Raw genomic sequence first — 576,716 nt, forward strand, 5'->3', positions numbered from 1 at the left:
TAAACATCCTACATGTGTGGGTATTTATGTGGGCATGTTTTCAACTCCTGTAGATACATATTGAGGAATGTAAGTGTTAGATCACAGGGCAAGAGAAGAGTCTTACCAGAGATTGCCACGTGTTTTCCCAAATGCCTAGATTATTTCTGCCTTCTCATTGCCCATGAACTAGAGTTTTCTGTGATCACATGTCCTTAACAGCATTTGATGTCTTCAGTTATGTAGTGTATCTCATTATTATTTTAACTTTCCTTTTATTAAAGATGAGATTTGAAGCATTTTTTTCCAGAGCTGAGGACCGAACTCAGAGCCTTGCACTTGCTAGGCAAGCACTCTACCACTGAGCTAAATCCCCACCCCCCGATTTGAAGCATTTTTATAAGTTCATTTGCCATCTATATTCTTCTCTTAAAGATTCAAATTTTACTTTTATTTATTTATAACTGTTTATAAGTAAATGAAACATAAGTTAAATACTTAAATGTTCACATTTTAGCAACCCAATGATTGAAATCATAAGCACAAAGAGAGTACATTGTCAAAGAGAAATGAGGAATAATCTCCCATGTGAGCACCAAATACTGGTATTTCTAAGTCAGTTTTAAGTTCTAACTTTAAAAAAAGAACAAACAAACAAACAAAACAGACAAATAGCAAGCAGGATTGTGACCAGAAGCAGAAGCAGTATTATATCAGAAGTACTTAGGATTTGCCATACCAGAGACATCACAATATAGCACACCCACACCAAACAATTACAATATAACAACTTTAAACTCCAGAATGCTCCTGGCAGGTGGATGAGCTGCTACCCAGGTGTTTCAGAGATGAAGGGCAGCATCTTGAGATCAGATCCTACATGTATAGAGATGCAGCTCACATCTGCTAGATCTGCTTTGCAGGAGAAACTTTCTGTAACCCCATCCCCATCATCCAGCTCAGCCACAGGTGCTAGCACAACTACTCTGTCTGTCTGGAAAAGACCAACAGCGCCAACACCAACACTGTGGCTATATATATTTACCACCTTCAGGCTTAGGTAGATACTCCTAATCTTGCTTGTTTTTCTTCTCAGAATAACTTGTTCAAGGCTCAAAGTCCCATGACGAGTGTTTGGTTGGTTGGAAGGCTCTAAGCTTAGACACTCAGTCCTGGCTCCTAAAACAAGGCAACAAGCATCTTTTGATGTCATCTTGCTCTATCCATAAAATGGGACTTTGCCTCTTGTCAGTGGGTGAGGTAGCCGATGCAAGGCATGCACATCTCTTCTACCTTCTTTATTTTCCTTAGAAGTGTCACTTTTCTCTCCTTTTCAGGACCTTTGCTCTGGCAGCTCCCGCTGCCAGCTGCTCTTGCTGGTACCTTCCTGTTCCTCAGATTGCAGCTCCTCTGACCACATCTAATGCCCATACTCCCTCAAGCCATTCATCATCACCTCTCCCTCCCTGCCCAGACTCATTACTCTCTGACAATTACCGGAAAGCCCATTTTTTTCCTTGTGTAGCATGCATCCCGAGCATTCCTCAAGTCATGATCTGCAGGTAAAGAGGAACTTGGACTGTCCTATTGCTCAGTCCTGTACCCAGGGTAGTGCTCAGTATGTTCACAGTTCCATAAACGAGAGCAATGAGAAAGCACATTTTTCACTCCCATTTATTAGCAGTGCATCTGCTCCCATCTCACAGGCACCTGGCTTAATACCCAGAGCGGCTGCCTTTAGCTACCAGCTCTTTTCTGGGTCTTCCTCTATATTATCCATTTCAGTGAATGAGACTCCCCTCCAGCCACCAACCCTGACTTTCTAGCACCACTCCACTTATCCCATCCCATCTCAGCGCTGAGAGATGGAGAGAGTGAGGAAGAAGATGGGAAGGTTCATTTGAATACAAAATATGCCTATTTCCAAGAAGGCCCAGATTTATCAGCAGGGTTAGGCAGAAACAGAAAACACATAGGTAGCTGGGTTCTCTAGAAGGGTCTAAAAGAAAGACCATAGGCAAGTCATGAGTGGGGATGAAGAGAACCTGGAAATACTACCTTTCTTTCTAGAGCAGTGGTTCTCAATCTATGGGGCATGACCATTTTGGAGGCCAGATGACTCTTCACCAGTTCACTTAAGACCATCAGAAAACTCAGATGTTTATATTACTATTCATAACAGTAGCAAAATAACAGTTATGAAGTAGCAATGAAAATAATTTTAAGGTTGGGGGTCACTACAACATGAGGAACTTTATTAAAGGGTCACAGCATTAGGAAGGTTGAGAACCACTGCTCTAGCTGGGCGGTGGTGATGCCACCCAGCACTCAGGAGGCAGAGCCAGGCATATCTCTGTGAGTTCGAGGCCAGCCTGGGCTACAGAGTGAGTTCCAGGCCTTCAACAAACTAGAAATTTGGAATTCTGAAAATAATTAAATAGTTTAAATTTCCTAGTTTTTTAAACCTGGGTCTGTACAGGCTACTAAGAAAGTAAGAACACACACACACACACACACACACACACACACACACACACACACACACATAAACAATGTTCCATAACAGCATTTCCAGGCATCATGACCAAAGCATTTCCTACAGCAATCAGACAGGCAACTCTGTGTTCAGCTCTGTGTGCTCTTCTTCCACTTGGTAGGCCAAAGTGTTGTATATGTTTGAGCTAAAATTAACGTAATGGGAAAGAAACATCACAACATGATCTGCCCTTTCTTGCCTAGAGCTACAATAACAGCTCGTATCCACTGAGCCCTTCAAAGGCATCGAAATAACTACTTTCTATGCATCATTTCACCGAATCCTCATAACCACATGAATTCTTATTGTTATTGCTGGCATTTGCAGGTGAGGAAACTAAACCTTGGGCATGCACCAAAGGTCATGTGGCTGTCAGAGGGAGAAGCAGGGGCTTCCAGGAGCAGTGCTTCTTCACTGGCTTGTGCACCGTAACTGCTAAAGTGCATGCTGTCTGCACAACCATTTCCCAATCTCTTTCTCTTTTAATTCAAATGCTGATTATTCTTAATGGTTGTGCTCAGAATTGACTTTCTTTCATAAAACTAGAATTGACTTTCTTTTCTTTGCCCCATACCAAGCCATGTGAACCAGTATTTAACATCATATGTACTACTATATTTATTAAATTAGTTGTTAGTAGAGTCCACGTGGGAGCTGTAAAGAGTTTATATCCAGGTCCATCACCTACTCACAGGGTGACCATTATTTATGAGCTGTCCTAGGCCTCTGCCTCTCTAGTTCTTAACAGCCTGCATGATACCTCTGGGCTTGAAAAAGATTGCTGTACAGATTCAAGTGCATACTCATAATACAGTGGCTCTTCCCTGCCCACAAATTATGCTCCATTACAAGATGGCCATGTTACACCTGTATTATCTATCCCATGTTCTCTCTCCTTAAATTCATGTCCATTTCTTGTCTCCAGAACTGGCCCCAGGCCTTGCCACCTCTTCAGTCCTCACTGTCCATAAATCATTACAAGATGCCGATGTGGAGGGGACGGAACTCCATCCACGTACATGCTGTTCCAATCACTGCTTCCCCAGCTAGTCACTCAAGTCTCACAGCTGTCCAGCGCCTACGTTTATTTCATATTGCCCTTCACAAAGTTTCTCTAATGTCAAATATGGAAAAGTTCACAAGGAAAAGGTAAAGGAATTGTATGCAAATACCTATACCTTTACCCTCTAGAGCTGTCGTTAACATTTTATTACATTTTCTTAACTATATACCACTCCATCCTCCTATTTCTTCTCCAGTTAATCTTACTTGTGACACATGACCAAGCTGCAGTTTTCTGACTACTCCTCCCTTACTGCTTCAGGATGCACATTACTGACTAGAAAGAAATACATTTTTTTCAATAGTTTTTATAAAACTTAGCATATAATGGCATTTTAAAAATTTCATTATTTGATGAAATTTGGACCAAATCTCTGACAGAGAATAATATTTTAGAGAATCCTTCCTTGTCAATCCCCAACTCACTTGGACACAGCTACTATTTCATTCCATCCTCTGCTACAATTCTAAAGCTTCATAAAATTTAACTGATTTAAGACAACTAAATAAATTATTTTTAAGTCACACCTCCAAGGATAAATAAAAATGATTCTCATATGCCCATAGAGGAACATATCCATTAATATGCATAAACAAAAACTAACACAGCTGAAGCTAAGTGTCTATTTACCCCCTCAAAAGAATCCCTTTTCCTGTTGTCCTAGGCCATGGTGGTCTCCACATTTACCAGGAAGTCCTGGGACCTCCAAGGCCTGTTCAGGTTCACAGGATCAAAACCATTGCCATCATAATCCTAAAATATCTCTTGCCCCTTCCCCCTATATTAGCCCCTGGAGTAGCAGAGGCTACATGAGGTGAACTCAGTTGAGCTGAAGGAAGACAGACATCGCCTCCAGCCAGCTGCCTTCTTTTGGGTACAACAGTAAAAACAACCTGCAAAACTGTAGGTACACTGCTCTTCTCACTGCTATTTTTGGATTGGAAAAATATAGGTGATTTCAATAAAATACATTGTTTATTCAATAACATGAAAACATTGCTTATGTAATGTGCACATTATTTTTAAAGCAACTTAATCACTAAATCTAATATTTAAATTATTCTTTCATTTAAAACCAAGCCACATGTTATACATACTTGGATTAAAATGAAACACTGGTTAGGAGTAACAAAGCTAGATGAAAGAAAAAAAAATCAAGCCACAAGTCTAATTCATGTAACTCAGCAGGGAGGAGGATGGATGAATTCATGGGAAAAGATGGACTTGAATGTGTATTGATTTAAACACACATGTAAACAGTCCCAGCTGTGGGGGAAAGGTCATTCACATTTATCTTCTCAAGACAGACTTTGCTAGTTCATGTTTTACCTGCTAACTCTGAGGTCCTAAAAATCAAAACTGTCCTGTATTTTTGCACTATCCCAGCCTTTTATTTACCTACTGTCAGGAAAAGGATTCACATTTGTGCATGTCAAGGCTGCAAAGCACCCATCTGGGCCTGGGTGCCACACCTGCTCTTCAGCTTTCTTTTGTAAGCTTTAGTACTTGTTACTGAAACAGTGGAAGCTGTGTTTCTCACGTCACTCCTTTAAACCTTTGCCCCAAAATGCAAGGTCAAGAGACAACATTTAAAGGCACCATTCCACAGTCTATTCTGACTGCCTTCATGATGATAGTTTCAGTCTACACAACCGGGAGATGGTCACCTGGGCAACTTTGATATGCTGAAAAAAATGTCACAAGAGCTAGAAGCCATCTCTTCCACCATATCCCAGGGTCTCCAGACATTCTTAATGTGAAATAAGATAGAAGAGAACCAGCTTTTTAAAATACAACTGAGAATCTTTCCACTAATCTGGCAGGAGGGATTTCTGTGGGCTTGCTCCCTAGTCAAGGGAGAAAAGAAAATCAACAAGCTTCAGTTGCAACTACAGGAGTTGCCTTAGCTGCCTGTCACTGAGATATTATCTAAAGGAAGGGAAGTTTTTAGGATCCATCTCAGAACTTTCAGGCCATGGTCCTTTAATCTAGTGGCCTTTGGGCCCATGTGAGAGGCAGGTGCACAGTAGAACAGAATTGCTCACTTTATGGAGGTAAAGAGATTTGAGAATGAGAGAAGTAAAGGAGAGAGCAGGAGATCCAATATCCCCTTCAAAGACATAATCCCAATGGCTTTCCTTCCTTCTACTAGGCCCACCTCTTAAAATAAACAAGCCTATAGTACATGGATGAGCCCTAAAGGACCATGTAAAATCCCAACTGTGTTCATTAATTTTCCATTGTTGAGATAACATGCCATGACCAAAAGCAACTTAAGCAAGGAAGAATTATCTTGGCTTAGTGTTCTAGAGGAAGGGTCCATAAAGTTAAAGGAGGCATGGCAGCTGATCACATATCCATCCACCTGCAGCAAGCAGAGATGAATAAATTGTGAGGAATTGTTCATCTAAACCACTACAGCAATCTATCAAATTCAGTTGAGAGAAAAATGCAATATAGGTTTCTAGGAGCTTCTTCTTGGCAGCCCAAGCCAAGAATATCTGAAGTGGCTATCCTAGTTAATCTTAACAATAAAAACCCAGAGACAGATATCAGACAGCTGAAAGATCAGAGAAGCAGAGCAGCCAGCCACTAGAGACTTCTTACCTCTAAGAGGTAAGAGGTAATGGGGTGCCCAAGATCCTGTCTCTATGAATCCTCAGACTGAATGGGGTGGCAAGATCCTGTCTACCAGCCTTATAGTCCAGTCTCCACCTCTGAGTGCTCAGATTAAAGGCATGTGCCACTCAAGTACGGGGATCAAAGGCATGAGATTCCAAGTGCTGGGATTAAAGATGTGAGCCACTACCACCTGGCTCTGTTTTTCTTTTAGACTGGTTCAATCTCGTGTAGCCCAGGGTGGCCTTGAACTCCTGATCTTCCTGCTTCCTTCTCCCAAGTGCTGGGATTAAAGGTGTGTGCCACCACTGCCTGGCCTCTTTGGTTAACTAGTGGCTGCCCCTACCCTCTGATCTCCAAGTAAGCTTTGTCAGAAAACACAAAATATCATACAAGTATCCATGACAGAGTGACCAGAAAAGAAAACATGGGGGCCTGTTTCATTAGCATGCTACTGGAGACCACTTCTCTATCATTCTCCTTTCCCTCCACCCCCATCACTCCTAAGAAAATCAAATAGCAATGAAAAAAATCGATACACGTGTAATCCCCTTCCCCAAGGACCTCTAACTGTCAGATTCCACCCACAGAACACTCTAACTGCCCTAACTGCTGGACCCTGCTCCCACCCTACAGAGTAAAAAGCCCAATCTCTGCACAGGAAATCCCACCAATCTCCACCATAGAAAACTCCACCCTGAAAAGTCCTACCTACTTCCCAAGAATCTCTATAAGCTCTGTATCCTCTTCAGTTTGCTACTGTTTCTCACCTGAGCAGAGGCAGCCATCCTCCTGGTTCTTTCCCTTCAGAGCAACACAACACCCAAAGTCAATCAGAAGCTGGTAGATCATAGAAGGAACTCTATGGTGGTCAGGCCAAGAAAAACCTGAGGGAACAGAATTTTTAGGACATACTTAAGCCACATACTCAGGTTACACTCTGATCACTCTGTATCACTTCTCCTGATACAAATTTTTGAACAAAATGCATTAACACTAGATACTTAAGGCCCTCGAAGTGTCAAGCGATCTGTGCCCAGGCTGGTACTCAAAGCATGCATGGATGGATGCTGCAGGCAAAAATATCAAATGTATGGGCAGTGCCTTCAGTGTACATACAATTTAGGAAACTACAAGAGATGTTATTCTCATCACAGACTACCCTCAAAGTTAGAAGCCACTTGCATGTTCCCTGTGATGACAAGAGATGAAAGACTTCATCTCTCCCTCTCTTCATTCTTGCCATTTCCAGGCTCCTGATTCCCAAGAGACAACCAGAGCAGATTCATCCAATCAGTCCCACAGGTAAGTTTCCCACAGGGGCAGTCGTCCAAATCAGAGGACTGGAAGTTAAAATTGCCTCCTGCATGTTGCAATGTAGGAGCCACTGAAGAGATGGAAGATTGCTCCAGCCAAGCCCAGCCACGTCAATCATCAAACTCTTCTTCATTCACATTGTCACTATGAGAGCAGGCTGAATGAGCTCAACAGAGAGGTGGGAAAGCTGAGGGTGTAGGCTGCTTTATAAGCCTTATCATTGAAGTCAGTGGTGCTAAAGGGACAGAGGGGCTTTAACAGGAAAAAAAGGCTTTTAAGAGTAAAATCTTTTTTCTAATTTAGGGGTATAGACAAACACCATTTGACTTTGAACTGAACCGCTCCATTAACACAGATACATATCTAGTGATATCTAGAATGCCATTTGATCCTTAAGGCTCTGCTCCTTTTCTTGGTCTTAATACTGACCAGATTCTCCTGTACCAAGAAATTACTAGACTAATGGGGAAAACAAGCTGTGTTATCAGTGGGATTGTCTACACTGATGGAATTTACAAGTTCCTGCCCCATGTCTTGCCTGTGAAACAAGGCTGGTTCTGGAGTCTCCAGGTCAATTGTGTTCTCTTCTGGTCTTGTCTCTCACCCATAAGTAACGGTTTCAGTGGAGAAAGGTACTCAATCAGAGGATTAATTAGGCTATTTGCCGAATTTTAAAGGCTCACACTGGCATCATCTCCTGATTATTATTTTTTCCCTTTAAATGATGAGTCTCAGCTTCAGTGATGTTGATTTCATTGGTCCGGGTAATGTTTTGGGCACAGAGAGTTTTTAAACCTCTCCAGGTGGTTCTAATATGCAGCCAAACTTAAGATCCACAGCTGAAGGGAATGGTTCTCAAATTGAGCACATCTCCAAAGCACCTAGCAAGCTTGATTATAGGGCCCCACTCCCAGAAAGCAGGTGCAGAAGAGGACCCCCCCCCCCAGTTCTAACGACATGCCCTGCAATGCCAATCCTCCTGGCCCAATTACAATTGCAAAGCACACAGGCTTAAACACTTTTCCCTAAGGTGTTTTTCATTACATTGATCTGGCTGCAAGATGTGCTCTGAAAAGCTGATATCCAATTGTGCAACATCCAGTGAAGTCAGAAAGAACCTTCCTACACCTTAGATTTCAGGGAAGTTCTTGGGTTCTGAATCTGCTCTTATATCAACCTGGTGAATGGACCATACTGTGCTATGGATAATGGGCAAACAGAACAGGTACTACCTCCCCTCCCCCACTGTGCTTTCTGCCCCTGCTTCCTCCTTTAAATGGCCTCCTAATGTATCAGGTGCAAGAGTTTGCTTAGTGTAACCTGTTGTTTGGGTTCATATAGAAGCAAGCACTCGCTCTACCTCCACCCAGTCTATGACTGAAAACCTCACCAGAGTCAGAAACCCTTTAATTCGAGCACCTAAATGAGCCTGGATGGGTGAGCGGTAGTATAAAAGCGCAGTGCTCATATGATGAGACACCTTGCACAGCCTTGAGGCAGGGTGAGGGGCTGGACCTGCCTCTACTAAAGGTTCCTCCCCATGGGAGGCCTGACCTTCTTGTAGGAGGGAATGGGGGGGGGTTGGGACAGGTAGGCCAGAGGGGCAGGGGAGGGAAGAAGAGGATCTTTGATTGGTATGTAAAATGAATAAAAAAATTCTTAATAAAACAAAAGAAAGAAAAAAAAGTACAGTGCCTTTGAAGTCTACAAAGAGGTATCATTGGGACCTATCAAGTATAACAACTTAAAGAGTGGGGCCAGGTGGAGGTGGCACACAACTTTAATCCCAGCACTCAGGAGGCAGAGTTCAAGGCCGGCCTGGTCTACAGAGCGAGATCCAGGACAAACACCAAAACAACACAGAGAAACCCTGTATTTAAAAAACAAAAAACAAAAAACAAAAAACAAAACAAAAAAAAACACAAGTGCCTCTGGGCATCAGCAGACTCTACTGTATCCTCCTACACAGCAGAGGAGACAGGAGCAACTTAGGGGAACAGTGACCTTGTACCTGAACCCCTAACCCATCCACTTGTTTGTTATGTTGAGCTGAACAAAATGAAGTACAGTCTCGGATGAGTATGAGAGGTAAGTGCAATGGAGCATGTCGAGAACCCCAGCACTCAGGAGGCTGAGACAGACGGAACCTAAGATTGAGACCAGCCTGGGCTACACATTGACTTTAAAAGAGCCTGCACTACATAGACTTTTTCTCCAAAGAAAACAAAAGCTGAACATGAGAGAAAGGAAAGAAGGAGCTAGCGATGTTTTATGTACTCACAAATGAGATCCAAAAACCCTGGCCCTAGTCATAGTTGGCTTTCTGTTGCTGTGGAAACACCATGACCATAAGCATCTTGGGGAGGAAAAGGTTTATTTCTTCTTACATCTTATAGTCCATCATGGAGGGAAGTTGAAGCAGGAACTTGGAGGCAGAGCTGAAGAGGCCATGAAGGAATGCTGCCTATAAGCTTGCTCACCTTGCTTTTTATATAATCAGGAACCACCTGCTTAGGGTGGCACCACCCACAATGGGTAGAACCATCTCATATCAATTATTAATCATGAAAATGCCTCCATCAATCTGATGGGGGCATTTTCTCAATTGAGGTTTCTTCTTCCCAGATACTTCCAGTTTATTTCAGGTTGAAAAAAAAATTAATCAACACAGTCCACATCCACCAACCTCAAACAATCCAAGTGAACTTATTTGGCCCAGGGAGGGGTGCCATCTTATGTGCTAGGTCCTAGTCTCCTTACTTCACTTCCCATGGGTTTATAGGAATAAAAGCTTTTACTTACGTTCCAAGGATATCTCAGTTGCAGGATTTGCCTGGTTTTCTCTCTCATGACAGAGGAGAAAGGGGCTCCTTTGACTCACATAACGTGGCACAAATCCAGGATTACCCATTTGACTCCTCTTTAAATGCTTGCTTGTCTCTATCTTAGGGAAGAACTAGACACAACATAGAACCCTGACCCAGCCATTACTGGGGACCTGGCGTTGTGCTCCAAGCTCCACCTGACTCGCCTTACCTGATGACAAATAACTCTGAGAACATTCATGGAACAAGGACTCGGGGTCTCCCAAATGAAACGATAGGTAAACTTGCTGCTTCTAAACCTGATGTTCTCAACAGACCGGCTGCTGGTGGGGACCAAATGCTGTGTGGCTGTCACTGTGATAGCTTACTTCTCTCATCCCACAGAGCCCACTCAGTTTGCAGAGGAAAAGAGGTCATGTAGCAATGGAAAGGGTGACCGTGGGTCGGACAAGTGCCACCACTGGGGTATTTCAAAGCTGGTTTGCCTGAAATGGCCTTGGCCAAGCTGCCACCTAAGTACATTGTTAGCAGAATGAGTCAATGGGCAGTGGCAGGCAGGCGGGCAGGACAGCAAAGAAGAAGATTAAAATAATTACAACTCTAATTGATCAGCTCCGCTCAAGAGGAGATTAAAAGGGAAAAGGCATATTGAAGAAGGCACTCGACATCCGCCCGGGGCCAGATTCCATCTGCCACTGTGGCCAACTCTCCCCTCCCTTCTGGCCCTTGGTCCAGCAGCCCCCACTGCAAAGCCTCATGACACAGCGTTGATGAAAGTCATTCTTTGTGGAAGGCATCAGTCCGTGCTCCCTTGAAGAAACCGCTTTCACAAACAGCAGGGAGGAAGCAGCTTGGAGCAGCAGACAGTGGCCTCCCATTGGCAAACCCCCAGCATGGGGTTGCCAGCAGCTTGTAGAAAGTAGGGAAGGAGGTGCCAAGAGCAAGGCCAGCCCAGGGCAGGGGACCAGAGAAGCAGAGGCAAGATTGTGCCGTGTGATCCAATAACCCCACTAGGCAGAAGCAGTCTGGACTCCAAGCATCCTGTCTAGCTTTTGTACAGCAAATGTCCCGACTCAGCCCTTGGCTTCTTGTCCTTTGGGAGCAGGGCCAGGGAGCACTTTTGCCTTGTTTCTGGCACCCTTCTGAAGGAATCAGAGCTAAGGGCATTACCCAGGGCCTGGGGCCAGAGAGGAAATAGAGAGGCAGATTCAGGAGAAGAAGAAATCCTGGCACTTGCCAGAGCCATCTGGATATATGGAGTCTGGGCAAGGTCAAGAGTGGGTAATGGGTAGGGAGAGGAAGATTTTCTTGTACATGAAAGAGGAACTGAAACTCCATCCCTGTTTGGGCTTGCCTCTAATTTGGGATGGGACACATAGGACCAGAAATCTCCAAGTTTGCTTCTACTCCATATTATCAGGACAGCAGTGGATGTCTGTGCTGGCTTCAGAAAAGGAAGGCCTAGATCATGAGCTCCAGAACAGTGGATAGCCAAGCATCCTCCCCATAGGCTGCAGAAATGGGGAAAATGGGCAGCCAAGTTCCATTCCCCACTTACTGCCAAGTTTAAGCCTGTGCTTCTCAAATTCTAAAGTTCATACTCATCAACAGAGACTCTTTGGAAATGCAGATTCAGAGGGTCCTGGGAAGGGCCTGAGGCTCTTCATTTCATACAAGCTTCCAGGCACTGATGCTGCTAGATGACAGTGTGACTAGCAAAGGTTCAACTGACTGAGAAACAGAAACAACCTAGATGGGATCACTACACTATTGTTAGTGACAAAGCAATGAATGTACAAATGATACCTTTGTCTCTCCTCCTGTAGACGATGGAGTAGCAACTGTATCTTCCCAGCAGGGCTTTCTTGACTTTTTTTTCAGGATCAGAGTCCTGGGGACCAAACTCCAGGCTTTTAATGCACTAGGCAAGCACTTCACTACTGAGTGATATCCATAACTTCTTGGATTTTGTTAGTTAAGGGCAAAATAATTGGTTAGATTGGCTTCAGTAATAATTTCACCCATAGGAGTTAGGGACAGGGTCACCTTCCCCAAGCCTCATGAACCAGAAGGGTTGCATTGACCTACACACTTTACTTAGAAAGTCCTTGGGGATTTTTCTGCACTGAGCCAGGAGAGAAGCTGCTTTTATTACAGGCATCTAATGTGGAAGCAGCCAAGCTGTGTGCTGCTTTATCCCTTTCCAGCTCAGTGAAACCTGAGCTGAGTAGAAGAGAATAAGCACACAAGGCCAGGATGAAGGATTAAGGACTAATATTGACTAAGGCAGCCCTTCCAGTTTGCCAGACCCTCCAATACAGCCGTCCCAGAAGTTAAAAGCAAACTCTCTCATCTATGTAGAGCAACATATTCTGTTCTAGTGTCTGTCAACTTGAGTTGGTCTTGTCGTTTGTACTTCAATACTCTTCCTGGTTATATTGTTCTGTCTTCCTAATTTTACACAGGGATACTGCTCATCACACTGTAGCTCACAGTAGGTCCTTACTAAGTATTTGAGGTATGACTATGTTATCAGTAGCTTTTTCAGTGATGATAGGTATAACCTTTGCCAGAATTATTAGTGGCTGATGTTGCTTTTAGAAGTCACTTCCAATGTGGTAAATGACTCTTGGCATTGCCAGTAGTAAACATATATTGGCACTAAGATAAAGAGTTGGGGGGAAAGATGATGTTCTTGATATACAACTATGGAGCCTCTAAAGAGAAGAGACGACTCAGGAATGATGCCATAGAAATGTAGAATTATGTCAAATTAGATGAGGAAGTCTCAAGTTCTCATATATGTCATTCACATGACATTCTTTGTTTCAATATTCTTTTATCATAAATGATGTGAAAACCTTTTCCCCAAGACCTATATGTCAGCCAGCCACCAAGATAGACCTCACTGGTTTCACCATCCAATATCAATTCTTTTTTTTTCTAATATCAATTCTATATAGATCACCGCTTGAGTGGAATTGGAACTGAGGACACAAAAGATTGTGACATTGACCATAATGGACTTTATGACTTCTTCCTTTCTCTTTCTTATATCAGCTTTGGATGAAGTCAATGGCCATGTTGCAGAGGACACTCAAGCAACTTTATGAAGTGACCCATAAAGTAAGGAGTTTAGTAAATCACTTCACTAGCAGAGAGCATCAGGGGTGTTCTTTGAAACTTTAAAGATAAAAGGACATATTTAGATCAACAAAGAAGGGCAAGTAAGAAGGACAGAAACAAGAGGAGACTCCAAAGGTCTTATCCATGTTTTGTGCCATTCTCTGGAAAGCATGCAAGACTCTTTTTGGCTCACTAGAGATGAACGTTTAGAGAAGCATCAAGTCATGGAAAAAATAAGCCTCAGGGGACTAATGTTCAACCTGACCTTAGTTGATTGGATCAAAGGACCAGAATGCGACTAGAAGAGTCCTAGGATATCTCTCTGGAACACATGGCTTGAGGAGTAAGGTGGCCCCGTAGAGCTAATGACAGCATGTCACTCCACACCATCCACTTATTTCTCTTGAACCTACCCTGCCATGTAAAAAGTGGTAGGGGTTTAACTGAGACAAAGCTGTGAGTGACACATTGAAGCCAAAAAGAAACAAGGCAACCCAGACATGAATAGGCCAGATGTAGGTCCACAGAAGAAAACTATCAAATCATTTTGGGCAGATTGAACTCAGAAGAATCACTAAAAAGATTTGAAGAACTGGATATAGGGCATGACAGGCCATGAGTGGGTCTCAAAATTTAACCTTGGCTGGCCTAGAGCTCAGTATGAAGAGCAGGCTGGCCTTGAAATCAGTGAGATCAGCCTGACTCTGCCTCCTGGGTGTTGGAATTAAAAGCATGTGCCACCCCACCATGTCCAGCTAAAACACTCTTTAAGACATAGTATTTAATTAATTCTTAGATAATTTCCTACAATGTGTTTTAATTCTATTCATCCCTTTAAACCCTAACTCCCCCCGTATCTACCCCTGCCTTCCCACCTGCCTCAAAACTTCATGTCTTTTTATTCATTTTTTAAAATAATTCAGAGGCCAGTTTGTGATGCTCATATATTCATGTTTATGAGATCATCTGCTGAAGCATGATTAATCTACCAGAGGCCACATCCTTAACAAAAACTGGCTCTCTCTCCCCTAGAATCCATCAACTCTCAATAGCTCCTCAGTTAGAAGGGCTTGTGATCTTGTTCTTACTGTGCTAAAGTGTTGACTTGCTTGTTATTGTGCAGGCAATTACAGCTGCTAAGAGCTCATTCATTCACTCTGGTACCCCACCACCTTTTGAACTTACAATCTGCCCACCCTTTCTTCCCTGATAGTCTCTTTTGAGGCGAGGTATTGGGGTGTAATAAAGAAGTCTCATTTGTGGCTGAGCATTCCACTCACACTGATTTTCTGCTCTTTGATCAGTTGTGGGTTTCTGCAATAATCAACATCTCTTACACCCAGAAATTTCTCCCATGAAGTCTAAGTTTCACTCATCTCTGAATATAAACATAAAAATCTAGAGGTCAATCTGATATGTCCACTTAACAGAATAATAGCAGTAGGTTTACATTTGGGGCTTGTGACCTCTCCAACAATAGTTAGATTTACAATTCCAGGTATGTATTTGCCCAGTACACTCCTGTGGTGCGGCCTTCAAGCCTATCAGAAAGTGGTTGGTTGTCCCTATACCCTGTGAGACTATTGCATCCATGGACATATGTGGACATGCTGGTCACTGTTGTAGTTCACAGATGGGTAAGACTGTTCTTGACACCCGTCACTCCCCCAGCAACCTCCATAGCATATTAGCATATTCTAGTTTTATGAAAGCTAATAAGCATAGAAGCAGCTTCCTAGTCAGTACCAACTTGATTTCTCTGTGTCCTATGACCAGAGTGTGTGTTGTCTTCAGTAATATCTTGTATTGTTTAGGAGATCACCAGTACATCCCTGAGCAACCACTCCTAGGGAGGTATTCCATACCTAGCACTGGGATTTTTATTTATTGACCTTTGGCTTCTAGGAGAAAACATAACACATTTTTACTAATTTCAAATAGCTCTTTGTACCTTTACATCTTTAACTAAATCCTCTAAGGTTGAGGCTAGAAATGTAAAATCCAAGGATGGCTTTAGCTAAAAAGAGAGGAGAGGTAGGTTGATGCTAGGTGCCTGAGTGCAGTAGATTGTGCATATAACTTCATCATAGCTGGAACTTTGCTGGTTTATTTTATATGCTTTAAAAACCCCAAGGTCAAAACTGACATTACAAAAATGTCAAAATGCCAGGTTCTCATGGCTTAATCTGATAAATGATATTGAATAACAGATCACTACAACACCCAAGAGCCATCCAACATGATTTTTGATGGGGAAATGATGAATGCCTCCCATGTGAGATGGGGCAAGAGACAAAAATTCCTCAGAATAAATCTGATAGATGATATTCACAACTTCCAACAATAGAAGCAAGAAATTTTACTGAGATAAATTAAAGAGTACTTAACCAAATTAATGGGCTTCCGAGTTTATATTATAAAGAGGCAGATTCTCCCTAACGTGATCTATAAATTTAATGTAATATCAATCAATATGCCAATGGTATGTGAGTATGTCAAAATTTATAAGCTGACTTTAAGATTATAAACAGAGGAAAGATCCCCAAAGCTCAAATAATCTTTTCCCCAAATAATCTTGGACAGAAACAAAATGAGATCATTTATTCTCTCAGATATCAAAATTTATCACAGGGACACAGCAAATAAGTAAACGAGAACAGACTAATAGAACAAAGGCATAGAACAGGGTGGAAAAACACATTTCTACAGATAGAAACTCTGTATGAAATATTAGCAAAGATAATCAGTGAAAAAGGTTCATTTTACATTAAAATAGGTCTAGGTCTAGTGAACATCTCCATGCAATTAAATAAAATATTCACATCCATATGGAAACAGGAAAAATAGTGCATTAAAATCAGTTGAACAATTGTACATGGACTGTAGGTCTAAAAGAGAAAACAATAATGCTTTCTAATAGTAAACAATGAAATATCTTCACTACCCAAAAGTAGGCCAAGATCATTTTAACACTATTCAAAAAGAAAGCACTAGACAAAAGACAAAAATTGCCAAGCTGACTATATGAAAATTAGTAACTTAGGTTAGGAAAAATAAACAACAGTTTAAAAAACTAGACTAAAAGACTAAGGTGGTAAAAGACAAGTCAACAGAATAGGAGGAGATGTTTTCAATACTTAGAACTGATAAGGGGCTATATAAAAAGCTTTTTTGAACCACTAAGTGGCACACAGAAAGCCCAATACAAAAATAGAATATTTGAGTAGGCACATATTTACACAGGAATCCATATAATCAGAAAACATAAAGAGATGATTAACCTCATCAGTGAGTAAGAGATTGTTAATTAAAACTACAAAGGGCATCATTCTAGAAAGATAAAGTTTAAAAGTTCTCTTATGCCAAGTATTGGGGAACTGAAAGAGTACAGGAATTGGTGCAGCCATTTTGGATGACTGACTCAAAGATTAAAGATGCTTTCATGGCCCAGCAACCCCAGCACCACTTTGTTTGTTTGTTTTGTAATAGCTGAGTCCTGGTAACATCTGAATGTCCATGGACAAGGAAATTGATAACAATACTGTGGCATACTGATGCAAGCAATAAAGTGAAGCAATTAAAAGGAACCATGTCAAACAGTGTGTACTGAAAACTGCCAGCCACACAGGAATATAACATGCCATGTATTGGAGATTGAGTTTTAAAAGTTAATATTAACTATGATATAATAATTGTAGATACTTGTTATCTCCAGGAATGAAGAACAAAGAGACATGGATGGAACACTGGACAGAGAGGCATCTGAAATAGTAATTATGTTCCAAGTGTTGACTTAGCTGTCAGATTCACATACCAGATCACTCTGTAGCAATGGAAACAGGGATTGCCATTATTGCACACTTCTGTAAACAATAAAGTATTCATTATGTTTTAAATTAACTTTAAAAATGGCATTCTCATTGTTGAACATATGTGTGAGGGAGAAACGATGCAGGAGACCCGTTCTCTCAGGATTTATTTTCTAATGAAGAGAGAAGATACACAAAACTGTTGAGGAAATAAAATGATTCTCTCCAAAACAAGAAAGGATTTTCAAACAGTTATGAGGATTAGCATTCATATAAAAATAACTATCATCCCATCCAAAGAAGGAACATTAGGGCCTTGAGAAGAGTCCATTATTCTCCAACAAAGAAGTCTTACATGTCGATAAATTTTTATGTATCTTTACACAGAAAAGCTCATGTTGGGCTATCACCATCCTTTCCAAGAATCAATGCACAGGATAAGGAATTTGGATCTCCCCAAAGTCTCATCATTAACCACCCTGTCTCTTGTCTTGGAATTCAGTGTTTAAGGCAAAGGCTCCATGTTCTCTCTTTATGCTCAGCCATCATCAAGACACATCTCTTCACTCCTAGTTTCTTTGACCAGCAGGAAGAGCATCATTCTAGTCACAAGCCTGAGTTCATGCCAAGGTTCCTGTTGAACAACCAAGCCAGCCCAAGTTGCACTGGAGCCTCCTCAGGGCATCTGTGAGCACTAAAGAGTGAACATGCATATATGTGCATATACATGGACCCTGTTCTTCCAGGTTTGTAGGTATCACAGAAGCACTCACTGAGAACCCTTGATCTTGGATAACAAATCTGACAGAATCACTCTTGTTAAATCCAGCAGGTTCTCTCTGCCTAGGATCTTAATAGCTGGAGGTCACAGAAGCAGCCTCATGATACTGTTTTTGAGAATAATAGTGCTTCAAACATTTGGAGCACCATTCCTCTAAAGCACTCTAAATGTTTCCTGCTTGGCACTTCCACGAGTGTTGATAGCTCTTAGCTCTTCAGCCTTCGCAGACACCAAAGAAACAGACTCAGGGTGAAAATTATGGGCATTGTTGAATGCACACAAAAGATACTCCCAGAACACTTGTCAAGCATTGTCCCACAGGCAATAGAGAAGTACTTTCAAACACTCAGCAAGATGAGAGGTCAACAGCAGATTCAGTCTAATTGTCAGTGAGAAACCAACCAATATATTACTCTAGCGAGAAGGAAGCCATGCTTCATGTCCATTCCTGCTTGCTGTAGGGAGCCTGCTGTTTCTCCCAGGGTGTGTGTAGTAGCTTTTATCTGCACTCTTATAGCCATACTTACCGTTCCAGTAGAACCTTCTGAATTTCATAATTGTTCTATGTATACACTAGATAGCACAGAAACTGTAAGCCAGATGTGGCTTGTGAGCCCCTGAAATGTAGCTTATGCAATTGGGAAGTTGAATTTTTAAAACTTTAAATAGAAAGAGCCACATATGTTCGCAGCAACTGCTGTTTGGTTGTGAGCTCGCTAGCTGGCTTACTTGATTTTTAGGCTGAGTCTCATTATATGACCTAGGCTCATTGTGAGCTCCTAGGTGCAAGTGACCCTTGGCCTTGGCATCCCAGGTGCTAGAATGCCAGGTGCACACCATGCACCCCAGTGGCTCCTACACACATGTCCTACCTTATGTCTTCAGTGACAAAAGGCTTCCAGGAATTACCAGGCAAGTGATAAGATACACAGAAAGGCATGTATCTTATGAACAATGGAAGGGTCTCAGAACATACATCTGGCACTCATAGGGCTCTTTTCTCTATTGTCTAAAATGTACCTTTGAACTGCCAATTTTCTTATGATGACCAACCTTTTCTATATGAAATTTTTCATCAAGAATGGGACACTATGAATTCAAACTCTCCCCTCCTGTGAGGCCTCATTCAGACTATAGGCTTCTATTTTGCACTGTCTACTCTAATGAACTTTTAGGAGCAGCATTCACCTCTGCTCCAAAATCCTTCTTCATCATCTATAAATACAGCCTAGCCTCCAAACTTGCCACTGAAGGCTCTTCCAACTCTAATCTCAACCTCTCCTCCCGGCCTCTCAGGTACCAGACATTCACTTGGAGCAGGCTAGTCTTGGGGCTAGCTTCCTTCTTCACTGTTCTGGAAGATATTTCCACAACCCCTGCCCCAACCCTTCACCAAAACTAAGCTTCATTCCTTCTATAATGTTCACCAACTGTTAGGCCCCAGTGCCAGGAGCCAGCATGCATGTATGTCTCTTGAACTAGGCTTTAGCCTCTGGAAATCATTCTTGTGTAGCCCTGGCATGGAGACTAAGGCAGGCTCATCAGCTACTTCAAAGTTTGCCAAAGTCAGGCGGACTGAACAATGCCTTGTTTTGCTCAACCGCATCATTTTAAAGAACTCAGCAAAATTATAAACATATAGATGATCTGGGTAAAAGGCAACTGAAGCATGGTAAGAAGAAAGCTAGCATGTTATTTATGTTTTTGTTTTTGTTGTTGTCTGTTGTTTGTTGTTTTTTGTTTTGTTTTTGTTTTTTGTTGTAGATCAGAGTAGTCATGGCTTTAAAGACAAGAAGCTAACTACCCACAAATGCAAAGACAACTTCCTTGATATTTTAGACTCTCAGAGAAGTCACATCATGGTAGTTTATTAAAGGAATAAAAATTGCATCCAGGAGTTTTATTATTCATGTTTTATGATATTTTTAATCAAAAGACTATTTTCAACTAAAAAGATAGTTTTTCTTCTTGAAGAAAAATAAAAACAACAAATGGTAGAAGGAAGGGAAATAATTACTCATGATCCCATTATCCCTGGAATAGCAATAATGCATGCAAGAGGCTTTTCTACATCTTAAGGTATTTTTTGTTTGCTTTGTACAGCATTTGACATTCTACCTTGCAAGTATTGTTATAGTAGGAGAGTTTTTCTTATTATCAGACACATAGGCATAATTTCACTTTTTATAGCTTTCCCTCAAGAGGATATACTGTTAACTACTCCTCTTTGGTTGTTTATTTAAATTATTTACAATTTGCATTCCTATAAATAAACCTTGAGGAATAGCTTTATGCATATGACTTTTTTCTGTATTTAGAATTATTTACTTACAAAACATCTGAAGATGTAGATTTCCTTGGGCAAAGAATTAGAAAACTTCACTGGCTCTGATACCCACGTGGTACTAACTTCACCACTGTTAGGCTGAGCCCTGAGCCCTAGGAAACAGCTTGAAGAAGACAAGCAAGCAAAGGAGCTATGGATCAGAAACTCTTTCTGCCTGGCCCCATGTCAGTGCTGTATGTCATCATGGATCACAAATGTGCACCTGAGTTCTTCCCATCCCTGTGTCCATCTGCCTCCACAATGAGGTTTGCAAACTCCTTCAATCAAGCTGTGGCCCAGACTCGGCCAATGGATATCAGCATATACAGTATAAATAGGAGTTTGAAAACACTTGCTGATGAAAGCTAGCCTTCTCTGCCTACAGAGCAGAGACCCTGACATAGAAAACAGAAGGAAGACAGGACCTATTCTGGGTGTCTCATGACGCACCAGCCTGCCAATGGCCAAGCACATAAGCGAGGCCATTCTATCACATATTCATCTGGCCACACATACGTGGAAAAGCTGAGAAAACATTAGCAAGACCATCCAACCATCCCAAAGAATCATGCACTAAGGAAAATGCTATTTAAAGTTACTAATTTTAAGGGTAGTTTGTCAGACAATGTGAAGCAATTATATAAATTCTAAGCAGGATAAAGTAATTGTCAACACATCCGCACCATCAAAGTGTCAGAAATGGATTCTCCACTTGGGTGCCTTTGTCTTCTAATTAAGAACCAGTAGCATCCAACTGTCTGCTCAATGATGATATGTTTTTACTAGGTTACATATAGCAACAAATGTATTTTTAACCAAAGTCTGAGAAAAATCTGCTGATTTTCTTCTGAGTTCTCCCTTTGAAGGGATGACCTTTCATTTTTTTAAAATGTCAGTTTTCAGATATAACACAGGCGTCCACTTTCCTTTCAAATTGTCTTAGAGTCTGACTCCCATAAAGCAGTATGTGGAATCATGCCCTGAGTGTGCTGAAGAAAACTCTGGTTTGATCCACCAGACATAGACAACATGCCACCTCCCTTCCCCTGACCTCCACCAACTGCCAGGTCATACAAGCTAAAGGAATTATCATGCTTTAAAGGAGAAAGGAGGCATGGAGTTTGAGCTTGTGACATAGCTAGACCACATGCCACTAGGCAGAACTTGCTGAATTTATTTACTTTTCAAAGGATTATTACACTTACTATTTCTTTATGAAATCCCAGAAAGTAGGCACTAATGCGGAAGGACCTTGGAAGGGGTCTTCTGAAATGGAAAAAAGGGCCCAGTACTGGCCCTCTGTCATTGTCAGCTAGCTCCAAAAAAGGAAGGCTGTGTGTTTTTGAACATGGTTCTCACAGGCTGTCAGCAGGAGTCCCAGTAATTAGAGCTGAGAATGATCATGTCCATGGTCCAAAGAACAGCACATTTCCTTTTCCTAAAATTGATTCATTCCTTGAGACTAGCAAAGCCCAAGTATCAGTTGTCACTCAAAGGCTTTGTGACCTGGAGTATGCCTCAAGGCTCCACCCCCTTCGAAGCCATTGCCCTGCTTCCTGTTTGGGGCTAAGGGAGTATACAAAGTTTTCTAATCCAGAGTTTTGAGTTGAATTTGCATCAGTCAAAACAACTGGAAAGTGAACTTATTCTGTGATTAAAAGTACAATCTAATCCTTTCATCAGACTCCAAAAATGCAACCTAAATTCCTCACTATAAACAGTGATTGTCTGGGAAATTGTCATATAAAACTTGCCTATTTTAGTTATCAGTTGAGGTTTTACTTTCGTCAGTTTTGATTGTGTAACAGTAAGTTTGTCTACAAAGTATAGGCTCAGAAGCTCTCAGGATATACATACTGTAGAATCCATCATTGTCAAAGCCAGCTGCCACCAGTTCCTGTACAATCGCAGAAGTCACCACAACCTTCACAAACCTGTGCATCCTTTGGAAACTTCATTCTAACTCCTTGTTGGTATCCCCTTAATTTCTAGTCAGGGAAATCCATGTCCATCCCCCTCAATCACTGAGTGTTTTCATTCTGTTTCCATGACAGCCAGCTATAAACTTTAATCAATACAGACTTGTTATCATCTTGTTTTGTACATCAGAAGTTGAACATCAGTGGATACAAGTGGACACAAGTTTAAGAAACGTGTTCCTTTCTGGAAGATCCATGGGAAAAACCCATCCCCTTGCCTTTCTTGCTCCTCAAACCATCAGCGTCCTGTCTCCTGAGAACCTCCCCTGATCTCCAAAACCAGCCATGTATCATCTCACTGATACTTCACCTATCATCACACTTCTTTCTCACCACAGCTAAAAAAAACAAACAAACAAACAAACAAACAAATCTAACCTTACAGAGTCACATGATAAGGTCCTCAAAGCTAATCTCAGAAAATCTCACTATATCACAGTTTCAGGTTAATGATATCTATGAAGTCTTAACATGTGTGTGGTAGTTGCTCGCCATTACAAGAATAATTACTTGGGATGATCAACCTACAAAAGGAGCTCATGTTTAGAGGTTTCAGTCCATGATCAGCTGGCCCTGTTTCTGCAGGTTCTGTAATTTGGAAGCACATCCTGACAGAAATGGATGGTGTGACAGACTTTCACCCCATCATGAGCCAGGAAGCAGACAACAAAGAAAGAAGAATCTATCTTTGTGCTACAATGTACTTCAAAGCCATGTCTCTAATGTCCTAAAGACACCCCCATCAGGCCCCACCTCCTAAAGGCTCACTACTTCCTAAAAGCTCTACTCTGGGAAGCTAACCTGTACCTCATGGACCTTTGAAAGAGGCTATAGAACCATGTAAGGTAACATATTCACAGGTTCTTAGGGATTCTGACATGGCCATTGTGGAAAGCTTTGATTCTCTGTAGCATATCTCTGTCCTCTTTAACATCCTGGCAACCATTTGTCACCTAGAAAACTTAAAAGTATTCTAAATGCCTCAAGCACCATCATCCTGAATATAAATGGGAACAACCATTCCTCAACATTCCTTTAATCTGTCTTCCGAAATCCATTGATAATAGCCATTTTTAGATACGTTTTAATTTCCCAACTTGTCTTTCAGAGCCCTCCAACTATAGTCAAGAAATGATGCATGTGTGAATTTTCAAAGATCCAAAGCTGTGAATTATACGTCTTAGAATCTCATAATATTTAGAAATACTAACCGCTTAATTGATTGATCAAAACTGCTTAGTATCGGGTCTAGTTTAATTTGCAAAGAAATCTAAAACAAAAAGACAAAGGTGGTTGGTGATGACTTGGGAAATATCTCCTTGAAATCAAAGGATACCATAGGAGAAAGTGAGCACATTTTAAGTTCCTAAAACACAAGAGTATTGCTCTGCAGATCACCAGAATTAGCTGAAGAAATGGAACCACACAGGACAAGTCCTCAGACAATAATTCAAGAAATAGAGTGGTATGAGAACTGTGAACCAGGAAGACCCTGGTGAGAGTGGAGCTAGGTGCTTTCTCCAAATTTCATGTCTTCTACTTGGCTTAATAGGAAGGCTTTCTCATGGTTTGAAAGTGAAACGTCCTCCACAGTCTTGAGTGTTTGGCCATTTGTCTCGCCACTGGTGGTGCTGCTTTGAAAGTCTGTGAAACCCCTAGGGGGCAGGGCCCTTTGGAGGAAGTGGGTTTCTGGGTGGCCTTGGGTAGTACAGTCTTACCTCTGGGCTCTCTTCACTGAGATGTAAGATAGTAAGGAGTCCCAACTACATTATCTTGGACACCATGGACTTTGTGCTGGTGTACTTTCCCTGGGATGGTGGACACTGTACCCCCAAGCTGCTCGCTAGTGGTGGGAAAACAACAGCAAACCCCTCATCTCTTAAGCTTCTTGTGTCGGCATTCCATCACAGCAGTGAGAACAGTCAATACAGCTCTCTAGCTTTCATGGGAGTTTCCACCTACCATGGAGTTTCTCTTGTGAAGTGAGGTGGTATCACCCCAGAGAATGGCTGTGCTGTATGTGCAGGGCTCTCCACAGGGAGCTGATTCTGCAAAGTTTCAAAGGATGGAACTGGCTCCATTGGAAGGACAAGCATGAAGTTGGGTTCAGTGAAATGAAGACATCTGGGGTGTGAGGGATAGTGGATTGTCCAATGATATTTCTAGACTTTGATCAAAGAGATTATTGCTTTTGAAGTAGAGGGACATCCCACTGACACTGTCAAGGCCAGAAAACACAGACTTGGGGTGCATCTCAAACACCCCAAGTTTCTAGAATGGGATAGACATCTTCCTGAATCTCCAAAGAGACTCAGATGTGAAGAAAGCAGCTGTAAAAATCCTGATAATGGGCTCCGAGCTGGACCACTGGCACACTGGCACACTATGGAGAGGGCTCTGTGAAAACAGTGCATTGAAGTCACCCTCCTCCAGTGGGAAGGCTTTGCTAGTCCCATTTCCAAGCCTCCAGGAGGGTGTCATCAAAAAGCTTTGACAGACACAGAGATGGGTAGGAAGGTAAAGTTGATGGAGTCAGTGGGTCTAGCGACTGCGCTTTATTTAAAAATCAAGGAAATAACTCCGTGAGAGAAGCAACGCTGAGAGAACCCGACAGACCCACTGGGATGCCCTGAGAGAAAACCTCCCGAGTGCTGGCTAGCCCCGGCTCCTCCACATGGTGTTTTTCAGCACTTCAAGAACATAGTTTCTTAGGCAATGATGATGCAGCATTCAGTGAAATGTACACTGCTATTTACTGCCTACATGGCAAGGTGTGTGTGTGTGTGTGTGTGTGTGTGTGTGTGTGTGTGTGTGTGTGTGTGTGTGTGAAAACTGGGCCTAGAACATGGTAAATACTTAAGGAAAGTTATATAACATTGTTACTACATTCATCCTGAGGCAAAATGGGTGCAAAGGTCCTGATTAAAACATTTGTGTTTAAGAACTCTACTCACCCTTTTCATGTATCTATATTTATATCTATACTTATAGACAAACAAGGAAACTTCTGTTCCTTTTCATTTCAAAAAGAAAAAGCGACTTGTATTTTGTGTTGGCCTGGACATGTGATTTTTACCTGGGGGGAATAGAGAGTATATATGGACAGAGAGAAAATATAAGGACAGAGACGGGGATATTTTTGACTGCAGACTATGACTATTGCCTCTGTTTACTCCCAAATACTGTGTGACCAGCTCTTCTCTGGGGCTCAGAACAGTTTGGATAAGTAAGCAGGAGGCATTTGTACTCTCTGTTTGATGGTTTGTGGTCACAGTTTTAGCACGGAACTTTCTCTTACTGTCCTGAAGGTGCATTTCACTCTGAACCAAAGGTCCCCAAACTGACGTATCACAGAGCAGGCCAAAGGGACAAGTGTGCATAAGTTTCATTGATGCCTGAGCAAAACTTCTACATGACATTTTCCAGAGAACTATAGAGCCTTGGGACATTTAAAAAAAATTAATTACATTTTTAGTGTGTGTGTGTGTGTGTGTGTGTGTGTGTGTGTGTGTGTGTACTCATGTCATGGCATGTTTGTGAATATCAGAGGACAATTTGCATTAATTAGTTATCACCTTCTACCTAGTTAGTCCAAGGGTTTGAACTTCTGATTATTAAATTCAGAAGTAAGTATCTCTAGCTGATAAGACATCTTGCTGACCCTGCAACATTTGGGGCAGGGGCATGGGGTCTCACTGTGTATCCCTGGCTGGCCTGAAGCTTGTTAAGTAGACCAGACTGGCCTTGAACTCTCAGAGATCTTCCTGCCTCTGCCTTCCAAGTGCTGGGATTAAGGGTGTGTGCCACTATGCCTTCTCCCTAGAACATTCTTAATAAGGAATATTATTCCAATGACCATTCTAATTAGTGTGTCAGCAACAATTTTCTGGGGTGCAGCAGAAGGGAGTCCTGCTTGTAGCATTTGCCAATTTTTGTGCTGTGAATACTTCTTTCATGACCAATTTTAAGCTACCAGTGGCTCACGGAATTTCTAAAAATCTGAACAAGGAGTTCTGTGAGCCAGAACAAAGGGGCTCACATCACTGAACCTATTGTGGTTTGCCTGTAAGGAAAGGGGATGTGACTGCTGATTGCCTGAGTCTTCTCTCGATTTTCAAAATGTGCTTCCCCTTCATGGTCACTGCATAGGCAGGAATCAGCCTGCTATACTTCCCAGGGGCAGCAGGATTGCCCATAAATAATGACTTAGACTATCCTTTTGCCAATTCCTTTCAACTTACTGGTAATGGTTACCTATGTGGCCACACCACAACTTGAGCTGTTAGCTATTGTTTCAGATAGAGTCTCAAAATTCATGGCACAAAAATGCACATATCTAGCACTCTTATTTTTGTCATCAGCACATGGAAGTGACTTTAGAATATACCTCTGTGCTAGAGAAGCAGAGCATACATGACACACAGCAAGAAGACACAGTCCCCACACGTACCTCTACCCTTTGTTGTAGTCATGGATTTTAGGTTGCACTGTTTTTTGGAGAACCTTCTGTATCCTCTTTCCAAATGGCCCAAAGAGACCAAGAACAGAAGGAGACCAGAAGCAACTACTACTGTGCATTAACAGATTTTTGGATAATCCTAATGAAAAGGGCCACTTTTTTTTCTAATGGGGGAACCAAGCATTCTTTTGGATCAATATTGCTATCTTTTGTTTAAAAATAGGGATCATGTTCTTGGGCTTAAGGTTTTAACCAGGTAACTAAAATTTTTTCCTGCTTTTTCAATCAATGAGAACTCTATCCTTGGCTGATTATCAGGGAATTTTGGGGAAGGCAAGGTTAGTAACCCCCTGCTCACAGCTATTGATCTGCTTTAGTTTGTCCTGTAATCCTGTCCATGTCTTCTTGGCAGCCAGAGTGGGCAATGTGGCCTTTTGGTCCCAGTAGCTTGTAACAGTGATCATCACTAATCTCATAGCTAAAATGCCAACTGGGCTGCAAATTGCCATTATATGCATTGATGGGCACAAGACACTGGAGCTGGGAGTACATGTTAAAGGAAGTATTAAGCAAGAGAATTCCTCTAACATGCTTCCCATAATGACAATTCCACACATCACATAGAGACTAAAAAAGCATTCCTGTTGATCTTGAGAAGGCTTGATTCTGATGTGTCAAGTTTAACTCTTGCCTAGTACGCTTCCAAAGATGTAAAACAGATGTTAACAAACAGACTGAAGTTATAGGACCACACCCAAAAGAATACAGCCACAAAAACATGGAAAAGGGGAAAATTCACAGCCATAGACATTTCTTTAAAAACTCTTAGGGGAGTGTATGCTTAGGCAAAGTACTTTTAAACTTGAGTAAGTACAGAACTGGGTTTATCAGAAATGAACATCAGGAACCATAACTTGCCTGAGATCAAAGTCTGTCTTGGAGAAGGGTTTTGTGTTCCTCCGGCACTGTCTCCTGCAGTCCACACAGTGGGCAGCATGCTTCTGGCCAGCTTTGCTGCTTTCTATTAATCTCCCAGGAAAGGAAAACAGTTTGAGTTCAAACAACTTCCTCCTTTCTTCCCTTCGGAAGGTTTTTATCAAAGCCAAGTAAACAAAGCCATCGCTGGTTCGTCAAATTGAAAGTTATCTGAACAAAAAAGTGAAAATGGTGTGTAGTTCATGAGCTTACATTTAAGGGTTCTTGTAAAGTGACCCAGCTCCTCAGTGGGCCTTTGTCAACAACTGTCAGCTGGGGAGCTCGATTCTCAATAGGCCAGTCTTCTCGGATTACCCAAAATACATCATGCAATTCCAGCTGGCGGTCACACTGTTCCCTCTCCTTCTCTTTTTGGAAATGTGATTCTTCTGAGCCCATTTGTGCCAAACTCCAGTCTCACCTTAGACTCCCAGCTGAAGTCTTAGGTTTATGAACTCTTCTTTTCTCTCTTTTTCCTCTCCAGTCACCACTCCATCCCACAACATCTGCCTCCTGAGACTTCACCTGTGGTCATTTCCCATTAGTTTTCCAGCCAGGCTAGAAGAATCCTTGAGGCAGAAACCAGATCTTATTATAACAATATTTTTACATTCCTCAGAACCTTGCAAAAAAATGAGTTCATCAGAAATGGTCAGCAAATGTTGCTCCACTGGGGACATGAAAATACTGAGGGTCAGAAAGGTCAAAAAGTTTGCCCAAGGACAGAAATTTAATAAAGCTGGAGCTAACATTCAAATCCATTCTTCAACTCACAGGTCTCTGGGGATTTTTTTTTCCCATATAAAGTCTCAGATTTATTTTTGGATCTCTCAAGACTCAAGACTTAATGAATTCATTCCAAGTTGGCTCAAACAACTTAACTGAGCAGTGATTGTAACAGTTGACTTTATTGAACACCTGCTTTGTCCTGGCATCTGCAGAAGTCCTACAGCTGTTGCCTGTAATTCTTCTTCAAGCCAGGAATCTCACCTGCTCCAGACATGATTGTCTTGGCTCTCATTTATACGTAGGTATTCCCCAGGTTACAAAAAGAATACTGTTTCCAAGGGATAGGAATAATTTGGGAACTCAGCTAGAATTTATTTTATTATAGCCACTTTACAGACTATATAAAATGAATTGAGACTTATAAGATAACCATCATTTTAAGGATAGACAGAGAGTTAGAAGCAATGGCATATAATTGCTCATAGAAGAAATGAAGAAAAAAATTGTCTCAGAAAAGAAGGAGCTCATTAATAAGCCCCCAGCCATGCTACCTAAGTTTCCGTCTTATCGGCTTACCCATAAGGTCAAGGTGAATTGAATAGATCCCACTTCTTCCGTCTCACACTGAGAAAAGAATTGGAGAAAATAATCTTAGATATTTTGACTAACAATACGAACCAAAACCTCTATTCCAGGAAAAAGGTTGCTTTGACAGTTCCCTGTGAACATCTGGGTTTCCTCTGCCCATCATATGAAAGGCAGCATGCACTATGTGTGTAGATCTTCCCAACTTACTCAGAGGAAGTATACACTTCGGCTACATTGGCTCAGCCTTCTTGGTTTATGATTTCAATGTAATGGCCCCCAATAGTCACAGGCATTTGAATACTTGTTCCCCCGTTGATGGAACTGTTTGGAAGGGTTAGGAGACATGGCCTTGTGGGAAGAGGTACGTGACTTGGAGTGGGCTTGAGGCTTCAAAAGCCTCCCACCATTTCCAGTGAGCTTCCTGCCTCCTGCTTGCCACTAGAAATGTGAGCACTCACCTGTTCCTGCTGCCATGCCTTCACTCTGCTGCCAGCATTGGGTCTAATTCTTTGGAACCATGAGCCAAATTAAAACTGTTTTCTTTTTAATATGAGTTACTTTGGTCATGGTGTTTTATCACAGTGGTAAAAAAGAAACTAAAGCAGCTTTTTGGAAAGGGCAGTCAATACAAGGGACATGAGAGTCCTGGTTCCAACTTCTACTGGTTCCATAAATGTGAGTGAATTATTTAACACCTGATGTTTATCTCAATGTTTATTTATTTATTTATTTTAGTTTACAATGGTGCAAATGCTATATGTATTCTTCAGAGAACCTGCGTTGAGTTTGGAACTTTGCTCTTTTCTTGGTCTGGCAATATATAGTAACGTACTATCTATAGTAACGTACTATCTTCCAAAGCTGAGCACTAGTGAGGCAGGGCCTCCCAGACTGCTGTGAGAGCACAAGTGGAACCAACCAGAAGCTTTCAGCGTGCTCTATGTCAGAGTAGAATGGTCCATAGGTTAGGTGCATTAATTCCATTTACAGTGGGTCTGGGGACATGACACATTCATAAACAGTGCTTCTTGTTAACCCTCCATCGTGACAAGCCTGTGCTAATCAGAAAGTGATTCTGGGCAGAGGCAAGCTCTGGATGCCAGGTGGGGAATGCTGGGTAGTTTCTGGTCATACCAGCCTCTGAGAACCCATGATAGTTGACCTCTCACCTCATTCTTCAGCCCCTCTTGTCCTTTAAGTACCCCCAATACTATCTCTTAACACAAAAATGTAGTCTAGTGTAACCACTTAGAATATATTTTTGACTCAAGGGGATAAGAAAGGACAGAGACCATCCTTCTAGGCTGCAAATAAAAAGCAAATTGAACTCGTTTACAACCTCTAAATAGCCTCTGTGTAACAACCAAGCCATCCCTAATTAAGTCTAGAATGATGATCTCCTATGGGCTGTACTTTATTGATTACACTCAGCTCAATGCTAATCAATCATTCCAGCTAGTATTTCTGCTTCAGGCTGAAACCAATGAGCCTGCCTCATAATGCTTCACAGAATATGTAAATGGTGAATATGGAGGCAAGGAGTATTATAAAATACAAGGACTGTTACCAGTGGTCTTTGATAGGTTTCTACATATCCCATTGAAGTCCAAGTTGTTTAGCCAGCTTGGATTATGATCTGCAAACATACAGAGTCTATGAGTTCCTAAAAAGTGAAGAGTCAATCTGTTTCCTCCTCAATGTCCACTAATGCTCTCAGACTCTGAGGAGTTGGTAAATGAAGTAGCTACAACTGCACAATAAACCACCTAAAAACTAAGTGACTGAACACAACCACCACATACTTAGACCATAATTTGAGAGACTGACAGTGTAGCTGGGCTCAGTCCTTGATTCCTCTGCTTTTGTCCCCTAGGCTCATTCATACATGTGATGACATCAGCAAGCGTGAGGCCATTTCAGAGTTGGATGTCTTTCAATGACCTTTGTTAAGACAATACACATCTTCTCTGTGTCTCTAACTCCATTAGCCTTGACTTGTTCACCCACCTATTCAATAACTCTCCAAGAACCACTAGAGAAAGCAGATGCTCAACACAGCACTATTCCAGTCATAGTGTGTGCCATCTTCAATCTTGTCCTGGTGGTTAAAGCAAACTGTAGAGCTAAACTCTGTGTCAGTGTGAGGCAAAGACATGAATACAAGGGGCTAGAGCAAATCACTGCCCACAGCCTACCATAAGGGATAACCAAAATTTTTGAGTCTGGTTTAAAGAAACCTACATACTTACCATTTTAGCTAATTTTTACAAGACACAGATTGAGTCCCTACTCATCTTTCGTTGTACTTTTTTCTTTTCTCTTTCTACTTATGCTGGCTAGTTTTATGCCAGCCTGACACAGCTAGAGTAATCTGAGAAGAGGGAACTTCAATTAAGAAAATACTTCCATAAGACCAGGCTATAGGCAAGCCTGTAAGGCATTTTCTTAATTAGTGACTGATAGGGGAGGGCCCAGTCCATTGTGAGTGGTGCCATCCTGTGGCTGGTGGTACTAGAAGAATCTATAAGAAAGCAGGCTCTGAGCAAGGACAAGGAGCAAGCCAGGAGGCAGAACCCATCCATGGCCTCTGTCTCAGACCATGCCTCCAGGTTCCTACCCTGTCTGAGTTCCTGTTCTGACTTGCTTTGGTGATGAACAGCGATATGGAAGTGTAAGCCAAATAAACTCACTCATCTCCAAGTTGCTCTTGTCATGGTATTTCATCACAGCATAAGAAACACTAAGATACTACAATATACCAAGCATCCTTGGAAGTATTTTATATGAGTTACATAACACATTCAATCATCCAAGTTGTCCCTTAAATGGCAGAGCTGAGATCGAAACCCAACTCATCTAAGACCAAACTACATTTTCTTAACAATCTTGTATACAGCTCCCCATCTCATAAACCAATAGTTGTGTGTATAAACAAACAAAATAAAACAAAAATAACATGATTTGACAGAGCCCTTTCAAGCTCCTGGCAGATGTGTCTCTTTCTAAGTGAAGTTTCTTTGTCAAAGGTTCAACAGAGAAGACAGTGAAAAGGCTTAGTTTTGCCCTTAAGTATCTTCTGAAATGGAGGAGGTGAGCCCAAGGGGGATATGGAAGCTTGGGCAGCCTGAAGGTCCTCTGCTGGAACAGACCTCTGTTACAGACCTGCCTGAAGGTGCTGATAGCACTATCAAAAATGAATCTTTAAAAAAATGTGTTTTCGCCGGGCGGTGGTGGCGCACGCCTTTAATCCCAGCACTCGGGAGGCAGAGCCAGGTGGATCTCTGTGAGTTCGAGGCCAGCCTGGGCTACCAAGTGAGTTCCAGGAAAGGCGCAAAGCCACACAGAGAAACCCTGTCTCGAAAAAACCAAAAAAAAAAAAAAAAAAAAAAAAAAAAAAAAAAAAATGTGTTTTCTAGGATATCTCATCCAGTCTCGAAAGTGTCCTTGTACCATGGGCAGTTGAGAAAGCCCAACTGAATACTATGGGCTAAATGTATCCTACAAATTTTGTGTTTGGGAAATTTAGCCTCCAAAATCATGTTAATGGTATTGGGAGCGTGGTAGTTTGAATGTAATTGGCCCCTGTAATCTCATGGGGAGTGACAGTATTAGGAGGTGTGGCTTTGTTGGAGTGGGCATGTTAGAGGAAGTGTGTCACTGTAGGGGCATGTTTTGAGGTTTCCTATGCTCAGGATACTGCCCCGTGTCTCAACTGACTTCCTGCTGCCTGCAAGATGTAGGACTTCAGCTACTACTCCAACACTACATCTGCCCTCATGCTGCCATGCTCCTTGCCATGATGATAATAGACTGAACATCTGAAACTGTAAGTAAGTCACTCCAATTAAATCTTATCATTCATAAGAGTTGCCATGCTCATGGTGTCTCTTCACAGCAACAGAAACCCTAAGCTAAGATACGGCCGTATGAGAGTCACGGTTAATTCATTCATAAGTTAATGGACTAGTGGGTTACCATGGAAATGGTTTTTTACTAAAAGCCAGCTCTCCCTGGTTCGTTTGATCTGTTCTGCCACATTATATCTTCTGCTCTATTATGACACACCAAGAAAACTACACTGAAAGCTAAGACAATGGAGCCATGCCCTTGGGTGTGGCCTCTAGAAGCATAAGCCAAAATAAACCTCTTTTCCTTAAAAATCACCTCATATATGATTGCTCTGCTACAGCAACAGAATGTAGAGGAAGGCACCTATTAGCCAACAAGCATGGAAAGTAAAAAAAAAAAAAAAAAAAAAAAGAAGTCCTACAAACACTAGGAATACTTGGATGAGAGTCCAAAAAAGAAAAGCCTTTGTCTATTAACTTCCATGATCCACCTGTAGGGAGAAAGCTGCTGTTGCATCAAAGCCCACCAAAGAGGGCCTCCCTGAGGTGAACCCGTTGCATCTCTCCATCCTTCTTCCAGAAGTGACCTGCAGAATGAACCATGGAGCACTACCAAGAGCCTGGGACTAGAAGCAGCACAAACGTGTTGCCGTAATCCACTGTACTTTGAGCTGTTTGGCTTCAGCATCTTCTTATACTTTCACTACAGCCCTAGAAGGAAGGTGAGGAAGGCGAGGGACAACCGACTTTGCTTTGGAGGTAAAGGTGCTAAGTTCTGTGGATAACTTTCCCAAATAACTTAAGTGTAGACAGCTCAGATGAGAAGTAATTACACTTTTCTGGAATAATTTCTGTTTTATTTTCCTTTACATTTTCTCTTGTGTTTGGCCTCCCTTGGATACCCTGGGTTCCTACAGAATTAGAGGCAATATGCATTTCTAAGCATGGTACCATCTGCCTCCTCACTTCAGTCCCCACAGCCACAAATAGGTCTCCAAAAATGATACCTGGTGTGACTTTTTGTGGCCAGGATGGGGCATTTGAGAATCAAAACTATTGTAACTTCTTGCTTCTATTTTCTGGAAGAATTAATTATTGAGCAAATTGGCCTGAAGGAGAGATTGAATAAGATATATATAGGACCTCTTTGACTATCAAGTGCTGTCACTCAAAAACATCCCACTGTCTTCCCATGCAAGTAAGAAAACCACACATTCCTCAGCAAAATCCAAGAAATACCATTGCTTAGTGTCTTGTTTTTAAACATTCCCACCTTTATCAACTAGTTCTCCTTAAAGTCCTCGAGCTCTACATCTTCAAGATGCATTTCTTTATTGAAATTCCATTTATTTTCTTCTTAGAGAAATCTTGTGTATTCTTGCAATTCAAATGGGGTGGGAGGGGCAATACTACTCTTCCATCTTCCCAAAGAACTCAATGGAATTTTACTGGTCTCATTGCTCAAGTGAAAATCCCCAGATTCATCTATGGCACTCTTCCTCATAAGCCACACCCAGTTCTTCTGTGGCAGCATATCCGACTCAGCCATTTGACCACTCTCGTCAAACTGTGACTGGTCAAGGCATAAAACCCCTGTAGTATTCATTTTGCCCTGGTCACATGGCATGACCACATACTATAGTTTGCAATCCAGATTGGTAACCTGAAAAACTGAAACATCCCCAGATCTAATAATTATGGTGCTGATATGTGACCACAAGTGGAAAATTTCACTTCTACTCTCACACGACTGGTCAGTTAGCACACAGGCACATTAAAAATTCAGTTAACAAATGCCTCCAAGCTCCATGTTTAAGGTGTTTACTTTATAAAAAGTGAAGTTCAAGTTTAGACTTTGGCTCCATCCCCAAGATACCTCATTATATATATGCAAATGTTCCAAAATCTGAAAACAATTGAAATACTCTGTTCTCCAGAACTAGGAGGAAGGGATTCTCAATATGTCTTTATTTCTACTATACCAGGTACTCCCCAAGGACATAGATCATTTATGTATCATTGTACAACAATGCTACTACTTCATTTGTGGAAGATACTTTTCAGTTAACAAATTCTTGTACATTGTCCTTCACTATTTCATAGATGAGAACAGAGGTTTAGAATGGTTCCCCAACATAGCCAAGGCTATGAATGTTCCACAGAGCAAAAACAGTACAGCTACAAGTTCATTACTTCATCATTGCTGAAAATCTTTATCCTTTCTGAACAGGAGTATAGGAAAGTTTGAAAGTGTCTATAATTTAGGCAGACTTTTACCTTGCTTCTACTTGGGTATATATTCTCATAATGAGAAGCAGGGCAAGAGCAGTGTATTAATTTAATTAGCATTGTGACCAGGAACACATCTTCTCCAAAGTTTTGTTTGTTCTCAAAAAGAGATAAAGAAGGTCTTTATTTCCCTCCAGGATAATTCATAACAGCCCCTAACTAAAACCAATATAAATTCCTATCAACAAGGGAACAGAGGCATAAATTATAATATAATCATGTAGTGGAAGTCTTCAAAACAATAATGATACACATATATAAATAGTTGCTACATGAAAGAATGTAGATGAATTCTACACAGATGATATTAAATGAATGAAACAAGACCCAAAACAATATTTTTGTTATACAAAAAGAAAAAGAAATATATTGTGATTACTAACAGAACAGTAATTATCTCTGGATTGATGAGAAGGATTTCAATTATGAAAGGGTATGCTGGACTACTTTAAGGTATTAGGAATATTATATATTAAGATTGAGCAAAGTTAGCCATAAGGTGGATATAACCCACCACTGAATTAGAAACCAAACATATCCCTTCATTAGCATATGATCTGTGAGTGCTTTTATGCCTGAGACATTAAATCTCAGCTCCTCAACAGAAGAACATTGCTGACCTCTAGTCTATACCATGATCTGAGTAGTAATGTGCATATTTATGTAGAGGACAAATTTCATCAATCTATGTACACCCATTACTATACTAAATATTATAATACTAAGAGGGAGAGACATAATGGGGGGAATGAAGGTGGAAAAGAATGAAAGAAACCTTTAAAATACAGAAATAACAGCCATACCATGTGCTATAGATGGATGAAAAAAGAGAGTTTAGAAGAACTTGGTCTTGAGCTACAAGGATGAGAGAAGAGAGTAGTGCTATTTTCCAAATGGTTTTATTCAAACCAGCTATTTGAACCTTTTCTAAATCATAGATGAACTCGAATTTCAATTTGTACTCCCCTAATTTCTTCAATATGCAACCTAAACAAGTTACTTAATTATCTCTAGCCCTCAATTCCCTATCTGCAAAATTGACAAAACAATGGTATCTCAGTAGGTTATTATAAAAATTAAGTGTCATAAATGTATGTAAAGTACTTAAAGCAGTACTGGGGGGATCTCAGTAAGCATTAATTTAAAAATGTAATAAAAACCATGAATTTTCTTGTCAGAAAAATAAACATACACACATTCATAGACTTTAAAACAGTCCTAAGAGGCGTGAGAGCCCATCCCTCTAGCCCACAGTGGATCCCAGTTCTTGCTGCCAAGACAATGTGAAGGCATGGCAGGCCCTCAGCTGTCTCCAAAGCCCCAGGAATGCTCAAGGCTAGTAGAGAGCATTCCCCTGCCTAACAGACAACAATCTACAGCCCGAGGACTCCTCTGTTAGCCAGATGACAAACTGACATCTAATTGCACAGGCTTCCATGCTAACTTGCCAGATGACAGGATCTAGGGAGCCCTGAAAGGCACATGCTGTGAGGTAAAACCAGCCTTGCACTTCACTCTGCGATGCCCATGTGTGGCAGCTACTTCCCCAAGTACAGAGATGTGGAGAGGAGAGTCCCCAGGAGCAGTGCTAAGAAGAGAGCAGCTGGGATGGAGTGTCCTGAAGTTCATCAGTCTCCACTGCCTTTGGGAACTGTTGATCACTTGCTGGAGCACAGCTGGCCTCCACGGAAGTAAAATCCTTGTAATACCCCTGGGTGGGCAAACACCAGCCCATCTCCAGTAGGCAGGTATAGCGATGTTTTTCTTGATGTGGTAGGCAGACTTACTCCGCACTCAACTGCGGAAAAGACATGAGCTGATGTTTGCTGGTGCCTGTATTACAAGTAGATGAGTTTTTAATGTTTCCTGGCACTGGGGGAGTCATGAGTGAAATGGGGACACATGGTGCTCTCCACAGCAAGAGGAACTGCCATCCAACTGCAGGAGGGACTGGCAGGAGCGTTGCAATTGCTTGTGAGGGACAAAATATTCCCTTGTCTTATTACTATTTGCCACCAGAGAGACACTGGACTGTAATTAGAAACAACAACAACAGCAACAACAACAACAACAAAAAAAAACAAACAAGGAATTTGGAAATTTTACAAATATGTGAAAACCAAAGAAAAGCACACCAATTAACAACCATGAATGAAAGAAGAATCAAAAGGGAAATTAGAAAATAAGGTGACTGAAAATGAAACCACAACACTTCAAAATGTATGGGATGCTGCTAGACAGTTGTTTGTAGTTGTTGTTTTTTACTCTTTGACTTTATACTTTTTGGGTGCGCACTACCCAGCTCCCAAATAAAGACACAGAGGGTTATTATTTCTCATAAGTGCCCAGCCTTAGTGTGGCTTGTTTCTAGAAAGCTTTTCTTAACTTAAATTATCCCATCTACCTTTTGCCTCTGGGATTTTGCCTTTATCTACTTCTGTATATCTTTTCTGTCCTTCTTACTCCATGTCTTGCTGTGTAGTCGGGTGGCTGGCCCCTGGAATCCTCCTCTCCTCCTTCTTTCGCTCCTTGATCCACTTTTCCCAGATTTCTCTTCCTATTTATTCTCTGACTGCCAGCCTGCCTATCATTTCTCCTGCCTTACTTATTGGCTGTTCAGTTCTTTATTAGACCAATCGGATGTTTTAGACAGGCAAAGTAACACAGCTTCACAGAGTTAAACAAATGCAACATAAAAGAATGCAGCACATCTTTGCATCATTAAACAAATGTTCCACAGCATAAACAAATGTAACACATCTTAAATTAATATTTTACAACAGCTGTCACAGAAAAATAAGACTACATTTATAAACACACACACCCTAAGACTGAAACAGAAATAAAAGAGATAGGACACACAAGCATTACAAAAATATTGGCCAGGTGAAAGTTGGACCTTTCAACAAAATGGACAAACTGTGTTATTCTGAACAAGAAAAAGAGCAGGACAATCCATGTTTCAAAAGCAAAGAAAGCAAAGAGGGCACCAATGCCCACCTTGAAGCTGGGTATGCAAGGAGTTAGGTAGGAAGACACCAATAAAATCACTGCTGCTCCCTGAGAAAACACCCCTTTGCCACTGAACTTCCTGGAAGCTACAGTTGGGTTCTTCACTCTGTACCAGAAACTACAGCATAGGGAACTTTCCCAGTTGCCACACACATACATGCACTAATGAAGGATCTGGGTAATCAAAAAACCCCAAATTCTTATAATATTGCTTCCATTGTGGTTTTGACCCTCCCCTACAACACCCAACTTAGAGGCTTTTCAAGACAATCAGGGTAAGACACCCTACAGGGAAATCAGGATCCACTATGATTGTGTGGGAGAGAACATGTGACTCACTTCAGAAATAGTCACTAAAGCTATAAATCCACAGTGAAGAACTCAACACACTGCCACCTGGTCTGGGCATCCCTGTTGTGGAATAATATTTTTATATACTGTGAAGATGTATCTTTGCCAAGGTGCCTTGTGATTGGTTTAATAAACAGCTGAATGGCCAAAAACTAGGCAGGAAGATGTTAGGCAGGACTTCCAAGCAGAGAGAAAAGAAGAGGAGATGAATCTAGGTGCAAGGGAGATGCCAGAGGACACAGAGAGGAAAAAGGAGATACAAGATAGAAGAGAGGTAAAAAGCCATGAGGTAAAATGTAGATTAATATAAATGGGTTGATTTAAGTTATAAGTGCTGTGAATATCATTCTATATAAATAAAACACTGATGGCCAGTGACCAGACAGGAAGTATAGGCAGGACAAGGAGAGAGGAGAATTGGGGAAACAGGAAGAAGGGGGAGAGAACTACAGCCACAGCCAGGAGAAGCAGCATGTAAAGACGCCGGTAAGCCACCAGCCATGTAGCAAGGTATAGATTTATAAAAATGGGTTAATTTAAGATATAAGAACAGTTAGCAAGAAGCCTGCCACAGCCATACAGTTTGTATGCAATATAAGTCTCTGTGTTTACTTGGTTGGGTCTGAGCGGCTGTGGGACTGGCGGGTGACAAAGATTTGTCCTGACTGTGGGCAAGACAGAAAAACTCTAGCTACATATAAGAGCTGGTGGGACAAGCTGTCCTGGATCTCGCTCTATAGACCAGGCTGGCCTGGAACTCACAGAGATCCACCTGGCTCTGCCTCCCAAGTGCTGGGATTAAAGGTGTATACCACCACCACCCAGCCACAAAGAACAGAGTTATGTCATTTAAAATAATTAGTAAGAACTTGAGATTGTTACATTGGGCAAAATAAATCAGACATAGAAAGACATATCACATGTCTTCTCTCAGATGTACAACCTAGATAGATAGATAGATAGATAGATAGATAGATAGATAGATAGATAGATAGATAGATAGGTAGATAGATGGCAGATGACAGGTAGGTTGGTATGAATGTGTATAATAATCATAAATGATATTCATACATTAAAATCTTAAAATGAAACATTATTTTGTACACTAATTAAAAACATAAAACAGGCTGGAAGGATGGCTCCACAGTAGAAAGCAGGTACTGCTCTTGCAGAGGATCTGAGTTTGTTTCCCGGCACAGACATCAGGCAGCTTACACCTTCTTGTAACTTTAACTCAAGAGGAACTTACACCCTCTACTGGTATACACAGGCACTGTACTCACATGCATAAAGCCCCATACAGACACAGACTTACATATACAATAAAACCCCCAAATCTTAGAAAATATGTAAAAACAAAATTTAAAGGAATACGTAGAAAATTTATATATACCCATACTCAACAAACAGACTGAACTGAGAACATCCCTAAAAAACAATTGCTTCACTGGTGAATTTTACCTAACATTTAAAGAATAATTAATACCAACCTTCCAAAGCCTCTTCCAAAAACTAAAAAGGGAAAAATTATCCCGAATACATTACATAACACTAGTGTTACACTGATTGTGACCCAGACAAAGACTATAGCTTTGTAAACTGCAGACTACTACCACCTGCTAAAATAGCTGTAAAGACTCTTCATAAAAGCCCAGGAAACAGAATCAACAGCAGACAAGTAAGATCACACAACATTAACCCAGGATTGCAAGGTTTCACGATGCAGGATCAATATACTAAGGACAACTGTATTTCTAAATAGTAGCAATGCATAATCCAAAATAATACAATTAATATTAGCAACCAAAATAATACAATAGAGCTGGCAAGATAAGTCAGCAGGTGAAACCATTTTCCATGCAAATCTGAAAACTGAATTTTATCTCTGGAACTCACAGTAAAAGGAGGGAACAGATTCCTAAAGGGTGTCCTCTGACCTCCACATTCATGCATACTATGACATAAGCATAGGTAAGCCTACACACACACACACACACACACACACACACACACACACACACGCACGCACGCACGCACGCACGCACACACGCATGCACAAATAATAAAAATATTTGTGAATAAATTTAATAAAGAATGTGCTAGTTTGTATATTCAAAATTATAAAACATCACTGAAATGAAATAAAACAGACTTAGATAAGTAAAAAGCTATCCTTTGTTTACTGTGTGGAAGTCTTATTACTGCTCAGACAGAAATACTCTCTAAATTGATTAATAGATTCAGTGTAATCACTATTAAAACCACAGCTGGATGTTTTTTACAATAATTAACAAACTAACACTCTTGTGGAAATATAAAATACTCAAAATAATCAAATCAAACAATAATCAAAAGAACTTAGAAAGATAAAAGACCAAAATTAGATGGCTTACACGTCCCAATTTCAGAATTGACTATGAAGCTACAATAATCAAGAATGTAGTCTCAGCACAAGAATAAAACCGAGATTCAAAAATTAAGCCGCCCATTCATAGTTTTCTTTTGACAATGATGTTAATAAAATTTAATAAAGAGTGATATCTTCAAAAAATGCGTATCCACAATGAAAAGAATAAAACTGGATCCTTACCATACATCATATCAAAAAATTAACTCAAAATGTATCCAAGACCTAAATGGAAGAGCTAAAACTGGAAATATCCTTAAATATAAATCCCTTGTGTTTTTAGATAAACAATGTGTTCTTAGATATTGCATTAGTCAGGGTTCTCTAGAGTAACAAACTGATAGGATGAAAAATATATATGTAAGTTATTAAGTGATCTTACATTGAAATAGTTAACAATAATCATTTCACACCTGAAAGCCTGAGAGCCCAGCAGTTGCTCTGTCCTTGGCTCTGGGCACCCTATCCATTAGAAAAGTCCCACAACGCCCATGTTACAATAGAGAGACTGACGACCTGGTAGCTGCTTAGATCACAAGGCTGGTCCCTTGGTGCATATGCAAGCTAGGTCCCTCAGTAGTCCCAATCTGGTACCAAAACCCTTGAGGATTCCTGGAGAGCCACGTGATATAAATCTAAAATATTGACTCTAATGTCAGCCCCAGTAACAACGGGATAAACACCTCAGCAGCAAGAGGAAAGGCTGAGAGGAAGAGGTGCCATTGAGGGGTATTTGATCAAACTATGAAAACCCCAAACTGTGTTAATAAAATCAACCTCAAATCAGGGGGCGGGGCCAGCAACTAGCTGACAGGAATTAGCCATAGAGAGGGGGAGAAGACAGGAAGATGACAGAGAGATGCACAGGAAGGAATAGGGAGGGACTTGGATTTTTAAGGTCTTTTTGATTTAGGATGGCTAGAGATATGCTCTCTTGTTGGGACTCCCGCCAAAAGGAAGGTCAGCTGGTTGCTTCTCAGCCTCTCTGAGCTACAGGTTTTCATCCCAACAACTGACTCCTGAGTCTTTATTGGTAAATAGATCAAGAGAGACTTGGCTAAAAACAGTAAGATGCCCTTCTTTCTGTCATGCCTATTTTGTTGGGCTGCTACCAGAAGGTGACAGCCACATTTGGGGTGGGTCTTTCCACACCAATTAAAGCAATCACAACAAACGCTTATGTAAGTCAGTCTGCTCAGGTGATTCTAATTTGTTACAAGTTGACATTAAAACTAATCATCGCAGGTATGACTAAAACAAGCTTCAACAACAAATAATACACACACACACACACACACACACACACACACATATATATATATATATATACATACATACACAAATTTGGCTTCACTAAAATTAAAAAACTTTATACTTCAAAAAATTTCTATTAAGAAAACTAGAAGGCATAGTAGCGCAAACCTAAAATCTCAGCACTGGGGAAGATGAGACAAGAGGATAGTGAGTTCAAGGTTTGCTCAGGTTACATAGTGATTTCCCTCAACCTTAGCAAGACCCTATCTCATAATAAATAATAATGATGATGATAAAGAAAATGAGAAGGGAAGAAGACAATCCACAAGATGGAAGAAAAAATTTTTTTTTCTTTTTTGGTTTTTTGAGACAGGGTTTCTCTGCGTAGCTTTGCGCCTTTCCTGGAGCTCACTTGGTAGCCCAGGCTAGCCTCGAACTCACAGAGATCCACCTGGCTCTGCCTCCTGAGTGCTGGGATTAAAGGCATGCGCCACCACCGCCCGGCGGAAGAAAAAAATTTTAAGCACACATCTGAAAGAGGTTTGTGCTTCAACTAAGGAACTCACTCAGTCCAGTGACAAAAGAGAAACAAACCAATGTTATAAACGAGGCAAAGGATTTGAACAGACTTGTAGGTAAATGATAAATAAGTCCAGGAAAAGATGCTGGATAGTATTAATCATCAGAGAAATGCAAGTCAAAATCTGATATGCTAGCACTTTGTACACATTCTGATGGCTTAAAGGAAGAAATTGTACATACTGTTAAAGATGTAGCGAGACTGGAACTCTCCTGTTAGCTTGGGATAACACAAAATGGTAGCACTGCCGTGAAAGAAGTTCTGACAGTTCTATAAAAGGTACCAAAAGCGCATGACCCAGTGAGGCCAGATTATTTGTGGGAGCATAGCCTTGCTGGCCTGGAGCTAATTCCCAATAAAATGTCATCCCTGAAGAGTCATGAGCCAGACATTAGTGCTCACACTTTTTTTTTTTTTCATTCTGGGCTCCATGATTCCACCAGAACCAGGCTACCAAGCTCTCCTCATAGCATTCTAGGACTTCTCTAGCTCTCAGATCCAAACTCCTCTTATTCCTCTCATAAAGCAGTTCTGAAGACCTATGAACAACACCATCAGGTCTATCACAGTCATGGCCCCACTTCTTAACATTGGTTTCCATGTAATCCTTCTCATCATTTGGGATTAAATACCTGACAGAAACAATGGAAAGGAAGGACTCATTTGGACTCACGGTCTGAGAGGATATAGTCTGCACCACAGGGAAGACCTGATGGTAGGAGTGGCTTGTGGTTAGAGCATCAGAGGTTCACACACATTTCAATGAATCAGAAAATAGACACTGCCTAGAAGCATGCCCTGAGTAATCTACTTTCTCCACCTACGGCCTTGTTTCTAAAGGTCCCACATGTGCCCCAAATCATCACCACTAGCTGGTCACTATTCAGACACACAAGCCTGTGGCTCTGTTTCACACTGAAACCCTAACAGTCAGCACGTCTTCACTGTAAGGAGACACCTGGGAACACTTGCAAAAGAAAAGGGTTGACTCATGAACTTGGGGGTTTCTGGGGTTGATTGGCTGGTGTCTTTGTGTCTATGAAGAGGCAGTTCCTCAAGATGGAAGTGCAAGCAGAGGAAATGGCACAACCGGTTGCAACTAGGAAGGGGGAGAGTGGTACTGAAGGAGCCAGAGTCCCCAAGTCCCCTTGAAAGTCATTTCTCAAAGTAATTCCTTCCACACATCCCTACTTCCTCAAGTTCCTACCTCATCACAATAGCACACAGGCTTGGGACCAAGCCCTCAACACATGAGCCTTTAGGGCACATTCAGGATGTAACCTACAACAAAAATATTCTGGAATGAGATACTGGGCCAATGTCACACAACTTTAGGAACATGCTGTTAATCTCTGTATTGAAGACTTCAAAAGATGGCATTTATAGTATGTGAATTATATCTCAAGGGCTGGTGAATTCATAAACAAGAAAACATTTGGTGGTGTGAAAAACTACAGTCATACAAATATTCATGAAATAAACATAAATAACTTAATGTTAGTACCAATATCTTTTCTTAAAATTTCTAATCCAACACTTGCCTATCAGATCACAAGTAGAGAAACTTCCACTCACAAATGCTCAGAGTATTTCAGACAGTGTTTTTGAGTGGGAGCACAAAGTAGACATTTCTAATTTTAAAAGACTACTTGGGAAACACATTTTTGCTTGAGGTATTAAATGCAATCAATGGTTGGCAGCTTCATGTAAAATTAAACAACATATATTTACCCTATAATATAGCAATTTCACTCAAATATTTACCCTAAAGGAATGAAGAAATATGTTCAGGGACACAAACGAGGAGGCAAGATAGCAGATTAGAAACTAGCCATGCTTTGTAGCTTTTCTGCAACCCAGAAGTAAAGCAGCCAGGAAAACAGCCTCTCAGTGAGAAAGATGACTGATGGAAGGTCCTAAAGTTCAATGTGGGACACAGAATGAGATACTCGAGACCTGTTGTCACACCAGAGGGTAGGAGAAGGGTCATCAGTGCCAAGCCTATGGCAACTCCATGATGTGTCAGGGGAGAGGAGTAGAAAGGGAAAGAGAAAAAAGGGGGGTACAAAACTGACCCGAAAATACATGTGGAGCAGAGAGGGGAGTCTGAGCTTAGTGGATCTGAGCTAATCAATGCAGGCTGACACTCTGCTTCACAACCTAAAAGTGTGGGGTTGTAACAGGAAGCCATCTTGAGATCCAAACCATCATATCCAAGCTCACTTTTTGGGTAGCATTAAGTCTCTACGTTTTCCTTTTTTCTGGAATGCACAGTAAGCAGAGTCACGTAGTAGACACCATCATTTATCTATGGTACAATGTGGCCCTGTCAGAACCTGAGCAAACTAAGTTCATTGAAAATTATGCAGAGTTGGGTGAGAAACACAGTTTGCTTTCTCTTAATACTGGCTGCTTGGATGGCCAGCTAGAGAGTGTCAAGAGCCTGAAAAGAACTGGGCAATTGCAATAGCATGCTGGGATCAGCCTTGGACGCCATTGTTGTGGATAGTGAAAATTGTGGGCCCACCCCTCTCCCTACGTAGTGAAGTCTGTTTTCCTCCCTCCCTGTCCACATCATCTGTCCAAGGAGGTCTGAGACCCAGATCAGAACTGAGTGCCAAGTCCAGCCCTGGTGTTACACAAATTTAAGAAATAAACTTCAGCTTGGGGAACATTGATTCCATTCTACCTTGTACTGGTGAGTGAATAATAAAGCATTACAACCAATTCAGGTCCCAAACCACTGCAACTAATGGACAGACCAGTAATACACACACACACACACACACACACACACACACACACACACACACACAGAGATGAGGGAGGACATTGGGGTGACGAGTGTTATATCATCTTGCCAGTAATATTACCCCAGTAGAGACAATATTTTCTTTAGAATATTTTTATATAAGTTTTTTTTTCTTATTTTACTGACTGGTGTATGTAATTATTTCTGTCATTTTTTTTCTTTTCTTTGGAGGATTTTTCTTTCATTTTTTAAATTATTATTTTATTTTATAATTAATTTAATTTTATGTATCAACCACAGATTCTCCTGTCCTCCCTCCTCCCACCCCTCAGCCTTTCCCTCCCCCCACCCCACCCCCATTTCTCACCTCCTCCAAAGCAAGGTCTCCCCTGGGGATTCAGCTCAGCCTGGTAGATTCAGTTGAGGCAGGTCCAGTCCCCTCCTCCCTACCCCAAGGCTGAGCAAAATGTCTCAGCATAGGCCCTAGGTTCCAAAAAGCCAGCTCATGCACTAAGGACAGGTCCTAGTCCTGAACTGAAGACCCTGACGTTAATCCACACATCTATGAACATATGATTTTTGACAAAGAAGCCAAAACTGTACAATGGAAAAAAGAAAGCATCTTCAACAAATGGTGTTGGCATAACTGGATGTCAACATGTAGAAGACTTCAAATAGATCCATATCTGTCACCGTGCACAAAACTACGTGCAGAGTCACATAGTAGACACCATCATTTATCTATGGTACAATGTGGCCCTGTCCAAGTGGATCAAAAACCTCAACATAAATCCAGTTATTCTGAACCTGATAGAAGAGAAAATAGGAAGTAGTCATGAACGCATTGACACCGGAGATCACTTCCTAAATATAACACCAGTAGCACAGACACTGAGAGAAACAATTAATAAATGAGACCTCTGGAAACTGAGAAGCTTTTGTAGGGCAAAGGACACGGTCAACAAGACAAAACGACAGCCTACAGAATGGGAAAAGATCTTCACCAACCCCCATCTGACAGAGGGCTGACATCCAGAATATATAAAGAACTGAAGGAATTAGACATCAAAATGCCCAACAGTCCAATTAAAAAATGGGCTATAGATCTAAATAGAGAATTCTCAACAGAAGAAGCTCAAATGTCTGAAAGACATTTAAGGAATTGCTCAACATCCTTAATCATCAGGGAAATGCAAATCAAAACAACACTGAGATATCATCTTACACCCGACAGAATGGCTAAGATCAAAAATACTGAGGACAGCTTATGCTGGAGAGGATGTGGAGCAAGGGGAACACTCCTACACTGTTGGTGGGAATGCAAACTTGTACAACCACTTTGGAAATCAATATGGCAATTTCTTAGAAAATTGGGAATCAATCTCCCTCATTTTTTATTAAGAATTTTTCTATTCATTTTACATACCAACCATAAATTCCCCCCCTTCCCCTTCCCCCAGGCTTGCCCCCCAGACCACCCCCTATCCCCACATTTTCCAAATCAAGGTCTCCCATGGGGAGTCAGCAGAGCCTGACACACTCAGCTGAGGCAGGTCCAAGTCCCTCCCCCCTGCACCAAGGCTGTGTAAGGTGTCACACCCTAGACACTGGGTTCCAAGAAGCCCACCCATACACCAGGGACAGATCCCAATCCCCCTGCCTGGGTGGCCCCCAAACAGTTCGAGCTAAACAACTGTCTCTCATATCCAGTGGGCCTAGTTTAGTCCTATGGGGATTTTGTACTTTCCATTTAATAGTCAAATTATTTTTCTTTTAATTTTATTTAATTATTCTTTGAGAACTTCATATGTGAGAACTATATCTACTTCTACTTCAGCCCTTCAAACTTTAGTTCTTCTTGTGTTCCCCTCTCAGTCTTCTGTAATTATTATTCACACACACAAACACACACACACACACACACACACACACACACACACACACAGAGTCCATTTAAAATTTCTCATATGTACATGTGTCCAAGGCTGACCTCTTGGGGTTGGACAACCTATGTGGGAGCTCATCCCTAGGGGAAACTGATTCTCTGTTGTAGAATATTATTTTAAGGTATGTTACTTTTGTTTGTGTTGAATTTGCTTAACTCTGTGAAGCTGTGTTACTGTGCCTGTCTAAAACACCTGATGGTCTAATAAAGAACTGAATGGTCAATGGCAAGGCAGGAGAAAGGATAGACGAATCTGGCAGGCAGAGAGAATATATAGAAGGAGAAATCTGGGAAAGGAGAGAAGATGTAGCCAGAAAAGGAGGAGGACTCCAGGGGCCAGCCACCCAGCAAACCATGTAGTAAGAATAAGATTTACAGAAGTAAGAAAATGGGAAAATCCCAGAGGCAAAAGATAGGTGGGATAATTTAAGTTAAGGAAAGCAGACAAGAAACAAGTCAAGCTAAGGCCAGCCATTCATAATTAAGAATAAGCCTCTGTGTGTGATGTATGGAGCCCCCCAAAAGAGTTAAAACAAATAACAACAATTCCTTTTCTCTTAGAAGTTCTTAGCCACATGCAGCTCTTCATGTAAGGGCAAGAGTTTGTGAAATATTCCCCATTCATGTTAGTTAGCATATCAACTAGTTTTGTTAAGTTAACCATATTTTTGAGAGTTTGTGGGGTGCATTTTTTGTGGTACATCTAAGGAACAGAAGATGTAGCCATCCTGGTCCTCTTGCTCTTACAAGCTTTCTGTCCTCTCTTCTGTTATGTTCCCTGATCCTTAGTTGTAGGGGATGCACTGAGAATGCATCAACTGGAGTTGGGCATCCCACAATCATTCACGCTCTGCATTTTGCCCAACTGTGGATGTAATAGTCTCTAACTTCTGCAAAAAAGAAGCTTCCTTGGTGAGGGGTAAATGTTCCAGTCATCTGCGGCTATAAGGATAATATTTAGAAATCACATTAGCTTAGGAAAATGGCAGCAGTAAGTTCTCCTCTAGGGTCTATGACCCCTCCAGCTGTGGGTAGTTGGCCAAGCTGACAGTGCCAGATATAAATTCCCTCCCACTGAGAGAGCCTTAAATTAAATCAAACATCTGTTCATTACCCTAAAGATAAAAGTGCCACTATTGCACCATTGGGGAAACCTTGCCAGTACAGTTATTGATGTAGTTCATAGGCTTTACAGATGGGTAGGAGTACCAATTGCTACTCTCCCTTGGCAGTGTGCATATAGTACCTTTTGATACTATGAAAACCAGTACTTAGGGAGGAAGCTTCTAGGTTAGTTCTGGCTCGCTCCCTCCAAACCCTCTACCTACTTTCTTTCTCTCTCTCCCTTCCCCCTTTCCTGCTTTCTTCCCTTCATTTCTCTCAATTAGAGCATTCTCATTCTAGCTATCTTCTGCTTTTGCCCTCATTGTGTTTTGAAAGCTCTAACTTGTCTGTAGCCGTACCATCGCCAACAGACCTATCTTGTCTGAATATTCTAACTTTTTATATTTCTCTATTTCCTCTTAATTTTCTTTATCTTTTCTTATCAACTTCTGGAACATTTTATTTGTGCTACTGCAGTCTCCATCATTCCTATTGTTGATGATTTGAGCCTTGTGGACATCCTAACTGCTACTCAGCTTTTACTTCATTTCTGTGTCTGGTTCCTTGTTACTTGGTGTCCTTTCATATTTGTTGATCCTCTCATTGTTGCAATTAATTAGAAGAAAAAAATGTAATGGAAGAGAGGTATACTATGGCTCACTCAAAGGACAAGGTCCACCATGACTGGGAAGGGATGGTGGGTGAAGTGTGAAGTATCTGGTCACACTGTTACTACCTTTAGGAAGCAAAGAGAAATGAATACCAGCACTCAGTTGGTTTCCTTTATTGGCCGTTTTTCTTCAGTTCTGGACTCTAACCCATAGGATAGTATCATCCATATTCAGACTGAGTTTTCCATCCTGAGCCCTCTATTCTTCTGAAAACATCTTTACTGACATATCTAAAAGTATGTCTCCTAGGTGATTCCTAATCCAGTCAAGTTGACAGAGAAGATTAACTCTTATATCCTCTCTACATGCAGATGGGGATTAAACACACCTACAGTATACTGTATAAAAATTCTACCACTGAGCTACACTCCAAGCCCATCTAAGAATCAACACACCTTGATCTACACACACTGTCTCACTCACACCTCAGTGCATACTTCAACTCGAACAGTGAACATAAAACATGGCCAGAGGAGGTAGATGTAAAGAGTCTCTGGGACATTCTCCCCACAGTGCTGCAGAGAGAAACAACAACAAAACAAACAAACAACATTAACAACTAACAGTGGAAGCCACATTTGTGAGGGCCTACAGCATAGGCTGCTCTCAGTACTTTTCTAGACATTACATTCCTGACAACAGTAGAAAAATAATCATGGAGGATTTACCTCATGTGTACCCCTATCTGAAATAGTTTTTGTGATACCTACAGAGAAACCAGGACCCTCAGGAGCTGACACAGTATACATAGTGTCACAATACTCTAATTACCATCAAAGAACAGAGAAGCTATACTACACTATACATTTGGGAATACATTCAGCACTTCAAAACAATGTGTTATTCCAAGGAAACATTGTAAATGTATAGATTTCCCATAAAAGGCTCTTACATATAAGTGGAAGAGACATATATTTTAATTGATATATAAATATCAACAAGGAATACAAGATATGTGGAAAGGCAGCTTGATTCCTCTAAATGTTCAAAATTCTCTTGAAGCTGAGTCCAAATATATTGAAGTAGATTAAACTTGAGATAAAAATTCAAAAGAGTGATTGGAAAAATAATCAATGAATTCCAAGAACAAACAAACAAAAAAAAAAACAAATTGAAAAAGACAATACAAGATAAGATGACTTCAATAAATATGAGTTTAACAAAGAGAGAATGGCGTGGATAAAGGAACCAAACACAAGTCTCAGAAATAAAAATCTCAGTGAATCAAACAAAATCATCAACAGATTAGACCAAGCAAAAGAATTTCCAGACTTAAGAGTAATGAATTAAAATATTCAGTAACAATAAAAACACAAATTATGAACAGAACCATGAGATTTTGAAACACAACTAAAAGATCAAATCTACTTTTCGTATATAATAATGCACCAAGTCACAAGCTAAAGAGCTGGCAAAACTACTTAGTAAAATAATAGCAGAAATTCCCCAAATCTTGGGAAACATGTGAGTACCCAGGTATAGAAGGTGTTTAGGACTGCAAACAGACATGCCCAGAAAAGAACCTCCCCACACAAAACTTTTTTTGTTACAAGAAAAACATCAGTAGCAAAAATAGAGAAACAAAATTGAAAATGACAACAGAAAAATTGTAATTTTTGAAGAATAACAGAATAACAGCAGATTCCTCATGCTGGTTAGATTTGTTAACTTGACACAAACTAGAGTCACCTGGGAAAAAGGGTCCCCAATTGAGGGTTGGCCAGCAGGTAAGTTTGTGAAGCATTTTGTTGTTGTTGTTGTTGTTTTTCGAGACAGGGTTTCTCTGTGTAGCTTTGCACCTTTCCTGGAACTCACTTGGTAGCCCAGGCTGGCCTCGAACTCACAGAGATCCACCTGCCTCTGCCTCCCCAGTGCTGGGATTAAAGGCGTGGGCCACCACCGCCCGGCCAGCATTTTCTTAACTAATGATTGATGTGGGAGGGCTCAGCCCACTGTGGGCAGTGCCACCCTTGGGCAGATGGTCCTGAATTTTCTAAGAAGGCTGAGTAAGCCATAGAGAGCCAGCCAATAAGCAGTATTCTTTCAAGATCTCTGCTTCAGTTCCTGCCTCCAAGGTCCTGCCTGGAGCTCCTGACCTGACGTGGCTTCTCTCAATGCTGGATTGTAAGCTATAACCTCCATAAACCCTTTCCTCTCCAAGTTGTATTTGGTTGGTGTTTTATTACAGTAGTATAAAAGCAAAGTACATTACTTAACAGAAAGTCTAAAGTCAGGAGAATGTATAATATAATATTTCATGTCCTGAAAGAAAATAACTGCCAAACTAGATCACCATATCCAGAAAAGTCACCTTTGTTTTAAAGAACTCAAAGAAAAAATACTTTCCAAGCTAAAATGTAAGTTAAAGGAATCCATAACTACTAGGCCAGGATTACAGGAGGTACTCAGAGCAGGTACTACACACAGGAAATTAAGGCAAAATAACCATGAGAGCACAGGAAACAAGAAACCCCATGACAGCACCAGAAAAGCCAATGAGAACTGGGAAAGAACCAGACACAGAAAAACAGAAAAATGACAGTCATTAGTTCATTTCTTTCCATTATAATTCTAGATGTAAACAGTCTTAAGATGCCAATTAAATGACACATACTGGCAAATTGGATAAAAAAAAAGTATCCAACCAATTTCTGCTCAAAGAAACAAAGACATACTGAAACATTTAAAGCACATAAACTGATGTCCCAAGCAAACGGAATCTGGAATCAAGCAAAAGTAGGTGTCCATATATCTGACAAAGCAGACTTCAAGTCAAAAATGGTCAAAGGAGAGAGAAACTCAACACATACCAGGGAAGTGAACAACATATCAATATTACAAACAATTGTAAACATGGGTGCATTAACAGCCCCTCAACTTCCTAAAGCATGACTGAACAACAAGGATAGCTAGGCCCCAATACAATAACAGTGAGTGAAGTCAGTTCTTCGCTGTCATCAAAACACAGATCATGCAAACTAAAGAAAAATCAACAGGTAAGCTTCGTCATTAAACTACTGCACAGTAGAGCAAATCATAGCAGACACCTACAAAATAGTATACCTATCACAAGTAGACATCTTTTTGATAGCTCATGGAACTTTCTCCAAACTATATCATATTTTAGGCTACAAATGAAGAATTAGCAAACACAAGACATTGAAATACTTTCTGCTGTGGATATCACTCTATATAAATAAAACACTGATGGCCAGTGACCAGGCAGGAAGTATAGGCGGGACAAAGAGAGAGGAGAATTGGGAAAACAGGAAGAAGGGGAGAGACACTGCAGCCACCGCCAGGACAAGCAGCATGTGAAGATGCCGGGAAGCCACCAGCCATGTGGCAAGGTATAGATTTATAAAAATGGGTTAATTTAAGATATAAGAACAGTTAGCAAGAAGCCTGCCACTGCCATACAGTTTATAAGTGATATAAACGTCTGAGTGATTATTTTATAAGTGGATTGTGGGACTGCGGGGCTTGGGGAACCTGGAGAGAAGCCCTCCAGCAACAACTTTCTTATAACTTTTGAGATCATAATGGAGGGAAACTAGAAATCACCAAAAAGAGAAACCTAAGGGATGGTGAGATGGCTCAGTGGCTAAGGGCACTTGCTCTTCTTACAGAAGACTTCTAATATCCACATCGTGGCTCATAACTGTTTATAATTACAGCTCCAGGGGATATGCCACAATCTTCTGGACTCCCCATGTATCAGGCACACTCATGGTGCACATACATACATGTAGGCAAATAAAATAAAACAAATAAATTTAAAACTTTTTAAAAATAAGAAGAGAAAGCCCACAAACCTGTGGAAATTATATGCATGCCTATATCCTTTCTGTCCCTGCCATCTTATTTCCTCTGTCCACCCAGCTACATCACTTCCTCTTTCCGCCCAGCTCTGTCATGTCCTGTCTGTCTGTACAGACCTCCAGACCTTTATGGTTAATTAGTGCTGGGAATAAAAAAAAATGTGTACCACCATGCCTGGCTCTGTTCCCAGTGTAGCCTTGAACTCACAGAGATTCGGATGATTCTCTGCCTCCCAAATGCTAGGACTAAAGGCATGTGATACCACTGACCAACTTCTATGTTTAACACAGTGGCTGGCTTTTCCCTCTGATCTCCATGCAAGCTTTATTTATTAGAGCACAAATAAAATATCACCACAATATACCTTTTTGAATAGTCAAAGATCTACTGAAGAAATCAAGGGAAAATCCTAAAGAAAGTGGATGTACAATGTATCAGAATCTATGGGATATATCAAAGGCAGTTCTAAGAGAAAATACTGTAATTACAAATGACCACACAAGAAACTCACAGATACCAAGTCAATGTAACTCAGTCTTATAAAAACAAAACCAATAAAAAATAATAAATGTCAGAACTGCAGTTAATGAAATTGATTCTAAAAGAACCACACAAAGGGTAAATGAAACACAGAATTGATTCTTTAAAATTATTAAAAAAGAGTGGTGACTATTTAGCAAGACTAGTCAAAAGAGAGAAAAATCTAAATTAATAGACTTACACATGAAAGATGGACATAAGAAGGCTTATTACTGAATTCCAAGGGACTGTAAAAGATTGTTTTGAAAACTTATTCTCCAACAAATTGGAAAAGAAGAAATATATGAACTTCTATATACTATGGCTTACCAAAATGAACAAAGAGAATATTTTAAAAATCCTAAACAAGAATGGGATTGACACAGTATACAAAGTTGCCCAACACAGAAAATCTGAGGACTAGAAGAATCCACTGGGGAATTTTTCCAGACCTTTAAAGAAGAATTAACTCCAATGCTTTTGAAGCTATACCATAAAATAGAAAGGGATGGAATGTTTCAAAACTCATTCTATAAAATGAGAATCATACAGATTTAAATTTAATAAAAAATATCAGATAAGGGAAAAATCACAAAAGACATCAATCATTAACCCTGGTGAACACACATGCAAAAAATACTCAGTTTTATAGAGTATACAGTGAAATATGGTTATATCTACCTCCCATTTCCTCCCTCCAACCTTCTCTGGACCTTCCTGTAATGTTTACCTCCTAACGTTATATCCTCTTATTCTTTTAATAATCCACTAAGTCAAAGTAGTGCTGCCCATATGTGAATGGTTGTGGAATTATGGAGTTATGCACTGGAGCATGGGCAACCTACCAGTGGCCATACCCTCGGAGAAGAATGGGTCTCCCTCTTCTGACAGCTATCAATTTCCAATAGCTCCTCAGTAAAGTCCCCACCCCATCTGTACTGGAAATTTGGGTTACTTGATCTAGTATAGGGTTTGTGCAAGTAACTATAGCTGCTATGAATTCATGAGTGCAATTATCACATCATGTCCAGAAGACAGTATTTCACAGCTCTCTTCTCCATCCTCCATTTCTTCAGTTCCTTCTGCCTCTTCTTCTACAGTGTTCCCTGAACTTGGTGGGAGGTTTTGATAAAGATGTACCATTTGCCGGGTGGTGGTGACACATGCCTTTAATCCCAGCACTTAGGAGGCAGAGCCAGGCAGATCTTTATGAGTTTGAGGCTAGCCTGGTCTACAGTGCGAGATCCAGGAAAGGTGCAAAGCTACACAGAGAAACCCTGTCTCAAAAAATCAAACAAACAAACAAACAAACAAAAAGATGTACCACTTATGACTGGGCACTTACAGTCACTAATTTCCCGTAATTTGAACAGCTGAGTAGTATTCCATTGTGTATATATGTCACATTTCCTTTATCCATTTTTGTTGTTGATTGACATTGGGTTGATTTCATTTTCTAGTTTGTATACAACTTGCACACCCATGTTTCTTGTAATGCTACTCACAAGAGCCAGGTGGTGGAACCAGTCCAGGTGTGTATGTGAATATATGAACTGATAAAGTATGTGTGTGTGTAAAATGTAGTTATTGAACCATAAATTGACAGAAGTATGTGACTTACTGAGAACTGGATGGAACTGGATATCATAGTATTAAGAAGCAAATTTAACCCATCTCAGAAAAACAAATATTGCATATATTATTTCATATTTCACATCCCTCATATGTGAAGGAAAAGACATGAAAGTAGAAGATGGCCTATAAGGGAAGAGGAAGGCCTGTGCAGGGAGAGGGAGAAAAGAGATTGATGAGGTAGATTTATACAATGTATACTATGGACATGTGTGAATGCCACAGTGAAAGCTATTGTTTTTATAATTAATAAAAGTATATTAAAAATAAAGATACAGGAAAGATTGTACAAAAATATCCTGGAAAGCCTTGGCAAGACAGCTCCAAACTGAAAATGACCACATGTCCAGGAGAAAGGACAACTAAATTAGTATATATTTACACAGTAGAATTTTGCTAAGCAGCAAAAATTAACTATTTACAGCAATAAGATTAATTTTCATCAACATTGTGTGGATCACAAGAAGGTGCACCAAATGCCATATAAGCACCCCCTGCACTTCTCAGAAGAGAGCTCCTCAACAGAAGGGAATGAAAGGAGGGAGGGTGTAGCTTGAGTTTTCTGCCTCGGCCACAGTCTGGACAAATCTCTGTCACCCGCCAGTCCCACAGCCGCTCAGACCCAACCAAGTAAACACAGACACTTATATTGCTTTCAAACCGCATGGCCGTGGCAGGCTTCCTGCTAACTGTCCTTATCTTGCTAACTGTGCTTTTATCTTAAATTGATCCATTTCCATACATCTATACCTTGCCATGTGGCTGGTAGCTTACTGGCGTCTTCACATGCTGCTGGTCATGGCAGCGGCTGCAGTGTCTCTAGTCATGGCAGGGGCTGCAGCCTCTCTGGTCATGGCGGCGGCTGCTGCATCTCCTTCTGCCTTTCTGTCCTTTTATATCTCCTCTCTGTTAGTCCCGCTTATCTTTCCTGCCTAGCCACGGCCGATCAGGTTTTATTTATTAACCAATCAGAGCAACTTGACATACAGACCATCCCCCAGCACAGCCAAGTGCAGACCATCTCAAACACCTGCACTCAGGCCCATGGTCCTAATCATCCTCTATACGGACCTGCTGGGTAACGCCACAAAGAACCTGAGAATGGGCTCCCACAGGACATACAGAACATCCCACAGCAGGAGGGGGCTAGCTGGGGTAGATTAACGCAACCCTGAGTTCTCGTATTTTCCTGAAAGAAGCATCCCTTGTTTCTCCCCTCCCCTTCCCTTTCCACTCTTTCAACCCCTCCCCCCATTTTTCCTCTCCCACCTTTAATATTTTGAAGAAGTGTAAAACAGGATTAAAATAAAGAATCATTCTTCATTTATCAAATAATGTATGTGAAATGCTTTCAATGTTCATTATTGTTCTAGATTATGACACACTAATAAGGTGTCACCCTATCCTTAGGATATTTTGCTATTATATGTTTTTTAAAGTTATTTCTTTTTAATCAGATTTGGGATAATGGTCATGTGATTATATAGAGAAGTTCAAACTTCTCAATTAGACACTTAAGATCTGACACAATTTTAATGTAATTAATACCTCAAAATTACCATGTTATGTGATTGTAAATTACTTTAGCTCAGCAGGTAATTTATGATGGCTCATCAGGTAAGAGTGCTTGCCATCAAGCCTGACTATCTGAGTTTGATCACTAGAACCCAAATGGTAGAAGGAGAGAACCAACTCCCACGATTTCCATACACATACTGTGACACACAAGCACACACACATAAATTAATTAATTGATGTAAAGAAAGTTGGGGTTTTTAAATCACAGATAATTCTGATGTATCACCACATCATGGAAACTCTGCTTTTCCCTGCACACACGTTTTCCTTATCATGCCAGAATAGCCTGCACAGTGACTCCTCTATTCATACTTTAAGCCTATAATAAATGGCTCTTGATAGAATCTGATTAACCTCAACAGCTCAAATAAGCACTGTCTTTATGAATTAAGTGGTATATTTAATCTATTTTATGGTCAGAAATCAATTTTCTTCTGAGTCTTTAATTTCAATTAATGTCTTCCTCAGGCCAGAGCTCCACAGAATTCTATGCCTATGTGATTTCTCTAAAATGTCTAATATGGACATAGGACATAGCTCTAAGACATAGTTGATGCTATAAGGAGTTGACTGACTCACAGTTGCTATGTTATAATGTTGTAGGTACACTTAGGCTAGAACATGAGCCTTATGCTTACAAGCTAGTAGAAAAGAATATCAAAGTGCCTCAGATAAACCTATGTGTCACATTTACTTTATGAAGAAGTTGATAGGCAGCATTGTACATGAAAAGAATCATCTACTGTATATTGGAAAGTGGGTTGATATATTGTATATTGAGTAAAGCCTGCCGGAGGATAAGTGAGTAGAGCCAGCCACTAGATTAAACATAAAGGCCAAGCAGTGGTGGCACATACCTTTAATCCTAGCACTCAGGAGGCAGAGATCCGTCTGGATCTCTGTGAGTTCAAAGCCACCCTGGACTACATGAGATTGACTCAGTCTAGGAGAGAAACAGAGCCAGAGAATGGTGGCACACACCTTTAATCCCAGTATTTGGGAGTCACATGCCTTTAATCCCAGCTCTTGAGATCTCATGCCTTTGTTACCAGTATTTTGAAAGCACACACGCCATTAATCCCAGCACTAGGAAGGAAGTGGGTGGAGAAAGGTATAAAAGGCAGGAGGAGACAGGAACTAGAGCTTTTCAGCTGAGGACTCAAGGCTTCTTTGTCAGAGAACTCAGAGGCTTTCAGTCAGAGGATTCGTCAAGATAGGATCTCGCCTTCTGTTCAGCTTGAGGATTTGGTAGTGGTGAGAAGTTTCTCTAACGGCTTGTTCCTTTGTCTCTCTAACATTTCAGCATTTATACCAACATCTGGCTCCGTGTTTAATATTACAAAGCCTTTAGGAATTCAAGTTACAAGAAAGTCCCATAATTGCTGTGAGATATGCCGTGTCAGCAGAGGCTCACAGACAGACAACCTCCCATACCCAAGTTACCTTTCAAGAAAGGGAGATTGAGGGGTTGGGGATTTAGCTCAGTGGTAGAGAGCTTGCTTAGCAAGCGCAAGGTCCTGAGTTCAGTCCTCAGCTCCAGAGGGGAAAAAAAAGAACGGGAAGATTGAAAAACAAACACGACTGACAAAACACATCTCATATAGCGGGGAGTCTATACTCTAAGACAGTGTAGAATTGGCTCAAAGACATAATCTTGACCAAGAACATGGATAAGCTGCAGTGTAAAACACAAATTGATGGAAGAAGATGCAACACTCCAGCAGCATTGACATTAACCCTACTGGCAATTAACCAGACTCTTCACTCTTGTTTTTTCTCCAAGAAAAGAAAGAAATGGAAACATAGGCCAAGGATGAGCCTTTGGGAATGAAACTACAACTTATATATGTGAATGGAGTTTGAGAAAATACTGAACAGCCATTTTTTTTTTTTTTAACAGAAAACACCTTTCTTTTATTACCCACTCAGCCCACAGACCAGCGGGCGGCCTAGGTGCGCCTAGGCATAGTACTGCAGGTTGGCTTTCTTCTTGGCCTGCACCTCTAAGATGCCCTCCATGTAGTCCTCGTGCGTAAGCTCCGTGGCACCCCTGCGCAGTGCGATCATACCCGCCTCCACACACACGGCCTTGCACTGGGCGCCATTGAAGTCATCGGTGCAGCGGGCCAGCTCCTCATAGTTGACGTCAGGACTGACGTTCATCTTCCGTGAGTGGATCTGCATGATTCTGGCCCGGGCCTCCTCGTTGGGCATTGGGAACTCGATCTTCCGGTCCAGGCGTCCTGATCGGAGCAGGGCAGGGTCTAGGATGTCTACTCTGTTAGTGGCTGCAATTACCTTGACCTGGGTGTTGGGCTGGAAGCCGTCCAGCTGGTTCAGAAGCTCCAGCATGGTCCTCTGCACCTCCCGGTCCCCCGCCTTCTCGCTGTCAAAGCTGCAGTGCACAGGAGCGAGGTGCATGAGCACAGGCTGTTCCATTTGTCCACGGAAATGGGTGCCTCGACGTGAGGCTCCCAGCCCAGGGACTAGCACAGAAGAGTGTCACCAACAGTTAACCGCTGCAGCACTCAAAGCTTGCAATCAGAGATACCTAGGCTCAGGGTCAGGAGCCCAGGCATCCAGCCCCAGGGAAGGGCTCTTAAGTCTGAACAGCCATTTTTTAAATAGGACTTTTGGTCACTTTGAATGCATATTACATGGCAATTCCTCAACAAGTGCTATTCCATGGGGAAATGTCTGCTGTGGTACATGGTTAGTACTCATGTTTCTTTCATATACTTTAGATGCTTCACAGATCTTTACTAAACCCTAGAGTGGATTTCCTTACAACTTGAAATGGCCTGGCCTTTTAGCTTACTTTAATGTCATACAAGTGGTCTTGCAGTATTAGCTCTTACTCCTCTAGCATGCAGCTGTCACAGAAAGAGCCCAAGCTAGCCTACTAGAGACTCACGGCCCAGCTGAAGGCAACACTATCCTACGAGACATATACAAGAGGTCGGCAGAAAACTTCAGTTCTAAGTCGAGCTGTCACATCACTGCTGTCAGAATGACCTCAGGCAAGACCAGCAGAAGCAGCTCCTACAAAAAAACCAGAGCTCGAGTTGCTGACCCCCAGAACAGTCATTGTTATTTCAGGCCATTAAATTTTGGGTGGTTTGTTATATAGCAAGAGGTCACTGGTACATTCTCTTTCTTGTACCATGTCTTGGGATGAATTGGACTCATTAGAAAAGAGCTGAGAATTTAAAGGCAGAGGGAGATGGGAGAAGTCAAAAATGTTCTGAAGGAGACATGCAGATAGCTCCTGGCAGTCCAGGTAGGGCTTATTCCACTAGGATGATGTGCAGAAGATGTGTTGCTAATCTTAATCACTGAGTTGGTCCATAGCTCAGTAACTTTCATCAATAGCTTTGAAATTCCTCATTATAGCAACTTAAAACAAAATGGAGAATTGTAAAGGATCCATTTAATTACACTGTATATATAGGCAAAAATGCTCTCTTACCATCATAGACAATTGTAGCTGGAGTTTTCTTCAGTCCTACCTGGTCCACAGTCAGGACAAATCTCTCTCACCGGCCAGTCCCGCAGCTGCTTAGACCCAACCAAGTAAACATACAGAGACTTATATTGCTTACAAACTGTATGGCTACAGCAGGTTTCTTGTAATCTAATTCTTATATCTTAAGTTAGCCCATGTCTATTAGTCTATAAGTTGCCACATGGCTGGTGCCTTACTGCTACCTTACATCTCAATTTTCATGTCAGTGGCCGGCAGTGTCTCTCTGCCTCAGCCTTCCACTTCCCAAAATTCTCTTCTCTGCTTGTTCTGCCTATACTTCCTGCCTGGCTACTGGCCAATCAGCATTTTATTTATACAGAGTGATATCCACAGCAGACAATGTGGTCTGTGTAATGTTTTATATTAACCAATTAAAAGCTCAAGCCTAGTAAAGCCTACATCATTCAATGGTCTGATCAATAATAATATAAACAATCACATTTATCAAGGACTTGCTATTCATTGGGTACCACCTAAATATTTTATGTGATTGGTCCTCCTAACTGACTGTGAGATGGATGTACTGGTTTGCCCATTTAGGGAACTATAAGAAGTGTTTTGTTTCTTGTACTTCCCAAACACTCATAATTAATCACCGGTTTAAGTTAAATGCAAGCAATCAAATTCTTAAAGTAGTTCTCTTGCCTACCTCTATAGGCTCAGATCTTTAATCTTTGATTTAAAGGCTCAGAATTGAGGATTTGGGGTTATTGTGCAATACAAGTAAAGTTCAGACTCTACCCTCCATAGAAGAACTCAGAAATACACCGGCAAACTTTGTATCTCTGTTAAATTCCCCAGCCTACAGTGTATCCCTTCAATTCTGCTGCTTAACTACACACATAAGCTATTTGTAAGTCTCTGACCTAGCTTGAGAGACAGTGGCTGGACCATGAAAGATGGGTGCTCGTGAATTCTGTGTGTAAGCTCACAGGAGATCCATTCCTTAAGATGAGACTCAAATCCACCAAGGACTTTCTCATGATTTTTCTGAGCCCTGACTCTTTAAGGGCTCTCTCTAGAGGTTCATCTTACAGAGAAGTGGCTTTTAATTTTGGTTGACCATGAGACTTGCCAAGGATTTGAAAAGACTCGTTCCTCATCATTCTTAATTAATATATTCAACTTTCTACTCATAGCAGTGTTAGGGGCCACAGTGAGTCTATGGATTGATTGTCTATTAGTAAAGATTACATCCTTGGTGTAATAAGTTCCATACTTCCAGGTAAGGAAAAGAAGTGGTAGAAAACATGTCAATCATTTCAAGATATCTTATGCCCTGAAAGACATGCACATTTCCTTAGGAGTGAACTAGTAGGCATAGAATTAACTGTACAAGACTGGAAAAATTCCATCTCTACAACCTCCAAGGCTATTTTGCTTTAGACTATTACATCTTTTCCATTTGGCCACATCCAGACACACCATCAAAGTAATAGTACATAATGTAATACTCATGTAGTCCATTCATCTTTATTCATCATAGTAGACTCCAGCTCTAGTTAAGGGGTACCAAAGCTCCAGTCAAGACCTATTTATCTATAATCATTTCTAGGTTTAAGATGCTCCATCTGGAAAGCTGGAGAGATGCCTCAATAGTTAAAGTGCTTGTTATGCAAACAAGAGGGCTGAAGTACTGACCAGAAACCATGCAAATGCTAGCTGTATGTGGAAGCTTGCCTGTAATTCTGCCCTCAGGAGACAGAGGACAGAGGTTCCCAAGCAAGTGACTAATTACATTAGCCAAACTGGAAAATGCTAGGATTCATTGAAAGACCCTGCCTTGAAGTATCAGCTGGAAGATATTGAAGAATTTACCTTGACATCAATCTTTTCTTTTAATTGTTCTCCTTCACATACACAATCACATACATGCACACACACACACACACACACACACACACACACACACACACACACACAAAGCAAAGCAAAGCAAACATAAAGGTACCACATATACACATAAAAAGAAAAAATCTCCATCTGGAACCTTAACCTGTGTAATGCCTGAAATGATCATGGTACACAGCATGATGGACAACTGAAATTTTCAACATGAGTGTCTACTCCATCTGCCATCTTGTCATACAGTGCCCTGAGCCAACAGACATTCTGGAAATGATTAAATTAAATGACTGAACCAACCATACTCTTCTCAAGTAAAAATTATGCTGCAATTTTTAATATCCCAATGGTTACAAATACTTTATAAAATTAGCTGCTCCCTACTAGCTTCCAGGCTTAATCCCCTGCATATTACTGATTAGCTCAGCCTGTGATGCACCCCACACCCCCAGATTCCCCAACCTCCGTTTATGTGTTCCAGAATCCAACACAGCCTTGCTGTCCTTATAGAGGAGCTGGAGGTGTCTCCCAACGGCTGTGGAACCACAACGTTCTACCACGCACTTAGCCACTTCCTTCGTTCTCCCAATCCAAGCCAATTGTTTTGCATAGACTGTGCCCACCCTGTGAGGTCTCATCACCTCCACTTAAGAAAGCTCAGAAACATTAAGATTCCCCAAACCACCTTGTCAATTTGAGACAGACCATGTTTGAAAACCTGGCCTTGCATTTCACTGGCCATGGTGGTATGCATTTAACAATGGAACTTGAGAAATTGAGGCAGGAGGATAAAAGTTTAGGAAGTCCCTATCTCAACCAACACAAACAGAAAACAGTGGTGTTTGTCACTTCTGATCTGAAAATGCTTTTGGCACTATTATAACTTTTTAAAAATATTTATTTCTTTACTTGTTTGTGTGTATGGTGTATGCTCACATGTGTGTATAGGGTACACACTGTTGAACACACATAGAGACAAAAGGAAGACTTTGGATGTCTTGCTCTATAGTTCTCCACACTAACCTCCTGAGGCAAAGTCTCTCACTGAACCTGAAATTGAACAACCACCCTTTGCAATTCTCTACGGTCCCCCATAGTGACAGGGTTACACTCACAAACACCCACATCTGCTTTTTACATGGGTTCTGAGGATTCGAACTCAAGTCCACAAGCTTGAACAACAGTGCTCTTGCTTGCTGAGTCATCTTTCCAGTCCTCATAAATACATTTGATGATCACTTAGAAAGTGTATAAAATTAAAATTCAGGAGACCACACATATGGTGGATTCAGCTGCTATCTCCCTTTCAATCCTAAAAGAATATTATTAACCATTAGATCTCCTAAATGTATGATGATATTGGCTATCTCTATTATTAACTATTAGATCTCCTAAGTGTGTGAAGATATTGGTGAGCTCACAGTTGTTTCTCTTGCAAAAAGGAGGAAAGAATGCCTAAGCAAGCACCCGGCTGGTGTAGAAGAAAATATCAAGTAATATACAGAAATAATCCATTTCATCCAGGAGTTTCACTATGGTGATCTTTAGTTCTTCTTTTATTTCATGAGTAATTAAAAAAGAAATGTGAATTTGTTGAATGTTTCACATATGTTAACTCAATTATAGGTGTTCTATATATGTGCTCCTTCAAAATAACCAATGGGGTGGATGATATCAGAATCTCAACTTTTTATATGAAACATTTGAAGTGTAAAGTAGATTATTTCACTGACTCCATGTGAAAATGCTGAAAATTTGTGATAGCCCTCATACATACTGTGTCCAGAGTGGTATGTTCAGCTGATTATGCATACTTCAGCATGTGGCATGCAATGTGCAGCTAAGCCATATCAATTTTGGGTGATAGGATACATTGTTTCTATAGGAAGAATTCTGGGATAGAAATACAATGGAATGTGGTATTTCCAGTTTCATAGCCTTTGGGCATGAATCATGGTGGCATCCATCTGACAGAGCAGATTGAACAATTTTCCAGAAATATAGTCTGTAACAGATTCCTAGAGAACCACAGATGCTCCCATCATCTGCCCGCTGCCCACTTGGAATAAGTCAATGAGAGCCATCTTGTCATGGACTCTATAGCTTGAACTGTGACTGGGTGAGTATCCATTCCCTCTCAGAATCAGCTCCATATTTTACCGCACAAGACCACCACCACTCATTTCCTGCCACTTTTAAGTGTTACTAGATACAATTAGTTCTGTATTATTTGTTAACTATATTTCTTGGCAATTGAACCAAGGAGATAAATGGTGCCTTTCCAAGAGGCAAGCCTATGTAATAAGGTAGGTATTGTCTTGAGAAGCTATGTCTGATGAATGGAGAAGTCAATTTTTAAAAAGGCCACGTTTTGCAGTTCTTCCAGTCAATGGAGTAGGGTAGGCTTCATTTCTCACCTTCTTTACTCTCTTATCCATGTGGCAAATTTTGAAACAACTGAACACTAATATATAAGATACAAATTGAAGATTAAAGAGTATACTCTGAAGCTTGTCTGCCCTGGTTATATCGGAAACTTTGACATCACCATGGAAACGAGCCCTGGTTAGCCTGATGGCAATAAGGAACCATGGGAAAGAAAAATTAGCTATCCCAATCAGTAGCAACAAGTTGCCAGGAATGGGACAGAATCTGCCTTAGATCACTCCAGCTATCATGTGATTCACTAGCTGCTGACAGGTGTATGATGAAGCCCAGCAGTGACAAGATGAGCTGGCTCCATCCAGAAGAATAACTCACCCAATTCAGAGTCAAGGATTATGGGAAATGTTAGTTGATAATTTAAGCAACTAAGCTTCAGGTGGTTTGTTATATAGGTTAAAACTGTTAAACATGGCAAGTCAAAATAGGTTGATTTGAAAAAAAAAATGAGACTTCTGGTTCTTGATTCCACATGTAAATCTTGGAAGTCGTTCTATTGTAATATAAAATGAAAAGCTAAGCACATGACAGAATCAACTATACTTCTTAGATCCAGAATAGCAGTGATGGTATAAAGTAAATTACTGCCCCGGAGACTAGAGACTGGAAACAATGGTTCATGGGATAAAGACATGGGAACCAGAGCAGGGATGGGGAAACACAAACTTTATATTAATGAATTACTGGAGGCTCTGCATGAACAAGTCTAGGAGTTAAAATTTACAGGGGGGTCCAGTTTTAAGTGGAGCCCCATGTTTCTGTGAATTTTACAGATTGACCAGAACATTACAGAAAAATATCTTTGTAGTTCTAGCAAGAGAGGACAAAAGGAAAATATCAGAATGCTGTCATTCTCAACAAGACTGAACCCCAGGAAACACCACTTGACAAAGCTTAAAATACTGGAGTGTTATTAGAGGCTAGCTACCCTGAGAGAGGAAAAATATCCAACTACAGACAGTAGATGTTATATTTGATTTAAAGGGAAAGATCAATAATAAAAAAGAAAGAAACGTTTAACTCTGTGGGTCCAGGCTATCTCATTAAAAGACTAAATAGTCTGCTTTCCTATTGCTGCCATATTACTAAAGGCTCATTTCCAAGTTATTTTTCCCAATACTCAATGCCTACCTGTCAAGTAAAGATAACAGGGTACACACACATACACTGAAGAGAAAGAGCAAGTGTCTGAACCATAGAGTAAGGATGTTGGAATTAACAGATTGGAAATGTAAAATGAGTACAATTAATATGCTAAGAAGTTTTAAAAATAAAGTAGACGACATGCAGAGGCAGATGGGAGATAGAAATCCTAAGGAGAACCAAAATTCAGTATTAGAAATCAAAAATACTGTAACTGAAATAAAGGATGTCTTCAAGGACTTGTTAGAATAACATATGTCATTTAAAAAATCCCTCAACTTGAATATATATCAATAAAAACTCCCAAACTGAAACACAAAGAGATCAGAGACTTAAAGGAATGGAATAAAATATTCTAGAAAACGAACAAGCTGTTTAACATGTACATGATAAGAATTTTAAGAGAAGAAAGGGAAGGAAAGTTTGTAACAATAATGGCTAAGAATTTCCCTAAATTAATTTCAGAAACCCAGCTTAAATTGCCAAATCAGAGAGAACATTTAGTAAGACAACTGGTTAAAGAGAGAGAGAGAGAGAGAGAGAGAGAGAGAGAGAGAGAGAGAGAGAGAGAGATCACCTAAATAACATTGAGAATGTGAGGTGGAACTGATCTAGAAACTTCTAATCAGTTTACCAGCTTCCATAGTGCTAGAAGGTGCTATACTGACTACTGATGGAGAAAACTATCAATGCTCTTGCCTAGCAGTGGACCATGTATTCTGTAACGCTTATCTGCCAAGAAAAGTGTGACCAGTGGTGTAAGAGTGGCATGAATGTTATGGGGTTGACCAATCACTTTCTGATCTGGCTTTGAGGCCCATTCCCGGGAAGGAATCCATGCCCGATACTATAAACCTGATCAAAAACCCATGGTTGGGGCAGTCGTAGCCCATAGTGGGTAACTAGTACTGTTGCTTTGCTAAATGAAAATGTTGTCGATCTGTCATCTAAATATTTATATTTATACCCATAGATTAGTGCTCCTCTAAGGATTGAGAAGCTTCTGTTCGCACTCTGCAGTGATTAAAGCAGATTCATAGCAGTGAAACTGTTGAGAGTAAGTGACTTTTGAGTGGTCAGCCCTAAATAGGACACCTATAATACACAACTCTGTCTAAGGGTCAGGGAAGACCAGAGAAGAGAAGGCAGAAATACAAGAGCCAGATGATACAGGGAACATTGTGAAATTCTGTCTTCCAGATATGACATGGTTATTGCACTCAGAAAAATCACAGTTGTTGAGGTTACCTCCAGAAGAGATGCACATGGTTGAGTCAACCAACATTACAACATGTATTGGGTTGGGGGAGCTCATAACTCCACCCAGATGAGGAACTGTTAGTAATTAATAGCTGCTGGGAGAGGAGCAGAGAATAGTCACTTTCTTCGGAGTTAGCCACTGGTAGGTTTCTCGTGATCCAGTAGAATCCCCACACTCATGCACATGCACGCATCTGCAGTTAAACAGAAGACATGAGAGGAGGAGGAGGGGGATGTGTTGAGAAGGACTCCAGAGAGATTAAGAGAAGGATAAAAGAAAGGAATAGGAGGTGCTTTGGGTTCGAATACGTTATGTGCGTGCATGCAATTGTCAGAGAATAAAAAATCATTATTTCATAAAACACCCTACACACATAACTTGCAAGTTATAGAAAATCAGAGAAAAATTCTCTGAAAGAAGTGGGAAAAGAGCTGAGGAGATGATTTAGTGGGGACATCAATTTGTAACCCTACTACCTACGGACAAGTTTTGTGCTGAGCAAACAAACTGAGTCAGATCCCAGAGCATTTCTGGCCAGCCAGTCTAGCTGGATTGCTGACCTCCATGTTCAATGAGAGATCCTGCCTCAAAAAACTTAGACAGAGAATGATAGAGGAAGATAGCAATGTTAAGCTCTGGCCTGCAAGTGTGGGCATAGTGTGTGTATCTACCCCTTATATACACACACGTGGCCTTTAGAGGAATACAAATAGGAATTGCCTCAGATTTGTTCTTAAAGATCAGCACTTCCCAGGGATTTGAGTGAAGATGTGCAGAAAAACCACAAATGATTTTGTGTGAAGGGATGTGCACGTGTGTGGACAGGTAAGTGGTCAAGCCTGTCATTCTTTAGTGCCAGCCACCTCATTTTTTTTTTTTTTGAGACAGGGTCTCTCACTGCACCTGGCTCTCATTAGCCCAGACCAGCTGGTCAGTAAAGCCCAGGGATCTGCCTGTCTCTGTCTCCCGGGTACTGGGATCACAGATGTGTACCACCATACTCAGCATTTTTACATGGGTCCTGGGAATCAGACTTAGCTTGCATGTCAAACACTATTGATTTAGCCATCCCCCCAGTCCTAGAGAGAAATTTGAGAACTGTAAAAACTACTCTGTATGAAACCATAGTTGTATATCTGTTTTATTATATTTCTCCATCCATAGAATGTACTAGGCCGGGCGGTAGTGGCACATGTCTCTAATCCCAGCACACGGGAGGCAGAGTCAGGCAGATCTCTATGAATTCGAGGCCAGCCTGGTTGACAGAGGGAGATCCAGGACAGGCACCAAAACTATACAGGGAAACCCTGTCTCAAAAATAAATAAAATGAATAAAAATAGAATGTACTATACCAAAGATGAGCATGAGTGTAAGCTACCAGCTTGTGTGATAATGCCCTGACTATAACATAGGTCATTGACTGTAATGAATGTTGAACTCTGGTGGGGCTGCAGATAATGGAGGAGGCTGGACATGGGTTATATGAGACATCTCTACACATTGTTCTTGAATTTGTTACAAACTTACACATGCCTTAAAAATATAGGTACACTGAAAATTCTGAGCAGTTCAATTTAAAAATCTCACAGGGCTAGGTTGCAGAAAAAATGGCAGATCTCTTGATTAGCCACATGTTTGAAATGCTAATCCCCAGTACTAGGGGAGGAGGGACTTAAAAAATGAGAATGTTATTAAATCGGGTTCTTTATACCTCTTAGGGTAAAATGATGAAATAATTGGAAATGCCACAAAATGGCTTTCTATAATGGTTATTTTTGAAATAAAAAAGACTGCATAAGCATGTTGGAGAGTATCAAAAATTTAAGACAGTTAAGATAGTCTAGACAACACGACATCATGGCATCAATCAGATCTTATGTATATGAAGAACAGAAAAAAAAAACTTTCTGCTTAATCATCAAAGCTTTCCATGCTCTGTTGAGTTGTTCTCAATATCAAAAGTACCCCACTTGCATTTATTCAATCACTCCACAAAAATGCATCAACACAGAATATATGTTAGAGCCTGCTATCGCCCCCACCATAAAGGATCTTACATTCTTATCAGGAGACTTCAGTAAATAAAAAAGAAATGCATGAAGCAAGTAGTATGTCCACACGTGTTGTCAAGCAAATGTCAGAGATGTTGGCCTCACCCGGAAGCTGTGGAAGCCCTCCTCTGAGGATCAATCACATAATGTGTAGAACTTTAGAAAGATATACTTCCCTGGGAGGATGGATCAAAGAATGCAAATATCCCACACTGAAGAAGTGAGCAAGTGTGAAGGACTGAAGAAGACTAGGATGCTTGCGTCAACCGGAATGAAGCCACTGCACTAGAGAAGAGTAGATAGCAGTTCGGAGCTAGTTAGATAGCAAGGGAAAGCAGGCATGACTGTAGACGACCCTCGTGAGTTTTAGTTCATCAGTATCCTTGCCCATGAAGAAAGAGGTTCTGGGGCAAAAAGAGATGTTGTCATCCCTCCGTCCCAGAGTCCCACACTTCCTTCCTCATAGGCCATTCTTCAAACACACAATGGGCAGACTGCTTTCTTCAAAGGACCCTCTCCCTGCTTCTAAGGCCTGGGTGACCTCTTCCCTGAGTCAGATTGTCTTCCTAAGGGTTGACCATGCTGACAGTTTACCCTTACCAACCTACCCTCAGTCAGGACTTTAATACATGTTGAATCTGTGAATACAATGTTTACTCAGCTAAAACCTTCTTTGCTATGTTACAGCATAGAATTTTAAAAATTTCAGGACTCTAAAGAAAATCTGGCTTTCTAGATCACCAGGAAGGTTGTCAAGAGAGAAGGATAGAACATATTTTATTTAGCAGCTAGACGGGTTCATTATTTTTAAATATTTAGGCTTAGGGCACATGGGTCTCCATTAGTGTGCCCCGAAGCGGGGATGCATAAATTTTAGGAAGAATTGTTAAATGGATAGGTAGTCAAAAGGCCATGAAACCTTGTAGTCGGAATTCCATAAGCCAATGCACGGCTTGTAACAAACTTCAAGAAGCTGTCCACATTTGGGCAGAGGGGCTACACTTGCATAGTACGGTTGTTTGAAGGGCTGAGTTATTTTATTTTTATTCAGTGAGCCATTGGCAGTTCTGGAGGCACTTCAAGGGAGAGATTTGCACTTAGAAAAAGAGGACAATGGTTGGGATGTAGAGAGAATGCTGACACTGGAAAAGAGGAAACTGATGTAGAGTTATTTCCAAGGTAGGATCTGCAAGGCCCATTGAACTGGAAATGGAAGAAAGAAATTGGTAGTACACCAGGAAGGACATAGTTTAAAGAAGTGAATATGTCAATAAATGAATTAATGAATTACTTCAGTCATTCCCCCCAAAAAAAAATCTTCCAGCATAGCAGGATTGGTTAGTTGTGTATGACTTCAGAGACTCAAAAGACCTTTTAGTCCCATCCCCTTGCAGGTAGTTGGGAGTTATATTTTTAACCTTTAACCTTTCTTTTATTTTTATTAATAAGACATTTTCTATTCATTTTACATACCAACCACAGATGCCCCTCTCCTCCCTTCTCCCACCTCCCAGCCTTCCCCCTCCACTCACCTCCCATTCCCACCTCCTCCAAGACAAGGTCTACCATGGGGAGTCAGCAGAGTGTGCTACATTCAGCTGAGGCAGGTTCAAGGCCCTCCCCCATGCACCAAGGCTGCGCAAGGTGTCCCACCATAGGCACTGGGCTCCAAAAAGCTTGCTCATGAACCAGAGACAGATCCTGATCCTACTGCCTGGGGGCCCCCTAAACAGTTCAAGCTAAACAACTGTCTCGCTTATCTAGAGGGCCTGTTCCAGTACCATGGGGGCTCCTCAGCTATTAGTCCACAGTTCATGTGTTTCCACTAGTTTGGCTGGCCTTCTCTGTTCATTTCCCCATCATGATCTCAATGTTCCTTGCTCATAAAATCCCTCCTTTTTCCCTGGCGCTCGGCCTGGCACCTGGCTATGGATCTCTGCATCTGCTTCCATCAGTTACTGGATGAAGGCTCTATGATGACAGTTAGTGTATTCACTAATCTGATTTCCGGAGTAGGTCAGTTCAGGCACCTTCTCGACTATTGCTAGTAGTCTAAGGTAGGGTCATCTTTGTGGATTCCTGGGAGCTTCCCTAGCACCCTGTTCCTCCCTATTCCCATGTCTTCATTTATCATGGTATCTCTTTCCTTGCTTTCCCACTCTGTCCCTGTTACAGCTTGAACCTCCTATTCCCTTATGTTCTCATCTCCCATCCCTTGCCCTCCGTTAGCCTCTCACCCCCCCCCCCCCCGTTTTCTCATGTAGATCTCATCTATTTCTCCTTCACCGGGTGATCTATGCAACCTTCTTAGGGTCCTCCTTTCTCTACCTCTTCACAGAGAGCTAAAATAGTAGAAGCGAGTTGTAGCAGTTGCACTATTATAGCAACTCAATTCATCTGCATGCCTTTTGCATTCAGTAAAGCCATCTAAGCAGTTTCTTACTTTAAGTGGTGTGACTGCCACACATGGTTCTCAGAAGGATTTCTCTGGTTCCCAAGTGATTAAACATAGAATTACTGCTTGGAGCAACATGCTCAAGTCCGAGGGCCCAAAGCTCTGTAGAGGAAGGCTCAATCTCTGGGGCTGGCTTCTGGAAAGAGGCTTGCTTGCATTCTGGTTGTGCCTGGGAATGCTTACCGCCCTCAGAGGGACTTTAGATTTCTTTGAGATAGAGGAATAGGACTCAAGGTCCTGCTGGGTTAAGAGCTCAACTCTCAACTTGCGGAGGCATGTTCACTCCAACTCAGGAAACAGCTGGTGTTTCCAGGGAGCTCTGGTTCTCTTCAGCTGCCCAGGCTATACTGGCTTATGATTTTTCCAAAGACTTTACCATTCTAGCCTTGTTTTTGTCTTCCCCAGTCTTTTGTTGTGACTCACAAAATGCAAAAGAGGTAACATTTGAAGGAACTTCCAGAAGGTGTCTTAGCTTTCTCATAAGGACCCAAGGAAAAAATTTAATTCAATGCACAGCATTCTCAGCTTGCTCTGTCATTTATTTCCTATCCTCACACTGTGTGACGATCCCAAAGATGGCTGGCTTGATTTGCACCCATTTCACAAGAACCTTTATCTTTTCTTATCTTTATGTATTGTCTTCTCCCATCCTGTTTGCTGCTTTGGTAACATGGCATCAAATATTCATATGTGTACATTTCCTAGCTGGAAGTCATTTCATCATTTCTCCCATAGTGTGTAATCCTTCCTGAGAGCTGCTTCCTCTCTCAGTGCCCACATATACCCACTGCCTTCTTCCACAGCCATTGCACAAAACTGCCAATCTCAGATTTAATTAATGGAGGTCCCTGTGTCTCACTTACTCGGTAGCATCTTCAGATGAAGGCATTTGTGCTCCATACTCAGAATTTGCTTTGCCTGGTAGGGAACTATTAGATACATGGTGCCCAAGATCAGACAGTGCAGAGCCTATGGAGGCTGAGTATCAAGTCATGGACCTGGAGATTCTATACTGAGTGCTAAGGGGTTCATGACCTGCTGGAGGTTATCACACATGTCCTAATTAAGGAGTCAGTCACCTCTCAGGTTTAGCCAATTATGTCATGTGGAGAGTAATTTTCATATAATTCAGGGTTTTCAATAAAATATTTGAAATCAAATTTAATATAAAATTCCTAGATCTTTGTCTTTTGACTCAACAAAATAAAAACAAAAATAGTAACACAGTGACTAACTCCAACAGCTCATCAGTAGGCAGGGGTCAGGAACTCTGCTTCATATTTACCTTCTTGGAAAACATCCTACAACCACACACTCATTCCCAGGTTGTTAGAAGTTCACCATGTTGTTTCACCTGTGACTTTTCAATTACAAGTACTCTGGGCATGGAAGGAAAAAGCAATTGAAAGCATAAAATGTTAGCAAACATCTTGCTGCCCATCTCCCATCTGATTATAACCAGACCAGCTGGGCAGCCTTGAGGATTACCTTTGCATCTGACAAGACACGACAAGGCTGACCTTTAGAAGCTTGAAGAATAACATTTGTTTTTACTCTAGACTTCCTTAAATGGTGCCACAAGGGCATGGATTATTCCCAAAAATTATCTTTCAAATTACCCTTTGTGCCAAGTCTTTCAGTTAGCTGCTGCCAAGAGCCACCTCATAGTTAGTATTCCTTGCCATTACCTAATCCCCATGTCCATTACTCCCAACCTTTAACCTATTCCTCAGCTGAGCACCTGACTCTGCTATTGGGGGGGGGGGCGGGTAATGCACTAATTTATTTTTTTCTTATGCAACGTAGTCTCTCTGCCTTGAAAGGTGCTTAGAGAAATAGCAACCATCTAGGAATGGAAGTTACCCTAATTTTTCAGGAAGTCTGATTTCACCCAAAATCCATTTCTGTGGATTTTTGTCACCGTAATACAATGCTCTATATTGTTCAAAAGTCCCATAGCTACTTATAGGACATCTTTCTGGACTTGGGTAAATTCATTTTTTTCTTTTAGCCTTCTCATATATTACATCCCAACCATAGTTTCCCCTCCCTCCTCTCCAGATCTACTCCCACTTCCATCTCCCCTCAGAAAAGAGAAGCCCTCTGAGGGATATCAACCAAACATGGCATAATATGCTACAGTAATACCAGGCACATACCATCATATCAAGACTGGATGAGGCAATTCATTAGGAGGAAATGCAGATGTAACCATCTTGTTAAATAAGAATCACAGAGCCAAATACAGTTAAAAGCCAAGAGGTCAGAGCAATAGCTAAGAGCTGAGATTAAAAACCTTACCCTTCACTGCCACTGCTGTCCTACCTCTCTGCAAGAGAGCTATCCTGTGTGTTTGTCCTTTTTATTGACTTTCTATTCTGCCTTCTCATTGGTTGTAAATCTAATCACATGACCTCCTTTTCACTGCCCATCTATACAGACCTCCAGGTCTTCTATGGTTGGTATTGAAATTAAAGGCGTGTGTCTCCATGCTGGTAGTATCCTTGAACACACAGAGATCTTCTTGTCATGTGATCGGGATTAAGGGCATGTGCTACCACTGCCAGACTTCTGCTATGGCTTGCTATTAACTCTGACCCCCAGGCAACTTTATTTATTAACATACAAATAAAATCACATTTCTGTACAAATAAAATATCACCATAAGGAAAGGGGTCCCAAAAATAAGCAAAAGAGTTAGAGACATCCCCCACTCCCACTGTTAGGAGTCTCACAAGAACACCAAGCTACTCAGCCATAATGTATTTATGGATTTAAGATTTATGTCAGACACCCTACAGGTTCCCTGATCTCTGCAAGCCCCCATGAGTCCTGGTCAGTTGGTTCTGTGGATTGTATTCTGTTGATGTCCCTATCCCCTCTGGTCCTCTGATCCTTCTTCCACCTCCTCTGTAGGACTCTCTGAGCTCTGTTTAATGTTTGGCTGTGGGACTCTGCATCTGCTTCCATCAGTTGCTGAATGAAATCTCTCTGGTCTCTTTGATGACAATTCTGCTAAGGCTCCAGTCCCAGAACACTCTGCAGGCAGAACAAAGTGTAGATCAAAGGTTTTGTGGTTGCATTGGTGTCCCAATTCCTCTACTTGAGGCCTTGCCTGGTTATAGAAGATGGCCAGTGCAAGCTCTGTGCCCCCATTAATAGAAATATTTGTTAGGGTTACTCTCATAGATTCCATGAAGTTTCCATTGCACTAGGGTTCTACCTCATCACCCCCTCTCAATTCCAATCATTTCTCCCAGTATCCCACACCCGACACTTGATCCCTCCTGTTCTCAACCCCACCCACCCCAGGTCCATGCTTGAAGTCTATTCTATTACACCTTCCTAGGGAGAGCCTTACATCCCGCCTTAAGCCTTCCATGTTACTTAGCCTTTCTAGGTCTGTGGACCATAGTATGATTATCTTTTGCTTTGCAGCTAATGTACACTTATGAGTGAATACATATCGTGTTTGTCTTTTGTTTGTTACATCACTCAGGATGATTTTCTTTCAAGTTCTATCCATTTGCCTGCACATTTCATGATGTCATTGTTTTTAATAGCTAAGTAATAAATAGTCCATTGTGTAACTGTACCACATTTTCTTTAGCCATTCTCCAGTTGAGGGACATCTATGTTGTTTCCAGTCTCTGGCTATTATGAGTAAAGCTTCTATGAACATAGTTGAGCAAGTGTCTTTGTGACAGGTTGGAACATTCTTTGGGTATATGCATAGGAGCTGGGTCTTGAGGTAGATCTATTCCCAAATTTCTGAAAAACTGGAATATTGATTTTCAAAGTAGCTATATAAGTTTGCACTCCCACCAGCAATGGAGCAGTGTTCCCCTTGCTCCACATCCTCACCAGCATGAGCTCTCACTTGTGGTTTTGATCTTAGCATTCTGACAGATGTAAGATGGAATCTCAAAGTCAGTTTGATTTGCATTTCCTTGATGACTAAGGATGTTGAACCTTTTTTTTCCCTCAACCATTTTGGTTTCCTCTATCAAGAATTCTCTGTTTAGATCTGTGCCCTCATTGTTTTAATTGAATTATTTAGTTTGTTGGTGTCTAGTTTCTTGAGTTCTTATAATGTTGGATGTTAGACCTCTGTCAGATGTGGAGTTGGTGAAATCTTTCCCATTCTGTAGGCTGCCATTTTGTCCTATTGATGGTGTCCTTCGCCTTATAGAAGCTTTTCAGTTTCATGAGGTCCCATTTATTCATTGTTGATCTTAGTGGCTGCATGGCTGGTATTCTGTTCAGTAAGTTGTCTCCTATGCCAGTGTGTTCAAGGCTATTCCACACTTTCTCTTCTATTGGGTTTACTACCTTCTATAGGGCTGTATTTGTGGGTAAATATTGTTTAAATTTGACTTTGTCATGAAATACCTTGTTTTCTCCCTCTATAGTGATTGAAGGTCTAAGCTGGCATCTGTGGTCTCTTAAGAGTCTGAAAAATACCTGTCCAGGCCCTTCTACCCTTTAAAGTCTCCATTGAGAAGTCAAGTGTGATTCTAATAAGTCTTCCTTTATATATTACTTGGCCTCTTTCCTTTGCACCTTTAATATTCTTTTTGTTGTTGTTGTTGTTCTGTATGTTTAGTGTTTTGATTATAATATGGTGTGGGGTCTTTCTTTTCTGGGCCAATCTCTTTGATGTTCTGTATGTTTTTTGTACCTTTATAAACATGTCCTTCTTTAGCTTAGGAAAATTTTTTTCTATGATTTTGTTAAATATATTTTCTGGGTTTTGAGCTGGAATTCTTCTTCTGTTCCTATTATTTTTAGGTTTGGTCTTTTCATAGTATCCCAGATTTCCTGAATGTTTTATGTTAGTAATTTTTTTCTATTTAATATTTTCTTTGACCAATGAATCTATTTCTTCTATCATATCTTCAATGCCTAAGATTCTCTCTTTTATCTCTTGTATTTTGTTGGTGATGCTTACATCTGTAGTTCTTCTTTTCTTCCCCAGGTTTTCCATTTCCAGAATTCCATCAGTTTGTATTTTCTTTACTGCTTCTATTTCTATTTTCAGGTCTTGAATAATTTCCTTCCCCTGCTTGTTTTTTTTTTCTTGACATTCTTTAAGGGATTTATTGATTTCCTTTAATTTTTGTTTGCTTTTTCCTCAATTTCTTTAAGGGACATTTTTCATTTCCTCTTTAAGGACCTCTAGCATCTTCATAAAGTTGGTTTTAAGGTCATTTTCTTGTGCTTCAGCTGCATTGGAATATTTAGGTCTTACTGTAGTAGGATAGCTGAGCTCTGGCGGTACCATATTGCCTTTCCTGGTGTTGATTGTGTTCTTACACTGGCATTTAGGCATCTGGGTTTAGGATGATTATAGCTCTAGGTGTTGATTTCTGAGTTTGTCTTTGTTGGATGGGTAACTTGTTCCTTGGTTTCTGTTTCCTCTTTGGTCTTCTGGTCTTTGTGGCCTGGATTTGTGACAGCCAGTATGACCTCTGATCTAGTGGAGAGTCTCTGTCCAAGTTGGAGCCTGGACTTCTGGTGGCTAGCTTGGCCTTAGGTGTAGCAGGGTATCTCTGTTCTTCTGAATGGTATGGTCTGCACTTGAGCAGCAGAAGTCTGCCATTATTGGAGATGGGGGCCAGTCATGGGGTGGGTAGTGAGGTGCGGGGGAGGTGGTGGGATGGGTCTTTGGGAGCCAAATCTAGGGAGTATGGCAATTCAGCTGGCAGGTGGGTCACTTACCTGTTCTTATGACTGGTGTGGCCTGTTCCTACATTTTTTATTTGTTTACTTGGTTGTTTATAGGAACATGAACATATATATGATATAGCCCAGGATGGCCTGACTGGTTTCATGGCCCAGGATAAACTTGGATTCATGCTATTCCTGCCTCAGACTCTAAATCAAGGGGATGATTGGTTGTGTCACAACACTGGGCATCTTGAATTAATTATTGAAGCTTAATGATTCACCCTTCTTGGAATGTTTCCCATTGCCTCTCATATTTTGTTCTTAGTATCTTCATCTTTCTAATATGTCTTAAATAAATTTGCCAATGGGCTTTTTGAGTTATTTTTCTTTTAAATACTGATTTGCCACCGTTCTGTAAATGTGTCCTCATGGGTATCTTTGACTAGTTTATTATGAATTCCAGTTGTTCAGTGAAGGTGAAATCTGACTTGCCTTAAGAAGTTAATTATATTAATGTATCTTTTCAATAAAAATTTAAGTTGGATAGGGTTTGGATTCTGGATGACTTCTACATGGAGTAGGACTTGATGCAGCTTTATCAACTGTCAGGGCTATGTGTACCCTCTCTCCATGCCAACTGTTCACTAATGTTCTCTTAAACTGGCACCTGTGTTCATTGGTATCTATGAGTTTCTCTCAAGTGAAGGAAACCTCTTGCTTTTGCTAGAGAAGACATTGGTCCTGAATTTGCATTCCATACATACCTTTATTCTATGTGAGATGCTTACCCTTAACTACTCAATATAGCCAGTTCCTGACCCCAGCATACGAAATGTGACTATATGCTCTGTTTGAGGAAAATGTCTCTGAAGGGTCTATATAGTAAAGTCTTGTTCCCCAGGAAGGCATCTTTGGGAGCTGGAAACTTTAGGGTGATGGCTGGACATGCTTATGTCTTTGTAGGCATTGAAGGGGATGGTGGAACCTTGACCCTTTCTTGTTCCCTTTTCATTCCAGGCTGATGAGAACAGTTTTCCTTATCACACACTTCTACCATGATAGGTTGTTTTGTGAGAGGCCATGTATACACTTTCCAGAGTTTAAACTGGGCCCTCTAAAGCTATCAGCCCAAATAAGCTTTTTTCTTTATAAGTTAATTGTCTTGGGTATTTCATTAAAGTAATATGAAGCTAATACCATAAATTTGATTGCTACCACAGTAGCTGGGTGCATTGGTATAAGTAACTAGCCTTTTGAAACATCATCTGATATAAGAATAATTATAATACTCTTATGAGTTCTAGTAAAACTGAAAAAAAATCTATGCAACATGCCAATGCTTGGGAAGCACACAAGAAAGGAGGAGGGAGAGGAGGAGGATAAGGAGGGGAAAGAAGGGGGGATTACTATTCTACAGACGGCATCCTCTAAATAACAAAGCAGTCAGAAGGATGCTATCAAAGAGTTAGGGGACATGCTCATATTACCTGGTCTTCTGACTTCTCATTGCTGGAAATTCCACTATTCTTTCAGGGCAGGAAAAAGAATGAAAGCAATCTGTGAGATGTTATACCTGCCTGGGTTATAATTGTGGTGGCGGTAAGGTGAGGTGTGGATATCCACCGTTGGCCTTGTCCATTACAGCGGCAGAATTAATTACTAGAGAACTTGCAAGTAGTTTTTCACATTGATTTTGCCCAAGACCCCCCTGAAACTTCTAAGTCTAGTTTAGGGGTGTTCCTCTTTCTTGATTCCTTCACTCAACTCCACTATCACCTATTATATTTCTATCTTCACCTGCCACTGGTTGGTTCATTATTATATTATTAGATTAATGGATGATTAAAACTGTGTCTGGCCAGAACATCTATACAAGATTGCTCAAATGAGATGGAACTTTTGAGTTAAAATACTTGAATCTTATTCTGTTTTCCAGGTTCTGTAGAGCATGTATCTAACAACACAGAAGAAAAATGTGCTAGGATGGAGGAGACAGATTCATTCTGAGATGCCTATGTATGTGCCAAGGCCATCTGCCCCACCCAAAAGCATTTAGAGAAAAATATACAAACTGTGGGACTTCTCTCCAACCTCTCTTTAAATGGGATCCTTGCCTTTTCCCATTAGAGAAGGAAGTTCACTGTCATTAAAAATCTTTCTCTTCCTCACTATGGAGTTAGCTTCTTTCAGAATAAAACTGTCACCTGTCATTGGATGTGACCAACCACTGCTAAGTTTATCACAACACTAGTCTAATTTCCATAAATCACACACCCTTCCCCAAGCCAGAAGCATCCAAGAGTCTTTAGAATAAACAGCACTACAGGCAAGACGCCTACTCCAAGTGGAAATATGTCAGTCCTGCAGCAAAGCACAGGCAGCTGGTGCCTGTCAGTTCAGAGCTGATGACAGCATGTAGAGAAGAAGCCATCTCCGTAGTCTTAAGGCCTATGCTCTAGGTAGGATCCTGTCACTCACTAGTGGTGTGGCCATGCACAAGTGACTTTCCATCCAGTATTCTCCTCCCCAAAGCAAGGCTTTGCATGGCCATTTAATGTTCCCTTCCAGCTCCACAGTGTTCTTCATTTGCCCAATCCTGAGAGGCACCCCACCCCCAGCCCCAGAGGGTCACCTGGGTCTATCTCCCTGCATACCTGTATGGAAGTAACACATTGAATCCAAATACGTCCTTAACCTTTTGGAATTAATGCATAAATTTTCATCTTTTCAAATTCTTCCATCCCATACCTGATTTTTTTTCTTGTTAAAAGAAACCAGCATGTACTTATTATACTGATAAGTGGGAAGAAAATAGAATTCACTCATAATGCAAGATTCTTTCAAGTGGTGCCATACATGTGGACAGCCTTCAGAGTGTTAAAAATACTTTTCCACATTCTAGAACACTCACATGTAGCATGTGCATCATTTGAAAATGTATTTTCACATTTACTTACTTATGTATGTCTGTTCATGCACACATGCATACAGACAGATGTTCCCACAAGTGTGAGGAGATCAGAGACTACTTGTATGAGTCGGTTCTCCCTTTTTTCCTTGTGTGTTCTGGGATCCAACACAGGTCATCAGTCTTGGTGGCAAGCACCTTTGCCCACTGACCCATCTCACAAGTCTGGAAAGCACATTTTGAGAACAGAGTTGGGGGCAAAAAGGATAAATGAACTTAATCTGGAAGGAAAACAAAACTACTGTATTTCTAAGGGTAAAAACCCCAAGAGGGTTCTGCCCATATCATCTTTTATGCTGAAAATAGCCATGCTTAAAATATGACTAAGGTTATCCAAAAGGAAGGTCTTACATGGAAAAAGTGTCACAGAGAGTTAAGAGAGTCGAGGCTTGTTCTTAAAGGGCAGTCTTGTAAAGCAGTTCTGAGCAAGGATTCTGGAATCAGATTTGCCTTGGTTCAAAATATTATCACTTTACACTTTCAAGGATCTGAATTCCCTTGCCTTTAAAATAGGAAGGAGAGCTCGATCACCAGGCTGCTATGAGAAATCATTGGCATGATGGGCGTGACAGGCTCGCACAGTGCGTGGCACAGGACAGCCCTTGGTTGACTGTGGCTGTTTGCACAGGTGTCCCTGATATTGCTATTATGATAGTCTTCCCATCATAGCTGAGAAGAAGAGATGATTGCATATTCAGGTTGAAAAATAGAAAACATAACCCAGAGTACATTATTCTACCTCTAATTCAATAAGCCATTTAATGGCTCTGGTCATTGTAGTATGGGGGAGACTTACTGGGGAAACGGGTCATAGACTCTAAGGTCTGACCCACTCTCTGCCTTCTAAGAGTAAGCTGTTTGACTCCACTATGCTCCACTAGAATTGAGGAGGTTGAAAGCAATGGCTGATAGCTATAAAGCGTGGGTGGGGCTGTGCCATGTGGTTGGTTCTTGTGTAGAGCAGAATTGAACTAGGAAATACAGCAAAGACAAGATGTTTTCTGGCACAGGGGCATGTACAGGGGTCATAGGCCACCCTCTATGCTGTCTGAAACCAATACAAAAACTCATCTGAAGATTCTAAATGTGAAGCTGTGTCCGATAATGCATTAATAACATGTTATATTTCGTTCAAGACCTTGTTAATCTGGTTTATAACTTTAAAGTATTTATGTGTCACATGGGAGCATCCATTTCAACTCCTGCCAGGGGTCCCACAAATGCTAGTGGTAACATGATTCTGAATTTCATTATTTATTCTACTATTTATTTTAAAATCACACTTGGAGAACATGGCAAAACTAGCCCAAGTTAAAAAAGACTCAAAGTGTGATACACTCTGCAACACAGGAAGAGAAGTAACTTATTTGGCAAAAGAGTTCTAGGTTCAATGCTATCTAAAGCAGTCTTTAGGAGAAAAAATTACTACCCTTTTGCTCTGGAGACCACCCCAATTCCAGTTAGTATAATTAGGCACCATGGCTTTCTTTTTCTTTCTATTCATCACTTTACAGGAAAAAAATATTTTTAGAGAATATATTAAGTGTCTTGTTTTCTTGTGTTTGAGGAAACACAGATCCCTTGGGGAACAGCACAGTGAAAACTATTAAGCCCTAGCCCCAGGAAAAAGCATATGTGCACAAATGACAAACAGATAGGATCAGCCTGCAGGGGGTTCATAGGCATGACATTCAGATGCCTCAGAATGACTGAGCTATGTTGGGAGAAAGTATTTAGTCCACTCTCCATCTTTTTTATACACAGTATGAATCTAATTCAGATAGGACAAATGAGCTCTAGGATTCAGGTACCTATTACTAGATAAAAAAAAAGCATCCTAGAATATAGTGTCCTGAAAAAGGTATTGTAGCATGAGTCTTAACAGGTCTTATTAATAAAAACAAATCTGGATCCAGGTATTGGGGTGAATGCTGGAAGATCAGAGAGACAGAACAGGCCACAGTCACCTCACCTTGCCAATTCCTCAGCTGATCCTGTTTCCTCAGACTGGAAGCCTCTGAGTCCTCATCCAAATGGATCTCAGCTGAACTGCTGCTCAAAAACCTAAAAGCTTAACCAGTCTCTAGCTCCTGGTTCTCACGCTTTATATACCTTTCTGCTTCCTGCCATCACTTCCTGGGATTAAAGGCATGAGTCACCATGCCTGGCTGTTTCCAGTGTAGCCTTGAACTCAGAGATCCAGATGGATCTCTGCCTTTGGAATGCTAAGATTAAAGGTGTGTGTGCCACAATTTTCTAGCCTCTGTATCTAGTGGCTGTTCTGTTTATTAGGGTGCACAATGTTTTAGACAACACAATATCACCATAACGTATAGTCAGGATTCTACTGTTCAGGCAGGATACTGGCTCAAAGGCTATCTGTCTATGTGCTACTGTCCCCCTGGCCTTGACTGAGGCACTGGGGAGCCGAGACAGCTCCACACACAGTTCTCATGGCTAGAACCATCAGGGGCTGGCTAGACTTGCCTAAATGTTTGTTTCTTTTTGCAGAATCCCCCAGCCTTTAAGGGTTTCCTCCCTACAAGCTATCATACAGGGACAGAAAAATGAACAAAAAGGAATCCATGTGGTAGACTAAGAGCTTCTGTTTGTGTTACATGCTAGTATCCTACTGGTTAAAGCAAGTCATATGACAAGCCCAGAGTTAGTGTGGAAGAAGACTACAGAGGCATGACTGCCAGGATGCATGGCTTCTTGAGGCCACCTGTTAGGCAGTCTTGAGCATAACCTTCATGAATGAAAGAGGGAACAGCAACTAAAAGAGCAATAATTATAATCTCTTAGGTAGTCAGTCTATAATGGATGGAGTGCCTACTTAGTCTTTCCCATTATTTAGACTCCACAACAGGGGTCTCTTTACGAGTTTTCTCCACCTACGTCATACCTTCCAATTAGACACTGTCTAAGAATGCCATGCCTTTTGTTCTAGATGCACAGCACAATAGTTTTTGATGCAGTACTATTGATGTCTGATTTGTCATCACTCAAACTAAATTCTATCCTCTGAAGACAAGGACCACAACTGTTTTGTTCACTATTAACATCATCTTGACTCAGGATCGGATACACGGTAGACCAACTAAATAGCCAAGGGAGGAAATGACTAGCAGGGTAGGGCCGAGCAGGGCAAGGGAATTCCATGTGGTATAAGGTTCAAGAATTCAAGACATGAGTCAAATGAGAGGTGACAGCCACCGAATAACAGTATGTCAGACACAAAGATAAGGTAAAATTTCCAACAAACCCAAGAGAAAGCTAATATCCACTCCATTTTAGGGGTGAGGAGATTGAGGTTTATAGTAGGTAAATAATTCCTGAAGTTACAGAGTTGGCATGTTGCAACATTGGCATCTGACCCAGAAAAATTTGACCTCAGAGCTCACACTGCTAACCATCATCTCACTTCTAAGTTCAAGTGCATGCTTAGAAACAGGAGGAGAGTATTTAAGAATGCAAAACCAGTGTCCCCCGAAAGACTGCCTGAGAAGTATGCCCACATAGTCAAGGAAACTGTAAAGGAAAGAAATACTTAATGCTTTGTAAATTAAAAATGAAGATAAAGAGAATTATGGGGATCAAGTAGAAACGTGGGGTAGAAAATGAGAGGGTCAGGAAGACAATGAGGCAGAAAAGTCTAACAGAAAAAAGCATTCTGGGAGGTGAACCATATATATATATATATATATATATATTCCAATTGGGTAAGTCGAAGGCCACTCCCAACACGAGTCATAACTTTAAAGCACAATGAACAAAAATTGTGCAAAATATAGATGTTTATAGCAGCAACAATGTTAAGTAATTAAAAAATGCTCACATGAAATTTTTATGGTTTGCTTCAAAGATTAAAAAAAAATTGTAGAAAAATTTGTAAGACCTACCCTTGCACCCATTAGCATAACTAATATGCCAGTTTGGAAAAACAAATACTAGTGAGGACAACAGTTGAATTCTTTCATCTGCTGGGATATTTCCAGCAACATACTTGATGGGAGTGTCACTCAATTTGGCTCCTACTGATGTGAAACTACACACAGACCTCTTGACCCGAAAAGTCACTCCTGAGCACATACCTACAGAACTGTATTTGCATACTGGAGATATATAATAGAACAACTATAGCACTGTTCATAATGGGCTCCAACTGGAAACCATCCAGCTGCCCAGCAACAATAGTATGTCTATATAAATCATGGTGTATTCACACACTGGAATAATATGCAATGATGAGCATAGACAATGTGTAATTATATATAAACTACACGATGAACCTCATAAGCATCAATATTTAAAGCAAAATCAGAATTCTTGAGCCTTGCATTTGAGACTAACCTAAAAACAAAATAAAGTATAAAGTAAGATATAATGCAGATAAAATTGATGCCATGGGCAGTCACAATTACAGTCACTCTTTAGGGGAAGGAAAAGAGGGCTCGGGGAGACTTCTTGGGTAGGGTGTAACCTTTCTGCACTGATACAATACACCAAAAATTTCTAAATTTGGTATAGGGATTCAGAAACAAACATCTTCAAGGACCCAAACCCAAAACCAAACAGAAACACCAAGAACCAAGAGGTACAGCACAGAGCAGGGCAAAGTCAAAAGACATACCCGGCGATTCCTGTTTGTAATCTATCTAGGGGACACAAAACAATCCCTCTGGGACTTCCAGAGATGGAGTATTGACACTCCTCTCTAATGAGGTCCTTGTTTTAAGTCAATTATAAGGGAGAGGAAAGAGAGTACTTACTTCTCATCTTTCCACAGTACTTAGCAATGTACTTTAAACAGAATGGACTCAGACTAAATGCTCAGTAAATGACCAAAGGGTAAAGGAATTCAGAATCTCAGGGTTGGAGAGACGGCTCAGTAGTTAAGAGTGATTCCCACTTACCCAGAAGACCAGAGGACAGTCCCCAGCACCCACGTTGGGTGGCTCAAAACCGCTTGTAACTCCAACTTTGGAGATCTGACTCATTTATTCAACTGTATATCATAAACTCTGCCTCCTTGATTTAGCTGTATGTAGTAACCCACCTTCCTTGTCAACATATATAGAAAACATGATGAGCTTCTGAGCTGCTGCAACTTCTTGGTCAGAGAGCCCAGTCCACTCAATCCCAGCTCTCCCCTCCCCTCCCCTCCCCTCCCCTCCCCTCCCCTCCCCTCCCCTTCCCTTCTCTCCCCTCCCTTCCTCTCCCCTCCCCTCCCCTTCCCTTCCCTCCCCTCCCCTCCCCTCCCCTCCCCTATGTAGTGGGTAGCTGTTCCAGCTTTATCCAGGAAATACTACCCCCATTGAGGCTTCCAATAACTGCCATGCCTACAAGGCAGGCCAAGACGGGAGAGCTTAAGACCTGAGATCTGGATGTGCCAGCTCTCTTGGTTCCTGGATCCTGGACACTGGAGGTAGACCGAGCAGAGTTCTTCAGAGAACACTGCTGGACTGTGCTATACCTTTCCCGGACCCTGTAACCTATCCCTTCACTTGTAAGTTACCCCACAAAATAAACCTCCCTTTTAACTATGTGGAGTTGCCTTAATATTTCCACCAATACCCCTCTCCTCTCCTCTCCTCTCCTCTCCTCTCCTCTCCTCTCCTCTCCTCTCCTCTCCTCTCCTCTCCTCTCCTCTCCTCTCCTCTCCTCTCCTCTTCTCTTCTCTCCTCTCACCTCCCTTCTCTTCCCATCTATTTTTGTTAGGGTTTCTATTGCTGTGACAAAACACCATGACCAAAAAGCATGTTGGGGAGAAAAGGGTGTATTTGGCTTATACTTCCATATTGCTGTCATTGATGTTAGTCAGGACAGGAACTCAAAATAGGGCATAGGAGGCAGGAGCTGATGCAGAAGCCATGGAGGAGAGCTGCTTACTGGCTTGCTTCTCCTGGCTTGCTCAGCCTGCTTTCTAATAGAACCCAGGACCACCAGCCCAGGGATGGCAGCACCCACAATAGATGGGGCCCTCTCCCATTGATCACTAATTGAGAAAATGCATTACAGCTGAATTTCATGGAGGCATTTCCTCAACTAAGGCTCCTTCCTCTCTGATGATTCAAGCTTGTGTCAAGTTGTCATACTAAACCAGCCAGTACAAGTGATCCTTTCAGTCTTGGGCCTTCAACTGCCACTGATGCTGTACCTTCACCAATGGACTCTCCTGGCCTTTTACAGTGCCAACCCTCAGCTGCTCTCCATGACCCCTTCATGCCCTTAAACTAGTACTACCTGGTGACACTTAATATTACCAAATCTGGCTGCCAGCATGAGGTATAACCATGGCCTCCTCTGGAACACAGCTTCTCTGTGCTCTCAGGAAACACTTCCCAGAAGATTTCACCTCAATGATACTGGTCTCTTCTTAACCACCACTAATTTGTTTTCTTTTCTTTTCTTTTTTTATTAAGAAATTCTCTACTCACTCCACATGCTATCCACAGACCCCCCTCCTCTCTCCTCCCATCCCCCAGCCCTCTTTCCCAAGCCACCCCACATCCCCACATCTCCCAAATCAAGGTCTCCCATGGGGAGTCAGCAAAGCCCAGCACACTGAGCCCAGGCAGGTCCAAGCCCCTTCCCACTGCACCAAGGCTGTGCAAGGTGTCACACCACAGGCACCGGATTCCAGAATCCTACCCATAGACCAGGGACGGATCCCAATCCCCCTGCCTGGGTGCCCCCCAAACAGTTCGAGCCAAACAATCATCTTCCGTATCCAGGGGGCTTAGTCCAGTCCCATGGGAGCTCCACAGCCACCAATCCACAGTTCATGGGCTTCCACTAGTGTGGCCAGTCATCTCTGCATGTCCTCCCATCATGATCTCAACATCCCTGGCCTGCAGTATCTCTCCTCTCTCTCATCAGTTGGATTCCCAGAGCTCAGCCTGGTGCCTGGTTGTCGATCTCTGTATCTGCCTCCATCTGTCACTGGACAAAGGCTCTATGATGACAGTTAGGTTATTTGCTAGGCTGGTCACCAGAGTAGACCAGTCCAGGCCACCACTAATTTCTTAGCTCCAGCTAACCTGCATCTATTGGTTTCACTTTAGTAGTTCTGGCATCATGTTAATCACAGCTGATTCTTCAGCCCCAGCTAATCAGAACCAAAGGATCTTAATTCAAAATAATAAATAACTTCCCTCTGAAACATCACAAGCCTAGCCTCCATCCTCTGCACTGCTCTCATTCTTATCTTCCAAGTTCCTACAAAACATCCCACAGAACTCTTAATACTCAGTGATGACTCTTCTAGCCCAAAGTTTCAAAATCTTTCCACAATCCTCCCCAAACTATGGTCAAGTCTGTCACAGCAATGTCCCACTACACTGGTACCAATATCTATACTAGTAAGGGTTATCTAGAGTCACAGAACTTATAAAATGAATATCTATCTATCTATCTATCTATCTATCTATCTATCTATCTGTGTGTGTGGTGTGTACACATATACATGTATGTAAATGGGAATGTATTAGAATGGCTTAAAGGATGCAGTCCAACAATGGCTAGCTATGAATAGAAAGTTCAAGAATCTAGTAGTTGTTCAGTCCCATGAGGCTGAGTATCTCAGCTGGTCTTCTATATATGCTGGACTCCTGTAGACATAGGCTCCAATGCCAGTGAAAGAATGGATGTGCTGACAAGGGAAGGGCAAGCAGGTGAAGGAGGAATAAACAACCCCTTTCTTCTTCCACTGTCCTTATATAGGCTTCTAGAAGAAGGTGTGGCCCAGATTGAAGGTATGGCTTCCTGTCCCAAGATCTGAATTAAAGGCATGTTTCATCTTGTCCAAATTCCAGATCAAAAACCTGTGTCTTCCAGGCTCAAGATCTGGATCAAAGGCATGTTGTCTTCCTGCCTTAAGAACCAGATCACAGATGTGCTCTCTATTTCTGGATTGTAGTTCATTCCAGATATAATCAAGTTGTCAACCAAGAATAGCCATCACACCTTCTCTTCCCTTCCCCTCCCCTCTCTGCACATGTGAGTATGTATGTGAGTGTATTTGTGTGTCTTCACTTCCTTACCATACCAGTTAATTGCTGGAGCTATGCAGGACATGGCAGAAAAAAAAGGTTCCAAAGGAATATCCTGGAATAGGGGAAGAAGAGAAGTACCTGCTGATGATGACCACAACGTCCATTTGTCTATAAATCTCTGGGCTCTGGAGGCTGAAGCAAAAGAGCCTTAAGTTCAAGACAAGCCTGGGCTACATAGGGAGTTCCTGGTCTGCCTTGCCTAAAATGTAACTCCTTTTCTCAAAAAGAAATCCCTTTTGGAAACATTACTATAGTAGGAATAGTGGATATGGCTGTGGGAGGTGAACTGGAAAGAGAAATTGGGGTACAAATGATGAAAGTAAACACGATAAATATCTCCATAGGAGATTATTTTTAATCTATATTTAGATGCATCTGTGTACCCACATGTGAGTGTATGTGCACCACATTCATGCAGGTGCCTGTAGAAGCCAGAAGGGAACAGTGAATACCCTGGACCTGGAGTTCCAGTAATTGTATGCCATTCAGTGGAGGTGCTAAACCTGAACCAGGGTCAGGGTCCTCTTTAAGAGCCACAAGTGCTCTTAACTGTGAGCCCTCTTTCCAGTTCCACTACTCTGATATTTAAATCTCTTCTTTATACTGTTTATTTAATGAGCACCTCTCTTAATTACTGTTCTATTGCTGTGAAGAGACACCATGATCAAAGTAACTAATGAAAGAAAGTATTTTATTGGAAGCTTGCTTACAGCTTCAGAGAATGAGGCCATGGCTATCACTGCAGAGACTGTGACAGCAGGCAGGCATGGTGCTGGAGCAGTAGCTGAGAGTTTACATCTGATCCACAAGCAGGAAGGAGAGAGAGAGAGAGAGAGAGAGAGAGAGAGAGAGAGAGAGAGAGAGAGAGAGAGAGAGAGACCGAGAGAGACCGAGAGAGAGAGAGAGAGAGACAGAGAGACAGAGAGAGACAGAGGGGGAGGCAGAGGGAATGAGACTGGGCCTGGCATGAACTTTTGAAACCTCAAAGCCTACCCCTAGTGACACACTTCCTCCAACAAGGCCACACCTCCTAGTCCTCCCCAGTCTGCCAGTTGGGAACCACACATTCAAATATATTAGCCTATGGGGGCTATTCTCATTCAGACCACTAGAGCATCCCTGAAAAGAACCTATTTGAGAGGCCTCCAGAGAGCCAATATCTAGCCTAGGAAGCTCTAAGTCTAAGTTTCCATATGTCCAGGCCCTGTCCACTTCCATTTTTGCTCTGATAAGGCACATGGCCTCCTGAGTTCATCCTTATATGTGGCTTATATCATGCACTGCTAAACTGTTCTCCATTGGAACATTGTACAAGTCAGCCCCTATCTCCAGTTTCCATTCCAGCACAGATTAGAGACTGGAGAGAATATAAGCCTCATTAAAGAAAACTCCCCTTCCTGAAGAGCCATTCAGTTTCAAATTTGAAGATGGGTGTTTAGCAGAGCTAAGCCTCAGATGGTTGGAAGCAGAGACACTCCTGCCCAGCCCTCATGCCACCCCCTCAGCTTCATTAGAATTCTATGCAACCACGGCTGTTATTACTAATTCCATAATGACAGTGGAGCATTGAAGTAAAATTTTACCAGTTCCTCAGTCAATCATTAAAATTAGCCTATCAGGGTGAAGAGATCTTCCACTGTTTCAGTGCTGTGTAATTTCAGATAATAAGTGAGATGGGGAAAAAGGATTTTTAATGCATTATAACTCCGTAGAGGGCACTGAGCTGTTTTGAAATGCCCGAGAGAGCTCAAAACAAAATGAAGCAAAACAAAACCCAGCTCCAAGCAAAGCCCATTTAGATCTGGTTTCCAGAGGAAAGGGCCTTAAGGCCAAAGATGCAAAGATGCTCTTTGTGAAGCGCTGCACGGGAGAAAGAAAACTCCCAGGACCACTTTGGGGCTTAAGACACTGAACATTTGAAGCCACTTAAGGTTGAATCTGTCTGTCTATCTATCTATCTATCTATCTATCTATCTATCTATCTATCTATCTATCTATCTATCTATCTATCTATCTATAATCACTATCTATCTATCTATCTATCTATCTATCTATCTATCTATCTATCTATCTATCTATCTATCTATATCTGTCCCAGAAACACATGTTTGATGTTATTGCCAGCTCCTTTCAGGGATGAGCTAAGTTCCTGTGTGCTCATCTTAGAAGTGGGTTCCTATGGCTTCTCAATAAATTGTTCAATGGAGAACAGTTTGACCAGTGTTTTCTATGAAGCTAAAAATTTAAATCTGATTTATTTGGAAATAATTTCAAAATGTGCAGAATTTCCCAAATGATCAGAATCTTTTAAAAAACTGAAATAGTTGGGTATAACCAGGACACCTGAGTGACAGCTGCCAAACTCCATGAAGAATAGCTTTGTTCTCACAGAATTCGGGAGAGCCTGGAAAGAGGTCTTGAGGATTACCTCCTTGTGAGGTTTCTTCTGTTTGACTTCTTGCTCTGTGAGTGGGAGACTAGTAGCCCTCATGATTGCTTAACTGGGCAGCACCCTGCTTTCTTTTGGTTTTCTTTTTCATACTAGTTTTTCCCACCTTTCCCTAAAAGCTATGAACCCTGAGTTTATGGAAGTTTTATGGACATTAGATCAACTTGGGATAAAAATTCTGAAATTTACATGAGATGATGCTTATAGGTTGGCTCAAAGTGAGACAGACGGCCTTTCTCAGTTCTTCCTCTGCACTGCAGTTGCACTCTAAGATGTTCCAATTCACGTTTTGTTGGTGATTTGTTAGATTCTTTCTTTTTTTTCCCCTTTATTCTTCTCTCATATGTCACCTCCTGACAACAGTTTCTCCTCCCTCCTCTCCTCTCATTCCCTCCCCTCAACCACCTCTGTCCCCCAGATCCATTTCTTCTCTGTTTCCCTTCAGAAAAGGGAAGACCTCCCAGGGATATCAACCAAACATGCCATATCAAGTTGTAATAAGATTAGACACATTCCCTTATATTAAGGCTGAATAAGGCAACCTAGTAGGAGGAAAAGGGTCCCAAAAGCAGGCAAAAGTGTCAGAGACAGCCCCCTGCTCCCACTGTTAGGATTCCCACAAGAAGAATAAGCTACACAACCATGACATGTATGCAGAGGACCTAGGTCAGTCCCATGCAGACTCCCTGATTCTCATTCACTCTCTGTGAGCCCCTATGAGCCAGGTTAGTTGATTCTATGTGTTTCCTTGTGCTGTCCTTGACCCCTCCGGCTCCTACAACCCTTCCTTTCTTCCCCTCTTCTGTAGGATTTTCCAAGCTCTACCTAATGTTTAGCTGTGGCTCTCTGCATCTGCTCCCATCAGTGGCTGGATGAAGCCTCTCTGATGACAATTATGTCAGGCTCCAGTCTACAAGTATAGCAAATTTCATTAGGAACCATTTCATTGATTTTTTTTCTGTAGATGTTTGGTTCTATCCTAGGTCTCTGGGTTATCCAGCCTTTGGTTCCTGGCCCTTGAGGCAGTATCAGGCATGGGCTTCCTCTCAAGCTGGACCAGTCACTGGCTGGCCACTCGCACAAGTCCTGTGCAACCTTTACCCAGCACAGGCAGGACAAATTGTAGGTTGATGGTTATGTGGCTGGGTTGGTGTCCCCATCCCTCCACTGCAAGCCTCACCTGGCTACAGGCTCTAATCCATCATTACTAGGAGTCTTAGCTAGGGTCACCATCATAGATTCCTGGGAGTTTCCATTGTACTAGGTTTTTACCTCACCACTAAAATCCACCCCCCCAGTTCCAGTTATCTCTCCCAGTACTCTCTCCCTCCACTCCCCACAACACATATCTGATCCCTCCTTTTCCAAAAAATTGGCAATCAATCGACCTCAAGACCCAGCTATACTGCTTCTGGGAAAATACCCAAAGAAAGCTCCATCCTACCATAAGCACATTTGCTCAACTATGTTCATAGCAGCTTTAGGCGTAATAGCCAGAAACTGGAAACAACCTAGATGCTCCTCAACCAAAGCATGGTTAAAGAAAATAAAGTAAATTTACACAATCAACTATTACTAAACTATTAAAGAAACAACATCATGAAATTTGCAGGCAAATGGGTGGAACAAGAAAAAAATATCCTGAGTAAGGTAACCCAGACCCAGAAAGACAAAGGTGGTATGTACTCACTTGTGGGTGACTATTAGCTGTAATATAATAGATAACCATGCTATAATCCACAGACCCAGAGAGGCTAAGTAACAAGGAGGGCTCAAGGTGGGGGGGGGGCTCATGAGTCTTCCTGGGAAAAGGAAATAGAATAGATTTCTCCAGTGGATGGAGGTGGGTAGAGATGGGAACAGATTTGTTACTTTCTTGTTATTGATGCTTTTCTGTTAACCTGGCTCCTCCCAGACTTGTGAAATTTCTTGGTTTAGCCAACAAAGCTAAACCACATGCTGCTGAGTCAAAACCTCTTCACTCCTTATTTTTCCCTCACTTTTGATCAATTGTCCTGCTGTTGGTTTTTGTTTTGTTTTGTAACTGATTTCTTGTAACTAGACATTGATAAAGATAGGCAATGAGGTGGGGGGGGAGACCCTAGTGATAAAATTTGTTTCCATTTCATCTGTGACATCAATCATGACCCAAAAATGAGATGGAAGATCAAGTCAGAGGTTTCTCCTTTGGCCATCGGTGGCAGACTGTTTCCAATCAAGTCACAACAACGCCTTCCACCCCTGTTGTTCTTTTGTGACTTTTTCCACTCAGATGGGGTATATGTTTTCTCCCTTGAAGTGGGGCTTGTCACCATATAAAAATGAAGCTATATGACTTCTGAAGTCGTAGAAGGCCAGTCAGTGTTTGTGTGACACACTGGCTCAAATAGTTGCTAATTGTTAGTGATGGTATAATATATTTTTATATGGCTTTGATTGATTGACCATGTGACTTTAGTTTTACTCAGCTACTTAGTTTGTTCCCAAAGACTTGGATTACAGACAAATTTTAAAAACAGCCCAATATTTCTGAACTAGTTGGGCCCAAACTAGATTTGATCCTGGTGTAAGGGGAGGAAATTACTTTATTTAGTCTGCCATGCATTCATGAGCATGGCAATATGACACCCAATTCCTTCAAATAGGCATTATGTGCTTTATTACTAGTTAACCCAAAAACATAATTTGTATATTTGTTTAATTACGCTTAGTTTATCTTGGTCTCTCTTGTAGAAGGTGAAAGATTAACAGATCTAGTGAATTCTGAATATGGATTTAACATTAAATAAAGCCTTGCTGGTATTTTTGGTAAAAATGTAATTGTTGAATAGAAAAGACTAAATTCATGGAAGTCAACTCTGAAAATGGATGCTCACAGATTTTTAGAGACTTCTTGGCATAAAATAAACCACAAAGAAGTGACTGTATTTCTTGGATTTGGCTGTGTAACAAATCACCCCCAAAGTTACTGGCTTAGAAACATAACAGTCTTACTTAAATGATGATTCTGTGGTCCAGTTGGGCAGTTCTGGACTGGCCTTGCTCGACTTGTGTCTGTTGGGTGTTCTCACATGGCTATGGGCATTTGGCAGGTTGACTTGCAACTGGATGATCTAATATGACCTTTGCATTTGTCTGGCAGTTCTCCGAGTGTCTGTTAAGGTAAAAAGACCAACTGTTCACTTCGTTTCTATTCCTGTGGTCTCCCACCCCTACCAGGCTAACCCAGAGCAGGTAACATTAGAGTCTTGAGGTTCTAGGTGCAGAACAAGAAAGAAAACCCCACTTTTCATGCCTTGGCTAGCCTCCAATTAGACAAAGCAAATCATATGACTAAGCCCAGAAAGCATAAAGTTGAGATTCTATCTCTTGTTGAGAAATATTGCAAAGGTGTGTTTTCAAGGATAGTGTGAAAGGTAATCTCCCTGGCCATTTTGCCTGGATTCAGAACCACAAGGGATACACACCTGTGGGCATGTCTGTGAGGGGATTAATCGAGGAGGGCAGGACCACCTTGCACATGGGTGGCACCACTCCATGTGCTGACATTCTGGACTGAATGAGAATAGAAAAGCTAGACACCCACAAAATGCGAGCATTCTCCTCTCTCTGCCTCCTGACTCACTGAGGCATGTGGAATGCCAACCATGTGCTTCTGCTGCCATAAACTCTACCCATGACCCTACTGCTCACCCAGACCCTGTGGCGAAAGGTGTTCTCCTGCTGTATGAGCCATGAGCAATTCTTTCCTTAAATCACTTCCTCTCAGATATTTGGTCACAGTTATGAGAAGAGTAACTCATATAGAGAGCAGGAATTTGAGCCTTCCTGTGACTCTGAGGAGCTGCTCACAACCATACTATAAACCTGTAGTCAGAGATCTGAGAACAGCAGTTTTCATTCACCAAGAGCAGCCAGGAGGATGCATGAGGAAATGAACCAACATGCAGTCAGCTCAGCTTACTAACAAACATGCTGCTTCCTAAGAAAGGGACAGAACGTGCAGTTCTGGACACAGCTCTGAGAGACGGCTCAATATCCCATAGACCCAGAGTGATAGTGATGCCAGAATAGCAGCTGTGACTTTACCATAAAAGTCAGGGAAAGGCTCATTGGAACAGGAGTTCCAGCTCCACAGCTTTCACTGGGCTCTGGAAAAAGTCAATGCAGAAAGGTTAGTTAACCTTTTCCCTCCTAATGAGCATGATGAGGACAAATGGTCTGTTCCCTCACACACTTTCTGCAGTGTGGTTAATTTGCTAAGCCCAACTAGATATTTAAAGAGAACCCCTTTATCTTCATTAAACCCAGTGAAAATGAATGGCAAGTGGCAGCGTCATTTCTCTGGCCTGATAGGTTTTAGCAAAAGGCCTGAAATGCTTTGAAAACCCTAGAAACCTTTATGCTTGCCTGGGTTCGTAACTGTTCATCTCTCAAAACAAACATTAGCTGTTCCTACCTCCAACCATAGGCTCAGGAAAGTCAAACCTCCCTTCACTGCACAGCAGAGAAAGACACAGTATATGTGCACACAAGAACATGTATGTGCATACACATATACCAATACACACACACACACACACACACACACACACACACACACACACACACACAACAGGAGGGAATCAGCATGATAACTTGTATTGCAGGTAAAGGAGAAAAGATCATTTTGGTGGTGATATGGAGGACAGAGGCAGTGTGCTCTCTGTTTTGGCAACATTGAAAGCCAATAAGGAGCCATGAAAATCAGCAGTTAAAAGGTTGTGAGGTTTTATTTGTTTGTTCATTTTTGTTGTTGTTGTTGTTGTTTGGTTTTGTTTTTGGTTTGTTGAGACAGGGTTTCTTTGTGTAACAGCTCTGGCTATCCTAGAACTTGCCTTGTAGCTCAGGCTGGTCCCGAACTCACAGAGATCCACCTGCCTCTGCCTCCCTAGTGCTGGGATTAAGGGTGAGTGGCACCACTACCCAGCAGAAAGGTTTAAAATATCCATGTTCTGTCACTTCTTTCTGAATAATCCTGAAGGAACGACTTAGCATCACCCCACCACACTGTCCTCATCTGTTAGAACAAAATTGCAACAAAACTTAAAGGGTCTTGAGAAGGTAAAATAAATGTTTCTTAACTACACTTGTCCTAGCCTAAATACTGCATGATGCTAAGGAATGTGGCTACCTGGCTGGAATGAACTGCTGAAAAGTAGCCTCATTTCACTCTGGGCTATTCTGCAACCTTAGAGACACGGCTGACCATGTTTCCTCTTCATGCTCCAGCACAGAGTCTTTATTAACCTTGAATGGCCATGTACTACAATCGCTGAGATTTTTCTTCTGTGTCAGAGACCTTGAAATGAGAGTTGCAGAAAGGCAATGGCAGATATGGAGAGTGTCCAGGCCTCATCCCAGACAGGAGAAGGAAGAGAGTGGCAGTAGACAATTCTGTGATGATTGCTGTCTTAGGGTTTCTATTGCTGTAAAGAGACACCGTGACCATGGCAACTCTTATAGAGGAAAACATTTAATTAGGTGGCTTACAGTTCAGAGGTTTAGTCCATTATCATCATGGCAGGACATGGCAACATGCAGGCAGACATGGTGCTGGAAAAGGAGCTGAAAGTTAATATATCTTGATCTGCAGGCAACAGGAAGTGGTCGGAGACACTGCCTGGCTTAAGCATATATGAGACCTCAAAGCCTGCCTCCAAAGTGACACACTTCCTTCAACAAGGCCACATTCACTCTAATAAAGCCACACCTCCCAATAGTGCCACTCCCTATGAGATTATGGGGGCCAGTTACATTCAAACTACCATATTCCACTCCCTGGCTTCCACAAGCTTGTAATATCATAATGCAAAATGCATTTAGTTCAACTTCAAAAGTCCACATAGTCTATCACAGTCTCAACAATGTTTAAAGTTCTAAGTCCAAAGTCTCTTCTGAGACTCATGCAATTTCTTAACTTTAATTACCTATAAAATCAAAATAAAAAAAAAACAGATCACATACTTTCAATATATAATGGCAAAGGATATACATTAACATTCCAAAATGGAGGAAAGGAAGGATAGTGAGGAAATAGTGGAGAAGGATAGTGAGGAAACAGTGGACCAAAGCAAGACTGAAAACCAACTGGGCAAATTCCAAACTCTGAATCTCTATGTCTAATGTCAAAATGCTCTTCAGATCATTAACTCCTTTCAGCTTTGTTGACTGCAACACAATTCTTTCTCTTGAGCTTGTTCTACTCCCTGTAAGCAGGTTTCCTCTATCCCACAACTCTGGCATCTCAAACATCTCGGGGGCTCCAAGGCAATCCAGGCTTCAACTTCCCTTTACACAGTACCTCTCCAGGCCTCCATTCAGGGACACTCCTGATACATGCCGGGCCTCAGTGGCTTTCCTTAGTCATGCGGGGGAGATTCCATAATGTTTTTCCTCTATCCTTGACGCTAAAACCAGAACTGTGTGGCTGAAGCTGCCAAGTTCTGTCGCTTGCTGGGGCTGGAACATAGCCCCTTCTTTCAGTTACATCTTTACTAGCTTTCTGTTTTTGATGGGTTCCTTCACTGCTTTAGATTACCTGTCTTGAAACTGGATCTGTAGACCAGGCTGGCCTCAAACTCAGAGATCTGCCTGCCTCTGTCTCTAGAGTGCTGGGATTAAAGGTGTGCACCAACACAACCAGTTCTAAGCTTTTCTTTGATTCTTTTTCACAATTTGGACACTGTGTAGGGTCTAGGCCTGAGGTCACTTCCCTTTATTCCATTTCTTAATCTGTTTATCTCCTTAAACACAGGATTTAGTTCCATTCCACTTTTTGGACTTAGCTCCATTCCACTTTCTGGTGTTCGTTTTCTACACAAATTTTACAATTTGTATTTTCCCTTGCTCGGCTTGCTCCTTTTCATTATAAATCTTCATTAGAGTTAACATTAATAACAACACAACAGAGTCTATACTAGGCTATTTTGAGATTTCCTCTGCCAATGGAAATAATCCAGAACTCTTCACTTTAGCCTCGGCCAGATACTTCAGACAAGGGCAAAAAGCAGCCACATTCTTCACCAAAATATCATAAGAACAATCTCTAGGCTACATATTAATGTTCTTCTCCTCTGAAACCTCTTGAGCCAGGCTCCTATGGTTCATCAAATCATACTCAGTATCACTGTCTTCCATGTTCCTACTAGTATGGCCCATTAACCAGCACTTAACGCATTCATTTAAAGCATTTTCTAATCTAGAGTCCCAAGGTTTATATTTCTTCAAACAAAAGCATGGTCAGGCCTACCATAACAATATCCCACTCCTGGTACCAACTTCTGTCTTAGTTAGGGTTTCTATTGCTGTGAAGAGACACCATGACCATGGCAACTCTTATAAAGGAAAAACATTTAATGGAGGTAGCTTACATTATCAGAGGTTTAGTCCATTGTCATCATGGTGCAACATGATGGCATGTAGGCAGACATGGTGCTGGAGAAGTAGCTGAGAGTTCTACATTTTTACTTGCAGGCTACAGGAAGTGGTCTGAGATATTGTACATTGCTTGAGCATTTATGAGATCACAAAGCCTGTGTCCACAGTTGCACACTTCTTTCAAGGCCATACCTATTTCAACAAAGCCCACATCTCCCAATAGTGCCATTCCTTATAAGTTTACAGGGGCCAATTACATTCAAACTACCACAATAGCAAAGATAATTTCACTGGTACTGTCTAGAAATAAGACATTGAGTGTGCACTGATGGTTGGAATGTGGAATCACCAAGAAGCATCTTCATTCACAAGTGTAGGGAGTGTTGATTTCCATCTTGAACCTCCCCTTAGACTGTTGACTCACTGAAGTTGACAGCAGAATGTGTGAGGACAACCTTTCCACCTGGGTGTCCTTACAATGCTGGCCTCAGGATATCTAAATTGCCTCTACGTCAGATCAGTGTTCCAAAAGCAAACAAAAGGAGCTAGCAAGTTGGAAAGTACATTGCCTTATAACCTAGTCTCAGAAGGAAAATATCATCACTTCCACCTCATTCTGTTCATTACCAATGAGATAAAAGCTTGCAAAATCCCAAAAGGAAAGAGCATAGTTTACACATCATGATTGGTGAAATTTCAAAGTCACATTGTAGATGAACATGTGGGAGTAATTATAGCCTTTACAATCAGCCATAAAGGCTACCACAGGGGCTACCAAGCCAGAAGATATTCATATTATATAAATAAATATTGTATGTAAATATATTATATAAATAAATTTGTTGGTTATGTTTATTTGAAATTCTCACTAATGGCCTCAGGCTATCAGAATACCATAGACTGGATGGCTTAAATAAGAGAAATTATTTCTCATAATCACACACTCTTCACTGAGTGATAGTCAAGCTACTATCTTGGTGTTCTCTAATGAGAAAATATTCTCATTGCCTTCTGAGGCATCACTAGGATCACCTTAAATAGCATGGTTCCATCAACCAACCCTTCAGGCCAATCTAGGCCTTTCCTAGAACACAATGCAAACTCTTCCATCCTCTACCTGACACCCAATTCCAAAATGGCTTTCAAGTTTTTAAATATTTCTCACAGCAACATCCCACTTCAGAGTGGCAAAACTTTATTATTCTGCTCAGACAGATATAGCAATATCCCAGGTTAGACAGTTAAATAATAGAGATGTATTTCCCATAGTTCTGGAGATTGAGAAAATAAAGACCATGGTGCTAACACATATGTAGGAAAAAAAATTTTTTTCAGGTTTATAGGCAGCCTCCTGCTATGTGCTCTAATGGTCTCTCTTTGTTGGGAAGAAAAGAGAGAGGGGGCAGGAGAAAGGGGGAGGGGAAAGGAAAGGTAGAGGGGGCAAGTAGAGAACAGAAAGTGGGGGAAGAGAGAAAGGGGGAAGGAAGAAAGGAGAGAGCAATCTCTCTCATTGTCTCTTCTTGTAAAAGCATTAATTCTATCAGAATAAGGTTCTCCCCTCATAACCTCATTTAAACTTACTCTCTTATAAAAACCACATCTTCAAGCACACTGTAGGATAGAATGTCAGCATATGATTCCCAGGGGGAAACAACATTAGGTCCATTGCCAATTTTATTTAGGCAAGTAAATTATTTGCTTTGCCTAAATAATATTTCTCTTTCTTTATGCCAGCATTCCAAAGGTCAGTCCCACCAATATTATACTTCTCTCTCTCTCTCTCTCTCTCTCTCTCTCTCTCTCTCTCTCTCTCTCTCTCTCTCTCTCTTCTCTCTTCTCTCTCTCTCTGTGTGTGTGTGTGTGTGTGTGTGTGTGTGTGTGTTTTAGTGTGCTCACACACATTTCCTGAGAACCATTTTATGCATTTTTCCAACTGAGACTTTTCACCTCTTACTGAGCTTTTAGAATCTGACAAGACACTGTTGATAGAAAACATTTAAAATATGAGCTTTGCTCTTCTACTAGATATATCTCTGTAACAACATTTCTATTGAATAACAAGGGAAACATTCAGTGGGCTGGATTTAGAATCCTAAACAGTTGCCATATTACACCCAAACATTGATCAGTTCCACTCATCACTCCCCACAGACCTAGGAGAATGCTTCAGCAGATTAGGTATGTCTCCTCATTATCAGCTGATCAATAAATCACTTTCCCAGGTACATTTTATGGTTGCCCAATACACCAGCATAATAAAAGCTTGAATTAGATAATGTTCCTTTTTATTATCAGAGATGAATTATCCCACGGGGCCAACACACACACACACACACACACACACACACACACACACACACACACACACAAATATACTGTGCCCTTCCACTAAGTGGAAGGCTTATTTCAATTGGCTTCTGACAAATGCAGGATGCAAAGACAAAAGAGCAGCATTCCCGATTGCTTCATGCTAATACTGTAGGTTCATTTACCGAGTTTGCTCTCACTCGTCATTTAGCAATAAAAGATGCCATGATTTCCAAAGCAATCTTGGCAAGCCATCAGGGTAATGTGAAACATAAATTCTAAACTTTCAAGGTTTATCCGGAGCCTTCAGAGTATGGTAAGATGTTCATTCAAGAGAAAATACATAGTTTTGCTCCCACTGGACCCAGAATGCCGCTAAAATAGTACATTGTACCAATAAACATAAGTGATAATACCAGCATCCCAGTTCACTGGAAAAGGAATGAATGCAGGAATACTTTGAGAGCAGAGTGGTAGCATATACCTGTGGCTTTGAAAGCTCATGTTTCCTTCTTAGATTTTAAACAAAAATTTACCATAAAATGATTAAATGCTTACTGCCTAGAAGGGTTGGTATCCTGATATTCTCACTCTCCACGATCCATGGAATTGGACCAGGATACATGGATGCTTAGCCTTTGTTCTTGATAATCAAAGCATGGATCTTTGTGAGGTTTTTTGTTTTGTTTTTGTTTTCATTTTCCCACCATCTAGTATACGGTAGCATAGGAAGTGGAGGAAGCCCTGAGTGAGTGAAGTCCTGAGTGTATAGTTGACATGGGCATAGCTGTATTAAGGACTCCAATGCCTCAGCACCACAGGAATGGCAAAGCCATTGCCCATATGAGCCAGGCTCAGAGGGATGGCAATGCTTTCTGTGTTTGTGGGGGCAGGGTGTCCAAGCACAATAATCAGTATGTACAAAAACTAGCAGCCGTAACTTCCTCCTAGATGTTTACAGCCTGAGACTGCTTACCTGCAGAGGCTTCCTACTATCATTTGATAGCCCTTCCCCGTGTACTGAACATAACAAGCACAATGAGGTTCTGGGGTGCTGTGGTAGTAGGTGCCACTTCATCAGAGTGCAGAGTGTATACACCGTACCTGACCCCAGTTTTTTTGTGCATGCACATGTGTGTGTGTTTCCTCTATTTATTCCCTCACTACCCCCTAGATAGGTTCCAGATCTAAGGCACACAGGTCATAACACCGTAGGTCCTCTGTCAATGCTTGAAGTCAACAAATACTGCTTGTTGACAACGAAGCACAATGCTTGATAATGAAGTGTGCCTTATTCTGTTTTCTGTTTCTATAAGCAAATTTCCAAGACTGGGTAATTTACATAAAAGGAGTTGATGTGACCCACAATTCTGGGGCCAGGGAGATCCAAGAGCATAGTTCTGATATCTGTTCTGCATGTGGCAAATAAAGGCCTTGACACATCATAACATGACTCAGGACATCACCCGATGACTCAGACAGAGCAAGTGTGCTAGCTTAGTCCCTCTCCCTCTTCTTCTACAGCTGCCAATGCCCTTCTGAGCCCCTTAAAGAGCCCTAACCTCAATTACCCTTAGCCCCCACTTCCAATTATCAGTAGCATGTATTTGGGAGTTACGTTTTGAAAGCATCAACTCTGGGAACAAATATTCCAACCATCACAGCGTTCCACATCCTGGAATAAGACCCATAAACTGAGTGTGAAATGATCCTGTTGTTGAAAGTAGGGATTGGTATCCCACACAGAAACAACCAGGAAGGAGGCAGGAGAAACAGGAAGCTATGTGCCCTGTTGTGGAATATTTTGATTGTGTTCTGACAAATAAAGCTTGCTTAGAGTCAGAGTGTGGAGCTAGCCACTAGCTGGCCTAAATTAACCATAGAGGTTTGGAGGATTGCAGACAGAGGAGTCAGGAAGTTGTAAGGCTGGGGAGAAAGAGGACCTCAGCCCCTTTTGGACAGAGGAACAGGAAAGGTAGAAAGCAACTGTGGCTACTCCATGTTATCTGATCTTTCAGATTCTTACCCCAATATTTGACACTCATTTTTTTTTAATTGATAAAGATTAATTAGATTAATGCATCAGTGTCCTGTTGTTCTTGGGATACTACTATATCTGCAATTGGTTGGGGGCAGAGGAAAGCCAGGTGGAGAGGCACCAGCAAGGTCATAAAAGATCATAGAGCTACCATGGAGAAGGCCGGAAGGCTTTGAGGGGAGTCTTGGTCAGACTTCTGGTTTGGACAGATTGTTTGGACATCAGTATAGAGAAGCACACACAAGAGGTACAGCAAGAGCGAAAGAGCCAGAGGTCCCTGCACTGTGGCCAGCCTGAGACCCTTTCTCTGCTCCCACAGGTACATAGCCCTGCCTAACATCAGCAATTCGGCCATCTCAAGGTCACCCGAGGCAAGGTCGGACAAAGTAGCTCATTCTCCCATCTCAAGGCTTACACACTTTGGAAGGAGCACGCTGTTGTAGTATAGAAGCTTCTCCTTTCTCTTAGTCCTTTTCCTCCTGGCCAGGGCACAGTGGGAGGAGGATGGCATTGTGAACAAAGGAAATAGAGTATCACCATCTCTCTCTTAGCATCACCATTTCCAAAGACAGCCCTCCCTCAGGGCTGAGAATCCTGCTGGCCTTGAACCAGCAAGGGGAGGACAAATCTCAAATGACTGCATTTGCCAACAAATTGCTTCTTGTCAATGGGAAATAGAAACAGGCCACTTTATTCCCTGATGACAGCCATTCGAAAAAGTTCCGAAAGCATGGACATTTGGTCTTTTCCAGACCACCAAAGCACTCCATGAGCCCACTTGAGAGCCTGGCATTGTTTCAAGGTGCTTTCAAGGGCACTGCGGATTTGAAGAAAGGAAAACCCAAGGCTTATACTGTTTTGTAAACATCAGAAACTGCTTCTTTAATGGGGACTGCTTCCCAGTCCTTTGAAAAAAAATGGAATGTTTCAGAAGAAATATTCATGAAATTGAAATGCCTAAAGTCGAGAAGAACAGTGCTGGAAGGACTCACAGATCCTCTGAGCGCAGGTTGCTCTTCTCTATGGCAAATGGAGTCTAATTGGTGTGCCAGCTCTATCAAAAGTGCAGACAAGGAAATACACTTGCCTTGGAGCAAAAGGGATTTAATTTGGACAGAGGGAAAAATTTGCTGATAGGAAAGGTTATTAGGAACTGCAGTGGATTATGAAGGGAAAAAAAATCTGCAAATTTGTTCTTCAGCAAATGCGTACTGAACACTCACAATGTGATAAGCACTGCTCGGTGCTAAGAGGATTGATTAGTGGGGAAAATTAAGATCCCCAACTAAGTGGGGCTTAGATTCCAGCCTGAGGCAAGAGGGACATCAAATAAATGAGGCTTGACCAACTAGGAGCTGCTAAGAACCTGATCCCAAAATGGGTTCAATGCAGAGTGGGTCAGTACAGTGTAGTGTGTTGCAGTGAAGGTACAGTGCAGCTTTGGGTGGAGGTACAATGCAGTGTGGCCCAAGAGCTATGAGCAAAATGCAAGTTGGACAATGCAATGTGGGTATGATATAGGGTGGGTATAGTTTTTTGTGAGTACAAAGAATGTAACGTGGGTCAGCGCTCTATGGGCACAGTGCATGGTGGATACAAATCAGCAAGGGTAGAATGTAGAGTGAATCAATGCAGTGTTGGTACAGTACTTTGAGTACAGCGCAAAGGAGTGTGAGTTGGTGTATTATGTGTATAACGCAGTGTGCATCAGTGCAGTGTGAGTCAGTGTAGCGCAGGTCTGTGCAATGTGGATACAGTGAATTATGTGTGCAGTGCATTATGGATTAATGCAATGTGAGTACAATGTAGTATGGGTTAATGTAGTATGAGCACAGTGGAGTATGGTGCATTGTAGGTATAGAGCAGAATATGTGTGATGCAATATGGCATCACCACAGTAAAAGTATGGACATGGGTCTATGTGGGTATGGTGCATTGTGGACATGGTACAATGTGAGTATAATGCAGTGTGGATACCCTGAATTATGTATGTGGTTCTGTGTAAATAGAATGACTACAGTTATAGAATAGTGAGGACATATCATAATCTCTGGCAGTGCAGTTCAGGCACACTGTAAAGAAGGTTGCAGACTTTAACAAAAGCAGGGTATGAAGAGGCTTACAGTCATACTATGAAAATTCCTGCATCCTGGAGAAAAGGCAGTCATGGGAAAAAGGGGAGGAAGAAGCTGACTGAAGAAGAACAGCAGACACAGAGCAGGAGACCTTCGGAGCTACTTTCAGAATGATGCAAAGTGTGAAATGAGACCCCAGGTGAACATCTGGAGGCACAGAACTTAAGGGCCGCCTGGATGGAACTTTGAGAAGTAGAGTTTTCAAAGTTCAACAGTCTCAGAATTGGGTGACTGGAGCTCACATGGAGCCATAAACACACATGAGTGAGGGTAATGGGGCAGGGCACAGACTCCAGTTTGTTATCTGTCCTAAGTGCCTCCTGGGATGTTTGGGGAGTCATACTGTGCATGTGGCTGTGCCTCTCTCTAGGAGAGATTTCCTTGTGGGACCATCACCACATCAGTACTTGCTGTGTTATAACCCTGGGCCATGTGCCACAAATCTGAAAAGGGCCCTAGAATCAGGGTCCTTGTCCACTCTTCATAGCCTAACTGGTTCAACTTAGTCCTGGGGCAGAACTCAATTTACTTATGATTCAAAATTTGGGATTGAAGAGATGGCTCAGCAGTTAAGAGCACCTGCTGCTTGTGCAGAGTTTGATTCTCAGCACCCAAATTGGCTGGCTCACAAGTGCTTGTATCTCCAGCGCCAGGGGATTCAATGCCCTCTTCTGGCTCCATGAGCACCCACATTCAAGTACACAGACCTACACATGTGCACATAATTAAAAATAAAATGAATCTTTAAAAAAAAACAAAAACTTCTGGCTCTTCTCTTTCCTAGTGGTTAAATATCAGAATCACCAAGGTCTTTCATGAACTTGAAAGGAGAGCCAAATATGGCAGGAACGACTTAGCCATATCCCTCCTAATCTAACCAACAAGTAGTTGAATTAAACCTTTTGATGCCCAAGCTGTCAAAAAAGAAGCCTGATTTTAGTGCCCTGTAAATTCTCCAATTTCCATCCCTTGGTCCCCAGGGTTATATGATTTACTGTAGGTGTCCTGTTTTGTGATCCCCATGGAACAGAAACAGTCCCACAAGACCTAGTATTTGAGCTGAGTATAGGAAACAAACCATGGCCATTGATGGAATTCAATAATTTAGACTGCAGGGCAAAGTCAGTTCCTAATGGTGTCTTTAAGGATGGTCAAGAGAAATTGTCTACCCCACCCTCTTAGCATGGTTCATCCATCTGTGATTGACATCCCTTGCTTCTTAATGTTGATTGCAAGGGACCATGACATGCAGACCAGGATTCTCTCCATAAACATAAGCCTAATCACATCCTTTATAGATCAGTAGGGGCCTAGGAGGGACCATTACTTTCCTTTCACATGTATCACCTAACACTAGGTACCCAAGACATCTCCACTTGTGAGCTTCTCGTTTTTACAGTAAGCTGAAACACTCCCATTTGAAAAGCTATGACATTTCAAACAATATCAAATACCAAATATATAGATAGATAGATAGATAGATAGATAGATAGATAGATAGATAGATAGATAGATAGATAGATAGATGGAAAGCAAAGAGGAGGAACAGTAGAGAATGTTTTATCCCAACACAATGTGGTGATCAGAGTCTCGAGGGTAGATAAACCAGCACGGGGATCAGTAACCTGTTTCTATAAAAGGGAAGAGTAAATTCTTAGACTTTGAAGGACAGAAGGGCTGGTCTGTGCTATGCCACTCTGACATTTTAGCAGAAAAGCAGTCATAGAATTCCTAAATACATGGGTATGACTATGTGCTGTAAAAGTTTATTTTTAAAAATAGTCAATAGACTATGTATGGAAGGTTTAGGCTATGTGTGGTGGGCATGTAGTATTTGACCAACCATTAGCCTGACATAGTAACAGATTTCGAGTAGGATGTAGAAAGCAAAGAATCTTCCAGTGACAGCCCAGGAGTGAAAGCCAGATTACCACAGCATCATGAGTATATGTTTATGTTCATGTGTACCCACATGTAAAATGTGTGTGTACATACCTATAAGTATAAATAGGTGGGTGTTCATTCATATTCACATATATGTCTTTATAAATGTGTGCACATATCATACACATTCACTCCAGGATTTCTGTTCTTGTCTTATAGAAGATTGGATCTGCTGAATGAGTTGTCTGTTGAAAGGCAATTTTGGATAAAAGAGTGCATCTCTGGCCTGGCTTGGAGAAAAGAATCCTTGAGTGAAAAGAGATGCTTTTTAGGTTTGCATCAACCATGAAGTGTATTGCTTTCCTTGGTCAACAGGAAATAGCTGAAGAGAGGCAGAAAAGCTTCAGCTCAAGCATGCTGGAGAAGCAAAGAAGAGTCCTTACCGTGTGGATCACAAGTCAGTTATCTTGATATCTACCACTGAAGGACTTAAGATTCAATTGATCCCCACACAACAGTTTTATCAAAGAGAATTTAGCACAGAGGGTTTGTGTTGGAAGAGGAGAGGAGATTCTAAGTCATGACTGTTTTTTCTAACCAAGGCTGGGGCACACAGGACAGCCTTGTCTTCAGGTTTCTAACAAGCACTGATGACTCTTTGTGTGTGTGTGTGTGTGTGTGTGTGTGTGTGTGTGTGTGTGTGTGTGTGTGTGTGTGTGTGTGTGTAAGTATTCATGCATCACTGCATATATAAATACTTGCACATTGGTCAGGTTTGTGGTGAGGGTGTCTCATAAACACATTCTAACTACATGACCAACCTTGTTCATTGCAACCCATGTCATCTCCTCAGCTGTCCTGGCCAGTTTTATGTCAACTTGACACAAGCAAAAGTCATTTGAGAGGAGGGAATCTCACCTGAGAAAAAGTCCTCCATAAATCATGTTGTAGGCAGGCAAGACTGTGGGGAATTTCCTTAACCAGAGATTAAGGGGGGCCCCTGCCAATTGTGGGTGGGAACATCTCTGCACTGGTGGTCTTGAGTTCTATAAGAGAGCAGACTAAACAAGCCGAGGATCAAGCCCATAAGCAGCACTCCTTCTGATCCCACTCACTGACCCATGATTAAAGAACAAGGTTTATTTTTGGTGATGAGATTTCAAAGTGTTGTCAAGGACCAGGAGCATGAGAGATTAGCATGTGTCAGAAGGTGACCCTGTGTAATCCATATCAGCCCTAATTCACCAGTGTTGGGAACACCTCTGTGGTCCAAGAAACCTCGGGAGGAATTTGATTTGAACAATCTCAAGGTAGGTATGCCCTAGCTAAGAGGAGGAAGAGGCACGAATCCTTTATGGAAGAACTCAACTTCCACCATGGCCTCAAACAGCTCTCGTATATCAACTTCTACTGGGAGCAGGCAGTTCACAGACAAGCTGCCCTCCACAGGAATAGCAGAGAGCAAGGATAGAATTCTGAAGTCTTTGGATGTGCCACAATACAAATTAATAGGTTCACAGTACAAAGTAAAAGTTGTTTGTATTTGTGAGAGAAATGTAAACAGAAATTCCCTGCATTGGGGGAAGATTCATGTACTCTAAGGATCACTCAAAATTATTAGAAAATGACTAATTAATACTTTTCCAATTGAGAACAATAGGTTGGGCAACTAAAAACAGAAAATGCAAAATTGAAAATGCCCCATAGTTGGAAATGCATTGAGCACTACGGACCTGATGATGCCAAAGTGAAGTTTCCACATCCGACCTCACTGACAGCCCATCAAAACCTAGTCCCACTAAAATTGCCATATAAAATCACCTTCTAGCTATGTGTATCAGGTATATACAAAATGCCCATGAATTTCATACTTAGATATGGGCCCTGCTCCCCGAGATATCTTATTACATATGAGGAAATATTCCAAGACCAGAAACAAAATTAAAAAATAAAAACAACTCTTCCAAAAATCAGAAGCACTCTTGGTCCCAAAGTGCTTTATGTATAGGATAATCAGGCTATGCAATGCTTGAAAATTTTTACTGAATTAAACAAAAAAAAGCTGACATACCTGGAAAAGAGAGTAAGTGAAGAAGCCAGGATAAAATTGTCTCCCATTCCACTGAAAGGTACAAGGGGTTAGACCAAGGGGAAGAGAGGAGTTTGAGGGCCCATAGAAACCACCTAGACTCAGTCATCGCTGCCTTCTGAGCCCAGATTCCTTGATGGACTGCGGTGCTTTACTTTTCTTTAATGAGAAATTAGAAATACCTGCTTTTCAGTGAAGTCTCATGATCCCTAAATGTTGAAAACTAATTTAATTTGGACAAAACAGGCCTGCGATCTCAGCATCTTGTTGGTGACCTGAGCCTGTCAGTACTGTTAATAATATGGAATAGTGGAACCTTGGGAAAGGACAGAGATAATACACAGCAAAGGTCACTACAAGTGGGCAGGATGGAGTCTGGAGCACAGAATGGGATCTAAGCAGCTACTTTTTTTCTATGACAGAGACACAGAGCTGAGAGTTTAGTCTGCCACATCCTGAACAGCTTGGAGGGTTTAATAAGATTTTGATGTCCCATGGATAAGTTGGCCTTGACCTTTATCTAAAGGCACTCAACTCAAATAGTCCCTGTAAAACCAAGCACAACTTTTGTGGTGTGGCACTGGGAAAGTCATCACATTGTAAATGAACATCAGGATGCTGGATGTGGCACAGGTCTTCTGATCAAATCAGAACTGTTGGGAACAATCTTGGCAGCATAGTTTCTCTTGTTACTGGGCAAGCTGACACCAATTAAAGAAAGGGAAATTATCCTAAATATCCACTAAAAGATTAATGAGCATGCTGCAACAATGAAATAAGGAAATAGCTTTTCTGATGCTGTTTCTGATAGAAGGCTAACAATAGTTTAAGAATGGAGGAGGCGAGCAAGCAGCAAACACAGTAAGATGAAAGATTAGAAAGAGGGGAGGAAAATGGATAAAATAGTATGTTGATGTTTTCGAGGGCACTGAAATGCAGTCAGGTAGATTTTGGACCTCCATGAAAACATGACATTGTTCACGAAGGTCCTCAACAACTTCTAGAAAATATGGTACATCAGAGAAAACCAAGCAATCTGGGTTCAAATCTATCTCTTTGAAGAGCCTACTTCTTCAGACTCAGTGTTTCTGCTGCTTTTAGTAAATGAAGCAACCAGGAGGGCAGCCAGCTGAGTTCAACAGGCAAATTTCTCTTCCCAGCTCCTTACATCTGGGTGCTTAATATTTGTGCCCATTCTCTGCATCTGCTGATCCCTCTTTTCTGCTATCTCAAAGGACAGTACTCCATATGAAAAGGCCATGCTGAAGTCTTAAACTTTGGATGGGAGTGTGTATTTGATCAAGTTCTATGTAAATTCCATCTGCCAACAGAGTGAATATTTCCCTTGCTTTAAAAGTACACTTTGCCTTTGTCAGTGTTTGTGTTTCCATAAGTGGCAAAGCTTGCATTTATTGTTTTCCATCCCCATTGATATTCAACCTTTCCCACTCTAAATTCCTCTTGCAAAAGTACTGTATCTCCCAACAGATAGAGGCTTTTATCAACAGAAAAGCAATAGACAACCTTTCCCTCCTTATGTCCTATTTGTGAGATACCTCCAAGGGCATTGCTAAGCCAAAGTCCAACCCCTGTCGCTTGTCTTGAGCATTGTCTTGGCTACAGTTTTGAATCACATTTTGCCTGCAAAATTGTTAGTCATCTATAAACCACAAATGTATATAAGTGTATTTTAAATAAATTGTATACGTGTGTAATTCGGGGATCATTTCTTTGTCACATTAAAATTAAAAATACAGATTGTCTTCTCCTGTCTCAGAAACCTCATTAGGTGCTCCAGTTACTGCAGTAGCAATTTTTGCATCACTGGGACAAAATTTTCATAGCACCCAAAGGAGGAAGACCTTGTTTTGGCTCACGGCCTCGGAGGGTTCAGTCCACAGTGACAGGGCAACTCAGTTCACACTTGACAGAGAGGAGACAGACAGAATGGAAGACTAGCTCTCACCTGGATCTGTCCTATTCCATTTATCATGTGTCAGGGCTTCTAGTTCATGGGATGATGCTATTGCCATTCAGGTTGGGGTTTCCCAGCTTAGCTAATCTTCTCTGGAAATGCCTCCTTAGACATACCCACAGGTACCCCTCACCATATCCTTGGTGATTTTAAATCCAGTTAAATTGATAATGGAGATTAACCATTATAGAAATTTCCTTTTGTGGGGTAGTGAGATAGAGTCCCATTCTATAGCCCAGGCTTGCCTAGAATTTACTATGAAGCCCAGGCCGGTCCCTAAATTGTGACAAATCTTTTATCTCAGCCCCCTGTGATCTTGGGCTACAGGTAGAAGCCACCATACTGGACTCAACACTTCTGGAAATTTTCTGCACAAAGAGAGTTGTGGAGATCTTGTTGAGAATGCAAATTCATTTTCAGACCTGATTCAGCAGGTCTGGAACAAAGTGAAGATACTTCATTCTTAATAAGTCCCTGGGTGAGGACAATATTACCCCTCCAAAGATCACATTTGGAAGAGCAGAGACAAAAGTAGTCATTCTAAGCCTTGGCTCCACTGCTGAGCACTCAGGAACTGGGAAAAAATACGGTTGTGCAGGTCCACCCCAGAGATTCCTATTGCATAGGTTTGCACAGTGATCTGGCTATCATAGGCACATGAAAGCACCCCCCAGACGCTCCAAAAGTAAAGCTTCAGTGATGACTCAGTGACCCACTGCAAGATATAGCTGCCTACCAATGCACAGCCTGGGTTATGAGCTCTTGTATGGTCAAGTCCATGGTTCTGAGAACTTTTCTTCCTAGAAAGCTTTGCATAGGGACCCTTATGGGATCACAGCATTTTTTCTTTCTTTTTTTTTTAAAGCAATATCACCTATTCTCTAAAAAAAAAAAAAATATGATCTTGTAAAAGAAGTGAACTAGATCTTTTTACTGCTTACCTTAGGGCCATCTCCTTTGAGTCAGTGAGTCCCATGTGAGAATCCTGGAGACTTATCTTTTATTTCATGTAAATATTGTGCACCAAAACTCTGAGATGAGTATGTAGTCCCCTGCTTGCTCCAGAAAGAAAGGTTCAGGCCAAGGTACATTCAATTTGTAATGGAATTATGAGTTATTCCATATCTTTGATAAATACTGTTGGAAGTAAAAGCAACAGTATTTATCCACAACATGAAACAACAAAACAACACTAAATACTTTGCAAAATATTGAGAGTTCTTTATGGGAAGCACCTGATTGTTGAGAGCCCCAAACTATCACTCCCACCTGTGAAAACATACTATTTGACTTAGCAAGGTCCCAACCTATGTTGCAAAGAGTATGAATACAACAAAATAAGTGCATGGTGAAAATACTATCTGCTGAGGGTATAATGGAGAAGGAGATAGTAGATACATAGGAGTCGCTGGTTAAATTAACACTTCTGTGGTTTGAAACTGGCAATAGTGACATTCCACTGAATAGCTTTTAGAAGATTGTCTGGTGGCTGGAGTCATTTCCCCATAACTTTACAATCTAGTGGCAACTAGCAAACTTCTTTGGTACGTTTAAATTTTTCCATATATAAGAGCATGTCTTCCATTTATTTTAATCTCATATATATTTCTTCTAGGCAGATATATATACACTATTGAGTAGTAAGATAACCTTGAAAATACTAAATGAACATGCAAAGGATGAGATTATGCTAAGGAAGAATGGATCCAGGGCTTATTGTCAAAGTGAGAATTCTACCAACAACCGTATTCTACCTCACTGATATATGTTTTTATGAAACAAATCATGGCAAAGACTTATTTCAATGGGAAGTCCAGATCTAGAGTTCCTTAGAAAGGCCAAGTTTAACATATTACCATCAGTATCATGCAGATTGGGCTCAGAATATTGAAGTGACACTTAGGTTGGACCAAGACCTCAACAACTGTAGCCCATGTGTTTCTGAGACTTCTAAAGAAGGTTCAATATATGCAAATGTTCCAAGAGCAACTGTCCTCTGTCATTAAATCACTGAGATCTTTTGCTCCATAACATAAGTAGATCACAGGTACCAAGCTACCTGATAATTAGAGAGGTCCCCAAATATGCCTGCTTATGTCTCTTTATGATCCAGTTTTTCAGCCTCTTTTATTCAGAACCAGGGCACTCATGGTTCTATCAGATACACACTCAGCTTGAGTTCTGGCCATCAAATTCACTTGTAATGTCTACTTCTCTATGACGTCACCTAACACTCACATCTGTTATGATCAGTTTTCTTCCAAGTTTCCAAGAAAATGTCAGTTGGGCTCCCTTACACATCTACCAGCCATGCCCAGGCCTTCAAGATACACTCATGAGCACAAATGATATTGGGGCAATGATCAATACAATCGTAAAGGTGTTCTGCCACTCATCTGAGGAAGAAAATGGATGATGCGTTGGTTTATTTACAGCTTGCCTTTCAAATACAGGAAGCACAGACTTTCCAGAACAAAATACCATGAGGCCTTGTTGTAGATGTTATTGGGACCAGAGTCAATTTGCCAAATGGGAAATCCCAAATCAAATTATTATTCAAGTAAACAAACAAAAAACGAAGGCTTTCCAAGATGCTGATGACAAGGGGCAAATGGACTACTAAATCAACATTTCATAAATAAATTATCAAAATGCATTATGTAACACTAACATTAATGGCACACACCAGATTGCTGAGGCTCTTAATCAAATCTCTTCTATGTAGCCGTGATGCTGTGAAAGGGTCGCTTCCTAGACAGCTCATAACACTATGTAAATCTCTCCAGTGACGTTTCTGCCATCACCAAATGCTTTCCTTCTGATCTGTCTCCAGGCCTGACATTTTTGCAAATTAAACTGGATTACATTATCCGTGATGGCCTAAATTCAATTATCCAAATAACTAACCAGCCAGCTCCATGACTAAATTATCCACCTGCTGCCTGAACTTTTGGGGTTTAACAATGTGCTGATTTCATTTCTGCTTTGAAAAGTAGAAGTAGATCTGGATTTCTCTTGGAAGACATCCAAAGAACTATCTTCCCTTTTTAAAAAAACTCTGGGGATAAAAATCGAGAGATAGCTTGACTGTACAAGATTCATCTGGTACAGAAATGTTGAGAGACAAAAGCTGAATTGTCCTTTCTAATGTCTTATTCTCCTGGAATGTTCTGTCTTGCCATGTGCAGTATGCTTTCTTGGCCATTTATTTCCAATGTTATAAGACCTCAACCATGACAAGAATAGACATGTTTTCCTTGGTGCACAGCTCCAAGGAAGCTCCATGCAGAAGTCATGTGTGTTTTTTGTTTTGTTTGTTTGTTTGTTTGTTTGTTTTATGGAAATACTATTACATTGCCTTTCCATGTATGACTTCTGTGATGAGGCAGGTGGAGAGACAGAATGAAAAGGGAGAGTATAAAAATTCCCCATCAGCAGAGGTATTCCCTTTTCCCTTCCCAATTGTCATGACATGAATTACTCTACCAAAACCTTCCTGTGAACTTTACCCTTCAAGTTATTGTGGGGTTGGAAAATCAACTAGCTCAACTTCATAGTCTTATATTTTCAAAGTTCCATGTCCCTTCCCACTCAGCAAAACTTTTTTTATGGTTTTTCAAGACAGGGGTTCTCTGTGTAGCTTTGGAGTCTATCCTGGAACTCACTCTGTAGATCAGGCTGGCCTCGAATTCACAGAAATCCGCCTGCCTCTGCCTCCTGAGTGCTGGGATTAAAGATGTGCACCACCACCGCCTAGCCAGCAGCACTTCTCAATACATGTCGTGTTATCAGTCTTTTCATTTTAGCCATGTGACAGGTCAAATCTTCATTATTTCTATTTCCATTTTTGTCATTACTTAAAATTGTACTTTTTTTCAGACTTATTGGCCCATTTACATGCACATTGCAAACTTGGTGTAGAGACTCTTAAGATACAAACAAATAAATTGTAAAGTTAGAAACTTTGAAACTAATGGCTAAAGACCTTAGAGCCATTTTTACAGCAAAACAAATACTGCATGAAATGCCAGAAAAAAATATATTTTCAAGTTCATGTTTGGATAAAGGAAAATACAGAAATCTTATATTGGGAGCCCACCCTATAAAGAAGAGAGTTGAAAGATGAAAAGGAAAAGGAACTGTGAGGCTTCTACATTTTGACTGTCATATCAGCATCCTGTTGCTGCCAGACAGATTACTAAAAATTTGGTTTTGTTGTTTGAGGTAACCCAGATTTATTACTTTTTACTTTCATAGGTCAGAGGTCAATGAAGGCCTCAATAGACTAATGTCAAGATGAAACAGGAAACTCTTCTTTACTGGATTTGTGTTGTTGATGGAAGTCAGTTATTAAATGGTCATCAGACAGATTGTTCCCATTGTCTTACTATCTATAAACTGAGTGATGCTCCTAACTTCAGAATACAATATATTTCTTCCTTTGAACTTGTATTCTTTGTAGATTTCATGTCATGAATCCCAAAACCGTTTATCTCCTTGTCCCCTTGCATCTGCCCTCTGCCCATGCAACCTCCACCCACAAAACAAAATAAAATTTAAAAGAAAAGCCAAAAACCAAACAAACCAAACCAAAAAAAAAAAAAAAAAAAAAAAAAAAAAAAAAAAAAAAAAAAAAAAAAACAGAAGAATCTCATAGTGGAAGCTGTAGTGTGGCCCATTGAGTCACACAGTTTACCCTTTAGTCCACTCATCTTTAAAGTGTTCATTGCTATGAGTCATTGGTCTGGCTTGAGGCCTCTGGTTTCTGCTACACTATTGATAATGGACTTTCTCTGGGGCTCCTCTTGGATATCCTCTTGACATATCCTATGTTGTGGAGATACTGCAGTTTGGGATCTGTAGATTCGTCCCCTAACAGTATTATTTCTTGACTTGTGGCCTTCCCATGTCTTCAAAGCCTAGTAGCACATGCCCTTAATCCTATCACTTAAAATATCACCACAAAAGCCAGCAATGACAAACTTAGCTTCGTCTCCCTTCATATTTCCCTAATCCATTCTCTGCCTTCCTCGTCCTCTCCAAGAGTTTGTCATTTGATTGGGGCCATTGTGTATCCATGCTTTCCTTTCTGTTTTAAAGTCAACTGGTAGACCTTCCATCACATTTGTAACATTAACTCCCATTGCCATGCAAGCAGATGCTAGGGACTGGTCAACAGTGGGAGAAGACAGTGGATTGTTTTCTTTGTCATAATTAGCCTGAATATATATGTTCATAAACATTCCCAAAGAATCATACCACCTTAAGTTGTATTAGCTTTTGTCTTTGATTTCTAGGTTAAGAAAAAGAGAGAGAGAGAGAAGTGGGGGGGGATGAAGGGAGGGAGGGAGGGAGAGAGAGAGAGAGAGAGAGAGAGAGAGAGAGAGAGAGAGAGAGAAAGAAAGAAAGAAAGAAAGAAAGAAAGAAAGAAAGAAAGAAAGAAAGAAAGAAAGAAAGAAAGAAAGAAAGAAAGAAGAGAGAGAGAGAAAGAAAGATCATCAGCTACAAAAACTTATTCTGAGCCTCCTCATTTTTGGAAGTCCCCTGATTCATCCAGTTGCCTCGTGAAGACTGAAGATTCTTTCCTATTCTACTTCTCCAACTCCCAGACATTGAGTATTATTAGTGTGTCTTTTATTGTAAAAAAAATCAAACATGTGCAAAGCAGCCCTCTTCAATCTCTGGTATTCTCTTTACTGCTAAGCACACCCATGCCTACTTCATGAGGAACTTGGGGATACATAATATCCCATCAACCAATCAACCATCTCTCTGACATGGTGGGAGAGGAAGTTCAGGAGATTTGATTTGATAGGCTATAGCTCATCAAGCAGATAGGTTTGATTCTTATATGTGTTTAAGCTATATACATTTGTAGGTATGTATAAATGTTTATATGAATGTTGTACACATGTTTACATGCATATACATGAAACAGATAAACAAATAATTTATCTCATTTTCTTCTAAAGAGTTCAAAATACTAATTTTATTATATAAATAAAAATTGAATATATATGTATACATATACATATACATATACATATACATATACATATATATATATATATATTTCATTTGGTTTCTGTTTTCTTTTTCAAGATAGGGTTTCTGTGTAGCCCTGGCTGCCCTGGATCTCACTCTGTAGTTTAAGTGGCCTCAAATTTAGAGATTCACCTGCCTCTGCTTTCCAAGTGCTGGGATTCAAGGCATGCACTACCATCACCTGGCTATATTACTTAATCTAGTTTATTCTTAGTGATTCTTCCTAGGAATATACAAAAGACAAGAAATAACTGCATTTGCCAGATGGCGATATTTAAGTTAATAAATAAAAGTCTATCTTCCTCTCCCTTTTTCTTTTACTTTTAAGAATTCATTTTTTGTGTGTTTTAAGAATAAAAAGCTTTCTCATGTTTGTTAAGATGACTACAGGCATGAATGTTGGCACAGGCTAGTCCTAGTCAGAAATCTATTATCAGTAAGCATTATTCAAAGGCCTTGTCCTATAAAGAGATGAACTGTATTACAGTAAGGCTTGGACACTTCCTTTTATAGTGGTCTCTCAAACACGGAACCATGAGGAAGTCTTGAAAAGGACCCAGGCCTGTGTGAACTATGGGTTTTGTAATAAGCATTGCCATCTCTGAAATGCCATGTTTCAAAATTTTTCAGGACTATGGGACTTTAAATCAGAGATGAACCTCAAGATTTGGACATCTTGTTCTGAAACCTAATGTGACCTCCGTCCTACTGCCCAGACTGTGATAGAAAGGTAAGTAAGATGACATCTTTGCACCAGAGAAGTTTTTAAAGGAGAAAGGGTTAATTTTGGCTCACAGCTCTAGGTGCAGTCTATCATGGTGGAGAGTCAAGGTAGCAGGGTCTTGAAGCATCTGGTCATATCACATTTGAAATTAGGCAACACAGGGATGGATGAATACATGCTAGGACTCAGTTTCTTTCCTCCATTTATACAGTGCAGGATCTCTCACTCACAGTTATGATGGGTCTTTCCATAGCAGGTAACCGAATCAAGAAATTCCCCATAGGCATGCTTAGAGGCCCATCTCCCAAGTGATTCTAGATTCTCTCTAGTTGACAAACCCTGACAATTACAGGTTAGTAGTTGCCATGGTGGGAAGGGCTCAGCTTCAAAGGTCTTATGCTATCTACACAGTGAGAAGGAGTTCCAGAATGTCTTGTGTGTACTTTGACTTTTAATCCAGTCCACTGAGGAAGTAGAGTTGTTTGAATCAATTCAGAATGCCAGAAAATTGTTGCATCATGTAGAAACTTTAACAGGGATTCCTGTGGCTTACCACACAGGCTCAAAGTTATGCACCTAGGCTTTGACAAAGCTGTATCACAGAAGACCCAGCAACTCCACTGATTTTCCTACTGGGATGCCTGTTTGTTACTTAAAGATTCCTAATATTCAAATAATGACATTAACTGGCTCCTGGTTGAAGAAGACACATAGGATATATTCATATGTTTAGTCATCCACTAAGCATATGTCTATCAAAACATCATGTTGCAACTCTTAAATGTATAATATATTTTAACAAAAAAAATGACACACTGAGTATAATCTTTTAGATTTCTTCCTCAAATTCTTCCAAAGCAACAGTAAGAAAAGCAGAAAACTCAACAGAAACAAAACGTTATAATCTCTAAAGCAGATGGGTTGGTGTTAATTAAATGTTGAAGTCTGAATTTTGAGCCAAGGAGAACATGAAACACATCAGAGAACTCCCTGAAGATTTAGGAATCATTTGCATTGAGGACTTTTGGAATGAAGTGGTATTGGTAAATTGGTAAGGAGATTTGAGTTTACTCAAAAAGATAGTCTGAGCTCAGGTATCTTTTGTATGGTCATACGAAAAGCACAGCAGTCTTTGCTTACTGCAAAGGAAGAACAGCCTAAGTCAGTGAGAATTACAGTTTGTAGATGGTAAGGACCAATCATGATTGCTCAACCAAAGGCTGAGTCCAATAAGACCTGGTGTCTGATGACCAGAACTCATAGTATTAATGTGATCTGTCAGGTATCAAGTTTCCAATTAAACATACAAGCCATGAACACTAAGGTTATCCTTCTGCAGAGACACAAGATGAATAACACCATAAAAAGGTCATCCCCTTGCCTCCTGGTGATTCTGAGTTAATAAAAGGTAGATTATCTTGTAGGACTGACTCAGTCTTCATAAGAAGGTGAATCAGCAGAGATGTCCTGCTGCAGGACTGAGAAAAAGGAAGTGTCATGCTATGAACTAGAAGTACAAACCTCACACAAAGACCAGGGAAGACCTCTAGCATTGAGAGTGATAGCTTAGCTAGAAATTGGGGGAGGGGCTACAGCCAAAGTATAGTTCCACAGCAGAACACTCAATAGCCCAGGATATAATACCCAGCGCCATTATTTTCATGGCAAATTTTTACGAGGTAGTAGAAAATTTTATATGGAAAGTATCAGTGGCTAAAACAACAACAAAAAACAAAATAAGTGCCCCAGAAAGAATAAGGCAGAAGTAAGTATATTGCAGACCAAGCCAACTACTGCTTCAATGACTTTTCTGTCTTAGAGCCTCCATCATTATCCCCAACTTCTCACCAGAGATATAAACTACCTTTCCCACTTTTCTGACTCCAATGGAAAAGGGTGTGAGACTCACTTCTCTGAACACAAGTAGGGAAGGTTCAGAGCAGACTCCAGCTGCACTGACTCCCATAGAGGGATGCACTTGTCAACAATGACACAAGAGGAAGGATCTGTACAACAAGGTGCTAATTGATGGTGCCCAGGAATATGATTCCAATTCAATATTTCAAGAGATAGATGTTACAAACTGACAGAACAAAACATGGAGTCCCAATCAGACAGCATCCAGAGAAGGAACTAGCAATAGAGACCCAAAATAAAGGACAGAAAGCCTGCATAGTTTCTGGGGAAAGCAGTGGTACAACAAGCACCTTTGGGCTTAGGAGGTGAGTAGTGTCCCTTTCTCAGGCTTCTTTAAAAGTGCAGGGTCACACAATGACTATGGACTTTCACAAAGTCCTAGCATATAGGTTTAGGAAAAATGCACAGCAAGCCTTCCATAGCACCATGGAAACTAGTCTGCAGGTCATCTTTTAAACCTGAAAAGGTAAGCCAAGGATGTGTTCATCCGTGTGTATAGAACTTTCTCTCTGGAGGCCACCCATCTTGAGATATGTGTTGCTGCCAACACCATGGTGGAGAGCACTGTGGATCCTAAATGAAGTCTCAAAAAAGAAAAAAAAAAAAAGAATTGTCTGCAAAAATGATTCATGGTCCTAGATGTTATCTCATGAGGTAGGCAAGTCCATCCTCTAATCAGGACAATGAAATTAAAGATGAAGAACATTCTGGTACAGGCTCACTCTTTTATAACCCCTGTCAGTATCACAGTGTTGGTAGGGACTTCCATGGGAACTCTTCCCAGCTTTTGTACAGCGGTAAGCAAAGTAGGGTTCAAGGAGAGAATGTGATGATAAAGAACAGTAAGACAGAATGACAAGGACAGTACTAATATGAGATCCAACTTTGCTCCTGAGTGGTGTGACCTTAAGTCACTTCATATCACTTCTGAACTCGTTAATTCATTTGAAAAAAAATGATTATGATGAATATTCACAATTTTCCTAAGCAAGTTGGCCAAGATATGCTTGGAAAAAATATACACCATAGTGTATGCAGAGAAACACACACACACACACACACACACACACACACACACACACACACACACACCTCTATATTTTTTATACTTTTAGGACTAACTATTCCTCTCCACTCTTTGGAACTATTCCCAAGAATCACTTTGGAAAAAGTCAAATTACTGATTTTTTTTTTTTTTACAAATAAAATCTTAGTCTGAAATCCTGAATCCGAGAACAAAGCTACACCCTTCTCCCAGCCCCAAATAAAACAACACTGCCCGCCCCCCCAGCATTTCAGAGCAGCCTGTCAGCCATGCAAGAGAATTCATAGCCAGTTTGTAGAGCAGATACAGAAAAGATCAAAGCCCCGGGTTCCAGCGATGGACACAGTGAAAGACAAGCTGTCTTGAAAGGATCGGGTTGCTAGATTATGGGATGCTTCAAGCATGTTAAACAGGAATGGAGCAGCAACAATGGAAACAGGATTCAGGGCAACAAAAGTGCAACCATTAAATTTTCATGATTTCAGAGCTCAGGACACACAAGTTCATCACCGTGGCACTTTTTATGTCAGTGAATTTGTAATGAGCATAGCTGCTTGAAAATCAGCACTATTCATGGCCATAGTTTAGCACATAATACTGGCATTTTAGAAATTGATATCAAAACTGTTGCACTATTAAAACCAAAGGATCCTTTAATAAGTAAAGAAAGTAAGCATCTGAGCATCGCTTCCTTTTTCAACAGATGAAAATGCTTTGTGCTATCAACTAATGTGTTCTTATTATGGCACTGTGGGAAGGTCAGTCGGGTTTTTTGCAGAAAATGATTTGATGTAGAAAGCTCAGCTTTGTTTATTTCAGGGGTAAATCCAGACTGATTTCTATCATTCATTTTCCATTCCAAAGTAATTTTTACAATATTATAACTTCAAACCTACCAAGACACACACAACACACATGAGCACTCAGACAGACAGACAGACAGGCATACACACACACACACACACACACACACACACACACACACACACACACGGGATTGGGGGTGGTCATTAGGTGTAATTTGTGTCCTGGTATCATTGCCATCTATTTTCTATCTGAGCATCACTCTCACCATCTATTGGCTCTGCAATCTGAGAATCCTCATCTCAGGTTGGGATTTCCTAAACCATAGATTCTTAAATTGTGGAACATGACCAGCGTGACAGTCTAGAAAACTGCAAAGAGTTAGAAGTTTCTGAATGTGCAATGACTAAAACTCAGATGCATTATGAATCCAACATGTTTCCAGTTGTGCCTGGCCATGTCCCACCATGTGCCTTCTCTGCACCACTGCTTCTCAACATGCAACATCCACACTCTGCACTGTGCATGCCTCACGCCAGAGCATGGGCCTCAAACATCTTGGCTCAGCTTCAAGACTGTTTTGTGTGTTACTAATTGCATTGTTTCTATTGTACATACAAAGGAGTCTGCTCCTGTAGAAACATAATGGTTTAATTATAGAAAATAACATTTTTTCATATTTTCCTATAGCTATTCCTCAGCATGTATCAAATTAGTACAACTTTGAATTCAATTGTGTTGTAATGTTTGATTTTAAAATTGCTATTTGAATTGCTAACCTCGGTCTCAAAAAAAAAACCCATTAAATGAATTTTGGCTTGGAAATGGAATAGAATTTCCAACCATTTCTGAAGCTAAACACACTTCTGCCATTCTGTACTACAGATTCTTATAAAGCAGAGTTATTGGCACTGACCATTATAAAAAAAAAACAAAATATTAGTCAACTCTGAAAAATATTTAATATGCTCTACATCCTGCAGCATCAAATATTTATCCATGATTTCATTCTTCATATAAAAATAAACACTTCTATCACTAGCATGGAAATCTGCCTCCACTGTTAGTAAATAAGGGAATTATGTGGATAACAAAAATTGCTTTAAGGTAACTTCTTTATGACTTATTGTCTGTTTGATTTGTGTACCTATTGCACAGACTGATGTATTAGGATTGTGTAAAAGAGTTTCAGTTGAAAGGTGTGGTAAGTGAATATAGTTTAGGAAGTCCTATCCTAGAAAACAGTCCAAGCAAGGATCTGAGTGCAAATGGCTTCTTAGAGGGAAGCGGCTGATGTCAGGAAGCACTAATAAGGGAGGGGGGGTGTAATTACTTTGGTAAACAGGCCACTTGCTGCAGGCAGCCCCACTGAGGTGATCCTGGGAGACTGCAGGGAACACCACCCAGACTGAAAAGGCTGAGAGGCCTTTATCCAGCAGCCTAGTACTGCCATTGCTCCAAGGTTTCTCCAGCCCCTGCCCCATAAACACATTCCTGCACTGTCAAAAGCACTCAGGCTTTGCCGGGTCCTGGGAACCGAAGGCCATCACCATGCTCAGGTATGACAAGTTAAGAAAGGTGTGGGCAATGGAACCACAAAGTAGATTTCATGCTATGTACAAACCTCAGTTCATCCTTGTCACTGTTTACCACTGGCTGGTCTCCCTAACCAGCCAACTGACTCAGAGACCCCAGAGATCTTCCTTGTGTGCGTGTACACAGTCCTGGGCAGGACCAGTAGTGGCACATCAAAGACTGGCAGATACATACAGCAGACAATGAGAGGATGCATAGTCTGAGTATCCCTAGTCTACATGCTTGGGGCCAGGAGTGTTTAAGATTTCAGATAATATTTGCGGAGTTTGGAATATTTACATATATGTGAGAAACTTTGGGAATAGGATCAAGACTAAATATGAAATTCATTTATATTTTACATAAACCTTGTCTGTATAACTTGAATATAATTGTATTTGTTTTTTAATAATCTTGTGCATGAAACAAAATTCAGGTAGTATGGAGTTTTATACTTATAACAACATGCTCGCACTCAAAGTTGCCCATGTTAAGAAAAGTGTGGTGGCTCATACCTGTAATCCATCACTCTGGAGCATGAAGCAGGATTGTCATGAATTTGAGGCCCCATGAGGTCTGACCAGCCTGGGCTACAGAATATGACCTGTCTCAAAAACAAAAACTAAAAGTAAAAATACAAACAGTTGCTGATTTTTGAGCTTTTCTGACCTTGGATTTTCAGGATAAGTAAGCTTAAGCTATACCTGTAACAGTTAAGGCCTCAGATATTTGTGCTGCACAGCCTGGAACTTAACACAGACTCCTATTTCCTACTCCAAATTAATTTCAACGTAGGACATATTTTCTATGAGTCAACTCTATCAGCTAGATTTCTACAAGATCCCCCACAATAAGCAACACCAAAAGCGTGTCATATTGATTCCAGACTTTGTAGAACCAGTGCTACAAACCCAGCAGGAGAGCTGGGTACTCAGAAAATGCTGTGGTTTTCCCAAAGTGCCTGTCAACCTTCTGTGAGGGCTGAGTTCCAATTTGGCACAGTCAGCCATGGTGGAAGCTCACAGCTTTGCTATAGTTCCATAGTTCCATAGCCAGGGCAAGACAGCCACATGGGAATGATTGAGCACAAGCAAGGCCCAAAAGATTTTAATTTAAAAATGATTTGTTTATGAAAAGAAAAGAGACCTTGGAAGGAAAAACCTGATAGAGGGTACATGAGAGGGTAAATACTCTGGTCCATGGAATAGTTGTTCCTAAGGCAAGAGACAGACACAAAATAATAAATAAGCAGGCTGGGGAGCACAGCAGGTGTGAGGCATTCAGCTCCTTGGCCTCCAGGCAACAGGGAAACATTGGCCATCTCTCCTGGTGTCTACACTCAGTGAGAATCATTTTCTACCAAGCACTAGAATCCTCAAGACAAGATGTTGGCTATGATCATATGACATAACTTTGGTTTATGTGAGTTTTCTTTGCGGGGGAAATCTTTATCCCCAGAGGATGAAGGTTGTCTCTTCCATAGTACCAAAATAAAAATCCAGGGAGGCCAGGCAGACAAATACATCAGCCATCCACCACTAAAAGAGAGCTTCAAAGACAAGAAGTTGGTGGCCATGTGGGCTTCTAGGGAGTATGGGAACAGTTTGGGAATAAGAAGTTGGGGTTGGGGGGAAAGAGGGGAAAGTATAGAAAGCTATGGTCAAGAGAGAAGTTAGATTCTAAAAGGAAAAGAAAGTATGAGAATTGAAGAGCCAGAGAGAGGAGGGAGAAGTAACATGGGTAGAGATGATAGCAGGGACTCATTCACTCATTTCAGGAGGTCCTTTCCACTACAGACTCACCACTCTCATGCCTGTGAAGCAGCGGCAAGTGGAAGGACTCCAGATCTGCCCATGAAAATGAGATCTGACACACAGTCACCCTACCTGAATGTCTGCCCATGAAGAGATTTGATGTCGGTGACCGTCACTGTTCAGTGTTCCTTGCTGTGTAACCAACCACTCCAGCACTTAGACAATGAAACGACTTATTATCATCTCTCATTAGTCTTTGGGGCTACTTGCCTGAATGCCTTTCACTTGTGTCTCATGCAGTTTGGTCAGGTTTGACAGCGACTGCATTCACCTGCAAGAGTCACCAGGGCTGCAAAACTCAAGGGAACTCACTCATTTACCTGGAAGATGATATTGCAGCTGGGTGAGAACCGTCAGGTGAAATACCTCCATGGAATCTTGGAATTCCAGAGCATGGCACTGGGGTTCTGAGACAGAATGACCCAGGACTAGAAGTTTTAGTGGGCAGCAACAGGACACCATCACACAAGCTAAGCTGAGCCTGTATCTGCTCCCATATACTGTCAAAGCAGGTATAGCATATGCTCTTCTCAGAGAAAGAGAGGGTCTTCTCCTTACTGAGACTCTTGACAAATAGTGCTGCAGATGAGGGATGAATCCTTAGAAAAAATATCAGCCACAGAGATCTAGTTTCCTGACCATGAAGAATGACTTTATTGTCTCCTTAAGCCTTTTGAGGTGTTAGTTACAAATGGAACATGCATTGTCAACTTTCAATCCCATGTAACCTTCCTGAATGTCAATTCAAATGGAATTTGATTGGTTAGAGAAAATTCTATTTGTTGTGAATTTCTGTTACAATTCTCAAAGAGCATGCCCAGAAAGTATGCTATCCGTAGGGAGCCTGCATAAATCACATATTTATTTACTGTCCTCTTCTCCTTTGTCATTTATTCATCATATATGTGTGTGTGTGTGTATGTGTGTGTGTGTGTTGTGTGTGTGTGTGTGTGTGTGTGTGTTTGTGTGTGTAATACATATATATCTTAGTCCCAGGCCCTGTGATAAGTATTGTGGATGCATAGATAAAAGACATTGTCCCTTATGCTCAAGGGTGTAGTGTCATGAGAGAGTTCATTCATGTTTCATCTTACAAGGCTTAGGGAGCCACAGTTTAAACACATCAAGTAAGCTTAAAGTTGCATATTTTAAAACTCCCCTTTAAAAAGATCCATCAGGGTGCCATTACCTTGTAAACTACTTGCAACAAGTCCAGCACAAGTGTTGTGAATCCACTGTAGGAAATAGACCATTGTTTTAGATTTCCAAGCAGCGAATAACAATACTATTTTTGCATTGAGGTGGCCCATCTCTCCTTCTCCACTTGCCCTGCTCTTCCTCCCTGGACTTCACCCTGCTCCATCCTGGCTGTCCTTAACTGTGTAGAGATGCTTAAGCCAAAGTAGGAGCGCAAGGGCACGTCAGTCCTCTGTTCAAAACTCACCTGATGCTCATCTCACTGAAAACAATACCCACATGCTTTCCCATGGCCCCACATGATGCAAACCCTGTTTGCTGCCCCAGTATCATGTCTTACCATCTACTCCTTCATGTCCCCAACATTCCAGTTACACAGACTTCCCTCTTGCTATGTGCCAAACTAGCTTATGCCTCAGAGTTATGAATTTCCTGCTCTTCCTGCTTGGACCACTCCTCACTCCCCCATCCTCAGTTAGTTTTCTTAGTTTCTTCACTTCTTGTTGCTCACTGCCTAAAACACACCTGGACAGAAAGCTCTTCCTCGTCCGTGGTTCATAAAACAGCATCCCCTCTCATTTTCTGCCCTTTTCTTCTGCTTTTATGCTTCTTCATAACATTTTGCCTACCTGAAATTGAGTATCTGCTTTTTTAACTAGAGTGTAGCTTCTTGCAAGGAAGTGGGCCAAGGCTTTCATTGGCTCTGAACTTTTATGTTTCTTCTCAGTTTCTAGAATGAAATGAAATGAAACTCAATGAAAGCATGGATGGATGGATGGATGGATGGATGGATGGATGGATGGATGGATGGATGGATGGATAGGAGGCCAGATAGGTAGTAAATGGCATATCATGAATGCTTTCTGTATCTAACTTGCAACAAGCTAACCACAGATATTTTGCATCAGCTGTTGGAAAATTATCATTGACTTAGTTTTCTGAGCACTAAATAACAGAGTTTGTCTGCATATAGGAGCTTTATCTCTACCCTTCTACTCTGATTCCTCTCCTCCCCTGGACTAAAATTGACCTCTTTTTTGGTCTTCCTAGTTACATTAAATGAAAAGACGATGCTGTCAGACCACACACACACACACACACACACACACACACACACACACACACACACACTTTGATCAGGAAATCCAAAAAGCATTAAGTGAGGCAAAGTTATAAAGAAGCTGAATTGTCAGAAAGCATAATGTGTATGATAGTCAACCCAGAAACGAGCACCCCGCCACCAGGAGTATTGATTGCTATTGGGCTTGAGATATCCCTTTGTAGCAATGACTATCAACTGGATGGAGCTACCTTGTCCACTTGCTTCCAGTGATTGACTGAGAATGTATAGATTCTGCTGCCCAACACTGTTGGGGACAGTCCTGAAGTCCAGTTGCATGGCTCCAGTTTGGTTTCTCTTTTCTCAGTTCTGCCCCTAACCTTCGAATGCCCACTTACCCACAAGGCTCCATCTGAGAGGCTGTTTTCAGGATGTTTGGTCTAAGACAAAGTGGTGGGGAAAATGCACACGTTCAAACAGTGGATTCATACGCAGTTCCCCATCCACAAGCAATGTACAGGAACTGAGAGGCTTCAAAAATCCCATCTTCCCCGTCATTCTCTTACCCAGAGCATGAGATCACCAGCAGAAGCACAGACCTCACTATGCTCTGTTTGAACTCTGGTGTCCTCTTTCCCTTTCTATCTTCCTCTCTCTCTATCTCTCTGCACAGTGCACAGAGTTGAGTCCAGCTACATCAGAAGCAGGTAAAATATCATCCAGCTGTGGCCGCTTTCACCAGGAATGGCATCTAAGCTAAGTAGTCAGGCAGGCTTATTAAAGTCTATAAAGGCATTTCCTCCCTGAAAATGGACACATTGGACTCTGGTTACCTGAACTCTTTGTGAATAATGGCAAAAAGGTCAGCAGGAACTGGAAAGAAGCCCCAGGAGAAACAGAGAGGCACTGAATGAACCAAAGTCATGAACAAATAAGCTAAAGCAGTAGAAAGCAGGAAATACCTGACAGGGGGAAGCTACGAAGTAGAAGAGTAACATAAAGTAGGGCATGGAAACTGGTTATTAGGAGAAAAAGAACAAGGGGAAATTTTTAATGAAGTATAAAAGGTCCAACTTTTAGTAACATAAAGAGTAAATTCTGAGGCTCTGAGATACAGCACAGTAACTATAATTAATGTTACACTGTTTACTTGACATTTTAGAAAAGAACAGATTTTAAGTGCTCATGCCTACGTACAAATGATGACTATGGATGGCATGGATGTGCTAATTAACTTGATTGGGAATGTATGTACAAATCAAATAGCCACATTGTACATCTTGAATGATCATAATTTTTAATCTGTCCAAATTTTTTTCTGAGGACCAGTAGGATTATTTTGCAGGGCATTGTTTTATCAGCCAGCTATTGGTAATAATCACAAAGCCATCAGTAGGAAAAGACCGGTTCAACAATTTTGATTATACCCATATTATGGGATACCATGGAGCCATTAATATTAATAGCTGTGTGTTCTGTATATTCTAATGAGAACTACCTCATTTTAAAATAAAATAAGCAAATGAACAATATAAAGAAAAATTCAGTGCCTGTTGGACATAAATGAAAAAAGAAGCAGGCACAAAGAGGATGATGTATCAACTGACTGGGAAACTTGGCATCCCCAAATGTTTTGAACTGAACATACTACACACCCTGGGAATCTCAGAAATCCTATAGGCCTCCCTGTTCTGATCGTTGAACTTGCTCATTTTTATTTCTACGAATGTGGCTAGTATTATTATCTCTCTAATTTCTCTGTGTGTGTTTTCAATAAGCCCATTACCTGAAGCATATAGTTCTTCGAACCCCAAAATATCTTGCTGAAAAATACAGCGATTTCAGAATAATAGCAGCCACCATTAGTGCTGACTCCATGGCAGGTGAGCCCTGTGCCATAAACCCCTGTAACTGATAAGCATGTATAATGAGGAGCCTGTTTAGAGAGAATATCTAATGTTTGGGAACTGGCTACTTAAATTAGTCAAAGTCAAGCCAATTTGGCAGAACTGGATCTCAAATTAGGATTACTAGATTCTAAATCCTTAGTCGTTGTAATTCCTGAAGACATTTTGCCCAAATCTTTTCTGATCCTTTACACCATCCTCAATACTCACCAGAGCAAGAGGGAGATTTAGATGGCAAGTCCTAAACTGGCGTTAGTGTTAACTGTGGGTCTTAATCCCAGTAGGAAGCCATTGACTAGCTCTTGGGAGAAGCCTCAAGACAAGTTCTCATGGTGTGCTTCTTAGTGAGCTGCTCTGAGAGAGGGGCTGCTAACCAGACTTAAGCCTAAAGAAGCCCAAAGACTGCAAAGAAAGTTCTCATGGCTGCTTTATCTGTGAGGCCACTTGAGTAAACAGAAACGACCTGACAACACGTTTTCTGTCTCATAGACCATCCAAGCATCCATTTACCTAATCGTGCTTCCTTGTATACACACTCCATTTATGTTTTACAACTGGGCCATCTGTGTTACCATAGTTATAGTCCTGCCAGCATTCCCATAAAAATGATAGTAAATCCTTCTTTTCTGAGGTTCAAAAATAGCCCATAAAAACAGAGATTAGGAGGAGACAGATTCCTAACAGTTTCTAGCCAAGAAACCAATAGACTTTGTTAACAAATTAAACAAATATCAATTTACTTGGCAGGCTAAAATGTTACAAATGTTTACAATTTCCAAAGGCAATTATGTATTCATAAAGGAGAAAAATAAACTAAATCTCTGCATAAGATTATAAAGTTACCCTTAATTTTAATACGTTCATAAGTCATTCCTTTAATTAGTTTAAAATGTTAAAAAGTCAGATTAGTATTCTATCACCTACACATGTTCCTTGATTGCATTTTCTAGAGATTTTTTTGATAATAAACAGGAATGGGCAATGGCTGCCTTGAGCAATCTGGAAACCCAACAGAAGGATTTGCAGGATCTTGCAGGATTATTGGGAAGGAAGGAGAATGCCAAGAACAGTGATTGAAAGGGATGAGAACGCAAGCCAAAGCATCTTTCCACAGCATTTCAGCATAAATCCAAAGTCCCAGGCAGGGATGGGACAGCACGTCAGGCTTCAGTTACACAGCCACCTAGTCCTTCTATCAGACCTGCCACAGTGATAAACATTAAGCTTCATAGAAGAGAGACAGGCTAAGAAAGGAAAAGAAAGGGGAATTGGGGAGACTAAAAAGCAGAAATAAAAAGGAGGGAAGGAAGACGAGAAGGAGGAGAGAGGAGAGGGAAGAAGAGGGAGAAGAGAGGAGGAGAGGAAGGAAGAGGGAGAAAAGAGACAAGGCTGAAGAGCACAGAGAGAAAAACCACATGAATATATAACACTAAGAGTAAATAATGCTGTAAATACACAAGGAAATGTTATACAATTATTAGGACCCATGCCATGGGTACAAAATACCAAATAACTTGGAATGCTAAACTCGGTATGGCATCAAGTAACAAAGTATCTTACCAAAGAATGTGTGGCCAATGTAAGCCCAATTTAAGAAAAAGTAAGTATTTGTTACCTTTCTTGTTGCTGTGATCAAATACCTGGCAGAAGCAACAAAAGGCAGGAAAGATTGGGTCTGGTTTATGGTTTTAGAGGGTTTGGTCCATGGTCGCTTGGCCCCAAATACTTGGGCATTACATCATGGTGGTGGGAAAATGTGATGGAGGAGAGCTGCTCACCTATCTTAGTTAAGTTCCTCTGCTGTGATTAAAAAAACAAACAAAAAAAAACACTGTGCCCAAGATCAACTTGAGGAGGCAAGGTTTTATTTCATCTTACAGCCTGTAGTTCATCATCCAGGGAAGTCAGGGTAGGAAGCTGAAGGAAGAAACTGATGTAGAAGTTGTGGAAGGATGCAGCTTACTGGTCTTCTCTTCCTGGCTAGTTCAACCTAGTTGTTATACCCAGAACCACTAGCCCAGGCATGGCACTACTTACAGTGACCTGCCCTCCCTCCCTCCCCATATCAATCATTGATGAATAAAATGCCTACAGGCAAATGTTATAGAGGCGTTTTCTCATTTGAGAGTCCCTCTTCCTAAATGACTCTAGCTTGTGTCAGGTAGACACAAAACTAGCCAGGATATCACCTCACAGCAAACAGGAATCAGAGAATAGAACAGGAAGTGTTGAGAGTTACTATGCTCACCCTTCGTGATATTTTCATCTTGACTCTGCCTCCAAAAGTTCGAACAGACTCCCAAAATAGCACCTCCATCTAAGGAGCAAGCTTTCAAAACTCGAGCCTGGGTGCGATACTTCACATTCAAACAATAATAACATGTGAGCCTAGAGAAAAATGGGTGATAGGATTTCAAGTTATTTTTAGTTTCTTATTTTAGTTAATCTCCATGATTTATTTTTTTAACTAGATGTAAATTGCTTCTGAAAGGATGTGATTTAAAAAATGCAAAGTATTTTACAGGTTTCAAAGCCTTGACCTAAAATGTCTGTGTTCATTATGTGTGCTTGTATTACCCCATCGCACCCATGGTGAAGTTGAGACATAGAGCAGATTTTCCCTCACAGAATGCCAAAGTAAAATGAACGTTTGAACTCAAGACTTAGTCTTCCCATTCACGTGTGTTCTTATCTTCCAGGGAGCCTGGGTCTCCTGGACATCCTTTGACAAAGGACTAAACATGGTATTAGCATGGACATCCTTTGACAAAGGACTAAACATGGTATTGGCATACAACACTTCCTGTAACATAGCTCAGGTTCCTAGCTTTGTGAGCTGACTCTAAAGCCAGGTGGGCTAGGGCTTTCCCCTGTATTCTGCAGAAGAGGGTAGTTAAAGTGATATTGGAAATTCTGAGTGTTGTACTAGAATTGCTCAATGTTGTCTTTCACATGCCATTTTGAAGACATCTTTGTGTCTGAAAGGTCACTGCCCCGGCTAAACAGCATTGACTTCCAGGCATTTACAGATGTACATGACAGCACCTGAGAGGGGCTTTCATGGACTGAAAAGTCAAAGCCAAGGGGTGCAATGGGCAAATATCACCTCTGAACCATGTGGGCAGAGTCCTTATGAGATAAACCCATTGGTGTGTTTCACCAGCAGATTCAAAATGAATTCTGCTTTCCCGAGACAAAGGCTAGGACTCCAACATCCTCAAAGCACAGCCCTCCTCACCACAGATCAGAGGCTGATCTTTGGCTGACCCAACATTAACAGTGCAATCAAGAGTTAGCTCCTGCTTGCTCTTCCTGTGCCCAACTGACTGGAGTTTTCAAAACCGACAAGCACATTAGGCTTAGTGGTCACCAGGGATGAGCAGTGTCACAGGATCCCTCTTCTCACAGTGAATTCAGAAAATGCTTAGAAAGAACAGTCAGGTTTACTTAAATGCTTTTAATTTCAGACATATCAGTTAGTGCCAAAGGTGATTCAGCAGATCAGGTGAGCCATGGCTGTCAGAAGCAGCAGGCTAACACAGCAGTGGGTATATCTCATGCTGTCCCACGTGTCTTCCACAGAGGACAGTTCTCACCATCTCACAGCCAAAGCTTTTCACACTCAGCAAGGGACCATATCGAAAACCTAAGCAAGATGGCTTGCTAACCCGCCCAAGTAAATGCCAGATAAATCAGAAGAAATCTATATAAGCAGGGGCAAGTATGGCCTGCTATGTGGCTTCTACTGGTTGTTCTTTCCCCGGCTTTAAGATAATGGTAAATACTGAATTCCTTGCTATGCAATATCTAGTTTTTTGATGTCCTGGGAGGTGGGGCAGGCATTTGGCTTCAGTGTCAGATGGTCTTAGATTCTGATACCAACTTCATAGTTACCAGTCACAGGTCACTTCAGAACAGTTAGGCAATCTAGCAAGTCTCAGAGCATTGTATCAGTTCCCCTGAGACTCACTGATACCCTTTAGATGACATGCAAAGCTAAAATTATTTTCACCATAGTATGTATTCTGTTTGTCAGTTTCATTCTCATTTTTGCTTGATATGGGTTTGCCCAGAGGCTACAAGTCATGTCATCCTGGTGGCTAGTAGAATGTGTGCCTATGTAGTCTCATGTTTTTACTAACAATCCTTTAGGAGTTTTTCCTGCCTCGGCCTCTCATGCCTGGATCCTCTTTGTGTTGTCTCTGCAGGAATTGAGTGTACTGAGTTTTAGTCAATTTTATTCATCCAGCAGACATCAAAGACCTGTCCGAAGAAAGCGGAATCTTTATGAACTAAGGAGGTATTTCTGACATCAAGCATTCCAAGATGTGAAGATTTCTTAGCCTCACCCAACAATGCCTCAGTGTATAAATGGGTGTCAGGCTAGGGCGGTTAGGATGTGGGCTGTGCCTGCGGTGGCTCTGAAAAGGAAAGGAAAAATGGCCCCTTATACTTGTAGGGAAACCAGGAGCCTCACATAAAAGACCAGTCTTTTTTTCATCCTGTTATATCTGCCTTCTTAACAACCTATTTTTTTTCTAGAATAGGTCAATGATGAATCAACCTGCCTCCATCTTAGGCTTGAAAGCCATCTTATAGTAAAAACAAACTAGGTTTATTCCTGTTTATGCTTAAATCTCTGTTTTTCAAGGATTGGGCTATGGCCCTGCTATAATCTTAATGGTTTTGTACTGGCTGTTCCAAAAAAAAAAAAGACAAAGAAGATAATGAGGCACAGACAATTCCATTATGGCATGGTAACACTATATGGTTATTATGGTAACACTAACCATTGAGAGAAACTCCCCCTGTCACCAGGGCTCGGCCCACACTGTGGATACTGTTAGGTTAACTGCCCTGCTCTGCCTCATCACAACAGGTCAGATTTTCCAAGTTCCTCCTCCACAGGAAGATCTCTCAGATCTTCTGGGTCTGGCAGACAGAATTCTATGCTTCCCTATGTAGCAACTGAAGATGTAATGCTGTCATATGTGGCAGCTGAAAACCAACTACTTCTGCCCCCAATAAGCCACCAAGACCACAGAAGCCTAGGGTAGCCACCCAGGTAGCAGTAAGTCTCTGTCATTTTAATTGATACATAGGCCATTTGGATTATACTTCGTGCTATAATTTATCCTTCTCAGATCTCTGATGATGTTGATAGCTAACTCTAGCTTTATCAGTATATCAGCAACTGCCTTGTCAATGCATTTCACATATAAAAATCAGGCCTTCCTCACTTTTCTAGAGCTATTAGGTCTCCTGATGAAAAAGGCAAACTCACAAACAAGTTTACCTTACTAATAGGCTTTATATTAAAAAACAGACAGGTTCCAGATGTCACTTTTACTATATAAAGGAACTTGCTTTGCAAAGACTACTCTCAGTAATCAAACACTTATGTATGTATAATGATAAATAACTGGATAAAAAGTTTAAGGTTTATATAAATTATAAAGGTCTAAAAATTATTTAAATTATAAACATTTGAGAATATAAAAATCTAAATAAATTATAAGGATCTAAAAAATGACTTAAGGTATATAAATGCAAGTTATTCTATACTATTATTATACTAAGATTTCAAAGGTTCAAGGTTTTAACACGAATCAATGAAGTTCTGATAAGCTGGTAAAGCACTGACTACTATTATCAGTCACAAGCTCAAGATTTTAAATTTCCTCTGGTTGTCTTTTAAGTATAGACTTAAAGATGTTTCTCATCATGCTAAAAAACATCTCTGTGTAATCCATATATATCCAGCCCTCTGGACAAAAAAAAGTATTTGTGACTTTTAACACAAAGCCATAGCTTTTGCTATGACTCAAAGGCATGAGTCTATTCCAACTGTTTTACAGACACCTGTTGGCTGCTTTTTCTACAATGTGGATTTCAGGACAGATTGCAAACAATTATAATGTAAGCTTCAGGGAATTGAGAAAGTTATAAGACTTAGATCTTATTACTAAGACCTCTCACAGATCAAATGGTAAGTATTCTTGTCAATTAACAGTCTAAGCTCCCCACCTATTGCCTATCCTGAAGGGGAAGGTCCGAATATAAGTTTCCTTTAAGTTCTTTAACATTAACTTCTGTCCCTAGTCTATATCTGTCTTGTCCGAGTTCCACTCAGCTAGTAGACACCACCTAGAAATCAGCTGCAGGCTCCAGATGTGACCTGCACCCCACCAGCCCCAAGTGGTCCTACAAAATCAGAAAGCCCTGGACTTGCTGAATACTGATGTAAACCACTCCAGTTGATATGATTGCTCCCTGTCTCCTCAGCCGACTCAGCAAACCTGATGTTTCTGATAATATCCCATTACCTTAATCCCCTCCCAGCCTTTGGCTAACATTTCAGGCTTCCTGGGCCCTGACAACAGTCTTTATTTCAGCAGGAAGTAGCTACAGAAGAGAGTACAATTGTTTCTTATCCTCAGATAAGAGAAAGCTGGAATATTAAATCAAAAGGAAACTCTGGCAGAGGGTCCAAAATGGCTTCCAAGTGTACCTATTGGCATACCCAGATTCTACGGCCTTAAAAAATGTGTTATTTCTATGCGAACCAAACAGGCATAACTTATAAACAGGTCATGCACCTTTTAGTGCATTAAAATTTTTGTTTCACCCAAGATAAAGGATGCTAAGACCCTATCACAGATTTTACAGGAACACATAAAACAAAGGGGAAATGATGAACCAGGCTGCCTCCATCTTAAGCTTGAAAGCCATCTTGTAGAAAGAAAGAAAGAAAGAAAGAAAGAAAGAAAGAAAGAAAGAAAGAAAGAAAGAAAGAAAGAAAGAAAGAAAGAAAAAACTAGACTTATTTCTGTTTATGATTAAATCTCTGTTTCTCAAGGATGCCCCATCTGTACAAATAGTTCTGTACTGCCTGTTCCAGGAAATGGCAAACATGTCTTTGTTGCCAAAGGTTATTATGACCACCTGCTGCTATGAGCACCTGTTGTTATGACCATCTTGCAACTCTACCTGTGTTTCAAAAGTTAATTATAACCACCTGTTGCTATGACTACCATGTTATGCCTACCTTTTTATGACCACTTTGTTATATTCTGCTTCTGTAAGCCTGCATGTTTGCCTGTCAAATTCCCCCTTTGGAAACCTCCTAGCCCTGAGCTATAAAAACCATATCTTCCCCATGTCCAATGCTGACCTCTCCAACCCCACCTTAGGAGGAGGCAGGCAATGTACACAAATAAAAAAATCTTTCTTGAATTAATGGCTGGCTTTAAATAATTTGGTCATGATGATTTGGGTTGGTGGTCTATCTCCTCCCATCTTTGGGATTAACATCAATTCCGGCATCTATACAAAGTGAGACAATGCAGGGAAAGCCCAGTGTCAGGAAAACCCACTAGAGCCAGTGAGGATATAACAGATTCAAAAGCTGCCTTTGCTAAAAAGTATTGGCTCCTTACTGGGGCCCACATGGTAATAAAAATCAGACTAGAAGCCTGGCATCTCTGACTTCATTTTCTAACTGCCTTTATAGGCATCTTGGCAGAAGGGAAGTTATTTTGGAGATATTTATGTCCTTCCCTTTGCTTATAATACTATTGGAACAATTGACCCCATGGAGCCGGAATTCAGCAAAATTCTCTTGCTGGAGGCCAAATCTGAAAAGGAAAGGTGAAGCCATAGTGCCAGCCAGAGGAGGAGCCTGCCTCCATGGAGATTTCCCATTGTTCTGTTCATCTACAGGCCAGATTAGGTCTGATACAAGAATGTGTCAATGATAGGCTGACCACATTTTGACCAGGAATGCACACCTCTTGCCCTTTATTTAAACTTAAACCTGGAGTGGGAAAGAAGGCCCAGCAGTTGAGTGCATAATGCTTTTACAGAGGACTCAAGTAGGTTCCCAGAACCTATGTCAGATTGCTCACAATCACCTGTAACTGGAGCTCCAGGGGAGCTAATACCTCTGGTCTCCACAGGCACCTGCACTCATGTGCACATACCCATATACACACACCCATATAGTTAAAAATAAAATAAAACTTAAAAAAAAACCACCCTAAACCTCATTTAGTACCCTAAACATGGACTTGAGCATCACTGAAACCCTCTTTATTTGTTCCATTTCAGTGTGGCTATATTGACTAAATCTCCTTTCTATGCTTTTCAGTATGATTTGTCACTTTAATTGACATATGGCTGAGCCCAGCTTGTTAGAGCTGCCAGAGTCTGAGCTTTAAACTCCAGTAAGGCCTCCCTTGCTCTGGGTCGCCTGCTTATCTCTGTACACAGGTGTGCTAATCGCTTAAGGAGTGCCTATCTAGAAACTTGTGGTTCCTAAGCTATCTCATTCACCTTGGAGGCTAGGCACAATAGAAGAGTAAGTAGGGCATCCTACTGTCAGTTTCTTAAAACATTGCACTGTTTCAAACCCCAAAGTTGCCTACTAGTCATCAGTCATTGTCCTAACCCAGCAGTTACCTTGAATTCCAAGAACAGCAGAGCTTCACCGGGCAGAAAACCCCCATATGAGGGCAATGATCAATGATAAAGAGGCTGCACCCTGGACAGGAGGAATTCTCTTCTGAGAACCAGCTTGTACCCTCAAACAAGGAATTTGGGTATTGAACTGCTGACCATCTGCATGGATTGTAACTACCCCCTCCAGCCACCCACACTCATTGAACCCTCCCACCCCAGCAGAAATGAGGATACTCTAAAAAGACTCTTGCCTCCCAATCTGACAAGCAGACTCATGAATGGACCCCAGAGAAATGGGAATTTCCCCAGGAATCCGAGGGTGGGAGAAGGAAAAGGTGCAGGCCAGAGGGTCAACTTGTCTCTGGCAAAGAGAACCCAGTTTTAATAACGTGACAGATCATGTCACTGTATGAAGAAGCACAGACAATGATGGGTTGGTGAGTAGACCAGGGCTTGGCTGGACTGCTTAGATGTCCATACACTCATCCCCCTATTTAAACTCTGATCTTACTTTAGGACCCCAAAGACAGACGTGAGGGAGTCACTGGATCTCTATGTCCTTCTTACCAATGTGACTACATTAAATACATCTCTTTTTCTCTGCTTTTTGCTATGGATTTGGCTGTTTTAATTCTCTGCTTTTTACTAATATTTTTGCTGTTTTAATTGACTTCTGAAGTTCTAGTGGCTGAACATGACTGCTTTGGTACATACTGTATCTCCAAGTATAGTAACAAAACTACTTACCTATGAATACCTTTGCCTCCTGCTCCCAATTCTTCATATATTCAAACCAAAAATCATGTCACTACCCTAAAGATCACAGTTAAATCATCTTCTGTTTCTCACAATTATTCATCTTTTTTGTGTATTTGGGACAGGTGGCCAAGCCTAATATGCTGGCACCTACAGAGCATGGACTTTTGCCCCCCAAACTCCAATGACAAAGCAGGGAGAAGCATTAGCTTCAGGTAAAAAAGAATACACACACACACACACACACACACACACACACACACACACACATACATATATGTTTTGGTTTTGGGTTGGTTCCTCGATAGGAGAATAAGGGAGGGATGGCCAGGGAGAGATGAGGGAAAGGTGTTAGAAGCTCTGGAGATCTCAGACAACAGTCGCAGGGTGCCGAGTGGCAGCTGAACTGCACAGACTGTGCTGTGCCTCTAAGGCACCTCTGAAGCGTCGACACCAGTGCTTGCTGCAGGCACAGTGGAGCCAGTAGGAAAGACAGCCGTCTGTTTCAGAGGACTTTCACCTTGGTTGCCGACTCTTGCTGCCATTGCAGTTCCCGACTGCACGTCTATCGTACCACTTGATGTTGCCTTGGCTTTCAAATCTACCTTTGGACTTCCAAATCACAGGCTTCCTTTTCTGCTCCCTGAGTAGCCCTTCTGAATTTGTACTCTGGGAAATCCACCTGAGAAATGTGGCAAGCACCTCCAAGGCAAATTCCCCAGGGTGCCTTGAAACTCAACAGACACCTTCCTTTATGGCCCACTCCTAAGACCAGACCAGGGAATACTCCATTCTTCCTTTACTGAGTCCCTTAGAAACTGAGGGAAGGGTGAGAACATACAACGAGAACTCTGAAGCCAGAAGAAGGATCCCAGGAGAGTAAGGACAAAAAGGCCACCATTAGCAAATATGGAGAATTCTTGCTTCTCCAGTGTGCATCTCCAGGTCCTGATGGCAAAGGAGTCATCTCCAATAACTAATGTGGAGAGCTCATGTGTCATTTTGGTGAACTGACTTCAGAATCAAACCTTTCACCTTCAAATGAGTCAATTCATAGTAACAAATGTTATTCTATTGGCAAGGCATATTTGTTGTGCCCAGATCGTCACCCCCAGAGAGACCACCAAGGACGAGCAAACCAGAATGCAAAAGTAAGGTTTACTTCTGCTGCAAGTCATGACAGGGAACTCATCTCAAGCCATCTCAAGTGAGGCAGGGAAGAGTTACTCTTTCTTGGGGAAGTTAGTTTTTATAGGCAAAACCCATAAAATTTCTTAGAGGGGAGGGGGTTAGTACGGGTCCATCCTTGATTGGTCCAGTTTTTCCCGGGGCCTAGACTTTATCTTATTCTAGCTTATCTGTTTGCCCTGTCAGGAGTTTTACAACTCATCTCTGGGGTCTGGTCATGTTATCTCCGGAGAGGGGCATCTTGTGGTTAATTGGTTCTGTTCTTTTGAGTTCCTGGGGCTGGCGCCATCATTTCTGTGGACTTGAAACTGGCCTGGGTCTATCTATATTGAGATATTTTTGTCTAAGGCCCCTTTTTGAGACAATAGAGTGAGGGTCTTATTGTGCCTAGATCGAGTCCCCAAAGCGGAGTCCCCAAAGCCGCCACTGGAGACTTTAGGTACAGAATGCAAAAGTAAGGTGTTTTCTAAGTTTACAAGCCTCCAGGGAGGCTCTTTCAAATCTCTCACTCACAGCAGGGAGGTTGGAAGGAGCACTCCCCTTTCTTTGTGAGGCTACTTCTTAAAGGCACAGACCATATAATTTATTTTAACCCACCTCCCTTTTTAGTCTTTTAGTCGAATATCCTGACTGTGTTTTCCAAAGTCCCTGTAGCAGATACAGCCCCCAGAGGAAAAGGAGTCTAAGTTCTTATCTACACTTAGGAATCCTGGTTTAAGCTTCTCTTTGTCTGTAGGGGATAGAGTGGGGGGTTTTACTGAAGTATCGCAATATTAACAACATAAGAAATACAACCTCCACAGTAGGTTTTTGTTTTTATAGAAAATTTCTTATATTTTAAGGATACCAATGGTCCCTTATAATTTCATACAGACTAGAATTTGTGGTTTAATAATTACTTTAGAGGAAAGTGAGAAAAGATCCTAGTTGGAATCAACAGTTTCTTAGTTCAGGTCACTAGCAAGTTTCAGTTGAGTGATGGATAAAGATCTATGGCAGCTGAATTTTCTCCTAGGGAGCATTAAGGAGTCGGAAAATGGCTTATCTGTCAATCCTGACTTAAATGACAATTAGTAAGTCCCCAACATGCTACTTGTCAATAATCTACTTGAAATGGATGGAGGAAGTTGTTCTTGTCAGAATAGGTTAAGTTATGCTTCAGTGACTAATAATTGCCTGATATCTGTGGGTCTGAACACAACAAGTTTTTATATATTATCCACATTTGCTGCTTGTAAAGAGAAAGGCTTACTCCATACAGCTTCACTCAGAACCCAAGCTAGTCAAGGAAATAAAAAGAGGGAGGGATGAAGGAAGGAGGCAGACAGTGAAGGAGGAAGAACAAGAGAAAGAGAGGTCATCACGCTAAATCATAGAAGCTGTACACATTGCTCTAGTCACATTGTAGTAACCTACAAATCACACTAAGCAGTCAAAATTCAACAAGAAATAGAAAGCACTACTTGTTAACAAGTGTAAAGTTTAGCACATAGGCACAGACCCAAGCTCATCCTCAAAGTGTTCTACAGGAAGACAAACACATACCAAGCAATACAGTAGGATGGCCCTGGAACACAACTTGGAATTTTGAGTTCTATGTTAGTAACAAGATGTTTGAAATAAAAAAAAGAGAGAGATAACAAATAGATAGTCACATCTTTTATCAGTGAAATCAAGCAATTAATATGACTTCCCTAAGGTCACACAGCCTAGTTGGCAGTGACCTTCTTTGAAGTAGCAGCTCTATAATGGCTGGATTAAGTGGTGGTAGAAAAGTAAGTGAGACAGATCAGCAGGTAAAGGTCCTTGCTTTACAGCCCAATGGCTCAGATTTGCTCCCTACAACCTGTGCATATGTGGATGAAGAGAACCAAATCCACAGAGTGGTCCTTTGATTGCCACACATATAGCATTCACGTGCACATGTACACACACACACACACACACACACACACACACTCACACACACACACACACACACATACTCACTCACACTGCACATACGTAATAATAAACAAAGAATAAAAACCATAATAATAATGAAGCCATAATTTGTGATGAGAATGTTTTATATTAAAACTCACCAACTGCTCCTTTTATTGCTTCTATTTTTTATTATTTCTTCTATTGTGAGGAGATAATTGTTGAGTCTTTCAATGAGAATAAAAATCAGATCACAAGTCCCAGAACCACACTGCAAATTTGGGCAATATAATCAGATAAGCAATTGCCTGGAACCTTCCCCATGAGCTTATCCTTCAAGCAAAGCCTCAAGGCAATGTCTAAACATGCTTAGGAATGACATTTGAAGTCAAGTAAAAGGATTGGCAAATATTAAAGAAAGCCTGTTCCACCTAAGAGATTTCTCACAACCATGTTCTCTTAATCCATAGAGGACTTGAAAAATATGAGAAATTAATTGCAGAACAAAGTATCTTGACCATAAAGTTTGCATAATTAGTTTCACTTCTGAGCTAGCTTAAAAATTAAAAATAGATATGTCAAGTTGACATGCGTACCATCTCATAAAAAAGTTCTGTTGGAATTATTTATCTTTAAACACCACAGAAATATAATAATAATGATGATGATGATAGTAATAATAGCACATTATAATATAAATCCACGAGAAAAGATAGCAGCTCTATTATGAAATCTGCACGGTTATGGTAGAGAATTTAACCATGGTCGGCAACAAGTTTGAACTTCAGTGGCTGAGAAATAGTCAATGAGCAATTATCCACTACTTTTAATGAAGACAGATGTGAGTCTTTGACTGTGACAAAACTCTAGTTTGATTGTTGGTAGGGGAGGAGAAACCGATTCTATCTTCTAGAGATGAATGTAATGCAAGTGGGGATGCAAGGTTGCTAGGTGCAATTGTTCAGAGAGGGTGTGAGCACACGGAATGTGCATGTAAAGGAGCTGCCTGCCAGGTACGTTATTATAAAGAGTGGGTTGTGTGTTGTGCAAACCTAGTAGAATCTCAGTTACTAAGCTACCTCCTGTGCTTGCCTCCCTCACTGTTGTCCACTACCCTTTCAATTGTTACAAAGCACCCTTCATCTTCAAACTTCACATTTTCTAAGATGTGAAATGAGCTTGTCCTGAAACCTTACCTACACCTCTAGGGCAGTGAAGTATTTAGAAGTCAGATCCTGGGTGTGCTCTCTATTCAGCTATGCAAACGGGTTCTATGAGAACATGCTGTCATATCTCAGAAGGTGACACTCCACTAACTGAATGTGTTCTCTCAAACCAACATTTTGGAAAGAGAAAAGGGGTAGACAGGGAGAGCATGGAATTCTTAGAGTGCAGCCACCATGGAAGAACTTGAATGCCCCAGCTAGTGTGGTGGAAGTTTGCCTCCCAGACTCCCAGAGAGTGGCCCGGCAGTTCACCTGCAGTAATGGCCACCAGAAAGCTTTGTGCCACACTGTTTTTATTGGAGCTGCTGTTCTTTTGACCGTCTTTGAGCAGATGCAAAGACCGCACAACAATGAAAGCTCAAAGATTACAGGATACAAGAAAAGACAGGAAGTCCATGAAGAGAAAGTTTAAAAATAAGACAAGATGATGAAATTTAGCCTAATTAGTGACAATGGTCTTCCTACCTTTTTGTCCATCTTAAATCCAAAAGATACACCTAGTCTGCATTACTTAGATCCAAGGCTAAGTCCATGGCTTGCTAACCAGCCAATAGATCCAAGGCTTGGGCCATGGCTTGCTAACCAGCCAATCACTCTGAACAGTGTAGGTGAAAATGAAGAATCATTTGTGACTTAGCAAGAAGTTGTAAAGGTATTTCTCCCCATGGATGGACATGCCAGCAAAGTCTCCACCACAACATGGAAACAGGCTAGTGTGTGAGTGCATAAAACCTTACAACTAAATCTTTTCACAGACTTGCTGAAAGAACTGAAATTTTCTGCTGCTTTTGGATCGAAAACCAAAAGCTGTTTAAAAAGCATGTGGACTGGGTGTTGATGTTAATGTGCTCATGTATACAGGGAGGTTGATTGTGGCTCAGAGCAAAGGCAGAGTGAACTGCAAAACCCCATGTTTTGAGTGAGGGTACCTGCAAAACAGGGGCCAATATATTTAAAGGTGCTAATATGAAAATGTGAGAAATCCTAAAGCATGTGAGCACAAATATGATTTCAACCACATCCTTTACAGGGGTGAGTAATGGCACCTAAAAGAGAACTTATCAACACACTAGAATAGAATTAAGAGCTGGTATATGAAACCTTTTACTCTGGACCAGAGTTTGCGCTGCTTTATAGACCATGATTGCTAAACAGGAACTGCTAATATGCATTTTGTCCAATTCACAAGCAATAGCGGTAAGGGACAAAAAGTGTTGATCACCCTGCTCAATTCCTCAACAACACTCCAAACTCCTGACTTCTCCCTCTTTTTTTGAAATAACCTTGAAGCATGGACAGCCACCACACCCCTACTCCCTCCAAGGAGGTTCTGTCATCTAATACTTATGCCTTTTTGACCACAGAACTGTTTCTGTCTAGAGAGATTTATGTTTTGCCCTTGGGAGAAACACTAGAAAATATGAAATCAGACCCTAACACACAAACACAGAACTTGGGATTCTGATGGACAATCCCTTCCCAGAGTTCATGCCTCCATATAAAAGTGGCCTCTTTGCTCAAATATCATATCCAGATGTTATTGTACCCAGGTATATTAAAATACAAAGTTCATTTTCCTTGAAGTTGAATTCCATTAAACACTTTGTATTGAGCATAAGTAATGATTTTCTCTTTCTTTGAATGTATCTTTTGGGATTGTTTTTGAAACATTGGAGTTTTCATACTTTTAAATATACTCAAAATCCTCCAGAGGTTTGTTGTTGTTGTTTTAATTTCTTCTTTTATTTTAGATAGTAACCAACTTATCCATATTCATACTTCATATGTTCTTCCTACAGTAGACAGCAGTTTGGATCTCAAGTCCTTTTTATCAACTAGTAGCAGGACTTAAGCCTATGACTTTGTATATGGTAAGAAAATGCTACACCACTGAGCTACACCCACAGCCTGTTTTTTTTTTAATAACTTCTTTATTGAGTCTTTGGGAGTTTCACATCATGCACCCCAATTCTGTTCACCTCCTGTTTCCTCTGTATCTCCCCTCCTAATCCCTGTTGCATCACCGCAATGAACGAAAGCAAACAAAGTAAGCCAGCAAGCGAACAAAAGCAAGAAAAACAACAACAACAATAACAACAACAAAAACCAAATAAATCATGACAGAACAAAAACCATACCAGAAACAGGAAAATTTCTGCTTCTCCTTCTCACCTGACTCTCTGTCACCTCTTCATCCATCCTGATGGCTTTGGAGGCTTCAGTGTGTCATATAGTATGCCCCTTTGTCCCATTAGCTTGACTGGCAACTGTTCATTGCAATGAGTTATTGGTTTGGTTCAAGACTTCTGGTTTTGGGTACACCATCCTCACTGGATCCTCACCAGAGCTCTTCTGGGGTATCCTGTGTCTTGGAGATCTTGCGTGTATTGTTCAGCAGGACCTAGATGGAGTAGATGCTAGGGTGGGTCAACCCAAGGCACAGTTGTGGGCCTGGGTGTTAGGCAGGTCAGATCAAGCCACTGGCTCATATGTATGTGTATATGTAGAGGAACAGAGTCTCTCTCTCTCTCTCTCTCTCTCTCTCTCTCTCTCTCTCTCTCTCTCTCTCTTTCTCCCTCTGTCTCTGTCTGTCTCTCTCTCTCTGTCTCTGTCTGTCTCTCTCTCTCTGTGTCTGTGTCTGTCTCTCTCTCTCTGTCTCTCTCTCCCCGTGTGTGTGTGTGTGTGTGTGTGTGTGTGTGTGTGTGTGTGTGTGTGTGTGTGTTTGTGTGCATGAGTTTGGAGACTAGAGGTCAACCTTGGATATCATTCCTCGGGCACCATCTTTTTTTGTCTCTTGAAATCCAGTTTCTGACTGGCTTGGAGCATGCAAATTATGGCAGGCTGACTGTCCAGGGAACCCCAGAGATCTGCCGTGTCTACTTCCTCATGTCTGGTTTTCTTGGTTTAGATTCTAGGGACTGAACTCAGGTCCTCAGGCTTGCTCAGCAAGCACTTTCCTGCCTGAGCCGCCCGCCCCCCAGCCCACTTCTGCAGCATTTTTAATGACCTTCCCCAAGGACTGTTTCTTAGAGAGCTCAGCTATTTTGCCAATCAAATTGATGATGGCACATTTTCCTTTGCTCTGCTGAAAATACTCTGAGATTTCCTAAACAACTATATTCTGTGAGTGAGCAACTTTCTATTAAAAAAGTCCCAATGTCTGTTTAAAGAATACAGTAACAGCATCATGAAACTTTTCATGGCAATAATAAATACAGTAGCATATAATGTATTTTTTAGCTTCATACAGTATAGAAATGCAAAGCCACAGATAAATGTACAGAGGTAACTCAGAGTTGATTAGGAGACCAAACTGCTGTACTACTGAGCATAGGAACCAAACTGAAAACAGACCCATAATTTTTTACTTTACCTTGTTTATCAGATTTTAATTATATTATTTATATAACTCCTTAATAAGATACATTCATTAGCTAGACAAGATATAATGGACTAGATTTAGGGTTGCTTGGTAGCCACTGGGTATTACAATCATATGTAGTTTCAGCTGTAGATTTTCTCAGTGCTAGTCTCCCTTTTATGCCTGTTCCCTTGAAAATCCCATTAGTATCTACATAGCATGGCCACCATTCAGAATAAGTAGATTAGTGGTGCCTTTCAAACTGGATTAGTGTTCCCTATGCATTTAATTAAAGTAGACCTCATTCTATCATTCTTATGAGAAAAATGATGCAGGGAGAAATTCCTTATGTGCACACACTGGCTGCAGATATGTCTCCCACTTGGGTCTTTACAGTGATCCAAGTGACTACAATGGTCAACATTTCTGGAATAATGTATAAATTAAGTGGTTTTGTCCCTTTAAGACAAAGGAGTCCTTTCTGAGTGGGAAAAAAATCATACCCCTGAAATGATATGGAGCTCATACTTTCTTATAAGGTGCCAATTGCTAGCCGTTTTGTTAAATGGTGAAAATATCAACATGCTCCTCAAGTTGATAATCTCAGAATGGGAGAAGTTCGGTCAGGAGCCTTCTCTGGCTCACTGATGTACTCAGCTCATTAAGCACATTCTCATTCGAAAGTGCCATCATGGGACCCGTTAGTTGCATAAACATCAAAAGAGATCGTTTCGTACATGCCCTGACTAAATGTTCTTGCCTATAGCTGGGTTGCCATTTTATGCGACTGGCCTCACACCAGAAAGGATGTGAGCCTCGAGGCATTTTACATCTTGGAATGTATTTGCCTGACTGTTTTCATAAGGAACATAACAAATGACCACAGAACTCCTACCTTAGAGTTTTGCAAATATGACTACCCATTAGAACCACTTGGGAGACAATTATAAAATTGCATGCTTAGAACTCCCTCTCTGAAATTTTAATTTCATCGGAATGCAACCCAGGTATAATACTTTTTTTAAAAGTACTCAAAGTAATTCAGGGGTCAAGATAGAGAGCTAAGGTGGAAAACCATTGCTCTGTCCAGTTTCTCCCATGGCCCCTCTCTCTGGCTAGAGCTGGCATAGTGAGCATTTTTTTGATTATAAGAAAATAGTTTTTGTTTTGTGCTTTTTTTTTCCTCATCAATTCCTCTACAGATTATTTTTTATTTAGATAAAAGAAAATACTCATCTCTTGCTTTTCAAAATACTCATGGGCAATGCATAGAAATAAAAAGCCAAGAGGTGGGACACGTTAGAGTACTGTGGTGGTTTGAATGAGAAATGTTTCCTAACATGGCTCATGTATTTGAAAACTTGCTCTCTGGTTGGTAGGGCGTTGGGAGGGTGAAGCCTTGCTGGTGGGCTTTGGGGGTTTAGAGCCCTACGTCACTTGCTGCTCTTACTCCTGACTTCCCATGTGCAGATGGAAATGTAACCGCCAGCTTTCTGCTCATGGTGTTACGTCATGCCTTCCCTGCCATGACGTATGCTAGCCCTTCGGAACTGTAAGCCAAAACAGACTCTTCCTTCCTTACATTGTTTTGGGTCATGGCATTTCACTACAGCAACAGAAAATTTGTTGATGCAAGTAGTGTTTAGCATTGTTTCATTACTGGAGCTCTTAGAGCCCAACTGTACATCCAGATCACTTGTGGAGAAAAGGGAAAGAAATAGTGAGGAATGCTCTTGGGCTAAGGGGCAGGAGAGGAGACTCAGTGGTGTCTGGACTGTTAAAGGCTAGCTGGGGGGGGCGGTGAAAACTACTCCCCAAGTGGAATATATCTGACTAGAGATTTTGAGACAGGGTGTTCCCTGGTGTTCCACCGTAGGAAGCAAGTGACTAATACGCTCTCCCAAAAGCCATCTCTAATTTGTTTCCATGATTGTTACAAAGTCAGCAAAACCCAGAGTATTCCTGATCAGCTTCCTAAGCCTCTGCCCCAAGATAGCATCATGCAGAGTCTGAATCTCTCTTCATTGCTTCCTTCTATCACACATACACAAATCTCAACTCTAACGGTCTGGACTGACTGTTATAGCAGCTGCCGCAGTGATGGGCAAACATTTAGTATTGGCACTGCCTCGCCTCTGTTGACATCTAAGGAAGCACAAGGATGACACCCACAAGACTCCACTGAAACAGTAACACCAAGAATGGCATTTGCTTGCAACTCAAAGTTTGCCGTAAATCCCAGATTCAGCCAAGCATCTTCTGCAGAGAAGTCCAGCACTGCCTGCCTCCACCGTGCGCATTCTCACATTCGGAAGGGTGGGGTTTGAGTGTCTCACATGAAGTTTTACAGCCACTTGTTTGGTGTTGCCTGAAGAGAGGAGCTGCTTTAGCTGTGGAACACCTCCGGCACATGCCTAGACCGTTCATATCTTACCCATGAGAGCACTTGACACAGCACAGGGGCATTGCAAAAGAATTCAACAGAAATCGTTGATGCTACCTGGCATAAAGTTTACTTCCATTCCAGAGTTTACACACAATAGCAATACGCAGCAATTAGCAAATTAATTATACAGCTTACGTGACATTTTCTGGTGAGTCATGTCCCATAAATCTATGAATGTCAGATTTATAATAAGCTATTGACATCAACTAAGTACATCCTGCTAAAAGTAGCTCATGGATGATGACTTTTCTTTATCTTTCTGCTGGTAAATGCCACTTAGATGTTTCCTAGGAAGTCTAGTTATTAGTAATTTGCAAAGGCATTTGCTTATCCACCTTTCTTTTCCACATGCCCCCCAAACTCCAAAAATAAATGGCAGGCTCACTGCCAACATTTTGCTTTCTAGTGTTGTAGCTCATGCCTGTAACCCCAGTACTGAGGAGGCTAAGGTAGCATTGTTACATAATGAGACTCTGTGTCAAAAATAAATAAATAAATAAATAAATAAATAAATAAATAAATAAATAAATAAAAAACCTGCAAGCAAGCAAATTATATCACAAATATGCCACTATATTAGTCACCTTTCTCTTTCTCTGATAAAATACCATGCCTAAAAGTGACTTAGGGAAAAAAGGATTTATTTTAGCTTACCGTTCTAGAGGGACAGATTCCTCGTGACAAGGAAGGCATGGCATGGGAGCATGAGCAGGAACCTGGTTGATCACATTTTCATCCACACACAGGAAGCAGAGAGTGAGCATAGCAAATAGGATGAGCCTATACATCCTTAAGACTCACCCTGAGCAAGGGTTCAAATACATGAGCATATAAGGGACATTTCTCATCTAAACCACTGCAGTCACTTTGAACTGCCAACTGAGGGCACCAGGAAGGGAGCACATGCAGGAAGGACCATTTCTGTCATTTCCTTATCTTTCAAAGAAGACAATTGCTTTCCACCTCATTGCCAAAGAAGAGACTAAAATCAAATTCATCACCTTAAGCATAACAGAACCTGGTCCCAGGCTAGTGCCTGTTCTTCAAGCCATTTATCTCCCTCAAAAGAAATCACTTACCCCTCTTCTAAGAATGTCTGCATCTCCATTTCATCTCCCTGCGAAGAGGGCATTCAAGCCTCAACCATCTGGCCTGGCTTTGATGTTTGTGTTTTGTGAGGCTCCCATGCACGTGTGTGCAGTAATGAATGTATGTCTTTTCTTCTGATACCCTGCCAACTGTCAGTTTACTCCAGCATATTCAGCCTTTGAACCTTCAGAGCATAAGTCTGTCCTTCCCTACACCACTACTGATCAATTCTTTTCACGTTTCCAAGCCCACTGTCATCTTGGCTTGGCTTCACTGCCTGCATAGTCAGGGCAAGTTTCTTCACTGAGTAAAGCAAAAAGAGATCAAGAGAATTGTGTAAGTACCCCCGGTCCCCAAACACCAGTTAATTCAGCCCTTATATCCTAATGCTGTTCATTCTGCTTCCACTTGCGGGTCATGATTTTCTCTTAAAAACAAGATATAGGTCACCCTTGAGACACACACATACACTCGTACTATTTCAAAGACATTTTTTAGACATTACCACTGAACAATCTACCATGTGCCACTATACCCACCATGAACAGCAAACTCTAGAGCTCTGTCTGAGCTATGTTGGGAACAGAGGCACAGGTGGATATCTTTCCAGCTACTACTCCCCGGGAGAAGGTGGCCTTCGAGGTTGAAACATTCTCTGTTCCTTTATGCAAACACGATGCTCCATTATCATATGTATCTGTCTTATGTCATATTCATCTCTGAACCTCTAGTTCCTGAGATAATATAACCTATACATAGGAGGTATACATTAAAATCCTTAATTAAATCATCTACATTTGGAAATGCATAATAAAATTCTGAAGGAAGAGCTTCAGAAATAATTTACTTTGCATTACACATGAGGAGAGTAAAAGAATTTTCCACGATTACAGTTGGTAAGTCTCTAAATCAGAGCTTATGCTTAGATTTCAACAAACTCACAGAGATTCCTTTCCTTCCACATGGGGGTATGTGAGCACCATTGGCATGCTTTCTTGTCACTTTTCACAGTGCTGAGGTCAGGACTGTGACTCAATAATGTCTTCATTGTTTATATAACCTTTGCCTCCAATAATCCTCAGCTCAATTCTTGTTATCCAAAATGTAGACAGTGAAAATGTTTAGGAATCTTATAGGCAACGAGGCTGTAGGATGAGGAATGAAAGCCAGGCACTTTAAGCAAAGGTCTCTGCCACTACACACCAGTGTGCCCTGGACAATATTCCTCTTAACCTGCTAAGCCTCTGTTTCCTCAACTGTACAGGAAAGGGGAAGGAGGGTTTTTCACTATGGCCCCTTAAAGTTTGGAAAGTTCCTGATGAACCCCTCTAGTGATTTTAGTCCCTAAACTATACATCTGTTTAGGTGGCTAGAAGGCATTCAGATTATATTTTAATACTCTTGATTTGGTAATTTAATTTTGCTGCCTATAAATTGTGCAGACAGAATTGTGCAAACTCACCACCAGCAGCTACCTTCTGTATAAATTCGGACAAGCAATAGACCTGATTTTCACCCAGAGAATGACTAACCATGCCAGATCACTTCTGGCTTTCAGCTCAGTCTCCCTCAACCCAGAAACTGGGGAAGCAGAAGACACAGTGACTAAACTTCACTTCAAGATAAGCCTGAATAACCTGGGGTCCCCCAGATGAAAGAAAACCTGATAACGACCATCTCTCAAAGGGTTATGAAATAAAGGATGGGGGGAGGGAGGATGAAAACAGAAAAAAAGCAAGAAAGAAGGACATAAGAAGAGAAAGAGAAAAAAATTGAGTCCAGGAACTGCTTGACTGGTACACTGGGTACATGAAGCATGGTGCCTCAGAGTTCCAGCTCTGTGGACCAGGCTTCATTAACAATGGGAAGGATAGGAAAAATCACGCTCAGGGTGGGTGTAGCCTTATATTACTCCAGGAAAGTCAGGTAACAGACATCTATCTAGTAAGTGAGAGAAAACAGAGACAGCAGTAGGGTAGGACATTGGGCAAACCACAGAGGGCTTGTTCCATACCCAAAGCCTCCATGGTTCCGAGTACACTCAAAAACATCTGCTGGCCAATTCAGCCTTGCACTGTCAGGTTTTGACCTCTAGTAAATGAGGGCTGGCAGGTAGGGGAACTGCAGCTCAAGGTATGTGCTGGCCACATGGTGCTGCATTTTTCATCAGCAGAGGCCATGATCAATGCTGTCAAGGCTTATTTTATTCCTGTCCCTGTTCCTAGCAGCCCAGTGGAGTCAGCATTTCTAAATCCCCGCAAGCACTCCATCATGAAGAAGCTCAGGCTCTCTGTAAGTGATGGGAGGATGCAAACACAACTGTTATTTTTTCAGGACCTTTAAACACTGGATCAAGCATGGCTAGGAGGAGAGATGTAAAAGCTTTTAGGGCTTCTTGCCCAGCTCACTTGTCTTGACGCAGGAGGCAGTTCTCCTGAGAATGCCATCACTTAAAACCGTGCCTGTCTCCCGTAGCTAGCATAGTTCCATCCTCACGGGAAGAGGAAAAGACAACAGCCCTCGCTCAGAATCATAGTCAACTAGGACTCCTCCTGGGTTCACATCCTCATCACCCAAGAGCACTGAGCTCTAACTGGTTTAATTTCCCAAAATTTTGAAAGCTCAAGGATGAATGTTATTCGAGTGATTTGTATTTACAGGAAAAGTGTTTAGTTAAATGATATATTCAGATAATGGAAGTGGTAAAAACAAACCAACAATAAACAAAAGCCAGCACAAGCAATGTTATATGGAACCATGATTGTACCTTAAAATCCTCAGCACCCCATAGTCTTACAGGCCATCTCCCCAGGTTTGGTCATGAGAGTCTATCCACCTAGAGCAGTGGTTCTCAACCTTTCTAATGCTGAACTCTTTAATATAGTTCTTCATGTTATGGTGACCCTCTCAACCATAAAATTATTTTGTTCCAATTCATAACTGTATTTTGCTACCATTATAAATCATAATATAAGTATCTGATATGCAGGGTATCTGATATGTGACTCCCAAAGGCTGAGAACCACTGACTTAGAGGAATCATTTTCAAATCCTTAACTTAGAATATATACACCAGTGCTTTGTTTATCATCTATACTTATAATCATCAGGGTAGAGGAAAGGACTTGGTGTGTCCTCTGAGGAAAGTCACTGTTCTTTGTCCCAACTGCACAACTAAAGCTCAAGGAATTTAAGACTAGAAGAAAAAGCCAATTGGCCTCATACATAGAATAAATATGAGTGGCCCTTAATTTAACAGAGCCCAAACTCGACAAGCAATTTCTGCCTAAATAAGAACTATTTGTCTGCAGTTCTGAAGGTTACAGAATCCCCAGAGAATATAGAATTTCACAGCCCTAGATCCGTTCTTTGCACTTTGATCATTAAATGGTCTGGGCAAGAGGCACCATTTCTATGAGACAATGGAGCTCTCTCACACACACACCTTGTCTACACCTCCTTCTGATCACAGGCATAGAATTACCATTGTGTGAGCAGACAGTTTCCTAGGCTTCAAGGATACACTGAACTATATTGCTATACTAGCTGTATTTTATATAATCCCCCCAATTGGCTCTTCCCTCCTTCCTAATACAAGCAGAGCCTATTTGCAATTAAGCAATTCATTAAAACATAAGTACCATCATTGAATACCTACTGTGCACCAAGCCTTGCAGCAGGTCTTTTGTATGCATAATTTCATTAAAAAGTCACAGCAATTCTATAATTTAGAGATAATTAGAATGAGAGGGGTTAAATAATGTGTCTGATGCTTCAGATCAAATTTATATGCCAGGATTTCTGGGTCTTTCTGAATCTAAACCATCCAGAAAGCACTGGCCATACTGTTGCTTTTCTTATGTGCTCTTCAAAATGTAGGCAATATACCTAAAGCCTCTTTCTAAGCCTTGTTTATCACCCAGCCCCACCTTAGCCCAAACGTTGTTTTTCAGTCAGGTGACACTGTCAGATCGTGAGTGTGATTTGCCCAGCCTCTAGTGTTCAGAAGAAATAGACACAGAATGATTTCTGCTCCCTCTGATAGTTCTCGTGTGTCCATTCCATGTCATGGAAGATACTTTAAGCATAGATGGTGAAAAATCTGTCTATAAAGAATGTGTTCTTTGGGATTATCAAAATTTCACATTCATTTGCCATTGGATTCAAATGTCAGTGAATACTGAATGGAATGCACCTACTTAGACCTCCCCACTAATCCATGGCATCCTTCCCAGTGCTGCTGCTAAAGCGTTTGTGATTTTAGCCCATTCTTATCTCTGAAAGCAAGAAACTCCTGAACAAATATGGCAGGGAGCATGAGCTGTCTTTCAAGTTGTCTCTATTTGGTCCCTCCTTCCTCTGAAAAGGGCCATGGGGGTAACGGAAAGCACACGAGAGATATGAAGCACTCCCAGTATAAATTGGAAACCAACATAGAAATGATGAAGGAAGCCAAGCTGGTATGGGGTTTCCATTCAGTCTCACAGAGTGCAGCTGAGCCCAGCTTCAGGGACTGTGGACTGTATGTGCAAAGTTGGTCCTACCCAGAAGCTGACCTTTTGTATTTGTATCTGATAGTTCTTGGTCAAGGGTTATGGGAAAGGAGGGCAGGCATGAACTCTGAGATATTTCTGGTTCTGTAAAGCAAGCCCTGCTTGGTAGTCCAAGGGACAGCCAGTGGTATACAGCCAGAGGTGCTAGTCATTGGAAGTGGGAGCTTGCACCAAGCTTGAAGGAATGTAAAAATGGGAGAACAGGTACCTAAAGTGATTGGGTTGCCCAAACAGCATGTCTCTCTTGTGCTGTTATTGTCATTTATACGAATCTATCATGTCTGGCACAAGGTCTGATACTTGATAAATAATACCAGCTGAATGTCCTGCTGACGACTCTACTTGATGATGCCCACAGGCACAACTTGCCAGCAGGGTTGGTCCCTGGGAGGTGCTTTTTCTGGCTGGTATAGTGTTTATTGCTTATGATAGGCAGACAACAATGCCCTTTGGAGCATTGTAACCCATATGGTTTGGAGCCTCTGAGAAAAATAATGGAACCCCCTTTGGGTGCATCTCCTCTATTAGAGTCAGAAATATGATGCTTGCCTGGGCCTACTGGTATAGGCCTCTAATCTTGGTTCCTTGGGAAACTGAGGCAGGAGGAGTCAAGTCCTGCTCTGAGCTACAGAGTTAGTTCACACTAGCCTGGGGAACTAAGTAACACCTCATCTCAAAAGGAACACTAAAAGATAGAGCTGGGCACTTGGTAGAGTACTTGCCTAGCATGTATGAGGCCATGGTTCAAACTACAATCTACATACACACACAATAAAGAAATAAACAAACGAACAAACAAATGAATAATATAAATGAAGAGAGTCTGCGTTTGCCATGGGATGCTCTATACAAAGGTTAGTAGCAGAGAACTCAGGCTTCAGAGATGTACCCTCACATCAGTGACAGCATTGGGCCTCCAGAAGGACTTAGCAGCCCCTAGACATTGTCTCTCACTAAACAAATGCTTGACCTTTTCAAGTTTTGCCTATTCATGCTCCTTCCTCAGAATGATCCACCCTAGGGCCATTACAGGGTTTATTCTCTTTGTGTCTGGAGTCCCATTCCAGAGCATTCAGGCAGCAGTTTCCTCCTTGGGGAGCCAAAGACCCCACGGGAGCAATGGGGCCTGGGTCTAGTTTAATTAATCTTTCCTCACAGTCAGCGTCTTCCCTGTGCCAGCATGATGGGGCAAGCTCTTCTATGAAGAAGCCACCCTCTGTGACTAATCCTCCATGTTCTGATGGTGCTTTGCACCAAAGCCACCTTCTAGATACATCCGCTTACAAGAGCTGTGCCTGGCAGCCCCCTTGGCCACACTACCGCAGGGCTCCATTGTCTGGGCTGCTGTCATCCCTGAATTCATCTGGAAGAGGTCTCTTTGACAACAGTAGCAGCAAATATCCGATTCAATTTGCTTTCACCCAAGATTTCCCAGGAGTCATGCCGAATGAGATAATCAATGATGATTATGAGGCTTGGCCTGCCTCACTGAGCCAGCGTGTTAAAAGGAGGAAAAATTTCTGCTCCAGTGCTCGCCCAAGTCAGGTGCTAATTCAGGCAGATCCATTACCTTTCTCAGTGGCTCTAAACCATATGTGCTGCAATAATCACGCTGGGTAGGTAAGGCGATCAGTCCTCCCACCTAAGCAAAGAGAATTCATTCTTCTTGCTTCTCTTCACATTCCACAACAACAACAACAAAAATGTTCCGAGCATCTGGTGCAAAAGTGAGTAGGCTGGTCGAGCCAATGATGCCGAAGAGATTTAATTTAGCTGGGCTAAACTTTCCTTGTCTCAGCTGGAGAGACTAGTCAATGGCTTAGCCACTAATCCAATCAAAAGAAGGCATTAAATTACTTGTTGATGCCATCTTAACCCTGAGAAGGCTGTTTTCAGCTTGGCAGATCATTCTGAAAGACCTTGGCATCCAGGGAAGGAAAGCAGAGCAAATGGCTGAGGAGCTAAAGACATCTTCCAGACGTCCCATGTGCCTCTCTTTCCTGACTCCTCTAGTTTTATTCAGAACAGCTGTTCTGGGGTGCTCTTTGACTATGTACATTTGTACCCAGGAAGGAGCTGAAAATGCAGATGGGACGGCATATCAGTCACCTAGTTCTGTGGAGCAAATTGCCTGTCTCCCCAGATTGAGCAGCTGGAAAGAGCAAGCATATGTAATCTCATGGGTCCTGAGGGTCAGACACCCAGGAGTATCTTAGCCATGGGGTTCTGGCTAACTCTTTCACAAGGCTGTGATCAGACCATCAGGCAAGCCTGCCATCATAGCTAGTTATTACCAGCACTTAATTACTGGTACTCCAACTGAAAAACAGTACCCACAAGCTAAGGGTAAGATAAAAGCCTGGCATCTCTGCTTTCATTTTATATCTGTCTCCTTTTATACTTTTTTTTATTTCCCTTTTCTTTCAGCTGTTCTTTTAGATGGGTCTCACTAGATAACCCTGGCAGGCTATGAACTTGAAGCGATCCTTCTTCCTCAAGTCCTGGGCTCACAGACATGCCCCATTAAGCAGGTCTCTATCTGTCTCTTTTGCTTTGGGACAGACTCCTGCTTACCTCTGCATGTAGACATGTTAATCATTCAGTAAGTGTCTGTCTGAAAGCTGCTGATACCTGACCTAGCTCATCCTCCTTCAAGGTTCAATGCACAAAGATAAGAACAGCTGAGGCGTTTTACTGTTGGCCTTATGTTATCCTGTCCCTGACCTCAAAAGAGGTGCCCGAAAGTCTCCAGCAAGTGTTCCCCACCCTTCGACACCTTGGGTTCCAGAACAACAGAGTCACACAGACACAGTCCATGGTGAGATCACCCGCAAGCAGGAACAGTTCTCTGGGAAACCCTTCAGCAATGAGGATCTCTTCAAGGGCACCTTGGAGAACCAGAGTTACAATAGAATCAACAAGAGATAACTGGAGCAAGACTGCTGAATTCTACACATCTCCCACCAACAATCCTCTGAGTTCAGAGTCCTTATCAGGATCCCAAAATCCCAAAGGCTGAAGTGTTTAAATTCCATCTTCTCAAAGTGACTATTTTGGTTAAACTCTTTTCTTGCCTTTTCATCATTACTGAAGCTTTATTTTTTGTAAGGCTTAGCTGATGCACACTTTCCAATAAAGCTGCCTCGAAGCTGTGCTATTACGACTAGAAGTGAATGTCTCTCAAAGGCTCATGTTCTGAACACTAGGTCCATAGCTGATGGTACTGTTTTGGGAGCATTTGGAAACTTTAGAAGGTGGGGGCTTCACCGTACAGAGAATGGTCACTGGGGTGAGTCTTTGAGGGTTCCTGGTCCCCAGCCCCTATCATGAACTAAACATCTCTGATCCATCACAAGCTTCCACTGCCATGATATTTGGCCCAAGTGTAGGGGACCAAATGATCATGGACTGAGTCCTCTGAAACCATGAATCAAAATCTTCCTTCCTTGTCCTAGTTTAAGTCTATTACTATGATAAACAGCAAGATCACATGCAGCTTGAGAAAGAAAGGGTTGATCTCACAACACTCCATAACTGAGGGAAACCAAGGCAGGGACTCAGGACAGCAACCTGGAGGTAGGAACTGAAGTAGAGACCATGAAGGAATTCTGCTTACTGGTTTGCCCTCCATGGTTTGCTCAGTCTTCTTTCATATACCAGGACCACCACACTTCATGGGTATGACCCTCCTGTATCAGTCATTAATCAAGAAAATGCCCCCACAGACTTGTGCACAGGACAATGTGATAGAGGCAATTCTTCAATTGAGATTCCTTCTTCCTGGCTCTGTCTATGTTTGTATCGAGTTGACAAAAGCTAACCAGTACATTTTTTAAGTTGTGGAAGTCAAGCATTTTGTTGCAGCAATGAGAAAGCTAACTGATGCCATTGGGTTCTCCTGCAGTAAGAAACTCAGGAGAACACATAAAGCAGTACCCAGGAGGGAAGTCACAGCTTTTGATAGCCCAGTGTCTAAAGTGACACTACATCACTTCTGCTGGTTCTGCCAGTTAGAAGGGAGTCACTACGTCCTGTTCACACTCAAGGGAAGCCGATGGCACAGAATGTGAACAGCAGGGGGCAGTGCCATTAGAGACTGTCTCAGACACAGCAGATGAGAGACCTGCCCTCCAGGGGAGAAATCATCTGAGCACGGAAAAGGAGGGGTGCTGTCCTGGTAGATGCAGAGTCTACACATGCCCGAAGCAAGCTCCAGCTAGGGGAGCTTCTGTTATAGCTCCAGGGAAGGAAAATCATGTGTTTTCATGTACATATAATTGCTTTCAATGCTTAAGGCCAAAATCAGGGGTGGAAACTGGGATTTCCTTCACCCTTTCTACTAAGGGCAGGGATGGATATGTTGGCCTCAGTGCTTACTGGCTACACAACCTGGACCTGTATCAATAGTATGTATGGAGACTCCAGGTAGTGACTCTGAAAAAGACAAGAGATAAAACAGAGAAAATGAAAAAATGAAACTGGGAAGGTCTGGGCAGTGCTTATACAGTGCTTGGCTGAGGCAATGCTATCTTCAGACAAGCATGCTGTGAAGATTCCTGCTGCAGAGAAATTGTCATGAAAGGTGATGGGGGAGAAGGCACAGCCATTATAGATGCGCCTAGCTTCAAGGCAACCTGTAAGCTGCATGAGCGATCTCAGGCGAACCAGCAGAAGCAGCCTGAGTGGCCCGTGGAGTATAGCAAATCATCACTATGCTTTAGATGCCTTGGTCCCCAAGGTGACAATATAAACAGATAATGGAAGGCGTAAGAGGTAGAGGCTAGTGGAATCTTTAAAGTATACCCTCTTCAAAGAGCTAGCAATCTGAGTAGGCAGAGGAGGCATGTGCCTGGCAGGGAATGTGGGACCCTGGTTTCCTTGCTTCCTGGAAGATACAGCAAGCAGTTTGCTCTGCCGTGTACCACTGCCACAAACCAGAGCTCCTTGGGAATCCAAGGGAAGTTGGAATCATGTGGTCTCTGCAGATGGTCCTCTGTATCGTGGCTGTGGAGCTGTAAGGTCACCTGTCCAGGCTGCTCTCAAGGGAAACAGCTTTTCACTTCATCAGTCATGAGCAGCCTAACACTGATCTCTCTGGTGACTCCAGTGTCCTGGGATGCCATTGGATTGTTCTTATATACGGCAGGGGGGCATGCACTGCCCAAACAGCATGATTATCACAAATAAATCGCGATCTGCCTTTCCCTGGGACTAAGCCTCTTTGCTGAATCAGTACCCAGAGAGAAAGCCTGCTGAGACATGGGGGACAGCTCTGTCATCCTGCTTTACTGTCTGGTAAAATTCCACTCACTCACCAAGATCCAGTTCCAGCATCATTTGCTGTGGTAAAACATGGCTTACTTTAATTCCTCCTCCCCGTGTGGTAGAAAAGCAGCTCTGGACCTGCATCATCCCCACCGCTGTATGGCCTCTCTGCACTACACCACTCCAGTGAGCCGCAGACGCAGGGTCACTTGAGGAGAAAGAGTCTTACTGCTGTTCTTTCAGCGTGCACCTGACACATGGAGACTGGGGGAGAAGCACTCCTTTACACAGCAAATATTTATCAAATTCCTGCTTTGTGCTAGGTACTTGTTCTGATGTCACAGCAGGGAACAAAAACACATAGATTTCTGCCTCTGGAGATTTTAATTTCTACTCAGAGGAAACGAACAATAAACAAAGTATTAAGTAAAATCCAGAGCTTCTGAGAGGGTAACAAAGCTGTGCAGAAAACTGAAGAGCGGAAAATGAAGTGAGAAGCAGACTTTTTAACAGGAGTTCTCATTGGAGCAAAGATCGGAGGACATAGAAGGACTTAGCCAAGTGAGTCTGGAAGAAGAGTCCTCTAGGTACAGAAAATATGAGTGCAAAGGTCCTGAGGTTGGGGTATGGCTGAGAGTCAGCAACAACAACACAAAAAGCCAACATGACTATAGCTGTGTGAACACAAAGTTGCCCTTTAAAAGATTAGGAAAGATTTTGAGGCTTTTTCTGTCTGGATTTTTGAGCATGTGAGTGGTATAACCCATCTTATTCTTTTAAGGGGCTGGCTGGCAATTCCTAACTATGAAGATAGGGCCACAGGGAGGGATTCAAGGGAGCCCCTAAAAGGCAGCCATCACAACCCACACTAGATTCAAGGGAGCCCCTAAAAAGAGCAGCTATCACAACCCACACTACAGATGATGGTGGCCAGGGACACAGGTGGCAGCAGAAAGGATGGAAAGTAGTCAGACTTCAAATGAGTTTGGCACAGCATCATTAGGCAGATTAGATGTGATGTGTGGGAAAAACAGAGGTGGCCTGGCCAGCATTTGGGGGAGGAGGGGCTGCTACTGGCTGAGCCTGGGAGCTGTGGGCTAGAGTCCAGGACAGCACAGGTTGAGTTTGATATTCCTGTTAGATGCCAAGGAGAGACTATAGGCTATTGGGTTCTGAAATCCTTTGAGGAGATGTAGGCTGAAGACATAAATCTGAAGGAACTAATAAACCTGAGCATGTTATTTCTCTCTTGATTTTTATCTCCCCAACAGTAAACCAGGGTGGATGTGGAGATTAGCTGAGCTATAGAACAACGGATTTTCTACAAGTCTTTTCTGTGAGAACTCCGTCATTTATCTAAACGGCAGCTCAGCATCCTACATGGTGCAGTCTTTGGCTGTGTGCCTTTGCTGGCCTCTTCACATCTAATACCATTTGTCAGGCTTGTACTAGACCTTGCTCATTCAGAACAAGAGCTCAGCTGCGTCGGGAAGCAGATGGTAGCAGAGGATGAGCCAGGCAGCTCTCAGGTAGCCCTGCTTTGACTAAAGAGATGTTCCATGGACAGAATGGAGAACCATTGCCCAATCACAAGGCAGCCATAAGGAGAGCAAGAGCTCTAAGGGGCAGACAGAAGGATGAGCACCCTGTGGATGCTGCTGCTGTTATCCACAGGGCAGAGAGGTGTACAGGCCTTCGCTCTTTATAACAAGGAGCAGGGGACTCTTCGCAGGGTCACCTTAAAGGAGAGTGAATTTTCATCCTGCTGAACCCAGGGCAGTCGGGATTGGTATCTTTTATTCAAGTGTAGATATTCATAGCATTTCATTTGGTTCTTACAATTACCCAGGTTCCATAGAATGAGCAGTCACCTATCACATAAACTTCTCTTCTAGCATCTTATTTTTCCCCTCATAGGTCCAGCCTGGCATTCTCTGGTGATCTAGAACATTTTGACATTTTAATATTTATGAATTAATCTACTTTGTATAGGCCAATCCTTGAAACAACAGAAAGTCTAAAACTGAGCTCTTTTTGCTGTCTTTAATTTCTAACTCCTTGGAGAGCTAGAGATAGGACTCAGACAACCATCTCTGTGTGTGATCCTCTACTTAAAAATCACTGGAAGTGCTGGAGAGATGGTTCTGGGGTTAAGAAGGCTTGCAGCTCTACAGAGAACCAGAGTTCACTTCCCTCCACCCATGTCAGCTCCAGGAAGTCAAACACCCTCTTCAGGCCTCTACAGGAACCTTCACACACACACACACACACACACACACACACACACACACACACACACACACACACACACACACAGAGAGAGAGAGAGAGAGAGAGAGAGAGAGAGAGAGAGAGAGAGAGAGAGAGAGAGAGAGAATATAATAATTTTAGAATCAAAGACCCTTAAGCCCTGCCCTCCTAAAGCCTGTGGCTGACAGTGTAAATGACTTTGTGGTGTAGATGCACTTAGTGGGTATACAACCATATTACCCAGTTTTAATCAGTTCATACTAGCTCGTTAATGCATCTCTTTCCACATAGCAAGAAAGATTCATTAGATATTTCCTCGATGCACAGTCGAACAGAGGATGTGGAGAAAATTCATACATTGCCCCTGAGTCCTGGGTCTAGCACGAAGCACACACAATTGCACATACTACCATGACTTGATATAGAAAGTAAAATAACTAACCCAGCCCTAGCAGAGCAGAGAGCCATCAGTCGAAGGGTATAAAGCCTTGTGTGCTTTAAGCCCACTCTTTATGCATCGATTATTCAGTCCACAAATATCTGCTGCTAGTCACATAACATAACTCATTTCATGTCGTCTTCATGGCCACATTCTCAGTCCATATTATTTCCCCCACCTTAGTACATAGAAACTTGAGCACCAGAAGACTTAGGGGACTTGCTTAAGGTCACAGATTTATGGGACAAGAGTTGGATCCAAGGTTTATTCACACACCCTTTCCAGATGCTGCCTCCATGTGAGGCATGGATGCCTTTTGAAAACCTCAACTCTGTCAAGTGTGGGTCACTGCACTAGGAACGCAGGGCTGAAGCAGTGCTAAAAGATACATCCATCTCTGGCTGAAGACAGAGCTGGGACTAGGGCAAGAAAGGGAGGCACTGATCTCAGCTACTAAAAAACCTCAATAATTGAGATAAGTAGACTTGAAAGTAATGTTTTTAAAAAAATCAAATTATAAGTGTGTACCCTCTACCCAGCACTGCCTCACTTCCTCTAGCCACAATCAGCTTGCAGGTACATTCTGGACATCTAGTGTGCAGTGCAGTCTCTCTCAATAGGAAGAATGTAGACTGGACATTGTCTAAAAGAGTGATCTTATGTATCATCCCCCCACCACTTCATCCTTACAACCCTCCAAACCACCACATACACAAATGTTAGCTGGCCGTGATGAAAGCATTGATTACCAAGATTGTGTCGTCATTTCCAATGTGTGTGTGTGTGTGTGTGTGTGTGTGTGTGTGTGTGTGTGTGTACACTTTTTTTTTAGTTATACCTCCATAAAGCTGAAAATAAAATAAATAAATTTGGCAAGCTACAGTGGGCCAGGTATTCATAACCAAGGCTTTATTACATATCACCAATCAACAGGTCATAGGCACTGGCCCCAGGTACCTTGTTTAGTTGCCAAAAGGAAACCTCTGCCTTGTTTGCCTAGAAGACAGAGTATTTGTCTGTAAATAAAGGCTACCATGCAAATTAAAGTTTTGGTTGTCACCAAGATTGACACCAGGAGGCCGATTGCGATTGCGCTTCAATTCCTCTTCTGAGCCAGAGCTACTTTGATGTGATTTTTAAATTTGAATCGGAAACAGCTCAGAGCAGGGGACCTGGAAAGGGAGCAGGAGGCAGGACAGGGCAGCTGGCTTCATTCTTGCTTCCTCAGAGGAAGTGTCCTAGTGGCCGTGCAGTAGGAAGAGAGAGAGGCAATGTCATTTCACCGCCATAAATATGATGGGAGTTGAAGCTATTTTTAACACACACCCCCATTAGCAGCCTGTGTTCCACCATACACAGATAGTGACTCAGTGCTGTGCTGAGCAATTATTAATGGAAAAAGAGAGTGCTGGGGCCCCCAACAGCCATTTTTAACTGTGGACATTATTGCTCAATTTTGAGCTGTGCCCGGGGACTCATAAGAGGGAGACATAATGCTTGTTTGTGGAACTTTTATAGCTAATTGACATTTTTTCAGTGCTCCCCCGACAGCTGTAGTTACTTCTGATTGGAAGGGCCATGAAACGCATCAAGTTGTGCACTGTCTCCAGATGGGGCCATATTTCTGATATACCGCCAGAAAAAAAAAAGAATAAATAAAAACTGTCAAAATAAGCACACTCAATAGTGATAAAGAGGCACCGGAGTGACTGGCAAAGCGGCTCCCTTTGTGTAAAAATAAAACGGATGCTATTTTCACTCTAATTGAGGATGCCTGATTAGGTGGCTAGCATCCCCAGACTTCCTCCTTCTTGACAACATTTTCCTCCTCCTACACCTGTTCTTTGCTCTGCACTGAAAAGGGAACGTAGAAGCGAAGTTGTCCTTTGCAGCCCATGTACCTGTTCTCAGGTCCAGGTTCTCAGAGTCCACTGTTCATGACAGACATAGAATCCAACACTTCCAATATCCTGGAAGTTCAAAGTCCAGTGTAGAAATCACATTAATGTTAGACACCACTTTCTCTCTGGACGTATTCACTTGCAGATTATTCAAAGTTATAAATAATATTTCCCAAAATACACTTATACAAGAATCGGGGATCTCTTGACATAAGGGCCAGATGGGATTGTAGAAAATACTGAGTGTATACATAGATCTGTTTACTGTCCTTGGCTTCATTCTGATTCTCTTGACCCTAAAAAAAAGCCACCTTGTTTGTGCACTGAGTCCATTTGAAAATATAATATTTTCCATTTGAAAATATTATATTTTAGGATAAAACAGTATTGCATGTTTCAGGCCATCTTGCAAGAGCGGCCTTTTATGATTGTATGGCTGAATATCACATCTCACCTCCATGAAGTCGTTTAGCCCACATGTTCCTTGATTGAAAGCATGCCTCATGACAAGTACAAACAAGAACCCCACAAAATTCCATAAAATGGCCAGACTTGAACGGCCACACTCAGTATCTAATGTCTGCATGCCAAAAACATACGCACTCAACGCATAAGAAAAGTCTGAGGATTTTGCTCAAAAGCTGTTGTCTTAGTTCCAGTTCTGTTGCTGTGATGCTACTCTGATTAAAGACACCATAGGGAAGAAAGGGCATGTTGTGGCTCACGGCTGCTAAGGGATTCGGTCTATCACACTGAGGAAGACCCAGCATCAGGCAGAGAAGGCATGATGACAGGGCCGGGGATCTGACTTGACATGATAAACAAACAAAATAAAACAACCACAGCAACCACAGCAACATGCTCACCAAACTTCCCTTTGATCTCCCACTTTCCTGGGAATCGATTTTCCCTACTCACTTTCAGAAGCACACTTCTGCTCACCCCGGGGCTCACACCTGCAGGCCTCATTTTCTTGTCTTGGCACTGACTTAGGGTCTCTGCTTTGTGTCTCTCTTTCCTTTGCTACTAGCACAGTTACTATAACTCACAGAGAGCGCTTAGAAGCTCCTGGATGCCAAACGGACCTATCTCAAAACCAGTTTCTGGTCACTCTATTTGCTGGTTGCTTTGCTGTCTACCTGTGCTGTGGGACTCAGTGGCTACGGACATTATTTCAATTACTGAGTAATTTATGTACAAACAAATGTTTAATCATTTCCTCTAGTCATTCAGTACTGATTAAAGAATTGTTTAAAAGAGGATCAGTATCTCAGCTACAGGAATGACTCTAGTGGGTACAAGTTTGCACAAAAGGGGAAGAGAAGTTTTAACAATTCTCACTTTCACAGTTCAAAAACTCAAAGGTTTTATTAGATCCCTTGCTCCTGTCCCCATTACCCCCCCCCCCCCCCGACACCAAACTGTCTCAATAGTTCTGCAGTTCCCCAAATGCATCCTCTCCATATATACATCTATATCCATAGCAGGCAACTATATAAATTTTATAAAGCTTATGTGCATTTATAATATTTATGTTGTACTTATACATGTATGCATATGTTTACTCAGTGATGGCGATGAAGAGTAGACAGCAAGATATGCTACCTCAAGGTGTGCCAGTTTGGCATAGGGATTATTTTGAGTTAAAAGCACACAAGAAACAGTGACTGTAAGAAGGCCATTCTCACTCTCTGTGCCCCTCTCCCCAGAAGCATAAACTGAAAATTCTTTCATGAAAGATGCCCTCCATATGCCAGGGAAAAAAAGAAGCATGCTTGCGTGAGAAGGTCTAGGATTCTGTACAAACCGACCTGGTTGAAATACCTCTTACCTGCCATTAGCCTCCCCACGTGCCTCCCTTTATTTGACTTCATATTTCCCATCAGCATCTCAGTTTTCTGCTCCTTGGGTTTTAATTTCTTATGAGGGTTTCCATGTGGAGACTTTCCCACTTGTTAATTTGCCTTACCCCAGCTGATCGTCCTAGGAAAGAAGAGGGGTCACTTTTCCTCTGTTAAATGCAAAGATCTTCCTCATCAATATTGAGGGTTTTAATATTTTTCTTCACTGATACACCATTTGAGTTAACTAGTTGCTCAAAGATAAATGTCTTGGCTATTTAAAATTATTTCACTCTGTGGCACCTACAATAAATAAAGTTAATCACGCATAAACTGGCACGTGTAAACACATCTATAAGAACAGTCCTTTTAAATGGGATTGCTGGGCAAAAATGTAGGTGTGTTTGTAACTTTGATAGATATTGCTGAATTCCTGTGTGCACTTATGCTAATTCAGATGCTACATCAATATATAAGGGCACCTATTTCCTCATGATTTTGCCAATGGGGTGTATTCATGAACTCTTTCTTCTGGCTATGATAATAAGAATAATAACTCAATGAATATTAGTCACTTTTCTCTTTATTTGAGAAAACGGCACCTTTTGTATAAGGATTATTTATATTTACTTTTGCCATTAACCAAGTATTTAATATTTGTTTCACATTTTCTGTGGACTTGTAGGTCTAGATATAGTAGGTACCATTTCTTTGAGATGTGCATCACAGAGGGTTTAAGAAGCTCCAGAAATGTGTGAAGAGGAGGTGACTGTAAATATCTTCCAAGGGGACTGGAACTAGAGCAAAGAGAGGAGACCAGAAAGAGAGTGGGTTGGAATGACTCCGCCAACAGGGAGGAAGACCCAGGGGCCCTGAGAGTTAAGAATTGGAACATGGAAAGAGTGGTAGTGATAACTTAAAGGACTGTGAAGAGATATGTCTTGTTGAGATGAGCTAGAGAGGCCAGAAGAGATGGCCCAGCACTTAACAATGCATGCTGCCCTTACAGAGGACTCCAGTTCATTCTTAGTACCCACATCACACTGATCACCACCACCCGTAACTCCAGTTCCAGGGGATTCAATGTCTTCTAGTATTCCTGTATGTACCTATACCCACTTCACTTATACTTACTCCTGTATACATACACATAATTAAAATTAAAATAAACCTTAACTTAAAGGGTCAAATGGTAGTAGTAACTATATAAAAAAATACCACCAATCAAAGACAGTGACAGCTTCCTTCTTGGCCAGGAACTGTCTAGGGAGTTTAAGGGTACATAGCTTTCCCTAGGGTCTTCTTGTGGTCTGCATCCTTTTGTAGGAAGAAAAGAATGAAAAAAAAATGTTACAGTTTGCATCTAGAATGTACCCCCAAAGGCCCTAGTGTTGCTGGTCTTAGCTGCATCCCCTAGGCTGTTGGAAAGAGATGGGAATGTCAGGACTGGAGCCTAGCTGACTGAAGCAGGCCACTGGGGAAGTGGCTCCGTGGACCTATTTTAGCCCTAACCTACCCTCCCCATCTCTCCTTCCCCTTCCCTTTCTCTACCTCTCCCTTTCCCTCTTATTCACCACGAAGTGAGTCATTTTACTCCACCACACACTCCCGGCCATGATGTTCTGTTTCTCCACAGGCCCAGAGGTAGCAGCGCCAGGTGACTGTGGACTAAAACCTCTAAATGGCATCAAAATACACTCCTCCTTTTAAGTTGTTTATCTCGGGCATTTTGTCACAGCAACAAAAAGCTAACCCAAGCAAGTACATTATCCACTTCTTAAAAGCATTGGCTTTGAAATGGCCCACATCACCGCTACTTATACCCCATTAGTGAGAGGGAGGTGGCAGTACATAGCTAGCTACATGGGGCTTTGAGATGTGAAAAGCCTGGTTGGGCAGCCACTTTCCAGCTACAACTCTATTATTATGGAAACAGGAAACAAACTTTTATGGACAACCAGCCATCTAGAATATGATTAGTAAGAGACACACAGAAATAGATCTGGTGCCCAAGACTTCAAGAAATGGGACAGGTGGGATAGAGATAGCAAAAGCCTGGTTTATCAGCCCAAAATTTCAGTGGCCACATGCCTTTAACTGTCGCCACTGCTGCTGTGAAGTCCTGTTACCTGAATTTAGAAGAATACTGTAGAGTAGCTGAACAGTGACTATCGACTGAATACACAGGTCTACACCAAAGAGAGGCAGTTGGAGGTCAGAGCGGGGAAATGCACACTCTCTGGGTGAGTTATCCTTCCAGCAAGGGTCAGAAGAAAGCTTTGGGAGGTCAAGCCCCACCCTTACTCTTGACTCTAGCATCCTCTTGTTCAGCTTCTCAGCATCTGAACTCCAGCTCCTCTGTGGCTCCAAGGAAGCTCAAAGCAGCTTGTAACCTAAGGATTTCTCTCTAAAAGCTCTGATTTTTAATACGAGCAAGAGCTAATGATTCTTGAAAGGCATTTATGTTCACCATTATACGACTAACACAAATAACTCTTTTTATGAAATTGTGTGCCGCTGTGACTCCTCCTGTGTTCCTGCTATTTCTTCTATCCCTAACCCTCAAGAAGGATGCAACACAAGATTCAAACAGACCATGTGATTGAGGGGTTGTCTTTGCCATTCCTTTATCCCAAATAGTTCAGTGCCATTAAACCACACTATAAGCCAGACTGAGGTTTTAAGCAGCAATCAAGCTACACTTGGCCAATTCATAAGATTTTTCAACTCCGTGACTTATCATTGTAGACTGAGATACATAACATTTGTATGACCTCCACTAGTTGTAGGCAATAAACAGTTCTTGATGTGATTGTTTATGTCAAATATAGTGGCTGTCAACTGAAGGTGCTCTCAACTGTTGGGGGAGCTTCCTCTGAATTGTTCATTCTTTAATTTAAAATTGTTTTACAAGGGGGAAGTCATTAAAGCTGTATGAAGCAAACCAAAACAAGCCCAGGAGAGCATGTCATGGTGGAATTGACTTGTGTGGTGACTGTGCTAGGTTTTCTGCAGGGGAGAAACAAAGAGACTCACTTATAGCTTCTGTCTTACCTCATAGCCGTCTACACCTGGGGTCACAGAGAGTTCAGGGACTGATAGGCATAGATGCTGACCAAGTGAACCCATGGGGCAGGGCAAGGCAGCAGAAGGTAGGAAGAGAACAGAGGATGCATGGGGCACATAAGTTATGTCCAAAAGTGTTTGGGGTGTCTCCTATGCATTATAATTAACCACAGAGAAAGCCCACGAGCCACACTCTCTCTTTTATTCTTGCATAGATGAGGAAATCAACCTGAAGAGTATGAGCAGCAATATTGTATAAGATGAGATACAGTATTGAGGAAGAGTATGAGATCCTGAAGTAAATTCCTGATCCTTCCTTAATACCACTTTGACCCAGGTGACTTCAGAATGTTTCTGATTTTGAAAATGGTACCGTGATGTAGTGACCTGGATTATGTGACAGCTAACCACCATCTAGAGAGAGACCTCATTATCTTCTAACATGATATTTCTACGGTAAAATATAGGGATTTTGCACTGATAGAGGGAGATGACAAGTATGGATGAGCTATGTCAATTCTAGTCCAGCTTTTTCTCTGAGATGACAGCTTCAACCTTTAAAAAGGAGGGGAGTCAAGGTTTGATTCAGAATATCTTCAGGAGTGGAATCGTGAGTTAGAATTTATTTCTTTATTTCCACCATCATTTCTTCTTTCATTCCTTCCCGGTTTCCTTCCTCCCCATCTCTATAGTTCTTAAGAGCTACATTCTGGTAAGTCATAGTAGATCTTGTTTCTACCAACAACCATTTCCATTCCCCTCTCTAAGAACTTCATAAACAAAAGAGTCTATGATCCCATGATTTGGGAAATAGTTTAGACAAAAAAAAGTTTCATTACTACAAGTATATAAAGATCTCATGGAGCTGGAGAGATTGCTCAACAGTTAATGACTGCCCTTCCAGAGGATCTGAGTTCAATTCCCAGCACCCTTGAGCAGCAAACAAGCCTGTGCCTCCAGTGTGAGGGGATCTGATGGCCTCTGTAGAAACTTCACACACTGCATATGTAGTATGCAGACATATATACAGGAAAAACATACATACACATACAATAAAAAAATAAACCTCAAAAATAACATTAAAAATCTCACTATCATAAAATACTATGTAAATTTTCAAAAAAAGAGATGTGCTTTATGTATTTGACCGTGGTAAACCTAGGAGGCTTCTGAAGACAGTGTCTCTCCCTAAACCATCCATGGAGCGAGTCCCTTCCCTCCCCCAGGACCTTTGACATCCATCTCTATGTCCACAAGTTTTGGTTTTCTCCTTGTTAGCTTGGGGAAATGAGCAATGTTGAAAGTGGATCCTTAAATTTGCCCAAAGATCTCTCACATTTTAGAAATCCCTTACTTCTAAACCACTCAATTTCATAGAAACTTAGTATAGAATAGAAGTTCTAGATTAAAGTAAAAAATGGATTTATCTACTTATGTTTTACATTTTGCGTATCACAGATGACTCAATTATTTTAAAAACTGGCACATGGCATTTCCATAAGCAATTTGTCACCAGACTTAAGGGAAAGAAAATTCAATGTGTACTCTAGTTGGAAATAGAGATTTGTTCATTAATTTTAGGTAATAGACATTAACACATTGATCGCATCATCAATTGTAGATCCCATATTTTTGACTAACTGTGAGGAACACAGACACCCATTATGTAGAGAAACATGTCAGGAACACAACTATGCCACCAGCTCCCCTTCAGATCAGCACCTCAGGAGGCAGTTCCCTGGCCTATAGAGAAAACATGTTCCTGGTTTGCTCTTGAATGTAGAAACGGCTACAAAATAACAGATCCAGTCATCATGGAAATTCTGGAAATAGAATTTTCACCATGGCCAAAGTTGTGGCTCAGGTTTCTAAGCTGACAAAATGGGAGTCACTCATTATTCCAAGGCTGCACTCCGATGGAACAATCTCACCTCTGTTGTGAGGAGAAAGCTTTAATTCAAAAGGTTTGCTCCGCTGGAGAGATGGCTCAGTGGTTAAGAGCACTGACTGCTCTCCCAGAGGACCCAGATTCAATTCCCAGCTCCCACAGGGCAGCTCACAACTGTCTGTAATTCCAGTTTCAGGAGACCTGACAAGCTCACATATGCAGGCAAAACGCCAATGCACATAAAATAAAAAAAAAAATTAATTAAAAAGAAAAAGAAAAACCATAAGATCATCTTCTAAAGTCGGGCAGTGGTGGCGCACGCCTTTAATCCCAGCACTCGGGAGGCAGAGGCAGACGGATCTCTGTGAGTTCGAGGCCAGCCTGGTCTCCAAAGTGAAGCTACACAGAGAAACCCTGTCTTGAAAAACAAAAACAAAACAAAACAAAAAAAGGTTTGCTCTAAAGAAAGGTAGGTCACAGTCTCTTATTGGTGAAATTATTAAGGCCACTCCACATAGTTAAAAGGGAGGTTTATTTTGTGGGGTAACTTACAAGTGAACGGATAGGTAACAGGGTCTGGGAAAGGTGTGGCGCAGTCCGGCGGTGTTCTCAGTCCGGCGGTGTTCTCTGGAGAACTCTGCTCGGTCTAGCTCCAGGGTCCAGGGTCCAGGAACCAAGAGAGCCAGCGCATCCAGTTCTTGGGTCTTCAGGGTCCTCTCTCAGCCCTGCCTTGTAGGTGTGACAGTTACCGAAGCCTCAACGGGGGTTGGAACTTCCAGGTCAAAGCTGGAATGGCTACCCATTACAGTCTCTGACTTTCCCTTTCCAACCTCAGCACCCCTTAGGTAGGCTTTAGACCATTCACTGTTAGAAGGCAGCACATTTTCCTCCCCCTTTGCCTTGGAATCACACCAGACTCTCTTACCGTGGAACCTTGAGGGGTGTCCCCTGTGGTTGCCTATTCCTGCTTTCTGCCACTGAACTGCACAACTGAGAATCCTGTCACCTGAACTACCCTTCCTTTCCTTTTTTCTTCCTTTCTGCCTCCTCTAGTCTGTTTCTGGGTGACTCAGATCACTGTGGGCTACATTTATGGGGTCAAACACTCTTCCAATAACATTAGCTATTTTTATGGTTCAAACAGGGGGATGTTCAGGAAGGAAGCAGGCTTGTCTCTGCAGAGTTGACATCTTCAGAGATTTTTATCATCCGGTGGAAATCAAGAGCTGGTCTGTGTCCTAGTCCCTAGAATCACAAGCTTCCACTTCTGTCCATGCTCATGGAGCTGAACTTGAACCACCTCTCCTCTCCAGGGCCCAAACCCAGCCCAGCAACTCAGGATACAGTTCACTGGCCTTTGGAGAAGCAGACCCCTCCTCATGTTTACTGCAAGAGCAAGAGGCCTGGAAACTCAGAACTGGGATTCAGGCTTCAGTGATGTGGTGAGACCAGGCCTCAGCAATTCAACTCAGTATTAACCTAGCCTAGGTTGATGCTGTGAGAACATTTCAAATGGTTCTAAGTGAAGGGCATTATCATGGAGAATCCAAACAGGCTTGAAGGAAGCTATTGAAAAACTTTTTAAAAGGAGGATGAAGTAAAAATTGGTGGTAAGAGGGGGAGCTTGGTGGAAAGGGGAGGAGGGAGCATTTCCCCTCTGGGTAACAGCTTTGGCTTACCCAACGCTGAAACTGTTCTTTAATGCTATCTGATGGAGTTAAGGTTCTCTTAGCTACAGCACCTATGCCAATTCCTTGTGAAGTCTCTCTCTCTCTCTCTCTCTCTCTCTCTCTCTCTCTCTCTCTCTCTCTCTCTCGTGTGTGTGTGTGTGTGTGTGTGTGTGTGTGTGTGTGTGTGTGTATGTGTGTGTAGGGCTTCTCTGATGCAAGCATATAAACCGGGATAATAAAACTTTAGTATTCCAACTCTGACCTCTCTGGGCACTATATTAGTCCCTGAAATCTCTCTAGTGACCAGGGTGCCTTAGTGAATTCTGTACTCAATAAAGTCCATAGGTCTGGGTTCTAATTTTGGTTCTGGGTGGAATGGTAGAGAGAATGAATAGCAAGAAAAGAGGAACATTGGGATGGGCAGGAAACTAACTCTAAGCCTCCTGAGATGAAGAGGGGGTGGGGGAAGGCCTGATAGGCCTCCATTTGAAAAGTGACTCTGTGAGTCCCCTGCCAAAGCTGCTGATGGTCAGGAGTTGAAGGCATCCACTGAGAAACTATACTGAAGCATCCCTGTGCTTGCTTTACCCTGCATCTGTTTCACTGTTAGTAAACCTAGGCCATCCCATCACACATAAGTGTCTGGCTGAGAATCCCTGCCTGATTCTCTGCCAAGCCATACCCTCATCTCCCTCCAAAGTCTGATTTCACGCTCCAATGTGCCATGACCATCCCCCAGGCTGGGCCCATCTGGCTGTGGTTTCCAGTTTCCAGACTTCCTAGAAACCCAACTGGCTCTCTTCTTCCATGTCCTGCGCGCGCGCGCACACACACACACACACACACACACACACACACACACACACACACACACACACACCAGCATCTGGAATGTCTGGGGGTCTCAGGTCTAGTCTTTTGCTGCAGCAAGACAGGGCAATGCATTTAGGAGCTTAGCAGTGGCTCCCTTCCTGGGGGCTGGAGTGGTTCCTTCAGCTGCTCAGGCTGCAGCTGGGAAGGTAGGTCACAGTCTCTGATGTTCCCTTTCCTCCTCAGCACCCCTTAGCTAGGCTTTAGAACACTCACTCTTCGAAGGCAGCACACTTTCCTCCCTCTACTTGGAATCACACCAGACTCTCTGACCGTGGAACCTTGCGAGGTGCCCCCTGTGGAACCTTGCGGGGTGTCCCCTGTGGAACCTTGCGGGGTGTCCCCTGTGGCTGCCTATTCTTGCTTTCTGCCACTGAACTGCACACCTGAGAATCCTGGGCACCCACTCCACCCTGCCTTTCCTTCCTTCTTCCTTTCTGCCTCCTCTAGTCTGTTTCTGAGCAGCAGCTTCAAGCATCATTCTAGAATATTAAATCAAACATCACTGTGCCTCTCCTGCCACCCTGAAATACACCCATTAATTTCACTGAATAACCAGTGACCCTGCTGGCCTTGACCCAGCAGAGCCAAAGTAGACAAGAAAAAAAAAAATGTAGCTTTGTCTTTCCTGAACTCACCCAATCAGAAGGAGTCAGCTGAGGGAATGGAGATGGCCAGACAGTTGTTACATGTCAAGATCTTTCCCTGAGTCCAGGGTTGGGTCTAACCTTTAACCCCAGGCTTACCTAACTTGGCCATTGAAGCTTCTGTTTTTCCCTCCCCACCATGCAGCCCCTGCACATTGGCCCCTGCTGACCCCAGCACACCTGGATCACCTCCCGGCTCTTACTCCTGGTGCTTAGAACACACAGTGAGCCTCTCCCTCCCAGTCACTTTTCTGGTGATTTTTCCCTTGTGGTTCCAGGTGAATTGCAATACCCTATATCCTTCCTAGGCACATGCAAGGCTAAAGGAAACCCTTGTGCAGCCCCTCTGTCTCTGAGAGTCATGGGATGAAACATGTTCGAGACAGGGTTGGGATAATGGAGAGAGCAGGAAGGGAGAGATAAAGATGAGAATGAGCTGTGGGGAAGAAAGCTCCAGGGCTGATGTGGACGGGTGAGCTGCCATTCCGGCCATCTATTCTCCTACATTTCTTGAGCACCTACTACATGCTGCATGATGAATGGAATGGTCCCTGCGATTGGTTCCCGCTCACTAGCAGGAGGGAGGAGAGTGAGGTGAGAATTAACTCTTGTCCTCATCCTGGGTCTAAGCTCATAACCTGGTTTGTGGAGATGAGTTTTGTCTAGCTTTTCTCTCACAGGACTATGTTTAGTATCTCGTATAAAGGAAAGAAGTGAGAATCAAATTAGTCAACACATGATTAAATTAAGTTACATGTGTGTGCGCATGTGTTCCTGTGTTCCTGTGTGTTTGTGTGTGTACATATGTAAAATGAATTCACAGTGCAATTTCCTTTTCTCAGCACACTGTTCCATGCATTCAGACAAACACATATGGTTGTTGCCACTGCCTCATAATTAAGAACTAGAGTAGTTACCTCTTTCCCTCAGCTTTCCCTCCTATTGCCCCTTTACGGACATTCTCTTCCCAACCTCACCCCAAACCTCTGGAAACCTTTGAATTATTTTCTGTCCCTAGGGGCTTGCCTTTTCATGACTCTTATATTAGCTGCATTTTATAATAATTAGATTAACTCATCATTATTAATTTATTGTTTGACCAAGTTCTGTATAATGCATTTTTGCGATTTTTCTACATTTAAAGGATTCACATCTGCATCAGATTATGACACATCTTTTTTGTAGACTAGAGGCAAGCAGATTAGGCTTTCCTTGGACTCTTCTTATTGGAAATGTGATACCTTGTAGGCAGTGTTTCTTACAGCAGATTTTTTTCACTTCTGCCAGGAAATTTAATGAAAATGAATGAATTTCTTTGAGCTACCTTGATAACATCCATTTCAAGAGGAAGACAGACAAACATAAGCCCAGACACTGTGGCTGGACAGGGGCGGATGAGATGTAAAAGCCAGTAGTAAATGATTGTTTGCTATATGATGCTTCAACTTTGTGGTCCTGGGAAGGTGGCATCCTTTCATCCTTGGTTTTGATCTTTCCCCAGGCCAGTTATATGCAGCACCATATTCTCTCTTGAGTAGCTCCCAGACACCTAGGGACTGGGGAAATAAGTTCAAGACTGCACTCCAGGCTGATGCATGGAAGTGCTCACCTATACTCCATTTACTTGAGAGGCAAGGGCAGGAGGCTCAGCACAAGTGTCAGATCAGCCTGGCCTACAGAATGAGTTCTAGGTCAGCCAGAGCTACATGGTAAAGAGAGACCCTGTCTCAAAAAGCCGACGAAGTCAACAACTACAATAGCAAGAAAGGCTGCACCTCTTATCCTCTTTTGCATGCTCATGAGCCCTTAATGTTTTGGGGAAAAATAGCTCTTCTTGGGTTTTGAGGTTCCAAACAGCCATTTAAGGCCATTTAAGGTCAGTGTCATGGCTCAGTGCCAGGATGTTATGGCTGAGCATGCTTCTCATGAGAATAAGCAGAAAAGTAATTTCTCAAGTTAGTTGCACTTCAAGTCACTTGAGCAGAAGAGAAGAAGCTGTCCACCTTAGATAGACAGTCCATGAGAATTAGCAGTGACCCAGTACAGAGTAATAGGGGTACTCTGCTAGCCTCAAAAAGAACACAAAAAATGACTTCATCAACTAACAGCATAGTAGTACTTGTCTCCAAATCTCAGCCCATAAAGTTCACTCCCCTGACAGATGCTCTAGAAATATCTTCATCTCATGTCCCTGGGGCATATCTAAAACGCTAGTCTGCCCCACATGGCTGAAGAATTGGAGCACATCCCCTCCTGCATCCATTTTATGAGTCATCAAGCAACTTTCTTGGTCATTGGGGGAAGAAGAAAGAAAAATCCAACTATCATTTTGCCTCAGGAATTTTAGTTCCTTTTCTTTTCCTTCCTTAAAAAAATAGTGTGTGTGTGTGTGTGTGTGTGTGTGTGTGTGTGTGTGTGTGTGTGTGTGTGTGTGCCAGAAGAGTTAGAGGTGATTGTGAGTTTCTTACCATTTCAGGATAACTAACCTACAGTGAAGTCTGGTGAGGCAGGAGACACTCATGGCTTTTCCCACAATGATGTGCACTTGCTGCTCAGGCCATGGCTGTGGTGATACATTGTGTACCTTAATAAACTTTGCCTGAAGATCACAGAACAGAACAAGCCACTAGATTAAACATAGAGGCCAGGCAGTGGTAGCACACACCTTTAATCCCAGTGCTCAGGAGGCAAATATCCATCTGGACTACATGAGATTGACTCAGTCTAGGAAAGAAACAGAGCTAGGCAGTGGTGGCACACACCTTTAATCCCAATACTTGGGAAGCACACACACCTTTAATGGCTGGGCAGAGAAAGGTGAGGAGACGGGAATTAAAGGCTTTTTAGTAGAAGCATCCCTTTCAGCTACAGGCTTTTTCAAGCTGAGGAGTGGGTAAGAGGTGGTGGCTGTGGTTTGTTCCTTTGTCTTTCTGATCTTTCTGCATTTACCCTGATATCTGGATCCGGGTTTTTTATTAAGATCTTTAGAAATTCTAGCAACACATGGCTGCTTCTTCTGGAGAGTATCTATTCTTTTTAGGCTCTTAACAGAAGTTTGAGACACATATTACCTCTGTAGAGTTAAGTGTCCAGAGGCCAGAGTCATGTATACTAATTTCCCTGCCCCGCCCCCCCACCAGCCCAGGGTATAGTACTGTGCCCTAGCAGTTAAATGGAGAGTAACTATGATACATAGTGCTGGTTTATATTGTATGGCTTCTGAACACTTGACTGACAGCTGGTGAAAGTTAGGTCCTGGCTGCAGGTGAAGTGGAAGCTCAGCACGTCTATTGGTAAAACTTCCCTCCAGATTCAAACTCCACCCTTCTCTGTTCTGCTCTGGGATTGTGGGGCTGGCACATGCAAACCTTAATTCAGCTTTGCCAGCTGCTCCCAGTGAAGCTTTGCCATGTCAGGATACTAGGGGGAGATCTAGAGGGCACGGAGAAGAGAGAATTTGCTTCTCTTGTCTATCCTCATTGTCCCAGCAACACTTCCTGTCTACTTCCTTTTCCCAGAGACTTCCTGTTCCTGTCAGCATCACCTCTACTCACTTCTTCCCCCTGGTGGTGATAGCAGTACTTGCAAGGGACAGCATCTGGATCCAGTGTGCCAGTTTCCACTTATCACCAAACTGCATTTTACCCTCACCATTAGAGATGCAGCGGCCCCTCCGGGTCCAGAAGGTGGCTTTACAGCAGGTATCCTTTTCCAGTTCAGAAGCTAGCACCAGTGCTCCATTTCCCGCATTGCCTTTTTGCTAAAGTTTCTTCCCAGAGGGAGATGTAAGCAACATCTGCCCTTCCTTCTAAGGTCTCAATGACAAACTGAGGCACAACCCACCAAAGTTCATTCTGGGGAACCAATGAGTTATTTATTGGGCTTCCTTACAGAGCATAAGTAAGCGATTACTTACAGGGGTGTGGCCACTCTTTACCCAACCTGGAAAGCCTTACACAGCAGAAATAGCAAGGAGGGCTTCCCCGATAGCTGCATAGATGGACACACACACACACACACACTCACACATTCACTCTTTCCCCAGGCCATGCAGGGTTACCGGTTGGAAGGGAGCAGTGAATACTTTGGGGGTGGGAAGGAGAGGGGTATGAGAGTTGTATACTGTCTGCAAGCCTGTCTGGGATGATCTCATATGGGCAAAGCTGAATGCCCCAAGAAGGCAGCTGCTTGGTATGGAGGACAGTTGTTCATATGCCCCTCCTCTGCGGTGGTCGGATTCAGCACAGTGGGGCTTTAATCTCCTGGATTCTAAGTCTTGTCATTCCAGCCGTTTCCCACACATTTCTCTGACTCTAGGGAAGGCAGCTGCTCACCATCGTTGACACCTCTGTGACACAGTTTAGGTCTTCATCTTCTTTCTTTTCAGCTAACTGTGATCATTTACAATTCCTTTCATGAAAATAACTGGTGTGACTTCTATATCCTGCCTCCCCAGGACCGACGCACGCAGACTTTTCCTCTAATCTAGACAGTAGCAGGGGGTCTGGAGATAACACAAGACTCAAGTCCCAATTAGCTCTGTCACTTGGAGTCAGTCCCCTTCGAGCTATTTAATCTTTAGTAAAACACGGAGCATTTTATTTCAGAGATGGTGACTGGTAACTGCAGGCAGAGTACAGCCCACTGACGTGTAGCCTGTGCCTGCGCATGGCCTTTCACAATAGTGTCTATTGGAGCCTGTTTCTCAGTCACTCAGTGCTCTGCCGGGCCCATAATTGGAGCCTAGATCTAGACTGTAGCCAAGGCTCCATAAGGCTTGCCCTCTTATGACCAGCCATGTACGAGGCTACACAGATTATGACCTGTGGTTGTTACAGGAGTTTAGAGAATGCCTTACCATATATCCACGTCCATAATCTATCACCAGTGCAGCCACTGGCAGTGATGTCTGTCACCTAAGGGTGCTGCTTTCATTGGTGGGGACCAATAACAACCCTTTCTGCTTGCACCAAGTGTAACAGTTTAGTGGTAATGAGATAGCTCAGCTGGCAGAAGCTTGTGCCAGCAAAGCCAGATGACCTAAGTTTTATCCCTGGAACCTGCAACAGAAGGGGAGAATCAATTTCCAATGACCAGAATTTGTCTCTGGAGCCAGGATGGAAGAGGAAATAGTTGGCTCTCTCCCATTCTCTGTCCCATGTTCCAGTTCAGTGTGGTCCTTGACACTAAGCATGTGGCCAGTGGTCTAATTTGTTCTGACCCCTCCCCCCTTCCAGGAGAGTACTGGGGAGGTGGCCATTGCATGGATTTACATAGGAGACTTCAAATAGGAAACACCTTAGAAACTATTAACCAAAGTGCAATGTAAGCAACACAACAAAGCTTTCAACTACCACAATCCAGCATGGCTGTTTGCTATATTTGTTTCCTGTGAAAGACTCTCTCCCATTCCAGTGGGTAAGGAGTGGCTCATGGGAGGCCAAGGAGAAGAATGGCACACTGAGGACCTGGCTTGAGGTAGACAGTAGGGAAATGCTTTAGTGGCATCTGTGTTTCTGGTCAGAGATGCACAAGTGGGCAATACTTGTAGTAGCAACCTCTTCAGAAAAGGTGTCCCTCAGGTACACTGATGCCCCCTACTTTCAAGGGTGCACTGTGCTCTTTGACCAAGAGTTCTTCCATAGAAAAACCACATCTCTATGTTCACCCCAGACTAGTGTTGGAAGGCAAAGGAAACATTCTCTAAGTCTAAATACGACCTTCCCTCTCTACCTGAAAAGGACAAGCATTCAGGATGTGAATTACTTTGCACCTGAGGGCTTGCATCCTATGCTGACACTTCTTTTTCTATCCATTGCAAACAAGTTTAAAACACACACCGAAGAAGTTGCCTAGGACAGTCCCTCCTCCCCCTTCACACAGCTTCTAATGTTTTTTGGAGAAGAGCTGGTAAGAGTTTAGACAGCAACCCAAGTGCAAATGAACCAACAACAAGCTTAATTTCACAAACTGTTATTATTCGCTGTGATTATTTCCTCTGAAGATAGTCCTGGCAGCTTTGAAGGAACAGCTGCAGTCTCCCTCCTCACTCTCCCTCCTCCCTCTTTTCCTTCCTTCCTCCCTTCTTCCCTTCCTGCAACAAGACTGGGAAGGCAGGCAGGGTCCTCAGGAATAGCAAAGCCTCAGGCAGTTCTTTCCTGAGCTGTTCCCAGGCACAACTGTGAGCTCAGCCGGGAAGACACGCATGTCTACGATCGTCAGCTGCACACGGATGTGTGACACTTTCGGCAAAGTTACTGCTTTCAAGCAGCCGGGGTGGCTTAAGTTCAGGCTTCCTGTATGTGCTATTCCTCCAGGTTTCCCTTCTGGAGACAGGCTTCCTGGTGACCCGCCTTCATGGAGACACACAGCATCACACAGAAGTTCTGTGGGGCCATCTGCATTTTCTTTTACGTTTCCCACTTCGTACGTGGCACACTATCCTACTTTGATGCTTGGAGAGCGAGCGAGCTGGCCCATCTCTCTATAAACACATCCTCCCATATGAACGGGAAAGAACTTGCCTTTCTAGCAGTGGGGAAAGTATGTGTTATGGTCAGGCTGTGTTTTATCCTCAGTTACTCCATATTGGACAAAACAGTGGAGTTTTGGGCAGTTTGTCACTCTAGGAGACTTCTTTATTTCTTAAGACAAGTTCTCCCCTTGTAGACTTGGCTGGCTTGAAACTTGGTGTGTAGAAAGGTGGCTTTGAATTCATAGAAATCCACCTACCTGTGCCTCCTGAGTACTGGGATTACTTCACATGCTAGGAGACTCATTTAGACAACCATTGTTTGACTCCATTGAGGAAGAAGGATGATTGCAGTCACTGAGTAGATTCAGAAACTGCATCATCCACCAGGCACACCCACAGCACAGACTGATAAATGACTTACTCCTCAGAGTAGAAAGGGAGCCACCATCCTAGTCTGTTGGGAGAACGGAGACTGTAGGGGCACATGGGTGGACCCCAGAAACCAGGTTCCACAGCTTATTAGGCACACAGGACAGATGAAGGAAATGGTGAACCTCATGAAGTGTTGGAGAGTTAACACTGCCAAGGCATGGCCCATGACAAACTATCATCTGACACTTGCTAAGTCGCCTCCAAGACTGACAAGCAGAAGACTCTCCCACAAGTCCGAGCTTTAGCTTGGCTCTGTCTCCTGCTGTTGATGTGGCCCACAATGACTGCCTGCCCATCTACCTATTATCCCACCTGGACCTGCTTCTGACCCATTCCTGGCTGCAGACCCAGTCTGTTCTTCCATCTCAAAGCCAAATTCTGCAGCTTCATTCCCAAACTCTAACTCCAGCAGCAGCTCCCTCTGGGCCCTGGTCTGGTTCTGTATCCATATAGACTCAGACCACTTCTGAAGCCTCTTGAGCTCGATGACAGCCTCTTTAACTTGCATTCATTCTGTATATATGCATAGAGATGTAGATATGCTTACTATGTGCTGTGTGAATTAATATTAGTAATTCAGATTGGAATAAAAGAACTTGTTTGCCTCAGTCAGGCAACCAAAGCAGGGCAGGATTGTATGACAAATTATTCTTGTGAATAACCATTAACCTTGTGAAGCTATTGTTATTCAGTAAATTCTAACATTGTGGAAGGACATAAATGTCTATTATTGGCATAGCATATTCATGCAATGCAAAACCCACATTAACATCCCATAAAGTTAAACGCAGAATACCAACTAACATGCCTTGACCTGAGGCTGGGAGTTATAGCTCCATAGTAGCTCTGTGGAGTAGACATCCTCTGGGTTCATCTATGTGCTAATCTGTGCAAACTTCTGGCTAGATGGTGAATGTCATGTCTGGAGCCTATGTAGGCTGATCAGAAGCCAGACTGAGCACAACTAACTCTTATTTACACCAAAACACAAATTTCTGCTGAAGATGTAAATCTGCACAAAAATTTAAATCTGAAAGGAACTTGGGAATGGGAATCTTGTTCATGTATCTCTATAGCATGTTCAAACATCTCTATATCATGAGCAGAGAATCTTGTAGGTTATCAGTCATTATTGAGTTGACATGACTCATATTCTCCCTATCATCTGCCTAAATTAACCACAAGGTTGAATTTGAACCTAATTCAGAGATAGCAAGGTCTGTGCGGGAACTGGACCAAAGGTTATTATATCATGATTTTAAATAAGATTGATAAGGATTTATTTTATAAACAATATCTAGGAAGGCATGCCACCTACTTTAAAAAAGAATTATCCTTAAGTTCCCCAGATTTGTCCAAGTGACAACAAAGTATAAGAGGATGACTTCTCAGTCTGAATTGTTAAAGTGGACAGTTAGTATTTGGGATGCCCCAAAATATAGTAATACAATACATACTTGTTAATTTTCTTTTATTTCTTTAAATTACTCCAAATCATTGAGGCTTCCATTTTGTCAGCCTAGACCTGTCATCTGTCTTATCTTTATCTCAGAGAGGAACTCTACTCTTGGGATAAGCTTTTTGGACACTGTGTGAAGATATGTCTCTGTCATTCATCACCTGCCTAAGGCAGCTTCTAGTTGGTCTAATAAAGAGCTGAATGGCCAATAGCTAGGCAGGAGAGGATAGGTGGGACTTCCAGGGAGAGACAGGAACTCTGGGAAAGAATGTGAGGCATGGGAGATTTGCTAGCCAGACATAGAGGAAATCAGACATATGGTACTGAGGAGAGGTAACAAGCTATGTGGCAGAACATAGATCAATGTAAACTAGTTTGTTTTAAGAGCTAGTTGAGAGCAAGCTTACTAAGGCCAAACTTTCATAATTAATAGAAAGTCTCCATGTCATTATTAGAGAGCTACTGATAGAAAGACCTGTTATACTCCATGATTTGTTTAGATATAATTCTTCACTTGCTTTCCAACATCCCCTCATGTTTAATTCAGATTCAGCAGCCTCTATGTCAGATGGGAACCATGGAGTTCTTATACACACAAACAACTATAGCTGGACCAACTGGACTAATTCATCCCCTGCTAACCATAGGTCCAAATGGAAGCTAGAATCATCTCAGAAAATTGCTTTGTTTTCAGGTAGGGACCAAGGTCTGGGAAGATGGAGTTGCTCCTCTATGCCTTTGCTGGCTTTAGCCAGAGCTAGTGCTGAGGCTCCAACCACTATCATGAAGACTATAAGAGAAGGATCGTCTTATGACGGTACTTCTCATGGATACACTACTTATTTTTGCCAAATATCATGTATAATTTTAACAAAATACTTGCCATGAACCTAGCTTTTAATATAGGTCCCAAAGGGCAAGAGATAGATTATCTGGTCAGTTAGAAAAAATTTTACTCAAGCAAATGAGGCTTCAGCAGGTGGACTTCTTTTTTTTTTTTTTTTGGTTTTTCGAGACAGGGTTTCTCTGCGTAGCTTTTCGCCTTTCCTGGAGCTAACTTGGTAGCCCAGGCTGGCCTCGAACTCACAGAGATCCACCTGGCTCTGCCTCCCAAGTGCTGGGATTAAAGGTGTGCGCCACCACCGCCCGGCCATGGTGGACTTCTTTTAAGTAAATTACCTGTGGCTAATTCTCATCTCCCAGTTTTAAGCCTTTAGTCTTTAGTCTTAAATTCAACTGCTATGAAATCTACGCATATAGTCATGACTGGAGAGAGAAGCAGTTCCTCCTGTGGCAATTAAATAAATAGTCCATTTTAATTTTTTATGTTAAGCTATGATATTTCATTAAGAGAATATTAGTTTCCTCCTTATAGGAATAGTTGCATCTTTAAACATACTTTGAAGGTTGAAGAGTTCTGCTGGGCAGGTATGTTCTAGAAGACTGAATGCAAACATGTGCTGTTAGCCATTCATTTGTGACTTCAATCATTACTGTGACTGCATTTTCTGCAACAGAAGTGCCAAATTATACATTATGCATCTTCCTTAGCACATCAGATCAATTGTTAAACGGACCAGTAGGAATGATCATATTACAAACTTAAAATAAACTGAGCTACAGGGTAGAGTTCATGACTTCATTTAATATTGATAGCAGCTCAATTTAACAGTTGAAAAAGCAAACACCTTTAATAAATTTGGTGTGGATGATTATACAGCCTGATATTGAACTATTTTACAGGAGTGTATACATATAAATCTATAGGTAGGATTATGTACATTTCAATATATACCACATATTTTTCCTACTCACAATTTTCTTTTGATAAACAAAGCAGTTTCACTGTACACAGATGTGCAATGCTACATTATGTCCTGAGTAATTGAGGGATTATTAATAAACTACTGCAAATTCTCTTTTTTAAGATAATGATCCTGAAGATTCTGTACTAAAACATGAACAAAAGGATAGTTGAAAGATTGCATCTAGCTTTGTACTTGTTTTATGCAGAAAAAGCTCAAGAATGGACAACAGCCATTGAGGTTTGGGAAAATGCCCTCAAATATTGAAGGTTTAAGCAATGTCTTGTTTGTAGGGGTTTCTGCAAGTTTTAAGTGATGTTGCCTACATCCAATTTGTCAGGCATGGAAGACTCTTTTCATGATTGGCCTACAGATCCTTTTTGCAGAATAGGACATTTGGTGTAAACTTCAGTGTTTTAGTATATTAAGTCCCAATCAAAATAAGCAAGATAATACAACATAACTTAAAAAATATTTGAAATATAGCCAGCCACATGGAAGGAGTATAAAAAACAAGCATATTTTGGTGAAAGAGGAAACCAGATGGAAGTCATTTAAGGTGGTCTGGTAAGCCACCCACTCTGGGAGGTCCCAAGTTGACTTGGCTCTGGGAGCCCCAAGATAAGCAAGCCACACATCCATCTTGCCACAGGGGACTGACTTGCTGCACAATGAGAAGGAAGCACTATGGGGAAGGCCACGTTCAAGTGCAGAGGTACAGTAACAACTGCCGGTCAGGGTCGCCCTTGGCAGGCAAAGCAGCCCACTCCCAAACTCAGGCACTAGATATGGTGTGTTAGGTGGTCTGGGTTGGCTGCTGCATGCTGCCCCCACAGGAGGAGGCAGCCGGGATCCTGGTGCGGGGTCCGCCTGCAGTGGAGACACTTGGATGAGAAGGCACTGTGTTGGTGGTTCCTTGTCACCTCAGAGCTATCCTGTTCCATGGCTGCTGTAGTCAAAGACTCCTTTCTTGAAGAACGGTGAGAACTCACAAATGGTATGTTTCGACAGGGTCAGCCCCACTTTGTTGATGTGAAGGGGAGATGTCGCAGACTGGAGCATCACACTGAAAAACTCCCTGAGGTATTTCTGGGACAAGACAAAAGTGAAGAACATGGTCAAGACAGTGCTGAGTAAAGGAGGGGAGAGAAAATGTCCAATGTACCAATGATCTACACATACACTTATTTCATAAACAAAACCAAGAACAGAATGCTCCAAGGGCCTTGACCACCTTGGCCCTGGCCAGCCTATGCAGTGCAGACAGGCTGTGACGTCCAGGCCTATAGGGCTCTAATCCACAGAAATGCCACCAGAGGTCCACCTGTAGACAGGGCCACGTGGAATGCCAGTGGTGCTAGCAGGAACATGTTCCCTATGGCAACTTTACCCTACTTAAAATGTCATTTTCCTCTCAGGTTTCACATTGGCTGTTGTGTCCATCTGAGCAACATTAGCATTTGTATCTTCTTTGAGTCCTATGTATAAATAGGGTCAGTTCCAAGTACTAATATTTACAGAACATTTAAAAACTTCTATAATCATCACGAATAACAAAATATTCTTCCTAAGGTGAAAGGTGAAATGCTCTGGGCTTTTTACCTTTCTCTCCCCCATGGCAGGTGTTCATCACAACATCACTTGCCTTTTATGGAATTGAGAGAGAAAGGATGTCTGAGACAAGGCTCTGAGATGCAGAAAGTGCAGAAAGTGAACTCAGCCGTGGGTGCCTGAAACAAGTATTAGGGAAGAAGAGGATGTACAAGAATAGCACCTGCAATTCAGGTCAGGCAAGTCTTGTCAACACAGAAAACGAACTGTCTCCATTCATTTAAAAATATACACAATCCTGGCACAAATTCAGAAATTAAGCATTATTATTCTTGATTGTAACAAAACAGAAGAACAATCCTAGAGCAGTGGCTCCCATCTAGGGGTGGTAGCTCCATAGGCAATGTGTGGAGACCTGTAACTCTCATGTGTGATGAGGGATACTCTAGGGGGTGGAAGTCAGGGCTGCTCTAGGGCCCTAGGATAAGGAATTATTTGGCCTCGGCTGAAGTTTGACCTAGAGGAAAGCTCAGCTACCTTTATGAATGGGGAGACTTAGCTGTCCTTTGAAAGAAGTTATTTAGTCCAAATAAGTTTGTTAGCTACTTGCTTAAAATTAATGGCAAGGGCTCAGGTCACCTTTATATCCCATCCCCACTAGCCTCTGACTTTGTGCACTTCATAGAAGTAAAGCTGAATATGCAGAGACAAACTGTATATTCCTTTTTCATGTTTTCTGTAGTGCCAAGGATGGAATCTCCAGCCTTGTGCATGCCAGTCAGTCACTCTCCCACTGAACTATACTTCCAGACCTTAAACTGCATGTTCCCTGTAGAGGCCCACAAAGCTTCCTAGTAAGAGCTGAGCTTGCTTTACCCAGCAGAGCTGCATTAGAGGATGGCTTGACCACGTGTGTGATTACCAGGTGTTTGGAAGGGTCTGCACTTGGCTGTGCGAGGGGGAGGTCTTTTGCTCCACCCCTTGGCATTCCTTTAAAAAGCCCTTTAGAAGAGACAGCAGGGGCTGGTGGATAAGGATCCAGGCCCTCCTGAGGCTATCCAGTATTTCTATCTGTCTCTCTCCCCTCTGTATTTCGATCTAAATATTTCTCACTTCTCTCTCTCTACTCAAGAGTACCCTGGGGAAAAAGTGGGAGCAGATCTCCCACAATTCTCTAAATATATCATTTGACCAGTGTTGCGCACATGAAATTGTCACCAAACCAAGATAACAAGCACTTGCACCATCACAGAAGTTTCTCAAGTCACCCAATTCGGCATGGTCTTCATACTCTTCCTAGAATGATACCCTTCCTTTGAAACTGAGACTTTCTAATTGAGGAAGCTGCTGGTGGGGTATACAATAGGCTGGCCACCAAGCACAAAGATTCAAAAACAAGAAGTTTTCACTAAAACTTGGTTTCCTGGCTCAGTATTCTTAAGTTACTGGTCTCAGTCAACCCTTTCCACAGAAGATTCGGAAGCTCAAATCAGGGGAATCAGGAGAAGGCAAGAAACTGCCTAACCAAGTGAGAAGGGCAGAAGGGGTAGTCTTGGCGTTTTCTTCACGTCAGAAGCCAAAAGGAAATGTAACTTTAGTTTTCCTAGTTGAAGAGGCTGTAAGAATATCAGTTTGTTGGATAGATGGGAGATTCAACACCCGAGCTGCCAAGGCTACAGCCACGTGGTGGTCCAGGTGGCTTTCTGTGAATTCTAACCACTTGAACCCACATAGAATGCTTTATTCACTGATAGATGAGGAAAAGTCATTTCCCCAGCCCTGGTTTTTGACAACAAATGCCAAGATTTTTCAACAGAGCAAAGACAGCCTCTTTAACTAACTGTCCTATGAAAGCTAGGAATCCATATGTAGAAAAATGAAATTAAATCACTCTATCTCATTCTTCAAATGGATCAAATACCTTAGTTTCAGACTGGAAATTCTGAAATTGTTAGAGAAAAAAGTGGGGAAAACACATCAAGGTATAGGAATGGATGGGGCTTTTCTCAAGAGGAATCCAGTTGCTCAACAAATAAAGCCAACAGTTGGCCAATGGGAGGGATCCCATGAGATTAGAATGTTTTTTGTAAAAACAGTCAAATGAAGAGACAGCCTACAGAATGGAGAAAATACTTGGAAGTTATATACCTGATGTTTAATGTCTAAAACATAAAAAGAATGGAGAAAACAAACCAAAAAGAAACCAACTCAATCAATGAATTGGCTAATGAGATGAACATACAATCTCAAAAGGGGTACATCGAAGGTCAATGAACAGAAAACGAGTTCAACTTTGCTAACGGTCAAAGAAATGTGAATCAAAATGATACCGAGATGCCATCTTACCCTGGCTGGAAATCAATCCTTAAGAAAACAAAGAATGAAAGCTGGCAAGGATGTGGCCAAAGGGAGCCTGACATGCTGCTGGCAGCAAGGGAACTAACCCAGCTGCCATGGATGCCAGAAGGGTCCTAAAAAATCAACAACAACAACAACAACAACAACAACAAAAACAACAACAACAACAACAAAACCCAACTAACAGCAGACTTTCTATGTGACCCAGGCATTTCACTTCTGGGTATTTACCTAAAGGATTCCACATCCACATGTCACAAGACATTTCAACATCAACGCTTATAATGGTGCCAATCATAGGAGCTAAATTATTGAACCAGACTCAGTGTCCCACAACAGAGGAATGGATTAAAAAAAAAAAAAGGAATATGCACACAGTTGAATGCTTTTAGCTGTAAAGAAGAATGTAATGATGACATCTCCAGAAAAAAATAGATACAAATGGAGACAATAATGTTAAGCTAATAAAGTTAAACAGAAAAAGGTTGTGGTAGTTTGAATGTAATTGGCCCCCATGAGCTTATCATACATTAAATAGTATGTGTGTAGGAGCGAGACTTGGAAGTTCTAATAAAATTGTGTAAGGGCAAAGAGGACCATTGAGGGAGTGAGAAAAGCAAGTAGTGGAAATATACTAAAAATCATATATATATATATATATATAAAGTGCCAAAAAATATAAGATTGTGAACAGAGGTATCTTGAATTGGTAGATAAAGTTATTTCCAGATGCCATAAGGTTATTAAATGAGAGTCCCGGCATCAGATGTGTGATCTCGCCCAACACATTGCTGGTCAAGGAGGCCCTAGAGGCCCCTCAAACAATACAGGTTATTGTCACTGCTCTAAGCTGCCCACCAGAAGTGCACAATACGACTATTTCTGGAAACATCACAGGTTAGAGCACAGAGAAATAAAAGCCAGAAGGTGATTCTTTACTGGTTAGCTCTCCCAGTGCTACAAGATGCTACGCAGGATGCTTGAGAAGAAAAGTTATCAGCAAGGATACTTAGCTGTGGACCCAGTGCGGTATACTATTGACCAGCCAGGCGAGATGTACCAACTGGTGCAGTCGTGCCATGAGTGTTATGGGGTAATGAACCACTTCCTGCTCTGAGGCCTGCTCCATAGGTGGAAACTGCTATCTGGTACTGTAAACCTAATCAAAAGTCTATGGCTGGCGAGGCTGAGGCCCTATCCAGGAAACTAATGCAGTCATTTTGCTAAATGGACATGATGCATCTATCAAATTGCCTTCTAACACTTATGTTTGTGTCCATAGATCCCAGGCCCAAAATGCTCAGATGGAACTATCCACAATGGGCTGGGCTCTCCTACATCAATTAACCACCAAGGCGCCCCACAGACATGCCCACAGGCCAATGATTGGGGCATGCCCTCATTTGAGACTCCCTCAGATAATCTGGGCTGTGTCAAGTTGACAGTTGAAGTTAACTAGGAGAGCCTGAGAGGCTTCTTTTAGCAGTAGATGCAAAAACTCATGACTGGTCACAACACAGAGAATAAAGTGACTGGTGAACCTAACTGAGTTATCTACATCATCCCCTCCCAGGCCCAAGGAACACTGTGTATGTGGTGGGGTTAAGAAGGTAAGAGCTTGTCCGGTGGTGGTGGCACATGCCTTTAATCCCAGCACTCAGGAGGTAGAGCCAGGTGGATCTCTGTGAGTTTGAGGCCAGCCTGGCCTACAGAGTAAGTTCCAGGAAAGGCACAAAGCTACACAGAGAAACCCAGTCTCAAAAATCCAAAAAAGAAAGAGAGAGAGAGAGAGAAGGTAAGAGCTTGAGGAAGGAGCAGAGTAGAGGGAGCTAACTGTCTTCTGAGCACGACACAGTCATGGTACTCTTGTGGTTATTCACTTAAGACATGCAATAAGATTGGGCCCAGAAACATTCCATCATGGAATGGGGAGGCTCATGTGGCCTCGCTCCTCCCTGAGGAGGAACAGACAGTTCATGGTTGCTGGGAGACAAAGAAACATTTCCTTTAGTGACATAGTCACTATTAAACTACCCATGTCCTGGTAAATAATCTCTCAAGCACACTTTTGGAAGCAACCCTAATTAGACTAATTGGTTCATAGATAGAAAGATAGAAAGAAAGAAAGAAAGAAAGAAAGATAGATAGATAGATAGATAGATAGATAGATAGATAGATAGATAGATAGATAGATGATAGATGAAATCAGAAAAGAGACCAAAGAGACCAGCTGGGAAGAAGAAAAGAATCAGAGGGAGTGAAGGTGGTGGCCCATGCCTTTAATCCCAGCACTTAGGAGGCAGAGGCAGGCAGATCTCTGTGAGTTAGAAGCCAGCCTGGTCTATAAAGTGAGTTCCAGGATAGCCAGGGCTACATAGAAAAACCCTGTCTCGAAAAAACGAAAACAAACCAAAAAGAGCATTATAGGGGATAACTCTGATCATAAAGAAACCCATTGTCATGTATAACTAATATTTGCTAATAAAAAAACTTGAAGACAAACAGGGCAATGACTTTAAATGGGACAGATGAGGGCTTGCCCAGCTGTGCACTGAACTGTGACGGACGCCCAGTTTCCTGCAGGGACAGAGGGGGGCCTTCTGTGCAGAGGCACAGACTCAGGAGCACCTGGGCAGCTCCTTCTCCATGAGCCGGGGGTGGGGTGGGGGCAGCGCATCCAGAGCAGAATGTTTACATCAAGCTTGCTTTCCAGATGAACTCTGACAGACTACAAGGCAATTGGAATCCAAGAACAGATGTTGTATCAACATTTGTCATAATTAGTTCACAAAGTAGGGTCCTTTTAAAGGGCCAATAAAGCCTGAAATTGTGTATAATGAGAAGCAAAGTTAAAAAGATAAATAAAAGAAAAAGAGGAAGTACTGGAGACACCTTCCCAGTCACAGCATGGCCATTACAAGAGAGCTATAAATCTACTGAAGGTAATGACTTCTTCTTCAAATAAACTCATCACCACTGCTTCATAAAACCTCCAGACGAAAAGAGCTAATCTGGCCACCTTTTCACATTGCAGAGCTTTCTCTCTGCAAAATAGTTCCCCACGCAGTCAGAGTATGGGGCAGTTGGCTTCTCTGACACAGACAGCTTCTGTGGTGAGACAGTATGTGGCTAGGAAATGTCTTGGCTGTGACCACAAGGTGTTCCCAGAGCTGTACAACAAGGCATGGCCTTCATTGGTTATGTTTGAAGTGGGCTGATCAAATTCCAGGGAAGGACAAAACTAAGGGCTGTGGGTAGGGCGAGAAGTAGACAGAGTGAACATTCCAAAAGTTTCTCAAGGTCTCAGGAGTGTCATTCTTACCTGCAGTGCCCAGTTAACCATGGCATACTGTCTAGCTTAGGAAAAGTGCTGAGATGTAACATTGACAATTGCTTCCAGAATTAATTTTAAGTTTTAATATATGCCTGGAGAACATCACATCATATGAGTATATGACCTAATGAATTTCCCCCAAATGAACATGCCTATGTGGTTAGCACTGGTTATAAACAACAACATTTTCCATCCGGCCAACCCTCCTGTGTCCCCGCCATCTGAAAGTCTTTTCCCGAGAGTAGCAACAGTTCACTGTTGGGACTCGTACCGGTTCAGAAGAACACTTCCTATGTCTGACTCTCACTGTTTGATGCACCCTCTGTCCAAGAGTCCCACTGTTCGATGTGTGCGATGCATCTTGTCTAAGTGTGTAGTTGTGGCGTTCAGGACCTTTCACTGTTTCATTTTACAGGTGATCAAGAGGGGGAATGACAATAATGACTTGTTTGGTCTTTCTGAGTTCTGCTTCAATGATGAACTCCACTTTCATTGTATCCTATATCGATTATATAATTATGATTGTATATACAGTACTTAACACAGATTTACATGAATGATTTTTGTTGCTTGGGCACAAAATAATTTCTACCACATCTGCACCTGAAGGAAGAAATAAAAAGCTCTTCTGTTATAGGTACCCCTCTTCTGTAGACCCACAGATATCCTCAGCATGTGAGAAAAGTTCGGGAACCAGGCTGCATCCCCAGGGTAGCACACTCCATAAAAAGAGAATTGAAAAAACTGAAGGACATTAGGAGTTTAAGTGACTTATCAGGGTCAGAAGTGCAAAGCAGAAAAGAATTTGTAAGGCCCAATATCCAACTGCTGTGTTTGTCTTTCCCGGAATGCTTTCTCCACTGTAAAATGAAACCGATGTGGGGATATTTAAAACGTGTCCTGTGAGGATCCACAGAGGACCAGCAACTTCTGCCTGGGGTGGTGTCACAATGAGTCCTTGCCTGGTTTATGTCTTGGCTCAGGGGCACCTAGGACAGCAATGGCACCTGTGGGGATGGGCAACATTGCAGCCCTGCCAAGGAGGCAAGATGGAAAATCAGGTCAGTCTAAATCCTCCAGCAAGATTGCAATGTAGGGAACAAGGAAGGATGCCAGAGCAAGTGGGGGGGGGGGTCTATGTGAGTGACCATGGAGGGGGGTAGGGAGTGAGGGAGTTTGGGGTGTCTGGAGAGACAGGGGAAGAAGGGCTACTGTGAAAGTGAGAGGTAAGAGAGGCAGGGAGTGGGGGACGAAAGCATGACAACAGAGGACAAATGCCCATGATTTACTTGTTTACAAGTTGGCCGAAAGGATTTAAGAATAGTAAGAAATATATCAGACATATCTATCTAGGCTATGCACTTTTTGCCACTTGAAGCAACATTAAGGCATAAATAGGAGCTTTCTTATCAATGCTTTCAGAAAATCAAATTTAGATGGCTAATCTCAAGGAGTATTTCAGCACTGACACATAGCACCTTGATGTCATAAAGTGACTTCCTTCAAAGGTTTCCAGTGCAGTTTATAGTCTGGGAAAGTCTGCCAATTCGGGGACAGCAAGCTGGTGGAGGTGACTGGGAGTAACAGACCCTAGTATGTCTGCCATGTGGCTTAAGAAATTCCCACAAACAAATGAAGACCATATTCTGTAAGGAACTGTGGGCCTTTGTTTTTGTTATTATTTATGAAATTAAAATGTTTATATCATTTCCTCAATTTCATTTCTTTCCACCAACCTTTCCCATGAACCCATGAACCTTCCACTTTATTTTCACTCAAATTCATGGTCTCTATTTCTCTGTTGTTTCATATATCTAATATATAATATGCAAATTATATATTCTTTTCTAAATATATAAATACAACTTTCTCAGTCTATATAATGTCACACACACACACACACACACACACACACACAATTTATATGATTTCAGGGCTATTATTTACTTTTTAAGTGGAAGTCTTATTATGTAGCTTAGGTTGGCTTCAAATTTACTATGAAGTCTAGGCTAGTCTCACACTCAAACAATTCTCCTCTATGAGTCTTCCCAATGCTGGAATTCTAGACAGGAATCACCATGCCTGTCTTGGACCATGAGCTTTTAAAGACGACAAATGATGGTATATGTATGACTGTCACAGACATGAAACAATGAGGTTTCTGAATGCCTTCTTGTTTAGCAGATCCCGCGCCTCAGCAAAACAAGACTTTCCTGCCAAGCTCCATTTATCAAAGACTTGCTAAGTTCTAAGCACTGTGAGAATTCTTAAAGGTGTTTATTAAATTCCTATAGAAACTTAATGAGATGGGGACAATTGTCAAGTCTGTATAATCAATACAGAAGCAGGCCCAGGAAGCCTAGGTAATACCACAGAGGTCGATGGGCACCTAAGCTAGACAGCCAAGACTCAACACCAGGGCTCTGCCTAGAGGCTGATCCCATCTACTAGGCTTACCCACAGAGCTCCCTCTGCTGAGCCCATCTTGTCTTCAAAGAGTGAAGCCATCTAGGGGTGTCTCAGCTGTTTGAGCCTCATAAACTGCCTTTCCTAAGCTTAATGGTGCTCCAGTGGGGACTGCTGCCTTCATTCTTTACCCCTCATGCTTTTCTGCAGAGGTGACACTCACAGTGACTTGGAAGACCCTGACCATTTTCCTGACTGTCCTGTTTCCACTTCCCTTTTTAGAGAGCATCCAGTTCTCCGCTCTGAAGAGACACCCATTCTTTGAAGACAGCTCATCTGGCTTTATTAAGGAAAGAAGGCTGGACAATTTTTCCTATGTATATTCTTGGATTGACACATCACAGCCAAAAAGCTACTGGAGTCAGCCCTTAGAATGTGCTAGAACCAAAGAGTCTTTGGGGATTCAGCAAGGCATTCCCAGATTGCATAGCTACGGTCATGGAGAATCAAGAGTGAGTGAAATTCGAGGACGAGAGTCTTTGGTCTCTGTCCCTTGCCAAGGCTGAGGATTGGTGAGTCTATTTTTCTTAAGTGGCCATAGTCAGCTGCTATGGTTTGCAATAAAGTTTACTGTACACAGTCCTCAAGACACAGGCAGATGGTAGATACCCATGAAATCAAGAGAAATGTTCCACGTGGATCATGACTGAGTTCCTCATGGTTGGCTAGCTGTCAGATCAAGATATCAGCCCATGACATTCTTCGTCTAAGAAGACTGTGAACCGAGGAGGCTTTTGAAAATAACAGTCCAGATGAGGCAGAGTATCGAGCTACACATCCCCAGCAAAGCATCAGGCTGGGAGAAGCACTCCCTAAATCTTGACCTACATTTAGGCCTATCTTCAAAATTCCTCTGGCACTTCAAAACATAACTAAACATTACTAGTCTTCTGTATCAACAGGGCTAGTATGGTCTACTAGTTAAGTTAATAGTTCTGAAAGGCAAAATACACTCTACAGTAAATTCAGTGATAAGCAAGCATACAACCTATTAAGTTTTTATTTGTCCCCAGGATGTAATATATTGACTATGGTTTGCAAGCCACAGCTCTGAAATAATGTGTTGCTATAGGCGCAGACCATCTTGATGAAGGTCAATATATTGACAAGATTCATGCTGACCTATAATGCCTTTTCAGCTGACCACAGGCTTTCCCTGCTGGAAGAACTGGGTAAAATCTAGCCTCCAGGCAGTCTCTGCTTGGCTTCTCACCAGACTCCATACCTTCAAATGACATATGAGGGTGACCTCAGATACAGCCCAGGGCCTCAGCTGTCTACCTGAGCAAAACCTTGTAGGGCCAATAGGGCATTTCCAAGTACAGCCTCTTCTTATTTTAGAGGTGGTACTTTTCAGGCCTGGGATCTTGAAGGAAGGGAAGGTTTGGGAACAGGGAAGGAGGAATGAAGTCTAAATTCAGCAAACCATGTAAGTGAGGGATTTAGGCTGGCACATGTATCAGGGCTGTGCGGAGAACCCAGAATCCAGATTCAGGTCAACAGAGCTTTGTAAGAAGCATTTCCCAGTTTCTGAGCAATAGGACCTCTAAGACATGCTTTGCTTATGGATGTGGACACTGACACCAAGAGGCCCTGACTTAGCCAAGGTCAACAGCCACAGAGAAGGAAAGAATGACTAGCTCTTCTAATCTAGGAGACAATCAGAATATTCTCATATGACCTTCAAGGGTCATGTCTTTAAGTCAGAGATAAAATGTGGCCTGTCTTTAGGACTTTCAATACCATGTTAAAGTAGGTTCCTGGAATACCTTTTGACTTTCAATCTCTCTCTCTCTCTCTCTCTCTCTCTCTCTCTCTCTCTCTCTCTCTCTCTCTCTCTCTCTCTCTCTCTCTCGTGTGTGTGTGTGTGTGTGTGTGTGTGTGTGTGTGTGTGTGTGTGTGTGTGTGTGTGAAGGTGGGGATAATTGGGCCTTTGGAAGTGTTCAGAAGTATCAGCCCTCTTATCTGTTGGCTCCTTCCCCTCTATTTTAATTGGTAGGGGATGAAGTCATGAGCATTTTATGCTATTAAGAAGGTTCTGCTTTAATTAGGCCCCCGAACCGTAGCTGTGGCCTCCTCCTTAGTTCATGAGCAATAATACATCACTGAGCTGTGTCATTCTGATGATTCTCTCAACTACCTCACTGTTGTGGAACTTGCTTCCTTTTACAGAATTTTAACATAAATCTGTAATTTAAAGTTATTGAAATCATTAAAATTGAAATGAAATGTTCTTTAGAAATGTAATAGGGCCTCATCTGCCTTTCAACTGTGACATTTAACAGAGAGGAGAGTTCAAGGGCATTCTTCATCCCCAGAAGTCATTAGGTGGGAACACAAGACAAGCATCTGTCTAGTAAGACCTACAGGATCCATTTACCTGGCAGAGAAACTTGGAGAATTTGTCATTGACTGATGAGCTCTGAAGATGTTCCAGGTCCAGATGGAGATACCCCGGGATATCTCCAGATCTGAGAAAGGTCTGGTTCTTACTGTGTTATAAATCAACCCAGTAGCTCTATGAAACTCCCCTGTCCAAGCCTTCCCAGTTCCAAACTCCCACAGATATTAGTCTGCCCACTTTTCACTGGCATTGCAGAAACTCTACAACTCAGCTGCACTGGATCATCAAGTATGCTGGATACACCTCCTAACTTGACCTAAATGACCTTCGCATTCTGATGCAATGAGGGAAATTTGGTCCAGCTGACACATGCATGCATCCAGCAGTCACTGCACACCTGCTCTCCATGAAGGACTGTGCCAGGCCTGGCACCATGTGCTGAGTAGGACAGGCACACAGTCTCCCTCTGAGTGCTCAGAATCACACCTCTCTTGCTGTTGGGTGCTTTGCCCTGTCATCCAAAGCCCACCTATCTTTTTAATCTTTTTTCTTAATTAGTGTACAAAGCAATGGGTTTCTTGATGAGATTTTCATTCACTTTGCTGCTGTTGGTCCTTGCTCCAGCGTCCCCTCCCCCAAACTTGGCACCCCCCCCTGCTAGTCACCTTCCTCCCCTTTTGCTTTCTCGTTACATGGATTCTGTTTGTTACCCTGCTTTTCTGAATTCCTTCTTTTTTTTTTTTAAAAGACTTCCTTTTCCCACTTATGGCCCTTTCATGACCTTTGACCACACACCCGTATTTAGCTTAAAATCCAAGACACCATAAGGTATCGTGAATGGCTGAATAGTTTTACTGGCATTTCCAGTTGAGACTCTTCTTGGGTTCCCTATAGCATGTCCAGTCCTGACACGTAAACTTCCCCTAGCCTACAGAAATCGCCATCTAGGCTGGGCTTTGCAGGCCAAGAGGTAGTATTAATGTTATGATTATATTATATTACAAAAGATAGGCCTCCTGCTCCACACTGCCACTTTTCTGGATAGATCACACAGAGGTGGTGGGCATACTCTGTACCCTGCACAGGGCAGGTAATGATAAACAAACCTGCTTCCATCTTAGGCTTGAAAGCCATCTTATAGTAAAGACAAACTAGATTCATTCCTGTTTATGATTAAACCTGTTTCTCAAGGATTGGGTTGTGCCCTGTCTGTAACCTTAACTACACATGGTTCTGTACTGCATCTTCTAGGAAATGGCAACCATGTCTTTGTTTCAAAAGCTTATTATGACCACCTGTTGTTATGAACATCTTGTTATGACCACCTGTTGTGGAAGCCATTTTCTTCACTATAAGTTTCCAAATTCTGAGAAGAGAGAAAGTTAGCCAGGCAGGAAGTTGACTGGGAAATGGAATTCCTTGTAGTTTGCTCTATCATTGACCCCAGTAAGCCATGCTTTTGCAGCTTCCTACCTCCATTTGAATTTAGGTCAAGCCTGTGACTTGAACTAGTTTATACACTGGAGGGAATGTTTGCATGCAGCTGCTTACACGTTCTGGGGCTTTGTTTGAGCTCTGTTCAGAAGCTAGGATGCAATTCCAGATACATGAGTGGCCTGACCTCTCTTAGCTTGGGAAAGATGAAACACAGGCTTGCCCTATCCAGGGTTCAGACAGCCAATGGGATTGGTAGTAAGGTAAGGAAAGAAGAAATGAATGAAATTCATCAAGGTAGACCGAAGGTTTCTTTGGTTTCTCTGTATAATTTATGATTAGATATAAATTACTGTCCTATTCTATTTCATGCCAGTGACTTCCAATCATTTTAGCAGTCCTAGAGAGTAACTCTATCCTTGCAAGTACTTCTGTTCTAGCAGCTACCTTTACTACCCTAGGCTTTGAAGTAAATACTTGAAATAAGTAGTCACCACTTGAAACATGGTATTTATTTCTTGATGTTACACAGAAGTCTGAGAGCTCCCAGTTAAAATTCATCAGGGTGAAAATGTTAGTCTGTGATTACAGAATCAGAACTATTCATTATAGCTATTCAGAGAATCTGCTTTATGAGTTTAATGACATAAGCATATTGTATTGAATTATTATGGTACTGCATCAATTGGATTCATAAATTTAATATACTCAGTCTGGTTCACACATTCTAATAAAATCTAGCAAGCTTTAAAAATTTTATAAGGGATGTGTGTTTAAAGTCCATGTGATATTCAATTTTTACAGGTTGACGGTCCTGCTCGGGGGTACTAAACAGCTCCAGTGATCATGATGACCCCACCTGACAGAGGAGCAGGCTTTGGTGGAACCTCCGAAGTGAACAAGCTATATCAGAAAGATCAGGAGCCACCTGGACAGAGAAGCTGGTGGAGTCATTCCTTGCAGCACAAGTCAAAACCATCTTGTATTCCCTGCTCATGGAGAGGAAGAGGAGGGTGCTTATGCCCTAACTGCCAGCCAGAGAGAAGGAAGCTTGGCACCTTATAAGGATGTATTGTCAAGTTCTGATGGGCTCCATTCTCTACTTCACATGGTGGTAAAGGGCAAAAACGAGGGGATCAATGTTTGGGAAGAGGGTTACAGTGAGGGGTTCCCAGAGCCTCTGAGGGCCTTTCCCTCAGGCTTTAGGTGAGGAATCAGCAAGTGGCTCAAAACAGACACATAGGAGCAGCTTCCACAGCACCAGGGAGAAAGTGGGGAGCCCTTTCCTCCAGCCCTGTGGGCATGTTCTCAGGCACCCAGGCCTTTCCAACCACCATGTGGGAGCAGGGGGACTTTCTAGGCCTGGGGGTGGGGTAGCGCTGGAATAACAGCCTCACTGCTATGCACCCCAGTTTCCTCATCTGATTATAACACCTGCCCAGGAAGAGAAGACTATATGAGCTCCTGTCTGTACAGTGCTTGGGGCAGAATCTAATTCATAGCATTTCCATAGCAAAGAGTAAATATTATTATCTATACTATACTGTCCTTGGGGACAGTAGACAAATATGCTATTTTTCTCCTCTTGTAGTGTTTAAGACATATGAACTTAAAACATGGTGGAATAATAAGTGCTTTCTCTTGCAAAGAAAAGCAGAAGACAGCATGCATGCGAATATATTTCCCATACCGTCTCTCATCAAGCATTGGCAGATCTTCGTTTCAAGATCTGCTCTCAAGCTAGAAAGAGGATACATTTCAATGTGAAGAATGATGATTAAGTATGAGCTGAAAACCGACTCACACCAAGTAAAAGCTTACTTCAGGCACATATCATATCCCGATATTCTGACAAATGCATTTGGGCAACTGTTATTATTTTTGTTTCCAAGCTTAGGGTTCCTTCCAGTACTATAAAAACTCACCGAAATTCTTGACAATCTGAGATAAAATGACTGCTCCAAATTACTCCATTGACTGATAGAATTTTTAGTGACTATCTTGGTGTGTGGTACCTCTTGGCTACGATGCACTTAGGCACAAATTCAAATAATCAGGTGCTAAACAATGAAAGGATTAGGAAGCCACTGCACATGACTTGCTGGAAGCCTAAAGCCTGCCTGTGGTGGAACTCAGGATAGAGGCAGCCCCTGAACAGGAACACTGAATACTTTAGCCTGCCCTCTCCTCCTGCTGTGGTTGTGGGTCAATGGAACATGCCTTTCTTCTAATAATGGCTTATGATAGTTTGTATGTAGATGGTAGCTTCACTTTGGCTAAAATTCAGTTGTCCATGGCTATCTGAACACCACCAAGTTCCTGAACTCAGGGCAAGAGGGTAAGCTTCTCAGCCTCAGGGAGGGAAGACCTGCTGCCCCTTGTTTTGTTTCCTGAACAAGGGGCTCTAACAAGCCCCGTGGGACTATTTGCCTTGTAGATTACCCCCCTGCCTTGGGCCTTATCTCTCAGTGTCCACCATAGCCCTCTGTTCCTGGGGGAAGCCATGACTGAACCCCAGGTGCAGGAGACCCATGGCCTTCAGTGGTAGGCCTATGACCCAACCCAACAGAGAGGATTAACCAGGGATTTGGATTATCTGCATCAATGGTCCTCTTCATTGAAGACAATGACTGAGGCATGACTGTCAGGGGAGACAGAGGCAGAGAGAACGCCAGATCAGAATGTCTCAAACACAACATCTCTAGCTGAAAAGGATGGATTAGGTATGTATTTCATAAAGGGAAACACAGAGAAAAAATCCTTTTCTATCCAGTTATTTATTGATGCATATATGTGCCCTATGTCTATGCACACATGTGTACATATAGTACATTAACAAAAGACACTGAAGACCGAGTGACTGATAAACTGGGTAGCTGACAGAAAGCCCTAATAAGATGGTAAATATTGAGGCATACAGGCTTTCTTCCCTAAGGTCCTTATCAAAATCCCACATGTTTCCTGTGGCTTCTTTTTCCTGACCATACAAAGTTACTATAATTTTTCTTTTTTGATAGAAAGAAGTTTATTGAACCTGAATTTGTGTTTCAAAGGCAAACTTCAAGAACTCAACTGTCCTGGCCACCCAGTCAAGTCTGAGAACTGAGCCCATGAGCAATGAAGACGACTGTGGCTTAGCTGACCAACACCCTTCCTGAGGCACACACGTCTATGTTAGACTGCCCTTCCTGAGGCACACACGTCTATGTTAGACTGCCCTTCCTGAGGCACACACGTCTATGTTAGACTGCCCTTCCTGAGGCACACGTCTATGTTAGACTGCCCTTGACTACCACTCTTTCCGTCACCCATCCTTCAGCTTGTAGTCTTCTGCTGAAATGTGGAAGGCAGTGGAACGCAGGAGAAAGAGGAGATGGAAGTAGGATGATAATGTTCCCCATCAGAGGAAGAACAGCAGCTGGAGCGTCCTAGAAAAGAGTGGTGGGGCCTTTCACCAGAGACTGAGCACACTGGGGGGAGGTTGAGACCCACTTAGAAATAAGATTCATTTCATTTCTATTTATGTGTCTGTGCTCTGTGTGTGTGTTTGAGCACATTGACTTGCGTGGGTGCCCTCAGAGGCCAGAAGAAGGTGTCAAATCCCCTGGTGCTAGGGGTACAAGGGGCTGTGAACCAATCAATGTGGACGCTGGGAACTGAACTCGGCTTCACATTCTTAACAACTGCTGAGCCATCCTTCCAGCTCTACACTCACTTTGTAATTTTAATTTTTGTCCCAAGGAAACCTCCATTCAGGCCAGAAATGTCAGTGTACAGTATGTAAGCTGTTATTTAAAATGTCCAGATTTCTTTAAAGAAGCTTCACAGAAATATAGGATGGTGAACTGCAAGACAGATGCTAACACAGTAACGGATAAGGAAAAGCGAACAGACACCAAGCCGCATAGACCCATACTCTGGAGGTATTTCCAAAGGAAGCAGTCATCTTACTGCTCACAGTGTTTAATCAAAGCGCTCTGCAGCACAAGCCCTGGAGCCCACAGAAAGTCCATTGAGAAAATGAGGGGGCTTTCAATTTCTACCATGTTCAACATTGATTAGCAAGTGCTTTCTTGATTCCAACATCAGTTTCTTAATTTTATGAATAATATGAAACAGGTGATCTCAATTTAAAAAAAGAGATTAGGTAAACTCTTAATTAAAAAAAAAGTTTGGGTTACCAAGAATAAAAATTAAGTATGTAAATGTAAACGCATTACAGAGAACTGCTGGGAACAGAAATAAATCTGTTTGGAAATGGATGGGAGCTTTACACAGACCAAAAGTAGGTAAGGAGTTTCATAGAACTGGAGCAAACTGATGCTTTTATCCATTTGTTTCTCCCTCAGTATTACTTCAACGGGTTGTGGCACATGCTCTGATTCATTAACATTATGAAGCATGAGTGACACACACAGAACCAGAAAGGATTGTCAGAGATGAGCCAGCTGAATTCTCAAATGAAGAGGCAACGTAGAATGCTGCGGAGGGCAGCTCGGGGTTTAGCAGTAGAGGCCAGGGCAGACAGCTTTTTTTCAAAGGACAGCACCAGTTATTTGGGAAACAAATCTAAATAAATGGAGTTAAGGGAATGGTAGCATCTGCAAGAAAGCCTACTGCAAATTGGACAGGGCTCCATAAAAGAGAAAGCATGACTCCCGAATGTTGATATAAATAGTAAGCAGAGGGCTTGGTGGCGATGGCACAGAGGCTGCAGCTCTTAAAATATATGAATGCATGAAAATCCCAAATGTGTTTTCTGAGCTATTGCAACAAAAGAGATGTATGAGGAGGAACTGTGCTGACATCGGTGGAAATAAACAAAGCCAACTATTTCAGGAGGCGTGAAGTTAGGCCTTGGGTTTATAACAGTGCTAGCAGATGCAAAGGCAACAAGTGGCATGCTAAGCCGTGCAATGAAAGAATGAGGACTACTCTTGGCATGGCTTCTTGAAGGATCTACAGAGAAGGACCCGTCTGGGGTAGGAGTGCAAATAGCCAGACAGAGACAGATTGGGAGACAAAGGTGGTAAACAGAGCAGATGAAGAAGACCAGAGCAGAGGGCGCAGCACTGATAAAACAGAACATTCCAGAAAGGAACCACAGAGACAGCTACAACAGGGGGACCAGCAGGAAAACATCGCAGAAATGAAGGCAACGAGAGAGATGGACAAAGTCCAGAGTCCAGTGGGACGGGTGGACTGCTGACCAAAACAAAATCCTCACCACTTAGTACAACTGAGCCCTACAAGGCTATTCCCTAAGCTTCTAGAAAGAGGGGGATGGAATATGCCATACAGAAAGATCAAGACTCAAATGGTCTGAACTTGTTAGCATAAAGGTAGAAAATGATGGAGTCATCCCTTGGAAATTTGCAAAAACAACTTCCCAATGAACATTCTAAATCTAGGGAGTATCTCAGTAGATGGAGACATGTGCAAACATGTGGCTAGCACTTTGCCTTTTGCACATCCTTTCTGAAGAAGCTACTAAGGGTTTGCTCCCTAAAAAAAGGAGCCATAAATCTTCCATAAATCAGGAAGCAGGGAAACCAAGAAAGAACAAGAGATGGAGAGGGGAGGTCAGCAGACAGCTCTGCTGGGAAGCTACACTCACAAGAGACACTAAGGGTGTGAGGTTCACATAGCTGAGATTTGAAGTTGGTTGGTGAAGATTATGCATTTACTCAGCAAAATGCTGAGCTGAGTTCCACATAGGCCTGACATATCACACAGAAAAAAAGGAGCTTGGCCATGGATGGTGAGCCCAAGAGCTTGGCCATGGATGGTGAGCCCAAGAGCAGGGCCATGGATGGTGAGCCCAAGAGCTTGGCCATGGATAGTGAGCCCAAGAGCTTGGCCATGGATGGTGAGCCCAAGAACAGGACCATGGATGGTGAGCCCAAGAGCTTGGTCATGGATGGTGAGCCCAAGAGCAGGACCATGGATGGTGAGCCCAAGAACTTGGCCATGGATGGTGAGCACAAGAGCAGGGCCATGGATGGTGAGCCCAAGAGCAGGGCCATGGATGGTGAGCCCAAGAGCAGGGCCATGGATGGTGAGCCCAAGAGCAGGGCTATGGATGGTGAGCCCAAGGTTTCACTTGCCATTTCTTTTCTGGGGCTATTACTTTGTCTTAAAGCATCAAACCTTTTTACTGTTTGTTGTGTTGGTGTGTGTGTGCACATGTATGATTATGGGCACACGTGTACTATGGCATATATGAGGATGTTGGAGAGCAGCCTTTCAGTTTTTTCCTTCTGCCTTGTATCTAGTGTTAAGAACTCAGGTCATCGGGCTTGGCAGCCAGTGTCTTTACCAGCTGAGCCATCTTGCTGGACCAGTGCTGTGCTCTGTGATGCAGACTCTGATTCACAGCAAGCTTACACACCTTTCAAAAAATAAACAAGCACTTTAAAGGATTTAAAGTGGCCACCAGCCTATGGGCTGGCTCAGTGGGTGCAGGTACACAACATCAAGCCTGTCGTCAACCAGTCTGAGTGCCTCATAAGTTGTCCTCTGACCACCACATGTGCCCTGTGACACATGCATGTGAACACACACACACACACACACACACACACACACACACACACACACACACACAATAAAAATGCTAAGCTTTACTGCAACCCCAGGCAATAAGAACTTGAGTAAATGTGACTCATACACCAAGCCTAAGCACCTCATCAAAATGGTTTAAAAGCACTCAGAGAGGATAAAGGGAAGCCTCTAAGTTTCACATTGCCCCTGTCACAGTCAGTACTAGTCAGGCCAGCCATGGCATCTCCAGCCATAAGTCATAATGATGGCTGGTGCCAAGGGCTTTGGGGGACTTTGTTTCTAGGGACTGATTTTATATTTCCAATAATAGTAGATTCAAATCTTATAATATAATTAGCCTATCTAAATAAAAATATATTTGACTTTATCTATAACTAGTATCTCCACCCACATCCACAATCTATAATAGGTATAACCTACATTAGTATAAGCACATAATTATTCTGAATTAAATCTATACAATCATCTATAATTATATTTACATATGTATATACTTATGTTTCATGTCATTTCACAATAATGTAGTGTTTTGTCTCCTTTCCCAGATATTGACTATATTTAAAAGAACTCAACTGGGGGCCTCAAGCTGACAATCTTATCACCTGACAGTGCAGGGAGGGACTAAACCTTCTGTGTTGGGCTGGGAAACCAGTCTTTTCCTGCCTTTGAACTTAAATGGCTTTCTTAGTTCTTGGAGCAGAACTTACACAAAATTCACTGAATAAAATGAAACAGTTGGTCAAAATATACTATACATACACACATACATACACACACACACACACGCGCGCGCGCGCGCGCGTGTGTGTGTGTGTGTGTGTGTGTGTGTGTGTGTGTGTGTACTCCTGATTCTGAGATAGATTTCATTGCATTGCTAAGATTAGTGCTCAGAGCCTTGGACATCCACATTAATTCCATCACCATGCCCCAGGTTCCATTCATTTGAGTGACAAACCATCTTCTTGTCTATTGACTTTTCTCATTATCACACCTGGAGGACAGGAACAGCTCAGCCACCATTCTCCTGCTCCCACAATGCTCCTCTTTCTCTCCTCACTTGTCTCTGGATCAAGTCCAAAGCAAGGGAAAGAGCTGTGGGGGTTGGTTCTTCCATCTCTGATGACCAACACACCAGTGTCCCCTCACAATAGATCCAGACTCTTGGGTCGCACCCTGGGCTGCAGGAATCTGAATTTATTTGAGAAAGAACTAGGAATCTGTGTTTTAAAAAGGTACTCAAGAGAATTTCAAAGACTGGCCTGACAGTTTGGGGATCTATTGCTGTCATATCCCTGATCTCAAGGGGGAAAAATACAGTGAATATCCCTGTTCTTAGGATAGTGTCCCATAGTTGGCTGTTGAGCTGTCCCTGGGATAGCTGAATACACAGATGACAAGGCTGGGTGCATCCTGGACAGGCTCACAGTGAAAGCATGGGAAAGTCCCAAGCATGAATGGCAATAGGTAGTCGCTAGACTGATTAATATGCAGGAGAGACCCTATCAAAGACAGTACCAGACAGCACGGGCCTACTGTGCAGTGCAGAGACATGGACCTCACTCTCTTTAAAATACTCCTGCCAGGAGGCCACAGTGGCTAGTGACCAAACCTTGGGTTTTTAGAACATAAAGGGTGAAAGGTAGCAACACAGTCAACAAAGCTCAGGGCATGCAGAGGTCTGAGGTAAGTGACGTGACATCACCCACAAAGCATGGTGAGAAACACAGAAGGAGGGGGAACTCACAGACACTAAGAGATTCATACCTGATGCTGTGTGGGCATATTTAGGCCACTGGATAAAATGAGGAATACTGATGTGGTCTGAATACTAACTAGATATTTGTTCACAATGAAACAAATCTCTCTCATGAGTATGAGAGAGAGAGAGAGAGAGAGAGAGAGAGAGAGAGAGAGAGAGAGAGAGAGAGAGAGAGGCAGGCAGAGACAGATAGACCATGGGCATCCTAAAATATTCATAAATGAAACTATATGATGCCCAGAGTTTACTTAAGCATAACTGTGTGTGTCTGTGTGTGTGTGTGTGTGTGTGTGTGTGTATGACACATACACACTAAATGTTGAAGCTGGATAATGGAGGAGGATATACTGGGGTTTGCAACATTATAATTTCTGGATTTCTGTGTTTTACATATTGTCATAAAACAAATATGAAAAGAAGGTAGGATATGGTTTCTGTGCTAGGGTATTGTGTGACGCCCATTAGTTCAGGGAGTTCTGAGCAGTATTTAATCTTCCATAGCAGAAATACACTAGCAAGATGGTCTCCTCCCCTAGCAGAACTCTATCAGTATCTGGTCTTAACAAACAGAACCATCTTAAATAAGAAGGAATTGTTCTTTTTCTTTCTTTTTTTCTTTTTTTGAATTGTTCTTCTAAATCTGAAAGGACTGCAAAGGAAGGTCACTGTGCACCATAAGAAAAGAGGCCATGTTCTCAGACATATTTGAATGTAGAAGCGGATGTGCCTGACAACGACTAGCTCTCTACCCCAACTCAACAGGAGTCCTAGAGGGATCAAGTTTTAATGCTATAAAACATAGGAACAGGGGCAGGGCAAACTTCATTGATATTTCTTAATGATCCATGAGGGATTTTTTTTAAGTGGACAGTATAAAAACTATAACAATGGGTCTCTTAGAATACCCTAACTGATATTACAAGACAGAAGGACACGAAGGCCTTCTGAACCAAACCACACAGTGACAGGGGCTTCTCTTTTGATTTTCTGGAGGTTTTTTTTTTTATTAAATTTTTTTCATATGTTTTTATCATGTTTTATTTCTCCCCTAACTCCTTCTAGATCCTCCCCACCCAATTTTGTTTTTCTCTTTCAAAAAGAAAAACTAAGAAGCAAACAAGATTATAAAAAATAAGCACCCCCCCCTTTATTTCACAAAGTATGAAAATCAAACCTCTCTCTTCAAGGTATGGGGAGAAGAGGAGGGGGAAAGACTGCTGTGGGCTGGTCTGTATGTCAAATTACTCTGATTGGTCAATAAATAAAACACTGATTGGTCAGTGGCTAGGCAGGAAGTATAGGCGGGACTAACAGAGGAGAAAAGAAAGAACAGGAAAGCGGGAAGAGACACTGCCAGCCTCTGCCATGACAAGCAGCATGTGAAGATGCTGGTAAGCCACGAGCCATGTGGCAAGGTATAGATTTATAGAAATGGATTAATTTAAGATGTAAGAACTAGACAGCTAGAAGCCTGAGCCATTAGGCCAAACAGTTTAAAGAATATAAGCGTCTGTGTGTTTATTTTATAAGTGGGCTGTCAGACTGCTGGGGCTTGGTGGGACCAGGAGAAAAAACTCCAGCTACAAAAGACTGTAAGAGCCAGAGAGGAAGGATGACTCCAAAGAAACAGTGCCTTCCAGTCACGACAGGACTGACAATTCACAGATGGACTCACAGAGACTGTGGCAGCACATACAAGATCTGAACAAGTTCAAGCCCAATGGGGTCCCAGCACTGAGAGGAAGTGGACATGGGGTCCCACCCCTAACCAAAAATCTATCTGCAACTGATACCCAATGGCAAGGGAGAAAATCAGCCAGACTACAGGGCAGGCCCCATGTCCCATATTTGGCCAACACAAAATAAATTCAGTGGTATTTCTGTGGATTTTTTATTTAGATAAAGGCTTGCTAGCCATGAAGGGAACTCGGGGAAAAGAATCTTTCCAACGGTTTGACAGGCACGGTGGTCCACCTGGCCTGTGGTCACCCTAAATGTGATTACAGAGCAGTTCCTTCTGGCTTCTAGGGTCTGTATGTTTCATTTGGAAACATGGTTTACTGACTGTGCACTTAAAGTTCCAGACTCTTTAGGCATGGACTAACCTAGACATTAAACTTCAGTTAGAAAGAATGAGTGAATAAAGACAATGCCTGGTAAAGGAGTTGCAACAGTGGCTTTAATTTTGGAATAATGGGGGAGTCAATCCTAATGACATATAAGTTATCAGGCTTGTAGCAGTAGGTTCTATACATTTCTAGTATAGCTTGCTTATATGATAATTGCATTCCTTTCCACAGTAGCTTAACATTATACTTTCAAGGCAAGGGATTAATGGTGTCAAGCACACCCAACTACTCATCTATTTTTCTTCCCTTCTGCTTTTAGCAAGCAATAAGGGGGTGTTAAAAAAATAGCAAGACAGAAGTGAAATGGAAATGAAGAGAAAAAAGGAGGAAAACCATAAAAACACATACTTGATGATCATATGAGGGGCAAAAGATCATAAACACACAAAGATCATATGAGTTTCAAATGTTTACCTTTATTAATAGTCTAATTTTTGAGTAGGTCTACAGAGTTTCCTTCCTTCCTTCTCTCTCTCTTTCTTTCCCTCCTTCCTTTCTTTCTTGTCAAGTGTTTTCTACATATGAAATATTACCTGTGAAAACCATAGTTCAAGACTTCCTTTCAATCATATCTTACTGCATTATTTAGTTTTTTTATGTTTACTTCAAAATTATATAATTGTAATGTAACAATATAGTTAAAAATAGTCATCTTTGACATCTAGGAATTATATGGAAGTGGAGGTGGAAGTGTTCTAAGAGCCAGAGGCAGTGAGCAACTTCACGGGAATAGCAATTTCTAGACACAGCAGGCCAGATGTCCATATGAACTCAAAGACACTGCCATAGCTACCACAGAACCCACAAGACCAAGACAAGCTCAAATCAGAGAAAAGCCCAGCATGGAGGAGGGATAGTGAGCACAGAGTCCCACCCCTAGCCAAGCAGCTATATGCAAATGATAGCTGTTGGGAGAGGAGAAAAAAAGTCACTGTTTTTCCATGGAGTGACACTGAGATATATCAACCACACTCCAGAGTAGTTGGCCAACACAAACTGGACTCCATGTTTTGTTTGTATGTGTGTCTCTGCATGTATTTATGTGGGTTTTTTGGTGGTGGGGATGTTTTGCTTTTAAGAAAAAGAAAGAACATGAAGTTGGGTGGGGAGGGGAAAGGGTATGATAAAAATATATTACATAAAGTTCTCAAGAAATAAAAATATTTAAAAAAGAATTTATCAGATATATGCGAAGTTGTAGTTATTCCCTTATTCTCGGTGCCCACTCCAGCCTGGTTCCTTTCTAATTTCCTTACTTCCATCACAGTGTAACAGAGTAACACTGTAAAATTAGCCTGACGTTATCTTTTAGGAAATGCTTTAGGAGGAGAGCCAAGGACTCTCAGAGAGAGATCTGCACATAGCCTGTAAAGACTGAATGAAGGTGAGCTGGGCAGAGGAAAATGAATTTCGGGTCATAATAAAGGATCAGCCAGTTGTAATAAAGTTTTCAAGCCAAGATAGCCTTTTGGAATTGTCTTGAAGAGGAAAGGGGCACCCAACTTTTATCCTCCAAATCAACCAGTCACTAGAAAGTGACTTGCTCCAAGACCATGGATAAGTAAAGTTGCTCTCCTCAATCAATGGCAGCTCTGAAGAGATGAAGAGTTGAAAGTTTTTATCAGTCACCAACCCTAACAGCTGGGGACAGGGGCATTTCTAGTCTAGCAGGCTTGAATTTGGGTAAGGTATGGGTGAGCTTCTATTATATCCTTAGCTCATAAAATACAACCCCCTTGAGGCTAAGAAGAATGCTATATCTCACTGCCCAAGGGCCACTCAAATACTTGCTTTTGAATTCACATGGGGACAGAAAGTTGTGAAAATCTTCATCTGAACTTCAGTTCTGAAGACAACAGGCACAGACAAAATGGACTCCAAGAGAAGAATGAATTGATAAAACTAGAGTTGGGCTTCTGAGACCTGGAGCCAGGCTGTATTTGCCCCCAAGAATAGCATACAGTTTGCAGATGATAAACACAGAAACCTCACAGCTAAGGGCGATCCTCATTGCTTGCGCAGTGGTTTACATTGGGAAGTGAAGGATGGAAAACAATTTCTCACACTAGAACAGGGTATCCAAGCCCCCTATTTATCACCCCCACCCAGGACAGAATTCAACTTGGCAAAGGAGAGAAAGAGGATGGCAGAGTGCCACTGTCTGAAAACAGCGAGGAAGGCACTCCCTTCATCTTGAAGGCCTCTCCATGAGGACTCTCCGCAGAAATGTTTAATTTTGCTTTACTGTGACTTCTCCTAGAAAACTAAGTGGGATTTTCCCTCTATTGAACAATAGTGAAGGTCAAAGAGCTTCAGCTCAAACCGATGGGTTTTGATGACATTGGTTAGCCCTGGGATTGCGGTGTGCACACCCCTTTGTCTCTCGGTACCAGTATCCGCTAGCCTCCCAACTCTGTTCAGCTTCCAACACTCCAACAGCCACTTAACCCTATCCAGGATGCTTTGCTGTGGATAGCAGTGCTAATGGCCTAATAACAGAAAAGAGCCCCTGCTAATACCAGTAAGCAGATAAGCAGAAGAAAAAACTCAAAACCCTGATGAGGAAGAAATGGCTCTTTGTAGGAGCCATCTCTTTAATCTCTGGCTATGTTTTATAGTAGTTCTATCATTAGACATTGTGTAAGATCAGCAGAAAATAGATGAAAAGCATGTTAAATTAAGCATAGATTCTAAAGAGCTTTCTGATAGCTAAATGTCTGAGGAAACAGAAATTGTGAGCTTTTTTTCCCCTTCTTGAAATTTACTCTGAAATTGAAAAGATTCAGAATACACAATATATAAACCAAGTAATTGGTTTTTTTGTTGGAATGTTAGTTTTTGAGATTAAAAAGAAACTGAGGTAGAATGAGTCATTATTGGCAGAAAAAAAAACTAGGTGGGTAGTATAGGGACCACAGTTAGAATGTGACTTAGGGCAGTGGATGGAGTGTAGGGATCATAGTCAGAATGTGACTTGGGGCAGTGGATAGAGTGTAGGGATCATAGTCAGAATGTGACTTGGGGCAGTGGATAGAGTGTAGGGATCACAGTCAGAATGGGACTTAGGGCAGTGGATAGAGTGTAGGGATCACAGTCAGAATGGGACTTAGGGCAGTGGATGGAGTATAGGGATCATAGTCAGAATGAGACTTAGGGCAGTGGGATGTATCAATACTGACAGCCATTACCAAGACATATGTTCAGCAGAAAAGGAGTTTGGAAAATAACTCTTCATTCAGTTTATTGCTCCAATTAGAACGACCTGTACCCATAGACTCTGGGCATCCTATATAGTGAGAGAATATTTTAAAGATCACCTGGAACTGGCCTGTTGTTCACAGCTAAGCCCCACTGTTCTCTTGTGGACTGGAAGCAAGTTCAGAGAATTCCAACATCAGATAAGGCAACCTGTGACTATAGAAGTGCAAGGCAAAAGAAGACAAAATGCAGAGAACACTCTGTAATCGCATCTGAACACAGGCAAAATAAATGTTCCCTTACCAAGACAATGTGACGGTTACCTTTTAAATTCAATCAAAGTTTAAATCACACAGTTTTGGATTTCTAGGTAGGAATTATTAGTATACCTAATCACAGAACAAACTTTAATAACTAGTCCAGAGCAAACGCTCATCTTTTTTTTTTTCACAGTCTCTCAAATAATACAAATCCTAGAATGACTTCGCATCACTTTTTTTCCTGAGGTGCCTTATGGTTCCCCATGGTATATATATATTCCCTTGTTGATTTGAGTCAATAGTCTTTAAACCCTGTCTAAAAGGTGGATGTATTCCTGGGGGACCTGGCTGAAAACCACAAGCCTTGGCTATTTTCTCTACATGAAAAGGCTCAGGGTACTCATCAGGTCAGCTGGTGACTTCATGGTGAGCATGAACTAACAAGCTATTTAAAAAAGATGTGTAACTGTGAGGAATGGTGGTGCTATTTCCACAATGATCCTGCACCACTGGTCATTCTTACACTGGACAATGGTTCCACCATGATCCAAAACTTCAGACAGCCACTTCTTAGACTGCAAATTAGTAGACTAAAGAAGAGGCTTTACCCACAAGATAGTTCTAGTGCCTTTAATTTACCATCCTAAGCAAGAACACTCACATAATTTCAATGCCCACACTGTCACTGTCATTACTGTGTCTCTTCTCGTCACCGCCACCTCCGCCACCCTCCTCCTGCTCATCTCCACCACTGAAGTGCACCACCACAGTCTTCACAACCCCTGTGTCAACCAGTGCGCTGGGTGTTCTGCACATGCTCTCCTTTTCTTCCCAGGGTGACTCCAGGAAGGCCGTGCTGACTTCACTTCACAGACAAGGGAACTGAAGCAGGGACTAGATGCTACAAGGAGCAGAAGCAGGACCGAGGATGCTGACCCCCAGGCCCACACTCTTAACTACTCCTGGCCTACCTTATTAGCGCATTAACTAAGCGGATGAACATGTCTGCCCCTGTACTTTGCAGAAAATGTTCTAGAAATTTCTCAGGTTCTTAGTTCTAATGGTGGTTTTATTGCTCTTGAAGGCTTTATAGCTTTAGAGAATTTCAGATATTTTCTTACATCACAGTTATTCCCTGAAGTGACAGACTATTAGGATGATTAGCAGAAAATTTTCCAAGTGGGAAATAATGCTCTCTGAAATGAGTAACCTAAAATGTACCTCTCTTCAATTAACAAAAATAAAACAAAGCAATCTGATTAATTTAGAAGCTAATTTGGATAGGTTTTCTGGTAATTCAGCAGAGGTGAAGCACATGTGAAGGATGAGGGAAGACAAAGAATTTAATCAGCTGTGACTCTGCTACCTGACTAGCTTAAGATCTACTGTGAGACAAGCGGGGATGGGGACAGGGAGGTGGGAATGAGGGAGGAGGGTTAGGAGGGGGTTCACTGGGGTAGAAACAGAGAAGTGGTAAGGGGGTGATAGGAGAGGGTTCCTGTGCAGATGGGAACAGAGAGGTGGGAACGAGGGGTGGGGGTGATAGGAGAGGGTTCACTGGGGATGGAAACAGAGAGGTGGGAACAGGGTGGAAGGAGGGGGTTCCTATGGGGATGGGGACAGGGAGATGGTAAGGGGGTGGCGGGAGGGGCAGCTAAAACAAAGTGTGTGTGAAAATACAAAACAATTAAAAATACATCTACATGGGAATAATATGTCATTGTACATCTTTAAAATTTAATAAAACTGTAAGCAGTTAAGATTTAAAAACCTTATTTGCCACAGAGCAAGTCAGCAACCACAGTACACATCTTCCCTTCAACAGAAATGTATGTGAGATCATAACCAAAGGCCATCTCACTGCCATGGTCATTGACAGGATTTCTTTTCCTATTGCTGTGATAAACAACCCCAACAAAAGGAACTCAGGAGAAAAGCTCTATTGTGGCTCACATTCCATGGCAAAGAAGTCAAGACAGCCAGCCGGGGCTTGAAGCAGCTGGTCACATCCCATTCACAATAAGGAAGCAGAAAAGGCTGAATGCATGGTGCTGTTTTCCTCCATTTAGATAGTGCAGGATCCCATCCAGCAAGGTGTGACCCACAGCCACAGGCAGGTCTTTCGACCTCAAATAATGTAATTAAGGGCATGCTGACAGGGTCTCCTAGGAGGTTCTAGATTTGTCATGCAGACGACACTAGCCACCCCAGTCACATAGCAGGAATGATAATGAACTACTTCAGTTTTAGAACACTGTATGGCACGGAGAAGTGTCATCCCAATTTTGATGAATGGAATGACATTTCAGAGGAAAAAAAAAACAGGTAGCAGTGCTTGTTTAACCTTGTAATGCGCCTGAATTTATCCGAAAGTAACACTTTTTTTTTAAATAGGAAAAACGAAGAGTGGAATGATCAAGGTGAGGCCTTGCTCTGAAAGCCATGTTGAAAGTGAGCTGGGGCTTTGCCACTTCCTCATTAGCTGTGGGGCCTTTATCCTCCCAAGACACAGTTCCTCACCTGTGAATAAGGAAAGACCTCCCTCCCCAAGCTCCCTGTGAGAAGTGGCTTCATACACGTGTTTAGCACTTGGTAGTCACCACGTGTGAGAAAGCAGGCATCTGTGGAGGGGCAGTCAACTGTCTGTCAATCTGGAATGGCAACAGTGGTGGTTTGTCACGCTTCAGCCCCAGGGTCACAATGTCTAGCTTCAAAACCATAATCCACCCTACATCCTCCTTCTTCTCTCCCTCCCTCTTCTTCCTTCCTCCCTTGGCTCCTTGCTCTCTACCTACACTGCCTTATCTGTCATCTTAGCTCCCTGATGTTTTCAGGGTTGGAGAAGTAATGTCTAGAGCCTGGGAAGCACATCACACATCTGCAGCATGGTTAGCAGAACTTGATTGCTCGAAGGCAGAGTCTACCTTTATATGCACCAAACTGGTTTCAGCTGGGTCAGGAAAGCAATAGGAAAATTCACTCAAGTTAGAAATATTTTACAATTCTATGTTTTTTTTTTTTTTTTTTTTTTTTTTTTTTGTGTGTGTGTGTGTGTGTGTGTGTGTGTGTGTGTGTGTGTGTGTGAATAAAATTGCCAGGAAGCATGTGAATGTGATATATGAATCACCTGCTCATCTGCGGGGCAGATTATGTAAGACAGGCTCTAGTTATGAACAAATGATGACCATACAAGGCTATTTGGGTGGAGTCATTACAAATTTATCAGTAAGGGTGCTGAAGGGGAGGTTATAGTCCTTCACTCACCATCTCATTCCTACTCCTGTGTTTTACGATGCAGAATGTTACATGCCACAATCCTAGTCTCCCTACATCACCAAAAGACACACAACTAATCTTTCCAAGGCAGGAAATTCACCTTAGAAACATCTCTTCCTATCACACTTTTCATTCCTACCCAACATTTAGGAAATAATTATTTTAACAGATTAACTTTTATTACCTGGAAAAGTGCTACACACAATAAAACTCACTAAAAATCACTGTTTTATACAGCTCTATCAAGGTGATTGTCTTTATAAAATTGTATTTCTGGATTTTAATAATTTTCATTCCTTTTAAGCAAACATCATGGATATCAGCTAGTACACAACTTACTGGAATTCACTTTTCTTTATGTGTTTATATACGTATGACATCTCTAAATAAATTTTAAGAGAGAAACTAAGCATATGTTCTTAGAGGGAAAGAAATATGTCATTAATCTTTGTGTGCTATATAGCACTTAGCATTGGCTCCAGCGTGGGAGGGAAATTAAACAAATGTTTGTTGAGTTAAATCATAAGCAGTTAACAGAAAGTAACTGTTATATTTCACATAAAAATACACAAACTCAAGTGGTGGCTTCTAATGCTAGAAGATCAAATGAAAAGTCTCAATAGCCACAGGAAATTAATGCGAGAATCTCAGATTAATTTTCCATTAAACTGAAGGTGAATTATACTTGCTTCTTGAAAAGAAGATAACTCTGTAAGATTTAACACTCAGTGTTAGGTGAAACACATTTATCTTCAAACACAAGTGTCTACTTCCCCGTGGTATGAAACACATCCTGTAACAGCACCAGTACTGAACCATGCGGGGATACTTGCATATATACAGTGCTGTGGTTGGGGGAAGTGTCCAGAGGCATATGTGTTAAAGACTTAGTCTATAGTTTGGTGGTCCTGGTAGGTAGAGGAATCTATGACAAGTGGAGCCTAGTGGGAGGAAGTTGTGTAACTGAGGACATAATCTTGAAGTGGATGTTGGGATCTTGACTACTTCCTGTCTCTCTCTCTCTCTCTGCTTTCCTGGCCACTGTGAGTCAAGTAGCTTCCTCTCCCTTGTGTTCCCGGCATGGTGTTCTGCCTTGCTACAGCCCTAAAGGGAGTCAAACGACCATAAGTATGGACTGAAACTGTGAACCAAGATGATCTATTTGCCTTTTTAGGCTGTCACAGAGTGAGACAGGCATATAAACTCAGCAGTTTTCATAGGGCTAAGTGATGACATGGGTGTAACAGGCTTGTCCAACCAGCAGTCCATGGGTCACAAGCAGCTGCATGGGGCTGACAATAGCCATGAAAGCCCAAAAATGCAAGCTTCTTAAAAACACTGAATTTTTTACCCCTAGTTTTTGTTGGTAACTCAGTTGTGTTTCAGGAGCATGAACTTTCTAGATGGCAAAGTCATGCCAGAAAGTCAAAAGGTCATGTACCTCTGAATAGGGGACACCGAAGGAATCAATGTGGACTCCAACTGAAAACATCATGCACGAAAAACTATTCTACATTTGGAATGGAAAGCCAAAGGCCACCAAGTTTTGTTCTTGAAGTGTCACCAACAACCACCACTCTATTGTGGCAGAGTTGGTCTCATGTGAATGTAACCAGAGCTCTGAGAAGCTAGGGACAACAGCAGCTAACAACAGCCAATAATCTATTTTTAAAACAGGTTTATAGCCCACCATTCTCTACACTTTCATTAAAGATGAGGCTACATAGTCAAGGCAGGTAAGGTGCAGAGAAAGAAAACTAAGTGTTAAGGTTTTTGTTTGTTCTGAAAATTTACAAGCACTTACACAGCACTTTGAAACTAAGAGAACTTGATCAGGCAGACTTGCCAAAATAAGCTTGTACTTGAAGGCTGATTCGTCCATTGAATTTTAGGGCCATGCATCATAGGATACATTTTAGAGCCCATCACAGCCCTTCTAGAGGCCAGTCATCCTGGATTCAGGCAGGACCTCTTCAAATTTGTAGCTTCAGTGTGACTGCAGAGTCTGGAAGCACACTTTTCACTGAAACTTGCTCTCTCTTAGAACAGGTCTCAAAATCCCAGAATACCTGTCAGTGCTCCAGTCTCTCCATGTCTCCCCTCTGCTGTCACAGAACCTTCTAGACAGAACAGCTCCTAGATAGTTCCCCACACCTTGCTTCACTGACACCAAGTGAAGCCCACAGGCAGCCATGTTCAACGTGGCAGCCTAGAGGAGCAAGACCATTACACTACCAAAGTTTTATATTGTACTTAGAAAGGCCTGTTCTGATAGAATATCATTTCTAATAAAACTTATAACTATTCTTGACAAAGACTGTGGTGATACTGTGTTCCCCAAAATATTGTGCACCCTAATAAACTTATCTGGGGTCAGAGAACTGAACAGCCACTAGATATAGAGGCCAGAAAATGGTGGCACTAACGCCTTTAATCCTAGCATTCCAGAGACAGAGATCTGTCTAGATCTCTGTGAGTTCAAAGTCACACTGAAAACAGCCAGGCATGGTGACTCATGCCATTAATCCCAGGAAGTGATGGCAGAAAGCAGAAAGGTATATAAGGCGTGAAAACCAGGAACTAGCATGGATCAGCTGAGGAATTGGCAAGGTGAGGTACCTGTGGCTTATTTTGCTTCTCTGATCTTCCAGCATTCGCCCCAATACCCAACCCAGCTCCAGGTTTGTTTTTATTAATAAGAACTTTTAAGATTTGTGCAATAAAAGACACAACAAAGAGAGCTTTGAGAGCTCCCCTGAATTGCCCTGGAAAAGCACTCACATTTTAACCAAATATAAGCAACAGTACACTCCTCAAACCATAAACTAGTGACAGCAGTCAGCCATGGATACTGGCAACAAGGCAGCCACAAAAACAGGTTGTGTTAAACTGGTCTCTATGTGTAGCTAGCTTGGCAGATTAAGTTAAAATACATCCAAAGACTCTGAACTGGGACTAAAATAGGTCTGAATCGTCTCCTTCCCAAGGTTCTTGAAAAAGCAACAATGACGACATACTGTAAGTTCGGTTAATTAATTCCAAGTATTCTTCAGTGAGCTCTGTGCTCTCCTCCTGTATCACATGCCATCTGGCTGTGGAGAATATGCAGTGCTCACTCACCTCCTGCTTCCTAGCCCTCAGAACAAAACCTTAAAAATCAGAAAAATGAAAGCCAGACCAGAGGGGGCTAAGGACCTGATCTGAAATCAAGCGACATCACCACCCTGTGTCTACTGTTGCCATCTCCTGCGTTAATGAAGCAGCTCTTCACAGTCTCCAATAAAAGCAACGGTTCCAACAGAAGACGTTCTTGCCAATCAGTCAGATGGTGGATGTTCTACACAGGGAGGCAAAGGCCTTGACCCCTTACCTCTAAGTGCGTCCGCCGCTCAGCAACCACTCGCTCATCTTTGTTTCCAAACAGCTTCTTTGGGGGGAATTCAAGAGCAGCAAGCTGAAACACAGATTTAAAGAGCTACATTAAGGTCATACCTATGATCTTTTGTCTTTAGAGTCCCTATTATGAAGAGAAGAGAGAAGCTTAAAGTATAAAAGTGGTAGGTTCTACCTCCAGTTGCCATCAACATTGAAGAGGTCAGGTAACCATGGGTCAGATTCCTCAGTGTCAACTGAGAAAACAGCAAAGTGTGAATGTGAGCAACAGACTTTAAAGACCAGACTCCACACCATTAGTCTTGAACTTGTAATCCTCCTGTTTCATCCATCTGAACAGCTGGAACTATAGGTCTGCAACATTAGGCAGGGGTTCTTTCCACTTATAAACTTAATGCAAATGGCACCATACAGGTTGTGCTTTGGTTTTTTGAATCTACATTTGTTGAGCACCGTGCTTGGAGGATCCATCCATAGTTACATGTAGTGATAGGTTGCACATCCTCATTGTTATACAGTATTTTGTTATGTGAATTTTCTACTTGTTTGCTTATTTTTTTTTTTTTCTGTTGCAGTTATTGAGCTCTTTTGAGCTCTTTCTTAGTTTCCAGTTTGGAGATTTTGGGAACTATGCTGGTGTGAATATTTTCCCCTAGGTCCGCTGATGAACAAATTCATGTACTTTTATGTTGGTCATACTCTTAGGAGTAGTAATGCTGGGTCACATGGTATGCTATGTGTTCAGCTATATTAAAAAACTACTGGACAGGCTTGTACAAATGGTTTCAGTAGCTGACTCTTTTACTGAAGCTCAGCTGTGTCAGGTCTTCCAATACTTGGGCCTGTGGGTATTTCCATATCAGCAGTGCTGGTAGGTAAGTAGTCATTTCTGCTGTGCATCATGCTTGTATTTCTCTGATATCTAATATGTTGGGCATCTTTTCCCTGACCCTCTTGGCCATTCAAATATTTTACCTCTTAAAAAATTTAAAATTAAAATATAATTATGTAATTTCCCATCTTTCCTTTCTTTCTCCTAATTTCTCCCCTCCCTTGCTACATAGCACCCCTTTGCACTCTCTAAGATTCGTGACCATTATTTCTTAATGTTGTTACATGCATACCTATGTGTGTATGCTTGCATGTATATGGGTGTGTGCATGGGCATCTACACATAGCTCCTGTACCTAAGGCTGGGCACCAAATCAGAAAAGGGACTGGAGAGGTTGTAAGAGCGAGAGGAATAGAAAGTATGTTGTGAGATTTCATCTTCCAGAAATGTCAGAAATGCTATGCCCACAAAGTCTCATCAACACGGCTGCCTAAGCAAGGCCTGAACAAGGGTACCACCACTAGAACTGCTAACATGATGGGGAAAGCTCATGAGATCTCAATCCTAAACAAATTACCACAGGCAACTAAGGAATGCTAAGAGTGGGAGAAAGAGTCTTGCCTGGAGGAGAGTCCCCAAACTGGTTATCCAGTACCAAGTGGTCAATCCTGAAATCATACACACATTTTGTCCTTTAGAATGAAGACACTGTATTTTCTTTAGAAATTCTTCCTTCACTTTAATAAAGGTGCCACTGATGACTTTATAGTCCCCTTTCAAAGTTAACTGTCAGGAGCGTAGAGAGTTCCACATACCAGCTCTGTGTGCCAGGGCAGAGAACCCTTGGGGGTAAGAGGCTCAGTACTAGAGGAGGATCTCCCGCTTTCTCTTTCCCCCAAATGCTCCAGTTTGGTTTCTGTCATCCAACTTTGAAACTGCTCAAGGCAGAGTGAAAGACTAGAGGCACCAAGATGAGAGAGATTCAGTTTGAATTTGGTTTGCCTTTTAAGTAGCTAACTAGCTGGACTTCTCTAGACCCCAATTCCCTCTGTTGGAAAACTCTACAGATAATGACATTGAACATGACAGGCTTCTATGAAGAGTTAGCAAAGAATGTTGAATGGAATGTAGCCACATGAATTATTAGTTGTTTGAGGTCTGGTAATCCACTACATAAGCAAATATCATACCCACATGCCTTCAGGCCCTCTGTCTGCTAGACTTGTGGCTTCATGGAGCAAAGTTCATTGTTTATTCATTTACTTATTTACTTATTTATTAAGCTGGTTTTGTTGGCACAAACATGTCTCCCCCATGTTGCAGCTAGGAAGAGACAGGCCATCAAAGTCTGTCTTCTGAGACCCATCCAACCTCAACTTCATCTTACACAAATGGGTTCCCCTGACAGTGATTACTGAGAGTTTGGCAAGCATGCTTTCACAGTTGGTTGTTTTGTCATTTTCTTATGAGGTGATGTGGTTTCTGTCAGGGAAAATTATTTATAGTCACCTCACATCCTCAGTCAAAAATGACATACTGAGAGGGCTGCAGGCAGGTGGACCAAGCCAACAGTAACACTCAAGTGTTCTCCAGTGGGCCACCTTCCTCAAGGAGGCCAGTATTCTATGTTGCTAATATCCAGCCTTTGAAATAACTATGTATAAATTATAAGCAAAATTCTCATTCAGATTTTAGAAAGAATAGAAAATACTAACTTCCAATGATTTCGGGGCATATAATTATAGGGCAAAGACCTATTCAGAGGAAAGAGAAAGGATCATCTCCTGTGGTGAAAAAGTCAAAACAGACACTAGTAAGAACTGACTCCAGCTTTCTCAATACAATTCTGTGAATAAGTCTGTGGAGTGTGGAAGATGCTGCTGTGAAGCCATTGGTGAACTAGGATAAGAATACCAGAAGCAGTACACATGACTGCTGGCATCCACCCAGTTCCAGTGAGAGCTGTCAATAGAACCTCGATGGAGACACAGCCCAACAAAGGAACAGAACAATGGTGGGCAAAGAAGGGGAGAAAGACTGGGTCGGGGAGAGATGAGCTTCCTGTAGTGAGAACCCAGGACCCATACACTCATCATATTCCTACCAACACACTCTGTCTACCTCAAGATAAGAACACCTGGCTATTCTGACACATAGTTAGGGAGAATGTCTTGGTTAGTTTCAGCTGTGAACTTGACACAACCTAGAGTCATTGAGGCGGGAATCTCAATGGACAGATTGCTGCAGTTGTGTCTGTGAAGGGTTGTCTTGATTGTTAATTGATATAGAAGGGCCCAGCTCACTGTGGGAAAGGCTGCCTCTAGTCAAGCATACATGGGTTATCTAAGAAAGCAACTGAGCGTAAGCCAGAGATTGAGGAGGTAAACGGCATTCTTCCCTGGTGTCTGCTTCTGTTCCTGTCTTCACTTCCTTCAATGCTGAACTATAACTCAGAGGTGTAATTCAGAACAAACCTTTCTCTCCCCAAGCTGTTTCTGGTCAGAGTGTTTCCTCACAGTGACAGAGAAGCAAACTAGGATAGGGAGGAAGGCTCAGGGGAGTTTACTTTTGAAACTCCTACATTCTCATGTCAGGGTTAAGACCCAAACAAACCAATGCTGAAAGCCAAAGACACAATGTCAAATACACAGGAAAATCCCTCCTTGGGGAATTATGTTTATATCCACAACAGTTCTCTGATCATAGCATGAAAGAACCTCTTCCTTCTGACAGAGAGGAGACCACCACTGCTCTCCTTTTTAGAGACTCTTAACAGGGGCATCCAGACCTGGCAACCTGTTGGTTCAGTTGAACAGATGAAACTGCCCTTTGTTAGTTAAAGAGTCTTTGATATTAGTTAAAGCGAGTCAAAGTCTGATGCTCTAATGTGACTGCTGGAGTCACCTGGTTTACACCAGTTGGATTATCTTCTTAGGGAAAGTATTCTCAATTGATAAATTATTAATTTGCTCTATCTCAACCAATTAATTTAAAAACATGTAATTTTCTTCCAGCATTGAGAAAAAAAAAAAAAAACAACACAAAACTTTAATCATCTTAAAAAAAATTCTAACTTTAAAATAGCTTCGGAGAAGTTAGGATAGCAAGTTGAGGAGCAGTGACTATTGTGGCATGACTTTTCATAGCTCCCCTTACCCTTCCCAAAACTTCTCACTGCGTCCTAACCACCTGGGGAAGTATCCTTTGTCGAGTGTATCCATGTCAGATAAGCCACCTCCTGTGATGTACACAGCAGCTATCTGAAGTCCAACTGTGCTTATTTATGTTCAAGGAAACACAAAAAAGTAGTGGTGGAGGTGCTGACAATTTGCATATGTCAAATAAAATCTATAAAAATGATTTTTAATGAAAAGGTAAAGGTTCTTGCTTAATATGGAAAGGAAAAGAAAAACTGTATGCAAAGGCTGTCAAGCTCTACAGAGCAAGATTTGGAAATGTGAGACAAAGGCCAGGTGGCAGACGGGCTTAAGTGTGGAGAGTATAGTGTGTGAGTACATTCATAGAACATTTATTACAGGATAAACTAAACTTTAACATAGGTGTGTGTGCACAGGAAAAAATAGAGTTTGTACTTGGTGGAGGCAGGGGATTAAGGTACCTACTGTGGGTTTTGGATCATGTCCTCTATGAAGAATAGGGAACTACTGTGGTTGACAGAACATCTGTGAGTGTTCATGTGTATGCGTATATGTTCACATGTGTACACATGTGTGTGGAGGCTAGAGCTGACATTGGGTGTTTTCCTCAGTCATGTCCTACCTTAACTTTTGAGACAGAGCCTCTCACTGAACCTGGAACTCTACGTGATTCAGCTAGATTGGCTGTCAAGCCAGCCCCATGGATCCTCTTCTCTCCGCCTTCACAGAGATAGGATTACAGACACATGCTTCTATGCCTGGATTTTTTTATGTGGGGATGAGACCTGAAATTAGGTCCTCATGCTTATTCAGTAAGAAGTTTATGGATGGAACTATCCCCCAAGTCCCACATCATTTTATATTCACATTCCTAAACCCATTTTCTATACCTACTTTCACTTTTACTTAAATTGGATCGCCCCTTTGTCCCCCCCAAAAAAATCAGGAGATGGTTCTGGTGTTGACCTGTTGCCAAACTAGGAATACATGGAAGTACTGAAGGAGGAGCACTTGTGGAATATTAGTTGTAGATGTGTTAGATTCATTTATGCTGTGGAATATTTGTTTAATGATGCAAAAATGTATGGCATTCTTTTATGTTGCAATTGTTCAACTCTGTAAAGCTGTGTTACTTTGCCTGCCTAAAACACCAGATTGCTCAAATAAAGAGCTCAATGGCCAGTAGCTAGGCAGGAGAGAGAAATAGGCAGGGCTGACTGGCAGAGAGACTAAATAGGAGGAGTAATCTAGGGTAGAGGATGAGAAGCGAGAAAAGGAGGAGAGGAAGACACCAGGGGCCAGCCACCCAGTCACACAGCCAGCCACAGAATAAGGAGAGGAAAGAAAGATATATAGAATAAAGAAAGGTAAAAAGCTCACAGGTGAAATGTTGTTAAAGAGAAATGGGATAATTAAAGTTGGAAAATCTGGCTAGAAACAAGCCAAGCTAAGGCCAGGCATTCATAAGTAAGAATAAGTCTCTAATGTATTTATTTCAAAGCTGAGTGGTAGGCCCGCAAAGAGTAAAACAACAACAACTACATTTTGGCATACCCATGTGAGGCTCAAATATCCACCTAGGGCCTGAGAAAGCTGGAAAAATAAAAAGGAAAAAGAAAAAGGGCATGTATCCTTTAAGAGGCACTGCCATTCAGCTAGCAGTGCTAAATAGAAATGGCAAGCTAAGTAAAAGCACCTGTGGCAGTGGAGGCACCAGCTTCCTAGAGCGAGGAAGGTTGACTGCAGTTCCTGGTCACATGTACCTCTGGACAGCACTTGAAGCTTAAGGCTTGGCTTTCATGGACCTGAGAAGGAGGTGGAACTAGCTGCTAGAGCCACTATGAGGACCAGCTGTAGCTCAACAGTTTAAAGTTTGCTCACAGGGCCCAAAAGGCTAAAAAATATGTAGTAAAGAGGTTCAGATGGAAAAAAAAAAATCTCTAAACAGGTTACAGTGTGTTTAACAAAGTGTGTAGGCTTACAATAGAAAAGAAAATAGGTATAGACAGTCTTAGAAATAAACAAATAGCTTAAAATAATAAAGTCTTTAAAGAGATAGTAAGAGTAATATGAAAGAAAAAAAGCCATATAATGGTAGAAAATACACAGGGAGTCTGGATCTTTTATGATATTGTGTTGATTTTGAATTTTTTTTTTTTGAATGGTGATGAGTAAACAACAGCTGCTGACAGACATAGGGTTGTAAACAGGACTGCTAAACTGAACCAACCTAGATACTTTAGGGCTATCTTAACTTTTAAAAAGTCAAAAAATACATTAAGTTGTGGAAGAGATTCTGCTTTTGTTCCCAAAAGAAACAAGAGGCAGTGGATTCCTTCAGGGTTAATATGGATCAGGTTTGACTGGGGACCTCCTGAATCTTGACAGGAAAAAGACTGTTGAATTTTGCCAAGACAGGTGATATATATATCAACAAAGGTTACAGCTAGTCTTGCCAGTACTTGCCCTTATCTCAATTTTTTTCAGGGATCCCTAAAGATGTCTTCACCCACAGACAACAGGAAGCAGTCTGGAGAACACAATGATCACATTACCAAGAGGTAGGGTGGGTGCTTTTTGGTTATTTGGTGGGTTATGGATATTTGTTAACATTTAGGTGAATATAAGAATATAGGATAAAAAGACAACTATTAATCTCAGATGTTTTGCATAGGCATGGATTTTAGTATATTGATACAAATTTAAAGTTATTTTTGATATACGGTATGTTTCTACTCATGTTTGGAGCATTATGCTTTTGAAACTCATTTAAATGCAATATATCATTAAGAAATGAGGTTAATAGTTAAATCTATAATAATCAAACTTGTAGTCACATTAGTTATCTTTTCAAGGTTAAACAGCTATATTTTAAACAGATGATTTTCAAACACTTCAAAGACCTACAGAATATGGCATTTAAGATGTTTAATAACCTAAGGTTTTCATGAGAATGAGATAGATCTGCTCTTGGTAGCACCAGTCTAGTTAATAAAAGGATGATAGGCACTGAAGAAACTCCATAAGGAGTTTGCTTTCAATGTGGCAAGGCACTGCTCTCATTTGGGCAAGAAACTGCTCTTCCCTTGACTGCTGACAGTATGCTGTGTAGACTGGACAAGCGAGACAATGGAAAAAGACTGTTGAACTTTGTCATGACAAGGCAGGACAGTCCTTTGAGATTCCTGCTTCACAGAAGAGTCTGGCAGATAATCTGTAGGACAAAGAGAAAAGTGACTGGCAAACTTTGCCAATACAAGGCAGGACAGTCCTTTAAATTTCTTGCTTCACGGAAAAGGCTGCCAGATATTCTAGGCCTGTAGGTTGAAGATGGATGCTCCAACGTTGCAGAGGAACTTTGGGTGACTATGCAGGCAACCAGATGTCTCTGTTGTTAGGTAATATTACATCCTTCTGAGGTCTTTGATGGAGTTAAGGACTAAGTAATTAGAGTTGCAGTTTTCCTTAGTTATGATAGGAAGTAAATTAGGTAGAAAACTTTGGAATCACTACATAAAATAGATAATGGAGTATATTCTCTGAATTTGCTAAATACAAATGGACTGAATATCGTAAATGTAGTTTTTACTTGATAACTGTTTTTGTTGTATATAGTTTTACTACGTTAAAGTTAAGACGCTTTAATTTTACATAGACAAAAAGGAAAAATGCAGAATATTAGTTGAAGATGTGTTATGTTCATTTATGCTATGGAATATTTGTTTAATGATGCAACAATGTGTTGCATTCTTTTATGTTGCATTTGTTCAACTCTGTAAAGCTGTGTTACTTTACCTGCCTAAAATATCTGATTGGTCAAATAAAGAGCTCAACAGCCAATAGCTGGGCAGGAGAGAGAAATAGGTGGGGCTGGCTGGCAGAGAGACTAAAAAGGTGGAGAAATCTCAAGAAAAGGGCAAGGAGTGAGAAAAGGAGAGGAAGACACCAGGGGCCAGCAACCCAGCCACACACAGCCAGCCATGGAGTAAGAAGGATATATATATATACATATATATATATATATGTATATATATGTACATATATATATACATATATATATATATATATGTATATATATGTATATATATAAATATATAAAGAAAGGTAAAAAGCTCAGAGGCAAAATGTTTTTAAAGAGAAATGGGATAATTAAAGTTGGAAAAGCTGGCTACAAACAAGCCAGCTAAGGCCAGGCATTCATAAGTAAGAATAAGTCGCCATGTATTTATTTGCTCAGTGGCAGACCCCCAAAGAGTAAGAAAACCACAGGCACTGGCGATCCTTCCATTCTCCACTCATGACCCAGAAACACTGCATTTTCTTCCTTGTTCTGGTTTCTTGTGCTAAAAAGAAAATCTCAAATCCAGTAACAGTCTTATCAGGTGTGCCTTCCCATTGCCTCTCAAGTACTTTGTATTTTCACATTACAGTTTTTAGTGCCTCATTGTTCTAATCTAGTGGACGGTCTAGATTTGATTTTTATGAGAAGTCCTGTCAGGAACAAACTGCAGGTGGACAAGCTCCACTTAGTTCCCATTGTAATCCCTGACAAAAGAAGCTCGGTGCCCTATATTTCAGAAAAATTAAAGTCCCTGAAGCTCTATAGTCCCCATAACAACTGCATTTCAGGGTGACTTGGGTAATTATTTCTGATTTATATAAAATGTTGGAGATATTTGGCATTTAGTACCAAGGGGAAAAGTCCTCTTTCTTCCTACATGTTTCATGGAAAACAAGCACGGCTTCCCCTGTACCACATGGAAAGCCTTATGCTGAAAACACAATGGCGCCAAGAACTATTTCTACAAACCACAGAAGTGAACAGAATGGTTCTGCCTAAAGATGAAGACATACATCTTTATGCCCCCTCACCTCCTCCAAAAGCACCCCCAAAAAACAAAGAATGAGAAGCACCAAAAAAACAAAACAAAAACAAAAACAAAACAAAACAAAAAAAACTGTCTGTAATTCAGGGGACCGCCACAGCTCAAGCCACTGACAGGCAGCACTCGGTTAGCATCCTGAGGAGGGGACAGAATATAGAAGGTCATCCAGAATCGTGTTCATTATACCTGACCACCCACCTTATCATATGGCAGACCACCCATGAAAGCAATCATCCACATCCTCAGGCATTACAGGAACACTGAGATAATGATTATGTCTGTAGGTACATGGTAAAGGTAGGGAATGCCCTCTGGGAGGCAGAAGCAGGTAAGGCTGTAAGAAGAGTCTGCAGAAGCCCAGGCTTTTGGTGCTAGAAAGAGATAGGGCCAGAGGGCAGGCGTGAGGCTCTACCACCCACAGCCAGTGACCCTACTGTCCTTTATACCTAAGAGGGGGAAAGGGGAAGGGAGGAAGAAAGGAGGGAGGAAGGGAGGGGGGGAAAGGAAAGAAAAGATGGGAACATTTTCAGAAGAATTCTAAGCTACTTTGGGCAAACCTTACCCTGCTTTCTTCCTCTCTAGTGCCTTCATATAATGGTACTTTCCCACAAAAATAAGATCATAGCTTTGGATTATGTTGAATGAAACATAAGTAAATGTCAGATGATGAACATATATGACAGGATGAACAGCCAAATGACTGGGAGAACTCAGACAAGTGATTATCCAGTTACATATGAGCCACACAAATTATGTCTTAAAAACCAACAGCAACATCAGGCACCCAAGAAGCATATGGTGTGCAGGCTGAGGAATACAAGGGGCAGAGGGCTGTGGGTGGGAGGGGTGGGGGGCGAGGAAGCCAGCCAGCACTGGAGAAACGGCTGGTTCTAGGTCTGGGACAGAGAAGTTACAAGATGAGCCTGAAGAACTCAGAGCCACAGCATGGTCATTTTAAGGAAACCTGCCATGACCACAAAAGTCTCTTAGTGGCCACAGCTGGAGGTAGCTGAAGTGCAATACAAGGAAAATAATAGCACTGGTCTAGAATCAAGAATATAACAATTCAGTAATTGATTACATAGTCAAAAGGGAAGAGCAGATAAGTAAGTTCTCCTGCAGAATTCCACATGATTTGTGAAGAGGCAGGAAGCTCAGGGAAGTGCAGTCTCTCCATTCCTAGGACACACACTGGCTGCATGGTGACAAGATCCAAAGAGCAGTGTAGAAAGGCGTGTAGGCGGGCCTGCAGGGCAAGAAACTTTAAGTGGAGAGACCTTAGCCAAGTGATCAGGTCAATGTCAACAGCAATGCTCAGACTGACAGGAAGTGATGCCGCGAGACTTCACTCCTGTCACCTGCCTCTCCCCAACCTATAATCCTCAGCCAATCACGAGAAAACATGACAGAAATCTCAACTGAGAATCTTCTGTAAAATTCCTGACCAGTGTTGAAGCCATTATCTGAAATGGCAAGTAGGGAAAATTGTCACAGCAGGAGATGTTAGGGAACAAGGAGTAAATGCAGTATGGTATCGTAGACGGGATCCTAAGAGGGAAAAGCACTCTGTATGTACCCTGTGGCCAACAACAGAGCACTCTTGCTGGCTAGTGGTGCCAACTGTGCTACCCTAACGGGGAGAGGCTAAAGAGGGGAACCCGTAAGGTATTTGTGAACCCCTCTATACTATCATCACCACTGTTTCCTGTCTTCCAAACCTTCCACAGTGAGGCTGATGGTTTCTGATCCCGTATGGAAGAAATTTGGAAAGCAACACTCCATATCCACATAGGAAAAATGCCAAACCAGGAAATCAACAAGCCTTCTTAGATCTAGCAGAGAAGTAAAGTCACATGTCATGTCACTGACCCCAAACTGGACAGATGGACGCTGGAGTCTTAAACTCTGACAGGAGCGCTGTGGGCTCAGCATAGCCTTGAACGACTGCTAGAAGGTCTGAGCAGGGCTAGTTTTAGGAGTCAGGTCTCAATGCCTTTAAGTTCTAGGATCTCAACTAGCATTTCACTGTCAAGGAAGAAAAGAAAAAAATCCCCCTAGTTTGTGGCAGGGGGCAAGAAGCCATTGGGAGGCTTCTTCACAGGCAAGAAGGAAGGTGAAAGCCATCAAAGCAGAACTTCACAAACACACCCAATAGCAACACCTAGCCAGGAACCAGCCTAAGGAAGATCTCAAAAGTAGGAAACCAAGATAAACGACATGTGATTTACAAATGGGTCATTACAAATGAATGTGAATTTATATATTCTGACAATCTAGAAATAGTAACTTTCAAAACTGGGAGGAGGGCCTAAATAAATTATATGTATTTTAGGACAGTCAGTAGATAATTTGCAGATAGAAACACAATACTTGAAAACTAGTGGCTGTAACACTAATTCTGTAATAATCTTTTTTCTTGAAGTCATTTGTTTTAGAGGACGTAATCTCGCAGTAGAGACACTAAAATTCAGCCACTTCTTCAGTTTGCTTTCTTTCCTTTCACTTTTGCTAAATGCAAGTCAAATTCAACTGAAGGCTTGTCCTCAAGACAGCACATCTAGAATGAACACACTGTTTCAAAGCTGCTTCAGCCTTGTGCTCTGTTCTCTTTAATTCCTTCTTATCAGTCTATGTATCCATCCCATTATTTATGCCTATACATATTGACAACAAAATTGCATTCACTCGGCAGGAACATTCATTGTACTTAGAGAAAGACTGGGTAACTGTTGTTCTCTCTTTTTTTTCTTATATTGTGTACAATATTTATAAATGAGCATGCATCATTTTTATAGAAACGATAAAAAACAATTATTGTTTTTATAAGTTTAATGGAATGGTTAAATGAACACCACACGTCTTTTTGTTTTAATAACCTGTGATTTAGGGTGACTAGATCACAGGTTATACAATGGAGAGTGACATGCAGAACACTCTTAGTTCCTGGTTTCATCATCTGTCCAGTGAAGGACCTGAGCAGGGATGTTTATGTTGCCTCTCAGCTGAAACCCTATAACTCGGGTTCTGCTGATTAAAATTTCTCTACACCGAGCTACAAGTGGCACTTCAGACATGTGGAGAGGGTTTACCTATTATCTTGGCTATACTGTATTGCTCTCCAGGAGTGCATCTTACTTCCTTTAAAACCTTCACAGCATTCTCATTTGAAGTGAGACTCAGATGTGAGGGAGAATGAAGCCCAATGTAATAAGAGAACTTTTTTTTTTTTCAATGTTATAGAACAGGAAAAAGGACAGGCACAAATGGGGACTCAGTATTCATGAGAAACCCCTCAAAATGGCATCTCTTCCTGTTATAGCCATTATCCTCCAAGCAAGAGTGGGAAATTATGTGAAGGCATTTGAGCTCTTCTGGGAAAACTGTATATTAAAGTTAAAAATGATGACTGAGGTCAAATAAATTGGGTGTTTGTGGGCGATATGATAGGCCTAGAGAGTGCTGGAAGAAATTTTAACAACAGCTCTATGGCCTACTTTGCATAATTATGAAATTTGATTATGCAGAGCAAAACACTAGAAACAAACAGATGAGGATTAAAATAGCACATTTTTTTTTTTTGGTCTAAGAAAAACATTAACAACAAACTTGCTCTGCAATTCAGTAAATAAATCATTCTAGAGACAAAAGGACAAAAATTAGGAAAATGAAATCAATATACTGAGGTCTACTGATTTCTCATGGAATTTGTCTTTTTCTTAGTACATGTGGAATCCCCAAAGCAAGTAATTAGCTTTATTCTGGATGGGCAACCAACATGACTGTAAGTGTCAGGTTAAAACAGAGCTGTATGAAGAACCTTCACAGGAGTGAAATGATTAATAGGCAGCCAAAACTAGCACAGATATTTTATGTAGTTATGTAACTACAGTTTGGAGACCAGAAACATTAAGGATCTATTTATCCATCTACCAAGTACCTATACCTATATGCATATGTGTGCATATTAGAAATAAAGCCAGGATTCTGTCTGTTACACTGTGATCTTTCTTACAGATCAGAGTGAAAATTTCATTTATATGCTGGCTTTAACTTTTCTCTTTCTGCTTCCCAGTGAACAGACCTAGTTCAATTTTCTTCAGAGTCATCAAGCTCAGACTCTGGCTTCAATGTTTATTACATCATGATAAGACAGGTCAGCCAGCCTGCTGCCATCAGAAAGGCAAGCTAAATGTAATAGAAAAGTCTGCTTCCATTAAAAGCTTTTCCCTCTTGGCCAAGTCCACCGTTCAGGTTGGGAGGTCTAGGCAGTATTGGAGGCGACAAGACAGTGAAGGGTTTGATAAGTGGCATTGTTATTACTTTAGATAGAAATAACATCAGCCTTAAAATGTAGAAAATAAGTAGTGGAAAGCCCTGCTTACGTTTGATGATTTTTAACAATAAAACTAAACAACAACAACAACAAAAAAAAAAAAAAACCAGTAAAACTAAATCTAAAACTGAATGCAGATAAAACTAAATCACTAAAGGAAAACTGAGTCCTAAGAAAGTTGTGGAGTCTTTACTAATACAAGGAAATCATGTGAATTCTTTGAATATGTGTACTGCCACTCCTCATTTACTGTTCAGTGACACTTAGCTACCCACCCACCATTCAAGTTTTAAAGATAGAACATGCCCTCTCATTGGTGAAGTCAACTCCAGCCTGCCTTTTGCAAGAAGACATACCCACACATAACCAGCAGCTTTTGAAACAGCCATACCCTGCAGGATTATGGCTGTAAATTTCAGCCGCCCCAGTTTTTGAGAAATGCAAATAAAGAAAACTCATCAAAAGGTTGCCATAATTCTCTCAGCTGACTAGATGGAAGCATTTTTGACTACTCAAAATTAATAGCAGCTCCCAAGGCCTTATAAGAACAGCTGTCATTGAGAAATACACTCACAAACAAATAAGCAATTCTCTCCCTAGTTTTATTTGTTAGTGGTATGAAGCATCGGCCCTTCAGGAGCACTCAGCCACCTGTAGACCTTTGATGGGGTGACCTGTACCCTCTGCACACAAGATTTATGAGCACTTAACCTGTGCCCTCTCAGTCTGGCACATACTGGACTCTACTGAAACACCCACTGAAGGAAAAGCAAGGCAGGACTCCATGGGGTGGGTCAGCCAGCAAACAATTCCAAATAGGATAAATCACTAACAGAAACTTCTATTCTTTCTGACCAAAATGCTACAACACTGAGACATTTTTTGGTATAAAATCAGGCTTCGAAATGCAGATAGGGCTGCATGTCTTCTAGCTATATTTGGTATAGATATTAATTTTCCCACACACAGTCTCACTCTTCCCAATGCTAGTGTCAATTTCATTCAGGCGTGAACCAGTGAAGACAGATCTGATAACATTCATGTATGTTGCAATAATTTTTGAAAGTAAGAAATATAGTCAGATCTGTGAATATTAAATACTGCGTTTTCTAGAATAAATAAGAAATTGAATTAACTTCAATGCTTGTATTTCCCAGCTCTTGCTATGATGTTAATTGTCTCTTTCCAGGACTGCAACAGGCTAGAACTTGTCACTGTAATGACATTCAAAAGAAGGACACAATTTCTGGTTCTCTAAGTTAGTATCCATAGGGAGTTGCAATGAGCAAATTTTTAAAGAGAATAGATTTTGTGACATCTGGACTCATCTACAGCATTCGGCAAATGTTCTCTTCTACAGTAAACACAGTCATGGAGAGGGAGGCTCACAAAGAACATGGGACCAGCAGTCAGCAGACACGAACCATGTTCATTTCAAGTTTTTCATATGACACTGAACAGACTTCTCTCTAGGTCTTTGGCTTCTTATTTCTGAAATGAAGAGCTAGGCTGCTCTGTCATGAAGGCTCCTTCAAATGTGAATTCCATATCTGCAAATAGTTTCCAGCTGCTATCTAACTACCTTTCCTTGCTACAGAAGATGGGAAAATGCAAGTCCTTATCTCTGGTGACTCAAGACTTCTTCATTGTTCATGCCTTGGCCCGTCTCTGTTGTTAATGTTGAGACTATTCAGGACTATTTCTCACTGGCTATCAGTGTTCAGATTTAGAGACCTATGATAAAAAAAAAAAATCAACTAGTGCTTGCCTGATGAATGCAAAGGGAAAAAACAGGCAATATCTTAATTAGTGGTCCAGAAAGCACCATTGAGGGGAGGCATTCCATCACTACACACTCCTGGAGCCAACATAAAATTTATAAAATTGAGATTTCCTAGTCTACAGTCTCTTTCCTTCCAGGTAATTCAGTTAGTCTTTGTTTCTCTACTCAGCCCTGAAAGAAGTGAATTTAACACCATCTATCCACCAAGAAGAGAGAACAGTTGGTGTAAACCGTTGGTGAGTTACCTGGGTTTCGATGATAACGTACTAGGTCAGAAAGGTGGCTGCCTTCTATTTTTGTCTACATAGCTATTTACTATTTAAAAATTCAAGGAGGCCAAGAGCTTTGTAAAACTGAATTTATTGAAAGCTTACTGGATGTTCCTGTGGCTACAGTTGGTAGCACTATAATTTGGGAAGTGAGTACATCTGCAATTTTTTTATATTAAATTTGGAATGCTGGATATAAACCTATTTAGAATGCATTGCAGTGATAGATGGTAAATAGCTCTCCAGCACAAATATGAGGCCAATATCTAGTTTCTTTTCTCATCTTTATTTGGTGCTGCTTTGGGAAAATTACTTGGAAAATAAAGGTGAGAAATGGTTCTATAAGCACAAACTGAAAGTCCACATACAAATAAAATAACCTCTTGTCTAACTGTTTTCTTCCTTCCCACCGGCACTCACTGGGCACCCGGCAAACAGCAGATGGGACACAAAACAATTTCTGTAACATAGTAACCTACCGGTTTTACTTGAAGAGCCTAAAAATATTTTTTTTTCTTACTCAGCTTTGTAAGGAGAAAGGGGTTTCTTTGAGGATGTATGTGATAGAGAAGGATTGTGTTTGACACTCAGAACTTCTGTGACTCACTGATCTTCAAGAGTGAGTTAGTTATGGTATGTAAAGAGGGACAGCCTGACCTACTCTATGTAACTTATTTTCACCAGGAACAGACAGTAGAAGTTCCCTTAGTATTTACTTTGATTGTGTGTGTGTGTGTGTGTGTGTGTGTGTGTGTGTGTGTGTGTGTGTGTGTAATTTTATTTACTTTTTATGTAAGGGTATGTTGTGTGCACATATGTCTGTGTACCATGTGCATGACTAGTGCCCACTGAGGCAAAAAGAGGGCATTGGGTCCTCTGGGACTGGAGCTAAGGATGGTTATGAGCTACCAGGTGGGTGCTAGGAATTGAACCTGGCTCTCTGGAAGAGCAGCCAGTGCTCTTGACTGCTTAGCCACCACTCCAGCTGCTCGACTATGTCTAACGTTCACTGCTCATTCTTTTGCCTGTGGGCAGCACAACGCAAACTGGCTTTAGAATTATTTCTAGCCAAGAACGTTACACAATAGTCTTCCATCAATTGTGATGCTTAACTGCTTTCATTGTAAGTTTACCCTGAGTTATGGCACACACCTTAGTCTCTGTCTGCTGCTGTAGGAAACTACCTTAGTCAGGTAAGTTTTGCAGACTCTACTTCTGGAGATAGAGAAACTCAAGACTAACATGAAGCAAATCTGCTGTCTGGTGAAGGCCTGTTCATCACAAACGCCATCTTTGTTGCCCTCCTCTGGTTGCAGAGAGGGGCGAAGCAACCTTGGGATCCATTTATTAGAGCATTAAATACTTTCAACTGAATTTCACCTTCATGACATAAATCACCTCCCATAGATCCCTCTATAATATCAATAAATATGGGATAAATTTCACACATGAATATTGAAGGGCACAAATATTCAGTATGAGGCAGTTCCCTGAAGGCCTGGACACTCTGAAGGGAGAGCTGTTTGGTAAGTGAATTAAAACGAAGACCATTAGAACGCTGGGCAGCAGTTCTCCATGGCTCTCAGGTTTATGGATTTCTGGTCTATAAAAAAGTGTTTGGCCAGGCGGTGGTGGCTAATGCCTTTAATCCCAGTACTCAGGAGGCAGAGGCAGGTGGATCAATGTGAGTACGAGGCCAGCCTGGGCTACAGAGTGAGTTCCAGGAAATCCTTCAAAGCTACACAGAGAAACCCTGTCTCAAAACAAAAAAGTGTTTGTTAAACATAACCAGAGCCTAGGACAGTTGTGCACAAAGCCAGGATGGGCTCATGATAGGCCTTTGCTATTCATTCCATAGAAGAAAAGTGGTGTGCCTTTAAATGTTTGTCTTTTTCCTTTTAGCTTCTTCCTGAACATGGTTCTTGGACTCAGACTGCATCAGGACCCATCAGTACCCACCAGACTCTGAGTGTGTCAGGACCCATCAGTACCCAGCAGACTCTGAGTGTGTCAGGGCCCATCAGTGCACAGCAGACTCTGAGTGTGTCAGGACCCATCAGTACCCAGCAGACTCTGAGTGTGTCAGGGCCCATCAGTGCACAGCAGACTCTGAGTGTGTCAGGGCCCATCAGTACCTAGCAGACTCTGAGTGTGTCAGGGCCCATCAGTGCACAGCAGACTCTGAGTGTGTCAGGGCCCATCAGTGTACAGCAGACTCTGAGTGTGTCAGGGCCCATCAGTGCACAGCAGACTCTGAGTGTGTCAGGGCCCAACAGTGCACAGCAGACTCTGAGTGTGTCAGGGCCCATCAGTGCACAGCAGACTCTGAGTGTGTCAGGGCCCATCAGTGCACAGCAGACTCTGAGTGTGTCAGGGCCCATCAGTGCACAGCAGACTCTGAGTGTGTCAGGGCCCATCAGTGCACAGCAGATCTGGCTTGCATCAAGACCATCAGTGCACATCCTGGACTCTAGACAGAAACAGTAAGTCTACCTCCTTCTCAGAGGAGTGAGAGGACACAGAAAGGGAGCTTTGCTCTGGAGAACACAACTTGGCTGATATTTGAAAGACATACTGATTTTAGTAAAGGAAAAGAACATGATTTTCATACATACACAAAAAGAACACTGGAAATGATTTGTGTGGTGGAACCTGAAAGACATGCATCTGGCAGATGCTGCAGCATCCTTCAGAGCTGCCTACAGTCTACGGGAGGCAGCCACCACCTCTTACAGACTAGCTGTGGCATTATCATTTTACAGATGTAGAATCTAAAAACATGAGGTTTAATTTGATTAAGATTCTGTACAAGGTCAATGGGAGAAGCAGGGAATGAAAACCAGAAGGAACTGTTGGTCTGTATAATACTCATCAGTACACCATGGAGAAAAATTAATTCAAAACAAATGGGCCAGCCTATGTGGAATCTGGAAGAAACTGCTAATATTTAAAAAAAAAAAACCATGAAAACAAAATGACAATTTTACAATCTCCAAATAATGCAACATCTTCAGTGGGAATGAAGCCCACTTGTTCTGAGGGAAATAGGAACTACCTGGTGTCTGTTGTATGACCATGTGCTGCTGGGTGATGGTGACACACACCTTTAATCCTAGCACTCAAGAGGCAGAGGCAGGTGGATCTTTGTGAGTTCAAGGCCAGCCTGGTATATAAAGTGAGTTCTAGGACAGGAACTCTGTTATAGAGAAACCCTGTCTGGAAAAACCTAAATAAATAAACAATTGGGAAAGAACTCAAGTTCCATTTTTTCTCCTTTGGAAAGTTTGTATTGTCACTGTCCTGTAAGAAAAGGCCTAAAGTTTTGTTTTCTGTCCTCACCTTCAACCCCTTCATTTCTTGGCTTATTGAACCGAGTGGCTTAATTGGGTAAGTTATTTTGCCATAAAAACCCCTGGTTCCTTCTGCTTTGTTGGAGACATGTCAGACTTCTAGTGATCAATAGCTCCTTATTGTTGTCATTGGCTTACTCCTGTGGGGTCTTAGGTGATCAGGATGTGGCTCTCCTTAAAGAAACATTACAATATGTAATTGATCACAGGAATGGGGCTATGTGAGGAGAAGAGACGAATGATGATGGTTAAGGAGTTCTAAAATGTTCTCTCAGGGGGACGGTCTTTGGGGTTCTCATCCTACCTGAGTTCAGCATAGTCTTTCTTGATTTTTATATTTGCATAGGTTAACTGTTTAAGGACAACTGAGCAATTATGAAACGTCTCCAGAGAAAAAGTTTTACAAGTGGATCTGAAGACACACAGATATGCTCATGAATGTCCAGAGAAGACCCCCAGCAGGAAAAAACCTGGAAACCGGCCTAATGCCCTACAGAATTCTGGAAATCTGAAAAGCTGCTAAGCCAACTTAGTTACTATGTAATACTGCCCATGGTAAAAATGACGATCTCCTCCCCCACCCCCAATAAGGTATTTCGGGACAAGATGAACGACAGCTATCCAACTAGGAAGTCACAGCTTTCTCGCTGTACTAAGTGAATCTACCCACATGTCTGTTGTTGGGGCTATGGAATTCTGCCTGTAGAGACAATGGCTCCACTGTAGCATGGGATCCTAGGTCAGAGATACTCACAACTGCCCGTGGTGGCCTCATCTCCCAAGTATGTAGGCCATTCCCTGTAAGATGTGAGGCAAAGGGAACAGCTACCAGACAGCCTCATGGACTGACGGCTGCGGACTGCCGGAGGCTCTCACCTAGCTTCTGCCCTGATGGTCAACGGGAGTTAGGGAGGCTGGGGCCCTAATGCTGTGTGTGTATAGCCCCCCTGAAGCCTGTTAAACCTAAAGCTATAGATGGACTTAAGGGGAACCAGATAGATACTGCAAATAGATACCTCTGAGGCTTAGATTAAGACAAACTTCAGAGGAGATTGGGTATATTTACCAGGTACAATGTTGCACACCTTTAATTCCAGAACTTGGGAGACAGAGGCAGACAGATCTCCCTTGAGTTTAGGCCACCTATCTACATAGTAAATTCCATGCCAGCCACAGTAAGGAAATCCTAGATCTCCACCTCTACCAACAACAAGACAAACTTTGGCATACCTTCCTCAACCTTTAAGCATGGGCTTATGATCTATTTGAAGCCTGAAAAGGATCACTGAAACAACATCATCAAAATCTCCATAAAAGGAACTGTCACATCCAACTATTTTAGAGTCTGTCCTCAAGAGAACATACTCCAGAAGGGAATGTGAAAGAACAGGATGTAATTTTAGACAAAGTTCCAAAAGATTACAGGCTGTAACTAAAACTGAAGTTTTAAGGTGTCAAAAGATTATCTTAGCGAGCATAATATAGATTCTGTATATTTTGAATTCCACTGTGCTTTTCAACTTTCTTCCAACTCGATCAAAAAGTTGGAGCCTTGTAATGAGTAAACTTAGTGCATGTACATCATTCTAAAACCTTATCATTGAACACTGTTACTCATGCAATGAAGACAAGAATACTTTCTAACTCCACAGAAAGAAGGAGTCCAATGTGGTGATGGAGTGAGGTAAAGACAGTGCATTCCCACACGTCTATGAAACAGGTGTCCAGAAGGAGAATCCCAGGTACCTGCATAGATCTGGCTTACCAGAGGAAGCCATGTGAAAGCCATGTGCCAGATAAGGTGGTTTCAGGCCAGAGCATTTGGTATTAGAAGATGAGGATTAATGTTATAGATAGAGATGAAGCAATATGAAGTCTAGTGACAGAAATAACATTTGACAAGAACCCAGCAAATAGCACTAATCCTGAGACACAAATGACACTTAAGGAATAAGATGACATGAAGCTGAGCCACACAAAAGAAATCCAAATTTATTGGAGGGTCAGAGCAGACAGTTAACTCAATCCTGAAGCTCCACCTTGAAATGTTAAATGGAAACTACTGATCCACTCTGACGGAATAAGACCAATATAGAATTAGAATAAGGTGCCGTAAGAATTGAAAATGTCGCCGGGCGGTGGTGGCGCACGCCTTTAATCCCAGCACTCGGGAGGCAGAGCCAGGCGGATCGCTGTGAGTTCGAGGCCAGCCTGGGCTACCAAGTGAGCTCCAGGAAAGGCGCAAAACTACGCAGAGAAACCCTGTCTCGAAAAACCAAAAAAAAAAAAAAAAAAAAAAGAATTGAAAATGTCATGTGATTCTTTTAAATTCCAGATTTTAACAGTGTTAGTTTAGAAACAGGAGAAGAAGATGAGTATAGTGGTGTGTGGTCAACCAGGACTACATAGTGAGACTTTATTACACACACACACACACACACACACACACACACACACACACACACACACACACACACAAGTCACCAGTGAGAGAAAGCAAACAAGGAAAGGAAAAATAGGAAATGAAATCAAAGTGCCTGGCTTACTACACTGGCTCTGACTCCCCATAACAGGAAGCAAGTGATTCCTGTCACCCAAAAACACACTGGGTGCACAGTGCAGTCGGACAGAGAGCAACCAGAGATCCAAAGCACTATACCAGGCCCACATGGGTGAGCACTTACATGATGCCAAGTTGTGGCAGCTGAAAGTCACAATGGCACCACCAAGGCTTCCCTCCCCACATGCCATGTTTGCCAGTCTCAGACCACTGCCCCTGTTATCCGTTCTCTTTGAAATGCATTCATACATGCATCTGGGGTCCTCCTTCATAACTAAGGTATTTCGACTTCGGGATAAAGTAATTATAAACTATAAAAATGAACTCAATATGGAAAAGCAATTTCTCTTCTCAGTTATCATCTCAATCCTGAGGCTGTGTTTAGGAAGGGGCTCCTATGAGCACAAGTCAGGAATATAATGGTCTGAATGCTGACATATCAGCAATTCAAACAGAAGTAAAGGGAATGTTTTCACTATTGTGGATCTAAATGCCGACTTTTACTTTAAAAATTCATATAGCTTCCTGTACAAACGGAAGACTTACCCTTAATCCTCCTTGACATTTCCACTGGGTATTTAAGAACATCTTCAAATTTAATCTATAAAATATAAATCTGGATTTGAGCTCTCCCATTCTAGAACCCATTCTCCCTATGAGTGTTAAAATGACCTTCAGACAGTGACACTGGGTGACTGTTGCCTTGTTTCACTGATCCATGGCTTCTTACAATTAAGAATACAGCTCAGTACCCTAAGTGATCACGATGATGCCAACCTCTGCCCTCATCCTCAGCCACATGTGCCATTTACCACACACCTTTTGTTCTTGGATCATATCCAACTTAGTCCCACTCCAGGACCTCTGTATCTTCTGTTTTCCTTGATTTAAGATGTGCTCAGTTCTAGACACCCATGCTGGTCTTCTTCACAATATTCAGACCTCAGCTTCTGTCTCTTTGAGTCTTGTCTAGCCTTCCTGGTTATAAACGAGCCAACTGCCTAGCTCTTATGCCACAGTACTGGTGTCCTGTTTTATTTACTCTGTGGAACTTCACATTATCACAAAGTGCCTAAGGGATCTGTTTATTGCTAATCCTTTCTAATTCAAGAGAAGCCAGGATGTCACTGTCTTACTCTCAGCTATTCACAATAGAGTTTCTAAATACAGATCTATGAATGAAGAGGCTAATGAACAAGTAAAGCCAGTTTGGTTTTCTTCATTTGAAGACAATATAATATGTCAACTTGTTTGTATACACATCTTACTCCACAGAAAGGTTTTTACATATAACAGTTTCTATTCAAATCTCCTTCCTGGCACCAGGCAACCCCTGATCTAAGAATCTCTATCCTGCCAAGCCCAGGTAAGCTTTCTTTTGTCATATCTTTACAGATGATTCTGCTGTGGAATTTTCTTTAAAATAAAAGCACACCAACAGAGATGTACACTAGTTCATTTTAAAAATGTCCTGAATCTCTCTTCACTCAATTTGAATTCTATCTTGACAAAGATCACAAATTTGAGAAGGTTTTTCATCAGCATACCATGTACCTTCTGTCCCCACTACTCGTCACTGGTATTCTTCATAAGAGGCAGAAGATTTAATTAAAATGCCACCTACAACACAGCCTTCCTCAAGACAATCAGTTATTATCTTTCCTTGTTTACAGTCTGTCTCTCTCCATAAGAATTTAAAATATGTAAAAGAAAAGATTTTTGCTCTTGTCCACTATAATACAGGAAGCTAGAGGACTGAATATACAGAATGAGTTTAACTAATTAAAGAACTGTAATAAAATAAGCATGGAATAAATGGCACGCACATGTGCATGCAGTTGATATCTTTTGTTTCAAATACAACACCTTCTATTTACTACTCTAGCACTTTAGTGACATTAATAATATATGCAAAATTCTACTCATTATTAAAGAACTGATGTAGTAACTCATAACCAGAAAGCTAATGAACTGCAAGGTTCACTTTAAAATCAAGCTGCTTTGTGTATTTAGTACGTGTACAACAATGTTCCCTTTTATTGTAAATGATAATTTGGGACATGAAGGTAAACTTCAGAAGCCAACTTCATGACTTGAACTGATATGGTTACTTCTGGAACAGAACCTTTTGAGAATACTGAACTATATAATGCACACTAGAAGCTTCTTCTTAACCAATTTCTTAAAGATGACTAGTATGGCAGCTGAATAACAGAATTTCAAAGATGGCTTGATTTTATCTGGGTTACCTTGAGTCTTCAAATCAAGCAATAATTCTATTTAAAAAATGTTTCCTTACATTTTATATTGTTAAGAGAAGGCAAAAGCCACTGCACTGTTAAAGACATTGGCTTATTCATGTGACTCAAACTGGACTAAATTTTCTGAATAACAAATGTTTCTAGTACGCACTTGGGTTTTATAGACAGTGGTGGGAAAGTACTTAGTGAAAGTGTACGAGGTGGACAATGATTGCTGACTGGTTTGTAGTCATCCCAACCCTACCTTTCTACAGAGCTGAACCTCCACACAGCTTCTGCGGCTGAAGTAAAATCACTGGGAACACCTGGAAATGCAGTATGGACTAGCAACATTTTCTTCACTTAAAATTATTTTAAAATCCAGCATTTGTCCAAAAGAGACTATTGATGTATCAGTACACTCTGGGTATCCAATCAATGCAATACTTTCTTGCTTCTATATAATTTCATGTTACTATTTATCCTTCTCTTCATTGTGTGATGGCAAACTGAATCTCATGGCTTGATTTCTCAGTAAGTAGAGGTCTAAACAGGAATGGAGTGTTTAAGAGAAAAAGCAGTAAATCCATCCTAACATCCTAACAAATGTATCACTATTTCATTTTAGTAGTTTGTTTTGTTTTGTTTTGTTGTTTTTGGAGATGGGTTTCTCTGCGTAGTAGCCCTGGCTATCCTGGAACTTGCTTTGTGGACAAAGATGGCCTCAAATTAACAGAGATTCACCTGCCTCTGCCTCCAGAGTGCTGGGATTAAAGGCGTGTGCCACCATGCCTGGCTCATTTTAGTAGATCTTATTGTTCAAAAGTTATAAATTGATTAAAACACCTCAAATTAACTGTAAGTTTATGTAAAGGATGGACTTCAGTTACTGTACTATTTTCAAAATCTGTGTTCAGAAAATCTTTCAGTTTTGTACAGCAGAAATGGAATAAGGACAAAATGAAGTCGGCAAGTTTGACAGATGAGGAACTGAAATAAAAGTTGGTGAAAGGATCTAGTGTTGGGAGAGGGAGAGAGGGAGGATGCTGCTAATGCAGTCAACTGACGTCCTTTATAAACTGAGTGCTCGTAATTGGAAATAATGATTTCACAACTCACCTCCGCATACTTTAGCTTCAATGTTTTATGCATTTCTCGAAAACGACTGTAACGCCTGAATACAGTCCATGTCTCATCTAGGACAGAAATCTATTAGCAAGGAAGCAAAAACAAGTTAGCATTAATTACAAGAAAAAAGTAACTAAACTTTTAAAAACATAATTTAAAAATTAAATTAAAAGTGATTAGCATGTAAAATATCTCCACAATTGAAAACATTAATCTAGTTGCATAAATATAATTTATAAATAGTAACGGCGTCCTATTAAACATGCATCTTCTGCTCCCATGTCTTCTTATATGTCTTATTATAAGTGGCACCTATGTAAAGCTAGGGGCAGAAGACCACCTCTTAAATGGTCACAAGAACGTTCCTTAATGTACTGATGAGATGGCTCAGAGGTAAAGGAATCTGCCCCCAAGTCTCAAGACCTGAGTTCTATCCCCAGGACTCACACAATAAAAGAAGAGATCTGACTCCTGAATGTTGTCTTTTGACCTCTAGATGCATGCCATGGAACACCACACACACACACACACACACACACACACACACACACACACACACCCATAAGAGAAATTATAATAAAAAAATTACCAGAATAAAAAAATGTCCCTTAATTCTCTATCTGGCTGGTAGAATCCCAGATGGGTACCCTTTTGGGTACAGCAATGTGTTCCATGTCAAATGTCTAGTGTGGTTCACCAGAGGTCACCAGAGTAGACAGGAAGGAAAGACCAGAGGAGGATCAGAGGTAAAAGGAGAAATAGAAGAAGAAAACAGGACAAAGAGAATTAAGGAAAATATTTCATTGCGTTTGTGATCACTACCTCAAATATACAACAGTGGGTTTTGCATTTCTCCAGGTTCACCTGGCTTCCTAGGGTAACGCAAGCACCAGGAGCTGGTGATCATCGGCAGCCCCTACAATCACACTGGAGCACCACCACGAACCTTGCTTCTCAGCTTCTCAGCTCTACTTGCCACTGTTCTGAGCTCCAGACCATAAACCCAGCAGAGAGACAACTTTCTCTGGATGTTACATAGGCATTTCCAACTTGACACTGGGGCACACCCAACTCACCCAGCCAACTGGAGGGGCAGCAGCCATCCTCAGCTGTTCTCCTCTTAACACCCCCACAACTGAACAAGGTGTTGGGTCTTGCCAGCACTTTACTTTGCTCCTAGAAAACGACCTGATTCTGTACCTGTCACCTGCTCCCTGCATGAGTGTGCTGAAACTTTACCTTCACATTAGGTGCATTGGCAAATGAGCCTTTATGGGGTTGGATTGGGGTGGGGGTGGGGCTATACAACAATGCATATTTTTATTATTATGCTCTCTATTTGTTTTTTCATTAACATTTTAATAATGGCAGGTTTCTTCTCCTGAGTTTCTTTGAAAACAGGTATCCATAAGCAACAAGGAATTGTCACGGAAGTGGCAAGGCAGGTGCTCTGCAGTTGCAGCTGAGGCCAGTGCGCTAGGCAGGCAACCTGGGGACCACTGCTCCTGGCAGCCAGGCTGCTGGTTTTCCACTTCAGACCCCTCCTCACCAGACCTTGCAGCGTTAGAGCTGAGGTACAGGGGGCAAGGCCGACACAAGCAGTAGGTCACAAGAGGGTAAAACATGGCCTTAGGAAGACGGAACCAGGCATGAAGAGAGAACTAGAGCAGGGAGGAGGCCTTTCAGCTTCCCACAGGGCTGCTGGGGCGTGATGCCAGGAAAGCCAGAGCACTCCTACAAATACACACTGTGTGAGCAGGAAGATATGTCTCAGAGGTGAGGGGAGGTGCTACTTTGTCGGGATGAGAAAGACACTGAAGGAAGTTCAAGATTTGCCCATAATTTAGAGTCCAATGCCTCCCTCACAGAAAACCATTCACTGGACTGCTTGGACCCATGGTGGAGCTCCCGTAGAATCTCTTAGGACTTTAGAATACAGTAGGAACAGCTGTCTCCTCTGTTCTGCCTGAATGAGACTCCTCCTGCAAAATCACAGCCCTAACAGTCTGTGCAAGTAGAAGTCACCAGAAGAACACACTACTAACACTCTTGGTGGGCTCTGCTCCTCTGCACCATGTGCCCTGAGCCTCATCTGTCCCCACCCTAGGCAGAAAACACATGGGAGCTCCAGTTCAATCCAACTCTCTAGAGCAGCAAGCTGCTTGCCGAGAAACACGTCCACCTCCTCTCTAACACGCCAATGTATTTCCTCTGCTACCTTATCCGCACAGGCATCTAGACAGATTATCCATCACCCTGCCATCCTAAACTCCCACTTTACCTCCCTTTTCTTTCCAGCTGTCCTTCCATGCTGTCCCTCCACTTAAGCAAACTACTTTTCAAAGGTTTACTTATGATATCAATTTATTTCTTCTTGTTTTCTCCTGAGTCCACACTAAAATAGCACTCCACCAAGGTCATCACCATCTCCATATTACTAAAGCCAGGGGTTAATTCTTGATCATGTTCTCACTTCACCTCTGAGAAGGACACTAGAAGAGCTGACTCAGTCCTCCTGGTCACATCTTCCCTTGGCTTCCAGGCTGCTACTCTTTCATCACTATACTTTTCTTTGCTTGGATTTCTCATTCCTTGACCTCTAAACGTCAAATGCACTAGGGTTTCATCCTGGACATGTTTTATTTTCTAACTGTACTCTCTCCTTTAGTGATCTCATTGCTCAAATTTACATGCTGGGACTCCCTGGATGTGCATTTCTCTCTGTTAAACCTAGAGTCACATTATCCTACTGATTACGTGGACATCCACAATGCACCTCAAACTGAACAAGGTGCATTTCCTAAAATTCATCATACTCAAAACTTGTCCTCTCGCCCATTTCAGTCACTGTCATTCCACTCATTCAATCCCAAACCATGGATTTATCTTTAATGTCCCTTTTTCTTGCACCTTGCGTGCAGTCAATCAATAAAACCTTTATTTTAAGTTTTCAGAGTACAAATCTGGCCTTTTCTCACCAGTTCCACCGTCTCTGATTATTTTCAACAGATTTTAATGCTGGTCCTTTGATTGTACTTGCATCCCTTCTCACTGTTCCCTTCATTCTTTTGCCAAGGGGTCTTGCTAAACACTATCAGTTGAGGCCTTTTCTTTGCTCAAACAGAACATGGCCCAAGACATCCCACTCCAAGTGCGTTCTTTACCGGACCTACAAGGGTCTCTATGCTGTCTTCTCCTTGGCTTCATCTAAAACCTGAGACTCCAGGCCTACGCAGAACATTTCAGCTGTATACACTGCAGGTGTGGCCTCGGGACTCTGTGTTTTGTTCTTTGAATTAGCAATCTTTGAGTACCAAGAAAACATGGTATATATTTATCTTGGTTTTGATTTTCCACCCCCCCTCCCCTGAATGTGGGTTTCAGAAAAGCTTTTTTTTTTTAAAAACTCTATTGGTTACAGCCCTTTAGAAGAGAATGTAACACACAGGAAGCATCCTAAAGAACAGCTAGAAGATCAAGCCCTAAGATAGACTTGTCTTTAATAGCCTCCAGCTCTTAGTGACTTTAAAACAGAATTTATATTTTTTAAATTTCTCCAGGGAGAAAAAGCCTTAAAAAAGATCAAACAAAACTAGGGTGAGACAAACTGGACTCTGATCCTAGGGTATATTGCCTTATACTTTCTTCCTTTGTGGCTTTTAGAGCTTGCTAACATCTAAACACTGCCTAAAGTTTCTGGTGAGAGAAACAGCACATCAGACCCACAGCACAACTGTGGGTACCACTCTTCTTTCTCACAGCATCCCTGGGATAGTGCCTTCCTAAAGGATTCCAACTCCTCTAACTGCATACTGTAAATACTAAGACAGCTACAGTGCCACTGGGCATCAATAGGACAATGAGATGGAAGAGGAAACTATTATGTCCCTTCCTAAGGTTGCACTTCAAAGCATTCATATAAATCCTCTTCAGTTTTCTTGGTGTTAATCCTGAGTGCTTATGATGGAAGTAGTGTGTTATGGAATATTAAGATGTTATATTTGTTTATGCTGTGGAACATTTGTTTAACGATGTAAAATTGTGTTACTTTTTTATGTTGCATTTGTTTAACTCTGTGCTTGTTATAACACTTGACTGGTCTAATAAAGCCCTGAATGGCAAGGCAGGAGAAAGCATAGGTTGTGCTAGCAGGAAGAGAGAATAAACAGAAGGAGAAAAGGAAAAGGAGAAAGAGAACAAGGAGAACACTAGGGGCCAGCCACCCAGCCACCCATAGAGTAAGAGCAAAAGTAAGATCACAGAAGAAAAGGAAAAAGACCAGAGGCTAAAGGTCGATGGGATAATTTAAGAAAAGCTGGCAAGAAATAAGCCAAGTTAAGGCCAGGCATTTATAAGTAAGGATAAGCCTCCATGTACTTATTTGTGAGCTGGGTGGCAGCCCCCACAAAAGAGGAAAAAGAGCAAAAAACAACCAGCTACAGTCATGGGCTTTTATGGTGTGCATGTGCAAAGAAAGGAGTAAACAAGTGTGGTGAGGGCCATGCTTACCTACATCTGCATATTCATACTGGGCTTAATGAGGTCATGACGGTACCAGAGAGATCTCTGTCTATGTGCTTGTTACCCAGTGACTCCGGGATCCCTCTCACAGCAGAAATGTTACTGGAACTCAGATGCTGCAATAGTAGAGAGCTTGCCCAACATACACAATACCATTGCTTTGGTCCCTCACACCCAACAGTAACAAAGAGGGGAGGGGTTGCACAGTGAAGAACATTATTGGCACATTTTGAGCAATGACTAATTTTTTTGCCTGATATCTAAGGATTTTAATAACCTGGCATACATGTGTCAATGATTGTTGTCCTCCATACTTAAGTTCGTTATCTCGAGCAGTACGAACCGGCCATAAGCACAAGTCTCACTTAGAAACTTGTTAGAAATGTATATGGAGATGTTTTACCCCTACCTCTGCTCAGAACACAGCCACTCAGCTTCAACATCTGGCCCACAATAGGTAGAGTCATGCACCAGCTCCCTTCCAGCACCCAAGCCCTCAGCCAGGACCCAGAGCCTCTTCTAGTTACCTCTAGGGTACACATCTACCAGCAGCTTCCAGTGCTGACCAATCTTACTGCACAGAGAACTCGTCAACATAAAATACGGTGTATTTATGAGGATCTTGTGAATGGCCTCATGAGTCACACATGCCTTTCCCTAACAGGAGGATTCTTCTGAGTTTCAAGGTGGGGTTTCCACTAAAACTACTCCCTCCAGAGCATCTCCTCACTCTTCCTCCCAGAGGAATCACTTAATCTCCCCTCTGGTTAACATTTAGTTCCCATCATGGTCAAAGCACACGTCACAGCTACTAATTACATAATTAATGTCACAGAGACTAATTTATGCCAATTAATTATATAACTCTCTATCCTACAAAGTTTTAAGTCTTCTAAGGAAGTAAGACATCTGCCTTTAGAAGTATTTGGGGTAAGACACAGACTCTCATTGCAAGAAACATACACAGGGCACCTTCAATTTACATGAAATTATTTTGCTTTTCAAACCAGGTGAGAACCCAGGCCTTGCAGACCGGTTAGAAGGCAGAACAGGGACTGTTGGAGCTCTACCTGCAGTGGCCCTGCTCTGGTGACTTGAGGTGTATCTTACTCAGAGATTTCATTGGAATAATCACAATAGCAGGCCTTTTTATTTTTAACTGCACTGAGATTATGGCACATCCTCTGTAGTTTTCAGACACAAGTTGATAGGGAGGCATATAGAGATTTCCAAATTCTTTACCCTGAGACTTTTATCTGAATATAGGTTATAGACAAGGACAGGAAAGGGTCAAGCTTCCTATCTCATGTACTTATGACTTGCTTTGTCTAGTAATATGTAAATAAGGTGGAGACAATGATGATTTGGAATGACACTCATTAGCAATTGCCTCAGAAAGGAAGAAGGCCTTGTGTGACATTGTGTAGCATCTTTGCATGAACATGGTCCAAGCCCTTCTCTCTGACAGAAAGACACTATGCAGAGGGCTGGAGGCTATCTCATGTGAAGTTTGGAAACAGACACAGAGAAATGCGAAATACAAATTGAAGTCCCAGCATACTCTAAATTAAAACTGGGTATGGGACAGGATTTTGATCACGAGGGGAGGGACAGTAGATCAGCAAAAGAGATAAGTTAGACTTAAGCAGTCCGCCAATTATTTCCCTTAGCATTGAGAAGGCAAGGCATCATTGCTGCACACTGCTGAGGAGCAAATTGATTACTTCTCTCTCGCTGAATGGTTCTGCTGACACAAATCCGTCTTTCCTGGCCGTAAAATGATCAAGTGCATCTTAAACACCATAAACATGTCCAGGAGATGGACTGCATTTACTTATAAACAATTCTCAACTGAGTGCTTCCCACAAGTTTATCTTATATACATATTTTGCTGGGTTAGGGATTGCTGATTTTAAGATATGTTATCAGTAACACTTGCTGGGGTAAAACCATCTGTGTGAGGAGCAGCATCAACAGTTTGTCATCCAAAGAAAAAGACTCTAACTAGATCCCACTTAAATAAGTTACTTAAAATGATCTTTAATATACACATCAAACATAACACTTAAACATGCTTGTGGAGACTTTAAATACATTCCCAATATGTGGATGTGTACAATATGAAACGCTAATGCATGGGGCTTCATTAACATGTCACAACACAGAACATGAGGCCATTAAGCACTTAGCTTCTGGTCAAGATAGCCCATGCAGTATGGAAAGAAGCCACTGATTCTTATTTACATTTATTTTTTATATCATTCTTTTTATATTATTACTTCTGTTGGTGTGAGATAATACATAATAATTAATGAATAGTATACTGTATAAAAAATAAAAGTCATATGGGCTATGCCTGCTTAGTAATGTTTTTCTATTGGGTATTTGTGATTACAAATACTCATATGTGCTGAGGATGTTGCTCAGTAGTAGATCACATACATAGCATGTGCAAGGCATTGGGTTCCATTCCCAGAACAACAACAACAAAAAATTTAGGTGGTGCTATTAACTATTTTAAGCTGAAGCCAGAAAATGATAAATTCATGAAGGTCTCACTATTCCCAAGATGACAGAATCTAATTCACTAATTAGACTCAATGTCTTATGTAAAACATGAAATATATTCTGAAGGTATGGATCTGTGAAGAAATACACATCAGTGCATTAGCTTTAATTAAAATCTCTTCAGACAACTGCTGCAAAAAGAACTAGCCAAGAGTGTTAACTGAAGCCAGCATCCCATTAAGCACAGAAATATCCTGTATTGAACACAGTGGCTATCCCATTCCTCTTCATATCTACCTCCAGCATCACCAAATCTGTCAGCAAGGACCAAAAGACCAATGTGTACTGATTTCCACTGGGGACAAATAGCCCTAAGACGCTGAATCTGCTGGCCATCTCCACTGCAGCCTCCTGCTGGTCTCTTCTTTATAGAACCACTCATCCTGGAGGCCAGGGCTGGACTTGTGTCAGTTTTCCCGACCCCAGACACCAGCACCTCAACACTTCTGGATACCTTAGCCTAATAGTGGGGCCCATCAGAATAATTCCCCACATCTGGAAGCCCATGGTGTTTTTTTTCTCTGCTTGGCACTATCACTCTACTTTGGAAATTTGTTTCCAATTACATTTTCCATGATGAACATTTCAAATATGCTGGCTTTTCCATCCCCACAATCACTTTTTTATGATCATCTAGAATGACTGGAGTCACTCAAGAACAATTCCCACAGCATCCTTCCAGTGTCTTTCAAAACAATACTGCTGATACTCAGTTCCAAGCCTTTCAAAAGCCTTTCAAAATCCTTTCTGCCTTCTGTATTTACCTTCTCACAGTTGAGTCCCTCTCTAAGGTGAACCTCAAACTCTACTATATTCTATTATCAATATATCACTTGTGCTTCTCTGAGACCAGTATTCCTACTGCCCAGAACACCTTTCTTCTCCTTCCATTCATCAAATCCCTCTCAAAGGAACAACACTATGTGTCCACCCAGACAGCTCCCTGGCTCCCTTCCATGGCCTTTATTTCTGTCATTCTATTTCTATGCATTTTTTTTTTACCCTCACACTCAGCTGCTGCTGTGTGAATCTTTTTCATCTTTTCTGCACATCTGTTTCTTAATGTATCCAGAAGGGTATGTGTGTGTTTGTGTATAATACAAAAACCACATAGATATTTGTTAAGTAATAAATGGATAATGGGGACAATTGTTCCTCCACTCAATGCACAGAGGTTCTTTCCAATAAATTACATTTTGACTATATTTCCTAGTTCTTTCCCCCTCTGAAGGCAGTAGAGTGACCTGCATCTTCATCCTTTTCTGACTTATCAACAAATCAACTCTGTAGAGATTTTGGTAAGGAGACATTGGGGGAGATAAGGAGGAGGCCAAAGAATTATAAAGTAAAGTGAAAAAAAAATGTAATTTATCACATTTCATTTGGAGAGAAGGCTGCACTGATTTAGGAAGGACACATAAATAAATGACTTGGAGATTGGGATAAGAGCAGTTGGGAATGAGGCTCCTAAATGACACAGGAAGAATCCAAAGGTAATCTCTAAATGGCCTTTAAAGGGTAGATTTAGTTAATTTCAGAGTCCTTGCCCATAGGTATCAAAGCCAAACCAGGGGGCAGGGGTTGCACTGCCTGGCTTGGTGAAGGGCAGCAGTTATTACTGTAAGGAAGACCTAGGAAGTGGCAGAAAGGCTGTGCTGTGCTAAAAACACTATCTGGTGGAGTTTTAACGTTCTTTCCTTGGCATGCAATGCAGTACTTCTCTGCCTTCCCCATGGACACTCAGGGTTGTTCACTTATTTCTCTTTCTAGTAAGCCTAAAGAGGAGATGGTCTCTACAGTCCAGTAGATATATATACACGAGAGAGACAGTGTCAGCAGGCATGCAGGAGCCCTGGAGGCAAGCAACAAGCTGCCATGTGTCTCATTTCAGACTGCTTAAGGTAGCCCTGAACTGAGCAGGAATAGCAATGTGTCCTATGAGTGGGCAGTTGCTAAAATCTCGTCTCAAGACTCTTGAATGAAGAGGCCAGGCCTTAGCAGAAGGGGCCTGATCCCAAGACAGTGTACTGTGCAAACAAAGAGGAAGCTAACTGCAATCCTGGTGCTGATAATATGGATGGGAAGCACGTGGGCTTGGAGATTGGTGATTCCTGGATCAGAGTCCCAGGCAAACTTTCATATTCTTCAGGATGAGGAAGGAGGACCTTCTGCATAGATGTACTGTGAACAAGTAGAGAACTTGCCTCAGAGACTTGAGTTTGGTCTGAATCTGTGGTACCGTGAAAATGACTCAAGGCTGTGTGCTAAATTAACACCAAATTCTAGACAGCTATGAAGTGGTCTAAAGTAAATGGGACTTTCTAGCTGGCACAAACTCAGCCTTTATGAATAACCAGAAATAACTGCTTCATGGTTCAGTTGTAGCATCTTCAAAATAGGAGATAATACTGCTTATTTTAGTATATTTACCTTACATGGTAGGTTGAAAGTAAATTTGATAGAATATATAGAGGCCCTGGGATTCAAACCCAAGGTCATTCCATGTAGGTGAGGAATGGGGGAATTACTCCATTTTAAAAGTATGGCAAATGCCAAAGGTGACAGACTATGTATTATCTCCTTTATGTTAGCTAGACACCGAGAGGCAAAGTGAAGAGCAAGATGTCAGCCATCATTGGAGAATGGAAAATGAAAGGCTATGGATGAGCACAAACTTGATCCCAACTTTAGCCTAATGTCTTAACTAGTTGTATGTCAGCGGAATTCTTTCAGGCCTCAACTTTTTCAGATGTTAACATGGACTCATGAGAAACTCACAGATGAAGGAGAACACATGAAGTCAAAAAGACAATGTTTGGGCCTCAGACACAGCTGCTCCTCAATCAGTGAGATGTTTTCATCAAGCCCCTCCCCTAAAGGCTTAGGATTCTATATTGAAGACACAAATACATTGTAGAGCCAGAGGGGATGGATGACTACAAGGAAGCAGTGTCCAGATACAACGGGATTGATGCATGGATGAACTCAAAGAGATTGTGGCAGAATGCTTAAGACCAGCACAGACACAAGCTAGATGGCGTTCCAGCACTGAGAGGGAAGGTGAACACGGGGTCCCACCCTAACCAAGAAGCTATTTGTAATTGATCCCTGTGGGTAAAGGGAAAATCTGTTTCAATGGAACATCACTGAGTATATCAACTACACTGTAGGGTAGGCCCCATGCCCAGGAATAGTTTTTTTTCTGTGGATTTTCTGTTCCATTTTGCTTTGTTTGGGTATTTTTTATTAGTCTTTTGTTTGATTTTTTTTTTCAAGTTTGCTTTGAAAGAGAAAAAGAACCTAAAGTTGGGTGGGTAAGGAATTATGGGAGGGCTTAGGAAGAGTTGGGGGTGGGAGGGGAGTCAGGACCGAAAGGGATTGCATGAAACAATTTTTAAATTAAAAAATTTTACAAAATCTGCTCCTAAAGAAATCCTTCTCTGCTGCACTGCTGAAAGGTGAGGGTTTCCATGAGCAACGACTGCAAGCCATTTGACTTATGTAACAAACATTCTAGAAGAGAGAGAAAATCCTTAAAGCTGTAAGATTAAGAAATATGGAAATGAACATATTCTTAAAACAAACACTTGGGTGAGGCTGAAATTCAAGATAGGTCCCTGGGGATGTGGCCACGTCTCTCCCATTCCCGAGACTCAGTCTCACTTCTTTCTAGTCACTCCTTGAATTTTTACTTTGTGGAAACAAACACGGGGGTCCTGGTGGAGGCAACAAAAGATCAGCTGGTTTGTAAAGAAACCTGGGAAGGGAAAACCAAGGTTTTTGTTGTTTGTTTGCTTACTTGTTCGTTCTCTCTCTCTCTCTCTCTCTCTCTCTCTCTCTCTCTCTCTCTGTCTCTGTCTCTGTCTCTGTCTCTGTCTCTGTCTCTGTCTCTCTCTCCCCAATATAAGACAAAATTCCTAAAGACTTGAGATGGTATTTCAGAAACCAAAGTTATGGGGTAAATGTGACTCTTCAGGATCTGCTGTATTTCCCTCGCTGCTATTCACACTGTAAAGCAGCACCCGTGCTGGGTCCTGGCTCTAGATGGCTAGAGCATGTGCATTGTTCCATTTGTCTCAGCTCTGCTAATCCACATGCAGGGAGATCATCTATCACATAACTAATAAGCACAGGCCCAGATGCCAATACACTACTCTCTCTGAACATTTACATTCTATCAAGTTGGGAGCAAGTACTTCTAAAAGATGTATGTGTGTGTGTGTGGTTTTTCTAATAGCCTGGAATGGCTCTCATTTTTGTTCTGCCAAGCAGAGAGAGAGGTTTCTCTGACTGTAAATGTAATTATTGCAACTCCAAAACTGCACATTTCCTGGGCATTTCTTCAGGATTCTTGTCAGGTCTACCCACCACCAAACCCTGCAGCTTTGTTAGAGGTTTAACAGGAACTCCACTTTACAAAGCATGCAAGACTTGGCCAGAATACAAGACAAAAAGTTTAAATGCGTGTGAATGTGTGTACATGTGTGTGTGCGCACACACACACAGCACAGTAGATTCTGTAAGGAAGCAAGGACTGGGAAACAGTTATTATGTCTAAGACAATACTAAAATATGTTCTCAACTTTTAAAAGGGACAGGAATTCTTGACACTTAGAAGGTACTTTAAAACAAGAAAGGGAGTGAGTACAGTTTCCTAGATTAAGATACCAGGAGGATGTGGATCTCAGCCTGCTTACCAGCTGTATGGCCTTAGGCAAGTCACTCATGATTTCTTACTTTGTGGAATACAACAAATATCCTCATTTTGGAACATTCTCTGTATTTGTAGAAATGTCTGGCAAAATGCCTGGGGGCACAGAAGGTTCTTGGATAGATGTTAGCTTTCTTTTTTTGTGGGAGGAGCTGCAGAGTCAAAGGCATTCAGAGAAGCAAGCTGGGGAAGGCCTGGGGGTGAATAACAGCAGGGAAACAGAGTCAACCGCATTAGGTGAGGACACGTGGCCATGGGGATGGATGATGCTCACAAGAAGGGTTAAGCACATTGATGGAACAAGCTGGATGCTCAGGGGATATATAAGGATCTCATCTAATACAAGGCGGGTTCAGGCATCTTAAGCCACATGATTCAAGAGCAGTACTGCCACTGATGGTCTACAGAGTTGTGCTGGACAATTTTCTAGGTGTCCTGCTTTCTCCCTGCCATTGCTTCCTCTTGCTGCTTCTCATCTCCTTCCAAGCCATCAATAGGAAGACAGAATAAAATGAGGCAGGATTTTAGGGCAACAGAAGGAGCAGACTGCTTCCTTGAGGTTAAAAAAAAACATCAGCTTTCACTTTGGGCATCGTGTGTTCGAGGTACTTGTGTTGCTGTGGTGTGAAAGCAAGAGGAAGAGCTGGTTCAAAGGGTTATGTGAGGATGGGCAGGGCCTGCGTGCTGCTGAACAGAACAGTCAGAGGTTGACCAACTCAGTAAGTTCCCCAGAGGAGATAAGAGAACAGGGACTTCTATCAGCAGCAGGCTGGAGACTGCCTTGGTCCTGGGATCACGTGGGAAGGGTAGGTCATGAGCCTAGGCATGTGTCTTTATGTGAACAAATGCCTAACTAAAATGAAGCTGACCTAGGTGCTGGAGACTGCCCCGTGCCAGGGCACTTGTGTGCCCATGTACCAGAGGGCAGAACTACTTAAGTGTCAGATACTGCATCTTTGATCTCAACTCCAGAGACTCCATTCTTGCACACTCTCCCTGAATGATTACGAGCAAGGCAGCTGCACTGTGACCCCTGTGTGCAATAGAGGAACCTGTGGGGTGCTATTCACAAAGGGCACTCAAGATTCTAACTTGAAAAATACAAATCATGCCTGGAGTTCCGAGCTTCACAATATGTCACTTGCTGGGTTATCCCTACTAGATGACTATTACCAGGTAGGCACAACGTGGGGCCTGGAGACTCAGGTCTGTCTAAGATTAGCAAGGTCCAGTCAGTTGAAACCTCCAGGAGACCTGCAACAATGGGATAGTGACATTTGGGAAAAAAAACTGACCAAGTCGTGGCATGGTAGCAGAATGGACCCTGGGTTATGGCAAGAACAGACTGCAAAAGGCCATTCTAGAAAGAAGTGAGACAGTGACTTACAGGACTAACAGAAATTCAAGAAACAAAATGACCAAACATCTACAGCATTGGCTCATTTCTTTATACTACTGTGTTGACATGTCCATTAAAATACAAGGACTTTCAAATGTCATTATTTCTAAGACAAATGAGTATGGCATCCTCTGTTAGCCTTAACTACAGATTTCCCTGGCTGCTGTTTTACATCCTGCTGAAATGTAATGTTAAAATTAAATTTCACCCACTCTGATCCCAGCTAACTGAAAATGGCAAGCATAATTCAAGGTTATTGACTTTCTGTATCAATCACTAAAAAGCTTTGAAAGAATTTGGGGTGACAGTTGGAGTCTAGGGGGTGGCATTACTGAGGCAACTGTGATTGGGGCAAGCAGGAACCTTATAAATACACATTCCTGACCAGCAGGTGACATCCTACTCAGAGAGGAGCCAGGTTGGCCCACCTTCAATCTCTTGCCCTCTCTATGACACCTGCCAGCCAGAGATTCTTATTTATGTATCTGCGAATCCAGCTACACATTTAGGACTCCTTGAAAGGGTAACTCCAATGAAACAGAACTAACACTCTGACCCAGCGTTCCTAGTTGTGTGCCCTCCAAAGATTAGTAATGAGTGTGGGGTACATCATGGAGAGGACAACTTCATACATTCTCAGGAAAGCAGCAGTAAGAGAAAGGAATACACAAATTGAGTATGATCATGCAGTGAGGGGCTCTTCATCAGGAGAGCCAATGACATTGACCACCTCTTGGGATGAAGCTCCAAAAGCAGCCCTGTCAAAGCAGTCAGACTCAGAAGCTAATGTGGCTCATGGAGTCCCTCCCACAGTGTGCACATCTTGCTTCATGTACATGAAGCCTCCACAAAGTGGCCTGAAGAAATTAAATGAGACCCAAACCCAAACATATCTACTTACCAATTCTCAGCTTTCCCACAAAACAAGCTTGGCTTAGTCCTCTCAAATAAAGCAGGTAAAAAATAGTTCTTTTGAATTAAATCAATTCTAGTTTAATGAAAAGCTCTATTGTTATTTTAAAGACCAATAATGGAAACTTCCTTGGGACACATAGGAGTTGTGATGAGGAGCATTTGGGAAGCCCCTAACCTTCTCTGTACACCAGCACACTCTTCACTAATTCACTTCACAGTGCACTCCAGTGGGAGCTACTGGATTTTAACAGACTATCAAATCCTACCTAGTGCAGGGTGGGTGGAACTAGCTGGAGGTGGACAAATAGAGGAGGGTAAAAGGAGGATGCTGGGACCCAAGCCTTGCATGGCTCAAGCATTCACCCACCTAGACTCATAGGCTGCTCTCACCAACTGCACAGGGGGTGTTTGCTTCTCACTTGATGGATGTGGCATAATGAATCCTTTTTATAATTGCCATCTTCTCCGGTGTTCAAGTCAAGATGTGTAGTGGGTGGGCCTTGGGTATTTGCATATCTTTGAAATGTGATCAAGATCCTGAGAGCTTGCCATGCCTTAGAGGGCCTTGAATACCATTGGTGGATAGAGGTGAAAATGAACACAAACTTTGAAAAAGCAGCAGCAATGATTTTCTAAAGTATAACCATAATAATTTATCTATGCACACAAATACCAAATTTTTCCTATAAAAGCCTAAAACTAAAGAGAATTGTCTTTTATCAAAAATCAGATCAATAGCCTTTGCTTTTTTGAAGCCATGTAGCTCACCAAGATAATTTAATAGGAGCACAATATCATCAGATATGAGACTAGACTAGATAATATGGCATGTGCATGACATATTCAAATAACTGACAAAAAAGTTGGGAACTTTGAAAAAGTTCTAAATAGTAATTTGGTTTAACATAAGATCTTCAATGTAAAGTTTTATAAAGAAAAATTCAAAATCATTTTTAAAGACTTTGGTATTTATGATATTTTTCTCTCATAAGCACCCGCAGAATTAATAATACGTTTCCAATAAAAAGAGTCTACAAAGATTTTAGCAACCAGTGTAAGATAACTGAGGTTATGTTCCAATAGTGGCAACAGGTACATTTATTTTCTTTGAGTTTTCTTTATGCATCAGGATATAGCAGGGAACACCTAATCAAAAAGAAAGCAATGAAAACCCCAAGCCTCATAAAGACATAACTGCACATGAACATCACTTAGGGGCTCAAAGGCAGCATCCCATGCATTCCTAAGCCTGTCTGGTTTTGTTTAATTTTAATAACAAATAGACATAGCACTGAGGGAGCATCAGACACTGAGGTAAGTTAGAAAGGCAAGGTCATCTACGCCTTACAACAACCCAGTCAGTTGGGTTTTATTGTCCACATTATACAGATAATGGAGTCCGAGGTTCCAAAATTTTTGTCAGACACTGACATACCCAGAGCTGCTCCGGGGCTGTGCCTTTGCCTGCAGCTTGTCTGTTCTTGCTTTGTTTGGAGAGGGGCAGCAGAATCATAAGACATTCCTTCCTAGTTCTAGGTCCTGCTCCCATCGGGTCAGCATGAACAGCCCAGTGCTGCTGAGCCTACAGCAAGTTCTAAAGGAGGCAGAACTACTGCTGGCTTTTAGCACTGGCTTTGTATGGGTTTGGATTACATACACTGAAGCAAAGCAGGATCCTGAGAAGCCCCTGTGGTCCTCTGCTCTCTCTAACTTTCTCTGGCAGTTGCATCTTCACAGTTTGGGCCAGATCTGCATACCAACTGGGCTACTATCTAGTTATAAGTCTGATCTAAATTAACCCAGTTATTTAAAAAGTAGTCTTCTTTACTAGAGTTTTATGGTGTCAATAGATAGTTAAACTTTATTAATACATTCATTAGTAAAAAAAAAAGCATGGACATGGACCAACTAAAAGCAGTACATGTTTTTACCTACGTAACTTCTAGACTTCAGTGAATTGTAATTCTGAGCAAGGGAAAGCCAGATCAGAATACAAAACATGGAAACAATACAAATAGCCTTGAAGTTATTTTTGTATATGTGTATGACATTACACATGTTAAAAAAGAGAACACTATATATCTTACAAACATATATAGTATGGAATGGTGAGAAAAAAGGAAGAGGATTTGAGCAGGAATTGGGCATTATTGGCTCAGAGGTAATAAGAAGTAATACAGAACAAAGACATACTTCAGCACTTTAGTACACCACCATGAAAGCCATTCAGGAAAGCGAAAAACCACCAACATACTGGCACCATGTGGTTTCAACCTAAACCTCAAATATATAAATCATGGCCTGTTTGTATGGTTTAGTAAAGAAAAACTCAGTACCCAGAAACAAGCATTTAAAACCTTGATTGATAAGAAATTATTTATATTGTTTCTCTGGGAAGACTGAAAACTGTGTGCCTGATAGGGGGGACCTCTCAGAGCACAGGGGCTCCCTCAGGGCACCTGGGGCAAGGGGTGGCAAGGCCAGTCTTATCCCCTCTTCCCCACCTGCTTCCTCCCTCAGGAGTTCCAGGCTTGCAGACTCTGCAGGAGCTCCCTCTGATGTACAGACAAGCTTCCCTGATGTACTGACCTTTGGAGACCACTTACAGCTGCTTTCCCTCATTTTGCTAAGAAGAAACTGAGGCTCTGAAAAGATCAAAAACTGTCTAGGTGATTAAGCAAACCACAACAGAATCAAAGTCTATAGAACTCAGTGTCCAGATTCCCAGGCCAGTGTTTATCTGAACCAAACTACTTTCAAGGCCACCCTTATGCATCAACACACCAATACTGCAGAGGACTTCATTACATTAATATCCTTGCCCATCCTTGAATGAAAATGTGATTAATTGGGAATTCACTGAGGAAGAGGGGATGGCAGCCAGCAACATTTAACTAAGTGTTATGAGTCAATGGAAATAAATTAAAAAATAAGATGAAGTCATTATTTTGGAAAGCTCATCTCTTCCTTAAAAGTCATATAAATAAAATACCTAAAACAGGTTAAGAAAGCTTCTAATTGATAGAACACACACACACAAACACACACACACACACACACCACAGCAATAGTGATAACTTGACATAAGACTTTACATGAAATAATATTCTTACAACATAGATATTACTATTTTTAAAGATGAAAAAAATTGAGCCAAAGCCCATGCCATGGGTGGGGTTATCAACAGTTCTGTTTTTGTTTTTTTGTTTTGTTTTGTTTTGTTTTGTTTTTGTGTGTGTGTGTGTGTGTGTGTGTGTGTGTGTGTGTGTGTGTGTGTGTGTGTGTCTGGGCACGTGCATGTGCAATAACTGAATGTCGATTTTCTGGAGCTAAATCAGGAAAACACTGAGACCCTGGGATGGCTGGGATGACACCCTCTGCCTTGCCAGCAGGGTTGTATGTATTTCTGCCTCCTGACATAATCCTATCTTTATAGGTTACCCCTGCCCCACCATGTGCCAAAGTCTAGCATTTCACAGATTGGATTAAAGAAGTATATGACCAATGTCTTACAAAATAACATTCATAAGTGATTTCATACACACAGGAAGCAGTGCACAGCTTCCAACCTCTGTTCTTCTAGGAGGGCGAAGAAGGATCTTACCTTGACTTCAAACTCGAAGTGTTCATCCTTCCCTTGACCACACAGGACATAGCGGGGAATACTAATCTTAATGGGGTCCTTCAGGTCGTCTGGATTTGCTCCCAAAGAACGAGAATACATCCGCTATCAGAGGCACATCAGACAAGGAGGACAAAGAGAATGTAGCGTCACTGTGCTGTGGCCGATACCCTGCTTGCGCAGAAGAGACAAAATGCGTCTCGAGTAGAGAAAAGAGCGTGAAACCAGTCGAGTTTATTTAGAGAAATGACGCTTTCTTTGGAAAAGACATGCTAAGCCTCTCTCCTAACAAAAGACCATTTCTGTAGGTATACCACTCCAGAAAGTTAGGGCCAAGACACTTCAAAATGTTATTAGGCTTTGAAGTTCCTTCCAATTTATAAGATCAAGTAAAAATAAGAACAGATTACACTTTCTAACTTAAAAAAATAAGTTTCTTTTTGCAAAGCCTTTATCAACTAAACATTTTTTTTTTCCTCCACATATCTGACTGCTGTTTATAAAGCTGTAAAACCTGGAGATTTTGTTCAAATTCAATGCATCTTTAACATTTGCCCATTTTTATAAAGAAGTCACTGCAGTGTGAAAATCTATGTAAACGACAATTAAGACAAATCCCAAGGATTTTCCTTAGGCTCCACTTGATTGATAATTGACTTGGCTGACAAGCATTTATGTTCTGGGTGGCAGGAAGCCAGAGGGATCAGAGGAAGATGCAGTATAAAAAAATAATTTTCAAAATGAGTTCTTGAGTATAAAAAGGAGGAAATCTCCAGATATTCATAATTTACACTAACCTGCAGCTTTAGAAAACATAAAACAATGTTTTTGAAGTGGTAGCAGTAAAAACATACTTTATTAGAACCACATTTATAGTTGCACTTGCTGAATACTTACCATATACTGTGGGTGTGCTAACCAGTTTTCATACATTAATTCTATCAGTCTTCATGATATCTCCATGAGGGGCTAACCATTATGAACTCTATGAAATGAGAAGGGAGGCAACCTCACTCTAGGAGGCAAGTGGCTAATAGCCCAGGGTATGAACGTCACACAAGTACATTATTCCCATATTCAATATTTAAGTGAGGCCTTCCAAGATAAACGGGGCTAATGAGTACATCACACATGCACAGATTAAGGTGTTGGCAACTCCATAAATATGCAATAAAATTATTTTTTTGGAAAAAGAAACCCAGTGGTTAATATATGACCCATTCACTAGGGACAAAGGGCTGGGGTCCAGGCAGGTACTCACAGGTTTGGCACTACCTGGCTGCCTCTGTGACAACTCAGACCCCTGGGTGTCACAGAGATGGACAATTTCTGACTTGTAGCTTCTAATCTAGCTGACAGAGTCAATATCCAGCACTGTTTGAAGTTACCAAAGCCTTTTTACAGCATCACAATTTTTCCCTGGTGGTTGGTCACCCACAATAAGAGCCACTGTTTGCCACATGGCATATCTAATTAGCTGTCATTGATATCAAAAAACCAAAATGGAAATGCTTAGAGGTGCTTTTCAATGTGAGCTCTGCTAATCACCTCAATTCACTGACAGTCCACGCCCAAATTACTTTAAATATAGACCTCCCCTGACATGTTATATGTTTATAATTTTAAAGATGGAAAGGGGAAAACGAATTGGCCTATTTATAAGAACACGTTCAATGATAAACAACAGCTCTCACCTACATATATCAATATTTAGCCTCAAGTTTCCTACTTTGTTTCCCTCAATCCCCTCTATGTCACATATTGTACCTAACTTTCCAAGTAAAGGAATGTTATCTCTTCTACAGACACAAAATGATGTCTCACGATTATTTGTGCCTACGTGTAGCCTTTGAGCTATAGGGTGAGAAATATGCTGGTCACAAACTTGGCAGATAGGAACTGCTATTGTGGAATTCCAAGCAGTAATTAACAGTTGCTAATACTGCTAGCAAGGAGGCTGCTCCCCCCCCCCCCCCACTCTACTATAGCACTTAGCTTTCTTTGTTTTCTAGTTCATCTTCAAAATGACATAGAACTGAAACCTTGAGTCTGGCAACACAGTCTATCCCATGACTACTTACGTTTTTCCTATCTAAGAATGCAGTTGTGAAATCAATTTCTAATGCAAGCAAGGTAGCTTAAGGCTCAGGTCAGACATCCTCTAAGAGAAACTAAAAGAAAACAACAACAAACCACCTGCCTTTGACAATGTTCCTGGGTGTCTGAATTGAGTGGGGATGCATTATGTGGATCAGCTGGATCTTAAATATCTGTACAGCTCACATCAACTTAGAGCCCTGTGCTGGCTTGTTTTTATGTCAACTTAATACAAGCTAAGGTCATCCAAGAAGAAGGAATCTTAATCAAGAAACCCCCCTAAGCATATATTTTGGGCCTGTGGGCAAGCATCTGGTGTATTTGATTGATCAATGATGTGGGAGAGCCCAGCTCACTGTGAGCAGTGCCACCAACTGAGCTGATGATGGTCCTAGGTACCATAAGAAAGCAGGCTGATCAAGTCACAGGAAGCAAGCCAGTAAGCAGCACTCCTCCATGGTCTCTGCCTCTAGATTCCGGCCCTCTCTGAGTTCCTGCCCTAACATCCCTGAACAATGGACTACTAGTTTTAAGATTAAATAAATCCTTTCTTCCCCAAGCTGCTTTTGTTCATGGTGCTCATCACAGTAACAGAAACTCGAAGACAGGCAGCCTTCTCACACCTAGGCCTGTATGTGGACGTTAATCAATGGTTTCTGACATTCAACCAGGATGAGACATTGAAGCTCAGCAGATCCTTTGCTGGGAAGAAAGACATTCTTCTCCTCAATTCTCAGCATGCTGGAGATAGAAATATTGCTAGGATATTGCTATCACCCCTGAATACAGTTTAATTGGCTACAGTTTCAGTCTCACTGTTTTCATATGAAACAAATTATTAATGAACATATAGAAATAAACTACAACAGAATTGAATAAGAGTCTATGACCACACCGCCCTGTATGCACCTGATCTCATCAAAAGTGAGTACGGCAGGGATCTGAAGATGTTTGAACAAATGTATAATATAGAGAGAAAAATAAAAAATGAACATGTTTCCACCAAGTCATTGCTGCAGGGTAGTTTTATTTTAATTTCTATGAGAAATGTAAAATTCTCAGATACAGTTGTGAAAGGTTCTTAACATTCTCCTAAAAATATGTTAGTCTTAGGTAGTAAGAAAAACCAATATAATGTCTCATAAATATACTCTTGATTTGTATGTGGCTGTATTTTGAATACCTGGTTTTACCCTAGACATGGGAATATATGCTGAGTAACATCACATGACATGGTTTATGAGTGCTTTTAAGTATAATGGTATTGTTTACTTTGGAATCAGTCACTCTTCCTGCAGTGGACAAGACTCCTAGACTCAACAAGGAAACCAGTGACACATCTGAGAAAGACACAGAGAGATAAAAAGGCCTCCTGTTAGAAAGCAGCAAATTCAACAGGGGTAAATACATAAGCTGTGACAAGAACCTTAAAATGTACTGGAGAATGGTTCCACTTAGAAATAAAAAGTCAGGAATAAGCATGTAATCAGTAACTTGGATTACATGTCTATACATAAGAGATATTATATTTAAAAATTAAATAAAATATTTTTCTGGTCTTAATGAAATATCATCTTGTGCGGGCACATAATATTCTTAAGAAATTGTGGCTAAAACATTGTAGCTAGATCCTCAGCTAAAAGGCTGCAACTGTGAATACTTAGATTAGAATTTTCTCTTCCCACTCAGGCTGTCTCCTTCAAAAGAATCATACTGAGGAAGTGGACAGGAAGTGGCATTGGTATCTGTACAGATCACTGTAGGCTATGTGAGGGCACTGAGTGGCCTAATTCTACAGGGAGTCATCAACACCCTCCTAATCACCAATTATGTACCAGATGTTTAAATTCAGTTCAGGCTTGACCATGACAGGGTCAGCCCTAAGAACTGTCATCTAATCTCCTGGAGCCCATAACAAAGCTTTGCTAAAAAATTCAGGCAGAGCAGGGTTTTTGTTTTTGTTTTTTCCCCTTTTAAATTAGATTAAACTCTGTTCTAATTTAAATCAAAATTACCAATTCTCCTCACTTCCCAGCATAGCATACAATTTAATTCTTCCTTTTCTAAAATTGCACATGCCAGGGTGATAGTTCTAGTTGGCGCTATTACACATCAGTCATCTTGTTATATCTTATTATGCCCCAGCAACTTGAAAAAGGGGAAGCCCAGGCAGACAAATCTGTTACATTGTTGAAAAGGAGGCAGGTCATCAGGAATTGGAAATAAAGAGTGTGAACAGGGAGAGAGTAAGAGTATGACAAATGGCCAAAAATGGCCAAAGCAGGTTTACCTTCACTCTAGGAGAAGCCCCCCTGTGCCAGGAAGGATCTTGTCTTAATACCATACTGTCTATAAAGCTTAGGAGACATGGCTCATTCAGACTTTGCTAAGCTATGTGAATGGCATGCTACAGGAATCATTTCTTGGTTCAAATCCTCCAATGTGAAGTGAAAAATGACAACAGATTCAACTTTCTAGGGTAAAGGACTAACAGATGGGCAACAGCTTCACAGTTTGAAAGCTACAGTGCATAAGGTAGTTAGAATTATTGTTACCATTGTGATCTACTTTGGTAATAAAGACTTTTTAACAAAACAAGGGCCAGAGTAATGATATACAATAGAAACTGGTTCCTTTTAATCAACTAGAGCATTCAGTTACCTTCCTTACCAAGGAAATTTCAAAAATGACAAAGGTGCCTCCTGAACAGACTGGATGGCAATAGTTTGGAGGCTGCTGCTCACGAAGAGAGGAAGCACTGACAACTGTCGGAGGACAACTCCGAGGAGAGCAGGTAGAGAGAACCAGCCACTCTAAGGCTGCGGTACAATGCAACCTGCAAAATCCACTTCTTTGTTCCATTTCAGATAGTACTCTGACTAGGCAGACTGAAGATGGAGAATATTACAGGCAATAATACCGATAGAGGCCAGCGTGGCTGTTCTTGGATGCTTCCATCACCTCCATGATGGTAACAATTCCTGTAGTACAGAGCTCAAAATGAGGCATGTGTGGCACATAAGTCTAGCTCAGATAGATCTGTAGGCTTCAGTAGAGTCACCCCATTGGCTTGCAAATCAGCAGTGACAAATAGAAGCCTTTTGTCTTTCCTATACCACTGAAATGCCAAGAGTTGTTTGGTAGTTGGCAACAGATGATGGATAGAACAATTTTTACAACAAACATTTTGAAGAATGGAGATGCCTAAGCTATATATTGTAGACTGTACAACAACATTAGTAAAATTACTTCACTGAAACTATACAATCCAATAAAACAGCCTGGCCATCAATGAACCATTAATAAAAGAGGTTCAGATCTATTTATCATATATGGCATCTATGAAAAAAGAAATGTAAGAGACATTTACCATAATTACTACTGTTGGAAGGCTTAAGTGTGCCCTTCCAAAGGGAAAGATGAGTATTTTCTAAGAACTCAGACTGTAGTGACAAACTGTTTCAAGATGTTTTTCAACAAAATCTAAATAAATCCACTCTGCCAAGTACAAGTCTCAAACAGGCAGTTGTGAGCAAGATGCATTTTAATAAAATTCAGATGAAATTACCTTTTCAAGTTCTCAAAGAGGTATTGTCTAGAATATATCAGTGATTCCCACAATGCAAGTGTTTATGCTTCTATTCCAACAATTCAAAACGCCAGAGAACCAAGTACACAAACCCCTTTTTCTTGTCCTTGAAACTGCCTACAACTGAGCAATTACATTGGCTGCATACATTTTCTAGACTTATACCTGATCTAATGCAGGAGGGGGTGTCAGAGGGTGGGAACTCCTGAAAAAGGAAGCCATCGTGGACAATGGAGCAAGTCTACAGGCTTCTGGAATATTACAATAATGTTGATTCCTACTGTATAGAGCATATCAATCAAACTCTCACTCCCATGAACCATATTTTATGTCAAGGTACAAAGCATACCTAAGTGAGAGATGTGCCAAGCACAGGTACAAGAAGATTCTGGAGATGAGTCCGTTATGTGGTGAGATCTGAACAGAACAATGTTATGTTACATTTTGATCTCTCTGAACCATACAGAAACTCAGAATGTGGGGATAAATATAATGATTTTACATAATGCTTATATTTATTTTATGCTCCATATAATAAAAAACCCTAAAGGTCATTATTTGTAGCATGGTAGAATAATGGGAGTCTGTCTATTTGAGGTGGACAGTCTCTGTTAAAATGACAGATCGTTTTTGTATTGCTGCTTATTCACATCCCTCTGCTGGAACCTTTAATTTTGCTCTCAGTTCTACATGACTGTTAATTCTGTTCTTTCTTTTTTTTCCCCAAGATATATGTCAAAAGAGTGGTGGGACTATTTAAGAAAAAGTAATATAAATTATATTAACTGAAAAATGAGAATTAGGAGAAATGGTATTGATGAGCTATTAGACATTTATAATGGTACATTTCAGGTTTTTTCCCCCCCAAGATAGATGGTGACCTAGCTAAAGTCAGGAGCAATAAGTGGTAGCAATTTTCCCAATGTTCTCTATATAGTTAAAAGCCTTTGGGTGTAAGGCAATGAGGTATGAGTCTATCAGGGGAAGGGTGTTTTGGAAGTGACAAAAGTACACTCCATCCCCAAATAAGAGAAATCAATTGCCTGGAAAACAAAAAGCCTGCCATTGGTCCACAGAAAACAAGGTTGCTAGGTCACAACACATTCTGCAGTTCTGTGTTTTCCTGTTCACTTCCCCAGAGTCTACACAGAGCAAAACAGATGGAAATGTAGAAACGCTTCAATAGCCTGTCACTCTCTGCTGGCAAGTCTGACGAGAAGCAGTTGGTAAGTTTCTGGGTGGGTTAGGTTTTGACTCATTCCTATCATCAGTTAGTAGCAGAAATAAAGGGCCCACATTTATATTTCACATTAGCCAAAAATGTGACCAGAACAGAAGGGCCCTTCAAGGCCAAAGCTAAAATGAGTGGTTTAATGAAATGAGGGACTCACTCAACTGTCCACAGTATGCCGAGCCTGGGCCCAGCTAAGAGAGGAAGGGGAGCAAATGGAGAAAGGAGGTTCCTCCCCCCGACTAGCTTCTAAGACTTTGGAATTTAGTGGACATACATCCAAGAGAAAGGAGAATGGCAAAGTAACTGGATGGTATAAATTAACTCCAAACATGTTTTCCGATTGCTCATCGGATTGCCACACAGAAAGTAAAGGAAGAATATAGCAAGCATGGATAGTTGTAAATCTACCTCAGGCCAGTAAATACCTGTCTTAGAGGACCTGAGTGATGCTAGACAAGCGGCAGGAAGAATGGAAGACACAGCAGAGTACTGAATGTCACTTGGGTGACATTGGGCAGCCATGTATTTGACAAGACAGCAGAAATAATCCACAAAAATGTTGCAACAAGATGAGGAGCCCTTCTGGGATAAAAATGCAAAAGTTCAGAGAAAGAAAGAGAATATGGTAAAGGTTATGTATGGGGGATGGGCTGGCGAAGTTAAAGGTAGCGGCAATGCGCTCTGCCTCACAGCTGTGCTACTCCTGGCCAGCATGGAGGGTGTCAGTGAAGGTCACTGCCAGACTGGGCACCTTTCCAGCCAGCACAAATTAGTCCACTGGATGCCAGCAGGCACCCCCAGATTCCAAGCCACCACACCATAAACAGACACTAAGCCAAGCAGTCAGAATGCTTTAACCACTTCATCAATAATTGGGTAGATCCAAATTTACAGTCTTAGTTTCAAGACAATAAAGCAGGTGGCAATAAGGATAATTTTCCAGTTCTCTGCTATAAGCTATTTTCATTTTGCTTTATTCAAAATATTTATACTTCCAATTTTAGAGTCCTGCTTCATTCCCATTCAATTAACTACATTGAGATATTCATATTTTCATGACTATTTTTCATAATGTTCATTTTATTAAAGGTCTAAAAGAAAATGCCCTGTATCTTTAAAAGTTTAGAGTCTTCTTAAGTATGAGATCAGCCAAAGAGCCTCATCATGAGAATTGAAAGTGAGTTTCCAGACATCAAGTTCTTCATGCTGCCCATCCTGAGGACACAATGCAGTAAGCATCTGGGTGCTTGAGGCAACTTGACCCGGTTCAAATAGACCACTTCCTGTGTTCAAAGGAAGCCCATGTTTCCTGACGAAGACCAGCTCTATCGTTGACATTTTGTCCTTCTCGGGAACAATGACACATCTGAATTCACTCAGAGCTTGACACCTGATCACATCAAATCGCCCATGTGGAGGAAGTGTGTTTAAAGAGTGAGTGTGGGGGTAAAACACACGGTCCTCCCTCAAGAGTGCCATGTGGGTGTTCAGAAGGATGAATGACGGGCAGGGGGTGCAACTGGCTTCACTCTCCAATCTGACTGTGGTATAGAGCAGTAACCGAACTTCAGCCAGAGAAGGAACACTGGCCTCCATATTTCCATGAAGAAAGTAAACCATATCAACCAAGGTTGTCTGGAAATTGGAAGACAACTGAACTCCATTTGCCAAAGCTAGAGCAGGGAGTTTTGCTTCCAAATCAAGAGAAAGCTGAACCAGGTCCTGCTGGAGCAAAGGGTGACTTTCGTGGGCAGCAGCTTCAGACCCAGCCATCAGCACACCCAGGAGGTCCTGGCAGAGCTGTTGAGAGAGGCTCTTGTTGTAAGTTAGCACAGTAAGCAAGAGGTCCTGTGTGGGGCCAAGGAGTCTAATGCTCTGCCCACCAAAGCCGACCTGAATCTCCTGCAGTGCAGAGAGAGGGAGAACATGAAAGATGCTCATGGAGGCTGAGCAATTATCTAATAGGACCAGAGCATACAGAGATGAAGGTAGCAGGAGCAAGCATGCAGCTTGGGGGTCAGGCTGGGTGCAGTTAGCAACTGCGAGCCAGTAAATGCCTTTGACTGCCTTCACTATGCCCAAAGGCTCTGGCAGAGAACAGGACATGTGCTCAAGGAGGTCTGTGAGAGGGTACTCTTGAAGCCTCTGCATTTGCTCTGGGAATGATACAAGGGTCTGCTTAAACGCTGTGATCTTCCCAGCATCTTTATAATCAAGACAGAAAACTGAATTTGGCCAGGAATCTGGTGAGCCTGTAGATGTGAAGGCCAAGTCTGTGTAAGGTGCTGTGCCCTTGGCTGACCTTGGGCTCCCTCCATCTTCACTGCTGAGGCTGCCAATCTGAGTTTCAGAAAGAGGAAGAGGATCAGATGGCACCATGAGTGACCTCATAGGCAGGTGTAGGGATAAGCGCTCCAATAAAGGCAGGCCTCTGATGAAGGTTGTCACTTGGGAGGCCAGCCTACCTGAGTCACACATATTCCCCACATACTTGGCTTGGTTCATTACTTTCGTGCCAGCCTGTATCAGGTGACCACTGGTGTCTTTGTACAGGTCTGAGAACTTGTGGTAAAAATACCCCAGCCCCTTCTTTGCTTCTGTCCTGATATTGACTAGTGATGCTGGAAAGCGAGTGTTTTCAGCATCTACCTCTTTCCCATTTTGTTGCTCACAACACAATGTGGAGGCTGATGTGCTCTGAGGAGAGCTGCCAGTGGGATGCTCCTTTTGAGAAATGCTTTCAGAGAGAACAAAGCACTGCATCCTGCTCTGCACCGCTTGCTGGCTTCCTCTGTCTACTGGCGCTTGCTGGGACATGTGTTGCAGCAATGTCCAGCTGGACTCCATTCCCCAGCTTTGTTTCTCTCCCTGAGTCATCAGCTCACTGCCATTTTCTGATTCCCTCTGAGAATTCTGTGCATCTCTAGTGTTGCTTCCATTAAGGAAGGTGATTTCAGACAGATGAACACATTTTAGTTCAAGGTGGCCAGAGCTCCTAAGGTAACAGAGTCTGTCACCAGTGTTCTTCAGTACCTCAGGCCCTGAGGACAGAACCAGTCTCTCTTGGGAGGCCACGGAGAAAGTTGTGGGGAGTGAGGTGTTCTGTGACATAGGATGGCTCCAGGGGATGCTTGGATCCACTTCACTCTCTTCTTCTCTAAGGATGCTGGAAGAGTCAGTGTCATCTTTGGGCAGAAGTGGCATAACACACCGTGCAGACCAAGGTGGCCTTTTCTGTTTAGGATGTCAAAAGAGGTTGAAATGGGGGTGTGCTTTGACTCTCTGCGATTCTTTTGCACATGGAGGGTCACACATCCATTAGTTTCATTGGAGTGGATTAATTGAGAGGTAAGATAGAAAGCCTAAGTCATTTGTGTTGATTGATATATGATTTAAGAACAGATGATTGATTCATATATAGAACATCAATTTCCATCTTGCACAGTCCAACAAATCACTTGGTATTTTGATAGAAACACACTGTGTAGGATTATTCCACAGTATCTATTTCTTGGTCTATGATTGCATTTTCTCTGAAGTACATCCCCAAACTTTTGATTCATTGTTTAAAAGGTCACAATTAGCTATACCACCATATGTGCAAACATGCCCCTCTCTTTTTTGGTTCATTTCATGAGAGTCTTTAATCATCTTCTCCCTAAGTAGAATACCATTGCTGATACCTACAAACCTTTATTAAGGAAGGCTTGCTGCATACCTGTAATTTGCCTGGTGCTATGGAAACAAAGAAATAAAAGGCAGCTTCTTGCTCTGCCAGAGGTACCCACTAGAAGGATGTCCAGAGGAGGCTAATGTCATTACTGGCTGACTAGCAGGGGGACTGGGTGTGGTTCAAGTGAGTCAAGAAACCATGAACGCCCACCCTTTTGCTCCCTGCTCAGTAATAGACAACAGATATGGTGGGCAGATTTCTATCACCTAGCAATAAAAAAAAAAAAGTACTTGGGCTATATGAGAATGACATTGTCCTTGGTGGAAGAAAACATGAGTGAATTCTTAACAATTGTATGCTCTAATAGCATCTGTCCACCAGAGAGACAAGATAAGCTAATTGGTCAAAGGTTTTCTTGTGCCACTGCCAACTATCTCTCTATAAAATGAACAAGTTTTTTAAAAACATTGAGAAGTTCTCAGTTTCATTTCCAACCCCCCTCTATATAATCTGACTCTGATTATATAATTCTGACTTTTAAATGCAGACCAAGGGAAAGGATACTGTTGCTAATGAGAAACCGGGCACAGATACAGGCCATTCAAATAAAGCCAAAGCAGTTTCAGGCCTGCAGGATTCCCTTTAATTTTATGTCTATATAATAGTTTGCCTTCTCTATTAGCCATTAATCTCACTGGGACTTCAAAATTCTAATTATGCAACTAAACATTAAGAAAATTTAATCACACAAGCATGCCATAATTTAAGCAACCCTATCAATCTGAAAAATCGCTACCTACCTCATATTTTAGCTTACGTTGTGTGGTGCCATTGTGAAGTTCCTCATTACTCTGAAAAGAAGAGAAAAGCCTTCTGTATTAAATTATAGCATGCTCATAGAGGGGAGAAAAAACTGAGTCTATTACAAGTGTTTATGAGAACAAAATTCTAAAGAAACATACCTGTCATTCAAATGACAACCTTTCCACAGGATTTACATTCCCAAAGTAAACAAGTCTCTTATTCATTTATTTGCAGGACAGAGATCTGAACCACTAACTTCTAATGTTAAGTTTAAACAGCAAAATTACAATCAAGATTTCCTTAGCCTACAAGTTATGGAATTCAGTAAAATGGTGTCTCAAAAACAGAAACAAAAACAAAAAAACTAACAAAACTGCACATACAGGTCCTATATGACTTAGGTATACTGCTTCTGAAAGTACATCCAAAGTACTCAGAGTCTTCATGGACCAGAGAAACCTACATGGCTATATTTATGCAGTACTATTTGTAATAGGCAAGTTAGGAAATGGGAGAGGTACCCATCAATGTGTGAATAGATAAAGAAAATGTGATATATGTGTGTGTGTGTGTGTGTGTGTGTTTATATATGTATGTATATGTGTGTATATATATACATATATGCATATGCACAATGGAGTTTCATTCAGCCATAAAGAAAAGCCAAACTGTGTCAATTACAGGCAAATGGTTGGGATGGACCGTCACATTATACAAAATAATCTAGATTCAAATAGAGGTATCAAGTCTTTATTCTCAAATGAGCAATTTAGAAAAAAAATCAAAACAAAACAAAGACTAAGCCCTATCAGGGCATAAAAACAGAAGAAATGCAAAATTAAAGATGTGGATAGAGATCAAGGGGTGGGGGATGCAAGAGAGTGATGGTGTAATATGTAAAATTATCTTGTATGTATGGACAAAAGTATCACAAAAAAAATTACTTTGTAAAATTTATATATGCTAATACAAAAGACATGAACTATCATTTGATAAAAATAAACTTACAAAAGTATACATCTCAAGTAGAAAAGTATATGTCTACTTGGAATAACTTACAAAGTAAATTATGTATTACAGAAATTTGTTTTATTTGGGAAGAAAACAAAATGTTACATGTAAAATTTTTAGGAATCAAAGCAAATAAAGAACATGAAGAACCTTAACATGTGTACCTAATCAATGTTTCCTTAGAATTACAAAACTGTAAAATAAGCTACTCTTCAATGAATTCTATCTGAAAACTACTCAGGTCCATCCATTGACAATAAGTGCTCTTTCTGAAACATTCCACATCTGAATTTTCATTAAGCAGCAGTAATGACTGTATAACCTGGCTCCTTTAGCTCACCTTCATCACATCAGCAGGTGCATGGCTGGCATCACCAACTGCCCTGTGCAAATCATGAAGGCGTCTTTGGACTTCTTCCTCAATGTAAGCACTGATCCTGAAAATGATAGAAATGTGACAGCTTTGAATACATCTAACTGCTACACATGGTCACTATGTATACCTTCAAGACACCCCATACAATAGGGGTCATTTCATTCTTAAGGCCATGTATGTACATATATGATGAAACTAGAGACCATCATATTAAGTCAAATAGTCCAGACTCTGAAAGAGAGGTATCATGTCTTTTATCTCATGTGTGCTATTTAGAAAAACAAAAACAAAAAGCAAAGCCTTATCAGGACTTGAAAATCCTGGTATTTGTTTTATTTATTCCATATAAATAAAAATTTGGGATTCCAAACTATTTTCTTCTTTCTAAGGAGTCTGGTACTATGCATTCACTCTCTGGTCTTTCCCCAAATGAGACAGGATTACATAAATAAATAAGAAGAAACTGCAATTGAATGGAGAGTAGGCTATTCCACTGCAACCCTCCCTGAATCTTATCATCAACAGCACACTGCAGGCTAAAGGCAAATCATAGCCATGGAAGCCAGAGGCCCTGTGCTCACAGATTCCACTGTATGACAGACCACTGGGTTTCCTCATTTGGAAAAAGAAGACATGAATGATAGTTATTTCTTATGCATAAGGCCATTTATGATGATTACTAAAAATTGAAAAGAAATGGAAGACATACTCTATGAATATTAACTGTTTATCTAGAACAGTGTCTTACATTCTCCCTGACTATCTTCTAACTCCAACTAGGTTATCTACATGTGGCCACTGAGACCACATCTGAAAGGTTTCTGCCATGTGGATTGCTTGTCACAGAGCCAAAACAGAAAGGAAGTCAGAAACTATTGACTTGTAAAGTAGGTGTCAAGTAAAATCTAGTGTCTCACAGGAAGTATCTGAATCTATATAAAATCTCATCACCAGCCTTGACCTTCAAAGTTGTGTTCAGTGAAGTCTCTGGTCGGCCAGAGTTATTCCAGCAGAGGAAACAGTCAAGAGGAATAATAGGATACAAGAGATTTGATAAGGAAAGTGGGAAAACAGGGCAGCTCTTCAGGCAAAGTGGAGGGAGGTAACTTCAGAAGATGGAGGGAGGGAGGTAACAATAACATTAAGGATGTCTGAAAAAGGTCTGCATAATCGTACTATTAACTATTTACCTAAAACAAGCCTATAATAAAAATTTAACTCTGTGTATAAGTACATAGATAATTTTAACCAGCATTGCAATATGTAAGGGTGCAGCAATAGCACACATACCTTGGAGGTAACCAACAGCTCTCGAATTAGACTTAAGGCTCATTCAAGAGGAGGGAAATCATGCCTGGTACTGGAAACTCAGCTAACTACCTAGTGATAGTGAAGTCATGATTACTGGAGGAAAATCTACAACCACTAATTTACTAAACTATCATAATCCCTAACTACATTCTAAATATTTGCCCTTATATCCACAAATAAGTGTAGTCTTCACCTCCTCAAGGAAATTTCTCTTTGCAACAGATGGAGACTGCTATAGGAAACTACAACCAATCAAAATTCAGAGTTGTGGAGCCCAGTCCCAATAGATACATCTACTAAACACTCCTGCAGCTAAGGCTCAGGGAATATGTTGGAAGAGGTGGGTACAAAGATTCTAAGAGCCAGGGGATCAGGGAGAGTGTGTCTTCTGGTAACATCAAAACCTACACCCATAAAATCTCACCAACATGAGCTGAACAAGAATGATGCCAATAGACATGCCAAAGTGGATGGGGAAAAGCCCATGAGGCTCCATCCCTACACAAAGAACTATCAGCAACTGAGGAAGGCTGAAAGAAGAGACAGTCTTCTCCAGAAAAGAGCACACCAATTTGTTGTCCAGTGCCAAATAGTCAGTCCTGAAAACATACATACACACAACATTATACAGACTGAACAGGTTATATTTAGGAATATATATGCATATACATGTATGCATACAATAACAATTAGTGAAAAAGAGGCTATGAATTTGAAGCAGAGCAGGGAGGTATATATGGGAGGGCTTGGAGGGAGGAAGTTAAGAGAGATATATTTTAATTGTAAAATAACTTCCAGTAGCTCCGACTGTCCAAAGCAATCATGATTTAAGTATAGGATTGTGTCCTCCAATTCCACAGATAGGGCCATCTGTCTTTCTTTCCTCTCTTTCTCCCTCCCTCCTTTCCATTCATTCATTCATTCATTCATTCATGTGTATATGTGTATTTGAGTGTCTATACATGTTCATGTATGGATGGATGCACATGTAGTTGAGGACAGGGGACAATCTTGGATGTTGCCATTTCTCAGGTGCCATTTATTCATACTTTTTTGAGAAAGGGTCATTTATTGGACTGGAACTTCACAAGTAGGCTAAGGTAGTTGGTCAGGGATCCACTCATGTCTGTCTCCTTGGTGTTGGGATTATAAATGTTTCATTATGCCTGGCTTTGTTTTTGGTTTTATTTTAGTTCCCAGGTATAGCTAGAGTTTTCCTGCTTGCCCACACTCAAGACAAATCTTTGTCACTCGGCAGTCCCACAGCCACTCAGACCCAACCAAGTAAACACAAAGACTTATTTTGCTTACAAACTGTATGGCCGTGGCAGGCTTCTTGCTAAGTGTTCTTATGGCTTAAATTAATCCATTTCTACAAATCTATACCTTCCCACGCGGCTTGTGGCTTACCGGTACTTTACATCTTCCTTGTCCTGGTGGCGGCTCCAGGCAGTGACTCCTGCCTTCCTGTTCTTTTATTTTTCTTCTCTGTTAGTCCCGCCTATACTTCCTGCCTAGCCACTGGCCAGTCAGTGTTTTATTTATTGACCAATCAGAGCAATTTGACATACAGACAATCCCACAGCACAGCCAAGTGCAGACCATCTCAGACACCTGCACTCAGGCCCGTGGTCCTAATCATCCTTTATGCAGACCTGCTGGGTAAAGCCACGAGGAAACCGAGAATGGCTCCCACAAGACATTCAGAACATTCCACAGCACCCAGGATCTTGGGTCTGCAGTCTAAAAGGCAATCATTTTATCAAGTCAGCTATCTTCCCAGCACTATATGGGTTATTTTAAATTAAATTATTTCCTTATTTATGCTTTCATACATTCAATAAATAAGTATTTGTAAATATTTGCAAGATCTTATCAGTGTTTGGTACTGCTGACCAACAGATGAGACACTTTTCTAAAATGCTGGGTATTGTACAGATGACTTCCTCAACCTTATGGACAATTTTAAACTGGTCCCATGGAAAACACAGACTTATACTAAGAGGGAAAGGAGGCTCATGCCACTCTGAACACATTTCAAACACTGAGCTCCTAAATTCAGACTGCAAGGCTGCCCAGTTAGATAATTCCCCCATGGAAAAATTCAATTAATTCTCCAAACTGGTTCTCCCAACCTGGCCTCTGCAGCACTTTGCTCTGGATGAGTTGGTTTCTCTGCATCTTTTCATTCTACCATCTCATACAAACTATTTGAAACCTGATTTCTTTGATTTGGCTGACCACTTCTTAGGTCCTTGATTCTCTTCACACTCACCCAGCCACAGGCCAAGACAGAGGACATCTCAAGCATAGTATTACTATTGCGTTTGATAAATCCCTCCAGCCCAGCCACAGGCCAAGACAGAGGACATCTCAAGCACAGTATTACTATTGCGTTTAATAAATCCCTTCAGAGGTAAACTAGCCAATAGGTCATTACATAGAATCAAAGCAAAGCATGGCATCAGGTGAATATTGAGTACCTGGCATCCATCAGTGGAGCCAGATGAGAGTTGTCAGCACTGGGTAGCAAGCTGGAAAGAGAAGTCTTTCCCTCTAAGGTCCCATGATGAGGTCTTTGAACACCATCCACCTCACAGATCTTCTGTTTCAGCTGGTGGATATCATGTTCTGACCTAAAAAGATGTGAACCATATAACTCCATTAATTAATAGTATTACATGAACACATTCTCTATAGGGAACTATTCTAAAAACCCCCGGGGGAGGCAGAAAGAACTCTAGGGCAAGATGTTTTCCCTTCTAGTAGAAAAGGTGTCACATACAGAAAAAGGAACAAGGTGAAAATGAGCCATGAGAAGAGACAAGAGTTTCAGGCATCCAAGGCTTGGACTACCCGGCCACTAAGGACAAAAGCACTTCTGCTGTGTTGTAAGCAAGTCCTTCTTTAGAGGCACTGGCCAGGATTTTGAATCCCTTAAACCTTGACTAAACAGGAGTTGGTTGTGGACTACATATCAAAATTCTGTTAAATACTTCCACTTGACAAGATCTATCCGAACATAGTTCTGGGCTGAGTCTTCAAAGGTCATTGGAATTGTGGTCATTTGGAGATAACAGTGGAAGATGCTCCAAGGACAGAAACCAATCACATCAAAGAAATTGTGCCACAGAATCCAGGAAGGCACTTTGGCCAAGGTAGAGACAATGGGGGGGGGGGGGGACCAAGGGAGAGAAATCTAAGAAATAAAAGTTGATTTAGATGAGAAATTAAAATGAGCCACAAATTGTGAAACCAAAAACCATTATTGCTGATGACAACTGGTACATTTTATAAACTCTGAACTGTATGAAAAGCTTAGCCAGGTGAATCTGAATCCTAAACAGTGAGGCTGAAGGGTCAGGCTTGCGGGCAGATTTAGCCTCAGGAACATAGGACTCAGCAGCTGAAGACCACAGCCCACTCAGTGTGTGAAAACAGACAGGTACTGGATCTGGATTTCTACTTATCTAGGGATCAAATGAGCTCAACTAATCTCTTTCATTTTTTTAGTCTCCCAAATTCAGAGATCTTAGTGTCAAATGCTGACACATCTTGATGCTGCCAACCCCCTGGTGCTACCATCAGTAACTTGCCTTTTTTTTTTTTTTAATCTTGAACATGAAGGCCATGCTCTTAATTCTCAGAGATGTGATTCTGTGATCAGTAGGGGAAGCACTCATGACTTCCACAGGAGGAAGCTTTCAGTTCAACTCAGGTCTTATTTATCTAATGACGAGGAAAAGTTTCCTGAGCATCCATTTGCAGAGCATCCAGTATTTTCAGAAGAGGAGTGGGAATATAAGGATCTGGGCATGATGGCCCACATCTGTAAATCTGGGAGGTGGAAGTAGATGGGGGTTCATGGTCATCCTCTGCTGTGTAGTTTGAGGACAGTAAAGGTCACATGAGACCCTATCTCAAAAACACTACGACTACCAACAAATAAGAAGGGTGTGAGGGACCACATGGATGGCAAAGAATCAAGGCCTGCTTTCAACAGGGTCTCAGCAATGGCAAACAGGATGCAAGCAGAAGACAGCATGATCTCCTGATGCCTCTTGGGTTTTCTCACAGGTGTTCTTTCAGGCTAAGACATTAGAAAATCTGGACAGAGGTGACTTAGCATGAAGGTTTGATTGGGGCCCTAAAGACCCAGTGAGATTTATATAGATAGCAAGAGTCAAACAGGATAGTACATGAAAAACATGCTATGTGAAGTACTGGCTTATCTATATTTCAGCTACCATACCAGCCCACTAACAGCTGGGCAAGAAATGAACCTAAATGAAGCCCCTAATCTGCTACTTTCTGTGTGTCACTAGTCCCCACTAGTAATATAACAACTACAGGTTAAAATAGCCTATCTTCTGCCTGGGGGTGGTGTCCCTTCTTCATAGGAAGACTCAGGGACAGGATACATGCCATTTTAAACACAATTGAGCTACACGGGATTGTTCCTCATTGGGGGGCAGCAGCATCATTTTTGAGGACTCTGATAATAGAACTGGTCAAACATTGAGTATTAGCAGTTTTCATCTTCTCTCTCCTATGGTGACATGAGGGCTTTCTAGTGGTGCTGCCTGACGCATGCCACTGGGCCAGCTGGAATGAACAGCAATGGAAAGGAAGGCAGTGGCATGACTTCACCAGTTCCTAAGTCACCAGGGAACGAATGAGAAACCCTATCCAGTGCAGTGCTGCCCCATCTGGTGCCATGTGGCTTCAATATTTCAGTTGGTCAATTTCACAAGGGGCCAAGTCAGGCTGCACAGGCAGTCCTGCAAGAAAAGAGCAGCAGGAATGTCCGTAGAAAGCTGCTGAAGCATTGCAGGCAAAGCAAAGTGCCCAGAATTCATCGGCCTGAATTAGATAGTAGAGAAGTCTATTTCATCGGCACTCGGGAGGCTAAGTGCCTTCTTGTGAGCTTTCTGGAGGATTGCTGACACCAAGGAATCACTTCCACAGAAATTTCAAAACCATGTCTGCTATTACAGAGTATTAATACTGAATGACTGGTTGACAAAAGTCAGGGACATCAAGCTAAAAGCTCAGGCTGCCTCTTACTGCACACTGCAGGATACAAATTGAGAGCATGCCCTCCACTACTTTAAAATTCCTGGGGCTAGAGCTTTGTCCAGCAATTTCATTTACATAACATACCTGCAATCATTTTCTTAAACCTCCGACCTACTTCTCTGAAATAATAACATTATGGTTTTGGTTGTTATTTTGTTTCTGTTTTGCCTGAAGGAATTACCAGAGAGTGACGGTAAATGGAATCCATAGGATAAGCAGATCACTTAAAAGGAAGCCGTCTTGACCTTCTCAGGAAAATGATGGGTAAGAGACACATTTAACACTTCTGAGAAGGTCTTGCCGTGTCTCAACCACTGTACCCATGCCTCTGCCAAATGCTAAGTTGGGGTCTTAAGGCTAATAGACAGAGTACTGCTGATTATGGGTTCGATAAGACCGAGTTCCAGGTCCTCCCAAACAGGCTTCAGTTAAGAACTCTGAACAGAGGCAGGGCATGGTGGTACATGCCTTTAATCCCAGCACTCCAGAGTCAGAGGCAGGCGGATCTTCATGAGTTGGAGGGCATGAGTAGCACAATTCAGCCAGACAGTGAGAGACAGTCTTTAAAAAACAAACAAACAAACAACAACAACCTATAAACAGGAGTTCCCTGAAAAAGCCACACCTATGTTAAAGATTCTGCAGACTGATTGAATAAATACAGTAATTAGCAATTAGTGATATGAACAGTTGGAATTTTACAGATAGAGAGCTAAACTTACTTTGGGCAATCTTTATTTCTGTTAATAGTCACTTAGCAGTTATGTGTATATCTGACCCAACAACCGTTTGATTCTCTAGATAAATCCCTTGGAATGTGTCCCTAAACTTGACATGCCTAAGCTCCACCAATCTTATAGCTAACAATGTCATCAGATAGCATCTAAAACCTATAGTTGAGATTTTTTTTTCCCAGTCTATAGAATCCACTGATGTCACCAATGCATTTGGTAAATGCATGATTTAGGATTTTGATTTGTTCTGGAAAACTCTATGTGACCACTTCCATAGTAGACCATGTCCCTCAGGACAAGTAAAATCTGTGTTCCCTGAGTAGCCACTCAGCATTGGCTCAGTGTAAATTATCTCTTGATCCCTGTGGAGCAAGAGCTTTGTTTTTTGTAGATAACTGACCTGAGTATGGAGCTAAAAGAAATGAGACCTAAGTGGTCAAGGCCATCCACGAAGTAAGAGACAAATCACATAAGTGGCCTCTAACCTCTCTAGGACTCTTAGCATGACTGCAGAATACCAGAAAAGGCACTCCTAGGTTTCAATATTTACATGTTTCAGAGTCTACTCCTGGTATTCATGGCAACAGAATAGAAAGATAAATATTCTTTCTTTACCATGTCAGGAGTGCTCATTTCCCAGTTTTCTTTCTAAAATGCTGACTTTAAGGGTGGGACATCTACCTGATTTTAGTTCTCTTCAATTTGTAGGAACCAGTTCGGGATTCACAATGCATGAACTCTGGCGGGGGGGTGGGTGGGGGGGTGGGGGGGTGGGGAGACAGGACTTCACTGTGGCCAGAGCCTCTCACATAGAAGATATGAAATCCTGGTGAAGAAGGACACATGTGGGAGAGGGGAAGAAGTGGGGTGGTGAGAAAGCAATGAAAGGGATGAAAAGGGAAAAAGGGTGGGGGGGGGCAGGAATAAGAGGGAGATCAAGGTGGGAATCTAGATTGAAACTCTGCCAGGAACTGCACTTGTCAAACTATTAGGACACACATTCCATAGGTCAGTTCAGTGAAGGACCAGAACTTTGTTTTTGTCTATGTGCTTTTCTCAACTTTAAGTCAATGATTCTAAAACAAGGATCTTATGTAAAAACAAACAAAAATTCTTAGGGGTGCTTTTCTTAGGTTGAGTTTTTTTTTTGTTGTTTGTTTGTTTTTAAAGCCTTTTGCCTATGTATTAGAGAGCATAAAGTCTACAAGAAGCACTTCTCCAGACAGTGAGCAGCCACAAGAGGCAGAATATAAGCAATCATGCATGCCTGCCCTATGTTTCGCTCCCTCTGCCTTAGTCTTACCTTGCAGGGTCCTTCTCAAGGACCTCTTGTTTGGCCTCCAGACTGGCCCACAGTCCTGGCTGCTCCATGCTGTGGAGAGAGCCAAGTTTCTGCCTCTGCTCCTGGATCTCCAGGTCCAGGGTAGAGCGCCTCTGCAGGGCAGAGTGCCTCTGCTCTAGCTTGGCCACGGCCTGCTCCAATGCTTCTCTCTGCTGCTTCTCCCGGGACTCCAGAATCTCCTTTTCCTTTTCTCTCACCTTCTCTTCCTGTCGGGCGACATTAGCTGTGAATTCGAAGGTGGCCCGGAGCTGCTGCAGCTGGCTAGCATTCTCCTGGTACCGTGTGATCTGCTCTTCTTTTTCTTCCATTTCTTTCTCTACTTGGTAGAGTGTATTGTCTAGGCCCAGGGCGCCTCTGTCAAGGATGTCAAGAGCTCTCTGCTTTTCTTCCAGCAGAGCTGGCAAATGATTTTGCAGAAGGTCCCTCAGCTGGCGCTCTTTACTCTGTAGCCTGGACTGTGCAGTCTTTATTTTCTCTAGACCTTCAGGCCGGAAAGGGATGCTACTGTTATCTGTTGCCGACAAGCTACGTTCCTCCTGGACTTCACATCTTACATGCTCCAGGGCTTCCTGCTCTTCTTGGACTTCTTTGCTTAGGAGGTCTTTCTGTTGGAGCAGGTCCTTCTCCAGATTTGCTAGCTTGACAAGCTGCCTTTTCTTGAACTCTAAGAAGTACTGCTGAGCCCTTTCCAGTTCATCCCCACAGTTGTGGTCCCCTTGTGCTCCAGCCTCTTTGGCTTGCAAGAGGGCTTCCTGGATGCCTTCTAGTTCCCTCTTTTCCTCCTGGGCCCGCTGGACCTCTCCAGGACACAGCAGTGGACCAGTCTCCTGCCTCTCCCGCAGCTGCTCCTCCAGCTGTGCCACCAGCAGCACCTGCTCCTTCTCTTGCTCCTCCAGCCTCCTTTTCTCCAGCTGCAGCTTGGTGCTCTGGGCATCTTGTTCTTTGTGCAGCCGGTCTAGCTCCTGGAATATCTGAACCTTCTCGGCCTGCTCATGGCTGTTGAGCTCTTGGAGCCTGCGAAGCTCCTCTCTGATGCGGGAGAAGCTCTCTTCTTCCTGTCTCCTCTGCTGTTCAAGGCCTTGCTGCTCCCGGAGCCTCTCTTCCTCAAACCTTTCCTTCTCAGCCAGCAGGTCCTTAAGCTTGTTTTCAATGTGGAAGCTGCGGCGTTTGAGGCTTTCCTCCTGCTTGCGGATCTGCCGCTGTACGATCTCGGTTTCCTTGCGCCTGGTCTCCACCTCCTGCTGCATTCGCTCTAGTTCCGCCTTGTCCGATTTCTGCTTTTCCTCCATCTCTTCGATGAGTTTCCTGCAATGCAAATGCTGATTGGTCACTATTTGATCACTACGTTCAGCCTTCAGCTTTGGTCCAACTTTCCCCTAACTGGACTGTTCTGAAAACACTCAGGCAACATAAAGCCAACCTTTCATTAAAACAAATGAAGAGGAAGTGTTTCCCTTTCACATTTTCAGAAGCATGCTATTTCATTTTCATTTTATTTTATTTACTGTCCAGTATATCGTGTGCCTACTCTCCTGGAGTAGCTTCTGGTATCAGTTCTTTGTGAAGCCTAGAATCATGTGTTATTCATGGCATAATTAAAAAATCCCACTGAGCTCAAAGAGAAAAACACCATGTCCAATTTAAATTTAAATGTGGCTAGTTTTATTCAGCCCAATGACTAAACTGCAACAGACATTCAGTTACAAGATGACATTAAGTAAATTTTTCTGCTGTCTTCAATTCACTGGGGTTGAATAACAAAGCCAAAATAATGGACAGTAGATTGTTTCAGTCCAAAACAGAATCCTATATGCTCTTTAGCATTTAAAACTGGTTCAGAGCAAATTATAATCATCAAAACGGGCTACAGCACTGGAAACAACTGGAGTCTGTCAGGACACTTGAACACACAGGGGTCACATGCTGTGTTTTCTATAGAGGCACAATTGATTCTTATTTGGCACTACAACAGCTTGGGGAGGTGGAGTGGCCTCCAAAGCAAGAGCATGGAATGACAGTGCTCAAAGTTGGCCTCCATCCCCTGGCACCCAAACTCCTCATCTACTTGATACTGGACATTAAACTCATTCCCATGAGCTATCGTTTAACCCCAAATTCTAGAAGTAGGTAACTATGCTGGAGATCCTCTCTGGCCTTAACTTCTTCAATGCCTACCTACCCTTGATCTACTTCCTGACTTGTTAAGTAGAGCAAAGGAAAAGAAAAACTATGATTGAATTAAACAAAGGATATTTTAGAACATATCTCAATTAAGCAGCCATATATATATATATATATATATATATATATATATATATATATATATATATCCCCAAATGAAAGCAAGCAAAGAAGAAGAAAAATTAATTACAGGTGGGAAAACACCAATAGCTGTACAAAAAGTAAAGATTTTTAAAAGGACAATGATGTTGGCTGTTGTGGTATACGCCTGTTATCCCAGCACTTGGCAGGCAGATGCAGCAGGCCAGCCTAGGTCATACACTGAATCCCTATCTAAAAGCAAGCAAAGTAAAGCAATAAAAAAAAAAAAAAATCAAAGCCTAGGGATATAGCTCAGTGGGAGAGCACTGGTCTAAGATAGTGGTTCTCAGCCTTCCTAATGTTATGACCCTTGTGTTGCGAAGCTCCACCACCATAAAATTATTTCATTGCTACTTCATAACTATAATTTTGCTACTGTTATGAACTGTAATGCTAATATCTGTGTTTACTGATGGTCTTAAGCAACCCTTGTGAAAGGGTCATTCTACCTGGAAAGTGGTTGTGACCCAAAAGTGGAGAACCACTGTGTGTGCGCTCTCTCTCTCTCTCTCTCTCTCTCTCTCTCTCTCTCTCTCTCTCTCTCTCTCTCTCTCTCTCACACACACACACACACACACACACACACACACACACACACACACACACAGTGGGGAGGAGAGATAACAGCTCTGAATAAAGAGCACTGGCTGTTCTTCCAGAGGATTAGGGCTCACAAGTCACACATGGGGGTTCACAAACATTTGTAACTCCACTTCCAGGTCTAGGGCATCCAGTGCTCTGTTCTGACTTCTGTGGGCACTAAGCAAACATATAGTGCACATATAGATATGCTGTGGGATGTTCTGTATGGCAAATATGTTAATTAAAAAAACACTGATTGGCCAGTAGCCAGACAGGAAGTATAGGCGGGACTAACAGAGAGGAGAATTAAGGGAACAGGAAGGGAAGGAGGAGACTGCATGAAGCCGCCTCCAGGACAAGAAAGATGTAAGGCACCAGTAAGCCACGAGCCACGTGGCAAAGTATAGATAGACTAATAGAAATGGACTAAATATAAGAGTAAGAGCTACACAATGTTAGGCCTGAGCTAATGGCCAAGCAGTTTAAATAATATAAGCGTCTGTATGCTTATTTTATAAGTGGGCTAAGGGACTGCCCAGGCTTGGCGGGACAAGGAGAGAAAACTACATAGATATGTGCAGGCAAAATATGTGTATACTTAAAATAAAATAAATAAATCTTATTTTACTTAATTAAAAGGTTGGAGATGGGTTGTTAGGAAGGAAAATGCTTTTGATGTTTTATCTTTATAGACTCGTGACTTTTTAAAAACCCAAGAATACTAAGAAAAGATTTGAGGTTAAATTTCAACAGAGCTCAGATGTTTAATTTACTGACTATTCCCCTTTTCTCACAAGTATTTGAAGATGAACTGCTGTGAAAATTGAAAGATGACGTAAAGTCAATCCCTTATAAGAAAGTACCTGCAGGCATTAGATATGTAAATAGCAGGCTCAGAGCTAGAGGGAACCATGGAAACAGAAGACGTGAACTCAAGAAGGATACTGAGAGAGCATCCCAGACAGCAGCTTGACATGTGGGCCTCACAACTTACCTTTTGCTTTCCAGTTTTTCAAGTTCTTCACGCTGCTGTCTCTCAAATTCAAGTCTGGTGAAATCAAATGAAAATATGTCACTTCCATAAAGGAGCTTTTCTCTCTGCACACAGATTAACACACTGGAGCACAGATTTGTCTATTGCTTTAATTACTATGGATTAGCAAGTTTAAAGTGCATTCTTTGCTCTATCACTATGATTAGAAATTAGATATAATTTAGGTGTTTGAACTTAGACTGAAGAGAACAGATTTGATTTGAAAGAAAATAAAATATTACTGTAGTTAAAAAAAAACAGAATTAAACACAACTTCTAAATGCTAAGCATGTCTATTCCATGCAGCTTAGTCACTGATGAGTAAGTAAGAAGGAGAATCTACCTTAGACAGATGGGTCCTTTTATAGGGAAAAGACTGCCAGGGAGGTAGATGGGAGAGAGCACAGACATCCATTAAGAAAACAATTCAACAGGAAGAAACACCAGGAGAAAAGCAGTAAGGTACTTAAAAGGCAATGGTCATGCATAGATCAAATAACACATTTCCCAGTAAGTGCATGAAGCAAACGCTCCAGAAAGTTAGCTTGCTGTTTTTCACACTTGGTTGACTACTGAGCACAAATAGTTACTGTGCATAGCAAAGCCCTTCTTTTAGTGCTGTATCATAGTAACGCTACTCAGAGGCTCAGATGTGCTGAGTGACAGTGGGGTCTATGAGACTACACAAAGTCACACAGTAGTAACAAAATAATGGAAAGCCGGTCATGTAGAATTTTTAAATTCTGACAACACAAGCCAATTTCCCTGACATGAGGAAATAGGTTTCACTTTTCAATTGAACACCATGAATTGTAACGCTCGAATATACACATTTCTCTGTTGTAGATGGCAGATACTGCTGCAAAGCTAAACTAGGGAACAACACACCATAAACTATCTTCCATGGACCATGTGCAGATCCAAACTGGCAACACAGATGATTTTACAGTGTTCGAAGATAGGATTCAAAGGGATCTCTTCTCACTTCCATTGGGGCTAGAAGGTGTCTGGTTGCTTTTGTAAGCACAACTGTGCATCTAGGGCACAAGAACAGTCATGCTGATTGGCACGGGCTGTTCCCTTTGTCCTCTAAGAATATTAAGGCTGCAAACTGTATCTCCAAGTTACAGACAAGGAACCCAAAGCTTGGATGTCTCCAGAACTTGTTCCAGGTCACAATGGTAATGTGTGGTGGAGCCAGCATTGAATCCATAACAACCTGCTTCCAAAGCACCCTCTGTTGACTTATTTTGTAAGTCTTGTTCAGATTTGTGATATAAAATACAAGAACTTACCTTTCACTGAAAATTGTTTCTGTTGATATTTATGCTATGTCAAGTGAACATAATCAATCTGTAGCTTAGTATAGGCATAGGTGTCCACACAAGATCAGTCATGGAGACAGATAACTGGTAACCATGGAACCCAGCCCATATGGCTGTGCATTAAGTAGGTATGATATGATCATTCCTAGTAAATATTTTTTAAAGATTTATTTATTTATTTATTTATTTATTTATTTATTTATTTATTTATTTATTATACAGTGTAATGTCTGCATGTATCCCTGCAGGCCAGAAGAGGGCGCAAGATCTCATTACAGATGGCTGTGAGCCACCATGTGGTTGCTGGGAATTGAACTCAAGACCTCTGGAAGAACAGCCAGTGCTCTTAACCGCTGAGCCATCTTCCAGCCCCCCTAGTAAATATTTTTAGTGTTGTGTTTCTCTTTCTTTCTCTTTTATTCTCCCTCCCTCTCTCTCTCTCTCTCTCTCTCTCTCTCTCTCTCTCTCTCTCTCTCTCTCTCTCTCTGTGTGTGTATTTAGGAACATGTGTGCTGTAACATACAAATAGAAGTCAGAGGATAACCTTAGGTGGGGGGCGGCCAGACCTCACCCCCCTACCTTGTTTAAGACAGTCTCTCTTGTTCTTCACTGATGTATATGTCAGGTTAGGTGGGTGCCTTGAGCTTCTGGGAATTCTCTGTCTCTACCCTTCTCTAATTCCCTGTAGGGACACATTGGGATGACCGACACATGTGCTATTGTGCTGATTTTTATGTGGGTGCCTGAGATTCAAGTTCAGGAACCATCTTCACAGCCCCCTGGTAAACTTGAACATATAGCTAATTCCTTCTAGGGACATTTACATAGTCAAAGGTAAGACTGGTTAAAATGCTTTTGAGGTCAGAAATTTCCCTAAAAGAATCCCCTTTAACCTTAGTTTTCATCTTCTGTGTGATATAGCTCTCTATGCCTACCAGCATCCACTGCTTTGACATCAACATGTGTGGAGCAGGCTGTTCTGAGAGCTGCAGCCAGGGACTGGGATAAAAGCCTGTCTTCTAAGATGTGTTTCCAACACCCAGACATTCAGAATCTTCATGTTGTTCCCCAAATTGCAGGACATTGACACATTAATCATCCTCAGACCACAAAGCAGGAAACTGAGGCTTAATGTATTGAGCAGCATCAGAATCCAAGTTTGGTTCCAAAACTTATTACGAGCCACAATTTTTCCTAAGGGTTGTGTGGTGACAGGGAGATCATAAAATACAAGTGATAATATCTGATTTTACAGTCTACCTAAGCAGTAGCTTCAAATGTTAAGTGAATGCAGTGTTAGGCAATGAGGTACACCAGCAGACATGGCACATCCTAGACATTATAGCCCCTCTCTGTTCTGCAACAGTGTGCCACACACAGGAGAAAATGTCCCAGAATATGGGAGAAGCTAGCATCAAGGCAAGTGTTTTTCTTTCTTTTGTATGATATAGAACTTAAGAAAATACCACTAAAACCAGATTTTCGCTTCCCACAGGTAACATGGGAAAGCATGGATTACAGGAGGGTATCAGAAACCACGTTCCAAAAAGCCTTTGAAGTTCACTAAAGACTTCAAACTTGACAAATACACCTGCCTGGGGTTTTGAAGACTAGCTGGGAAGGTGAACTAAGAAGCCAGGAGACAAATAAAGACGGTAAAGGGAAGTATGGGTGCTGTTCTCGGCCTGGCTGCTTCTCTCTGAAGGCAGAAGCAAGATTCCATGCCAAGAGCAAGGAGACTAAGAGGCATACATATCAGGGATATTACTTGGAAGAGGAGAAAGGGCGAGTGGGCGAGGGAATTGTACATGCGTGTCATCCTAGCAATAAAAAGGCTAAGGCAAGAGAAGCCAGACTGGGCTATTAGAGGTAGACCCTGTCTCTAAACCAAAACAAAAATAAAATAAATAGTAGAAGAGAACTGATAAAGAAAGTGAGGGGGAAAGACTCACTGGCATCACTCAAGTTTTGAGATTGTTGATTTCAGAGGTCCAATTTTCAGGCTGATATATTGTTTGTTTGTTTGTTTGTTTGTTTGTTTATCGGTAGTATTCAACAGAGATGCCTGAGGAAATGCAGGAAATGGCTGGTAGGAGCACAGAAAAGAGCTCAAATGCAGACATAGGTAGACAAAAATTCAAGTATTAGTCTAAAGACGAATTAGCTACTGAGCAAGAAAAGAAATGAAGTCAAAATGGAGCCTACAAGATAGAGGAGAAAATCAGAGCAGTCTCTATGCTGACAAAGTGGGTACCAGCCAATCGGACAACACGGTAAATTGTTCACCTAAGTCACTCAAGATAACAGTAGGGCTTAGACAGATGCTGAGACTTCAGAAGAGACATGTGGAAGGGCAGATGAGAACAGGAAGGAGAGCTGATGAGTGGCAATGGGTAAGTGCATGAGTTGAGTGGATGAGAAGTGCTTCACTAGGCATAGGACTTGGGATCTTCAAGCAGCTGGGCGGAGGATACAAGGTCTGTGGGCTCATGACATCAGTGCTTTCCACAGCAGACATCTTCAGCTTCGAATACTGGAGTAGGATTAAGAGGGGGAGACACTTGATCGACAGCAACTATCAACTTCAGATGTTTGAAGCCACAGCTTTTGGCCCTTCAGAAGGGCAGCATCTATTGATTAGGAAGATTCCTATTTTAGTTCTGAAGAGGAGAAATGACTTTTCTATGACTTGTTTCTACATCTTAGCCATTTTCTATTCAAAGAAGAGGCGTGCTCTGGTAGATAATAATTCCCTTTTCTAGAAAAGACTAAAATTTAAAAAAATCAACAACAGCAAAAAAAACCCCTACTTGGTGCTATCTCTTAACTGAAGTAAGGTCACCAACAATATGAGAAGAGCATCATGAGTCAGAGATCTTACTTTAAACATGAGGGGACAGGAATTGTTGCTGATAGCATATAACTTCTGTTAAATATCACATACTTACTGATCATACTTTAAAATGCATTTCCTTCCACAATCCATAATTATTTCAGTTAGCATACCACAATAGACTGTAAAATACAAGTGTGAGCCTGTCAGTATCTAGACAGTGTATCAAGTATAATTGTATGTAAATGTGGCTACATTTTTAAGCAAGTACAATTCACTATCTTACATTACTGGGATTATCATGGCCCCAAATGCTAATTTTCTAAATGTTATAATTAAAAAGAAAACTATAAAAGGATGTAATTTTTGCAGCTGTTTTTAACATTTGAAAATGACATTTGGAGGTACACATACTGTGTTAGGTCCAACAAAAAGCACAGCGTACCATCTATTTTTACCAGGAATAAACTTTTCTCTTCATTAAAAGACAGCTAGCATTTTTAGGTATAACTGCACATCTTGCAATTTACATTCCTGTTATCATCAGCAATAGAAAATGAGAGGGTTGGAGTTTCTGAGTTCACACCATTACTTTGAAAGTGAGACTGTGATTATTTTTAAAAGAGAGAGAAGAAAATGAAGAAAAATTTAAATAAGCATAAACCATAAATATTTGTAGCCTTATGCTGTAGTAATACTGATTAGTTTGGTACCTCTAAAGTCAGGCCTAGGAGCAGGAGGAAATGGCTACCCATGTCCAGCCAGGACTTTCACTGGCTGGACATGGGTAGCCATTCACTAGAGTGGTACAGGCAAGGGGTATGAGAGACTGAGCTCCAGACTGCAGCACATCTAGAAGGAGTTCCCATTTGGCAAGAGAGGTGACCTGAGACAGACATACTGGTAAAGTCTCCTGCCTGGATGGCTAATTCTATTGTCTGAACAGGTATATGGTTAGGAATCAGGAAAAAAATTATTCATCATTGGATAGACTTGGATTTTTTATTAGCAACTTTGGGTTGTAGTTATGTAGATCTACCGAACTGATGTGCATGCATCTCTTAAAGCTATATATGGTCTGCTTGGAATTCTTATTATATTACAATAAGAGACCCCACATTTTCATGGTGTATTGAGCCTTATAAAGTACTATGTCTCTGGTCACAGATACCTGCTGAACAAGCCCTGGCCAGTGCCTAGATACTTCAGTGCAAATCCTTGTAAGAAAATCCTAGCATTCACTGGAGGAAGACTGTTCTTTCTCTGGTCCATTACAAGGCATTAAAATCTTTCCTCTGGGTATCAGCACTCATATAAACATTCACTGGAAAGCTAAGAAAAGGTACTTTGTAAAGACGATTGACAGGAATTTCGAACCCCTCCATGTTACACACTGGGTTATCCAACAGTGGCCTCCATACAATTGCAGTTCAAGGGTGTGAGGCAAGAAGAGTGTGAAGCAGGCAGGGGCAAAAAGTTTCACCACACAGTTTAACCTGGAAAGTTACCCTCTACTTACGTCAGAGTTTGTAATGTGAATATCCAAAGCAAATAAACTTTCACACCTCTAGTATAGAAAGTATCCATTAAGACTTCCAAATTGTTAGATATTTTCTGTTGCAAACTGAAGATACCCAGAAATAATATCTTTTTTAAAGTAGTGCAATTTGATGCCATAAGCATTTTCTGTAGTTCTTCCCAGGCTACTTCAGTTAAGAGTACTGTAATCTGATTAAGTAAAATTCACACATATCCGAGCCAATCCTATTATAGTCCAAGATCACAGGCTTGCTGAAGTGGGTATAGACTCAATAGGCATAACCTTCAGCTCAGCACATACCCCTATACACTAGCCATACCTACAACATTAGAGCCCAAGAGACTGAGGCCCAGAATGTTAGAGAAGAGTGTAAGATAAGCATCTCTTAAGAGGAGCTGGGAAGAGAACTCACCTCATCTAGCTCTTCGCCAATTCTCCATGTACCCTGAAATTCCAACGGACCTCCTTATTCAAACCGTGGTTGAAGAGGTGAAAGCCCTCCGCAGTTAAAATTGATCTGTTATTTCAAAACCCACTCTCCCTGTTCAACACACTAGAACAGTGTGTCACAGGCAATCTTCCTACCACTTCCTTCCACCTCATGTTGGACCCAGCAAATCTATACCAAGCTGTTGGTATGTGAAAGGCAGTGCTGGGGAGAAGAGGGAGTGACCAAGTGTGTTTGCACAGTTAAGGGAGTGTAAGGAAACAGAGCATGTGCAGACCACATTGACAACAGTGAGCCAGAACAAAAGGTGGCTTTGATAGGGAGTCAGAGAGAGGGAACATGGCTACTGAGAGAGAGAGAGAGAGAGAGAGAGAGAGAGAGAGAGAGAGAGAGAGAGAGAGAGAGAGAGAGAGAGACTTACAGACGAGGGGCTGCTGAAGGTTGGCCTTGAGAAATAGAATTATGGTGATGCCTAGGATGCGCTGAATAAGGATAAATCAGGAGGAAGAAGAGAACAGTAAAAAAGAACATACAGCAGGGACAGACAGAAGCAGGAAGTGGCCTCAGCTGTCCACGTACAAAGAGCAGCAGGAATCAAGGGTGGTGAGCTAGGGCAGTAGCACTGCGAGCAGAATGTCCAGGTCAAGGCAACACTCTTCGAGGCCTTGCTGGCAAGTTGCTCTGCCACCTAAAGTGGACCTTGCCATGGTGGGTGAAACACTCAGGAACTGGTGCTCCGCTTCCCTAGGAACTCTCCTGTCTCACAGGTCCTGCCATCTGTGTGCCAGGCATAGTCGGGGTGCTGAGGAGTCTCTGCCCTGTGGAACAGGGATCACTGAGTAGTAAGTAACGGATATATTGTATTATGGCATCTGTGAAAAGGGATAAAACAAGGAAAGACAGTGGAGCAAAGAAGAGACTCAGGAAAGCAGGACATGGAGGGAGAAATCACTGAGATGCATCTCCTGCCATCTGGACAAGCCAGACAAAGAGCAGGTGACTTTTGTGGCCCACTGTGAGCCTGGCAGAACCAGCATGGTGGTGGAGAGGAAGCCAGAGAGAGGGGCCATGAGCAACTAGAGCAATAGCGAGGGCTGCTGGGCCTTTCATGCCACAGAGGGTGTGGCTGTCTCTCCCTTCCCCGGGCTTCCTGGACAACAAAGATCCTTCCATCTTGGCTGAGTGTGTACACTGTGGAGACCTCCTTCAAGGCACGCAGAAGGCACTCTACCAATGATTATGCTGGGTAGTTTCCTGAAGTCAATGACCTGAACTGCTGGCTCAGCAGACATGAGTAAGGAGATGCCGGGAATTAATACTAGCCTCTCTTTCCCTGAAAAAATAACAGTTATTCATACTCCTCACTTCTTTGTGTTGAGAATAACTCATTACGGCAAATTTAGGAAACACTTGTAAGTAAACACAGCCCAGAACCATGTTTGTTGTACTTTGAAATCAGCTTTCAACCTAGACTGGCATATATACACATGAAACTGAGAGTCTATAATAAAGCATTGTGATAGTTTGAATGTATTTGGCCTCCATAAGCACATAGGAAATGGCAGTATTAGATGTGTGGCTTTGTTGGAGTAGGTCTGGTCTTGTTGGAAGAAGTGTGTTACTGTGGGGGTGAGCTTTGAAGTCTCATATATGGTCAAGCCATGCCCAGTATCTCAGTTCACTTCCTGTTACCTTCAGATTAAGATGTAGAATTCTCAGCTCTTTCTCCAGCACCATGTCTGCCTGCGGGCCATCATGACACATCATGGTGATAATGGACTAAACCTCTAAGTGTAAGTGAGCCACCCCAGTTAAATGTTTTCCTTTATAAGTTGCTCTTCACAGCAAAAGAAACTCTAACTAAGACCTAAGACAAGTATATAATATCATATATATATACACACACACACACACACATACATATACATACATACATACATACACACACACACACACACACACAATGTCATAAACATTTCTCCTTTATATACACCTAGGACAAGTACCCAAACCAAAGACTGGTATTGTGTAACACTGTTTAATGTCATAGAATTCTATAATGACTTACATAAACAACCTCACTGTGAGAAAGGTACACAGGCAGACCATTCTGGAAAAAAAAAGTCCATAGTCCAGTCTCTTCTGAGAATCTGTAATCTCTTTCCTTAGTCACGGAGGGAGATTCTTCAGGGCTGAGAGTCAGTTCAGGAGGACAACAAATAGTTCGGAAGGCATTCAGGAGATAAAAGCAACACAATCCAAAGAGGGCTGGACAAACTACAAAATCTGCATCTCTATGCCTGATATCAAACTACTCCTTGGATCTCCAACTCCTTTCAGCTTTGTTAACTGCAACACATTCCTCTCTCTTGGGATGGTTCAATTAGCAGCTTTCTTCTGCAGGTATCCCATGGCTCTGGCATCTACCGCATCCTAGACTTTTCAAGGCAATCCAAGCTTCCCCTTCACGCTTCACACAAAGGCCTCTCGCTTGCGCTGCAACACGTTTATCCTCAATGGCTTTCCTTAGTCATGGAGGGAGATTCTATGACCCCTTTCTTGTATCCTTGACTCCAAAGCCAGAACCACCTGGCCGAAGCTGCCAAGTTCTGCTGTTTCCTAGGACTGGAACATGGCCCCCTTGTTCATTTCCATCTGTATCACCTTTCTGCTTTTAATGGTTTTCTTCAGTGCCTAAGTTTGGCTAACCTGGAACTTGCTCTGTTGATCAGACTGGCCTTGAACTCAGAGATGCACCTGCCTCTGCTTCCTGAGTGCTGGAATGAAAGATGGTACAACCATGCCCAGCCCTAAACTTTTCAATTCCTTGCATAAATTAGAAGTTTAGCTTGGTAAAGTCTTGTCCTAAGGTCACGACTCCCTTTATTCCATTTAACATCAGGTTTTTCTTTAAGCTTCTTTCTGGTGCTCCTTTTCTCCTCAAATTGTACATTTTGTATTTTTCCTTGCTCTGTTTGCCCCTTTTAATTATAGATCTGCATAAATGTGACCACTAATAACCAACAGCACAGTTAATACCAAGCTGTCTGGAAATCTCCTCTGCCAAGTCTGTTAATGCATAACTCAACTTAGTCCTAGGCAGATTCTTTTGTATAAGGGAGAAAGCATCATGTTCTTTGACAAATATCACAAGAATTGTCTCTAGGCTACATACTAATATTCTCCTCTGAAACCTCCTGAGCTGGGTCCCCACAGTTGAAATTACACTCAGCATCACTGTCTTCCACACTTGTACTAGTATGGCCCATTAGCCACTTAAAGCATTCAACTGCTTTTCTAATCCAAAGTGCTGAAGTCCACATTCTTCCAAACAAAAGCAAGGTCAGACCTATCACCCAGACCCTGGTACCAACTTCTACCTTAGTAATGGTTTCTATTGCAGTAAAGTGGAACCATGACCATGAAAACTCCTAAAAAATAAAACATTTAATTGGGGCTGGCTTACAGGTTCAGAGGTTTAGTCCATTCATGGTAGGAAGCATGCAGGCAGACATGGTGCTAAAGGAAGGAGACATGAGTTCTATATCTGGATTGGCAGACAGCAGGAAGAGAGAGTTCTACTAAGCCCAGCTTGGCCTCCTGAAACCTCAAAGCCCACCCCCAGTGACACACTTCCTCCACAAGGCCACACCTACCCACAACAGGCCATACCTCCTAACAGTGCCACTCCCTAATGATCAAGCATTCAAATGTATGAGCCTACTGGGAACGTACCTGTTCAAACCACAGCATACCCCTAACCAGGTGTCTCAGGTTTCTACTGCTGTGAAGAGACATCAAGACCACTGCAATTCTTATAAAGGAAAACATTTAATTGAAGTGCTGCCTTACATTTCAGAGGTCCAATCCATTATCATCATGGTGGGGAGCATGGTGGCATGAAGGCAGACATGGTGCTGTGGAAGGAGCTTACACAGTCTTACATCTTGCAGGCAACAAAAAGTCCACTGTGACACTGGGAGTAGCTTAGGCATAGGAGACCTCAAAGACCCCCACAGTGACACACTTCCTCCAACAAGACCACATCTCCTACTAATGCCACTCCCTCTGAGCTTATGGAGGCCAATTACACTCAGACTAACACACCAGGCAATGCAGAGATGTGTACTTTTGTGTTTCTGATGGGCTGATGGCAGTTTGAGAACTCTGGGCCCAGCCAGCCTGTAGCCACTCCCAGACTTCCTCTGCTATGTCTTTCCAACTGACCAACAACAAACCCATTGTCTCCTCTCTTTTTTATTTCCTGATATTTTTCTTTATTATACCCCCTGTTGCTTTAATTTAATCAATAGCTACCATCAAATAAAAATTCTGCATATGAATTTAGCTGACAGAATACCAAATTAGGCAAAGATTTAAATTAGAAAATTACAAAGCTATCTAGAATTTAGATGGGGAAAATGAAATAGCTTAAAGTGTCCTTATTTATTAGACACAAGTTAAGTGAGTTATGATATAAACAAAGAATGAATAATTACATTCAGTGGCCTCGGGTAGGGAGGTGGAATCTCACAATGAAATGTAAGTAGAGGAAATAAAAGACAGAACTATATATTCAGAACAGCCTCAATTTTTAAAGCACTCTATATGATACACTGTTGCAGTAACTTATGACCAAGTAAATAAATATACTTTAAAAGATAAGCAAATATTACCAATGAAAACTGATGGTTACATCTTGGTAGAAGAATTACTAAACATCTGTGATTACTTTATTCATTTCTGAGTGTTTCGCTTTTTTGTAATGAGCATCATTTTGTAATGTGAAAAAGACCGAAGCTTTTATAATCTATGATTGCAGCAACTAATTCACCTTTTTGGGGTCTATCAGCCTCTGGTTCATTTTCACTTATTTCTGACAATCAACATTAGCAGGTTATGTAAGATGCAGGGTTTGCTGATGCTGACTCAACACTTGATGTCACAGAGCTGAGAAATAGCTATTCAAGGTTAGAAATATGGCCTATGATAAAAGCAGATGGAAAGGCCTCACCAAGGACCAAGTCACACCTACACACTTTCAGCCAGGGATCCTACCTCAAACACCTACTTCAAAGTATGAACACAGTGTTGAGGAAGCCAGCCCTGTTAGTTTACCTTTAAACAGAGATAGAGAATAGACATACAATTGTACCAACAGACACAATTCCCAGTTGTTTAATTTGCTAACAAGGAAAGATGGAACAGACTATGAGTGAATAACTAAGGAGATGTAATGTGGGCTGAAGTTGGAAGTCCCTTTAGAGAAAGTGACATTTAAACTAAGACCTTAGAAGTAACAGTGGGTTCTGCTTCCCCAAGAGCTGATGGCTATTTGGACAAGAGTTGCAAGAGGCATGTGCAATGACCTGGGAGGGAGATAGATGCATACAACAGGAGTCCGTCATAGAACCAGAATGTACTCTAAACAAATGGTTACCAAGGAGCAGAGCTAATACACATAAATGAACACAACCTGGTACTTCAACAGAACATCATGCTGCCATGCAGGACTAACTGAAACTCTCCTGCCTCACCTTTGCCTGTAACAGCCATTTATCATCTCACTAAAAAATGGCTCATTTACTCAACTGAGCTTCAATAGCTCTAGATTGGAAAATACAGGAAACCACCCAGCCCACCAGGCAAGCTACAGTAATACAAGAAATCAACTTGTTCTTGGAATCGGCAGTTCACCTTCCATCTACTTTGAAGACAGAAAGCTCACAGGTCTATAATTTAAGGTGGATCACAAACAGAATGATATTCAAGGATTTAAAAATGAGCAAAGAAGAGCAAAATCAGTAATTAACACCAATCTCATCTAATGAAGAAGAAACCCACTTCCTTTAGTTTCCTTCATTACAAGTTCCTAAAGACTGTGTATCTTAATACGCTATTTAAGACAATCTATAGCCATCGTAAAGTTAGGAAATGACCCATAAAAAGGGAGACAACTGAAACCAAAGTTGGAGAAGAAACCAGCACTGCAGCAGACTTAACTAGAAAAAACAGCAAGGCTCAATAAAATGAACCAACAGAGATAAACACAGTAAATAACCCTCAAGTACACACAGGCTAACTACCAAATTACCAGCAGCATAAATATTGTCAACAACATGCATAAAGCTCACATGTTCAAGGTCAGCATGAAAAAGAGAAGCAACTTACAAAGTAGAAGAAGGTGAAGTGGAAGAGGAAAGAAACGTGTAGCTAGAAGAGCACTGTTCTTCCCAGGGAAGAGGATCTTTCCTAAAACATACAGTCTCATTCAAAGGTGAAGATCTCAGCAGGAGCATCCTGAGTTACAACCAGATTCTATTTCCCGACACCCCCGCCCTATTGCTGAAAGGGGAAAGTGAACTCCTCTAAGTTCCAACTCATTAGGTGTCCTTAAGTTCTACAAACTGTGCTGGGGACCCCTGTCAAACACATGCTGTGTGTGTCTGGTCCCTGGAAACAGGGTTACTTTTACCTACAGTAAAGCTAAGGCTGTTACCCTGCTACTGATGACTTCTCACTTTCCAGTGCAATGCTGGTCATCTTCTCCAGCTAGTGAAAGGGAAGATAAGAAGGGGGTCATCAAGAGGAAATAATTAGGCTTGAAGAAAAGGGGTGAAGAGACAACAGAACACAGGAGACATGAAAGGGAAAGGGGGACTGTTGTGGGTCAGAAGATACAGGTAGAAAACAGGACACACGGGGCTCATAGAGGGAACTGCACCTGTAATGAGTGTGTGTGGACAGTCTTCTTGTTGTTCTTGCTTCAATCTGTATTTCCATAGCTTTTAACAGTGTGTTAGAAAGCATCCATTAACAAGAACCAGGAAAAGGACAGAAGATACAAGGAAAAGGAACTACTTTCTTGTTATGTAATAGTTATTAGCTGGTAAGAATTCTTTACCACTATCTTGGTGCTTCTCGATGTTTGCACCCAATCTTAAAACTCTTCCTTCAGGTTTGAGCTCCTTCTGGATTTATTGTTTCGAACTCCATTCCTACACCCAACCAGAAGACAGCAAGAATGTGGACACTACCTTCACTCAGCATTCCAGTACAGGGTAAAACTCAGCAACAGTCATAGACACTTGGGTCCTGGGTAATGACCAGGACACTGAAGGAGGGCATGCATTTCAAGACAGCCATAGTTGCAGGCAGGAACCCCAGCTTCTGCTTCCTGCGACTGTGACCTAGAACTGCATCCAGAAAGCTGTACTCACAAGGATATATTCAAGAACTCAAGAAGATTCCTTGAAACTGTTTAGAAGAAAAAGAAACTTCTCACAGTATTCGCAGGTAGGAAATGAAATAATTTATTAATGTACAATCAGATTCTACTCTCTGATCTAGAAATGCCAAGCGTTAAATTTTTCTGCCTTGATGAAGTTACTATGTAGAACACAAGAATTAACTACAAATCTCTTCAGCCTGATGGCATGTGATAGCTGGAAACTGGACAAGAAAACAAATCAATAGAAGATAAGTCCAGTAAGACATGGAATATCTACAGTAGAATATCACATGACTATTAGAAGAGTATAAAAGAACTATGAAAGGAAAACATTGAATGCCAAAAAATCTTCCCAAAAAACAAAAACGTTTACAAATTCAGTATGACTTCATCTTGACAAACACAGTAAATATTAGATATCTGAAAAGAAGCACATGACCAGAAAAAGGTAGGGTCCATCACGGCCCAGGAAGCAGGGAGATGGGACAAGGTGGTTTGCTGGTTCTGACAGCAGGAGCGAGAGGAGTGGCTGGTTATACCTTAGCAGCAGTTACAAGGCAAAGAGTATTCTGTAACTGGGGCTTGGCTAGAAGTCTCAAGCCAAAGCTCCTAGACACATACTTCCACCAGTTAGATCCCACAATATCCCAAATAGGGCTATGGGTAGGAGCGACTCCTCAAACATATGAATCCGTGGGGGCATTTCACACTGAAACCATGATGGAGGAGAGGAAAAGAGACACATTTGTAGGGGAGCACCACAGCTAAGAGTACATGGCCACAGTAATTTCTTTTATACTTGTCTGTGATTTGAACTTCCTATGATAACTACTTAAAGTTCACCATCTCTCTTCTATCCCCTTCCCTGATGATGGATAGCTTCAGGCCATTTCAGAGTCAGAGGCCTTCCATGCCACCAAGGTGTGTGATGGCCCTGGGTGAAGCTCCTTAGGTGGTTCACCTAATGCAGCCCCAACCCTGACTTCTGACATTTTTAGATCTAGCTTGGTTAGAAACTGAGTTGATTCTTTTCAGAATTTAATTATTCAAATTTATCCATTTAAATGGGCTCACCACTGTGCAGCACTTAGAGGAGGCTAATGTGCCAGCAAAAATTTCTTTTATTTTCAATACTGAAATGAACTTGGAAGGTATCTAATTTTGCTTCAAGCACTTTCAAGAAGCTGTGAACGCTTCCGCCTCCTGCCAAATTAGCTGCCTGTTTGCAGTCTCCAGCGAGGTGGAGGAGGCTGAGCAGTCGGCTTGCTTTCTTCTTAAAGACACTGTGCCAGTGAGAAGGAATGTTTCCCCTGCAGGGAAATTATCTGCTGGCAAAGACCCTGGCTGGGCACCTCTCCAAAGTAGAGCTAACTCCCCAAGGAAGCCACCAGGCTGCTTTGCCCCATCCAAAAATTCTCTGGCATTAAGAATCGATGTGTGTACAAATCAGTTTCCAGAGAGCTTGAGATGCAGGCCAGCAGCCGGTTCCAAAACTGGAGTAGAAACTGTGTCCAACTTGATGTGCCCAGCCTGACAGAGAGGACTGTTCATGGATATAAAGACTTGATGTTAAAAAAAAACCACAAACTCCTAGAGTCCACTAAACTCAGATTATGATTCTATTGTTGCTGTTTATTTTTAAACATGGGCTAGCTGAAAGATCAAAGGTTGCCCATTGAATAAAAAGGAAAAAAAGAAAAAAGAGAAAGAAGGAATGAACTAAAAAACCAGCTTCTTTGAAGACAAGTTGGATCTCACCAGATATGATCATTAGCAAAACAGCCACCATTGTTGGGATAGTTTGGTTCTGTGAGGATATATATATATATATATATATATATATATATATATATATAAAATTACAAATTATATAAATATATATATATATATTATAAAACTAACTCTCACTCCCCCACTCTTCTAGACGATACCAAAGAAAATAAGGGATATGTAGATCTGTGATCTTTAAGCAAGCCACCAACCATGAAGGAAGCACTCACTAAAACAGAAGGAGACACACAGGAAGTACAGCGCGCAAGGGTCATGTGTAGCACAGGCATCTGGAGACCACCGAAAGACATGTCCTAGATCCTCTTTGCAGCCCCAGATCTCTAGATTGGCAAAAAGTTACTTCCGATGTGCAGGATTTGAAACTAAGTAAGGCATGGGGGGTTCCTGCCTTCAAGAGGCCCAGGCATTAGATGAATTTGAAAGAGAAGGCATGCATAGAATGTCTGTCCAAGGAAAAAAGGCAAAAATTCAGCTCAAACTGGAGATGGGCAGAAGCCTCTGAGAATGTGATTCCTGGACTAAGCTTAAAAGGAAACTAACCAGGAAGCAGATGGAAAGGCTTTACTGAGCTTTCATAGATGGGGGGTATTGGATCACACTGGAGAACAAATCTTGGATGACAGTGATGGGACTTGGAGGTCACTCTGTGGAAGCTGAAGGACCAGGCCTGATGCTAGGAAGAAGGGCTTACCCACAAAGGACTCAAGGAACATAATGCAGAGTGTCCACAGGTTCAGGTGGGGTAGAAGTCTAGAGGCCCCTTCCCCAGAGGAGGCAGGAATCCTACAGAGTAATCCCAGGATAACCCAAAGGTGGTATGTGTAAGACAACACCGTGGTTCTATAAATCCTGCCAGACTTTACAAGCATCTTCTGCACTTACTAAATCATACCCCAAGGTGACTGAGCCTCTGCCTGTCCTCATCATTCAAGCTCCAGCATAAGGTGGGACAAATGAGAGGCTCTCAAACACCAGGCAGAAGAATGAGTAAACATTTTTCATTCATCGTTTTCATTTCATTCATTCACTTTCATTCATCCCACAAGCAAGGCTGAGTGCTTCCTATAGGCCATACAAATGCTGCTGCTGTCAAGTGAGCTTTTCCCACGGTGAGTCTGACTGCTGACGGATGACTCAAAACCACAGCCACTAACAGAAGAAGTTCAAGGCCCAGGGCCCAGTTACTCAAAGTCGTTCTTATTACTCTCAGTGCCTTTGAAACCTGACCCTCCTCCTGTTTGTATTTCAGCTAAATAATATCCAACCAAAGATTTAAGCCTAAAACTGGAAGTCAACATACTTTCCTTTGTTAAAGTCCACAGACAGTTAAACTTCCAGGACCCATAGCTGCCTGCCTCACTTGTCTTTCTAGGCCACCTCTCTTCTAGGTTTCTACCACCACTGTCTCATTCCAAGCCCTCGCCTCCAGCAACCTTACAGCAGCTTCCCAAATGTTATCATTACTCATCCTTCAGAGTGACTCCCAGTGCAAATACCACTCATAGAAGAGACACTGTCATCACCTGTCTACAGTACTTATGGTGTATGTGTGTTGCGGGGGACAGGTATTCCTTTCTCCTCTATTTCTGAACATTTTTTCCCCAAAATTGGATGGTTTTCAGAAAGCAGAAGGGAACAAGACAGAGTGACAAAAACCACAGTAAGACAGCTCCTTGGATCCTGTAGGATGGCTATTATTCAAATGCAGAAATCCGCATACATGGGTGAGGGTACGGACTCTGGAAACCTCCCTTACTGGTAAGAATATGAGGATAGCAGAGCCACATGGAAAGCAGACTAGCAACTAATGGAAACATTTAGAAGGGTTCAAATCAAAGGCTGGAGCAGACATCTGCAGACTCCTGTCCATTGAGAATTATTCCAACAGCTAACAGTAAAAACAACCACTGGCAGATGTCTATTAACAAATGAGTGGACAAACAAAATGGGAGATTCATGTACACAGGAATACTACTCAGCCAGAAAACAGGGAGTTCTGACCAAACAGTAAAACCTAAAGGAATTTCCAAAGTGAAATAAACCAATCACAAATGGAAAAATGCTCTGACCCCACATGTTTAAAGAAGTAAAATTCATGGAAACAAACAAACAACAACAAAAACAGAAGATTAGTTTTGAGCAGGAAGGCATTATTTCAAGAATGCAGTGCTTGTAAGATGAAGAATGTTCTAGAATTTGCCTGCACGGTAACATCAGTGCACTTTATTATACTGTGCATTTAAAATGGTTATGATGGTAAAACATGGTAAGTCTATTTTACCACAGGTAAACACAAAAGTAGTTACCCAACATGAAAAGAAGTTACCAAACATGAGTACATAGAAAATAATTCTTGTTTGTGTACTGGGATATATACTTTAAACATACATTTTTTTTTTTTTTTTTTTTTGGTTTTTCGAGACAGGGTTTCTCTGTGTAGCTTTGCGCCTTTCCTGGAGCTCACTTGGTAGCCCAGGCTGGCCTCGAACTCACAGAGATCCGCCTAGCTCTGCCTCCCGAGTGCTGGGATTAAAGGCGTGCGCCACCAACGCCCGGCTTAAACATACATTTTAGATGAGTTCTTTTGCTTTGTTTTGAGACGGGAGATTATACAGCCCCAGGCAGCTTTGAACTTACTACACAGCTAAGCCTGGGCCTAAACTCCTGATCCTCGCACATCCATCTCCTCAGTGCTGAGACCAAGGGCATATATTACCTACCTAGCTCTGAGGAAGGTTTCTTAAAGGGCTAGTAAGAATTTATAGATGTAATCTTCATATACAACACTATGTTCATACTTTAGGAACTTGAGCTGTACCCCAAATCCATCCTGGAAAACACAGAAATACAACCCCCAAGAGCAATTCTGTGGGTTTATCAAAGCAAACTGCAAGTGTTAGTGTAGTGCTAGGCTTCCAGGGACCTCACTTGCTCCATCTGGGCCTCACCCTGCTGGCTCCCCTCCTCTCTTCCTCTCAGCATGAGTCCCTCTGCACAGCTCTTTGGAAAGCTCTACTTTTCCTGCAGTGGACAGACCTCCTCAGCAGGTGACATCTCCTTCTGCAAAGAGTCAGGGGCCAGCAAAGACACAGTTCCCCTGGAAATCAGAGTGAAATCTCTGGTACAAAGTCAGGCAGTGATTCTAAGTCTTTGGAAGGTGGATGATGAGGACTAAGTCTTCAGTTAGCATTCTCTGCCTCTCTCTTCTCCAAGAAAGGCTCTCTCTTCTTACAGGCTGGGAACATTACGATCTCCACTACAGAGGAGAAAGTTTACTTAAGACTCCTTGTAATCCTGCTATTCACTCTGTGACAAGAACTCTAGTCACTTAATTCAGGGTGTGAGCACTCTATGCCATTGAGAATGAGCTCAACTACACAAGAGACCGGCGCCAATGCAAGGAAATAATAATTCGGTTTCCAAAAAAAAGACAAATGGTTCTCATGAATCAAACTTTCACAGATTCCAAGGTACTGGCTGCAGGTGATGTCAATCCTAATAAAGATTGCTGCTGGAAGCTACAGGACCTCTGGTTTTCTATGTCACCCAACACATTAGGTAATGGCTATCCAAAGGGGGCGTGGCATCATCAAGAGAAGCCTTCCTAGGTACATCATGTCACAGCAGTACTTTCCCACCAGATCCTAGAGAAGGCTGCACACACAGCAGTCTTCTGCTCTGAACTGCATGCTGTCTTGCACTCATTTTACATGCATTGCCATGACAAGCCTGTATTCCCAGGCTCTCCATAGAGAGCTGGAGGTCTGGTACTTAGCAGGCTGTCAGCACACAGCAGATCCTCAGCAATACCTACTGCTTGGAGGGAGCATCACAGCCTGACGTTTTTGTCTGAGAAATGAGCATGCTCTGAGTCCAAGCTGTGGATTATCTGGAATTAAACAACTCTTTAATGAGGGCCCAGGTACTAAACATATTTCTTTCAATGTTCTTCTAGCTTAATTTATGCTGAGAGTATTTATACCTGCAACATAAAAAAAAAAGAGAGAGAGAGAGAGATGGTAAAAACAGCATGGCTATAGCTTTAATTATGCTTCATTTTGCCCACTTGCTAGAGCCAACAATTTCATAATGAGGTGTCTGCCTTCCCATAAGTCAGAGTAGGCAATTTTTCTTCAATTATATTTTAATTCATGGGTAATCACTCTTTGCAGCAGGTAGCAAGTGCAGGGGACTGGGAACCAAGGAGAAGGAAGGTATGATGAAGTATTAAATAATTTTATTTGAATTTGTACCAACAAGTATTACATGAATGTGTCTGAAGCCAGGTGAACAGGATGTATCATGCTCATATCAGAAGCATCCAGAAGCTACCAGCTGTAATTTAACTGAAAACATATTGTTTCTCCCTTGGGTTTCCTGACTGCCTTTGCTTATTTCCCCATTATATCATAAGACATTCCCTCCCTTCTACCACCTTTTGTCAGGGATCAGAACATGACCTTGAAATTATTTAAGTAACTGCATTATCGCTGGGTTGTACCACTTTACACAGTATGTCTTTATCTCAATAATTATAATGCCCATGCCCAGGGAAATTAATAAAAAATTAACCAAAATTAAAAAACCCTAGAAGACTCAGATGTCTTACTAAAATTTCAATCCGAAACTATTTGCTAAGTTATTAATAACCAGGAGATAGGCATGCCACTGTGAAATAAAGTAAGTCAAGACTCTTGAGGTCACAAAGCTTCCAACTTAACAAGACAGATGCTCATGTTGACAGAATTCTTATCACCTGTCCACCTGTAATCATCTTCCTTGTCTGGCCCATTATATGAAAGGGTACAACATCTGTCCCAGAAGTTTACATCTGAGACCTGGACTCTCCCCTTACCCCATTGATTTCACTTTTCTATATCTCTATGGCTAAAGCCCAGACTCATGCCACCATTATCATTTATATGGTCTAAACAAACAGCTTTCTTCACAATATCCTGATTCTACACTGCAATTCCCATAGTAAGTGCCCTTCAGGTTACTGTCCCAACCAAAGGCTTCTCATGTTTGCCAACACCACTCCCTACAGTGCCCACCATGGGCCCACACAGGCTGCCACCAACTGCCCTCACCTCCCTTGCATCCCCCTTCTTTCTGTACTCCACTTACTCTGATCAACTTTCAAGCATTTTGATTTTCAAGCATTTTGGTTCCCTTCTCTTTTATCTGGGATGTTTTCCGTTCTTCCCTTGTGTTTTCTGATTGTCATCTTCACCCCATTCAAGTCTTAGATCTCCTACCCAGGAAGTTCTCCCTGAGCACTCCTGCCAAACACTGCCCCAAAGGCATCACACTTCATTTCACCTTTACCTCTCTGATCTTCCAGTCACCCACAGGCTGATTCTCTCCTCCAGCTGGCATGGATATCGAACATTGCCAATACCAAAGGCCCCGACCCTAGAGTCTGGTTGATAGTAAGTTCTCAGAAGGAGTTTGCTGAAGGGTGGATTGTCTCCACAAAGAATAATAAAATAGTGATGACAGAAATGCAGCAGTGTGTGCTGAACAGGGACATTTCATTTGATGACAGCTGAAACTAGCCCGCAGAATGGGTTCATCTGGATGGTGCTTTGCAGGAGCAGGTGGCAGGAAGAACAAGTACCAGCCCCTGGAACAAGCAAAGACACAGCTCCCATGGCACAGGTTATTTCAGACACAGCTGAGTCACAGTCACAACCTGAAGGCCCAAAACTTGCAGAGGTATATACTGAGATGTGCCAAGATACAATGAGATGGATGTGCCAGGTGCCAGGTTGCACTGAGGTGCACTGAGATGTGCCAATATGTACTTGTAGTGGGGATGCTGAGTGACCATAGGGAGTCACTGATGTGACGTTTTAGTTGCAGACACGAAAGTCAGAAGAGTTTTGAGGAATGCCATTTTATCAATACTGGGAAAAAAAACTGAACTTCAAATCAATTAAAATATAGTAACACTTTTAATAAGACTACATATTCTATATTTTATGGACACAATTGAGAGAACTCAATACCATACATATGGGCACAAAGGAAAGAGAGCTAGTGGCCTGAGCAGAGATTACTTTTTTTGTTTTCAAAGATAACAAACTAAATTTCCAAATGGTAGCAAACTAAAGGGCTCCACCATACAGAGGATGGGGAAAGGTGTGCCGGATTCCAGGGGTAACCGAGTCTTCAGCTGGGAGTCTATTTGACTAGACAAACAGTACTTAACAGACAGGATCACACTATTGATATCAATGCCTCGGACCAGCATAATATATTAAATGATGTAAGCCAGGAGTGATTTCTTTTAGCAACCATACAAAGCAGCTGAGAAAACCATTACAAATCCTAAGAACTAAAAGTACCTCATGCCTTCAGAAAGACTGCCTAGTCAGTGGCTCTGAGAGGATTCTTGTATTTTAGGGTCTCACTAACATTTGTCTTATTTTAAGACAGAATTATTTAATGAGCAGAACTTCCTTATGCATAACATCACACAATATGAAGTTTGAAAGGCTGAGTGGTGAAGATGAAGCTGGACACCATAAAACAAACTGCTTGGGTTACCAGAAATCTGCAGACCCTGTGTCTCACCAACTGGCTTTTTTTTTACTTTAGCTCATAACACAGGATCTGGGCTTTAGTCTGCTGGTCTCCAAAAGGAACAAGGCAGAGATGTGATTGAGGGTGCTTCCCAGGACAATGAAGCAACAATTCCTTGGAGGCATCTGCTTTCCGCCACAGAGAGTACTGACTGGACCTCAAGGAGCAGTCACAGGCCATGGCAGTAGGCCCCCAACTGGAGTCGGATTAGGAGTGATGAAGTGAGAACAAAGTCCAGGAGTCAGACAGACCTGGACAGCACCACAGCTCTAACTCATAAACCACAAAGTAAATGCCAAACAAAGGACAGCTCCAGAAGACATCCCTCCGAGTTTCATTTCACTCCTTCAGCTCATTATTTTATGTGAGATGCTCTTGGTAGGATGCATGAAATAGCAGAACCTCAAATCTGGGGAGTACCCAAAAGTGTTCATCTGGCTCTGTGTTTCCAGACGTTTCCATTATCACTGCCATCTTATTGATGAAGTCACCAAGGACTTGAGCACTTAAGCTAACAACTCAAGGTCACCCAGCTGCTAAGCTCATTTAAAACACTCTCATTTGTGTCTTTAGCCATCCCCTGATGTCAGAAAGTAGTGAAGATAATTCTCTGGGCTATGGAATGCCCTAAGATCAAGGCTGCCTCTGTTATTACAGATAATTTATAAAAACAAGATAAAAGCATTTAAGCCAAAGGGATCATGCACTGGGTAATCAAAGTGCCAACTTAAAATATTAGACAGTTATGAAAATGATAATGAAGCTTGTAACCATCTTTGCTAATGCTTATTATGTTGTTAAGCAAAAAATCAGAGAACATAATCCCATTTGTACTGTGATTATAACTAAGTACAATTATGTATATAGTTGGAAACCGGCTGGAAAGAAACTTGGAAGATGACTGCGGTTGATATGCTGAGGAGGTGCCCTTGCCCAAGCTTTATTACCATCAAGTGACTATAACGTAGTTGGCACCATAAATACCATCACAGTACTAATCACAGGGAAGAGACATTGCTGTTCACTCACCCAGGGTTATACAACATGACTGCAGACAGGTTCTCACAGGACTTGGAGAGGTCGGTCATAGACAAGCTGAAGGAGGACAGAAGGCCACTCTAAGAGGAGAGACAGAGCAGACTGGTTACCTTAGTGGGTAAGAGATGGCCAGTGCTCAGCATCCATTGTCTTCCACTAGTGACAGGCAATGAGATGCACACACTCATGTGAATGCTTAATGTCTGGCAGATGAGGGATAGTCGGACCTTTATGTATCAGAAACCACTTAAAATTATTTATTTATTTTACATCCTGGCTGCTGTTTCCCCTCCCTCCTCTCCTCCCAGTTCCTCACCCCCCAATCCCCTCTATTCCCACCCACCAATCCACTCCTCCTCCTTTCTGTTCAGAAAAGGGCAGGCAGGTCTCCCATGAACATCAACAAAACACAGCATATCAAGTTGCAGTAAGACTAAGCACCTCCCCATGTATTAAGACTGGGTAAGGGGACTCAGTATGAGGAGTAGGGTCCTAGAAGCCAGTAAGGAGTTGGAGACAGTCCCTATTCCCACTGTTAGGTTCCCACAAGAGGACCAAACTACACAACTGTCACATATATGCAAAGTGCCTAGGTCAGTCCCATGCAGGCTCCCTGGTTGTTAGTCAGTCTCTGTGAGCTCCTATGAGCCCAGGTTAGGTGATTCTGTGAGTTTTTTTGTGATGTTCTTGACCCCTCTGGCTCCTACAATCCTTTCTCCTTCCCTTCTGCAAGATTCCCTGAACTCCACCTGATGTTTGGCTGTGGATCTGCATCTGTTTCCCTCAGATGGTGGATGAAGCCTCTCTGATGACAATTGGGCAGTCACCAATTTGGTCACAGGAAATGGCCAGTTCAGGCTACATATCCACTATTGCTAGGAGTCTTAGCTGGAGTCATCCTGGTAGGTTCCTGGGAGATTCCCTTGTGCCAGGTTTTTACCTAACCCCAAAATGAGCCCCTTTATTCACCAGGCATTCCATAGCTAAGAAAGCCTCCTAGCTACACTGCATTGAAGTTTGGGTAGAGGTTAGAAATTTTATCTCTGCTGCTTTCAACATTCACATTTACTGAGTGATAGAGATAAAGGGATAGGTGAGGAGAGGTCTAAAAGGTTAAGAACTGGTCGATTTGCTTCCAAGAAAAGCTGTTGGCAGACAGGTTTTCCCCATCTCTCTTTCTGGAACCATGTCTAAAAGGGACTGTCCAGAGTGTCCCTGGGCTGGAATGGGCAAGAAGGTTTACTGGCTGGATCATCAGTCCCGGATCAGTCTGAGGGGTGTAGTTTTGTTCTCATTTTCCATCAATGGTCTGGCAGCCTTGGGAAGCCCTTTTACAGGAAGAAGTGGCATGAAATACTCTGTCACTTGGTAGTTAGAACAAAGGCTTCAGGCTTGCAGGTCAGGACTGAGATCCTGGTTGCCCATCTCCTGCCCTTTAGCCTGTTACGGGCAGTCTGTGTTACTCTAATTTCCCACTCAGTTACTTGTGAACTGGGGTGCTAACAGCTGCTGTACTGATATCATGGCAGAGTCTCTGCATACATTGAGCACAGTTCCCAGCACATGAAAATGCAACCTGTAGTTTTTACTGTCTTCAGCAATCTAAGGAAAGGCCATGGTGCAGATTTCTTTCCTTCTCATTCAATGGTCCTCTCTTTCCGTGGGCTTCAGCCTTCCTCCATCATTATAAGACCTCTGAATGGCCCCATTCAACCAAGCCCATCTCTCTCAATGGTCCTAAACTCACCCCACTCCGTCTCCTACCCAAGTGAAAAACACAATTTACTATGGCAGACTTGTGGTAAGAGTGATTCAGTGCTATGCTACTTAGACCGATTCTGGAAGATTCAAGTCACTACTCACTCAATGCCACACAAAGCCTGGCTCTTCTGGGGATGCATAGACTAGCAAGAAGGGTCTAAAAGGAACAGCTTTTTCTTGTGAGCTCTGGACTCTAGCTGCTGGTTTTCCTACTCCATCATCTGTCAGTAAACAAACTGCCTGGAACCACCTTGTTATAGAGCTTCCTTTCCCTAGGCTTTAGTCCCAGATAGTAAAATGGTAGGACCTAGGAGACTCCCCCGCCCCAGATGGGGTCAGCCCCCACGTTCTCTCTCACCTTCCTCTTCTCCCTGAGCTTGGCAGCTTCCTTTGGATGGTTAAAGCGGAACATGTTGGTTCTTCCCAAGAGTATCACAGCACCTGGAATACATAAGAACGACAGCAATGTGATGTCAGCGGGAGGCAGTGTGGTGAGGTGGCAACAGCAGAGCATGGACTTCTCCTTCCAGTGTGTTAGAAAACAACAAGGGATGCTTCAGTCTCAAAGGCCCACCTATGGAAGCTAATTTTAAACCAGCATGTACCTTTGTTTTTACAGCTGGGTGTCACAATATTCAAAACAACCTAGGCAGAAGTGATGAATCTAAGTATTATAACCTATTATGAGATTTTAAACTTAATATGCAGATAATTAGACTTGTGATTATTTGGAAGAAAAAAACCCCTCCAGGTCTCTAAAGAGATGTATCATTAAGCAAACATGTGATTTCAAATGTAGGAAATGTTTATTAATGCTTACAAAAGCAGACACTCAAAGACAAGCAGTTTCAAAAGAAACAGTGGAACTGGCAGAGAACAAGTTCCTACTGCTAAAACCTGCTAACACCTGATGTGGAAGAAGCTGCATGCATACACACACACACACACACACACACACACACACACACACACACACACACACACACACACGTCTATTCTCAAGGGAGTATGCTGCTTCCTATTCCAAACCCTGTTAAAATTTAGATGTCTGCATTAGATATGTTGGACTACAATCTTCATTCAGTACCAAATGCCCAGTGAACAAGATAAGTCAAGGCCAATGTCCAAGAATGACCAAGGAGGAAGGGTCAGCAAAAATAAGCAAATAGTTTCTGAAGTCAGACTTGTCCAGATCCAGTGCATTGGCCATAGAAGGCAGTGAGCTCCCTGGCCATAAGGGCACTTAAAGACAAGCTATCTTAAATACACACTTACTATCCTGAACTCTCTTCTAGGCCAGAGTGTCTTTGCTTATGATAGAGCTTTTCCTTATGATAAAGTACAGCATTCAGTCTTAGCCCTGAGAAAGACAAAACTTATGCTCTGGAGTCAGTCATTAAGAGCAGTGACTGTGAATCAAAGTACCGAGTGGAGACTGGAGTAACTAGAAGCAGACTTCTGCACCAAAGACCAGGACGGGTCTCACTGGATAGTCAGAAGACACTGAGAAGTAGAGCCATGGAGTATCATAGGGAAAGCTTGAGCCACAGATGGGAGACTACCTAGCTATGTTCAGGACATAAAGGATGTTTTTTTTTTTTTTTTTTTTTTTTTTTTTTGGTTTTTTGATACAGGGTTTCTCTGTGTAGCTTTGCGCCTTTCCTGGGACTCACTTGGTAGCCCAGGCTGGCCTCGAACTCACAGAGATCCGCCTGCCTCTGCCTCCCGAGTGCTGGGATTAAAGGCGTGCGCCACCACCGCCCGGCCCATAAAGGATGTTTTTAAACAGCAGCAAAACTAGGCACATACTGTGTGGACCTGGAGAGCTGAGAAAAAGATGGACCAGAGTTCCCAATCAAGTGGACAGTGATAAAATCCAACCCATAAATTTTGTGTTTCCCTCAGAAAATTTCAAAAACAAAAATACTAATTGTCAATAGTTAAAAACTTAAAAGATTTCACACAAAACTCAGGGGTATTTGTGGTGGTTTCAAGGAAAATGGCCTGAAAAAGGAGTGGCACTATTGGGAGATACAGCTTGGCTGGAGTAGGTATGGTCTTGTTGGAGAAGTGTGTCACTATGGAGGTGGGCTTTGAGGTCTCATATGTGCTCAAGTCATGCCCAGTGTCACAGACCACTTCCTGTTGCCTGTGAGTCAAGATGTAAGAACTCCAGCTCTTTCTCTAGCATCCTATCTGCCTCTATGCTGCCTTGCTTCCCGCCATGACAGTAATGGACTAAACCTCTGAACTGTATGCTAGCCACCACAACTAAATGTTTTCCTTTATAAGAGTGGCTGTGGTCATGGTGTCTCTTCACAGCAATAGAAACCCTAACTAAGGCAGTATCTATTATCTCTTGAAACCCCAGGAGATATAGTATGTTGAGAGGACAGTATCAACAGATCCATAATCCCCCTTGGTGCAAGTCCTGGAGCTGGTGATGGCTAGTGTACCCTCTAGCCTAGCACAAACAACTGCCTTTTGCTTGGGTGTGGTCTTTGCCTGGAGTCATATACTCTGGAGCTTTAGAAGGCACCCCCTACCCACCTCTGCTGCCACCTAGTCAGTATATTGTCTTAGATGTCTCAGAGGAGGAGTTCTAATGTATACAGTTAACTACTGACTGGCTCAGACACAAGGCACAGGGAGAAACTGAAGGGCTCCGTTCAGTGGAAGTCATTGTTTCACAGAAAATGGAGCCAACATGAAGAGAAGACAGTTTTGGGAGACTCACGAAAGCAGTAGATCTTGCCTCACTAACAACCTGCTTATCATCCTCATAGGAATTCACACTTGTGTCTCTGCCACTCCGGAAAGGCAACATCACTATAATGAAGAGAGGCGTTTTCTGCTCTTCCACTGCTAAGACTCAGAGTTGTCTCCTCTAGAAAGTCACAATCTAAGCAGTCATGTCAAGGATATAGGTGCATTTAATACTCTTCAGTTACATTAGAGATTAATAAGGCGATCAAATTCCAGGTGTTAATAACACCTAATCCAACCCTTTTTTCCTTCTGTTAATCAAATGCCTAGCTAAGCAAGATGAAAATTGCTAAAATATGTTAATGGAAAAATAGAATAGTATCTCAGAGACATTATTTCAACTCACATAAAGTCACTGAAAATAGTCCAGCAATCTGTGTTATTTGCATGAAATACACAGTTAAAAGCCCTTTAAGGAGTTATGAAAGAAAGCAAAACTACTCACGACAATTCATTACTTCCATTTTGATCTGTGTCAATTAAGTGCCTGGCATGTACCATGGGCCCCATTAACAACTGTCTCCTTTTCTTCCTTCTACTGTTCATTTTCACTCAAGAAACACTAAATCGGGGCTGGAGAGATGGCTCAGAGGTTAAGAGCACCGACTGCTCTTCCAGAGGTCCTGAGTTCAATTCCCAGCAACCACATGGTGGCTCACAACCATCTGCAATGAGATCTGGCGCCCTCTTCTGTATACATAATAAATAAATAAATCTTTAAAAAAAAAAAAAAAAAAGAAGAAACACCAAATCAAAAAATATGTACCACGCTTATGTGATACAGCTGTGAATTCGTGTAGCCAACGAATACTTAGTGACCACTTACTGCATACTAGTCCTCATGATAAACACTGAAGATACAGAGTTGGAGAGAGCTAATACATGCTTTGTCTTTACAGAGCATCAACAGTAAACAGGAGAGGGTTACACGAGTGAAAAGTTTCCAACAAAGGAAAAACACCAGGTTGCAGGACAGAAAGAAGGGGAGGAGGAAGGAGTCCATGAGGGGAGGGCTGGTCAGGACAAACTGATGGTCTGAGGCTATAGTTCATTGGTAGAAGGCTTGGCTAGCAGGCACCGGGCCCTAGGTTTGTTCCCCCAGTATCAAAATTATAATCAATTAATAGAAAGTACTGAAGATGAGCTTGGGAGAAGCAAGTACGAGGTTCTACAGCAGGCCTTAGGTCTCAAACCCAGGACAAGGGGCTAAGTGAGGTGCCTATTTAACATATCAAGGCAGACCTGGCCCACAGGTTCTCCTAGTAGCACTCAGCCCTTACCTGTTCCAGGGTATGGTTGGCATATCCTGCCCCCTACGCTGAACCCACCAGCCAGAGGCTACGCTGCCCTTCCCTCAGCAGCTCTTCCCTATATAATCCAGTCATTTTGGCAACACTGGCCCTTTTTACCCTTTACCCTCCTGACCTCTTGGTCTCCCCTTCCTCCTCCTGCCTTTTCTCACATGGCTTGGCTCACAGTCATGTTCACTCTGGACTCTCCCAGTTGCCTCAGCCTCTAGCTATATTCCCCCTCATATCTATAATAAACCTTTTCTCCACCATACATGCCAGGAGCAGTCATGTCCTCCCTTTTTATTTCTCTTGTCATTCAGCAGAAAAAGAGAGCAGATGGCTAGAGACTGGCACACAGGCATGTGGATGTGGCAGAGGGAAGAAGGGCTATCGCCATACAGAGCTCTAGAGACGAGGGAAAGGACACAGGATACAGTGGGAAAGCCATCTGGCTTATGCAACCTATCACAGCAATACCCCAGTCCCTGGTACCTATTTCTGCCCTAGTTAGGATTTCTCCTGCTGTGAAGAGGCATCATGACTATGCTAACTTTTACAAAGTAAAACACTTCATTAGAGCTGGCTTACAGTTCAGAGATTTAGTTCATTCATGGTGGGAAGCGAGTTGGCCTGCAGGCAGGCATGGTGCTGGAGAAGGAGCCAAGAATTCTTCATCTGGATCAGTACGCAGTAGGAAGAAAGTTCCACTGGGTCTGACTTGAGCATCTGAAACCTCAAACCCAGTGACACACTTCCTTCAATAAGGCCATACCTACTTTAACAAGGCCATACCTCCTAATAGTGCCACTGACTATGGGCCTTTGGGGGCCGTTTTCATTCAAGCCACCACGCTATCTATCTATCTATCTATCTATCTATCTATCTATCTATCTATCTATCTATCTAAGAGTTTTCACTAATAAAGTCACTGATATGGAAATGTCACTCAAGAAAAGGGAGAAAAGAAGAGAAGAGAAGAGGGAGGAGGAGGAGAAGAAAGAGAAAGAGAAAGCAAAGAGACCAGGAGGAAAGGTGGCTTTTAACAGTCACACAGAAGAGGTGACCTTGAAAGGAAAGGGGGACTGAACTCTTAGGAAAGAGTGGAAGGAAGCAGAAACTGAGGGGAACCTTCCATGGAGAATGCTGAGAGGCTAAAAAAGAAACTATGAATTACCAGTGGGCACTGCCTCCTGGATTTCTGGGCAGGTGAGGACCAAAGCAAGAAAGGAAGCACTGGGGAGAGGAGGGAGAAGGAAAGTATACAGATACCCTGAGTACAACAGTGCTTTACAGAGCCCCTGTGGCAGGCAAGTCAGGCTGCAGAAGAGACATCAAGGTTAACATGAAACCCACTAGCAGAAGGCCTGGGACCTCCCATGCCCCACCAGGGCTGCATGTGCTGAAACAGAGCTCAGGGTAGGATGTGGCTAGATCTCTCTGAAAAAGTCAATGATCTAAGAAAGGTCTTGACAGGCTGTGGGGCTTTGAAATCTCAGATCTGTTTTGGTTCTCTCACTGCACCTTCCCCCACCCCTTAAAAGTGCTGTTCGTTCTCTTTCAAAAAGAGTCTATTTTTAATCATTGTCCATGTATCCCTTGGTTCAGTTCTTTGTTCCAGGACACAGGATCCAGGAGATCTCACCAAGTGACCTTTGGACTCAGATCATACCTATAACATGTTAATAAACAGAGGGTTTAGTGGCATAGTTAGCTTTGATTTATTAAAAGGAAATCATGAATATACTTAGAAAACAATAAGCCAGCTAAAGGAAAAGGGTGGATTAGTGGGTGGTTGGAGGGACAAATGAAACGGGTGAGTGACACAATATTCAAATGAGGTCAATGGGTAAAATGACGGCTGTGCAAGCATGAGCACCGACCTGAGCGGGGATCACCAGCACCCATGTGAAAATCCAAGGACCCCTGTAAGTACAGGTGCACTTGAACCCCGGCACACATAGAGGGTGTGCAGGAAGGTGAACCAGGGCCCAATCACTAATATCTAGGTTCACTAAGAGATCTCGTCTCAGAAAACGAGGTCCATATGATTACTGAGGAAGACACCCAACAAGAACCTCTAGGCTTCACACCCTTACCCACCCCTACCCTAACATACCCCACACACATACAATGTGTCTAGGTGAGACCAAGGAGGAGATATGACTGAGCCTCTTTGAAATTCAGTGTTCTCATCTACTCATCAACTGGAAAATTCCTAAGGTTCCTTCTCGACCTTAAGTTCTTTTTAACTGTCAATGACTCCTTGCTTAAGGTTAATGTGATTAATCGCAGCAGATGGACTTTCTGTGATACACTTAATTTGTAATTTTGAGAGCATGTCTAAACCTTGCTGAAATATATGATGGCTTCTCTGAGATTACTTCAGAGCTTGTTAAATATCCAAAGACAGACAAATCCCAGACAGTCTTAAAAGGGAATGGAAGAAGAAATGACATTGTAAAAATGGAGACAAAGCCTTTTGTTTAAAAAAGATAGAAAGCTCCCTTAATTTAAATCTCTGTGTATGAGAGATACAAATGATAATTTCATATGAGATTTCTTATTTTAGTATGTCAAGTAAGCTGAAAAAAATAAGCATACGTCTATTTCTAGTGATTTTTGGGGAAAATAGGGACATACTTAATACTAAAAGTAATTACCCTCCTCCTTAGATTTTAATGAGATTTTCTAATTCTGATATTGCATGAATACATTAACTTATTTTTCTATTAAATGTTGTCATATGAATATTTCAGAGGTGACTGTATAGAAGATGCTGTTCTGAGTTATACGTGATACAAACACATGAGACAATCGTGTTTCCCAAAGTGCATGGTCCAAGGTGATAGGAACTTAGAGGCTTGAGATAACAGAAACAGGATTGTGCTTCAGGGCTCCTTTGTTTGTTTGTTCTTTCTGAGACAAGGTTTCTCTGTGTTGCTTTGTGCCTTTCCTGGAACTCACTCTGTCGCCCAGGCTGGCGTCAAACTCACAGAGATCCACCTGCCTCTGCCTCCTGAATGCTGGGATTAAAGGTGTGTGCCACCACCGCCTGGCCCAGGGCTCCTCATTTCATATTTTAATTATTTAAGCATCACTCACCCTATCAGGAACACACAGAGGCTGTATTCCTAAAGGATGTTTGGTGGAAGACAGGATTCATTTGAGTTATGAGGGGTGAAGCACCCAGACTCAGAGAGTACCATACACTGACCTGAAAGGTGCCTGAACAAGAATCTTGGGCAAGGATATTCTCATTTTGTTGCCTGATTCCAGGAGAAAGAAACTGCTTATAAGAACCTTCTCTGTGATTTAAAATAGCTTAGAAACCTTATATTGAAATGAATTGCAATGTTAGCATCATTTTGGAGTCATGATAGAATCTAATCTTCAATAACATGTACCACTACATAAGAACGGATTAAGTTGTATGTTCCAGGGCTTTACACTCTTTTAATAATGCCTATTACTTAAGGCACAGGAATTACAGTAATTCTGTTTCAAACTGGCTTTGGGAAACTAGATGTGAAAGACTAGAAGTTACAGGGAATAGACAATTTTATGCAGATCCTAAATGGATTCAGACAAGACATGGAGGTGCCATTGACAGGCTTGGGCTTGAATGACAGGTACTGGGCATCAATGTGATACTGTAGCAGATGTCACTATCAAAGCATACCATCTGATCACTGTTTTTGTGATAGTGACAAATGTATATGACATCTTAGCAAAAACCCATAAGGGCCTTGACACCTCCCTTATCTGTGTTCACATTTCAAATATAGACTTATAACTTCCTGCATTAGATAAATCACTTTACCCTTCCTTTATTCTCAGTAAAATTAAAATTGTAAGCTTAGATTCTGGGCCTCTAGAGAAGACAGGAAATTGATTTTCAATCTTTGCTATTGATATACCCACTCAAATAACCATCAAGGGTTATTTGATGATCTGCGTATGAACTGAGTGCAGAGCTTTTAAATCTTCGGAATGTACTAGGGATGTCCACCCCTCCCCATAAAATGTTAGAAGTGTGCATGAGTGAGTCAGGCTAATGTTTTTCTTCTTAAAACTTCATGGGGGACACAGATTGCTTCCTACAGGGGACAGGTCCCTCCTTTCCAAGGAAAAGGTGGATTTGACATTAAATAATTCAAGAGCAATACAAAATCATCGATGCTGGGGGAACGGCTGCTGGGTTTTCTGGAGTTCACCAAGGCTTGTCTGGCTTCTGGGGCTGCTTTCCATGACTAGTGAAGAATGTCACAGTATGTCTTGCCATGAATGAGGAGGTCCTCTGTAGCTGCTGAGGTAGCCTCAGAATGACGAATGTGTCTAAAACAGATGGGTGGGCTGTCATAGAGGCAGCATAGTGAGTGGCCAGTTAAAAAACGTCTGCTTAGCTTACAGACTTAACTCAAGGTACCACACTAGAGATGGCTCTAAGATCTGCCAATTAGGAGTCAACCACACTGCCATCTTAGCTGATTTCAATACAAAATAAACATTAAAAAGAGTTGTTTACAATACAAGCCCGTCACTAACATCACAGTGCTTCACTGTTACTCTTTGAAAGACTGCTGGGGACAGTGAGTGGGCTAAGATGACTAAGGGTAACCAAGCCAAAAATGACCACTCTCTTCCTCTTGGCTCCGACTAGCAGGAAACTCAAAACTGCTCATTGTTATGAAATACCATTAAGGAGACGCCTTCTGCTTTAGTCTGGACAAGAACCCAGGAGTTCGCTGGCACCAAGTGGAGACAGTGGAGGGCCTCTGAGTTACCCAGGATGGTGGGTGGAGCAGGCGCCTGGGGCTGTTTGCTCCCTCTTTGTGTCCTTTAAATCCTTTGCCCGGGACATGGGTATAGGTCAGCAACGGAGAAGAAATAGAGTGGAATCAGGAAAGTTCCATTTCCAATTGGAGGAGAGAAAGAGGAGGATGCAAGGGAAAACTAAAGCACTGGGGACACAGCAGGAATTCTGAAGTTCACTGCCCCCTGTGCGCACACTGCCCCAAGCCTCAGTAGCAGGTTCAGCCTGAGAGATGAGCTAAGGGGCAGAAACCTGCTCGGGTCCCAGACTAGCCAGTGGTAGCAGAGCCGCTGCTATGTGGATGGATGGCACAAAGCCTTTGACACTAAACCAGTGTTGGTGCTGCAGTCACAACCTATATAGTTAGGCTGTTCCTAACTTAGTCCTGAATCCAGGAGGAAACATGCGCACTGGAAGACAACATCTCCATTTACCATCAGAAAATTTCAATGAAACACACTGTCCTTTAACAAAATGCTCAGAAGTTTCCAGATTCAAACCATTATTATTACTTCCTTAACAAAGGAAGAATCTGGAAGATGTCAATGAGCTGGTAAAACAATATAAGCTAAGGCTGAGATCTTTGAGTTGGCAGTCATAAACATATTTAAACAAGTATTTCAACTTTAAAACAAAAAGAAAATTAAAAATTCAACAAGAGATAAAATATAAAAAGAAGAACCAAATGTTGTGACCCAGAATCACAACAATAAGACAAACAAAAGCCTTGCGGGATGAGCATCATAGCAGGAGGTGGCAATGGAGGAAAACTCAAACTAGACAGCAAATTGGTGCATCAAAAGAACTAAAATATCTGATTTTTATGTGATTGGAGACCCAGAATGAAAGAGAAGTGTATATAGTAGAGGAAAAATTTCTTTTCTTTTCTTTTTTTTTTTTTTCCCCCCCGGAGTTGAGGAACAAACCCAGGGCCATGCATTTGCTAGGCAAGCGCTCTACCACTGAGCTAATTCCCAACTCCAGGAAAAATGTTTTTAAACAAATCATCATTGCAAACTTCCCAACTCTAAAGATAGACAGACATCCATAGATTCAGAGGCTCAGTAAATTCCAAACTGGTAAACTTGAAGAAATCATGGCAAGATTCACTGTAAAGCCATCTTAGGCAACATGAAACAGAAGTTGTTGAAAGGATCAGAGAGACTGAAAAATAGGTATGACAAGTGAAACAGAAAAGAAAGGAGTAGAGACAGGCAAACAGTTATTTTTCTGCCAATGTCCAGGGTGTCAAGAATTTGATTTCAGTATGACTAGTTTCTGTCAGCTGCTCTCACGCAGAAGCATGCATCACAATTACTTCTAAACATGAAGACTCACATCCCTGGGGCCGCATCCCTAGATCTTTTGCAGCAGAGGGTTTAGGGATCTGTGTATCTAATAAGCTCCCAGGTAATGCTGATGTCACTGACCTGGGACACACTTGGAAAACCATTCTCTTTTTAAAAATAGCTTGGGCTTTGACATTCAAAAAACAAAAAATCTCAATTTTCAGGTCTCTAACTAGAGGAAGGCATCTGAGGATTGCTCAGGTCAGTATATGGGAGCCCACAAGGAATAGACATTCCTATCTCCCAGCCCTCTGTAGCATACAGATTCTTTGCCTTAGCTGGATACTGTGGTTCAACCCTCAAAGATCTATTTTCCTTTCTAGTTCCAATAAAATTCCTTTTTAATTTGTCACTGAGCAACTCACAGCAGCCCTCCAGCAGATGAAAATTTTATCAAAGGCTCCTCAGCTCCACTCTGCAGACAATCACCTGTTCCCTCTTTCAGGGTACTTGAATAAATGCAAATATATTTTGGCACTCAAGCATATCACATTCAAATGCACCTAAGTGTGAATTTCCAAGATGCAGTTTCTGTAGCACTTCTAAAATGAAAGACGAATGTTCAATGGATCTGACAGACTAGCAAGAAGAGCAAAGGTGTCCACTGACACAAAGGTAAAAATTAATTACATTTAACAGTGACTAGCATGAAAAATATATATTACAGCAAAAAAATAATTTAAATAAGAAGGACTAGTTTCTAGATATTCCAAGACAATGCTGAAGTATTTCCTGAATTACAAAACACTTGATTATTGTGTCATTTCTTATTAAATGTATGGTGGCTGGAGTTGGAAGACTTAGAAGCTTAGACTCCTAAGAAAAGCTGTGGTCTCTGGATAAGGCATCATGGTCAAGTATTTACCTTTTCCTTTCTATGGACTCATTTTATAGAGCTAACATGTGATCACGAGAGGCAGGGGAACTGAACTCTGAGTACACATTAAGAGATGGATATGTTTAGCTCTGAAGATGAAGGGGAAGGTGTCTTATGACAGGCATCAGACAATACACAAGGATAATTCTATCCTATTCATGCTTACAGTTCCAGCAAACACTCTTCATTTTACTGACAATGCTAAAGGATGAAAACCTTTTCTATTATTTTAGAGGGGGGGCCCTATGCTATTTGAAAGGCAGTTGACTGACACAAGTTAAAAATGTTAAAAAAAGAAAAGGAAAAAAAAGAAAAAAGACACCCTTGCCCCTAATGGTGACAACCTTCTAAATTTAGACAAATCTATTAGTTGGCATTCGAGTGTGTTAAGTGATTTAGATAAGGAAGTTGTAATTACTACTTGTGCTTTTTTAATGGCCCAGCCTAGCACATTTCCAAATGAAAGTAATTTACCAATGAAGAGACAGCTGAATACCGAATATCAGCAATAAGCTGGAACTGGTGAAGATAGGGGAGGAGGCATGAGTAACAGAAGATGAACCTGGGATGCAGTCAACGGAGGGTAATGTGGTAAGACATCATTACGATGTGGGTTGACATCCATCTGTGTTTTCTGTCCTAGATCCCTTTTGTTCTAAAAGCAGAGAACTGTTACAAAATTGTTAAGTCTTTCATGAATCCAATTAATAGTTTACGTACCAGGCCAATTCTGAAGACCAAGAAAGATGGGCCAGGAGGGATGATAGACCAATAACCACTACAGTAAGCCAGAGACTGAAGTTAGGGCAACAGGTGTGGGAGACCCAAGTGGCCTGGACTTCAGCATCTTCAGGGCTAAGGATAGAACCTATGCTTGGCTTGGAAAGCCAAAAAGATTTAACAACATATACAAGTTAAGGTTTCAGAGGGTAAAAGCATGAATGATAATGAGGGATAATGAATGGGCTGCTATAATTTTTTCAGTGTTCTGTACTAATACAGCAGCTGTCCAGCTACCCCAAGATCCATCTCCAAGAGGCTTGGCTGCCAAAAATTAATTCAAAACACCCGACTTTGCAAAACTTACCTAAGCAGGACCGTGCAGAAATGCTCTGCAGAACTGACTTTAAAAAGCCACTTCATGGGCGAAAGCCAAGAGAGACTTTTTTAGTATAACAATACTGTTTTATTTAATCCTGCTCTCCATTTTTTTCTGTTTTTAATGAAGTCCATTTTTTCTACACTTTACAATAGGCTTTTAAAAAAAATGAAATGCTTATTGAGATAGTCTATGATCCTTGTATACAAATTCCAAACCTGCCTCCTTCCTCTCTGGCAGGGAAGATAATCTGGAGGAGGGATGTGTCAGTCCCATTTACTTCTTTTTATTATCACTACATATATTCACACACCTCCAATTTATCATATCACTTTGTACTTTAAAAATATGTTTCAGTTTTCATTTTAAAAATATACAAACACCAAGCAAGCCAAAGTAGATAATTTTACTCCTTAATTTATGAAAGACTGCAGCTGTTTTACCATGGACAGGATATACATTAAAGAAAGAGAGCCTAGGTGAAAAAAAAAAGTTGTCATCTTACTACTCTCTTGCAATGCCTTGCTCTCAATGCCATCCAGCATTCCTCTGCCCTGATGCCCTGGTGCTTGTTAGTGGCGTTTATACTCTGTGCACAATGCTCTTACATCTTCAAATATGGTGGAGCGGTTCAGCAGCTCCAAATACAACAGAACTCAAGCCCACTGGATCTGGACATCATGACAGCACCATGCTAATAAAAAAATTAAGAGCATCCCATAGGGAAAGACAAGTCCTGTAATTAGTCTTCAATGTCAATTAGCTCTATGACTCTCTTAGCAAAAGTCCCTTCTGAGATAGACTAAAAGATCAAAAGTTTACTTCCTCACCTGAATCACTACCCAACACTGGCATATTTTAAAATGAGTTATCTAGTTAGGTAGAAGAACAAAATAAAGTATAAAATGAAATAAAACAAAATTACTTCATGTGAGACATTTATCAACAAGCTTCAATCCAGAAAAGAATTAAAGACATAATTACAGCTATCTGAAGAACTTCTGGAAACTCAGTAAACTAGTGATCTTTCCTTCCAGGGCAGTATAGGAGAGAAGAATCACCCAAAGTTAAATGCTAAGTTCCACACAGAACCCACACTAGATAGTGCTCTTTAAAGAACTGGGCATTTCTAGCAAAGTACAAGGTGAGTCTAGAATATCTTGCCTCAGAAGGTAAGCAAGAGCTCACAAAATAATGAGGTCAAGCCAAAAGACATAGAAGCCACCTTGAAGAAACTCACAGTGGGCAAATCTGAGACAATTTAAACATTCCAAATAAATAAAGGCAAGACAGAGCAAATACTAAATATAATGCCTAACTACATGATTCTACTCATTTAAATACATAAATAGACAAATGGCAAGAAGAGAAAGCTTTTCCTTATAATAAAATTTCAATTGACAAATGCAGAAGAAATAAGAAAATCACCTTCTGCAACCACAGAATAATAATTCAGCAAAATTTAAAAAAATAGCTTCTGAAACAGTGAATCATCATGTGACAAGGGAAAGAACACTAATAAGCAAATTACCTTCCCAAAGCATTATCTAAAACCAAAGCCAGGGGAGGTAACTTCCCAGTGAAAAAGCCTAGCCAGCTCCACCTTTACCAAGAAACCAGAGTGAGTGCCACCAGCAGTAGACAGATGGCAATCTGGGATGGGAGAGGAGAAAAATGTAGGGCTGTCAGAAATGACAAAGTTTGACCCCAGCACTGCCTGCAAACAAATACAATATTAGTCTACTTATGAAAAACACCAGAGAAATCCTGCATGTAAGCAGAGGGAGATCCTACACTGCATCCTTCACACACTTAACAATGTCATAAAGTCTGAGAAAGATCAAGGACCTGCTCTAGATTGTGCAACAATACCATGCACAATGCTGGATCAATGAGAAGCAGGCAGCAAAACCTGAATGGGGTCTGAGTATAACCATTAGTTTTCTAGTTGTATGACCATACTATAGATGAATGGGGAATTTCACTGGTGGAGGAAATACACGCCAATGTACTCAAAGAGTGGACACGATCATAATCGGAACCCCAACTGTCTCCTAGAAGACATGTGACCCCCTGAGTTTGGAACAGTTGGAACCGTTAAGACGTAGTCTTCTGAAAGGTCTTCAGATGGTTACAATGTGTGTCCCTCTTCTCTTCTGTTTTCAAGAGGTAAGTGATTTAATTCACCACAGACTCAAAGTCAAGGGACTAACACTGAATGGAACAGCCTTTTTTCTTTATAATCTTATCAATTCAGCTACAGAGGAAAAAAAAAAGCAGACTAACATATAATAGTTACTTTCACTGGCTCTGCGATTTAAAAGCTCTGCACTATCTTTCACACCTTATTTTTTTTTAGAATACTGATGTTGTTTAAAAGAGAAGACATGATACCGGTCCTGGGAATATAATTATGACTACTCATAAGAAGGACATAAACATTGGAAGTAAAAGTCTTAAAGGAAATCACTATATTAAATTTTCTTCTAAGAGGTATTTTTTAACTTTAAAAGTCCTCTAATAGCTAATTCTCAAAGTTGTAAATATTCATAAATAGGTCATGCTTAATTCAACAAGACAGTGGGCATAATAAAGCAGCTCCCTAGCAAGACAGAGGAGAAAACACGGAGGCAAACAGTCCTGTGTCCCTTAATCAGTAAGATGCATATGCTCCCCAATGTCAGCTTGCTTCTCAATATATACAAGATCTCTGAAAAGCAAAACCAGGTACCTTGATTTAGCTGTGTGGCATCCACAATCTGAATACCGTTCACGGAGCACTGGGACCCACTCAGTGGTATCAGAGTCACCGTTCCCCCGACATTCTCAAAGACACAGTGCTCACTCTCCAAGTCAAGACCATGAAGGACTAGAAGAGGAAAAGAAAGGAGAAAGTTGGTCCCCACTTTGGTGTCTGCTATGATAATTCCCGGCTATTTATTTCATTTTCCTTTTGAACACCTTTTCTTTTCCAGAAAAGTGCTGTGGACAGTTATGTTTAGTGAGTCTATAATGTCAAGTGGCAGAGACAGAGGCATGCATTGATGGTCACCTTAAAGGTTCTGGCTATTCTCCCTGTAACAGTGAGCTCTGCCATAGCAGCTTACTCTTCCTAATAGGAAGATGCAGTTGAGTAGCTTGCTTTACTGAGACTCTCTGCTCAATACTGACAAACTGCCACCAGTCACAGGGAGACACAAAAAAGAAAGCCTCTGTGGCTCTACGACCCATGAGCACCTCTGTAGTTTCAGATAATGGCTTCCAGAAGCACAAAGCAGAGGCATGGCATGTTATAGACCTCAGGAGGTCCTAGAAGCTTCCAGAGGCTTCTCTGAGGTGCCCAGTGCCACAGCATGGGCTGTTTCTGAGACCTCTGAGAGCAGCCAATTGCTGATGGTTATCTGATTATCTATGAACATCTTGGCAATGGCAGATGTGAGCACCTCTCAGTTTCTCAGGAGCAGCTCCCACTTTCTCTGCAGAACTGCACCACTGAATGTCTCCGGTCAGAGAACATTGTCCTTATCAGCTGTCATCATTTACAGCTACTCCCAAGATCAAATGCATAATTTAAACAAGGGGCTTGCTCTAAGAGCAGACTCAAAAGTACTCGAGTCTGGGGACTTCTAGAATGGTTTTTCAGCTCTCCCCATCTCTAATAAATACTAAATGAGCAGCAATGGGCTCATTAGCATATTCTTGATAGAAAAGCAAGTTCCTCACCAACAACTCTAAAAGTTTCTTGAAGTGGTGTAACTCTTCCCCCAATCACCATTGTGCCCCTCTGCATGTATATACCAACTACCTCCACATTCTCCACCACAGACTACCTGAGGGGTGCTCAGAACACTGTGCGGGCTGTCATCTTCTCAGGCTGAATTGCTGGCTGGCTGTATGCCTTATGAAGACTATAGGACACGGAGAAATCCATGCCTTCTGATGTGGCCCGGGTCTCATACTTTGCCATCATCTCTGTGTAGAGAACCGTCTATATCCTGCCTTTAAAAAGGTCTAGGATCCTTTATCCATGTCTGCTGGCTTATTTCCATCAATCACTATGACAAGTACAGAGTGACAGGTGTATTATGATTTAAATAACTATACTAGCAGGATAGAGAATGTATGTGGGGTGGAAAAAGAAGTCATACTTCTAATTTTTTCATTGAATTATCTGTGCTTGCTATTTAATTGAGTTGGGGTCAAAATTGCAGGTATACATATACCAAGAAACATGTGTCAACATTTTCTCTTATAACTACTACAATGTCAATTAAGAAAAAGATTATTTATTAAATATGGTGTTTTAAAATCACTGAGAGATCATTCATAGAATCTCACCAATATCTTGCTCTGTTGAAGCATCTTCTCTGCCAACATAAGTCTGGCCTTCCTGAGAAGAAAATTCAATAATATTCATTAGTAAGTGCAGAAGGACAGCCTGCTTCTCCACTTTGCATTCCATCCTGATACATTCCACCTGCCAGGCAACAGAATGACCAGGGCCTGGGGCATGCAATGGCCTCAGTGAGCTGTGTACTGAACACTGCAGTGGTACCCTACATGGCCTAAGTTCCAGCACCAATGCAGAGGCAAATTGCTCAAAAAGTCCAAGTTCTTACAGTCTGCTTAGGCCATCAAATCCAAGGATACTTCAGATCCTTTCTACAGATTTCCTCCATCAGTGGACAAGGGTTTCTTTGTGTTCAAAGATGCATGATATGAGAGGTCACAAAACCCAAGACAAAACAACCTCATTTGGAGTCACAGATCAGAGAGAACACATTAAAGTCAAGGTCACAGAGGCAATCCTTGAGAACTGACAAGGAACTCTGCTCTGTAGAACAGTGGGAACTGTAAGAACCAAGCCTGACTGTCTAACAGGAAAGTCCATTTTATAATTACCAGGAAGAATCAGCAATTATGCACATAACAAATCCCAGTTCTGGATCCTGGTTCCTTCCTTGGTTTTTCTGCTGTTTTTCCCCCTCTTATCTCCTTTTTTTCTGATTCCACAGAAGAGAAGCCAAAATGGATGACTCATCATTTAACTTCAGAACTCTATAAAAACAGGAACTTCAAATACCACTGAATCCCAATGAACTGTAGAAAATCCCCAAAGGCTCAAGGATTTGTTGTATATTCTTTAATTTAATAGTTGTATTCATGGCCATAAAGTATTCTAATAAACCTTGCTGGAGTCTAAGGGGAAATCTGGAAACAGAATTAGAATGTTCCACTTAAGCAGTTTCTACCTTCAAGTGATACAAGATGATCCCAGTACTCAGAAGGTCGTCATCAATGCCAATCAAGTGAGGCAGCTCAGAGTCCAGGACCACACCAATCCCCTCCTTCCTGAGGGCCAGAGTCTGCTCCTGAAATTAGGAAGAGAGAGAGAGAGAGAGAGAGAGAGAGAGAGAGAGAGAGAGAGAGAGAGAGAGAGAGAGAGAGAGAGAAGGTTACTTTGGGGACAGACAACTTCTCATTAGGTGTTCTTTAGATATTTGAAAGAAGTCATATTTTATTTCTTATAATAAAAAACAGAAAGAAAAATGGACTTTAAATTTCATGTGGAAAACCTGGCAGGCAGTAGGCAAAGTGAACTTGGAACATATAAATTGTTCAACATAAAATGAATTTTATATATATATATATTCAAAGTCAATCTCCAGGCCCATCTCCCTTAGCAAAGACTTTACAATCACCCTCTATAAAGTAACCTTTCTTCCTTCTTCAAATCCTGTACGCTAATAGCTAGAAGTCTCTTTAATTGCCAATCCTTTTCTCTGGTCATCAGGTTGTACTGAGCATGCTCTCAAGACAACAGCTCCCTGAATGAACATAGCCTCTCTGCACCAGAGGTGCCACCCAGACCCCATACCATCTTCTTAGGAAGGCAGATCACTTCTACCTACAGCTGTAGCAGTTCTTCCCACTCCATTCATGAGGTGGTTTTAATGAGGAATGTTCCCCGGAGTCTTAGGTATTTAAACATTTAGTCCCTGGTTGGTGGCACTGTTTTGGGAGGTTTAGGTAGTAGAGCCTTGCTAGAGGAAGTAAGTCGCTGAGACCAGGCTTTAAGATTCAAAACTCCCTACCATTTCTAATTTGTTCTCTCCTCTTCCTGCTTGCCATGGAAGGTGTGAGCTCTCAGGTTCCTACTGCCGTGGCCTGTACTGTCCAAGTAAACTCTTTCTTCTACAATTTGTCTTGGTCATGGTGTTTTTATCACAGCAACAGCAAAGTAACTAACAGAAACCACAACTCCCATCACCTCCCTCAGCCCAGCATATCCCTCTAGCCCCCACCATTTACTTTGTGTTCCCTGAGAGAAACATCACAATCCCCAAATTTCCCTGCACTTTTCCAGTTCCTCCCTGTTACTCTTTTGAAATTACCTCATGGAGGCTGTCAATCTTGGACTCTATTCATACTCACTCCCTAGATGATGGACCTCATCATGACTCTTGACTTACTACCCACCCACATGCTGAGGCCTCTTCAATCAGAACTGCCAGGACATACCTCTCCCTTAAATTCAGTATTTGCATACTTTTACCCATCTAACTCAGTACCTCTATATAAATACCAGATTGGTAGCTCACACTAAACACATGGAAGAACAACCAACCAAAAAACAAACCCCCTCAAGCCTGCAAACTATCCCACCCATCTGAGCAAATGCCAATCTTCCTTACAGTTACTCAGATGAAAAACTGCAGCAACACTTTTCTCCTTTCTTTCTCTAAATTCTGCATTCAGTGTTAAATCTATCCTCAAAACACACACCAAGTCTAGTAATAGCAAACTCCTGAACTATTTTGGTCTACCCTAAAGCATCATTATCTTTCACCTGGATTGCTACAATGGCCCAAGCCATCACTTAAATTCATAGTACATCAGCCAGAGAGATGTCAGAGAGAGTAATTCAGCTCAGATACCTAAATGGCCTCTATTGTTGCTGAGAGAAAAGTTAGTCTTCATAATGCTTTACAGGTACAGCCTGGCCTCATCCCTTCCTAAGCTGCATTAATTTTCTGCCACTGCCTCCTGTGGTCCCCAAACTTGCTGGCTAGTCCAACTGTAGTCATTCTTAAGCACTAGTGGATACCCTGGCCTCTATTCCCTAACGCTGATGATACTCTGCAACTCCCCAAGGTAGTGGCAACCAAAACTGCTTCTGAATAGTCCCATGTGTCCCTTGGGGTACACAAACAGCCTTGGTTGAGAAACATTCCCCTTTATGGATATATAACATGCCTCATCACTTCCTTCATGTCTCAGTTCAAAGTTCCTCACTCCACCCCACTACAAAACATCAAGGACCAGGCTTTCCCAGGCATACTTGTTTCCCTTTTTATCAGCTCTGCAACCCACTTTTGCCAAGGGATTACCAAGTGAGTGGGCACAAGAAGTTATGGCATTGGGTCATATATGGACTCAGAGCAATCCCCCAGAGAAGAAATTAACAGGCTTATGTCTTCACCCCAGGCCCAACTAGTCCAAAACTAAATTCAAGGCTCTGGAGAAGTTCAAGGTGGGAAGCTGACAGATTCTAAAAAATTTAGGGTGCAAATTAAAGATAAACTAAGCTGTGCTGAGTCTGAACTAAATCATACTCAAGTGTGTGACAATGTTGAAGATGTGATGGAAGAACTGGGTAGCAGATCCTAACTACTGACCAGGTTTTCCAGGGTGAGAGACTCCTAGTGAATATCTCCCCAACTCTGACCTACCATCAAGACACATTTCTCTATCAGAGCTGACACCTAAGTACTCTCTACCTTTTATTTTTGGGAAGAATCTATGTACTATGGTGCCATTTAGTCAGGCAAATAACATATCACCTAGAATTCACTAAGCAAAATATTCTGAACCTCTTAAGCTCGTATTAAAGCAAAACTCAAATCTTAACCTTAAAGAAGTTCCTGATAAGTTCAGGGATGGGACACACAGAGTGGGGGAATCCCTTGGAACTTCCTTCTCTGGACATTTAGATTTCAAATGCACACTTAGAAACCTGAAGCCACACAAGAGGTTGACAGAATGAAGGAATCCAGGAAGATGGGTTTAAAAAAATACACATAAAAATCACCACTTGGAAGAAAGCAATTTAATTTAACAACCGTTAAATAGATATGCAGAGAAATGACCAATGCATAAGTTTGATTCTAGAAAAGAAAATGGAGCATTTTATTGTTCTTCAATTATTCCTCCTATCAACCAAGCTCTCATTCCATGGCTGGGAACCTCAGGCTTTGAGGTCAGGAAATTCAGTAACGTTGATGCCAAGACCCTTGCAAATCATGGCTAAAATGAGCACACTACATAGAATGAGCACTACTTCTACCTCTCCTGGGTAGGATCAATGCCTCTCCTCCTGATGATGGAAGTCCAACAGAAATGAGATGCATGTGATTTCATATATATATATATATATATATATATATATATATATATATATAGAGAGAGAGAGAGAGAGAGAGAGAGGGAGGGAGGGAGGGAGGGAGGGAGGGAGGGAGGGAGGGAGGAAGGAATTTAATCACACAGTTCCATCTATAAAACAATGTCCCACTGGAAGGTCTAGTCTCTAAACCAGGTGATAATGCTTCATGAAGGCTAGAGTCTCCGAGGCAATGAGCTGTTTCTACCACAGACACGAAAAGAAAAGTGACTACTCTCCTAAGTCGAGAGCCAGATGTGTTTTCTTTCTACAAAAACCATGGATGAGAACCCCTGCCACCAGAAAATAAAAGAAATAAAAAAGAAAGAGAGAGAGAGAGAGAGAGAGAGAGAGAGAGAGAGAGAGAGAGAGAAAGAAAGAAAGAAAGAAAGAAAGAAAGAAAGAAAGAAAGAAAGAAAGAAAGAAAGAAAGAAAGAAAGAAAGAAAGAAAGAAAGAAAGAAAGAAAGAAAGGATATTTTAAATCATAACAGTTCTGACATAAACCAGAAAAATCATTTTGGATTACATCCAAGTTTACTCTAACGTTCTTAAAAAAAAATCTGAAAATATTTTTTTTTTCTTCCTTGACTAAGTCTAATAGACTTTGGAAAGCATTGGAAATTCACAATTTTGGAGCTATTGGGTCAAAAGCATTACTTGTCCCCACTCATCCCAACACACACACACACACACACACACACACACACACACACACCTGTACATATGTGGCACGGGCAAAACCTGCACCCAGAAAAGTTTCCCAGGCTGGAGAGTGGGGCAGATGAATTTTTGATTAATGCTGCCCTAAAGCTCCATGACATTCAAGCTGCATTCGACTACATGATATTATAAAAGTGTCACCTCATAAAACTGAAAACGAGGGTTTAAATCATTGCTCAAGTGAAAAAGTAATTTCAGACAAAAATATCTATCACATATAAAATATTTATTGAGTGGCATCTACTGTTATACATAATTTATGAAACACCTCTTGGATAAGACAGAATGCTTAACATAACGGTGCTGGCTCCCCTCCCATAACTCCTGGCACAATGGACCTCAAAGAAGTAAAATATGTAGAGTTGCAGATAGCTTACAGTGAAACAAAGCTTGGGTCAACCAAATGCATTCGCATGAAAAGGGAACCTCAGAGTGATTACAAGTGTCAGAACAGCATCAAGTCATCTTGAACAATGTGGCTCTTACATCTGCAAAAAAATAAGCTCAATGTGTTTTGCCTCAATCTCCAGAAACCTATTCTGGAGTAAAACATTTCTGAATGTGAAATATGTGTTCAGATGTTCAGTGCTAAATGTGAGACAGCACTTCAACCACTTTCTAGGGACTTCAGGTGAGGTAGAGGGTTGCAAGCGAGGCTTCCTGAATTCAGAGACGACCTTATAAGGATACTATCTGATATGGAGGAGGGCCTTGTAGCCACCACACAATATTACAGTGAACAAGGTTCAGCTTTTTAAATCATGACTTTATCCTCAGTTTCTCACATTGAGTCAAATAAAATTCAACCACTTTCTTGAATAAATTTAAGACCAACAGAAAAGAGTACTAAATTGGGAGTATAACTCAATGAATGGCAGAGCAAGAGTTTAGCTTGCTTGAGGTCCTGGCTCACATTAAGTCAGCTAAGAGGCGATAGTCATGCCAGGCTCATCTTAAATCACTCAGTGTGTGCTTGCTATTTGGTACTAGACGTAATGATTTTAAAGTGTTTTTCCCCCAAAATAGTTAACAATAGATAAATGTCATATTTTTTTTTTTTTTTTTGGAAATTTAGCCATATATTTTACCAACTAGTGACACTGTATAGCTCTGACTCACAAAAAGTGCAGTTAACCTCTGTAACCCAGAGCACAAACATGGCAAGATAGGGCCATGATGGAGACCTACATTATAGCACATGCCTAGTAATGGGTGGGAAGGGGAAAAAATATCAAGGAGACTGTAATGCTTCTATAAAAATAAAAGCCTGTAGCAGAGGTTATCTTTTGATTTGAAAACTACATAATTTAATCTAACAGATGGAAGATGAAGTATTTGTTGTCTTTGAACAAAAATGCATCTTTATTCTACGAGATATTTCATAAAATATTCTGTGAAGTTGAGAAAAGGTATTAAGGGACCAGTTGTGATGGTTTGTCTACAATGTCAACTCAATTGCATTTACAATTACCACAGAAATACACCAAGGTGCCTCTATTGAGGTGTTTCCAGAAAGGTCTAACTGAGCAGGATAACCTACCCTAAATGCAAGAGGCACTATCACATGGACTGGGTTCCTAGACTAACACAAAGAAGTAATCAAGCTAAACACTAACATTTCTTGTTCTCTGCTTCCTGAATATAGATGCAATGTGACTGGCCATCTCATATTCCTATCACTATGATTTCTCCATGATTTCTTACCATGACAGACTGTACCACAAACCGTGAGACAAAATAAACCTTTCCATTCCTAAGCTGCCTTTGTCAAGTATTCTGTCACAGCAAGCAGAGAATTGACCAACATCTCTGTTTACCATGTACATATTTTTTCATACATATTTTGGTAAGAAGACCATTTTCTGTTTAGAATTTCGTTCCTCCTGTCCTGACAACTGAAGAGAATCAATGGTACCAATTGGTGGCCCTATGGTGGACTTCATTTCCTTTCCTATGAAACACTAAAGAAAGGACTCCACTGTCTCCAGAAACTCAACATTGCTGGTGGAAGTATTTTGTCAATCTGACTTTTAGCCCATGGCAGACAAGTTGGTTTTCAGCTTACATGTTTAAAGAAATATCCCATTATCCTTGAAGTTCAATAGTGTGATTAGGGCAGATCTCAGCCTTGAACAGTCTTTCCATTCTCCTGGGACAAAGTACATTATCCCAATATGCAGACTCCGTTTTCTATTTTATGGAAATCGCCCTGTCTTACATTCCGCTCTTTGTTGCATCTCCAGGCACAGCAATTACCCCAACACTGCACTGTCTCAGTCCCTCTCTTCTAGCTTCCAGCCACATGAAGAACCAGATCATCTTGTCTGTGTTCACTCAAGTTATCCAGCATTTACTCTAGTAACTTGATTTTCAATGCCATCTACTATTTTCCTTGAGGTTTCTAATTTTATTTATTAGTTCTACAATAATGTCCTCTTAGAACTCAAGATCATTCTTTAGCCTACAATCTCTCTTTTTCATCTCCCCTGCTTTTTATTATCATCTTGCTTTGTTTATGAGTTCCTGCTTCTCATTAGCGTGTTCCATGGAATGAAAGAACTGTAAGGCTCCCCTTCTTGCCCTGACATACGTTTTCATCTAGATAAGGATCGCTTTGTCTTTAGATGGTTTATGATTTTTATTCATTCTCTCCTCCCCTACTTTTACATAACAGTCCTATTTCTTTTCTTCACTAACACAAGACTCCTGTTCCATAATATCTGTGACCCCTCTGGTTGGAAGACCAAGTTGTCTGCATTCTTGACCACTTTTCCCTAGCCAGGCCACAAGAGGAGACAACAACAACAAGATCCTATTGAAGGCACCTCGGAGACTCTGGGCTCTGCACTCTTTCACATTACATGTCCTCTAGGAGTTCCTCCTCCAGCTTGGAAGGACCAATCACAAGGGATAAAGGGAGGCAAGCTCCAGCTTCCTGGCCTTTCCCCAGGACTTCCAGCATCAGCTGTCCTCGTTCCACCCTGGTGGCCACCATCAGCACTACTGCCCTTCAACAACAGAAAAGAACGGCCTTGTCACTCTTGAGACTGGAGCACACTGAGGACAAGTGTTTAGGACCTTCACGGGTTTGGCATCCCACCACATTCCTGCCTCCTCCTCCTCAGCAGCCAGCTTATGACTTTTGCTCATCTGCTTCCTTTTGTGGATTTCATGGGGCTGTTATAGCTGCAGGGATGTGTATGTTGTTCTTTATTATTTCCTCATTTCTTTGAAATCTGTGATATTATCCCCAACTAATTCTTTAGTACAGAAGTCAAGAATAGTATTACAACATTCTGTAACAGGAGCTTACTTGAGAATAAAGATGCAGAGGCAGAAACCAAAGGCATGAACACAAGAAGCCAGTAGAGAATCACTTTAGCTGACAAACTGCAAAGTGTTCTCTCTGGGAAGATGGCATTGGTATTGATTTACACACTGGAGGATTTGAGAACTGTGAAAACAGAAATTGGGTGCAACCACAAAAGATGAATCTAGCACACATGTGTGGGCTGAAGGGGCTGAAAGAAGAAGGGGGCGGGGACAGTAAAGAGAAGGGTAGTTGGAAAGTTGGTACAGAGGTCAGGACCCTTGGGACAAATTTAGAGATTGGTCAATCTAACATACAGAAGTGGCCTGATAGTGACAGAGCATTAGCCTCTATCATAGGAATCAGGCTCCAGGAAGAAGGGAGCTCTAATAGAAGGCAGAGTGAGAAGCTCATGAGGAAAAGTACTAAGAGTCCACCTTCCATCTCTATCTCAAACCACAGGGCAGGCCATCCATGCTTTGCCTGTGTGACACAGCTGTGAGCACCTACAGCTCTCATTCCCCACGGCCCTCACCTGGTGCTAGCCACCTTTGACATGCCCATGGTGAAGGTGGTCGTTGTTGTTGTCATCGTTCATCATCTTCCTCCTCTTCCTCCTCCTGTCCTTCCTCCTCCTGCTCCTCCTCCCACCATATACTCTATTCACATGAAGAAGTTAGAAGCATCTTCTCAAGGTATCAAGAAGCCAGACTAAAACCCTGCAACGGCCTTCCATGTGTTGAAAGTAAAATGATGCCCTCATCTCACTTAATCCTTCCTCTCTCCAACACTCTGACCTCTTCTTCCTCCACTCTCCATAGGGCTCCCAGCATCCTACCACAGCAGTTACCTCTTCAGGGTGGGGCCAATGAACACCAAACTGCTGAGCAGTCTGCAGGGCCAAGATTGTCACTAATCAGTAATGTGTTTGTGTCTCTTGACAGGGAAGAGATGCCCTTAGACCTGAAAACAGCAGTGAAAATGGCCAGAAGAGACAGAAGCCGGAAGTGAAGTCTAGCTAATATTCTAATAGACAATCACAAACAACATGTCTGCACCTATCAACTCAAACCAGAGAGATGTACATAGCCTGTGATGTCACAGAAACTGAAGGGGAATGCAAAAGCAGTTTCCTCATGACTTTGAAACGACCCATGTGCTCCTCTGGTCAGGAGGAGCACATCTGAACAGATGGTAGGCGGTCCCAGGACTCAGCAGGGCACAAGTGGGAGGAGAAGGGCCCAGCTATCATCTACTCTGTGGAACTATGGAATCTAAATTTCCTGGCAGGACTGGCAGTTGGCCCCTCAACAGTAAATATAGTTAATATTGTCCTTTTAATGAACAGAAACTCTCAGGGCAGTTCAATTTCCATTTCAGTCCCCACTGTAGGAATTATTTAAGGACAAGGCCTAACTGTTGGCATGCAGTTTGGAAAAGATACTGTATAGGTCTTTTTGATGAAACAGTCTTCTTTGCTGAGCAAATCATCCAGATGCTGGTATTTAAATTATGCAAAATACATAATACCAATTAAAGAAATTATGTGTGAAAATATGCAAGAGCAAATTTCCTCACATTAATATTTAACTAGACTTTTTAAGTGGAGCAGGATCTTATGATCACAAGTACTTTAGTATATTTGACCTAAATGGGAGCCTAAAATATCCAGGAGGATACATAGACAGCTCCACAAGGCTATTTTCTGTAGAGCACTGACTTCAGCAAAGGGTGGGCAGCTAAATGCAAGGATTATTCTAAGTGGGACGCTGTATTCCAGAAAGCCTCAATCTGACAAGGGCCTTAAACTCTTGTCTCCTAAAGCTCCTGGATCTTATTTCTCAGCCATGCTCTATGCCAGGCTTAGCTCTGCCTCTCAGCCATGATTCAGAGGATAACATCCTCTGGTTCACCAGGAATCCTTCCAGCTCCTCACATGCTCCTTCTGAGAAGTTTGCCCATTCCTATGCTGGTACAAAGATCACCTCTGGTGAATGGGCCTTTTTCCCCCCTAGACAGGGTTTCTCTGTGTAACAGCCCTGGCTGTCCTGGAACTCGCTTTGTAGATAAGGCTGGCCTTGAATTCACAGAGATCCGCCTGCCTCTGTCTCCTGAGTGCTGGGATTAGAGGCGTGTGCCACCACCACCCGGCTTGTTTAGGTTTTAATGGAGAAGGCAGAGCATAACTCCCCTTTCCTCCAATAACAATGTCCAACTGGATTACTAAAGCCTAATTAGTCTCACAAACCAAACTGTCAAACAGCTGCTCTCCCGGAGGGCTGACAGAATGTCAGGAACCCACACCAGTACAGAAGAGTATCCACATCCCAACAAGAAACACAGGGAAATGCAGCGAGCCCGACACAGAGAGAGAGAGAGAAAGTCCATCCCAGGTCTGTGACACTGACTAAATACACTGTCCTCTATGGACTGTCTACCACCCAAGTCCAATCCCTCTGAGAGTTCATGTCATCTACACTGCAGCTCAACTCAACCTCAGAAAATCCAAAATGAGAATATAAACACATATCTTGGTTGCACAAATACTCTGGTAGTCAAATGTATTTTTCACAAGAACTCCTGGAAACAATATACTACACTCAGAAACGTAATTAATAAACCATCAGCAAGACAAACTGCAGTGCATCAAAAGGCCATACAAACTCAGGTTATACAGGAGAGGGGTTCCAAAGCCCAAATATAATTTAGAGTGCTGGCTGCACAGGCCTCGGAAGTTTATTAAAATAAGAAACATCATCCATTTTAAAACAAGAAATCACATTTGAAAGCTTCTTTTAAGGAAGGCACATGTAACTAACATTATAGAACTTGTCAAGGGTATATGAAATGAAAGATAAGACAAAAATTGCATTTGCTGGTCTGAGTCATTAGCAGGAAAGCAGTGCACCAAACACAAAGTGTACCTGAAATGTGTTTCAATTTCAATCACACATTTATTTTTGCTAATAGGAACTGTGTGAGCAAGACACTTACCTGAATATATACCTCTCACAAACATGACCAGTAAAGCTTTAAAAAGAAGAAAACTCCTAGGCCATCAAAAACTCAAACCTCCATTCATTAAAAGAACTATTTACATGTTGGGTGTGGTTTTACTCACAGCCCTCAGGAATCTGGAAGAAGAATCAAATCAGCCCAAAGTTCAAGATTTAACCTGGACAATTTATTAAGATAAGACCCTGTCTCAGACAATCAAACAAACGAAACGTATTTATTTATAAGGTTTAATAAACTGGATATTGTGTCACTGTGGGAAGCTGTTTGGTGGTATCATCTATAGGTAAATAATATCTACACCATGTGATTCACCATTTCTACTCCAAAGCCCTATCACAGAGGGGGGCCAACTACAATCATAGGCTAGATCAGGCTTAAATGCTGAGTATTTTTATATTTTCAAATAGTAGAAAAAAAAAACAAAGAATATATTTCATGAGATGTGAAAACTATATGAAACTAAAACCTTAATGTTTTACTGGAATATGTGTCCCATGTTCCTTCATGTATGTGCTGTCTATGGATGCTGTTTGTTATGACAGCAAAGTAGATCAGCTGCAACATGCATAGTAGGGCTGCAGAAAGGAACTGGTTACTCTTCAATGGCTCTTTGTAGCCACAGTTTGCCAACTGCTATACTATACATACATGAGTCCAGGGGAAAATGGGCCCAAAACTGCATAGCAGTTTATTTTGAAGCAAAACCCAAGCAACCCTATAAACTACCCAGATATACACGAGGACTTTGGAATCGGTAAACTGCCAGGGTTTGTCTAGTGAAATAATACATAATTGATTCTCTATAGCCATTTGTTCCACATCTGCACACTCAACTGCAAATCAAAAGCATCTAGAAAAAAACCCAGAAGTTCAAAAAATCTGAATTTGCCGAATGCCAAGCACCACACCCATTCCCCATTAAACAAACAAACAAACAAACAAAAACCCATAGGTATGCCTTGCTAGAGAGCCCTGTCTTAAACAAACAAACAAAAAACCACAAGTATGCCTTGCTAGAGAGCCCTGTCTCTTCAAAGGTCCGGTCTCTCTGCAGCAGTTTCTTAGCTGAGGACTGCTTATCACAACCTTGTCCACGTACTGTACAATGAAGCCTTTCTGTGACTGTGAACAGCTTCTTCTCTAAACATCCTCTGTACAGGCAACAACCAACATGCTGGCCTCAGCATCCTCAACAAGGACTTGAGCATCCTCAGAGTTTGGTGTTATAGGCACGGGAGACTTAGAACCAATCATTCACAGAGACCAAGACGCAACTGTATAGTAATGAGAAAGAACAGCTACAGAAGACACAAACATAATTTTAATAACACAGACAGAGAAGAAAAATGTTATAACTTTTATGAAGATTTCAAAAACACCCAAAATAATCGTTCCGTATAGAAATCAGAATCCTGGTTATCTTTCAGATAGTAACCAGGAATAAGACACTAGGTGGTCCTGGTGGTGGGATTTCAGGCTAGAGTATGCCATTTTTTCATTTAGATTTTTGGCTACCAATTGTATTCAGTTTATGAATGACGTGGAATGAGGACATGATCTTGCAAAGGTTTGTTCTATGTTAATAATTCAATATGAAGAGAAGCAGGGAAGGACAATGACCAGAAAAGGCAGGTGCTGGATAACAACAGGATGACAGAGGACAAGTGAAATGAGTGCTCAGTGTGTCACCTGGCACATTTTCCTAGGCTCTTCACCCACAGCTGTTTCTGTGAGCATGCCCAGACTTACGAACAAAATGAGAAGCAGGCATAGGCCATCAGGCACTGAAGAAAGCAATACTAAATACTGCTTCAAAACACCACTGGGTGTGAGCACAAGATATACCTAGGCTTCTAATGATGATGAGCTTATGAGACTGAAACAGCTGAGACGTCCAGGCACTAGAGTAAAGTCTCACCCTTCACCTCTGTGCCTACCCAAGGCTGATTGCTTTTCTCAGAAAGCCTTCCACTGTTCACATCAACACAAGAAACAAACCAAGATGGCAAGCACACTGTTCTATTACTATGCTATTCAAATCATGGTCATGAAGTCAGGTCCTCATTGTACATTGTAACATTGTGTGTTACCCAGTTTCTCAAAGGCTTTCACTGAAATGGATGGTATCTATCATCTTTGCTCTAAGGGGTAAACTTTTGTAACAGCAACAGAAAAACAGACTCTTATAGCAAATGCTTCACTCCGGATAACATCAGAGAGTGAGGCTCCACACAGTCACAGAGGCAATTACCTCTGTTGATGCAAAGCTATCATCCATAACTCATCCTGTGCAAGCTTGTAAAAGCTCAAAAGCCAAAGCACACAGAAATAAAACATTGTATTAGTTGCATGTTCATGGGTCAGGAGTTTGGAAATGGGCTATCTGCATACTCTACCCAGGGTCTCAGGGGAACACAGCAAAGAGTGATCCATATTTGCAGTCTAATTTGAGATTCAAAGTCTTATTTCAAGATCATTCAAGTCATTGGTAGAAATATGTTTCTGATGGCTCTAGGATTGTAAAACTTTTTTTTTTCAGGCTATATGCTAAGGAATACTCAGTACCTAAAGGACACGTATAGGTGTCAATGGTCCTCACAAATGTCAGCTTTCTTTTTCAGAGTCTCCAGGAGACTCTAGATGCTATGGTAGCTCCATCATGATGTAATCTATTCATGGGCTGGGATCTCTCTCGCTTTCCACTTTCACTTACTTTGGAAGAGGTTGCTTCGAGGTGTTTACAGCCAAGATTAGGAATTGGTCATCTCAGAACTCTGACTACCACAAATGAAAATATAAATCCATTCACTTGTAGGTATTTCTTGTGTGTGTGTGTGTGTGTGTGTGTGTGTGTGTGTGTGTGTGTGTGTGTGTGTACATGCATGAAGTCTAAGGTCAACACTGGGTGTCTCCACCTTAACTTTGAGACAGGATCTCTCAATGAACATGGATCTAACCTATTTGGCTAGGCTGCAAACCTCCACAGATTCTTCCATCTCTGCTTTTCCAGGGCCGGGATTGCAGGGCAAACCATCATGCTCAGCTTTGACATGGTGCAGGGGACTGAAGTCAGGTCCTCATTGTACAGCAAGCACTTTCCAGACTGAGGCAGCTCCCAATCTGATATTTATCATTGTTAAAGCACCATCATTTTTAACACTTTAAATCTTAAGTTTCACAAAACTGTTAGCTAAAATTAAACTGCACTTGCCTGTTTTACTTCATTAATAAAAACGTGTATACTTTCCCCTACACATTTATCCATCCAGTTTCAGTAAACAAACTACACAAAAGAATAGTAAATTAGAGGAAATTAAGCCATATCTTCATCAGGTCTACTCTATAGATATTCTCTGAAATAACTCAGGAGGCAGTATTCTCCATGAACTGTCCTTCCTACTCCCTCAACTTTAATTTCAATATTAGATAAACACGGGGCATTAGCCAGGCACAGATAATAAGAAAATACAATGTTCCTCTACAGAATTTATGCATAAACTTATGTACCAATAGAAGATTATGTACCTAAAAACAATACAAAGTATAAGTCAGTGAAAAAAAATGAAGGTCTGCTACCAGGTTCAATTCCTTTATAGACAACTGTGGTGGAGATGGTGCCCATAGCCCTCTCTACACTACGGTAGCACTTCATTTCCATTTGCTTAGTTTTGAACACCATGGATGCTCCTAAGATCTAACAACAACAGAAGATGGAAAGTGTGGGCGTGGTTTGTGCATCTCCTTTAGGGAAACATGTTTTGCTCCGATTCTGATTCTTTTGGACGGTAAGCCCTTTGTCATCTTAAAATAGACCAGCACTCACTGTACCCAGTAGGGCCCTGTCCTGTTTTGCATGTTATTTGGGTTCTTGCCATAGGACTCTTACTGAGCTTGAGAATTAATGGGTACCTGGACTTTTAAGTCTCATTCTAGATGGGGTATAGAAAAGCACTCTCATCCAAACAACTACATCCTGAGCTCCTACTTATGACCTGTGACCTTGGATAACCTTCTTAACCTTGCTCCATCACAGTTTTGTAACATGAGACCAGCAGTATCTATCCCATTGTGCTTGTAACATCAACTAAGACATATATATAAAGCACTTGGTGCCCTACAGAGTACACATGAAGTCCAGCAAAACCTCTTCAGTGTAATCTGGCCAAACAGTAGACATTTGTGATTTATTTTTACTTACATATCAGAAACAACAAAAAAATCTTTGGACTTGGATTATAAATGAATCAAGTTTTAGATTAACTCAACTGAGGTTAAAAAACAAAACAAAACAAAAACAACAAGAACAAAAAATAAACCCTTTTTCTGGGGCCAAAATGTATGGAGAATTAGCTTTCACATAAGCACTTACAGGTTTTCAAGGGAAAAGGAATGAATACAGAAATACTGGAACTTTGATGGATTTATATCTCAATAAAGACATCTATGTTCAACATACCTTAAATCAAAAATATGTTTGGTCCATCTAACCTAGCAAGCACCTACCTCTAACAGTACCCCCATTTGTGGTTTCTCCCCATGATAACACTATTGGCTCTGGGGTGCAGTTCATTACTACTGCTCAGCATTGAGATGGTAATGTACATTACAGTTAGTACAATCAAAATTCAGAGTTTGAAATTTATTGAAACATTTTTTGGGGGAGTGTTTTTCTTTTTGTTTGGTTGTTTGTTTGTTTGGTTGGTTGGTTTTTGTTTTTGCTTTTGTTTTTTCAGACAGGTTTCTCTGTAGCTTTGCGCCTTTCCTGGATCTCGCTCTGTAGAACAGGCTGGTGTCAACTCACAAATATCCGCCTGCCTCTGCCTCCAGAGTGCTGGGATTAAAGGTGTGTGCCACCACCGCCCGGCTTAAGGAAAGGTTTTAATGAGTATAAACTGCTTTTACTCCATTGTAAAGTTGAAAAATGGTAGGTAGCGCCATTAGAGGGTCGGACTGACTATATGTTATGAGCATACATACTTATTCATCCTTACCTTCACTCCTGCCCATAACAAATGTATATGTGATGACTAAGGCTCAAAAAGCAGGACCTTAGAAAGGACCTGGCCTCAGAAATAAATATGTGTATGAATCTATTCATTTACTCATTCATTCTTATGACATACATACTTACACAAATACACACACACACACACACACACACACACACACACACACACACACTTGCTTAATAAATCCAGAGTCACTATCACAAAGGTCCCTACAGGAACTAATTTAATAATAATTTTAAACAAACAATTTTTTAAAAGTAAAAAATGGCTTAGAATTCTAAGTACTCTCAGATATCCTGAGTAGCAGGGAGGATCTTTTTTCTAGAGAAGTCAATTTTGATGTCCCTGTGATGTTTTGTCAAAGTCTGCTCTCCTAGTTGAGAACATGTGTCGGGTTCCATTTCACATAATCGTGAGAAACTCACTCGGTGACACTCAGTATGACTCATGGAGGTCTGCAAACCATTTGCAGTAAATACACAAATTAAATGCAAACACTCAGAAATCTTAACACCCATTCAACAGTAACTTTACAAGTATTGGATATAATACAACATGAGAGTTTATACTTTTGAAATCTGAAACTGACCATTGACATTGTAGATAACCTGCTTCCTATGGAAATCTGCCAAAACGGACAGCCCACAGCCCAGGGAAATGCAGAGCCCACTCTTGCTGTTCTGATGTCTACAATACCCATGAAGAGTATGACAGATAAGGCACAGGAAACGGAGCCTGTCATCTCACAGGAAAAGCAGTTTGTCATCTTTAATGTGAACAACATTTACCTTTGTGCTTCAGCTAAACCATGAGGAAACAATGAAGACAGCTAAAAATCAATTCTTTGCTAAAAGATAAATTCAAAAGTTTAGGTAAAACCATAGAGGCACCCCACTATGGTCTTAACAAGAACAATGGCAAACATCAGAGGATTCCAAAGGCAACAGCCCTGTGGTCATTATCAAGCCACCAGATTGGGGTTAGTTTTCACTTTAATTAATCTAATGAACCGGTTGTCTGGCTTCGGAAGACATTTTTTAAATGTCACTGCACACTTCAGGGCTTCAAGTTTCTCCTACTCCATCTTGATTCCATTAACTCTTGCCCATGGTGACATTTTACGTCTGCATCCCCATATGCCCTGATAATGTGGTCAATTTGTGCTTTATTAACCCAATTAAAATACAGAGATGTTAAGGAATGGAAATTTACAAAAATTAGAACAATTCCTTAAAATAGACTATATCTTCAATTTAAAAAAAAAGTATGTGGGAATATAGCTGCCAGATTAGGTTACCTAAAAGGCTGAGATTCTAGATGCTAAATCTAATTACATGATAATAAAGCACTTAAATCTTAGGTACTGTATTAATTTAGGACAATTTAGTAGTCACACTAAGTAAAGCTGGTTTTCTGATGGCTGTGCAGCTTGGCTAGAATGTGCACCTATATAAGACTCATGGGCAAGTTTGAGAAAAATACTAGAAGTAAAAAATGACTGACTGTTCCCTGTGTTAAATCCACTCACATTCACTAACACTAGCCCCACATTACCTTTTCTACAAGGACCTTATCTTTTCTAAATTGGTCTTCCCAGTGTAAAGCACCAGGCAAGCACTCCAACATGAAATGCCTGCTCCCCTGGAAACTAAGTGAGCATTTTTTAAGACCTTGAAATCACGGATCATGCTTGAACACATGAAAAGAGCAAAGAGCTTAATACATCTCTTCAGGGGCTTATTTGATTTGCCTTAGATATGGGACACTTAAAACTTTTTGTGTGTGTTCATTTTAAGTTCCCCTTGCTCTAACAAAACTTACTATTCCTATAAAAGACTCCACTCCAAGTTCAGTAACCAGTTAGTGTTACAGACAAGGAACAAATCACAGACTCATTCTGATGGGGGGGAAAAAATACTGCTATGCCTTTGATTGCTATCTTGAACTTAGATCAGAGACCTGCTTTCCAACTCCAGAGATCTTTGGGCAGAGGAGGAGGTAAGTGGCCCAAGAAGGTGACTGACTATTTCATCAAGAGAAAGGTGTGAAGGGGTTGGATCACAGCCTGTACTCACATCAGTAAGCAGTCTGGAGGAAGAGGCATGAGCATCACGAGTTTCAGGCCCTGTAATAAGAAAAGAGGAAAGGAGGAGAAAGTAGGTGAGAGAAGGAGGAGAGGGAAAGGAAAGATGAGGATGGAGAGAGTGAGGGATAAACGGTTGGATGGAAGAAGTATGATAAATAGGAAAAGCCCACTGAAAATGCACCCGACTTAAAGCTTCAAGGAAGGCACTGGCTTAAGGTGGGGACAGATAAACCAACAGCAGCTCTTTCATCCTCATCTGCCTCCTGCTGAAATGTTAATAGAATGCCAAACAAACTGAAAATTTAGCAAATACTTTGGAATTTAGAAACAAAGTGTCACTGATCCAAATGCTGAAAAATTTTGCATCAATACAATCATGGAAGGTGTCTGAGGAAAAGCACCTAGGTCAGACAAAAGGACAACTTCTTTCCAGGAAGCTCCATATCACTGTTGTCAGTTTTGGTAAGAAGAATGGCCTTGCTAAGACAGTCTAGTTTATTTCATGATTCAGATCCCACTATCCCTACTGATGAAAGTCTTTTCTCATAAGTTATCACAGCTGTCATCACAGTCAGGTAGAGGAGCAGGCCAAAGCTTACTATGTCTGGGCACATAACAGAGACAACAGAAACAGGCAAAAGGAGGCACAGCTAACCCTGCGTCCCATAGAAAAAAGTTTCCATGCTGCATTTATGCTATAGAAATAAAGTAAATGCTTCTACATATTGTGATGGACAAACACACACACGCACACGCACACGCACACGCACACACACAAAACCTTGTTATCTGCCCAGCAGGTCTGTGCTCTGCTCAGGCTTTCTATTACACTGCTCTTTCTGTCTGTCTATAATATAATCAAGAAATGTCTCCCTCCCTGGGCTGTGATTCTCTAAGCACGGGGACAGCCTCTCACTCAAGTTTTGTAACCCAGTACTTCACAGCACCTGCCTGGTACATGAAATCTACTCAAGAGGTGATGTCAGGTTTAAATGAGCTTTAAACAAAAAGACGTGCAGCATTTAGAAACAGACATAGTCATATTTCAGATCCACATTTTGATCTTCAGTTTGATGACAGGAGTTCAATACTCAAGAGGCTTGAAAGCACCACTCCTTGGAGAGTGGAACAGAAAATGACGAGCAGGATATATCTTACCCTGAGATTATCACAATTTATTTTCAATGACAGGCAATGTATAGGCATGAATGGAGTATGGTGTGGCTCAGATGACAGTATCATCTTCTGCAATTCCTACACATTCTTGAGCAGGTTTGGTACTCTCTGTATGTCAATGTCTCTTCCACATTCTATAGAAAATAAGCTTGTCAGCATATCATCTGCAAGCTGTCTTCCATACTCATACAGGAAGTACATCTAAAAGATACAAATGAGAGACTCAACAAGAGCCAGTCATTTGGTATCACACACAGCTAATGTCTTCAGGAAAGACATTTTTGTAACTGTAACTTGTTATCTGGCCTTCTAGTGGGTAACATGTATAGAACCAACCAGAAGATGCTGCTGGACCCGAGAGACACACAAACATCTCATGGAATAGTGAGGGGCAGGGAATGGGGAACAAAAGCACCTCGGCCATGTGGGAAGCATGGAGTATACTAACACTCCTCTTGACAAATCATAAATGGCTAAGGCCTCACCAGACAAGGGGACAAAATGGGGATTGACATCATATGAGTGGTGTGCACACATAGACTACCTTGCAGGTAGCAGCCGAGGCAGGAAGGATGCCACTTTAACAGGAACATTTTTATTTAAGACTCAAGGGTGGCACTTTAATCTGATAAAACTTATTTAAGGATACAAAGTCAAAGACTAGACAGACACAAGGGGTCAAAAGTGGAGATGAAAGGAAAGCAAGACTTGAGAAGAAATTCTAAGTTAATTTCATTGTGGAACACTTTTAGAACCAATAGATGTGGTCTAGGCTATAGAAAAGGGGCGGGAATATTTTATAAACTTGATGTTATAAAAGTAGCTTCTAGCACAAGTATGTACCTAGATAAATCCTGGAAACACAAACTACATACAAGGAAGGATTCAGACATACATGTGGATTCATAAGCAGCACCTAAGCCAACAGCAAAGAACTAAGCCATTCATAGTGGCTTGTCAATAGTTAGAGCAAGTTTTAATTCAGTTACCTCTGTACGGGTTAACTATGGAAACCCAGAAGGGACCTAAGACAAACGGAGTCAGAAAGAATCAATATCAAGTTAATGGCAATGATATATAAGAAAAATTGAAACCAGAAGAACATATTTATCTGGATCTTGACATGCAACAGCATCAAGTTGAATAACAAAAACCAAATGACACAAATAAATAAGCATGCAACAGAGAAAGTCTAAAAGAGAACTAGACCTAAATACATTAAACAGTGGATGGCATCCCAACATGAGAAAACCAATTGTAAATATGTGTTATGACATCTGATAACCTTTTGGAGATAGAATCAAGTTCGGATTTTGTGTAGAATGAGTCTAATTACATTAAAGTTTTAAATATTAAAAAGTTATAAAATAAAATGCTTTTCTTTATAATCACAAAATAAAGTTCCTAGTTATAATACAAAATCTAGTCATGAAATAAAATTTTAGTAAATCTATTAAAACGACTCCTGGGACAGGGCTGGAGAGATGTCTCAGGTGTGACAAGCACTGGCTGCTCTTCCAGAGGAACTGGGTTCCATTACTAACACGCATGACAGCTCACAACCTTCTATAATTTCAGTCCCAGGGGATCCAGGGTCCTTTTCTGGCCTCCACAGGCACTGCATGTACATAATACATAGACATGCAGCACACACATAAAATACAAAAAACAAAGAAAAAAACAAAAATTCAATACAAAAAATGACTGCTGCCTTGGAGGGGTAGCTCAGTAGTACAGTGCTTCTTTACAACCTCTATGAAGCACACTCCAGGGAAACTCAGAGCAAGTGTCACAGCACCATAAAATGAAACCTGGACAGCAGAATTCCCCTAGGAGAGACTGATCAATCGGAACCTTGAAGTATTGAACAAGGTAGAAACCTGATTGGAGCCAGAGTTTTCAAGGACATATCATGAAGGAATGTGCTGGGGTGGGGTCATCCATCACAATGCAAAGCATTAAGATGAGATAACACACTAATGAAGGATGAATGAGTCACTTGAAAAAAATTCTCGGGATCAAGTGAAAATAAAAAGACAGCATACCGAAACATAGCTAATACAACAAAAGCAGTCCTAAGGGGGACATTTGCAACCACGGTGACTACACTAAAAATAGGGATATCACAAATAAATAACAGTGTGCCTAGAGCCTTAGAAAAGCAACAGCAAACCAAACCCAGAGTCAGTACATGAAATAATTAATATCTGAGCAGAACTAATGAAATGGGAAAGAAAGAAACACTACAAAAATAAATAAACAAAGAGTTGCTTTTTGTGGAATATTCACTCACACTCTGTGAAGATGTGTCACTGTGACTGGTTTAATAAAGAGCTGAATGGTCATTAGCTAAGCAGGAAGAGGTTAGGTGGGACTTCAGGCAACAGAGAGCTCTGGGGAGAAGGAAGGCGGAGGCACCGGGCAGACATGGAGAAAGCAGGATGAGCATAAAGAAGATGAGGTAATGAGCATGTGAAAGAACGCTGATTAAAAAATATGAGTTAATTTAACTTATAAGAGCTAGTTAGAAACAAGCCTAAGCTAAGGTCAAGCTTTCATAATTAATAGTAAGTCTCTGGGTCATTTTCTGTGAGTAGGCAGTCCAGAGAAAAATCCACCTACAGTTAATTCTTTGAAAAAATAAACAATACTGGCAAGCCCTTAGCCAAACTATTGAGAGAAAGAAGAAGAGAAAGAGAAAAAATTAATGAAACTAGAGTTGAAAAGGGAGAGTTTAAAACAGATAACAATGAAATTGGCATTAGGAACTGCTATTGGAATTAGAAAATACCTTAAAAAATTATGCTCCACTATATTAGACAAACTAAGAAAAGTGGATGTTTATAGCTTAACAAAAGTAAACCAAGATGAGTTGGTTTTTTAAGAGATCTATAAAACAAGCAATGAGACTGAAACAACAACAACAAAAATCTCCCAACTAAAAATTTCTAGACCCAGATTCAGTGCTGAATTCCATCAGATCTTAAAAGGAATACTTCCTAAACTATTCCATTATACAGAAGAGGAAAGAATGCTATCAAATTATTTTTATAAAGTCAGCAATACCCTATGCCAAAACAGAGACACACCAACGACAAAAGAAAATTACAAACGAATCTCCTACAACATGACCAAGGCAACTTTTATAAAAGAAAGCATTTATGGGGCTTGCTTATACATTTCACAGGTTTAGCCCATTATCATCATGGTAGGAGCTTAGCAGCATTCATGGCGCTAGAGCAGTAGCTGAGAGCTACATCATGATGCTCAGGCTGAGTGACAGAGTGAGAGAGCAAGAAAGCAAGGGGGGGTGATATATTTCTTCCAACAAGGCCATACCCCTTAATCCCTCTAATCCTTCTCAAATGGTGCCTGATAACTAAGCATTCAGATATATGAGCTTATGGCAGGTATTATACAAACTACCACAATTAGAAATGACATGATCTACAGTGGCATTTGACAAAATACAAAATCCCTGAAGGGACAGGAAACAGAAGGAACACATTTCTGACATAATAAAGGCTATACATGAGTAACATTTATCCAGCATTTTACTAAGTGAAGTGAAACTCAATAAGAAATAAGAAAAGCTGCCCACTTTCTTCATTGATATTCAGTAGAATAGTGACTCAAGTCTTAGCTAGAGCAGTAAGATAAGAAAAAGAAATAAAAGGGATATAGTTAGAAAAAGAAGTAATAATGTACTTATTTGTAATAATATCATTCTCTATATTAAAGACATCAAATACTCCACCAGAAAACTCTTAGATCTGGTAAGTACTTTCAGCAGGATATAAAATTAACATCCAAAAGGTTAGGTATCTTCCTATGTGCCAATAACGAACATACTGAGAAGTAAATCGGGGAAACAATCCCATTCATAGTTCTTCAGTGGTATGGAAACTTGGAAGTAATCTAAAAGAGGAATGGAAGGACCTCCATAAGAAAGCTTTAAAACATTGAAGATATGCAACAATGGAAACACCCATGCTGATAGAATGAAAGAATTAATATGCAAGAATGGCTATCTTACAAAAATCAACCTTCACATCCAACTCAATTTCATGAAAATTCCTCCAGCATTCCTAACAAAAATAGTAAAAAATACATGTAAGCACAAAAGGCCCTGGATAACCAAAGCAATCCTAAGCAGAATAAATAAACAAACAAATAAATTAAGCTGGATATACCAACATGCCTACTCAAATTATACACAATCATAAAAATAGCATGATAAAAGCACAAAAACAGACATGTAAGTCAGTTAAATAGAAAGTCCAAATATAAATACATGAAGATATAGTCATCTGAATTTTGGAATGATATTCTTTGAAAGTTTTATACATTTATAGCATATATGATCATATACACCCATCACTGCCTTCCCCTAGCTTTCCTTGGATCCCCTCATCACTTCCCTCCCAAATCCAAGTCCTCTTTTTTATTCTTATTAACAATCCTATCAGTTCAGGGAGTGTCACCCATAAGCACATGGGTGCTGTGGGATGTTCTGTATGGCAAATGTGTTGCTCTGATTGGTCAAAAAATAAAACACTGATTGGCCAGTGGCTAGGCAGGAAGTATAGGCGGGACTAACACTGAGGAGAAAAGAAAAAACAGGAAGGCAGAAGGAGTCACTGCCAGCCGCCTCCAGGACAAGCAGCATGTGAAGATGCCGGTAAGCCACAAGCCACGTGGCAAGGTATAGATTTATGGAAATGGATTAATTTAAGCTATAAGAACAGTTAGCAAGAAGCCTGCCACGGCCATACAGTTTGTAAGCAATATAAGTCTCTGTGTTTACTTGGTTGGGTCTGAGCAGTTGTGGGACTAGCGGGTGAGAGAGATTTGTTCTGACTGTGGGCAAGGCAGGAAAACTCTAGCTACACATGGGTATGAACCATCTCATTTTTTGAGAAAGATGTCAAAAATATATAACAGAGAGAAGACAACCTTTTCAACAAATGGCCTGAGACAAAGGATATCCACATGTAGGAGAATGAGAATAGATTCTTCTAATTCACTCTGCACAAACACAAACTCTAAGTGTTATAAGCCCACATGAAACCTCAAACTCTAAAATTGTTAGAGAAAAAAATATTTAATGGTATAGGCATGGACAAAGCAAGACAAGGCAAGGACTTTCTAATCAGAACTCCAGCTACTCAGGAAATAATGCAAACAATAAATAAATGGAACCCTGTGACATAAAAAGGGTTGTTCACCAAAGGAAAGCTGATAATCAAGTGGAAACAGAGCTTACAAAATGGTGAAAATCTTGGCTAGCTATATGTCCAACATAAGACTGATAACTAGGCCATACAAAAAAATTAAAAATCTAAACAAGAAATCAAATAATGAGGAGCTAATAAAATTAACAAACAGGTCTCAAAACAATACAAAAAGCCAACAATTCTTGAAAACATGTTCAACCTCACTAGCCAGTAGAGAAATGCAAATCAAAACTACACTGAGATTTCATTTTGTGCCAGTCAGGATGGCATTCAAGAAAACAAGGAACAACAAATGCTGATGAGGATACAGACAAAAGGGTCCCCTACACGGTGTTCGTGTGGGATGCACGCCAGTCCAAGCACTCCAGAAGTCAGTATGGAGGGTTCTCTAACACAGGACTATGCTAGCCGATTCTTAAGTATTTACTCAAGAGATTCCAAGTCAACATATCACAGAGATACTCCCATATATTTTTTTCTGCAGAACTTTTGACAATAGATAAGTTACAGAATCAGTCTATGTCCACCAACCAAGAGATGGGTAAAAAAATGTGATTTATATACAAAATGGATTTTTTTTTCAGCTAGAAAGAGTGAATTTATGGGTTTTTGTAGGTAGACAGATGCCACTGGGGATAATCATATTAAATTATACTCAGAAAGATAAATACATATTTTCTCTCATTTATGACTCCTAGAATTTATACAGATACAAATATCATATATGAGTATTTGACATCAAAGTAGAAGTTAAACTATCCAGGGAAACAAAGGAAGTAACTGGACTAGGTTGAGCTAGCAAAGGGAGAGGTGAGATGGGAGGAAAGTGCATAATCGATAATAGATACTTGTATGAGAGTTAAAAACATAATAATTTTTTTAAATTTTTACAGAAATTATATTCCAGGAAAGGAGAATGATCAAAATTGAAAAGGAAAAATAGGAAATGTATAGAAACAGGTAGGTCATTTATAAAGGAAACATAATTAGTAACTCCATAAATAAAAGCTTCTCTTAATTTTATTTGAATACAAATCCATTTCTAACCTACTACTGCAGCCAAATTTTATACTTTGACAACACTGCTGAGAAGCTGTACAAAAACAAAATATCAGAAAGGAATATGCTGATACTGATCTTAAATTAAATGAATGTATCATTGACTCAGCAACTTCATTTCTAAAATTCTCTCTGTTAATTTTCAGGAGGAAATCTGAAAGGACTTTCATGTTATCCAGTTATACCCTATAAAACTGGTATTATTCCAACAATTAAGAAATTCTGCCAAGAGTGATGGTACTTACTTATAATCTCAGAATTTGGATGGCAGAGGTAAGCAAGCAATTTCTGTGAATCTGAGGCCAGCCTTGTCTATACAGTGAGTTCCAGGCCAGTCAGGACGACAAAGAGCCTACTGCTGAGAACATCACAGACTTACATCACAGAACATGGAGGAATCTAGCTGGAACTCAACTGGAAGCTTCATCTCTGCTTATTGGTGTTTATAATAGTGGAAGGTGCTACACACACCATCAGAGAAGAAAAGTAATCATCAATCTCACCCAACTATGAATGATAAGAGCTACAGAAACAACCTGCCTGTAAGATATGCCCATTGGTACAATAGTAGTACAAATGTTATGGGAGTAATCAAAAACTTTTTTATTGGAATTAAAGCCTTCACCACAACATACTTGACACTGTCAATGAACCTGGGGCTAGATGGGCCCTAGGAGAAAACCAACTACTAACATTCTAATAAATGGATATAACAATAAAAACAACTCATAATGGTTTAGTTCTATGTCCATAGAGCTTTGCATCACTTAACCCATATCATAGATACTTCTTCTTCAATAGATGGAAATTAACATGGAAGATCAAAAGTGGTCAACATGAAGAGAATGAGAGACTTTGGAGTAGCCAGCCTTAAATGGAATGTCTATACCATACCTCTTCCCTCAGAGTTCAGGGGTTATGTGCAAAGGGGGGCAAAAAGACTGTACAAGCCAGAAGTGGATGACTTCAAGGAAACAGTGTTTTCCAGACAATACAGAGCAGATGCACATATGAACTCAAGGAGACTGTGGCAGCATGTATAAGACTTGTGCAAGCTCCATCCTCACAAAACACCAGCATGGAGAAGAGGTGAGAAACATGAAGTTTCACCTCAGCCAAGTAGTTTTTACCAATTCATTGCTGGGTGAGGGAATGTCAGTTTTCTTCACTAGAACTGGTATATCAACCACACTTCAGGACAGGTCCCATGTCCAGGAATTAGTCGGCCTACACAAACTGGACTCCATGCTTTTGTCAGGGGGAGAGGAAGAGGGAGAGGAACAGAGAGGGAGGGGAAAGGGAGGAAAGGGAAGGAGGCAGGGAGGGAGAAAGGAAGAGAGAGGGGGAGGAAGGGAGGGTGGGTGGGAAGGAGAGAGGGAGACAATGCAAATGAACATGAGTTAAGTGGGTAAGAAGATAGGTAAGGATCTTGGAAAAATAGAGGGAGGCGAATGAATGTGATCAAAATATGTGTGACAGTCTTAAAAAACATTATTTAAAAATCTTTATGTAATCTGTCTATTCACACATCTACTTAACGATATACAGTGCAAAATGTTAATGAAGAAAAAGGAAATCTCTAAGGAGAACTGGAATTCTACCTCTATGAGAACAACAGTGTGTAGAACACACATAGTGAGTGCAGGACAAAAATGCACATTCCTTTGCTTTATAAATGCAGGTTTACATTCTTGTTTTTTAATAGAAAACCCAGAAATACAATTAAGTGATAACAAAAACTATCTACTCACATAGTACATTACAATATTCAATTTTAGAATTTAAATTACATAATACACATACAGTATACAAAGCTATATACAGATGAAATTTGATATATAAACTAAGAGGCATATGTATATAATGGTTTGAATATAAAATGTCTCCCACAGGCTCATAGGTTGGAGGCCTACTGAATTATCTTGGAAGGTCCTAGAAACTTTAGGAGATAAAGCCAAGAACTGGCAGTATGCTCTTAGGGGGTGTATCTCACCCTGGACCCTTCCTCTCTTTATTGGATTCTTGATGGCCATGATGTTGAGCAGACTTCTCTGTCACCCACTTCCACTACTGTGATAGTTTGATTTCAAGTCCAAAGTAGAGACTAGGTAGGAAAGTAAGACAAAACAAACTATTATGACTTTTTGTACTTTAAAACTGTTTTTCTTGTGTATGTGTCAATGAAATGAAGAGTCTGACTAACACAGGCGTGCGTGCGTGTGCATCTGGTGTATACACACATGCAATTATACAGTCTAATTCAAGAGGAAAGTTACACAGATGAATCTGACTTTTATACTTACCTTCATAAATAATCATCATGACCTTCATTCCTAAGGCCAACGACCCATCGACGAACGACTTCACTATTCCATTGCCTATTGAATACTATTTGAAACCAGCATTACCAGTACTAATGATAAAGCTACTGAACAAGGGTTAGAAATCTTTGTAGATTTTTCTATCCTTAGATTGCATATCTTAAAGAAGATTTGTAGCCAAATAAAGATGTAAATAGAATAAATCAAACAATTATAATTATGAAGTCAAATTAAACACAAACACTGAATTTACTGGCTCAGAAGCAATAACATCCAAGAAGCATGAGACCCTGGTATGCAGGGCCTGGCTTTTACTGACATTCTTCACTGTAGGATGCAGAACTAGCTGAGGACATAGCTGATTCCAATATGTGCTTGAGATACCTGTTCTGAGAGAGGGTAAAAAGCTTTTAAAGATTTATAAGGGTATGCAATGGCATAGGCTGGTAAGCGTATGCAAAGGTATAGGTTGAAAAACAGCCACTGAATGGTCATTAGAATTTGTACATCAAAAAGGAAGAATGTCTGAAATTGAGTGAAAAACCTCCAAATCTTAGAAATTTCATGAATCTGTGGTAAAAGCAAAAAATAAAATAAAATAAGATTAAATAAATAAACAAGAAAAAAAGTCCAAAGGGAAAGAAAATACCCCTCATTTGAAGTAGTCATAAAACCAACTTCTTACTTTAAATGTTATGAATAGAAAAGGTAAGTATTTATCTGTCTTTTTAGTGGATTAAAGTGTGATCTCGTGACAACATTAGCAGAGAGTGCCAGGCAATCTAGAAGGAAGGGTGAAGTTATCAAAACTCATCATTCTGCAATTGACAATGAAATCATTGGCCAAGAAAGATCGACTGTTTCCCAAACCAAGAGCTCATGGGAGCTAAACTACACACATATTCTTAGTACCTCAGCTCTGACATACAACCTGTTTTGTACAGAGTAGCTGGGCCTAAAACTCTAGCTCTCTTAGTCTGAGAGACAAGCAACACAATTTCAAAACCAACTTTGGCTACAGAGAGAGACTATTCAAAATAAGAGCTTATACATAATAAGAACAGAAAGAAAATTATTAAAAAATAAGGAAGAAAATGAAACGAAGAGCAGTGGGCTATATGAAGGAAAGGACAATATAAAGTGTAGCTGTTTAGGTGTTTAGGCTGTGTGGTGGCTTGAACAGGAATGCCCCACACAGACTTGTGTTGGAATCTTTGGTCATAGGGAGTGGCACTATTAGGAGGTGTGGCCTTGCTGAGATAGGTGTGGCCTCCTTGGAGGAAGTGCGTCACTGTGTTGTTGGCTTTGCAGCTATATATGCTCAAGCCATGCCAGTGTGATACAGAGTCGCTTCTGCTGCCTGTGGATTAAGATGTAGAACTCGTAGCTCCTTCTCCAGCACCATGTCTGCCTGCATGCCACCATGAGAATAATGGACTAAAACCTCTGAAACTGTAAGCCACCCCAATAAAATGTTTTCCTTTATAAGAGTTGCTACGGTCATGGTGTCTCTTCACAGCAACTGAAACCCCAATTAAGACAAGGTAGGACAAACTTTTGACTCTAAATGAATTCACCAATACAACGAGACAACTATCAGTTGTCACAGGCCTGTCCTTAATAGTTCCTCCAATCATTAATTGCATCCTGTTTTCTAGGCTATTTCTTGTAATGTCCTTCAATAAAGGTTAATAACACCCCTCCCCCACTTAGTTTGATAAATCATTCCTACTGGGAACTAGAATGAGCCAGTCCAGGTATAATTCTGACCATCTAAAGCCTAATCTAAAGAGTTTCTGGGTATCTACCATTCAAGCTCACATTTTACTTATGTAAGTAAAGAGTTGGCACAATCACATTTCTATGGGGGACTAAATTGGAACAAAGCTTTTCACTACTTCAATTCTGAAATTCAACATGAAAATGATGCCTCGCAGTTGATTAATTTTCTGTCTTCAAACCAAAAAAATGCTATCAGAACAAGCTTTCCATGCCTTTTAGCAAAAGTAGCCACAGGACTGCTTCCCTTATTCCAATTAAGGCTCATACGTATTGCACACATGCATGTGTGTAATACACACACACACACACACACACACACACACACACACACACACACACGTATATAAAAACATGCAAGTGTACAACAAACTCATCTTTCTAAAATGTACACAACCAGGTCCTTTCTTAATCATCATGATCCTGGACAAAGGTTTCAAAAGGGAAACAGACACCAAGGGACTATTAACACTGTACCAGCTAAAATGTAAGTAACTCGTCCAAATTATATAACTAGCAATCAATAATAGATTTGGATTAGAAGGTGAGTAATGTGACTTCAGACAGCATTCAAGTATAGCCCTACATTCTGCTTCTCAGTATCACACACTCTCCACTTGAACCACAGCTTCTGTTCCCATATTTTTGCTACTTTTGACTTAAGGAACAATAGACTCCATGGGTATTTGCCTCCCTCAGTGGCCTCTGAATGCTACAGAGTGTAGCTTCATCCAGGGTAGTTAGGACCTACCTTCCCACAACAGCTTAAGGCTTCAAGACACAACAGAATTGCATATCTAAAGCCCTGGGCCAAGAACTACTCTGGGATGCCTGAAGAGTCCACCCACATATCTTAACAAATTACAAATCCTTTCCTTCCTCCTTTTCAGCAACTACCATCATTTAACAAACTACCCCCAGTTAAAACAAAAGTACAAGGTTAGAATCCCAGCAGCCTCTTACTCTTGTTGAAAAACAAATGACTAATAATATTTATTTTGATACATGTTCTGGGAGATCGTTGGCCAAAGTCCACTTTAGAAAAGTGTTAAAAAAAAATGTGTGTGGAGAAATAAATTATCAAGCTGTGGTAATAGACAATTGCTTCCACATGAGACCTGTGCAATGACAAAGTATAAAAACCCTGAAAAGGACAGTTGACATTGTGTATTACTTTTCTCATTGCTGTAACAAACTAACAGACAAGAGCAATGTAAGGAAGGTGTTATTTGGCTCACCGTTTGATGGCACAGTCTAATGATGGTGATAAAGTTACAGCGTCAAGATCATAAGGCAGCTGTCTATATCATACCCTCAATCAGGAAGAAGAGAGCAATGTATGGTAGTATTCAGCTTGCCTTCTCCTTTTTATGTAGTCTAGGACCTCAGCCTATCAAATGGTGCTGTCCCATTTAGAGTGAGTCTTCCCACCTAAATTAACACAATTAATCCAGCAGAGGTTTCTCTGCTGGATATTTCTAGATTCTGTCATGAGGTTTGTCTTAGACAATTCTAGATACTGTTGAGTCAATATTAACCATCACAACAAGTGATATTGCAAAATTCCCATAAGCAACATCTGTACCCCCAAAATTGTTTTTGGTACAGTTTACCTAGTAATGAAATTTAAATGGTTCATGTTGCTGAAATCAGTCTACAGCAGAGATTCTCAACCTTCCTAATGCTGTGACTCTTTAATAAAGTTCCTCATGTTGTGGTGACCCAAACCATAAAATTATTTCATTGCTATATCACAACTGTAATTTAATGCTACTTTTATGAATCATAATGTAAATATGTTTTCTGATAGTCTTAGGTGACCCCCAAAGGGTTGAGACCCAGAGGTTGAGAAACACTGATCTACAGGCTCACATTTAATGTCAGCAAAGCCCTTTACCTCTACTCCAGGTAATGTTACAAAGTACACGGGAGTAGTGACTTAGCTCTTGCCTTATAAAGCCTTTATGTTTCACATAAGGATGGCTTAACTCCCAGCATCAGTGCCTGAACAGGTCATACTGAATGCTGTCTAGCCCTTATCTCAGGGACAGAATGAAGAACACTATGAAATAACACCGTGTAAGTCTTTGCCTAGTGGAATCAGTATGTGCAGAAAGAATAGCAGTAAGGTTTCCCCAGCTAAGGAGCTCACCCTCAACATCCACAAGGACTTGCAACAGGGCAACACAATAACCAAGGGCAGCTCTGTGGCTTCACTGTGCTTGCACACTGGCCTAAAATCACAGCAAGAAAGATACAAGCAAACCCCTGTTATCCTTTAGGGATAAAGAAGAACTCACTCACAGAATCGGTGTTTTAAGCAATGAGATTGTTTTCCTTCAGCTTCAGGAGGCCTTTCTACATCAATCGGTCAAAAAAATCCATTACGGATTCACCTATAACCCAGATTAAAATGGTGTAGTTTTGCTGTGAGATACTTTACTGCCAAAATGCAGCTGCTGTTAGAGCATGCCACTGAGGTACTAGTGGCTTAAGATGAGTATCAATTAAAGGAAAAGACAGATGCAGTATAAGGAACCACCCAAACAAGCAACTTCTGGAAAAGAAATGACCAATGACAAAGGAAATTTCAGATGGCTGCTCTGTATAAAGAAAAATTGTTTGTGGATATGGTGTCACACTCTTTAATCCCAGCACTTAGAAAATCAAGGAGAGCAGATATCTGTGAGGTAGAGGCTACTCTGGTCTACATAGTGAATTCCAGGACAGTCAGAGCTATGTAGAGAGACCCTGCCTTGAAATAAATAAATACTAAATTGGGAAATTTTTCGCCTCTCACAACTCATGTTTTCATCACTCAAGGGTGAGCAGGAATATAAAGGCAATTATTAAGAAATCAAATTACATTTTAAAAGTCTAAACAGAAAGCTTCTGCAACCCATGCCTGAATAGCATTTCTGATACTAATTTTTGATTAATAGTCTGATGCGCACGGGTAGTATAAGCTGTATCTTTCTGGAAGAACTTGGTATTCATGAATTAAATGTGGCTTAATAGTCTAAAAATGGCATGCAATTTTTTAAAACATAAGACTTAACAAAATGCCAAGTTCTAACCAAGATTAGAATTTAGAAGTAGCTTAAGCTATCCTGACTAGAAAGCAAAGGGAATGAGGGGAAGGTACCCATGTATACATGCCTGCACATGTGCACACACGTACACGCCTCCCATCCACCCTGCTAGCAGCTCTGAATGAAAGCCAAAGAGATTAATGAGATGATTTCGAGAAAATGCTTTGAACTCTTTGGAAGAAAGGTGTTATATAAATGGAAGGTATTAGTTTTCTTATTCTAAAAGGCAATTTTATTCACTCCAGGATGAAACATAATACAACTAATATCCAGTCTGCTTGCTTCCAACAATGAAAATTAATCAATTCAGAAGTCTTCCTAGAACTTTCATTGAGCAAACACCAATTCCCTATTCACCAACCCTAATGCTGATACGATTATCATTTTTTAAACAAGTGCCTGGAGTCATGATTTCTTGCCAAACTAATTTAATATAAATTTAATTACAGCTATACTGATGTGTGTCTGACTTTTGAGACTTATGCCTTAACCATCAAGGAACTCACCCACATTTAACTCATATAAAGAAGCATGAAACTCAGTCCTTGATTTCAAAAGCTTGTGACTACAGAGAGACAACATATACATAAAAACGAACAACTTTACTTTGATGTCTCATCCAACCAACCTTGTGCCTGGGGAGTTGTGGTCAGGGTTCCCTACAAAAGAACTTTTCCAAAACCCTATGCCTTCCTTTATAAATTCCAAAACTATATTCTAAAACAATTTATTTAAGGGAAACTCTCCTAAAAGGAGCAGTAACCCTTCTTGGGTTCTTGAGGCAAGCTTACTGTGAACTCTCCCTGCATTTCTGAGTAAGGACACAAGCAGGGAAGCAGAACTCAGACCACAGGTGTGAGGAAACCTGGAGGGAATTCAGGCTGGGGCTTTCATCCTAGCCACAGAGGCATCAAAATATGTGAATCTGTTTAAATTATGCTGCCTCTTCATATCAGCAAGACATCCTGGGCTTGTCTTTTACAACCTCCTGTCCTACTTCTGATCTGATTTTTGTTAGTCTCCTATAGGCTCAAAAACTAGAAACTGCATTTTTAGACATGTACATCAAAGGGTCTTTCCTGTGAGTTTCAAAAATATTACTGTTTTTATAGCTTTCTTAGACTTTAATGTAGACTCAAAAGATTTGTGTGTATTTAGCTATTGTCTAGGGAGTCAAAATGGTCAAAGGCATATGTTTCACCTCACAAATACCTATCTTAAAAGAAGTATAGAACATAAAATTTAGAAAGTAAGTAATATTGGGAGAGGAAGAAGTCAGTATCTATCAAAGGAAATTTCAAGTTGTTTTACTATGAATCCATACAGCGTGAGACAGAAACAACCAATACATACACATCATGGTAATCTGCTTTTAAGAAAATGTCTCAAAGACATACAAATAAAAATTACACAAGGGTTGATTCAAAGTCACTAAGATTAGATTGTTCTAAGATTTCTTCTCATCTATAGTTTTTAGTGGGGAAAATAGAGCATGTCTAAGCTTAAGAGAAACATCATGAGGCCTACAAGCAATCAAGCTGCCATGCAAAGAGAAGCAGGTCATTTCACATGACACTGCCACACAACAGATAGACATCAAAATGCAAAGGAGGAAGGAAACAGACAGAGGTCAAATACACTCAAGGAAGCAAAACTAGAAACAAAGAGTGGGGTTTATTAAGCTAATACAGTCTACATACAGAAACACTGAAGAACAGCCTTGGGGAGGAGGGAATCTATTTAAGAGTATAATACCACAATAAAGTGATCACTGGCAGTTAAGTCCCAAAGCAAATCCAAACTTCATGGAAATTCATTCATATTCTCTTGCTTTTATCTCTGCAAATACTTATTAACTTATATAAAATCTAACTAGATGTCACTGTTACATATCAAAATATGGGTGCTATAAAAGTCATACTCAAAGGAAAATGTATAGCCTCAATTCCTATACTAAAGGCCTAATATTAATAAAATGCTTTCATATAAAATAAGGAAATAAGACATAATAGGAATCAAAACCTCAAAAATGAGAGATTTGAAATACAAGATTTGAAGACATAAACGTAGAATAAAAGAAAATCCCATGATAAATCAAATGTAAAAGAGAAAATGAAAACTATGCAAAATTAGTAATAATAATACACCTTAATGATAACAAGAGATCATTTGTGCATAATCTGAGCAGGAGTTTTCCAACTTTTTTCCTCCTTCAACTGAGTTACAACTAAGAACTCAAGAGTTCATAAACCAACAACTGTACTTTTTTTTAAAAATTATCGCTATCCATATTATTGTCATCATCATGATTATCATTATTATTTCAATTCCATTTTTAGAACCAACTAAAAATTCCATTAAACCAACAGTTCCTTTTTCCTCCAACAGTAGGAAATCAACAGTCAGGAAATGACAAAAATCACATCCTATCTTCTTAACCAAATTATTTTCTCCATCACTACATATGGTCAGGTTAAATTCACACAACCGAACACTGCTACTGAAGCCAAAGTGAAGGTGGTTTGTAACGCATGCATTTAAAAAGCAGAGTGGCAGCGACTGAAAACCACAATTAACTCAGAAGCACACTAAGGACACAGACAATGACAGAAGAGTTCTGAAAATTACACACCAGCTTCTCAATGGAAGACAGATTAGCCAATGTCTTCCAATAATTCCCAATTTAGTATCATTAGCGCCCAATTCTAGTGAAACAGGTAAGAAAGAAAAACTGTGATGTAGCGGGATAAACCCCACAGAACTGTGCAGCATTCTGAGAAAAGACACAAGGCCTTACCAAGCTTTGGGCCCACTAAAATATATAGGGTAACTGAACATCATGTTCTCAAAGCAGTTTTCTTCAAACTAGAATTTTGTTAAGGACTAGGACAGACAGAGAATACTAATCATGGGATATTACATGGGAATTATTTTCTAGATCTTCAATTTCTACGGGTCCACAGGCATGTGAGAAGGACCTGCGATGCCTCAGCAACCTAGACATTCTTCTCTGTCACCTCACTTGTGTTCTCCTACTGTTCCTTTTCTGCTGAAGAGAGGACATACCACAGTTTTCCCAGGGCATTCAAAGTGCCATTCAAAGAGAAAAGCTCTACTGTAGGATAATCTAAACCTCCACAACCAAACCATATGACAAGGCATGGCTTTCCTGTCTCACATGTACTATTATTGACAGCCAACCTGATGCCAGCATCTGGGACTCAGGCCTGTGTCAGAATACTCTGAATTTTGATGTACCAGAGACCCAAAGCCTGGAAAACAGAACCAAAGACATGTTGAAGACAGACTTAACTTACTTTAAGGCAGCTAAGTCACAGGAAGGCTTATACTTATTTCTCCTCATATAAGTAGCATAGTATCAGAAAATGATAAATGTCATACATGACACAGAAATCAATACTGACATATTCTTCACAAGTGAAGAATGAAGTCAGAAGTTTTCAAACAAAAGGTCTGCATTTTTCTAAATACCAATAATGATACTGCATTCCACAATTTTCAAACACACACACACACACACACACACACACACACACACACACACACACGGAGGTGAAGGGAGCACTTAAAGTCTAAAATATAGATATGCGTCCCTGGCTGAGAATGTACATCAATAATAAAGTACTTACCTACTATGCTCAAGAACTTAGGTTCAATTATCAATACTATCACAGGCCTAATGGCTCACATCTGTGATCCCAGCACTTGGGAGGCTAAAGTAGAGGGTCAAGAGTTCTGGACCAGCCTGATTTGGTTAGTAAGACTATTTATCAAAATAAATAAATAATAATAGACCCCTAACATCTAATGAGACAGAAGTACTAACTAAAAATCTACCAACTGAAAAGAGCCCAGAGCCAGATGGATTCAATGCAGAACTATACCAGACCTTCAAAAGAACCCTAACACCAATACTCCTCAAATTGTTCTGTAAAATAGAAACTGAAGAAATGTTCCCAAATTCTTTGTATGAAGCAAGTATTACCATAAGAAAACCAAACAAAGACCCAACAAAAGAAAAAGAAAATTACAGGTCAATATCTCTAATGAACATAGAAAATGTTCTGGATAAAATACCTGCCAATTAAATTCAGAAACAAAAAGGATTCTCCACCATGATCAAGTAGGCTTCATCTTAGAGAGCCAGGGATGATTCAACATGATTTATATAAATCAATAAATGTAATTCACCGCATAAATAAAAGACAGAAACCACATGATCTCATGAGATGCAGAAAAGGCCTTTGACAAAACCAAATACTCCTTCATGATAAAAAGTCCTGAAAATACTAAGGATACAAGGGAAATATCACAACATAATTATGGCAATTTACAACAAAGCCATAGATAACATGGTTTTAAACTGAGAGAAACACAAAAAATTCCCATTAAAATAAGCAGAAAGATTAGAATGTCCATTCTCTCCATATGTGTTCAATATACTGCCTAAAGTCTTAGCTAGAGCAGTAAGACAAGTGAAAGAGACAAAGGAAATGCTAATAGGAAAGGAAGAAGCCAAAGTATCCTTCTTCACAGGCTACAGGGCTCTCTCTATATAAAACCCCCTAAAGATTCCACCTGGAAACTTTTATAGCTGATAAATACATTCAGCAAAGTAGCAGTATATAAAATTAACACACAAAAAGCAGTAGCCTTCTTAGTACAAACAACAAACAAACCAAGAAAGAATTAAGTAAAACAATGCTATTCACAATAGCCACACACACACACACACATACACACACACACACACACACACAAATCAAGTATCTTGGAATAAATCCAACTAAGGAAGAGCAAAACTTGTATAATGAAAATTTCAAGACAGTGAAGAAGACACCAGAAGATGGAGCAACCTCCCACACTCATAGATTAATAAGACTAAATTGTGAAAATGCACCAAAAGCAACCTATGAATTGAACACAATCAAAGTTCCAACATAATTCCTCACTGAAATTGAAAAAAAAAAATCTTAAACTTCATGTGGAAACACACAGACACACAAAACACCTATAACCAAAACAGTCCTGAAGAAAAAAACAAACAGCTTCTAGAGGTTTTCTCAAATATCTGAATGTTAGGTTTTAAGCTTTTGATATATGTGTTTACTTAGAACACCCACAAAGACCAGCAGTGGTGGTGCACGTTTTTAATCCCAGCACTCGGGAGGCAGAGGCAGGTGGATCTCTGTGAGTTCAAGGACAGCCTGGTGTACAAAACAAGTTCCAGGACAGCCTGTTACACAGAGAAACCCTATCTCAAAACAACAAAAAAGAACACTCACAAAGGTTAAATAATAAGAGGCCATAAAAGAGAAGGGCTCTTTCATGGAAATAAAATGTAGTGTTATGGAGTCAGGGAAAATGGAACAGGAAGGATGAAACAGGGTGGAGGAGAGAAGGGGCAGGGTAGAGGAGAAAATGTGGGGAGGGATCACTAATACCAATGGCCTTTGAAACAGCCACATACTACTGCTACTGTAGAGCTTCCTTAAATATAAACATATACATATGTAAAAGAGGTTTAAATGGGTTTACCCTATGAAGAAGAGACAATACCTCAAACAGATACCATATGTTACTGAATAAAACCCCCAGGACCAGGAATGGGTTACTTCTTTTGGATTTGTTGGCCAATAAGCTCCCATAAGACCACACACACACACACACACACACACACACACACACACACACACACACACACATTACAGGCTACTGACACTTTTTACCCTCCAGAAGTTGACAGTAAGAACCTATTGCAAAAGATATAACATAGCTGAGTCATGAAACATGGAGAAATTTAATTAGTATTTGTGGTGGGTTGAATAGGAATGACCACCATAGGCTTATATATTTGAATGCTTAGTCCCTAAGGAGTGATGCTACTTGAGAGGGATTAGGAGGTGTAGCCTTGTTGGAGGAAGTGTGTGACTGGGTGAAGGTTTGAGGTTTCAAGGACATAAGCCAAGCCCAGTGTCTCCCTCTGTTCCTGCTGCCTAAGGATCCAGATGTAGAACTCTCAGTTACCATGTCTTCCTTTTACTGCCATGCTCCAAATCATGACGGTAATAGACTAAACCTCTGAAACTATAAGCAAGCTCAAATTAAATGCATTCTTTTATAAGAGTTGCCACAGTCATGGCATCTCTTCACAGCAAAAGAACACCAACTAAGTATTCAACTGAAAGCTTCATCTCTACTGACTAACTTTCATGGTGGTGGAAGGTATTATATGTACTTAGAGGAGAAAACTAATCAGCAGTCTCACCACAATGTAAGCTATAATGACAATATGCCTGGCAAGAGATGCCCACATGGTGTAACAATAGCACAAATGTTACAAGAGTAACCAACCACTTTATAATTTTATTTAAGGTCTACTCCATGAAATGGAACCCATATTTGACACTGTCAATGAGGCCAAGAACCTACACAAATCACAGTCCCTAGGGGAAAACCCACTACTAATAAACTGCTAAATAGACATAACAATAAAGTGAATCCTAATGATTTTCTGTTATAACCAGAGATCAGTGCACTCACTGTTCAACCCTCATTAGAGAAGCTTCTTCTTGCAGTAGATGGTAATTAACACAGAGACCCACAACTGGTCAGCATACAGAGAATGAGACATGTGGAGTTCTCAACCCTAAATAGGAGTCTATAGTACATCTTTACCCTCAAGACTATGAATCTATGTGGAAGAGGGAACAGAAAGATTTTAAGAGCTAGAGTTGGTGGATGATTTCAAGGAAACAGTGTTTCCAGACAATGTTAGATGCACATATGAACTCACAGAGACTTACCTAAGACCTGCCCAAGCTCAAGTCAGATGAAAGCCCAGGATGGAGAAGGGGAAGTGAGCACAAAGTTTCTTCCACAGTAAAGTGGTTATTGGCATGTGATTGCCACCCAAAGAGAGAAATTAGTTTCTTTAAAGGCATGGCACACCTCACATATTGACAAGAATCTAGGGCCGGCCCTCTGCCTAGCTGTAGTCCCCCAACACGCGTTGAACTCAATGAATTTAAAAGACCGAGAAAGAGAGTAGCACGTGCAGTTGGGTGAGTTGGGAGGTGGTGGTAGTTCTGGGAAGAATTAGTGAAGGGGACGAATACAATCAAAACATATTTTATGAAACTGTCAAAGAATAAAGTATTAAAAAAAAAGAAAGAAAGCATTTCCAACTGGTCTAGAGTGTGTAGAATCAAGAAGATGGGTTAAAGTGAACAGCGGCAGGTATGACTGACAGCTCCCATAAGTCCAGGTAAAGCCTTTTAAAAAATTTCTTTTATACTTTTCTGGTGTTTATTTATTTATATATTTATTTTATTTTTCTTTATTAAGAAATTTATATGTGCACCACATGGTGCCTGGTTCCCTTTTAGACCAGAAGTGGCTGCTGGATCCCCTGGAACTGGAGTTACAAAAGTTTCTGGTTAATTCCAGGTCCTCTGCAAGAGTAACAAAGGTCCTTAACTGCTGAGCAATCTCTCTAGTCCAGGTAAAGCTTTTTAGGAAACTTCACAGGAACTGAAAAAGCAAATGATTTTAATGAGGTCTTAAAGTTTTTTTGGAAGGCAGGTGGGTTCCTGTTGTGAAATATTATTTTAAGGTATGTTACATTTGTTTATGCTGTGGAACATTTGTTTCAATGACACAAAGATGTGTTGCATTCTTTTATGTTGCACTTGTTTAACTCTGAGAAGCTGTGTAACTTTACCTGTCCAAAACACCTGATTGGTCTAATAAAGAGCTGAAGAGCCAATAGCAAGGCAGGAGAAAGGAGAGGCAGGACTGGCAGGCAAAAAAAAATAAATAAATAGGAGGAGAGATCTGAGGAGAGAAAAATCGAGGAGCAAGGAAGAGAAGAGAAAGATTCCTGGGGACAGTCACCCAGCTATACTACAAGCCACAGAGAAAGAAGTAAAGGAAGGTATACAGAAACAGAGAATGATAAAAGCCCAGAGGCAAAATATAGATTGGATAATTTAAGAAAAGCTGACTAGAAACAAGCCAAGCTAAGGCCAAGCATTCATAAGTAAGAATCAGCCTCCTTGTGATTTATTTGGGAGCTGGGTAGCAGGCCACCTAAAGAGCCAAAGTCAAAGAGTAAATAAAACAACCAACAACAGTTTCCACACCTTGGCTTTCAACAAAATTGAAGGACCACATTCTCAAGCTGCCTGCACATGGAATAATGAAAACAATTTCTAATGAAAGATCACAATGTAACTGTCAGCTGACTACCTAAAAACCACCTTAATCTAGGGACCCTGCTAAAGCAATTTTCTTCTGACCTCACCAACATACTTGTTTGAAATGGCTTATCCTGGATTATTTGGGTCTTACATCCAATGTCCCTGTGAATGATGTACCGGTTTCATTTAGTTAAATGTCACACTTGCAATAGCATTTCTAATGTTTAATAATTAGTTATCAAAATGCATCATACTTATGTTGGTTTGATAAAGTATGTGCCACTAATAATTATAATCATAATTCACTCTGGAGAAATTTTTAAATAATTAGAGCCTCGTGGATATAAAAAATATTTTAATTGCATTGAAATGTATTTGCATAGTTTTACTGCAAAAGATTATAATAGAATGATCAAAGAAAAACTTACAAGTACAAAAACATATTAAACTAGAAAAAATGCATGATAAATAAAATATACAAGCTCATTCAGAAAGGAAAATTATCCATAAAGACTATTGATGTTTTCTTCAAGGTTGATACTATCAAATCTCTATAATTTTAGATTCTAATATCATTTGAGAATGATATGAATTTTATTTTACAATAACAACATTTAAAATACAATAAGCATCCCATCTTGTGCAAATATTAAATGTATTACCAAAACATAGTTTAAACATTTCTGTATGTTCAAAAGGGCAAACTTCTGTTAGCAAATGTACGAGACGTCCGAAAAGCATAGCCCACTGACTCCTGGCATGCTTTACCTTATACCAGGCATGCACTCCAAGGCCCAAATCAATCATTTTCCTAGGGTACCTTGGCCCCCACTGGGAGGATCTTCTTCATGAACTGAACTCCAAATTCTTCTGTTTACTCTTTCACACTTACATCCTAACTGTCGAAAAGTGTTGGTTCTCAAAATGAAATAAAATGTCATTTGCCAAGGGTTAGAGATTAATTCCATGCTCTCTGAGAATCTGCTCAAGCTGAATATTTATCGGACACAGGAGAGCAGATGGGTTGAACTTTGGTCTATATGAGCAGAGGCCAGGAGCTGAGCTTCTAAGTACCATGAATTCTGGGAATGACCTTTGGTAAATCACTGAACTGTCAGAGGCTTCGTGCAGGTTCCCAACTATTGAAAAATAAATGTGGAAGAGACAAGGACTTCAGTCCTACTGTAAAGGGGCCTTGGCAGGATTAATACCAGACTGGAAAAGCATTTCCTGCCCCTAGAAGAAAGGAATGCTTAGCACTGGGACAACAAAGAGTTTCTGATGATCATTTATTCTAGCCTATTCCCCAAATCTAGATAAAACCAGAGCAAATTCTACACACAGCTGAGGGCTGCAGTACTATTTATTTGCAATGAATGGAAAGACAAAATTCTCTACTACAAATGACTCCTCTGAATTTAATTCCCAGTACCACAAAAACAAATAAATAAATAAACATAATATAAAATACTAATAATACAAACTAAAAACAGCTCTACATTAATGCAGTATAAATCTACAGCCTCTCAGGGTCTGGGAAGTGGCAATACCCATCCCATTCCATCACTCCAGCTCTGTCCTCCATTGGTAAAGTGTACCCCTTAAGTACTGTGTGAAGACACTTAAAGGTCCTATGCTTCATTATTTTAATTGATTTTTAACAGGTTATTTTAAAGACATGTGGCAGTAGATATTCATATTCCTATAAACACAAATATATATGTAAAATCTCTACAAGAACTATTTTAAATAGTTCAACAACTAAAGGTGACAGGAAAAGAAAACACTTTTAGGCCACTCAACAAGCATTTAACATCTGTATTTACATATATTCTCAACATTCATTTAATCACATCATGTCTTAAGTTTTGCATAGCCAAAGCTGAAGGCAGTTCTCACTGCTCTCACTTAAAAAAATAAAATAAAATAAACAGAAAACAAAGAAAACCTTACTGTTATTTTTAATGAACAGACAAACCATTCCTTTTAACTTCTCCTTTTCTTTCCTTTTCTGTTAAACTGAAGGGAGTTATGAGGAAAGACATTCCACAAAGCCCAGCTTCCACCTGCATCATGTGTCTTTGTCTGTGCCTCAGGGCCTACCTGACACACAGTAGGCAAATGCCATCACCTGGTAAACAGAGAGGACAAGTGGAAGCCAAACACAGGAAGGATATGTCATTTGCACAGAAGGGGAGGGGCTTACTTACAATGAAATACACTCTTACTGTGGACCCAAGTTTGCTCATCAAAGGCAAGGACTTCTATGAGACTCCTGTCTCCCACCCCTCCCCCAGGCTGGTGTTACTTCAAAGAACCAAAGAGCTGGGTCCTAAATTCCAGTTTCCAGCCCAGCATTCAATTAACTGCAGATATAAAGAGGAACAAACTGAAACATCAACACCTCCTTCTAGGTCAATCAGCAAATTGGAGTTGTAGACCATGGGTACAGAGCTGCAACCTTCCAGTGTAGACAGCTAATTTAGGAACCGTCACGGGACAGCACAGTGGAGGATGATCTAAACAGTAACTGGCCAACTATACACACTCAATGTGAGCCAGTCCTGCAATGGAAGTTCCAGGGAGAGGGGCCTGGAGTCATGGGGGTCAACACAAACTCTAGCCATTATTACCCCCAGGAGTTCAACGGGGTTCTCATAAAAAAGAGAAGATGAATGTTCATGCACTTGCAACAGGAGTGGGGAAGGGGGGAAATGGAGCCAGATGAACTATCACAGTGCATTCTGGGCTTGCTAACAAGGCTGTACTCTGAGAACTCCCTATCCAAAGAGTGACTGGCCAGGGTTATCTCAGAGTCTAACCTGCCTAGAGAAAAGGAATAACAAATTTAGCTCTCTCGAGCCATCCTGCCTACCCAAGGCAGGACATGGGAGTATCATGGTCTCATCCAGGGCAATGGGCACCACAAGACTGAGCCCTAACCAGAGGAGTATAGTGTTAATATTCTGATCCCGCCCCTTGGGGCCATCCTGCTTCCTGACATAGAAGCCTCTTCTTAAGGAAAAAACTCAGCCCATTTCTCCCTCTCTTCTCTCCCTCCACTCCCACAAGTCTGCATTGCTCGACCCCCCCTTCTTTCTCTCTCTCTCTCTCTGCCTCTTTTTTTTTTTAATTTTCCTTTCTAATTCTAAGCACTGTTTTATTTATACAGAGTCCTAACCAGCTGAGTGGCAAGAGGAGAGGGAAGGTCATCTCTCTGCCTCTTTATCTCTCTATTATAATAAACTCTCCACCTGGATGCATAGTCTGGGTTGTGTACCACTGACCACTGCCATAGCTGCTGCATCTGCCCAGCATGCCAGCATGGTTCCCTGTGCCCATGGGATACCCTTGCCTCCCCCTCCCTGAGTAATAATAAATCATTCATAACATACACAATGCTCACATTCCCCCACACTGTGTCACCATATCACTACAGGCATATTACCACAGCTTTTCTCACCCAGAACAGCATGTCCTTATAGCATAGTTCACTCCTGGGTTCCCAACCCATCAAAAATAATCATACGTGGGATATAAAAAAAGAAAAATAAACAATTTGAAAATATGGAAAAAGCATCAGATCCAGGCTTCAGTGTCAATGTCAACAATGTTCAGCCAGGGTTCCATATATATATGGAATATATATATCAAGAAGGCTGAGACTATTGGACTAAGGGATTTAAAAGAATGATTAATATGCAAATGAAAAAGTAGACAGTATGTGAACATATGTGACATGAAAGCAGAAACACTACTAAGATCCTAAGAAATAATCAGAAATAATGCAAAAAAAACAAAAACCACAAACAAACAAAATAACATGGTAGCAGAAATGGAAACTGCCTTGGGTAGGTCACTAGTAAATTGGACACAGCTGAAGCAATCTGTAAACTTGAGCATACTTCAACAGGAGCTTCCCAACCTGAAAACTAAGATATCAAAGCCACAGATGGTGTGGGGAACATACACAGAACAAAGCATCCAAGAACTCCGAGAGAGCCACAGAGCATGTAACATGTGCAATGAGAATAGGAGAAAAGAAAGTAAGAGGAACATAAGAGATATCTGAAGAGAAAATGATTGACAATTTCACACTAATATCAGACAGCAAACCACAGAAGCAGGGAGCTCAAGATGGAAAAAAGTGAAAAGAAAAAGAAAAAACAAAAACAAACATGGGCAATGTTTGTGCAAACTTCAGGAAAAAAAATATCTAAAATAGAAAAACACTTCTGGAGGAAGTCCAGAGGAAAAGTAAGCACTCTCTGTAGAGAAAGGTCAGAACTACCTGCCACAGATCCTCAGATCCCACGCAAACAAGGAGAATGTGGTAGACTAGTTAACATATGTGCAGTCAGTTTTTTGTCAACACAACACAAATCATGATCATCCAGCAAAAGGGAACCTCAACTGAGAAAACATCTCCATCAGACTGGCCCATGGGAAAGTTTGTGTGGGCATCTTCTTGATTGATGATTGATGTTATGATTGATGTTGGAAAGACAAGCCATTATGGGCAGGAACACCCCTGGACAAATAAATCATCCTGGGATATGTAAGAAAGCAGGCTCAGCAAGCCATGGAAAGCAAGCCAGTAAACAGCATTCTTTCATGGCCTCCGCTTTCATTCCTGCCTCCATGTTCCTGTTTTGATTCTGGCCCTGACTTCTCCTCCACGATGGACTATCATTTCTGCGGTAAAATAAACCTTTTCAGCTTAAAGTTGTTTTTGGTCAGTATCACAGCAATAGAAAAGTAAACTTAAAAAAAAAAATCCTGAGTACCTGGGGGGATTTGTTGCTAAAAACCTAAAGAAAGAACTAAAATTATGAGTCAGAAATTGACCTACAAAAAACAGAAGCGGTAGAGAAAGGGTATGTGAAGATAAAATCACATCTTTTACTTTTTTTTCAAAACAGCATCAATATAGCCTATACATTTCCATACACACCTGTGCATACATCTGTGCATGTTAAACACATTGCACCATGGACAGAGGTAAATTTAAAAAGGCTGTATCTTCTGGAAAAGTCATCCACTCTACACATAAAGTATTGTGGTGTTATTTCAAAATGGACTTGGATTAGTTGAAAATTCCAGAGCACTTTTTAAAAGAAGTGTAATTTATATAAGAACAGAGAAGAAAAGTAATCATATAAAATGTTTCATTAAAAACACAAAACAAGGGGCTGGAGAGATGGCTCAAAGGTTAAGAGCACCGACTGCTCTTCCAGAGGTCCTGAGTTCAATTCCCAGCAACTACATGGTGGCTCACAACCATCTGTAACGAGATCTGGCGCCCTCCTCTGTATACATAATAAATAAATAAATCTTTAAAAAAAAAAAAAAAAAAAAAAAAAAAAAAAACACAAAACAAGAAAAGTGTAAGAAACAAAGACATGCACAAAAAACATAGCAACAAACAAATTAGCAATAAGTATGATGTTACTCCAATTATATCAATAATCACCTTCAAAGTCAATGACCATACACCAATAAAAAGAGACTGTCAAAATGTGGCCACAAAAGAAAAAAAAATTAAACTGTATGTTGGCTATATGAAAACTACTTTAAATACAAAGACATATTTAGACAAAATAGAGAGGGTAAGAAGGAAACACCATGCTAACCCAAGAGAAAGTGGGTGTGGCCACTAATTTCAGTCAAAGTAAACCTTAGAAGAAAGGAAGTTATCAGGGATGAAGAGCATTACTAACAAAGGTCAACACTCCAAAAAGATAAGACAACCACTACTATACATGACATAACAATGAAACATGACAGGGCTGAATGAGCCCACAGAGGACCCCATGCTATGGTTTAAATAAATGTGCTCCAACCCTAGAGGGGCGTGTGCCAGAATCTTGGTCCACACCATCATGGTGTCGAGCTATGAAGCCTTTAGGAAGTGGGATTTGTGACAAAGTGGTTATGTCATTAGGGGCTCCTACCTTCAAAAGGGGTTAAAGTAATGCTGAGATCAGGTTGTACCATATTGTATAAAACTGTTTGTTTGCTGCTGACTGAGACCTGCTCTGAGAGACTCCATCTTACAAGCAGTACTGGACTCCAATTTAAGGATAGAGGATGACTGCCCTTGAGAAGCATGTGAAAAGTACCATCTGTCCAGTACCACCTACATCAGAAAGAGATATAAATCACTTATTCCTAAGAGTAGAAATGGTACTACCCTTTCTTACCACAAATTTATGGGTGAGAACTGGGACTATAGAGGCAAATCAATACTTAAAAACATATCAAGAAAGCCAGGACCAAAATGGTATGAAGACACTCCAAAGCAAACAAAGTATAATATCCTCACTTTGACCTCATAAAGAGGTAGACACCTAGCACTGAGGTGAAGATGGCCCCACCCACCTGTAACCTCACCACCTGGTATATACATCAAGTGTTCAACAGGCAGAGAACTCACAACTGTCCCAAAGTCTTTGACTTGGCTTGATCCCACTGTTGACATGAATTACCACCCGTCTGTCTTCCTGTGTGCCCATCTGAATCTGGAATCCACCCATCTGCTCAGAATCATCTGGACCCTTTACTTCACCTTGCTCCTGTAGCTCAACTCCTTCTCTTTAACTTTTTGTAACCATTCTACAACTAACACACACACATAGGGACATGTATGTATATACCTATATATAAATAAATATATACTCTGTAAGATATATAACATGTGCTCAGAGAGTTAAAATTAGTAATAAACACTGGAATAAAAGAGTGTATTTGCTTTGACCAAGGAAAGTGGAAGTATCTCACAAATTCCTGCTAATGAAACCACCATATCTTATGACTTTATTGTTATCAATAAATTTGGACAGTGTAGGAAGACATAACTGTATATATGTTTCTGACATAGCATGCTCTTGAAATGTTTCTAAGAGCAACCAGCTTCTAGTTCTGCCTTGCTTTGTGTCTTACCATGTGAGTGTCCTGCACCTCCAGTCCATACTCTCAGAGTATAGTCAGCAGACACTTACACGGAGGCCAAACAAGTGGGGCTACCTAATCTTGGTCTCTCAGCCTCCCCACTATGAGATAAACTCCTTTCTATTATACACTCTCCAGCACCAGAGATTTTATTATAGCAAGAAGACACTATATGACAGGTGGAGACCTCTAAGCCATCTCTATGAGAAAAGGATAGGTTCAAATGCCAGAAAATCTGTAAGAACACAGTTGCATTGTACAGCATCATCAGTATAATGAATCTGAGCCTAGTTATAGATGACTTCATCCAATAGAAAAGAACACAGAGAGATGTAGAAAAATATCAATCAACAGAAAGTGGGAGTAACTACTTTAATTTCAGACAGATTATGCATTCTCCTCAAAATCACATGGAATATTCTCCATAAAGCATGCTTCAACGGGTGTGAAATAATGTCACATAATACATGCTAAATCATAACATATACAAAAAAAGGAAAAAAAAGAAACAGTGTCTCCCAAATACTCATAGCTTAAACAAAACATGTTGAAGGAACATATAGATCAATGAGAAAATACCAAAGGAATTCTCAAACATTTTGAATTAAAGAAAAATGAAAAAGCAATTCATCAAAATGTTGCAATAAAGCAACAACAGTGCCTATAGGGAGATATGTAACATACGAATATACTAGAAAAGAGAAAGATGAGTCATATTTTATCCTTAAGAAAATAAGAACAACCTAAGTGAAAAGCAGAAAAATTAAAATATTAAAAACCAGCATACAAAAACAAAAACAAAAACAAAAACAAAAACCAGGAAACCAATCAAGAAAACCAAACAACCAAACGCTGATACTCTGAGAAGATCAGTAACAACTGATAAACGTCTACCCAGACTACCAAAAGAAAACGTGAGAGACATGACTCACTTACCAAGAACCAACCTCAAGCAAGCCCAGCTCATGGAGCCAGCTACTAGTAGAAAATCACCCTGAGGAGACTGCTACACCCTGACTTCGCTGTGATACATCCGAGTAAGCCCAACGTGTCGGCCCTCGGGAACTTTCTTTTTTTTTTTTTTTTTTTTTTGGTTTTTCGAGACAGGGTTTCTCTGTGTAGCTTTGCGCCTTTCCTGGAGCTCACTTGGTAGCCCAGGCTGGCCTCGAACTCACAGAGATCCGCCTGGCTCTGCCTCCCAAGTGCTGGGATTAAAGGCGTGCGCCACCACCGCCCGGCCCTCGGGAACTTTCTAATGAATCCTTGCAAGCATTTGTTTAGATTTTTGCTATTTGGGGATGGAAAGCATTCTGCTCTTCCAGAGACCCAAGTCCAATTGCCAACACTCATATCATGTGGCTCACAAGAAAACACTTATAACTCCAGCTGCAGGAATTCCAACACCTTCATCTGGCCTCTGCACTAACACATATGTGAAGTTCTCACACACACACACACACACACACACACACACACACACACACACACACACACACTTACTTTAAAAAGTATTTTTAAAACTAGATCTATTTATTTCTGTGAATGTGAAAACTTTGGAGGTAAAAGCATTATTTAACCAAGCTTACTATTTTCAAACAGAGTAAAATATGCAAAGAAATATCATCATAAGTTCAAAATCCATGTCTCTTTTCACATAAATATGAATATAAACAAGTATTTAAAAAACTAGAACCATGTCTGCTATTATTTGTTAATACATTTTATCTTCCAAGCCAGAGCTTCCTAACATCAGTCTGAAGACCAATTTAACCCTCTGCCTATTTCTTTAAACAAACTATTATTGGCACAGTTGTTTATGCCCTGATGATGTCTGTGTCCTGTCTCCCTCTACAAATTGGAAGAACTGAGACAGACATGTGGCCCACATACTCTAAATTTACCCTCTGTTCCCTAATAGGAGAAGCCTGTAGATCTCTTTAGACAGTACGCTGAACACTTTACATAGATGACCTTTGTACATGGATAGCTACGTTAAGGTTGGGGTGACTGCTAGACCTGGGTGTGAGGAAAAAACTGAGGCTCACAGAGATCAGAAGCGGTCAGGCCAGGCTTCACCACCATACTCACAAGTCACTGTGGATGCTGACCCCTACCCCTACCCCTGCTCTACAGAGTAGGATGGTGGTAGTTACCTTTAATTGTGTATAACTTCACTAGTATAGTAAAGAGCCTAAGACCAAAAAAAAAGTCCTGTGTTAACTGAGAACTATTTTAAAACATCATGACTATTAGTGGCACCCCAGTATCACCAACCCCATTTTGGAGAGACAAGTGTATCTCTCCTTCTGGCTATCAGACTGTTGATACAATAGTTTCCAAAGTATCCCCAGGAATTTCATTCTGGGGGAAGAAGGATTGGGGTATGGAGCCAGACAGGGGAGAAACTTGTTTCCCAGAAAGAGAGTCCATGAAGTTCTAACAAGTAGTCCTACAGGAGACTGAATGTGAGACAAGGACGGGTTAATGATAGGCAGGATCACACTTCTACCAGGACTCTAAACCTAATCCCCATGTCAAGACCCCAGAAGATGAGTTTGAGACAGGGTGCCATAGAACCCCTTCCCAATATGGCCACTCCTTTTAACAGAAACTTGTCCCTGTAGTAGGTAGATAGGTTGGGTATTGTCTACTGACTTTACATTCTGTCCTGGCCTTACCAGCCTAGTCTGTGTATATTTCCCTGAGAAAGGGTCATCACTGACTCAGAGAGGAGTTTTCAATAGACAATGGAGGGCCAACCGTGGAGCCTAAACCATGCAAAATCAATACTCCAAAGACAATAAGCAGTGTATAAGCTCTGAGAACCTAAAAGAAGCCTGCCATGGCCATAGTTTAAAAATAATATAAGCCGGTGTATGTTTACTTGGGTCTGAGTGTCTGCAGGACACAGGTGGGAGAGATTCCACAGGACAGGAGAAAACTTCTGGCTATAATTTCTCACATTCACTTTAGGAGCTTACACACTCCTCTAGAGTAATACTGGAATAGTTTATCAACAAACATTTCCTGAGAGTCAAAATCTAAAGTTTGTGCATTTTTTACTTGTGACATTTTATTATTATAAAGTTTAATGCATCCTGTGAAGGAAAAAGGACAGGGGAACACACCAAAGTGCTCACTGCTATGAAGACTGCTGAACTGGAATTCAGAAGATCATATTCTGGCCTCAACTTTGGACACTCACTCCCTATGTAGTCTTGAGAAGTATGCAGCAAATACCCTATGTGCAGGCTTCTGATCTCTCAATGTATCGTGACAAGGTCGGATAAGATCAGCCCCAAGACTCCATCCACTTTGAATACTCTGCCATTAATTCAATGTGAAATGAGAGAAATGAGTAAGAAATTTCAATACACCACTTAGACACTTCAAAAGAAATACTGATGGTTCAGATAATGAAACTAAACGGGAAAAGCGTCTTCAGAATATACGACCAGAATTTAAATTAGCTCACTATTTTCTTTGCAGCACTAATGAAGAAAAGGGAGCGTTAACTAGGAAATTAAGGTCTGCTGTGATTTGATGTGCCCCTTTCTATAGCCTAGGTTCTTCTGTCCCCCAACTGCTAGACTACACACTCCCCCAGTCCTGAAAGCCTCCGCTCAGACGCTTCTGAGCTCAAGCTATGAGAAAGCCTTTTCTACTCTACCCAGGATGCCCAACACCAAAGTAGGTTTACAACTGTCCTTTCATTCTCATAGCAACCTAGTCAGACAGGCACTATGGGCCCATTTCACAGATCACGAAGCTGAACGACAGAGAATCTAAGTAAGTCAACCAAGTCACATAGCCAGTAACTGACTGAGTGAGGTGGCCTTCACCAGCATTTCCTGCCACTTTGCAGGAAATGTTACCTGTAGTAACATCTTCTGCCTGTTTCCATGTAACCAGGAAAGAGTTGGAAAAAACTTCATCTGTCTAGAAGATTCTTGGCTCTCAATAGCTGAAGCCAAAAAAAGAACTGGACCTCATCCCCCAAGTGCCAGGGCACTTTCATTAGCATGGACATCCTCAAACATACAAGGAATGATACAGGAAAATGACACAAGGCAGAGTCAGTCTTAATTCTCTTAAGATAAAAGTGTGATATAAACATAAACGGTCATTATAAGACAAGTCTTAGGGAGAGAAACAAGCAGATAAAGAGGGCGGCGGGGGTGAAGGGGAAAGCAGGCAGGCCAGCTTTCTAAGAGTAGCCATCAAAATAACCACTTGCAACACAGATTAAGAGCCACTGTTTAAATGTAAGGCAATATCCATTATCAAGAATATCCATTATTATTTCCTTAAAGCAGCTTTAGAAAAACTGTTTTTGGAAGGATGAGAATGGAAACTTCAAAATATGAAGATGTGTTCACATCTATGCATCAGGTTTCAATGTGGCTACAAGAAGGCACCAGCTAAATTATCACTAATGCTAAATTCTTCACAATCTGTCTCCCACAGACCCTGTTTCCAGAAATCACCTGTGGCCTATTCAGTTCCCTTCAGCAATATGTCCTGTCCTTTCAGACAGCTTCACTGCCGAAGAGCCTGAAGAGCTACAAGGTTTGTTTTCCCTAACTGTAGCGCCACCTAGTGCCAAGAAAACAAAGCACTCCCATAGCATAGCTCCTATTCCAACTATTCTTTTGATAAATGAATACCGTAAAACAAGAAGGTGAATTGTTCTTAAAACACAATGGCTTTGTCCATACCTGGGACTTCCCCTTGCTATTGTGACAAGCCTCCTCATACAACATGTAATTATAGCAAGATATGCTTACTGTGAACATACACTTTTGGCTGTCACTACTTTTGTTCTCTGGTATTTTTGTTTGCTTAAAAAAAAACTGTATTTTACTTACTAACAGCAGACTGGTACATTGTGATTCTGAAGAAATTCAGAGAACTCCTGTTAAATTTAACAAAAAATCACTCTGGCTTAATATAATAATAAAAACAAGTCATTTGTTCTAAATTAACCTTCAAAAACTCTGAAGAATAATTTAAATGCAAATGAAACCCATTATAGAATGGTTACTGGTTTCAGTATATCTTGTCTTGAATTCTCCACATTAAATTATGCTCTGAAACATGCAGGCTAGCCATGTTCTCTTCATCAAAGTGAAGTGCAACTTTGGTTCTAAGAAGGGAAGTGTTGAGATGCCATTTCTAAGGTAACTCAGTCACAACTAAAGAGCATCAGGTTAAAAGAGGGAATACAACCCAGCCCTGCTTCTAATTCTGGAACACTGAGGCCAAGTCGTTAACTCTGATATCTTTGTTTAAAACAAACAGGAAGAAAGTAAGAGGTTGGAGGGAAGTGTGGGAAAAGAGAAGAATTTGGCCAAGATGCTTCCACAGGCCCCTCTTCTAACCTCCTTTGTTTTTATAAACAAGATCCCTGCAATCGGTCACCTTTAGCACCTGCAAGTTTGGAGTTATTCGAAGTACACATAGAGTGATCACGCTCTGAAGAAGAGTCAACACCCAGCAACAACGCAGGCTTGAACAGAAATCAGAGTGGGGCATGAGAAGATTGCTCTGAACGTTTGTATCACCCCTGACTTGGAGACAGAACACGTTAAGTTGTGTCCTCTGTGACCTTGCACTATGAATGGGGATGTACTGTCTAAACAATAATAACAAATAATAAAATATGTAGGAATCACTTCATTTAAAGGGTTACTATTGCTGGATGAGGATATTATAAAACATTCTGGGTTATGTGAGGTTTTGCCAACAGAGTAGCTTGGGATCTTTGTATAGGTTTTAGGGGATGATTGTCTAAAATGAGGATGAATTCTACATAATTAGAAACAGACCTGGAGTTTCCTACCATAGTCATGGTCATTATTCTCTCATTTTACAAAAATAACCTCATCCTGACTGGAAGCGAGCTGTGGCTTGGAGGCAATGGCTTAGAAGACGAAAGCAGGAAGAGGGGTAGGCCAAAAAATGAGCAGCCTATCTCAACAGTGAATCAAGAATGAAATGAGGCAAGCAGAGCCCAAAAGACCCACCACATTTGGGACACTTTCCAAACACTGCCCAGTGTGCCCCAAGCACTCCTGTGGATCATATGAAATGAGATGGTGACTGGATGAGTGACACTCTCTGAGACAATAGAATGACAAGCTTATAGAGTGAGGCAAACAAGAAAAAGCCACAGCACTGCTCAATGATCAGTGACTGGGGACATTAAATGCTGAGACAACTCACTTGATAAGGTCTGAGGGGAAGTCATTTGAGAAATGATGATAATCAGAACTAATGGAAAATTTTTTTCCATGCCATTAAGAAATTCAAAACAGAATCATAATGTGATACAACCACACACCCACTAGATAGACTCACACTAGAGCAAACATTGCTGGAGATAGTAGGCCTCCCAATAGGTAAGATCAGACATGTTATGAATACCCTGGAAGATTATGTTCGGTGTCTACTAGAGCTGAACATGCATCTACTCTATGACCCAGCACCTACTTTCAAAAATACTCCTTTCAAACGTGTGTATGCATTCACTGAAAGACACGGATCAGAAGGCTCAGAGTAGAGCTATTTCTAACAGCCCCAACAAGGAATAGCCCGAATGCAAGAAGGAATTCATACACTGTGATAGGTCCACCTTATGTAACACTACACAGCCACAACACAGCCAGGTATGAGCCAAGCCAGTTCAGCTCATAAGACTTAACTGTACAGAAACTGAAATATCTCACAAACATAATATTGGTGAAATTATGAAGGCCACTCCACGTAGTTAAAGGGAAGATTTATTTAGTGGGTAACTTACAAATGAAAGGTCGTGGGGTCTGGGGAAGGTGTATCGCAGTCCAGCAGTGCTCTCTGGAGCTCTGCTTGGTCAACCTCCACCGTCCATGGTCCAGGAACAGAGAGTGAGAGCTGGCCCATCTGGATCTCAGGTCTCCAGGGTCCTCCCTAGGCATGACAGTTGCCGAAGCCTCAATGGGGGTTGGAACTTCCAGATCAAAGCTGGAATGGCTACCCACTACACATAATATGAACAAGGGAAGCCAGTCTACACAAATATAATCACGGCCTGCTTTCAAAAGTCAGGCTAAACAACGCCATAGGAAAAAGGAAGAGTATCCCAGGAGGCATGGCAAGGACTCTCAGGCACTGATAATATTTTGTTTCTTCACCTGTTTCCTAGAGAAATGGCTGTGCTTTGTTTGTGAAGATCCATCACTGCCTACTTGTGATTTGTATATTGTTCTGTAATTGCTAAGACTCCGGCAAAGCTCTAGAGGCACATTTGGGGTGGGAGGTATTCTCAGTGGCAAGAAACAAAAAGGAAGCTCTTGCCAAAGACCACTGAAAACAGACAGCAGTGGCCAAGTATCTGTGCCCCAAGTAATGGTATGCTCACATAACTGCTTGCAGCTTCATGGAAAACCAAGTTCTTCTCTGATAAAAAGAATCTCTAGAACTACCCAAGCCAGCAATTCCAGTTATGATAGGGGAAAACAAACTAAGACCAAGAGCAAAAGGCACAATTTGATCAAAGTCATACTAACTAGTGATACAGGAAAGTATAAGCCAGGCCAATTCGGATGACACTTAAATTGATTATTCCCTAAGGATTCATAACCTCACTAGCCCTGGAAATCTGATTAGGTTTCCAGTACTGGGTATGATTTCCCTCCTGTTGAGTGAGCATTAAGTCCAATTAGACAGCTGTTGGTTACCACCAACATGTGAGTACCCTTATTACACCTTTATACTTACCTTGCCATGCTGGTACTGGAAACTTAGCCAGCTTCCCAGGGCTAGTGAGGTCATGAACCGTAGAGTAAAATCTAGTACCACCACTCTAGACACTCTAGACCAGCATAATTCCTTACTACACTCTAAATCGTATCCTTCTATCCACAGATAAATGTAGCTACCACCCTTCATCCAAGAAGCTTCTCTTTACAGTAAATGGAGACCACCACACAGAACCACAACTGGACACAATGCAGAGATCAACAGGTCCACAGGGCGCCCAGCTCCAACAGATATATCTACATCACAGCTCAGGGAACACTGTGGAAGAGGGAGTGGAGAGATTTGAAGAGTCAGCACACCAGGAAGTCTGTTGGGAAACAATCTCTCTTAGATGTGGCTGGATAAAGAAGACCAGAACAATGGCAATATATGGACAAGTGACTGTGGAAGATGGAAAGTTCTGTGGGTCCCACTGCTAGACAAAAAACTATAAGCAACTAACGGCTGCTAGAAGGAGAATTAGCCTCTCCCAGGGATGAGCCCCTGATTGTTGGCCTATGCAAAGAGGTCAGCCCTGAAACCATTTCACAGAAACAGACTCAGCAGCTTGTATTTATATTTGTACATACAAAGACACACATACATATGTAACAATAATTTTAAAAAAACTAGAAATTTTTCTAGCTATAACCTAGGAGGGGGGAGCACAAGAGAGGTTAGGCGAAAGGTAGAACTGAGCTGGGCTGGAGGGAGAAGGGAAGGAAATTGATGTAATTCTATTGCAATTAAAAACATTTTAAGAAGACTTAAGAAATTATACAGGAATCAAGACATCTTTTTTATACTACCCCTCGGAATATAAAAGATACTCAAGATGGGGCAGGCTCTGTTCATTTCCTTCAAGGCAGATGAGCAGCAAAAGGAAATATTTCTCACAACACTGACACAGCACAGAACAGTGATCCCAGGAGGTATGAAGGAGGAAGCGGTCATCTTGGGACATTTGGGCTCACCGTACACTGAGGATGGAACAGAGAACAGCTATCACTGTCCCAAAAGTTTCCATTGTCCACAGACAGCACTCGGTGTGACACTGCACATCTGGACCATTTGTCCTTGTGGAGAAATCACATGCAAGGTCTCTTTTATAAGCAACCATTTTTGCAATAAAGGGCAACCGAATAATCACACAAAAGCAAGTACCACATGAAATAAAAAGACAATTACCCATAAAGGTAGGCAAGAACGCAGCTGGATAGATGATTTAAAGCAAAAAAAAAAAAAAAAAAAAAAATCTGAAAGATGCCTGGAGACATCATTACTGCAAGAACAAATGCTAATAGAAGGACGCCCAAGCAGACAACCGTGACTCTGCTTAAGACACAGATGAGAAAGGAGCCAAGGAAATGAAAGGACTAAGCCCAGCCTTGGAGCAAAGCAAGAATCAGAGTTTCAGTTAAGGAAAAAACACTGCAGAACACAGAAGGAAACCGGAACCAGGGTTCTGCAGAGCACAAATCTTGTCCTGACATTTGCAGAGATAACTGAGCAGATGGAGCTTTAGGCACAGGCCATCATCCATTTTGGTTTTTAAAATACTGACAGCCAGACTCACTACAAATAAAGGATCACTTCCTAATACCACTTTTCTCCATCAATCTTTACAAAATAAAAAGGCAAAAGGAACCACACAGAAATCAATGAAGAAAAGGTGAAAGCAAAACCCATTCCAGAATTAAAGAAAGGTTGGTTTCAAACAGGCAGCACAACACACACCTCCCAGAAGGCTCCTTGCTGCTCCCTGCCACAGCTGTTGTCCTCCATCCGTCCATTTTCTCCCCTGTAAAAATGGGAAAACCTAGCATAGCACCCTGGCAGCAAACAATGTAACAATTAAAACTGCCTTACGTTTCTGGATGCTGAGCCTTCAATGCAGGAGGAAAATTGAATTTGTACTTCACTGGTTTAAAGTTGCAAATTAAAACTTAAGTTACTGGAAAAGCTTTAAACCCATTTATAGAAAACTCAGTATGGGTACTGCATTTTATTATAAGTTTTTATAAAACCAAAATGTATACCCAGTAAATCTAATGCCACTTTGACATCTGAATGGAGATGCATTGTAAATGTAAAAACTAGGTGAATTAACAAATACTTTTTGGGAAAAACTTACATAAATTCTATACCATACTCTAATGTGTATATATATGCACACACATATATACATGTATATGTGTGTGATTACTTATGTATATAATATATAATAGAGTATGGTATATAATTTATTATATATTAATATATGTTATGTAATATTATATAATATATATTATTCTATAATAAACATATGTTACAGTTCATAGAAGACAAAATACACTATTACATTGGTCTGTGTTGTTTCCCTTTCTTAGTGTGGCTAGAATTAGAAACTCTGGGGGCTGGGGAGATGGCTCAGAGGTTAAGAGCACTAGCTGCTCTTCCACAGGTCCTGAGTTCAATTCCCAGCAACCACATGGTGGCTCACAGCCATTGTAATGAGATCTGGTGCCATTTCTGGCTTGCAGGCAATAATGCAAGCAGAACACTGTATACATTATAAATAAATAAATCGAGAAAAAAAATTAGAAACTCTGTACTCTAGAGTAAGACAGTGCTATCCGGAAACAATACCTGTGACACAGCACATCTCTTCTACCAGTGTTTCTCATGCTACCAACATGGTGACTGCTGAGTGCAAGGCAATGTGGGAAGCCAAACAAAGCCTGTATCTACATCTCAAACTATCTGTAAGGAAGGAACAATAGACATATATCCTCACTTTTATTGAATACAAGTTAAATATCTGTTAAAAGAGGGGACTGATAAAGGCAGAAAAGTCACACATAAAAAATATACCATACTAGTTAATAACCTCAGAAACTGTCATTTAAAATAAAAACTATTAGCAGAAATTGGATTTTTGACAACCACCTACTTGGTAAGATTAAGGCTGATGGGTGGGTATATTTACACAACTGTTGTACAGGACCAGCCTCCAAGCCAAAGCTGGCCCTACTGGCCCAAGATCATTATAGCTGAGTTCATTAACTGTTGACCTTCCCTCTTGAAAGGGGGAAGGTAGGGAGGATCATGGCTCTGTCCATGTGAAGCAGCAGGTAAACCTGGGCTAGGAACAGATTTTGCCATGACAGTTAACTCCCAAAGGACAAGAAATAACTTATAGGCAAGGATGAAGAGGTCTTTGAGAACCTGGGTGTGGGTCACAATGGAAGGAATGGGTGTCAAAATCCCCTATATTGCATATTTACACACTATGATTCTTAAATTAAAAAGTAAAGCTAATTTTGTAAGAAGGTTCTATGAAACTTGTATTTAACTGAATCAATTCAGCTGAAATTTCATTTCAAATGGCATCATCCAAGGTCACCTAGTGGCAGCATAAGTGCAACCAGTAGAGTCACCACCAGGGCTGGAAACAATGTCGGGGAACCAAGAGAGAGGTGCTCTTAGCATGCGACCTACTGCATGTTAGGGGCATGGTTCCCAGTGCTTGCAAGGCTCAAGGCACTTGCTCAGAAACAATGATTTTGAAGGCATTACCTTTTGAAAAGATACTCACAAGCTCACCAGCCAGACAACCTAGCCCTCTTGAGTAGTTCTAGGCCAGTGTCTCAGAAAAACAAGGTGGTTCCAGAGGAATGACACCAAGGTCAACCTTTAGCCTGCACACACACCACACATTCATGTGTACTTGCACTCACATGTACCCTCACACATACATACATACATACATACATACATACATACATACATACATACATACATACGGGGTGGAGCAGGATATCCCCAAGAGATTCTGAATAGAAATCATTCTAAATAGAAAATCAACATCTTATGATGTGGAGAATAACTTCTATGTACATTATTTAGGATGATAAAATGGGCCTATCAACTTAAAGACGTAGTTTCAGCCAGTTCTATAACAGTCAAATCTGTTAGCTACGTCAGTAGGCTATCATTGTTCTTGTAATGTTAAAAAAAAGAAAGACTTAATTATTACACAGTAATACATAACTCATTAGCTACCAAAGGTGACCATTTTCAGTGTCATCTCTGTTGTCCAAATTCAAGGAAGTCAGAGCTATTTGAAACTCACTTGTCTTGTCTTTGTGACAGACAACTTTCTCAGGAAGCTGCTTTTACCTGACAAAGCAGACGCCATAAAGTACGAGCTAATATGACAGGGATTTATAACCACCTCCATATCTGCAAGCAGCAGAATATCCTAGCCATGAAGATCTGCATACAACATAGGTCCATATTCCCTTTTTCAGTAGAAGCCCACTTGCTAATTATACTTCTTACAGATACATGCTGCTCAAAACCATGCCTTTAGCAAGGAGACGTGGGAGCCCCAATGTCTGAGTAAAGCAAAACTGATGCCATCCTTAAACAGTGCAGAAGCAAAAACAACCAGGTTGCAATCTCTTAAAACCTGCTGCTGCCCCACAAACACCAGGGATGCCAAGTTGCCACAGAGTAACCATTGCTAAATAGGCACAGATGAAAGATTATAAGCCAAATGAGTCAACTGTAAAGTTTGAAAGTATACAGGAGGGCTGGGAATATAACTCAGATGGTAGAATGCTTCTCTAGTACACATGATGCCCTGGGTTCTAAGTCCAGCATTACATAAACCAGGTGTGGTGGCACATACGTGTAGGCCTGGCACTTGTGAGGCAAACAATGAGTTTTGAAAGTTCTAGGTGGTCCTGGGCTACATAGAAAATTTGAGGTCAGTCTGGGCTGAATCCTTGACTCAAAATAAGAGAAAAGAAAAAACAAAAAGGAATAAAGAGGCAGGCAGGAAAATAGAAGCTTCAACTTCAAGGCCATAATCAATGAGTAAAAGGAAGCCATGTTTATGCACATGGGATTTACTGTGTGCCTTACCTGACCCTAACACAAAACAGAGATGCCTCTCCCACTACCTGCAGAATGTTCAAACCATGGCACTAATGCTCAGGGGACCCTCTCTTAGAACTCCCTAGGGGAATATGAAATTCCAACTTCATAAAGGAAGTACTCAAAATGTTTTTTGACGAATCCATCAATGACCACACATCCCGTTTGCCTTGGGTGTACTTATATTTTACACTGAAGTTGACATCTAAGTTCTGTGTCTATGGTAGAAAGTGTATCCAGTGTCACTAAGGTTTGCCTGGTCTGGATAGCCCAGTATCAACTAGCTATAGTAAACAGCTTACCCCCACCCTAGTCCCTAAAGTGGGCTCAATTCATCACCAATTAGGTGACCCATTCCTTCTCATGGTGATGGGTGTACAAAAGCACAGCCTGGCCCATAAAGCACACATGATCTCCCTGACCACAGAAACTGGCTAAGAAACCCAGTCACTGAAAAGCCTGGGGGTTGCTGCATATCAGAAGCTCAGACGTGAATTCAGCTGGTGGCAGGAGTGGACATAAGGCTGGAACTGCTAGCCTTCACTTTGCCATTCTCAGGGCACTCAGAAACTCAAGAACTGAAGGTAAAGTCAAACATCCCAAAACACAGAATCAAGAATAGTTCCAGACAACAAGATCCCTCGTCAAGCCATTCCTAAACTCCTCCCTATCACTTTATTTCCTGTGAGCTTGTTAACAACCTACACTATTTAAGGCTGCTTGGAACTGAGTTTTCAGTTATTTCAGGTAAATAAACACTATCTCATAAGATAAAATGTCTTGTAAGAAAGTCCATGTTGCATATGCATCAAGCTATGTATTTTAATAAATTTTCATATGCATAATGTTTTTTTATCTGCCCAATTAGGCATACAGATATTATTCGCAGCCTAGTTTTACATCAGAGAATGACTCACTAAAGTGGTGCAATAGCCTGAATGCTATCAACCCAATGCTGGCTGTGTGAGACACCTTCTTAGCACTTTCAAAGTCAGTTCATGTGATAGGAACTACCACTACCTGCATCTTACCATGACAGTATGGCAAACAGAGGGTCAAGGCAGCCAAGGCAAGCAAAATGGTAATCGGCAGATACAGGGTAAAGGTTATCAGTCTAGGAAGACAAAGGACCTTCTTGCTCCCAAGTTCCACGTGACTCCACCGCCATCACCCTACTTCAAACTCACAACTCTCAGAAATTTTCTCAGATAAGTTAAATGTGCACTGAGATGATTGGGACAATAAACTTATCTGTACTGTGTACTCCCTGTTCCTGAAGCTTCTTTGCCATAATTTAGCACCCAGTGAGTACAGGTGTACATAAAGCACACTTCCATAGGACCAAGTAATCTTTTCCTCCCTGACTATGACAATAAATATGTAGTAAGAACCTACCAGCACACATGCTTCATTGCAAAAGATCAAAAGAAAAGGCCCTTATGTATTCAAAATAATTTATCACAGTACCAACATTTAACAAGGTGCGCTTGACTTATTCTTGGCCTTTTGCTCCAGAAATGTTATTCAAAAGCATGAACCAGCCTACACCCAGAAAGCATTTATTGGGTAGCAGCTCCTGTAAGGTGAGAGAGCTGCCATGGAAAACATGGTCAGCCTGGCACTCTTAACATCAGAGCTTGTCCCCGACAGAGCTAGGTGCTTCCTCTGACCCTGCCAAGCACGTCGCAGTGCCACCAACCACCTCCCTATTAATTATCAAGTCCTGGTTGCAAAGAACAATGAACTTGGTTTATTACTTTGCCTTTCGTCTTAAAGAACAGCTTCAAGAGCAGAAGTTTAGGAATGGGAGAACACAGTCTGGTGGAAATTAACAGCCTGAGTGGAACCTTAATGAGAAGCTGAAAAATTAACAACTGCAGAAGTGCAGAATTCTCTCAATTGCTTTAAGATCAGGGAAGAGCCAATGGGACAAAACGTGTGAACACATTTTCAAAGGAAAAAGTGCTTTGCCCATGGGAGTACTGAGAGCGATTTTCATCAGAGAGGCACAAGGTCATCTTCACTGGTGTATAGAAGAAACAAACAGATAGTTTGTAATAATCCTCTCTCACGTCATCTTTATTGCATGCCCTCCACCCCACCCCCACCCTTATGTCCTCTCTCCCTTCAATTCTCCCTACTATCAACACCAGGAGCACACACAGTTTCAGACCTGTGGGGCTGCTTGGGATTGGGAAGGCAAAGAGATAAGGAAAATAGATGGGAAAATGCTAATAGAAGATTGTTAAGCAAGAAATACTGCTTGTACTGAGCCTATAGACTTAGGTAACCTGCTCATAGTTAACTCTAGTTTCAGCCACATAGAAGCTCTAGTCAAAAAGACACTGGCAAATAGGATGCTTGAACATTCTTTTTTCTTGTACCAATAAGGACCCTGAGATCACCTTATCAATAGCTAATATATTGGAAGAAAGATTTAAAGCCATACCAGCCCCAACTGACCTGGAGCCAACTACCAACCATGAGGATGAAGCCATCTCCAACCCATCACACCACACAGCAGAGCAAGACAGAAGGCACTAAAAGTCCATGGTGTAAGCCTGGGCCATGGAATCACGGGAAATAACAACTGTCTGGATAAGCTAGGAGGATGTAGCCAAAGTTCTCAAGCTTGTCCATAAGTATCTTAGAAATAAAAGAACACAACCAAGTCCAGCAATTTATTACTGCTAGAAGAGTACTAGCACACTAAAATTTATGGTAGAAACATAACAAAATAACAGTCCCAGACCTCAAAGAGTATATAATCTAACAGAGAATGAAAACATACAGGTAACTACCATGTACCATGATGGAGTAGACATCACTCCCTTGCATCTCCATAAGCTTCCCCAGTAGCAGTATATCCATGTGAACCTTAGGGCTGCCTATTCATTCAATGTCCACACCCAAGCACTCCAAACAGAAACTGTTTATAGACAAGTTCATACATGTTCATAAAGTGATGTCTATGTGTCAAGGGCTTTCCAAAGAGGGGAGGAGAGAGGAGGCAAAGAGAACAGATACACATAAGCCTCTACAAATTATTTAACATAAACCATCCTTTAAAAAATTATATTGAAATTAAAAAGTAAGACTTGCTGCTCTTACAGTATGAGGTCCCAACCTGTGTGGGAGCAGAACCACTATGCTTTACCAACAAATGTACTTTAGACTGGATTCAGTAGAAATCAGAGGATGAGATAAGACAATCCAAGATGAAGGGAACTGTACAAAGAAATATCCAAAAGCAGGGAGGAAATTTTTCATCTCTAGATACAATCCCTACAAGTGCAGAGACTTATTGCTTTGCCCTCTGCCTAGAATCATGTCATGGTAAGATTTTCTCAACAACTGGTGCTCAATGAAGGAAGAAAGAAGAGATAAATAGAAGAAAGATGGGAAGGATAAACTGAGGAAAGTGGAGGACCCACGATGAGGATGTTTTCAAAAGCTATTTAGCAATATAGGCAGCAGCCCAGGTTTATAAAAGTATTAGCATATTAATAGGGAGATCACTCATTAGCTTCTATCCCTAATAAGAATTCTTTGAAAATTTTGAAAACAGTTTTTTTTTAAGGTTCAAAAATTCAGCTCACAAAAAAATGTATCAAGATTCAAAAGGAGTGACCTGAACATGACCAGCACCAAAACAGGTACTGAGTTGGGCTGACTATGTTTTTCCAATGAAAATCACAGGAGGAAGAACCACAATGGTTGAAATGCCCACCGTGGCCAATCCTGGATAAATGTGGATGATCACAGTACTGTCCATGTAGCGAAATGATCAATATAGTCATGTCCTGTACAGTGGTGCTTCAATCAATGGTCACATGGTGGTTCCATTAGAATATCACCTAGTGATGCGGTAGACATCTTAGTTTGTGCTATGATGCTAACACCAGATGAAATTACCAGATAATATACCCCTCAGAATGTGTTTCCTCCATTTGAAATGTACAATCACACTCATATTTCTCAAACTGCAGAAATAAACTATAACTGATACAAACCTGGCCATCGGGGACTTTAGAATATGCTTTCCTTGGTCTGCCTTTGCACAGCCACAATACTGTGCCCATTGCCCATGGTTTTTTGGAGCCATACATGAAGGAGCTGCTTAGAACCCCTGGGTCCACTTTCCAGCTGGCACATTACAAATCCCAGATGTTTTAATATCTCAGGCTAGAGTTTTGAATCCTGGAATGGCTAAAAACAACTCTTGATAAGGAAGACTACACTCTATGGCTGCAAGTAATGTCTCAAAAACTGGGGTACATTGATGTCCATAAATAAAATTTTATCCCAGATCTGCCCTCTGCTTTAATGGTTTATTTCTTATACCAAAAATATGGAAGATACCACCAAAAACAGGGGGGAAAGTATCTTCTCCACACTTGGTGAAGGTTCTCCAGAAAGCAGAGGATCCAGGGCCCTGGCCAGGGAGACCCAAAGAACTGCAGGGAACTCATTTCACAAACCTACTACATCGCAGGCCTGCTGAGCAATGGCCCCATTATTAGTCTGCTCCAAATCCACACCATCTCCAGTTCATGCAAGGAAACTGCAGAGAGCAAGGGGAAAAAAAAAAACTCTTTACAGATTGCTGTAATCTTGCAGAGACAAATAGCTCAGCTGATTCACTCTGTCATAAAACAGAAGTAGCATGCTTCTCTGCGGAATTTAAACTCAGAAAATCTTCATCCAGGAAAAGATCCTGTTCGCATTTTATTATATTCCCTGTTACTTAAGAAGCTCTGAAAGAGTAAAGGACCCCTCCATCTATGTGTTTTCTCTCCATCCTAGCCATGAACTCCTGGCCAAAAACTTCTGTAGTCCCCAGAGAAGGACTAACAAGCCACCAGCACAATTCAAAATTAAACTATTTGCATTCTTATCTCATCATCATGTAGGTTCGAATATGCCCGGCCACTATATTCAGCAGAGCAAACACCAACTGGGTATGAGGTACACACAATAAAATCCTGAAAAAAACTTCAAGTTTCTTTCATGCAATTAGTACACTTATCATGGCAACTGCTGGTGTGGGGGGTCTGTGTGAGAGCAGCCTGCTTATTCTCTGACACAGCTGGAAGCCCTGTGTGGGGCAGTTGAAAACACAAAATCCAGCCAGACACTGGAGTGATCAAAGACTATGTCTACAGCAAGAGAAATGTGCAGTCTGTAGAAAAGCAAGAATAACTCAAGCTGGAAGGACTCAACCAGGAGCACCACCTGCTCTACGTCCCTGGCTGCAGCGGGCTCCAGACACACACACACAGGCCATGATCCCTTCTGCCATACCATCTGTCATACAGCTGCCAGCTTTGCAGTGCAGTCCAACTGTCTGCGATTATTTTGAAGCACAGAGCTCAAGGAGCTCCTTGGAAATCAGAGAACATACCTTGGGCATTTTTATCTTTAGCTGGCTATAACACTCTGGGACAGAGAAACAAGCATGTGCAAAACCCATAAACCCAAAAGCAGCAGAGATGGAGGTAGGGGTGTGGGGGTGAAGAAAGAATTCTCTAATTCCACTTTCAGATGAAAGCTTGAAAAATTCTTCAGCCCGAAAACACCTGGGATTTGTAGTGTACCAGACCAGAAGGTGCACCCAAGGGGTTCTTTTAAGACTCCAAACACCTTGCAATGGACACTGTATTGTGGCTGTGCAAAAGGAGAACCAAGGCAAGCACTCTAAAGCTCCTGATGGCTAGGCTTGCAGAAGCTGGACTCATCAGAAGAGGCAGCCCAGGTGCAGATAAATTTGGCCAACATGCAAACCACATGCTGGCAGCATTCTAAAAGGGACCAGAAAGACAGGCTTCAAAAGAAAAGTGGGGGGGGCACACAGCCCTGAGAAGCTGCAGTGCACCCGAGAACAGGTACAAACACACTTGGGCATCAGACAATGATAACCACAGAACAGAAGCTACTTCACTGCTTAAACCCAGGGACTTCGATACAGGCACTGGTCACTTAGTTGTGACTGGTTACTGTTAGCTGTAAGAGAGTTGCTGGAAAGACACCAGGGATGGTGAAGTCACCCACAGACAACAGGAACCCAACACTACCACAAGATGGGGGCAGAGAGGAGGGGGTATTTCTAGAGGCAGTGTTACCAGACCTCAGATTTCACTATTCCCAAGCAAGGAAAGTCACAGGCTGGATACAGAAAGAAGGAATCAAAGCTGTTCCTTGCTTCTGAGCATTCAAGAGCTCAGACTGTGCCGAGATGCAGAGAAGTTCAACATTCAAGGAACCTTCACCCAACACTGACTTCAATGCTAATGGTCTATATGACAGGGCAGAGCCCCGCATTCCTGAACCCGCTCCCCATGAGGTCTATTGATAAATTACCCTGGAGTCTCCTATCTGGAACAGGAAGGCAAGCATGCAGCACTGTATGCAGGGGTAGCTTCATGCACACTGATCAACTTATGGGACATACTGTAGAAATGCAGGAGAGGATCATAGAAACTACATAAATACATGTACATATCTGAGCAATAGCAACCAATTCCCATGGAAGATTTTCAAAATAAGCATTTGAGTAGTGCTCTCCACCCCAGCCTGAAGGCAAAAGGAGATAGAGAGAGCCCTTAAGGCACCCAGTGAGGCCAGTGGATGAGCACAGACCTAAGGTACAAACAAGAAGGGGAGGACAGGAAAGCCCCTGCCTTTCTCATAAGCTTTAATAACACATTCTCATCTGAAAAGTCATGAAAAATAAAGATAATTAGATGAATGTAAAATGGGATGACAATCAGAAGAGGATTTGGCTTCAAAGCCCAGAATCACTTTGGGGGGGGGGGGCTGTTATGAAAAATTTTGGACATTTTACTATTGTGATTTTACAGAAAGGTCAAAAACTAGTTACAGTCTAGGAGTGTTACTCTGAGTCAACCTTGCTCACACAAGGCCCTAGTGCATTCCCCCAGTGCCAATACACATCACACACACACACACACACACACACACACACACACACACACACACACACACACTGCAGTAGCAGGAAATGATATTTAAGTCTTACAACTTTTTGCTGTTGTGCCTCTGGACATACCAGGTACCACTTCCGCTAATAACTTTCAAAGTGTTTACTAGACATGACTTCTCTCGTTCTTTAAACACGGCACCTTTAACTCTGCATCTTTGCAAACTTCCGGAGGAAAGTTACACCACACCATATCATGGAAGGTCAAAAGGCCTGGCCTTTAGAGATCGTTACCGTACCACTCAGAGGGGTCTAAACTTCAGGAACAAATACATGCACCTCCTGACAGTGTTTATTCTAACATGACTATTCTGAGATGTGAATGAAACCTCTGCTTAGTTTCATGCACCACTGTCTCTTGACAAAGGCAGGCTGCAATGTAGCTCAATGGTAGGGCATTTGCCTAGCATGTCTAAAACTCTGGGTTGAATCCAGGGCACTACTGAAATAAATAAGTGAATAAATAAATTCTGAACAAAGGAAACACTGCAGGAGCACGGTTCCTAAAACAGCATGCCTTTCTCCTTGGGACAGAAGGAGATGGACGGAGATCTGGAAGCCAAAGCCCTCACCTAAAACTGACATTTGGGCTCCTGAAAAAAAGTCCCCAGGACCATCAACCCCAGTGCATCGAAGCTGAGCACTGTCTCCAGCTCAAGGTGTCTTCCTAACCCTGGAGTGGGGCAGGCAACCTCCCTGACACAAATACAAGTGGACACAGTATGTTGCTGAGCCTGGCTCGTGCCACTGTTGTCAGATGAGGGCTCAGTGGCTAATTCAGGCCTTCAAGTCTGCCCCCACAAACCATTAACCACATGCCATCTCACATACAGGAGATCCAACTTCATTTCATGCACTGCTGACACACTTAGCTGAGTCCTGAGGCCAGCCAACATTACATGGAGCTTCCTTTTCCCTAGGGCACTTCACTAGACCTCAGAAGCAACTGGGTGCCATAAAAGCACAAAGCTCAAACTCAACTCCAAACCCAGTGTGCAGTGTGTGTCTTTTACCCAACAAGTGACTCAAAATAAAAACAAGGAAGCTCTTTGTTTGCAGCACAGAGCATAAAAAATGGAGACCAGAATTATCAATGCCCCTTCATAGTGAGTGTTGGCAGAAATACATATAACCATCATCTAGCCACAGAGACATGGAGAATTGGATGGGAAATCAGCAGTTTAGAAATGCCTGCAATCTAACCAAGCTATGTAAATGTCTTCTATAATGTTGTCATGAAAACCATTTTTGTTCTTAATGTATTGCTTTTATGTTGACCTTAACAAAATTAGAAACACAAAGTATATGCCCTTGAATAATAGGATTTTAAATGTACTTAGCACAAAAAGGAGAACAAGTAAAAGCATATATGTGAAATATCATGGTAACCTGAGCATATTACAATTCTCAGCTGTGATATCCAATAGCCATCACCCATGACCTGAGAAACTAACCACTGGCTTATAGGCACAGTTCCCAATCAGCTTCACTGATCTTACCTTAAGCACAGCATATAACGGCCATATTTCAGAAAAGAAAGTTGCCTACTTAAGCCAGTAGAGTAAGATTAAAACACTTTTCACAGCCCTTACTTTCAAAATATTTTGGGTTTCATTCCACTTGTTTGTCCATTCCTTGGTCAATTCTTGAACCTAGAAACACAAACAAATATATAATGATTTTATTAAAAATTTACATAATTTTTGTCTAGAACAGTTTCTAAATGTATAGACCCTATGGGACGATGAATTGCACACGGGTGTGTATGTGTGTCTACATATAATATATACACTTTAATGTAGCTATCTCTACTCTTTGAAAGAACCACCACCAAATACAAACCAAACAGCTGCTCTCATCAACAACCTACACTGCAGCAAAGGAAAGAGACAGAAACCTGTCAAATGATAGCTTTCGGACCTGTTTTCCATGGTGGACTTAGAGAAGCTGCTTCTTTGGATTATTAACAACTTTCAACTTCAAGGATGGCAACAGCACATTAAGTGTGTTTACTTTTCCTGGCCATACTTTAAGAAATAGCCATTTACTTTCTTTTCTAATTGGACGTGGTGATTAAATCACCTTGGATGCTGCAGTTTTCTTTTAGGAGATAATGCTTTTCTAGCTAATTAATGGGGTTTATAAATCTCATTCTACCTTTGGGTAAAGGAGGAAAGATGCTTCTTTATTTGACTCTTTCAGACACAGCAAAATTCTATTGATAAAAGCCAGTTTGTTTTCAGTGGACTGTGACTTAGGAAAGGGAAGGGCCTGACAGCTGAGTGCACACAATTGGTGAGAGCTTCTCAAAGCTAATCAAGTTTTCAGCTAGTTCCAGAAATGCTTTAAGATGATCCTTATGATTAATTCACTAAGAAGCAAAAAAAGTGATGGCTAAATCAAAAGGCCAGGAAAAAGTGGGATGAAATATGCTCTGTGGAAAAGAAGACAGGTAGAACTAGAAGAGTGGTCCAGGAAGGGGACAGCCAACCTCTCAGGGTTCACCGCTTCGGTCAGCTGATGGCCTCCCAACTCCCTCAGCAGAACAATCTCCTCTAAGCCTCCTGTTCTCCTCACCCAGAGCCCCCATCATGTAAGGCTGAACCCCCTCCTATGGGAAAGGCACACTCCATGTGCCTCAAAGAACAGAAATCTTGACTAAACTAAGTGTGTTGTGACAAGGAAGAGGGGATCTGTAGTGATCCCCAACCCAGAGAAAAATAAACCTACCTGACTTACAGTCAGTGGTCATTCACTTACTGAAGTGACCCCAGAAAACCATGGGGTTCCAAGTAAATGTTTCTTCTTTCACTAGCTATTTGCACTGAAGTCTGTCTTCTTTGTGAACAAAGCAAACAGGAGTGAAGAGACACCCCATCCCTCCCTTCCCGCCTCCATGCTTTGATAAGGCTGTGGTGACAGTCAGAAACCACTCATACCCAAGGGCCCTTCAAAGGAGACAGCAGGGAGTCGTGTGGCCACTGGAGTGTTTTGTTCTAAAACATCTTTCAGAAGGGGATGTTCTTATATCTTTTCTCCCTTCAGAGGGGGGAAGAGTAGCATACTGAATTTTCTAATTTATACTAACCAATGAGTAGACTTTCATTGGCAGGCAATTTATCTGAGAAGAGCAGATGAACGTGCCTTACACCACTATATGTGTCCTTACTGAAGAAAGGTGAGCCAATCAATAACACAGAGACCCACAACTGGACAATGTGCAGAGTGGAAGATTTTGAGACACTCAGTCTAAGTGGAATGTCTGCATCAAACCACCCTCCTCAAGGGTCAGGAACAATTAGAAAAGGAGCTGTTAACATTTTAAGAGCCAGAGGGGATAGAGGGCATCAAGGAAACAGTGTCTTCCAGATAAAACAGGACTAATGCACTTATGAACTGAACTCACAGAGACTGTGGCAGCATGCACAGGGCCTGCACAGGTTCAAGTCAAACAGAGTCCCAGTGCTAAGAGAGGGAAGTACGCATGTGATCCTATCCCTAGACAAGAAGCTATCTGCAATTGATACCTATTTGTAAAAGAAAATGTAGTATTCTCTGATGGAGTCTCACTGGGTATATTAACCACACTGAAGGGTAGGCCCCATGTCCAGCAGTAGATGGCCAACCCCAAACAAACTCAATGGTACTTTTTTTAGACTTTCTCTTATTGCTTTGTTTAGACATTCTTGTCTTGTCATTTGCTTATATTATGGTTTCCTATTTTCTTTATTTCTGTGGAGTTTTGTGTGTGTGTTTCCTTGTCTTTTTGTTTGTTTGTTTTGTTTTTTGTCTGTTTGTCTCCTAAAGAGAGAAAGGGTTTGGAGTTGGGTGGGTAGGGAAGAACAGAGGATGTGGGGAGAGAAAGCATGACCAGCATATCTTGTATGAAAATATTTTTTCAATAAAAAGTAATAAAAATCCATCCTTTTCAAATATGAGCAAATAACCTGAGCTTTCAAAAAGTTCTAAGTATTCCTTAGATTTATCACTGTGTTTAAATCAAATGATCTCCATTAAAAACATAAATAGAATCCAATCACGACTCCATCTGACAATGTGACTAAAGAGTAAGACAGGTGGCCAGCAACTAGGAAGGTCAGGATAGCTGAGGAAAAACTTGAGAGCATGCTACGGGTGAGACGGGCAGCCACCTCCTTCATGCATGAAGAGTGCAGTCTAATGAAGACGTCTCCTGCTTTCTGTCAACTTGCTGAGTACTCCTGAAACCTGTACTTGATAAACAACCACACCCAGACATTCCACTACACTTAGGATTTGAAGCAGTGAAATATAAAATTTCATGAGAAAAATGGGGATTGAGAAATGGATGTCTTTCCTGACACTATTATCAGCTATTAGCCAACACAATTATCCTAGCAATTATGAACAAGTTCATAACTACAACTCAACTTGAATCTTCCACAGTGTGATTCTTGAGTTTTCACCATCAGACCATTTGTTTTCCTCTAGGGCTGTTTTAATCATTCAGCATCAGAAAAAAAAAAAAAAAAAGAACTTCTAAACTGATCTTACTGTCTGTTTCTCTTTTCCCAGAGAGCATTAAAAAAAAATTAACATGATAGAACCAAGTCAGCCATGAAGCTTGTTTTTGAAAATGCAAGCCTGATGTCTGCCCTCTGTCACCCGCCCCCTACAGAGCATCCTCAGTAGGGTCCCTCACTGCTATTCCGTCCCTGTCTCTTAATTGGTCTCTGACCCCGAGTGCTGACTATTCCACTGCACAGTCAAGGGCTCCACGAAGATGAACAGCACTTAGCACTAAGTTATGGGGACCACTGTGGTCACATGAATGTTAACTGGAGCCTCTTGTCACCTGCTTGAGTGGCCCCACTCTCTGACAGGAGGCCTGCCGGTGACCCTAACTGTGGCAAGTCATTAAGTGCCCCTCAAATCCTGTGTACTGACATGTGGATGTGCAATGCATAAAAAGCTAAGAAGAAGTATCATGGACCAGGTGTGGTGGTGCATATCTCTAAACCTAGCAGGATGAGACCAAAACACCACGAGTTCAAGTGCAGCTGACAGCACATAGTGATATTCAGTCTTGAACACAAAAAACAGATAGATCATGGCCACGGGGTTTGGGTTAGAGGTAAGTGTAATAAAGAAACTGTGTCCCAACCCATGGGGAAGCACAAATGCTCCATTCAGTGGTAAAAGCCTGGTGACAGTCTCGAGTTGTAATAAACAAGGACTTAAAAAACAATGCTTAATTGAAATTAAAAAACAATAATAACTCAAATCATCACTTACTCTTGCTTCATTCTGGTGAAGTTTTTCCTCCATACTTAAGGCTGTAGGCGAATCTAAGAGAGCAATCTACAATTTAAATCATAAAACATCAGAGTTAATAAACAGAAGTGATGTACATTTCTAGGATCTCCCCAAATTACCAAAACAGTTTCACAAAAAAATATTAAATGTTTATAAAAAGTAATTTCTCACCCATCCCCTCAAAGTATTCTTTATCATTAGGTCTCTAACCCATGGAGTACATGTCTTAATACTGAAATCAGGACCTCACAGTTGTAAAACTACATCTGCAATACAATCAGCAAAGGAAAAGCCATGGCAGCAGCACTTCACTCAAGTCAAACACATCTCAATCCCTACAGTTCTCAGAATTCATTTGTCTAATGGACAGAAAGAACAAAGTTCAAAAAGTAAAACACCCAAGTCTTGCTTAATAGTTCATCCACATTGAAACATACAAACAAAATTCACTTGTTTTCACTGTTGATGGCATCCAGTATATGGCCCAGCTATGCTGCGATCTATGTTTATTTCTTTATCCATGCTGCAGAAGGGTAAAATCTGAAGTCATAAACACCAAAATCAGGTAAGAACCTAGGACCAGTGGACAGCCCGGGGTTTCAGTTGCATGTCTAATAATTAAGCCTGGGCCTGAGCGGCAGGAGCGTAAGTGTCCTATTCAGTCTGCTGTTCTTGTTGCCAGAGATGTCACAGGCACAAACAGAAGGAGTTCAGCAAAGGCAAGCATTCTTTCTCAGTTTAATGGAACCATATTTTTATTGTGTTATCATAAGTGAAAATGGCATAAGCCAATTATCTTGATTATTGCTTTTTTAAAAACAATATATGAGGAACATATTGTTTATATTTAAACAATACAAACTTTTTTTATTTTCTTTTTAATGATTTTATTTCTATTGTTTGGTATTCACTGCATGAATATTCTGTAGTTGCTGTTGGAGCTTTCCTGACTGACGTAAACGCAGGTTTTTCTAATCATTTGCTTTCCCAGCAATGTTACAGTAACTATTCTTGTACCAACTGCCTATAGTATACATGACCAGATCAACAGACTAAATTTCCTCAAGGGAGAACTCCTTAGGCATCATGCATATGATTGTTCCTTAAAGTACCAGCATGGTTTTCATTTCTATCTCTTTCTTAGGTCTTCTTAGGTTCAGTTAAGCATTCAATCTAGCAGGATGACTGTAAGCCATACTGGGACTCTGTGGTCAACAGAGAACATAGCTGCTCGGTGGGGAAGCACAGGTGTAGAATGCAGAGGCAAGAGCCTAGTGACAGCATCTAGAGCGCTCCTTCAGCTAGCCACATGCAGGGTGGCGATTCACATGGGCATGTATACAGCCCACCTTGGTTTTGAAATCCACAGGCCACAGCAGTGGAACTACCAGAGGCACACCTTCCAGAGGCACACCTTCCAGAGCCACACCTTCCAAAGACACACCTTCCAGAGACACACCTTCCAGAGGCCTTCTGGGGGATGTGCCCAGTTATAGCAGTCCCTTGTCTCAGGGGACCCAAAGGTATAGCTTCTCAGCTGCCATTTGAATTTTATATATTGTCTATCTTAACCTGGATGAAATTCATCAATTAGGAGATTATTTTTATTATTGTAAGTGTTGACTGGTTATACAGCTGGCATCCCACTTTTATCAGGTTTACAGATATGAAAGTTAAACTAAAGCCTACCATTCTTGCCAAGATGCTATGTAGTCAATGGTATTCATTGTATTGGATATTTTTCACATATTCAGGAAGCAATCTGAAACTATTTTTCTACAACCTGTGCTCACATTATTTCTTCCCTTTCCTGTTGGGCTGTAATGCTTTTATTTGTAGTTGTCCTTTGTAGCAAAGAAAGTAGGGCTAGGCTGCCTGAGCTGTTGGGCACCAGATGTAGATGTAACCAACCGTCTTATTAAATAAGAAACACAGAAACAATGTAAAAGAGAAAACTGAGAAGTCAGAGCTCAGAGCTAAAATCTCACCCTTCCTCCTGCTGTCCCAGCTTCGCGAAAAGAGACCCACTTCCTGTCGGTTCGTCTATTTAAAGTATGTTGTTCTGCCTTCTCATTGGTTGTAAACCCAAACACATGACTGCCTCGTCACTGTCTGAATGTACAGCCCCCTAGGTCTTAAAGGCATATGTCTCCAATGCTGGCTGTATCCCTGAACACACAGAGATCTTATGGGATTAAAGGCGTGTGCCACCACCGCCACACTCTTGCTATGACTCTAATAGCTCTGACCCTGAACACACAGATATCTATGGGATTAAAGGCGTGTGCCACCACCGCCACACTCTTGCTATGGCTCTAATAGCTCTGACCCCCAGACAACTTTATTTATTAACATACAATCAAATTAATATTTCAGTACAAATCAAAATAATATTTCAATACAATTAGATTACCACCACATTAATGAACTGTATGGATTACAGCCGACGCCCATGGTGTTACATGCACCTGCTACATCCCCACTCAATTCTGCCTGCCTGCGCTCTCACAGAATGAGAGCATTCGCTGTGACAAATGTGTGTGGCTCTGTCTCCTTTATTTCCAATTGTTTTGTGTTTTCCTTCAGAGAAGTTGATGTCCTGTCTGATTTTAATTGTGAACTGCACTCTATTCATGACAAAGTAATCTTTTCTAGAGCTAAATGTATTACTCTTTCTGCATCAGTCTCCTCTTCTGCGAGTTAACTGATAGGACTCTGCCTATTCCTACAAGCATCATCTGCTTAAGCTTTACTCTGTGCTCTTGTCTCATACACACCTCTCTTAAAAGCCTCTACAAAGATGTTCTACTGTTCACATTCTAACACCAGGCCTGGCTATAACAGTGAGGAGTCCATTATACCTCCATCTTTTTGCCCCATTGTTTTCTTTGCTTCTTAAGTGTAATTGTTCATAGTTTTTATTAATTTACTCTTTCCCAAATACATTTGTGAGAGATTAGGGAGTTGAAATTTTTTTTCTATAAAATGAAAAGTGGAAATATTTGTAAATTCAGCAAAGCACATGATAAGAGAATTCATCTAGAGGCCAACTTCATTCAAAATGTGCAAAGTTCAAAGTAAAAGCATTCTGCAATACTTATCCATCAAAATAGCTAATGACAATTGGATAACATGGAGTGTGGGCAAAGACTTGCGGAGACTACACTGGTACTGACGTATGTTGATGGGGAAAGGGAAGGGCATAGCTACTTTAGAAACTGGTGCCGCCTCCTGAAGTTATACGTATGATATGTATACCTCTGACCACCAAGTCTTCTTAGGCATAAGCCCCACAGAAATACATCTGTATGTGTACTAAAAGGCACTTAAAGGTCCACAACAGACATAATAACACCAAATAGGAAGCCCTCAAAAAGCAAATGAAAAATTGACAGACAGATGAACTAGGAAATGTTTGTGTAATGGAATACAAACAGAAATAAGAGTAAGTGGGTCCTCACCTACATGCAACAACATGGATGAACCTCATGAACACATTGGATCCAAATAATACATACTACAAGATTCCATATACATAAAGAGCAAAAGCAAGCAGACCCAAAAGCTCTGCCTCAAACAGTCAGGAAGGTGGGTACCCCGAGAGGATGGGAGGGTGGGATCTGGCTAGAGCACTAAGAGTGGCTCCTAGGAAACGGTGAAGCTCTAGTCTCAAGGTGAGCACAGGGAGATCAGTGACTTCTAAATCCATGCAAATATGTATCCATGATATCCTATTTCAACGTTCCTGTAGTTCTTATATATAATCCTGTAAAAATTCTCTGTATACATTTACATACATCTATACACATATAGTTCTGTATAATAGAAGTAAAGAGATATCACAATCTTTCTGTTTTATCAAATTGTATTTTTAAATGTTTGGCAGATGATCTCTGCAATGGCAATATATAAAATTACTAAAAATAAGAACTGATTTTTATTTAGCTTTGCTTAAATAAACAATTCTAAATATGGAAGTTAAATTAACACTCTCAAAGAACTACAGGAACGTTGAAATAGGATATTCCAGAAATAGAGGAATGCTCTCAGAAAGATTTACTCACAATTATTTTAGAGAGAGATTGAAAGGGGGATGGTGTGTGTGTGTGTGTGTGTGTGTGTGTGTGTGTGTGTGTGTGTGTATGTGTGTGTGTGTGTGTGTGTGTGTGTGTGTGTGTGTGTGTGCGCGCGCGCGCACGTGCGTGCGTGCACATATCTGGGGGTTCAGAGAACTTTGAGTACTGGTCCTCAGGCACCTTCGACCTTAGTTTAAAATCTGTGTCTCATAGGCCAGAATTTCACAATTTCACAATGCAGGTGTGGCTACTGGTCCACAGGCTCCCAGGGATCTGAGTGTCTCTATCCCAGGTCTCGCCATGGCTAAGATGACAGGCATTTACCCCCTCGCCCGGCTCTACAGAAGCAAGTACTCACCACCAGACTCTCTCTCCAGTCCCTTATTCAGAGATTTTTTTAATGAGCATTTAAGAACATTTTTTATTAATTATCATAAATTTAATTAGGTAGGATATCCTTTAACATCTCAAAGACTTATAGTTTCAGAATATTCCTTATCTTGAATTAGAGTCCCATGTTCACTATAATGTATATATTAAATTTACCAAAAACACATTGTAAATAAACTTTCCATCTTCACTTCCAAAACGGTAACAAAATTACTCCTTAGTTATAGAAATGATATTAACTCATGAAAGAAATAAGGGGATAAACAAACACAACAATAGGCACACAATACAACCACATAAGGGCAAACACAAGGTGGGGCTTGACACAAGCTAAAGTCGTCTGAGAGCAGGGAACCTTAATTAAGAAAATGTTTCCATAAGATGGGGCTATAGGCAAGCCTATAAGGCATTTTCTTAATTAGTGATTGATGGGGGCACAGTCCATTGTGGGTGGTGCCATCCCTGGTCAGGTGGTCCTGGGTTCTATAAGAAACCAGGCTGTTACTGAATAAATGAGTCTGCTGTTTGCCTTTCACCTGAAAAATAAAAATTAGAGAGAGAGAAAGAAAGAAAGAAAGCAGGCTGAGAAAATCATGGAGAGCAAGCCAGGAAGCAGCACTCCTCCCTGGCCTCCCTGTCTGAGTTCCTGTCCTGATTTCCTTCAGTGATGAACAGTGATGGGGAAACATAAGTCAAATAAACCCTTTCCTCCCCAAGTTGCCCCAAGACACTGATGACAGTGTCTCATCACAGCAATAATAGCCCTAGCTAAGACAGTGAGAAAAAGCACTTGCCACCAAACCTGATGATGGGAATTCAGGCCTAGGAACTCACATGAGGAAAGGAGAGAACCAAATTCTGAAAACTGTCTTCTGACCCCCATATGGGTACCATAGAACACGCATACCCACTCTCCCTCAACAGTCTCTTGGAAGATCCAGTGAAGGCAGTCCTTCACATATTAATCATTTAAAAGGTGTACTTTAGACAAATAATGTTTCCAAAACACAGATAAAGGATTCCAATAGCAGTGTATAAATAGAAACAAGTACTGTGGTTCCTGATATCACATTCTGCTGACAACTCCCTTTCACACCAGAGGCCTGACATCACAAACAGAAGTGTGTACGCAGATATTTTTAAGTACAATGAAGGAGTCCTGTTTGACTGCAGTCTGCCATCTTGTGGGAAAGGACTGCAGACTTCAGGACACAGGAAACTGAGGTTTCATTTTGACAACGTTTCTACTGTTCAAACCATTTACGGGCTATCAAGAGTGGAGTATCATATACTCTTACAGGGAAAGCACTGAGCACTTCCCATTTACAGAAATGGGGTTATATAATGATAGACTTAAGATGTCCACACATGGCCTAAGAACACAGGATGAAATAAATGTATCGTTTTATTTCCTAACAGACAGACTGATTTTCTTTCTGATAACAAGACTGATAACACTATCTCTGATTTTCTTTCAAGGGTGGCCTTTCTTCACAGTAGTACCTGAACCATCTGGAACTTAGCTCACACAGTCCTCACAGAGCATAACTCTGCAGGAACATGCTCAGACTGTGAGAAACAAAAAGACACAGCTTCTCCGGAATTCAAAAGATACTGAAGTGAGGCCATTTCAATAATCATGCAAGGCCCCGGAGAAGAGCATCAGAGGCACCACTGGGTAAGCCAGGCATGGCTAAAGTGAGACCGAGACTCAGAAAGGTGTTCAAACACATCCCCTCTATTAAAATACACTTAGTGTCATAGAATCCATGGGAAGAATTTTAAATACTATTTTAAGTGTCTAAATTTCATTTTACTACTGGAGATTACACCACTAATCCTATTGCATGCTAAATTTCCATCCATAATTGATAACTATTAGACGGTTAATCATTTAAGGCTTGATGGATAAAATCTTACACCCAGAATGCATATGGAATGCAAAGGCCAACAGGAAGCTGATATAGAGACTCACTAACTCATCTGAAGCTTTACTTAGCACTTATTTACTCAAATCAATACCACAAGATAATTGTCTCATTAAGAGCTAGAAATAGATGCCATTACTCAAAGAAAATTATCTATAAATCTCAGAAAAACTCAACCTGATTCCCTTGAGCGAGCAGGGTTTTCAGCCTGGCTATTTCAGCTCGCAGCTCACGGATGAGTTTGACGTTGGCATCCTCATTAATGGTAGGCTTGTTGATGATGTTTTTGGCTCTATTTGCATAGCGAAGGGTACTTAGGGTTTCTCCATAATTGACATCAGCAGGTGAAATGGCTGTGAAGAATGAATACAAAAAATAATTCATCTAGCACTCCATGTTTCATTTAACACAAAGTTGGTTTGTAATTTAAAAGTCAGATCAACCCCAGGTCACAAGAAAGACTAAATATTCATTGCCACAGTAATGAATATTAAAAAATATCTAAGGTTTATAGGGAAGGGTGTTCACTGTACCAAATTAAAGGTCGTTCTGCTCCTGCCACATCTATAATCAGCCACTTGAACAACTTCAAGATGGGTGAGAGAAACCCTACCCAGGGAAGGGGTTTTCTCAGTTGATCACATGAAATTTCAGGGTGGCACTTCTCTATCAAGCAAGAATTAAAATACTTGGGCATTTCTGATAAAAATCCATCATCTGTAAAAGCCCAGAGCCCAGCAATTTTTCAAAAATCAGTAGGCTACTTAATTCCTTCCTTCTAGAAGCTTTTGGTTACTTCTGCATAGCAGTCCCCTTCCACCTAACTTGAAGACTGGGGTGAATACACGTTGTGTTCGCTTGCTGCACCAGTGACTGCAGGGCAAGGGCTGGGAAGAGGGCAGAGGGGAGAGAAGGGGAAAGGAGGAGGAGACAGAGGAAAGAAAGGCTGGGAGGTAACACGTCCTGAGTCCCCTTAGCAAATCTCCTGTTCTACATAGTTTTCTCAATCCTTATTCTTTCACTTAATTGGTCAACTATAAAAAGAGAGTATACTACTATTCCCATTGTGCTTACCTCCTTTGGTTTTTCCTTTCAATTTGAAATTTGAAATTATGCATCTACTGTTTTAAATGGGAAAAACTTGGGTTGTTTATTTGCTGTCTCTGTAAAGGATTCTCCTACGAGCTGGTGAAGTTCAAAGTGCCTGCCTTGTACTTGAAGCAAAGAGAAGCTGAGCCTGTCTGCCTGTCATTGTAGCCTCCATGATGCTCAAGTCTACAGAACTGCAAATTCCAAACTACCGATGTGTTACAATACATTATTTTCAAGACAGGAAAAAACATTTCTTTAAGATATAAAAGATGCTGCATCCTAATGAGACACTTCCAACTTAAATATTTACACTTAATTCACAGGAAATACTGATGCTCAGGGATATAATTTCAACTCTTACTGGCAATCATGATGGTTTTAGAGTTTCCTCCAAGGCTATCTTTCAACAGCCAAGTCAAAACAGAATCCCTGTAAGGCACAAAAACTTGCTTCTTCTTCACAAGAGGGTTGGCTGCATCCTGAGATAAATCAGCTGCCGGGAAGAAAGAAAGAGGTCATTCCAAAGTCCCTGCTTTGTCTGACTTAGCTCTAAAGACCAGCGCATGCTGCCTGGGTTTGTGAGACAAGCATCCAGCAGGCGTGTTCCAAGCTAACACAGTACCCAGGCAAAAAAAGGGCAGGAGGTGACCTCAAGCCTACCTACCTAAGGCAGAAATGACATTTCCCAGAGTCACGAGGGACTTGTTTATATTGCCCCCTTCCTTGAGCCTGACCCCAGTGGCACCGGTGGCATCCGCACGCTCACTTCCAGCAAGATCGACCAGGTGGATCTTGCTCACTGTTTCACATGGCATTTCAGCGTCGAATTTTGCCTGTGGAAAGACATGCACTTAACACTGAAGAAAGCAAAGGGCTCTGTGCTTTTCATGACCAAATTCCCATCACTTTCTCCTCCCAGCGGAGGTCTCTCAAGGTAGACTTGTGGTGTTCATTTTGTTATTTTACTGGCTATCTTCCTGAATTAAACCTGATGCAACAGAACTCTACCATATGTGACCCTCACACTTTCTGAAGAACCAGTCCATTTGGCAAACAACTGTCACTCTTGACAACAACCCTCAGGATTGGGGAGCAAAACAATATAAAACCAGCCCCCAAGGGGAACTGGAAATGAAAACAAAATGACAAGTAATTCGCTTTCTTCTTCTGGAAGCTTCAGCACTGCAGACACAAGGCTCTTCAGAACATGACAGACAGACAGTTATGTAAGGTATCATGATACAGCCGGGCGGTGGTGGCGCATGCCTTTAATCCCAGCACTCGGGAGGCAGAGGCAGGCAGATCTCTGTGAGTTCGAGGCCAGCCTGGTCTACAAAGCAAGTTCCAGGAAAGGTGCAAAGCTACACAGAGAAACCCTGTCTCGGAAAAAAAAAAAAAAAAAAATCATGATACTGTTTAATTAAGCACACCACATCTTTAGAGATGTGAAATACCAAAATGTAAAATCCCTTGCTCTGAATCCTATCAGAACTTTCTATTTCTAAAGGCCCTTAACCTATGTCTTATATTTTAGCCAAATGCAACAAATAATAATAAAAATTAGAGTTGACGGACATGTAAACCTTTTAGAAACTACAGTCATCTACTACATACTAGTAAAGCATCCACCAGAAAACTGAAGAAAAGCCAGTAAGCTGCTGTAATGCAAAGCGAGGCTCTAACTGAAGGTCTAGCAGGACACGGCGAATGCCCAGGGAGCCCTTGGAGAGTCAACTCATTTCCCTGCCCTCTGATCCTCAAATTAGTGAAGGGATGCCTGGCTGTTTCTGCTGTGTTCACTGTCAATGTGGACAGACAGTTCCAACACTTAACACTTGCTGAAGCCAGGAAGACTTGAAACCGTGTATACCTGTGGTCTGGTTTGGTAACAGACTCCTTCCCCTCAGCCACTCCCAGCCGCCTTCAAGACACTGAGTACCACCTGATCATAATGAATTCTTACATTAGTGCCTCTGAGTGCTCACTGTCCTCTAATACTACTCTAATCATAATCAACATCACCGGAGCCCGTGGAGCGATAATGTACTGCACCCGTTTCTCACCTCGGCCTCCAGCTGCTCTGCCTCAAAATCTATTATCTCCCACTGCGCTGATAACAATGAAAACTTTGCTTAATTAGGCACAGAGCAAGTTTTTCTTATGCCTAGAACAAGGTGGAAGCCTGCTAAATATTTCTAAGGATATACATCAGGACTTTTAAATCACTGTGAATGCAGAAAAGCTGAGCACACGGCACATGTTCAACTCTAATTAACAAGGAAGTGACAGTCACCTTTGCTTGCTGCTGCTCCTGGTTCAACAAGGATCAGCGCTCAGCTGGTGCTAATCAGCAAGGCAAGGCCTGAGGCCTGGAGCCTCTGCCCAGTGCTGCCCTTACCTGAGTGAACTTGATAGTGAAGATGGCGTGAGACCTGCTACTGACGTCGTTCATCCCGGTCGCCGCAGTGGTACGGTTGATATTCCCTGCGTCCATAAGTTCTTCCACGTCACTGTAGTTCTGGACTAAATGCTTGGATAAATCTAGAAGAAAAAAGAAAGGGTTGAGGGAATCCTTCTGTTATGTAGTGAAGGAAATAAGTAATTTCCCTTTAAGGATCATGCGTGACTACGCATCTGCCAACCTAGTTGGTCATCTGGTATCTACACAGTGGACTGCAATGCAGACTGAGAGCTGGACAAGCTGGATGGCCTCAATGGGCCTCGGCAACCTAATCTGAGTGTCCATTACACTCCATTACACAGAGTGCCCAGAATAAAAGTCAGCTCTTAACAGCAACCTCTCAGAAGCATCATGGCATAAGGAAGAAATATATAAAAGCTCCACTGTAGACGAATTTTTAAGATTCATGTTATACTTCACCCCTAGGAAAAGCCTCATGCATGCCTCACCCTATGCAAAACCTGAAAATATTTTAAAACTAAAAATTTTTTTACTCTCTCTCTTTTCTTGAGGGGAAGGTAGTTCATAGGGCACCTCTGCTTTTTCCCTATAGCAAACTCCTTCCTTCCCTTCTGTCAGGTAACCAGTGTTCCCAGTTTCCCCATACACTTCAAGACAATCCATTTAGACTAAGGCAGTTACACACATATCAAGCCACTTTCCCTCCTCCTCCATGCACATATAGCATACTAGGCAGGACACACATGAGGCCCTCTGATCAACGCCACACACCAGGATAAAATGAACATTGTTCTGCTTCCTGCTTTTTCCTTAAGTCCATCTAAGAATACTCTGTAACAGTTAGGGTGGCCTGGTGTTCATTCTTAAGGTTGCACAGAAATGGTTGTACCTCCGAACCACAACCAATTTACCAGCCACTTCTTGAGACTAAAGAGATTGTTTCTATTTTATTTTATTTCCGAATACAAGTATGGGCTGTTAAAATATTTTTTTGCATTGGTCTTTTCAAATGCATGGGAATGTAGCTACAAAATAAATTCGTGGAGGGAGAACTGCTAAATCAAAGGACGTTAGAAATGCCGACATCTGCTGCAAGGCTCTCCTCCACAGAGGGCAGTTTGCTGCAGCAGCAGTAAGGATGTGAAGCACACTTGTCCCCTTCCCTTCCCCAGCACCCTCTCTAGCCACCCAGAGGGTGACAAGCATCACCTGTAAGGGTCTTTCTGCTTTTCTATTGTAAGGAAAGAAGCTGAGCAATGTTTTTTCCCACTTAAAATTCATCCGTAGTTCGGGGTGGTAGTATAGCCCAGTCCCACAGAGCACTTGCCTGGCATGCTCAAAGGAGACCCTGGCTCTGATTCCTAGCACCATTGGGGGAAAAAATTATTCTTCTATGGCTTCTGGGTTTTAAGTCAAATGTTTAAAAAAAAAAAAAAAAAAACCTTCCTTCCTCTAAGATTCTGGAAATAAAAAAAAACCCACAGTACCTTGTGCTCATGTCATTATTTAATTTTTACATGTAAATTCTTAACTTATTTTTCAAATATTTTGGTATACAAGTTGAGTGATGACATTTTATTTTTTCTTTTCAGATAATCCATAATCCATACTCAATGTTTGAATAACTGCATTATTTAAAAATTTATAAGGATCATAATTATAGAGGTCAATAGATGCAGATGTTTTTACCCTGCTTAATTATTCTGTCTCTGCATATATCAATTTTATGTTTTAACATCTGCTATAACAAAGAAAAAAATGTAAAGGTCCTGTTAGACTGAAAGCAATAGGTATTCCTTAACACTCCCAAAAGACACACACAACACAACATACCCCTCTCTCTAGGGAGATAGAGCAAAAAATGTAAAGGGGAACTTAAATTATAGGCGTGGTCCTGTTGGCACACTGAAGACCTCAAGGTTAAAAAAAGGGAGCTAAAAGAGGTACACCTTCAAACCTATGTCCAGTTCCATTCCTGACAGCAAGGAAACACACTTCATGGACAATACCATAAGAAAGTGTTTCCATTAGCAATCCCTACACCCTTAGGCTATTCCCCTAGCAGTTACTCAGCTCCCTTAGGGAGAGCAAAATTAGCCTCCTAACAACATGACCTGGAACCCAGTGTAACTAATACTCCTCCTCTCACTGCTGGGATAAGAAACACCTGGCAAGGAGACTTACTGGAGGAGAGGGTTATGGTGGGTCCCAGTTCAAGGGAGACGGTCAGCCACAGTGGGGAAGGTACGGCAGCAGAACAAGGAAGCACCTGGTCACCAATCACATCATGTCCATAATCAGGAAGCAGAGAGCCATGAAGGCTTGTGTTCAACTTCGTTCAGTCTGGGTCCCCAGAACATGGAATGGTGCTACCCACATTGAGGGTGAAGGTGACCTACCTCAACTAAAGTAATCTAGATAATTCCTCATAAACATGCCAGAGATTTGTTTCCATGGTAATTCAAAAATCCCATGGAGTTGACAAAAAGATTAAATATCACAGCCAGAATGGCAAGGGCCAATTCCCTACACCACATTACATGCAACACCCTCCACAACTCAGTTAGTATTAGGGGTAGGGACACCAGTAACAGACCAGAAATTGAATGAATTTCCACAATCATGGCCCAGAAACCCCAAAGTACTGTAACTTAACACCACAGAGCTGCATCCCAGAATTGCTGGCTAGATTCTTTGACCAAGGCTGACCTTAACTGCATGACACTGGTTTTCATGGCTACTAATCGCATGCCATAGAGTACACAACTGAAAGTTATATGCACAGAGGCTCAAGCTAACCTCCCAGACCCGTACTTAAGCCAGTATGGACTGTACTCCTTCACATGGCATGTATTACATGCCAGGAAACTGCACACACAGAAGCCCACCCAAACCAGAAGAGTACTTTTAAATGGCAACCTCCACAGCTCATCAGTGTGCTTCTCTAGCTATTGCTTAGCTGCTGTGACCTTGTATACTCAGTGAACCACTTTCCCTGCTTTAATCTAAAGGGTGACAGTGTAGAGGTAGATGCCCAGCCCACCACAGTTACCCTATCACAACACAGATGCCAAGAACCAAGAGGGAACGCCTATGGGAACTCTTCGGACAAACACCGTAAGGTCGGTGAGAGGACCACAGTAAAATGCATCGCCACTGAGACACACAGGTTTGGGGGTGGGAGGGTGGGGCAGGACTTGCTCATCTTGTTGGAAAAGATGAGAAAAACCAATTTCCAGAGAGTTTTGTAAGCCAAGGGAAATTATGGGTTGGCCTCACCAAATACCTTAGTGAATACCTCGTGAAGTACAGATTCAGAGAACAGGAGACAGAGTGGTGGCTCTTGTTACATTTACTGTAATGAAATTCCAAAAGTAAACAACTGTTTAAATTCTTGCCATCACCACAGTTCTGTACTTTGTATTTTTACACCAATCCCAAGGGAAAGCAGGGGAGTGTATGAAGACAAGAAACTTCCTTCTTACCCTCAACGTAAGGTCCTTCTTTGGGATGCTCACGGACTCTTAAATTGAAGGTTTTAGATGACTTCCGCCTAAGTAGGTCTCTCACACGTTCGTTGTAAATTTCTAAGTAGCTAAAAATTTTAAATAGAATGAATTTTAGAAAAAATGATTTTAAGACATTAATAATAACAAACAACACACATGGCAACCATCTGCACCTCTGCTGTGTACTTCATAGGATGCATTTCCCTGAATCCTTGTAATGGCCCAAAGGTGGGTATTTCATCATCCCCACTTTATAAATTTGGCAGGAGAGGTCCGATGTGCTTTAAATAGCTTGCCCAGAGTCACAGTCACCAAGAGGATGATTGGCTCTGAGCACTACAGGTCAACACAGTTCTGCTCAAGACCACTGGAGAGACTCGGTGACAGAAAGGAAAAGGTGCTCTGTGCACCCAGGCTGATGTGAGGGTGAGACTCACAGGATCCCACAGACATTTCTTAGCCAAAAGAGTGAAACGAACTGCATGAGCTCACAAAAGTCAAGGACTCACTCCATTTGAGATAAAAATAGAATAAATACTAAAGCTTCCATCAAACAATGCTATTTCACACCCAAATTGTACCCAAGTAGTCTCAGTTCTATTGCTAACTAACATTACATTCAGGTCAGGAAGGGGCAGGCTCATTCCTCAGCAACCTGCAGCTTCATCCTTCTCTCTGCAAGACGTCTGTACAAGTCAAGCAGCCTGGGCCCCTCAGAACTTTATGCCTCAGGTTGTGGCCCTACCTGACTTCGGTCCTGAAAGAGGCTTCGTCCCATCTGGTGGTTTCATTTATCCGACTGAAGAGTGCTTCACAGATCCGAGGTATTAAACCAGAATCGCTCTGAAATGGAGAAGAAGGGTATTACAACCATCACTCAAACTAGATTCAGGCAGACAGTGAACTTGCATTTGGCTATCATTGACTCTAGAAGCGTGAGTGCCAAGCCCAAACCTCCCACCAAGAGCCCCTGAAGAACTGCTTCTTACTCTGAAATGAAAGGATAATGCCCTCTGATTTCTAAATGCTATGATTAGGATAATATACATTTATCAGATGTTAAACCAGCTAACAATGGCTTGCAAGGACTAGGAGACTTGTTCTCTATCAAAGAATATAGTTTATAAGGTACAATACATCTTAGAAATATCTGGCTAAATGACAAAACAGGGATAATACATACTATGCAGAAAAGAAACACTGACAAAAAAACCTGAAGTCCTCCAGATAAGCATCTTAAAATGTAGGTGGCAGAAGCACATTAAACTATGGAAGACAGCCTTCCTTTGGTACAGCAATCCCTGCAAGGTTCCCCTTAAGAAGAGCAAATCCACCATATCACTAAGTGATGTGGGTATATAACATAGTTCAGGACACAGGAACAAGTCTGTGAGCAACACTCTATGTACTGGCTAGTTTTCTGTCAACTAGACACAAGATAGAGTCATCTGAGAGGAGGGAGCCTCAACTGAGAAAATGCCTCCATAAGATCAGGCTCTAAGCAGACAAAGGCATTTTCTTAATAAGTGATGGGGGTGGGTCCAGTCCATTGTAGATGGGATCACCTCTGGGCTGGTGGTCCTGGGTTCTATAAGAAAGCAGACTGAGCTAGCCATGGGGAGCAAGCCAGTGAGCAGCACCCCTCCATGGTCTCTGCATCAGCTCCTGCCTCCAGGTTCCTTCCCTGTTTGAGTTCCTGTCCTGACTTCCTTCAGTGATGAACTATGGATGTGGAAGTATAAGGCAAACACCCATCCCCAACTTGCTTTTAGTCATGCTGTTTCATCATAGTAATAGTAACCCAAACTAAGACACTCTGCATCAGGCAAAATGCTCTCATTAGGGAACCCAGACCTCAGAGCAGCCATGCATTCTTGGCCAGTCCATTCCTACCTCCACTCAACTCCCCCTCAAAGAACTGAAGAACTATCATTGCCACTACTTTAAGGCATTTTTCCCCTTTGTATCTACCATTCAGTTGGTACAAGCTGTTACCAAGGACAACTGATACTTCCACCACAAGTTGTCTTTCTTACTTAAAATAAGTAACTAGAATACTGAAGCCATACTTACCTTCAAGGGTAGAGAAAAAGCACCTGCTGTTTAGAAGTGCTTTGTAAATGTCTTGTATAAAGTGGCTAGTGGAAAACTGACATGCAAATTTCATTTATAGAGTTGTTTTGTTTTGTTTTGTTTTTTCCCCAAAAGTTCAGTAGGAAAACAAGAAGAGGAAAATAGTGATTAAAGTGGAATGGGAAATCTGAGGTGTACTATCTCTCTCCCTTGCTCTTCCTGCCTTCTGGCCTCGTGACACGAGCTCAGTACCGTATTTCCCATGTAAACACAAAGTCTGGGTTTGAGAAACTAGGTTCCGGGCACTGGAATGATGTCCTTAAGAAGATTTGTTCCCCTTCAGTACCATGCTTCCATGGACCACCAAACCTTAGCAATGAAGACATAACCGTGCCTGCTGGCAGGGGCCCCTAAACCATCAGTGTCTACATCTACAACACACCACAGCTTTGGCCGTACTGAACACAGTTCTTGCTCCCACCTGAAAAAAATTACATACGTATCACTAAGTTTTAAGTACTTCTTCACGGGTTGTTTATGCTTTTTGTTTGTTTTGTGTGTTGTCAGAGACCCAATCAGGGCCTTGAGTATGCTGTGTAGGTGTCCCACCACTGAGGGCAGTTTGCTGCAGCAATGAATGCTATGAAGCTACATTCCCAGTCTTTTTTTGTTTTTTGATCTCTCTAAGTTCACCAGGATGGTCTGAAGTTTGTGATCATCCTGCATCAGCCTCCCAAGAAGCTGGGATTACAAGTGCACACCTTCATATCATGTCCAAATTTATTATGTCTACATTGCACTTCTCCACATTCTGGTGCAAATACAAGTGCCTGTGAATTTACATCGATTAATTTCTAAACTGTAGATGCTGTGTTTATGACCATATAAGCTGTAAGGGCTCTGTAATGCCAATTTTTTCATGTATTTGCTGGACTTATATAACACCTTTCCATCAAAAAGTTAGATTTTCCTTTTTGCGCTATTCTTAGGAAAAATGTTCTGAATAATTTTAAGAAGAACAGACTTTGGTAATTTTATTCAAACTGTTATGCTGGCAGAAAAGAAGAATAAATTACTTTCTTGATAAGATTATAAGGCCTTTAAAAGAAGAAGCGAACTGGGACTTGCACCCATTATTCGTGCTTATAACGTAAAACTATTTCTAATTTCAAATCTCTCCAAGGAAATTTAGTTCAGCTTATTACTGAGTTTTATCTTCTTATTACTAAAGGAAGATCAGAACAGGAAAAGTTGGTGCAGACCTAGTAGATAAGAGATAATTCCATCACTCCAGAGAAAGATAACGAGAAATCTCCTTCCCATATAGCATATAAACAACTAAACAACGTACAGAATTTCCCATCATAGTGTAGGACTTTCCGGATCCAGTTTGCCCATATGCAAAGACACAAGCATTATAACCTTCAAATGCAGATTTCACGACATCTGTGCCCAGAGTTTTGAAAACCTAAAAGAAAAAATATATTTACATATATATAAACACAAAGGATGCAAGTACCATGGATTTTAATAAAAGTCCCTGCAGTGTTGACAATATTCTTGAATGTTACTTTCATCTTTAAGGATTACAGCATAAAAATAAATCACTGCCGAGCTGCAACAACAGAATATGTATGCACCCCAGTTTTTAATCAAAAGTAAACTTCCCAAGCAAGCAAAAAGCAACACCATCCTTTTTCCTACTTAAGTTAGCAAATGATTTCTGAAATAAAAATGTAAACAAGGCCAAGTGGCAATTGTGTCTAGAAGCAAAGATTTTAACACATGATGTTAAAACTCAGAACTGTATAATGTGTAAAGCTATTCATCTTATCAGAGCCTCCAGAAATTAATATTCAAAACCTAAAGGTCACAGTAGCCAGAAATTATTGCCTGAATCCTACCAAATCAAAGCTTTCATTTCTCAGGGCCAATGTTCCTCAAGGTAAGTCTCTAGGCGACCTGGGGTAGCAGAGTGCTGGGGGCAGTGTGGTGAATGTCTGGGCTCCCTCACAACTGGGTCCCAGTGTATTTTCCTGTTTGGATACTTATTGAAATACTTGTAGACACGGTAGGGAGACCAGAGGGTCACATCCACAACCTGCGTTTCTGTCCCACGCCCCACATACTTGCTGTTTGGGGGTAAAGAGGATGAAGCGCAAATGGTCCAGGAGGACAGCTAACATAGATGAGACAGATGAAAATGTGAAGTCACCCTATTATATCAAGCTAAGAAGGAACGAGTCAAAGCTCTGTTGATGCCTCAATGCCCACTAAGCCCAGCACACCAAGCCCCCTCAAACATCTCTGCTACAAAAAGTAGGAGCATTGGTGAGGTGATATATTGTGTACCCTACTAAAGCTTGCCTGAGGATCAGAGGACAGAACAAGCCACTAGATTAAACATAGAGGCCAGGCAGTGGTGGCACACACCTTTAATCCTAGCACTCAGGAGGCAGAGATCCGCCTGGATCTCTGTGAGTTCAAGGTCACCCTGGACTACATGAGATTGACTCAGTCTAGGAAAGAAAACAGAGCTAGGCAGTGGTGGCACACACCTTTAATCCCAAGCACTTGAGATCTCATGCCTTTGCTTGGGAAGCACACACACCTTTAATCCTAGGATGTAATATGGCAGGGCATATAAGGCATAAGGAGATAGAAACTAAAGGCTTTTTTTTTTTTTTTTTTTTTTTTTTTTGGCTGAGGCCTTTCCAGTAAGGACTTAGAGGCTTTGGGATCGGCTGAGGAGTTGGCAAGGTGAGGTTTGCTCTGGCTTGCTCTGCCTCTCTGATCTTTCAGCTTTTACCTCAATATCTGGATCAGGGTTTTCTATTAATAAAACTATTTAAGATTTGAACAACACATTGGCAGCTAGAGATGCCAGAGAATGAATGTCATCAGGTTCACAGTCAGAGCTGAGGAAAAACCTGAGCAAGTGGGATGACCACAGTACAAGGTGGGGACTCCTATAGTCGTGAGCCCTCTGAGCCAAAATCAGGAGACCCAGAAAGCTATTTCTCCCAAACTACCCTGAGCAGCAGATCCTAGGATATACTGGCCGTGAGAGAATGAGGAAAGCTCTCCAGAATCCCAGTGGCCAGGCCAGCAAGTCCGCCCCGTGAAATGTGAGCCCAGGAATCAGTACACTGCAAAACTTCTCAAGGGGGTACTGCACCCCTGACCACAGCAAAGTCTGCTGACCACGCAGCTGACATCCACAGTGTAACAAAAATACAGCTAAATGAACTCAGGCTTTCTTCCCTCCATCCTGCTTGCACTTCCATCAGATCCATCAGTAAAACTTTCCTAACTATAATTTCAACTGAAGTTCTTCCACAAATGGGCTACAGCCACTTATTCTCAGTTAAGTGTTACCCATTTCAGCTTTAGACACTGTTATTTTCTGATCAGTCTAAAGACTTATTCAATGCCCAGCTGTGACAGGAGCTCACACTTCCTGGGCACTGTCACAGGTTCATGCAGTAATTCAAAGGGGGAAGGGCTCACAAGCCCTCAGATGAGGAAGCTGACAGGGAAGGTCAGTATTCAGGCCCTTGCCAGTGAGTGGCAGAGCTGGGTCTACACCCTCATTACAGGGCCTTGGCCACATCCACTAAATTCACAAGGCCCTGGTGCTAGCTGAAAGGATGTACCCCCAAGCGTTTGTGAAGCAAGAACCCCAGGAAGACTCAGGGATCCAGACCATGAGTTTCGGTCTCTGTAGTGGGTAGCCATTTCAGCTTTGATCTGGAAGTTCTAACCCCCATTGAGTGTGGCCTTGATAATTTCACCAATAGCTCTCCATTCACTAATACATATGAACTGTAAGGAAAAGTTCTTTTTCTCCAGTTCTCTCAGATTGGAGCAAAAACAAAAGTCTTCCACAGACATTTCAGAAAACAAGGAAGGGGCATTTCTCACAGTCCAGACTCGGGCAAAATGAATCACAGAAAAGAGTTAAACCAGACTCAAATGTCTCCACAATTTAAATCCTTCCTAGGACAGAGGGCCACACTGACCCAGGCCGCTCTTCACTGGCCCTGGGAGAGCTGACCCCTGCAGTCGGGAGAGATGGCCCCACCTCTCACCACAGGCCAGGGAGAACCTATCTATCCTGCTGGCTCTGCCCCCTTGTCTGAGGTGGATGGCCCCAGTGGCCTGGACTGCCCAGCTCAGCTACCACCCAGGCCCACAACCAGGCCTTGGATTGGCCCACCCTAACCTATAACCCATCTAGGACCTGCTGGAGCTTGTGAAGGGACTGGTCCTGTGGAACGATATCCTCAGGGATGGCCACGGGATATCCCAGAGGAGTTTCAGTGTGGATCCAGTGATGATGGTATACCAGAAACCAGAGGCCTTGAACCAAACCAATGACACTCTCCATGTTATTACTTTGTTAGCAAGTAGAAGCTCACCTAGGTGGTTTTCTGACAGACTGACGAGCCCCAGCAGGTGCAATGGTAGAAGAGATCTAGAACAGGTAGGTCTGTAAGTGACACCAGATCTAGCTCAGCCTCAGCACCAACCAACCCACCCACCCACGGACAGACAAGGATGCAGAAACAGGGACTGTCCTCCTCTCCTGAGGCTACCCTGTCACACCCCCACCAGACTGATTTGGCATCTGCTACCGTATCAAATGTGAGGAGACATTCAGGAGACCGATGAGTCCATTAGCACCAAACTCTGACTGAACCCCTCACTAGCCCAGTTACCCCAATCTGCCTTGCTGTGTGCGGAAAAGCTTTAAAGCTCCTTTCAAGGGTGACCGACATCCCAGGGTCTCCCTGGTGGGGAATGGACCACAAGAGGGCGCTGCTGAAACACGAGCTGCCTTCCAGCCTGGCAACTGGTTTCGAGTTTCTCCAGGGTTGAATTAAGAAGTAGGTAGTGTGAGAGAGATCAAAGCCTCCTGTTGAAGTTTTGAAGAACCATTAAGAAAATTAAGACCTTATTTAATGGTCTTTAATTTACAAATCTGTAGGTTTAAACTACTCATTGATTTTTTTTCCTAATTCTAAAATAATTGTTTGGTTTTTAGACTCAAAGGAAACTTTATAGTAGTGGACATGATATAGTTTCTCAATATACTTTTAGGGGTGTGTGGGCAGGCATGGTGGTGCACACTTTTTTTTTTTTAGATTTATTTTTTTATTATGTATACAGTGTTCTGTCTGCATGTATGCCTGCAAGCCAGAAGAGGGCAGCAGATTTCATTACAGATGGTTGTGAGCCACCATGTGGTTGCTGGGAATTAAACTCAGGACCTCTGGAAGAACAGCCAGTGCTCTTAACCTCTGAGCCATCTCTCCAGGCCCTCAATACACTTTTAAATTTAACTGATTAAAGCAGAAGAGGAAAGAAAGAGGTTCAGCTAGCACTGTGCTTGCTTCACGACGGCTCTACTCTCCTCGCCTTTCACCAGCAGCCTGAAGAGCTGAGCAGGAAGCTGAAAACCTGAAACCTTCATGAGGGAGTGCTAAAATGAGGGATGAGACACATCTCTTACTATTTTACAGATAACTGTTTTCCTGCATCTACAATGAGTATTCACATGGCTTAGTAAGAGCAGTGTGTTATAGTTTGGAAATTCCACAGAAAAATCCCAGTTACTCTCTGTAAGGGTCCCTGAAGCACCATGAAGAAATGCTGTGCTATCACCTAAAGCAGGGAATTTCCTTGTGGGCAGACAACTTTGCACAATCTAGATCTCCCTTTAAATTCTGGACATTGGCTTTTAACATACAGAGAGAAGAGCTACATTTGTTTTTACATCCCTCTCCTTGATTATTGTACAGCTCAGGAAGTAATCACCTGCTCCCACAAACTAACCATCTGCAAATTAGGTCATCTGGTCAGCAAACATTTCCCAGCCAGGTCCTGTGGTCACACAATGCTCTCCATCCCTCTGTGTACCACTTTGTCCCCAAAGACTTCAAATTCAAGTAAAAGAAGGACATCCAACAGTTCATTAAATAGGTTAAAAAATGAAGATCCTTTGGAGCAGGACAGGCCCATAGGGTCAAGGAAATTGGCTCAGACCAGTAGCCAAAGCATGCACATAACATACCCCTTAAGAGCCAACCTGGATCTGCCTGAGGGCCTAGCAACAGGAGCTGTCAGAGTTCCTAGTTGATGTCAGAGCTCCTGATCATGCAGAATCTACTTGAAGGCCTAGCAACAGTCGCTGTCAGAGTTCCAGATCATGCCAAGTCTGCCTAAGGACCTAGCAACAATTGCTGTCAGAGTTCCTGATCGTGCCCAGCCAATGAGGGATGACCACACAGACTGGGCACTAAGAGGAGGGTATATAAGGCCTACCCTGTTATTAAATAAATGAGTTCATTATTTGCTTTCTGCAGACTCCTGGTGTCTGTGTTGTTGACACCACACCTTCTCACCCCCCTCACCTGAGGGAGCCATTAGAATCCAAGCAACATCCCTCAAGGCTTTTCATTCATCCCGTGTTTGAAGACAATCTGGCCATCACTACAATAAATTGGTTTTCCCCTTAAAATTCCTAGTTCCTGTCACTTAATTCCCACATGTAACAGAGCATCAATCTGTGTTCCATGACCATAGTCTTTTATGCCAGACTCCCCACTGTCAGTGTAGACAGACCAGCCGCCTTGAACCCAGAGTCATCCTTACTCTTTCACTGTCCCCCTCATTTATTGCTATGACAGGAGGCTGCCCTCTCTTCCCACCTGGCAGATGGGATAATTCCTTTTCTCCCACACAAAAGCTTTCCAGTGGCTTCTCCACCTCCACTCACATCAGCACCATGCCTCAACTCTAAGTCCTATTGAAAGGCAATCCGTCTATGAACCTGAGTAAGTTACTAAAGATCACTGAAAGTCTTGCCAAAGAAAACTAGAGTTAAAATTCACCTTATTTGGTTCTTCAGAAAATTTAACATGACAGAATACCAAGCATGTCTAACTTGAGACAAATTCAAATATCAGTTTCTCTTCAACTCCTCTATCACACTGGGTACCCGCTCTCTCTACAGTTTTAATTCTCCCTTCCCTATTACTTATGTTTGACTCTATAGCTTCTGGATACAATCACAATAGTACTCCAGCCTCAACATCTGCATTGCCTCAAAAGGTCAGGCTCTCCTCTACAAACCACTCTAAACCAGACAGATACATTTCTTGAATGTCAAAGTGCATGCAAAACACTGCAGATCTAGATAGATAGATAGATAGATAGATAGATAGATAGATAGATAGATAGATAGATAAATAGATAGATAGATAGATAGATGGATGATTCTGAGTGAGGTGTGGTGGCTCACACCTAATGCCAACATGCAGGAAGGGGTTGGTGGTGAAAGATCCCAGCATACTAGCTTAGCCTAACGCCATTTCAAGTAAGGTCTGAAAAGCGCAGGGTGTCTACAGCCGGCCTCCTGGCCCCAGAAAAGGGTACTAAAGGTCAGAAAAACAACTTGGAGCCAGGCAGCAGGCGTGTCAAGCTCGGGGAAAAACCACGAGCTGCCCTGAGTTTGAACCCGGCCTCATTTGAATCGTCCAATCAGAGCCCTGTAAACCATGAGTTGCCCTGAGTTTGAACCCGCCCTCCTCGTGCTCCTGCTGCCCGACCCTATAAAAACCCTCCGCTCCAGCCCGGGGGCGCGCCAGTCTCTTGAGCTTCTTGAGGGACTGTGTTGCCCCGGGTACCCGTGTTCCTGAATAAAGCCTCTTGCTGTTTGCATCTGACTTGTGGTCTCGTGTGATCTCTGGGCGAGGGTCTCTCCAGAGGGAAGACTGCCTTCGGGGGTCTTTCATTTGGGGGCTCGTCCGGGATCTGAGACCCCCACCTCGGGACCACCGACCCACTGTCAGGAGGTAAGCCGGCCTTGGTGTATGTCGTTTCTGTCCTGTCAGAGTGTTGTCTGTTTGCGCGCCTGAATCGGTCTGGAGTCAGTGGGGCTGAAGGAGCTGACAAGCTCGAACTTCGCCACTGCGACCCTGGAAGACGTTCCACGGGTCTCTGAAGTCCCCTTCTGGGGCACGGGAAGTCCCCTTCGGGGGCACGGTTTGTCTGAGTGTTGAATGTTGTCTGTTTGCGCGCCTGAATCGGTCTGGAGTCAGTGGGGCTGAAGGAGCTGACGAGCTCGGACTTCACCACTGCGACCCTGGAAGACGTTCCACGGGTCTCTGAAGTCCCCTTCGGGGGCACGGGAAGTCCCCTTCTGGGGCACAGGAAGTCCCCTTCGGGGGCACGGGAAGTCCCCTCAGGGGCACGGTTTTTCGGGGCCACCCCCGTATCAGAAGGATACGTGGTGCTGGCAGGGGGCGGAGAATTCAAACACTCCGTGTCCCCATCTGAGTTTTTGCTTTCGGTTTTACACCGGAGCCGCGCAGCGAAACTGTCTCTTGTTTGTGTTGTCGGTTTGTTTTGTGTTCTTTGTCTAATCCTTCTCCATCCAGGAATTAATATGGGACAGAATGTCGTTACCCCCTTGAGCCTAACTACTGACCATTGGTCGGACGTCAAAGGCCGGGGGAGAAATGAAGGTGTAGTTATCAAAAAAAATAGATGGATGACCCTCTGTGAGGCCGAATGGGTCATGATGGATGTAGGATGGCCACGGGAAGGGTCATTTAATCTCTCTCTCATTTCACAGGTTGAGAGGAAGGTGTTTGCCCCTAGCCCCCATGGGCATCCAGACCAGGTTCCCTACATCACCATTTGGAGATCCCTGGTTGAAAACCCATTCCCCTGGGTCAAGCCCTTCCTCCCACAACCCCCTCTCACTCCCCAACCTTCGACGCCTCCTAACTCCCTTTCTTCTCTCTACCCAGTCCTTCCCCACAGGGAGCCTTCCAAGCCCCCTGTCCTTCCCCCTGACCCTAACTCCCCTCTTGTAGATCTGCTGGTAAATGAACCGCCGCCCTATCAGCCGACCTCAGCAGCTGCGCTTGCGGCGGCTCCTGTCATGGCGCCGGCCGCGATCCCGGCGGCTGCGCTCGCGGCGCCTCCTGTCATGGCGCCGGCCGCAACCCCGGCGGCTGCGCTCGCGGCGCCTCCTGTCACGGCGCCAGCCGCGACCACCTCAGCGGCTGCGCTCGCGGCGCCTCCTGTCATGGCGCCAGCCGCGACCACCTCAGCGGCTGCGCTCGCGGCGCCTCCTGTCATGGCGCCAGCCGCGATCCCGGCGGCTGCGCTCGCGGCGCCTCCTGTCATGGCGCCAGCCGCGACCACCTCAGCGGCTGCGCTCGCGGCGCCTCCTGTCATGGCGCCAGCCGCGATCCCGGCGGCTGCGCTCGCGGCGCCTCCTGTCATGGCGCCAGCCGCGACCACCTCAGCGGCTGCGCTCGCGGCGCCTCCTGTCATGGCGCCAGCCGCGACCCCGGCGGCTGCGCTCGCGGCGCCTCCTGTCATGGCGCCGGCCGCGACCACCTCGGCGGCTGCGCTCGCGGCGCCTCCTGTCACGGCGCCGGCCGCGATCCCGGCGGCTGCGCTCGCGGCGCCTCCTGTCACGGCGCCGGCCGCGACCACCTCAGCGGCTGCGCTCGCGGCGCCTCCTGTCATGGCGCCAGCCGCGACCACCTCAGCGGCTGCGCTCGTGGCGCCTCCTGTCATGGCGCCGGCCGCGATCCCAGCGGCTGCGCTCGCGGCGGCTCCTGTCATGGCGCCGGCCGCGACCACCTCAGCGGCTGCGCTCGCGGCGGCTCCTGTCATCGCGCCGGCCGCGACCACCTCAGCGGCTGCACTCGCGGAGGCTCCTGTCATGGCGCCGGCCGCGATCCCAGCGGCTGCGCTCGCGGCGGCTCCTGTCATGGCGCCGGCCGCGACCACCTCAGCGGCTGCGCTCGCGGCGGCTCCTGTCACGGCGCCGGCCGCGACCACCTCAGCGGCTGCGCTCGCGGCGGCTCCTGTCATGGCGCCGGCCGCGACCCCGGCGGCTGCGCTCGCGGCGGCTCCTGTCGTGATGACCCCGCTCGCTGGGGACTTGGAGGAAGAAGAGGAAGCAGTCCAGTCCCCCATCGCGGGCCGCCTCAGGAGCCGCCGAGCCGGCCCCCCCACTGAGTCCAAAGCCTTCCCGCTTCGGGAAGGCCTCAACCATCAGTTACAATATTGGCCCTTCTCTGCCTCAGACCTTTATAATTGGAAACAACATAATCCCCCTTTCTCCAGGGATCCTGTTGCCTTGACCGGCCTAATTGAGTCCATCCTAGTAACTCACAGGCCGACTTGGGACGACTGTCAGCAGCTCCTGCAGACCCTCTTAACAGTAGAGGAAAAGCAGAGAGTTTTCCTGGAGGCCCGGAAGCAGGTTCCGGGCGATGACGGGAGGCCAACCCAACTCCCAAATATCATCGATGCCGCCTTTCCCTTGACCCGCCCAGACTGGGACTTCAATACACCTGAAGGTAGGGAGCATCTACGTCTCTATCGCCAGTTGCTCTTAGCGGGTCTCCGAGCGGCCGCCAGAAGGCCTACCAATTTGGCTCAGGTAAGGAATGTGATACAGGGAAAGGAAGAGACACCCGCTGCATTTTTAGAGAGGCTGAAGGAGGCTTATAGGATGTACACTCCGTATGATCCAGAAGACCCAGGGCAAGCACCAGGTGTCATCCTGTCATTTATATACCAGTCTAGCTCAGATATCCGAACCAAATTGCAGCGGTTGGAAAGTTTGCAAGCGCTAGGTTTGCCAGATTTATTGAAGGAAGCAGAGAAAGTGTTTAATAAGAGAGAAACTCCTGAGGAGCGTGAGGAAAGGAGATGGCAGAAACGTGAGGAAAGGGACAAGAAACAACATAGGGAGATGAAAAAGGTTTTGGCCGCCGTTGTGTCTCAGGGACAGTGGAGAGAGGGAGATAGGTCGGGAGAGCGAAGGAGGTCACCCCTTGACAAAGATCAATGTGCTTACTGTAAGAAGAAGGGACACTGGGCCCGAGACTGCCCCAAGAAGCCACAAGGACCCCACCGACCCAAGCCCAAAACCGTGGACCTCCTTAATCTAGAGGACTAGGGGAGTCGAGGCCAGGAGCCCCCCCCTGAGCCTAGGATAACCCTCAAGATCGGGGGGCAGCCTGTGACCTTCCTGGTTGATACTGGTGCCGAACATTCAGTCCTAACCCACGCCGGAGTGCCTCTTAGCCGGCATTCTGCACTGGTGCAGGGGGCAACTGGAAACAAGAGGTATCACTGGACTGCCGAGAGAAAGGTCCAACTGGCATCAGGGCAAGTAACTCACTCCTTCCTGCATATACCTGAATGCCCCCATCCGCTGTTAGGACGGGACCTATTAACCAAATTGAAGGCACAAATCTATTTTGATGAGAAGGGACCAAGAGTCACAGGCCCTAAAGGAGAACCCCTACAAATCCTTGCCCTCAGTTTAGAGGAAGAATACCGTTTGTTTGAGGCAGAACCCACGGAGAAGTCACCTGAGGAGCTACAGACTTGGCTGAGAGAGTTTCCTCAGGCCTGGGCAGAGACCGGGGGCTTGGGGTTGGCACGCGACCAGCCACCGCTGATGATCCCACTAAAGGCCTCCGCGACTCCCGTTTCAATCAGACAATACCCAATGTCACGGGAAGCTCATGAGGGGATCAAGCCCCATATTCGGAGGCTCCTGGACCAAGGGGTGTTAAAGCCCTGCCAGTCACCTTGGAACACCCCTCTCTTGCCTGTTAAGAAACCGGGGACAGGAGACTACAGGCCGGTCCAGGACTTGAGAGAGGTCAATAAGCGGGTGGAGGACATACACCCCACGGTGCCTAACCCCTATAACCTTCTGAGCACCCTACCACCGACCCACGTCTGGTACACTGTGCTAGACCTGAAGGATGCCTTCTTTTGTTTAAAACTGCACCCTCAGAGCCAACTACTATTCGCTTTTGAATGGAGAGACCCAGAAAAAGGGCTCTCGGGACAATTAACCTGGACCAGGCTCCCGCAGGGCTTCAAAAATAGCCCAACCCTCTTTGATGAGGCCCTACATGCAGATCTGGCCGGATTCCGGGTTGAACACCCAACCCTGACTCTGCTCCAGTATGTGGATGATCTACTCCTGGCGGCCAGGAGTCGAACCGAGTGCATGGAGGGCACTCGAGCTTTACTGGCCAGACTTGGGCAGAAGGGCTATAGAGCCTCAGCCAAAAAGGCCCAAATATGCCGAGACAAGGTCACTTACCTAGGCTACACCCTGAGCGGGGGGCAAAGATGGTTAACAGAAGCAAGGAAGGAGACGATAATCTCCATCCCCCCTCCTCGGAACCCCCGCCAAGTTCGAGAATTCCTGGGTACGGCTGGGTATTGCCGCCTTTGGATTCCTGGCTTTGCTGAACTGGCAGCCCCATTATACCCCCTCACTAAACCAGGGACCATGTTCCAATGGGAGGAGAAACATCAGAAAGCGTTTCAACAGATCAAGAAGGCCTTACTCGAGGCCCCGGCTCTGGGTCTGCCAGATCTAACCAAGCCCTTTGAGCTGTTTGTGGATGAGAACTCAGGTGTTGCCAAGGGGGTACTGGTGCAAAGACTGGGACCTTGGAGGAGACCTGTAGCGTACTTATCCAAGAAATTGGACCCGGTGGCTACAGGATGGCCTCCATGCCTCCGCATGGTGGCAGCCATTGCCGTATTACTCAAAGATGCGGGAAAACTGACTCTGGGACAACCATTGACTGTGCTGGCCTCTCATGCAGTGGAGGCCTTGGTCCGACAACCACCGGACAGATGGCTTTCTAACGCCAGAATGACTTATTATCAGGCCTTACTACTGGACTCAGACCGGGTAAATTTCGGGCCGACAGTTTCCCTTAACCCTGCCACTTTGCTGCCACTGCCTAGCCCCTCCGAGGAGCATGACTGCCTCCAGATTCTAGCCGAAGCACATGGCACCCGTCCTGATCTGACAGATCAGCCGCTCAAGGATCCAGACGCTGTCTGGTACACCGACGGGAGCAGTTTCCTGGAGGAGGGGGAGCGCAGAGCCGGAGCAGCTATAACCACCGAATCGGAAGTGGTATGGGCATCGCCGCTCCCGCCCGGGACATCGGCCCAGCGCGCAGAACTGATTGCGCTCACCCAAGCCCTCCGGATGGCAGAAGGTAAGAAGCTCACAGTTTATACTGACAGCAGATATGCCTTCGCCACTGCGCATGTCCACGGGGAAATTTACAGACGGAGAGGCCTGCTGACGTCCGCGGGTAAGGAAATCAAAAACAAAAAAGAGATCCTAGACCTCCTAAAGGCCCTGTTCCTCCCGCTCCAACTCAGTATTGTCCACTGCCCAGGGCATCAAAAGGATGACTCTGCGGTAGCCAGAGGGAATCGGCTGGCAGATCTGACTGCCCGAACAGTGGCTTCCCAGCCAGCAGGAAACAGCCAGTTGATGGCTATACAAGAACCACAGCCTGAGGGAGACCCCGTGCCCTATAGCCCAGAAGACCATGAGCTAGCAAAGAAAATGGGGGCGGACTGGGAACAAAGAAGACAGGCATATATACTAGGGGACCGGATGGTCGTGCCAACTTCCCATACCCGATATATGCTGAGATTACTCCATGCATTGACCCATTTGAGCAAAAACAAGATGAAGACCTTATTAGACAGAGAAAACACCTGGGCAGTGCTGCTGAACCAGGATCAGGTACTCCAGCAGGTAACTTCTACCTGCCCAGCCTGTGCTCAAGTCAATGCAGGAAAGGTGCATCTAAACAAGGGGGCCCGACAAAGAGGCCATCGTCCTGGTGTTCATTGGGAAATAGACTTTACAGAAGTAAAACCTGGACTTTACGGGTACCAGTATCTCCTGGTCTTCGTGGACACCTTTTCTGGATGGATCGAAGCATTTCCAACCAAGAATGAGACGGCTAACGTGGTAACAAAGAAACTGTTGGAAGAAATCTTCCCCAGGTATGGGATGCCTCAAATATTGGGGTCGGATAACGGGCCTGCCTTCGTCTCCCAGGTAAGTCAGAAGGTGGCCAAACTATTGGGGGTTGATTGGAAACTCCATTGTGCATACCGCCCCCAGAGCTCAGGACAGGTAGAACGAGCTAATAGAACAATTAAGGAGACTCTAACCAAATTAACGCTTGCAACTGGCACTAGAGATTGGGTGCTCCTACTTCCCTTAGCTCTTTATCGAGCCCGAAATACCCCCGGCCCACACGGCCTAACCCCTTTTGAGATCATATATGGGGCCCCACCTCCTGTTGTAGACTTTCTCCATCCTGATATTTCCTCTCTTGCCACCACCCCTACTTTAGAAGCACATCTTCAAGCCCTCCAGTTGGTGCAGAGGGAGGTCTGGAAGCCCCTGGCCAAGGCTTATCAGGAGCAGCTAGACAAGCCGGTGGTGCCCCACCCCTTCCAGATCGGGGACTCCGTTTGGGTCCGACGACACCAGACCAAGAGCCTGGAATCACGGTGGAAGGGGCCCTACACTGTCTTGCTGACCACCCCCACTGCACTCAAGGTCGACGGGATTGCTGCATGGATCCACACCTCTCACGTGAAGGCTGCCAGGGAACCCGACCCAGCAGGATCCAGAAAGTCAACATGGACAGTGCGCCATACACAAAACCCCTTAAAAATAAGGTTGACCCACGACTCCTCTTCCTCCCCCTCCTCTTAATCTCTACCTATCCCCAGGGGACTAGGGCGGCAGAGAGCCCGCACCTAGCTAAGAGGCTCACTTGGCAGGTCATTTCACAAAATGGGGAGACGGTCTGGCAAACGACCGCCTTTCACACCCCCTTTACATGGTGGCCTAACTTACATCCAGATCTCTGCCAATTAGGAGCAGGGTCAGAGGACTGGGACATCCCTACCACTGACCCCATGAACCCCAGAGCACCAGACGTCTGTCAGGATGGTAAGGGTACTTGCAAATGTAGTGACGGGAGATACGGATGTGGCCACCCTGAAGCTAGGGCAGCCCTGTCACAACTATCCTTCTACGTCTGCCCCCGGGATGGTAGGGACAGAAAGCTGATTAGCCAATGTGGGGGTTATGAAAGTTACTTCTGTAAAGCATGGGGATGTGAAACAACTGGCAATACCTATTGGAAGCCTTCGTCCACTTGGGACCTCATTAGGGTAAAAAGGACTACCCAAGGGGAAAGCCGCACATGGCGCCCACTCACCCGAGCACATTGTTGGGGTTTCCCAGGCGAGCTTAGTACATACTGGGAGGGGGAGGGCCCCTGTATAAACTTCACCTGCAACCCCCTAAACATATCCTTTACTCAGAAAGGAAGGGGGACGGCACAAGATTGGATTAAAGGAAAAACATGGGGACTTAGATTTTTCATGACAGGACAGGACCAGGGATTTACCTTTATGATTAAACTTAAAATTGAGGAGCCCTCCGCCTCTATAGGCCCCAACCAGGTTCTCTCTGACCAAAGGCGCCCCTCTTTACCTGCTCCAGCACCCCCGAGGGCTACCACCCGACCCAATTCGGCCATTCGCCCAAGCACGGCTCCGAATGCCGCTGTAACCCCAGTCACCCTCCAACCACCCAGACCCGGTACGGGAGACAGGCTATTGAATCTTATAGAGGGCGCTTACTCAGCCCTCAATGTTACTAGCCCAAATCGGACTCAGGAGTGCTGGTTATGCCTAGTTTCCACACCTCCCTATTATGAGGGGGTGGCCGTAGTCGGAAGCTTCACCAATTCCTCTTCACCCCCATCAGGATGTGCCTCAACACCTCAGCATAAGCTCACAATCTCCGAGGTGTCAGGACAAGGACTATGTCTGGGGACAGTACCCTACACCTACCAACACCTGTGTAATCGCACCCAGGTACTTGTACCAGGACCCCATTATCTCGTGGCTCCCAACGGAACTTACTGGGCCTGTAGCACTGGACTTACACCATGCCTCTCCCCCTCAATACTAGCTAATACGGCCGATTATTGCGTGCTCATAGAACTGTACCCCAGGATAGTCTATCATACACCTGAAGATATCTATGCCCGATATGAAACAGGGGTCCCCCGTATAAAAAGAGAGCCAGTCTCACTAACCCTGGCCCTGATACTAGGTGGATTAACAATGGGAGGGATCGCCACCGGAATAGGCACAGGTACCACTGCCCTCATGGAAACCAACCAGTTCCGACAACTCCAGGTTGCCATGCATACCGATATCCAGGCACTGGAGGAATCCGTGAGTGCCTTGGAAAAGTCACTCACCTCCCTGTCGGAGGTAGTTCTGCAGAACCGGAGGGGATTAGACCTCCTCTTCCTGCAGGAAGGGGGGTTATGTGCTGCCCTTAGAGAAGAATGTTGCTTCTATGCGGATCATACTGGGGTGGTGAGAGATAGCATGGCTAAGTTAAGAAAGAGACTAGAACAGAGACAAAAACTCTTTAAAGAACAGCAGGGGTGGTTTGAAGGATGGTTCGGAAGGTCCCCCTGGCTCACCACCCTCATCTCCACCCTTATAGGGCCCCTTCTGATTTTATTCCTCCTTCTGACTCTCGGGCCCTGCATCCTAAACAGACTTGTCCAATTTATCAGGGAACGTGTTTCTATAGTTCAGACCTTGGTATTGACCCAACAATACCAACGACTCAACCAAGTGGGAATGGAGCCACATCCCTATTCTTCCCCATGAATGGAGGATTCCATTCCCTGAGATAAGAAAATGGGGGAATGAAAGATCCCAGCATACTAGCTTAGCCTAACGCCATTTCAAGTAAGGTCTGAAAAGCGCAGGGTGTCTACAGCCGGCCTCCTGGCCCCAGAAAAGGGTACTAAAGGTCAGAAAAACAACTTGGAGCCAGGCAGCAGGCGTGTCAAGCTCGGGGAAAAACCACGAGCTGCCCTGAGTTTGAACCCGGCCTCATTTGAATCGTCCAATCAGAGCCCTGTAAACCATGAGTTGCCCTGAGTTTGAACCCGCCCTCCTCGTGCTCCTGCTGCCCGACCCTATAAAAACCCTCCGCTCCAGCCCGGGGGCGCGCCAGTCTCTTGAGCTTCTTGAGGGACTGTGTTGCCCCGGGTACCCGTGTTCCTGAATAAAGCCTCTTGCTGTTTGCATCTGACTTGTGGTCTCGTGTGATCTCTGGGCGAGGGTCTCTCCAGAGGGAAGACTGCCTTCGGGGGTCTTTCAGTGGTAGTGGTGATATTGAGATTCTACATTCTAACATGCACCCAGGCAATACCACACTCTGATGCAGAACCACATTAGTATTTTCATGCTCCAGTTTTCAGGATTACAACCCATGTCAAGAAGATCCAATGTTAACATAAGAGGACCTGAAACAAGTACCTATGACATGTAAGGAAGCTACTGAGAAGTCAGGGAGAGGCCCAATGATGAAGCCCATGTTCTCTATCTGTGTTAGTATGCCTTCAGCTCTGCTCTAATGTCCTGCTTTTGCCCACCCAGGAGAATATATTTGCCTTTCTGCTCTAATGAAATGTTAGTATCAGGGTCTTGAAGGTCATATGGGGATGCCTTGCTCTCACCTGTGTGGACCACATCTACATTTGTTTCTTGAGCAAATATTAGCATCAGTCTCAGTTATAGATTCTGGAGAAGCACTCCTTCTAGAATTCTTTCTGTAGCTTATAATGATCCACAAAAGCAGACAAAATGTGCCTTGGGTTTGATATTTCCTATGCTCTGATCCCTGCAGGACTCAAAGCTAAAAGGATTTATTTCCAAGATTTAAGTAAGCAAATGTCACACTCCCAACATCAAATGCTGCATCTGAATCCTTCACAATGAGATCAATGTTCAAGTTTTGGAACCATTTAAGTTATGATCATTATACTCAAAATGGTGAAAAAAAAAAAACTTTAGAAGACTGAATTATCAGGCTTACATAAATATTCCCATCTGATCATTAAAAAGCTGAGTTACTAAACGCTGATTTCATATAAATTAAATTCAACAAATAGTAGTAAGTTTGTTTTAAGTGTTTTAGGACAGGACTGTTCTTCTTGATAAGAAAAACAAACAAGAAGATTTTGAGATTGTCACACTGTACCATTTCTTGTGAAACATAATCTGGGCTCTTTGTGTCAGCAGAATAAAAAGAGAAGTCATAGGTGAAGGTCTTGGTCCGTTCTCTGCCTGAGTCCCCAGTTCCTCCTTCTGGTATCTAGAAAGACAGTTTTGACAGTAGTAATAAGAAAATGGAGTGATAATAACAATAACATAAAGAGTAACGTCATTTAACCACTGACCCAAATTAAGAAACAAAGTCTGTGAATAAAACACATAAAATGATTAACGTTTGCAGCATGTATACTCTAATTCCTATTGGTATCCCTAAAGAATGAATAAAAATAAATAAATACAACATAAAAGTCCAGGATCTGTATTATAACCATCAGCTATGATATTTACAATATAATTAGCTTTCATGAACACAATGTTCAGTCAGACTCTGTCTGCTTATCTTGCATGAGTCTTTGACTGTTTCCTCTGTGACATACCCCCAGAGCTGGACACTGTACAACTTTAGGCGTGCAGGACACTGATTCTGGCAAAAGTGGTGCCCTCCAGAGCTGTGTGATGTGGTGGCCCCTTGAAAACTCAAAGTCAGATATCTCCTCTTCCATGAAGCTTCCCTAATATTCCACCTAGAAATAATTTCCCCCTCTTTTCCAAATGAAAACACTAAGATATATCATACTGTGAGAAGATTACAAATGTTTGCATACATCTTATGTTTCATGCTTTGAGCTTAAATTGAATCCCCATATCATCCATATATTCCCAAAACCTTATACCTTGGACATAATGCTAAATAGCTTCAATGAACAGTATACTTTTCAATAATCAACTTCTTTTCTTAAAACAAATTATTTTAAAAAATTAACGATGGAAACAACAGTCTATTAAAAATACGAGCATTTCCCGTGGGCAGACTAGTGGCACAAGTGTTATTTATGCAGGTAACCAACCACCAACAGGAGTAAGACCACTCCACAGGAGGAGACGCATGGCTGGTACGGTAGATCTGGACACGGACCCAAAGTTGGTGTGGTAACAGGCTCGAGGGCTAAAACCTGCTACTATTACTTTTGCTAAAATATGTACATAGTATCAAACTACCTTCTAAATTTATATCTTTATATCCACAGACTGGTGAGGTTCTCAGACCTTTTCAGAGAAGTTTCTTTGTTCAGTGAATGGTGGTTAACAAAGAAACTCACAGCTGGTCACATACAGAGAAAAGATATCTATGGAGTGCTCAGCTACAAATGGGATGTCTATACCACATGCCCTCCCCACAAGATGCAGTGGCCATTACAGAAAAAGCACAGGAAGATTTTAAGAGCCAGAGGTTGAGGGGGGCTAGATGAGACAACGTCTTCTAGACAGACCACTGCACTCATGAACTCACAGCAGCTAGGGCTGGCTGCATAAGACCTGAGCAAGATCAAACCTGTCAACATTCTAGACAGGAGGAGGAGGGACTCTTTAGGAGCTACCAAGAGTTGATGGCTGCTAGAGAAAGGAAAGTCTGTTTTCTTTAATAATGTGGCCCCTGGTAGGTAGACCATGGTCCAATGGTTGCACAGCCATGACTATATAGACAGTACAAACTGGACTCAGTGGACTATACTTTAAAAATAGATAATACTTACAAAAATACATACATACATATATAGACTGATTGTGAAGTTGGGAAAATAGGGAATGGATCTGAGAGGTATTAGAAAAAACAGGGGTAAATGGTGACTATGATCAAAATATACTGTATACAAAAAAATTTCAAAGAATTGGTAAAATATTATAGTAAAAATAAAATTTTAAAGGAAAAAATTTTGACATCTATTCTAGTTACTCAATCATCATAGAAGGAAATGTGTATAAAACACAAAAAGCAACAGAGTAATCAAGGAAAATAGATTCTATAATACACGTGCAAGAGAGGACTCAGCCAAAGCACTGTGAGCACACACATGCATGAAGTAAAGGAAAGGTCTGCAAGCAAGAGGTAAACAGAACTGAAGCAGCCTGAGAAGATGAGGGAGGCTAAAGAAAGAAGGCTCAGGGTAGGCCAGAAAGAGTCCTGTTGTGCTGAAGACTGTGATAAGAACAGGAAGAAAGCATTCTAGCACTCCAGAGCATGCCTCTGGGAAGACAGTACTATTCCCATTCCTGTTTCTGGGGATCAAGTTGTACTACTCAGAAAGTGATATTAGGGTATCCACTCACCAAGACCAGGAATTAATAGAAATCTACTGCTCAGACACTTGGCCATGGAGCAGCAGACCTCAGAAACCCACACCTCCAAACTGAAGAGCGCTAAGCCCTGAAAGCATATGATGTCTTTAATATTGCCTTTATACCATTGCTTCCTCCTTGAGTGGGAAGCATTCAAGATCCTCACCCAGTGTGCTAATGAAATAAATAGTGTATTTTAAAGGCAAAAGGAAGAATTTACCATTTTGAAAGATTGTGAAGTTTTTTCATCTAATTTTTTTCAGAAAGTAATGCAGTTTTATTGTTTCTTTTTTAAGCTTTCATTCCTCTCAGCTAATAATAAACAACGGTTGTCAGATCATCAAGGATCAGAATACATGATGGGTTCTCATTAAAAAATCAAAACAAAAACTGGGGTACTAGTTCAGTTGTTAAGAGTGTCTGCCTAGCATGATGAGGCCCTGAGCTTGATCTCTAGCACAGCATAAACCAGGTATGCTGGTGTATGTACACAACCCTAGCACTGAGGAGATGGGGACAGGAGAATCAGGAGTTCAAGGTCATACTCATCCACGTTTGAGGCCACCCTAGGCTACCTGAGATCCCGTCTCAAACAAACAAATACAGGGTCAAAACTTGCCTAGCACTTCACAGAGTACAGGCAACAACTACCAGGCTAGAATATAGGGTGGAAATGCCAGGTTCTTGTCTACAGTGGGAACTCGCAGACCAGGGAAACAGCGTGAACCTGACTTTCAGGTCAGGTGAAACTAGGGCAGGAGAGGCACCAGGCTCAGTCAATGCTTCAGCTTCGGGACCAAGCCTCTGCAGAGAGCAGCAGACACTGCCCACCGTACTGAGTTAGTGCAGAGGTGAAGGGGGTCGGGTGCTTCACTCATCGGTACCGTCCTCACGGAGCGCAAGGGTCGAGCTCTCAGAACTACAGCAGGGCTGTCATCACTTGCCTTTAAGTTTGTGATTGTCGTTTTGCTTTTCTCCATTTGAATGATAAACTTGGCCTCCAGGTCCTTTTCCCTGCAACATTAAAAAAAAAAAAAAAAAAAAAAAAAAAAACCAGTAAGGGTTAGGAGACAAAAGATTATTTTGAAATAAACCTGTTTCTTCTGCTTTTCACATAAGGGTCTTTGATTTTAAATGACATCTGAAAAGTAATCCCAGTTAGCCCTGCTCCCAAATCCTTGCTAAGGCTATAAACATGAAGATATATCACACAGATGCCACCATCAGCAACTATGACTAACAAAAATGTGCTGTCAAAATCTGAAGGGTTTCTAACTGTAAGACAAGTCAGCAACACAAAATGAAGGGCTGAGCATGCAGAAGATGGCCGTACCAGCCTGGGTGAGACTAAGTCAGGTCACAGCTGCGGCTGCTCCCAGGAGCAGCCAGGGTTCTGGCCCTCCTCTCACCATCTTGATAGATCCACTGGGAATTGCACTTCTTTCAAAGCAGTAAACAGGAACTCAGGGAAATTCTGAAGAGCACAGTTCTCTAGAATAGCTCTACATGGTAGGTGGCAAGGGCCTGTAATCCCAGCACTCGGGAGGCTGAGGCAGGAAGACTGAATTCAAGGCCAGCCTGGGCTACACAGAGAGATCATTGCCTCAACAAGAAAAAAAAAAAAACATTGTTTATCCATACAAAACAATGCTATGCCAATCAAAAAGGACTGACAAGCATCTCTGTACCACATTACAGCACGGTCACCAGGACACGTGATTTAAGTAGAATGCAAGGCAGAGAAAAGCACGCAGGCAGTCCTCCCCTTACATGGTCTGTCTTTAGTACTTCATACTCTGGAGATAAAGTAATACACATTCAGTATTAATCCTAACTTGAATTCTGAATTTTTATCATTTCGTAGGCTAGTGATACACAATCCAGTCCTCTCTAGTGATGCCTGACAGGAGCAGCAAGATTTGGATGCCAGCTGGCCTCGAACTCACAAGGGAAGCAGCACATACCTTATGGTGTACACTGCACATTGTACTGTGTTAACAAACTGGAAGGTTTGTTAGGTCTATAGGTTAAATGTACCCAAAGCATTTGATTTATTAAGTTCTTAACTTATAACAGGTTTAGGGACAAAATCCCATCCCAAGTCCAAAGAGAAAATATATATATATATATATATATATATATATATATATATATATATATGCATGATACTGCTTATATGTAGAAAACAAAAGGGTAATCTTAGTCTTTTTCAAAAGGCTACATATGGAGAAAGAAAAAATGGAAAAAAGGGCAAAAACAAGTGCTAGATTTCTCTGAATATTAATGTATACAAAAATAAATTTGCTTAAACAACCTAAAATTCAAAAGCGGTTGAAAATAATGAATCAAACTTTGTACCACACAGTGGAAGAACATTTCCATAAGGTATGGAGGAGTTTGACTATGCAATGTGACAGAATCAGTTATCTTTGGTGGTCATCCTGAGATTTTTATTTGTGTATTGTGAGAAAATTCATGAATACTTATGCTGGTATCATGGAGAGCTACTACCAGTAGACTTAGTAGACTAAAAATAGACACAAACACAGGACAGATGAGGTATGGTTTCTGAATGGGAAATAATAGCATGAACTTTATCAAAATTTAAAGAAAGAAGGGGAGGGGAGAGGGTGAGGGAGAGGGAGAGGAAGGAAAAACCACAGACTGCATATTCCTAATCTGAAAATCTAAAATCCAAAATGCTCCAAACTAGAAAGCTTCATGAACCCTGACATGATGCCACAAGTTGCAATCCCACATGTGTCCTCGTGTGATAGGCCACAGTGAAAATACAGGCACACGAAAATAGTAACTAAACTACCTTTAAGTGAATCCCACGATTAGTCTCAGGTCCAAGCCACAAGCTATTTCACTCTGTGGATGCTAACATTCCAATGTCTGAAACAATCTGAATTATGAAACCCATCTAGTTCCCAAACATTTCGGATAAAGGGATACACAACACCCTAGTTCTGCCTACTGAGAAGATCTAGAACCATAGGATCAGAGAAGAACCTCTGAACACCATTTGCCACTAAGAGAACTCAAGGCTTCTTAAAGAAATTAATACCTAACCCTTCCCACTCAAGAAAGCAAGTCCACTAAGATTGCAAGGACTGTGGGAAGGCAAGACCCCAAACAACTTGGGATGCTCCCCAGTGCTCACACCTCTGGGCTCCCCTCCCCTTGTTATAGGTTGAACCTGATGATACTGCTTTCTTGTAACAGTAATGGATAATGAAGAGCAGAAGAAAGGAAACCCATATATTAAAAATATATATTAAAGATGTGTTAGCCACTTGGACCTCACTCTACACAGAAAAAAAAAATTGCTAAAAGTTGTAACACACCGGATCTAGGAGATAGCTCAAGGTGCTTGCTGCACGAGCATGAAAGGCCTTGGTTCAGATCCCTGGCACTCGTGCAAAAGGCCAGGTAGACAGAGCATTCCTGTAATCCCAGGACTGAGAGGAGAAAACAGGAGGATCCTTGGACTTGCTGGCCAGCCATTCTGGTGGAATCAGTGAGTTCAGGGTTCAATAAGAGAGCTGTCTTAAAACACAAGGAGTAACTGAGGAAGATAACTGGTGTCAACTTCTGGTCTCCACACATACATGCACACATGTGCACACACACACACACACACACACACACACACACACACACACACGTAAAGAAATACTGACAATGAATAGACTTTGATATTCAGGGATTATAACTACTGTTTTAGGTGTGATAAAAGCACCATAGTGACTTTAAAATATCTTACCCTTGAAAATAACACACACTGAAATAATTATAAGTAAATTATCTAGGATTTACATTAATCTGATGGCAGACAACTAGCTGAGGGTAACCTCCTGGCCATCTCTGGATTAAAGAATATCCATGAACAATAACCCCAAAAATTATGTTGCAGTAAACACCATTAGGTCTGTAGTGGATTCCCAGAACCAGGTCTGGCATTTCCAAGCCAGTCTTAAGAAGACTTCCATTGCATGCCACTAGGTCTTGGAACTTACCTTAGGCCACTCCATGTTCATATGACCCTAAAACAAATGGCTCCTCAAATCACACTTTCTGAGCGTTTGACCATGAAGAGCATGCCCAGCCCAGCAAGGGCTGTTCAGGCTACATGTATCTGCACTGCAGACTACATCATCTCGGTACCTGCCAATTCCACAGGGGCTCTTTCTCACTCAATAACCCTCCATGCCTGAATTTTGAGTCTTAAAACAACTACTACCAATACATACCTCAGGTGAACAAAACGATATGCTCTCTAGGAAATATCAGATACTGCGCGGCAGCTTCACACTACTTTTCAGCCCTTGCCTTTGAAAGTGTTTTTCATACTCTGCCTACCACCCCCGCCTCAAGCCCAGCATTCCTGGATCCCCATCTCAGCTAAACTGTACACAGTCCTCTTACATGCTCACTTCTAACTCATTAAGTATCTCAGCAGCGCTTCTCAGTTGGGAATAAACACCTAGAACCTACCCCACAAGAGCGCTAACAGGTGCCCCTGAAAGACTGAGACATAAAATAAGCATCTTTCTAACGGCGTTTCTCGAATCTAACCACTGATGGAGAGCCTAGCAGAGACTTCAGAGATACCAGAGATTACCCTAGCTGGGGAGTGGCCGTGAGAGGGGCACAGGGAATGTGCACAGCTTTGATCTTCCAGAGTTCAGAGCTCATCTCAAAGAACTTATCTCCCCAAAAGACAAGAACACCACAACACCCACCCCACGGTCCAACTCAGGCCATTGAAAACGTGCCTGGAAACCAGCAGCTCGGGAAGCCCTGAGGAATGTAAAGTGAGGAGTGTGAAGCACTATTTCAGACCCATGGAATGGGGCACTGTTGACTCAGCAGCCTATGCATGACTCTGACGAGCAGTGAAGCCTGGGAAAGGCAGAGCTGGCATCAGTCTATAAGGCATCTTGTTATTCTGCTCTTACATTTACCCTTAAGAAATAAGCTCCTGAAAAAACAAAAACAAATAAACAAAAAAACCCATCTGCTTATTACACAGAGTCATTTACTTTGTTCTTTGACTTTACTCCCCCCACAACATAATATTTTTATTAATTATTTGGGAATGTCATACAATGTACCTGATCACACTCGCTTCCTATTCCTTCCAGGTCCACCCTCCCACCCTTGCACGGCCCCCCACCCAAAAAAAATTACACCAAGTCCAAATTGGGTGGCCCATATACTCATTGGAACATAGTCAATAAAATTTTACTTCTAAAACTGCACAGCAGAATGTAAGGAAATGGGCCAGCTAACCCTCTGCTCTAAGTGTACAAAGACTTCTAACCAAAAACACAGGAATGGCACAATCTTACCTAAGAAGCCATCTGAGTATAACAGCCAGGTTTCCTCACTCCCAGGTCCCTGCAAACCACCAGCTTCTAGCAAATTTTGCACCTGCACTGCCTCCCAAATCTCATGCTAGTGACTGAAAATACCTGTAGAAAGCTCAGTAACCCGGCTTTCCATGCTTGCTGGAGCCGCCAATGCTGACCCACCCCACTGCTGTGTGCATTCCATACACATGCCAGAGGGCTGTCACACTCACAGTTATTTCCAAGGTTTAAAGTAGGAAGAGGAGCTATCCAGTGCCTTCGTATCCCACACCTCCCTGGGCAGCCATGCTCCACGCCCATTACCTACTGGAGATGGTGGCTTTTGCTCATGGTCCTTTCTTCACCCCCAGAGCCTTAAGTGTCATGATTCCTCACGGTCCATGGGAAAATCCATCTTACCCCAATTCTTCAACCCAACACTTAGTAAGTCCTGTCTACTCACCACCTACTGACCTTGGCCTCATCTCCCTACTCCATTGCCACTGTTCAAACTCAGGCCCTCCTACTGCTCTCTGCCTCCAGTCAAGTCCGTTCCCATGTACACATCACTCTCTGCTTCCAGAATGCCTTCTAAAAGGCCATCTCACCGTGAAGCACCTAACTTTAAACACCTTTGGGATTTCTCAAAGGCTACAGGACAAAGTCCAACTATCAGTGCTACACAAAGCCCTCCATGCTCTGCCCCAACTCATACTGCCATTCCAATTCTATGTCCCTTCCCCTTGGCCAGCCCCAGCCATGCCTCCAGATGGGCTGTCACATACACATACACACAGCTTCCCGGAGCCTTTTGCCTTGTCCTCTCCTAAGCTGCCTTCTGCCTGTTTTGTCCAGTCGACAGTGAGTTCCTTAAGAACAAGTCCTGGGCTGGAGAGATGGCTCAGAGGTTAAAAGCACTGACTGCTCTTCCAGAGGTCCTGAGTTCAATTCCCAGCAACCACATGGTGGCTCACAACCATCTGTAATGATATCTGGTGCCCTCTTCTGGCCTGCAGTCATACATGCTGTATACATAATAAATAAATAAATCTTTAAAAAAAAAAGAACAAGTCCCACTGTCCGAGTTCACATACTCCTCCAGGGCCTGCAGTTCAGATGCACCAGAAACAGTTGTTCTATCTCCTGGGTTAGGTAACTGAATTACTGTATGAACAGCTCTTACAACAGCCTATTCAGTGATGCCCATCCTCCACCTACTCTGGCATCCCACCACCCCTACTCAGTGATCGCCCCCCTCCACCTACTCTGGCATCCCACCACCCCTACTCAGTGATTCCCCCTCCACCTACTCTGGCATCCCACCACCCCTACTCAGTGATCCCCCCTCCACCTACTCTGGCATCCCACCACCCCTACTCAGTGATCCCCCCTCCACCTACTCTGGCATCACACCACCCCTACTCAGTGATCCCCCCTCCACCTACTCTGGCATCCCACCACCCCTACTCAGTGATCCCCCCTCCACCTACTCTGGCATCCCACCACCCCTACTCAGTGATCCCCCCTCCACCTACTCTGGCATCCCACCACCCCTACTCAGTGATCCACCCTCTGTCTACTCTGGTTCCTCTCACCCCACATTGTCCTTGAGTCTTGTCTTTCCACTGGACTGACACATTCTCACTACTCACACAAAGCCTGTCTAGGGTCTAGTCTAACCAGCTCTTCCTATTCAACTTTTAGAAACAACCTTTGTAGCACGAAATATTAGAAAGTCTTATTAATAAGAACAAACCCAGAGGCAGGTATTGGGGTGAACGCTGAAAGATCAGAGAGACAGAACAGGCCACAGCTAACCTCGCCTTGCCATCTTCTCAGCTGATCTTGTTTCCTCGGACTCTGAGTCCTCATATCCAAATGGATCTCAGCTGAACTGCTGCTCAAAAACCTAAAAGCTTAACCAGTCTCTAGTTCCTGGTTCTCACACTTTATATACCTTTCTGCTTCCTGCTATCACTTCCTGGAATTAAAGGCATGTGTCACCATGCCTGGCTGTTTCCAGTGTGGCTTTGAACTCACAGAAATCCAGAGGGATTTCTGCCTTTAGAATGCTAGGATTAAAGGTGTGTGCACGCACCACCATTTTCTGGCCTCTATATCTAGTGGCTGTTCTGTTCTCTGACCCCAGAAAATTTTATTAGGGTGCACAATATTTTGGGGAACACAATATCACCACAAACCTTCCTATGCCTCCTTGGCTCACCTCACTCCCACAGGCCTCATCTCTCTCTGCTGAAGTGATCTCCCAGGCTAGCCCAGAGAAGCAAGGACCCAGCTTCCCGCACACCCACACCAGGTAGGTATACCAGGCACAAAAGCACAATTTACAACCTGAACCAAGAGCTTGGTCTCTTGCTTCTTACCCAGCACTGCCAAAGACCAGGCACAGAGAGTTCTCCAGCCTTGGGTCAATTTCCTTTGACATTTAAGAAACATGGAAAATAAATCTTGACATTTTTCTTATATTGAGGAAAATAAATAATCCTAAAATATCACTTGAACATTGATTTGATAATAGAGCAAAATGAACTATGTCTCTCCCCAGCCACTCTGGTGAATTGGGTTTCTCTACTGAAAAGTCAATTACAGCCCCTTCATATAAATAAGTAATTTATCTGAAAGGTCTGGAAACTAGATCATATGATGTTACAAATGAGCCAGCTAGAGCAAGTATGCTGAGTTATAGATCAATACTGGAGGGGTGAGGCAAGAAAGGAACGGGCTCTCAAAAGATCCAGTCAAGGAAACAGGTAAAGATGCCAGCTCTCGGATGAGTAGGAAAACGCTAACTACTAAAGAAAAAAAAAATAGCAGTGGCAATCCAGATATATTTTTTTAATGTTTTTAAATTATCCTGGAATTCAAACTGATTCCAACCATTCTGCTAAGGTTATTTGGTCACTCCATAACACAGCCAGACAGAAGGAAGCTGGACCCTCCAAACTGAGCCCCTCCCTTGGGCAATTCTTACTAGTTTATTCTGAAGCAAAATGAATCCTCCTGTTTCACCTGGCCAAGTCTCACACTATAAACCAACATTTCACTGCCTTCATTTTAGTTGCAGGATACTCAACAGAAACAACTAAAAAGTGTATTTTAATATATAAGCTCGGTTTGCAATGTATAGGAAAGAAGGCCAAGGGACACTGTGGTAGAAACAGTTTGCCAGTGGCCACCACACTTGCAGTTCACAGAGCCAAAAGAATATGTACAGCTATGCTTCAGATGCACAAAGCTTTTCTGGGAGAATAAGCAGGAAGCTGTTTGCCTGGGGCCTTTGCAGAGAGCATGAGCAGGGCCTTAGAGGACAAAAAAAAAACAAATGAACTTAAACATTTCACTGGTGGAACTGTTTTAGCATGATTTGATATGACTTCTATAATTAAAATCAATGTAGTTAATTAAAAGACACTGCTTCGAAACACTGTGTGCTTCCTCCTGCTTCTGGACAAGTTCATGACTGACTCAGCCTCCTCTCCTGGCACCCTGCCACACAGGCCAAGGGCTGGCCTCGCAATCCACATGTCTCTGTGCCCTGGCTCACCCTTTGGTGCAGTCTAGATCGGCCTCTGCCCCTCTCCACCCTTGTGTGCTTCCATCAGGCAAAATGACACCCAAGAATCAAAGCTAGTACCCTTCTGGTCTCGAGATGCACTCCTGGTTTCTCACACAGCCACTCAGTCACCTGCCTTTACCCAACTGTACTTCTTTTCCCTTATAAATGAGAGCTCCAAATAAAACATGGGTTGTCTGTTCTTGAATATTAGTTAAAGATGGGTTACATTCATTTATGCTGTGGAATATTTGTTTAATGATGCAAAGATGTGTTGCATTCTTTTATGTTGCATTTGTTAAACTCTGTGAATCTGTGTTACTGTGCCTGTCTAAAACACCTGATGGTCTAATAACCTGATGAAGCTGAACAGTCGATAGCAAGGCAGGAGAAAGGATAAGCAGGCCTGGCAGGCAGAGAGAATAAATAGGACGAGAAATCTGGAAAGAGGAAATCGAGGAGCGAGAAAGAGGAGGAGAGGAAGACTCCAGGAGCTAGCCACCCAGCTTCAGAGCAAGCCATGGAGAAAGAAGTAAAGAAAGGTATGCAGAAATAGAGAAAGATAAAAGCCCAGAGCCAGAAGATAGACAGGATAATTTAAGAAAGCTGGCTAGGGCCAGGCATTCATAAATAAGAATAAGCCTCTGGGAGCTTATTTATTTGGGAGCTGAGTGGTGGGCCTCCCAAAGAGCAAAGAGTAAAAAGAGTAAAAGAACCAACTAGTTCATGACCAACCAGTCATGTTGACTTTCAGATAACCAAACAGCTTCCAAGTATAACTGCCCTAAAGCCCCCCCCCCCAACTCACACAGCACAGGTCCCCCAGGAGACTGCACTCCTCGGGCCCTGCACAGACTCCTTTGCCCAACTAAAGCCCAAGACAGGAAGATAGGTGAGCACATATCCCTGACGTCAAAATCTAGAACCAAACTCTGGGATCTTGAGTCAGTCTCCCTGCAGCTCCCTCTTCTTAGGCTGCTCCCACCTTTCTGGCTGATTCTGAACACTTAGAAAATAAATAAAGAAATCAGTGCACAGTTAGGAACTGCTGATGGCTCTTACTTGCTCTACATGAAATCAGACCAAGCCCAGTGTAGTAATGCATACCTGTAATCCAAGAACACAGGAGGCTGAGGCAGGAAGATGTGAACTGGAGGTCAGCCTGGGCAACATATTCATACTCTGTCTCATAAATAAATAAACAAACAAATAAGTAAGTAAGTAAAATTAAAATAAAAAATGAAACTACTGAGAAAAGTTTCCACGGTGGGATTTTCAGGTGATCACCCTAATTCCTTTTTGATCCTCAGGATCCACCTCCCCACACAATCGTCAGTTAAGTCACAGTGCCATGACCTAATGCCAGCCTCAGGTGGCAGCCGTGAGAAAGAGGCAGCACCTCCCATCCAGTCCCTGAAGGCACCCCATGCAGAGTGAAAGACAAAGTCACTATCCCAGCACCCTGGACTTCACAGACAGTAAGAGCTCTCTCTGCAGCCGAGATGTGCTACAGCAGGCATGGCTGTTAAGATTGAGACTTTTAACACCTGCCCGACTTAGGGAGGGTATCAGAAACTCACAATGAAGCTAAAGGCCAACTGTTATAGGTAACATGTTGGGATCCCAGAAAAGCAGCCAGTGTGAGGGATGCTAGTATACATCTATTCATCAGTGCACTAGAAGAAGTGGGGTGCAACAGAGACCTAAGCATAGCCTGGGCCTTCCCCATGTGTAGCTGCAGGACTACAGTGGCCCCTCAGAGTGGCACTGAGGACAGGTATATGGCAGGGAGACTCCCTGATTCAAGCAGCTGGCGGAGCTGGGTCTTGCAAAGAAGAATGAGTATGGACATCAAGCACAGCGCTCCCCAAGCCGGCTCCCTTCAGAACAAGACAGTGAACACATGCGGGCACAGAAAACACTCAGACGCCCCAGTGGACAGGTCTGAGCTGGGGTCACAGAGCAAGGATGCAGACAGGTTTCTGTTTGTCAACCACCCTCCACACACCCACACATTTCGGTAGAAAGAGCAGCCCAACTGAATTGTCTTGGTACAAACTGGGCCTTCTTAAGATGTACAAGTTCCTCACTGCAGAGGAGCAGAAAGAGGCCACATAAACCTGTAGAGAAATTCATATAGTCATTCATTCCACAAATATTTAGTGTCCTCACATGCGGAGAACTCTTGGTATAAGGAGAGAGTAGCAAATCATGTATTTTAGGGAAAAAATAATTATCAATTTCATTTTAGATAATGGTAAGTGCATAAAGAAATACAACTAGGTGTCTTGGTGTGGGACTGACAGAAAAGAGGCACAGGGAGACAAGGAGGCCACAGAGAACTATCTAAGAGGTGACTCATAGGTGAGCAAATGTCTCCACAGAACATGGCTGAGGGTCAGGCAGAGCCAGAGACAGTTTATGGCCAAAGGGTCCAATCTGCAGTGTCCTGGGCCTGACCACACTCAGCTGCACAATGCAACCCAGACCAACAAATGGGTCTTTCCTGCTCAGAGACCCAGGAGGCTATCCAATTAACAAATCAGTTAGGAGAGTCTGATGGCCCACCTGCTTTGGGACGCACTGCCCTGGCTGACTTGCGATATCTTCCTCGATGACCCTAAGAAAAAGCAAGACTCTACAAAGCCTATCTGCTCCTCGGTGACTTCTTGGCTAAGCTATATGCTAGACAGGAGTCTCACTCTATCTTAATGCAGCCCAAAGCACCAACCAATTCTAGAAACAAAGAAGTTCAGGACTTCTAACAGTAAAGCTAACAGCCCTAGTCTGAGCCATGCACACACCTCCCAGAAGGTAGGAGCTATGTGAATGTGAATTCCTGCACACACAGTGGGCACAAGCCCTCCCATACATGTATCAGGCACTAGACAGGACCCAGGAAACCCAACAAGCCTCTCACCGTACAGCCAAAAATACCCAGCTGCCCCGATTCCAAGCTGTCCTATAAGACGGACAGGGCTCGCAAGGATCACCACTGATCTTGCTCACACTGGTCCTTCAGCCTGGAAGGACCTCTCTTCCAGCTAACTTACCCTGCAAAGCCCATTAAATGTTTCCTCTCAGGACACTTTCTTGTACACAACTTGCCTTCCCCAGCCAGTATCTTCCATGTATGGTTCTAGAATGTGCCACAGCATTTAACAGACTTATTAATTAGACCTGTTGATTGTGGAGTGACTACCCGTTTGTCTTCCCCATCTGCTTGAAGCTTCCTGGAGTGAGAGATGCCCAACTTTTTATGTATTTCACAATACCTAGCACTGTCCTCATACAGCACAAAAATCTGGATGAATGAGTGTGCCCACAGTAACAATCCTTTATCTGAATCTTCTTGCCAACTCAGACTGTGTTGCTCTTTGTCTTATCTCTTTCAACAGTGAAGATTGCATTTGCATAACTTTTACTAGGGTGTGTCATTATAACTTCACTATTTTGTATTATCAGTTGCTGCTTTGAATTTCTTACTGGGCCTACTTAAGTTAAGCTTTATGACAGATCCATATACGTGTATAGAAAAAGACACAGCATACACAGGATTGCTTCCACCTTCCATCTCAGAAATCAGCCAGGAGGGTCTAGGAAGTATCCCCAGAGACAGAGGGAAACTGCAATGGAATGAAAGAATGGATGACAAAAGTAACTGAAAACAAGATATTAATCTTACACTCAAATGTGAGAGCTCAGTTCCTACCTCAGTATTCATTTTAAACTGTTAACTGCAGATGCATTTCCCCCAGAAATATCAGTTAACTTGGCAGAGAGTCACTCCAAGGAGGAGTAAAGCTCATCTTCTTCCCAGAGATCAGCATTGTGACCCTGACACTAGAACCAAACACAAGGACCCTCCCATGTCCTCTGGAGTCACAGGAAAGATGACAAACAACAAAGTCTAAGCAGTGTGTGGTGGTTTGAATGAAAATGGCCCCATAGGCTCATAGGAAATGGCATTAAGAAGTGCAGCCTTGTTGGAGTAGGTGTGGCCTTGTTAGAGAAAGTGTGTCACTGGGGGTGGGCTTTGAGATCTCAGAAGCTCAAGCCAGACCTAATGTGTCTGATAGTCTCTTCCTGATGCCTGAGATCAAGATGGAGAACTCTCATCTACCTCTCCAGCACCTTGTATGCCGGAACACTGCCATGTTTCTCACCATGATGATGGTGGGACTAAACCTCTAAACTGTAAGTCACCCCCAATTAAATGTTTTCCTTTATAAGAGTTGACCTGGTCATGGTGTCTCTTCACAGCAATAAAATCCTAAGACAAAGTGTAAAGAGACAAGCCTACAATCTCGGCATTTGTGAGACTATAGGGAGGAGGGCCAGGAGTTCAAGGTCATCCTCTGCTGCACAGTCAGTTGGAGGCCAGCCTGAGCTATGTGAGACAGAGCCTCAAAAGAGATAAGATGTCAAAAGGGGGAGAAGGCAAGGAAGTGCATCTGCCCACTCGACTTTGGCATGTTTTCCCAAAATACACAACCAACAAACTCCTTCGCAAAGGGAGAACTGAAAAGAGGTGGAATACAATTACTGCCCACCGGCAGCTTACAAACATCTTCAATGCTTTCCCTGTTTTCTTGTGTTCAAACATAAGTAACTATATCCCAAAGGTCCCCGTATACAATGGCAGCACCATGAGACACACGGAAAGAAATCCTATGCACTTTCATCTGTTCTACTACTATAACCCTCTTCAGATTTATCCATATTCCAGAAAAACGGTCTCAATGAAAGTTTCTTTTTGTGGGGGATACAGTGGCTGACCTGTGGAAAGACGACTGATCCCTTACGACACCATCAACCAAATATACTACTGACGGGAGGGGCAGTGATAGAAGTTCAAACTTAACTGCTGGACTTTCCCCCCAAGACTTTATACTTCCAGTCGCAGTGGAGTAAGGTGCAACCCTGGCTTCTTGTGATCCTTCTTTTGAGCAGAGCACCTACTATCCGCATCGCCAAGCAAAAATGGTTTAACCATGGTGGGGCAAGGGGACGGGACTGGGTTGAAATCTTGACTCCTGCCTGCCAGCTTTGGGACTCTGGGCATACTACCTAACTTAGCTGAGGTTTAAATTTCTCATTTCCATGTTGGATTTGCTTAAACAATACTAGCTGCACAGCAATTGTGTGGCTAGTGTGCTATGCCAACATACAATTTTTTACTAAGAGATGTGACAGATAAATTGGGTATCACAAGGCCAAGCAGACACTAGACACACATTTTGATTAAGAAATCAAGATCCATCCATTTACTCCACAAATATTTCTTTACTACTGTGTGCCCATACCAATTGAAGTTCTACAGATATACTAGTAAGCAAAACAAAACCAACTTCAGCCTGCCCTGCCCACTGGGAGATCCCATGCCAGAAGGGAGATTTATTTTATCACAACATTTCCCAATCCTTTCCCTAAATGGGCTAAAATGGACGTAATGCAGAAAATATATTTTACCACATTTTCTGCCCAGATCACAAAAATGAAGATACATAGCTAATTTATGAAAAGCTTCAAAAGTTCCAGGTATGAGAAACTCTGTCTTCATCAGCAGACTAGGGGCCACAGTTGATAAGAAGATTATCAGAAACATCAAGATTCTTTCACTTTTTAAACAGTGGAAATTACATCTGGCCATTCTGTCTTCATGCTGACTGTCCAGGGGAAAGCTATGAGGTGTAGGCTTTGTGCTCAGCCACTTCCTAGGGCAAAGCCCTGAGGCCACTCACTTAAATTAGAAAGCCACAGGAGCCGGAATAGAGCAATGGACAAATACATGCTTCCCCTTTTCAAGGCTCTATGAGGGTCAGAAGCATATAATTAAGATCCGTGCCCTTCAGGAGCCCACGTGACTCGGCATGGCATATAGACAGCCCATAAAAACTAAGTCAGCTTGGAGACTGATGAGTCTCACCTCACCCCAGGCCTGGGAAGCTGAACCAAAGAGAGCCTGGATTTTTTTTGGCTTGGTCAGTAAAGCAAAGTTGGTCCAAAAACAGAAACATGATCATGTTTTTATACCCAAGAGCAGGTCACCAGGAAATTCCTTTCCAGGATAAGTCTTTGCACTCTGAACCCAGCTCAAACAGGTCCTGCTTGATAAAAACAGCTCTCTACTGGCCTTGCTCCTTCCAGACTTCATGGCTCACACAAGGCAACACCTGGCCCGAGTAGAACCCTGGCCAGAGCAGCAAGGGGTTAAAGCGGGTGCTGTCACATACCTAGCGAATGTCAGGGTCTCACCCAAGCTGGGCCCTGTGGCTACTGAGCACAACCCAGGGCTGAGCATATGCAGAGAATACCATGCTTAGTGCTCATCCAATAAGGCAAACACCAGCAAAGACTCCTGCCCAGTTCTCCAACTCTGTGGCACACAGGACTATCCCGGGGGCTTTCCACACCCAAGGCCAGGCTGCACCCACACCTATTAAATCTGACCCTGAGGAGGGAACACTGGCTGGGAAGCTTATGCTCCAATGCCCCAGTGTTTTTGCTTCTCCACTTGGTTATTAACAGTCTCAGAAGGACAATCAGTAAGTACCTCAGCCAACAGTCACAGGAGAGAACCCAAACTATAATGGGCCCTGCAAGAAACCGAATGGGTGAGAGGAAAAGCAGGTGGGAGACTAGGAAAAGAACCAAGCACACAGGCAGAACCCTCACAGAATGGACACTTCACGAGGGTGGTGCAGGGCTGTGAGGTCAAAGGTCAGCTCCAAGTACTGGCCCTCTAACCAGTGCTTTAGCAACTGTTCAGCTATAAGCTGGGGACAAGTCTGGACTGCTCTGCCCCCCCCCCCCCAGACTAGGCTAACAGGATGTGAGCACTCTGAGGGAAATCTGTAATCTGCTGATCAGAGCCTGGTCCGGAGGAGGCCCAGGTTCCTGATGTCCCTATGGCCCCAGATCTTTGGGGGTTTGTGGCTTGCCTAAGTATTACATGAAGTTCAAAGCTGCTTATGAGCAAGAAGACAATGAGCAAAGAAAGATTGCTCAGAGACACCCCCAGAACACTGACAACCCAAGTGTGACAAGAAAGGATAAGGGGAAATGGCCAAAGTACACTGGGAGTGTAAACAAATCACAGGAGAAGAGTGTTGGGCCGGCATTTGAAGTTTGAAAATGTCATCCCTGGACTGGGACGGCTGCCGCCGGAAAGCCGCCACTGGTGACTGCAGTTTCAAGATCCGAAGATTGGACACAAGAATCTGGGTTCCGGGTTCCTTTGGAAACATGGAGAGGGGTTTCACAGGACAACGGGAACACGGTTGAGAGCTAGCTCCCCAGAAGGGATGCTCAGCTCCCCAAGGTCTAACTCAACCCTCTCCAGTCTCTCAGCCTCACTCCCAGATGCATGGCAGAGGCCAGGCACAAAACACAGGCTGGGAGGATGCCAATCTCAGAAGGAAATGTCTGCCACTGAATGGTCCCCAATCTTCTCAAGCCACCACATGAGTGCACTGTTGGTTTTCCCATCACAGAGCCTCGAGGGCAGAGACAGCAATGAGGATGAGGGCTGAAGTGAAGAAATGAACTGCTGTAAACAAAATAAAATTTAATGTAACCTGTCTGGCACAAACTCTGTAGGACTGGATCGGGTTTTCTAATTTCTCATTTAAGATTTATTAAGTAGCCACAAATGATAGAGGGAGGTGCATTCTCTCATTCACACTATAAATTCCTCTCCTTCCCTCTCCCTCCCCCTTCTCTCCTTTATGCCCCAGATTCCACTTTCGCTCTCTCCCTCCCTCTCCCTCTCCAGGGTGTCCGGTATCGCCCTACCTCTCATTCCTCTAACTCGATAACCATTTCCTCACTTTCTAATCTCCTGCAGAGGGCAACTTGTGCAGAATGAGGTTACCAACACCTGCACTGTGAATGCCAGACAATAGCAGCAGGTTCTTAACAGGTTCTTAATGCTCCACAGTTTATCCCAGATTCCTTGAGAGTAAATACACTGCCACCTCCTAGAGGCAGAAGTAAAAGAAATGGCCTATGGTGGGGCCAGAAGACTGAGGTATACACACAGAAGCTCCCCAATATCTTCATCAGGGAAACAAATGCTCTCTGAAGCAAGAGGAGCCCTGAGCACTGGTTCCCCTGAACAAGCCTTTAAAACCGACAGAGCAGGGCCCTCCCTAGGACAGCAGTGTGAGGGGACGAAGTCTCGGGTTGCGGCTAGTGACACACTTGGGCCGCTAATTGGACCTCATTTCAAAGGAGGAGGTAACACACAAAGCAAAGCCAGTCCCTGTCGGGGTGAAGAGGTCTCATCTCGAGATAAGAGGATGACATCAAATGAGCAGCTCCACTTCTGTGTCACGCAAGTCCTCACCTCTCAAGTGTCGCCTTTCCAATCTCTGATGACTACTAGTGAATTTTAATTCAACCTGCTTTCTCCTGCACAGTGAAGCGTCCACAGAGCCTCCTTCAGGGTTCAGGGTCACCCTGCTTACATTTGCAAAGCTTGACAGACTCAAGTCAGTACTTGAAATAGGAAGCCCTCCAACACTAAGAGGCCCTTCGCTTCCTTGAGTAACGGAGGAGAGATGAGAACAGCCACATGTGTTTATAAAGATAAACAAGCAAATAAAACAAAACCCACACAAAGAAATCAAAGTTCTGGGAGCATCCATGGAGCACAATGCTAACAGCCATGATGAATTCTTTCATGTCTATAAACAAGGCCTCTGGCCCTCCCACAAGTTTTCCCTTCTCCTACTATAATTATCCTCAATGGCCAATCTATATTTTGACTCTGCGCTCTGTCTCCAAATACCTTCCCTGATGTTCCAAATCTCAGTGAGTCCTCAACTTCACCACAAGCTTCCACAGTACTACAGGACCTAGTACAAAAAAGGTAGGGTTCTACCCAGCTCCACCACCACCACAGGACAACTCTGAAATGCTGTTTATTTTCATAATGATGCCAGAGTGTTATTTCTTTTTCTTACACATTTCTGGTAGCTAATCAAAATGTGTTAACACACATTAACATTTCCTGTGTTTAAATTTTTTATTTCAATTTCTAATTTGGTAAATATAAATTCTAACAGCCCAGAAAAGAGAACGCTCTTTAGATTCTTCAATAATCATTTTTAATAAATTTATTCGTAATTTGTGTGCATGGGTGTCCACAGAAGAGTCCAGAAGAGGCATCAGATTCCCTGGAATGGAAGTTGCAGATGGCTGTGAACTATCATGTGAATGCTGGGAATCAAACCCAGGTCCTCTGAAAGAGCAGACAGTGCTTTTAACTGCTGAGCCATCTCTCAACCCCATGAAATACATTATAAGAGCATTAGAGATGCCCCCAAACCAAAACTGAGAACTGCTGGCCCAGTAAGCCGCCTGTCATCACCCAGCAATGTGTAAAACAATGAATCCAGCAATCAATTGAGCAAATCACTAGTTACAAATATATTTCAAAGGCTTAAGGAATGTGGTACAGAAAATAGCTGGGCTGCATCTGGTACTGATCAGTGGCAGCTGCCTTGCAGAAGTCAAGGAAGAAGGGGAAAGATGGCAAAAGAAAAGCAAAGGACAAGAAAATCTGCAGATTCTTCAAAATCAAGAACAAAAGAATCCAAGCCAAGATCAAATGAGAAACAGCCACGTAGCACTTAATGCTCCAGGAAAGGGTGACGACTCTTCCTCCTTCAACCGTTCATTTTCATAGTCAGCAAGGACAGCCAATCTCAGAATTACTTTGTTAGTGACCAATGCACACTAAGATTCATGCAATCTCTTAACTTTAATCACCAGAAAAAATCAAAATCAAAAAGCAGATCACATACTTCGAACATATAATGCCATTACATTATACATTACCATTCCAAAATGTGGGGAAGGGATCATAGCAAGGAATACTGGAGACCAAAGTAAGATGGAAAACCAGCTGAGCAAACTCCAAACTGCATCTCCATGTCTGATGTCAAAACACTCTCCACATCTCCAACTCCATTCAGCTTTGTTGACTGCAACACACTTCTTTCTCTTGGGCTGGTTCCACTCCCTGTTAGCAGCTCTCTTCAGCAGGTATCCCACAACTTTGGCATCTCTAACATCTTGGGTTCTTCAAGGCAATCCTGGCTTCAACTTCATAGCTTCACTCAATGGTCTTTCTACTAGGCCTCCATTCAGGAACACCCCTGACACATGCCTGGCCTCAGTGGCTTTATTCTGTAACTCCTTTTTTCTATCCTTAACTCTAAACCCAGAACCACGTGGCCAAAGTTGCCAAGTTCTGCTGCTTGCTGGAGCTGAAACATGGCCCGCCTCATTCAATTACATCTTCGTCAGCTTTCTATCTTTCACTGCCTAAGCTTGGCTATCCTGAAACTTGCTCTGTAGACCAGGTTAGAACAGAACTCTGTACTCAAAGACACTCAGCAAAGACCCAATGACTGTAAGACTCTCTCTCTTGGCAGAACCTTTCTATCTTACAGTATCCTAGTCGAGAGTCCCTTCCTTCCAGAAACTTTTGGGGATTGTTCAACTTGGCACTTGGCACCTAGAACAGGAATGAGCACATTTGACATGCGAGTCCATCTATTACCCAAGCTTACCATAACTGGGAGTTTGTATGCATCATCTGCCTCATTTAATTGCCATAGTAATATTGGAAGAGAAGGAAGATGGCAACAGACTATTAGAATCGAATTTCAGAAGAAAGACTTGAGGCTCAGAGAACTGAAATAATGTAAAATGAGCAACTGGCCAAGTTGGAATGCAAACTCATGTCTCCAGCTTCCACCCCTGGCAGCAGGCCTTCCACCTGGGGCCCAGGTAGCAGCTGGTAGATAGCATCATACACAGAGAGATGATCTGCTTGGACTCACTGTAGTCTGTCTGTTTCTTTGTTTTAGGCATAATTCTTGCCAATATCTGAAATTTCAGAGATTTCAATAACCCAGACTCCCTGTTCCATTCAAAATATGAACATCTATTTATATGCCAGGTACAAGAACTCTAATCCAAGAAGCTGGAAACAGCTCCATTGCTCTTGGAGGATTCAGATAATAAACCATTAAGGAAAATATGCAAGGTGCCAAATTATGACAAGTGCCACAAAGAGGAAAAGCAGAGAAGATGATAGAAAACACCAGGAATGGGGGTTAGTACCTTTGACCGGTAAACTGAGAAAGCTCACACTGAGGAAATGATACCTGAACACAGCTCTGAGGAGGGAAGGAGTGTATTATGTGCACACCTGGAGAAGGGATGCCTCCAGCATATGGAATCGTGAGGAATGGAGAAACACCATCCTTCTAGACCCCTGATTCAGAGAACACAAACAGTGTCCCTTCTACAATGTAGAACTGACATGGAAAGTGATCTGCACTCAGTAACTACAGTTCCCTGCCCACTCTGCATGCAGATAACGCCATGTTAACAGCTCCCACCAAAGGAAAGTGAATGCTAGTGTTTTCTACACCCTAGCAGCTGTGAAGTGGGTGTACCTCCTCTACCCTATCACTACCTTGTATCTCCTTCCACCAGCTACACAGAATGACACCAAGGACCCCAAGAGTAGGGGCTCCAGAAAACGGAAGAAAAAACACCTGCTGACCAGGAATCACAGCAATGGCCTGTTTACATCAGTGTGTTTATACTGGAGACTTTCAAATGTGGAAACAAATGTTACAAAAGGCCCTCAACTTCTTTAACTGTGAAGCAAGAACTCTGTTCCAGCCAGCTTCTCCTCTCATGGGGAACTTCTTGTGGAATATTAGTTTAAGATGTGTTATATTCGTTTATGCTCTGAAATATTTATTTAATGATGCAAAGATGTGTTGCATTCTTTTATGTTGCATTTGTTTAACTCTGTAAAGCTGTGTTACTTTGCCTGTCTAAAACACCTAATTGGTCTAACAAAAAACTGAATGGCCAATGCATAGGTAGGAGAAAGGACAGGCGGGGCTGCCAGGCAGTGAGAATAAATAGAAGGAGAAGAGGGAAGAGGAGAGAAGATGAAAGAGAGAGGACACCAAGGGCCAGCCACCCAGCTCCACAGCAAGCCATGGAGTAAGAAATAAGGAAAGGTATTTGGAATAGAGAAAGATAAAAGCCCAGAGGCAAGAGGCAGATGGGATAATCAAAGTTAAGAAAAGCTGGCTAAAAACAACCCAAGCTAAGGCTGGGCTTTCATAAGAAACAATAAGTCTCCCCGTGTGATTATTTGGGAGCTGAGTGGCAGGCCCCCAAAAGAGTAAAGAACAAAGACTATAAAAAAAACCAACTACAGGGACTGCTCCAGGCTTGCAGGACCCCTGAAGGCACTGAGCTTGGTCTCTACATTGTAATTACTAATTCTCCCTAAAGCCAACCTTGAACACACCACTGAGAACTGCTCTTCTGCAGCTGGTTGTAACTCCAGTCCTCCCCTCAGTCCCCACTTGTTACTGATACATGGAACCAGTTAGTTAAACAAGGTATTAACAGCTGAAAGCCCATATCTACATTCCATTACAGCAGTGGTTCTAAATCTGTGGGTCGCATACCAGATAGCCTGCATCTCAAATATTTACCCTACGATTTATAATGGTAGCAAAATGATAGTTATGAAGTAGCAACAAAATAATTTTATGGTTGGGGATCACCACAACATAAGAAACTGTATTAAAGGGTCACAGCATTAGGAAGGTTGAGAACCACAACATTAAAGGAAGGGCAGTCCCCAATCTATATAATGGACAGGGCCATTCCTGAGGAATGTCATCCATCTTTAGTCGTCACATATGCCAGGGAAAGCAAAGTTGGGAAAACAACAGGGAACGATGTTTTACATGATAACCAAATGTAATGTCGGATCTTGGACTAGATCCTGGACAAAGTAAAGGTCTTACCTGAGCAACCTAGGAAATCTAAACAAAGTGCTCCTATCACCAATACTATATTACTTTCCAATTTTAAACCCTAGTGCTATGGCATTATGAATCATACATAAGAACTCTGCTATTTTTGCAGTATTTCAATATGAAGAGTTAAAAATATTTTAAAAAATAAAGAAAAGCACATTATTTAAGTCATCTTGTATGGGAACCAACCATACCTACTAACAATAGTCTCCCAATTGTCCTATTTGATCAAGTCAATAATAACTCACATGAAGACAAAATCTTTAGAAAAGGGGGGAAACCAGAATCAACTATTCTCTTTTCTAACATTTCGGTGTGTATAAATGTATTCATGCATGTGGATGCATGCACAGCTACCATAAGCATGTGTAGGTCAAGGAGAACTTGTGAGTCACTTCTCTCCCACTACCTGTGGGTCCCAGAGGGGTCCCAGAGATCCACCTCAGTCAGGCTTGGTGGCAAGTGCCTTTAACTGCAGAGCCTTCTCACAGCCCAGAATTTACTTTTCAAGGGTTTATCTCGACAGCATTTTTTACTTTGAAGCTAGTCTTCATCATCTTGAATCACTTTTTCTTAGAAGTTTCCTGAGAGACTTCAAGGCCCCTTCGCAGGGAGCTTATGGAGTCATTTACCTGTGCCCCAGGCAGAACTGACAAACAGAATCCCTGAGATTCTGAAAATGAGAATCAGCAGGTGCATTGCAGGAAGATCTCACAGGGCCAAGAGGGTCGGGAGAAGCAAGCTCAGGAGAGCAGCACCCTGCGGTGGGCTCTGAACTCTGAAGACTTCATAATTCTCTTTCTGAGTTTCTCGGTCCTCTGGGGATCTTTCACTCCCCAAAGCAACTCAGCCCCAGCTTCCGGGGGGAGGGGGGGGGGGTAGAAGAGAACTGATATGCACTAGACAACAATAACTGTGGCACTCTCTCACACTCAAAGTTCGAGTTTTACAACTTCTCTAGACAATAATTTCACTACACTTGGGTTTTTCAGGACGCGGATCATTAAACTGGTTGACAGACATAGTTTTTTGGTTTTTTGTTTTGTTTTTTTTAATGTAGTCAAGAGTGGAAAACAGCAGTGTGCACTGAACTGGGAAATGCTTTGCTGAAGACCTGTTGGAAGCAGACTTCTGAACAATCAACAGCAGCCTTCCAAAACTCCAAAGGCCTTCATTTCAAACAACACTGAGGAGAGAGAAACTGCCATAAATGAACCTTCCAGTCACAACAATTTTATTAGGAGACCTGAGATGCATTCCTTTGTGGGAAGCAGGTGGAATTCTGAAGTGAACTGATCACAATACTTTCACGAAGAAGTATCTCTCTCAAGATATTTATTAATTACAAAGAAGAAGAAGAAAAAACATTACCAGTGAGGGACCAAATAGAGGACATGCTAACCAGGTAATCAAAGTCAGCATTATCAGTAATAAGACCTATTGATATACAGACTTCACATACACCACAGGAAAAGCACAAAATCACGCATGTGATGCTCTTGCCAAAATGCATTAATTCAAGTTGACCATAAAAAAATCACTAAAACCAATTGAAGATCATTCTAATGTACTTGTGTGTGAAATTTTCAAAAAAAAAAAAGTTTAATCCCAATAATAAACGAAAAAGAAAAAACATAAGATCATAAAAACAAGGGAAGCTTACAAGTCTGAGGCCAGATACAGAGAGATGCCAACTATGGAACACGACGACCCTGGACTGGATCACAGACAAGGAAATATAAGGAAGCCAGTGAAATGCAAACAGAGTCGACTGAGCAGCTCTGTGCCAACAAGAGTCTCTTGGCTTTTGATCACTGTATCATGTGAAATACTAACATTAAGGGGAAGGTGGGCGAAGGAAGGTGCACTTGAAGAGTGCATGCTTAAAATTTTACTTACGTCTAAAAATACTCAAAAAACACTTTTCCTCAGGAAAAGACTAGACTATGCTATCCCATAATCTATGTTTCATTTAAGCACAATACACATTGTACTTCCAATTCTCTAACTTAATGGTTAAAGCATGCCACTGGCTATGCAAATAGCCATAAATAAATAATAAATTTAATAAATGGCAAGGATATGAGAGCTATAATCCTTTACCCAGGCCCCTCTCCAGACCGCTTACATGCTTTCTAACACCCAACAAGAATGTTAAGATTCCCTTTTCTCCTCCTAGACAGCAACATGACTGGTCTACAGAGGTGGAAGCCATGGATCCCTGGTTCCTTACACCAAGTAAAGATGTATGTCGGGCAGGTGGGGGCTGCGGGCAGGTGGGGGCTGCGGGCAGGTGGGGGCTGCGGGCAGGTGGGGGCTGCGGGCAGGTGGGGGCTGCGGGCGTCTACCAGCACACTTTGTAAGCCCTGAGGAATGTAAACAAGACCTACGTGGCTCCTGGCTCTGGTGAAGCTCAGGTAAAGGAAGAACAGCAACAAGAATACATCACACACAGGCATGGACACAGAAAGTTGGACGATGGCACCTGCCATGAGGTCAGGAATCCAGTGTAATGTGATAACGGCTTCCTGGAGGAAGTGGCATTTCAGTCAGGATCCTACTCTGATCCTCGGTGTTCCCAGTCTGAGCCAATGACAGGACTCTTGTTAGGAGTATATAAGACAATGATGGTGCAGGATTTCGAATTCCTAGCAAGTGAATGAGTGGACAGAAATAGTCCACTCTGAAAACCATTACAATGAAAGCACCAACTTCTCAAAGTGTTCTAAGTTCCACTCGCTCATTGAAATGGACACCAAGTGTCTGAAGAGATCACTGATCACAGACACACTTCCCCTCCACGAGGCAGAGGCAATGAATAATAAATGTAGCTAATGAGGGGAGACACAAAGGCTCACAAAAGAAAAGAGGCTCAGGCCAAAAGCAGCGAACGAGCGAGCGGAAGGAAGTCTGGGGCCTCGCTCTACCTGTCATGAACAGCTGCCAAAACCCTAGCAAGCCATGACTGGCTTCCCATTACGAATTCCTCCCTTGCCTACATTTTCATCACTGAAGCTTGACAGAAGGCATCAAAGCCAGGAAGGAACCCAAGTCTCATGGCAAGTAAGAGCTGCCGATCACACAGCACTGTCATATCCTCCCTCAGGATTGCAGTGTAAGCAGAATTAACATGTTCTCTTTCATAGGTGTCAGTGAGGCTGTACAAACAATAGAAGGCTATTAAACTAACTTGGAAAAAGAGTAATGAAACAATGGTGGCTGAGATAACCCAACCTCAGACCCAAGCACTTTGTAAGAACTAACTTCCAGTCTCTACATAACTCCTCCCTCTTCCACTGAGAGAAGACATGCACATGCTGAGTCTCTCCTTGGCATGTCCCTGAACATATGCTGTCCAGCTCTCTCACATACACACAGCCTGTTTGCAGAACAGTGTAGCCACAAGTATGTTTAGGAAACATTCTAAGTCTGCCAACGGCATTTTAAAACTACTAGTGCTCAATAAATGTAAGACTACTATACTATTTCTGAACTATCTTCTATCGTTGCTCATTTGCTTCACATGACTTGTCAAAGATCACCCAAGGCAAAGGAAAACCTTCCCTGTGCTCCAAACTCTAGCAGTCAGTGACAGTAAGTCGCACCGCCCCACAGACGCCCAGGGGAGAAGCATCCTGCTCTCCCATGCACAACCTGGAAACCCCCGTTCTCTACCCAGACTATCATCACTTCCCTCTTTCGCCCCTTTATCCTTCTCCGTGTGGACCCCACCCCCACCCCCAACTCCCACACTGATTACTTTTTTTCTCCCTTTTGAAAACACCTGTGCTCGCCACACCTGGGTCCTCTAATAAGCCCAGGTGAGGCACAGCAGCCCTGTGCCTCAGAAAAAGAGGAGTGCTTCAGAACCAGCCAGGAGGCAGGACCCCAGCTCCCTGGGGCCCACTCCTCTTCCTGGCCCCTCCCCTCCCCCACTCCCCACCCCTTCTCTTCCTGAGCCCCCCCACCCCTCACTTCTCTTCCTGAGTCCCTCCCACTCCCCAACTCCTCTTCCTGAGCCCCCCACTCCTCTTCCTGAGCCCCCTACCCCCACCCCTTTTCTTCCTGCCCCCCCCACTCCCCACTCTTCCTGAGCCCCCACCCCCACCCCTTCTCTTCCTGGGCGCCACCCCCACGCCCCACTCCTCTTCCTGAGCTCTCTCCCCCTCTCCCTTGCTACCTTCCTTCTCCCACTCACTGGAAAGACGTTAACAGGTGCCAATTCTGAGCCTTTGTGGCCCACCATACCTCAAGACAGACCCCTGCAGCCACAGCAGCTCTTCGCCCCTCAAATCACACAGCCCCTCCAGCAGTCCTACTGAGAGCCGAAGCTGCCAGCGGACTCGGGCTTGAGCCACACAGTCTCCAAGGCTGGTGAGCTAATGGCCAACCCAGACTCAACCCAAGACCTGGCAGGGCAGTCTACTCCCCTGCTGTCCTCCCTCCTCTCTTCATGTCCGCTCTCTACACTAGGTGTCTGTCTTAGGGAGGGCTCCCATTACTAGGATGAAACACCATAACCAAAAGCAGGTGCTGGAGGAAAGGCTTTATTTGGCTTACACTTCCCCTCCGTAGTCTATCCCTAAAGAAGTCGTGACAGGAACTCAGAGGAGCAGGAACCTGGAGGTAGCAGCTGATGCACAGGCCATGCAGGGGTACTGATTATTGGTTTGCCCCCTTGGCTTGCTCAGAGCCTGCTTTCTTATAGAACCCAGGACCGCCTGCCCAGGGGTGGCCCCACCTACAATGGGCGGTGCCCTCTCCCACCAATCATTAATTAAGGAAATGCTTTACAAGCTTGCCTGCTACCTTTTTGTTGTTGTTTTCTTTTTTTGCTTTTTCCACCAAAAGCAACCAACACCTTTCAGTACCTAACCTCCAAGCCAATAACTCACCTCAGCTCCCACTGCCTGCATCTCCCTCCAGCACCCCACTATGCACCTCCCTGTCCCCCAGTCAGCTCCCTTACAGGCACTCACACCTTGGAACAAACATTCTTCTACCTAATGTAGCCCCAAACCTTAAGCCATCTTTGAGTCTTTGGGCTTTTTGCACACTGACTAGTCTTCACAATTTCTCATGGAACAATAAAATCGAGGATATAAAAAGTATAGATGTAATGGCCCCACCCAAGCAGAGGAGGAACAGTCTGTACACAAACATACCAAAGCTTTGCAAGTAGTCATCTCTGAATCACAGAATTTAGAGGAATTTATAACTTAAATTCCTTAGGGTAGCATCTATGGATGACTCATTTGTCTTAGTGTGGTTTCTATTGCTGTGATAAAACACCAAGACCAAAAGCAACCTCGGGGAGGAAAAGATTGATTTCATCTTACAAGTCCCAGGTCACACTCAATCTCTGAGGGAAGTCAGGGTAGGAACTCAAGGTAGGAACCTGGAGGCAGGAACTGAAGCAGAGACCATGGAGGAGTGTTGCTGTCTTGTTCTCCATGGCTCACTCTGCCTGGCTTCTCATACAATCTGGACTACCAGGCCAGGGTTGGCACCACCCACAGTGGACCAAGGCCCTTCCATCATTAATCAGGATGATGCCCCCACAGACTTGCCTATATTGCCAATCTGAGGCTTTTGAAGAACTTAAAACAACTGAGTAATGAAAATTTTTATTTTAAAGTTTAAATAGCCAACAGCAACCATACTGACAGGACAGGATTCGGAACTTAAAAGAAAAGCCCTAACAATCAACACTCTGCCTTCTGACTCCTAAATTCTCAAAAATATGTTAAATTCTGAAACTTATTCCTACCTCACTGGAACCCAGTGCCCCACCCCCTCATCAAAGTCTTCTGTACACTGGAAGGACTTTAAGCCAGGTGTGAAGGACTTGAGGAAGTTGAAATTAATAGACAAGCTTAAATCCCAATGTCCTCTGTGACTTTTTCCCTCTCTGAACCTTGGTCCTCAACTGGAGAATGGGCTTGCAATACCAGCTCCCAAAGAGCATCCCCAAGCACTTACCATTTATTGTATTTGGTAAATGGTCCCTGGTAATATTCCTACAGTGCTCAACTCAAACTCTAACTTGCCTGAGACCCCAGAAACTTCTCCCCAAGATCCTGGAGACCCCCGGGTGCTCCATCTGAACTCTAAGAGGATTCCATCACTATTATTGGATGTCTGGATGTCTATGCCTCCACAACCACCAGACCAAGAAGTCCCTAGGCCCCAAGACCTCTGTCATCCGACAGCTCTCGGGCAACAAGTGCCCATACACAGGCTCTGAAGGCAATTAGAGCTAGCTCAGCCCACCACTGTCATCCAAGAGGCCTCAGTCTCCCTCTAGACAGTGAGGACAAAAGGCCCCCAGTGTTTGCCTAGCATGCATGAAGACCTGCATTTGTACTCCAACACTGCATCAAACAAGGCAAGGAAGCATAAACCCAAACCAAGCGCTCAGGAGATGGAGACTGAAGGATCAGAAGTTTAAGGTCATTACATAGCAAGCTCAAGGCCAGTGTGGGATAGAAGAAATCCTGTCTCAGAAGGAAAGAAAAGGAAAAAAAAAAAAGGCTAGGTCAGTCATTGTCATTCGGTGGAAGGAGGAAGAGGTTGCCAGGGTGAAAAGACTCCTGTGGAGTCTGGCAGGGAACAGTGTCTGAACAGGTTCCTTCCCATCTTCCATCTAGGACAAACCTGCCCACCTACCCTCCCAGACTGACCAGGAACTACCTTTCTTTGGATCTTATCTTGGTCTTAAAAGGGGAAGAAGACTTGGCTGGACCCTAAAGGAACTGATCCCAGTCAAAATGCCACTGGCACTTTTTCCTTCTCTATTGATCCAGAGTGACAGGAGGGTAAACTGTACCTGCGATGCTAATCAGGAAGGCTAAGATCCTACAGAAAGTTGATCTGCCTTGGGGAGCACCGCACTTTACAAGGAACAGTCACAAGGTAGGCACATGCACAACACTTGGTAAATATTTCTTTTTATACTTAAAAAAAAAAGTTACAATCATTAAATTGTAATAATAATGATAAGAAGAAGATGAGGAAGTGGAGGAGAGGAAGAGGAGGAGGAAGAAATTTGTGGTAATATGGAGTTAGGGATGCAACCCAGGTCCTTGGACATGCTAGGCAAGTGCTCACTTGTGAACAAGACACACCATTAGCCCCGCCACAGGCATCTTTACAGAGCCCCTGCTCTGCCAGGCACCAAGCGAGGGTCTCTATCTTTTTGTCTCTATCATTAGGACCCCCACACTGTCTGCCACACTGCCAGCTGCAAATCATCAGTCCACCTGAGATCAGCCTATTCATCCAAAACAAGCATTTTAAATGAAATAATACAATAATGTAGAATAGAAAATACTAGAGTCAATTACATATGTGCATAAATACGTCATGTGTCCTTTTACTAATCTACAGACCAACAAATTAAAATGTATGTCTCCTTGTGGATCAGTCAACAATAACAAAACCCAGATTTGTGAGACTGTGTAGTATCTATAATTATTAGCACATCTTACATAAAAACTGACACTTAGGACAATTAAGTATCTTGCTCTGATTTATGTTGCTCAGAAATGAAACTAAAAATTTAACTCAAGACCTTCTACCCTAAGGCTCTGACCTTCTTACAGTATCAAAGACCCTGAAGGATCATCAGTGTTTTCATGAGATATCACTCATCCCAGCTATTCAGGAACAGGGAAGGAAAGATGGAAAGTTCAAGGCCTGCCTGCAGGGGCTACACAGTGAGTTCAAACCAGCCTGGGCAACCTGCTCAAAATAAGTGAGACTTAGACTCAAGAGGCCTGGAGATTCAATGCCTAATACCACAAACAGAATAGGAAAAAAAACTAAGAAGGAAAATTAACAGGAAATGGAAAAATCAATTACTAAATTATCTTGTCTCTTGTCTTTGTCTGTGGTGGGTTTTTTTGTGGGGGGAGGGGGTTGGAGGGGTAGGGGGAGATTGGAGTTGGTATTTTGATACAGGATCTAACTCTATAGCCTAAGCTGGATTCAAACTGGTGATCCTGCTGCCTCAACTTCCAGAGTTCCAGAGTGCTGGGATTACAGATGTGAGCCACCATGCCCAGCTTGTTACATCTCCAAAGAAAAAGAAAAAATAAATAAAAATAAAAAATAGAACCTATAAGATTACAGAAAGGGCAAAATCAACAGAACAATAAAAGAAGTCACAAAGGAAAACGTATATAATGTATAAAATGTTAAACTTCTGCCTATAAAAGTCATGGGCAAAGTTTTATGTCTGCTAATGGCTTACTCATTTTTTTTTTAAAGTATGGCCCTTATTTTGGGCAAGTCAGCTATGTGCTACAGTCTCAATATGTGTTCATCTGACATTCAGAAGCTAAAACCTTACCAACCCCCAATGCCATGGTTTTAAGTCAGGAGGGCAAAAACCCTCCTCAATGGGTTTATCATCCTCATAAAACAGGCCCAAGGAATTTTCCCCTTGACCCATATGAGGACATAGCAAAGGTGCCTTCCTCAGACATTGTATCAGCCAGTACCCTGAGCTTGGACTTGCCAGCTCCCAGAACCACAAGGGATAAATGTCTGTTGTTTTTTAGGCACCCGGTTGTATATTTTGTTATAGTACCCTTAATGGACTAAAGTACTGTGGTGATATATTGTGCACCCCAATAAAACTTCTCTGGGGATCAGAGGACAGAGCCAGATACTAGGTTAGACATAGAGACCAGACAGTGATGGCACACACCTTTAATCCTAGCACTAGGGAGGCAGAGATCCATCCAAACTCTATAAGTTCAAGGCCACACTGGGAACACAGCCAGGCGGTTTGGCACACGCCTTTAATCCCAACACTTGAGAACTCACGCCTTTGTACCAAGTATTTGGGAAGAACACATGACTTTAATCCCAGCACTAGGAAGGAAGGAAGGTGGCAGGGCACAGAAAGGTATACAAGGCGTGAGTAAACAGGAAGTCTCGCTCTTGAGAACGTGGCTGGCTTGTTCTGTTTCTCTGATTTTTCAGCTCTGGGGTTTTATTTGTTTGTTTGTTTGTTTGTTTGTCTATTTATTAAGATCATTTAACTGCCAGGTGGTGGTGGTGGTGGTGGTGGTGGTGGTGGTGGTGGTGGTGGTGGTGGTGGTGGTGGTGGTGCACGCCTTTAATCCCAGCACTTGGGAGGCAGAGCCAGGCGGATCTCTGTGAGTTTGAGACCAGCCTGGGCTACCAAGTGAGTTCCAGGAAAGGCACAAAGCTACACAGAGAAACCCTATCTCGAAAAACTAAAAAGATCGTTTAGCAATTCGTGTTACAAAGCACTGCCTCCCAATCTGTAAAAATAGCATAACAATATTCCTCTACTACTAAAAGTTGTGCAAGGATTTGGTGCTCCTACCAGATAGATGGACACATAGTATACTCTCTTGAGCTACAGAGTGAATTCAAGGCTAGGCAACCTGACCAAAATAAAAAGGGAGACTCTGTCTCAAAATATGGACTATAAAGATGACCAAGGCTCTAATCCATCTACTTCAGTAGTATTGAACCTGAAATGCATGTACAAAGCCCTGCGTCCAATTCCTAGTATAAAGCAAAAGAGGAGGAGGAGGAGGAGGAGGAGGAGGAGGAGGAGGAGGAGGAGGAGGAGGAGGAGAAGGAGGAAAAGAAGAAGAAGGACAAACAGGAAACAGACAAGTCAGATACTGAATTAGGATCTCTGCATCTGGAATGGCTTCTCCTGCCATGTAATCCAGTAGGCAGTAAAAACACACATGGCTGGGATCATGTTCACACACTGAAGACGGAGGGCTGTAAAGGCTCAGAACTCAGACAAACTCATACTGGCCCCTCTTCTTCAGATGGCTCCAGGAGCGCCCTCACTTCATTCCAAGCCTCTTTCTGCCTTTGGTGCCACAGCCTGAAGCTTTCTTACTTGAAATATTAACTTTAAACAACCACTAAATAAATAAATAACAACTTCCTTCAGCTGTCTCCAACAATCACCTGAAATTCTTCCCAGCCAGAGCCAATGTCTCTAAGTAGCTTTTAAAAATCACACAAGCAAGTTTATAATCATTAATCCTACAACTATTCATGAACGTGAAAATTCAAACAGTAAGAGAGGAAAAAGAAAAATATTCCATCTTTGCCATCCATCTTCCTTCACAGAGGCATCACTGTTAGCTCCCTTATAAACTGCTCCTCATAGGCCAAGCTGGCTCTCTATAGTTTCTTCACCCACATATACACACACTCTATTCTACTATGTGTGTGTGTGTGTGTGTGTGTGTGTGTGTGTGTGTGTATCTTTTCTAACTTGGCGTTAGCTCATTTACAATGAATCCACACTTAATACAAGCTGCAAAGAATTCCACCATGTGACTTCAGTTACAAATTTAACAAATTTAACAAATCTCCTGTGTTTCCATATTCTGGTCACTTAATGATTTTTTTTTATTGTTGCCACACCATCCTTATAAACACATCTTGGTAGATAAAACTCTGATCTACATATTAAGCTTTTTTACAAATGAAGTTATCAGAGCAGTGATAAAACCAATTACTTCCAATCACCACGGTGGACTTATTTATTATTAGGTCAAATACTTCAGGCTGCCATTGGCGTCTCCCTTTATACTTTACCGCCACTTTCTGCATCTGGATCCTGAAACTACACTTAGAAAAGTTACTGGTATCGGCCGGGCGGTGGTGGCGCACGCCTTTAATCCCAGCACTCGGGAGGCACAGCCAGGCGGATCTCTGTGAGTTCAAGGCCAGCCTGGGCTACAGAGTGAGTTCCAGGAAAGGTGCAAAGCTACACAGAGAAACCCTGTCTCGAAAAACCAAAAAAAAAAAAAAAAGAAAGAAAAGAAAAGTTACTGGTATCCTCACCACTTGGACCAAGGACCTCCTCCATTTTTGTAACATTTGATACCAACAGCTGCTACAGCCTTCCGGGGACTCTTGCTCCTGTCAGAACAGTGTACTGTGCTGGTTCACTTCCATGGCAGCCAGCCCTTCTCCTCCCTGGAAACCTAAAGACAGGCAGAGCCAATCTCCAACTCTCATTCTCCTCTACAGAGTTCCGCATGATCATCCCAGAAGCATGGAGACTTAACCAGGATTCCAACCATCTGCTGACCGCCTCAAGCAAGAAACGTGATGTCCTCGTTCCCACACTTCAAAGAACAAGTTAAACATGCGTGCAGCACTCACTGTCTGGACACTGAGTTGGTAACTCACTTACTGGACTTCATGCATGTCTGAACGGCTGAGAATGCTCTCCTCAAAGCTTTCCAGCTCTTTGAACATCACACTTCAGCTAATGCCTCTCAATAGTCTCCCTCTTCCTTCTTCTTTCTATGCAATGAGCTGCCAGATTCTACCAAGTCTACCAGGGAACTGTCTTGGGATGTCTACCCAACCTTCCCATTTCCACCCATTGAACTGGACCTTCTCTCCCAATCCCGGTGCCACTGGCACTACTTGCTGGGCACAGACATCCCATCTGTCTGCCTCCTCAAGGTATATGGCTTCTGTAATTGTTTCCTGCCTCCATGGGCCTGGACGCAAGGCTTATACTGACAAGACACTGAACTCACAGCACCCCTCTGCCAGAAGGTCCAAGTTGATCAGTCTTGTCCATGAGTCATCATCCCTCCCTCATTAGCCAGTGGGCTCCTAAAAGACACTTACCAACACCTCATCCGCCTTCTACTCCACAGCCCAGCATCATGTGGTACATTTGTATATATTTAATAAGTATTTTCTAAAGTTATCTGACACTATTTTCTAGCATATGTTCATATTATTCCAAAAGAGAACTTTTTATAATGCAAACCCTTACTAAAGAAAAATATTTTAAAATCATCTAAAAGACTTTGGTGCCTATTGTATGGGTGTGTAAGGAAACAAATATTCTACTGGACTCTCTCTCTCTCTCATACACACACACACACACACACAAACACACACACACACACACACACACACACACACCTCAAACTCCCTAAAAAGTTTTAGAAGTAACTTGAAAATCACACACACACAACTCATGGACCTCCCAAAGCGCTGGTATTTAATGGTTATATATCAGGATAATGGCTCTTCTACTTGCCAGTAGGAAAAGAGATTCAAGAGAGACTAGTAAAATCCCTCGATTTTACGATCTTCTGGTGCCCTAATCAGCTGTCAGAATCAACAAACACTGAGCTCCAGAAACTGACAGTATGACTCAGGGAGAAAGGCATATGGCAAGTCAAATGTCCAAGAACTGAAACAGCAATAAATACAAATGGTCTTGTGTGACCTCTGCCCGTCAACCCGGAGGGCATTCACTTAGATGTACTTCAGTCTCTGAAGTTAAGCCCATTTAAAAGTTAACTTTCTCAACATACCTTTCTAAACTAAGGAGGAAATCGCTGAAAAAAGGTTTTCAGCCAAAAGAGGGGAGTCACACTGCAAAGCACTACTTTGTAGGAAAACATAAGAGACTGCACTCTAAACATGTTCTCGATTTGTGCCCCCTTAACATCATCAGCATTAGTTAAACACATGCCACGTGACTCTCCTTCAAGGAGTCAAAACTTTGTTGAAGTTTCCTCATCCCCCACATAAACCTCCAGAACTAAGTTACTGATTGGGTCCACGTTCAGGGACTGGGAATCCTCTCCAGATTAAAAAGTGGCATGATTCATAGAGACGTCTTGAGTTGGCACAAAAGAGGGGTGTGCCTGGCAGCTCGGGGAACCCCTCACACTTCCATGCCCCCCCCAAATATTTCAATTCACGAACGTGGCCCCTTGGTGTTTTTTTTTAAAGGGCCAACAAGCAAGCCTCACGTTACTGCGATGAGTACTGTAAGTGACAATCTCCCCAGCCTCGCGAACACTTTCCTTCAGAGTCCCCTCCAACGCGGGAGATCTTAACTCCCCCGGGCCGCCAGGGCCACTGGCAGGGCCAGGTGGGTCAGGAGTTTGTCCCTTTGAGATCCAGATTGGCCTGTGAGCGGAGCTGGAGACCGGCTTGCCCGGGGTTAGGGTGTGGCGAGGGTGGGGGGCGGGAGGCCCCACTCACCTGCGATTCATGGGCCGGACTCTCACGGCCACCTTGACCGATGCCATGGCTCATCCCGGCCCGGCCCGCGGGGGCTCCCACCAGGCCTGCACCCCGCGGCCGCCGGCCACTCCAGCGACTGTGCCCGCGCCCCCGCCCACTTCCCTCTCACCCGCCCCTCGGCAGGGGCCGACCTGGAGTTGCGAGGCGGCCACACCTGCCAGGCCACTGAGCATGCCCAGAGCGGCTCCGGCCCGCGTGATCCGCGCACCGGGGTTTGGCTGCTGCCCACGGCGCGAAGGGGCGGGGCCCGGAAGCCTGAGCACCGCCTCCTGGGTGGCCTCGCCTTGAAGTCAATGGCAACCAGCTGGGCGTGCTAACCCGGAAAAGCCAAATCCAGTCAGGCCCTGAGAAACAGGGAAAGTGAGATCCGCTGTATTCTCGGACCTTCTTTGCACCCATTAACATGGATCTGGCTTTATCCAGCCCGTGCTGATCAACTCATCTGCCTTGCTGAGAAGCAAACAATCGTACAGTCGTGGGGAACTCTAAGGACTTCTCAGATTCTTCAGAAAGGTCTAAAAGCATGTGTTCTAAACCCCACAATTTAGGGTATGAGGGAAACATGGGATCGAGCATGTTTCGGAAGATAGAAATGTTGTGTTGGCTGGAATCATATCTGAGAAGGAGTTTTTGCATTTTTGTGAGTTTAGCAATTTAACTTTAGTCATTGGGGAGGTCAAACGTGTGGACACCCGCTTTCTGCTTGAAGAGTTAAATAAAGCTTTTAGCGTCAATGACCTTTTGCCAGGCTCTCCTCCTGTAAATTCATTCAAATAGCCCTGCCATCTTACAACCCTAACCTCCACCTGTAAGCCAGAGTTACGGGCTGGTCACAAAAACTCAGGCATCAACTCTTGTCTTCCTCCTGCCCCATCCAGGGCAGCTCAGGACTTACAGACCAGCCCTCCTCTAGGACCCTGACCTTCTGACTTGCTGATAGATGAATATAAGGGAAGCCTACTGACTTACACTACATCGCCCTCAAGGTCTCTAACCCAGCCACAGTGGAACATTCTGCCCTCGGGACCTTCATATTCCCGCTGTTAATTTCACATTCCCCTGCATATGACTCGGGTTCAAATGGACTCTTCCAGAAAGCTTAGTTGTGATGCTCCCACACTCCTTCCTGATGGTTGGCTCCAGCTCCAAAACTAGCTTTGAGTCTTCCAGTCTTAGCGGGCGCGCAACTCTGAGACGTCCGCCTTGCCTGCAGATCTGGAACTCCAAGGGTTTAGAACATGGATTAAGTGAAATGTTATGTCTGCCAACATGTTGTCCACTAGCTCCAGGAATCGTCATTTCAGCGGCTTTCTCTAGAATCCGACAAGCTAAGTTAGAATCAGAGCGTCCCCTTTGTTCCTGGCCCTACAAAGCCGGGACGCAACTACTTTTGTAGCTTAGAGATGGGTGCAGAGTCAACCAATCAAGGGCGGGAAAACTCGGGGGAATAGGTGAGCGTGCGCAGTAGCAGAAGCTGTGGGCTAGTCTAGGCGCAGTAGTTAGCTAAGCAGCTCGCCACTTCGGCAGCCACGGGCAGGGGCGGAGCCCGCCGTCTATGGGAGCTGTAGAGGGACAAACTGTGGGACGCGCTCTCGGGCGGGCGGGACTTCCAACACCCAGAAGGCCAGTTGCAGAGTCACCGCTTGCAACAACCAAGAACAGGTGGAAGACCTCTGTACTCAACGGCCGCAAAATCCACCCCACTCTTAAGGACGGCAGTGTTCAGCTGTAGTGTACTTGTTACTGTGACGTCCTCTACCTGATTTTTGTTTGAGTTTGGGGTTATGTAGGCAGGTCTGTCCACTCTTTCCAGGAGCCTGTGTATTCATAATCTTCCTCTACTTCCAACACATATAGCTATTGGGCACAAAACCGACAAGGTGCTGAGGCCCACGGGACCCAAACAGCAGGCTTGCAGATTTCAAATTAGAAGCAGCGAGGTTTCTGGCCACAGACCTGACTGAACAGGCACTCCCCTGATTAATTTACTCCGCACATTGAAGGGGGGGGGGGAGGGAGGGCGAGAGAGAGAAATTACAGAGTGAAAGATTATAAGACAAGGGGCTTGCTCTTCTTCTCAAACTTCAATGAATGATCTAGTACCTCTTTTGTTTCCATCTTTAGAAATCTTAGACAGCCTTCCAGGACTTCACCTGCGCAGAAGTCCAAGATGAGGATGTCCAAACGCTAAGCACAGCATCTGTGTGGGTACACCTGCCAGGAGAGCGGCTACTCAGAAGAGACACTGAACTGAATAATGTTAAAGTCCTCGAATTTCTATGAGGAAAAAACACAAACAAAAAACCCTAACTCTACATAGTCGACCCTAGTAAAAGGTGCAGCTGAAGTAACAGCTGAGAGTTTGATGATATTTTGTTCTAAATTGAAACTGTTGCAGGTCTCTCAATTTGTTCGTTTATTTTGATTTTGAAATTATGCCAGTTGTGAAAATGACACTATAACTTGCTATTTAACAAAAGTACATATATGATTTCATCACGTTTATTTTCTATATTTTGGTTCTTGTATTTCAGAAAAACTGATTTTTTCTTTGGGATCTCATATCGTTTATTTTATGGATTTAAAATGTTATTCAGAGGCTGGAGAGATGACTCAGCAGTTAAGAGCACTTGCTGCTTTCACAGAAGATAAGAATTCACTTGGTAGCACCTACCTACATCTGACAATTCACAACCACCTGTAACTCCACTCCAGGCAATTCAATGTCCTCCATGTGCCGCCGCGCCCGCGCGCGCGCGCGCGCGCGCGCGCGCGCACACACACACACACACTTTACTTATTGTTGAACTTTACTTATTGTTGAACTTCTTCCTGATTATTAAGCAACCTTATCATTTCAAAATAGGTGTCCATGAATTAAGTCCCTAAGTCTTTACAGCTTCAGTAAAAATGTGTGAAAGACTGCAACACCATTCAAAACATTTGAATCAGCTGGAAAAACCATTATCAGAAGGAAAATATTCTGGACTCATTAGTTACACTGCTGTGGGATGTGTTTCTGTACACTGTGAATATGTGTTGCTATGATTGGTTAATGAAGAAGCTGCTTTGGCCTAGGGTGAGTCGGATTATAGCCAGGCAGGAAATCCAAGAGAGAAACTGAAAAAAAAAGTCAGAGGCAGAGGAGACACCAGCCTGCTGCCCAAGGAGCAACATGCTAGCAGACTGTAACACCATGGCCACGTGGCACTACATAGATTAATAGAAATGGGTTAATTTAAGATAAAAGAGCTAGCTAGCAAGAATTCTTAGCCATAAGCCATATAGTTTGTAATTAATATTGAACCTCTTAGTGATTATTTTGTAAGCTGCTGCAGGACTTTTGGGTGAGAGAGATTTGTCCCAACTGTGGGCCGGGTGGGACACAGGAAATCTTCCTACTACACTGCACCTTATTCTATTTCTAGCTCCTAGAGAATAAAATTGATTTGCTCTTTCACGAACAGGACCATTTAGAAGCTCTGATAAACAGATTGACATGTTTAAGTTGAGATGCAAGTTGTAACTGATGTCTCATAACACATCTATTTTCTAAGTACTGTATGTACTGACTATAAGCATTATACACACAGTTGAATTTAGGAGTTATGCATTTGTTCTGGTTAAAATTTTTTTTTTGGTCAACACAAGTTAAAAACAAACAAACAAACAAAAAAAAACCTCCATCAGATTGGCCTGTAGGCAACTCTATTGGGGGCATTTTTTTGACAACTAACAACTAATGTGGGAAGACCTAGCCCCTTGGTTGGTGGTCCTGGATTGTATAAGAAAGCAGTATGAGGGCCAGGCATGTGGGGCCAGGCCTTTAATCCCAGCACTCTGGAAGTAGAGGCAGGAGGGTCTACAAATTCAAGGCCAGCCTGGTTCACATAATGAGTTCCGAACCAGCCAAGGCTACATTGTGAGAGCCTGCCACAAACAAACAGACTTTTAGAAGCAAGCCAGGAGCAGCATTCCTCCACTGCCTCTGCTTCACTTCCCACTTCCAGGTTCCTGCCTTCACTTCTCCTACTGATGAACTGTGACCCGAGGGTTTAAGATGAACACACCCTTTCTCCCCTCATTTGCTTTTGGTCATGGTGTTTTATCACAGCAACAGAAACCAAACTAAGAGGGCAGCAAAAACGATAAAGGGAAGTACTCTCCCAGTTTTCAAAAGCTGCACAATAATATCAAAAGCAGAAATGATAGGCACCAAATGCAAATCCAGCATGGTTTTTATTTCCTAAATTATGAAATGTAAAGGTGTGGTTAGATGTCCCATACATACTAAACATTAAAAGAAAAGAAAATTTAAAATGTGTACCTTGGAGTCTGGAAGAAAACCTAGGAAAGAAGGTAACTGTAAAGATAATCACACACAAAAAAAGCCATGCTTGGTAATTTCAGTAAAGCTATAAGCAGGTCGCCCTGAATACCAGTTTTCTTTTATAGCAAAGTGAATGAAGAAATCACAGCAGATTCAATTTAATAGAAACGATCACCCTAAATTACAGTCATTTTATATACTAAGATGAAAAAGATTGTTTTCAATTGCATGTAACTATACCTATGGTCACAAATGGTTCAGAATTGATAGACTTCATAGATTTGGTAGCAGCATCTCACCCCCTTAAGGGTAAGAAAACACATTCTCCCACCCCCCAGCCCTGCAAAGGGCAAGGGAAAGATCTCATGGACTCAGGCTTTCTGAAGACAGACCTTGCAGGGGAGACAAAATTTGAACTGTCAAAATGGGTAAGAAAGGAATTTTTGAAGCAAAAAAAAAAAAAAACTTAGAAAAATGTTCTGAGAAGTACTCACTTCTCAATCCAGTGAGAAAGCATCTTTACCTGAAATAGAACGTGAAGGTTTATTAATCACACAGAGGATGCAGCTCATGGTAAACCATTGCTTAGCATGTCAAAGGCCTGGGTTCTATTTCCAACACCAATTATAAAAATAGTTATAATTCATTTCTTGCCCATCAGGCATGCCTTACAGCATCCTTGTGCTGTGCCTCTTCATTGGAGGTGGAATCCTCCACTGCTTGTCTTTAGAGCTGGTTGTGGAACTTTCTTTGGCTCACAGATTGCAACAGGGTTGACTTCCTATGATTTGCAAACATTGAACTCAAGAGGCCTTGCATGCTTCAAAACTCATGTTCAATGACTGTTGGGGAATATTATTTTAAACTGTTACTTTTGTTTATGTTGCATTTGTTTAACTGTGAAACTTGGATACTTTGCCTGTCTAAAACACCTGACTGGTTTAATAAAGAACTGAATGGCCAATAGCAATGCAGGAGAAAGAGATAGGCAAATCTGGCAGGCAGAGAAAAAAAAAGGAGAAATCTGAGAGGAAGGAAGAGAAAACAGATGGAGGAGTGAAGAAAAATAAGGAGCCAGAGAAAAAGGAGGACCTAGGGGTCAGCCACCCACCTATACAGCAAGCCATGGAGTAAGAGTGAAGATTTACAGAAGTAAGAGAATGGGAAAAGCCCAGAGGCAAAAGATAGACAATTTAAAGTTAAGGAAAGCTGGCAAGAAATAGGCCAAGCTAAGGCTGAGCATTCATAAGTAATAATAAGCCTCCAACAAGAATATAAATCCCCAACAACATATGACTGTGGTGATATTGTGTTCCCCAATATATTGTGCACCCTAAAACTTATCTGGGGTCAGAGAAGAGAACAGCCACTAGATATAAAGGCCAGAAAATGGTGGCACACACCTTTAATCCTAGCGTTCTGAAGGCAGAGATCCATCTGGATTTCTGAGTTCAAAGCCATACTGGAAACAGCCAGACATGGTGACACATGCCTTTAATCCCAGGAAGTGATTCCAGGAAGCAGAAAGGTAAATAAGGCATGAGGACCAGAAACTAGAAGCTTTTGGCCTGGTTAAGCTTTTAGGCTTATAGCAGCAGTTCAGCTGAGATCCATTCGGTTGAGGACTCAGAGGCTTTCAGTCTGAGGAAACAGGATCAGCTGAGAAGTTGGCGAGGTGAGGCTAGCTGTGGCCAGTTCTGTCTCTCTTATCTTTCAGAGTTCGCCCCAATACCTGGCTCTGGGTTTGTTTTTATTAATACGACCTTTTAAGATTGGAGTTACACATGACCCCAGCTACTTACTATTATGTGGTCAAATCCAGGGCAATCTACTGAATGACCACATGACTCAGTCAAACCTAGCCGCAAAGCCAGTAACTAGTCAAGCACCAGACTTGTGAAGAAAGCTCCCCAAGACCAGCTAGTTCCTGTCAAATTAGCAACAGATCACATGTAACTGAAAGAAGATGAGAATGACTGACCCCATCCAGACCAAGAGAACTACCACACTGATCTGTAGCCATTGCTGAAGCCACTGGGATTTAAGGTGTGTGTTATTGGTCATATAAAGGGCAATTCAGTAATGGGTAATCTTGTAGAAACATGAGTGATAGAAAAGCATTAGCAAGCAGAGGCCCTGCTCAGATTTCGTTAGAATTCCAGCTGAAATCTCAGAATCCTCATGGTCATTGTTCATTTATTCTTGAAGACACCAAGGCAAAGTGACCTTGGAAGCTTTTCCCACCCAGCTTCAGAACTTCGTTCAATAAAGCAGACTCATGGAAGCATGAGTGTTCTCTGAGCACATGTTGTGCACTGCGATCCCCAAACCTGATACCCTCACTTCTCCCAACAGTCCTTTGCTTGGGCTTTAACTTTCTGGTCCTCTCTCTGTATCAACGAGCAGTGATCACTCCCTTCTCTGCATGCTCAGCTGCACAGCTGGCCTTGCTCATTTGTGACTTGCTGGAACAAAAAACACAATTTCTTTTCTGAGGCAGGGTGTAGCCCAGGCTGACCTGGAACTCTCAACCCTTTTGCCTCAGCCTCCCCAGCTTCAGTGGTATATTTTAAAACTTGTCTTTCTGTATCTCTCTTCCAATAAGACTGCAAAGCCTTTAAGGATAAAGAACAGGTCTTATCATTCTCTATATTCCCCATGATGCCAGCTTTGTAAGTAGTTAACTTGACAATTAGCAAAACTAATAAACTCATTACACTATTCTCTTTCTGCAAGTGGCCAATGTATATATTTGTGAATTTCCACATGATGATTTTCTGGCCCATTTTGTCCCTTTCTGTTCTTTTAAGTGGCCCATTTACATTGAGGTTATGCCATTTGTTACTGTCAAGCTTAATTAAGCCCATTATAATTCATTAACCCCTGTGCTTGCTTTTTAATTAACATTGATTAACACAAACAAGTACAAAATAGGCCATCAGCACTTTCCAGAAGTGCTGATTCTGATTGTATTGGTAATTCAATACAGTGTTGAAGATGGCAGGATAGTAATTTGTACTTCCTTTGCACAAGGAGATGAATGCTACTTAGTTATACTGTGTATAACTAAGCCTGGATACAGAACACACCACTCATCCATTTCACCTGATGAAGCCTTTACCTACTAGCTCTTGCTATGGTAGCTTAAACCTTGGGTAAGATTGCTGAAGGTACAGTGCCAAGTAACTTGCCTAATTGCATTCCTGGGACAAATAAGAGAGGTGTTTCAAAGCCGACAGATGGATGGTAGATGGTCTAGTCATAGCAAACCAGCCCCTCGGGCACATGATAGACAACTAAAGGCCAAGATCTCATTTTGTAGTTCTGGGATCGAGTCCAGAGTTTGATTGCAACAGGTTAAATGGTGAGAATGCTCAACAATGAGGACCCCAGAGAAAATGACTCAAAAAACTTGGAGTGAAGGAACAACCTAGAAATAAATTATCCTTGCCTGTCCAACAACCAACACTTCCACCAAAAATATCCTATGTTCCAGATAATGTTTAGGTACTCTTTCCTCCCTATTAAAGGTCATGTATATCCTGGAGTTTGTGTCAAGAAAAAGCCACCATGTAAGGAGGTCACGTGGCTGGGAAAGGATGGGCACACATTCGGATTTCTGTATATTTCCAGGAAGAAATGCAGAATGCTTAGAATCTGCAATGTTTCTGTGCTTCTGCCCTACTGCACTCCAGGGAAGGATTCATGGAACTGATACCATCCAAATCAATTGACCCTGCACAGACGACTAGATAATAAGGTCGTGGAGTGCTCGTGGCTCATGTTTCCGCACCAGGAAAATATGCTGCAGAAGTCATTCAAATGCTGGAAAGGAATGTCCCTGTATAATGGGCTGCTTCCAAGTCATTGCTGAGGATCATTAATATGCCTTAGATAGCAAACCTTGTGCATACCTGTGTGACTCACAAAGTAGAAATCTGCCAGGTGAAAAATATGTGAAAAATTGCCAAGGGCCATCGAGCTTCAAAGTATGGAAGCTTGGGATTAAGCCAGATATCTGTGTCCCGGAGACTCAGACGTTCTTCAGTGCCTTCAGCAGAGAGGGGTTGGAGAAATTTCTAGAAATAGAAAAGTAGCTGTCAGAAGCAAGAACAGAATAAAGATGGAAGAAAAACAGCCTACAAATGCAAGTTGACACAAAGGGTCAGAGTTACATGACACAGTGACATTGGTCACAGTTCCCTTTGGTATATGGAGCATTCCTCCCTGCCATTGCCAAATACTGCACTGGGGGTATTTCGAGACTCCCAGCAGAGTATTGGAGTCACATGATCCTCTTTCCCACTGTCTCATTCTCATTCCCCTCCCCCAGCTATCTGTATAAATCTTACACTTTTTTTTCTTTTTACTTTTAAAGAAGATATAAAATACATTTACTGGGTTCATAAAGTTCAAGTGGATAAACTGATTCACATGTATATATTTGTCTGCTATAGCAGAATATCTGAGACTAGGTAATAATACTATGAAAAATGAAGGGTTACTTTGCCTCACAAAGAAGAGGAAGTTCAAAAGCATAAAGTCTCCATTGTCTTAGCTTCTGTGGGAGCCCTTAGCTGCTTCAGATCATGGGAGAAAACAGAAAGACAAACATGAACGTTCCAAACACAGAGAAAACACACTCCCTCCTGAAGGATAGCATCATCATTTTGTAACCCTGTTACTCAAACATCCCCACTGAGCTTCACTTCACAAGGCCTCATGAAATTAAGCACTGGCATAAATTTCTGTGGTGACAAACCCTACCCAAACTATAGTAATAGCCAGATAATTACCACCCAGATAAGATGAGATTCCAAACATTGCACATCAATGATAATAATAATAATAATAATAATAATAATAATAATTCCCTTGAGTTATAGGCTTTTTACTTTGAAGCTCAGTTATAGAGTAACTATTTTAAGACAGTAATAGGCATGCATTTTAGCATATACTTCTCCAAACTTTGACAAATGCAGATGGTGTCATGGCTCCCAAGGATCAAGCTATATAAAGACACTCACACGTCAAAATTCCCCTAGGCCCTTCGTAGAGTCGTCCCTCTATTCCAATCCCCTAGCAATCACCAATCTGTTTTCTGTGTTCCTATTGTTCATTGTTTTCTAGAATAACATGTAAATTGAATCATAGAATGCATGCCTTTTGGAGTTTGGCTTTGCATAATGCATTTGAAATGCATCCGTATTGTTGGATGTACCCATGGCTCCTTCTGTTACTGAATTTAATTATACCACAGTCTGTTTAGTGGCTCACCAGTCAGAGGACATTTGGTTTATTTCCAGTTTTGAGCAATTATGAATAAAGCCATTATAAATGGTTACACACTGAGTTTTGTGTGAGCCTAAAGTATTCATTTCTTTGTCATAAAAACCTAGGAAGTAGCATTTCTCAATCTATGCTAAATGTATATTTAACTGTTTCTTGTATACTAGAGTAGAGTATACTACTATGGGATGGTCTGTATGTCAAATTGTTCTGATTAGTCAATAAATAAAACACTGATTGGCCAGTGGCCAGGCAGGAAGTAGGTGGGACAAGGAGAGAGGAGAATTCTAGGAAGCAGAAGTCTGAGGCAGAGAGACACTGCCAGCTGCCGCCATGACCAGCAGCATGTGAAGATGCCAGTAAGCCACCAGCCATGTGGCAAGGTGTAGATTTATGGAAATGGATTAATTTAAGCTATAAGAACAGTTAGCAAGAAGCCTGCCACAGCCATACAGTTTGTGAGCAATATAAGTCTCTGTGTTTACTTGGTTGGGTCTGAGCAGCTGTGGGACTGGCGGGTGACAAAGATTTGTCCTGACTGTGGGCAAAGCAGGAAAACTCTAGCTACAGTATACCATTTTGTATACCTATCAACAATGTATGAGAATTTTAGATGGAAAACACATATACACACAGATGTGTGTGTGTGTGTGTGTGTGTGTGTATGTGTGTGTGTGTGTGTGTGTGTGCATTTGTGGTGTTCAGAGATAGAGATAGCTAAGTACTCTACCACCAAGCTACATTGCCAGCCCATAGTTTGTTCATAATCTTGCTATTTAGTCTAACTGACCTCAAATTCAAGACCTTTTTACCTAGACCTCCCCAGTTTAGGTTATAGGTTATAGATTATAGGTGTGCACTGCCACACACAGCTTGATTGTGCCACATTCTCACCAGCATTTGCCGTGCTAATATTTTTAGGGGCATTTTACTAGAGTCATGGCACGGATTTTTGAAGCTGAACAACATGCTCATAAGATGTATTGCTGTCTTTAGAGATGGCTTGAAATCAATCTTAAATCTCTTTATAGGATAGCAACTTGGACCCTACTAATTAGCAGCTTATGTTAATGATTCTATCTGGAGCTACTTGGACTCTAAATAAAAAAATAAATAAAAATAAAAATAAATGGATTTTCTCATCCTCTTCTCCATCTCTGTCCTCCCAGCCGCAACTGAAATTTGTAGCTCGACTGCACCTTTGTTTTTCTTTCAAACGCTAATAAAATTATCTTTGAGCTTTCTTCTGAGTCTGTATCTAAACTATTTTACTAAGGAGTCCAACATTCTACAAAGGGAAACTCTGATTCCACTGGTAACAGTATTTTACTGTAGCTGAATTTTTTCTGTGTCCCACTTGGTCCATGGTCAGTACAAATCTCTCCCACCTGCCAGTCCTGCAACCACTCAGACCCAAGTAAACACACAGAGGCTTATATTAATCAAAACTGCTTGGCCATTAGCTCAGGCCTACCACTGACTTGCTCTTACACTTAAACTCAGCCCATTTCTGTTTATCTATAGGTTGCCATGTATTCCGTGGCTTTACCAGTGTGCCATTACATGCTGCTCCCTGGACAGTGGGCTGGTGTCTCCTGACTCAGCCTTCCTCTTCCCAGAATTCTCCTTGTCTGCTTATCCCTCCTATACTTCCTGCCTGGCTACTGGCCAATCAGCATTTTATTAAACCAGTGTGCAAAAGCATTATCCCACAGCATTTTATAAGATTTTTCTTCAAGATTAAATTATATATGTGTGTGTATGTATATATATGTGTTCAAAACCAGATTGCAGGTATATTCATGTGCATTACCATGTATAGATGTATATACTCCTTATAAATGAGATATGCCATTTATTTGATTTGAGTCCACAATCCCTGAGACTTCATCGAATTATTTTCTTTTTAAAAAAATTCTCTCTCTCTTTTTCTATCTGATTCTATCCCTGTCTTTGTTTCTCTCTGTGTCTCTGTGTCTCTGTGTCTCTTTGTGTGTGTGTGTGTGTGTGTGTGTGTGTGTGTGTGTGTGTGTGTGTGTGTGTGTATTCACACACATATGGCGTGGTACATACTTGGTGATGTTCAGGGGTCAACTTTTGGGAGTTCGTCTTTCTTTGCCCTTTACATATTGAAGCAAAATCTCGTATTTCTGCTGCAGTTCTGGCTTGTGACCTCCTGGGTTACTTCCTCCAATCTTCCTATAGGAATGCTGAGATTACAGATGCCTGTCACCATGGCCAGCTTTTTACATGGGTTCCAGGGATTGAACTTGGGTCGCTAGGTTTGTGCATCTAGCACTTTTATGTGCAAAGCCAATTTACTGCTTCCTGTTTACTATTGCTTGTGTTCCAAGTGTTTTCCTCTCCCATCTCTTCCTCAAGAGTAGGAAGAATATTCTGTGTCTTTCTGAATGTGCTGATATCCTCAAATTTGCATGTAAAAAAATTGGCTGAGGTATGTCTAAGTGGTAAATGAGTGCAACATCCTGCATTCAAATCCCAGAGGTTGAGGAAAGAGAAGAGGGGGGAGACATCATATTCCTCAGATTGGAAGTGGGGTGTGTTTGACAGTCAATAAAGGAATGAGAAAGCCAAAAGAGCAGTTTGCCCATGACAGCATCCGTTCACTGGGACTCTAGAAGCAAAGCTTCCTCAGCCTTACAGAGTCCAACACAGGGGGAACAAAAACACAAAATATCCAGGTGTCAAGACTCTGTAGCCTACCTAACAAAGTCAGCTGTAATGAAGTTCCAGGGTGTGGGCCAAGCTCCATTTCTTTCGTTGCTGACTATATAGAAGGACTTTATCATGGAACCACCAAAATCTGAAAGGAGAAGGGAGGGGTGAAGAGAGGGAGCGGGAGTTTTCTCCTATACATCTACTTCCAAATAGAGATCTAATTCCAGCAACTAAATATCGACTTCTCTCCCACCCATGGCCTCCAAGATGGATGGCCCATCTGGAAGAGTCTCAGCATGCAAACATTTCCTGTCCAAGGTCACACGGACAGGAAACATCCATTTCCTGAAATGAACACCATCATGGAGGCCTTCTTGAAGCTGCCAGGGCTTATGAGCCACTTGCTGATGGAGTGGGGTAATGGCGCTGCCAAGTGATGGAAAGGGCTTAGAGTGTGATTTCCTATTTGGTGCAGACAAAATAAAGCCATTATCTGTGCTTCATCTTTTCTTAAGGAGATTGTTTTCCGAGCTCTTCCGTGCTTGAAGCCTGTTCCAGTACTGAGGAACAATATTATCCTGTCACAGTTATAGATCAGTTCATCACCAACCCAGCTTCCAATCTCCTTGAACTCTTTCTAGAGAAAATGACTTTTCTGGGTCTAGCTTCTCTCCAGGTATGGTGCCTACCCAAAAAAGATGTTGCTGCAACTCTCCATTTAGCTATTGAGAGCTGCCTGCCAGCACAGACCCAGGCACTGAGGGATTTCCAGGTCGCTGCCACCTGTGTGAAGCTAAGACCCATCACTAATGCCAGGTCAGGAAAAATTAGACAGATGTATGGATGCAATGGGAGTGATTGTGTGCTGGGAAGAACTTTGAAAATCCCTAATATGAAAGAAATCAGGGTCCCTTGGCACCATCATTTTCTGCCACTGAGGTCTGTCTGTGTCCACTGGCTTACATAGACAAACCACAGAGAAGCCACTGAAAGAAATCTTTATCCTCCCTCTCACACCTTTACCTATTGTGAGCCCACACAGTCAGGCCAGCTCTGTTTTACTAAGCAGATTTTGATTTCCAGGTATCATATTGCTGTACGTATTCTTTCCTTTTCTTCCTCTTCTTTTTTCTTCCTTCTTCCCTCCCTCCTTCCCTTCCTTCTTTCCTTTGTTACTTTCCAGGAACGTGGCAAGCAGCAGGCATCATTCCAGCCCCCTATGCATCCATACAAGTAGTAGACAATCTTCTAGCCTTGTATTTTTCCAGAATCAGAATACTGTTAATTCCTTCTTAACAGGTGTGTACAAATGTTTACAGCCATAAATGTGTTGATGTTTTATTTGTGATTAAATAGAAAATTACTTTTAAGCATTGTAAGCATAGATTTAATGACTTTAAATAATCTACACTAGCCATCACCACTATCTGTCTCTTGAACTTTTTCCTCTTATCAGACAAAAAATCTGTACTCACTACATGCTAAATCCCCTCCCCTGAAACCACTATTCCACTTTCTGTCTCTATCAGAAAGACTACTCTACTACTCTTTCAAAGGAAAATGTGTAGTATTTTGTTGTTGTTGTTTTTTTCTGTTTATCTCCCCATGCCTAATGTCTTCAAATTTTATGACTATTGTAGCATATTTCAGAATCTTATTCCTTTTTAAGGTTGACTGATAATTTTCTTATGTGTATATATTACATTATGTGTCTCTATTAGGGTTGTATAACATAAATCACACTGGCAAATTGTCTTGCACTGTTTGCTGTTGTTGAAACTGACCACGAGAAGAGCTCCCCTGTCTCAGAAGCCACAACATTTATTTCATGTATTCTTCAAATCTCCTTGTCCTGAAGCAGGCTTGACTCTTTAGCAGGGAGAAAGGAGGCCAGTGAATGGATAGTGATAAAACCATCACAACAGAGGGCTAGAGAGATAGCCCAGAGGACCCAATTTCATTTCTCAGCTCCCATGTGGCAACCATTCACAATGCCAGCTCCAGGAGATCTGATGCCCTCTTCTTACTGCCTGGGGCACCAAGCTTACAATTGGTTCTCATGCATACATGCAGGCAAACCACTCACATATAAAACAAATAAATCTAATTAAATGTTTAAATAAAAATAAATCTTTTCAAAACCTTCACAACCTTGAGAATAGCTAGGAGGTAAATAACTTCTCATGGAAGTTACTACTGTTTATATCATGATGTAAACATGCCTGCAGTGGGAACAAGATGCCACTTGTTCATCAGATCAAGATCTGATCACAAGATCATCCATGGAGAGAACTCTTCAGGAACTCTAGCCTGTTATAGCATAGCTTCCACAGTTGATTTCTGCCTTATGCTATAAATGCCCAATTTGAAACTGTTTTGCTATCCATCTTCTGCTTGCTCTTTGTTCTTTTACTTGGAAGCCTCATCTGAGGGGAAGTGCTCTACTCTCTCCAGGACTCCTAATCAGGAACTCCAGCTAGCCACCTCTAGTCATTACTTCTGGAAGTTGTAAGTGCCCAATTTGATGATATCTATCTACTACTTATTATTTGTTCTTTTATTTTTGTTTGAGGCATGCTTAATAAACTCTCTGATTTAAAGCTCTCATAGATCATTTGTCAGATGACATGGGTTGTTTTCATTGTTTAGTTACTGTGAATAATGTTCCTAGGCCCCTAAGTATACATTTTGTCAAGTTCTTGCTTTCTATTATATCAGGTAGATGACTAGACTGTGAGATAGCTGCCTCATACGTGTAACGTTGTTTTTTTCTAATTATGCAATTGTCTAAGAAACCACTATGCCATTTTCCATAATAGCTACATCATTTTAAATTCAGCTAATACACACATATCCCAATTTCTCAATAAACTTACCAATTTTTTATTACAGAAAATAGGGACTAAGGACAGTGAGAGCCAGATAGGTAAAGAAGTTTGTAACCAAGACTTAATGACCTGACTTTGAACCCTGATGCTTGCATAGTGGACGGAGAAAACTGACTCCCCGAGGTATCCTTTCACCTCCTCAAATTGCCACAGCATATGCAATAACCTCTCCCCATGTACATGCAAAATAAATAAATAAATAAATAAATAAGTATAAATATAAATTTAAGAAGTGGACTATTTTGATGTGTGTGTGTGTGTGAGAGAGAGAGAGAGAGAGAGAGAGGGAGAGAGAGAGAGAGAGAGAGGGAGAGAGAGAAAGGTGGGTGGGTTTTTGTTTGTTTGTTTGCTTGCTTGCTTCCCCCCCCCCCCCCCCAGTGCTAGATAAACAGCTACAGTCTTAAGATGAGTAAGAAATTGATCTTCTGTGGAGTCATTGCCCAGATTTGCTTTGGGGGTTATGTGTTGTTGGTTGTTTTATTACCCTTTACTCTTTGGGGGGCCCTCCACCCAGCTCCCAAATAAATCATGACAGAGTCTTATTCTTTCTTATAAATGCCCAACCTTAGCTTGGCTTATTTTTAGCCAGCTTTTCTTAATTTAAATTATCTCATCTATCTTTTGCCTCTGGGCTTTTATCTTTCTCCATTTCTGTATATCTTTCTTTACTTGTTACTCTGTTTCTGGTTGTGTAGCTGGGTGGCTGGCTCCTGATGTCCTCCTCCTTTTCTTGCTCCTCAATTTCTTTCTCTCCTTATATTTATTCTCTTTGCCTGGCACCCCCACCTATCCTTTCTCCTGCCTTGCTATTGGCTGTTCAACTTTTTATTTGACCAATCAGGTGTTTTAGACAGGCACAGTAACACTGCTTCACAGAGTTAAACAAATACAACATAAAGGAATGCAAAACATCTTTGCATCATTAAACAAATGTTCCACTGCATAAACAAATGTAGCACATCTTAAAATAATACTCTATAACACTGGAGTATAAGGAACTTGACTTCAAAGTCCCATAACAATTGCATACTTTTATATTGCAATCATTTCTTTAACTCCATAAAGTTTGTGTTACTTTAACTGTCTAAGACATCTGATGATCTAATAAAGAGCTGAATGACCAATAGCAAGGCAGGAGAAAGGATAGGTGAGACTGACAGGCAGAGAGAATAAATAAAAGGAGAAATCTAGAAGGAAAAGAAGAAGGAGCAAGAGAAGGAGGAAGATGCAAAGGGCCAGTCACCCAGCTACACAACCAGAAACAGAGTAAGAAAGAAAGGTATACAGAAATAGAAAAAGGTAAAAGTCCAGAGGCAAAAGGTAGAACGGCTAATTTAAAGTTAAGAAAAGCTGACAAGAAAAAAACCCAAGCTAAGGCTGAGCATTTAGAATTAAGAATAAGCCTCTGTGTGTAATTTATTTGGGAGCTGGGTGGTGGGCCCCCAAAGAGCAAAGGGCAAAAACAAACAATACTTCAGCTCTTCAATGTTGTGATATGCATGTGACTAGCTTTATTTTCTTAAATGACAGTCATTTCAATAGATCCTATTATGGGTGTTTTAAAGTGGAATAATCACTCTTGATTCACAGAACTGCTACTAAAAAAGAGGAAGAGCTAGTCATGGTGGCTCCACACCTATTCAGCTAGGCACTTGAGAGGGTACAGAGTGAAGACGGTAATATTGAGGCTAGTCTACATAATGAGACCCTCTTTCAAAAAAAAAATAACCAGACAAACCAAAAGTGTGGGAGGGAAGAAAAAGGATAGAAAGAAAGTTAATGAGGTTACTGACTATCAAACAAGAAATTAGGGAAATAGTCACCATCACTAGAATCCAGGCCACTTTCTATGTGCCAGGATGGACATTCTAGTCTTCTAAATATACATACCCTGAGGTATTGCCGGACTGCATCCCTCTAGAACTGTAAGCTAAAATAAAACCTTTTCTCCCATTATCTAGTTTATTGTCAGGGTATTTTATCACAGCAACAGAAAAGTAACTAATACACGAAGTTTTAACCAGAGTAATTAAACAAGAAAAATAAAGAGAAGGCAGTCAGATTGAAAAAGCAAACTATCTCTGTTTGTAGGAGACATGATACTGCATGTAAAAAAAAAAAAATCTCAAGGAATCCACTGAAAACATTAAGAGCACAAGATTAATGATCAGGCTCAATTTTGCTTCTACCTACCACCAATAAACAATTCAAGTGAATTTAAGAAAACAGGTTCATTTATACTTGCATCAATAAGAAGCATATGCTGTGTTCTAGAGAGATGGCCCAGAAATTAAGAGCAATAGTTGTTGTTATGGAAGACCTGGATTCCATTCCCAGCACTCACATGGTGGCTTACAACTGTCCAGTTCCAGCAGACCCAATGCCCTCTTCTAACCTCCATGGGCACCAGACATGCATGTGGTACATAGACATGCATGCAACCAAAACATTCATAAACATAAAATAAAAATTAAGTCTAAACAAAAAAATCTAAAAGAAAAAATACTTAGGAATAAATGCAATAAAGTACCAAATTTATACTCCAAAAATTACAAAACATTGCAAAAAGAAATGAAAGATGACCTTTAGTTAATAGACAGTTTTCTCATTAACAGATAGAAATGTAACAGAAGGTAATATGTACAATAAACAGAAATATAAAATGGCACCATCCCAAACTGATCTACAGACCCAACACAAGCCCGATCCACCTCCCGGCTTTTTTATTTTTTATTATTTTGCAGAAATGGCCTAGCTGATTCTAGAATCCACATGAAAGTTCAGGCCAGACAAACCAGTCTTCAAAAGATTCTAGAATCCACACGAAACATCAGGTCAGCCAAACCAGTCTTCAAAAGAAAAGGAACAACAAATGGAATGAAGCTTCCTGATTCCCAACTAAGAAGTCAATCAGTGTGCCCACCATACGGACAGACATTTAGATGCGTAGACTAGAACTGAGTCAGAAATGAATCCTTATATTTCTCATCAACTGATTTTCAACAAAGGGGCCAGGATTATTAAATGGGGTGAGGAATATATGATCTTGGAAAACGTGATTATTCACTTGCAAAGGGATAAAAGCTTTTTTTAATTAACCACACACAAAACTAAATCAAAATGAATCAAAGACCTTAATGTTAAAAATGTCGATTTTTAGATTCTTAGGAGAAAATACAGGAGTAAATCTCAGTGACATTGAATTAAATAATGTTTTAAATTAAGACACTAAAAGTTCAAGTGACAAAATAAAAGAACGTGAATAATTTTATCAAAATGTAAAATGCTTGTATTTTAAAAGTTACTATTAAGGTAAATAATTACTCACATAATGAGAGAGAATATTTTAAAATGTTTGCAAGCTGTATACCTGGCAAGAGAATCAGACAATGAAACAATCAATAAAAAGACAGATCAGCTTAAAAGTGGGCAAAAGTTCTGAGCAGCCATTTCTATGAAAAGATATAAAAATGACCTACACACACACACACACACACACACACACACACACACACACACACACACACAATCAACATTTCTGTCATTAAGGAAACACAAATCACAAGGAGATACCATTTCACGTCTGTTAAGATGAATAACACTTTTTAAAAAGGGTTCACAATGGCAAATAGAACAGATGAAACTTTCATTTGTTGCTGGTGAGCATATACAATTGTCTAGCCATTTTTGAAACTGTTTTTTAACAATTCTCAAAATGTTATATCTGATCCAGAATTTCAAAAGATATGGAAGTCCTTTTCTAATCAATCTCTCTCTCTCACCAGATTATTCTATAATAGCTAAAAAGTAGAAACAACCCAAATGTTATAACTGATAAAAGCATAAACAAAATATGACATACTCACATAGTAGGATATAAATTGCTAATTAAAATAAATGAAGTTCTAACACAGGTCACAATGTGGATGAGCCTTGAAAATATGATTCTAAAATATATCATGCAATTCCATTTGTTTAGCATGTGCTGATCAGTTCACTCTATGGAGACAGAAAGAAGGTTAGTGATATTCTTGGGTTTTAGGGAACCAAGAATGGGTGCCATTACCAAAGAGTACAGAGTGATGGGGGATGTTGAAAATATCCTAAAATTGCAAGTAGCCGCAAAGGTTGTACAGCTCTGTGAATAAACCAAGAAAGTGTTGAACGTGCATAATGCATGGCCAAATATGGCATATGAATTATATCTCAGTAGGACTACTAAAAGTATCACAAGAACATTAGTTTACATTTTATTTTCAACATTCTTGCCTTGTTTCCAATGCTGAGGTAGCGTCAGAGCAAAGGTAATGAGGCCAGTGCATTGAAGAAAGGTTCCAAATACAATGATTTAAATGATGACTCGCTGGAGTTGAAGTGATATCCAAAATAAATAGGGAGGAAGAAGGGGAAAAGCAGTTTTCCCCTGTGGCATAGCACACTGAGTGCTATGGGGAAGGGTAAGAAAATTCGAGTGTCTGGTTAGGGCATTTGGCAGTGCTGGGAACACTTTGAGCGCATTGGATCTAGCCACTTACTGAGTGGCTCTTCAGACTCACTGACTAGATTTAATCTGATGCTTGTTACCCCAGAGTAAGAACATAATGCACAGAAAAGAAAAATAAAGGGAACTCTCTCCTGTGCAGTTTTGAGAAGAAAGTGTGCCTTGGTTGGGAACATGCAGCAGCGGAAACCCTCCATCACATTAATGCCCTGTCAGCTCAGCCCTGTGCAGTGCACCTCTAAACGCTAGATCTGTTCTCTAGAGTAGACCCGAGTCATCGCCACCAAGATAACAAAACAATCCATTGTTCCATGTCTTGCCTCAAAGGAAACAATCTGTTGTCGTCATGCTCCATGAGAAATCACTCAAGCCCAAGTTGTCATTGGTGTCATTCATTTGCATAAGCCATTTTCACTGGTTCATGTCTAACAAATATCTATGGGGAGTGCCATATGATCAGGCTAAAACTGAAAGCAATTACCCAACACATTTCATAATTAACATGCTGATCTTTACGGAAGAATGCCCTTTCTGGTGGCGCCATGTTTGTCCAACCTAGTCGATAGTAGATAAATGAACACTAGGAGAACAAGTGGACTTCCTCTTTTTCTGTTCTCTTGACTCCATATAACCTAAGGAGAGGTCAACAAATCCACATGTGCTTAACAAATTGGAGAGAAAATGTACATAATGCAGGGGAAAATAGTCCTCCAGTAACTTGGAAATGAAATGATGAAAGACACTCCTAGGAAACATAAACCAGCCAGGTTTCTGGGGCAGTCTGTTGCCTTACAGCCTGAGGTCCACTGTGTAGAAGACAAGTGTTTGTTTAGAGAGAGATCAAAAATGAAAAGTGCATAGCATTTATTTGGGGGATTAAAAAGCACCAAATTATACATCTTAGCATTGTTTCATAAAATACATTGACAAGTTTATTTTTCTCAGCCTGGGGATTTTTTAATTTTCATATTTTGGCATCTTATTATCTGGCTGAGAAGTCTCTGGGTGAATCACAAACACAGACAAAGCTGAATTACTCAGCTTGTCAACTTCATGCTTTTGTAACCCTAGCAGGCTGCCTGAGGTGAAGATTCAGAAGTGTCCCATAATATCCCAATAGACACAAATAAAAGAAGTGGGCAAAGTCTGCTTTTTTATTATTTAAAAGCTGCCAATCCACAAAAAGGTTCACATTTTCCTTTCAAACATGAGGTCGCCCTACAGTGTCCATGGAAATAGTACCGAAATGCACAGATGGTGTATCAGCTTCATCATCGTGTTGTCAGGTAATTTAAGACAATGCAGATCAGAAAAATAATTAAAAGTCTTTCCTAAGGCGCAGCCAAACAGGAGGGGATCCTTTATACATGGCCTACCCTCTTAGCTATGGATATCATTTTCAAGAGATTAGCTCTCCAGAAAGGTCTGTGGGCTTCAGGCACTGCACAAGCCCACACTCTCTCCCTGGGACTCTGTAGTCTGCCCCCTTTCTTGCATCCTGATCCACAAACAGATGTAGGAAGGTAAAAGAGGAGGAAACATACTAGAAATTAAATCACCTTTGGTCCAACACAATAACAAGATGCTGTTCAGATAGAATGAGTCCTAGGTTGGGGTGGTGAGCCTAAGTTTAATGTGGCGGTGTTAACTGGTTGGTGAAAGCACAGGGTATATTTTCAAACCATATTTCAAGCAAATAAAAATGCCCATCAATATATATTGAATTCATTCCTCCCTGAATACACACACACACACACACACACACACACACACACACACACACACACACACACAGAGAGAGAGAGAGAGACAGACAGACAGACAGACAGACAGACAGACACAGACACAGACACAGAGAGAGGGATGGAGGGAGGGAAGGAAGGAGGGAGGGAGGGAGGGAAGGAGGGAGGGAGAGAGAAAGCTATTTCACATTCTCCATCATCCTCTGATTATCTTCCTGTTTGGGAAGGGCTTTGGGGCAACTGAACAATTGCAATACTTGGAGACATGTTTTATGATTACTGGGATTCAAAGAAATCAGATGTCTCCATCTCATATTTGAGTTTCATTCCTGTGTATGAAGGAGTAGCAGACGTGGCTGGAAGAAACCATATTGAGCAATAACAGATGGAGCAGATGGTCTGTTGACCTAACTAAAGTACTCTGGGCACACTGCAAAAGAATTGCACACTGGGACTTTGATGTGTTCTGTTTTCCAGGGCTTATTTAGTGTTCAGAATATAGACTGTTGGGACAGGAGCCATAGGGTTCTAGTGCATCATGGCCCATGCTCCAGAGATTCCTACTCCAGTAGATACTGTTCTCACAGGTGAGAAAAGGTCAGGTCTATTCCTCTTATTGCTAACAATTCCTGAGAGTGAACGTCTCATGCTACATTACTGCAAGACAATAATAAAACAAACTTGAGAAATGGCTCAGTCTTAGGGTAGGGTGCAGAGATCTGGGAGGCTCCAATGAACGCAATGGTGGGGAGTAGGTCCATGTGCCCTGGGAATGGCCCTGGGTCTCCTGTCAATTGCTTTGTGTACTCACTTGGGGAAAAAGGAGTCTCCAGTCATGCCAGCTTCACTGTGAAGAGAGAAGGTCTGCTTTGACAGGAATGGTTTGCTCTATCTTCTAGTTATTTTTTAAAACGTTTTTTTTTTCAATCTGTTGTCATGCAAGGTTTCAACAATGGGGAAAGAGGGATAAAGGAAACAAGGGTTTTGTTGTGTGATATTTTGTTTGTGTTCTGATAAATAAAACTTGCCTGGAGATCAGAGGGCAGAACTAGCCACTAGTTAACCATAGAAGACAGGCTCACTCACACCTTTAATCCCAGCCCTTGGGAGGCTCATGCCTTTGATCCCAGGACTTGGGAGGCTCAGATCTTTAATACCAGCACAATTGGGAGGTGGAGACAGGAATATAAGGTGGGTGGAGACAGGATCTCAACCCCCACCCCCACCCCCATTTTGTCTGAGAATTCATAGAGGTAAGAAATCTCTAGTAGCTGCTGCTCTGCTTTTCTGATCTTTCAGAATATTACCTCAATATTTGACTCCTGGTTTTTATTGATAAGACTAAATAGGGTCATTCTTCAGGGCTTCCCTGCACATTTCTTTCTAATTTCCTCAGAATACACTTTATACAATTTGGTGTATGGAGAGATGGCTCAGTGGTTAAGATTACTGACTGCTTTTCCAGATGACTCAGGCTCAATTCCTAGCACCCACAGAGTAGCTAACAAGCATCTGTAACTCCAGTTTCAGGAGATCTGACACTTCTGGCCTTCGCAAACTTTGCAAAGGCATACATGCAGGCAAAACATTGGTATGTAGCTTTTTTTTTTAAATTGGCATTTTGGATATAAGTAAAAATAAACAATAATTGTAAGAAAACAATCTCTTTTAATAAAAAAATAGGACTTGTGTGAACACTTGTCTGGGGTGTGTTTTACCTTAAATAATGTGCATGGGGGCTCATTTTATTTTTTTGTTTGCTTTTTTTGAGATAAGGTCTAGCTAGCCCGAGTTGACCTGGAATTGGTTTTCTTTTCTTTTCTTTTTTTTTATTTTGGTTTTTTGCTTTTTTAAAAAAAGAAATTCTTTATTCATTTTACAAACCAATCACAGATCCCCCTTTCTTCCCTTCTCCCACCACCCCAGCTAATCCCAGCCTTCCCACCTCAGCCCACCCCCCATTCCCTCCTCTGAAAAGTTAAGGCCTCCCATGGGGAGTCAGCAGAACCTGGTACATTCAGCTGAGGCAGGTCCAAGGCCCTCCCCCTGCATCAAGGCTGTGCAAAGTGTCCTAACATAGGTAATGGTCTCCAAAAAGCCAGTTCATACACCAGGGATGGATCCTTTAAGGGGCCCCATAAACAGATCAAGCTACACAACTGTTTTGTTTATGCAGAGGGTCTAGTCCAGTCCCATGGAGGCTCCACAGCTGTTGGTATAATGTTCATGATTTCCCACTAGCTTTGTTTGGTTGTCTCTGTAGGTTTCCCCATCATAATCTTGATGTCCCTTACTCATAGAATCCTCCTTCTCTCTATTTGACTGGACTCCTGGAGCTCAACCTGGTGTTTGGCTGTGGATCTCTGCATCTGCTTCCATCAGTTACTGGATGAAGGCTTTATGATGACAGTTAAGGTATTCACTGATCTGATTACTGGGGTAGGCCAGCTCAAGTACCCTCTCCACTATTGCTAGTAGTCTAAGCTAGGGTCATCCTTGTGAATTCCTGGGAACTTCCCTAGCACAAGGTTTCTCCCTATCCCCATGATGTCTCCTGTGGTGGTATTGTGTTCCCCAAAATATTGTGCACCCTAATAAACTTATCTGGGGTCAGAGAACAGAACAGCCACTAGATATAGAGGCCAGAAAATAGTAGCACACATGCCTTTAATACTAGCATTCCAGAGGCAGAGATCTGCATGGATCTCTGAGTTCAAGGCCACACTAGAAACAGCTAGGCATGGTGACTCACACACATTTAATCCCAGGAAGTGAGCCTTTAATCCTAGGGAGTGATGGCAGAAAGCAGAAAGATATATAAGATGTGAAGACCAGAAACTAGAAGCATTTGGCTGGTTAAGCTTGCAGCAGTTCAGCTGAGATCCATTTGGATGAGGACTCAGAGACTTCCAGTCTGAGGAAACAGCATCAGTTGAGAAATTGGCGAGGTGAGGAAGCTGTGGCTTGTTCTATTTCTCTGACCTTTCAGTATTCACCCCAATACCTGGCTCCAGGTTTGTTTTTTTTTTTTTTTTTTTTTTTTGGTTTTTCGAGACAGGGTTTCTCTGTATAGCTTTGCGCCTTTCCTGGAACTCACTTGGTAGCCCAGGCTGGCCTCGAACTCACAGAGATCCGCCTGCCTCTGCCTCCCGAGTGCTGGGATTAAAGGCGTGCGCCACCACCGCCCGGCCCCAGGTTTGTTTTTATTAATAAGACCTGTTAAGATTCATGCTACAGTCTCCCTCTATCAAGGTATCTCTTTCATTGCTCTCCCACTCTGTCCCTGTTCCAGCTCAACCATCCCATTCCCTTATGTTCTCACCCCCCATCCCCTACCCTCTATTGCCCCTTCTCACCCCCAGTTTACTCATGGAGATATCATCTATTTCCCCCTCCCAGGGCGAGCCATGTGTCCCTTTTAGGACCCTCCTTGTCACCTAGCTTCTCTGGAGCTGTGGGTTATAGGTAGTCTGGTTATCCTTTGCTTTACATCTAGTATCCACTTATGAGTGAGTACATACCACGTTTTTCTGAGTCTGGGGTACCTCACTTGGGATGACATTTTCTAGTTCCATCCATTTGTCTGCAAATTTCATGATGTCATTGTTTCTTACTGATGAGTACTCCATTGTGTATATGTAGCACATTTTCTTTATCCATTCTTCAGTTGAGGGCCATCTAAGTTGTTTCCAAGTTCTGGCTATTATGAATAATGCTACTGTGAACATAGTTGAGCAAGTGTCCTTGTAGAATGATTGAGCATTTCTTGGATATATGCCCACGAGTGGTATAGCTGGGTCTTGAGGTAGATTGATTTCCATTTCTCTGAGAAACCACCATACTGATTTTCAAAGTGGCTGTACAAGTTTGCATTCCCACCAACAGTGGAGGAGTGTTCCCCTTGCTCCATTTCTTCTCCAACGTAAGCTGTCATCAGTGTTTTTGATCTTAGCCATTCTGATAGGTGTAAGATGGTATCTCGGAGTCATTTTGATTTGATGATTAAGGATGTTGAACAATTCCTTAAATGTCTTTTGACCACTTGAGATTCTTCCATTGAGAATTCTCTGTTTAGCTCTGTAGCCCATTTTTTAATTGGATTGTTTGGTATTTTGATGTCTAGTTTCTTGAGTTCTTTATATATTTTGGAGATCAGTCCTCTGTCAGATGTGGGGTTGGTTAAGATCTTTTCCCATTCTGTAGGCTGTCATTTTGTCTTATTGAAAATGTCCTTTTCTTACAGAAGCTTCTCAGTTTCAAGAGGTTACCATTTATTAATTGTTGCTCTCAGTGTCTGTGCTGGTGTTATATTTAGGCAGTGGTCTCCTGTGCCAATGTGTTCAAGGCACTCCTACTTTCTCTTCTATCAAGTTCAGTGTGTATCTGGATTTATGTTGAGGTCTTTGATCCACTTGGACTTGAGCTTTGTACATGGTGATTTAGTATTCACTGGTCATTAATATCCCTTAGTATCAATGGACTCAATTCACCTACAAAAATGGAGGGATACAAAATGGAAACAAAAACAAGATCCATCCTTCTGCTGCCTTAACTTCAAAGACAGACACTACCTCAGAGTAAAAGGCTGGGAAAAAACTTTCCAGTCAAATAGACTTAAGAAGTAAGCTGGTGATTTTTGCTTTTTAAACAATATTTTAATTCTCTGAGAATTCCATACACTATATCTTCAACATCCACCCCTGATCCCCAACTCCTCCTATACCCACCTTTCCCACCCTCCTATCCTTTCCTATCCTGCTTTCAGTTTTCTTTAAAAAAAAAAAAAACAAAACAACTCACTCTCCATAGAGTCCAGATTGTGTTGCTCAACTAATCTTGGTCACAGGACCTGCCCTGGGGGTATGTGGTAAACCTATCAGGGATCACATCATTAAAGAAAATTAATTCTTCTTAATTCAGCAGCAATCAAATGCCAATCACTCCTCAGCTTACAGTGGGATTTCATACCCATATTTCTGCTGGGATTCTATCTAGCTTAAGCAGGGTCTTGTACATGCTATTATAATAGCTACGAGTCCATATGTGAAGCCACTTTGTTGTGTCAGGAAAACACTGTTGTTTATAACCCCTGGCTCTTACAATTTCTTTGTCCTTCTTCCAATGAGATCCCCTAGCCTTAGCAAATGGAGTGTGATATGTATGTCTATTTAAGGCTGAGCACTCTACAGTAACTTATTCTCTACATAGTAACCAGTTGAGGGCTTCTGTGTTGATTGCCTTCTCCTACAAGGAGAAGCTTCTTTGATGAAAGATGAGAGATGCTCTGATCTATGAGTATAATAATGTCATTGGGAGTCATGTTAATACTATGCCCATTTAGCAGAACAATAATATTAAGTTCTTTCTGAGGCCTATGACCTATCCAGCCACAGGTTCTTAGACTCCTTTAATAGTGTCAGGTATGAACTTTGTCTCATGGGACAAGCCTGAGACCCAATCATAAAGTGACTAGATACTCCTATAACATTCTTGCCACTATCGCATCAGGCAGGGGATAGCTTGTCAGACCAGGAGTTGTTGTAGTTTGAAGGGTTCATAACTGGGTAAGATTAATGGTTACTTCTCTCTTTCAGTACCATGCATAGTGCCTTGAAACACCATGGAAACTAGCAAGTAGGTATGAGGCTGTTAGGTGCATAACAGCTTGATTTCTCCATGTTTTGTGACTCAAATACATGGTGTCTTCAGCAATAGGGTCTTGCCTCCCAAGTCATAATGTTTTCCTACAACACTGTCTCCTTGTATAGTCATTCATTTACTTACTAAATTCCATAGCTCACTGAAAATTAGTTGAATATCTAGTTTATGCTAGGACTCCTACAGGTGCTAGACACAGAATTTCAATGAACATATGCAAAATTTTTCCCTCTTGGCATTTTTTTTCCACATTAAAAAATGTGTGTGTGTGCACCACATAGATCAGAAGAGAGGGGTTGGCTCCCTTGGAACTAGAATTACATGTGTTTTTTAGTTGCCTAATGCTGGGATTCAAAAGTCTAGTCCTCTGTTAGACCAGCAAGCATTCTTAACTGCTCAGCCCTCTCTCCAGCCCAACCCTCTTGGCTCTTATTATATGGAAGATAGCTATTTAGGAAACTCTCAAGAGGGATGTATAATTTCTCACTGCGACAAGTGCTCTGAAGGGTAGACACATGGTGAGATAATATCTTACTCTGGACTTTTTATAAGGACTAAATGAGGTTCCATATGTGAAATGAATTTAAACTCATTAAGTTTTTGGCAAATGTTGGTGGTCATTAATATTTGATACAAATGTGGAAATGAGTTTAATTTTAAACTCAATCTTACGAAAAGGGTTCCAGTTACTAAAAGATTTTATGACTCTAAGGATGGACAACCCTATCTCCAGTCTCTTCTCTATGAAATTTAGATACCACCTGCCCTCACACCTGGGCACATACAAGCATCCTCTCCTCAACCCAATCCACATCGCCTAAAGCACAAGCCACAGAAGTAGAAGTTGGCACAGGCCCTAGAAAGAGCTGGCCTTAGACTGTCAGAGCAGCTGGCTTCCTTCATAGAGTACTTCAGGACAGTTGGAAGCCCGCTTCTCTGCAGGGCCTGCTAGTATGACAAGTGGGGGAGTCAAAGCACTGCTGAGGAATTTCCAAGTTCATTTTTCAAAGATAAGTACTTCAGTGTCTAGCTCCAGAGAATAAACTTGACCCAGCTCCCTGTCTCATAAAGCCCTGGAAATCTTCAGTGCAGCTTGAACCATTCACACATCAAACAGAAATAATTCTCAACACCTAAACTGAGAAGCATCAGGAAAATGCAGAGTTGGCACACAAATATCCAGGTTTCCAGGAATGTTTGTGTAAAAGACACATCTCATAAGAGACCTAGGAAGCACACAATCTCCAGACCGGCCCCATAAAACAAAATAACCTTAAGTTAAACAAGACATTTGGGGATTGTCCTGTGCTGCAGGCTGCAGGAAGATATCATAAGAACTCAGCTGGTTATGGCAAAGTCACTACCTGGACCAGAGGAAGCCAAATCCCAAGGAGTTTTTGGTGTTACTTGGCTTGTTATTGTTGTGCCCAGATCGTGACCCCCAGAGAGACCACCAAAGACGAGCATGCCAGAATGCAAAAGCAAGGTTTAATTCTGGATATCCAAAAGCAATACAAGCCTAGGCAGGGACTTCGTCCAATACATCCAACGCAGTGGAGGCTGGACGATGTACCCACCTGTCTGCAAGCTCAGTTTTTAAAGGGAAAAGTCACAAGGTTACATCATTTAGGGGTGCTAGTATGGATACAATTCTGATTGGCTCGCTTCTAGGGATTTCTAGAAATTACTTCTAAGGGAGTGGTTGCCCGCCACCATTTCTCATTGGCTGCCCTCAGGTGGGGGCATTTCTGTGGTCAGTTACCCTGGAAACCAGGGAGAGGACATTCCATAGTCTGGCAGGCATTACCTCGTGACTATCTTGTGACTCTGTACTTTTACACTTCCTGGTTTCTGGAATCTGAACTGACTGGTTTCAGTAACTAATGGCCTATTCTTAAAAGGAGAAATCTTAGGCCTTAGTTTTAGGGTGAAAGCATTTTGGTTTTATTTCTAAGATGGCTCATTTTGGTCTCACAGTTATATATCAGCTGTATTCTGTATGAAAATCATGTGTGCCTTCATCATTTTCCCAATTGACTTCTCCCTAAGAAGGGCTAACAGTGTGGACTGATCACTCTCTGGACATAAACATTCCAGGTATTTGGAGAACAGCCTCAGGAAAGGCTTTCTCTGGAATCAGACAGGAGACACCGCCCAGGTGGGTACCCAACTTCCAAGGACTAACAATGATAACAGCCCACATGCAAGTCTCCTGACTTAAATTCCACAAGGAGACACCACCCAGGTGGGCGCCCAACTTCCAAGGACTAACAATGATAACAGCCCACATGCAAGTCTCCTGATTTAAGGTAAATTCCACAAGGGGACACCGCCTAGGTTTGGCTTGGACCCTCCCTTTATATACTGGGACTTCCAGGGCTCGAGACAGAGAAGAGAAAAGAGAATGGAAGAACTAGATGGGTAAGAACTTGAGAGGAACAAACTAAGATAGGGAAGAACTAGATTGAAGGGCTAGAAGAGAATAGTAGAAAAATGAGATGGAAGATGAGGAAGAGCCAGATGGGAAATAACAAGATGAGGAAGAACTAGATGAGGAGAGAGAAGGATATGGGAGAGGAGATGATATGGGAAAGAACAAAATGGATGAGAACCTAGGAGGGGCAGAAATAGATGAAGAAATTAAGATAGAACCTACAGGGGACCGCAGATAAGTGTAGAGAGAAATCAGGCAAAAAATGAGCTAAATATGAGAGCAGAATATAAGCTTGTAACTGACACAGAATAATAAAGTATATGGACTAAGGAGTTTTATGTACATAGATTCATTTCTTCATCAAAGATTCATTATCAGCTGGTTGTAGATTCTTCCCAGACCCTGGGAGGGGACTATCGAGGGGCTGGACCCCAATAGTCCCCGATAGCCCTGGTTAGTTTTTTTTTTTTAATTGTCTTTATGACAGAACCAAGAGTCACCTGGGAAGAAAGAACCTCAAAGAAGGAATTGAAACCCAGATCAGACTGCCTGTGGCCATGCCTATTGGGGAATATTTTGATTATTGATTGATGTAGGAAGTTCTGCCCCACTGTGGATAGTACCACCCCTGGGCAGGCTGTCTCAGCATAAGCCAAAGGGAGCCAGCTAGTAAATAGCATCTCTTCATGGTTTCTACTTTAGCTTTGCTTGAGTTCCTACCTTGTCCTCCCTCAATGTTGCATTTGGATAAATAAGTATATAAATCAACCCTCTCTCCCCAAAGTTGCTTTTGATCACAATGTTTCATCACAGCAACAAAACAAAAACTAGACCAGGAATATAATCAGCTCATCCGGTAAGCAACTTCATGTTGTGGGCAGGAGAAGCTGTAGTTCTGAAATCCGTACCATAAATAGGCATAAGAAAGCAAAAATCAATCAGAAGATGGCGAAGGGGAAGGGGATCATAAGCTTTGTCCTAAGGAATTTCAATGTTGCACACCATTCCGTAGAAGTGTCCAAAAGACAACGGGTAACTTGTGATCGGAAATATTAGGAGGGGCTGCGATGACAGACCATGATGGGATAGGAGAAGCTGCTGGCTCTCCTGCTCCTCCCATACCTACTTCTTGTGTGACAGTGTGAGCTGTCACCACATCCCTGCTCCCTGCATCTCCTTACAGATTCTGCACACTGTTGCCTTTCACAGAATCCCATTTCCCTACTGTGTCTGAGGCAGAGATAGACATACAGCTCACCATGACTCGCTTCAGACGGTGCTGAACTTACCTTGCCTTGATCCCTTATCTGGAAATGGCAATATTGACCATGGCTCCTACCTTACATGTTGTTAGATATACTCAAGCCTTTAATACAGTATGTTATTAATGTCTGTTAATGTCAACTGTTATTAATGCTTGAGAAGAAGCAAGAGGTGAGATATGAAGAAACGGTGATTGGCTATTCTCATAATAATGTTACATCAAAGAAAATTTTGCTTCAGGTTATCATCCTTGATCAATAAAATTCCCAATTTAGGGATACAGGGAGGATACTTGTATAGGCTTTCATATGTATGTAAACACAAGAATATGGACATACTAAACACAGTGTGCACTACATATGGACACATGCCTTGGTTCTTTAGGAAAACATCGCTGTTTTTCTCTGGAGAACTTGTTAAGATTATCTTATATCTTAGTGTGATTATTTCAAGTTGGCTCTTCCCCTGGGCTGCACTCTCCTGCAGGGTTACATAGCATCGCATATCCATTGGCTAGCACATAGTAGGAGTTCAGTGATGACTTGGTGAATGGACTGGAAAATGGAGTAGAAAGTATCATCAGCGCACTGGCTACAAAGAAAGCCTTCTCCTGACAAATGCTCCATCATTAAACAGCTGAAGGGAAAAGTGCATTTGTTTTCTTACCTAATTTCCTAATATACTTTTAAATCAAGTTTTGCTCCCAAATCTTAATGAATAAAATAAGTCATGAATAAATCAAAATAGCCTTCTGGATTCTGAGTATGTATTATAAAATATTAACAGAGAAACCAAATAATAATTTCCCTTTAGCTTTTCTCCCTTCCAATTTATTCTTGAGCCAATTCATTGTGTTTCAGTCTATTTTTATTACCATAATGAAATACCTGAGGTTGAGTCACCTTTTTTTTTTTTTAAATGAAAACAGGTTTATTTAGCTTACATTTCTGGAGATAGTACTGGCATCAACATAATTCAGGTGAGTCTTATGGAGATGACATCATAATAGAAGGTCCATCTGGAAAAGACAGTACATTGATAGGAAGCCAAAGAGAATGGAAAAGCAGGGGGACTAACTAACTCAGGGTCCCATCAGAACTATCTTAGTTTCTTCTGAAGGAATACCCCCAATTACCTAGGAACTACACCCCAGGCCTTGCCTCCTAAGGTCTCACTAACTCTCACACAACCACACTGGGGATAAAACTCACTCTAAAGGACAAGCTACTATATCCCAAAAGTTACACCTTGCAGGAGGGTGTTAACTCAACTGGCATTTACTTAATTGAACACCTATTATGTATATGACATTAGATTAGTAATGTATAAAAAAGCAAGATATATGTCTACAGTGGAGCTATAAAGCCCAAAGAGGCACTGATATATTGAAGATTAACATTAAAAGCAATTGATATTTATTGAATTCTACATTTCAAGTACTGCTCTTAGCACTTCTCAAGGTGGACTCCTAAACCTAAGAAATCTCAGGAGTAGATCTACATTATCATGATTTATATGGAACAACTTGAGGTGCAGAGAGGCTGAACCTGTTGTTCGTATTTTACTCTTTTTTGGGGGGCCCGCCACCCAGCTCCCAAATAAATCACACACAGAGGCTTATTCTTACTTATGAATGCCCAGCCTTAGATTGGCTTTTTCTTGCTATCTTTGCTTAACTTAAATCATCTCATCTATATTTTTGCCTTTAGGCTTTTCCTTTTATATTCCTATATACTTTTCCTTGTTTCTTACTCCATAGCTTGCTGTGCATCTGGGTGGCTGGCCCCTGGAGTCCTTCTCCTTCTCCCACTCCTTGATCTTCCTCCTTCCAGATTTCTCCCTCTATATATTCTCTCTGCCTGCCAGCTCTACCTATCCTTTCTCCTGCCTTGCTATTGGCCAGTTTTTTATTAGACCATCAAGTGTTTTAGACAGGCACAGTAACGGCTTCACAGAGTTAAAAAAATGCAACATAAACAAAAGTAACACACCTTAAAATAATTTTACTACAGAACCACTAGCTGAGGATCACACAGTTGGTCAAGTACAGCCCTCAGAGCCCAGCTGCTTGATGTCTCCCATCATCTGTCAGCAGAGAGGCTGAAGGCAACAGCTGGAGGCAGGTCAGAGGTCAAGAGTACAGCATTGGCTCATCTGTTTCTTAGGATTTTATTTTCTACAAGTCCAAGAGATTTTCTATTTGTGTTTAGAAATCACACATTTACCTTGGGTGTTCCAGAGGTAAAGTATTTCTGAGACTTTGAAGGCAGAATGGAACATTGGCCAAAGATCATTCATTTTTGATTGTTTCTGATTTCATCAATAGTGAGCAGATGCAAACTGGTTCCATGTGATCCACACAGGTTCCATTTTCCAGCATCAAGGAACCACATCTTACTGAAATGTCTTATAAAACTAAACAAAGGATGAGAGTGTAGCCATAGGAAGAGGATGGCTTTGTGTCTTGACTGGGGTACAGACTTCCTGAAGTCAACTGAACATGTCCAAGCAGTTCTTGACCTCAACATTGTTACTCACTGTCTCTGCCCCCATTGACTAACTGGGATGCAACAGAGAGCAATTGCTCAGGGTCCATTATTGTGAGCTATCAGCATGGCATGCTACCCCACTCTGTCCACTCACCTGCCTTTCCATTCTGTCTGGAATTCTTTCTAGTCCTCTGGAATCATCACATGCAATTTTCAAGTAATCCCCATAAGAGGCAGTTTAAATATAACTTGCAATCAAGTACTTCACCAGACTCCCCTCTTCCCTGTGGCTCCTTTAACCACACTGTCTTCCACACTGTTTTCCACCACCTTCCTTATTTACCTGGTCATCTCATTTCAACAAAGGCCCCTTTCATTTCTGTGGTTCCTGCTCATCTGCTGAGTTAGTTGGGGGTTTATTCTGGTGAAAAAAAAAATCAAACAAAATGGCAGTTATTTTGTTCTCTTGTAACTGCAAATATGAAAGTGCAAAGTGAGTCCAGCCTGGTGCTTCAGCCTCCCAATGTCTGCCAGTATCTCATCTCTCATCAGTAATGTACAATTCTCGTCTTCAGTGTTGCCTCATTTTCTCAAAACAGTCATTAGAGATGCAACACTGTCATCAGCCTTCCTGGAAAGAAGAATAAATAAGGAGGTGAGAATAAAGACACAATCTTCAACACCTCTTTAAGGGGCAGGGTATATGCTTCGGTCAATAAAGTGACTGCCACAAGAGAATCACGACCCATATGTGGATGATCAGTATCATGGCCAAATTCTGAGAGGAGGGTAATAGAGATGGGCAGATCTTGGAACAGCCATTGATCAGCCATTCTAATCAAGCTGATGAGCTCCCAGGTTCATTGAATCACCCCATCTGATGTCAGGCTCTGGCCTCCACACTCACTCACATACACATGCATATGCATTTACAAGCAACCAGAAACACACTTACATAAGAATTTATATCCACCCCACCAAATCCTTTCAACAGATTTTCACAAGACTTTAGTCAGTGTCTTCTCCTTAACCTTCCTTAAAAGCCCATCTTCAAAAGAGGCCAGAGAAAGTGTTTTTTTTTTTTTTTTTTTTTTTAACGTGAGGTAATTGTCCAACCTAAGTGTTCTGTCACTAAGGAAGTAAACATGGAACCTAATTAGACAACTAGCAAGCTTTGTTCTTTACTGAGAGGATTTTAAGACATGCTCACAGATTCTTGGCCATGCCTCCAGTTGAGAGTTGGAATATAAGTTCCACACTGAGCTTATTGTGGTGACTATTATAACCAATAAAATGCAATGATTAGGGATCCTAGAAGCTTAAGGACTAGGGACTCCAATGGTGTAGACCTAGATGCTGGAAGCTTGTGGTCCTGACAGGCCACTGATGCAAATCCTGGAGTCCAAAGACTGAAGAAACTGAAATTCTGATGATTCAAGGGCAGGAGGAGGGGAATGTGCCCGTATTGGGGTGGGTGGAGGCTTATTTGTGACTTCACCTTGTCAGTTCCTATCTGAATTCCTGACAAAGTAGACGGTACCCCTTAGATTGAGGGCAAATCTCTCAGGCCACCAACTCACTTTCTGGTCTCTTGTGAAGATACCCTGACAGACACTTAGAAAGTGTGCTTCCCAGTCTCTAGGCATCTATCTAGTCCAGTCAACTTGACCTCTGAAATTAACCATGCCAGAGGCTGGCATACAGGTCCTGCCTTGACACACATTTCCCTCAAAACTCTCAGTCCTAGGGGATTCACACTGGGATCTTTCTGAATTCCAGGCTAAGTTTTAAAACGTTTCTACTGTCAGTCTGGGAAAGGAAAAAAAAATCTTCATTTCTGGTGGAGAGTAAAGAGAGTCTTCCTTTACTTTGGAAATGCCATTGAAAAAGGTAGTTTGTTAACCCCTGCACAGGTCGGGGGAGGAATAAAGGGCTCCCAGGACAATGCTCAGCCAAGAGAGACTCAGAGGGCAGGTTTTATTAGTAATAGACCCTCTCCCTACAGGAATTTTATGGGAAGCTGTCAGGAGCATGGACTCAGCAGCAGATGCTGCCCAGCTGCCTGGTATCTAAAGGCCTTGATTTGAAAGTATATTCTCTGCGGGGTCTTGATGTATTTTTAAGAAGACAGGCAGAAATTACTTATTCCTCTTGGTGTATGATTTCTCATTTTTCTTCCAGCAGAAATGGGGAACGGATTGCTCTGGGATTTGCAAGCTTCCCGAGCATTCCAGAGGGTGGCAGTTGGAATGACAGTAATGACTTAGGTCTCCTCAGAGGGTGGTCCCTTCATTACTGGGCCAGCCTGAGCGGTGGCTCCGTCGTCATTCACACCCTGCCACACCACCGCTCCATTTCCCACTCTGTCCATCACAGCTGGGGGCTGTGGAGGCTCTCATAGCTTTATGCTTTGCAAGTTAGCTCTTCTCTCCTTGCAGCCGCCTGTCAGCCACACCTGCCATTCCCCCAGTGGGATGCAGGCTGGAAGAAGTTCTGTAGAGTTCCTTTCTCCTCTCTCTCTCTGCCAGCACATATGCACACGCACAAGGGCATCCTGCATACGTGTGCATGTACACAATTAGGCGTATGAGGAAACTTGAACTTAAAAGAACACTTAAGCAGCCAGGAGGCTGTAGCACACACCTTTAATTCCAGCACTTGGGAAGCAGAGGCAGGCAGTTCTCTGTGAGGTCGAGGCCAGCCTGGTCTACAAATCAAGTCCCAGGACAGCCAGGTCTGTTACACAGAGAAACCCTGTCTCAAAAAACAAAACAAAAAAAAAAAACACTTAAGCAAACTGATGTGATGATATTGTGTTCCCCAATATACTGTGCACTCTAATAAACTTATCGGGGTCAGAAAACAGAACAGCCACTAGACAGACATAGAGGCCAGAAAATGGTGGCACTCATACCTTTAATCCTAGCACACTGGAGGCAGAGATCCATCCAGATCTCTGTGAGTTCAAAGCCACATTGGAAACAGCCAGGCATGGTGACACACACCTTTAATCCAGAAGTGATGGTAGGAAGCAGAAAGATATATAAAGCATAAGGACCAGGAACTAGAGTCTAGTTGAGCTTTTAGGCTTTTAGCAGCAGTTCAACTGAGAACCATTTGAATGAGGACACAGAGGCTTCCAGTCTGAGGAAACGAGATCAGCTGAGGAATTGGCGAGGTGAAGTGGCTTTGGCTTGTTCTGCTTCTCTGATCTTTCAGCGTTCACCCCAATTCCTAGCTCTGGGTTTGTTTTTATTAATAAGACCTTTTAAGATTCGCATTACAAACTGAGAGATAAGCAAGAAGCTTTGACAAGGGAGATATGGAAATAGAGGTAGTGAGCCCCACCTACTTAAGCTTGATGAGGAGTAGGAGCCCCTAATCACCATACAGGACCACAAAGAACTGCTTTCTGCAACCCATAAACAAGGCACATATTTCTCATATTTTCTTTAAGAAAAAAATATAAATCCTACAATGATCATCTACTTGCCATATGCTACAACATGTCATAGTGAGCAAAAGACAGCAGGGGCTGAAAGATGGCTCAGTGGGTAAAAGCGTTTGCCTCACAGGCCTGACAACTTGAGTTCCATCCCTGGACCCATGTGAAGGTGGAAGAAGAGAGTGGATTCCACAACGCTGCCCTCTGACTTCCACACACATGCTTCCCCCTGCATCATACACACGCACGCACGCACGCACGCACGCACGCATGCGCGCACACACACATTATAAATAAAATAAGTTGTGAAGACTGTCAGCACAAATGAATATTATCTACAATTTTATTTTCAGGTAAAAGTGAAGGGGAGGGTGTAATGGGTGGTTTTGTGCACTAACTTGGCACAGCTATAGAGTCACCAGAGGAAGGAGCCTCAGTTGAGGAAATACCTTGATGAGATCCAGCTGTAAGCTACTTTCTCATCTAGTGATCAGTGGGAGAAGGCCCAGCCCATGGTGGGTAGTGCCATCCCTGGGCTGATGGTCCTGGATTCTATAAGAAGGTGGGCCCAGCAAGCCATGGGAAGCAAGCCAGTAAGCAGTATCCCTCCATGGCCTCTGCATCAGCTCCTGCCTCCAGAATCCTGCCCTGTTTGAGTTCCTGTCCTGACTTCCTTCAGTAATAAACAGCAATGCTGAAGTGCAAGCCAAATAAATCCTTTCCTCTCCAACTTGCTTTTTGGTCATGGTGTTTTATCACATTAATAGAAATCCTAACTAAGACAGGGGAAGTAAGAAAGGTGACTCACACATTCATACACACACACACACACACACACACACACACACACTCGCATTCATGAGAAAGTATTCGATTTGTAAATATATATTATATAACTATATGTATGTATAGTTATATATAAATTTTCTATACGAAGCAGGTACCATTTCACTGTCCTACTTCAAGGAAATGGCTGGCCAGACTCTAGATGACAGATTTTAAGTACTAAGCTTAATTGTGCCATTTCCCCACACATCACAATCTAAATAAATATGGAGAGATTCAGAACTTGATTTTTATCCTTGACAAATTCAGAGGACAGTGAAGTGGCATCGGTTACATTTGTGCCATCCATTCCAGGCTCCCTCCTCTCAGGAACTGGGAGAAGCCCAGCTGTTGACTGCAGCTGCTGCCACAGCAGCTGTTTTTTAATTGCTTCACCAACATTTTCCATCAAGGCCCTCCTTCCTGCATTTTTGGAGGGTGTCTCCTTCAGACTCAACACCGCACAGATTTTTAGATGCTAGTGGGGTGGTGCAAAAAGCAAGACCATATTGGAAATTCCAACCTGGCAAAAACCGGGGCATCAGCTTTAGCTCTAGATTATGGCCCAGGCTAGGGGGAGAAGCCATTTATCCCCAACACATGCCTTCCTGAAAACTGGCTTCTCTGCAGACTTAATCTTAACTTAGGAAAGAAATAAGGCAATAACCTTTGATGAGTGCCACCATATGGCCCCCGTGGTCTTTTATGGGCTCAAGCAACTAATCCCTTGATCATACCCTACAGAAATTGTTATTCCACTGACTCAAGACTACACTTCATTACTGGGCCCTTTCCCTGGGGTTCTGATTCACTTGGTCTGGGATGAAGCCTGGGAACTTGCATTTTGAACATATGCCTCAGTATTCCTGCTGGCCCAGCAAAGCACCAGGCTAGATGATTGTTGTAAAAAATGTGACAAAACTCTCTTTTCCTTCTTAATTTTCAATCAATTATATACCGATTCTTTTGTAAAATACAGCATAATAAACTTAAATCACTAAGAAGAGATATAGGAAAAAAGATACAAGACAAAGCCTTGATTTATTACTATTAGAGTCAAGAGACATAAGATTACTACCAAATCGCTGTACAAGTTTCTACATTTAGCCAGTTTCTATGCTAATCTAAACATCAAGTAGTGACAAATAGTTCACGGAGCATACTTTGAATAGCACTTATCAAGCTACCAATTATAAGGTACAATAAGGACACCCCTGGGGTAACCCCGGGATCCTTTTAGAGGTCCACATAGTCAAATAACACTCTCAACAATGCTAAGCTATTACTTGCTATTTTAATGGAGATTTGCAGGGGCTACCTGCTCTGCCAAAGATTGGTCTGGGTTGAATGCAAGAGCGAATTAATAGAGTAGAGAGCTATCTTCTATTGAGCCAGACATGGAGATTTTCAAAAATGCAAAGCCCGTCACTCTTTGTCGGTTTGTAGTGTTGGAAAATATGGTTATTTTCGTAAAAATGTTATAATATTTATGAATTTATTCTTACCTTAAAATCATTATATTTAAAGTCTCTCCATTTGTATGTCTATGTAGTAAATATAGATTGTGCAGCCCACATGAGGAAACATTCTTGGGAGCCATTCCTAAGTTCCCATAGAAGGGTCCTGAGCCTGTACAGTTTGCGGGCTAACCCCTGGCTTCAACCATCTTCTGAGAATGCTCCTTAGTTGGGAATGTTGAGCTCCCTAGTCAGTGCTTGCAATTGCAGGGAAGTGAGAGCGGACTATGGGCACTGTTCTCTCTGTGTTGAACACTAGGGAAAGAGGGGTTTGAGGTGGCTTTGATTATTTTCTATAATTGCCTCTATGTAGTTTCTGAAATCCCATTCTAGGTCTTCTAGACCACAATGTAGCTATTTCAAAGCCTTCGCATTTCATTTTCCAGGGTGATGACAGACCATAGAGATATCAACCCCCCTACACACACACACACACACACACACACACACACACACACACACACACACACATCTTCTGTGGGCACTACTCCCTTTTCTGGATACACCCCTTCATCTTCCCTTTCTCTACCCTCCTTTCTTCTATGCTTTTAATTAGGTGTGGAAGCGAGCATACAGTCAGAGAGGTGTCACAGCACCAGCTGCAGATGAGAGATGAACTCAATGAAAATACTGGGCCTTCGTAGGGTACAGTTGGGGTAAAGAGATGTTGGCCTCGGGGGTAGATGCCAGTGACTTGGTGGGTCCTGGCTCGGGTTTGAATTTGTGTCATTACTATGACAGACCACAACAGTACAGCCGGCACATCCTGCACAGTGCATGTGTTGGGCTCCTAAGTGCTTGACATAGATCAACAGATTTAGCTTCTGAAGTACTAACTGGAAGATAGGGGTATCCGGCCCATTTAGTAAAATTGGATACTGGGATAACTAGCATCCTTGTTGGTGAGAAAAGCAAGATTTGAGTCTAAAAATCTGTCACCTAAACACATACCCCTTACCAACATACTCTGCTTCTTATAAGCCACTGGAAAGCAGATACACCATGAGGAGTCACATAGATTTCCTTGCTCTTACATGTTTTGTCTGCAAGAGATAGAGTGTTTCCAGATGTTTGCTGACCAAGATGTGAGGATGAATATGGAGATGTGAGGAGGAGGCAGGTATTGAAGAAACTAAAGATCTTAAAGAGACATGAGTAATTAAGAGTCTGCTGGGACGGTGGGGGCCCACTCCTGTGAAGCATTGCTGTGGGGAAGGGGAAGAAACCCTGAACATGTGAGGTCCTGAGTGGATGTGTGTTGTTGACATGGGCACAGCCATGTCAAGAGAGAAACGGCAAAACTTTTCCTTCTAGTCCATGTGCATGCCGATAGTGTGCGGAAAACGTCCACCACAGCCTCCTCTCCACTGATGTTTACGACCTGAAAATTGTTCCCCTACAGAGTCTGCTCCTACCAAGATTAGCTAAACCTGTCCCCTTAATCCAGCTGTGTCCCATAAATCCTGACGCCTTGTTTATCTGTATGTAACGGCCCTGCCTCCCTGTTCAGCTGTATGCAAGAACCCCTACCTCTGTTTGATTCTATAAAGTAAACACACTAAATTTCCAGGGTGCTAAGTTTTCTCCAGCAGAGAGCCCAGATCTTCTGTGTGTCCATATGTCTGTGTCTGTGTCTTTATTTCATTCCCTCACCACCTCAGTTAAGTTTATCCCTGGGGTCAATTCTAGATGTGGTACACTAACTGTAATCTGAGCTCCCCACTGTGATATTCATATAATAGGCATTCTGTGTATTACATGGAGTGGTTGATTCCAGGCTGCCATGACAGGAAAGAGTTCTTTTATAAATCAGCCAAACACCTCATGCTTATCATCCCTGTTGTTAGTAGGAAATATGACGGCTTAGCTGTTCATGTTCCTTCCCTTCCCTTGTACACATAACTCTGACATCCTTTCCTGTGTCTCACTTGCTTATTGTTGTTACCCAGTGATCCATGGTCATGAAGTCTGCAGAGCACTGCTCCTGCAAATACATCACTACCCTAGAAAGTTCCCTTTACCTTGGGCTCCGTTGAGCCCACTGGCTCTCCTTTACAGTATCCTGCTGTGGATATCGATCTATATAAATAAAACACTGATGGCCAGTGACCAGACAGGAAGTATAGGCAGGACAAGAAGAGAGGAGAATTGGGGAAACAGGAAGAAGCGGGGAGAGACACTACAGCCACCGCCAGGACAAGCAGCATGTAAAGACGCCGGTAAGCCACCAGCCACGTGGCAAGGTATAGATTTATAGAAATGGGTTAATTTAAGATATAAGAACAGTTAACAAGAAGCCTGCCACGGCCATACAGTTTGTAAGCAATATAAGTCTCTGTGTTTACTTGGTTGGGTCTGAGTGGCTGTGGGACTGGCGGGTGACAGAGATTTGTCCTAACTGTGGGCAAGGCAGGAAAACTCTAGCTACAGTATCCATTATCTGAGCAATTCCAGAATACAGCTTCTGCTTCTTGGTGAATCCTGGATTTCAGGATAGATACATATGTGGCCTCCTGCTCCCTCTCATATCCTCCCACCCTTCTAGAAAGTCCTATTAGTCCTCTGAATCACTTTTCCCTCCAGATGACAGCATTGGTGATACTTCTTTTCCCCAACCCCATCCTGCGCAGCCATTCTCCACACAGTAGAGGTACTGAGATACAAATTGAACTACTCCATTGTCTGAAAGCCAATCATCTTCCTACCTTGGTTAGGATTTGCACCCAGGTCTCCATATCCTGCCAGTCCTGTGCTTTTCCACACTGTTGCCAGTCTAAGCTCTGGTTATTCTAAACAGCTCTCTGAAGAACCACACATACTGTGCCTGCTCAGTCTCTACTGTTCATCCTCAACCTAAACATTGTCTCCTCTAGGAAATCCTCTCTGATCCTCCAATTCTTGTGGAGAAGAGCTGAAATTTGTCCATGTACTACATATTTAATTTATTTACCTGTGTGTGTGTGTGTGTGTGTGTGTGTGTGTGTGTGTGTGTGTGTGTGATTGAAGTGCCCCCATTGCATACAAAGAAGTAAGACAAATACTTTCTGGAGTTAGATGTCCACTTCTACCATGTAGGTCCCAGAGATTTAACTCAGCAACAAGTGCTTTTCCAATTGAATCATCTCCCCTATAAATTGTAAACATCATAGTTTATAATTTCTATCCTAGTTAGGGTTACTATTGCTATGATGAAACACCATGATCACAAAGTACCTTTGGAAGAAAAGGGGTTATTTGGCATACACTTCCACATTGACAGAAGTCAGGACAGGAATTCAAGCAGGGCAGGAAACTAGAGGCAGGAGCTTGTGCAGAGGCCATGGAAAAGTGCTGCTTTCTGGTTTGCTCCTCATGGCTTGCTCAGCCTGCTTTCTTCTAGAACCTAGGACCACCAGCCCAGGGTGGCACCACCCACCATTGCCTGGGCCCACCCACATCAATTACTAATTTAAAAAATGCCCTACAGCTGGATCTTATGGAGGCATTTTCTTAATTGAGGTCCCCTCATTTTAGGTGATTCTAGCTGGTGTCAAGTTGACATAAAACAAGCCAGTTCAATTACCTTATACTAATCTGCTCCCAGTCCCTACAAAAGACAGAGAGGTCATTGCTCCTCATGTTCATTGGTTGTCCTGTCCATTTTCCAGACATGCAGAAGGTGAAGGGCAAAGGTGTCTGCTAACAGAGCCAATCTCTGGCAGTGAGTTTCCTGCCTACAACACACAGCCTCTCTTGGCTGTATGGAAAGATTAGCCACGGGTTTATAATGAAACATAATTGCATGCTGAACAAAATGGGAATTTTCTGAATAAGAAGAGAGAGAGTATGAAGACCTGGGAACATGTAGCTAAAGTTTGGTTGTGTCCTGCCTTGCCTGCAGTTGGTACAAATCTTTTTCACTCTTGTCCCCCAAATAAACACACAGGCCTATATTAATTAAAACTGCTCGGCCATTAGCTCAGGATTCTTACTGACTAGTTTTTGCACTTAAACTTGTTAATCTGTATGTTGCCACATTTTCTGTGGCTTTACCTGTGTGTCATTACATGCTGCTCCCTGGACTATGGGCTGGCGTCTCCTGACTCTGTCTTCCTCTTCCCAGAATTCTTCTTGTCTGCTTTTCCCACCTATACTTCCTGCCTGGCTATTGGCCAATCAGGTTTTTATTTATCAGCCAATCAGAGCAACACACATTCACAGCATACAGAACATCCCACAGCAGGAACAACTTCTGGTGATGGCCATATCTGAGAATCTGCAGAACCTAACAGATGTGGGGCTTAGCACATGCTGGTTTAATAAATGAATGAGCTATAATAGATATACACACACAAATACCTAAGAATATAAAAAAAATGTGATGATGTGTTGAATTTGTTTCCCCTTGCCTGCCTAAGGCATCTGAATGGTCAAATAAAAAGCCAAACATCCAATAGTTAGGTAGAAAGGGGATAGGTGGGCCTGGTGAACAGAATAAGTAGGAGGAGGAAATCTAGAAGAGAATGAAGAGAGAAGGAGGAGGAGAACAGGGATAAGGAGAGGGACATACCGGAGGCCAGAAGCCAGGCAGCCACCAGACAGGAGGAAAGAAAGGTAAAAAGCCTCAAGGCAAAACATAGATGAAGCGAAACAGGATAAGTTATAAGAGCTAGCAGGACAAGCATAAGATAAGGCCGAGCATTCATAACTCATAATGTAGAAGTGTCACAAACACACACACACAAAAAAAAAAACAGTAAGACTCCAGTAATCCAGCACTAGTCAATCTCAGTTTTGATATAATGCCTTCTAATTGTTTTCTTTATATACATACATTTTCTCTACATGTTTGGAATACACACCACATGATGTTTTGTAATTCCTTAGCTTAACCTGTCAAACACTTTCCCACATCACTGAATGGACGTTTGCTTTACTTTAAGTGCTGCCGCCTAGGATCCCACCGAGGTCTCATTTGTACTTAGTCTGCCCTTTCTACCACAGCTCCACAAATCAGACTTCAGGGCTCATGTCCGATAGATCAGGCTGGGTCCTAAGAGAAGCAAATGTCAAGAATGAGAGATGAGGACTACCAGAGGTTTAATGGTAGAAATGCCTGTAATGGGTAATGGGTAAAGAAACAGTCATAGGCAGGGAAATACTTCAGAGCAGATGTCTGATCTCTGTGAAAAGAGAATGTGGGGGAGGAGGACTGGGCAGGAACAGCCTTAAGTGGTAGAACTAAGAAAGTCAGAGCCAAGCCAATAGTGAGCTTTAGCACTGAATTGCCCCTTAAGTTAGACCTGGAAGGTGCGGCCTTGTTCTAGGATCCCTACTATGTTTAATTGTTTGTAGGCAGCCATCTGGACAGAGAAGAACTTCAGCATGAACACAGCTATGGGGCTGAAGTTACACACCAGCTAGACACTCTTGGTCAAAGACATTCCTCCAAACAGGTTCCCAAGAATCTACATGGACGTCTTATGCATTCTCCCACAGTCTGCCAACACAACATAATCCAATCAGCCTGAAATCCTAGCCATCTTGTGTCCAGAAGCCAAGTTCACCTACAGAACAAAGTTGAAGAGGTCACCCCTACACACTGGCTCTTTCAGGTATGTAAGGCTCGGTCAGTTGTCATACTGTTTTTATATTGTTGGCTGTGGGAGACCTGCTTGTCACTGTTGATGACAAAGAAAGGCCATCCAAGCCAACATAAGCAACAATTAGGAGAGAAGTGAGCCCATGGTGCCTGGTACAAAGAATCATGTGTTTTCTCAGCATAATAACTCTCTCGGGCCAGTGCAGCAGTGGATTCTGGGTCTCTCATGGTACCTATCAATCTGACAGTCCGTATTGATCTCTGAAGATTAACTGTTTGAAGCATACCTTTTCTGGCCAGCATTGCCTGATGCAGAAAGTCTATTTTAACTGTTTCAGTTCACACTGGTTTTATGCCTAATTCAAAGACTGAAAACTTAGGCTTTATAAAGGGCTTGTTCCCTATTAGCTAAACATAATATGGGAAATTTGGTACATTTTATTTGTTGCACAAATACCCCCAGGACAGCAAATGAAGAACGGGGAAGAAGCTATAGGAGGACATGGCTTTAGCCAGAGTCACTCTTAGCATGGAGACCTCTGAAGCATGACTTATACCACCTTGAGGCAAGGAAGTCAGTGAAAGCCTTTTGTACAGTATGCTACCACATCATCCATGGTGTCCATCTCTTAGGAGGGAAAGCACATAATCTACCAGAGAGGCATCTCACAAGTGGCTGGGAATAATCATCTGTACAAAGGGACAGTTGGTAACTGATGCACTCATAGAAATTAGGGCTAGGGAGCTAGACAAGGATGCAGACAGCATGCTTACTTGTGCCAGGGTATGAGCAAGGAAACTTCAGAAAGTGAGAGCTGATGTGTATGTGGTGGTGCATGCCTTTAATCCCAGCATTTGGAGGCAGAGGCAGGAGGATCTCTGAGTCTGAGAACAGCATGGTCTACATAGTAGGTTCCAGGCCAGCCAAGGCTACACAGAAAAACCTTGTCTCAATAATAATAATAATAATAATAATAATAATAATAATAATAATAAGGAGGAGGAGGAGGAGAAGGAAGAAGAAGAAGAAGAAGAAGAAGAAGAAGAAGAAGAAGAAGAAGAAGAAGAAGAAGAAGAAGAAGGAAGAAGAAGAAGAAGAAGAAGAAGAAGAAGAAGAAGAAGAAGAAGAAGAAGAAGAAGAAGAAGAAGAAGAAGAAGAAGAAGAAATGAACCTAGTGACAAGTGGAGACTTCAGGCCCCATATCATGGGACCACCTTGAACTAAGCCTTTGCCCTCTATGGCTGGGTCAGCCTCACTGCTTTATCTGATATTCTGAGGAGAAACTGGAAAGGTAGACATTGGTGTCAAATTTCCAATCTCTAAGTTTTGGCAAATACCAGAAGGACCAAACAAAATCATTGTGTCAGTCTGTGGTATACCAGCTCCATGGAATTCTTACTGCTCTGAACAGCTTTCCCTAATGTGCTTGCTCCATTCTGAGGCTAGAGAGATGGAGGTGGGCACACAACACAGCTGCCCACCCCTATATCATAGACTCCACCAAGCAGAGACAAGATATGCAGAAAACTGCATTTGTACTGGCTATGTCCTACCTCTTTCTTGTCCCTGTCTCCAAAACAATACAGCATAACCACTATTTATGCAGCGTATACATTGCAGTAGGTGTTATAGGGAATCTAGGAGAAGTTTTAAAATATATGGATGGAGCTTGCACATTAGCAGAGTTTAGTATCCACTGCAACCTCGAACCATCCTCCGAGGATAGAGAGAGACAACTGTACAGGGAGGAAGCTAGATTTCAGCTCTGCTACAAATGGCCGAAAACCAAATATTACAATTGCTTAATAGAAGACAGAAGTCTTTTTTCCCTTCTATAACATAAATGGAACCAGGAAATAAGTTGCTCAGCCTTTGTAGGTGATTTCCAGATCTTCGGAGATGTGGGCTCCTTCTACTTTGTTGCTCAACCATGTTTGAAGCATGGCTTTTTCTTATGACTAAAGACTGTGTTCTCTCACAGGAGGCCACAGTGCTCTGTTGAAACTTGGCTAGTCCTACCTGAGATGGGCTGTGTTAACTTACCATCAAGTCTCAAAGTTGTCAATCTCTTGCTTAGACTGAGAATTGGTGACCTGAAACAAGTGAAGGGAACCTTCTGCACTGGCAAGTGCTGGTCAAAAGTGGTATGCTTCAAATAGCCATTGTCATTGGTACAATATTCATTGGTACAATAATAAGGGTACCAGAAGTTAACTTGCCCCTGTCTAGTTTCCTTAAAGTGGGCATTAGAAAGTTCATAGGTAGCCTGGGGAAATAGCTGTATCATGGATACTTTGATGTGTCATTTTCTTCCTGATATTCGTTGTTCCAACAGTGTGTACTGATCTCTAAAGACTGACAATGGCTATTTGAAGCATACCACTTCTGGCCAGCACTACCTGGTACAGAAAGTTCCCTTCATTTGTTTCAGGTCACTCTGATTCTCTGTCTAACCCAGAGATTGACAACTCAGAGTTTGATAATGAACTTGTTCCCTGTTAGCTAAGACTGTCTCTGCCCTACCTTAAAGACTGTTCTTGCCCCTTTCCTCCTCAGGCAACCCCAAGACCCTCAAGAAGGCCCATATATGTGTATAGGACTCTCCTCCAGCTCTGAGGTCATCTGTTTTGACCAGATTCAGTCATGAGTCTTCCTTGTGCTTTCTTAGAAGCTCAAGGTATTCCCCCAAAGGCCAGTGTCCCCAACAGACCTTAGCTCTTATAATTGATTGGTGCTTTCTTAATATTGGGGTGAAGTAAAGCCAATAAAAGAGAAGCCCATATACCTATTTTGTCTAGTTGGCTTTTCCTTTTATAAAAACATGAAATATAATGACAGATAGTGGTGTGTTTCTTCTTTTTTCGTCCCGGGTAGGAATTGGTTCGGTTAGTGACCCTTCTCTACAGGTAGGCAGCTGGGTGCTTGAGATTCCTCTCATGAGGAAGCAGGCAGCTCAGTGTTTTATGACCTGCTCTGTCTGGATTTGTAGCCACGTTTTGTCCTTCAGTTTTCAGAATTCTGTGGTTCAGCCTTGAGTCAGTCTCAATTCTTTCCCTGACTGTAGATGGCTTAGCAGCAACATCTCTAACTTTAGATGTGACTTAACAACTTTTAAATGGGTGTTTACTATGTCTGTTTTTCAAAGGCCCCTTTTCTAGCATAATGATATACAATTTTATTATAGAAGAATTTATGGTGAAATTTATTTGGGATAGGTGTGTTAGAATAAATATTGGGGAACTTGTGGGACATGTGACTCTTTGATACATGAATACACTGTAAATCCACAAATAAATAAACTGCATTTTGTAATAATTCATACCACATACGTATCTAAGAGGAGAGATAGCCCACTGAACAGAACCGCTTGCCAGTGGATATTCTGTGGAGACTATTCTGTGGAGAATGAAGTTCTAAACACTAGAATGCTATATAACTGTTAAAATACACCAGTTGGTTTACACAGAATTTTCTAGAAAGCTGACCATGACAGGTAGAAAGAAAACCTTACCATAATATGTGTAAGTTGCTTTCTAGTAGCAGAAAGATAGCAAGTGTGTGAATAAAATATGTGTAAGTGCATGCACACAGTATTCACAATAAGACTAGAGGGGGCTGGTAGGATGGCACAGTGGGTAAAAGCACTTGTCAGGCAAGTCTGATGACCTGACTCCCCAATTCCACCATGGCAGGAGAGAACCAACTCCTGAGGACTGTCCTTTGCCCTCGACACATGTGCTATATAAAGGCTAGACATTTTTATACGATTGTGACAAGTTTTTAGGGGGAAGGGGTCAATTTCATCTGTTAAATTTACATATAGATGGTTTGTTTAACTTTTTCTGAGTCTTCTGTACTTAAAAATATAGCAATTTTAACCTAGGCATGGTGGTATGGGGCTGTAATCTAAGGATTTGGGAGGCTGAGGTAGGAGAATCATGAGTTTGAGGTCATTCTCAGTTACATAGCCAGCTGTGGCCCTGGGCTAAGTAGTTAGATCCCATTTTAATTTTATTTATTTATTTATTTATTTTTATTTTACAATACAATTCAGTTCTACATATCAGCCACGGATTCCCTTGTTCTCCCCCGCCCCCGCCCTCTCCCCTTCCCCCCAGCCTACGCCCCATTCCCACCTCTTCCAGGGCAAAGCCTCCCCCAAGGACTGAGATCAACCTGGTAGACTCAGTGCAGGCAGGTCCAGTCCCCTCCTCCCAGGCCAAGCCTAGCAACCCTGCATAAGCCCCAGGTTTCAAACAGCCAACTCATGCAATGAGCACAGGACCCGGTCCCACTGCCTGAATGCCTCCCAAACAGATCAAGCCAATCAACTGTCTCACTCATTCAGAGGGCCTGATCCAGTTGGGGGCCCTTCAGCCATTAATTCATAGTTCATGTGTTTCCATTCGTTTGGCTATTTGTCCATGTGCTTTATCCAACCTTGGTTTCAACAATTCTCGCTCATATAAACCCTCCTCTTTCTCGCTAATTAGACTCCCAGAGCTCCACCCGGGGCCTAGCCGTGGATGTCTGCATCCAGATCCCTCAGTCGTTGGATGGGGTTTCTGGCACAACAATTAGGGTGTTTGGCTATCCCATCACCAGAGCAGGTCAGTCCTGGCTGTCTCTCGACCACTGCCAGCAGTCTGTTGTGGTGGTATCTTTTTGGATTTCTGTGGGCCTCTCTAGCACTTTGCTTCTTCCTATTCTCATGTGGTCTTCATTTACCATGGTCTCCTATTCCTTGTTCTCCCTCTCTGTTCTTGATCCAGCTGGGATCTCCCACTCCCCCAGGCTCTCTTTCCCTCGACCCATACCCTTCATTACCCCAACTTATGTCCAGGCTCTTCATGTAGATCTCATCCATTTCTCCGTTATTGGGCGATCCCCGTGTCTTTCTTGGGGTCCTGTTTTCCAGGTAGCTTCCCTGGTGATATGAGTAGCAGTCCAGTCATCCTTGTTCCACATCTAGTATCCTCCTCTGGTCCAGAAGGGAAGTCTGGGGCAGGATGGGAGCTGGGGGTCGGTCTCTAAGTCTCAGGAAGTGGCCTAAATCCCATTTTAAACAAACAGGCACACAAATTTACAAAACCAAAGGAAAACAAACTTTAAACATTCACAATGAAAACACAATTGGAAGTGCTTAGCCCCTATGCCATTAAGCTTCTGCTAATATTAAAGACTTAAGTGAATTCAAAATAAAAAGTAGACCTATGCTAGAGCTTTGGGCCTTATTTTTATCATGAGGAATGGTTATCTGTCACTTAAATTTGACCATTAGTGTTGGTTACCGAGAGGGAAAAAAATGTACCCCTCTCAGCTTTCCAATTGTAGGCAAGGATGTCGACTGGAGATATATACTTGCGGGAATAAATGAAGAATGGAGGTTCAGGGTTGACATCTAATTGCTGCAGAGCTTAGAGAGTAGAAAAATGAGAATGTCTACAAGGAATTTCTCTCTCCTTCTTCCACCTCCTGACTTTACATCAACTGAAATGGAACAATTTGCTCATTTTCTTTCTTAACTATACCAGGGAGATGTTTTAATAAGTTTTGGCTGGCAAGCTTCTGATACCTCCAATATATTTTCCCTATCAGTCAATTTTGTCTCCATTGTCTGTAGAGCTGTTGTTATGCCTTTTGGGAAACGGAGAAAGTCTTGTGGTTAAGCAATAAAGAGATAATCCTGGATGATAAATGCACGTGGAAACAGGAGCGAGGAAGATTTAACGTAGCAATGAGTTAGGACTATCATCTTGTTTCCAAACAAAGGCAAGAAGTGGCAGGCACCTCGACACAGAGCTCCATTCTATTCTCTTTGTACATTGTGCTGCCTGGGTCCTGACTCTTCAGCCATGACAGCAAGGGACCACTTTGAGAGCTGTTGAGAGGGCTGGAGCAGTGTCTTATGGCTGATCTGGAGCCCTTGGAAAGGATAAATGCATGACAGCATCAGCAGAGGACTTAATGAGTAAGATAGGAAGGAAGGAAGCCATTCTTGGTCTGCTCCGGAGTTGATTCAGAGTTGATATATGTAAGAGGGAAACTGAGGTATTTGTCTTCTCTGTTAGTCACATTCTCATTGCCATGTTAAAGAATCTGTGAAAACCCATTTTAAACATTTCAGTTTCAGAGATTGCAGTCCACCACTCAGGTAAGGCCATGGTGGGGCAGCCAGCTCATTTCATGGAGTCTAGAAAGCAAAGAAAAGGGATTCCTGTCCAGCAGACTTCTTCTTTTCCCCTTTATTTCATTCCAGCCCTATACCACTGTGTGATGCTGTCCACATTCAGGGCAGGTCTTCTCCTTAGTTTACTGTCTCATAGACACATTCGGAGGTGTGCTTTACTGCTCTTCTACGCAAAACACACCACATCTCGCCAAATTGACGCTCAGGATTAGCCATAACTTCCCCCTCTTCTCATTTCTCTTCAATAGAAGGCATCCTTAGCACCATGGGAGCAGTCCTATGAGTGGGCTGGACACGTCACATGATGCCTAGAAGATCTTAGGTTCTTGTAGTGTATGCCTAGAAAAGATGTCTGCCAAGGGAATATGAATGAGATGGTTTTTCTCTAGTTCCAAAAGTTGGATTACTTCCTTTTCCCACCAATGTTGAAATAGAGTTTAGGGAAAGTGAGTGGAGAAAAGATATGAGGAGACAGAAAAGGGATGGAAAGGGGCAAAGAAAGGCAGAAGTATACATGCACAGGCATGTAAGTGTGACTGTCTTATTCTCTCTCTCTCTCTCTCTCTCTCTCTTTCTCTCTCTCTCTCTCTCTCTCTCTCTCTCTCTTTCTCTCTGTGTGTGTATGTGTGTGTGTGTGAGTGCACGTTCCCATAATTCAGCATGATAGGTGATGATGTGGTAGCAAAATGTCTTTCACAACAGACCAATTACACTGTTAACACTTGTGCCCATTTACTTGACAATAAAATGTGTAGAGCTGCTAACAAAGAAGGGGCAATGACAATACTGTCAAAACAGTTGCTCTGTTGGTAACTGTTGGTCCTCACATTGGTTGTTTCGTGCAGATTATCTGTAACTCTCACCATAAACCTGCACATAGTTCTCCTTCTGTTCTCATGGGACGGCAGTAAGAAACAGAGGAACAGTGATTTGCAAGCATCACTTGTGTCAAGAGTAACTTCCAAACTCCACATTCTTCCTTTTACAGAATATTACATAAATCACCAATAGTAATTGAAACTTTAAAAACTAAACTTGGAGCAAGCCCAGACATTGGCTGAGCACTCTCAACTTTGACTTTGACACAAGAATATCACCAGGCAAATTTGGCCTGATCTGTTGGATTGATATGAACTAATTACCCACTAAAAGTAAAAAAATGCCTCTCATAAAATAAGAGTCCATTTAACCATTCCAGAGTGTCAACACAATGATCTGCACCCCAAGTTTCCCTGTATAGAACCCAACTCTGTAAGGACTGGAAATTGAGCATACCTGTTGATGTCATCCCTAGAGAGGAGGGTGATGTTCTCATTAGGGAAACTGCCCTACCAGTACCAATTGGTGACTCACCAAACTGCTTTGTTGGACACCTAATGAGGATTCCCTTTAGAAACTCTTAATAACAATTGATGACTTTGAAATAGAGCCTACAAAGTAGGAAAGAGCTATCAGGATCCAACTGCATGAGAATGAAGCAAATGAAATCTGAGGAGAAAAGCTGGGCAAGAAGGTGATCTCAGCTGCAGATTATCAGATAGATTCTGCTGAAAGCTCCAGAGATGAAATTGCAGGGAATTAGGTTAGATTAAGGAATATGGCTGGTCTTGTGTAGCTCATGCTAAATCAATGTCTGGTCTTCCATAAGTGGGGTACTCCATGTGTGATGGGCTCATGCATGATCAGAAGTAATTTCTTGGATAGGTAGCAAGACATTTGGATTTAGGGGTTGTATATACTTATCAGGAATTATTTCCTGGACAGGGTCCCAAGAGTATCTACTTCACTTTTAAGGTAATTTAGTGCAAATGGGGTTAGGAAACAATGTTCTATATGAACATAAGAAGGATGACTAAGCCTGAGGACATGCTGACTATAAATTAAAAAATTAGCAAAGGTAAGCAAACTAGTGCAGAACCTAGATAAGCAGGTCAAACACATAATGATTTCTACATGAATATGTGGACAAGCATAGGTAAAAGCTACTCAGTCTTCATCTTTGTCCTCAGTGAGAAGCTACACTTTTAAAATTATTCTTTTGGAACTATAAAGGATCCTGGAGTGAGGTGATGATTCAGGACTCCATAAAATTTTGGCAAGGTTTTTCAGGTTGACAATTCTATGAAGGATTCTTTCCAGGCAATTCATGTGGTCTAACTCTGCTCATGTCAAAGTGACCCAAGGATGTTGGGAGCCTGCACAGAATGCTTTATCTCCTGGGAAAAGAGCCAGTATTTCCTTGTCATACTGAGTGATGATGTGCTAGCTTTAATGCTCCAAATACCTGATACAAGAAAGAGGCGACTTCCCTTAGAAATACTCATGTATCTGATCCCAGTACCCAACCTAATGCACTCACTAAGACTCCTGTTTAGCTTGCCTCTTTCTGCTTAGTTTCAACCATTTAAAGAGGAGAGCCTCACCTTCCTGAATACTCAATCATCAACAAATATTTGTCAAATGAATTAGTATTGGGTTAAATCCTCTGCTCTGAGGCTACCTGCCTGGATCTGTTTGTACAGCTATAACAGAGTAGCTAAGACTGGATAACTTACAAAGACTAGAAACGTATGTAGCTTATGATTGAGAGACTGGGAATGCCAAGATCATTGGGCCAGCTGAAGGTAATCTACTGAACCATAACAGGGTAAATATAATACTAATGGGAGATCAAGAGACAGGAGGAACCAAAAGCATCCTTCATAAGGATCTCATTTTCTTGTAACACTGTTACAACTGCATTAGCCTATTTATAAAGTCAGAGCCCTTAAAGGTCTCACCTCTTAACAATGTTACACTGGGAATTAAGTTTGTGACACACTGCGAGACGTGACACCTGGAGACTATGGCACCACCCATCTCTACTTTGTTCCCTAAGGTGAAAGCCTGGAATTTTCCAGGTAGATTCTTGCCAACAGGAAAATGCAAGAGGAACTGGAGATCTAGAAGCAGTGGGAGGCAAGGAGAGATCTTATCATTGGTTTGCTGCCATGCTACTCTGTGGAGTCCCAGACAATATTTTAATAGAGCCACTAGCTAGCTAAGTTGGGTTCTTAGCTTCCTTCTTTCCGTTCCTCTTCCTCTCTTTCCTCCTTTCTCACTGTCTTCTCCGAGGGACCAGCACCAGCTAGACAATTCACCTTTCTCATAGGTTTGCATCCTAGGTCTGTTGAACCTCATCCCAGTTTCCAGGTTCTATCAGAACACCAATTTCCTTTTTTTGTCTTCATAGCCATTAAGGTGGGACCTATTTCCTTAGGGTTCCTGCTTCAGTCCTCGCTTTCCTCCAGTATCTACGTAATTCTATTCTCTTTGTTATGTGACCTTGGTTTTTCCCACTGGACACTGGTTCTCACATTATTAGAGATAATGAACATGTTGAGTAATTTATATATCTTGAACATATTTTAAAAAAGTCATCCCTTAGTATCCATGGAACTTGATTCCAAGGTCTTTTTTGGATATCCAAATCCATGGATACTGAAGATTACATGGCCTAGCATTTGAGTAAAATTCACATTCATCCTCCCATGTACTCAAAATAACTTTAATACATAATGTAATGAAATACCAGAAAAACAGTTGTTATGCTGTACTGTTCAAGGGAAAATGACAAAACATTCTTTACATGTTCAGATGCATGTTTTTCTTGAAGCTGGCTGAAGCTACAGTTATAGAGGCCAGACTGCAGACTGTTCCCAGCCAGCTTGCCTTAGAAGTCTAACTTACTGTTTATGCTGGTTCAAAAATTTTTATTTGTATGTAATAAAATTCACTTTTTTGTGCATGATTCTATGAGTTTAGATGAATATAGCTGTGTGACCTTTATCATTAAGGTTTAGAATAGCATCCCCCTCCATCCCCCCACCCACTGCAAGCTCCCCAAAGCTCCACTCTGGTCGATTCTTCCGCCCCTACATCTTGATAACTCCTTATCATTCTCTAGTCTTATAATTATCATTTTGAATCTGCCATCTTTTTTTCTTTAGCATACTTCAAATGAGTTTCATCTCTGCTTTTATCTGAGAAATCTATTCACTTTCTGTTCTTAAGCAATATTCCATTGAATGAATGTACAGTAGCTTTTCTATTCATTCAGCAAATGAGAGACATCTGAGTTGTTTCTTATTTTAGGCACCCACAAACTAAGCAGGTATAAACATTCACATGATGTTTTTATGTGGTCATATATTTTTGTTTTTCTTAGATAATTGCTTAGAAGTGGGAAGTCTATATCGAGTGGTAACTGTATGTTTAGCTTTATAAGAAATGGTGTAAAGCTGTTCTAAGGGCCTGAATCTTTGTGCCTCCCTCCCAGCAGTGTGTGAGAACTTCAGTGGCTCCTCATCCATCTCTGCATTTGGCATTATTGTGAGTTTCTTTGTGTAGTCATTGAAAAGGGCATAGAATGATGTGATACCTCTTTGTGGTCTTGGGCTTTAGTTTCTTCCTCTGTAAAGTAGATATATTGACAGCATTATCCACATGAAAAAGATTGTTGTACAAATTAAATGAATTAATAGATGTCACGTACCTATGTGTTAGTTACCATTGCTGTTATCTTTCTGAGAGCTAAGTCACCCTTCTTAACTACTTGATGCTCACATTTGCCAGAAAACAAAGCTGAGAGGTCAGCCCACAGGCTACAGGCAGTAAACCCTGAAGCCTTCTACTCTACATCTTCAATCTCCTCAAACTGTTACACCACACTTCATTTTAGTAAGCCATCCCATATATAATGCAGTGCCCATCCCGACTGTGCCAAAATCCAATTTTAAAGGCCACATTTGAACTTCAGTGATTAAAGATAGCTTTGAATTAGACTGGAGTCTCATCTCCATCAAACAATGTGCTTTTAATAGGAACACAGCTCGTGATGTACGCTCTCTGGCTGAGATCTGCAGTGCGAGCTGCATCATCAACATTAAGATCAAATTACTCTGCAATCACAAACATGCAGCTCGAAGTTGAAGTTACTGCACAAGCAAATCTCGTTTATCCTGCACGAGGCACCTCAAGCACGAATATCCAGCCTTTACTCCCTCTAGTGGCACATTTAGAAAGCTGCCTCAAGTATCACAGAGGCCTACTTGCCTATTGAAATCTAGGGAAGCAAACAGTTTTACACAGGAGCTGGGAGAGTCATAAGAGTTGTTTATTATTGACGGAATGAAAAAGAGTTTGCATTTCACTTATATAAAGTGAGACTGTTGCTAAAATAACAAGCTGGAACTTAGCCTTAGGAATTCTGTGAATTATCCTCACTTGGCACTTCAAGGTCTACAACCCCTGGCAGTGATGAATTTTGATTCCAGATGGCCTTTGGGGGGACCTGAAACCTCTTCTCCTCTCTGCTCTTGCCATTTGCAGGTTTGGAAGCCTTGGGGCCGAATAATGATGCTAACTGCCACGGTGACGAGTCCTCCTGAATTCATATCCACCTGGCTCCTCACAGTACGACCGCCCTTGGATATAGGATCTTTACGGCTGAAATTATTGAGGCCACAGTGGACTAGGTGAGCCCTTGATCCCATAGTGAGTGATGTCATTAAATATGAGTTGTGGACACACAAGCAGAATGCAGAGAAGCCGTCTGTGACAACCGAGGCAGATAGCAGTGACACAGCTACGAGCCAATGAATGCCACGCAGAGGGCTGTTGGGCAACACTAGACCCTGGAGAGATGTCTGGAACACACTCTCACTCTCCAGAATGAACCAGCTCAGGCAATGCCCTGGATTTTAGACTTCTGGCTTTTGAACTATGAAAGAAATGTTCTGCTGTTTAGACATTTTACTTTGTGGTTATTTGTTCCAGTAACCCAGGAGTGAGCATGCTTATTCCAATGCATAAGAACAATGGCTCTTCATGATTATAATTGTTCCATATAAACTCATTCATCTAACTCCCTCCACAGCATTGAGATATGGGTACTATTATCACACCCATTTTACAGATGAGCCAAACTGTTGCAGAGAAGTGAAGTCATCTGCCTGAGGGAGTGACTGGTGCTTGCTTGTCTTTTAGGAGAGCTTAACATGTCTTCTAAGATCAATTTAAGGCTGTTCTATCTTTTCTCCACTTCACCTATAGCTTTAATTTTCTATCATTGACAAATGTCACATACTATAGGCTACATAACTCTTAAGTGAACAATGTCTTAATTTTTTTCATGTGACAACCCTTAGAGCACATGACACATTCCTTCCCAGATGACATGCTTTGAAGACATTTAAAATTAAATGCTATAAAGAGCAATATAAGCTCTTTATAAAACACCCAGAAAGTGCACATCAATATCAGTTGAAAATTTCTTACACTATCCTTTATCCTACACAAAGAGATAATCTTTGCTAATGAATGGACTATCCTTTGAGCTGTTCCTATGTGATATTTGTATTTATGTATGTGTATAAATGGCTAAGTGCCCACATGAACAAACTCATACAAACACTTTTTCTAGTGTGCCATAATTTTATAAATATCTTCCCAGAGCTTGCTATTTTTTAACCTAATAAAAAGTCCTGCCATCTTTTATTTTCTGTTCATATAGATATACGTGGTAACAGTGGCGCTTTGACTGCTATCAATAATTTCTACTTCAGTGTGAAATATGTTTCCAAATGAAGACAACTTTGAGTGTGAAGAGAAAGTGAAGCCTGAGGCTGTAGATCAGTGTTAGAGCACCTGTCTCTGGTGTACAAGAACTTGCATTTGATTCCAAATACTTGGAAGACAGAGCCCATATTCCCATAGCCTCTCTCCACCTCATTCCTCTCCTTTACAGTCTCATTGCTAGAGGTACCTAAGAGAAGCTCTCTATTTACTAGGATCCATTGCACCTTGCAGTGGGGGTTGGGGGTGTACTGTGTTTGGAAGACAACAGGAGACAGAGATTCATATTCTGGCCCACATGCTCCTTGCACTGGGGCAGGAGTGTTTGTGTCAGGTTGTGGCTTACGTATATCTGTGGCTGAAGAGGTCCCAGGCTCTTAGAAAGTGAGGTGTGAGAAATCCACTTATCAGGAAGTACCAAGGCTAACGTGATATGTCCCTAGAGCTAATGTGGCAGTGGTTTACTGACCTCAGATCACTACAGAACTTTTGTGGCATGACAGCTCACAGCAGGGTCAGCAGCTTCCTTGCTGGGGCTGAGGAAGTGGCTGTGTTGGGAGACTCATTCTGGGTTTTGTCTGGGAGCCTGGTTACTTTCCTCCCAATGAGTTTGCAAGCACCTATGCCCCCCCCCCCTGTGGTCAATTTCTTTCTATCTGAAACAGGTGGCTTCTTACATCTGCAGTGGCACCACTATTGAATAAAGGGGCTGGGAGAAGGACAGAGAAGGGCAAAAACTAGAAGATTTTTACACTGGAAGAGCACTTCTGAATTATTCACATCCATTAATGGAAATGAATCATTTCAATTCATTAATCGATAATGAAATGAATAATAAGCAACAGAGGGTGACCTAAAACATTTCTATTTGGATTTTAATATTGCATATGAACTTCTAATTTAATGTGATGGTTAATGCCCCAGGAGTTCATATTACTGCTGAGAAATCATGAAGCCACACTGAGAATGGGTGACATCCTCTCTTTCAGCCCTCACTGAACTTCTTTCTGTATAAGGGTGACTAAACTTATCCCCCACTAGAAGCTCTATGGGGCTATAGTGACATTTTCAACAAACATGGAGCCCCTGTTTTGGCGTGAATGAGGTCAATGATTAGTGTGATGGCTAAATGTAACTGTTGACTTGATTGGATTGAGAAATGCCTAGCAGGTAAGTGAAGCACACCTCTGGATGTGTCTGTGATGGCATTTACGGAGATGACTAGATGTGGTGATATTTTATTTGTGCTCTAATAAATAAAGCTTGCCTGGATTAGAGGAAAAAGCCAGCCATTGTATTAAACAGAAGTCAGGCAATGGTAGCACATACCTTTAATCCTATCACTTGGCAGGCAAGGATCTATCTGGATCTCTGCGAGTTCAAGGCCACACTAGGGAACAGAGCCAGGCATGATGACACACGCCTTTAATCCCATCACTAACCATAGAGGTCTGGAAGTCTGTACAGGCAGACAGGAAGTGATAGAGCTGGACAGGAAGAGGAAGTGATGTAGCTGAGCTGAGAGAGCAAATGAGAGAACAGAACAGAAAAGCATATAGGCATGGCTATACAGGAGTAGGACTCTTTGGAAGCTGTGTAGTTGGTGAGGTGAGGTTAGCTGTGGCTTACTTTATTTCCTTGATCTCTCAGATTTTCACCCCTATATCTGGCTCTGTGTTTTATTTAATAAAACCATTTAGAAATTTGTCTACAACTAGACAGTGAAAGCTCTTATTGATAGGTGGATTAATCACTTGATGAATTCACAATATTATGGCTTTATTAAAAGGTGGTGAAAGGCAGGAAGTGGAACCTAGTCAGAAGGAGTTGGCCACTGGGAGCATGTCACTGGGAGCTATACCTGCCTTGGTATGTCCCTGTTTCCTTTTGCTCTTCTTCCTAGCTGCCATGATATGAGCTGCTCTGGTCTGCCATATCCTTTCTGCCAAGACAGACTGCCTGATACTTTTAACACCATGAGCCAAAGCAAACAATTGGTTTTTCTGTTGTTGAAAGTATAGGAGTTATCATTATTGATCAACCTAGTCTTGCTATTGTGTGTGTGTGTGTGTGTGTGTGTGTGTGTGTGTGTGTGTGTGTGTGTTTTCATGTGCATGTAGAGGCCAGAAGTCAACCTCAGGTGTTGTTCATCAAGCATAATCTACCTGTTTTTTGTTTGTTTGTTTGTTTTGAGACAGGATCACTCACTTGACCTGTTACTTGTCCATTGAAGAAAAGTGACAAGGGTATGTCCTGGTATGTTTTTGTCAACTTCATACAAACCTAGGTCTATCTAAGAAGGGCTCTTAATTAAGAATATGTCTCTGTAAGATTGGCCTGTAGGCAAGTCTGTGTCTTATCACTTTGATCAATGATTGATGTGGGAGGTTCCCTGCTTACTGTGGTATTACCACCACTAGTCAGGTGGTCTTCTATGGTATAAGAAAGCAGACTGAGCAAGGAATGAGAGCAAGCCAGTAGGCAGCACTCGTCTATGGCCTCTGCATCAGTTCCTGCCTCCAGGTTCCTGCTCAGTTTGAGTTCATGCCCTGACTTTAATCAGCAATGAAGTGTGACTTGAGAGCAGCAAACTGAAATAAAGCCTTTTCATTCTCAAGTTAGTTAGTCATGGCATTCTCTTACAGCTATAGAAACCCTAACTAAGACAGGGCAGGCTCTCACAGGAGCCACTCCAGGACAAAGGGCTGCTCCCTTACCACAGCTGGGGCACAGAGACAGATCTGTTTCATGAAATAGAATGATCTTCTGACTGTTGACTTGGGCGCAAGAACTACCCCATTGACTTTGGCAAAATTTTCTTAGCTATGTACTGTAATCCAAAACATTCCCCATTCAGTCTATATTCCTTTTTTCTCCACATGACTAAGACCTGAGAGTCTATCTAAACAGCTCTATTTCTAACCTTACATATTTTCCTTCAAGTGTCTTACATATCATATCCTGTTTTCCTTGGAGCTCCGCAACTCATCTAGTTTCCTTGTCTTCCTGTCTCCCTCTTCCTACCTTGAAGTTTCCTCTGATTACCTTCCAAACACCCCACTTACACAACTGTGTCCTGGGGCTTTTCTTTCATGCTGTATTTAAGAAGCAAGCCCGGGCTGACCAATATTAGAATCTCCTATACTTTAATTAACATAATGTTTGTATTTTTAGTTTGTAAAAAGCAAAAGTAATAGCAGTCCAGGTTATAGTTTTATAGTATTTCCCATAGTTCCCTCAGTTGTAGGGACTTGTACAAACGTATAAGACGTGTCCACTCTCATCTTCTTATATGAATTAAGTATCAGAAATTATTGTAGTGGGCTTGCAAATTGATCTCTACATTATTTCAAATAGATGGAACAATGATAATCCATTGTCAGTATTTGCCTTGCATGAAAATCTCTTTATGGAGCAGAAATTGTAAGAATATTCCACCTATGCAGACTCTTTGTAAACAATTCTCCAGGAAACTCATGATTATCCACCCCCCCACATTCATAGAACCCTGATCTAACTACAGACATCCTGTCAAACTGGCCCAAGTAGTTCTTTAGCTTAACCACAGTATGTCATTTTCTAGTGACATGTTTTTGAGCTTTAATATTATACTGTGCTATGCCAAGTGCTTAAATGAGCTAAAACATAGTTGTCCAGGAAATATTTCTTGATGGTATTTAAAACTTCTAAATAAAAAAGATTTTGGAAAGCTAGGCCTGGTATCTGTAACACTAGCTACTTGGAAGGTGAGGCAAGAGGACTGCAAATTCAGTACCAACAAGAGTTACAGCAAAAGTTCAAGGCCAGCCTGAGCAACTTACTGAAAATCTATCTCAAACAGAAAAAAAAGAAACCAAAAAGAAGTGGTTAGGGGTAAAGTCAGTAATAGAGTTCAATCTCCTCCAGCAGTACCTCCCCTCAAATATGAAATGAAATTTATGAAAAATATAAATATCAATGTATTATCTAATACTAAACTGATAAATTTTGAAAGTATTAATGATTTTTCAAGCATTTGTCATCCTACTTTAGATCTAAAAATAGCACTTTTTTTCTTCCTAGGTGAGAACTAAACAATCATCTGCATGATTGTGAGAGAATCATAAGTTTTAAAATAGCTAGATTTTCATGCCATTGGCTTCTCCTTGGGGAAGTGATTAAATCCTTAAGAACCATAAATATTCATTCCATCAGCAGTGACAGGGGAGTGTGCATATGTGCACATGCATGCTCATATGCCTATATTTGCTGGTGTATACTTCCTCCCCTGGTTGCGAAGAGGGATGTGGGCCAGAGAATTACAGTTTCATCACTTGTGCTCGGATATATTCATTACCTTTAAATAACGATTCTTCTAGTTTCATATCCTCAACTGGGACTTAGTTGGGTATTCTATGTTGGTTTTTACTCCCTAAAGGAAGCGCAATATTACAACAGGAACAGACTGACTTAGGAGGGAAAAGCTGAGTGACTGACATTTTGTCCACCATTGCCCTGAGCTGGAAGAGGTCATGGAGTAAGAGTTACAACTTTGTCCTTTGTTTGAATGTTTCCCAATATAAGTATATTGTTTTATAACAGTGTTGAATAGATGTTATTAATTAACAGTAACCCCAACATGATTTTTTAAACCCGTGGGATGGTTGAACATAAAGGTGTCTTAGCTTCAATAGCCTTGTTTTTATTAACATGGAAACTGAGGGTTTGTGGGAGTTTGTTGTGAGGATAAAAGATTTTGCCCTAAACTTTTTGGTTCAGTACCTGAAGCTTGTGGACCAAACAGAGAAGACAGTAATAAGTTAAAGTGTACAACTTTTATTGATGTTTTAACATGTACAAGAGTTTCACAGTAAAGAAGTGAAACCTTAAAGAAGCCATTCCACTGGAAATTCACATACCATTTCAACAAAATAAACGGGAGAGCAAGTTTAACAAAGAAGAAGGCTGCGGGCTTCTAGGGTTGAGACACAGTGAGAAAGTAACAAGCAATCTATGGAGAAGATTAATAGAAGACAAGTATTTTAGTGGGCTGTATTGTGCAGATTCATCCTGGTGGGAACCCTCATCGTGGGTGGAAAAGGAAAGTCTTCATGGTATCAGGAGCACTTTCCTTAAAGAGAAGCATGTGCCTCGTATATAAGGTAGATGTGGGGAAGACAGGGACCTTTTCCTATGACTGTTGTTTCTCAATTGCTGTTCACTCAAAATAACCCTTATACTAAAGTGACATATTTGAAATTTATGCATTTGATCTTCAATTTCAAGGATGTTGGGAGATTCAAAATTAACTAATTAATCAATAGGCTAGCACACAGATAATCTGATTCAAACTTCATAATTAAGGAGAAAAGGGAAAATCTCACTCACCTTGATCTGAGAGCAAAAGAAATGCATGAGATAGTTGTATTAGGAGTATATTTCATTGTGTAAACTATGGGAAAGAAATAAGAAACCAAATGTCATGGTTAAAAGTGAAGGTTGTATGAATTTTAAAGATGAAATAAGGGTTGAGGTGAGTTAAAGGATTTGTTCACAGCAATCTACATAGACAGAATAACCAGCTATACACATTCATTATTCATACATATCCATTAGGGAAGGCCTCCAGCTTCAAGGTTCAGAAATCTCAACTCAAAAGGACTGAACAGTAAAAGGTGGTCTCTTTTAAGGAGTATTTCTGAGGAGTGATACCAGAGACGATACATTCAGTAGCTCCATTAAGGAGATCTCACTCTTTCAGCTCCCTGAACTTGAGCAAATCTTCAGGTTAATCACTCTGTGTTGCTCAGATGACTTTAAGGTGCATGCATTATTTGCAAATATTCATTGAAAAGAACCGAGCCTATTCATCCTGAGATTATTTCCTTAGTCAGTAAGAAGCCTTCCCAAAAGATTCCTCCCGGACTCCTCATGTATTATCAGGGATGAGGTCAACACTCCAATCCTTACTGCTATTTGGGTCTTGAAAGGGGGAGTTATCTGCCCTGCATACATGGTCTTACAACTGGTAAATGCTGAAAAGAACCAAAATAATGGATCTAAAATCCAGTACCTAGAGACCAGTGGGATCCAATGTAAAGTTATCCCCCAAGTCTGATGACACATTCAGCAAAAGCAGCTGGAAATAAAATTGATGTTTCAAATATTGGGTCTGAGCTGCTGAAGACTGTGCTAGACTGTCAGCAAGAAAATACCAACCTAATATTTAAGATAAATGATATTCTTGGAGACCATGAGTACTAGATACTTGTGGATAATAACAGAAATTATGAATGAGAGTGTAGATGTTCTTCCAGAGGCCACCTCTCTGAAGAAAGGCCACCTTCTCTAATCCAGTTTCATCACTGGAAGGGGACCTTCTGTTATAGTCTATCTGTCATAGACAGGGTGGATGATCGCAAAGACTATCCATCTTGCTTTACTGTGCTACAGTGCCTTTCTGAAATGCCTGAGAGTGGCCCTTTAATGATTATTTTGGCCTCCAAACTATATTTATCCTGGAGAAGACCTACCATGGGTGGGGAACCCTAGCACCTTGAACATTAAAAAGATATTTTTTTTCTACATCAGACTTAAGAGCTGGCCTCATTCCTACATGTAGACTAGTCTTGCTAGCCTCATTCTTACATGTAGACTAGTCTTGCTGGCTTCATTCTTATATGTAGACTAGTCTTGGTGGATTGTTTGTTTCTTTCTTGCCTGTGATCAGAACTAGAAAACTGACTAGTATTATCTTGTATGTTCTCAGATGAGGGTTGGACCATAAACTCATATTTTTTACATCAAGGTAGGCAGCCTGATAACCTATGAACTTACCTCTCTGCCCTCCCTGCTCTTCCTCTATTTTTCGGCCATCACTGACCCTGGGGCAAGACTTTGTGGATTGATATATGTCAAACAGAGAAAGCTACTCATGGAATAGTTTGAACTTTTCTCCCGCTGTATCCTCCCTCTAATCCCAGTGCCTCAGCTGCAGACTAGCCATTCCCCAGGCTTCCTTCCCCCCGGGCACAGCAGACACAAAGATTGATGAATACACTGGGCTGCAGGGAGATCCACAGAGCTCTGGTTTCCTGGAGGACATCAGTTTGGCTCCCCTTTCCCTTTGGTGGTAATTGAATGTCAGGATAACAGATGGAGGATGAGGAGAAGGAATCATAGCCTCACTTTCAGCAAGTTGGGGAAAGGATGCATAGAAGAAAGAAGGGTTAAATGTCAAGATTTCAGTACTTAAAATTCAAAACACTTGAGTATTTATTTTTCTAAACATTTTGGGGAGAATTGGACTGGTGATGAAAGTACATCTTAATTTCTCAACTCTGACTACCCAAGTTTCTTTATAGAACTTGGGATAGACTGACACCAAGGAAACACCTCCAAAACCAGTGATGAGAAACCAGAAAGAATAATAAAGCAATGATTAGAATAACTACTTAGTCATTTATTCACCATTATACATCTAAGAAAGTCAACTGCATTGTCCCATAAACACTAGAATATTTGTCCTGTCTACATTACCACATGGACTTCGGTTAATTTTATCTGAACATATTTCTCTGCCCAGAAAGGATCCTTTCTTCTAGGAAAGTACCTCTGTCCATATTTTGTTGTATTTCAGATGAATATGCTCTGACCCATCTCTGTCTTTAGCTGCAGTAAGTCCTATCCTGGAGAGCTGAGTTGCTATGGATCTCCAAAAGAGTTGTGAATATGAATATGTGAATATGGGACAAACTTAAACACCTTGTTCTGCAGTCTGTTTTAGACCATTTGGAAAAAAGAAGCCCTTTCCCATTGTTATATATAAAAAGGCTGTAAGTCTGAAAAGATAGTGGCCAGCCTGAGAATTATGTCATTGTAAAGGAAAATTTGTCACAAGGAAAGAGAAAGAGGGCCCATGGTGTCATTTGAGTTATGAATTCAGTCACTGAAACATCTGACTTTTCTGCTATGTGAGCCAATAGATAACCTTTTAAGGGTCTATTGGAGTTGGAGAACTCTCAATTAGTAGAGAAATATAATGCAGTTAACAACTTATATCAATGCCAATGTCAGATTTAATCTCAACAAATCTATGATGCACCCTCTGTATTATTTCTACTCAAATCCAAATCAGTAAAATATTGTCAGTATATAATGAGGACACTTTTATAATATACTGTTCAAAGAATAGCTGGTGATCTTTGTATTTGGAGATTTAGTTACCTTTGAACTTCTTATAGAAAGCATGGCAAATGAGTACCAACAAATCCTATGCATCCATTATGTATCTTATTCAAATACGAACATCTTATCATACCACAAATGAAGAATTAGTATAAGCAAATCACTGTTGGCACAATACTGCAAAGTAGCCTCAAATCTTATTCATATGTTCCCACCTGTTCCACCAAGGTTCTATTATTAATTGGTCCAGATCCCAATTCAGGCTCACATCTTGCATTTTAGATTTATTTTAAATCCTGAACCAATCTTTGATTTTTATGGCATTGACACTAATGTTGAGAATCTGACTAGCAATGCTACATAATTTCCCTCATTTTTGAATGTTTTTCATTAACAAGTTCAGGTTGTACATTGTTCAGAAGACTAGTACATAAGTGATGCTGTATCAGCAAGTATGTGATATGTTAGCAGATATTTCTGAGAAGGATCAGATATTTTAGGATTCGGACACCACACATGGTCTCTGTTCTTCTTTGCATTTGTGGGTACATGTACCTGTTAAAAGCTAGTTGTAGCCCTTGGGCTGAAGGTTGCATTTGATCCATGGGCCAATGGGCCTCAGGTATGGATGGAACCTTTGAAAGCATGGCAGTTCTGTAGTGGGTAGCCATTCCAGCTTTGATCTGGAAGTCCAATCCCCATTGAGTCTTCGGTAACTGTCACACCTACAAGGCAGGCCGAAAGAGGACCCTGAAGACCCAAGATCCAGATGTGCTGGCTCTCTTGGTGCCTGGACCCTGGACACTGGAGATAGACCAAGCAGAGAAAAAAAGTAATTGTGAAGATTTAATACATCAAGTAGTGATCCTAGCCTTAAAATATGTCTAGAACAATTCCTAAGAAAGAAGGGAAATTGTGGTCGGATTGTAAAAGGAGCTGTGTGCCTCCATGTAAATAAAGAGACAATCCTGGGCCCACCAGTGAAGAATAGAGACAGGAACTTTGGGACATCTTTTCTAGTTAAAGAATTCCATCAGCCAATGGGAACCAACAAATACCTCAGGTTGAATCTTCTAGTCTAGGATATTGTTTCTGAAAGAACCCAAATTAATTTGCATAAAGGGCGTGGTTACCGTTATAAGCTGCTTTACACCCAGTGCTTCTGGCTGAAAAACCTACAACATCCACGCAAGCTATGAGCTTACAGGACTGGTGGGACTAAATGCTCTAAGAAGCACACCTATCAGACTTACAGGCAGGTAAATGTCATCCAAGAAGCCCAAAGTTGGCTAGGGATCCCAAGCACCAAGAACCTGTACTTCTACCTCTTTACAAGTTAGTTTGTCAGTTGGTGTCCCAAAAAACACAAAGCTGTTAGGCAACCTGGAAGGTGTCAGCTCAAGAAATATGGGCAACTCATCTGCATATCTTTTAGTGACCTTCCAAAATGACAGCCAAGCCACCAATGCTTTGCTGTTTGCAAATGATAGAGATCTTATTTCTAGGGACGGCAGGATTGATGTGGCAGCCGCAGTGCCATTAGACCTGGAAGATGCTCCATTCTCATTACTGTCTCCTGGCAACGCAGCACCAGATGCTGCTGTGAATATTAACGACCCTCATTCATGTAACCTTTATTTCCTCCCTCTACTGTGTGAAGGCGGCAGCCAGGGACTGCTGCTATCTGCTTCTACCGTCTCCATCTCAACAAATCTTTTCTTTGCCTCTCTGCTTGCAAAAAGAAATATTAATGAGATTTTTATCTAAGGAGAGGGTTTCTAGCTGTTCTATGGAGATGCTCACTTTCCAAGCCATGTCCCATTTTCGAAGAAAGATAACAGCTCTCAGTTCTGCTGGGGCACATCTGCAATGCTTTCATTGACTTTATCTGCTGTTTAGAATATGTGATTTGTCTAATATCTTTGCTTCTTCTTGTGTGGGGTTTAGAAATAAACATGAAATTGGGCAAAAGGGAAAACCCAATATTACTAAAATCTCAGTGGGCTTCATATTCCTTATCAGCTCCCAACAACCTTAGACATAGAATAATGCATTTGGAAATGTGTTGCTCCAGACTGCCTGACATCTAGCTTTTTGGTCTCTCATGCTAATCCATAGACTGGGAAAAGCAAAACCTATGCAATTGCTTCAAAATGTGGTGACAGTTCTTTTAGTTCTTCTTTCTTTAGGCTGCTGGCCTTAAGTTGCTTGTGAGGGTAACTCACTATACTATACATAGTAGACTATTGCCTACTTTGTATCCCTTTCTTGATTCTTCAATATTTAGTGAGGCTTCTGGAGCCTCGATAACTCCCAGCTTTGTTGTTTGCATGTAGTGAGATCTCAGGCAAGATGCTCAACCTTGCTGGTTTTCAGTTTTTGTCTGTAAAATACAGATAAAGAAACCTATTGCATTCCACTTGTCAGCAAACTAAATGGCCTAGTATATAATGGTCGTTATCCCAGCATCTGTACATAGTGACAGCTGAATAAATGGTAGCCTGTGTGATAGATTGTTGTGATCAATGCCCTCAGTGAAACATGCCCTTGGATGTGGGCATGGCTCATGTTGGTTCTAGACTTGGCCGCTTTGCTTTTACCAATAGGGTTTCAGGAAATGGGACTGAAGCAGAGGCTTGATAGATGCTTCAGGCCCTTCCCTCTGGGAATGTTGAAATATCAAATGAGAAAGCCCAACTGACCTACTCTGAGAATGAAAGACTTCATGGAGAGGGCTACAATCAACTCTGAAGCTCAGTACATCTGCCCAAGCAAACCCATAAGGGATTAGAAAAACCACAAAGCCAATGACAAACTCTTTTTTTTGTTTTTCTGGAGCTGAGGACCGAACCCAGGGCCTTGCGCTCTATCACTGAGCTAAATCTCTAATCTCCCAATGACAAACTCTTAAGAAAAAGTAATTTTTAAGCCATTCAACTTTGGAGTCACTTGTTATGTAGCCAAGGGTAGCGCATAAGCACACACACATACACATTTGATGCCAGATACTTCATAAGTGTTGTGTTTCTTAAACCACAGTACTTTTTTGGGAAGAGTAATGCTGTCTTCTACTTGGAGGCACATGTGTCAGCAGATGTTTCTTTGATTGTTCAGATTCTTAAAATAGTGGCTGAGGGGGAGGAGTCCAATGGGCAAAGCGGGAAAGATCTTTTCATGCAAATAGAATCCGTGTTAAACTTCTTAGTTCTTTTGATGTGCAGTCAGAAAGCACCCCTCAACTAAGGCAATAAATTTACAATCAGCTCAGCTCTCTTCTCCTGACGGTGGCAGTTTCCAGACTGATGTTGCTGGTCCCTATCACTGGTCTTGCAGGTGTACTAGGGCCAGTTCCCAGATCAATGGAGGGCTAGAAACTTCTGCAAGATGCTGTTGTGGATATCTCCCAGCATTCTTTTTGGTTCATTTTGAGCCTTCTGAGGTTGACTTTGCCCCTCAGTGAAGAAAGTTACTTCACAATCTTAATTAGTTCCAAATTTCAATTGGAGGAGAAATATTTCTTTGAGATAAGTTTTGTATGCTCTAAAGGTCTAGAAAATTCCCATATCCTTACTTAGAACAGCTTATCAATCTGTCTAATTATGATTATGAAATAATACCTAGTACAGAGATTTATATTGGGATGGACCAGCATTGATTACTTTAGGAAAGGGTTTTACAAGAAAATAAAATGTCAGTCATAGAAATAGTTTTAAATGTTTCAATAGTTTTAAATGTAGGTGCATTTAGATGTATTGGGGGAAAAACCCAAAAGGACTTAATCTAAAAAAAAAAAAAAATAGCCTACTGGTCTTATAGTAGCTTGTTATGCTGTTTGGTGGATATACCTGGAAGGCCTGCTTTTTTCTGAGAGGAACAAGATGGGTGGGGTGGATCTGGGGAGAGGGAAAGTGGGAGAGGGACTGGGGAGGGGAGGGAGGAGAAACAGCAATCAAGATGTAATATATGAGAGAAGAATAAAAAAAATTAGCCTATTCTAAACTCGCTAAATTTTAATGTAATATTCAACTTAAAATAATAATTAGCTTACTTATATTTTTTTTATTTTTGGCACCAAGTCTTCAAAACACATGCAATTTGCATGTCCCAGTTCTGACTCTTATTTGCAGTTTTCAGTGGCCACACAGGTCTGATGGCCGCCATGTTGAACAGCGCAGGCCTATAGACCCAGACTGCAGAACTGCAGAGAGGGAGACACTGAGATTTTAGTACAGAGTGTAGTCAGTGAGATTGTGGGGCCATACCCACACTCATATCTATAGTCCTAGTAATTCGGGATGCTGAGACAGGAAGATTATGCCAATTTAGGATTAAGCTAACCTAGGTGGTAAGTTCCAGGATACCCTGGGCTACAGAATGACACCCTGTATTAAAAAAAAAATTCAAACTACAAAGCAAAAAGAAAACACAGAAATGAGATCATGTGTGAAAGTTTCATGTCATCATATGAGAGCATTCAGAAATCCAATATTCTTGATGCAGTTTTATCTTTTAGTAACACACACACACACATATATATATATATATATATATATATATATATATATATATATATGCACTACAGATTCACAAAACTTAACATTTGAAAGCCTGAAGGTTTAAATTTGCTTTATAGTTATATATTTTAATAAATTAAAAAATATTTATTGAAATAGGACCGCATGTAGCCCAGGTTAACCTTAAACTTACTATGTAGCTAAGGCTTGCCTTGACTCCTAATCCTTCTGCCTCCACCTAAATTTTGGGATTACAAAGAGTGCCAGCCAGCTCAGTTTTTTAAAATCTAAATTAATTAATTAATTCGTTGATTGACTTTGTGGTGTTGGAGATTGAACTGTTTGCTTCTATCATGGAAGGCAAGTGTTTTACCCCTGAGATACTCTTTCAGCCATGACTGAATTATGTTTGTAAATGCATAGCTCAGTTATACCAGCTCAGAGAGTGGGTCTGGACATCTATAGTGATAGACAGGCCTTCCATGACCTGAAAACTTGCCCACCAAAAGAATAGAGACCTTCTATTCACCTCAACAGTGAACAGGGATCCTGGATGTTATACGTAAGCTGCCATGTTTCAGTGAAGCATCATGGAAGTGTTAGAAATAGTGAAAAACTTACCAGAGATGTGTATATGACTTGGTTTCTAAAGCTAGAAAACACCAAAACATTTGAAGGCTATTGCTAAGCTTCACTTTAATGTACCATCTAACTGTATTTATTTTAAAAATGATGCTTCATCCTATGAGAGAAAAATAGCCCTTGTCCAGTATACATTGTTTGGTAAGTAGTGCATGACCATGTTTCGGCCCCAACCTAATTTCACTGGGTTTCCTAACAGGCAATTTGTACATGGCCACCATGGCTACTGTCACAAATGGCACAATATTTGAATGAGGATCACAATAGGCTCATAGACTAGTTTGGACAGGTTATGGTTCATTGGCTGGACTATGGTGCGTTACTTGCCTTTAAAAATTAGTAAAATGAGCCAGGTGGTGGTGGTGCATGCCTTTAACCCCAGCATGCAGGAGGCAGAGTCAGGCAGATCTCTGTGAGTTTGAGGCCAGCCTGGGCTACCAAGTGAGTTCCAGGAAAGGCGCCAAAGCTACACAGAGAAAACCTGTCTTGAAAAATAAACAAACAAAAAAATAATACCTTTTTGGGGAAGAAGGGGAAAGGAGAATTTTTAATGCTATTTAAAAACAATAGAACATAATTCCTGACTTATATGTTTGCAAAAAGACATTTTATTTTATCAACATCATTTGCCCTTTCCACAGAACAATTGAATAGATCACATGTTACAAGACCTATTATTCCCCATAATTTAAAACTGGAATTTCAGCCAGGAGAATTCAGAAAGGAAGAAATGATTTCTTGCCACTGTGTAAATGAGTTGCACAATTTCCAAGTGGAGCCATGGCTCTAGAGACCAGGAAAACATACACCTTCGCAAAGCAAGTGGAGAAGTGCTCTGAAATTATATGTAGTCCATTTTCTCTGTCTTTGATTATGGATTGAACACTTCCCCAGAGTGGCAAAAAAAAAACAGAGGAAATATGCATCCTCACATATCTGAGCAGGTGGCACATGGAAACTCAATGAACAGATGATAAAAATATATACCCATAGTATTGACACTTATTGGTATGAAGAGAATTCTGAAAGTCTATTTGACCTTGATGATGAAGAGACAATCATTTAGCTTCATTTTTTCTAATTTAAACACAGGGAAAGCTTGTTCCTTAGCTTCAGAAAGAATTTTAGAACTATCAAGGCACTTCCTGCAATTGCATGGCTGCTTTTAGCAAAAATAACAGGTCAGGAAATCTTTGTTTTCTTATGCCATTTCTGGAATGGTAAAAAAAAATAAGTAAAAATAGTAAAGGCTTTTCAGTCCATCATAATTCAATAGCTCCCTTCAGCCTAGTTCTCCTTGTCACAACCTGCAGTCACAATCTGGGTTCATCCAGAGAAATCAGTAGAGACAAGTTGCTTTTTTATCTAACTTTGCTCTCAAGAATTCAAACCAGCTTCAGTTTTAGTTTTGGTATGTGGCAGACTCTATCAGTGGCCTGCCTAGTTCCTACTGCACGTGTGTGTCCTCTCCCACTGAGAGCACCCTTAGAGGGTCACTGTGTTGTCCCCTGGCCTCCTCTCCTCCTATGGTTAGACAGAGATACTTTCAGTTTCACACCACTGGGAGTCAGCTGGTGATGGATGAAGTTAAGTACCATAAGTTCATTGCCTCTGGAGAGGACAACTAGGGAGCATTCTCTAGACCACCTATTCTCCTAAAGGCCTGCAGAGATGGGCTGCTGGATAAACATAGCCCCGGTTTTTATATTTTTGTCTTCAGATAAACAACAAGTAATTTTTATAAGTATACTCTAAATATTGCTTGGAACTCTCTCAAACTAAAATATTACAGGTTGTTCAACAGGAATTAAAATTTAACACGACATCTTATAATTTTATTTGCAAAATTTGGTAACCCCACCCTAAAGGGCTTGCTTGTATCCAGCGGCTCATAGGGACTACCCAACATCAATTCATACCCTACACTGTGCCCTGGAATCCTTGTCTTGGGTTCTGCTTCTGAGAATGTTGGCATAAAATATGGAAATATTGGTAAGAGTTTTAACTTGATGATTTCTGATTCCTCTGAGGTAACCATTTCCTTAAAGAATAAATTCTGTCATATCTGGAGCCCTAACTTACTCACAATATTTCTCACATTAAAAAAAGGTTAATAAGGCCGGGCGGTGGTGGCGCACGCCTTTAATCCCAGCACTCGGGAGGCAGAGGCAGGCGGATCTCTGTGAGTTCCAGGAAAGGCGCAAAGCTATACAGAGAAACCCTGTCTCGAAAAACCAAAAAAAAAAAAAAAAAAAAAAAGGTTAATAAGAAGCTGCAGAGATGGTTAAATCTTTGGTAATGTATCCATTACACAACCATGAACTCAATATCCATAGTATAGCTAAATGGGGTGGTATATATCTGTAATTACAACTCTGGGGAGCCAGAGATAGGCAGATCCCTGGAGCCCACTAACCTGCCAGTCTAGCTAAATCAAAGATCTCCAGGTCCACTGAAAGATCTTGTTTAAAAAAAAGAAAACTACCTTCACACACATACCTATATACAGTAACACCAATATGTACAAACACCATACATACAACTCAAAAAAATGACCAATAGTGTTAAATTTAATTGCACATAGACACAAAACTGATATGCTTGATAATTTTAAAAGTAAAAAGTCATGTGGTTGCTTAATTTATACTGAAGTGTAAGAAAGTAGGCACTTTATTAGCTCATTCATTTTAAAAATTCAATGAACAAAACTCATTGTAATCATGTCTCAAAAATATCTTGGAGTGAGTCCCAACCTCATAAACCCTCAGTACACAGACAAAGTACAGGACCTTGGGGAATCTTGCTGAGAATCCCTGGAGCACAGACAGCAGGAGCTAAGAAAGATGGAAGTGAGGAGTGGAGAGAGCTCAGCTTTCCCCAAACACTCCCTCTGTTGGGTGTGAGCAGATGACTGTGACCTATGACTGGGTCCAGAAAATGTGGGGTACTGTTGGAATGTTGGTGAGAGCCAGAAGGCCCGGTTGTCAGACTTGTCAAAGATGCTGTTACTTCACCTCAGGAATCTTCCTCACCTGTGGGAGCCCGTTCTGGGGTTCCTTGTGGCTTTACCCAGCAGGTCCGAATAGAGGATGATCAGGACCACGGGCCTGAGTGCAGGTGTCTGAGATGGCCTGCACTTGGATGTGCTGGGGGAAGGAGGTCTTTTGCTCCACCCCTTGGCGTCTCTATAAAAACCCTGGACCAGAGACAGTCCGGGCCCGTTGGAATAGGTTCCAGGCCCTCTCGAGGCAATCCTTTATTTTCTATCTGTTTATCTCCGCAAGATTCTCCGCTATAAATCCTTCTATCTAATATTTCCTGCTGCTCACACTCAAGAAAACTCTGGGAAGCTGTGGGGGTGGTGGGTAAACGCCCCACAGAATGGCGCCGTGAACAGGGACTAAAGAAAAAAAGGGACTAAAGAAAAAAAGGGACTAAAGAAAGGGGGGAAAAGGGACTAAAGAAAGGGGAAAAAAGGGACTAAAGAAAGGGGAAAAAAGGGACTAAAGAAAGGGGAAAAAAGGGACTAAAGAAAGGGGAAAAAAGGGACTAAAGAAAAGGGGCAAAAAAAGGGGGGACTAAAGACAAATGAACAGGGACTTAAGACAAAGTAATAGGGACTAAAGATAAAGGAAAATAGTTTTATTACAGAGTTTTTGGTGAAAGTGCTGAGTCAGCCCTGCCAGTGGAAAGGCATGCCGGTGTTATGGAATATATATATTTTTATATATATATATTTTTGGTAAGGCAGGGGTTTTATCCTCGAGAGAAAAGGAAAGCAGACTGGAAGGATGTCCGATGCTGCAGCGAAATTCTCTTCTGTCAAAATTTTCTATCTTCTATCCCTTTCTCAATTTCTATCTGTGATAAGTATAAGATATAGGGTAGTAATATAGTTTAGGAAAAACTTAGAAGTATAAGATTGTGTAGGAAAAAATAAGTAAGGCAACTAGACAGAAAAACTCAATTTTCTAACTTTGGGGGCTTTGAAAGCAAACTGGGGAAAAAAATCTTTCTTTGGGCTTTTCGGGTAGTAAAAAAGCTCTTCTTGGAGCTTATGGGGAAGGAAAAGTTTCCTATGGAAGCTTTTGACCTGGGGACAGCTGAAAAGCCAAATCCAAGCAGCAGGAGAAAGTAATTTCTCCCTGAAGCAAAAATGGGAGTGTAAGAAGTCAAAGTTTAAAGTTGGGAAGTTTTGGGAAAAGTTGGTCTTTCTCCTGGGGGGAAAAATCTTTCTCTTAAACTAAAAGCTCTTCTGGGAAAATTTTTGGGGAAAAAAATCTCTCTAAAAAGCCTTAATCTTTCTCAAAAGCTCTTAAACTTAAAAACTAAAGCCTTTAACTTTCTCAGAAGGACAAAAATTAGAATCACCTGAAGATTTTAGTATGGGGACCACCTGTGATTAGCTCTAAGGGAAAACAAACTTAAGACAGCAAAACCTAAGTTCTTTCAAGCTTTAAAAATCATCCCTGCAATGCAGGAGGCAAGGACAAGTTTCTAAAAACCCCTTCAAAGCTCTGTCTCTTCAAGCTAGTAAAAGACAGTGGGTCAGAGTACCCTGAGGGAAACGCTTGGGAGAGTGTGGGTAAAGAGCTACAGAGAGCCCAAAGAGGCAGGAAACTTTACCTGAGAAAAGCAAAAAAGCCAAGCTTTTCAGTTAGAGCTGAGCTGAGGCAGCAGAGGTTCTGAGTGAGCGTTTCAGAATGAAAAGGTGCTCCTAATCGTCCAATGCAAAGATTCCCTGAAACTGTTAGCATTGTATCCTCATTTGTGACCAAAAACCCAGAGGCGACTGGCCAGCGTCTCTGAGTTGGTGTGCATTTTGGGGATACTAGGGTTCCTGTGTTGTAAACTTCCTGGAGCACAGAGCTAAGGCAGGAAGGTGCAGGACCCGGGGAAAACGGCTAATAAACAAAGCTAAAGCCGGTGGGAACAGCACAGTTGTCCACTTTCCTACAAGTCCCGGGTTGATAGGTCCACAGCTGCAAAAAGAAATCTGAGAAAAAGCTTTCCTATCAGAGTAAGGACCTTTCTGGGAAAACAGTAAACTGAACTGTGTCTGAAGCAGTCGTGTTGCCGAGTCAGAACGCTGTCTGGGGAAAGAGCCCAGCCAGGGCAGAACAGAACTGTCCAGGAGTAAAGCTTTCTTTTCTGTCAGAGAAAGCACCTCTTTGAGAAAAGCTTTGTTTCAACTAACTTCCTGAGATGAGGGAGTGTAGCCCTAAGGGGTGATTGCCTCTGGCATAAGCTCTGTCCTTGAGCACCCAGACAAGCAAACAACCCACTGGGGGACTGGGCCAGGTGAAGGTCTATGAGGCAAAGCACCTGTCCTAATGGGAGTTTAGAAATGGCAAAAACCTCCCTTGTTAAATGTTTAGTCTGTGCACAAACCACACAGACCCCGAAAACAGAAACGGACAAAAAGCCCCTACCTTCAGTAGCAGGGAAAGCCGCCGCTCTAGTGTCGGAAACTGTTTCTGGGGTAGAGGGGATAAACTGAGACCAAACTGGATACTGTCAGGGAGAAAGACTCTGAAGAAACAGAGGGGACAGATTCCTCCCCAGAAAATGCATGACCTGACAAAGCTGCTAGATTTTGAGGCAGATTCGGGGGGAGAAAAAAAGCCCCTACCTCCAAAAGCAACTAGCAGAGGAACAGAGCCTCAGATACCTGAAGCTCTGCACCTGGGGGGGAAGGAACAAGCAAAATGAGATAAATCAGTGGGAGAAAATCTCTGAAGGAGCTATGGAAAAGCTGTTGTAAATGACCTTGTTTTTCACTGACTGGCTAAGGCAAGCACAAGCCCCAAGCAAAGTTGCTATCAGAAATACCAGCCTCAATGCCGGCTAACGAGGCAGGTGTGGTTCTGATTCGAGGGCCAGTGTCTGATAAAGTTGAAACACCTGTTAAAGCCCGCTGAGGAGAGAATAGAAACCTCCCAATGTCCCATAGCTGAAAATGTAAAATGCTTGTTCAAATCTCAGGTTGCAAAAGCAAAAAACTTTGTTCAAACCTCCCGGGCAAGAATTTGTAAGCAAGTCTAGTAAAAGAGAACCAGTTGACTCTCAGACCCAAAAAGAACTATGGGAAATCAATGATATAAGGAAAATGATATAAGGGACTGATATGGGACTGATATTATTATGGACTGATATAAGGGAAATGCATTCTGGGAAAGGTAGTTTTTCTGCTAAAGATGGCGACATTGCCCTGAAACACTTTTGTCAGCTCTAAAATTAAAATACAGCCTTTAAAAAGAATAAGGAGGAAAACCATCTAAGGGTTTAAATGTCAGTTCCAATAACAAATTAAAAGGGTACAGAACTAGGCGCTTCGCGGTTTGGGGCTCTGTTGGTAAAATGCCTTATTTACCCTAATAGCTGTGCAAAATTTTTACGGTAATTGGATGACAAAAAAGCTACCTATAAGAGCAAACCAGTCACTTTAAAATCCTTAAAATACCACCTAATAGCTGTGCAGTTTTTGGTGAAGAGCTTTACAGAAGCTAAATACAGTAATTTCACCCTCAGCGTAAAGTTTTTCAGTAGAGCAAACCAAAGTACTGCTGTGATAGAAACGTTTGTTTAAGTTGAAGTTCTTAGGGGAGCTATTATGAATTTGGGTGAAGGGACAGCCTCTAGTTAAAAACGGTCTACCGCTGACAGTGCATCTCTGCCGGTCCGGAACGGCTGAGAGAACTGGCAACTTTGGGGTGTGGCTTTGTCCGGAGAATGTTACAGTACCCTAGCAACAAGTATCACAACTCTATAATGACAACACTCACTAAATCCCAGTGCTTTATAACAAAACTGACTATGAACTCTAAACTTTAGAAATGATGTACGCACTTCCTGTCTAGTTAAGAGAATCTTTCTAACAGTGATGGTGATAATAATTAAGAGTAAGAAGTAGAAAAATGAAAATAAGATATGTGAGTTTATAAAAATTCTGTCTTGTTATATCTGTGTTAAGAAATCTTTAGGTGTTTGCTAAGTTAGATATATGCTAATGGTAGCCTATATAAGTTTGTAAAATCTATAGAGTTCCTTTAAGAATATAAGCTTGTAAGAAGTATCTAAGGTAGTCTTAAGACATGTAGTAATAAGCTTGTAAGATGCTAGTTGTAAATGTAAGTTTAAATAAGAAATAAGATGGAATGAATATAAGTATATAAGAATTAATAAGAAATATATTTGCTATAAGTATATAAGAATTAATAAGAAATATATTTGCTAAAGTAGTTCTATAGTTTCCTTAAAGTATAAATAAGTAGATGTTAATATGTGAGTTTGTAAAAATGTGTAATGTTGAGTGAGTTTATGCTTAAGCACATGTTATGTGAGTTTGTGAAAAAGTGTAAATGTTAAGTGTGAGTCTATTAATGTATATGGTGAAAACACCTGAGACACAGGAGATAGTGTCCTAGTAGACTGCAAAGTAGGCAGTCTGAATTGTTTCAAAAGCTCCAGAAGCCGCTAAGAAGCTAAGAATGGCGGACGCCAGAACCAGCACAAGGCATCCGCAGCTGAGATCCGTGGAATATCAACGCAGCACAGAAAAACCTGAGCTAACAGCAAAAACGGTGCGGTTTAAAATATTACTATAACTAAAAAGGTCTGTCTGTGAGAACAAAAGTTGCAGAGACACTTGTTTGAACAAAAATTAACTGCAAAAAGTTTTGGTTGAAGAACATCTCTTCGTATTTGGAAGTGAAAGCCTGATACCAAAATTTTTCTTGTTTGAACTTTTTGAACTTAAAATGAGATAAAATTACAAAAAGATTTTGGTTATGGATTTCTCAAATTTGGAAGGCTAGTACCAATATTTATCATTTGAATTTTGGTACTTAAATGAAATGAACAATAGAGATTTCATTGCAATGGGACAATTTTGAGCTTACTGATAGTAATGACCTAGGAACAGTTTTCTGGAATTGGGTTAAAAATGGAACTGTTTAAATGAAGAAATGTATTTCTACTTAGAATCAAGATGCAATTTTGTGTATGCATATATGCTTTATTAACTGGAGATTTATGAATTATTTTGTGGAACTGTTTATGTAAAAATGGAATTACTTATGGAACTGGTTTTGTGTTACAAATGGAACTGTTTAAACAAAAGTTTGGGTTTTCTAACTAGGCTTGAGATTTTGCTTAAAAATTATAAAGAAAAGGAGGAGCTATGAGATTGAATTATGTTCGCAGAAACCTATTGATATTAATGCACCCTGGCTTTGTGGAATTGAGGAAATGTTTAAGTTTGTGAATACATCGAAGTTTTTCCTATGTTCTGTTAACAAGAAAATTCAAATGACTGAGTTAAAGTTGTAAGACGGAGAAAATTGTTAACTATATATAGCACCATATATTATGCTAATTCAAATGGTTCTGTTAAGAGTTTGCTTTGAGTTGTAAGATTGAGAGAATTGTGACTATGTATAGCAATATTTATGTTAACCTGTTAATGGTAATGATGAAGCTAAGGGATTCTTTAAGTTTGTAGTCGCCTTAAGAGTTTTGGTTTTGAAAGGGCTTGAGGCAGCTAAGACTGCTGTGGTCACCTTGGACCTAAATCAAAAGAGAAATGCCATTTATATCATCCTCTACTCCCATACTGGGAGGTGTAACAGCTATGGAGATTGCTGTAAGCCATTAATAGTTATTTTTTTATATATATTAAGAAGGGGGGACCTGTGGGAGCCCGTTCTGGGGTTCCTTGTGGCTTTACCCAGCAGGTCCGAATAGAGGATGATCAGGACCACGGGCCTGAGTGCAGGTGTCTGAGATGGCCTGCACTTGGATGTGCTGGGGGAAGGAGGTCTTTTGCTCCACCCCTTGGCGTCTCTATAAAAACCCTGGACCAGAGACAGTCCGGGCCCGTTGGAAAAGGTTCCAGGCCCTCTCGAGGCTATCCTTTATTATCTATCTGTTTATCTCCGCAAGATTCTCCACTATAAATCCTTCTATCTAATATTTCCTGCTGCTCGCACTCAAGAAAACTCTGGGAAGCTGTGGGGGTGGTGGGTAAACGCCCCACACTCACCCAAAGAAACCACCTAAGCCCACTGGTACAGCCTTGTGGGGTACGAATCTGGAGGGTCTGGGTACTGAGTGAGGAGAGACGAATGATGGGGACACAGGAGCACCACGTGCAGGTGGGTTCAGTTCAGGCAGAGAGTACAGCCCAGGTGTGGAGAAACAGAGGCAAAGATTGGGGAACACAGAATAAACTAGACTTGACAGAGCTCAGTGGACCTTGGATCTTGTCAGACAGGCACAAAATAGAGTGATCAGAGGTCCAGGCAGGGGGACTCCATAAATGGTTATCTTTGAAGACAAAATGGGCCCTAGATGCATGCAGTTAATTCAGTGTCTTGAGTACAGGAGGAACAGGACAAAGTTTCTAGAAAGTCTTCTTTATCATAGACTATTTGAAATATTGAATGTTTTCAAATTCAATGTGTGTATGCACATTCCACCAAACCCTAAGCAGACAGGCAGTAAGTTCCTAGTGCAGCCACATGGTAGGGATGGTAGGAGCAGAAGGGGATAATATATAGGAGCTGATGCAGGAGTAAGGGAGCATTTAAGCAAAAGCTAATGCCCAACTGTGGTGATATTGTGTTCCCCAAAATATTGTGCACCCTAATAAACTTATATGGGGTCAGAGAACAGAACAGACACTAGATACAGAGGCCAGAAAATGGTGGCACACACACCTTTAACCCTATCACTTGGGAGGCAGAGATCCATCCGGATCTCTGTGAGTTCAAGGCCACACTGGAAACAGCTAGGCATGGTGACTCACACATTTAATCCCAGGAAGTGATGGCAGAAAGCAGAAGGTATATAAGGCATGAAAACCAGGAACTAGGCTGGTTAAGCTTTTAGGCTTTTGAGCAGCACAGTTCAGCTCAGAGGCTTCCAGTCTGAGGAAACAGGATCAGCTGAGGAACTGTCAAGGTGAGGAAGTTGTGGCTTGTTCTGCTTCTCTGATCTTCCAGCATTCAGCCCAATACCTGGCTCCAGGTTCGTTTTCTATTAATAAGACCTTTTAAGATTCATGTTACACCCAACTACTTTAGAGATCTTTCTGAAAGCATTCACAACTACACATTTGCCTACTCTGTTTTTTTTTTTTTTTTTTTTTTTTTTTTTTTTTTTTTTTTTTTTTGTTTTGTTTTTCGAGACAGGGTTTCTCTGCGTAGCTTTGCGCCTTTCCTGGAGCTCACTTGGTAGCCCAGGCTGGCCTCGAACTCACAGCAATCCGCCTGGCTCTGCCTCCCGAGTGCTGGGATTAAAGGCGTGCGCCACCACCGCCCGGCGCCTACTCTGTTTTTAAAAACTTAGTTTATCTGTTTTTATAGATAGGGTCTTACTTCATAGCCCAGGTTGGCTGTGAACTCATCTTCTTGCCTCAACCCCTTAAGTGCTCTGAGCACAGATGTGTACCACCAGCAGCTTCTATACTCATTCTATATACTCATTTTCATTAATGCCCCACAACAATGTCCATGTGTGCTCTGCAACCTATCTATGAGAAGATCATAGCAGCACTATTCATGATAGTCTCAAACTGAAATGAGCTAATATTCATCAACAGTGAAATGGACAGTAGTGGTGTACTCAAGTTACAGGCTACAATACTACTCAACAGTAGAAATGCCTAAGTGCAGCCATGACATGAATGAAACACACAAGCAAAACAACTGAGTGAAGGACTCCAGACACTATGAAGTTCGGTGTTTGTGCTGGTCAGTTTTCTTTTACCGTAACACATACTGGAGACAAATCAACTCATTTAGTAAATTATTAAATGGCAATAGAAAAAAATCCACTATGAATAAAGACAAAAAATTCACCTGACTTAACTTGGTCAAGGTCAAGTCCCTGTACCATCCTTTTTTATAGAGCCTATAATGAGGGAATGAGAGGCTGAAGTTAGTTAGAGTTATTGACTTTAGAGTGAGAAGGAACAATATTCATCATGTTCCAGGTTCCCCCTCCACCGAGCAGACATACCCACTGTTTCATCTCTAATTGGTCATCTTATATATGCATGCTCAACTAGTAATAAGCACGGACAACTGCATGAGCAAAAATATAAATTGTTAAGACCACTTCAAAGGCCCAGTGTCAGGAGTTTTAAGATCTCTATGCTGCCAATTAATATGTATGCTGATGAACCTACTTTTCACCGTAACTTTCTTAGATTGTCCACTCCTTTGTAATGCTGGAACCTGGTTTTTAAGGACTTCATTGGTTCCAATTCTATTGTCTAAAGGAAGTATTCTCCCAGTTTTCTTTTCTTTTCTTTTTTTGTTTTTTTTTTTTTTTTTTTTTCGAGACAGGGTTTCTCTGTGTAGCTTTGCGCCTTTCCTGGAACTCACTCTGTAGACCAGACTGGCCTCGAACTCACAGAGATCCGCCTGCCTCTGCCTCCCATGTGCTGGGATTAAAGGCGTACGCCACCACCGCCCGGCTTGCGCCACCACCGCCCAGCTCCAGTTTTCTTAATTTATGTTCTCAACCATAATTCATAGGTTCACATCAAACCCTTGCACTGTATCAGGCGGTATTATGTCAGATGGCTTCTCTTGGGCTCATCAAATGTGGTGCTGATAAGCGAGGGTCATATAAGAAGAAATCATTTGGCTACTTCAGCACGTTGTAGCCTTAGGCAGTGTTCTAGAAGTGGACAGGCTCCCAGTGCCCCAACCACAACTTTTCCATTCTTCCTCTTTTTTTAGTCCCCAACTCAACTTCCCAAAGCAATCACTCTGTGTGAACTTAGATTTTTTTTCCTGCTTGAGTTCTGAGTTTCACCTCCTTTCTGAAATGAGCATCATCAATGGCCACATTTTCGTGCTAGACTGTGATGGGATGAGCCTCGAGATTCTTAAAATAGCCTTAATCTTCTTTTGGGGCACACATTTCCACCTCCCTTTTCACACAATCACCTATCAAATCTGTGTGGCAGTATCAACAATGGCTGGTTCATAGTTTAGCTCCTTCAATTTTCTCTGCTGCCCACCTTCTGACAGCAATGCCAGCAAGCAGCAAAATGGCCAAATAACAGCAGACAGGAGGGGCAGAGTGGAGGTAGAAGCCAGGGAGCTGAATAATGAGCCTTTGAACAGCAAGACAGGACTGAAGCAGAAGCTTGCTGCACAGACTGGCCAGAGAAGAAGGCTCCACTGGCTGATGTCTCCAATGCTGATCCACATGGAGACACCACGGGAGTCAATGGCCTTGGCAGGATTATAAAGGCTCCAGCCTCACTTGAATAAACTCCTCTTGAACACTGTCTCCAGTGTATTTCCTCCAATCTGTTTTCTCAGTATTCAAAATTCATTCCTTTTTGGTTTTCCTGCTGCTCAAAGTAACTACGGAGCCAAGGGGTTATGCTTCTCAATTTAAAACAAACACGGTTCCTTTTGGAAGAGCAGAGGCAGAAGGAAAATGAGCCCAAAGAATGAGAACAACACAAAGCTAAAGCCAATGAGACTGTAGTGATCCCCTCTCACTCTGTTCTCTGCTAAGGTTGAGCTAATAGACTGAATTGTGCCCACTGCCCTCAGCTGCCAGAGACTGTAGATATATTCTTACCTTAATGTGTTTTACTACAGTTTTGTTTTCAAGGCCTTTTAGTTCAAAATCATTGTCCCTCATTGTCATTTAGCTCTATTCTTATCGTCAAGATTAGATGGGATGTGGAGAAGATGGAGAATCTGGCACATGGCTCTACTAATCTCAGTGTTGTTTTAATAAACATCTACATGAGACCTGCCAGTGAGAGATAATGGAAAAGACAACAGCTTCCAGGTCACTTTCCAGCATATCAGAACTTGCCAATTAATTTTTATGATGGACCTCAATGCCCCAATCTAACCTCAGACCATTCTAATGGCACACAAGCTGCAGGCATAATTTGTTATAGCTGCACCACCAGCTGTTGGAGATATTTGATCACACTGTGTAAAGATATGTCACAGTGATTGGTTTAATAAAAACTTAAATGGCCAATAACTGGGCAGGAGATATAGGCATGACTTCCAGACAGAGAGAGCTCTGGGAAAAAGAAAGGGGGAGTCACTAGTAGGACACAGAGAAAGCAAGACATTTAGAAGGAGAGGTAAAAGCCATGAGCCATATGGCGACACATAGATTAATAGAAATGGGTTAATTTAAGTTATAAGAGCTAGTTAGAAACAAGCCTAAGCTAAGGCTGAGCTTTCATAATTAATAAGAAGTCTTCATGTAGCTATTTGGGAGCTGGCTGGTGGGACAGAGAAAGAATCACTGTATATAATGCCCAAACATGAGACTCGATATCCACATAGGGCATGAGAGAACAGTCTCTCAGTAGGCTCAACATACAGGGGCCCTGCTACTGAGCACTTGAATGGGGTTTAAGAGCAGCAGGATGTGTAGTCAGGAGACTAGGTAGACGTGCCTTCCAGACTTGGGGCAGATAGACCAGCTTCAGGCAGAGGCCCACAGGCATGAAGCTCTGTTCTTACTGACCTAACGGGGGCTGAACCAACCACCAGAGTGGCAGGGTGGAGGGCCTAACCACTGCCTAACAGTTTAAGGTTTGGCTCATGTAGTCAGAAAACACTGCAGACACACAAAAAGTCAGGTCCAGGCTGAGAAAAACTCTGAACAGATAGAGTGTGCTTTAAAATGTGCTTAGATACTAAAGAAAGAAATGGGTATAGGCAGTCATAGGAAAAAATAATTTAAAAATATTTAAAAAATCTTAAAAAGAGAGTAAAGTAATATAAAAATAAGCGATGTAAGGATGGAAAATATTATAACACAGGGAGTTTGGACATTATATGGTGCTTTGTTAATTAAAAAAATTAAATGCTAATGAATAGAAAACAACAGTTGCTGAGAGACATTGGATTGTGGGACTGCTGAATTAAACCAGTCTATATACTTTAGGGACATTTTGGTTTCAAAAATGGAATTCAGACAATGTGTTGTGTTGGGGGAGAGGTTGTGCTTTTTGTTTCCACAGGAAACGAGAAGCTATGGATTGCTTCAAAGTTAATAGAGATCAGATTTGACCAGAGGAGTCCTTCTGAGGATCTTAGATACAGAAATGAGGGAAAAAGCCAGGAAAAACTACAAGACAGACAATGTGTATTCTGACCTTTTTGCATGGGAACAGCTCTGAGACTGGATGAGACATGATAAATCTTGTTGACACAGAGTTTTCATGACTTATTACATGCCATCCTTCTATGTGACATGGATAGAGGCTTGACTATTCAGTCCAAACAAACTTATAAGATTGATAGATGCTTTTTACTAGCTCAAACATAAAACAGAAAATCATCTTTAGTTAACTTGTACATATTGCACATTCCATACTTGTGTTAATACAGATATATATGTGACTTTTAAAAGTTTGTGTTTTCAGAAAAAGAAGGACCAGATACCCATAAAGAGGAGTAACCCATGTGATCCAGCCTCTCAGAATGCCTCTGTTGTTATAGTTTCCTCTCAAAATTCTACATCCAGATCATCTTCAAAGCTGCCAGCTGAGATGATCCAGCCTCACAGACTGCTTTTGCCTGGAGTTCAAATAAGCCCTGTACTTTTCCACTACATAGACACTGGACAACTGTTGCTAGAGTTTTCCTGGTCCCACCTGGCCCCCCAGTCCTGCAGTCCCATAGCTGCTCAGGCTCAAATGAGCACACAGAGGCTTAATATTATTTATAACTGCATGACCGTGGCTCAGGCTTCTCTCTAGCTAGATATTACATCTTAAATTAACCCATTTTTATAAATCTATACTTTGCCATGGCTTACCAGTATCTTCACATCTTGTTTCTCATGGCGGCAGCTGGCATTCCTCTCTGTTCTGCCTTTCTCCTTCCTCCTCTCTAGTTAAAATGTCCCACCTAACCCTATTCTGCCTCACCATTGGCCAAACAGCTTTATTTATCAACCAATCAGAGCAGCATATTTTTACATTATGCAAAAAACATTCCCCCATCAGCAACAAATGATATGGCTAGCTCTCCCAGTACTTGACCATTATCTCAATTTTCTCAAGGTTCCCCTAAAGATGCCATTGCCCCCAGACAGCAAGAAGCAGTTTAGAGAACATGACACCCACATTCCCAAGAGGTGAGGTGAGTAGTTTTTAGTGAATTTGAGGCTACTTGGGTTACACAAGACCCTTTCTCAAAAAGCCAAGAATGAATTTTGTACATTTATTTGCAAAGATCCATTTTGGTACAGACTGCAGTCTCTGATAATGAGAATGATCTGCCATTTCTGCTGCGGTGAAGATGGTGTTCTCATGGGCAAGGTGGAAGGAAGGCTGCCCTTCTCTCATATGCTCTTCCTTGAGTTGCCCTGGATCAAAATGTGTTATTCTGGAATATTTCAGAAGTCGTCCCTGATTGGCTTTCTTATCTTGGCCTCTCTGACTACTTTGCATTTCTTTCCATATGGGTGTGTTTGTCCCTTGTCTTTGTTTGTTTGTTTTGTTATTGTTTATATTTGCTTGTTTGTTTTTGTAGTACTGAAGATTGGACCGAGGGCCATTGAGACACTTTAAAGGCTGAAGTATTTCCCCCATCCTTGGATTTTTCTTTTCTGTGAACTAAGATCTATGAAAGATTTGCTTTTATGAGCAAGACTGAAGTTTTGGCTATTTGGGGTTTCATTTCTACCCCAACACCTAGAAGTATGCTATGGAATGTATTCTTAAAAGACAACTATATTCTTAGAAAACATTTAAAAACTTATTATTAAAGGATATTAGGTAAATAGAAGAGTATAGAGGCTGCTGTGAATAAAAAAATAAGTCATGGAGAATCACATTTTCCATTTTTAGTGTCTCTAGATGCAAATCACTCCTAGTGGCGAGTTGTTAGAATTGCAAGCAAAGTGGGAACAGACAACTCATAAACTCATGCATCTTGTTCTGATAGAAGTGCCACACATGGACACAAAGAGATATTTAAAAAGAATTCTCAAATGACACAAATATAATGTGTATTTTCATTTCCTTCTTCAAATTACATGTCACCCATTTCCCTGGAATCCTTGAGAAGGGATAGCAGGGAAAATCAAAATGACATAATCAGAGACTGGAGAGAGACGCTTACCTCAGAAAACTTCAGATGTGATAAATGAGGAATGATTATTGAGTCAAAGTTATTTTAGTTGATAACATCATATGTTTTCTTCCTTTGATTCATAACATCATATATATAGATGTTTTCTTCATATAAATTAGTTAATAAAGGAAGCAAACAGTTTGGACAACACAACATCAAAATTTTTAGGATGCAAGCTACTTCTCCTGGGACTTGATAGACCACAAAGTCTGTCCCATGTAATTTCTCAGTCCTGCTACTCACATCACTGCCTGGTCTCCTCTTGTCAGAATTCTTTATGTGACTAAACGAAAACAGGGAAATTTGACTGAAAGCATGCTTGTATTGTAGAATTTTATTTCTATAAGACCAAGTCAAATGATTTAAAAATTTACATTTTAATAAATGTCCTAAATTATTTTGACTTTCTCAAGTATATGGGAAATTCTAATTTTATCAGAGTTCCTGTTTCATCATGCTCTGACAGATCTATACATGTTTAATTACTATAGTTTTTGATAAGTTTAGAGGATAAAATCCATTGAGTTTCTTTTAGTGTGTTATCGGTAAATTTCTTAAATGCTAATTTGAATTGGAGCTAAAAATAAGGAAAATACATTATGCTATATTGTTTAAGTTAAGCCAACTTCCAGGTGTACAAATACTCCAAGTATCTAGAGTCACCAAATCAAATATCATTTATAGTATCAAAAGTAGAGGAAACACTTGTGAGCAATTACAGCATGAGATGGGATTATTGACTGCTGCTATTCCAGGTGATAAAGATGCAACAGAGGCAGGTGGCATATCTCTAATCAGTAATTAAGGGAAAATAAGACATCCAAGGTCAGTCTGCAGCTATCAATCATACTTAAAGTTGTATATCAAGAACCAACTAGATATTTGAATCTATATGAACAGAAGGGCAAGATGAGAAGGTGTTACTTGAGAAAGTGAATTCATTTCACTGAAAGCAACAAAAAGTCTTTGGACTCTTAATATTTTTTCCTCATTTTTGTAGGAATCTCAGCAACAAAGACAGCGAAAGGTGATTTTCTCTTTTTATTCTCTTCACAAATGACTACAAACAACACTGGCTTATTAAAACAATGTTTGTCTTGCCTGTTGTTAACAACAGTGCAGATGAACCTTTAAGTCTTTATATAATTTTGAAATATATCTAGTGCTTCTTTAAGTTTTATTGATTTTGCAAAAGTAATATGAGTACATTTTCTTTTTGCAAATTGTATCTTCTCTATTGACCAAAACAGCAAATTTAAAGGCTATAAATTGAGATTTTTGTATCAAATATCCAACAAGACCAAAGAAAACAACAGAGACTGTTATTCTTCGTATTTCCTGGTGAGTTTCTGAGTCATCCATGCAAAGGAACTGGTTGATGATGTTAATATTCTGACTTGCCCCCTTGAAACCTACCCCTTGGGGCCACTTGGGTTGTAAATTACTGGCCACTGCCTCCTCCTCCATGCCTGCATGGCATGCATCTGTCCAGCATGTTTCCCTGAACACATGGAATACCCTCAGGGTCTGCCCCCCTCCCCCACAATAATTCATTAAAATGATACAGTAACGTTCACCTTTGAGGTATAAAGGGGATTTAGCAATGTTTTTCTTCTTTATCTTTCAACAACACCTTGCAGAAAAGAGACGGACTGCTTTCTCCCATCTCTAGCCTAGAGGGAATGGTACTGAGCAGATTCTCTGAGAATTTGAAATCTATCATGTGACATTTGAGAGTTATAAACATATGAACTATGAATTTTAGCCCTGCTTTTGGCACATCTCTCTGGCAACCTGAGAACAGCCTTTTCCCCATATACTATTATCACCTACTTTGAGGGTTTCCTAGTATATAAAAATCCACAAAATTTACAAGTAGTTTAGAAATGTGAGTGTCAGAGTCAATATATGTAGCAATCATATCTAGAGTCAGCATACGTTATGGTAGGCTAATTTGGATAATCAATCACAGAAAAGATGTCAGAAACAAAATAGTTGGAAGAGTCAATTACCAAGAAATTCTTAGCACAGAAAGTAAGATCGACGAGTCTTCCTAGTTCTATGACACTTGCATTCACATCAGGACTGTGTGCACTAGCACCCCACGTCCTAATGCTAGGCACTGTGTTGCTAGAGAGAAGCTGTGGATCTCTTCAGGGACATCCTTCCTGTTTGCTTGTCACATTTTGGAGCATTAAAGGAGCACCTTCAGCCAAGTGTCTCTGGAAGTAGAGCCTCTGTCACAAGCTGGGTGGAGGGTTGTAGACAACAGGGACTTATCTGCAGAGGCTTGCAGGCTCCCTGGGGTACCATGGAGGCCAGAAGAATGTCAGATCCCCTACAATGGAATTGCAGGTAGTTGTGAATTGAGTTGTGCAAGAGCCTCAAGTAAGTGCTCTTTACTGCTAAGACATCTTTCCATCCTCTTACATTTAAAATTGACAAGCAATAGACGCTGCACACCTAAATTGAAAGAGCAAGAGCAAACTGAGTGGATTCGGTGTATTTGATTTGTACAAGAGTCCTTTTACAAATCTCATCTACTATGATGGTCTTGGAGGGACCAGGAAGGGAGCAAGCATCTATACTTACACATAGGTCCCTTAAGTAAGAAGGCAATGTGGTTTCAACAAATATGTGTGTGTATGGATTAACAGGGAAGCCTCAATCTAAGTAGACTAAAAAATCAGTCTTTAATATGTTGAAAATGCTGTAATAGATGTCACTACCCAGTTTCCACTCACTGTGTCAAAACCAATAGGAGACCATGACAACTTATAGCTCACTGTAGACCTTTACCCCAACAGCTTTGACAGAGAAGCCATGTGTCCTCCAGAGAGCATATGAATGCTGAATGTACAAGTTGTAGCTTTCTGCATGGTTATAAATGACTCCAGTGGATATGTCAGGAAACCAGCAAACAGAAGGGAGCAGAGTACATACACAAAAATGATTGTCCTGAGTGGTGACTGCCTTGGGGTCAATCGTCTTCCATTAAATACAGCAGCTTCAGATAGATGGATTTTAACATGTGTCTCAGGATGTAGAAACTGAGAAAGAGCTTCCTGGGAGGCCAGCTGGTAGGAGGCTTTCCCTAGTACGGATGGCTTCATCTGGTATGGGAAGCCTCCTACAAACCAGGAAAGCTCCCTCCAGGGTTTGAAGTGGTTAGGAAACCTAACCAAGCATTCTTGTAGCAGGAATCTTAAAAAGGTCTTATTAATGAGATCAAACCTGAGGCCAGTTATTGGGGTGAACACTGGAAGATCAGAGAGACAGAACAAGCTACAGCTTCCTCACCTCACCAGTCCCTCAGCTGATCCTGTTTCCTCAGGCTGGAAGCCTCTGAGTCCTCACCCAGAATGGGTCTCAGCTGAACTGCCACTAGAAGCCTCAAAGCTTAACCAGCCAAATGCTTCTAGTTCCTAGGCTTCATGCCTTCTATACCTTTCTGCTATCTGCCATCACTCCCTGTGATTAAAGGCTCACTTCTTGGGATTAAAGGCGTGAGTCACCATGCCTGGCTGTTTCCAATGTGGCCTTGAACTCACAGAGATCCATGCCTCCAGAAGGCTAGGATTAAAGGTGTGAGTGTCACCGTTTTCTAGCCTCTGTATCTAGTGGCTGTTCTGTTCTCTGACCCCAGATAAGTTTATTAAGGTGCACAATATTTTGGGGAACACAATACCACCACACATTCTGGAAGTAAGGCCCTCCCTTCGAAGACTCACCTTCCTGAGCCCACTTCTCAGTGGTAAGAGTTGGGGTAGGGAGCAAAGGGTGAGGGGCAAGCATGGGTGGAGGATGGAGGATAAAAAACAGAATGAAAATAGATAGTGGACCAAAAAAGGAAGGTTGTAACTCCTTTCCGACCCCCACCACAAGGATAATTTTAAATAGTTTTACACAATTAAAGTTCTTACTATACCAGAGTAAAAACTTTTGAGACAGTGTCTAGGTGAAGACCCTCTTTTCTTTGTAGTCTTAGAATTCAAGAAACCTGATAGGTCATTTGTTCAGATGAATCATTACAGGCATAATCTCGGTGTGAGAAACCCACAGGGGATTAGTATCCACAGCACATGTAGGATAACTTGTAAATCATAACTATTTTCATTTCTTTTAAAATGTTACTTTTTGAATACCACATATAATATTGATTATGTGGGAAAATACTTGCTTTGTTCTTACCTGATAAATCTTTAAGACACCATGATTTATGTGAAAAGATCAATCATGAATGTTAATTATATCAAAAGCATGGTGAGAAGCTGTAATTAGTTTTGAAGGGCATGGCCTAATACCCCCAAAAGAGAAGATGCTGTCCTGGTAACTTATAAATACGTGGAAGTGGAAGCATATGTACATGTTTATGCATACACAAGTGTACACACACCACAACACATTATAGGCAAGGGTCTCATATGTTATGTGTGATTCCTCCACTCCCACCTCAATAAATAAATAGAGACTCATCACTGCCAACAGCTCAATTAGTGGCTGAAGAGATGTGGTACAAAGTATGCTTTCTTTCAAAACAGAAAGAACATCACAGAAACGGAAATTGCAAGGAGAAAAAAAGATTCAGAGGCCAGATGTGAGGCCTAAGTGAGACAAATAGGCATTCCAGATGGAAGAAGGTGGGACAGATGGAAGGAAGTTAATCACACTCATCACTGAAAACTTGGCTTGTTTCACAAAAGACTTGGTGTATTGATAAAAAGTATTCGAAGAACTCCCAATATGACTAATGAAAAACGGCACACCCCTTAGCCCATTCTGATAAAAGCATGGATTAAGGGTAGACAGTCAAATGCTTTTTTCCCAAGCAGATGAAAAAGATATTATTAGCATCAAGCTGTGGCACTGTTTCGCTCACAGGCCAAGCCCATATTGCTTCTGTTTCCTATACTTTCCAGAGCTGAAAGAGAACCTGGCTTCATTGGTTGTATGCTGGATTGATGATGATGATGATGGTAATGATGATGATGGTGGTGGTGGTGGTGATGATGATGATAGTGATAGTCTTGACACTCCTCATGAGATGAGAATATATTCTCCTTCCCTTGGACTCTTGGCTGGTTCAATACCTGCTTACTCAGTAGAGTGTGACAGAGGGATGTTGTGAGGATTCTAGGATGGGATGTTTCTGTTTCCTGTGTACATCTGCCTGTGGGACATTCATTCTCAGAACTTGATGGCCATGCTGGATATGGGAGATCCCAAGTCATAGCTCAAGGCTGTAAGTTTTCCTGTTGACAGTCTTACCTAGTTTAGTGGTCAGGATCAGACACCTCATACCTCTTCCATGTATTAGAAGGAAAAAAAATCTAGAGTATCTCGAATTTAATAACCCATCAAATGTCATTACCTTACCAAAATTCAGTGGGCTCTCTTAAATAAAAGTATCTAATGAGTTCTATATGAAGAGAATCTCTTCCTTTCCTACTTTATCCTTTATAAGGAGTTGCATATAAACCTTGTACCTATGGAGGCCTTGTAACAGCATTTAATCCTTCGAATTGTCAAGGGTGAAACCATCTGTATGGATAATATGTAATGTAGAGGGACAGGCAGCCTGCTCCTGCTAAGAGGAAGGAGATTGCTGGCCTGGTCTCATAGGAAACACCAGAAGAAGGATAGCTGCATAGTAGTTGTTAACATGCCAAATCTAAAACAAAATAATCCAAGGACAAACAATAACAACCAAACATACCCCAGGAGAGCATTGACTCTACTGGAGCCTTGAATTTATTAAGACTTTTATTTCCTGTATTCTGTCGCTGACCTTGCAAGGAAGGCACCTCCCGCAGCAAGCCACACCCTAAAACTAATGATCATGATCGGCTCTTGAGTGGCTCCCTGGTAGCTCAGTTTCCAAGTGCAATCCAACCAATCCAGAGGACCCTTTCAGTCATTTCCTTCCACAGATTTTCATACTCCAGGTCACTGTCTACTTGCCCTAATTCTCCCAGGGCCAAGTAGCAGACAATCAAGGACAGCTAGCAGGGCTGCAGAGCCCTCTGAAAGGATTCAAAATGGGCAATCCTAGGGTGGCTTACCCTGACTCCGCTAGTGTTTCCTACAACACTTGAAACAGACTCGCTCAGTTCCCTTTCCTCCCTCTTCGCCTCTGTCCAAACTTGCTGTTTCCTTGAGTATACTCCTCATGGCATGCTGTGTCCCTTCCTCTTGGGAACTGTGAGTAACGGCCTTTCCAGTTGTTTGCTGATCCACTGGCTTCAGAAGTTCTAGTCTCCACACTGCTCTCAAGACTGTGTGTTTTAGAGCAAGCATCTGGATGTTGGAGCCAGACCTCTCTTCCCTCTGTTGTTTCAGTTCACTGAGATAGGATCTCACCATGAAGCTCAGGCTTCAATCCTACAGCCCACCAAGTGCTGGGATTACTGGCACCAACTACCCACACCTGCTTTCCTTTTCCTTGAGAGACTGAAAAGACCTCTATGGTGATACTTTATTTGTGTTGAAATGTGATTTTATTTGTATGTTAATAAATAAAGTTGCCTGGACATCAGAGGTCAAAGAGAGCCATAAGCAGAGTCAGGCAGTGGTAGCACACGCCCTTAATCTGATCACATGGCAGGCAGAGTCTATGTGTGGTCAAGGACCCAGCCAAGTGTGGTGACACAAACCTTTAATCCCAGTACCAACTATAGAGACCTGGAGGTCTGTATAGACAGGAAATGACGAGGAAGTCGTGTGGTTGGGTTTAGAGCCAATGAGAAGGCAGAACAGAAAGGCAATAAAAAGACAAGTCAGACAGGAAGAAGCTCTCTCTCTCTCTCTCTGGGGAAGCTACTTCTGGTGGTAAGCTAAAGCTAGCCATGGCTATTGCTCTGATCTCTTTGGTTATTACCTCTGTATTTGGCTCTGTATTTCTTATTTACTTAGACTGTTTAGAAATTTGTCTACAGGCCTTACTTTAGGGATTATGCTGGAAGTGACTGCCATTGACTGTCCTATCATCAACCAGCATGCTCTAGGTGGTCCTAAGGCAGATTACATTTTTCAAAAATCCCAAAATACCACTTTCTGTACAGTATGGCTCTTATATAACTGCTTTTTATACTTCCCCTCCCCTCCATGGTTCCTGCCTTTGACTCTTATGATTATGATTATGGTGAACGTGACACGTGTCCCCCAATGCAGTTAGGTTCTTTTGCCTGTCCACTCAGCATTTCAGGAATTCAAAGTGTCTTCCAGAGTGAATGCTGTCACTCTCCACAGGAGTCCTCAAAGGCATTCATAGAGGGAAAGAATATGGGGAAGGCATACCTGATTCTTAACTACCTAGTCAGGTTAACATCATTCCCTGGGAAAGATTTCAAGTTGATTAAATCTCCTAACATGTTATTATATAGAAGAAGCCAGGCATGAAATAGTGCATTTGATGTGCTCTTATTTATTTGAAGTTTAAAAATAGATAAACTAGTTCATTCTGTAAGGAATGTACTGTCAGGTGAGACAGTGACTGGGAGACTGGGTCACTAATATCTCCCTGGAGCTGCTTTCTGGGGACAGAGTATGTTCATTTGTGAAAAGTGGCTGGACTGTAAACTAGGAAGAAAAAGAAACATGAAAAGCAAAACAGAAGGACTGGAGCTGGGTGCTAATGAAGTGCCCGAGACTGTAGGCGTTGCTCTGGATACATTAGCTACACCAGAAATGGCAGGATCTGTGATCCGGCCCATCTCAAAAGAGCAGGTGGGGAATGCATATGTCACCTTGTCTACCTGCCTTCTTTCATGTGAGGAAAATGATGCTCAGTTCCTGAAATTAGACAGCAGTCTGGACCCATGGCTAGTGACTGGGTTTCCTGGGGTCTAAAAATATGGATTAAGTGTTAAATGAATAGGCTTGTAAGGGTCCCTAGCAAGAGAGTTTGAGGTGAGGCTTTCTATGAAAAAGCTTTGCTGGAGACATGTTCTTAGGATAAAGGAACTCAGTGGAGCAGAATAAGATAGAGAATAAGAACAAAGCTAGGATTTTTGTGTTAGATTCAGGCTATCTTCAGTACAGGGATCTCTAGGACATGAATGGAACAACAGAGTTGGTCAGACCTTGAGGCAGGAAGTTTGGCAGCCTATTGAACCTGGAGTCAGCCATGGACAGCATGGATAGCCATGGAGAGCATGAACAACCCATTGAACTTAGAGTCAGCTATGGACAGCATGGCCAGAATGGATAGCCATAGAGAGCATGGATAACTGCGTCCTTCCCCCATTTAGGCTGAAACCCTAACGTGCTATCTCAGAATGAGACCACATTTAGAGAGAGGGTCTTCAAAGACTTCAGAATGCTTATGAGATTAGCATTATCTGTAATTTATAGCCTGAAGGAGAAAAGTAAAAGTGTTCCCTTCTTTAAACCCTTTTGATAATGCCAACTACAGTGGTCTGCTAGAATAGCTCTTTCTTTTGGGGATGTGGTCCACAGTATAGTTATCAGTTAGTTGAGCTGGCTGGATGTTCAGAAAGTCATTTTGTTCATGCAAACAATATTTCCCACTACTAAAAAGAAGAGCACGTTATTAGGTGAGTCATCTACAAAGTTTGTTTGTTCAAGCTGTCAACCCTGGTTCTTCAGAAAGTAATAGGACCATTGAAGAGTTAGCTAAGAGAAAATGAAGTTCTTAAGCTGAGCCCTAGTCTAATATGATGGCATCCTATTAAAAAAATTTTGGACAAAAACACATAAGGAGGAAAAACTTTATGGGGTCATGGGAGGAGATTGCTATTATGCAAACCAAGGAGAAAGACCAAATGAAACCCTCTTTGCCAACAATATGGTCTTAGACTTCAGTTTCCAAACCTGAAATAAATTTCTGTTGGTTAAGCCCCCCAGTTAGTGGTACACTGTAACAAGTTAGCTCAGCAGGGAAGAAAGTCAAGTGACCACCATGAATAGAGTTGAGTGTTCCTGTGTGTCAATAAAACAAAATCAGTGCTGTGATGACATTTATACTCTATTGATTTAAATACTTTGAATAATAATATTCATTCTTTACTTCCTTCTAAGAGTTAACCTTTTTGTTAGGATTTTTAATTTTTGAACAGGGTCTCCTATAGATCAGGTGGTCTTGAACACACTCTGGAGTCAAGAGTGGCCTTGAACGCCTGATCCTCTGCCTCCATGTATTAGTCACTTTTCTTTTGCTGTGATAAACAAGGCAACTTAGAGAAGGGAGGGTTTATTTGGGGCTTAAAGTTCCAGAGGATTGGGGTCCTTAGTGATGGGGACAGTATGATTTCAGAGAGAAGACATGGTGGTGGGAGCCCTCAGCTCTGAGTACAGCTATGCACCATCATCTCCAGCAGACTTAACTTCTTAAAGATGTGATTTCGCTATCTAAAATAAGAAGGAAATTGGCTAGTGGTATTTAAACTTGGATCAAAAGAGTTAAAGGACTATGGGCACACTCTCTTCTCTCATCTCCTAGACTTTTCCATGGTGGAAATGGAACGGGGGCTGTCAGTGAGTATAGATAGGTTCAGATAAATGAGCTAAAATTTTATCTGTTTCACTACTACATTGAATAAGGGCTTAAAAAGAAACTTGGAAAAAAATCAATGAAATAAAAAGTCCATTCCTATGAAAACATTTTACAGTTATGTGATCATTTAAAGTAGTTTAAGCACCCGAAAGCCCAAATAAACATTGAAAGCATCTGAGTGTAATATAGGATATGAAAATATCTTTTCCTGTGGAATTTTAATGGTCTTTTTTATATGAAACACAATAAATTCAAGCAGAAAATTATCTCATCAAAATTGAATTTGGAAACAGTATTCTTTATCTTAATTTTCCTATTCTTGTCCCAAATCTCTACTCTTGTCTTTATTCTGGAACTGCTTTGTCCATGTATCCACCTAAACTACATCTAATGGACCACCATCACATGGGTTTGTTATCTGGAGTGATATAAGTCTGTGCCTTGCATCAGGCAAACTTGCATGTCACAAATGGAATGATCCTTCCATGGGTCCTGAGACACATTGCCAGTCTCCATCAGGGTGGGTAAGAGGCACACTTAGGCTTAGGTGACTTTCCTGGGCATTTTGTAGGATGTCCTGATGTCAATTTCTGTTCTTTGGAGGATATGTGCCATGCTTCCTACTATCTACAGTGGTGCTGTGCCTGGGACTCCAGGAAGGTCTTCATGGGAGGCTGGACACCACGTGTTGGCTTTCTCTTTGGAGAGGAAACTGTTATGCTTGGGGAGTATCATCCTCTCTCAGTGTTAGTTATCTTAAAGACTCCAGGTAGGAACAATTTCCCTTGAACGAATGATCAGCAGAAAAAAGATAGCCGTTTGCATAGAACCAGACATCTCCTGGTCCACCAGGAAATAATTTTCCAGCAGCATGTGCTTACGTTGTCCTGGACAGCGGCACAATGCACCATGCCTCAGGATGGCCCTCCCTTTGTAATTGTGGAATCAGAACAAGAAAACACATGAGAACTCTCAATTTAAGGTCCACCTTCTTCTCCTCTTGACTCCATCCTACACAGCATTTCCACAATGGGGTCTCATTGTACCTATTTTCTTCTTCCTCCTCACTCCTTTTTACCACCACAGTAAAATCTCTACCCTTTACCAGGTATAAATAACTTGTATATGTGGTGGTTAATACTAGGTGTTGACTTGACAGAAGTGCCCACATACTTGGCTAAACATTTTTCTGAGTGTTCCTCAAAGGATGTTTCTAGATGAGACTAGAGTCTACAGATTGAATGGAACAGCTTGCCTTCTGCAGTATGGGAGTGCTTTATCCAGAATTACATGCCTGGAGAATAAAGGAAGAGTTAGGAGAATTCACTCTCTGATTGTTCTTTCATTATTATTAATGTACGTACACATACATACATATAATAGGAGTAATGATGACATATATTGCTTGCTTTCCCCTCTTCAGCTCCCTAATAGTCCAGGACTACCTTTGAGTGGGGTATTGCCCTCAGACTGAGTCCTACACTATCTATTTTCCTCATCCCCAGACCTTCAGATTTTGACTAGGGCTTCTATACACTATACATTGTTCTTTCTGCTTCTCAGGCCTTAAGACTCAAACTGGGATGATGCCACTAGCTTTTCTGGGTCTCTGGCTTGTATATGGCAGGCTATTGGACTTATTTGCCTCCATAATTTCATGAGTCAATTCCTATGTCTATACCTACGAACCTACCTATTTATCCCTGAATCTACTATCTGTCTATTTGTCTGTCTGCCTGTCTGTCTATCACACACACACACACACACACACACACACACACACACAAATATATATATATATACACATTTTATCAGTTCAATTGGTTATATTTCCCTGAATAAATATAATACAATATGGGTGTATCATAATTTAGCAAGCCATTTCTATGTTAATGATAACTGACTTTGTATCTGGGCTTTAGTTATGAATAATACTGCTATACCTATATCTTTGTCTGCCATGGAGTTATTTATACAGGATTTATTTTGGAGCATGGAATTGATATATGTAGAATATATAATTAGCTGGAGATACAGGTCAGCAAGTAAAGGTGTTTGCTGGCAAGCTTAATGACCTGAGTTCCATCCCTGGGACCACATGGTAGAAAGAGAGAATTAATTTCCATAAACCGTTCTCTGACTCCCACTCACATGCTGTGGGATGTGAGCATAAACACATGTATACACAGTAAATAAATGTAGTAAAAAGATTTTTAGAATATATAGTTTAGAGCTGGGCATGGTGACAAATACCTGTAATCCTGACACTCAGTAGGCTGTGACAGATGAAACATAACTTCAAGACTAGCCTGGATTCATAACCAGATCCTGTCTTCTGCCTCTCTCTCTCTCTCTCTCTCTCTCTCTCTCTCTCTCTCTCTCTCTCTCTCTCTCACTCACTCTCACACATACACACACACACAATTTATATTTAAATGGATGCTGTCAAATGGTTAACAGACATGAAAATATATTAAATATACTAGTCATTGGGGAAATGCAAATTAACCTAACAATAAGACACTGCACCCATCAGATTGGAAAACAGAAAAGAAGAGCTATACCAACAAGATAAGTCTCATGAAAAGCAAAATCCCATGAATTGTTGATAAAAACTTGGCATGAACCAGCTTCCAGGAATGCAGCTTAAAGCTATGTATGGGATCACAAAACTAAAAGACACTGTTCCTCATCCTTTCATATTTCTTTTCACTTATGTCAAGTGAATGCATAGGTGACAGCCGTATGGAATCACACCCTCTTAGATGATCCTTTCCATTCACTGAGAATGGATCAGGGAGGCCGAAGAATGATGGGCTTTGTGCAGCTTCCATACCAGCTCTCTGCAAACCTTTAGAACAGTGGTTCTCAACCTGTGGGTCACAATCTTTTTGGGTGATTGAATGACCCTTTTACAGGGGTCACCTATGACCATCGGAAAACTCAGATATTTACATCATGATTCACAACAGTAACAAAATTACAGTTATGAGGTAGTTGTAGCTAGAGTTTTCCTGCTTTGCCCACAGTCAGGACAAATCTTTGTCACCCGCCAGTCCCACAGCCGCTCAGACCCAACCAAGTAAACACAGAGACTTATATTGCTTACAAACTGTATGGCCGTGGCAGGCTTCTTGCTAACTGTTCTTTTATCTTAAATTAACCATTTCCATAAATCTATACCTTGCCACGTGGCTGGTGGCTTACCGGCATCTTCACATGCTGCTGGTCATGGCGGCGGCTGCAGTGTCTCTCCCCTCAGCCTTCTGCTTCCCAGAATTCTCCTCTCTCCTTGTCCCACCTACTTCCTGCCTGGCCACTGGCCAATCAGTGTTTTATTTATTGACCAATCAGAGCAATTTGACATACAGACCGTCCCACAGCAGGTAGTAATGAAAATAATTTTATGGTTGGGGTCGCCACAGCATGAGGAACTGTATTAAAGGGTTGCAGGTTGCAGTATGAGGAAGGCTGAGAACCAGTGCCTTAGAACCTTGTTTCCTGGCTGTGATGAAGTGCAAGTGAGTCGAAGAATGAATGGGGACACACAGAGAAGCACTAGGAAAGCCCCCTTTCCTCCATTTAGTGGGTTTTCTCTTTGGAGGCCCCCAGGTCAGAATATCTCCACAGTCTCTGAAGATGCTGTGCATTGGGATTTGTTTTCTCATAGACTATCCCAGAAGACTGAGAAATTTCTACCCATAACTTAATGACATCTTGTGATTTCTTCTGGGTCAAGCATGCTGCTGGGAGCCTTGGCTGCCTTGCTATTTGAGAGTCTATTGATTTTCAGCATGGTTGATAAAACAGAGATGAAAGGCCCAAGCTCTCTTTTTATGATAGATATGACCAATTAGCTATAAATGTCAAGTATCCACAAGTTAATTAATTCCAGTTCATTTAACTACTGTAATTAGATTTTTTTTTACTCCCAAACAAAGCAGTAGTTTGCTTTGGAAGGTCACAGACTAATACCACAGTGACCAAGGCTGAAAAACCAGAACATTTCATGAAAAATACCTGATGGCAGATGCCTGTGGGGAAAACAGACCCCACAAAATGAAAAATAATTGGCAAGCTGATTAATAGAGTTTGTTTGAAATGTATACATAATATGTCTTTGATTAATAGCCCCGACGAACACTTGAAATTAAGTCTGCAAAATTTGTAAAGGGTTTTCATTATTATGAGAAGATTAAAAAAAATCTGATTGGAGTTTGGGTCAGATAAGTCAACATGAAACCAGAATTCCAATTAGTGAAAGACGTCTCTTTTGTTTAAGAGCAACAACTTAAAGGGGCATACTCCATCATATAAATCAGTTCTTCTAGGCAGATCTGGAGTATGGATTGATTTGGTCCAGGGGAGACTCAAGTATTTGTTATAAAAGACAGGAATCTTTAGAAAGCTTGAAGAGATTGGTGAGGTTTTATGGGAGAAGGGTTTCTGAAAGAAGGTAAAAGAAGGGGAGACAGGCTGTATGGATGGTGGCAGGAAGGTGTAGAAATGGGGACATATCCCCCCAAAAATAGGCCCGGGTCAGAAAACTTTAATAGCAGCTATTATTAAATTTTAAGTTTTTTCTGTGTTTCTTTCTGTCATCAGTCCCTCACCCCGCCCCTGCCAAGAGTTCAGTTAAATGCTTCCAAATGTACCTGGCTTGTGAGCATGGTATTTGGAGGATGCAAGAAGAAACAGGTTGCATCTAGCATGCACTGAAGTGTCGAGGAAGGAACGAGGCACTGTGGGAGTCAGGAGGAGAAACACTGGAGAAGGAAGAGCAGATGGACCATGTTGGAACAAATACCTCTTCCCACTGCTCAGGTGTTATGGCTCAGGGTATGGGTCACAGGATTTTTTTAGTACCTGTTTTATTAACTTATTCCATTTATTGAACAATTTTCAAGATGATGGGTTTGCTCATTCACATCATCCAATGGGTTCCAAGAGCCACTATGAACTCATGTATTACTTAACTCTTTGCAAAACTATTAGGAGTTCATGTATTTAACATATTTATTGCATTCTATTCCTTATGGTTATTATCTTTATTGACAATGTTCACGTTGTCCCATCTCTGGACCAAGAAAGAGTCTTCAAACTGCACAGCCCATTGGATAATAGGAAGAAAGGTGACTTTGGGTAGCTAGAAGACAGAGCAAGTTAAGCAGACACAGGGTTTCTTATTTGGGAGGAGCTAAAATTCTTTTGCCTGTTTCTTCCCATCTCCTCTTTCTAATCTCTCTTATTTCAAAACTATGTCATCTAGCCTTAATTCAATCATTTTATTTTTCTTAAAAGAAATTCATGACTCAGTTTTCCTTATCTTTGTTTATCAACTTCCTACACACTGTCCCGGGTTATGCAAGACAGGAGCTCACCTCTCCAGAGGCTAGACTGCTCATTCCCATTTTCTGATATTGTACAGTGTTAGTGAAGGCATTCTCAACCTGGTGTGGACTGTAGCATTCAAATTGAGGTTGGTAGGTCAGTTTAAAGTGTCAACAGTAAAATTTATACTGAGGGATAATCAGTCTTCCACAGTTTGGGTAAAGTTTTTCCCATAGCAGCTTGATACAACGGGAACTTTGAACTGCTAGGAGTCCCATGCACAGTAACTGGGTCATGATCAGAGTGGACAAATGGAGATGTGACTACTCATGGCTTTGTTAATCATGTTATAATTATGACTAAAATGAACCTCACCCCCAGAATTGCAGGCTATTTCTAAACATGGCTACTCAGGTTGTATTCTGAGATGTCAAGATGCCTCGTGTTTGGAGTTTATGGAAACTTTCCTGCCAAACTCTTCTTGGATTTCTAGAAAGGGATCTGTCCATTGTGGCACTCACTGTCTCAGATGATAGAGAAGTCATCCTGAAGCAGAATTCCTAGGCGGCTGCTCCAGGGCACTGGAGAGCTGCAGGGAGCTGTAAACACGGTACTCCTATGCTCTGATCTTCTCATCTCTGGGGTGCTGACTGCAGGCATGAGACATTTGAAAACTGATACAGAACTCAGAGTCAGGCAAATTTGAGTACTGTAGCCCCTCTCTCTGCAGGGGATATATTCCCAATTCTCTCTGGATGTCTAAAACCTCAGGCTGTAGTCAGCCCCATGCACAGTATATTATGTTTTTCTATGTACATAATTGTCTTTTATGTACATACTTGTCTGAGCTTAATCTATAAGTCAGGTCAGTGCATTAGCTGCTTTTCACATCACTGTGGCCAAATATCTGACAAGAAGCAACTTAAGGGAGAAATATTTTATTTCAGTTTATGGTTGTAGAGGATGAAGGCCATGAAGGCCACGACAGCTCATAGCAGTGGGAGCCTGAACTTGCAACTCCTCAAATTTGACCCAGGAAGCAGCAGATGGATCTTATGAGAACTCAGCTAGCTTCCTTTTCTAAAATCTGTATACAGCCAAGTACTCAACCCATGGATTAGTACTGCCCACAATGGGGCAGGTCTTTCCCCACAGTTAATTTTCTCTAGAAACATGCTTGCAGATGCACTCAACAGTGTGCTACAGTAATACCCTAAGCTATCTCAGCTAACTGAGTGGCAACCAAAATTAGCAACCACTTACTAGTAATGAAGAGAAGAGTTATATAAATACAGTGAGATAAGATTTATGTGACTTTGGCTCCTTCCTTGAAAGAGTCAGGAGAACTTGATGTTTTTAAACTATGATTATCCACATGTAACTGAAACATTAGAAACTAGACATTTAAGGAAATGTTCAACATCCTTAGCCATCAGGGAAATGCAAATCAAAATGACTCTGAGATATCATCTTATGCCTATCAGAATGGCTAAGATAAAAAAATACAGACAACAGCTTATGTTGGAGAAGATGTGGAGAAAGGGGAACACTCTTCCACTGCTGATGGGAATGCAATCTTGTACAGCCACTCTGGAAATCAGTATGGCAGTATCTCAGAGAAATTGGGAATCCACCCACCTCAAGACCCAGCAATACCACTCCTGGGCATATACCCAAAAGTTGCTGTACTACACCACAAGGACATCTGCTCAACCATGTTCATAGCAGCATTATTTGTAATAGCCAGAACCTGGAAACAACTTAGATGCCCTTCAACAGAAGAACAGATAAAGAAAATGTGGTACATTTACACAATGGAGTATTATGCAGCAGTGAAAACCAATGTCATCATGAAATTTGTAGGCAAATGGATGGAACTAGAAAAAAAATCATCCTGGGTGAGGTAACCCAGACCCAGAAAGGCAAACATGGTATGTACTCACTCATAAGTGAATGTTAGATGCAAAGCAAAGGATAACTGGGCTACAATCCACAACCCCAGAGAAGCTAGGTAAAGAGGAGGACACTAAGAGGAACACACATGGATCACCCCAGGAAGGGGAAAGTTTTAAGATCTCCTGGGCAAACTGAGAGGGGGGAATAGAGGGGAGGGGAGGAGAGGGGAGGAGAGGTAGGAACATGGGGGAGAGATGGGCTGGGAGAGCAATGAAAGAGTTATCTTGACAGAGTGTACCATTAAGGGGATGGGGAGAAATCTGCAGCTAGGGAAAACCCCAGGAACTCACAAGATTGTCCCCAGCTAAGACTCATAGCAATGGTGGAGAGGGTGCTTGAACTAGCCTTCCCCTGCACTCAGATTGGTGTCTACCCTAATTGTCATCATAGAACCTACATAGAGCACTGATGGAAGCAGATGTAGAGACCCACAGCTAAGCACTTGGCCAAGATCCTGGAGTTCAGTTGATGAGAGGGAGGAAGGATTATAAGAGCAAGGGGGTCAGCATCATGATGGGAAAAACCACAGAAATAGCTGACCCAAGCAAATGGGAGCTCATGGACTCAAGACTGACAGCTGGGGAGCCTGCATGGAACCAAACTAGTCCCTCTGAATGTGGGTGAAAGTTGCATGGCTTGACATGTTTGTGGGTCCCCTGGCAATGGGACCAGGACTTAACTGGGGTACACAAACTGGCTTTTTAAAGCCTATTCCCTATGGTGCAATGCCTTACTCAGCCTTGATACAGGAGGGAGGGCTAGGTCCAGCCCCAACATGGTATAACAGCCTGTGTTGACCACCCAAGGGAGGCTTTATTCTCTATGAGGGAATGGGGATGGGATGGGGGTAGGTGGGGGGGTGAGAGAAGAGGAGGGAGGGGGAATGGGTTGGTGTGTAAAAGAAAAGAAAATATTTTTTAATAAAAATTACATATATATATATAATTAAAAAAACAAAGTTTGCAAGTAAAGGGGAAAAATAAACTGAAAACACAAATAAGGGGACCTATAGTACTGGCTTTAGGATTAGTTAATTAAGTTGCAATATGGGCTTAACAACATTTTTTGTGCTGAGTTCTTTCTGAAAACAATGCATATAATTATTCAGAGCACTTTATGTAGAGGCAATTCTAGAAAGCACTGCCTTAGGAGTATGAAGTAAGACAGGGAAGAAGTCTAGCCAAGGTAGAGGGGCAGCAGCTGCTGGTCGTAAAGAAGTCACAACTCTGTAGAAAATGGGTGCCCATCAATGGTGAGTCGGTCACGAACAGGTCAGCTGATGTGTCAAAGCTTGGGTTTCTTTCACATGAAAAGAAGACATAGCTCAAGATGCTTGTGAGGGCTCTGAAGAAGGTGCAAGGGCTGATGTGAAAGAAAGATGCCTGATCTACAGCACTCGATCTGTCTCTCTGTCTCTCTGTCTCTGTCTCTCTCTGTCTCTCTCTCTGTCTCTGTCTCTGTCTCTGTCTCTCTCTCTCTCTCTCTATATATATATATATATATATATATATATATATATATATGCCTATGTCTCTGTCTGTCCCGCTGTCTCTTTATTTCTCTGTCTGTCTCCCCCAACCCCTACCCTGTGTATGTGTGTTAAGTTTTTATCCATGGAGACATGTTATGGCTATGACAGAAGATGCTCATCAGACAAGCTCTCTGTTTATAGAACTAGGTGGTGGGAAGGGCTGAATATGAGAAGTGGGCAGACTTGGTAGGCTTGGACCAACAATATTGACTAACAGTGATTAAAGCATTAGGTACAGTACTGTTTACACATTTGCTGAGATATATTCACATATAAATGTAAGATTCCAAAACCCCCCTCCCAAAAGAACCCACCAAATTACTGCATTTCAGAAGCCATGTTGTTATTGGCATTTTAAAATAGAATCCTGGCTTTTGGAATACGCAGCAGAATATGAACAATTTGCTTCCTCCTATCCCCTTGCATTCTTCAAGGAGTAAAAAGGTTCAGTCATATATAGCTCAATATATTCCAGATTTCCCTTTGTGAGAAGAAAGCATCTCATTCATGTATTCATGTATGAGATGGCTTTTCTTCATGTTTCTTCCATGGTGTAGTTGGAGAGACCAAGACTGGAAGCACATTCAATTAAAGAATGTCTGAATCTCTTCTGGTCAAATCCTGGTTCCAGTTTCACCAACTCTGGTCCTCTTGAGGCATTACAATTCAGGGCCTCATAAAGAAAGCATTGTACTTTGTTTTTAAACTGGGTTCTGTTAAATGAGTTGCACATGTCTTTGGATCATCTCTTGTTGAGGAAATAGTCAGAACATCTTGAATGAATTCATGGGTAGGGAGGAGTTTTAGTTTGTTTTATGTTTCAATACCTGGATGACCGACACTGGATAATTTTCAGAGGAATAAAGATTTACTGGAGTTTGGGAATTCAAGGTTGAATGTCTTCATCTTCTGAAACCTTTCTTTCTTATAGGTGTTCTCTTCAGGGTCCTGAGGTGCCTCAGGACTTCACGTGAGGTGACAGAACAAGCTAACTAGGGAGAGTTCATTTCTATGACCAAGTAACCTGCTAGTATATTAGCCTACGGACCAATTCAATCCTAAGAACAGATCTTTTGTGGCCCAGTCACCTCCAGCTTCTCAAAGACCATGGCTGCATGTTCATCAATTGAATTTCCAACACATGAAATTTGGGCAACACATTCAATGCATAGTGTGATCTACAACCTCTTTTTTGTTCTGTCCTGGCTGTACTGCATGTTCCTGTGGGGCTTCACAGGTGTGTGTCTTTGGAGAATGGACAGAGCAAGAAAATAACTAGGATTACACACTTACCTGGTCTTTTTTTTCTGCATGTACTTTAAGGTTAATAGCTTACTCTACTCTGTCAAAAACAAACAAACAAACAACTCAAATGGCCTTAAGTTTTTATTGTTTATGCCAAGAAAGGCTCATTTCTTGCTTCTTCTGTATGTGCATCAGTGTCAGCTGAGAACCAAAATGTGTAGTTCTTCCCACAGGACCTCAGCTGATCAATGGCCATTACCTTGTATATTTCCATTAACTA

At 41.9% G+C, this 576,716-nt stretch overlaps 1 protein-coding gene and 2 long non-coding RNA genes across 15 annotated transcripts; 2 read left to right on the plus strand and 1 right to left on the minus strand.

Moving 5' to 3' along the window:
- The first annotated feature begins 7,199 nt into the window (after window positions 1–7,199).
- On the plus strand, window positions 7,200–79,437 carry LOC143272769 (uncharacterized). Its single transcript, XR_013050356.1, has 3 exons — window positions 7,200–7,502; window positions 33,540–33,718; window positions 79,206–79,437. It is a non-coding gene; the product is annotated as an uncharacterized LOC143272769 (long non-coding RNA).
- Window positions 79,438–183,508: 104,071 nt separating this feature from the next.
- Kif16b (kinesin family member 16B) lies at window positions 183,509–470,059 on the minus strand. Of its 13 annotated transcripts, none has more exons than XR_013050802.1 (27): window positions 469,901–470,059; window positions 435,998–436,067; window positions 432,862–432,975; window positions 416,227–416,343; window positions 413,548–413,645; window positions 412,779–412,888; window positions 409,270–409,412; window positions 407,536–407,704; window positions 407,233–407,364; window positions 405,957–406,132; window positions 399,365–399,430; window positions 395,683–395,742; window positions 327,220–327,339; window positions 326,306–326,357; window positions 324,699–324,836; window positions 310,130–310,212; window positions 308,002–308,090; window positions 285,178–285,231; window positions 281,241–282,584; window positions 276,608–276,760; window positions 272,778–272,874; window positions 271,423–271,473; window positions 260,012–260,134; window positions 242,285–242,374; window positions 217,732–217,815; window positions 210,945–211,041; window positions 183,509–184,777 (listed from the first exon to the last, which is right to left on the minus strand). XR_013050802.1 is itself a non-coding variant. In XM_006983684.3 (27 exons), exons 1-27 carry the CDS (start codon window positions 469,945–469,947, stop codon window positions 184,619–184,621), a joined length of 3,972 nt encoding a protein of 1,323 aa, XP_006983746.1. In that variant the 5' UTR covers window positions 469,948–470,059; the 3' UTR covers window positions 183,509–184,618. The 13 variants fall into 13 exon arrangements, 12 of the variants coding, with proteins under 12 accessions (XP_006983746.1, XP_006983747.1, XP_076426867.1 ...); XM_006983684.3 differs by lacking the exon at window positions 210,945–211,041 and adding an exon at window positions 285,560–285,592; XM_076570751.1 differs by lacking the exon at window positions 183,509–184,777 and adding an exon at window positions 285,560–285,592 and having other exon boundaries at window positions 210,991–211,041.
- On the plus strand, window positions 324,058–335,993 carry LOC121828872 (uncharacterized). The gene is made up of 2 exons (XR_006071515.2): window positions 324,058–324,136; window positions 335,383–335,993. It is a non-coding gene; the product is annotated as an uncharacterized LOC121828872 (long non-coding RNA).
- Window positions 470,060–576,716: the final 106,657 nt, after the last annotated feature.

This window comes from Peromyscus maniculatus, chromosome 4 (assembly GCF_049852395.1).
Source record: "Peromyscus maniculatus bairdii isolate BWxNUB_F1_BW_parent chromosome 4, HU_Pman_BW_mat_3.1, whole genome shotgun sequence".
Classification (NCBI taxonomy): Eukaryota; Metazoa; Chordata; class Mammalia; order Rodentia; family Cricetidae; genus Peromyscus; species Peromyscus maniculatus.

What these genes read in the sequence shown, in the direction of transcription:
- Kif16b (XM_016002247.3), bottom strand. Translation starts at nt 469,947, where the DNA reads ATGGCATCGGTCAAGGTGGCCGTGAGAGTCCGGCCCATGAATCGCAG. An exon ending in ACACTATGATGGGAAATTCT is followed by an intron (nt 413,646 to 416,226) that starts GTACGTTGTTTA and finishes TCTCCATTTCAG; the next exon opens with AGCGATTCTGGTTTAATACC. An exon ending in GCTCCACTGATGGATGCCAG is followed by an intron (nt 272,875 to 276,607) that starts GTACTCAATATT and finishes TATCATTTTCAG; the next exon opens with GATCAGTGCTTACATTGAGG.